The 550,751-nt window shown below is 37.4% G+C and overlaps 3 protein-coding genes and 2 pseudogenes across 19 annotated transcripts; 2 read left to right on the plus strand and 3 right to left on the minus strand.

Moving 5' to 3' along the window:
- Positions 1-1,410: 1,410 nt before the first annotated feature.
- OSBPL8 (oxysterol binding protein like 8) lies at positions 1,411-165,279 on the minus strand. Of its 12 annotated transcripts, XM_067009778.1 has the most exons (25): positions 164,837-165,240; positions 122,592-122,692; positions 100,937-100,973; positions 90,674-90,811; positions 71,141-71,326; positions 63,828-63,898; positions 57,812-57,889; positions 55,897-55,998; positions 54,299-54,502; positions 51,904-51,988; positions 50,053-50,224; positions 46,631-46,868; positions 45,833-46,017; positions 42,858-42,939; positions 42,467-42,565; positions 40,649-40,745; positions 30,520-30,618; positions 27,625-27,722; positions 25,715-25,804; positions 24,455-24,591; positions 22,398-22,583; positions 21,979-22,066; positions 8,095-8,200; positions 6,066-6,168; positions 1,411-4,238 (listed from the first exon to the last, which is right to left on the minus strand). In XM_067009778.1, exons 5-25 carry the CDS (start codon positions 71,283-71,285, stop codon positions 4,106-4,108), a joined length of 2,598 nt encoding a protein of 865 aa, XP_066865879.1. In that variant the 5' UTR covers positions 71,286-71,326; positions 90,674-90,811; positions 100,937-100,973; positions 122,592-122,692; positions 164,837-165,240; the 3' UTR covers positions 1,411-4,105. The 12 variants fall into 12 exon arrangements, 11 of the variants coding, with proteins under 11 accessions (XP_066865879.1, XP_058937682.1, XP_066865877.1 ...); XM_059081699.2 differs by lacking the exon at positions 71,141-71,326 and having other exon boundaries at positions 164,837-165,279; XM_067009776.1 differs by lacking the exon at positions 71,141-71,326 and having other exon boundaries at positions 90,674-90,802; positions 164,837-165,207.
- A 58-nt stretch (positions 165,280-165,337) lies between these two features.
- ZDHHC17 (zinc finger DHHC-type palmitoyltransferase 17) lies at positions 165,338-403,980 on the plus strand. Of its 2 annotated transcripts, XM_067009784.1 has the most exons (18): positions 165,338-165,560; positions 231,883-232,020; positions 333,189-333,292; positions 338,724-338,846; positions 346,914-346,991; positions 347,580-347,724; positions 352,763-352,827; positions 353,484-353,646; positions 361,045-361,170; positions 380,916-381,058; positions 382,450-382,550; positions 389,183-389,307; positions 390,759-390,821; positions 394,649-394,742; positions 395,622-395,705; positions 396,929-397,086; positions 397,759-397,853; positions 400,574-403,438. In XM_067009784.1, exons 2-18 carry the CDS (start codon positions 231,979-231,981, stop codon positions 400,710-400,712), a joined length of 1,848 nt encoding a protein of 615 aa, XP_066865885.1. In that variant the 5' UTR covers positions 165,338-165,560; positions 231,883-231,978; the 3' UTR covers positions 400,713-403,438. The 2 variants fall into 2 exon arrangements, with proteins under 2 accessions (XP_066865885.1, XP_058937699.1); XM_059081716.2 differs by lacking the exons at positions 165,338-165,560; positions 231,883-232,020 and adding an exon at positions 297,766-297,948 and having other exon boundaries at positions 400,574-403,980.
- Positions 186,821-207,756, plus strand: LOC131767263 (14-3-3 protein theta pseudogene; annotated as a pseudogene).
- LOC131766919 (small ribosomal subunit protein uS10-like) lies at positions 324,319-324,679 on the minus strand (annotated as a pseudogene).
- Positions 403,981-408,262: 4,282 nt separating the features above from the next.
- CSRP2 (cysteine and glycine rich protein 2) lies at positions 408,263-427,127 on the minus strand. 5 transcript variants are annotated; one of them, XM_067009773.1, is made up of 7 exons: positions 426,717-426,938; positions 424,783-424,914; positions 416,610-416,722; positions 413,743-413,911; positions 409,894-410,023; positions 409,160-409,253; positions 408,263-408,573 (listed from the first exon to the last, which is right to left on the minus strand). In XM_067009773.1, exons 3-7 carry the CDS (start codon positions 416,719-416,721, stop codon positions 408,497-408,499), a joined length of 582 nt encoding a protein of 193 aa, XP_066865874.1. In that variant the 5' UTR covers position 416,722; positions 424,783-424,914; positions 426,717-426,938; the 3' UTR covers positions 408,263-408,496. The 5 variants fall into 5 exon arrangements, with proteins under 5 accessions (XP_066865874.1, XP_066865875.1, XP_066865876.1 ...); XM_067009774.1 differs by having other exon boundaries at positions 426,705-426,795; XM_067009775.1 differs by lacking the exons at positions 424,783-424,914; positions 426,717-426,938 and adding an exon at positions 427,038-427,127.
- Between the last annotated feature and the right edge of the window lie 123,624 nt (positions 427,128-550,751).

A 550,751-nucleotide genomic window follows, 5' to 3' on the forward strand; every position in this document is an offset into this window, starting at 1 on the left:
ACTGACCAGTGGTAGTATCTGAATTTATAAATGGCCATTAAACAGGATATTTAACTTAAATGAATAGTTAGCATGCTAAAAAGTGAAAAATTTCAATTGAAGTTCTGTGGCTCATCAGTTCAAATGTTTCATGGCATTTTTTCTTTAAATAAATTTCAATATTGTAATACTAAAATAATTTTACATAATAAATGCAGAAAGATAAAATTTTCTAAATATTTTAGAAAGTATATTCACATTCATTTTGTCATGGGTTTCTTGTGGTTCTTCTAAATATGTTAATCATATTAAAGAGCTGCTGGTCCTATACAATTTTAACAGTCCATCTTCAATTAAAAACTGTAACGAAACAAACAGTATGTTAAGAGTAACAAAAAGCAAATTAAATATACTAAATTCACACTACAGGTAAACAGAATGAAAGCAAATTACATAATAGTGGCAGGTTATATACATTTTAAAGAAATCTTTTTTTTCATAAATTTATTTATTTTTATTTATTTTTGGCTGCATTGGGTCTTTGTTGCTGTGCGCAGGCTTTCTCTAGTTGCAGAGAGTTGGGGCTACTCTTCACTGCGGTGCACGGGCCTCTCATTGCGGTGGCTTCTCTTTTTGTGGAGCGTGGGCTCTAGGCGCGCGGGCTTAGTTGCTCGGTGGCATGTGGGATCTTCCCAGACCAGGGCTTGAACCCGTGTCCCCTGCATTGGCAGGCAGATTCTTAACCACTGCACCACCAGGGAAGCCCAAGAATCTCTTTTTCCATGTAGTCAAATAAGATAGAGATTGAAATGTAAACTTAGTGATTTGTGTGGGGTTCTCCCCTGACCCAGCTATGGTTCAATTTGGAAAATTTGGTATAAATGCTAATTTTAATATTTTATTTATATACATTTAACATAATTCAAAATAATCTGCAGCATCATGCATGGCTCATTATCACTGTCTGTCAAACAAAAAACCCCCAAATATGTTCATTGCTCACTAGAAATGCTAAACACTGGAAAAAATGGAATTTTATACATTTTTTCCTTAAATATTTGACTAAGATATTCTTCAGAAAGTTAAAACTACCTTCTCCACATAATTTTGTGTGTATATGGCACGAGTTGACACCCTAAAACAGTGTGAATTCCATCAAAAAGGCACTGTTTACAGTACGCAGAATAAACTTGACAAGTCTACTTCAATGATGTCTGAAAGTGAAGGATATATTTGAGATAGGTAAATAGACAAACCCTTATAAAAGTACAGCATTACTGTTTAAATACGCTATAGCTATATAAAAGGAAATAAAGTGACAGAGAAATGACCCTTTTGTGATAATTAAGACTATAAACACTTTGAATCATATTATAGTTCTGTAACACAAAAGTGACAAAAAGTATTTTCTTAAAGGCACAAAAGTGTGAATACTAAATGAGGGTTTTATTTTACAAGGCCAATTGTTTCAATGGAATGGTAACAAAGATTACACTGCATAAGTAATACAAAAAAGTAGTGACATGAAATATAAGTAAAATATCTATTGCTGAAACTTATTTCACATGCCCTATTTATTATCTTTTCCCTGGCCAGCTACGTCTCACTAAATGGTAGATAACTGAAGGCATAGTATATTTAACAACTAAAACAGAAATGCACACATCAATAATTATTACTCATTTAAATTTTCAAGTGAAAAAATAAAATTTTTGATCAAATGAAAAAAAAAACTGGTCATAGGTCTTAAATCCTAAAAACCACCATGAGGCTCTCAGACAACTGGGAACTGTAAATCACAATTTTTATGAATCCATTGTGAAGGAAGATTAATCTCAGGTGGAGAACATTCAAAGTCAACTACATATATGGCTAAATACGAAGTTAATTATGTGTTTTAAAGTATTTACATACTAAGCCTAGTATAAGCACTGATCTAAAACTAAGCCACCGATTCCTGAGTTTTGTGTTCAATTCACAGAAAGGGACTCAAACAAATAAAAGCATAAGAAGACTATTAGATTAGATATATGCTTTTAGTGTATAAGAAACAGTCATGAGTAACCCTGCTCTTTCTCATGAAATAGTTTTTGACTCCTTGAGTAATAAGAGCCCATAACACATTTGCCCTAACAAGAAAATATACAAAAGTAAATAACTACCTCTTCAGTCTTAGAAGATAACCATACAAATAAGACACTATTTAGACCAAATGAAAGTAACATACAAGTGGATAAGACTAAAGTCCCAAAGGGGAGTTGCCAACAAAAAATATGTTTTCAGGGTTTAATAATGAAATTATTTTGTGATCAGCCAATCAACTTATATAAATTAATACTAATTTAAACCATAAAAAAGGATCAAGTCATACAGTATTTACAAAATATATATCAATGAATAGGCAGTAGAGCATAACATTGGTAACAGAGTATAAAAATTACATCAACAAGTATGAAATACAAACAAAAACCCACCTATTCTAGTGTAGTCATATTATACTTATACTGTGTAGGTATATGTTATTTATGTATGATCTATTTAAAAAATGTTTTCACACATACATATGGAATACAGTGTTTTGCCAAAAATACACGGGAAATAGATCTTCATAAAATCTAAGGATATTTAAGGTAGCTATATTGGTTAGGTGGAAAAAAGCAGGCCTTTTTAATCATTTTCAATTTTCATAATTTAGCAATCATTCCTTGATTTTATACTTACCATGGCATAAACATTTGATTATATTTTTACTAGTGTCTCACAGTCTCTTCTTAGTCGAAGGCAAGTGTAGCCAGAGCAATTATTCTCTCTGACCTTCATTTTCATTTCAAAATCTACTTTCAGAATTCTAAGATACATAAAGGAAAAACATTAAACTGAAAAAAATATTTAGGAAAAATGTTTGCCTGAGCCTGAACAAAAGGAATCTTGAGGAATTATGGTTTTGCCACAGACTGCAGTTACTGAGAACAGAGGAGGTTAATTAAACTTGAGAACTTGATGCTCTTCTTAGATGCTCAACTTATTGCACATTTTAAAGAAACCAATTTTAACATACACATAAATACCGCCACACGAAGTGTCTTTTCTCATCGTCCTTCTGTTTTTGGCTTTTGAAGTAAAATATTGGTTATATATATATTTTCTATTCAACTGTTTCACTGAACACACTGGAATCTAAATGAAAGCTAAAATAAGTTTTTCATAATGAAAAATCATGACTCTCAGCATTTCATACGACCTATAATTCCATCTCTAAAATTTGGCCTATGTTATTGGACCAACTGAGTTTAAAAAAAAAAAAAAGAAAGAAGGACAGCAATCAAGTATGACCACACTTTTTTCAGCAAGTGCTTAAGGGGGTGTTATACAGGTATGATAGGAAATATATAATCAGTAGATCCGAGTACCAGGTTTTTTTTTGTTGATATACACATACATATATTTATACCTGTATCTATAAATATTAAATTCTAGGGGTTAAAAAAAATCTTGTGTAAACTTTTGATAAAGCAGTTTGCCACCTTGTCTCTCATCAGTTTTGACCACAATTTTTTTTTTTTGCTGTTTCTAAGAAGACAATTGAGCTGAATGCTTTAGAAATGATTTTTTTTAACAGTACAGTCCATTGAACTATTTATGTCTATTATCCCATCATTTCCCACTCTGTAATTCCTTACTGATAGAAGTTTTATGCCGGTTTTATGAAGAAAATAGATTACTACACATATATTTATAAGATTGATAGCATTTTTGTTATGAATGACATTAATGCTATATATTTCATAACACGAATATACCATAGACTACAAAGACTACTGTAAGGTATACATAGGACACAATTGTGTATACATGTGGATTTATTATACTCACATGTAGACACAGTATCACAAAAGCTAGAAATGTTCTGGCACTTAACACATAGTTCACTTTAATAACCAAATAGAATAGCGCTTATTTCAGGGTTAAGGATAGAAGGTAGGAAAAGTCAACAGTTCTACATATATTTCTAAGGTTTTCTGTTTTAGAAATATTGTGATGTTTTAATGAAGACCAAAGCAACTTCAACATTGGTCCCAGGCCAGATATGATCATTCCAGTTCATTGATTCAATGGTAAAGAACTTCTACTTAAACATGAAGTTTATTATGACTTGAAGCAAAATCAGGAGAAAAATGATGAAGTAGTCTTTTTGTTGCAGAAAATAATCCGTGGCAGGTGTGCTTGAAATTAAATGATTTTGAAGAGCCATAATATTTCTACAAAAATAAGCAACAATAAATTTAATAATTATTTACCAAAAATGTTAGCAAAGAAATCACAATTTGATATATGGTCACAGAATTCATTGTATAAAATTCAATTGTATAAAGTTCAATCAATTACTACCACCTGAACAGGGAGCTGATTATGCTTTGTGGAACCACTATTAGGTCTTGCCTAATCTATACTCTGCACTGTACCAAATATATTACTTAATGATTTTGTGTTAAACATAATTTTTAAAGTTTGATGACTTTAAAATATATCACTTTCTTTGTTATCACAGTGGTTTTAAAACAAAAATTTTGCTTCTTAGTTGGCCCACTAAGGTTCTTTTATCTTTCTTTAGGAGACAAAGGCAGAGTTGGAGAAAAATCCTTAATTCACCAGGAAAAAAATAATTAATACAACAAATTTTGTGACATTCCTAACTTGAAGAATGCTCTGTAGGCATTTCATATGCTAGCAGAAATAAAATGTTAATTTAGTCATAAAATGAGCTTACATTATCCTCATGCCACTCTAAATGCTTTTGGTTAAAAAGAGCTGATTAGTGAAGACGTTTTTCTTTTTCTGACTTCTTCTATTAAAGTGTTTTACGAGTATAGAGAAAGAAACGAGGCAAATATGAACAAGTAGGCTCGTTAATTTATAAATATAATTAAGTTAGGAAACTCGAGCACTTTATATAAGGGCTGATGATACCAAGATGCAGAAGACACGCTCCCTGCTCTAAAGAAGCTCATGGTCCAACTGGGGCAGGGTGGAGTGAGGTAAACAGACACACATAATTAGCAACTGTTGCGCAGTAAGCACTCAAAAAGACTATGTATAGGGAGCCATACAAGCCAAGTGGAAGGATTAATAACTACAGGGCAGAGTGATTAGAAATGTTACAAAAAGGGTGACATTTGAGTTATATTCTGAAGGATAAACAGGGATTTTCTTGAGGGGCAAGGCGGGAGGAAGGGCAATCTAAAAAGTGGATTCAGTATGGGTAAAGATCCAAAGATGAGAGAGCACAGTGTATTCTGGAGATGTGAGGAGTTTCATAGGACTAGAGCATGGGTAAATGTAGAGGAATGGCAGGAAATGAGGCTGTAGATGAAAATAGCAATTAAATATAAGCCAAGAAAAGAAAAAAATATCTTAAAAAAAAATCCTCCAGGACATCTAGCACTGAGTGCTGAATACACAAAAGAAGGTTGGCTAATATTTAAAAAAGTTAACATCTGATATAGCAATGGGAGACAACCAATCTGAACTCATGCTAGCCTTACCAGTGGAGCAGGATCAGGGCCCCTTCCCTTCCAAGGAACTTCCCTAGGTGTTATGACCTTTAGTCGCTGGATCTTGGAGAGGTGAGTGAGGGGATGGGTCTGGGAGTGCACAGGGAACACTTGAAGGTCTCAGGGTAGTGGCTATTTGCCCACTGTTATGGAAGTGTTTCAATATTTTAACAACTGGTGCATTCCAATTAAAATCAGCCATGTACAAAGGAGAATGTGGAAGCCTTTGTTAACTGGCTTTCTCAGGAACCGCCCCACTTCCGCATTCAACCCAGCTACATTCCTAGTATGCTACAGCAGTAAGATGAAGAGATTTCAATTCCAGTCTCACAGATGAGACAAAACAACCTCCCCATCTCTCCCAAATATTTTAGTGCTGAAGGAATTTCCTAAGTTTCAGTAATCAGGTGACAGATGCCAACGTTCTATTTTAGCTTAGCAATGTTATAAAAATGTAAAGTTTGCATATGATTTAATACATAACAGGATTCTTAACTCTAGACTCAAATGAATAGTCACTATCATATATATTACCTTTTAATTTCTTCCTGTGTTTTTTTAATAGATTCAATGGAAGTCTGAATGTCTCCCAGTTCTATCCCTTTTTTTCTTCTTGCACTTGGTTTTACTGACTGACCTAAAAAGACATTTAGAATAAACTTGGTGAAAACAGTGAACATATTTAATTATAAACAATCTAAATTTCAGATTAATGATTCTCATGTAATAATTTTCCTAGGCATTATTTTTATGGCTTAGAGACTAACATACTACTCCTAATACTTGGCATTTCTGAAGTTTTAATCATATTTCAAAACTAGAACACTATAGATATATTTAAAGTAACCACAAATTACTTAAATTTTGGATTGAATCAGCTTTATTTTTTAACCAATTAAAATAGACAAAAATATTTCTTTAAAAACACATATATTAACTTGGGGGAGGTATTACTCTCTTCTGCCTCTTGCCTGTTTGCCTACATCTGAAGAAGTCAGCTTTTTAAGCTCGCTTTTCAGTTTTTTAAAATTAATTGTTAATGTTATCTTTATTCCTTTGGTCACCCAAACTTTAAACCTTTTCAATTGGTTTTAATATCTCTTCTACAAATTTTTATTGTCAACCAACATATCCATTCCTTCCTTTCCATTTTTGTTCAGAGCTTAACCTCTCTCCAGATCTCAGCTTTCTCATTTGTAAACTCGGGATAATAATAATACTCAAACTTCACATGGTTGTAGGAAGGTATGTTTAACCTCCAGTTTGGCCCACATTAAATACTCGGTAAATGTCAGCTGATACATTATAGGTAATATAGTGGAGTGGATAAGAGAATGAATTAAGGAGCCAAAATATCTGCATATATAACATATATATATACTGCCTTATGGGGTATATGACCTTGGGCAGGTTAACCCGTGTCTCATTTTCCTCTTCTGTGAAATGGGAACAACAGTATAACTAATACTCCTTTTGAGCACAACAGTACCATGTGACTCCTACTTTAAGAACTTTATTCATTTTATTCCTCTTTTATTCCAGTATCTTGTCCACTCACCAGCATCCCTCAAGCCTAGACTGCTATAAACCGTTAGAAATCCTCATAATTCATCAGGGTTCCTTTCCTCTAAGAGCCTTCCCTCAAGCTGAATTCAGTCCCCTTTCCTTTAAACTTTTTACTATTTGTCATCTACTAGTTTCTTAGCATTTACCATTTATTCACCTCTAGTATTATCTCTGTAAAACTGAATTCCCCAGCTTAGTGTGAACTTAGTAGAGACTACGATTTTAAGAAAACTTCATTTTCTCATAATGTCTCAGACATTACCTGAATCCTTGATTATATCTCAGTGTAGTTCAAGACAGTTTATACATTATCTGCCTTAAACAAGAATGGCATGGGCTTCCCTGGCGGCGCAGTGGTCGGGAGTCCTCCTGCCGATGGAGGGGACACGGGTTCGTGCCCCGGTCCGGGAGGATCCCATGTGCCGCGGAGCGGCTGGGCCCGTGGGCCATGGCCGCTGGGCCTGCACGTCCGGAGCCTGTGCTCCGCGACAGGAAGGGCCACAGCGGTGAGAGGCCCGTGTACCGCAAAAAAGACCAAAAAAGAATGGCACACTAGTAAATTTAGTTCATAGTTTGATATAATTATATTTTTACTTCTCTGTGACTTATAAACACCACAGTAATTTATTATGAAAATAAAAAGCTTTTCTGAAGCATGGAACTGAGACCAAAACTCAAGAAATGCTGCCTGCGTTGAATCTAGGAAACCATCAACAATTTTTCAGAAGCTAACAAGGCATAAGAGCTAGCACTGCAGTGTGGTTCTTGATTTGCATGTTTCCCCTTTTTTCATTTCCCATGCCTTTACCCTGTGGCCTGGTTTTGAAATTTATAATCTAAAATAGCTTTTCTTGTACATCATCCCTGCCCCCACCAAAACTTACAAATCTCCTTGAGTTAATATGAAAAACCATTTTCTTATATCAAACATAGTATAGTAATATACTTAAAAAAATGTAGACTCTTATAGTCAATAGTCTACAATAAATATTTTTACTTTCACTTCCAGATGAGTCCTGGATATCAGGTTCTGGGGAGGAATAGCCTTTTACCACTTTCTTCTGTTGCCTGGTTGGCTTATGTTTCATTTTTGGGACACTAACCTGAAAAAAAAAATCATGCTATTATGTGAATTTGCACTGAATTTTGTAAGTTAAGACCAATGTTGTACAACTGTCAAAACTGTTCATGGGCACAGTACTTAGAAATAAAAACAAAGATGAAATAGTCTAATTAAGACTTAACAAATATGATACACTTATACAAACTGTTTAATTTTAATAAGAAACATTAATTTGGCACAAACATCAAAGAGTATAAGAAAATATGAAAGAAGAGTTTCCTTCCCACTCCTGACCCATATCCACCCAGTCTCTCCTCCACTAAAAAGATACTCAATGCTATTAGTTTGTATATCCTTCAGGAGACATTTTTATGCACACACAAATAAGAATATAGATACCTCTCTTTTCTAACTGCACCAGTTAGTACATCTAGTTGAATGTTAAAAATAGTGCTCTTTTAAGATCATACTTATCTTGTTCCCAACATAAGAAACATTCTCAGTGAATGATGTTGGGTTTCCAATAAAATTATTTAGATTGCTTACTTTTAATAATATCTGGATAATGTAGAAAGCATCTTATAATAAATGGAAATGATATTATCTTTTCAGAGCATAATTTAAACTTACTGAAAACATTTGAGTAAATGTACAAAATTCAAAAGTATATTTAACCATCAATTAGGATTAAATTTTCCTTAGGAAAAAAAATCAAATGCAAGAGAAGAAACTAGAAACAGAAGGGCAAGGTAATTTACATGCTTAGAAAAACAGGGAACCAGTGATCATAAGTCTTTAACTCTGTTCTTACCTGTTTATTGTTCTAAATAGGAATTATCCCCAGTTAACTACTTGAAATAATTTTGTAAAATCTTACTCATAGGCTTAAAATTAAAATTTGTATAATTTTATTACAGAAAGTAAATAACAAGGCAGGTTGTAGATTCAGCCTACACTGTGCCCTGCTACTTCAAGTCATGGAAACTTAAGATTTTATAACATTTAGAATCCAAATCCACATTCTTAGAATAGGTTCAAACTGGAGATTGATAAAGCCTGGTGAGAAGTTAGTTAAAATGAGAAAGGGAGTCAGTAATCTAAGTGTCGGTATACAAAGATTTAATGTGATCAGTAAACTCTAACTGTTAGGAGGAAATTTGGATGCCCTGTATGTCTCTATTATGATAGTGTTGTTAAAGGAAGAAACAAAATTTTAAAAATTTTAAAACTTTATAAATTATGATAATGTGTATATATGTATACACACACATATATATACACACACACACGATAAATTTTGCCATTTTAACCATTCTAAGTGTACAATTCAGTTGTATTAAGTACATTCATAATATTTTGCAACCATCACCACTACTTCCAAAACATATCCATTATCCCAAAGACAGACTCTGTAACAATTAAGCAATAACTCCTTATTCTCTTCTCCCCTCAGTCACTAGTAACCTCTAATCTTTCTATGAATTTCCTTATTCTAGATATTTTATATAAGTAGAATCAAACAGTATTTATCCTTTTGTGTTCCACTTATTTCACTTAGCATAATATTTTCAAAGTTAATCCATGTTGTAGCATGTAGCAGAACTTCATTCCTTTTTATGGCTGAATAATAGTCCACTGTAAATACATACCACATTTTGTTTATCCATCTGTTGATGGACACTCGAATTGTTTCTACATTTTGGCTACTGAGAATAATGCTGCAATGATCACTGGTGTACAAGTATATGTGTGACTCTGTTTTCAATTCTTCTGTAGTGGAATTGCTGGATCATATGGCAATTCTGTGTTTAGCTTTTTGAGGAACCAGCAAATCATTCTCCACAGCAGCTGCACCATTTTATATTCCCACCAGCAATATACGAGGGTTTCAATTTCTCCACATCCTCACCAACACTTATTTTCTATTTTTAAAATTATTATCATTCTAGTAGGTGTGAAGTAGTACCTGACATCCTTGTGGTTTTGATTTGCATTTCCCTATGACTAATGATGTTGAGCATCTTTTCATGTGTTTGTTGGACATGTGTATATCTTCTTTGAAGAAATGTCTATTCAAGCCCTTTGTTCATTTTTTACTTTGAATGTTTGTCTTTGGTTGTTAAGTAAGGAGTTCTGTATATATTCTGTATATTAAACCCTTACCAGATAAATGATTGCAAATATTCTCTCATGTTGTCTTTCACTTTGATAATGTCCTCTGATACACAAAAGTGTTTAATTTTGATGAAGTTCAATTTATCTATTTCTTCTTGTTCCACATGCCTTTAGTGTCATATCTAAGAATATGGTGCTAAATAAAGGGTCATAAAGATTTATCCCTGTTTTCTTCTAAGAGTTTTATGGTTTTAGCTCTTATTTCAGGTTGTGGGTCCACATGGAGTTAATTTTTATATATGGTTTGAGGTGGGGGATCCAACTTCATTCTTTTACATGTGGAAATCCAGCACCATTTGTTAAAGAAGCTTTTCTTTTCCCATTGAGTGGACTTGACAACTCTGTCAAGGGTATCATTTTTTTAGATTCCACATATAAGTGATATCATATGATATTTGTCTTTCTCTATCCAACTTACTTCACTTAATATGATTATCTCTAGGTCCATCCATGTTGCTGCAAATGGCATTATTTCATTCTTTTTATGGCTAAGTAATATTCCATTGTGTATATACACCATATCTTCTTTATCCATGTATCTGTTTTGTTTGGAGGTTTTTGATTACTGGTCCAATCTCTTAATTTGTTACAGGTCTGTTGAAATTTTCTATTTCTTTTTGAGTCAGGTTATGTAACATATGTGTCTCTAGAAATTTGTCCATTTCATCTAGGTTACCTAATTTGTTGGCATACAAATACTCATAATATTCTCTTATAATCCTTTTTATTTCTGTAAGGTCAGTAGTAATGTCCTCACTTTCATTTCTGCTTTTAGTTATTTTCATCTTCTTGCTTTTTTTCTTTCTTAGTCTAGCTAAATGTTTGTCAGCTTTGCTGATCTTTTCAAAGAACTTTTAGTTTCATTGATTTTATTGTTTTTCTATTTTCTGTTTTGTTTATTTCCATTCCAAATTTCCTTCTGCTGGCTTTGGGTTTAGTTTTTCCCTTCTTTTTCTAGATCCTCATTGTTAAGTTAGGTTATTGACTGGACATCTTTCTTCTTTTTTAATGTAGGTATTCACAGCTGTATATTTCCCTTTGAGCACTGCCTTTGCTGCATCTTATAAGTTTTGGTATGTTGTGGTTTTTGTTTTGTTTTTTTTTTTTCATTCATCTAAGTGTTTTCTATGATTTCTTCTTTGATTCATTGGTTGTTTAGAGTGTCTTGTTTAATTTCCACATATTTGTAAATTTCCCAAGTTTCTTTTTGTTATTGATTTCTAGCTTCATTCCACTGTGGCTGGAAAAGATACTCTGCATGATTTTAATTAAAAAAATTATTTAGATATGTTATATGGCTTAACATATGTTCTATCCTGGAGAATATTCCATGTTTACTTGAGAAGAATGTATATTTGTTGTTGTTGGGTAGAATATTCTATATATATGTTAGGATTAGTTGTTTATTGTGTGGGTCAAGACTTCTGTGTCCTTATTGATCTTCTAACTAGATGTTCTATTCATTATTGAGAGTGATACTGAAGTGTTCATCTATTGTTGTAGAATGGTCTATTTTTTCCTTCATTTGGTCAATGTTTGCATCATACATTTTGGGGCTTCATAGATTGGTACATATATAGTGATAAACTGACTCTTTTATCAATACATAATGTCTTTTTTTGTCTCTTGTAATAGTTTCTGACTTGAAGTCTATTTTGTCCAACATTAGTATAGCCATCCCAGCTCTCTTTTGGTTACTATTTGCATGGAATAACTTTTTCTATCCTTCCATTTTACTCTATTTGTGTCTTTGGATCTAAAGTGAATCTCTTGTAGACAGCATATAATTGGATCATGTTTGTCTTAATCCAATCTGCCTTTTGAATAGAGAGTTTAATCAATTTACACTTAAGGTAATTACTGATAAGGAAGAAATTCTGCCATTTTGCTGTTTTCTGTATGTCCCATACCTTTTTATGGCCTTCATTTTTTTTTCATTAATACTTTCATGTTTAATTGATATTTTTTGGAATGAATTGTTTTGATTCCTTTCTCATTTCCTCTTGTATATGTGTTTTAGTTATTTTCTTTGTGGTTATCATGAGAATGACATTTATGCCTAAATTTTTTACAATCTAGCTTGAATTGATACCAACTTAATTTCAATAGCACACAAAAACTTGGTTGCTAAACAGCTCCATTGTCCCTTCCTATATGTTTTTTTTGTCACAAATTATATCTTTATGCACCATATGCTCAATAACATAGATTTATAATTATTTTTCATTCATTTAATGTTTCAAATTCTGTAAAAAATAAGAAGTATAGTTGTAAACTAAAACTACAATAACACTGGCTTTTATATTTGCCCATCCATTTATCTCTACTGAAAATCTTTATTTCTTCATACAGCTTTGAGTTTCATTTCAACCTGAAGGACTATTTTAGCATTTCTTATATGGAAGGTCTAGTGGTAATGACCTCACTCATCTGGAAATGTCTTAATTTCTCCCTCATTTTTGAAGGACAGTTTTGCCATATATAGAATTCTTGTTTGAAAAGTTTTTTCTTCCAGCACTTTGAACACGTCATCTCATGCCTTTTGGCCTCCATGGTTTCTAGTGAGAAATTGGCTATTATTCCTATCAAGGATCACTTATATGTGACAAGTTGCTTCTCTCTTGCTGCTTTCAAGATTCTTTTTGTCTTTGACTTTTGAGTTTGCTTATAATGTCTTGGTGTGGGGGTCTCTTTGAGTTTATCCTATTTAAGAGTTTTTTGAACTTCTTGGATTTATAGACTCATATCTCTCATTAAATTTGGGGATTTGGTGGACCTTTTTCTTTAAATATTCTTTTGCCTCTTTCTCTTCTTCTTCTCTTTCTGGGACTCCCTTAAAGTATATGATGATCCACTTGATGGTGCCCTATAGGTCCCTTAGGCTCTGTCCACTTTCTTCATTCCTTTCTTTCTGTTCCTCAGACTAGATAATTTCAATTGTCCAATCTCTGAGTTAGCTGATTCTTGCATTCCACTGTCTCCAAATCTGCTGTTGAATATCTTAGTGAATATTTCATTTCAGTTATTGTATTTCTGAGCTCCAGAATTTGTTTGGTTTCATTGTATAATTTCTCTTTAATGATATTCTGATTTTGTCTATATACCTTTTTCTTGATTTCTTTTAGTTCTTTGTCCCTGTTTCCTTTAACTCTTTGAACATACTTAAGATAATTGTTTTAAAATCTTTGGTAAGTCTGGTATCTGGACTTTATCAGGAATGGTTTCTGTCAACTTACATTGTTCCTTTTAATGGGTTCGTATTTCCCTGTTTCTACGTATGCTTTTTAATTCTTTGTTGAAAACTACACATCTAAATATTATAAGGTGGTAACTCTGGAAATCAGATTTTCTACTTTCTCCAGGGTGTGCTGCTTTCTGTATTGTTGAAGACTATTGTACTCCATCTGTTCAGTGAATTTCCCAAACTATATTTGCAAAGACTTTTCTCCTTGTTGTGCATGGTCACTGAAGCCTGTGTTCTTCAGCTTGTATTTAGCCAGTATTTTGACATAGATTTCCTTGAACACCAGGAGCTAAACAAACAAGACACAAAAACAAACCCCCCCAAAACCCAAATTCTCTTAGACTTAGCAGACAGGCTCTGTGTAGGGGCACTCCTTCAACATTTCAAGCCTAGAAATTAGCTTAAGGTGAAAGGTGAGGGTTTTTGCAGGTCTTCTCTGAGCATAAGTATCTTGCCTTGAGCATTTTCATGGCTTTCTAGATTCTCCTGTATACATAGGGCTTTTCAACGCCCTAGTTTCCCAAAGAATCTCTCCCTAGCTTTTTTTCCTGGGCCTTACATGGCCTACTGTGTGTTTTATTGGTTATCTTTTGCCCCACGTATCTGCAGGTTGTTAGTTTGGCTTGTACTACTTTCAAGCAATGCCTGCAGCCTTTGTGGCTCAGCTCTGAGTTAGAAAAAAAAAAAGATGCATGCCCTGCATAAATCCTTCAGGTAGCCCCCAGACAGGTTACAAAAGACATACACAGCCCTGTGAGCAACTTTCTGGAGGGGTCGACCCCAGTGCACCCCCCTTATGGAGAGGTCGGCTCCTGGTACTTCCCACTTCTGGAGAGGTCATTGGGGCTGAAGCCAGGCAGGACTTTGGAGGCACTCAGAAGCCTTCTGATGGAGCTCTGCATTTGAAGCCTGGATGCAGGAATTTTCAGAAGAGCATGGTGCTGTGCATGATGGCTGTTTGGCTTGAAAGAAAGACCCCTGAGTCACAAAGGACACTATGATGCCACCCATGCATTTCCCCATATGCTGCACCGACACATGGCACAGTGTCCTCCTTTACAGAGAGGAGAGTTCGGAGGATTCTTCTCTTGCTGCCATCACTGAGATGTTACAGGCCACTGCTTTCAAGTAGACTGAAGCTGGGGGTGCCTTCAAGATGGTGAAGGAGTAAGACGTGGATATCACCTTCCTCCCCACAAATACATCAAAACTACATCTACATGTGGAACAACTCCTATAGAAAACCTGCGGAACGCTGGCAGAAGACCTCAGACTTCCCAAAAGATGCCCTCAAGCGACCTACATGCAGAGGCGGGGCCAAATCCAAAGCTGAACCCAAGGAGCTGTGCAAACAAAGAATAGAAATGGAATTTCTCCCAGCAGCCACAGGAGCAATGGATTAAATCTCCAAAATCAACTTGATGTACCCTGCATCTGTGGAATACCTACATGGACAACGAATCATCCCAAAACTGAGGTGGTGGACTTTGGGAGCAACTGTAGACTTGGGGTTTGCTTTCTGCATCTAATTTGTTTCTGGTTTTATGTTTATCTTAGTTTAGTGTTTAGAGCTTATAATCATTGGTAGATTTGTTTACTGATTTGGTTGCTCTCTTTCTTGTTTTATTTTCTTATATATATATATTTTTTCCTTTTTCTCTTTTTGTGAGTGTGTATGTGTATGCTTCCTTGTGTAATATTGTCCGTATAGCTTTTTTTTGCCATTTGTTCTAGGGTTCTGACTGTCCGTTTTTTTTGTTTTTTTAGTATAGTTTTCAGCTCTTGTTATCGTTGGAGGATTTGTTTTTAGATTTGGTTGCTCTCTTCTTTCTTTCTTTTTTAAAATTACTTCTATTTATTTTTATTTTTAAATTTTTTTCTTTTTTTTTTTTTTTGCGGTACGCAGGCCTCTCACTGTTGCAGCCTCTCCCGTTGTGGAGCACAGGCTCAGTGGCCATGGGTCATGGGCCCAGCCGCTCTGTGGCATGTGGGAGCCTCCCGGACCGGGGCACGAACCCGTGTCCCCTGCATCGGCAGGCAGACCCTCAACCACCGCACCACCAGGAAAGCCCTACTTTTAAATATTTAATATTTTTTTTCTATTTTAATAATTTTATTTTATTTTCTCTCTCTTTCTTGTTTTTTCTCCCTTTTCTTCTGAGCTGTGGGGCTGATAGGGTCTTGGTGCTCTGGCCAGGTGTCAGGGCTGAGCCTCTGAGGTGGGAGAGCTGAGTTCAGGACATTGGTCCACCAGAGATCTCCCAGCCCCATATAATATCAAGTGGTGAAAAATCTCCCAGAGATATCCATATCAACGCTAAGACCCAGCTCCACTCAACGACCAGCAAGGTACAGTGCTGGACACCCTACACCAAACAACTAGCAAGACGGGAACACAAACACATGCATTAGTAGAGAGGCTGCCTAAAATAATAAGTTCACAGACACCCTAAAACAAACCACCAGATGTGGTCCTGCCCATCAGAAAGACAAGATCCAGCCTCATCCACCATAACACAGGCACCAGTCCCCTCCACCAGGAAGCCTACACAACCCACTGAACCAACCTTATGTACTGGGAGCAGACACCAAAAACAACGGGACTATGAACCTGCAGCCTGCAAAACGGAGACCCCAAACACAGTAAGTTAAGCAAACTGAAAAGACATAGAAACACACAGTACATGAAGGAACAAGGTAAAAACCCACCAGACCAAACAACTGAAGAGGAAATAGGCAGTCTACCTGATAAAGAATTCAGAGTAATGATAGTAAAGATGATCCAAAATCTTGGAAATAGAATGGAGAAAATAAAAGAACGTTTAACAAGGACCTAGACAAACTAAAGAGCAAATAAACAATAAATAAAATTAAAAATTCTCTGGTAGGAATCAATAGCAGAATAACTGAGGCAGAAGAATGCATAAGTGACCTGGAACATAAAATAGTGGAAATAACTACCACAGAGCAGAATAAAGAAAAAAGAATGAAAAGAATTGAGGACAATCTCAGAGACCTCTGGGACAACATTAAATGCACCAACATTCGAATTATAGGGGTCCCAGAAGAAGAAGAGAAAAAAAGGGACTGAGAAAATATTTGAAGAGATTATAGTTGAAAACTTCCCTAATATGGGTACGGAAATAATCATTCAAGTCCCGAAAGTGCAGAGAGTCCCATACAGGATACGTCCAAGGAGAAACAGGCCAAGACACATAATAATCAAACTATCAAAAATTAAATACAAAGGAAAAATATTGAAAGCATCAAGGGAAAAGCAACAAATAACAGCAAGGGAATCCCCATAAGATTAGCAGCTGATTTCTCAGCAGAAACTCTACAAGCAGGAAGGGAGGGCAGGACATGTTTAAAGTGATGAAAGGGAAAAACCTACAACCAAGATTACTTTACCCAGCAAGTAACTCATTCAGATTCGATGGAGAAATTAAAAGCTTTACAGATAAGAAAAAGCTAAGAGAACTCAGCACCACGAAACCAGCTCTACAACAAATGGTAAAGGAACTTCTCTAGGCAGGAAACATGAGACAAGGAAAAGACTTAACAATAACAGACCCAAAACAATTAAGAAAATGGTAATAGGAACATACATATCAATAACTACCTTAAATATAAGTGGATTAAATGCTCCAACCAAAAAACATAGACTGGATGAATGGATAAAAAAACAAGACCCGTATATATGCTGTCTACAAGAGACCCACTTCAGACCAAGGGACACATAGAGACTGAAAGTGAGGGGATGGAAAAAGATATTCCATGCAAATGGAAATCAAAAGAAAGCTGGAGTAGCCATTCTCACATAAGATAAAATAGACTTTAAAATAAAGACTATTATAACAGAGAAGGACACTACATAATAATCAACGGATAAATCCAAGATGAAGATATAACAACTGTAAATATTTATGCACCCAACATAGGAGCACTTCAATACATAAGACGAATACTAACAGCCATAAAAGGGGAAATCGACAGTAACACAATCATAGTAGAGGACTTTAACATCCCACTGTCACCAATGGACAGATCATCCAAAATGAAAATAAATAAGGAAACACAAGCTTTAAATGATACATTGAAAAAGATGGATTTACTTGATATTTATAGGACATTCCACCCAAAAACAACAGATTACACTTTCCTCTCAAGTGCTCATGGAACATTCTCCGGGATAGATCATATCTTAGGTCACAAATCAAGCCTTGGTAAATTTAAAGATATTGAAATCATATCAAGTCTCTTTTCCGACCACAACGCTATGACACTAGATATCAATTACAGGAAAACATCCGTAAAAAATATAGGATATTCAGGCTAAACAATCCACTACTAAATAACCAAGAGATCACTGAAGAAATCAAAGAAGAAATCAAAAAATACCTAGAAACAAAAGACAATAAAAACACGATGACCCCAAACCTATAGGATGCAGCAAAAGCAGTTCTAAGAGGGAAGTTTATAGCAACACAACCCTACCTCAAGAAACAAGAAACATCTCAAATAAACAACCTAACCTTACACATAAAGCAATTAGAGAAAGAAGAACAAAAAAACCCCCAAAGTTAGCCGAAGGAAAGAAATCATACAGATCAGATCAGAAATAAGTGAAAAAGAAGTGAAGGAAACAATAGCAAAGATCAATAAAACTAAAAGCTGGTTCTTTGAGAAGATAAACAAAATTGATAAACCATTAGCCAGAGACATCGAGGAAAAAAGGGAGAAGACTCAAATCAATAGAATTAGAAATGAAAAAGGAGAAGTAACAACTGCCACTGCAGAAATACAAAGGATCCTGAGAGATTACTACAAGCAACTCTATGCCAATAAAATGGACAACCTGGAAGAAATGGACAAATTCTTAAGAAAGCACAACCATCCAAGATTGAACCAAAAAGAAGTAGAAAATATAAACAGACCAATCATAAGCACTGAAATTGAAACTGTGATTAAAAATCTTCCAACAAACAAAAAGCCCAGGACCAAATGCCTTCAGAATTCTATCAAACATTTAGAGAAGAGCTAACACCTATCCTTCTCAAACTCTTCCAAAATATAGCAGAGGGAGGAACACTCCCAAACTCATTCTATGAGGCCACCATCACTCTGATACCAAAACCAGACAACGATACCAGAAAAAAAGAAAACTAAAGGCCAGTATCACTGATGAACATAGATACAAAAATCCTCAACAAAATACTAGCAAACAGAATCCAACAGCACATCATAAGGATCATACACCATGATCAAGTGGGGTTTATCCCAGGAATGCAAGGATTCCTGAATATATTGCAAATCAATCAATGTGATACACCATATTAAGAAACTGAAGGAGAAAAACCATATGATCATCTCAATAAACAAAGAAAAAGCTTCTGACAAAATTCAACACCCATTTATGATAAAAACCCTCCAGAAAGTAGGCACAGAGGGAACGTACCTCAACATAATAAAGGCCATATATGACAAACCCACAGCCAGCATCATTCTCAATGGTGAAAAACTGAAACCATTTCCACTAAGATCAGGAACAAGACAAGGTTTTCCACTCTCACCACTATTATTCAACAGAGTTCTGGAAGTTTTAGCCACAGCAATCAGAGAAGAAAAAGAAATAAAAGGAATCAAAACAGGAAAAGAAGTAAAACTGTCAGTGTTTGCAGATGACATGATACTATTCATAGAAGATCCGAAAGATGCTACCAGAAAACTACTAGAGCTCATCAATGAATCTGGTAAAGTAGCAGGATACAAAATTAATGCCAAGAAATACCTTGCATTCCTATACACTAATGATGAAAATCTGAAAGAGAAATTAAGGAAACACTCCCATTTACCATTGCAACAAAAAGAATAAAAGACCTAAGAATAAACCTACCTAAGGAGACAAAAGCCCTGTATGCAGAAACTATAAGACACTGATGAAAGAAATTAAAGATGGGGGCCTTCCTGGTGGCGCAGTTGTTGAGAGTCCACCTGCCGATGCAGGGGACACAGGTTCATGCCCTGGTCCGGGAAGATCCCACATGCCGCGGAGTGGCTAGGCCTGTGAGCCATGGCCACTAAGCCTGCACGTCGAGAGCCTGTGCTCCACAATGGGAGAGGCCACAACAGTGAGAGGCCCATGTACTGCAAAAAAAAAAAAAGAAATTAAAGATGATACAAACAGATGGAGAGATATACCTTGTTTTTGGATTGGAAGAATCAACTTGTGAAAATGACGATACTACCCAAATCAATCTACAGATTCAAGGCAATACCTATCAAACTACCAATGGCATTTTTCACAGAACTAGAACAAAAAATTTCACAATTTGTATGGAAACATAAAATAACCGGAATAGCCAAAGCAATCTTGAGAAAGAAAAACGCAGCTGGAGGAATAAGGCTCCCTGACTTCAGACTATACTACAAAGCTACAGTAATCAAGACAATATGGTACTGGCACAAAAACAGAAACATAGATCAATGGAACAAGACAGAAAGCCCAGAGATAAACCCACACACCTATGATCACCTTATCTTTGATAAACGAGGCAAGAGTATACAATGGAGAAAAGACAGCCTCTTTAATAAGTAGTGCTGGGAAAACTGGACAGCTAAATGTAAAAGAATGAAATTAGAACACTCCCTAACACCATACACAAAAACAAACTCAAAATGGATTAAAGACCTAAATGTAAGGCAAGACACTATAAAACTCTAGTGGAAAACATAAGCAGAACACTCCATGACATCAATCACAGCAAGATCCTTTTTGACCCACCTCCTAGAGAAATGGAAATAAAAACAAAAATAAACAAATGGGACCTAATGAAACTTAAAAGCTTTTGCACAGCAAAGGAAACCATAAACAAGACAAATAGACAACCCTTGAATGGGAGAAAATATTTACAAACAAAGCAACTGACAAAGGATTAATCTCCAAAATATACAAGCAGCTCATGCAGCTCAATATCAAAAAACAAACAACCCAATCAAAAAATGGGTAGAAAACCTAAATAGACATTTCTCCAAAGAAGATATACAGATTGCCAACAAACACATGAAAAGATGCTCAACATCACTAATCATTAGAAAAATGCAAATCAAAACTACAATGAGGTATCATCTCGCACCGGTCAGAATGGCCATCATCAAAAAATCTACAAACAGTAAATGCTTCAGAGTGTGTGGAGAAAAGGGAACCCTCTTGCACAGTTGGTGGGAATGTAAATTGATACAGCCACTATGGAGAACAGTATGGAAGTTCCTTAAAAAACTACAAATATAACTACCATATGACCCATCAATCCCACTACTGGGCATATACCCTGAGAAAAGCATACTTCAAAAAGAGTCATGTACCACAATGTTCACTGCAGCTCTATTTACAACAGGCAGGACATGGAAGCAACCTAAGTGTCCATCGACAGATGAATGGATAAAGAAGATGTGGCACATATATACAATGGAATATTACTCAGTCATAAAAAGAAATAAAATTGAGTTATTTGTAGTGAAGTGGATGGACCTAGAGACTGTCATACAGAGTGAAGTAAGTCAGAAAGAGAAAAACCAATACCATATGCAAACACATCTATATGGAATCTTAAAAAAAAGCAAGGTTCTGAAGAACCTAGAGGCAGGACAGGAATAAAGACTCAGACATACAGAATGGACTTGAGGACACGGGGAAGGGGAAGGGTAAGCTGGGACGAAGTGAGAGAGTGGCATGGACTTATATATACTACCAAATGTAAAACAGATAGCTAGTGGGAAGCAGCTGCATAGCACAGGGAGATCAGCTTGGTGCTTTGTGTCCACCTGGAGAGGTGGGATAGGGAGGGTGGGAGGGTGAAGCAAGAGGGAGGAGATATGGGGATGTATGTATATGTATAGCTGATTCACTGTTATACAGCAGAAACTAACACACCATTGTAAAGAAATTATACTCCAATAAAGATGTTAAAAAAATACATACACAGCAATTTGTTAACAAGGTCTACTCTATTCCCTCTGGAACCAGGGCTCACACTGGGAATGTGGGGACCATTCAGGACTGCCACTGCACCAGGGAGGCATTAGGATAAGAGCAAGTAAAAATGCCATGAAGGCTTCTCACTGCTTTTAAGTGACCTGATTCTTGATTCAGCTCTCACTTAGTTGCTGCAAACCTCTGACTGTCTTCCAGAGTTCAGGCAAATTTGGTTATGACAATTTCTGCTTGATTTTTTATGTTTCTTTGGGGGCACAATAGCTTGGAGCTGCCTACTGTATCATTTTTCTGACCTGAAATTTTAAATTGTGGAGCCAAATTTTAAAGGTTGGTAAGCAAAGACACTACAAATTTTTAAAAATTTATATGCAGAGCAGGATCTAGTTACTTTTTTATTACATACCATTGGAGTGCGATGTTTCACTTTGGTCTGGATAACACCATCTTTTTCATACTGTATCATATCGTTAAGTGGATCCCATGGTCGAGTACTACATAAATGAAAAAAGACCACTTGTTTAATGATTAAGCAAATGCTCAGAAACTTTTAAAAAAACTTTCTACTCTATGATTAAATTTTCATTGGTAATTATAAACTTAGCTGTAAGATTAACATATGTCATATCTAATCTTCTGATCCTCAGCTTATGTTATAGGCTAACTACTATCTTGGAGTCAAATTTATCATGAATGGAACATCAAGGGTAAAATCTCACACATACTGCTTAATTTAAAAACTATTCATACTAACAATAAAAAAAACTAGAAATGAAGGCAAAAAACTATGAGATACTGTTTGTAATATAATTTTTAATTACTTACTCTGCAAACTTGTAATGCCATTCTCCTGTGAGTGAGTCAAGTTCAAATAACTTGCAAGTCCAGTCTTCATTTTTTGTTTTCCGATCTCTGGCAGCTTGTCTTTGAGCTTCTTCTAAAACATACTTTTCTTGAGTGGCTTCTGTTTGGTCTTTGGCATTTATGGCTCGAGTTACCCGCTGCCAGAGTCTAATACATGTGCAAAAATAATATTGAAAAAAACAACAGAAAATCAAATCTGCACGGAATAGGCTTGAGTCCCCTTGAGAGAAAATGATGCCCATGTGGGTTTTTGGCTTTGACAAAGCTTATGCTCGGATGCTTAGAAACAAGTCAAGATATAAAAAGTGATGCCTTGAATAGAGTGAGACAGTGGAGACCAATTTTTTTTTTCCTGGCCAGAGAAATTTATTACATGGGTTCTTAAACATATGGAAATGAATGGTGCTGATCCACAATGGTAGAAATGTAATGAAGGCTCAAGAATCTACATTTTTAACACACTCTGCAGATGATTCTTGTACATACTGTTTAGGATCCACTGGCCTCAAAGATCCAGAAGTATACTGCCATGTTTCTCAACCTTGGGCGTAGGATTTGTCAGGGAATTTTAAAAAATCAGAATCTCCGGGAGTGGGCCCAAGTATTGCTTTTTTTTTTTTTTTTTTTAATGTTTCCCAGGTGATTTTAGTGCAGCCAGTTTTGAGAACCACTGATTTAGCAGAAAAAAATACTGAGGTAAAATCTTTTCCCCTACTAAAGCTTATTTTACTAGATACTTAAAAATATATTTGTATTTTACCCATCTGGGAAGATAGCATGTTGGGCTCAAAGAATAAAGGCTAGGGAATCAGACAGAGTTGGGTTTAATCCTAGATTTGCCACTTCTTGGCTGGTAAACTTAAAGTTACTTATCTTGTCTAAGACTCATTTTCCTCATCTTTAAAATACATTAAATTATACCCACATCTCAAAAATTGTCGTATGCCTTGGCAAAGATTCACTCTGGATGGAGAGCATCATGTGGTTATAGCTGAAACAGAATTTTTAGAACTGATGCATACGTAATCTTCCATCTTTGAAAACCTCAATTTTGAGCATAGAAGGAAAGTGCATGCATGTAGACATGAATCCTCATGAAAAGAGAATATGTATGTGGAAACATGTAGTGAGAACTAAACTGCATAATGTGTATAAAGTACCGAGTAGAGTGTCTTTTACACAGCAACCCCCTTCTCCTAACACAAGGAAAGAAATAGAAGAATACGATTGGGCAGTATGTATACAATATTTTTGTTGTAAAAGTACAGGAGATCCAGGAAGAATTTCATGATTTAAGAACATAAATTATGGCCTTAATTAGTCCCCAACTAATTTAAGTCCTCTAGAAGCCTGCACATCCAGTGGCGTGATTTTTTTTTTTTTTTTTTTTTTGGTGGTATGCTGCGGGCCTCTCACTGTTGTGGCCTCTCCCGTTGTGGAGCACAGGCTCCGGACGCACAGTCTCAGCGGCCATGGCTCACGGGCCCAGCCGCTCAGCGGCATGTGGGATCCTCCCGGACCAGGGCACGAACCCGTGGTCCCCTGTATCGGCAGGCGGATTCTCAACCACTGCGCCACCAGGGAAGCCCTGATTTTTGTATTTTAGAAAACAAAACAGAAGTTGATTTTGTACCACTTTGCCTAAAGTTCTACATGCCTAACCCAGGTTAGAAAACAGCTGCCAGATAAACACGAAGAATCATTAGTCCCACCATTTTATGCAAACAAAAAAGTTTTTCTTCTTCTTCTTCTTTTTTTTTTTTTTTTTTTTTTTTAAATAAGCCCTGGAGCAGATAAGAAGAGAAAGGAAAAAATAGGGTTTTAGTTTAGAGCTGCAGAAGAGCAGCATGATTTGTGTTATTTGACATTCACATACACCAAAACAAAATCTTGTCACATCCCACAAATGCTGAACTATTTTGCTGAATTAAAAACAGAGGAAGGTGACCATACTGTTGAGGGATTACAAAAATTACTCTTTGATTTTCATGAAGTGAGCTGAAAAGTGGTATACTTACTTCTCTGATTCAAAATCTCCCTGCTCTTCAAATTTTACAGTGTGCCTTATTAATCTCCACTGCTTAATGTCTGGTGTTGGATTCCAGAAAACCTCTGAATTATCAGTCTTTTTGTCAGTAATAAAAACTTCACTATCCTATATTTAAAGAAATTAAAAATTAATGTAGAGAATTATCTTTATTTAAAAGGGAATTTTATAGTTTAGTAATATAATAATAATTTCTTCCTGACAATCCCACAGTGAAACACATTTTTAAAACAAATATAACTAGCACTTTTCTAAAAAGCCTCAACAACTGTCTCTGAATTGTCAAAGTAGAGCATAGTGTTTGCTATAGCTACAATGAGATGCTGTAGACCATCTACGTATTCAATATATGTAGAAAAACCTAAGAGCCTTTCTTAGCATTAAAAATCTTAGCACAATCTTATGAATTTCGTTTGTTAAAAAATAGTTTTATCTTTTTTTCCAAATGATATTCAGATAGAAGTTTTAAAAATAACAGAGCATTGTAGCCTCTTAGTTGAGTCTCTAAGTTCATCTTCATTTTCTCATCATATTTCTCATCATTTTCTGATTATAATGCAGAAAAAAACATAGACCAGTGTTACAGTGAGAGTGCATTTGGCAGTAGCATGATATGATCCTTCTTATCAATATAATAAGCTCCTCTTAACAAAATTATGTAAATGTGAATTTAGGTCAGCAGAGAAGTAAATAAAAGCCATTGCTCTCAAAAAACACTGTATCTTTTCCATAGTCCTCAAAAAGAAATATAACCCTAATTGGAAATGCCTCTTCTGGTGACAGGCAGTATACTGTTGTGTGTAAAAGCACAGATTGGAGCCAGAGTGCTTGGCCGGAAATCTTACTTCACTACTTTGAACTAATTATTTAAACTCTCTGTGCTTCAGTGTCCTCCTTTGTAAAATGGGGACAATAATAATACTCATCTCATAGGGTTATTATACTAAATATTAAGTGAGTTAATATGAGTAACATTTTTAAACAATGCAGTACATAGTAAGTGATATATGTGTCAGCTACTTTTACTGATTTAAAGTTTTGGAAAGATCAAATATTACATTAAACTAAATACTGTTGATACAGAGCAATACCAAATATTTGTTAAATTGAAACTTATGTTGAATAGTGATGCTTTTAGAAATGCGATAAGTGAACTTATAAAATTTGATTTTTAATTTTTTTCCCACAGAATAGAATTCTTTTTGTAAAGGTACAATATAAAAATACTTACCCAATGTCCTTCCAAAGTAGCTAGGACTTCTTTTCCCAATTTTAGTTTCCCTGATATTTGATTAACACAGTCACTACTACCTAGAAATGGCTTTTAAAAGAAAAAATATTGAAGAAACATTTTACTTTTAACTTATATTTACATACAATGTAGACAAAAAAACCCCAAAAAAGTAACTGTATAGTTACAGTGCTGTTAAAGTCATAAATGATGAAATGCTGACTCAAATTTTAATCAGAAATGATCAATAAAAAGAAATTTAAATTTGCTGCTGTGGAAAAAATAGATAAAAACAGACTATGTGAAGCCCAAATAAACATATTAAGAAAGATCACACTGAAATAACTGACTGGTGTCTTGTGCTCTCTCCTGATTCAAGACTGCACTCTATCAATGTTGCAATATCTTAAGCAGTAACAACTCAGTAAACATAAGGGACTTAACTCATCTACTGAATAGCAACCCCTCCTTTAAAAACAAAACAATAAAACAATACCCAATCAAAAAAGATCTTCTGAAAATTAAATTAGAAGAAATATATTTTGAGTTACTATATTGCCTTACTGATGTTTCTCCTCACTGACAAAATTTTGATGCTCCAATCTAATCTTTAAAGGTGTCATAAATTACTTTAGACCTCTTCAGTCATGATTTTCAAATATCATTATCACCATACAAGCAAAAAATTTGCTAAGAAGAAAAAAAAAATCAAAGGGCATTGAATCAAATAATACTTAAAGAGATCCTTTTTATTAGAGCAAAGTTGCTGATTAGCTGGATTATCAACATAGGAGCAATTTAGTCATAAGTATTAAATAATTCATAGAAGTATTTTTATCTAAATGTAATATACTATCCTACACCAACAATGACACTGTGAAAAGGTCTTAAATTTCCCTTTTATGCTGAGGCAGACAGAATTTTCCAAAGATGGCCTCAATTATAGCTACCCTTCCTCCTTCAGCCCACATGTTCTTCCTCAATAAGATCTTGTCACCCTCTCACTGAGAAGTGGGGTCTGCATCCCTCCCCTTTGAATTTAGGTGGGTTTGTAACTCTTCAACCAGTAGAGAATGGTGGAAATGATGTAATTTGATTTCTGAGTCTAGGTCATGGACAGCAATGCAGCTTCTGCCTTGCTCACAAGGACACTTGTCCTTGGAACCCTGAGCTGCCAAGTAAGAAGTCTGACTACCTTAAAGTTCCTATGATGTGAGGAAGACAAACCACATGAAAAAGTCATGTTTACAGGTGCTCAGATCTACAGTCCTAGTCTTTCAGTCATCCCAACATGACTTACATGTAAGTCATGACTTACACTTACATGTAAGTGATGACTTACTTGTCCTCAGACATGTGATGAGCCTTCAGATGTTTCCAGGCCCCAACTGTTGAGTCTCTCATAGCCTGAAAGTCTTCCTAACTGTTGCCCCAACCATTATGTAGCAGAGATAAGCCATCCCCAATATGCCCTGTCCAAATTCCTGGCCCACAGGACTCCTAAGGAACAGAACATAGCTGTTTCTAAGCTCATGAGTTTTAGAGTAAATTGTTAGGCAGAAATAGTAAATAATAAAACTGTTAGTGTACACAGCATAGCTCAAGCTGATACATACTTTTCTTGGGGGGTACATACTTTTTGGTATTCTATAAAGCAATGTTTCAATTTACTAAGAAATTTCCATTCATCCTCTTCTTAAATCTATTATAGTGCCAACAGTTTTATTAATTAAAATTAAAAACAACAAATCATGGCTTTCTGTTGATTTGGATCTTCCAAGACTGCCCTTTCATGAATTCTATGCTCTTATATTTAGTTTTTAATTAGAAACTAAATCATGCTTTTTGTTCAATATACATTGTATAGCTCTTCTTTAATTAGATGATACCTCCTATCATTCTCTACTAACCTTTAGTTTGAATTCAAGTATTGCACTGTATCCAGTTTTTTGACATGTAATACTGACTGTTCCTCCAAGCTCCAGTGTCATTGTGCCATAAAGAATTCCTAAAGAAAAAAAATAATTTTGACAAAAGGTTAAAGAGAGAGAGAGAGAGAGACTGGCTAATAACAAGTAGAACTTTATAATCTAATCTTCTAGGAGAAACAAATAATTCAAGAGGATTCTGTCCTACTCAATTACAATCTATAATATACACATAAAGTTGGTTCTGTAGGATTTGAATAGATAACAGTTCATCCACACTACTTCCAGAGTCTATATTTACAAATTAATATTCTCACTAAAATATATTAGTAATCCCAAAATCAATACCCACAACATTTCTGCAGTCATTCATGGACGTGTGCAGAGTGGTGAAATAATTGAGTTGTCCAATGTGCACACTGAAGCTGAAGTCAAACAAGGTGAGACTCTTAACTTCTGGCTTCATTACTCATGTAGTAAACAAGTGTCTTTTCTGCAGTATATTTAGTGCCACATTTTTGTGCTTTTTGTTGGTGATTTTACTATTTACAATGGCCCCCAAATAAGTGCTATCTGGTGTTCCTAAGCACAGAAGGTTGTGATGTACTTTATGGAGAAAATATGTATGTTAAAGCTTGGTTCAGGCATGAGTTACAGTGCTGTTGGCTGTTAGTTCAATGCTAATGAATCAAAGGTATATATGTAATACGGTGTCTTTAAAAAGAAACAAAGTTATGCTTTGATTGGCTGATGAAAATGCCGTGACAAGAGGCTCACAGGAACCTAACCATGTGTTTCCTCTAGGAGCAATAGTTTAGTATTCATTAATTCAGTGTCTGTGGTGACTTTATAGGACATAAGTACTACAAATAACAAGAATCAACTGTATAAGTAAGATAAATTGAAAAATCTCCGTATTTTGGTTCTTGACTAAAAACAGTTGGGGAAATTCTCAGTTTGATGAGTTAAACAGGCTGTGTGTGTGTGTGTATCTGTTCTTGGACTAAACTTTTTTTTTTCCCCAATGTTCATCATTCCCATAGTTTATATATTTTTACTATGTATACATAGAAACCATATAAGCTCATTTTGCACACAATCATACTATACATATCCTTCTCCAATTTGATTTTTAAACTCAACATTTTAGATAGGATTTAAAACTTTTTCAACTTTTTAAATATAATTTTTAAAGGTTACTTTCCATTTACAGTTATTACAAAATCTTGGCTATATTCCCCGTGTTGTACAGTACATACCTGAGCCTTGAGCCTATCTTACCAATAGTTTGTACCTCCTAGTCCTCCACACCTATAATGCACCCCCCCACACTGGTAACCACTATTGTGTTCTCTATATCTGCGAATCTGCTTCTTTTTCTGTTATATTCACTAGTTCATTGTATTTTTTAGATTCCATGTACTGAATATAAGTGATATCATATAGTATTTGTCTTTCTCTGACTTATTTCACTTAGCATAATGCCCTCCAAGTTGGACTAAACTCTTAAGGCAGCCTTTAATATGCAAATGCACAATGTTAATTTTCAAGAGAGGAACGGACTATGCAATGCTTCTCATATTTATTTGGCTATGGAATTCTTATTTTATAAAACAATTTGAGACTAGTGATTTGGAGAACACATCTTAGAAAATACACCAAGGTAGAAAATAATCATTTCTTCATTCACAAGGGTTTATGATCTCTCCTTTTTTCCGTGCAATAAAAACATTGCTATGAAAAAAAATTTTCCCTGTTGCTATTTGGGTATGGCATTAGGTATCTCTCTACATTAAATACCATTTTATTTATTCTAAATTATTTAAAATTTAAAAGTATATTTCTCATCAATTCATTTCATGATTTCAGATATTTCACTTCATGTCTATTTCAAGAACCGCATATGAAGCTCAAAGAATTACCTAGCCTGAGGCCACAAGTTGGCAGTCTTGCACAGTGGATGGGAGTCAACAAGCCTGGAGTTTAGTCTCAGCATTCTTACTAACTAGCTGGTCTGGCTTTAGGTAATATTCTTAACCCTCCTGGTTTTTTCATCTGTGAAATGAGGTCATATTAAATAATTTCTATGTTTTCATGAATCAGTTCCTAAAATAGAGGATAATTACCCTAAAAAGTTATTTTTAAGAAATGGGTTGGAAAGAAGGGTAAAGATAATGACCAAGCTGAGTGTTTAAGATGATGCCATATAGCATAGCAGTGCAGATTACAGAGCTGTGTGATCTCAGGCAAATTAACCTCTTTCTGCCTTATCATCCTCTTTCATAAAACAGGGATAATATTACCTACTTTATAGGGCTGCTGGAATGATTAAATGAGTTTATAAATGTAAAGTGCACAGAATAGTTGGGTGCCTGGCCTGTTTTAAATGATAGTTATTATTTAATACCTTTATCTGTATACTAAATAATGGGGAAAAAGCATAATATATTAATTTTTAACAAACTGCCAAACAAGGATGAGAAAAAATTTTAAAGAACTTGTTACAATGAAAAGCAGTGCATTAAAATTTTAAAAAGGGGTGGTGGTGCAAGAAGATAAAAATCACTTTTGAGGATTCTGAAATAGCGGGCAGTTTCATCAAATTTTACAACTTGCAGATAAGGCAAATGAAATTCCATTATTATAAATCAGCCTCTTCCAAATAAAGTTATGTGTCACAAAAAATCCACTGTGGTGAATTAATTCATCATAGAAATATTCAGCAGATGATAACAGTGATCTCAAGTATCTGTAAACCAAGGACACTTTCAAACAAAAGGCTGACTCCATCAATCTCAAAACATAAATTACAGTCAAATACACTTACTTAAAAAGAAGGTTTTAAAAAAACCTAACTCAGGTATGGAAAATATTTACCTTTACAATGAGCATATGGCATTGTCATTACATAATCTTCACCTCTATTCAAGAAAGTTAACCGTGCTTCTCCTTCTAATATTGCAGATAATGAGTTTCCTGAAATAAATATTGTTTTTTAAGTTTCACAAAAATAATTCAGCCAATTCAAAACAAACAAAACATATTTAGGACACCTCCCAGATATCTACAGTGGAATGTCTTAAAAATGTCTCAGTCTCAATGTGTCTAAACATATATTTGTTGTCTTATACTCAAAACATATTCAATCCATTTTCCTATTCTTACAAAACGAGTACTTTTAAAAGGTACTCGTTATATGTTTGTTGTGTTATTTTACGAGGCTCTTAAAAAAAACCCTTAAACATGTAGAACATGCAGTAAAACACTGTTTCACTGTATAGCTTAATATGCCCTTTTTTGAATAAAACCATTATTTCTTATCTGTAAGACACATTACTTCGTTAAGTCCCAAGCTTTAAGTATGTATAATTGATATAATACTATGGCTAATTTAGAAAAAATTTAAAATATGCATAACCCACCAAAATGCAATTGATGGTAAAATTTCATGGTATTTTCTTCTAGCTTTTCATATATATATAGAAATATATATATATTTCCCCCATTGAGAGCTTTACTGAAGTATAATTTACATACAGTAAGTGACCCATTTTAATGGTGCATTTTGATAGTCTTAGCAATCGTATCCAGTCATGTAACCTCTACCAGCACAATCCCTGCTCCTTGGCAGTCAATCCTTTCCTCCAGCCCAAGAAAACCACTGGTCTGGTTTCTATCACTATAGTTTGGCCTATTTTAGAATTTTGTATAGATGGCATCATAGAATATGTAGTTTATTGTGTCTGATTTCTTTCATTTAGCAAAATATTTTTCAGATTCATCCATGTTATTGTATCATCATTTCATGCCACTTTAACAATACTGAAAAATCTAATGTATGAACATAGTATATATCTCTCCATTTACTTGTCTTCTTTAATTTTCCTCAGCCATGTTTTGTAGTTTTCAGTGCACAGGTCTTATATATCTTTCACTAAATTTACTCTTAAGTATTTTATTTTTATGATACTATTGTAATCAGAGTTGTTTTTTAAATTCCATTCTTCAAGTGTTCATTTCTAGTATATAGAAATACAATTGATTTTTGTATTTTGATCATGTATCCTACAACCTTACGAAATTCACTCATTGGTTCTAGTAGTATGGTGGTATATTTTTGAGGATTTTCTATATAGATCAGGTATATATGTGGTTTAACTTCTTCCTTTCTAATCTGTATGCTTGTCCTTTAACTTGCCTACTGCATTGGCTAGGACTTCTAACAGAATTTCATACAAAAGTGGTGAGAGTGAATATGCTTGCCTTGTACCTGATCTTAAGTAAAAATTATTCTATTTTCAGCATAAGAGTATTAAGTTGGCTATTTATTTTTCATAGATACCTTTAATCGAATCCTAGTTTGTTGAGAGCTTTTATCATGAATGGATATTGAATTTTGTCAAATGCTTTTTCTGAATCTATTAAAATGATGATTTTCCTTTATTCTATCAATATGAACTACACTGATTGATTTTCAGATGATATGCCAACCTTGTATTTGTGAGATAAACCCCACTTGATCATGATATATTATCTTTTAAATATATTGATCATGACATATATCATTTTTAGATATCCAATTATGTGTGTGTATTACCGTTTATATATATTGATTTGTTACTAATTTGTTAAGGATTTTTACAGGTATATTCAAGAAAGATATTGATCTACAGTTTTCTGATAATGTCTGGTTTGGGAATTAGTGTAATGCTGGCCTCATAAAATATCTGAAAAGTGTTTCCTCCTCTTCTATCTTCTGTAAGAAGCTGTACAGAATTGGTATTATTTCTTCCTTAAATATTTACAAGAACTCAAAATACCTGGGCCTGGACTATATCTTTTTTATAATTTTTTAAAAATTAATTTATTTATTTTTGGCTGCATTAAGTCTTCGTTGCTGTGTGTGGGCTTTCTCTAGTTGCAGTGAGCGGGGGCTACTCTTTGTTGCAGTGCATTGGCTTCTCATTACGGCGGCTTCTCTTGTTGCAGAGCATGGGCTCTAGGCGTGCGGGCTTCAGTAGTTGTGGTTCGGGGGCTCTAGAGCACAGGCTCAGTAGTTGTGGGGCACGGGCTTAGCTGCTCCACGGCATGTGGGATCTTCCCAGACCAGGGCTAGAACCCGTGTCCCCTGCATTGGCAGGTGGATTCTTAACCACTGTGCCACCAGGGAACCCCTGGACTATATCTTTGAAGGAAGATTTAAAATTACTAATTCAATTTCTTTCACTGATTTAAGGCTATTATAATTTTACATTTCTTCTTGGATTGGTTTTGGTAATTTGTGTTTTTTAAGGGATTTGCCTGTTTCATCCAAGCTGTCAAATTTATTGTCATAAAATTATCCATAATATTTCCTTATCATCCTTTCAGTGTCTGTAGGACATAGTGATTCTGCTCATTTTATTCCTGATTTGTATTCTTTATTTTGATCAGTCTAAAAGCAAATCTTGGGTTCCCTGATTTTCTCAATTGTTTGTCCACTTTCTACACTGATGTCTGCTCATTATTATTTCCTTTCTTCTACCTACTTGAAATTTGATTAGCTTTTTCTAAGTTCATAGGGTAAAAAGTTAGATCACTGATTTGGTTCTTTCTTTTTTTCTAATTTATATAAATCCCCCTCTAAGCACCCCTTTTGCTGTCTCCCACAAATTTTGATATGCTGTATTTTCATATCATCTAGTCTTAAATATTTTCTAATTTCTCTTGTGATTTCTTCTTTGGCCCATGAATTATTTAGAAGTGTGTTATTTAATTTCTAAATATTTGGCGTTTACCTCGATATCTTGTTATTTATTTCTAATTCTATTTCATTAAGGCTACAGAACATATTCTGTATGATTTCCATCTTTTGAAATTTATGGACAGTTGTTTTATGGTCAAACATGTGATCTATACCAGTGAAAAACCATATGTGTACTTGAACACAATGTGTATTCTGTAACTGTTGCCTGTAATACTCTAGAAATATCAATTAAGGTAAGGTGTTGATAGTGTTTTTCAGGTCTATATGTCTTTGCTTATATTTCATCTAGTTGTTGTATCATCTGCTGAGGAGACAGTGTTAATCTAAATATGATTTTGGAATTGCCTATTTCTCTCCTTAATTCTGTTTTTGCTTCATGTATTTTGAGGTTCTATGATTTGATATACATTTGTGATTATTATGCTTTCCTGATGTACTAAACCTTTTATCATTATAAAATACTCCTTTTTTATCTCTGTTAATACCTTTTGTCTTAAAATTTTATTAATATAGCCACTCAATCATACTTGAACTTAACGTTCACATAGTTTAGCTTTTAATTTTTTCTATCCATATACTTTCAACCTATTTGTGTATTTACACTTAAAGTGGATCTATCCTTGCTGTTTTATTCAATCTGACAATCTGTCTTTAAATTGGATTATTTTGACCATTAACACTGATATAATTACGATGGGTTTTTTAATCTGCCATGTTACTGTGTATTTTGTATTGCTCCTCTCCGATTTTTATTCCTTGATCAAGCTTTCCTGCTACTTTAAAAATAATTTGGATTTTTTTTTAGAATTTCATTTCAATAATCTTTTTTTTTGTGGTACACGGGCCTCTCACTTTTGTGGCCTCTCCCATTGCAGAGCGCAGGCTCCGGACGCGCAGGCTCAGCGGCCATGGCTCACGGGCCCAGCCGCTCCGCGGCATGTGGGATCTTCCCGGACCGGGGCACGAACCCGTGTCCCCTGCATCGGCAGGCGGATTCTCAACCACTGCGCCACCAGGGAAGCCCTCAATAATCTTATTGGCTTTTTACTTATGCTTGTCATTATTGTGTGGATGTGCGTATGCTCATGTGCACACGCACATGCTCTAAAACAGCGTTTCTCAACAGTGGCACTACTGCTATTTTGGGCTGGATAATTCTTTGTTGTGGTGGGTTGTCCTATGCATTGTAGGATATTTAGCAGCATCCCTGGCCTCAACCTACGGGATATACCAATTGGAAAACCAAAATGTCTCTGGCCATTGCCAAGTGTCTCCTGGGCCCCAAAGTTGAGGACCAGTGCTTTAGGGATTACAAATATTTATCTTTAAAATTTCACACGCCACTTACAATTAAATTAACCACTTTTATAAAATATAGAAACTTTGCAATCTGTATGTTCACTCTCCTTTAAGCCTTTATGCTATAGTTATATCTGCATATGCTATAAAATTCACAAGACAATGTTAACATTTTTTGTTTTGAACAGTAATATATATTATAAACAAATTGAGAAGAAAAAGTAAGAAAAACTGTCTTTTGTATTTACTAGATACTTATCATTTCTTACAATCTTCAGTCCATTCTGAGGATCTGAGTTTTTATCTAGTATCATTTACCTTTAGCTTGAAGAACTTCATTTAGCTTTTCTTGTAGTATGACTCTTCTGACAACAAATTCTTTTAGTTTTATTTTATCTGAAAATGACTTTATTCTTGAAGAATATTTTCTTTCAACACTATAGAGATGTTCCATTTTCCTGAGTTCTTCACAGATTCTAATAAGAAGTTGGCCATTACAGAATCATTATTTCCCTGAATGTATTATATTGCTTTTCTCTTTTTGTTTTCAAGATTTGTCTTTGGCTTTAAATAGTTTGAGTACATTGTGTCTTGGCTTAGCCATCTTTTTCTTTTTTTTTTTTTTTCCTAACTACTAGACTGCCAGGAAATTCCCTGTATTGCCTTCTCTAGGACATTGATGGATTCCCACTCCACCAGTTTTCTAGAACTCGAAGTTAAAGAAGTGGGAGTTGGGAACTTCCCTGGTGGTCCAGTGGTTAAGACTGCACTTCCACTACAGGGGGCACACGGGCTCGATCCCTGGTTGGGGAACCAAGATCCTGCATGCATTAGTTTAGCCATCTTAATGTTTATTCTGCTTGGAATTCTTTGAGCATCGTGAATGTGTAAATTTATATCTTTTGTTAAATTTGGAAAACTTTTGCATCAACTCATTTTTTTAAACATCTTTATTGGAGTATAATTGCTTTATAATGTTGTGTTAGTTTGTGCTGTATAACAAAGTGAATCAGCTATACATATACATATATCCCCATATCACCTCCCCGTTGTGTCTCCCTCCCATCCTCCCTATCCCACCCCTCTAGGTGGTCACAAAGTACCGAGCTGATCTCCCTGCGCTATGCAGCTGCTTCCCACTAGCTATCTATTTTACATTTGGTAGTGTATATATGTCCATGCCACTCTCTCACTTCGCCCCAGTTTACCCATCCCCTCCACGTGTCCTCAAGTCCATTCTCTACGTCTGTGTCTTTATTGCTGTTCTGCGCCTAGTTTCTTCAGAACCAATTTTTCTTTTTTTTTTTTAGATTTCATATATATGTGTTAGCATACGGTATTTGTTTTTCTCTTTCTGACTTACTTCACTCTCTATGACAGAATCTAGGTCCATCCACCTCATTACAAATAACTCAATTTCATTTCTTTTTATGATTGAGTAATATTCCATTGTATATATGTGCCACATCTTCTTTATCCATTCATCTGTCGATGGACACTTAGGTTGCTTCCATGTCCTGGCTATTGTAAATAGTGCTGCAATGAACATTGTGGTACATGACTCTTTTTGAATTATGGTTTTCTCAGGGTATATGCCCAGTAGAGGGATTGCTGGGTTGTATGGTAGTTCTGTTTTTAGTTTTTTAAGGAACTTCCATACTGTTCTCCATAGTGGCTGTATCAATTTACATTCCCACCAACAGTGCAAGAGGGTTCCCTTTCTCCACACCCTCTCCAGCATTTATTGTTTGTAGATTTTTTGATGATGGCCATTCTGACTGGTATGAAGTGATACCTCATTGTAGTTTTGATTTGCATTTCTCTAATGATTAGTGATGCTGAGCATCATCAACTCATTTTTTTCCTGTTCCATTTTCTCTCCCCTTTTGGGACTCCAGTAACACATATGTTAGACCATTGGATATTATACAACAGATATCTGAGGCTCTGTTCTTTTTATGTTTGTTTGTTTGTGGTACGCGGACCTCTCACTCTTGTGGCCTCTCCCGTTGTGGAGCACAGGCTCCGGATGCGCAGGCTCAGCGGCCATGGCTCACGGGCCTAGCCGCTCCGCAGCATGTGGGATCTTCCCAGACAGGGGCACGAACCCGTGTGCCCTGCATCGGCAGGCGGACTCTCAACCACTGTGCCACCAGGGAAGCCCTGTTCATTTTTAAAAATAATTTTTCTCTGTGTTTTCCACATTGGATTTCTATTTATCTATTTACAAGTTCACTTATTTTCTTCTCTATCATCTCCACTCTGCTGTAAAGTTAACTCTATGAATTTTTAATTTAAAATACTGAATTTTTCAGTTCTAGAATTTCTATTTAATTTTTGAAATATATCCATTGCTACTTTTCTTCTAAGCTGTACAATTTTTTCATTCACTGTGACCATATTTTCTTTTACTTATTTAAGGGCACTTATTTTAGCCACTTAAAAATCCTTGTGTGGGCCTCCCTGGTGGCGCAGTGGTTGAGAGTCCACCTGCCGATGCAGGGGACACGGGTTCGTGCCCCGGTCTGGGAAGATCCCACATGCCGCGGAGCGGCTGGGCCCGTGAGCCATGGCCGCTGAGCCTGCGCGTCCGGAGCCTGTGCTCCGCAACGGGAGACGCCACAACAGTGAGAGGCCCACGTACAACAACAACAACAAAAAATCCTTGTGTGCTACTTCCAACAGTATATCCTGGGGTTTGTCTCTGTTGATTTTCTTTTCCTTTGAGAATATGTTCCATTTTCCTGGGTCTTTAAGTTAGGTAGTTTTGTATTTGATACTGGACATTATAAATGTTGAGTTGTAGAGACTATGAATTCTATTATTTTTCTCTAATGAAAGTTGTTCTTTTGTCTTAGCATGCAATTATTCGGTTGGACTCAAATTACGAACTTTGGGTTTTTTTTTGGGTGGCAGTTTTGTTCTGGATTTAGCCAGAGAGGTAGGCAGAGAGAATTCAGGATCCCCTCTCTGGCTCTTTTACTTTTCAGGTTCCTGTTCTCTGTCCAGTGGACAAAGTTTCTCCAAATTTAGTGTTTGGTTCCCCAGGTCAGAAAGGCTGCAATGTTTCCACCAGTTTACCCTGCTAACTGTACCTGACCTGAGGCTGAAAGTCACAGAAACGAGGATTCATTCTGTATAATTTCTGTTGTATGACTGTGGACTTCCCACTAAATTGGCCTGCAATTGCTCTCTTTAATGTTTTCACGTATTAATAGCTGCTTTCTGTATTAGGGCCAGATGTCCAGAGGAGAAGGACTTGTCTAGTAGGACCTTATTCAGACATTGTTGATCACATACATTTTTAACACAGTAAAACCACATAGATTTTTGTATCCAACTTTATACATGTATTGGTATACCATAAAATCATTTCTGTCTTATTATATAGTATTCATAACGATACTATATCTTAAAATAACTGAATGTTCTCTTATTTTAAAGGAAATACTTGCTCTTTGTGGGAAAGTTGAAAAATCCAACGATAATTACCCATAATTCCATCATTCAGGTTAATCATGAAATCTTGATATAATTCCTTGCATCTTTTTTTCCTATATATGAATGTATACATGTTTTAAAGCAGAGTTGACTCAGAGCATATATGTACTCTGCTTTTCACTTAGCATTATATCATAAGTCATTTCAAATTTTAGTGCACATTAGAATTACCTGAGGAGATTGTAAAAATGTATATTCTTGGGCTTCCCTGGTGGTGCAGTGGTTAAGAATCTGCCTGCCAATGCAGGGGACAGGGGTTCGAGCCCTGATCCAGGAAGATCCCACATACCGCAGAGCAACTAAGCCCATGCACCACAACTACTGAGCCTGTGCTCTACAGCCCAGGAGCCACAACTACTGAGTCCACGTGCTGCAACTACTAAAGCCCATCTGCCTAGAGTCCGTGCTATGCAACGAGAGGTCACCACAGTGAGAAGCCCACGTGTCACAACAAAGAGTAGCCCCCGCTTGCCACAACTAGAGAAAAGCCCATGCGCAGCAACAAAGACCCAACACAACCAAAAATAAAATAAATAATATAAATACATTTATATTAAAAAAGAATATACTTGAGCCCAGTGATTTTGATTTGGTAAGTCAAAATTGGGATTCAGGATTCCAAAATTTTAACTGATACTCTGATTATGAAACTGATGGTTTATGCATACCATTTGAAAAACAAGAGCAGTTCTCCCAAATGATAATAAATTATTCAACCCATAGCAAAGTGACTAAGTACCTATATTTTATCTGCTCTGCAGAATATCAGAAAGCCATTTACAAATGAATGGTTCTTAGGGCAAAGACTAGTGGTACAAGATCCATAGATCCGAGAAGATAGCCCTTAAAATAGAAAATAATGACATTAAAAACCAGTGATAAATAAACCAAATACTGAGAAAATTTATTGGCTTTTGGGAAGAGAAAGTTGTGATCTTGCTTCACTTCATACACACTGTATACAAAGAAATAAATTTCAGGCAAACTAAAGAGCAGTGAAAACATAAAAATATGAGAACATGTAAGAGAATTATTATAAAGCTGAAGTGAGAAAGGGTTTTCTAATTGTGACATCAAAAGCAAAAACCATCAAGTGAAAAACTGATAATTTAGTACATCAAAATGTCAACAGACTACTTGTTAAGAGGAATATAATCTACCCAGATGTCATTAAATTTAACTTAATTTAGATTCAAGAAAATGAACTAATTCCTAAAACAATATAAACTATCAAACTCTCCTAGCAAGAAGTTTCTATATGGGCTAGTCAATAACCAAAGAAGAAGTGAGGAAGTTACCAAAAAATTGTCCCTACAAAGTTTGAATTTAGTAAATTCTTTCAAATTATAAAGGAACAGATAGTTCTGATATACACAACTGTATGTACTATAACATAGAAGAAAGAAGGCCAGCAGCTGAAGTAATTGCATAAAGTGAGCTATGTACCTGGTATTCAATAAAAATTCTACAAGAGTAGAACTCATATTCACAAAAGCTATTTAAACTATAGTCAGGGTAGGGGCATGGAGGGATGGAGGGTTCAGTGGGGAGGGAATAACCCAAATATACATAACCTTCAGAAGAAAATGATCACCCTCTGAAACAAGCAAAATATAAAACTAGGCAAAAAAATCAAAACCAAAACCCAAACAAAGCAAGCATCAAGGGATGATTTGTTTGTTTGAATTGTCACAGATTTTAGATTAAGGTTTCCTACTGTACATATTTATTTTCCCTTGTACTTAAAAAAGTTTTTGTTAGTATGTTACTTGATCCAAGGTTAAATATCATTACTGACTGACCCTGGACTAAGAATTCTAACTGTATTTGGGTTCTTTCTCCTCTTTTCAAAGACTAAAAAAAAAGATCAACCCCTTAGGTACTTTGAGATGAAACTAAAAGCCTTAATAGAGTTAAAGGCAAAAAAAGCACCAAAAAACAAAACATTATGGCCTAAAATGGTTAGCTGTAGTGGGCAATCATTATTCTGTCTTTTTTTTTTTTTTTGCGGTATGCGGGCCTCTCACTGTTGTGGCCTCTCCCGTTGCGGAGCACAGGCTCCGGACACGCAGGCCTAGCGGCCATGGCTCACGGGCTTAGTTGCTCCGCGGCATGTGGGATCTTCCCGGACCAGGGCACGAACCCGTGTCTCCTGCATCGGCAGGCGGATTCTCAACCACTGCGCCACCAGGGAAGCCCCATTATTCTGTCTTTTGATAAGTGGTGTTTGTGGTAAATTTACACGTACGTGATGAACACTTACATAACATGAGTTATATCTCTATTTATGAATGAGCAAAGAGAAACAACAGAAAAAGAAAGGTCATTATCCAAGTAAAAATGATAAAATGACATAAAAATTCCTTGCTGAAAACAGCCCAAGACACTCTCTGTATAAAAGCTCACCAGGAAATACTACCTCCCAGAAAAGCATATAGATTGAGACATGGGTAAACTCACCATAGAACTTGGACTTAGCCAGGATACTACCACTAAGGCAAAATCCATCTTTTCGGTTACTAACATAAAAGGCAGATATTGGTGGATGATGGGACACCTATTGAATACAGGAAAAATACATTAAAATATAATAATATAAGCATATTATTGTGATATTATCAAAAGTTCAAGTCTTAAAAGCATACTCTAATAATGAATTAAAAGAAACATTTGGTGTAGTAAAATTAAATATTGATGATTGTAGTAACCAATCTCCAAGATGTATCTGAAGGAAACCCACCTCCTGCTATTCACACCATAAGGTGATCTTCTCTTACACTGCAACAAAGTTAGTTTGTGTGGAAGTAATAGTGTATCACTTCTGAAATTAGGTTATAATGTAGCATGTACCTTGTTGTATGTGTGCCTCTCTCTCGAAGATCATTAGCTCTGAAAGGCCAGCTTCTATGTTATGAACAACTCTATGGAGAGGCCCATGTGACAAGGAACTGAGTTCTCTTGTCAAAAGCCATATGATGAGCTTGGAAGCAGAATCCTCCAGCCTAGGTAAGCCTTCAGATGATTGCAAAGCTGGCTGACATCTTGACCTCAACCTCAGGAGAGATCCCCAGCCAGACCACCCAGCTAAACAGTTCTCAGACTCCTGAACATCACTGCATGAGATAATAAATGTTTTTTGTCTTAAGCCATTAAGTTTTGAATTTTTTATATAGCAATGAATAACTAATACAGTGACTATTCTTCATGTAGATTACTGAATAGACTGTAGGAAACTAACAAAAGCTTTAACAAATATTTTAATAATTAATATTGCAAAATGTATACATCATGTTTTCTGAAATGAGACAAAACTAAAATTAAAGGCTTCTCAAGCTTCTCAACTTAGTGAAGAATTATAGTGAACTAAAATACAAGGCAGTATAATCGTTAATTTAAAAAATTTAATACAGATAAGTGGTTTCAATCTGAGGAGTATATCAAAATCTCTTGGGTTCAATCTGAGGAGTATATCAAAATCTCTTGGGAAGAGGAAGGTTTTTCAAATAACACATAGTCTTCTCATCCTCCTTACATTCTGTATATGAAAGGTAAGCAGGTCAGGATTTGTTTAGATGAAGCATAGCTGAGAAGATATAATAGGGTGGGAGAATTAAATTTAAAAATAATGAGGCAAAGGGCTTCCCTGCTGGCGCAGTGGTTGAGAGTCCACCTGCCAATGCAGGGGACACGGGTTCGTGCCCCGGTCCGGGAAGATCCCACATGCCGCGGAGTGGCTGGGCCCGTGAGCCATGGCCGCTGAGCCTGCACGTCCAGAGCCTGTGCTCTGCAACGGGAGAGGCCACAACAGTGAGAGGCCCGCGTACCACAAAAAAAAAAAAAAAAAAAAAAAAAAAAAGAGGCAAAAAAATTGCAATATCAGATTATCTAATTGTGAATCTGTAGAGGGCTTAAAAAGGTATGTAATTTGAGATAAATTTAGAAAGATATGGAGGACCCTGAATATCAGAGAAATGGGTATAAATCTGATTTAGGAACTGGGGAACCACTGAATTATTTGGTCCAAAAAAAGGAGGGGGGGGCAGGGCAATAAAAATAAAGATTTATTTTTTACTGTAGGATTCCATGACTGTAAGAGAGTATGTAGCTTAAGAGTATGGTATTTAGTAGTAGTCAGTACCAAGAGGTTAAAATCTTACCAAATGTTCGCTAATAAGAAAGGTTATAATCAACAGTGAGTTTTCTGAGTTAACATTTTCTATAAAAAAATCTGAATAACTTCCAAATCAGTTTTACTTCTATAACATCCATTTCTAATACCTGTTCAGCAATATAAAAAGTTTTGCTGTTTGTTCTGGGATGAATCCACAAACAACGGAAAGTCTCACCAAGTATAGGATTATAAGGTTTCTTCAGTCCCTAGTAAAAAAACATACAAGTTTCAAATTATAAATATGGAAGATTCAAAGTACTAACTTAAACCAGTCAAGATAAGCTTAACTGTATCATCTGGGAACTATCCTTATAAAATTTCCCAGTAGTGACATGAAATAAAATTAAATGACTTCAATCATAATACAGGTCTAAATAACCAAGTATTTTGCAACTCTGCTAACTGAAAGAGGCCCTGCAATGCAATTATTAATAAATAATCTAAAGATAACATAAAGAATAAAGAACACATATAAGGCTATAGAAAGTAAAACATTACCTTTGGCTTTTTATAGAATCCTGACAAATACCATTTTACTACTTTCTTCAAACGGAAATAAGGATTTTCTTCAAGAGCAGCCCTAAAAAAATGATATATGAAAAAATTTTACAAAATCTATCACAAATTCTCCCTCATATTAATCAAGTCAACAATTGAATATGAGATATGATTGGAAAGCATAATTCATTTTCAAAATAGATGGCAAAAACAACCATATAAATCAGTTTGCAAGAATCATTTTTCATAATCTGGTTACTTTTCTCCCCATTTTTAACCCCATCTTTAGTCTTCAACCTCCCCTATGTGCTACCAACTGATTTCCAGAGTGAACTAACTGTACAAATACAACAGATAATCAAAGAATAATTTCCATTTTAAAACAGGCATTTTCAAAAGCCATGACTCACCTGTCCCCTTGCCCTTCTGCTAATACTATGAACATTGCAAAACACTGATTGTGTTTTTCAGGTGAATTCTGAGTTTATATATATACATATATGTATATATGGCAATTTATTTATATTACTCCCTTCAAGTATGTCTGAAGGTCCAATGTGGTGATTTTTGAGGATGAAGTGTGAGATGGAAGAGGCTAGGTCTAGGCTCGCCTACAACTGTGCCAAGTTGAAAATACCGAACTTTTTGGGAGTCAACATCCCTTTGATTGCTCTCTTCTTTTCTTGGTTTAAATTCTCTTACTGCACAATTTATTTACAGTTTTACATGTATGTAGAATGCACAGTTCAAAAATCAAAGCAATATAAAGAAGTATACAGTCTTGCTATTGGCCCATCTCTCCATACTCTTCCTACTTAACCTCCCATAGGCAACGTTTTTTTTTAGCTGCTTCTTTATTTTTGGTCACACCACGTGGCATATGGGATCTTAGTGCCCCGACCAGGGATCAACCAGGGATCTAACCCATGCCCCACGCAGTGGAAGCGCAGAGTATTAACCACTGGACTGCCAGGGAAGTCCCTAGTTGCTTCTTTTTATATAGTTTTCTTGAAGTATAAAGAAGCAAATATAAATATATAGTCTTTTTTTTTTTCTTTTTTTTTTTTGGCCGTGTTGGGTCTTCATTGTGGTGAGTGGGCTTCTCGGTGCAATGGCTTCTCTTGTTGTGGACCTGGGCTTTAAGCGCGTGGGCTTCAGTAGCTGCAGCATGGGGGCTCAGTAGTTGTGGCTCGTGGGCTCTTGAGCACAGGCTCAGTAGTTGTGGCTCACAGGCTTAGTCGCTCTGCGGCATGTGGGATCTTCCTGGACCAGGGATCGAACCTGTATCCTCTGCACTGGCAGACTGCTTCTTAACCACTGTGCCACCAGGAAGTCCCAAATATGTAGTCTTTTTCTTAAATAAAAAGGGGAACAAACTAAATGTACACACACACACACACACACACACACACACACACACACACACACACACACTCCTGAAGATCCCTCCAAATCAGTTTATTGAGTTTTTCCTTAGTGTGGATGTACCATACATTACTTAACTAGTCAACTGTGGCTGGACACTTGAGTTATCTAACCTTTTGCTGTTCCAAACCCCGCTGCAACAATTTTGTATATATGTCATTTTGTACATGTGGAGTTGTATCTGTAGGAGATATTCCCAGAAGCAGGATTACTGGATCAAAGGACTGAATGCATTTATAATTTTGGTAGATACTGCCAGATGCCTTTCTAATGCACTGTGCTAGTTTGTATGACCCAGCATCAGTCTATGAGTGCCACAAAACCTTGGCAACAGTGTGTGCTGCCAGAACTGCAATCTTTCAATTTGGGAAAATGGTCATCTCTCAAGATCTTACTGTGATTCACAGGAACCTGCCTCATATTCTGAGGGAAATACATTTCTAGATAGATAAAAGAAAGCAGAACTGGGGTATAAAAGCATCTAGAATTTTGGTCAAAGTGATGGATGGAAAATAGATCTTATTATGGTTTGAATTTGCACTTTTCTTATTTTAAGTGAAGTTTACATGTTTAAGAACTATTTTTATTACTTCATTTTTAAACTGCTTGGTCATTTCCTCCACTCCTTTCTCTATTAGGTTATTGATCATTTTCATTCACTAAGAATTTATTTTCATTCACTAAAATAAAAAGAGCCCTTTTTATTTTAGGGAGCTTAACACTTCATTTATGACTTAATTTGCAAAAATCTCCCACAGTTTATGAATTATTCTTTGAATCAGTTTGTTTTTTCTTTTTTTTTGCAATGTTCATTAATGCAACTAATAGACTAATAATGTGACGAATAAACTGAATACAGGTGTTAATGCAGAATCTAAAAACCAGGTCTCAGGGCCAGAACCTAGTATCTTAGAAAACACAGCGCCTTGAAACTGCTGCTGGAATGGGGGTAGCAAGTGAAACCTGGAAAAGTATGATTGCCCAAGAAACTGCTGTAGGCAGCTCCTCCTCCACCTCCTTTATGCCTGCCTTCTTCAGAATCACTCCCAGGATCAGCTGGCAGGAAGAAAAGCAAAGGTGAGAGTGGGGATTTATGTCATGTGCCAGCAGTTAGTAGGATGTTCTAGTTGTGATAAGCTGCACATGCCTCACTGCATGCAGAGAGGATAAGCACAAACGAAAGCAGAAGCCCCAGGACAGGACCTGAAGGAGGACTTAGGTGGGGGAGAACCAAGAATGCCAACCAGCTCTCCCTGTGTTAGGTCAATGCACAGGTCAGGGAGCCTGTGATGGCAGTGCTGTCAAGGCAGGAGCAGAATTCCTGTGTTCCTCAAGCGTGTGATTTCTCCATTTGACCTCATAAATGGAAACATTACAGAAAAGTATTAAACCTGCTTCTTATTAAGGTCAGCTATAGAAGTGGTGGAGAAGAGAGAGTGGTATCTCATTTGAGCCTGACTTTGGTACAGCATTACCACTGAAATCAGCACTCTGAAAAAACTGGAAAACCATGAAGTATCTTTTATTTTAAGAAATGAGAATTTACTTACTCAGATAGGAAATCTGCATGATAGTAGTAATCTGAAAGTTTATCCAGGAAAGAACGGGGTTCCAAAATAAATGTAGGCAGAACCACCCTGGATAGGTCCATGCCAGGACGGACTTGTTTCAGTAGTGTCCAGATAAGGCTTTTGTTTTCTTCTGACACAGTTTCTGTTTGAGAAGCCTCACCTGCCTTTAGCAATTAACAAAAAATACTGAAATACTATATTTATTTCAGACACATAAATATGTAGATAAGATAGCTAATACTGAAGATATGAATATTCTCTAAGACTATTCCAAGCAATCTTAAAATGTGAAAATAACCCATTAGGTAATAAGTCAACACCTATAAAATTTAGTAAAAGGGTAGTCGCAAGAAACACTAAATAAAATGAATGATATATACAAAGAATCCATTACAAAAAGCATTATACTCTATTATTTTATACTATGTTTACTCTATGCATTAGCAATAACAAGAAAGTCATAAATTCATGTTTCCCTACAATTTACTTTGTACCTGGCAATAACATCAAGGAGTATCTTATTTCAAAAGCAAACCTGAAGAAGATGTAAACTCTAAATTTAATAGAATATATTGGTATTTGTGTGAGTAGATGTGTTTAATTGTTTATAAATCTTGATATATTCATATGTATGCAACTTTTAAAATAAAATAGGTATTATATAAATACTATTCTCTTTCAGGAAAATAAGCAATAGGTCATACAAATATCTTCAGTTTCATCTGTAAATTTCCAAGAATTAGAAAACCAAAATCTCTAAAAATCACAGACTGTTACCTCTCCAAGTTCTTCATGGCTCTGTTCAGTGTAGGTAGTCTCCTTTAAAGGCTCAACAGGCTCAGGTTCAATGTATGAGTCATCTTGCCTTTCTGATGTATCTGTGTCACTTTCTTCACTTTTCCCCATCACCTCATTGTCAGACTCATCATGCTCTTGATCATTTTCTTTATCAGATTTATCAGAATACATATCTTGGTCCTTAAAATGCTGTCGTTCAATTTCACTATCATTTAACCTTAAGAGAAAGAATTATTAGGAGGAAGGATAAAGGAGGTTAAGAATATTTAATTTATAAATAAGAAGGATATGTAACACTTACTGAGAATTTACTATGTGCAGGGTACCATTCTAAGTGTTTTATATAGTTTATCTCATTTAATAATAAAATAATAAAAAATAATAATAAATAATAATAAAATAATAATAAAATAGCCCTATAAGTAAAATTATTACTCTCACTTCACAGATTAATAAATGGAGGCACAGAAAAATTAAATTAAAACCTGGAAAATGTTAAAAGATGACACTCTGAGCTCTTTGCTTCTCTATCCTTTAGGTCTAGAATTTTCCAAAAGCAAAATTTTAGACTATTTCTTGCTAGATTTTTTTCTTAGTTTTACAAACATCATCCCTTGAATCAACCTATCACTTCTGGTCTAAAGAAAAACTTCAAGCCAAGACCACTAGATTCTCAAGTGAATGCAAATGAATTATGACTTTCTACCTGTAAAGGTCTCCAAAGTCACTCATAATAAGTCCAAAAATAAAAGGAGAAATGTATAAGGTAATTATATCAATTTAATACTGGACTGAGGACTTCCCTGGTGGCACAATGGTTAGGAATCTGCCTGTCAATGCAGGGGACATGGGTTTAATCCCTGGTTCGGGAAGATCCCACATGCCGCAGAGCAACGAAGCCTATGCGCCACAACTACTGAGCCTACAATCTAGAGCCGGCGAGCCACAACTACTGAGCCCCTGTGCCACAACTACTGAGCCTGCACCCTAGAGCCCACACTCTGCAACTACTGAAGACTGCGCACCTAGAGCCCATGCTCCACAACGAGAGACCACCACAATGAGAAGCCCGTGCACCACAATGAAGAGTAGCCCCCACTCACCACAACTAGAGAAAGCCCACGCACAGCAACGAAGACCCAATGGAGCCAAAAGAAAGAAAAAAAAAAAAATTGGATAGGCTTAACCTCGAAAAAAAACTCTATGGAGAGCTGGAAATGGAAATTTCAGCTTAAGGAAATGAACCTATGGCCTAAAATTGTTAAGCTGCCATACTCAACCTTATTCTTACTTACAAGACTAGGGTTACTAATCTTCACAAAAAGGAAAAAATTTTTTAAAAAAATCGCTTCCAGAATCAAAAATTCTTTTAGAAATTTCTCATTTAAGAAAGTATCTGTGGGTTTTGTTTGGTATAAAAAATTTGTAAAGTACTTTACAAATGAATACATGGTGCCGTTATATATAATAATTGACAGTTTAACAATGCTGACATAAGTTTAACAGAGCAGAGTAGTCCTATTTGATTCTCTTTTAGTCTCTATTTTTCCAAAATCTTCTTATGTTTGGATTTTAATCAGAGAACTTCTAACAGAAATTCATTTTTTAGAATACTTTTTTCCTTTACAATCATATATTTTAAAAAATGTAGTCTAAAATTGCTGTCTTTGCTTTCTTACCATCTAGTCTCTCCTTAATCCCTCACAATCTGGTTTTTATTTTCTCTTTTATTTTGTTTTATTCTCTCTCCCCTTTGGCAACCTGTCCAGTTTCAAGACTTCATCATCATTTCTATTTGATGATTTGTTTGATGATTTCCCATGCATGCAAGAATAAGCTTCAGATTCATGTTTTTAAATGCTTGGTTGACCACATCTATATATACTGGGACCACTGCATCCTCAACATGTCCAATATTTAATATATTATCTCCCAAATACGGTCCTTTATCATCTTCCCCGTCACTCAGGCTTAAAACCTGGTAATCTTTTTTTAACTTTACCCATTTCCTGTCTCTTACATCCAAGGAGATTCTAAGACTCGAAGGTAGGCTCCCATCCTTCCTCATCTCTGCATCATCAGTTCCTAGCTCATTTTCTCCTTCAGTTGTTTATGTCATTGTTTTCTTCCTACTATTTACAGTTGCCTGGCATTTTATTGTTTTCAAGCAAAACAAAACAAAACATCTCTCTAGGATTACATAGCTAGTAAACTGTTTACTGGATTCAAATTTAGGATCATATCTGATTCATTTTCCTATTCACAATGTGGTGAATTACAAAGAAAAGTGTATGGTATCTTACACAGAAAAGAGACTCAAAATTTTTTATTGAATAAATACGTGAAGCAGATGAATTTTAAGATCCCCAAATAAGAGCATTTAAGGATTACCTGGTATTCTATAATACCAGGGGAAAAGGCCCCAACAAAAACCCATTCCTACATCAGGTGCACCTCCCTCCCCCTCATCCTATCCCATTCAGACTCCTACACTAGGATAAAATAAAGCTCCAGATTATAGATCTGCAAAGAAAGGATGTAAAAGATAAGGTAATGGTGGTTTTATTTATTTATTTATTTTTGGCGGTTTTAAAAGAGAGTGAAAAAGAGTCAAACAAAAGGATAGGAAAAAAAAAAGTTCAGCTCAGCTTACAGGGAAGCGAGGAGAGAAGCAGTCTAACTTTGAGGAGGGTCAGGTCAATGCTGACAGAAATAAGTGGCTGCAGAGAAGCTGAGGGCTGGGGCCAGGGAAGAAAAGGGGAAGTCTATTTTTCCTGCAAAGCAACAGAAGAGATCTGAAACTCAACCTTCGTTTCCTTGAAGAAAATTTTTTTTAGTATTAACTACAATGAATGTTTCAGGGGAAAAAAAAAAACCACAAATAGGATACAGTTCCAATTTGAAACACAATACAATAGGAGAATTCCACAAATACCAAGTAGAATAAGTCAAATCCATTATAGAAAAAACAAAAAAGTGCTATAGAACAACAGTAAAAGGATGGATTACATCTCATTTTTATGAGGCAAAGAAAGGCTTCACATATGATATAATATTTGAGATTGAGATTGGCCTTGAAGAAAACACAGGAGTATGACGGAAGAAAAGAGCAAGGAGGACTAGAGGTAACTCTTAATTGAGGGAACACCAGGCACAAAGACAAGGTAGTTAGCATGGTTGTATTTAGGAAAGAACAAGTAATTCATATTAGCTGGAATCAAGGAAATAACTTTCTACACCTCACCATAGCAACTCAACAAATTTTAAACCAGGCCGTAGGGGTTTAAAGACAGCTAAGTTTCAATCCTGGATACGATACAAAAATTCTAGGCCTGCCAACTAACCTAGTGAATAACATAGTCTCGAAAATAATCACCAAATTAGTGGCAATATCTACTTACTGGAAGTTATCACCACTGTGGAGACTGTTAGCACGTAATAAGCCATACAAAGTCACATGTGTGCTCTCTGATGAGATGCTCAGGTCATGTTCCTTTCCTTCCCTGATCATTGTACGTTTAAGAAGACTAGAACATTTCAAAGCCAACTCCAAAGCATCCATCCAGCACCTTCCTAGAAGAAGACAGATTCATAAATAGTATAATTCAAGAAACTAGAAAAACTAGCATCCATCTTAATTTAACACTGTGAACTTTTAAACATACTATTATTTCTCTCAGAAACATGCACTGTAAAAGTTAATTAGAATATAAAATCCTGCCAGGATGTCTTAAGGCAATTTTTCAGTTTAATAAGTGCTTTTTACATTCTAAATATCTAGAAACCACTGGTAAATAAATAGCATTAATGTACATTAGAAAATACATCAATCTAAAATAAATGTACTTTATTTTTAAAAGCTTCAAACATTAACGTGTAGAATAACTGAAGGTACCAAAAAGGTACATGAAATATACCTAAGAGATTATGTTTCTACTATAAACAAACTATCTAAAAAATAATATTTTGTTGTTGACGGGACATCTATCCTAGGTTTAGCACCCAAATTTTAAGTCAGAAAAATGCCTGTCTAATACTGTTATTAACTGCCATATTCGTTAGTAGAAACATTAATAACTTAATTTTGTGTGTGTGTGGTTGACTCTCTCTATGTATTTTAATTTTTGTTTATATTCAACTATAGTTGATTTACAATGGTGTGTTTCAGGTGCACAGCAAAGTGATCCAGTTATACATATACATATATCTATTCTTTCTAAAATTTTTTTTCCCATTTAGGTTATTACAGATTATTGAGCAGAGTTCCCTGTGCTCAACAGTGCTCAGCAGTAGGTCCTTGTTGGTTATCTATTGTAAATATAATAGTGTGTATATGTCAGTCCCCAAACTCCCAATTTATCCCTCCCTTCCAATAACTTTATTTTTTTTATTAAAATTTAGAACAGTACTAGCAGAAAAAAATGTTAATTGCCCTTAAAAGTCATATAAATTTGTTTCAAGATATGGTGGCAATATCAGCCACCATAAATCATTTTCATAATGAAAGCTCATGCCTATGATATTTTAATTTAAAAAATAATCATCTAGTGAAACTAAAGTTTAGAAGGTTACATGATTCCCTAGGCTAAGCTAGTCTACACTATAAAAGTGAAGAAAAAAATCCATTATCAATTATTAAAGTTTTAAAGTTACCTTGCTTTCATACAAATTATACCCTCCCTATATTTGTTTCAGGAATTAAGTATTAAGTAATAAAGTACAGAATAGAAGTTTGTGTTTGAACGTCTTATGCAAAAAAACAAAAACAAAATAGTGTATACAGTGTCATGTTAATATTTAATGATGAAATATAAATAGTATTAAATGTACTTCTAAAATGACAAAACTTAATGAATTAACACAGAGAATACTAATCAAGTCAAAAGGTGTTAATATGTCAATAAAGGATGAAGAAGAAAACTCCAGGCTGCTAGTTTATCATTAAATATATAATTATATAATGCTTAAACATAATTATATAATGCTTATATATTTATTATACATAAATATATAATTATATATAATATATAATTATATAATGCTTCCTTCCTATTAGATTTCCCTATTTGTCAACCAAGTTGATGATATATTTAGTGTTCTAGGCAATTTATGATTATAATACCTCTGCTGCAAACTCCATACTAAACACCGATTTCCCAAAGGAAAATGCAGTGATCTATAAAAGTATACAGTATATTTTTAAGTGACCCTTAAAAATAAGGACCAAAATCCAATCCATCATTTGTATTTACCATCTGACTCTGAAGTAGCTCGGATGATCAAATAACTGCTAGGTAAGGGCTGAGTTATGGATCCAACTGCTTCACCTTTTGGACCCTTAAAAGTAGAATAAACAAAATAAACGGTGTACAGTATTATGAGATCTCAACTTTATATTATTCATTATTCTCTGTAATAATCTAAATGAGGCATGGATTATAATTTTAAAAAACAAACAAGCTTTAATTTCATGCTTCTTGAGAAAGCAAATGTTAAGTACTGAGGAAAGCTTTCCTCTTTCACAAAATTTACCTCCTTACCAGAAAACTGAACTTATAGTTAACATTAAGCATTATCTCTGCATATTGTTCACATATTAAAGAGAAACCTAAAATTTCCCATACGAGACCAAATTTTTATTTAACAGAGAATCTCCAGACCACAGAAACTATTAGATAAGAAATACTAAATTTCTGGAAGCCTAAAAAAACAGCTGGAAACTTATAAGAAAAAGAGAAATGAATTTTTACTAGGTCCAGGGAAAAATAATTTTTTAAGTTGTCAGATCAAAGAATAAAATGGATTTTAAGAAGCATAAACATTAGGAAGTAAAGATGGACATTTAAAGTGAAAAAAGTAGAAATAAATCAATACGATTTTAACAAATCCTATAATATCCCTTGGGTATTTTTCAAATGGCTTTATAATTTATGGTCTAGTTCCTAGAACCAGTATGGAGTAGGACCTTGAGTCAGACTGCCTGGGTTTCAATGTTGATTCCATACTAGAAAAATTACTTAAGTAACCTCTTTAGGCCTCAATCTCTTTATCTGGGTAATGGGGGAAATGTATATCCTCCTTACAGGAAATTTGTATCCTCCTTACCTCGTACCTTACAGGTACAAGAATTAAAAAGATTCCATATAACATGCTGAAAAGAGTCCCTGACACAAAGTAAAAATTTATAAACATTACTCTTTCCTAATCATAGACATTGACTTTTAAGCTGCTTAAACAATGTCGTAAGTAGGTTTTGCTTGTGAAGAATATTCTGATGTTCATATAATTATACAAATTTCCCTCCCGCCAATATTTGGAATGAAATAACTTGACATTTAAAGTATCTTTTAATGATTTAAAAATTCATTATAGGGCTTCCCTGGTGGCGCAGTGGTTGCGAGTCCGCCTGCCGATGCAGGGGACACGGGTTCGTGGCCCCGGTCCGGGAAGATCCCACATGCCGCGGAGCGGCTGGGCCCGTGAGCCATGGCCGCTGAGCCTGCGCGTCTGGAGCCTGTGCTCCGCAACGGGAGAGGCCACAACAGTGAGAGGCCCGCGTACCGCAAAAAAAAAAAAAAAAATTCATTATAAGTCTTACAATGCCTAAAAATAGTAGTAAAGAATAAATAATATACATATAAAAGATTTTGAAAGTAATTTTTTTTCACTTCAGAATGACATGATACAGAAATAACAGAGGTTTCATGGGTTAAATTCTTTCCCCTGTGGGAACTATATAATCTCAGAATAAAACTAACTCTGTAAACCTAAATTTATTCCTACTATGATTCCAGACTACTGAAATAAAGGTTAAAAGTCCAGGTCTTTTCCTAGGTGTATGTATATTGCCTAATTAAGCAATACCCAACAAATTAAAAAGCTGAAGCTACTTTTAGTTCTAATCTCAATTAGGTTGTTTACCTAAAGGAGGAGTCCTAAAACCTTTATTCAAGTGTAATTGACTTTAGAAACTAAAACAATGATCGCTTTGTAAAAAACTTAAGCTAGACTCATTTATTCAGTTAGCATGTACTGCCTGTCTACTGTTTGTAGAATTCCTTAGTATAATAGTTTATCAAATAGAGTATTTCTATTTTCTTGATTGTTTGTTTTTAAAACAAGGAGTGACCTCCATAATGCTTTTTAGTTATACAAGCATTAGAGCTCCATCTTCAACGAAAGCTGCCTCTCAAAAATATGTAGGACTGCTTCTGCTTATAGGCTTCCTATCACATATTTCCATCACTACAGGAAACACCACCAAAATAAATGGCAGCTTCTGTTCTAGGGAGTCTGACAATTTGATAAAGAGAAAAACACTCACAGTAAACAGGATACAGTATTACAAAGCAAAGCTGGTAATTGCAAAGTAAAAGAACAGTACAAACAATCCCTACAGACAAGAGATAAAAAGGTACAATATAAATTGGGGAAGCATTTTCTGGAGAAATTTTTAAGTCAGATCTTAAAGGTAAACTAAGCATTTTGGTGCACAGAAACAGAAAGAGGAATAATGTGACTGAAGACAAAAACAAATTTATAAGTTCTGGCAGAGGACCACAATCATTAATCATTCATTGATTTCTCTCAGTTCTACTTATAGATTGTCATCTTTACCTCTCACCTATATAACAAGTGCTTACTTACCTTCACTGCCCAAATGGACTGCTCCAAAGGATGGAAAAGTTTAAAACAAAAGCCATCCTTTTTTGATGGACGCTCAATGATCTCACAGGCATTCAGAAGGACTGTTCCTACCCATTGACCATTTTTTTGGGTTTTATAGATCAGTAGCACACCAGGTTTCAACACACACCACAATTTGGTCCAGCTCTTTAGAGTACCACGAATCTACAAAAATATAAGTTTATTTAAGAAATAAACCTTTGTTTCTCTGCTCCACAAGATACTAACCAAATAGAGGCAAATAGGGTATTTTAGTCTAAAATTTCCATAAAGTGTACACTTTAAATTCACTAGATGTATGTTTGTTAAGCTACTAAATAGCAAGCACTGGAAATAAATGTGAAAACAGCATGACTCCTGCTTCTGAGGAACTTAAATTCTAGTGGGAGACTGCATCAACAATTTCAAAACAATGTACCAAGTAGAATGGTTTTCCTAACCTTCCTGGCCAGGTCAGGGGCCATTAAAATATACTTTCCTAGTACCAAGATCTGGAGCTTAAAGACTTAGAAAGCAGAGCCAATATAAGTCAGAAGGTGTTTTCAGAATAATATCGAAGAAGAGACCCGTATTACTTGAACTATCAAGGAAACTATCACTAGACTTCTATTTTGGTAAGAAAACTTCCATGACGGATCCCATAAGGATTTTAGGTTGGAGGTTGTACCTACCCTTGGGGAAGGTGAAAAGCTTTCAGTGCTGGGGTGATTTCTAGGTGAAAGCCAGGTACTAAAACTTCCTGGGGGTCAGGGTCTTACAAGACCATTCTCAAAGTTAGCATTAGTCTAAAATATTCCTATCAAATATCCTACAGATTAGAATGATAAAGAGGATAGAGTGACTAAGATGACAAAAAATAAAAATAAGTGGAAATACCAGAGGCTAAAAGAATAAGGAGAAATAGCAATATGTATGTCGTTCTGCAAATTAATGCTTTTCAAATGGTAACTTTTATACTAACTTTGTCTCATATCTTCTCCAAAATGCAAATATACCAAGTCTACAATAATACTAAATGATAATTTGAGCAGCAAACAAAATACTTCCTTATAGCACATCAATGAGACCAGTGCTCCCCAACCTTTCTGGCACCAGGGACCGGTTTCGTGGAAGACAATTTTTCCACAAGGAAGGGGGATGGTTCAGGCGGTAACACAAGCCATGGGGAGCCGCAGATGAAGCTTCGCTGGCTTGCCTGCCGCTCACCTCCTGCTGTGCGGCCCAGTTCCTAACAGGCCGCAGACTGGTACTGGTCTGTGGTCTGGGGGTTGGGGACCCCTGGATTAGACTATATCATGTCACACAAATCAAAACGCCTTTTTAAAAGAACTGCTATCCATATTTGATGTTATTGTCAAGAGAGACAACATTAAGGTTTCTTCTCTCCATTAAGACTGGAACATAGATCCTCTGGGATATAATTAATAGTTTCTTCATCAGTGAAAAAGATCACCCTAGGAGATTTTTTTTTTCTTGCAGGCTTTTAAGTGCACTCTGGGCTTTCCTATTCCAGTTGGTAAATACCCAGCATTTGAATTCAAGAGTCAATACAAACTGACCTTCAACCAATCAGCCATAACGATAACAGAGGGATCTGTGATTGTACTGAGTAACTCCTTTGTGGCTCTTTTCTTTTCTTCTCGGTAATTTTTCTTTTGTACCTATTTTACAGAAATAATAGAAAAATTAAAAATTCATTAGAAATAGGCAATTTCTCTCCAATTTTTTAGCTCCATAGAATGTAAAAAATTTTACACTCTAAAATAAAATTCTAAACCTCTTTTAGAATTCTAGCATCTTAGGACAGAACTTTTTTTTTTAAGAGCTGGTAGAAATTTTTAGAAAAGCAAGGTTAGAATCTAGTTTTTCTGATCACTAGTCCAACTCTCTGTATATTTTTAAAGAATTGTACGTTTTTAAAATTACACAGTACATGAATACAAACTCATGGTAAAAATTTCAAACAACACAAAGCTAAAAGCCGTTTTTATTATACCCTCTCCTATTCCAATTCCCAGAATTGATCACTGTTAACCTTCAGGAAAACACTATCCTTTCAGGCCTCTTCTATGTACACAACCTATAGAAATATACAGCTTTTGTGTTTGTTTTTGTTTTTTTGAACATATAAAAAAGGTTCTCATATTCAATATTTTTTGGAGCATTTCAATTCTCTTTCCATTCCATGTCTACCTCATTCTTTTAACTGCTACATAGGATTCCTAGTATGAATAAAATAATAAGAGGTAACATTTATGGGACACACTCTGCATACCAGTCACTGTTGTAAGCACTTTACATGTATTACCTCATTTAATATTCACAATAACCTTGGGAAGTAGGACTATCATTATCCTTATTTTACAGATGAGAAAACTGAGGCACAGAGAGTAAATTGCCCAGAATCACATAGTAATTCATGGAGGCAGAATTCAAATAGAGGCAGCCTGGCTCTAAAACACATGCTTTTAAGCACCATGCTATACTGCTTCTATACTTTTTCTTAATATATTCTCTTACTGATGGAAATCTACTCTGTTGTCAGTTTTTCATATCACAAACAATGCTGTAGTTATTTAGGACTGGCAATTTTTCTCTCTTTTCTGACACTAATATATAAGATGTAAATAACTAAGAAACCACAACATTGAAACTAATTCATTCAAATTATCAAAGTTTTACCCTTCATAATTCACTCCTGAGATAATTTGGGAAAGTAGCAGTGAAGCAATCTTATTATTTATTGCTTTGTTGCTGTTCACGAAGGGGAGAAGATAACCTATCAGTGACTTTTTTTAAACTAAAACACAAAATTTTCCTAGTTGCATTTAATGGTAAAGAGACTACATACACACAAGAAATTTTAATAATTATACAGTCAAAAAGTTTTGACTTTGGTCTTTGTTAATATGCATATCTGAATTAACAGATTTCATATAGGATTGTAAATGCAAATACGTATAGGATCAGATATGGAAAAAATGAGGGGCAAAACAGACTATATGGGAATCAAGAATCAACTGGAAAGCATGTGTTCCTTAAACTCAAGGATCTGTGGCCATTCTGGAAGGCAGGCCCAGTATTACCTATTTCTTAGGAGAAGCTGGAAATCTGGACTTGTAATTGTTGGCTCAAATTTTTAAAACATTGTGTAGGTCAAACAAAATATATCTACCTGTGGGCCAAATTCAGCCCATGACCTAGCAGTTAGTAAACTAAAATTTCAAAGTGCAGCAGAGCTTCCCATCAGGTGTTACATAACGCAGTGGCGTGCTTGACTCAAGTACAGCTGTGCACAGATATCCAGCCCTCAGCACCCGCACCCCAGCTGAGGGCCAGAGTAGCACTGGGACAGTCATCAAAGAGTCTTTTCAGTCAACTCCAGCATGCCATACAAACATTAACATTTTTTTTCTTCCTTTAGGATTACAAATATTTATTTCTTTATCTTATTTCATAACTGTGGAAACTAACCTTGAGAGATTCTTTTTTTGTAAGCTTGCTTGAAGCTGAACTATCCTTCTCCGATCCATTATAAAGTTTAGATTCAGACTGAAATCACATGGAAATGAAGAAAAGAGAAATAATAATTAAAATTGCCACTTATTCTACACACACATATGGCACATAAAAACTAATGTTAAAACTATGTTTGTGACATTCTTCCCATTCATTGCTGTGATTTAGGCAAATGTCAATTTTCAAATACTGATTTTCCCTTTACAGTATTTGGGTTTGAAAACTAATCCACATTGAAGCCACAAAAAGACAAAAACTTATCAGTAAATTAATTTATAATGTGAGGTTAAATAAGATCATTTGTAAATCTTTGCATTCTATTTTTCAGAGTATTTCTGAAAAATACAATTATTTACTTATTCTTAGGACAAATGTATCCAAAACAGTGTAATTTTTTAAGTTGAAATATTCTAAAGAACAAAAAACTTCTAGCAAGTTGCTGCACACATCGCCCTGTTGCTACTCCTTCTCCAAAGGGAATAAATACAAACATCTTCAGAAATTAGTACTGAAACACCCTAAGTTGTACAGTGTTTAAAAATCAATATTCCTAGTACCTACTTCTTCCTAACTATCCAGTGTCCCTAAATTATTATTAATGTCTTAAACTTGTTTCCAGACTTTGTTTATACTTGATATTTCAATTTGATCCTCATAAGAACCTTGAAAAATAGGCATAACAAGTGGTTTTATCTCCATTTTCCAAATCATGAAAGGGAGGCTCAGGGACGTTGATTTTCTAAACAATTAATCAACAGCAGGGATCAGAACCTGGGTCTCTTAATCCAGTACTCTTTCAAGGAGACTACTTTCTTCCACCAGAGTAGAAGAATATAGAACTAAAAGCTGCTTCTATAAATCCTAGAACAATAAAATTAAACATATTCCTTCACTGTTCTATGTTTTTCATTTTTACCTACTGTTAGACATGGGAGAAGGTACTTAAAGTTTGTAGCATTACTCCCAGTGCCAGGAAAGTATATGGGGCTTGATCCAAATGGTAGCTTTCAAGTGTTTAATGGCCAGATCTACATAATATCACTAGATGTGATCAAGGATGAAAAACTTTGGGTACAAACTCCCTCACTCAATTTTAAGATCCATGAGGACAGGGACCATGTTTATTCATCAATTGTAGCCAGCTATCACCTGGGGAAAAGGAAGGGCTCAATAAATACCTTTGGAATTAATAAAATGAAAATGAAACTAGCATTTGCAGCTCATCTCTCCTAAAAATGCCTCTGCTACTGAGTACAAAATACGAATTATTATGTTGATGGTAATAACTGGCTGAACTGGAAGGGAACTGCAAACTACACTCAATGTAGAAGGTGGGGATTAACCTAATTCACTTTTTGTTGAAGTTACTCCTTTGAGAACTGGACTTGAAACATCATATTGCTTACTCCCATGATGATAGGATATATTGTGATATTAAAACCATTCCACAAAAGTCCTCAAGCCAAACAGGTCTCTGTCCTCTCCTTGCCGCTGGAAACTCAAAGATGACATGGCTACTGTCAGAGGAATATAATGGTTTCTATTTCCCACAGCTTAATAGGAAAATGTGTATTATAATGTACTTTTTAGATACTATTAAGTAAAGAATACTAATAATATTAGCTTAAAAGTTAATGAAAATGAATGGCTGTTTAACTCTTTACCAAGTACTATGTAAATACCTTATATGTTCTGCTTCACTTAATCCTCAAAGCAACCTTATGAGATAGTTGTAGTTCCTCCTTTTGCTAATAAAGAAACGAAGACTAACAGATTAAATAACTTCCCAAAGTCACAGTCATAAGTAGATGATCAGGGATTTGTACTCTGGTGTGCCTAATTCTCAGTCTCATGCTCTTAGCCATCTCATCACATTTATTTCTCACCTTAAAGCTGTTCATATAGAATCTTAGACTCAAATTTAAGACTTATCTTTATGAACAACAGGAAATCTATTTCCCTAGACATGACAAGATCTGGCTTGGAGATTCCTAAATGATTCTAGTATATAAGGGACCAGCAGGCCAGATAGTTGTCACATGAGCTTGGTAAATTACAGTACACATACTTCAAGGAATCCTTGCCATACTGTGTAGCTAGTTCTGGGAAAAAAAAAAAAAAAAGGATCCAGCAACCAAGTTCTATAGTCTTTTTAATGAAATACTACCAAAGTTTCCTGAATCAACAAGTTACCTTTTAAATACCAAGAATCATAAACTGTTTTTTTGTTGGAAACATTTTACTAAACTAAGTTTCCTCCTTTTATAAACTTACTGACCACTATTTTAATGATGATACCTTATGGGTTGTGCAACTATGGGAAGTTATTCAATCTCTTCCAGTCTTAGTTGCTCATTTATAAAGTAAGGATATTCCTACCAAGTCATAGGGTTGCTTTGAGGGGTAAATGAGGTAGTGTGCATGATGTGTTTAACACAGTACTTGGTATACTGTGTTTCAGGTTTGTGAATATCCTCTAGATTGCAAGTGTTGACAAAAATATGACCTTTAGATAAATGGAACGTTAACATATGAGAATACTTTTGACTTGCTTTGAAAACTATAAACTACTGCAGATATAAGGAATAATAACAATAATGATAAGTTACTATGACTCCATCAGATATTTGATTTGTAAAGGTTTTTTTTTTAATGTCCAAGGAAATATATTTTTTACAGCAAGAGGTAGATGATTTAGCAAACCTACAGGTAAGCAGATTGATGGCTGGAGAATCAAGCCAAGATCTCGGCTCAGAAGCCCCTTGTCCTTGTAATAGCATTCCTTTTTTCCCACTAGAAATATTATTGATGCTGGCAATTCCTTTCATTGAGATGGACAATTAAAAATTTATTTAAAAATGCTAAAAAGAAGATGGGATGATCTGATTAACTGATTTCTCTAATTCACTCATTTACAGGATGCATGAGAAACAGGAACTGCCTTTATTTTTAAAGTGGCGGGGGTTGGGGGGAAGAAGGATACCGCAAATTCAGTGACCAAAATGACAGTACTGATACTTTCTGCATCAAATTCATAAAAGTATAAGGTTAAAATTATTTAATGGTTTCAGTTATGCAGATCGATCATAGAAGGAATAATAAGATTTTGCTTCCCCAAGTTATTTAGGTAAGAACAAAATCTTCAGAATTCCATGAGAATAAGGTTTGATGATAAATGTATAAATTTTAGGATTGTTCTGAAAAACAACAGAGTGGAATATATGTTAAAATATATAAGGACAGGGCTTCCCTGGTGGCACAGTGGTTGAGAGTCCACCTGCCAATGCAGGGGATGCAGGTTCATGCCCCAGTCCGGGAAGATCCCACATGCCGGAGCGGCTGGGCCCGTGAGCCATGGCCGCTGAGCCTGCGTGTCCAGAGCCTGTGCTCCGCAACGGGAGAGGCCACAACAGTGAGAGGCCCGTGTAATGCAAAAAAAAAAAAAAAAAGTATATATATATATATATATATATATATATATATATATATGGACAAACTAGTGACTATGTATCTCTTAAGTTAACAGAATAAACCAAGATTAAATCTAAGTTAAGATAGAATGAATAAGATTCAGCTCTTGGAAAATAACAGAATGAGTACAATTTTACTTACACCAAATAGTTACCATGTCAAGAAGCCTATTCATTCACTGTAGTTCTTTATTCAAAGTAAGAAAAACGAATTCTCAAACACCTATTATTAATCAAGTACTTCATGAGGCACTTACAGCATCACAATCTGAGAGTTAGATCTTACCTCTTTTGTACAGATAAGAAAACTGAAGCCACTTTGAATTCTAGCTCTACCATTTTGACCCTTGAGAGTTATTTAACTTCTCTAAGCTTTGGTTTGTTCACTAATAAAATGGGGCCAATAATACCTGTCTTCTAGTATCCTTAAGAGAATTAAAAAGACACTTAGCAAGCTCTTAGTACAAAGTAGCTATTAATGTCATTATAATTAGCATCTAAGAAGTCACAGGTATTATATGACAGTCAAGATTCAAACTCACTTTTTTGACCCTAAAGCAGTGAATGCTTGCTGTGCAGTAGAACTTTCTGAATAACAGGAATATTCTATATCTGAGTAATCCAATATGGTAGTCACTAGCTATATATGGCTAGTGAGCTATTGAGATGTGGCTAGTGTAAGTGAGGAACCAGATTTCTAATTTTATTTAATTTTAATTAATTTTAATTTAACGTTCACACACAACTAGGTGCTATTGTACTCAAGGTGCAGCCTGTGTTTCCTTTTATTTATTAATGCACACTGCTTCATTAAGGTATGTAAACTTGCTTTTCAGGCTCCCTGCCCTCCCCACCCCTCCTGCCCCTCCCTCACCCTCCCATTTAGAGACTACATATAGATGGCTGTGGTAGGTAGATCTGGAGTTTAGGGTTCTGAGTAGGAATACCACTATTCCATACATTCACCAATTCTGGTATTAACTGCTTGAAAATAGGTTTTTAAAATTCCATAAATTTCACTGTATTTCTAACCATGGCAGAACCAAGATAAATCATCTCCTCATTAATTATGTATTGCATATAAAACGATAAAGGTATTTCTCATGCATACGTTATATACATACAAAGTCCTACTAAATTTTCACCTTATGTACTTATATACATATAAGTACAGGATGGACCTTTATGTAATGAATACTTGAAAAGTTAAGTGTGAATAAAATCTGTGTAAAGCATATCATGCAATATGATAAAAAATATATCATGGAATCCTCTCAACCACTCACAAGAACAGGAACAAAATATGTAGGGTTTTACAAGCCAAGCCTACTGCTGAGAATAGCAGAGAATTTGCCAGCTTAAGAAATAGATTTTCGGACTTCCCTGGTGGCACAGTGGTTAAGAATCTGCCTGCTAGTACAGGGGACACGGGTTTGAGCCCTGGTCTGGGAAGATCCCACATGCCACGGAGCAACTAAGCCCGTGTGCCACAACTACTGAGCCTGCACTCTAGAGCCCGCGAGCCACAACTACTGAGCCCACAAGCCACAACTACTGAGCCCACGAGCCACAACTACTGAAGCCCGCGTGCCTAGAGCCTGTGCTCTGCAACAAGAGAAGCCACCGCAGGAGAAGCCCATGTACCACAACGAAGAGCAGCCCCCGCTCACCGGAACTAGAGAAAGCCTGCACGCAGCAACAAAGACCCAATGCAGCCATAAATAAATAAATAAATTTATTATTTTTTTTAAAGAAATAGATTTTCTTACAGTCATTGAAGTTTAATTCCACAAACATAAAAGCTTCTCCTGCTACTAAACCTGACCAGAAATAACAGTCAGAAGTCAAATCCATTGACGAATTATAGAAAATCTAGTGAATTACAAACCCCATAGGAAAGTCAATGCATCATACAATACTTTTCAAATTTGAATAGTACTCTTAAAGAAAAAATTCTCAGCAGACTTAAGAATATGTACAAGTATCTCATTTGAAAATTACTAATTTAGGGAACTATGTCTTATTCTAAGAAAGTGCCTTTCAATTGCACACTATTATAGCAAGAGATGTTTGGCCTTTAACTGGTAAAATGTACATGTCTTGATTGTCATTTGAATGAACCCCAAACACTTAGAAATTTAAAAACAAAACAAAAAAACCCAATGAACCCTGACTATCTCTGTTTCTCTATATGGAACCCTCAGACTTCAGTCTGAGATATACTGCTATAGCAGACATACCAGAACAATATCACTCAGGATAGAACCCTGGTTACCAATAGGCTATATTTCCAAGTAACCAAGAGAACCTAAATCAGCCCCAGGGGAACTTTCCTTTTTTCATATATACTACATGGTTTAGATATACCAACATAAAAACATCCCATAAAAATCTGATAGGATTTGTGTTAGTTCACTCATCTTAAATATTAGAAAAATGTTGTGGTCTTAAATATTAGAAAAATGTTGTGATCATATATTTGAGGACAACAATATGCTTACCTTGCTCTTTGACATAGAAAGGGAAGATTCATCTTTGTTTTGAGAAATGTCTTCCTTTCCTCTTTCAAAACCTTTAAAAACATAGTCATTATTTCAGTATTACCACATTTGAACACATATAGGCATTAAAAAGCAAATGCACATAAGTTATTCAATTTCAAATATACACTATACAATATTTGATATACATCAGTGCAAGAAGCCTAGACTCAACATACAGTTTTAAATTATTATAGTTTAAAGACTACTAAGGGAACATGTCTAGTACAGTAATTCTTTAGAATAAATCAAGGCTTACAGAGGCGTGGTGTCTTTCCCTGAACCCATCAACATAAGCTAAATACCTCTTTTCTCTGCTCATTCACTTGGCATGAATTCAGGACTCATGGAACTTTTATTTCAGTTAGCTGTTTTCTAACAAAGAACCAACCCAACATACTTTTCACACCTCTTGCCAAACTGGAAAACAACTCCAGAATGGGTGATAAAAGAATACTAGTGAAATAAATCTGAATTGAGGGACAGACTTTTAAAAAAATCTAATAATGTATTTATTGTGAGAATTAAATGAGCATGCATAGAAAGCAATTAGCACAGTATTTGCACACAGTATGTATTCAATTAACATTGACCCTTAATATGATCATTGTCACTGACTATTGTTATATAAATTCTAAAAGGATAAATCTAAAATATGAGTGCATTGGGATATATGCACACATCTTTCCTATCATGTAACACATTAATATAGCACTAGCAAAAGCAATTAACAAGTTAATGCTGTAAGGATACAATTAGAGAAACGTTAATGCTGAGATGTGTGTGGCAGGCATAAGAGGGGTGGTACTCATTTTAATGAAGTTCTTTCTACTTTTGAGGACAAGTAATATTAACTCTTCCCTAAAACTATTTGTTCTGAGTCCAATAAAAGCGTATATAAAAATATAATCATTCATAAAGCAGCGTTTAAAAAGTTATCAGTAGTATCAGTGCCTGAAGCATTTAAAAATCATTTCTAGCATATCAATGAGACCATTTATTCTGTATTTGGTTTATATTAGCTAATACAAATCCATTCCATTTTCTTAATTCAGAGATTTTGCTGTTTTTTTTTTTTTTTTTTTTTTTTTTTGTAATATGAAGAAGGAATCTTTTTATTTTCTTTTCCATCTCTGGTAAGCAGAAAGATCAGGCAATCCTAAAACCAAGGAGGGAAAAAAAGAAACCTGTTTCATAAATCTAACATGGAATTTTAAAGGAAAACTTACTGGGATTTGAAACTTTAGTGTAAAGCAAATCAAAGTTATATAATTCAGTTTAAAAATTCTAAAATATTTATTCAGAGTAATAAACATTTTGTAATAAGTAATTCTTAATTCTAATGCATTAACACAAATTATTTCAAAGATCTTGTAAATACATGTACAAGAGAACAAAGATTTTTCTAAAAGTATATATTACGAATGGAAAAAAGATGATGTTTTCCTTTATTCTCATAAGAACTGAATTTTACTTTAATTTCTCTAGTTTGGTTTTGGTTTCAGCTCAATCTAGGTCAATACATTTATTAGACTAAGAAAAACGCCCACTTCACTGTGTCTACATTCACATATTATTTTAAAAACAGAACAGTAAATTAAAACAAAGTGGAAGTTACAAATCTGAATAGACTTTTTTTTTTGAACTTTTTTTTTTGAACATGCAAATATGTCTTGCAGAAAGTTTCAAATGTTGGAAAAAGACACATACAAAAGCAAGATGAAACTAAACAAAAAAAGGGCACTCATAAACATAGGTTGTATATTATGTCAGACCAATAAATGAATCCCATTTTAAAAGATTTTCTATACCTCAAACTAGCAAATCAAATCATTATTTTAAAAGCTGGCCCTGATGACTTCCAAGTTATTTAAAATTACAGCGGATAAAGCAAAAGGCTAAGTCTGGTCCAATACGTTGAGTTTCAGCTAAGTGCAAATAAGCAGATGAGTAGCTTAAAGTGCAATGACCATATAAAAGTGTTCAAAAGCCTTAAACAGAAAATACTGCCATACTGTACACTAAGTTTTCAAGGGTAATTCCAAGGTAAGCAAAGCAAAAAGCAACACATGCAGGACTCTTTCTTTAGACTGGATAAAGGTAGCTTCCTAAAAACATGAAAAATAATTGTTATCTTAAAATGTCAGCAAAAGTATTATATTTGTTAGAAGCCAGAAAGGGCTCAGCCAAAATACTTCTTAGACTTTTATTTGTTTTCCATGTATAGGGATTTAAAATTACTTAAAAATTACTCCTTTATTTCTTAAAAATGTGATATTATAGATAAAATCCTGAAGCCTACAATACATTATTGACCATTGTCAATAATGCAGAACAGTTTCATATCATGACTTTTTACCAAGTTTGCTTATTAGCGATAATAGGTAGTAAATTCTCTTCCTACTATCCTCCTCACTGCTACCATGAGATAGAAACCTACATCCCCACCCAAATGGCTAAGATCAAAAGGACTAAGACCATCCAAATACAGGTTAGAATATAGAGCAACTGGAACTCTATTCACTACTGGTGGGACTACAAATAGCATAATCACTTTGGAAAACTATTTGACAGTATTTCCTAAAGCTGAAAGTACTCATATTCTAAGAGAGAGCACTTCTGATCCTAGATATACCCAATAGAGATGAATGTGTTCATGTTCGTTAAAAGACAGGTACAAAAATGTTCACAGCAGTTTTATTCATAATAGCAAAATCTGGAGCCAACTCAAATGACTATTAATAGTAGAATAAATGAATACATTATATTCACACAATGGAATGATACACAGCAATGAAAAAGAACCAATTACCAATACAAAAAACAACAAACAGAATAATGAGTAGAAAAAGCCACCTCTCCCCATCAAAAAAAAAAGCACATATCATATACCATATGATTCCATTTATATAAAGATCAGGAACTAGCAAACCTAATCTACGGTGCTAGAGGTTGGAACAGTGGTTTATCTTTGTTGTAGAAAGAACTGACTGGGGTGGGCATGAGAGGGTCTTCTGGGGAACTGGGAAATGGTTACACATATTGATACATAACTAAAAATTCAAAAAGTTGTACACTTAACTATGTGTAAGTTATGCCTCAATAAAAAAATTTTTTAAATTTCGATATCCTTCCCTATTCTTCTAGTTTATTAGACCTCTCCTGCTATGACATCCTTTCTTACTTAGTCTATATCCCTTTAACATATCCTGCTCTGGGCTAATTCTGATTCATTCATCAACAATGATGATAATTATGGGGATAATTAACATAATAATATTTATGAAAACAACAATAAAACAACCAATATCCACTTGTGATTTTAAGACACTATGCTAGATGGTTTACTACTTCTAATCTTTAAAACAATGCCCCCCACTAAATATTAGGAATATTCTATATAATTGAAAAAATTGAGGCTCACAGGAACTAAGTAACTTGACAAATGTCAATAAGTGACAGTATCAGAGCTAATTCAAACTTAAGTCTAACTTTAAAATTCATGCGGTTTCTAGAATGCCAGAGTGGGTCTCAAGATCCAAGGCCAACGTCTTCTGGGAGGCTTGCTTAGATTGTGTAGGTATAGAGTTAGCTGTCTCCTCTGAGACACAGCACTTGGTACATTTGTATTACCATATTTATCAGAATGTACTTCAATTATTTGTTTTCATGTTCATGTCACATACTTGACTGTGAGCTCCTTAATAGAAGGGTTTAATTCTTATTCATCCTTTCAAATACAAAGTTTGATAAACTGATCCAAAAATTAATAAAAATGGACTCTACTTTTACTTGTAGTGGCTTTTTAAAATAGGTGAAATATAGTACACCTTCAGAAAAATGCATAAAATGTAAAGGCATAATTTAATGTATACAGTGACTATCTGCATAACCGCCACCCAAATCAAGAAATTGTCAACATCCCATAAGAACTACTCCCCACCTGCCCCATGCCATTCTTGATCACAATCTATCTATTCTTCTTTCCCTCAAAGGTAACTACCTTGACTTTTGCGATTATTATTTACCAGCATGTCACAGAAGGTGTTTCATTCATTGTCATTGCTGATTAGAATCCTACTGCATGACTATATCACTATTTATCCATCTATTGTTTGGGTTGTTTCTAGTTTGTCCCTCTTACAAACACTGGTGATACGAATATTCTTGGAAATGTATCCTAGTAGACATATACATCCATGAATATCTCTAGGGTTTAAACCTAGAAGCAGAACTCCTAGGTCAGAGTATATGTGGGTCTTCAACTTTAAGAATACCATATTGTTTACCAATTTGCTTATTTTTCCACTAGCACTGTGTGTGAGTTCTCCTTTCTCCATATCCATGGTAACACATCAATACTGACAGATTTCTAATATCTTTGCCAATCTGTTGGGTGTCTGTATCAATGGTAAATCAATGAGATTTTAGTTTGCGTGTCCCTGATTACTAATGATATTGAGCACTATCTCATGTTAATTACCATTTTAATTTTCTCTTTGTGAAGAGCCCAGATCTTTTGCACATTAAAAAAAACAACTCATTGTCTATCTACATTAAAAAAAACCTTCATTGTCTTTTTCTTAATTTATTTAGGAATTCTTAATGTTTTCGAATTATTGGTTCTTTGCCAGTTATATTTATTACAAATATCTCCCCATTCTACAGCTTGTCTTTTAATTCTCTGCATGGTCTCTTTGATGAATGGCTCTTGATTTTACTGTTGTCAAATTTAGCAATCTCATTCTTTTAACATTTAGTGCTTTTTGTTCTTAAGAAAGTCTCCCCCAAATCTGTGGTCATGATGATATTTTCCAATAATGTAGTAGTAAACAGAGTTTACTTTCTCTTACTAATTCAATGGACTATGATTCCTGAATAAATTAGCACTCTGCCCCTAATTCTAATTTGCTAACAGAATACAAGTGTTATCAGCATTGATAAGGTATAACCTTTTTATATACTTCAGTAAAATTTGGTTCATTAAGGTTTAGATATAATACAGCAAGTTTTATCCTGCTTTAATCTTGTTAAAATGAGATTATATACACATATTTACAACTGCAGATTGAATAAGTATTTATAAAATATAGAATTGCTACATAAACTATACTGAATACAGCCAAGAATCAAGAAATTGTATAAGAAAAAAATCTCCGAGAAGTCAAAACATACTAAAGCTTACACAGAGTGTCTATAAACATCTTTGTTCAAAGTTTATTTATTCCAATTTCTAGGTACATGGACAAAGGGTACCATTTCTATTTTATAACTCATCATAAAGAAAAAGGCCATACCAATATATTCCTTAAGGTAGAAGTAACAGCAACAAAAAAAAAAATGGGGGAGATTTTCCTTAGGAAAACTAAAATGATAAAAGGGTTGTGGTCAAAGTGGTAAAACAAAGTTATCTTTAAATATCACTAATGTAGAACCTCTCTTTCTCTAATGATGTCAGATAAATCAATAAAATGTCCCAGAAAAAATTATATTTTTTACTTTTAACTTAAAAGAAATACATAAAAAGCAACTTCTTTGAAGTACCTAATTCTACTTCTTAGCTGATAAAATAAAACATATTTTAAAAAGCTTTTTATCATGGCTGGTTGTAAGAAAACTGTTGGTTGTACTAAGAGGAATATGGAAACATCCCTATGAATATGATTTTCTCTATTTCAAGAATTAGAAAACAAAGCCAACCATTTACCTTTCCATTCAAACAAATCTATCTAGAATGATCTTCAATATTTTCTTTGAGAAGAGAAACTGACAATTCTATCATCAATTACCTAATGAAGTAAAAACCAAATTTCTAAACAGTGAAGTTTTCTATTGTTTAGTAAGGTAACCTGATTATTCTTTATATTAAGTAGACTCATGGCATGAAGGTCAGCAAACATGTGCTAGCAAGCTTGCTGGCTTAAAAAAAGAAAAACAAGAAAACAAAGACAAATACAGAAATGGAACTAAGTCACATTGTAAAAGCAATTAAGTACAATATTTAACAACATTAAAAAAATGTCTCTGTGTTATATTTTTAGAGCCACTTCTGAACATAGACAAATAGTAAAATTTACACCATTTTGAGAACATTAAGAAAGAAGCATGATAGTAATCATGCTACACTAAGAAGACTAAATACAGACTATGAATGTTGTTTAAAGCTTATGCTACTTAGGCAACAGTTCAGGACTATGGTTTCCAATTCTTTTCGGAAACCCTATTAGAAAAGAAAATGAAATCAGTGAATTTACAATAATTTACTTAATTGCCCAAGTAACACTTTCTATAAGTTGTTTCACTATCTCAAAAGAATGCATATACTGCCTAGAGGCATGAATATTCACAAAGAGCTAAGAATAAATGTTAGTGTGATAAATGAAAATATAATTCGAATTTCACAAAATGTGTGTCAGAAAAATATATAAACAATTAAAACAAGCACCAGGTTTCAGTCAATACTTCTTTGCCATGAGTATTAAAAGAATATTTTTATTTTAAAAGAAAAATACAACCTTAAAGAGTAGATATGATTATGTAGCAGCTTAATATTTCGAAAACAAAACAGAGATTATTTATATTTTAAAATCTATAACCAAATATTTGCTACAATAAATCTTTTTCAAGCAATAAAAGATCAGCTTACATCTACATCTCATCGACCAATTGTTTAATGTCTGAATCATAGCTTTCAATGCCTAATTTCATTTAATAAATATTACCCTAAAAATAACATTTTCTAAGCAAAAACTTATCATACCCAAACACATCTAACAACACAAAGTAAGGCATTTCAAAAATTATGTTTAGGTAGAAAACTTCACATTAGTCAGGACTTAAGCTATTAAAGTTTAAACATCAATTTTCACATAGTTACTGTTTTGCTTGAAACAGTCTAACAAGTATCAATATTAAATATGTGGGTTTCATTTGCAATTGGTTTATCTATAGAATTTTATCTGAAGTCTAGAAAGGGCTTTATTTTTATCAAAGGGTTAAAATATTTATTTCAATAATTAAAGCAAAGATTTATGCTATCAGCACTCAAGATTCATACTTCACTGAATAATTAGTTTTCAAGTTCAGGCTTAAAGAGACTGTAAAAGAAAATATGGGAAAGCCAATCCATATAGCAGCAGTTACTAAAATCTAACCTTTCACTATAGAATTGTTTGTTTAAACAAAAGCAGTTTTAAGATGTTAAAACATCTAGTCTATTTTAATAAAAAATCTATAAGAAATTAAGAAAAGAATGCAAGATTAAACAAACAAACCTGGCAACGAAGGAGAAAGTTCATTGTATCCTCCAAATGAAGCATTCCGGACCAGCTTTCGGCCATCAATTCGTGGAGGAAATAAAACAGGCGAAACCACAGTACAGGAAGAAAATCTACGTTGCTGTGAGCTCTCTTCCTTCATGGCTTAGAAAGTCTATTTAATGTATATGTTCACCCAGAAGCCTAATTAGACGAGTATGGCAATGACAGGCTTTTCTCTCACATCCAAATATAGCAAAACCCACCAGCACAAACAAAGGACACACACATTTAACAGCAAAGGAGAAGGACCAGAGACTGTTAAATCAGCAATAAACAGAGAAAGAGACTGACAGAAAAGGCACTAAGTCATGCTGCTGGGGTTTTTTAAAAAAATGAACTGATAAACAAGAAAGGCTATTCCACCATTTCACCTTTTCATCAAACCAGTAATGCCCTGGGTTGAATTGCTGCTTTAGGAAAACAAAGCAAGATCAATACTTAGAGATTCAGGCTGAAGTAATAAGATCAGTTTCTCTTTTCCCAAAAAATGCAATCCTCTTCGCATATCCATTACGTTTTTATAGTATCCACCACACTTCCCACCTCTTCCAATTCTTTCCTTTCCAGTTTTTGCTTACTTTAAAAATGGATATAAACATAACACTGTTTCTTTCCTGAAGCTTCTAGATTTATATCTCATCTACTGCTTGCTTCAGCCATGATTAAGAATTCATAAGGAAAGCTATTCTTTCACGTTCAGTTCTGATGGATTCCAGCAGCTAAAGCAGAGAACAAACATTTAAGTTTTACCTCTAGTAGGGATATATGCATTATTAAGACAATGTTAATGCAAACCAATCAACAGAAAAGACTAAAAGGACAACATTAATAATGCTGCATGCCCCAATATGTTTCTTTGAAACAGCTGCTGTAGTTTCTCTTCATTCCATTTAAACTTTTCAAAATATATAATCTACCAACAAGTATTTTCCACTTAAAACTCTCTTATTAAAAAAATGTAACTTTATTATCACAGTAACAAATGGAAATATCTTTCTTTTCTAGGTTAAAACTAAGTGACTGGTATGATCCCACATTATTAAATCTAACAGGAAAGACCCATAGCCAAAATGATACACTATGTCATCTCTTTATTCCTAATCTTTAAAACTCCAGAGAATTCTTTCCTACTTATATTAAAATCCATTTACCTCACTCTACACCTAACTAAAGTTAAAAACTCTAAGTCAATTACTTTCTCTATATACTCTCGACTGCTTTTTCTGATCACAGTTCTTTCAACCTGGAAATACACCTCCTTAGCTAGACAACAACAATTCAATTACAACTGATTAGTGGTTCATTTTATAGACCTTAGTATAAGATCTGTTTCCTTCCTTACTATGCATACACTTTAAGGCTGGTTCTCCACTCATATACAACAACATCCCATATAATCTAAGACTGTTTCTCTTCACAAGAAAGGACACTTAAAAATAAACAAACTCAATATATACATAACATATTATTTCTTTGACAAAGGTGTTTCAAAATCAATTAGTAGTAAAAACAGTTTATGTTTGATACCTACAACTATAACAGGTTTTGTGTGTTTGTTTTTGGGTTGTTTTTTTTCTCTTTTCTCCATGCCATGAAACACAGATTACCATTTAATATAGGCAAAAAAGAAATAATTATAATTAATTCATGCAATGGTACTTGGCTCTCAAGACATGAAGAATATAACATCACAAAAGGCATTTATAGTATAATGGTTAAACAGGATTTGAAATTAAAACTGCCTGGGTTCAAATCCTAGCTCTATCCTAGCTGGATGTATTTGAGCAATTGACTTAATTTCTCTGGGTCTCTGTTTCCTCATCTATAAAATGCTAATAATATTTCCTATATTACAGGATTGTTATAAGGATCAAATTGGATAATATATATGTAAAATCAAGAAAGTTTCCAGGTTAGAAAAGATACTGACCTAATGTATTCCCTCCTAAAACTTGACAAAAATGACAGGAAACGAGTATTTTTTAAAAAATATAAGCAGGTATGGGTATGTATCCCACAAGTATGTATCCAGGAGAAGATACATCAACAACATAAGTTTGACAGTGGAGACCATGAAATGAACTTGTAGTCACATCCTGCAGATTCAGGAAAGCTTAACCACAAACCAGCAGTGGTAAAAACTGAGAACTAATCCTACTTATGGCGAAGAATCCTTGTGCATATAATTTACACCACCAAGATCAGGAATCAGACAAGTTACTGACATCAACAATACTGAAATCAAGGCAAAAATACAGGCAAGGCTTTCAAAATTAGAAGGAAATGACTTCCAATTTAGAATTCCATACCCAGTCAAATTATCAATTACATATTAGGGTAAAATAAAGATATTTTTAGATATGCAAGGTCTTAAAAATTTACTTTCCATGAATGTTTTTAAAGAATTTACTAGAGTAGCCATTCACCTGGGGTTCTACAATAGAATTAGGCCTAATGCACTAAAACATCCACTCTTCAGAATGAATTAACTTTTTTCTCCCATGCATCTATAATGGCTCTAATCATGTAGCATATATTTGGGAGAATTGAGAAAATATTCACCTATATTATTTTCCACAGGCCTTCCTTACTTCCCTCTAAGGAACTTTCTTGAGAAAGGCTATACAAAAATATATGCTCTAGGGCCTCCCTGGTGGAGCAGTGGTTAAGAATTCGCCTGCCAATGCAGGAGACACGGGTTCGAGCCCTGGTCCAGGAAGATCCCACATGCTGCAGAGCAACTAAGCCCGTGCGCCACAACTACTGAGCCTGCGCTCTAGGGCCCGATGGCCACAACTGCTGAAGCCCATGCTCCTAGAGCCCGTGCTCCGCAACAAGAGAAGCCACCACAATGAGAAGCCTGTGCACTGATGAAGAGTAGCCCCTGCTCGCCGCAACTAGAGAAGGCCCATGCAGCAATGAAGACCCAATGCAGCCAAAAATTAAAAAAAAAAATTTAAAAATATATATATATGCTCTACCAAAAAGTGATGGCAAATTAAGAATGCATGGAATACAGGAAACAGGATACTGAACTTAAAACACTGTCATCACCAAATGTCTCCTACTATCTCTTTTTGACCCAAAAGACAAATTTTGTGGGTGAGCTTTGCCCAAATTCTTTTCTGACCTTGGCTTATCTTGACAGTATGCTGATGAAGCTTTTTTCTCTTTCTCTCAGCCCCTGATGTCTGGATAAACTGAGGATACTTCAAATATGTTGAACTGTTTTTTCTTAAAAACTTTTAGAGCAGTTTTAGATTCACAGCAACATTAAGGGACAGTACAGATATTTCCCATATACCCCCTGCCTCCACACATGCACGGCCTCTGCCATTATCAATTTCCCGCACCAGAGTAGAACATTTGTTACAACTGATAAATCTGTATTAACACATCATCATCACCCAAAGTCCACAGCATACTTTAGGGCAGCAGTACCCAATCTTTCTGGCACCAGGGACTGGTTTTGCAGAAGACGATTTTTCCACAGACCAGGGCAAGGGGCGGGGGGATGGCTCAGGCAGTAACGCGAGCTATGGGGAGCGGCAGATGCGGCTTCGCTCACTCGCCCGCCACTCACCTCCTGCTCTGCGGCCCAGTTCCTAACAGGTTCCTAACAGTGAAAATGGAGTATTTTCACTGCACTAAAAATCTTCTGTGCTTCAACTATTCATTCCTCCCTCCTCTCTAACTCCTGGAAACCACTAATCTTTACTGTGTCTATAATTTTGCCTCTACCATAATGTCAGGTAACTGGTATCATACAGTCTGAAGCCTTTTCAGGTCGTCTTCCTTCACTTAGCAATATGCATTTTAGGTTCCTCTATGGCTTGATATCTCATTTCTTTTTTTTTTTTCTGTTAATTTATTTATTAAGTTTTGGCTGTGTCAGGTCTTAGTTGTGCACGCAGGGTCTTTCTTTGTAGCGTGCGGGCTCTTTGCTGCGGTGCGTGCATGCTTCTCTCTAGTTGTGGCATGCAGGCTCCAGAGGGCACGGGCTCAGCAGTTGTGGCACATGGGCTCTCCAGTTGTGGCGCACAGGTTCAGTAGTTGCATCGCGAGGGCCCAGTTGCCCCGCGGCATGTGGGATCTCAGTACCCCCACCAGGGATCAAACCCACGTCCCCTGCATTGGAAGGTGGATTCTTAACCACTGGACCACCAGGGAAGTCCCGATATCTCATTTCTTTTTAGCTCTAAACAATATTCCACTGTCTGGATATATCACAGTTTATTTATCCTTTCACCTACAGGACAAAACTTGGTTGCTTCCAAGTTTGGGCAATTATAAAATAAAGTTGTTATAAACATCTTTGTGCAGGTTTTGTGAGGACATAAGTTCTCAACCCCTTTGGATAAATATCAAGCAGTGTGACTGCTTGACCATATGGTAAGAATATGATTTCGTTTTGTAAGAAACCTCCAAACTATCCACTGAAATGATTGTACCGTTGTGCAGTCCCACCAATAATGAACGAGAATTCCTGCTGTTCCACATCCTTGCCAGCATTTCATGATGTCAATGTTCCAGATTTTGGCCATCCTAATTGGTGTGCAGTGGTTATATCTTGTTGTTTTAATTTGCACTTCCCTGATGACATATGACATGGAACATCTTTTCATATGCTTACTTGCTATCTGTATATCTTTTTTGGTGAGGTGTCTGTTAAGGTCTTTGGCCCATTTTTTAATCAAGTTGTTTGTTTTCTTATTGTTGAGTTTTAAGAATTCTTTGTATATCATCAGATAAGTCCTTTCTAGGTGTGCCTTTTTTTTTTTTTTTTTTTTTTTTTTTTTGTGGTTTTTGTGGTATGCGGGCCTCTCACTGTTGTGGCCTCTCCCTTTGCGGGGCACAGGCTCCGGATGCGCAGGCTCAGCGGCCATGGCTCACGGGCCCAGCCGCTCCGCGGCACGTGGGATCTTCCCGGACCGGGGCACGAACCCGTATCCCCTGCATCGTCAGGCGGATTCTCAACCACTGCGCCACCAGGGAAGCCCCTAGGTGTGCCTTTTGCAAATATTTTCTCCCAGTCTTTGGCTTGTGAGCTCATTCTCTTGTCACTTTCTTTCACAAAGCAAAAGTTTTTAATTTAAATGTTCTATTTTCTACCTATTCTTGGTAAGACATGGTGAACTAAAAGGCAGAAAATACCTTTCATGACCATATTACTGTCAGGTATCTAGTACCTAAACTACAAGCTATGATGAACACTATGTATCCCAGGGCTCACTTGCCCAGTGCTTTCCAAAGAAGAGATTTCTGTTAAATTCTCAAAGAAATCAAAGCCAAACTATAACCAAGAGACCCTGTTCAGCTTATCTTTTCCTGGGAATCATTATGACTGACAAGGGCCTAATTTCCAAAACATACAAATAGCTCATACAACTCAATAACAACAAAAACCCAATCAAAAAATAGGCAGAAGAGCAAAGAAGACATACAAATGGCCAATAGGCACATGAAAAGATGCTCAACATTGCTAATTATTATTATTTTTTTTAAATTTTGTTTTGTGGTATGCGGGCTTCTCACTGTTGTGGCCTCTCTCGTTGCGGAGCACAGGCTCCGGACACACAGGCTCAGTGGCCATGGCTCACAGGCCCAGCCACTCTGCGGCATGTGGGATCTTCCCGGACCAGGGCACAAACCTGTTTCCCCTGCATTGGCAAGCGGATTCTCAACCACTGCGCCACCAGGGAAGCCCAACATTGCTAATTATTAAAGAAATGCAAATCAAAACTACAACAAGGTATCACCTCACACTTGCCAGAATGGCCATCATTAAAAGGTCTACAAATAACAAATGCTGGAGAGGGTGTGGAGAAAAGAGAACCCTCCTAACACTGTTGCTGAGAATGTAAATTGGTACAGCCACTATGGAAAACAGTATGGAGGTTCCTTAAAAAACTAAAAAGAGAGTTGCCATATGATCCAGCAATTCCACTTGTAGGCATATATCCGGAGAAAACGCTAATTTGAAAAGATACACACAACCCTATGTTCATAGCAGCACCATTTACAATAGCCAAGACATGGAAGAAAGCTAAATGTCCATCAACAGATGAATGGATAAAGAAGATGTGGTATATATACACAATGGAACACTACTTAGCCATAAAAAAGAATGAAATAATGCCATTTGCAGCAACATGGATGGACCTAGAGATTATCATACTAAGTCAGAAAAAAAAAGAAAAAAATCGTATGACATCACTTATAAAAATATGACACAAATGAACTTATTTACAAAAACAGAAATAGACTTACAGACATAGAAAACAAACTTATGGTTATCAAACGGGAAAGGGGGTGGGGAAGGGATAAGTTAGGAGTTTGGGATTAGCAGATACAAACATATATATATATATATATATATATATATATATATATATATATATATAGCTGAATCACTTTGCTGCACTATACCAAAACTAACACAGCATTGCAAATCAACTATACTTCAATAAAAAATCTTTAGGACTTCCTTGGTGGCACAGTGGTTAAGAATCCGCCTGCCGGGCTTCCCTGGTGGCGCAGTGGTTGAGAGTCCGCCTGCCGATGCAGGAGACACGGGTTCGTGCCCTGGTCCGGGAAGATCCCACATGCCGCGGAGCAACTAAGCCCGTGAGCCATGGCCACTAGGCCTGCGCGTCCGGAGCCTGTGCTCCGCAACGGGAGAGGCCACAACAGTGAGAGGCCCGCATACCGCAAAAAAAAAAAAAAAAAAAAAAAAAAAAAAAGAATCCGCCTGCCAACGCAGGGGACATGGGTTTGATCCCTAGTCCAGGAAGATTCCACATGCCGCAGAGCAATTAAGCCTGCAAGCCACAACTACTGAGCCCACACGCCACAACTATTGAAGCCCACACGCCAAAACTACTGAGGCTGAATGCTGCAACTACTGAAGCCGGCACACCCAGAGCCCGTGCTCCTCAACAAGAGAAGTCACCACAATGAGAAGCCCGCGCACTGCCCCAAAGAGTAGCCCCCGCTCACCACAACTAGAGAGAAAGCCACGCAGCAATGAAGGACCCAAACGCAGCCAAAATAAATAAATAAATAATTAAAACAATTTTTTTAAAGACCTGCATCATAATCACATTTACTGTGCCTTGCTGGCTAGATTCAACTACTGTAAAACTTATAGCAAAGCTGAACATTCTTCAAACATATCTGGGTTAACATTTGAATTTAGCATCTCTTCATTTTACACTGCATTATCTATGTATGAAAACAAGAAAAATTACAAAAAAAGAATGTCGTAAGATCATCAAAATAGTTTTGAAAGTCATGTGAAACGCTTATATTAGAAATAGATTTTGACCTATGGATAAACTTACTTATTTTGGAAATGCTTCTCAAAATTCAAGTTACCACTCATTGGTAAGTTGAAAATCAACTTAGTGACTCACAAATAGCATTTAAAAAAATGAAACAAAATGAGCCAAGACAGGAAATATTAGAGTGCATCATACTCTGATATTAAAAGGTGAGTTGTCTAATCAATCATTTGTTTAAGACTTTTTATATAACTACACACACACACATTATATTTTGGGTAGTGACATAAAATGTATTTCTTACATGGATCACTGTCAAAATAGGAAAACACTGATATAAATGATATTGTTCCTTTTGAAATTCCCTAACACTGAAAAGAACTAATACCTCATTGCCACTAGAGACCAACTACATATATTATCTTTGGTCTAGGGACTCTTTCCATATTAAAATGGCAGACATTTGAACAGAGGAAAAAACCACAAAAGGCCATAATAAGATCTTTAGATGTTCCTGCTATATGCCCAAAGAAAATGCCCAGCTTCAACTTCTTTCTATAGAGCCAAAAGATTAGGGCTGGAGAAGTCATCTCACTGTAATAATAGAACTCCAATGAGTTCCCTGGACAAATTCCAGACCATCTTTATTTAAAAAACAGATGAAGCAAACATAGCTGATATTCTGAAATAATCTAATTTGGTAGTTGGAAAATCCATCTAAACTCTATAAAGTTCCATATGCACACTCATGATAAAATATATTGATTTAAATAATGATGAAAGTATTATAAGAGCTATATACTTTATCTTGAATCCCAAGATAATAAACTTAGGCTTTAAGAGATTTTAAAATCCTTAAAGCAGCAACAAGAGTTGGAAAAAGATCAAAATACTGAAAACAAAAATCAACCAATAAGAATTTAAGAAAGTATTATGTTCAAACATGAAGAGAACCACTGCCCTAAAAAATGAACTAAATATCTGAAGGTGGTACTATAAAAATTCAACAGTAAGTTTCCTTATAGAGCATGAAATTTTAAAAATAATATAGTTATTTACTATTATTTAAGCAGCACAGGCTTAGCAAAAAAGTCTATTAATAACCTTTCAAAGAACATATAAATTAAGATGGGTGATAATGACCTTTGCTTTAAAATATAAAACACAACAATAAAGTTCTCAGTCAATTTCCATCTCCAAAATGACAATTAATTTCTTAGCTTTAATTAGTAAAATTTCATTGATGATTATATGGCTTGAAAATTATAAAAAGCAATCTTATTATCCCACATTACCTCAGAAAATAACTGTAGCTTCTCAGCATTAAATACGTTCTCAACTGCACATGCAAATGCACATACAAAATTAAAAGGATGGCTTAATATAATTTTAGACTGGATAGCATTCTTGTCTATATATCCATATTCACAGCAATAAGTGTAAGACAGTACTTTCCTTTGGATGAAAAGTTCTTTGTAATTATATTTGTATATTAATCATTCATTCATTCAATAAAAATTTAATAAGCACCTACTTTGTGTTAGGAATTATGTTAAGCACAAGAGAGTTATGAACATAAAAGTCCCTAATTTCTGCTCTTACTGAGCTTTCAACATATGTGAGTACATGTTCATTATAAGTTGATTGAAAGGGCTTCCCTGGTGGTGCAGTGGTTGCGTGTCCGCCTGCCAATGCAGGGGACACAGGTTCGTGCCCCGGTCCGGGAGTATCCCACATGCCATGAAGCGGCTGGGCCTGTGAGCCATGGCCGCTGAGCCTGCGCATCTGGAGCCTGTGCTCCGCAATGGGAGAGGCCACAGCAGTGAGAGGCCCGTGTACCGCAAAAAAAAAAAAAAAAAGAAAAAGAAAAAAAAGTTGATTGAAACTCGGAGAGTCTATTTCCACAAAGTAAATGTTAAATGAAGTGCTTAGGTTTCTTTCTAAGACTATTCACAAGAATCTAACTGAAAATGTACTAAGAGTACCTATGAATGTAACCATCATAATACTACCTAATAATTATATAGTAATAAGCTTTCCAAAGTGTTTTCACATATGTTCTCAACAAATTCAAAGAACAACAATATGACATACAAAAGGAGTAGTATCCTGGTTTTACAGGTAATCAAGCTCTGAGGCACACAGGCTCAAAGTCACAAAGTAAACAAGCAATAGAGCCAAGATTAGAATCCAGCCATGAGAGGAGTGTTTACTGCCCCCCCTCGCCCCCCGTCTCCTCTTTCTGCTTTCCCTAAGCCTGCCAACACAGATGCCAGCATCAAACTATTTTGTGGTAAGGCGAGACTCAAAGATGGGGGATAAAAAACATGATCCCAGGCTACAGTAGGGTCTGCGGTGGGAAGGGGTAAAATGAGAAAAATCTTAATGATAGTGAAGAAGAAAGGGGAGCCTATAGGTCAGAGACCACTCAACTAGATCACCTTTCACATATAGGGACAGTTTGTAAATCAGGGACTTAATTAAAAACTTTAAAAAAAAATCTATGTTTCAAAAATTCTTCCACTAGAAAGATGTGCAAGTATCATGTTAGAAAAAAGCTACTACACTCTTTCCTTCCATACAACTGAGTTCTCAAAACATAACAGGTAAAGAAAATCCCACTCCCCACTGTAAGCATTTAAATATGTTAGAGTTCCACAAGTAACTAGTCTTCCAGCTCTTCTCTCCAAGCATGGGAACCAAGTTATAAGACAATATTGCTTGTTTTAGGACGGTAAGAATGGATACTGATCTCTCCATGCCCTCTCTTAGCTGATGTTCAAATATTGGTGCCAATGCTCACATATTTTTACTTACCCACCAGAGACTCAATCCAACTCTATGCAAGCTTTGGAGTTGGATATAAATTAAATAGGCTGGCACACTCCAGAAGTTTCCTAATGATGAGCCTAACAAGGTCCTGAAGAAGCTATTTTGATTCCACAGTTGTAACCACATATCTAACTAACTTCATGGTCCATGACTCCATCCAAAATACAAGGATTTCCTTATCTTTTTACCCTATACCCACAATCTCCTCACATAGGCAAATGACATAAACCTATGGTTCACAGAGTTTCAATTTGGGGACCAGTAAAATTTCCCCCCAAAACAGTAGCACTGCTATCAGGGTTCTCATCTTGATAAGACATAATATTTTTTAAACCTATAATTCACAGACTTCATCAATTCACAAAGGGATATTAAATATCATACAGCAGGAAGACTATAATCTCATAATAAAGGACGGTCCTTTACACTGAAGGAATTTCACTTAGTGAAAAATCATAATAGTGTATTTTTCTCATCTACTTACAGAACTAGGAAAGAACCGCATGCACCAGCACTAGCCCACAGACTATACCATTAAAAAAAGAGAGATGCATTTATTCTAAGGACGTATACACAGAGTGAATATAATGTGTACATTTTAAACATTATTAATAAAAATGAAAACATAGGTAATGACCACCAACTTAAGAAAGAGAGCATTTCAAGTGTCTGTGATGGCTCCCATGTATGCTCGATTGTATACACCTCCCTTCTAATCAGAGTTAACCATTATCCCAAATTCTATTTTACTCTTTCTATTGTTCTATCATGTACCTATCCCTACACAATGCATTGATTCTCTTTTTTGGCTGCGTGGCGCGGCTTGCAGGATATTATTTCCCCAACCAGGGATTGAACGCATGCTCCCTGCAATGGAAGTGTGCAGTCTTAACCACTGGACTGCTAGGGAAGTCCCTTGATTCATTTTTTTTCTTTTTCTTTCTTTCTTTCTCTCTCTCTCTCTCTTTTTTTTTTTTTTGGCTACACCATGTGGCATGCAGAATCTTAGTCCCCAACCAGAACCTGTGCCCCCTACAGTGGGACCACTTAACTGCCAGGGAGGTTCCATGCGTTCATTCATTTTACTTATTTTTAAACTTTTCATAAATGTCATCATACTGCATGAACTTTGATTTGTTTTGTATATGCTTCCACACTGATGCCTGTAGCTTTAAATCATTCATTTCATTGTTGCATAGTATTCTACTTGATGAATATAACTATGATATTTATTCATTCCACTGATGATAGACATTTGGGTTTTCCCCATTTCCTTTTCTTTTTTTTAAAACATCTTTATTGGAGTATAATTACTTTACAACGGTGTGTTAGTTTTTTTTTCTATTACAGACAATTTGCTGGTACACATTTGTGAGAGTTTCACTAGGTCTAGGATACACTAAGGAGTATGCTCATCTTCAACTTTACTATGTAATATGCCAAACTGTTTTCCAAAATCACTAAAATATGCATTCACTACTAGTAAATGAGAGTTCCTGTTGTTTCATGTCCCCACTGACACTTGTACTTGTTGGACTTTAAATCTAGTGGGTATAAAATGGAAATGCACTGTAGTATTAATTCACTTTGGCCAGTTTCCTAATGTTAAACATCCTTTCACACTTACTGGCCTTTTGTGTTACCTCTTCTGTAAATAGCTATTCATGTCTTTTGTATATTTTTCTAGTGGGTTTTGGTCTTTTGGGTTGATACATAGGAGTATTTTATTTTTCCTAGATATTAATTCATTGTCAGTTATATGCATAGCCATTTGTTTCTTCACTATTTTTGTGGTATCTTTAGATAAACAGATATCCTTAACCTCAACAAGGTAGAATGGGTCAATCTTCAGTTTGAGAGGTGTGTGTGTGTGTGTGTGTGTGTCTTGTTAAACCCTTCTTTACCTCAAGGATATAAAAATATTTTTCTATGTTTTGTAAAGTTTAATAGCTTTATCTTTCACATTTAATCTGGGATTGATTTTGTATTTAGTGGAAGAGATCTACTTTCATTTTTTCTCATACAGATAACTAATTTCCCTAAAACAGTTTACTGAGTAATATGTCATAAACTGAGTTTCCATATATGCTTGAGTCTGTTTCTAAGTCTCTGTTGTATTTCATTCATCTCATTGTCTCTATCAGCATGAATACCACCTATCTTACTTACTAGAGCATTATGTTAAGTACTAAGTAAGCCCTGACCCTTGTTTGGCTCTGCTTCTTCAGGAATGTCTTGACTCTTCTTTGCCCTTTGCTCTCCCTAGAGAGTTACAGATGACCTTATCAAGTACCATGAAAAAAATCCTGTTGAGATATGAATTCAAAACACATTGAACACACAAAATCAATCTGAGAAGTGACATGCTAATAACACTGTATTTTCCTATCAGAAACATGGTATGTCTCTCCATTTATTGAGAATACATACTCTTAGTATTATACTTTTCTACTTAAAGGTATTTCACACCTCTTGTTAGATTTATTGATATGTACCTTATTTTCTGTTATTTTAAGTGGTTATTTTTTAAATTGGCTCCCTTCTCTCAGTAACTCTTACTAACTCCCTTACTTTACTGACAGGTCAGTCACACTCTAAAAATAAATTTTTAAAACACCATGTCCAGCATTCTGATGTTCTTACTAGGAAGGTTTCCTCTGAACATTTAGTTTGCCATGTTACTGGAAGTGAAAGTTCAGGTACATGTTTTCATGTTTTCTTATGTTTCCCTACTTCCTGTCTCTAAACTTTAAAATCACAAATTAAACTCTTGAAGGCAGAAGCTACTAATATCATTTTTTGTTTGTTCTTGCTCTCTAGTACAGAAGTAGGTACCAAGCAGGCTAAATAAAGGCCGGCTTGATAGAGGAGACCCTTGGAAAATCCTGTACTCCCCAGGTGGTACTTGTCCTTCTGTTACAAACATCCTTTCTCCACCTGGAAAAAGATGAGTTTGCTAAACTTTCAGTGTTTCATCCTTAAATAAAATTTAATATATGTTCAAAGTTACCACAAACAAATGGAAACAGAAAAGTTTCTATGAAACTACTGTTTATTTTCTCTCAGAAATTATGCAAATATTACTTGGTAAATTAAATAGATATTATCTTGTTATATATTCATTAAAAATACAAGAAAGCTTGTCTCCACATGCCTCAAATAAGGAAAGGAAAATTGTAGCAGCTAACTCTACAAATGAAACTCTTTTACCATTCTTGCTAAAAGAGGGAGATCTCAACCTCTCAGACTGTGAAAACAATTGGGGGGGAAATCCCACCAGAAAAGAGCTGAGAAACTAGTGCAGGTATTTTGTGACAATCCTTCACTGTTATCTTAATAAATAAATAAATTGGGGGGGGGAAGGAATATATGAATGTATATGTTTATGGGGAGAAAAGCATCCTTTAGTGTTTTTAATGTTCATCTTACTGCTTTGTTAAAGAAGCAATTAGTAAGGATGGGCAAGGATAAGACAGACTCTCTCATCTTTGTAAAGATGCTTAAAATATAGCTGAATTATTCATTCTCACTTTTCAATAAATGATTTCAAAGTATTTCAGTTTCCCCTGTAGGAACAGCCGAAGAATACAGATATTGCAACATTTCACAAGAGAGATTTAGAAAAATATTTTATTCTTATTTTCTTAACTTGCCAAATATTATATTCTCTTTCATTACTTAACAGGTACTTTCATAGCTCTATGAAGCAACTCCCCAAACACAAGGAATTTCAAAACAGAAAACAACCGTGTCTTAAGAAATAACTTCAGAAATCTAACTTATTGAGGGCTCAGAAACTTAGACGAAAATCAACATAATCTCTAATTTATACTATTTCTAAAGAAAACAATCTACCATAGCACAACATCTAGGGAAAAAAAGAGAGTGGGGGTGGGGAATAAATTCAAGTTGTCTTTTAGGTAAAACAGTTTTCATGAAATATAACACATGTATTCAAGAACACACTTGTTAATGTGTATATGTTCTCATATATGTTCAGAATTGACCCTAGAAATGTCTTCGCAAGGAAGGAGGAATTGCTTCGGTTCAAGAAGGAAACTGACTTCTAGGTCTCCTTTGGTCTATGAGCCACTCTACTGAAGGTACTCAGCATTAGTCACCTGAGATTTTATTAACAATGTCTAAAATTGTCACCCTGGGGAATCTGGTATGATATCTTCACAATAGTATACTCTCTGTTAAAGAAAATCCCCCTTTAAAGTTTTCTGTTAAGTTACAAGTATTAGACATAGACCCATCACTCCACGTTTAATGATGCCAGAGCATTCAAGGTGAAGGGACTTCACAGGTTTAAGAGAATTTACTAAAGGATAAGAGAAACACAATACTAAGTGTAGACATTTTAATTCAAGCCTAGATAAACCAAACATGGCCTAAATTAACTTTGATAAAACTGACTGAGCAGGTAAAACTTTTAGTTTTCAAAGTTTTTAAATTTTAAACACAAAAGTTAGTTTGAAATGGATTCATATAAGTTTTGGCACAGCCACATTTTACATTCTCTCACAAAGCACTACAATTGAAAGATGGTTTTTAAAAAATAAAACTGTGAAAATAGCTTTTTATGACCAGAGAAAGAAAACGTAGCTACAGATAAAATTTGGTAACTCATCAAGCTTTGGTAATAATCTCAAACGTGATCCAGAGGGACTAGAGCATCTGTCTGTGAGATGAGCTATAATTTAGTCTCTAGGCTGCCTTAGCATTGTCCTTATTCAAAAGTACAGGGAAAAGGGAGACAACAAGCCTAATTAATCTATAAGTCTTTCTTTCTTGATAAAAACCTGAAATATATTACATTCAAACAAGTCAGCCTAAAACAAATACCATCCTACCTAAGAGACTGTAATCATACTTAAGTTAAAACTACTTTGAAGTAAACTGGTACTTAGTTTTCAAACGGGGAAAAAGTTTTGGCAAATAATTCATCATCATAATCTAAACAGATAACAAATGAAAGATTATCTTGATGTGTGTGGGTGGGCTTTAGCGAGGAAAGCCAGAGTCTCCCTAGTTCCTCCCCCAAAAAAGAAAAAAAAATCCTAAAATGATGTAAGGAAACCACAGTGTAAAAAAATAAACTTAAGTTGTTTTTAAGGGAAAGTGACCCACATTAAATTGGTATGAATCAATATGTATACAGGAGACTCAGCCAGAAAACAAGAACAATGAGAATCTTTGCCATTCTAAAGCACTCGCAAAACATAAATTTCTATCACCATACCCTGTATAAAACAGAAAAAGAAAATAGCTGATCTGTAATTCACTCCAGTATAGTTGAATAGTTAACGACTATGGGCTTTCACAGTCCTGAATTTGAAACCTGCCTCTGACACTTACTAGTTTTGTGAATTTGAACAAATTTCTTAACATCCCTAATCCTCAACTGCCTCACTTGTAAAGCAGACATAGTAACTGTGCCTATATCTTGTGGGGTTGTTTCAAAAGTTAAATATAATTCGGCATATAAACCTTTTAGTATAATAGCCAAACTCAGTAAGTGCTCAATAAATGGTAGCTATTAGTATGAGTCCAGCAAATATCAGCAAAATGAATGTCATTCTAAATGAATGAATGAGTGAATGAATGAATCAATCAATCTGTCTGTCTGCCTGGTCATCCACTTTCTCTCGTTAGCAAACACAGGAACAATATGACACGTGAGGTTTATGTTAGAGAAGGGGCTTCTAGCACATGAAGATGACCTCCAAAATTCCATTTATTCATTAAAAAATGAGCCTATAAGCTTCACAGTGGCAGGAACCAGCACATAACAGGTACTCAATAAAGACATTTATTCACATATTCACTTATTAAACATAAAAGTACCTACTATGTTGCAGGTACTATGCGAGGCATGGGGGAATATATAGTTTTAAATATATATATATGACAAAGACATTTATTTATGCTCAACAACTCTCCTCCTTTTACACTAACCTACAATGATTTTATCAGTTCAGTATTTGTCTATAAGGGAGACCTTGCCCCTACAGCCACTTAACACAGTGCTTCCAAGTCATCTACTGATCCTGGCATTTCCTCCTACAGATCCTACCCCTCCACCAAAGCAGTCCACCAAGCTCATCCACCAAACTCCACTCCCTTGCCAGCATCCCACACTCACTCTGCCACCATTCTTTTGTTGCATACACCAAGCAAAGCCTAACGTTACAGAAGAAAATCCCATACTAGGTCACACTGATACCAACCTAAATGCTACTTGGCAATCCCACTATCATGGTTCCTCCACTTTCTAGCTGTATTCCTAGTCCAGTCGATCCCTTAATCTTCACAATGGATCCCATCTCTGATGCCTTCTCTGAGAACCTGCCCTATTAATTCTCCTTTCTACTATACTGTTTCTCTCTACTGACTTACTCCTGGGTTGTACAGGAGTACAACTCCTGGCAGAATTAGAAAATCACTATTTTTCCACCCTAATGTTGTTTTCCACCCTAATTGATCTTGATCATCAAAGAGTACTTACACCTTTAGGTGGAAAGTTGATGGGGAACAGAATATTTACAGGGTGCCAACTGTCTTTTAGTTTCAGGTTATAAGGGGAGAAAAGATGCAACTTTCAATTGAAGAGGATCAGGCTGCCACCACCTGAACCTACTGATCAATCTCACATCACTAATAGTGGGACAATCGTATGTTGAGTGAATTCTCATGCGAGGCAGCATGAAGTGGTACACATCCCCTAGAAAACAATCTTGCCAAAAATGTTCAACCTGAATGTAGTCAAGCCTTTGCATTTAACTTCCAGTTCACAGAAAATACAAAAGACAGGGGGAAACAAATAAAACAATACTGCAAGGAGGCAATCAAATCCAAAAGGTCAAACACTCTGTAGGGACACTGACCTAGTTTCTTAAAAAAGTCAAAGGCACAAGAGAAAATAAGAGTAAACAAGGAGGCTCTTTGGGATTAAAGGAGATATAATTATGTAACAACCAAATGCAATGCATGAACTTTTCTTGGATCCTGGTTTCAAGAAGCTTATTGCAAAAAACTTGGGGACAATTGGGGAAATTTAAGTTTGAGCTAGGTGTTAGCTTATGTTAAATAATTATCATTAACTTTGTTAGATCTAATAAAGGTTTTATGGTTATATAAAAAATGTTCTTAATTTTTAGAGATGGATTAAGTATTTGGGGGTACAACATCATGAGGTCTATGATTTACTCCAAATATTCCAGCCCCACCCCCAAATAAATAGAATAAATCCAACAAAAGGTTAATAATTTCTTACATCTACTTGATGGATTTATTAGTGTTCATTGTACTATTCTCTCAAATTCCCTGTTTGCCTGAAAATGTTCGTGACACATGAAAGTACTTTTAATGATTAGTAACTAACCCTTTTGTTGCTTCATTAAATTCCAAGTTAAAGAATTCCTTTAAATATTCTAGTACACAGATATATGAATCAGATGAACCATATTTATTACAGTGAAAATTCTGGTGCACAGAACAAAAAAATCATGTAAGCTGCATCCTTTCAGAATTTTATCTTAATGAAGCTTATTTATATCATTGTGTACCATATCCATTTTCAAAAAAGCATTTAGAAACAAAAATGCTAACTTTCCAAAATATATTCAACAACCAAACAATAAATTTTAGCATAGTAGTAATTGTTTTTATCTTGTTAACGTTTTTCCAATTCCTGCAATGCTATATAAAAATGTCTCCATCTAACGCTTGACTAGAAAAACATTTTCCACCGGAATAAATTAGAAAATGATCATGTAACTTACTATTAACCAGTTAATATTCATTTAAAAATAAGTAACTAAAGACTACTTCAAGGAATAATTCATAAAGTAACAACACTAAAACCTGACTAACTATACACAGTATAACATAATTGTTAAGACTCTAAATTTTTAAAAATACTTGATAACCTAATTACGTATTTGCTTTCAAACACCAAATTTAAGTTCTTAGTTTTAAAAGCAGAAGTCTTTCCACCACAGTTACCAGTAGCACCACAGGAGAGTTCAAAGCATTTGATCAAATAAACTTTAGCTAAGAAGCAGAATTGAATATACAAAAGGTATCAATTATGAATTAGGAATTCCATAATCCCTGGAAGTCTCCAAGACTCTTTTAAAGGGTCTGCAAGGTCAAAACTAGTTTCATAATACTTTTTCGCTGTGTTGACATTTTCACTGAGTGCAAAAGCAATGCTGGGTAAGACCACTGGCACTTCAGCACATACCAAAGTAGAGGCACCAGACTGCAGTAGTAGTCACTGACTTCTTTACTGCCATGCACTTGCAGTAAAAGAAGGTCAGTTACACTTACAAATGTCCTCGATGAAGCTAGACATAAATTAAAGAGATTTGCAAAAACTGTAAAACAGTAGTTCTCAGCCAGAGACAATTTTGTCCCAGAAGGGACATTTGTCAAGATCTAGAGCTGTTTCTACCTGTCACAATCAGGAAAAATGCTATTGGCATCTAGTGCATAGTGGCCAAGGATGCTGCTAAATATCCTACAATGCATGGGATATCTCCCCTCAACAAAGAACTATCCAGCCCCAAATGACAATAGGGCCAAGGTTGAGGGGCCCTGAGGGAAAAGAATACTACTCTTCTCATTCTCACTCAACTTTTTTTTGGTGGGGGAGAGGGGGACAGTTATTTTTCATAAAAATATTTTAATCATATTAACCTGTGATAGGTTTATTATTTAATTTTAAATGAATTAAGAGTAAACATTTTAAACAAACTGTTACATATAAAATAAGCTACAGGATTTATTATATGACACAGGGAATGTAGCCAATATTTTATAATAAATATAAATGGAGTATAACCTTTAAAAATTGTGAATCACTATATTGTACAGCTGTAATGTGCATAATATTGTATGTACATCAACTATACTTCAATTAAGAAAACAGTAAACTTTTTTTAAGGTTTTAGTTTTAATTTACAATACAGTAAGTATCAAGAGGTTACCTAACCCACATAAACGGAAGTTCTTTGGGGGCTTCAGTAATCTTTGACAGTACAAAGGAGTCCTGAGACCAAAAAGTTTGAGAATCACTGAATTAGAAGAATGATACAACTAACCAAATATGTTGGAGAATATAAGGGGAATTAAATGACTCTAAAGGACAATGCACTCATTTTAAGAGTATTATGAATGATCAAAACAAACATAAACCTTTTATAAAACCAAACAGTCCAAAAGAAAAGTCATGATAGACCCCCTTATGTCATTTTCTCCCTAAACACACACACACACACACACACACACACACACACACACACACACACACACACACCCCACACCATCAAAAACAAAAAAAAACATTAAAAGTACAACTCCTTACCCTGGCTATGAGGACTTGCTGGACTAAAAGATGGCTGATACAAATCTTTGGTTGGCGTTGGAAAAGCTTCTTTCCCTTGGCGCTGACTCATCTTTCCTGGTGTCAGGTGTTGAGTATCGTCACTGTTTGCTACCACAGCTCAAGGAAAGAGAGGAAAAAGAATTAGTACTTAATTCATAGATTTACATAATGGCATAGTTAATAACATGGAATAGAACTACGACTGAAATGGCCTCAGTGGTTATATTCATTTTACCAACTCAATACTTTAATAAATTAATGTAATTGTTTTATTTTTAGTTTGTTATCAATTCAAAAGGAATTTATAGGTATGAGTCAAATTATACAAATTACAGATCTCATAAAACTGAAAGTACATATTCTGATAATGAAAGTACTCCAAGGTTTACTGTCAACCTTTCATTGTGTTATTAACTCTATATATTTGCCAATAGAGCAGTAAGCAAAAGACAATGCCATTTCACAGAATACAAATGGTCAGTAAACATATGAAAAGATAGTCAACCTCATTAGTAATGAGAAAAAAATACAAATTATAGCAGTATAAAATGGTATTTTATATTCACTAGAATTTCTACTCTAATTTCTAATTTTCATGGAAATTAGGTGTGATTCTTGCTTTAGAGATGGGGAAACTTTAGGTTCAGAGATTGTCTTGCCTAAGACTAAGTAACAGAGGTAAGATTCTAACTCAGAACCATTTGGTTCAAAGTCTGGTCTCAAAAGCTTGCTGTCCCAACAATCAATCTAGTGTTTAAGGCTGCTATTCACCCATTTGACCAAGCTATTAATAAAGGAGAGCAATGCCCAGTTCCAGAGAGGACAGAAAAGAGAAAAAGTACTCATTGAAGGAGTAGGGCAAATCGTGAGCAAATCCACAGTGCCCCAGGATCTCCATCTTTTCATTTTATATAATTGCTTTTCTCAGTCTATGAAAACTTTAGTTTTATCTTGAGAGAGGATGATTCTGTCTTCAGTCTAGATGTAATTTTAAACTTGAGAACTTAATATTCACATTTTAAATCACCATATCTTTTAAATTTGGTTGTTTTAACGTTTTCAAATTGTGATAAAGTTATCAAAATTATATTTTAGCTCCTTAAATTTTAAAGTAAAAACTCAAAATACTTTCACTTATCATCCAAGTAAAGATATAAAAAAATTTATTTTCCCATCAAGTCCATAAAAAAGAATCCTAATACTGATGACTACTAAATTTTTATCTCCTCCTAAACTCAAAAACTCACATATCCAACTACCTGCCTTACAATCACCTCTATTATTTTACAGACATCTCAAGTTTATCCAGAACCGTTCTTGCCTTTCTTTATCCTCCAAACCTGTCTCTCTCCCATCTGTTAATGGAATCACTATTCCCCTCCCTCACTTTCTCAGGCCAAAAACCTTAGATGTATTCTTTGATTTTTTTTTCTTTCTTTCACATTTCATATCCAATTCATCTGTGAGATCTTTATACTCTATCTTCAAAATTTATCTGGAATCCTCCTACTTCTCCTCACTTCCACAACCATCACCCTGTTCCAAGCCCCCATTACCACCATTATCACAGCAGGAGATTTCTACTTGGTCTCCAGACTTAGCATCTTGCTCCCTGCCTTGTGTAGAGTTCATTCTCTATACAGAAGCCTGAGTAATCTTTGTAAACCACAGATCAGATTTGTATTAAGGAGAAATATCCACAATGGCTTTCCATTATATTTGCAATAAATTCCATGGCTTAAGGATTCAACAGTCTGGCCCCTGCTTATCCTTCCAACCTCATTCTCTACTACTCTCCTCTTTATTCACTTGGCTCCAGCCATAATGGCCTTCTTGGTATTCCTCAAACATGCCATCTTGCCCCAGTGGCAGCCCTTATGTCTTTTTTCCCTTCTACCTGGTACCCCAGATCTTCATATTATTGACCACTCTTATCATCTGTTGTCTGTGTTCAAATGTCATCTCTTTAGAAAAGCCCTTCATTGTGTTTTTTGATAAGTCAGTTCCTAATTTTAATATAATACAATTTATCAATTCTGGCTTTGGTTTTTTTTTTTTAGTTAGTGCCCATTTTACCACAATTATATTCTATCACTTTACCTTACCTGATTTTCACTGTAGTTCTTATCAGTATTGGCAATTATATTATATCATTTATTTGTCTGTTATCTGCCTTCTACATGAGACCATAATTTCCATGAGAAGGGAGTTTTTTCTGCCTTATTTTTCCATAAATCCTCAAGTCCCAGTGCGATTCTGGCATACTGAAGGTGTTCAAAAGAATTTTGTTGAAGGAATCAAATCAACAAATTTTATATTTATGAAACTTCATTATCATAAAGTATATGGTAGCTTATTCAGTTACTAAATCCAATATCCATTTAATACCTAAAAATTATTACTGAAATTTAAAATGTATGGTACTGGGGCTTCCCTGGTGGCACAGTGGTTGGGAGTCTGCCTGCCGATGCAGGGGACACGGGTTCATGCCCCGGTCCGGGAAGATCCCACATGCCGCGGAGCGGCTGGGCCCATGAGCCACGGCTGCTGAGCCTGCGCGTTCGGAGCCTGTGCTCTGCAACGGGAGAGGGCACAAGGGTGAGAGGCCCGCATACCGCAAAAAAAATTTTAAAAATAAAAAATAAAAAAGTAAATAAATAAATTAAATGTATGGTACTGATATAGAGAGAGACAAATTGATCTAAAGACCTTAACAGAGAACTCTCAGAGACACACCCATGCATATGTGGAGTGTGTATATATGCTAGAGGTAGGAAAGACTACGCAATTAATAATACTAATACTAGGAAAATTGGTCCTCTATGTTGGAAAAATAGGTCCCACTCTCATACCACACACAAAGAATATTTTTTATGAAATTATATACATAAATGCAAAAAGCAAAACTTGAAAGCTTTTAAAAGAAAATTTAAGAGAATATCTTTATAAATTTGGGGTAGGAAATGATTCCTTTAAAGAGGAAACCTTTAAAACCCACATACCTATGGTAAACTAATCTATGACAAAGGAGGCAAGGATATACAGTGGAGAAAAGACAGCCTCTTCAATAAGTGGTGCTGGGAAAACTGGACAGCTACATGTAAAAGAATGAAATTAGAACACTCCCTAACACCATCCACAAAAATAAACTCAAAATGGATTAGAGGACTAAATGTAAGACCAGACACTGTAAAACTCTTGGAGGAAAATATAGGAAGTACATTCTTTGACATAAATCACAGCAAGATCTTTTTTGATCCACCTCCTAGAGTAATGGAAATAAAAACAAAAATAAACAAATGGGACCTAATGAAACTTAAAAGCTTTTGCACAGCAAAGGAATCCATAAACAAGACAAAAAGACAACCCTCAGAATGGAAGAAAATATTTGCAAACGAATCAACAAAGGATTAATCTCCAAAATATACAAACAGCTCATGTAGCTCAATATTAAAAAAACAAACAACCCAATCCAAAAATGGGCAGAAGACCTAAATAGACATTTCTCCAAAGAAGACATACAGATGGCCAAGAAGCACATGAAAAGCTGCTCAACATCACTAATTATTAGAGAAATGCAAATCAAAACCACAATGAGTTATCATCTCACACCAGTTAGAATGGGCATCATCAGAAAATCTATAAACAACAAATGCTGGAGAGGGTGTGGAGAAAAGGGAACCCTCTTGCACTGTTGGTGGGAATGTAAACTGAGACAGCCACTATGGAGAACAGTATGGAGGTTCCTTAAAAAACTAAAAACAGAATTACCATATGATCCTGCAATCCCACTACTGGGCATATACCCAGAGAAAACCATAATTCAAAAAGACACATCCACCCCAATGTTCATTGCAGCACTATTTACAATAGCCAGGTCATGGAAGCAACCTAAATGCCCATTGACAGACTAATGGATAAAAAAGATGTGGTACATATATACAATGGAATATTACTCAGCCATAAAAAAGGAACAAAATTGGGTCAGTTGTTGAGACATGGATGGATCTAGAGACTGTCATACAGAGTGAAGTAAGTCAGAAAGAGAAAAACAAATATCTTATATTAACACATATATGTGGAACCTAGAAAAATGGTACAGATGAACTGGTTTGCAGGGCAGAAATAGAGACACAGATGTAGAAAACAAACGTATGGACACCAAGGGGGTAAAGCGGCAGGGTGGTGGTGGTGGTGGTGTGATGAATTGGGCTATTGGGATTGACATGTATACACTGATGTGTATAAAACTGATGACTAATAAGAACCTGCTGTATAAAAAAATAAATAAAATTAAATTAAAAAAATTTTTTAAAGACACAACAACGCACTAACCAAAAAAGAAAGAAAAAAATTAAGAATTAATCTAATCAAAAGGTATAAAGAAATCAAAAAAAACAAGAGAAGGTATTTGCAACACATATAGTTAACAAAGAGCTGGTATCAGAATACATTAAAAAAAAAAAAAACAACTCCTATAAGTCAATTAGAAAAAGACCAAAACTGCAAAGGAAAAATGGGAGGATGCATCGAAAAGAATGCCTGAGAATAAACTTAACCAAGGAGGTGAAAGACCAGTACACTGAAGACTGTAAAACACTGAGGAAAGACATTGAAGAAGACACACACAAATGGAGAGATACACCATGCTATGGATTGGAGGGATAGTATCAAAATGTCCTTTCTACCCAAAGCAAGCTACAGACAATGCAATCCCTCTCGAAATTCCAATGGTATTTGTGAGGAACCGCACAAGACCCTGAGTAGCCAAAGACATCTTGAGAAAGAACAAAGCTGGAGGCATCACACTCCCTGATCTCAAATTATATTACAAAGCTAAAGTAATCAAAACACTGTGGTATTGGCATAAAAAGGGACACATAGATCAATGGCACAGAATAGAGAGCCCAGAAATAAACCCACACATATATGGTCAATTAATTTATGACAAAGAAGCCAAGAATATACAATGGGGAAAAGGTCAGTCTCTTTAATAAATGGTGCTGTGAAAACTAGACAGGATACAAAAGGATGAAACTGGACCACTTACTTTCTGACAAAAAAATTAACTCAAAATGGATTAAAGACTCAAATTTAAGATCTGAAACTATAAAACTCCTAGAAGAAAACTGGAAGTGACCTTCTTTTTTTCTTTTTTAAAAAATTTTATTTATTTATTTTTGGCTGTGTTGGGCCTTCATTGCTGCACGCAGGCTTTCTCTAGCTGTGGCGAGCAGGAGCTGCTCTTCGCTGCGGTGCATGGGCTTCTCATTGTGGTGCACGGGTTTCTCATTGTAGTGGCTTCTCTTGTTGCAGAGTACAGGCTCTAGGTGCATGGGCTTCAGTAGTTGCAGCACGCAGGCTCGGTAGTTGTGGCTCACGGGCTCAAGAGCATAGGCTCATTAGTTGTGGCACACGGGCTTAGTTGTCCACAGCATGTGGGATCCTCCCGGACCAGGGCTTGAACCCATGTCCCCTGCATTGGCAGGTGGATTCTTAGTCACTGCTCCACCAGGGAAGTCCTTGGAAGTGAGCTTCCTGACATCAGTCTTGGCAATGATTTTTTAGATTTGACAGCAAAAGTAAAGGCAATAAAAGCAAAAATAAACAAGTGAAACTACATCAAACTAAAAAGCTTCTGCACAGCAAAGGAAACCATCAATACAATTAATGGAATAAAATGCTTGCAAATCATATATCTGATAAGGGGTTAATATCCAAAATATATAAAGAACTCATATAGCTCAATAGCCAAAAGGTACATGAAAAGATGTTCAACATCACTAATTATCAGGGAAATACAAATCAAAACTACAATGAGGTATCACCTCACACCTGTTAGAATTGCTATTATCAAAAAGACAAGAAATAACAAGTATTGATGAGGATGTGGAGAAAAGGGAACCCTTTTGCACTGTTGGTGGGAATGTAAATTGGTGCAGCCATTATGGAAAACAGTATGTAGGTTCCTCAAAAAGTAAACCTATATAGAACTACCATATGATCCAGCAATTCCACTTCTGGGTATTTATCCAAAGAAAATGAAAACCCTAATTTGAAAAGATATACACATTCCATGTTCACTGCAGCATTATTTACAATAGCCAAGATATGGAAACAACCTAAGTGTCCATCAATGGAAGAATGAAATCTTTTCATTTGTGGCAACATGGATGGACCTTCAGAGCATTATGCTAAGTGAGATAAGTCAGAGAAAGACAAATACCATATGATCTCCTTTATATGTGGCAGCTAAACAAATAACCAAGAACAACAACAAAACCTGAACTCACAGATACAGATAACAAATTGGTGGTTTGCCAGAGAGGGGGACGGGGTTGTGCTTGTGCAAAATGGGCCAAAAGGTACAAACTTCCAGTTATAAAATAAATAAGTCATGTGTATGTAATGTACAGCATGGAGACTAGAGTTAATAATACTGTATTGCATATTTGAAATTGACTAAGAGAGTAAATCTTTTTTAAAATTGAAGTACAGTTGATTTACAATGTTTCAGGTGTACAGCAAAGTGATTCAATTATATATCTATATGTATATAGATATCTACCTATCTATCTATATTCTTTTTCAGATTCTTCTCCATTATAGGTTATCAAAAGAGTAAATCTTAAAGCTGTCATCACAAGAAAAAAAATTCTGTAACAATGTATGGTGATGGATGTTAAGTGGATTTATTGTGGTTATCACTTCAAAATATATACAAATATGGAATCATTATGTTGCACACTTGAAACTAATACAATGTTGTATGTCAATTATACCTCAATTTAAAATTTTTTAATTAAAAAAAAAGAAAAATGGTGGGAAAACGTGAACAGTTAGTTCATGGAATAAGAAATGCAAATGGCCAATAAATGTACAAAAAGATTTTCATACTCTTTAGCAGTCAGGAAAAAACAAATCAAGATCACAATGAAATAAATATTTTACACTCAGTAAAACTGAAAAAAATTACTAAGTCTGATAATGCCAAATACTGGTAAGAATGGGATCAATGAGCCATCTTAAGCATTGCTGGAAGAATATAAACTGATATAAGCACTTTGGAAAACCATTTAGAGCTTATAAAATTGAATTTCAGCATATCCTATAGGTCCAAAAATTCCACTCCTAGCTTTATAACTAGAAATACTCTTATATGTGTGTACCAATAGACAAAAATAAGATTCGTTCATAGCAACGCTGTTCATAATAGCAAAAATCAAAACAACTTAAATATTCATCAATTGAAAACAATATGGATTAATATATTGTGGTATAGGCATATAATAGAATAGTATATAGCACTAAAAACAGATGGTCTTTAACTATACCCAGTAACATGGCTGAATCTCGGAAATCCAATGTTAACTACAAAAAACAAGTCCGAGATGACCCAGCAAACCTTAGTGATACATATGTAACCTAAAAATAACCCCAAAAATCTATTTTTGAAAAAGCAAAGAATAATAAACAAAAAAATACAAATTAGTCATCACCCCTGGGGGGGTAGGCATAGGGAGAGGAAAGAGAAGAAGCACATAGATAGACATGAGGCATTTGTAGGATTCAAGTTCTTTAGTTGAATGGTAGGTTCAATATGTACTCACTGTATGATTATGCTTTATAATTTACATATGCTTCATATATTCTTTTATAGTATTAGTAAACTTAAGGCTAATTTAAATACATTATAAGAACAGCTAAAAGAATTAAAGTATGCTTTAGTATTCCATCAGAAAGACATACATATCTAAGTCTCGAATAACTTCACTATATAAAAAAGGAAAAGCGTAAACTTAGTTCTATTCACCCCTTTCTAACTCCTTATTGATTGAGGTATTACTGTTTATGATTTTGATAACCTTGAAATGAGAGGGCTTGTAGAAATAGCAATACACAGAATATATTTCCTTAAAAAAACCAGAAAGCTTTTTAAAATTTGTTTTCTCTCACCCCATTCACAAACATTAACTATACAGAAAATTTGCGTAATATAAAAATCATTTTGATGTCCTATATCATTTGCACAACAGTAGACTATTCACATATAAACTCAAGAAGGGCAGTGACTTTATTTTCATTTGTATCCTTTAGCATAAAACTGACAATAAATACTTACTAAATGCTTGGATCGATATTTGACCAATGAATCACTGCAGGATTCCAAAATAGTTTCTGGTAATTCAATCAACTGCCTAACCTTCTAAAGATATTAGCATTATAGTGCCCTCTCCTGGTTCTACTTTGTAGTCAAAGTAAAGCAAAGCAACCTACTTTGCTATTCACATTACTTTTAAATATGGTAAAAACTAATCACACTGGAATAATAGTAATATAATTAACATACTGTAACTTCTAAGAGAATATGATTCTATAACTACCATTCTTTCTGAATTCAACTCATCAATACAAAATCTGAAGACTATTACAAGCCTCAAAGTCTGGTGTTTGCTTTTAATCTAAGTGAAAACTAAGAAGTAAAGTAATTGTTTGAAGTCATACAAATCTCTATGAAAATCCTAAATATCCCCTTACAGATGGTATACCTTTTCTCAAATACATAAATAATTTGGATATGATCTTCATAGTTTTTTCATTCAATTGTACAGATCCTAATGAAGTACTATGTGAAATTACTTTTCACTCGAAAAGATATATGGTCTGCAGTAAATAATTATACAGCCTCAGTCTTTAAACAGTTGGTAGAGTACAATATAAACTCATCTCTACTATATGTTGTATATTTTAATTTACATATGCTTAAAATATATAACCACAATAAATTTCTAAAAATGCAATTCTATTTGTAAAGTTCAGCAGTGCCAATCAGTTCACCTGAGCCAACATCTAAATATATGAGGTAATTAAAGTAACTGAAAAATGCATTAAAAATATCTACCAGATATCACAAGTAAGGCTGAACAAGAAAGCATAAAAATATTTTGGGATTTGTATACCTTTTCTACTTTTAAATTTTACTATTCTAATAATGCTAGATGTATAATAAACAATATATTTAAAATACTATGAATTGTTGCAATTAGAATAAAAAAGGAATTTTAGCATATCACTTTAAATTACCTCTCTTTTTAGAAAACAAAATCACAAACATACTATAACCATTATTAGAGACAAACAGCAACTGATCTAGACCAAAGTATTTTACAACTAGAAGAAACTTTGCCATTATCTTGCTCAGTCTCTTTCTTTAGCCAATAAAAAAAATAAGCCCCAAAGTGGTGAACTGACTTACAACAGTCAATTATTTAGGAATAAATACTAAAACATCCTAAATTGATATAATTTCCACATTGGTCTTGAATAAAGTTAAAATCTTTGTCTGATTTATGACGCAGTAATATCTTAATTATTTGGTTAGACCTGAATTCAGTAAAATGATAGTTTCATTCTGATTTCTGAAAACCAGAAGATGACATATCGAACTAGCAACCAATTCTAACTCCTTAGATATTTAAGTTCTTAGCTTCATGCTCTTCATCTACAAAATTAATGCTTTATTAAATGATCTCTGAAGTTTCATTCACCTCAGTAATTCTATGACTTTTGTCACAAAGCTTTGAAATTATGTATTCATGGGTCTAACTTCCCTACTAGTATATAATGATCTTAAGGGCATGGCACATGTTTTATTCATCGTGTATCCCCTGAAGCTAGCACAGCGTCTGGTCAAAAAAAATTTTTTTGGACATAAATTTAAAGCGTGTATCTTCTAAATCCCTAGATAAAACAGGTCACTTATGAAATCACCAAAGTATACATAAAAACTTTTCATAACCAAATTATCTATTATGTAAAAATTCTGACAAAATAAGACAATATTTCTCACTTTCATATGGCAGTAAATTTGTTGTACTATATCCAGCCTCGGAGTACTCTGATCTATGTTTTGTGATGATTGTAGAAAGGATACTATAAAGAAGTATTAATTCATAATTTAGGAATTATAAATTTATAAATTATGAATTAGATAACTGGCTAAATAAATAATCCATATTCAGATAATCAAGATGTAAATATAGAAACACTATCAATCTCAGATGGACACTGACAACAGATGGGTACTGAATGATCATTTATATTCTTTACTTTATATTTCAATGCCTGGAAAGAAAAGTAGAAGACTTAATAACCAAAATGGAAATACCACAAGCCTTTTCTAAGTACACATCAAAATATTATCATGTCTCCAAACATGCCATTCAAACTTTAGCTACTTACTTGATGGCCCAAGGACATCTTTGCTATCACCAAGAAGCTTTTAATGCAGGGTAATTGAGCAGCAAACAAATACAATCCAAACCAGGGAGAAGCAAAATGTATCAGGATTGAAGCAGCAGTGAAACAAAAGGACAAGGAAAATAGCATTAGTTTATAAGTAGAAAGCACATGCATATCAATTCTAATAATCATAATTCACAAGGAATTTTTTTTCCACACATAAAAAGACCTTGGCTTAGGCATTATGTTTGTTTTAATTTTGGAAAATGAAAGTGGAAAGAGAAAAATGAAATCACTCAAGTATTTTGTTTTGAAAATTACTCAAGTGAAAAATTACTTTCAACTATAGTTCAAGATATGGGTTAGGAGTGATAAAAAATTATTTAGAAACGTAAAGGACAGCCAAAAAGTTATTCATTCTTTAAATTCAAGTGGCTTAAAAATATATAACACCCATGCACTATTAAATATTAGTTCTGCATGCCATGAAAGCACTTAACACTACACAGAAATTCAGGATGCTTCTACATAAAGAAAGGAGTTTACTGAGTGCTTATATTATGCCAAGCATATGCAAAAAGCTTTTACAGAGACATCAACAAAGTGGAACAAATTTTTTTCTCAAATGGCAAAAAAACAAAGAGTACTGATTAGAAGAACTATAAATTTTATTAAGTTAGACAAAACTTTCTTAGGACCCACTAATATCAAGCATATAATCTAGAGCTACTAGTCTCTAGGAAGTCAGAAGATCCAATTCTTAAATGATTAACTTGCAATCAACTAAAAGAAACAGGAAAAAGACTGCTAACCTTTGTCTAGTAACTATTTTAATAAACAGCATTACACTAAATGTCACCTACAGACAGGTGTTTTGGTCTCCCTTGGCAGGAACAGAGTCCTTAGCTCTCTCCTTCATTTCAAATACCAAACATGGAAATGAAGAAACAAACAAACAAAAAGTTCCCACCACTAATGACATTATTGTTTGGTCTAATTTAAAGGGAATGGGGAATCTTAATTGGTTTTGACAAAAAAAAAAAAAAAAAAGTAGCAGTTATTTGCTTTGCGGCTTCTGTTGTCTCCTGGGGGAAAAAAAAATCTTGGTCCTGTTATTTCTCTAAAGTGATGGTTATTTCACAATGCTTAAAATTATGTTCTAATGCCTTTAAAGGCATTTGCTCTATTCATTTTTTTCTATAGTTGTCCATTTAAATTCATTATTCTATAAACTGATTTCAGTTTCACAGATAAACGAAAAAAAATACAGCTGTAGTGACAACGAAATAATTGTGCTCAAATCCAAGCATGTGGGAAGAGATTAAAGTATTTGCGGCAGGCAACCTCCAAAATGGCCCCAGTGATCCCCACTTTTTGGTGTATAATCCCCTCTCTCTTTGAGCATATACTGGACTTGCTGAATCACTTCTAATGAACAGAAAATGGCAGAGGTAAAAGGATGTCATTTCCAAAATTAGACTGTAGCAAGACTATGACTTCAATCTTTTTTTTTTTTTTTTGCGGTACGCGGGTCTCTCACTGTTGTGGCCTCTCCTGTTGTGGAGCACAGGCTCCGGACGCGCAGGCTCAGAGGCCATGGCTCACGGGCCCAGCCGCTCTGCGGCATGAGGGATCTTCCCAGACCAGGGCGTGAACCCATGTCCCCTGCATCAGCAGGCGGACTCTCAACCACTGTGCCACCAGGGAAGCCCTATGACTTCAATCTTGTTTGTGGTCTCTTGCTCTCTCCTAGATAGATCATCCTGGGGAAAGCCAGCTGCTGCATCATGAGGCAACCCTGTAGAAAGGCCCATGAGGCAAAGGAACTGAGGTCTGTCCACAAACCCTAAGTGACCTTGGAAATGGCTCTCCCACCTCCCCTGACCCTCTCAGCGGCAGCTCCCGCCCTCCAGTAGCTTGATTGCAACCATATGAAAGATTTTGAGCTAGAGACACCTAGCAAAGCTGCTCTTAAATTCCTGACTCACTGAAATTGTAAGATAATAAATGCTTGTTTTTTACCATTTAATTTTGGGATGATTTGTTATATATCAATAAATAACTAATACAATATTGGAAAACTGAAGGAAGTTTGGAACCTGACAGAGACAACTATGACAAACTTTACAAATCCTTCATAGACATCTTTTAGAAATATCTTCCTGTACTGATATGAATAATTACCAGTTTCCCTGGATTTACCCGTAACTTCCTAAAGGAAAGCAATGATTCTAACCATATTTACATAGTTAAGAGTATTTAATTTCACAAGGGCCAGTCACATTTGAAGCTTTTGAGCTGGTCTTCTACTTAGGATAAAAGATCAAGTTCACTTTTATTGTACAGTTCTGTATGATATAATTCTCAGATTTTGTTGATTAAAAGCACTGTATCATCTTCTGTGCAGCTGTACTCCTTATATATTTACTCCCAGAAAATAATCCCTAGCATATACAACAGCTTCTGAACATTTATTTCAAATTATGCTTTCAACATTATATCCTCAGGCATATTGGTATCACACACATAAATCTGAATGTATTGTATTAATCCAATATTTTTCTCAGACTAAGGCACTGGAGAATAATCAAAGTAAACACTGCCTATTCTTATCATTGATCCATCATCCATCCATCCATCCAAATATTCATTGAGTACCTACTGTATAGACAGGTATCATTTTAGGCACTGAGAAATATAGCAGTGAACACAACAGACAAAAATCCTGTCCTTGTGGTAGTTATGTTCTAGTAGGGAAGATAAACAATAACATAATAAGTAAAATTTTGATGTATATTATATATAAATACTAAGGAAAAATAAGCAGAAAATGAAGACATAAAATATTAGGGAAGATGGAGTTAAAGTTTTAGATAGGGTGGCCTAAGAAGGCTTCACTACCAATGTGACTGAACAAAATAAGGATACTTACCATAAGGACTTAAAGGGGAAGAGTACTCCAGGGAGAGGAAGGAAAGTACAGAGTAGAGTACTTGGATAGCAAGACTGGAGTGTTTGGAGAATAGTGAAAAGGCCAGAGGGCTGGAAACAAGGCAAGTAGGAGAGTAGCAGATGAAGTCAAAGAAGTAAACAGCTGTAGAACTTTATAGGACCTAGTCAAGGCTTCTGTTTTATTCTGGATGAAATAGGGAGCCACTGGACGGTTCTGAGAAAAGGAGTAACATACATGATTATGTTTTAACAGGACTGCTCTGGCTGCTATGTTGAGAATAGACCAGAGGGAAAAGGGTATTATCAGTTCAGAGGTTACTGCAATAATATAGGGGAGAGATGAAGGAGACTTGGACCAAGATGGGAGCAGTGACAGTGATGAGAAGTAGTTAAGTTCTAAATATATTTTGAAGGTAAGGACAACAGGATTTCCAAACAGGCCAAGCATGAGGTAAAAGAAAAAAAGGAATCAAAATGATGTCAAGTGTTGGAGTCTGAGCACCTGGAAGGATGAACTGCCATAATCTGAGATGGAAAAGACAGTGAGACAAGCTAGTTTACAGGGAGAAATATAGGTACAAACATCCCTTGGTATCCAGAGAGAACTGGTTCCAAGACACCTCCCACCCCCACTCCACCACAATACCAAAATCTGTGGATGCTCAAGTCCCTTATATAAAATGGTATAGTATCTGTATATAACCCATGTATATCCTCCTATATACTTTATATCATCTCTAGATTACTTATAATATCTAATTCAAAGTAAATGTTATGTAAATAGTTGTAAATACAATGAAAATGCTATGTAAACAGCTTATAGCATGTGGCAAATCCAAGTTTTGCTTTTTGGAACTTTCTGGAATATTTTTCCCCCAAATATTTTCCATCTGCTGTTGGCTAAATCTGTGGACACAGAACCCTCAGATACAGAGGGCCAACTGTAGCTCAGTTTGGAATAGATTAAGTTTGAAATGCCTGTCAGACATCTAAGTCAAAATGTCAAGTAGGCAGCTAGACACACAGACCTGTACAGGGAAAGGTTTAGGTTGGTAAGAAAATAGTATAAATTATGGTATGTGTGATAGTTAGGGTATATGGTCTGAATGGTTTCATCACAGGAGACTGAAAAATGCCACAGGATAAAAGAACAGCCTCCAGAAAACATATATTATAATGGAACAACAGAACTAAGAATTAAGCTGAAATACTACAAATAGAAGCAGAAACACAATGAAAAATAAGTTTCACTTCAAAAACCTTTCCCAGAAGGATGTGGATAAAAAGGCATTAAGTTGAGATGCAAGTGAAATCATGCTACCAAAATTATTTGCAAGTGATGCTAACTGGGAAACAAGATATAAGTAATTGAAGATTACATATTTATTTTACCAAGTAACTGACATCACTGAAGTCTTCTACACACTGCTGAACTGCACACTACACTTCTTATTCTTACTGATTTTAGGACTGGGCCTAATTTGTGCAGTTCCATGTTGTATAACCCATGAATAGACTATGTGGAAGTATTGATGTGGAAGTGCTCTATACAAGTACCTTTTAAGATATTTTAAAAAGTTAAACGCTAGACACTCTTCTTGGCTTTTGTTAGAGAACCAAAATACTACTAGAATTTCAAAGAATCCAGGAACTTTCTCCTCAGCTTGTTCAGAAAAAGAGCATTTAAGGTATGACAGAAACATTTTCTCTCTCTGAGCAACTTATCATGTTTACAATTATCCCTTGAACAATGTCCATACAGTCATCTCAAATTTTTTATCATATAAATAAATTTTCTACTTTGGCAGAAAGCATGAGCTGAAAAATAATAAAATAGTAACATGCCTAGAATTTTTCTACTTAGTATTCAATAGCATTCTACCAGTACTTTAAATAAAAGCATGAAATATAGCCATTATCTAAATCTTTACTGATTTTAGTCTACAAATATCAGGAAACGAACATAATACAAAAAATTTTTGTGATTTTACTTTAATGTACTTCTAAATATTTGCCATGCCATCTATAATTAGCATAAAACTTGTGATCTTTAAGAAATGTAAAGGAAGAGGTAGAAGTTCATAATCACACCCTTCAACCTGAGAAACCCCTCAGTCCTGAGCAATCCAGGACAGATGGCCACCCTATATATATAATACAGAAACAATACCATGAGGTCTATAGCTTGATTTCATTGCCTTAAGCACGGCACTGCCCTGTTTTATTGATTTGACTTACCTGTTGAGCTTAAGAGAAAGTACAAATAGCTTATCAAGCACTGATATGAGTAGAGCTTAAAAATAAAATTTGAAGCAGATGGCACCTCTTCCCCCAATACAGTTGATCAAGTTGTACTCAGAGAAGCAATCCTACTTCAGTGGGCTCTCGGAAGCCACAATTCTGAAGAAGAATTATATAAAACATCTGAAGAGTGCTTGGACTTCCCTGGTGGTGCAGTGGTTAAGAATCCACCTGCCAATGCAGGGGACACAGGTTCGAGCCCTGGTCCAGGAAGATCCCACATGCTGTGGAGCAACTAAGCCTGTGTGCCACAACTACTGAAGCCCATGCACCTAGAGCCCATGCTCCGCAACAAGAGAAGCCACCTCAGTGAAAAGCCTGCACAGCAACACGAAGAGTAGCCCCCACTCGCTGCAACTAGAGAAAGCCAGCACACAGCAGTACAGACCCAGTGCAGCCAAAAAAAAAAAAAAAAAAAAGTAGAATAATTTTTTTAAAAAACAGAAAATTTTTAAAAAAAGAAGAATGTTCTACTTAGTGTTATCTTTGGCTCTTAGAGTAAGAAACTTCAATGAGGGATCTACAACGCAGCTGAGATCTGTTTGTTCTTTAAACAGGAGTCATCACTCTACACTTAAATGAATTTTTTTCATGTTCCTGCAATCATTTGCAAAAAACACATGTGCACATTTTGTCCCTGAGTTTTACAGGAGAGATTTTAAGGGAATATTTTTCTGGAACTAGAGTTTATCGCTGTTAGAGAATATGATCTGATCTGCCAGGCAGTTACATTTTTGATACAGCAATTCCACCACTAGGAATGTATACTAAAAGATGTGTTCAAGGATATTTATCACATCATTTATAGTAATCTACTTAAAACAGGGAATTAAGTAAATAATAATACACTCACATAATATAATACTATGTAGTCATTATAGTTTGCTTTTTTTCAGGGACTGAAAAACATTCATTATATATTGGCTTTTAAAAGTGTTATACTAAATCACTTTGCTATACAGCAGAAATTAACACAACATTGTAAATCAACTATACTTCAGTAAAATAAAATATTTTTTAAAGTAGGTTATAAAGAAGTTTGTATGATATAACTCCACTTTTATGAAATTTCCTGTGTAAGATATACACATATGAACACATATATGCCACCAAAATAAAAACAGTGGTTACCTCTAGAAGGTAGAATTTTTATTATATTTTTCTTTATTGTTTAAATATGCCACATTGGTATGCATTATTTTTATATTAAAAAAAAGTAAATCTATTTACATATTGGAAAAATGAAAATGCAATTTTCAAAGTGATCTTTTCGATCTATATTAGCTATGTTTTATAATGGCATAATCATCTATGATTAAACATAGTGAAAAATATATTTTAAGAATCTAACTTGAAATCCTAAAATAAATACAAAAATGTTGACATTTTGAACATTATACCATATATTACTCTCTGTCTCTTGAACTTCAGCAACTTCTGTAAATGGCAAAATCTAAAAAAAAAGACAAATTCTCTCAGGAGTGATTTAATTTCGTATACCTGAATCTGAATCTAGAGAGCACGCACAGTTTATCAAATGAATTAAGTGGTGCATTAATCTTTTAAAAAGTAGCAAAAAAAAAAAGTGCAATAGTATGTTTACCAGTATCTGTACACTGGAAACTAAATCCTTAAAAAGAAATCCCAAGGCTTCAGGAAATTACAATCAATCTGCCAACCCGTGAAGTCTTCTCAGACATGTTCTGGGGCTTTTTCACAGTTCTTATCCTCCTTGCATATATTTAATTATAAAAGCCATTCCACCATGCAAGCCCTCTCCTCCTTTCCACGCAAGCCCTCTTCTCCTTTAGTTTATAAATTACTCCACTGCTCTGGCTTCCTTTCTCCTAATTTCCTACCTCCACTTGGTCTTCCAAGTCAATAAATGAGTGACCTTAACCAATGCTCAATCCTCAACTATTTGTTGTTTTCTCTCAACCTGCTCTCTTCCTGAAGATTCCATTCTTAATCAAGGCTCATTTGCTACCTTTATTCAGACAACTTTCAAGTTTCTTCTTCAGAGCTAGTCTATCTCCAAAACTTCATCCCAACATATTCCTACCTGTATGTTCGGACATTATTGCAAATTAACTTCTGGTTCTAAAATTCTGTTAATAGGCCCTGAACCAAGATGGTGGAGTAGAAGGACATGCACTCATTCCCTCTTATGAGAGCACCACAATCACAACTAGCTGCTGGACAATCATCGACAGGAAGACACTGGAACTCACCAAAAAAGGTACCCCACATCCAAAGACAAAGGAGAAGCCACAATGAGACGGTAGGAGGGGCGCAATCGCAGTAAAATCAAATCCCATAACTGCTGGGTAGGTGACTCACAGACTGGAGAACACTTATACCACAGAAGTCCAGCCACTGGAGTGAAGTTTTGAGCCTCACGTCAGGCGTCCCAACTTGGGGGTCCGGCAGCGGGAGGGGGAATTCCTAGAGAATGAGACTTCCAAGTCTAGTGGGATTTGACTGCAGGACTTCGACAGGACTGGGGGAAACAGAGACTCCACTCTAGAGGGAACACACAAAGCAGTGTGCGCATCGGGACCCAGGGGAAGGAGCAGTGACCCCAGGGGAGACCCAACCAGACCTACCTATAAGTGTTGGAGGGTCTCCTGCAGAGGCAGGGGGTGGTTGTAGCTCACTGAGGGGACAAGGACACTGGCAGCAGAGGTTCTGGGAAGTACTCCTTGGTGTGAGCCCTCCCAGAGTCTGCCATTAGTCCCACCAAAGAGCCCAGGTAGCCTCCAGTGTTGGTTTGCCTCAGGCCAAACAACCAACAGGGAGGGAACCCAGCCTCACCCATCAGCAGACAAGCAGATTAAAGTTTTACTGAGCTCTGCCCACCAGAGCAACAGTCAGCTCTACCCACCACCAGTACCTCCTATCAGGAAACTTGCACAAGCCTCTTAGATAGCCTCATCCACCAGAGGGCAGACAGCAGAAGCAAGAAGAACTACAATCCTGCAGCCTGTGGAACAAAAACCACATTCACAGAAAGACAGACAAGATGAAAAGGCAGAAGGCTATGTACCAGATGAAGGAACGAGATAAAACCCCAGAAAAACAACTAAATGAAGTGCAGATAGGCAACCTTCCAGAAAAAGAATTCAGAATAACGATAGTGAAGATGATCCAGGACCTCAGAAAAAGAATGGAGGCAAAGATCGAGAAGATGCAAGAAATATTTAACAAAAACCTAGAAAAATTAAAGAAGAAACAAACAGCGATGAACAGTACAATAACTGAAATGAAAAATACACTAGAAGGAATCAATAGCAGAATAACTGAGGCAGAAGAACATATAAGTGACCTGGAAGACAGAATGGTGGAATTCACTGCTGTGGAACAGAATGAAGAAAAAATAATGAAAAGAAATGAAGACAGCCTAAGAGACCTCTGGGACAACATTAAACGCACCAACATTCGCATTATATGGGTCCCAGAAGAAGAAGAGAGAGAGAGAAAGAACCAGAGAAAATACTTGAAGAGATTATAGTCAAAAACTTCCTTAACATGGGAAAGGAAATAGCCACCAAAGTCCAGGAAGTGCAGCGAGTCCCATACAGGATAAACCCAAGGAGAAACATGCCAAGACACATAGTAATCAAATTGACAAAAATTAAAGACAAAGAAAAATTATTGAAATCAGCAAGGGAAAAACAACAAATAACATACAACGGAACTCCCATAAGGTTAACAGCTGACTTCCCAGCAGAAACTCTACAAGTCAGAAGGGAGTGATATACTTAAGTATATCATGATATACATAATATACTTAAAGTGATGAAAGGGAAGAATCTATAACCAAGATTACTCTACCTGAAAAGGATCTCATTCAGATTCGATGGAGAAATCAAAACCTTTACAGACACGCAAAAGCTAAGAGAATTCAGCAACACCAAACCTGCTCTACAACAAATGCTAAAGGAACTTCTCTAAGTGGGAAACACATGAGAAGAAAAGGACCTACAAAAACAAACCCAAAACAATTAAGAAAATGGTCATAGGAACATACATATAGATAATTACCTTAAACGTGAATGGATTAAATGCTCCAACCAAAAGACACAGTCTTGCTGAATGGATACAAAAGCAAACCCATATATATGCTGTCTACAAGAGACCAACTTCAGACCTAGGGACACATACAGACTGAAACTGAGGGAATGGAAAAAGATATTCCATGCAAATGGAAATCAAAAGAAAGCTGGAGTAGCAACACTCATATCAGATAAAATAGACTTAATGCTACAAGAGACAAGGAAGTACACTACACAATGAACAAGAGATCAATCCAAGAAGAAGATGTAACAATTATAAATATATATGCACCCAACATAGGAGCACCTCAATGCATAAGGCAACTGCTAACAGCTATAAAAGAGGTAATCGACAGTAACACAATAAGAGGGGGGGACTTTAACACCTCACTTACACCAATGGACACATCATCCAAAATGAAAACAAATAAGGAAACACATGCTTTAAATGACACAATAGACCATATAGATTTAATTGATATTTATAGGACATTCCATCCAAAAACAGGAGATTACACTTTCTTCTCAAGTGCACACAGAACATTCTCCAGGATAGATCACATCTTGGGTCACAAATCAAGCCACAGTAAATTTAAGAAAATTGAAATCATATCAAGCATATTTTCTGACCACAACACTATGAGATTAGAAATGAATTACAGGGAAAAAAACATAAAAAACACAAACACATGGAGGCTAAACAATACGGTACTAAATAACCAAGAGATCACTGATGAAACCAAAGAGGAAATAAAAAAATACCTAGAGACAAATGACAATGAAAACACGACAATCCAAAACCTATGGGATGCAGCAAAAGCAGTTCTAAGAGGGAAGTTTATAGCTATACAAGCCTACTTCAAGAAACAAGAAAAATCTCAAATAAACAATCTAACCTTATACCTAAAGGAACTAGAGAAAGAAGAACAAAGAAAACCTAAAGTTAGCAAAAGGAAAGAAATCATAAGGATCAGAGCAGAGATAAATGAAATAGAAACAAAGGAAACAATAGCAAAGATCAATAAAACTAAAAGCTGATTCTTTGAGAAGATGAACAAAATTGATATCTCATTAGCCAGACTCATCAAGAAGAAGAGGGAGAGGACTCAAATCAATAAAATTAGTAGTGAAAAAGGAGAAAGATCAGGAACAAGACAAGGATGTCCACTCTCACCACTATTATTCAACACAGCTTTGGAAGTCCTAGCCATGGCAATCAGAGAAGAAAAAAAAATAAAAGGAATCCAAATTGGAAAAGAAGTAAAACTGTCATTGTTTGCAGATGACATGATACTATACATAGAGAATCCTAAAGATGCCACCTGAACACTACTAGAGCTAATCAGTGAATTTGGTAAAGTTACAGGATACAAAATTAATGCACAGAAGTCTCTTGCATTCCTATACACTAATGATGAAAAATCTGAAAGAAAAATTAAGGAAACACTCCCATTTACCTTTGCCACAAAAAGAATAAAATACCTAGGTATAAACCCACCTAGGGAGACAAAAGACCTGTATGCAGAAAACTATAAGACACTGATGAAAGAAATTAAAGATGATACAAACAGACGGAGAGATATACCATGTTCTTGGATTGGAAGAATCAATATTGTGAAAATGATTATACTACCCAAAGCAATCTACAGATTCAATGCAATCCCTATCAAATTACTAATGGCATTTTTTAACGGAAGTAGAACAAAAAGCCTTAAAATTTGTATGGAGACACAAAAGACCCCGAATAGCCAAAGTCATCTTGAGGGAAAAAAACAGAGCTGGAGGAATCAGACTCCCTGACTTCAGATTATACTACAAAGCTACAGTAATCAAGACAATATGGTACTGGCACAAAAACAGAAACATAGATCAATGGAACAAGACAGAAAGCCCAGAGATAAACCCACACACCTATGGTCAACTAATCTATGACAAAGGAGGCAAGGATATACAATGGAGAAAAGACAGTCTCTTCAATAAGTGGTGCTGGGAAACTGGACAGCTACATGTCAAAGAATGAAATTAGAATACTCCCTAACACCATACACAAAAATAAACTCAAAATGGATTAGAGACCTAAATGTAAGACCGGACACTATAAAACTCTTAGAGGAAAGCATAGGAGGAACATTCTTTGACATAAATCACAGCAAGATCTTTTTGGATCCACCACCTAGAGTAATAGAAATAAAACCAAAAATAAACAAATGGGACTTAATGAAACTTAAAAGCTTTTGCACAGCAAAGGAAACCAAAAACAAGACGAAAAGACAACCCTCAGAATGGGAGAAAGTATTTGCAAACGAGTCAACGGACAAAGGATTAATCTCCAAAATATACAAACAGCTCATGCAGCTCAATATTAAAAAAATAAACAACCCAATCCAAAAATGGGCAGAAGGCCTAAATAGATACTTCTCCAAAGAAGACATACAGATGGCCAAGAAGCAAATGAAAAGCTGCTCAATATCACTAATTATTAGAGAAATGCAAATCAAAACTACAATGAGGTATCACCTCACACCAGTTAGAATGGGCATCATCAGAAAATCTACAAACAACAAATGTTGGAGAGGGTGTGGAGAAAAGGGAACCCCCTTGCACTGTTAGTGGGAATGTAAATTGATACAGCCACTATGGAGAACAGTATGGAAGTTCCTTAAGAAACTAAAAATAGAATTACCATATGATCCTGTAATCCCACTACTGGGCACATACCCAGAGAAAATCGTAATTCAAAAAGACACATCCACCCCAATGTTCATTGCAGCACTATTTACAATAGCCAGGTCATGGAAGCAACCTAAATGCCCATCGACAGACGAATGGATAAAGAAGATGTGGTACATTTATACAATGGAATATTACTCAGCCATAAAAAGGAATGAAATTGGGTCATGTGTTGAGACGTGGAAGGATCTAGAGACTGTCATACAGAGTGAAGTAAGTCAGAAAGAGAAAAACAAATATTGTATATTCACGCATGTATATGGAACCTAGAAAAATGGTACAGATGAACCAGTTTGCAGGGCAGAAGCTGAGACAGAGATGTATAGAACAAACGTATGGACATGTTTGTTCTATAACAAACGTGGGGGAAAGCTGCGGTGGGGTGGGGATGGTGGTGTGATGAATTGGGCGATTGGGATTGACATGTATACACTGATGTGTATAAAACTGATGACTAATAAGAACCTGCTGTATAAAAAAATAAAATTAAATTTAAAAATTAAAAAAAATTCTGTTAACAAAGAAAAGGCTTTCAGCTTGTTTTAGAAGCATCTTTATGTAAAAAAATCATACTCAGTAGCTTCCCTCAGAAACCAACTTCCATGCCAACTTGCTCAATTCTTTCAATGGTACCATCTTTCTTTCAATCACTCAGACCTAAACCCTTGAGTCACTGAGACTCTATTTTCCCCTCAACATCTGATTAAGTCATTAAATTCTAATTAATTTCACCTAGACAATATCTGTCTCACATCTAGTCCTTTCTTTCAATTCCCACTAATACTAACCAGGCCAGACCCACATCACCACATTTCTCAGCTTTTGCATCTTTTGCAACAAAGCAACTGACAAAGGATTAATCTCCAAAATATACAAGCAGCTCATGCAGCTCATCAAAAAACAAACAACCCAATCAAAAAATGGGCAGAAGACCTAAATAGACATTTCTCCAAAGAAGACACACAGATGGCCAACAAACACATAAAAAGATGCTCACTAATTATTAGAGAAATGCAAATCAAAACTACAATGAGGTATCACCTCACACCAGTTAGAATGGGCATCATCAGAAAATCTACAAACAACAAATGCTGGAGAGGGTGTGGAGAAGAGGGAATCCTCTTGCACTGTTGGTGGGAATGTAAATTGATACAGCCGCTATGGAAAACAGTATGGAGGTTCCTTAAAAAACTAAAAATAGGGGCTTCCCTGGTGGCGCAGTGGTTGAGAATCTGCCTGCCGATGCAGGGGACATGGGTTCGTGCCCTGGTCCGGGAAGATCCCACATGCCGCGGAGCGGCTGGGACCGTGAGCCATGGCCGCTGAGCCTGCGCATCTGGAGCCTGTGCTCCGCAACGGGAGAGGCCACAACAGTGAGAGGCCCAAGTACCGGAAAAAAAAAAAAAAAAAACTAAAAATAGAACTACCATATGACCCAGCAATCCCACTACTGGGCATATACCCAGAGAAAATCATAATTCAAAAAGACACATGCACCCCAATGTTCATAGCAGCACTGTTTACAATAGCCAGGACATGGAAGCAACCTAAATGTCCATCAACAGAGGAACGGATAAAGAAGATGTGGTACATATATACAATGGAATATTACTCAGCCATAAAAAGGAATGAAATTCGGTCATTTGTAGAGATGCAGATGGACCTAGAGAGTGTCATACAGAGTGAAGTAAGTCAGAAAGAGAAAAAAATATATCGTATATTAGTGCATATATGTGGAATCTAGAAAAATGGTACAGATGATCTTATTTGCAAAGCAAAAATAGAGACACAGACATAGAGAGCAAATACATGGATACCAAGGGGGAAGGGAGTGGTGGGAGGAATTGGGAGATTGGGATTGACACATATACACTATTGATACTATGTATAAAATAGACAACTAATGAGAACATATTGTATAGCACAGGGAACTCTACTTAATGCACTGTGGTAACCTAAATTGGAAGAAAATCCAAAAAAGAGGGGATGTATGTATATGTATAGCTGATTCACTTTGCTGTACAGGAGAAACTAACACAACATTGGAAAGCAACTATACTCCAATAAAAATTAATTTTAAAAAATAAAATAACTTTAATAGTAGGTTTTTTATAGATTATTTTATCATGTGAGGAAGTTCACCTCTATTCCTATTTTTCCGAGAATTTCTGTTGTGAATAAATGTTGAATTTTATCATTTAAAAAAAAAGAAAGAAATTATAACTGCCAAGAGGGCCTTAAGGAGATGTGATGACTAAATGTAAAGTGCTACCCTGATGGGATTCAGGAATAGAAAAAGGACATTAGGTAAACACTAAGGAAATCTGAGACAAAGTATGGATTTCAGTTAATAATGTATCAATATGGATTCATTAATTGTATCAAATGTACCATACTAATATGTTAATAATAGGGGAAAGTGGGTACAAGCTACACAGAACTCTGTACTATGTTCAGAATTTTTCTGTAAACCTAAAAATTGTTCACAATATTTCTGTAAAACTCTTCCAAAAAATGAAGTTTATTTAAATTTAAAAAAAAACTGCTTAGGAAAAAATTAAACTAAGAAAATTTGAAAACACAAGAATATACAAGCATACACTCCATTAGCCATCAGAGCAATGGCATAATCACACCTCATACAGTCTTGGGAAAAGTGCACTGTATGTTCACAAGAGAATGAGAAACAAAGCAAATAACATCAAGTACCATGGTATTACTATGAAAGTAATTTCAACCTCACAGATTCTCTGAAAAGGTCTTGAGTTCCATAGTCCTGGGAACACACTCCGAAAATCTCCAAGCATAATGGAAATACAAAAGATTTCTGGCTTGTAATTCTACTGATATACTGTGTAGACCACTGGCTATTTCTTTTACTTTTTCAAAGCTAACCCTTTCTCTAATTTAGCTCCCCAAACTTATTAAAGAGTCCCATTATATACCTGAAAAATGTTTACTTTATATTATTCAAACCTCTAATAGAATCAAGAACTTTTACCAAGTATCAAAAAAAAAAAGAAGAAGAAGATACAATAAGAATCTAACGGCTCAAACAATAGGAAATACTGAGTGATATTTTCCCACTTCGGAAGTTCAAACATTACAAATATTTAAGTACTGCTGTTAATTTATACTCCTACTGAATTAACAGATCTAAGCAACGATCATCAATGGCCACTATTGTCACAAGAAGAGAGACAATCAGACATTATGTGCCTCCTGATGGTAATACAGAAACACCATCAATGAAGTATTCTTGTCATAAAAAATTGAACCTGAATCTGAGCAAGTCTCAGATTAGAACTGTCTACTGACCAATTTGCAAGAAATATAAGTAACTGAAGAACACATTAAACAATCACCATGGGGGCAAATCCAGATTGTGGGAAACACTACAGGACAAACTACCTTATTTCCTCAATAAATTGAAAAAGGAAAATTAAAAATTGAAAAGGAAAAATCAAAAACAGATATAGGAGAGACTTAAAAGATTAAAAAAGACTTAAGTGACTTACGAACCAAGTCCAACACAAAAAGACAATACAAAGAAATTTAAAAGACAATTAGGGACGTTTAAGCAATGACTAGTTATTTGACTATATTAACGAATTCCTCATTTTTAGAGTAATAATGATATTTATGGTTAAAGTTTTAAAGAAAAGTCTTTATATTTTAGAGATATATACTGAAATACTTATGAATAAAATGATGTATATGGGATTTTCTCAAAAAAATATGGGGTGGGAAGGCAGAAGTATACATGAAACAAGACTGACCTGAGTTGATAATGCTGAAGATGGGTGATGGGTACATGAGAATTCATTATACAAGTTCATCTTATTTATAAAAATATATTTGAAATTTTATATAATAGACTTCAATAAAGATATCTATTAACATTCTTGAATGTGTAATTAATGTAAACTGTTACAGTTAGCAAGCAGCTATTAGGAAGATGAAGTTATTTTAATATAAAAGACAATAAGTATGTAGGTAATAAATTGGTAACTAAAATTTCTAGTTATTTTATTATTTTATATAAGAAAATCTCTGCAACCTAAGAATTTATATAATTTAGGACCTTAATCTCACTGGCAACTCCCCAGGTGAGTTGCCCCAGAAGACTACCCAATTTTGGATTATTTGGCAATAGGAGCCACTTCTCTAGACTGGGATGCACCAGAGGTTAGTACAATGACTGTGGTAGGCAGAATAATGGCCTCCCAAAGATGTCCACTTCCCAATACCTGGAACCTGTGAATGTTACCTTACTTGATATAAGGGACTCTGCAGATGTGATTAAGTTAAAAATCTTGAGACAGGGCAGTTATTCCGGATTATCTGAGTGGGCCCAAAGTAATCACAAGGGTCCTTATAAGAAGGAAACAAGAAGGTAAGTGAGCAGTAGATGTGACAACAAAAGCCAGAGGTTGAAGTAATAGCAGGAAATAGCCATGAGCCAATGAAAGATTGCAACCTCTAGACACTGATAAAAAGGAATGAATTCTCCCATAAGAGCCTTCAGAATGAACACAACACCTTGCTTTTAGACTTCTGACATCTAGAACTGTAAGATAATAAATTTCTGTTGTTTTAAGCCACTAAATTTGTGGTAACTTGTAGCAACAAGGAAACTAGCATAATGACCAATGGTAAAATTTAATAGAAAAGTCTATCTTAGTTCAAGTATAATTACTTGAGCTGCCTTTTGAGAAACTGAGTTACCTATGAACTACATGTGTTCATGCTGAGGCTGGATGACCTGTTGTCAGGGGATACTGTAGGTAGAATCCTTACATTAGGCAGATTGTTAGAATAAATGATCTCTAAATTTCCCACAAAGACTAAGGGAAAAAGTAGCCACAGGACTCAGAAGTTTGCAAAAGGCTCTGCTGGTAGCATAATCTTTGTTAAAGATGAAAAGGCCTCTACTAGGCAATCCTGAAGTATACAGCATTAGCCACTCAGCAGGCAGGTCTCAAAGGATATTCAAATGTTAGATGAGCATATGTGCCAAATTTGTTGACCCATTTATAATAGATGAGATAAGAAACTTCACAGCCCTTCTCCATCCATTCCCACTTTAGGGTGGGGAAAGGGTATCTAATAAGAACAACCAAGTGCCATTGTGCAATAATACTTTAAGAGGATTAGTAATTGGCATATAATTTATCATTGAACTTGAATGCATAAATGTCTTAAAGGTCAGTTATTGAGAAACTGTACACCAAAAATACTGTTCTTATAAATATGCTATCACTAAAAACATACAATATACTAAGTCAATAATGATAATGATGAAGCTAAACTAATAGTACAGTTAACCCTTGAACAATGAGGGTCTGAACTGCACAGGTCCACTTATAGGCGGATTTTTTTCAACAGTAAATACTACAGTGCTATATACAGATCAGTGGCTGGTTGAATTGCGGATACCGAGGAACCACGGCTCTGCATCGAGGGTCAGAGACTCTACCCCACCCCACTCCCACTAATCATTCAAGGGTCAACTATATTTAAACAAGAGAATAAAAACAGCAACATTTAAAATCTGTTACCCGCTGAAAAAATAATACTTGATGTTACCAAAAATTAGGCAATTCCATTAATTTACATGCCTATATACACAAGCTGTATGATGTTGTCAAATGCTATATATATAGTAGCCATATTTCTTAGAATATGATTTAAAGCTCTCAGTAAACTCTAATAACATACCAATTTTACTTGACAAGTACTAAATCACAGTAATCATGAAAAATTCACCTAGTAAGTAAGTAAAAATCAAAGTTTCAGGAAGTCGGGTCATCTCTAGGCCCATCAAGAAGATACTCATTTACCACATTCTGAGAATTACTGAACTAAATCACCTTTGCAGTTCCTTCCATTTCAGAAAGAATCTGATTTGAAGTACCCAATTTAAATTATAATCTTAAGCAAGAGTTCCTCAATTAAGAGTCCCTTATAATACTATAAAGATTTATACATATTTTTAAAATTTTTATTCTCTTCTAAAAAGTCAGTTATATAATCAATGTTTAATACTACAAAAGATTTTGACCTCTAATAGACCTCATAAAGTAGGTTCCTCTGGTAAATGAAATAATTTATAAGGTATTCAAAAGATATGACTTTCCTTAAGGTAAGGAACATATTCAATTTTTTTTTAATCTAAAGGTATATTTCACTTAGTTTACCTCAATCTATCAATAAAAATTTGACCCCTACACTTAAAGGATTTCTTAGTGGTTAATTTCCAAAGTGATATGAGTTCTGGACTTTTACATAGTTTTTTTAAGACATATATTAAATGTACACTGTGTTCTGAAGTATATAAGTACAGTATAAAAACTGAATTCAAAAAATATCCAATGACATGCCACTGTCTACAGAATCAAGTTCAAAATCCCTGGTCTGGCACTCAAAGCCTTCCCTAAGTTTGGTCTTTATCTGCCATGTTTGATCATTATTCTTGTAAACAACATTCCCTTCCGATCTACCTTCATCAATTTTTCTACTCATTTTCCCCTGAATAAACCCTGAACAATTAATCCCCTGTTTAGCCTTGCCTCTTGCCATCCTCCCTTCTTAGAATGCTCTCCTTGCTCATTCTCAATCTTACGATCCCTACTACCTATGTTATTCAGAGTTTGTGTTCTCTTAAGAAAGTTTCTCTAACTACCCCGGTGTATAACAACCGCTCAATTGTCACAACTTGTATAACTATGCCTTGTTTATGTTCCTCATTTAACACTTAGTAAATGCTATTATTGCCTTATCTATCTATCCCTCTATCTAGTCTTCTCAAAAATAAACATAATTCAGACAGACCACATTGCATATCTCGTAGCATCCCCTTCACTGGGCACAGTACTTTGCACAAAGACTGCATTCAAAAAAAGCCTACTTATAGTATTCTAAAAACTAGTGCATGCAATCAGATTTTTTACAACACTGTTACCTCATACTCACATACTGCTTTATATTTTCAAAGAACTTTCTGTTTCACTAGATCATACTGTCCCTCTCAAGTAGGAAGGATGAATATTCTTGCTTATATATTTTTTATTGAAGTAGAATATCTACCTCAATATTTTAGGTAGCAAAAATGATATTCAGAGAAAGTGTAAAGCCAAAATTACCCAATAGTGTCAGGCTTTTTTTTAATGTGTTTTATTGCTTCTCCTGCCTCTTAACTTTATCTTTTTGGAGAGAAGGCTGAATATTAATAATTATATTAACAATAACAACAGTGGCTTTTATTTATTGGATATTTACAATGTGCACAGATGTGTAACAGGCATTTTATAGACATATTATCTCAAATAAAACTCAACAACTCTGGGAAGTAGATATTACTATTACCTTTATTTAACAGATGAGGAAAACTGGAAACCCTGAGAATTTAATTAATTATGCAGGTCATACGACTTAGTGACGGAGCTCAGATTTTAACACACAGCCAAATGTCTACGGAGCCCATGTTCTTATCCACCTCTCCTAGATCTAAACAGTAACTAGCTTAGGCCATGAAGTTCAAAGGTGATATTTTATAAATAGATAACTCAAAGGTAGATCTCAAGATTAATTTCAAATACAGAATATTTCAGTAGTTCAATTTTTGGTATTATTGTCTCTAAAATGAGCTACAATATTTCATGGAAGAAGCTTAATGAACAACAAGAAGAAAACTGCTCTCGCTGCTTTTTTAAAAATTTAACATCTTTATTGGAGTATAATTGCTTTACAATGGTGTGTTAGTTTCTGCTTTATAACAAAGTGAATCAGTTATACATATACATATATCCCCATACCTCCTCCCTCTTGCTTCTCCCTCCCTCTCATCTTCCCTATCCCACCCCCCTCTAGGTGGTCACAAAGCACCGAGCTGATCTCCTTGTACTATGGTCTCGCTGCTTTTTAAATAACTTGCTCTAACCTCTCAATATCAACAGAATTTAGAATAAAAAATGATTAAAACTTTATCAATATAGATATTCTGATACAGAATTTAATACTATCTACTTAGATATTTACTCTAAAAGGTAACAGTAAATTTTAAGCAATTCTATTCAGAAAGACAGATACATAGTCAACATGTTAGTAGCAAAGGAAAGTATTCAGAGACAGACAGACAGACCTCAGTTCCATCACTTACACTGTGAGCTTTTAGAGAAGATAATTAACCTCCCTGAGCCAATTTCCCTATCTTTAAAAGTGACGATAAACAAACATCTACCTTTAATGGCTGTTGTGAGGACAGTCTGAAAAAGTATACACTTAGAAAACAGCAGTTGTTATTACTGGTATTTTTACTACCACCAAAAGATTTTAAATATTTTAGCTAAAAAAAAACTTAAGAAAGTCCATTAGCATTAAATAAGAAAATATTTATGGTAAAGTAAATATCATGTTCCAAGACAAGGCTTAATCTGAACTTTTTTTTCTGAAGATATAGTGAAAACAAAATAACCTACCATCGGTTTTCCATTTAAAATCGCCATTACAATAACCTTCTTCATAAACCAATTTACGTCCATGTCCATTTTATTCTCTATTAACAAGTCATCATTTTAAAGTTTAACTTTTCTTTGACCATTAAAGAAACAAGTTTGAACCAGAAATTCAAAAAAGGTTGGGACCAAGTTAACACAAGTAAACAAAACTGCATTTGCTATCAATCATTAGACTGATCCTACATTTGAGCCTGAACAAAGGACACTGACTAAATTAAAATTCACAAACACCTCAATTTAGTAGTGACTCTCAACTTCATAGCAGTATGAAAGACAGAAAAGTTGGCCTCTGCATTATTCCAGTAATTTAAATTTGTCACATAATCTACCATCTAACAAATCACAGAGCTATCACCTGGCTACATTTTACCCACTGGCACCTTTACTTTAGGTAATACAAACATCCCTAATAGTCTATAAATCAATATTTAATGGAATCTTTAAAAAAGGAGAATTGAAAATGAAATGATCCTAGAGCAAAATGTTTTCGTATAGTGACAAATCACCATTTAATCCACACTCTACTGGTGAATTTTTATTTTTTTTTAAAACTTATTGGACAAGGTACACTTAACCAGTACCCCTATTTGTTTTAATTTCAGAATACAACTCAATCACAACACAAGGCAGCAATATTTATTAAATCTTTATACTTTTAGATAAAGAATATATGTGGCAACTGCTCTTAGTTCTGAATTATTTTAACTGTTTCATTCTATCTACAGCTGCACATGATGTGAGATTTAAAGGCATTTAATTTCCTTAACTGTTAACAACTTCTTGATTTCAGTAAGGCAAAAAGTTTCTTGAGGAAAACAAACACAAACTATTACATCAGTATGTCTTACACTATATGGCTGGGAAAGCAAGGGAAAAGAAGTAGGAGATAAGGTAGAAATAGCAGAAAACTGGGTTATGCCTTAACAAGCTTTAAACTTTCTGTAATTTTCATATCAACAGAGGAATTAAAGTATTAGTTTAAAATACTTTTTTTAAAGTTTGTTTTAACTACATTTTTAAAATAAAATGATGGCTTACATCGAACACTTTCCAGCCGTAGATGATAGTACCTTATTATGCTGTATTTGAACCACTCACCAAAGTTCGGTCAGGTTCTCCATCTGCCAAACCAGCCTCCATAGTGAAAGAAGATAGGTTTACACTTCTCTTTCCATTAATATTTAGTCATCCTGTAAATCCTAGAAGAAGAAAATCATATGTATTAGTTCTGGTATAAAACAGTGATAAGTGGGAAATAAAGCATTAAGTATATAAGGAGAGAGAAATCATTTTAGGCTGAGGCTATTGGGAAATCCAATAATGTAAAAAAACAAACAGATTTTGCCATGTACCTTGAAGAATGGTAAAAGTTCAGCAAAAATGAAAGAAAACAAAAACAGAAACATAGATCAATGGAACAAGACAGAAAGCCCAGAGATAAACCCACACACCTATGGTCAACTAATCTATGACAAAGGAGGCAAGGATATACAATGGAGAAAAGACAGTCTCTTCAATAAGTGGTGCTGGGAAAACTAGACAGCTACATGTAAAAGAATGAAATTAGAACACTCCATAACACCATAAACAAAAATAAACTCAAAATGGATTAGAGACCTAAATATAAGAGCGGACACTATAAAACCCTTAGAGGAAAACATAGGAAGTACACTCTTTGACATAAATCACAGCAAGATCTTTTTGGATCCACCTCCTAGAGCAATGGAAATAAAAACAAAAATAAACAAATGAGACTTAATGAAATGTAAAAGCTTTTGCAAAGCAACGGAAACTACAAACAAGATGAAATATTTTCTCAGAATGGGAGAAAATATTTGCAAATGAATCAACGTACAAAGGATTAATCTCCAAAATAGATAAACAGCTCATGCAGCTCAATATTAAAAAAACAAACAACCCAAACCAAAAATGGGCAGAAGACCTAAATAGACATTTCTCCAAAGAAGACATACAGATGGCCAAGCACATGAAAAGCTTCTCAACATCACTAATTATTAGAGAAATGCAAATCAAAACTACAATGAGGTATCACCTCACACCAGTTAGAATGGGCATCAACAGAAAATCCACAAACAACAAATGTTGGAGAGGGTGTGGAGAAAAGAGAACCCTCTTGCACTGTTGGTGGGAATGTAAATTGATACAGTCACTATGGAGAACAGTATGGAGGTTCCTTAAAAAACTATAAATAGAACTGTCGTATGACTCAGCAATCCCACTACTGGGCATATATCCAGAGAAAACCATAATTCAAAAAGACACATGCACCCCAATGTTCATTGCAGCACTATTTACAATAGGCAGGACATGGAAGCAACCTAAATGACCATCGACAGACAAATGGATAAAGAAGATGTGGTACAGATATACAATGGAATATTACTCAGCCATAAAAAGGAACAAAATTGGGTCATTTGTAGAGACGTGGATGAATCTAGAGGCTGTCATACAGAGCTAAGTTAAGTCAGAAAGAGAAAAACAAATATATTAATGCATATATGTGGAAGCTAGAAAAATGGTACAGATGAACCAGTTTGCAGGGCAGAAATTGAGACACAGATGTAGAGAACAAACATATGGAAACCAAGCGGGGGGAAGTGGCAGTGGTGGTGGTGGTGTGATGAATTGGGAGATTGGGATTGACATATATACACTAATATGTATAAAATGGATAACTAATAAGAACCTGCTGTATAAAAAAATAAGTAAAATAAAATTCAAAAGCTCCCAAAAATGTAAAAAAGAACAGCTGAAGTAATATCTAATTACTACACAGTTTATTTTTCTTAAAAATGGGTGTGGAAAAGGGGTAGATTAGGAAATTAATTTTCTAGTTTTAAAATAAACTTTAGTTACATCAAGATTCTATTATATCTATAAAACATGGGACATTTTGTGGAGTTGGATACAGAGAAGAAATTATTTATGAGTGACAGAACATAATTCACTTAAAGTCATATAAGCTTCTCTAAAGATATCAATCAACCCAACCTTCAGAAAGCTGCATTAAGACCCCTCTTACTATACATTCATACTTCCACTTTTAAAAGCTCAAGAGAAGAAAACATCATACCAAAGTAAACTATGGAGCTCCACGTGTTTTAAAAGGAATTGCAAAATACAAATGAACTTATTTACAAAACAGAAATAGACTCACAGACACAGAAAACAAACTTGTGGTTACCAAAGGGGATAGCGGAGTGAGGGGGAGATAAATTAGGAAATTACCATATATAAAATAGGTAAACAACAAGTGCCTATTCTATAGCACAGGGAAACTATATTCAATATCTTGTAATCACCTATAATGGAAAAGAACCTGAAAAAGAATATATGTATGTATGTATATATACATATATAACTGAATCACTTTGCTGTACACTTGAAACTATCACAACATTGTAAATTAACTATACTTCAATTTTTAAAAAAAGAAATAATACCAAAATAGCCCATAGAAACATTAACCAACCCAGTAGCAACCAGACCCCGACACCCAGACTGTGGTCTCTAAACAACATTTCTCATTAAAAGACACCAGGGCTTCTTGAAAAAATGGCATATTCCAGATCTAAGACAACAAATATATGAGATGAGCCTAGAGTATCTTGTATTCCAGAGAGCAAGAAAGCTATTCAAAGACTATTGGAGTCACATAATGAAGACACAGGAGCCAACTTGAAGGGGCTACCAATAGCCAAAGAAGGGAAAAGTTAAGTACTGAAAAAAATGAAATAAATTAAAGGGATATAGAAGCTTTGAACAGTGGATTTAAAAACTTGATTGGGCTTCCCTGGTGGCGCAGTGGTTGAGAATCCGCCTGCCGATGTAGGGGAGACGGGTTCGTGCCCCAGTCTGGGAAGATCCCACATACCGCAGAGCGGCTGGGCCCGTGAGCCATGGCCGCTGAGCCTGTGCATCCGGAGCCTGCTCTCCGCAAAGGGAGAGGCCACAACAGTGAGAAGCCAGCGTACCACAAAAAAAATAAATAAATTTAAAAAAAAAAAAAAAACTTGATTAACTGACCTATAAATTTCACTGCACCCAACAACCGCAATATATTCTTTTCAAATATATGTATTTCCAAATTTGACTACATGCTGGGCCAAAATGGATAATAAAAGGAGAATGTGGAAAGGAATGCACATTTCATTCGTTTAAAGCTCCTCCCTTTTCTTCTCACTCTCTAACTGCAGCTTCCTTTGGTGCACTGAGCAGTCTGAGCCTCTCCTGCCCTTGTTAATGTGCCTTTGCTCTAATCTCTAGCTAATCTCATGCCCTTCTCCCATTTTTTTCCAAGCCAAACCTCTTGTCTCTTACATTAGGAGTTGTTGGGCAGGAGTTGTTCCAGCAAAGCTGCCCTCCATTATAGGTCAAAGGGCATCAACCTTAAGGGAGAGCACAAGACTGTCCAGTACCTTTATCAATTTAGAGGGCTCAGTTGTAACTGGCAACGATTTTCTGATTAAATAATTTTTTACTGTTTTTTTTCTCAAGTGGATGTGAATTTTAGTTTTAACCTAAAAACATGTGCCTTCTGGGAGGGATAAATTAGGAGGTTGGGATTAACATAGACACACTACTATATATATGATAGATAATCAATAAGGACCTACTATATAGCACAGGGAACTCTACTCAATATTTTGTAATAACCTATATGGGAAAAGAATCTGAAAAGAATAGATACATGTACAGGTATAACTAAATCACTTTGCTGTACACCTGAAACTAACACAACATTGTAAGTCAACTATATTCCAATATAAAAATTTTTTAAAGAATATAAAAAAATAAAAATATGTGCCTTCTAAGTACCCTACCCACATTTAGATAAAGGTAAGACTGAAAAACAGATAATACCTTACTTATGTCAGGTAGAAAAATAAGATTCCAAATAGTGTCTTTCAACTAATCATTTCTGCACTGACTTCAATACTCACTCTGACACCACAGCTTTTATCACAATTGTGTAAAACTTATGACGGAGAGTTAACAGAAGTAGAGTAAAACTCAGAAGAAACACGACACATTCTTGAATTAATGGAAAGATGCCATAGGTCAGATCACATTCTCAAAACACAGCTCCATGCATTAAAAGGCCATAATAAAATGACTAACACACAACAAACATTAGTTCTGACTGCAACACTGGAACTATAAAAGAATGACACCTTTTGATCATAGAAGCACCCGGTAAAAAAGTACAGAGGATTTTCTCCTCTTGGCGTCATCACAAATTTATTTCTGAATGGGACTATGGGCATAGAAACAAATGGCTAAAAATTTAGTCCAAAAAGGTATCATACAGATTTTTTAAAACTTGATTTAAAACTAGTTTCATTCAAACTGATTTATATATGTAGACAGAACCAATGTTGTAAGAGATATAGATAGATAAATTATGGATGGGTGGATACATAGATAATCCTCAAAATGTCATTACTTTCATATTATTTTCTTCTTTGCATTTAATAGTATATTGGGATAGTAGGAAACATCAGGGGACAAGCAGAGTCTCAACAACAGCAGCAAGAGACAGGCTAATATTTGATTTAGAGCGGTGTTTCTCTAAGTATGGTCTGAGGAGCGCCCCCGTCATAAGCATATAGAGCACTTGTTAAATATGCAAATACCCAGGCCCCTCCTGGACGTATTAAATCAGAATCTCCAAGAGTACAGCCTGGGATTCTCCATTTTAACACATTTCACATTAAAACTTGGGAGCTCCAGGTTTCAAGTACAGACTCTGGAGTCAGACTTTCTGGATTCAAAATTCAGCTCTACTGAATAGTTGTTCTACCACAGGCGAATTATTCTGCATCAGTTTCTTCATCTGCAAATTAGAGGTGATGATAATAATAGTACCTATGTCATAGGATTATAAAAGAACTAAGTGAGTTAACATAGAAAGTCCTCAGAACTGTGTTGGGCACAACATAAGTGCTACCTATACAAATGCAACAGGCATAACTAAGTTAACCAGGATCCAAATTACTATCAATATTTTTTTTAAAACACACAATATATCTCTAAAAATTAAAACTGTTCAGCAGTGTACTGGCACATCTCATACCACCATACCAAACACTGGTAGACACTGCCACAAACTGTTTCATCCTTATGTTCATTATCAAGGCATGCACTTTCCCTATCCTGATGTAGCATGATGAGATATACAGAATATTAGTAATCCTCATTTCAAGTCCACACTTCTCTTGAGAACTAGCTGTGGACCTTTAGACAAACTATTTTATATCTCTGGACCTCAATTTCCTCATAAACAAGATTATGAAACTAAAATGGCCATTACTAAGGCTTCTTGCAACTCTAATATTCTACAATTTTTACCACTTGTGTAACTACTGCTGACATAATCACTGCAATGTAAAAGAATATAAATTGTAAGGTACCGTCTCAAATTTAAGGGCCATACTAGACCTTCCTTCAGAGTAATATATTAAGGGGAAAAAATAACGTGAGGTAACTTACAATAATCACAACAAATCAATGAAGTACATTACAGTTTTCTACGTTTTTTCAAATTCACCTGAAATCTTTTACCCTACATGATCAGTACAAATAGCTCCTCAAGAAAAAAAAAAAAAAAATCAGGTCAAGTAGGTAATCAAAGCAATATTTATCTATCTTACATATTTTATTACAACTGAAATACATTCTCTCTCTCTGTCTCTCTCTCTCCAATCCTTTAATGGAAAGGCATCTTCACTGAGTATGGATCTGCAGATTAGAATTGAGCATCATCTTCCTTGCTTAAACCACAGCTATAATACATCGTCTGAGATCACTAGGGTCAGTTCTTTAAAATGAAACAAAACTTAAACGTACTTGCAAATTCATCAGTTTAGAGACGCCTCCTAAATGTTTACAATTAGTTCTCCTATGTTTTCTAGTTATCTAGTTATCTAATGCACACTAAATCCCAAGGGAGCAATGTGGATGGGCCCAGATGGATGCTCTCAGAAGTAGTGGGTTACAACACAGAAGAATTCTGAGCTAAGGAAGCCCATATTTCTTATGGGCTGCATAATGGGCAGTTAGCGTGTGTGCCCTTTGCTCCAGAGGAAGACACCATCTCTGTCTTCCTAGGCTATTCACTATACAAACATCCTTGAAAAGACAGTCCAGAACAAAAGGCAGTCAGTGCTTTACTTGAAAGATATGCAGAACTGCAAGACACCATGAGGGATTGTCTTCCAACAGTTTTTTCATCCCTATCTTACCCAATACAACATCCTGTAACATTTCACCTTGTATTATATGTGTTATTATTGATAGGTCAAATCACTAGTGATTCACAAGCCACTCCTAAGAGCACTTTGGCAAATGTCTACTGAGGAGTGATTAGCAGAATTTTTTCTGATTTTAAACAATTTGAAGAATCTTTTTACATATAAATCACACCTCATCAAGTCCAGTGTTAATTACTGAATGAATGCACTGAAGTCATCTACCACCCAAAAAAGATTCAGGGATCAAAATGGTAACATAGGACCCCCAGCCTCTGTCCTCCCACAAAGATCAACAATTAGACAGCTATTCATGAACAAAAACAGCTCTAGGAAAGATCTGGAGTCCACATAAGAAACTTCAACAACATAATAGAACCACCACACAAAAAGGGAAAGAAAACAGCTTCGTTTTGTTTTTATCATCCATCTCCTAGGCCGGCACTGTTTAGCACCAAGGGGAAACTCCCCAGCTAGAAAGAGTTCCCATGCCAGGAAAGGGAGATCAGAGTAAGCAACCAGCTTCCCCAGCCTTTTCCAGCAGTGCACAAAGGAACTGCTTTGATTTCACCCCACCCAGAGACCAGCAAAGCTGAGATATATAGAGATGGCTAGGAACAAGGAAGAATAGCAGGGGTTACCAAGATCAGCCACAAAGTGGGTATAACCACAGTCCCACTTGCTCTTCAAAGGACCTGAATTTTGAAGCTTTCTCAACTGAAAAAACCAACGGCCAGCACAGCCACCACAGATCACCTGCAGATTTCACCAGCTTTTGTCCCATAGTTATTTGTGTTCACCAACAACAGTTGCCTGAGTCCCTCCTCGTTCCCGCCCCTCACCTCACCTGCCCCACAGGAGCCCAGGACCCACACCAAATACCACCCCAAACCTCTGTGGCTGCACGACTGCAAGATGCTGCCTAGGGCTTCCCTGGTGGCGCAGCGGTTGAGAATCCGCCTGCCGATGCAGGAGACATGGGTTCGTGCCCTGGTCCGGGAAGATCCCACATGCCGCGGAGCGACTGAGCCCGTGAGCCATGGCCGCTGGGCCTGCGCGTCCGGAGCCTGTGCTCCGCAATGGGAGAGGCCACGACAGTGAGAGGCCCGCATACGGCAAAAAAAAAAAAAAAAAAAAAAAAAAAAAAAAAAAAAAAAAAAAAAAAAAAAAAAAAAAAAAAAGATGCTGCCTAGACTCCCATGGCTGACCTCCACCGCCACATGCACGCTCCAGGCTAGCCCTCCAGCTGCGCACTTGCATGCCACTGATGCCTGTCATCAGCTTCCACTGTCATGAGCATTCCTGGGGAAGACTGTGCAGCCACGGAAAGTCACTCCAACAGCCAGGGCCACCGCAGCTGCTTATGGGTCTAGATCACACTTTATTTTCTGTCACTGACCTGCATCACTGTGCTCACCTGCAGCTAGCCCCTCCAGCTGTGCACCTGCACTTCCTAGCCCAACCCCCATCACTGGTCTCCACTGTCATGCACCTGTGGCAAGACCCTGCAGCCATGGTAGTGTCTACTGACAGCCAAGGTCTCCCCAGGTATTGGTGTACCGACAGATGATCCCAACCCTTACTGCCTACCCTGGGCCCCACCTACATATGTGTCAGCAACCTCACCTGCCACAACAAAGGTACTTGCAGTTAGGTGATCCCTGCAACTGAGCATGTTCATACCATCAGTTATAGCCACTGCCACTACTTGCCCTAGACCCTAGACACTGGGCCTGAAGGCACTGCTGAGGACCCCAAAAAGCCCTTGAAGCCTCAGCAGATCCTTGCAGTGCTAACCAAGGACCACACAGTTCTTGAGGCTGTGGATCCCAAGAGCCTGAGCCAATTAGCCACCATGTCCCCTCAGGCCCCAGTGCTGCCACGTGACCCCACCCTTGGTGCCACAGACCACTAGACTTGGGGTTCACAGCATGCTCCAGCATACCCCCAACTGCAAGTGAAAATCTTCCCTTACTGAAGTCAGTCCATGAAGTCATGAAGGGTAACTGCTTCTTCAAATGCACAGATACCTACACAAGGCTACAGGGATCATAAAGAAAAAGTGAAACATGTATCCACCAAAGGAATACAATAAACCTCCAGTAACTGGCCCCAAAGAAATGGAGATGCAGGAATTGCCTGACAAAGAATTCAAAATAATTGTCCTAAAGATGCTTGGAGAATTACAGGAGAGCACAGATAAAAATTTAACAATGTCAGGAAAACAATACAAGATGAGAACACTCAATACCAAAAAACAAACAAACAAAAAACAAAGAAAAAAAACCCAAACCACCCAATTAAAAAAATAGGCAGAAGATCTAAATAGACATTTTTCCAAAGAAGATATACGAATGGCCAACAGACACATGAAAATATGTTCAGCATTTCTAATGATCAGAGAAATGCAAATCAAAACCACGAGATATCACCTCACACTTGTCAAAATGGCTACGATCAAAAAGTCTACAAATAATAAATGCTGGCAAGGATGTGGAGAAAAGGGATCCCTAGTACACTGTTGATGGGACTGTAAATTGGTGCAGCAACTATGAAAAACAGTATGGAGGTCCTCAAAAAACAGAAAACAGAACTACCATTATGATCCAGCAATTCTACTGTTGGGTATATATCTGAAGAAAATGAAAACACTAATTCAAAAAGGTACTTGCACTCCAATGTTCATAGCAGCATTATTTATAATAGCTAAGAAATGGAAGCAACCTAAATATCCATCAACAGATGAATGGATAAAGAAGATGTGGTATATATATATACACAATGGAATATTTTCTCAGCCCTAAAGAAGAAATTGTGCCATTTGCAACAACATGGATGGACCTGGAGGGTATTATGCTTAGTGAAATAAGAGAAAGACAAACACAAATGAATGCATATTACAAAACAGAAACAGACACAGATATACAGAACAAACTAGTGGTCACAGTGAGAATGGTGGCAGGGGAGGCAAAATATGGGTATGGGATTAAGAGACATAAACTACTATGTACAAAATACATAAGCAACATGGATATATTATACAGCAAGGGGAAATACAGCCACCACTTTGTAATAACTTTAAATGGAATATAATCTATAAAAATATTGAATCACTATGTTGTACACCTGAAACAAATATAATATTATAAATCAACTATACCTCAATAAGAAAAATAAACAAATAAAATAAAATATTGTAACCTAGGGAAAAAAAAAACAACAAGATGAGAATTCACCAGCCAAGACATAAAAAAGAAACAAAAGAATTTTGGAGATGAAGAATACAATGACTAAACTGAAGAATTCAACAAAGCTTCAACAGCAGCCCAGAGCAAGCAGAAACAGAAGAAAGAATCAATGAGCTCATAGGCAGATCTTTTTATATTAGTCAGTTAGAGGAGAAAAGAAAAAAAAAAAAACCTACTAATGAAGAAAGCCTATGGGTCTTATGAGATGCCATCAAAAGAAACTATGTATCATTGGAATTCCAGAAGGAAAAGAGAGGGGGGAAGGGGTAGAAGGCTTATTTAAAGAAATAACAAATGAGAACTTCCCAAACTTGGGGGAGAGTTGAATGCCAAGTTCATAAAGCTAATAGGTTACCCCAAATTTTCAACCCAAAATCCAAGACACATTATAGTAAAATGATCTAAAATAAAAGACAAAAAGAAAAAAATTTTAAAACAGCAAGCGAAAAAAAATGTTCTTGCATTCAAGGGAACCCCCGTAAGTCTATCAGCAGATTTCTCAGCAGAGACCTTGCAGGCCAAGAGAAAATGTAATGATATACTCAAAGAACTGAAAGAAACTGCCAACCAAGAAAACTTTACCCAGCAAAGTTGTCCTTCAGAAATGAAGCCAAGATAAAGGCTTTCCCAAACAAACAAAAGCTGAGGGTGTTTATCATCACTACACCTGTCTTAAAAGAAATGCTGAAAGAAGTTCTTCTAGTTGAAACTAAAGGACACTAACTAGTAACATGAAATTAACACACTGTTAAAGGCAGGTATACAGTTAGGTTCAGAGTATTCTAATACTGTAATATGGTGCTGTGTTAACCACTTAACTTTAGTATAAAGGTTAAAGGACAAAAGTGTTGAAAATAGATACAGCTACAACAATTTTAAATGAATACACAATATTAAAAGATATAAAGTATGACATCAAAAACATAACACATGGCAGAAGGGAATAAAAAAGCTGAGTTTTTGTATGAAGTCAAAGTTAAGTTGTTATCAGCTTAAAATTGACTGTTATATCTATACAATGTTTCAAGCAAGCCTCAAAGTAACCACACACAAAAATCTATAGAAGATACATACAAAATAAAGAGAAGGGAATCAAAGTATACCACTATGGAAAAGCATCAATTCACAAAGGAAGACAACAAGAGAGAAACAAAGGAACAAAGCAACTACATAACAGCCTGAAAACAATTAATAAGATGGCAAAAGTAAGTCCTTACCTATCAATAATTACTATAAATGTAAATGCATTAAATGCTCCAATCAAAAGGCACAGAGTGGTTGAATGGATTTTAAAAAAAGACCCAACTACATATTGCCTACAAGAGATTCACTTTAGCTTTAGAGACACAGATGATAATAGTGAAGGGATGGAAAAAGATATTCCACACAAATAAAAACCAAGAGATCAGGGGTAACTATACTTATATCAGACTAAACAGACTTTAAGTTAAAAACTGTAACAAGAGACAAAGAAGGTCATTATATAATGATAAAGGAGTCAATTCATCAAGAGAATATACCATTTGTAAGTATATATGCTCCCAACATTAGAACAACTAAATACATTAAGCAAAAACAAATGATCTGAAGCAAGAAATAGACAGCAGTACAACAATATTAGAGGACTTCAATCCCCCAACAATGGATAAATCATCCAGACAGAAAAGCAATAAGGAAATATTGGATTTGAACTAAACTTTAGATGAAATGAACCTAACAGACAAATATAGAACACTCCATCCAACAGCAGCAGAATACACATTTTTCTCAAGCACATATGGAACATTCTACAGAATCAATCATATATTAGGTCATCTTAGCAAATTTTAAAAGACTGAAATCATACCAAGTATATTTTCCAACCACAATGGATGAAGCTAGAAATCAATAACAGGAGGAAAACTGGAAAAATCACAAATTTGTGGAAATTAAACAACAGACTCCTGAAAAATCAATGGGTTAAAGAAGAAATCAAAAGGGAAATTAAAACAGTATCTTGAAGTAAATGAAAATGGAAATACAACATACCAAACTATAGGATGCAGCAAAAGCAGTGCTAAGATAAAAGTTTATATGGATAAGAAACAAGAAAGATCTCAAACAACCTAACTTTATACATCAAGGAAACTAGAAAAAACAAAAACTAAGCCCAAAGTTAGCAGAAAGAAGATACTAAAGATCAGAGAAGAAATAGATCAAATAGAGAATAGAAAAACAGTACAAAAGAAACAGTGAAACTAAGAGTTGGTTTTTTGAAAAAAATAAACAAAATTGACAAACCTTTAGCTGGACTTACAAAGAAAAAAGAAGACAAATAAAATTATAAATAAAAAAGGAGACAATACAACTGACACCACAGAAATACAAAGCTCAATAAGGGACTACAATGAACAATTAGATAACAACAAATTGAACAATCCAGAAAAAATTAATAAATTCTTAAAAACATACAACCTAGCAAGTCTGTATCATGAAGAAACAGAAAATCTGAACAGAACAATAACAAAAAAGGAGAGTGAATCAATAATCAAAAACCTCCCAACAAAGAAAAGCCTAACACCAGATGCCTTCACAGGTCAATTCTACAAAACATTTAAAGAATTAACACTGGGACTTTCCTGGTGGTCCAGTGGTAAAGACTCCACCTTACAATGCGGGACGTAGATTTGATCCCTGGTTAGGGAACTAAGATCCCACATGCCGCAAGGCAACTAACCCCGTATGCCACAGCTACTGAGCTCGAGTGCCTCAACTAAAGCCCATGCACCACAACTACAGAGCCCACACGTCCTGGAGCCTGCGCACCACAACTAGAGAAGAGAAAATCCGCATGCCACAACTAGATTGAAGCCAGCTCACCACAACGAAGAGCCCACATGCCGCAACAAAAGATACCACATGCCTCAACCAAGATCCCACATGCTGCAACTAAGACCTGATACAGCCAAAAATTAATGGAATAAATAAATAATAACTAAATCTTATTTAAAAAAGAATTAATACCAATTCTTCTCAAAAATTAGAAAGGAGGGAACACAATTTATCAGGTTAGCATTACCCTCATACCAAAGGCAGATAAGGATTCCACAAAAAAAAGAAAACTATAAGCCAATATCATTGATGATTAAAGATGCAAAACTTTTTAGCAAAATAGTAGCAAACAGAATTTAAAAGCACATTAAAAGATCACATACCATGATCAAGTAGGATTTATCCCTGGGATGCAAGGATGGTTCAACATATGCAAATCAATAAATGTCACACACCCCATTTAAAGAATGAGAGTTAAAAATCATACGATCATCTCAAAAGATGCAGAAAAAGCATTTAACAAAATTCAACATCCTCTCATCATTAAAAAAAAACCCTCAACAAGTTGGGTATGGAAGAAACATATCTCAACATAAAGGTCATATATGACAAACCCACAGCTAACATCATACTCAGCAATGAAAGACTGATAACTTTCCCTCTAAGATCAGTAAAAGACAAGGGTGCCCACTCTCACCACTCCTATTCAACATAGTAAGAGAAGTCATAGAGCAATCAGGTAAGAAATAAAAGGCATCCAAATTGGAAAATAAAAAGCAGAAGTGTCTCTGTTTGCTGATGACATGATTTTGTATATGGAAAATCCAAAAGACCACCAAAAAAACCATTAGACATAATAAATTAATTCAGTAAAGTTGTAGGATACAAAATAGCTATACAAAACTCAGCTGCATTTCTATACATTAACAATGAATGATCTAAAAAAGAAATAAAACAGTCTTATTTACAACAGCATCAAAAAGAATAAAAACACTTAGGAATAAATTTAACCAAGGAGATGAAAGATCTATGAACAAAACTGTAAGACACTGAGGAAAGAAACTGAAGACACAAATAAATGGGAAGATATCCCATGTTCATGAAGAGCTAATATTGTTAAAATGTTCCTAGTATACAACACTACCTATAGATTCAATGCAATCCTAATCAAAATTCCAATGGCATTTTTCACAGAAATAGAAAAAGCAATACTAAAATTCACATGGAACCACTAAAGAGCCCAAATAGCCAGAGCAATCTTCAGAAAGAAGAACAAAGCTAGTGGCATCACACTTCATTCCAAACTGCAAAGCTATAGTTATCAAAACAATATGGTACTGGCATTAAAAAAACAGGCATAGATCTATGGAACAGAATCAAGAGCCCAGAAATAAACCTACACATGTATGGTCAACTAATAATATTTGACAAGGGAGCCAAAAATGCAAGAGTGAAACTGAACTCCTATCTTACACCATACACAAAAGACAAAGATATTGTCTCATACCAGTTAAAATGGCTATTATCAAAAAGACAAGAGATAACAAATGCTGACGAGGATATGGAGAAAAGGGAACTCTGGTGTAGGTTCCCCCCAAATTAAAAGAGAGACCATACTATCCAGCAATTCCACTTCTGGATATATATCTGAAGAAGATGAAATCATTATCTCAAAGAGATATTTGCTCTCCCATGTTCATCTGTGGCATTATTCATAATAGGTAAGACATGGAAACAATCTAAAAGTCCATCAACAGTTGAATGGTTAAAGAAAATGTGGTATATATGTACAATGGAGTATTACTTTGCCCATAAAAAAAGAAGGAAATCCTGCCATTTGCAACAATATGATGGACCTTGAGGGCTAAGTAAAATAAGTCAGACAAGAAAAGATAAATCCTGTGTGATCTCACTTATATGTGGAACCTAAAAACAATGAACTCATAGAAACAGAGAGTAGAATGGTGGTAGCCAGGGGCTGAAGGGAGGGAGAAATGGGAAGATGTTGATGAGAATGTACAAACTTCAGATATAAGACAAGTAAGTTCTGAGGATGTAATGTACAGCATGGTGACTATAGTTAATGACACTTTATTGTGCACTGAAAGTTGCTATGATAGTAGAGCTTTAATGTTCTTACCATAACAACAATGAAAAATGGTAATTATGTGAGGTAAGGGATGTGTATTAACTAACCTTTCTGTGGTAAATATTTCATAATATATATATATATATATATTTCATAATATATATATTTCATAATATTATTATGAAATATATTATATTTCATAATAATATTTCATTATATATACATAATATATATATATATATATATCATATATATATGATATAACCACAAATCATCACATTGTACACCTTAAACTTATACAATATTATATGTCAATTATATCTCGATAAAGCTTGGGGGTAGAGGGGAGCATGTTAGCTCTTCTTTTTGAAACCTTGGCATCATGATAGTACCTGGTACATAGCTAACACTGAAAAAAAAAGAATTCATTAAATGAATAAAGGAAAAAAATATTTTTAAAGTAATTGACTCAATAATTTAAATCACTTATTCAAATAAGGGTATGAACTAAAGACAGGGGAAAAGCAACTGAAGTACAAAGCAGACCAGTCTTAATAAGTGCTGTTTTATGATCATAGCAAACCTATAAATGCTGAAGGTCCCAAACCCAAGTTCAGCCAAAAAACAGTTAATACTGTATGATAAGATTAAAGAAATATTATATCAACCTAGAAACTGTAATAATTTTGTTTTGTTTTTTTAACCTTTCCATATCTACTTCCCCTTCCTGTGATAATGCACCTTGATCTTCCTTTGAGGAAAACATCCCTCATCCAAAGTATGCAATTGGTGCCCCGCCCTCTCCTAACAAAAAGCAGGCAATAAACCCAAGCCAGACCAAACAGTCCCTATCTGTCTCAATCTCTGAAATCTCTGAATCATGAGCAGAGTGATCACATGAATGGAAAAGCAAAGAAGAAATATCTTAATGGAGGCTCCATAAAGATTATCCATTGCTTCCTGCTCTCTAGATCTCTGGAGCTGCTCAAGCATCTGTTCTTTCTAAAACTCAGTTTTTCAGCCTTTACTTCAAGAGTACGAGCTTATCATTCTAGTGATTTATTTAAGTTAGCCAAAGAACCCTAAATGGACATAGATACTACTTCAGCCACTTGTAACCACAATAAGCGACCTTTGAATAATAAAACAAAGTGAAAGTTAACTTCAAAGTATTTTAAAATGTATTTACAGAAGTGAAATCAATGTCAGACCTAGAACATAAAACACCATATATGCAATACAATAGCGTAATATTCACCTATGTATTTCTGGCTAGGTGCTTTAACTTCATTAAATAAGAGCTACCATAAAAACATCATGCAAGGGCTTCCCTGGTGGCGCAGTGGTTGAGAATCCGCCTGCCGATGCAGGAGACACGGGTTCGTGCCCTGGTCCGGGAAGATCCCACATGCCGCGGAGCAACTGAGCCATGGCCGCTAGGCCTGCGCATCCGGAGCCTGTGCTCCGCAACGGGAGAGGCCACAACAGTGAGAGGCCCGCATACCGCAAAAAAAAAAAAAAAAAAAAAAAAAAAATCATGCAAGATCAGGTTTTTATCAGAATCATAAGGAGAAAAGATTGTGTTTAATCAGAAATGTGATCTCTACCTCAATTTTAGTTTGCATCTTATTACCCAAGGTGCTTCATCTGGAGCTCCCGCTTCAAATTTTCTCATTCACTATCAAATGAAAGATCTGTGGTCAACTGCATGATTAGTACTAAGAGGAGAAACATATCTAAAAATATCTATTCAAGAAGCTGACTGACATTTCCATTTGTCTGACTGATCTTGTAATCTACTGCAGTCTTTATGAAACAAACACACAAAGTGATGACAAACCCTTCTAAGGCCCTGGACCGCAATCAACCTATAACAACAACTTAAAAAGGGAAAGTTATTAACATACCTCTACCTCATCACCTACCTGGTTTCTAAATTTCTAAGTTGTGTCAAGTGCAAAGCTAAGAAACATCTTTCAGAGGAGAAATGTGATTTCAGTAGGAAGAAAAAATACACACATACTTCTACTGTCGCCTAGGACTTATTATTCACTAGAAGTTAATTAAAATGCATAATCCAAGGAATTCCCTGGTGGTCCAGTGGTTAGGATTCGGCACTTTCACTGCAGAGGGCCAGGTTCTATCACTGGTTGGGGAACTAAGATTCCACAAGTCGTGTGGCATGGCCAAATAAAATAAAATAAAATAATCGTAAGTGAGATCCATCAACATTTCCAGTATGTGAGAAGTGAAGAAAATGGATACAAAATAAACAGAAGACAAAATCACTGTCTGGTGAAGTACACAATATAATTGGAAGAACCAAATATACACATGTAACATGTATTATTGATTTGACAAATAAAAATCAGTACATAATTGAATATGTGTTACATTTACCTTTTCTCCTATTAGTTTTACTCTTAAGTGAGGCAAGGTGGTTTAAGAAGTGAAATATGAAAGAATGTGCCCACTGTTCTGAAACCAAGAACAATGTTCACTAACCCAGCATCTTTTATATGTAGTCAGAAACTAAATTAAATGCAATCTGTATCTAACAATTTTCTTCAATTCAACTGTCATCAGAGTTCTTCAAATATTCATGCAAAAGATTGCTTTAGGCAAGGCTGGGACATTTCTGTTAAAAAGAGACAGGAGAGGGCTTCCCTGGTGGCGCGCTGGTTGAGAATCCGCCTGCCGATGCAGGGGACACGGGTTTGTGCCCCGGTCCGGGAAGATCCCACATGCCGCAGAGCGGCTGGGCCCGTGAGCCATGGCCACCGAGCCTGTGTGTCCGGAGCCTGTGCTCCACAATGGGAGAGGCCACAACAGTGAGAGCCTGCGTACCACACACACACAAAAAAAAAAAAAAAAAAAAGAGAGAGAGACAGGAGAAGAAGGAAAAGAAATATATGATCTTAAAGTAATTAAAAAGTGTTACAATTTCATTTCCTGTCAAGTGTCAGATTTGCTATTTATACACTTGGCTTCTGATACACACTTCTGCTGCTGCAGCCCCAATTTGCTGATCTTCTCAAAAATCATATAGATGTACCAATGGAATGTAGAATTGCTTACTGTCAATGATAGTGAGACAAAGGAAGAACCTCAACTGCTCATTACTTCCAGCCAGCTGAAAGTAGTTAACATCTTCCGTAATACAAACAATATCTGCCCTGGAAAATACCAAGCACATGGCCCCTGCTGATGGCAATATCTTTGAAAGCAGAAACTAACAAAAACAAATGAAAAACAAAAATCAACAACACATACATAAACACAAGCAGTGAGGGCAAGGGAGTAAATTATGCAAGGATGGACTTCTGGCACAGTGGTTAAGAATCCGCCTGCCACTCTATTTACAATAGCAAGGACATGGAAGCAACCTAAGTGTCCATCAACATATGAGTGGATAAAGAAGATGTGGCACATATATACAATGGAATATTACTCAGCCATAAAAAGAAACAAAATTGAGTTATTTGTAGTGAGGTAGAGGGACCTAGAGTGTCATACAGAGTGAAGTAAGTCAGAAAGAGAAAAACAAATACCCTATGCTAACACATATATATGGAATCTGAAAAAAAAAAAAAAAAGATTCTGAAGAACCTAGGGGCAGGACAGGAATAAAGACACAGACGTAGAGAATGGATTTGAGGACATGAGGAGGGGGAACTGTAAGCTGGGATGAAGTGAGAAAGTGGCATGGACATATATACACTATCAAATGTAAAATAGATAGCCAGTGGGAAGCAGCCGCATAGCACAGGGAGATCAGCTCAGTGCTTTGCGATCACCTAGAGGGGTGGGATAGGGAGGATGAGAGGGAGACACAAAAGGGAGGAGATAAGGGGATATATGTATATGTATAGCTGATTCACTCTGTTGTAAAGCAGAAACTAACACACCATTGTAAAGCAATTATACTCCAATAAAGATGTTAAAAGTAAATAAATAATAAAAGTGAAGATTAAAAAGAAAAAAAAAGAATCTGTCTGCTAGTGTGGGGGACATGGGTTTGATCCCTGGTCCGGGAAGATCCCACATGCTGAGGAGCAACTAAGCCCATGCACCACAACTACTGAGCCTACGCTCTAGAGCCCGTGAGCCACAACTACCGAAACCCATGCACCTGGAGCCCATGCTTCACAACAAGAGAAGCCACCGCAATAAGAAGCCCATGCCCCCCAATGAAGAGTAGCCCCGGGGCTTCCCTGGTGGCGCAGTGGTTGAGAATCCGCCTGCCGATGTAGGGGACACGGGTTCGAGCCCCGGTCCGGGAAGATCCCACATGCCGCGGAGTGGCTGGGCCCGTGAGCCATGGCCGCTAAGCCTGCGCGTCTGGAGCCTGTGCTCCGCAACGGGAGAGGCCACAACAGTGAAAGGCCCGCTTACCGCAAAAAAAAAAAAAAAAAAGAGTAGCCCAGGCTCACCACAACTAGAGAAAGACCACGCACAGCAACAAAGACTCAATGCAGTCAAAAAAGAAAAAAAAAGAAAAATTAGGCAAAGATATTTTTTTAGGGCTTCCCTGGTGGCGCAGTGGTTGAGAATCCGCCTGCCGATGCAGGAGACACGGGTTCGTGTCCCGGTCTGGGAAGATCCCACATGCCGCGGAGCGACTAAGCCCGTGAGCCATGGCCGCTAGGCCTGCGTGTCCGGAGCCTGTGCTCCGCGACGGGAGAGGCCACAGCAGTGAGAGGCCCGCATACCGCAAAAAAAAAAAAAAAAAAAAAAAAAATTTTTAATTTTCAAAATGATGTTGGGTTGGGGGATTTATATTACCTCTAAAAATTATAAAAATAAAGTAAAAGAGTATGATATTGGAATACCACATATATATCAATGGAACAGAATAAGAAGTCCAGAAATGGATCACATGTACATGTTCAATTACTTTTCAACAAAGGTGCTGAGAAAATCCAATGGAAAAATAGAAAATATTTTCAATAAAAACTAGATATTAAGTAAAAGGAAAAGACCTTGGCTCTTACATTAAACACAAAAATTAACTCAAAATGAAACACAGACTTAAATATAGAAACCAACACTATAAAACTTCTACAATAAAACACAAGAGAAAATCTTCACAACTTTGGGGTAGGCAAAAATTTCTTAGGAGACCTAAAGCACAAACCATGAAAGAAAAAATTGATATGTTGAACTTCATAAAAATTAAAAGCTTCCCCTCTCCAAAAACAGTTAAGAAAATGAAAAGGCAAGGCACAGACTGGGACAAAATATGCACAATACATATAACTGACAAAGAACTAAGATCCTGACTATATAAAAAAGTCTTGGGCTTCCCTGGTGGCGCAGTGGTTGAGAGTCCGCCTGTCAATGCAGGGGACGTGGGTTCGTGCCCCGGTCTGGGAGGATCCCACGTGCCGCGAAGCGGCTGGGCCCGTGAGCCATGGCCGCTGGGCCTGCACATCCGGAGCCTGTGCTCCGCAACGGGAGAGGCCACAACAGTGAGAGGCCCACCTAGCACAAAAAAAAAAAAAAAAAAAAAAAAAAAAAAAGTCTTAAAAGTCAGTAAGAAGAAGAAAACACCAATTTTTAAGTACACAAAAAATTTTAGGGCTTTCCTAGTTGCACAGTGGTTAAGAATCCGCCTGCCAATGCAGGGGACATGGGTTCGAGCCCTGGTCTGGGAAGATCCCACATGCCGCGGAGCAACTAAGCCCGTGCACCACAATTACTGAGCCTGCACTCTAGAGCCCGCGTGCCACGACTACTGAAGCCCACATGCCACAACTACTGAAGCCCGTGTGTCTAGAGTCCGTGTTCCACAACAAGAGAAGCCACTGCAATGAGAAGCCCACACACCGCAATGAAGAGGAGCCCCCGCTCACCGCAACTAGAGAAAGCCCGCATGCAGCAATGAAGACCCAAGGCAGCCAAAAATAAATAATAAAATAAATAAATCTCTTTAAAAAAATTTTAATTTACCAAAAAAAGATACAATGACCAATAAACCTATGAAAAGGTGTTCAATACCATTGGTCACCAGTGAAATACAAATGAAATACTATGAGACACTACGACACAATAACTAGAATGGCTAAAAAATTTTAAACTGACAATATGTCTTGATGAGGATGGAGGGCAACTGGAACGCTCATATATTTTTGGTGGGAATGCAAAATGGTACAGCCACTCCTAGACAGTTACAGAGGAAAAATGGAAATATGTCCACTCAAAGACCTATACATGGATTTTTCATAGCAGCCTTATTTTTAATAGCCAAAATCTAGAAAAAGGTCAAACTGTCTATCAACAGGTGAATGGTTAAACAAACTGTGGTATATTCCATTCTATACAACTGAACACAATCTAGCAATAAAAAGAAACAATTTTAAAGACATGCTGAGCCAAAGAAGTCAGATAAGAGTATATATTCTATGATTCCATTTATGTGAAATTCTAGAACAAACAAAAAATCTATAGTGGACAGAACCCAGATGAGTTATTGCCTGGGGGAGAGTGGAGAATAAGAGACCTTAGTGGGAGAGGGCAGAAGGGATTTGGGGGACTGATGAAAATGTGGTTGTTACATGGGTGTATACATTTGTCAAAATGCAGACTATATTCTTTAAATGGGTGTATTTTATTCTATGTAAACTATACCTGAATTTTTTAAAAATTTAAGTGCTGTTGGGAAGTTAAATTGTAGAGAGCAGGAAAGGAAAGACTACAAAAAGAAAGGCAGAATGACATTGTAAAAAGCTGTATTTTTTTAAAATCACAAAAAAAGTTCAAATTATGGCATAGCTAAAACTAGGAATATAACAGGGAATTTATTTAATTTCACCTGTAAAATGGGAGTAACTCACAGGATAGCTATGAAAATTAAATGAGATAGATAACACTATACCTGGTACATCACAGAGACACAGCTCAGAATAGTTGAATCTATATCTACCCATGTGAAGTGTTAAGGTGAAACCAAGAAAATAAGTGATAGTTACATGGAATAAAGAGTCTCTAGACGAAATAATTTTAGATGCCAGTTTTCAAAGCAGAAAAGGAAGTGGATGAAAGGATGCAGGTGGAGGGAATGGTAATGTGCAAAAGAATGGAGGCGGAAAGAGTGTAGGAGATGGCAAAATTAGCATGCCTGTGGCAGCAAGTCCATATATGGGAGTAACAAAAAAAACAGGGTAATCTTCCCATCTGATGCAAGTATTCATTTAAATTGTACAGTAGGACCCAGAATAGAAACTTCATCCACTTGATGCTATGATACAAAATAAATATATTCAACTATTTAAAATAGGATAAAAAAGACAAAGTTCTTTCAGTTGAGAAAATATGAATACTTACAATCATCAGCTTCATTCTCTTGGAGGTCAGCCATAGTTCTTCCTCCAAAGAAAAAGTAATTATTAAAATGTAATTATAGCTAAGCAACATATGGACTTGCTGTGTAACTGTCATTGTGCTCCTGAAATTTTGAAAGCCTTCACATTTTCCAGACTCTGAATTCTGTAAGTGACTGTTATTTTGGAAAACAATACAAACAAATCTCCCCAAAGAACTATGAACTACAAGAATTATCTCATGGCATACTACTTAAAAGGTATCAGAATGCTACATTTTAAGAGGCCTAATGTGACCAAGATTAAGATTCTTGGGTATTTATAATTTTGAAGTATTTTTACATGTATACATTTTAAAGTGTTTAACAAAAGAATGCAGGGTTTGCATTCTTATGGCATTTAAACTAAAATATTGATTAAGATTTTACATATGTGGCAGAATAATTCCTTTCTATATTTTATATACATTAAAGTGTTTTTTCAGTGCTTTGTATCTGGAAAGACACAGCCAAAATACTAATAATTTGAGCTAATTTAGTTGCCAGAATGAGAGAAACGTTCAGAAATGCTGAATGAGAATGAGAGGCACAATGAGAATGTAATATTAAAGGGCAACAATGCTGACCTTTAAACCAAGTAGCAGCAATGTAGCTATGGTGAGAACAACAAAGCTACAGGATTGAATCAACTGAAGTCTCTTACTGAGAAAGGATGTTATATAGTGACAGTCAGCTAACAAACAAGGTTTTATCTGCTCCACTTACATAAGAGAAATATCCAGTTAGAGGCCTTGGCCCAGAGTAGAACATATAGAGAATAAAGAATGACCTTATCTACCTTTGCTTTCTTGAGCCCATATGTTATACATCAAAGTAATAGCTGAAGTATCAATGAAGACATAAAAAAATTATTGGTATGTTATATCATTCAGAATCACAAATGCTTTTTTCCTTAAAAGCTACTTTTCATGATAATAGTATTTTATACTATAAAATACTTTTCAAAGCATTTCCTATATGTACACTAAAAAAGGAAGTTCCTATTTTAAAGAAATATAAATTAGAAAATAAAGTTTTTATAATAAGATTGGCAATAAAATATTAAAATCCACCACTGTTTTTTGTTTGTTTGTGTTTATTTATGTTATTTATTTATTTATTTATTGGGTATATACCCAGTAGTGGGATTGCTGGGCCATATGGTCATTCTATTTTTAGTTTTTTTTGGTTTGTGTTTATTATTGAAAAGCAGATTCTGGGAGGTTGACACTGTTAAAGACTATTTATTGTTTTTAAAATGAGGATTGTGAAACTTTTTATCTTTATTTTTATTTTTTAAAACATCTTTATTAGAGTATAATTGCTTTACAATGGTGTGTTAGTTTCTGCTGTATAACAAAGTGAATCAGCTATACATATACATATATCCCCATATCCCCTCCCTCTTGCATCTCCCTCCCACCCTCCCTATCCCACCCCTCTAGGTGGTCACAAAGCACCGAGCTGACCTCCCTGTGCTATGCAGCTGCTTCCCACTAGCTATCTAGTTTACATTTGGTAGTGTATATATGTCAATGCTACTCTCTCACTTCATCCCAGCTTACCCTTCCCCTCCTCGTGTCCTCAAGTCCATTCTCTACATCTGCATCTTTATTCCTCTCCTGCCCCTAGGTTCTTCAGAACCATTTCTTTTTTAGATTCTATATATATGTGTTATCATACGGTATTTGTTTTTCTCTTTCTGACTTACTTCACTTTGTATGACAGACTCTAGGTCCATCCACTTCACTACAAATAGTTCACTGTCATGTGAAACTTTAAAAATCAAACACCTTCAACATAATTAAAGGGATGACAGGAAACATGAGAGCAGTCCTTTTAAGTATAGTTCAAAGGCTTTATCACTGTAAATAAACTTATTTTATTTAGAGGTGGGAAATTTGCCCATGGTGCATCTGCATTACTCAGATTAAACCTACGAGGAAGTGGTTCAAAATTTAAAGGAATAAGAAAGTCTCTTATGAGAAGCCCTAAGAGCTACTATTGGATAAGTGGAGGGGAAAAAAGTTATCCTGAATCTCTTGCTTAGAGTGTGAAGTATATTTGGGGCTATCCACATTAGAACCATACCACCCAGCAGCCAGGTATATAGAAAAAAGAATACATGTATCAATAAAAATAAACTGGGCCTCCCTGGTGGCGCAGTGGTTGCGAGTCCGCCTGCCGATGCAGGGGACGCGGGTTCGTGCCCCGGTCTGGGAAGATCCCACATGCCGCGGAGCGGCTGGGCCCGTGAGCCATGGCCCCTGAGCCTGCGCGTCCGGAGCCTGTGCTCCGCAACGGGAGAGGCCACAACAGTGAGAGGCCCGCGTACCGCAAAAAAACACAAAAAAACAAACAAACAAAAATAAACTAAAGCGCTCCCTGGGCAAGCCACTGTTGGAGTCATTCATTTTCTCAATTATTCTTCTTTATACTTATTTGTGTCTCTACCTTAATAAAATCCTATTTGGAAAAATATAGCTAAATTTTTTAAAAGAGTTTAAGCTCAAAAATCAAATGAAAAGGGCAGAGAAATTCAAAATCTATAAAGGTGACAAGAAAATATTAGAAAAATACAAGCTAAAGATTAGGAATAAGAAAAGAGGCCCTAAAAGTTTAATGGACAAAGAATACTATGGATAAAAAAAGATGAAAACAATTTTTAAAAGATAATGAAAAGGAAATAAAATCAGCAACCTGAGACACTGAAAGCAGGAAAATAAAAAACATCTTTTAATAAACGTAATAATAAGAAAAACAGAGCAATGCTAATTCAAAAGCCAAACACCTTCACTCAGAGATTCTTCAAACTAAGACTGCTTTGCCTTCTCAAGTTTTTTGTGAAAATTTTACTTAGCAAATAATTGCAAAGTTGAAAGCTAAAGAACAGAAAGCACAGCTCCTGGCCTCATACCAATGGCTCCTATCCCTAGTGCCCTGGCTTTTCTAAGCCACTTATGTGAGAAGATGACACAATTCCTTAAAGAATGCTGAGCAGTCCCAGTTGTCTTATCTCCCATGAACAATCATGGGTAAAACCAAACGAAGACCCAACAGACCCACCCATATCCCACACCCCGCAAAAAAAGTGGTGTGAATTTGCAGTCAAAAATTTAATCAGCTCTCTAAGAAAGCTCTTTTTTTTTGTTTCAGGGGTCAGTGCTTATCCTAAAAGCAGCAGGCACGCCTACTACTGACACGAGTAAATGACAGGAAATCATCTTTGTGAATCTTGTTTCTAACATGCTTCCCCCCCCCCACTATTGTGTTTTTAATTTGGCAAGAACTTAACCCTTTAAGTATTCACAGGTGGGTTAAGATAATCACTTCCTATATAAAATTCCGGGAAATGTCTGCCTTTTGAAATCCTAGCATTCCTAAACAAACTTTAGAGCTATTAGAAATCTTCAAATCAATAACTCACTATCTCTAAATTTTACAGATGAAGAAACTAAACACAGAGGGATTAAGTGACTTGCCCAACATCATGGAGCAAAAAGAGACCCGAACCCAAGTCTCTTTAAGTCTCAGTTCAATGTTCAAAGAACAAAATATAAATTCAATGGGAGGAATTACTAGGATTCAGCCTTTTAGAAGTAATATGTATTGACTGGCGAAAAAACTGCAAAACAGCATTACATTATAATCCCAGCTCTATTTTTCAAAAAATTATACATACACTTACATATATACACACACACAGAGAGAGAGAGAGAGAGAGAGAAAGGGAGAGAGGGTGGGCGGGGGGAGGGAGAAAGGGAAGAATGTCTGGAAGAATAATACCAAATTGGTAATATGTGGACTATTCTGGGACATAAAGCGAGGTCTAGTGGCAATAGAAACTAACTTTATGAGTTTCTGTACTGTTGAATTTTACAGACAGCATATGTTGATGGAATAATCATGTTTTTGCTTTTTAAAAAATTTAAACAAAAATTTTTCACTGAGAAAATGCATCTCAAAATGGCTTGTCTCCTCCTCCCCCTCCCCTCTCTTGTGTGTACACACACACACACACACACACACACACACACACACACACACAACTTGAAAGACATTACTTTGTAACTGGGGTTGACCTTGAAATTATCTTAATTTGGCTTCACATTAAATGTGGTCTTCCTTAAGAATAGCATAACATTAACACGTTAAAATAATTCTAACAAGTTGGGGTAATTAAAGAAATTAAAAGTTGGAATTTGAATTATAAAATGCATTTAAAGAATTTTCCTTTATACACCTGAAACTAACACAACATTGTAAATCAACTATACTTCAATTTTTAAAAAATATTTAATTAAAAAAAGTTTCCTTTAAATATATAATAGTAATAGAAAATGAATTAATACTTTTGTAATGAATAAGAGTATGTATAATTTAAAATTTAAAAAATGCATACTGCTAAAGTGATTTCAATCATGTTAAAAAAAAAACAAACAGCATTCTTGGTAGGCTAAACATCCCTGCCATAAGTTTATTATTATACTACAGCAGTCCTTGCAAAGTGCTCAGTCCTCTATGTAGATTATGAGTTTCAAAATCAATAGGTCCAAACAATGAGAGTTTATCATACAGTTCTCAAAAGAATCTTATGCTGGTAAGCTGCCCATCAAGGTTATTTAGTTTACTTCTCCCATATTTTGGAATTTTAAATATCTGTCTAAAGAGTAAGTGATGTCTTAAATGAGTAAATTGTATTTTCTTCACTCCTCTCTCTACTTCCTTCTCAACCCGTTGAAATCTGGTGCCTACCTCTGTATTCCCACTACAGTTATTCACATAAAGACCCTTCATTGCCAAGTTTAATGCTTCCTTCGCCAATGCCATTATGCAAAGACGCTCCTGATTTTCTAGTTCCTCTAACCAATCCTTTTCTGATTCTTTCACTAGCTCACCTCTCTCTGGACAGGACTTGGACAATAAAGTCTCTCAAGGTTTCATCATTCTATTAGAGCCTCTTCTCTCATTTTCAACTACCATCTTCATGCAGTTATTCCCTATTCATATCACCAATGTAGAACTTTCTCCTACACCAAAACCACATATCTAATGACCTGCAGCAGAGGTTCAAAAACTTTAGGAAGCATCAGAATCACCTGGAAGGCTTGTTCAAAAAGAGATTTCTAAGCTCCACCCCCAAAGCTTCTGGTTTCATATGTCTCAGTAGAACCCAAGAATCTACATTTCTAGTAAGTTCCCAGGTGACACACTTTGAGACCCACAGGCCTGCAGGAATCTCCCTTGGATAAGCCATAGGTACCTTAATTTCAACACGACCTAATGAGTCTCCCAGCATCTACCTGGTTCCCTCCAAACCATTCTTAAACAGCACCCAGAGTGATCATTCTAAACTTGATCATTTCATGATCCTTTGTTTAAATATTCTAATGGTTTCCAAGGCGCCTTAAGACAAAAATCAAAATCCTTAACAAGGTCTATCAAGCCTCGCATGACCTGGCCCTTGCCTACTGCGCCACGTTATCACTTTTTTTTTTTAAACACTCCAGTCACAGGGGACTCTTTCAATCAATTCCTAGCAAAAGCCAAGTTCCTTGCTGTTCCAGGATATCTAAACAAGATGTTCTGCCAGAAATATTCTTTTTTCCCTCAGCTTAAGTCACCTTCCTTGGCTTCCCTCCCCACCCACTAGGGTCAGCAAAATTTTCTATCACCCTCTATTTCCTCCTCTTAGCACTGTCCACAATGGTGATTACACAGTGAATTGTGCAATTAGTAGTTTACTGTCCGTTCCCCACCCTTCCCCCACACACAAACTCAAAGAAGTCACATGTCTATCTAGTTCCCACTAAATTTTCCGCCCCTGCATATTGACTTACCCTCAAATATCTGTTGAATTAAAGGTCTTGTAACATTAAATTATTCTGAAACCTCAAAAGGAAAAGTATTATTAAAAAGGGACTAGAGCATTTTTTAGTATCCTTTAAGACTCACAAATGAGGAAGCTTCATTAAACTCTACCATCTAGGAGTTTAAATTACGAAAAATAATGCCTTCAAAAGATAAAATGAAATCTTCCTATCACAAGTTCTTCTGCAACAAGATATATAGGTATATTATTGCTTAGTATCTGTACCAGTAGAGTACAGCACTGATATACAAAACCATTCAGTAATACAAATGTTTATAATGCAGCCTAGTATAATTTTTGCAGAAAAGTTATTTTACGTGTAAACCTGCATTAGAGAGTACACTCACGCTTAGCAACAGAAGTGGTTTTAGTTCATGCTACAAAATGGGATGGGGTAGCTGCCTGGAATTAAACCTAAATACGGATAACCACAAATTATATAATAAATATGAATATAACTGAGAATTAAATTATCATGCAAACAAATGTTATATAGATTCTCTGGTTTTTTTGTTATATAGACTCTGATCTCCTTTAAATGGAAAGAATATCTGCCATGTATAATTCATTCACCAACTCTTTCTCTGAAGTGCATGCTAAATCAGCATAGCCCTGGCCTAAGTCGCAAACAGAGAACAAGTGTAACTATCTTAAGATGTAACTTTAACTAATATAGCAGAATTTACATCCAAATAAAGGATATCTCCATTCAGAGTAGTCATTTTTAGAGACCATTTCAACTTGCCATCATACAAAACAATTCTCGAACTCCTCTCCTCTAATCATTTTCTTAGCTACCATATAAATGACACAAGAATAATAGGTTTCATCCTTTTGGTCACTGATTATTTTTAACGAAAAATGACATTTCTCATTTTGATCCCTAATTTTATGTATGAGACCCTATTCAGAATCATTTCCCACTTTTTCCAAGTATCAGATACATTCTCAAGAGATGTTATTCACCACCACAGAATATAAGTAAAAGAATGAGGCTGAAGGCACTAAAGAAATGCCAAAATAGTTTCAAAAGTGTTTCTAAAAAACAGTGACATTACTGAAATAAATTCAAGATAACTTTGAACACATCAATCATCTCTTAGACATATAAGTTTTAATATCTTATTTAAAAGCTGGTCACACATTTCTACTTTGGGCACAACTCACAGACAGGCCTGATCCCTGACTTCTGGTTTTCCTGAATAACAAATGATATAATGCAAAAGCACATTTACTATGAAGTACAGATTAAGAAATGGAACAAATTCTAACACTAAAATCTGGTGGTCTACTTTAACAGCATGGCTTGGAAAGGTAGTACTATATACCAAAAAGAACATGGCTACAGAATGACATAGGCCAAGGTTCAACTTCTTGCTTGGGCCCTTAGTACCTACATGACTGAGCATGTTACTTGAACATGGAGTCTGTACAACATCAATAATTCTATCTGTAAAATGAGAATAATACCATCTATTTCAGAGCTATTATAAGGACTATATTACATAATATATCATCTGATTGTAATTCTACCCCCTAGCATCGTTAAGGAATCCTCAAAAGAACCTAACAGGCTATCTGTTCCAACTCTCCATTTTACTAAGACCCACACAGACTAACTGGTTTGCCAAGGTCACAAAGTTATTTAGCAGGAAAGACAATACTTCTGGCAGGCTTCTTATTTTCCCAGTGCATCTGTTTACTAAATCAGTTGGTGTTTGTAATGCTAGGTTGCACAAGCCTGTGACATAGGGTCTCAAAGAGGGTTTCTGAGACAGTAATAAATCAAGGCCTCTTAAGGACAGTATTTGGAAATATTTCCCTGGCAATCAAGTATTAATAATTTAGTCCTAGGGTTTCCCTGATGGCACAGTGGTTGCGAGTCCACCTGCCGATGGAGGGGACACGAGTTCGTGCCCCTGTCTGGGAAGATCCCACATGCCATGGAGCGGCTGGGCCCGTGAGCCATGGCCGCTGAGCCTGCGCGTCCGGAGCCTGTGCTCCGCAACGGGAGAGGCCACAACAGTGAGAGGCCTGCATACCACACACACACACACACACAATAATAATAATAATAATAATAATAATTTAGTCCTATATATTAAATGTCTCCCTTGGATTTTAAGCCTTTGTTTTTGAACTTAGATATTTTAAATTACAGCTAAAACTACCTCATTCTGCATAAATTTTCACTATTTTCTTAAAAGGTTCTTTTCTAAGTAAAATATGAACCTAGTTTTAAATCAAGATACTAGGAAAAAGTGAATGTGTTTCTCATTAATTATGGTAACTGGTTATAATCAACCAAGAGACTTACCCCAGTTTCCTACAAGTAAATTCATACCCATACGTAAGGTGATGGTTCTTTATCAAGGATCAAAGCTTGAAATGCAAGATCTAAAGTTAATTCAAGATAATCTCAAGGAATTTTATTACCGATTTTCTTATTCAATCCCAAAAGCAATTTTTTCATATTTTGATACAGCTAAGGATAGCTTTTTATCTTGGGCATGAAAGAAAAATGAGTGTCTGAGTGCCTAATTCTGGCCTAGATGCTTCTGGGTTTTGAATCCAAGGTATAAATTGCCACAACCAAAGTACTGATCATTTTTAATTTATCATGTAAGTAACCAAGACACATAATTACACTTCCACATGCCAATTCAAAAAGGATCTATGAGAACCAACACAATTTTTAATACTTCAATTAAAAATGACTACCAAAAATGAGAAACTATGGAAATAACTCATATTCAAAGACTGTTCCTAAAGGAAAACTGATCAATATGGTGACAATGTAAAAATTCTTGGAGAATCCAAAAAAAAGCATATATTTGCTGAATTTAATTAAAATCATTATTTGTGGGCTTCCCTGGTGGCGCAGTGGTTGAGAGTCCGCCTGCCCCTGTCCGGGAAGATCCCACATGCCGTGGAGCAACTAAACCCGTGAGCCATGGCCGCTGGGCCTGCACGTCCGGAGCCTGTGTTCCGCAACGGGAGAGGCCACAACAGTGAGAGGCCCGCATACGGCAAAAAAACAAAACAAACAAACAAACAAAATCATTATTTGTCTCATAGCCACAAAATGTATCACTGGTTAATTTCAACTTATAAGTTTGAAGAGGCTAATTACTACTACTGTAAATTAAGAAGAAGCCCCAAAATAACCAAATAAGACCTTGCTAGTTAAAACACTAAATATGTTAAGCAATCAACCTCTTAAATGAGTCTCTGTTTTCACAGAGGAATTTTTCCTCAGTAATGACAGAGTATTATTGTTTTTAATTCCTACACTCTAATCATAAATTCCTGGGAAAATAGACATAAAAACCATAATTTCCCAAGTAATCAAACCTTTGAAAAACAGTCACAGTACTATCCATATAATGCTGAAGGTTCTATTTTAAAAGTTCAGGAAAAGTGAGAAAAAGTACCAAAACCATAAACCTAAGAGAAGCAATAAAGGATACCGTAATGAGGCAGACAAAAAGGATAGTAATTATGACAGGTATCTAAAAGGAAAAATGCTTAGAATACATGAAAAAGGTAAAGCAAAAGACATATAACCATGATCTAATCAAACCTCAGAGTAAGAGAAAGTTCACAAAATAATCAGTAAATAGACATCAACGTTAGGGAATATCTACAACTTTAACTTCCCCTACAGTGGGCAAATAAAGAAACTACACAAGAGCCAGTTTTTTTCTAAGCTACTTTAAATTTCAAATAAGCATGTACTATGTAGGTTCCACAGTATCTTACATAATCAGGCCAAATTCTAGGGGTTTAAGCCTTCCAAATCACAGCCCTTCTGACAGGATCTCAACTTCAAAGTAGTCAGCATTTAAAAAATCTGGATTACATAAACTTCTAATTGCAAGAGAATTATAACTCCAATCATAAAAGACACACTTTCCAGCAGTCAAAACCATAGCTGTAGAAGAAAGAACTACAAAGTCTCATGAGAGAAGGCCTGAACAAGATTAATGAGAAATGCAGCAATATCATGGAAGAGAAGGAAGTAAACAGACAAATTTAAATTTATTTGCCCAGGATAAATTATAATCAACCAATTTTCCTAAAGATTCAGGAAAGAAGACTGGGAAATAAAAAAGAGAAAAAGGTATAAAAAATTTAGAACAGTGCTGGGAAATTCTTTTGAGTATAAAATGAAAGGAGGAGATGAAAATTACGGCCTTCATGAACCAGCTAGGCAATCTAAGCTCAACATTTAAAGTACCAAAGATAATTAGGTAGAAGAGACAGAAAAGTTATAGAGAAAAAGATCAATAACTAAGGAACCAAAGCAGATATCACAATTAAGGCAGAGAAGTAAATGAAAAAGAATAACACCTCACCCGCCTGGACACAGTTGAGAAACAGAAAATAAGTAATGAATAATCAAGATGTCACAAGAGTCATGGGCTTACAGCTGACATGCCATTCTCTGGAGAAAAGTCACTATTTTATGCACAATTCTAAATGGTCTCATTCAGTTTCCAAGGAAGAAACTAGAAATGGCAAGAGAATCATAATGACATGTACAAGTTGGGGCAGGTGACAACAGAAGAGGAAACAGAAAAACTAAGAAGCAAACAAGAATTCAAAAGCATACAAATTTTAGGACCAACTGGCATAAAGATACAAAATACCTATACAAATCAATAGTGAAGAAATATCACTGTATTTCAACACAGTATCATGATCACAATTTTTATGATCATTGCATTAACCAAAAAAAAATAGGAAAGTTCTCCAATAAAAGATGATGGACTGAATATAAATTTTCCCTCCAGTTACTTCAGATCTCCCATTGAAACAAAAACAATTCATACAGAAAAAAAATAAAACCATAAGAGCAAATAAATTAAAAGTGGGGATGGGGTAACATCTGGGTGGGGGAATGGGAGGTACAAACTACTGGGTGTAAGATAGGCTCAAGGATGTACTGTACAACACGGGGAATACAGCCAATATTTTGTAATAACTGTAAATGGAAAGTAACCTTTATATAATAAATAAAAATTAAAAATTTTTAACTATAATAAAATAAAAAATTTAAATTATAATAAAATAAAAAATTAAATTAAAAATAAGACACACACACAAAAAGTGGGGACAGACAGAGTAGAGTGAGAAGTCCATAAATTTCTGAAAGATGAAAGTAGATGTGAAATTGATTGACATCACAAGTAAAGAGAGTCACAGCCTCATCATACCCTTTAAGAGTGACGCAAAAGACTGGGAACCAATACGTATGACAGAACCCCCAGAGAAGCATGATTGCAAAGTAAACGGTTCAGCAAAGGATGAGAATAAATAGTGGGGCTAAAAATAGGAGAATTATATATTACCTGACTGACTGTATAAGGGACTACACTTTCCATCCCCCATCTCCAAGCAGCACCTAAATAAACAACTGACATTTACTCCCTGGCAAAAGCACAGTCAGCTTTTCTCTAAACAAAGTGAATAACTGTCTAGGGGATGCTGGCACAGAGTAATAAACCCTTCTTATCTGGCATTTAGAAGACCCACAGCCTGGAAGCTGGCTCCCCTCCCGCTTACCCTAAAATGCTTGTCAATATATAGGCCCCACCCTATACTGTTCTGCCCTAAAGTGACGTGCCCAGAATTCATACTCAAAAAAAAAAAAAACACCTAATAGGGAAAACAATCCAAGGAACAGGGTGGGAGGGGAACATCCAGACCAGGAAGCCGGTCCTTCTTTCTGAAACATGAAGAGACAACCAATCCAGGCATATAAGGAAAAGTAAGTATGCGGGGAAAAAAAAAAAAAAAAGATTACAAAAACAAACATAAAAGCTGGCCAGACAGGAAAAGGAAATAATTGGGAAACACGAAATGTCTTTTAAAAATCTACTTTGCGGGCTTCCCTGGTGGAGCAGTGGTTGAGAATCCGCCTGCCAATGCGGGGGACACAGATTCGTGCCCCGGTCTGAGAAGATCCCACATGCCGCGGAGCAGCTGGGACCGTGAGTCATGGCCACTGAGCCTGCGCGTCTGGAACCTGTGCTCCGCAAAGGGAGAGGCCACAACAGTGAGAGGCCCGCGTACCACACACACAAAAAAAATCTACTTTGCATTTTCTGAGACTAAAGAGAGTACTACAACATAAAACAAGAAAAGAATGGCAGAAAAAGAGAACAAGAAAATTCACGGATTACCCTCCCCTCAACAAATAAGCCAAAAAACTAGGGACAAAAATCCCCTGAACACAGAGCAAAGTGAATCACAAAATATGAAAGTAAAAATGAGATGAGGACCAGTCCAAGACAGAAAACATCTGCCTACTGAAGAACAAACAAGCAAACAAGAAAATGAAGGGAAGAAAATATCAAAGACAAGTGAGAATTTCTTAGAGCTGAAGAATCTGATTCAAATAATAAAGGCAACTGAGTGCCTAAAACAAATATAACCAAAACAAAACAACATGTACAGCTCATTATGAGTTTGCAGCAGAAAGATAAAACAGAGATGATCCTAAAAGTTTTCAGACAGAATAAAGAACAAATCACCTTAAAAGGGTAGTGAATTAGATGACACCTGATTTCGAATCAGCATCCCTGGCACTGGAAGACAACCAAGCGATGCTTTCAGAGTTCCAAAGGAAAATTATTTGCAACCTACAATATTGTGCCCAAACTATCAGTCAAATATGAGAACAGAATGAAGATATCTTTATACATAGAATAATTCAGAAAACTTGCCTCTCAAATACACTTTTTTTGGAAGTTGTACTCCAAAAAAAAGATCAAGTAAATTTAGTAAAAAAGGAAGATCAATAACAGAATGAACCCAATTCAAGAGGACAGTGAAAGGAAGTTCCAGAAAGAGACCTAAAAGCAACTAGTCCAAACTGAAGCAGAATTACAATTATGCCAGATAAATAGGGGACACAATACAACAGGTAGTATGATGAAGAGCTGGTGGAGACTATGATAAAAGCATACAATACCAGAAAAGGGGGCAATTAGAAACACCAAGAAAATAGGAAGTCATGTCCATTGTTTTTAATTCAATGGCTAGATTTTGAGCAACTGATAAAATAAAATAAAATATGCTGGACCTTGATGGTATCAAGGTATTTTTCTTCAAGTGGCCCAAGGGCCGCTTAATAGGATCTGTAGAAAAGAAATCATAATCTGAGCATACTACCTGGCCTAGGATTAAATGATATTTACATAGTCATAGTATCAAAACTATACCTTGGGTTTTGTCATTTAGTGATGGACCTATGGATGTGACAGCTGGGGTTGGGGGGGATGGGGGAAATGTGTTTATCTAGGCAAGAAAAAGTATAGCTACCAGTCTAGAAAGAAATGGAAAGAAGAAAGAAAAAGCAGAAAATCCAGACAATGTCTAAACTGATAAATTAGCAAAAGTGTAGATGACATTCAATAGAAACTAGTATGTTTTATAAAAGCAGCATAGCTTCCTTTGTTGCACATTCATAAACCTACCTCCCCCAAGAACTCCACCCATCTCCTAAGGGGAGAAAAAGTCCATTAATTAAAGGTAAGTTTCTTTCAGTTTAAAATAATTTCTTTCAGGTTAACTCCTTTTTAAGGCAGCGGTTCTCTGCTGGGGGTGATTTGCCCCCCGGGGGACATTTGTCAATGTCTAGAGACATATTTGGTTGTACTTTAATGGAGGTGCTACTGGCCTCTAACGGGTAGAGGACAGGGATGCTGCTCTACAGTCTACAATACATGGGACAGCCCTCACCACAACAAAGAGTTATCCAGACCAAAATGTCAATAAAGCCAAGTTGGAGAAACCCTGCTTTACGGGGAGTCTTCAGACTTTTACAGAAAAACGTTTATAGTTTCTCTCTTCTTTATTCTTATCATGGTATCTGGATGTAGAGGAAAGCTTTCACGGGCACAGGGAATGTTACGGATGCTCTGAATGTGGACCCATGGACTGCCCTCTGGGTCTTCACGGGTCCCTAAGGTTTGATAGAGTCGTAATGGCATATACTGATGAGGATGCTGCAGCAGCGTCCAGTGACCTCCTAACCTGGCCCCTCAGCTCCTGCTGGTATGGATATTCTTAGGGCCTCAACTACCTCTTCTAAGCAGCCCATGCTTGGGTTAAGGCCATACTAGCTGCTTAACAAATAAACATCAGCAACTGCACACAACTAAAATGTCTCCTTAAAATTATACAATACGTCGTGAGCACTCCTGTTTGCTGCACAGCTTTCTTCCACATGGAAATCTGAGGGACTTGAGATCTTCCCAATCTTATTATCACACCTGAAGAGGCCCAGCCTCTGCATCTGGCCCTTAGATTGGAAAAGAGGAGGTGGAGAAACACAGCCGCTTTTCTCCCACCTCAGTTCAGAAAGGACAGTGCATCACTTCCATTCACATTCCCCTGGTGAAAGCAGTCTTCTGGTCCCACCTAGATGCAGGGAAGGAGGATGGGGATAGAGGAGAAAATGACTGAGAAACGTGTTCCTGTCTGGCAGCCACCTCCCAGTGTCAACTGAACTAAGGCTAGAGAGAGAACAAATTCTGGTGGGCATTGAGCTGAATCTGCCACAGCCGCCCTCTCCACGTCTATAACCTGGTTCTTCCCCTCACAACATACCCTCATGACAGGCTTGCTAGCTCTCACTCTGTTAACTTCTATTTCCTTCACTAGGATTATGTGAGAACTTCCAGATCTCTTTCATACCACATAAGAACAGGAAAATCACAGGGTGCATCTCTGGGCCTCACTTTGCCTCAATACACCATATTCTTCCCCTGAAGCCATCTCATGTCAGCATAGGGCCAGTACAGGGCAATAAGCTAGTTAAGTGGCTGTGCAGGTTCTGAACATAAGCAGCCTGGCTCCACAGCCTGTGATAGTCTGCCTCCCTAGATTTCTAAAATAATAGGTAGTAAGAGAGTCCTTCCCTGATCATCAGTGAATATTTATAAAGCATCCACATCTTGCGAAAGAGCCTAGGGAACTATTACAAACTCCCCACTATGATACACAGCACTGTTTTTCTTTACCTCCGGATCGCTGATCTTAAATGTTATTATAGTCAAAACAACAGGCAAAATTATACAGTAAGCAAAACTTGTCTTTAGAAGTCCCTCACCCTACTCTCTACTTGAACAATGTACCTGTGCCTTCATGTCCAAAGAATCCCACCTCATTATTCTTACCCAATAATAGTGTTACTTAGACTGAACTGCTGTCTCCCCAAATCTACCATACTCTAACCCCATCAAAAAGTACTTACACAGGACTTCCCTGGTGGTCCAGTGGTTAAGAATCTGCCTTCCAATGCAGGGGACGCAGGTTTGATCCCTGGTCGGGGAACTAAAATCCCACATGTCTCGGGGCAACTAAGCCCCTGCGCCGCAACTGCTGAGCCGGTGCACTCTGGAGACTGCGTGCCACAACTAGCAAGAAGCCCCGTGCCCCGTAACTAAGACCCGATGCAGCCAAATTAAATTAATTAATTTAATTAAAATTGTTTTTTAATTTTGGGGAAAAAAACGTACTTAAACAGACTTCGTAATTTTCACAGGGGCCTGAGCCTTCTTTGTAAGAAGCTACGAAATCTGATAAACTACTCCTGCTAATAGTGGCATCTGGCAGCCAAAAAACAATTTACTTTAATGGTGGACATTTCAAAAGGATAGATTTTAATTATACAGATTTGTGTCCCTCAAATATCACTCATAAAAATCATCCATATCAATTCTGTGCATCAGTTTTACTCTTAAAAAAAAAAAGCATGAATTTTAAAAATTGTAACAAGTCACCTTAAAATACTGTATCTATTGTACTATATGTCCTTATAGTTCCAGTTTAGTCTGGAATTTCCTAGTGAGAAAATGGCAACTGAATGAACAAAGAATTATTTGCTTTACTCCAAGTAAAACATAGGATGTCAGTCAAAATACATGAAATGAAAAAAACTGAGGCCATCTTATTACAATCTGTATTTTCATCAAAGCATAAAGTCAAAATAGACTGAGAAAGATCATAAAGGTCAAGACCTGTCACAAGGGGCAACTGCAAATAAACTATACAAGGCATTATAATGTGACAGTTAAAAGGACAGGTTCTGATGTCAAAGGTCAGGTTAAACCTCAAATTCAAATCCTTTTGGTAAGCTCCACCACCTGCTGCTTAGCCTCCCTGTGACTCAGGTTTAGTCCAAATCCTGGCTCTGCGGCCTACTACTTAATCTCTCAGTGCTTGAGGTTTAAAAAAGGACAAGAAAATAGTCTGATTTGGGGGGGGTCATTGTCAAGTACATATGTCAAGTACCTGATACATAGTTAGCAGTTAACACGTATAAGCTATTATTATTATTATGACCAACCACTCCTACTAAGACACCTTCAGGAGCTATCAATCTCTCTCTGAATCTATCATGTTTTTAACAACCCTGAATCAAACAGTTTCTCCTTTTTAACTGAAAAGAGTCTTGAAGCTCAAAAAACATTTCCTCCTTTTTTTTCAGGCCTTTGTAAATATGGAAGGTGGCAGGTAACTAGCTTATCGTTTGAAGATTCAATACTCTTTTTTAGTCTTTTTATAGTACAATTCCCTTCCAAATATCACACAAAGGACAGCCTGCTCCATGGATTTAAACACTGCGAAGAGTTCACAAAGTATAACGAAATTTTGAGATTCATAAAAGAACAAACAGCTACTGGAGCAAAAAGCTTAGATGGGTTGATGCAGAAGTCTATTAGCCTGCTCACAAAATATTGAATTCTAACATAAAGCACAGCAGATAGAGATTCCTCATGGTTTACAGTCACTCAGACCACTAAAAACATATAAAGGATATTTTTGGTAACTTTTTTCCTTAATAGCAGGAAAATGCTCTGTTTTTTCACAATAAATACACAGATTGCATGATAGGCAAGGCCAATTTCTTCAAAAGCAAATTCTGTAGAGAACAAAGCTTAAAGGCTCAGATTTTTCAGTAACACATCTCCCTTAAAGCTTTACAAATTCGAGGTATCTAGCATTCCTTGCAGTTTATAACCTTAAGAAGTAACACAATTAAGCCTCATTTATATCAGAAAGCATTATGCCTGATTGAAAGAAAACTAAACATCTAGAAATTTGATACTGATAAATTTAAAGGTTAACACCATAGATCAATGCAAAGGTCAAGTAGATATTAGAGTTCGTGATAAATACACCAAAATATTTTTTAAAGATCTAAAGACAAAGAAATGTTTTTAAATAATTTGATGTTTGTTGATTTCTCCTATGTGTTAATATTGAAATATGCACTTCCATATACATTATGTAATCTCATTCCCCCAACAACCTTGTGGGATAAGTATTATCCTCCTTCTACAAATGAGAAAACTAAGGCCCAGTGATTTGCCTAAGGATACCTGCTTGTATAAAATGCAATCAGAAATCCAATTCAAATTTTCTAACCCCCCAGATCAATGCTCTTGCTTTCACTGTAGCATTGTCTCTTCCAAAACTCAAGTACTCTAAATTTTAGCTCTTATAAAGTGTGCCAATCTTTTTACCTGGGAGAGGTAACAGTTATGAGGGAAGAAGAAAAATTCTTCATAATGTTACCAAAAAAGACTCACTGTGTTTAATCTGACATGACTACCCAGTCCAATTTAAATGGTTTGGTTCATGCTGTCTATCCCTCTTAGAACACCTGCTTATCATCAGATATACGCTCTCAGAAGACTTAAATGAAGAATCACCTCCTCCAAGAAAGTTCCCCAGATTAAATGACCTGCTTCCCTCCTGCCAAGCCAACATCATTTCTTTGTCACCTCACTGCTTGTATCTAATTTGAACTACATTATCACATACTCCTCTTTGTTCTCCAGTAGTACATCTGGAACTACATTTTTTTCATTCAATGACTATTAAGCATTTGGAAAGTCAATGGTCCTTGCTGTCATGGAGAGCTTACATTGCTTCCAATTTTAATAAAAGTAAGAATAACACAGGGTAGAAGAATTTGATGTTTCAGGACAAGAACTCCTTTCCTACAAGGTCTCTGAAGAAAGCTCTCTCCTTGCAAACTTGGTAACATTTTTCAGGGAGGAAAAATCCCTTCTATCATGTGTTCCAAATGAGACCTTCAACTTCATGCCTTTGAGAGGAAATAAGAGAGGGTGGGGACCAAGGTGGAAGGAAGATCTAAAATCTTTCACGGACTTCCTGAAAGAAAATATTGACATGAAATCTTCACACATTAGTCCAGACATCTCTTCCTGTGTCCCAACCACAAGGAAACTATACTTCAATCTCCTTGCACGCAGGCACCTTCATTAATGAAGTATGTACAGACTTTTTAATTCAAGTTGTATTTATGTATTATTTGTAGGTCATATTCATAAGAATAAGATAGCACCTATGTCTTCTACTTTTAAATCCCCCAATGTTCCAAAATCATCGCTATAAATATGTTCAGCTTTGGATAATATAGATATTAAAATATAAAACTTCAAGTATTATTAGGATAAGGATTTTCCAAAATAATATTAGAAAACTACATCTAAGTATCAATTCTTTTTTTTTTTTTTCCCCCAGTATGCGGGCCTCTCACTTGTTGTGGCCTCTCCCGCCGCGGAGCACAGGCTCCGGACACGCAGGCTCAGCGGCCACGGCTCACAGGCCCAGCCTCTCCGCGGCATGTGGGATCCTCCCGCGCAGGGGCACGAACCCGTGTCCCCTACATCAGCAGGCGGATTCTCAACCACTGCGCCACCAGGGAAGCCCTACGTATCAATTCTTTATTTTGTCATTCATGCTTCAATTCAAGTAACATGCTCTTGAAGGATTATTTATAAACCAAGTTTATATGTACTAAGGGCTCTCACTAGTTAAATTATGCAATTAGTCCTTTAAAAAGAAAGATCTTTTTATAATGCAAATTTTGTTAATTTTACTTAAATCAAAACTAAAACATAATTTCATTACAAACAGTATGTGTACTTACTCCAAAGTATATTTTAAGGCTTTTCAATTCAAAAGAAACCTAAAAACTAGATATTGCCAAATTTATAGATGCCATAAATGTTTTGTAAGAAACATATTTGATTGCCTCTAAAATGTAATAATATTCTAACTGAAAAAAAAGTAGCAGCACCTTTTCATAGATCACAGCTACAACAAATATTATGATTCAATGAAAGAGAAATAAACCATGACCATTTTTAATTAAACAGGCACTTCTAAGCACCTGTGTACAATGTATTGTAGCTCAAATGGTTCAGATGGAATTTGACCACAACAACTTAAGCTCCATAATTAAAGACCTAAAAGGTAGTTCTTATGTTTCATCTATTCCCTTTCCCATTACTTTAAACAGGCATATTGTAGTCATTCTATACATAGTTACTATCAAAAAAGGGGTAACAAATATTTGAAATGCTCTGTACTTTTAATAGAGGACAAATTGCATGCCTTTAGTCTTCCTTCCCCAACCTGTTTCATAAAACTAGCATGATCTTAATAATTTCACTTCAAAACAGGTTCTATCTAGCAAGCACAGAAATTGATCCTAGTCTCTCAGCATGATCAAGTTTAGATGACACTTGATGGGACGGAAGGAGGAAACCTAACAAGCATTCCACCCATGTTCCTCCACAATCCTTGTAATCCTAACGGAGGGACTAAAAAAACAAAAAAACAAAACACCTTTTAAATGATTATTTGAAAAGACCTAAAGTATCACTAATTTGAGGCTAACTTTCAGGGGAAGTTAATTAAAAACGAATAACCCTACTATACACAGCGCATTCTTATACTACTTAGAAGTCATTTACGTCTTCCAGCATCAGAAAGGCAAAAACTTCATTAAATTATTTAAAGTAAACATCTGTATATCATCAGTTGGGTAAATTTCCCCATTTGTTTAAGTAGGAGCCCAAGTTACCTATTATTTCAGGCAGCATTTAGATAAAATGAAATTAAGTATGTTCCCCAACCGCACATGTCTCTCATAAAGAAGGGTGTTAAATGACTTTTGTGAATGGAAAATCTGCATATACTGTTGCTTCGCCTCGGCCGGTCTTGAGCGGATGCCTCAATGAACCAAACGCACGCTCTCTGTGAAGCTCCTTGGAACCTGATTCCATTCTTGAGAAGGGGCTCAGAAACAAACATTACATTTAAAAGTATAGCTAAGGCTTCGCCTTCCTCCTACGCTACAAGAAGGCCACAGGAACTGAGGTTTAGAGGAACACCACCATGGCCCTCGGCTCTGCAAGGGCGGGTGAGGTCTGCGATGCGCGGCACAGCCTCCTCTGGGGCTGTCACAGGAAAACGGGAGCCTCGCCTTAACTGCACCAAGTGACAAAGCGCCAGCTCTCCAGGGCGCCGGGGCTTCCGGCGAGACCCCGCCGTCCGCCCAGTCAAACTTCGGGAGGAGGCACACATCCAGGGCCAACAAAAAGCTCGTACCGGCCCCTGCCCCTGCCGCGGCTTTGGAAGGTTGCAGACGCACTTACCGTGGGCCCTAAAACACTCCATCCCCGCCAGCCTTTGGAATTTCCCACTCCAAAAGAGGACAAAGGAACCAAAGAAAAACTCCCCGGCGCGGGGGCCCGGAGTGCCCGCCCGCCCCAGCTCAGAACGTGGGAGTCAGGGGGTGCAGTCGTCCGTAGGGGTGCGAACGCGCCGCCCCCCACTCACGGACCGGCTCGACACTCACCGGTGTGGAGCCCCCGGAGAGGCGGGGCGCAGGCGGCCGGTTCCTCTGGGGCCCTGCACGCGTCCAATCGGACCCCAACTTCTCTCGGCCGCTGTCGCCGGCGGCAACTGGGGCGCGAGCCCAGACCAAGAGCGCTGCCTGACCGCCACGGAGGCACTGCCCGTTCGGCCCGCTAGGAGGGCGGGAACTCCGGCCCTGCGGTCTACCAGCCAGGGCGGGCCCCCACTTTCCCTCCGTCTGAGGGATACCGGCGGCGGCTACCGCCCCGGCGAAAGCTAATGCTGCAGCCGCTGGGGCTGCCGCTACCACCACCGCCCGGCCGGGAACGCGTCGCGGCCTAATGCTGTCATCGGCCGAGCCGCCACCTCTTTGGGCATCCGGAGCCTCCGAGATCCTTCACATTCGAGGCCCCGCCTCCTGCCCTGCCCCAGGGCCCGCCCCTACTAGCGGGCTCAGGTCGCACCCCCTTCCCGTCACGTGACGACGCGCGGAGGCGGCCTTGGAGAACCCTCCTCTGCCTGGCCGGAGACAGCCGGGCTGAAGCAACTGTCAACACCTGGTTCCGGCTGAGTCTGATCGCCGCCGAACCGCCTCTGCACCCGCTGGGTTGGTCTCGGGAGGCGAACCTACTGCCGCCCGCCCCGCGCCTGTTGAGGCGAGGTCTTCGGGACCGGTCGTGCAGGGCCCTGCCTCATCTGAGGAGGCAGCACCGGAGAGCTCCCGGGTAGGGCTCAGGGGCCCCCGCCTCCCCAGCCTGGGGCTTGACTAAAGTTTTAGTTAAACAAAGAAAAGCCGAAGGCACCGTGGTGTCTGGCTTGGAAAGCAGTAACTACTTGTTCCTATTTCTAGTAGCACGTTAATTGTGGCATTTAAAGTACTGGTTTCTTCATGAGAGCTTTTTATTTTTGAGGAGAGGATGGTGCATTTCCTTCACGCTGTGATGCAAATAGACTAGAAATTTTATTTTGGTTCCTAGTCCTGTTCAGGATCCTTCGTGCCAGTTTTACAGTCATTAAGTTTTACAATGTGTTAGGTTGGTGGCAGTTTAAACAGCTACACAGGAATTTGACAGTTCGTTCCATTAAAAAAATAAAGCCTAATTCTTGATTTTTTATCAGGTACCTTAACTTTGGACGTAACCTTTTGCCTTCCTTTTTAACGGTAGTCCAAGGAACACTCCCCCCAAACCTGTTATTGAGAGGAAGAGTAAAATGGGAGTGACCAAAAGAAAGACAGTAACAATACAAAAATAAGGGAGGTAGAAAAGCAGAAAGATCATAATCAAATTCTGCTAACAATGAAGGCACATGAAAAAGCTTTATATAATAACCAAACTCAGTTTGTAACTCATTTTTCCTTCTAACCCAGAACTAAGTTTTTTCCTTAAGTGGTTGTCATCTCCTCATTACATTTTCTTAAGACGGTGAAAAGCATTCTGATCAGCTGGATATTTTGAAATGAATAAGCAATAGCATTTGGCCTATATAATCCTTATGAACTAAGCTATTTCATAGAAACTCTAAGAAATCATGGACTTTAAGTCTTACTGTTATTTCATGTTACCCAAGAAAGAAAAGAAATACTGCCAATTAAACTATGCCATGCCACTGATTTTTTAAAGACACATCTTGAACTCAGAGATGTTAAAATATGAAAAACAGTGAGTCTTAGAATCTATGAGATATTGTAATGAACTGGTGTTCCAGTGAGGAAAAGATTCTATAGGCTCTGTTCTGAAGTCAGAGATTGTACTTGTAGTCCAAATACATATGAAGGATGTTTAGTATTCTGTGAAGGACACAATTTCAGCAAAGCTAGTAATTTTGGAGTTTGTCAGCAGATTGAAGCCTGCCTTCTATTTCCTAGAGCAGGGGTTTTCAAACTGGCTCAAAAGTCAATTTTTTTTTTTAATGAAATAGGCTAGACTGTAATCAAAAATAAAATATCAGAGTGCATATATAATAGGGGAAGAATTCTTTGTGAAACTTCTGTTTCAGTTATGGGGGAGGGTACGTACGTCCTGTGTTGTGATTTAAACTGTATTTCTTATTGTGAGTTGCGATCAAATAGATTTCAAAAAGAATATTCCTAGAGCATAGGTAACATGCAAAATATACCATCTGGGCTCCGTTTCTCTGGTGCTTTTCCTTTACTTTGGGAACTAAGACCAAAGATTAGAAGTAGATGAATTGCCTTGCCTAACCCTCTAATGCCTCAACCCCACTTTCTTATGCTGTCTGACGAAAACAAATGTTCATTTATTGAAATGGAAAGTGCTGTACTGGAATCAAGGAGGCCTAGGTTATAGACTTAGCTAACTAGATATGTGGCTAGATAAATTACTCTCTGCGTTTCAAGTTCTAATAAAAGTAGGAAGTTGACTACATGCTCTTTAAGGAATGATACTCAATCTTTTTTTCCAGGGGATGATGTTCACATTTGAAACAAGTAGCCATGGTGTACCCAGGATTATGCAGATTATTTTCAAACTAGCTATAACTCGTTTCAGACACACACACACACACACACACAAAATCAGAATGCAAGTAAGTGAAAGTGAAGATATTATAGGAAGACAAATGTATGTATATTGCAGAATCAAACTTGGGTGTCCTCACTGGCACACAGTAAAGCCACTCATTAACACCAAGTTGTGGTGAAGGAAATTACAGAGTTTACTACAAGATGCCCAATATGGGACCAAGCAAAGAGAAGGAGGAGCTCATGCTGAAAAGACCCAAGTATATCTTTCACAATGGCTTTCAGGGAAGGGTTTTTAAAGGCAAGGTGAGGAAGAGGGTCTCAGGGTGCCTGATCAGCTTGTGGACATCCTTCTGATTGGTTGATGGTGAGGTAACAGGGCAGTATTTTGGGAGTCTACACATCATCCTTTTGGTTCCAACCAGTCTGGGGTCTGTGTGCTGGTGGTCAGCAATTAACTTCTTCCACCTGATACATGCTTTAGTTTCTGCTAAACAACTCAAGGATATGGCTCAGGATATTATCTATAGCCCTTGAGGAGGAACTAAAAGGCCCTTGACTTTGTTTTATGGCTAAACAATTATTATTTTGTTGTGCTTGACTGTCTTCCTTTGTTTCTGCATTTTCTCACTTCTCTGATTAAATTTGCCCTTTGGAACTTGGGGAAGGCCTAGGAGGCAAAAGCTTTTCTATAAACAAGAGTGGGGAAGGGGACTTGGGGGTCTGTCCCTGGGAAGGCCCCACAGGGCTCTGCTGGGTTTCAAGTATATCTTTAATAATATTCTGTATTTTAACTGTTGCTAGTAATAGTTACTTGTCATGAATAACTAATGATTTTAACATACCTCACAATTGATTGCAGCAAAATGGCATATCAATACACTACAGTTGAAAAATATATGCTTTTCAGATCCTTTCAAATCTGGTATTCTATGATTCCAGGAAATAATCATTCAGTCTAGCATTTTCAATGTAATCACAACATAAGCAGAAGTTGTAATATGTGATCTTGCACTGTAACTGAAAAATATTCAATAACTTCCATTTGTTAGGTGAAGAGAGGCCCTGCAAGTTTGCTACTCTTAAATGATTTTAAGAATAGCATTTTAAACTAAAACTTTTTATTATAACTATCCAATTTAAACTCCAGTGAAAATTCATCTCTTTGCCTGGTGTTTAATTAATTATACATTTCTAAGAATGAAAAGTTCTTTTTTCCAAATCAGTTTAAGCACTGACAGGCGTGATAATCTTTCCCACAGAAAACTCTGACCTAGAATGTAAGAAATTTGGCTTAAGGGTTTTTTGTTTTTTGTTTTTTGTTTTTTTTTCCTTTAGCCTTCCGTTTAGATACTTACATTGCCAAAGATTGCTGATGAGGATGTTAGGTTTAAATCCTCATTTGTTCTAAGAAGACTGAGATTGAGAGCAACCTCAAACATAAATAAGGTATTTAACATAATTTTGAAGACTATGGTAGATTGTTTTATTATTCTTGGTCATACGACTTGCTCTAGCCAATTGTTTGTGAGCAAATGTGACACATGCTAACATCTTTAAGTTTTAATGCAACATTCAGGGCAATCTGTTAGTCTTGTGCTGCCTGCCATGAGAAAAGCATGTTCCAGATAGGGTCTCAGAATAAGAAAATATGTGGAGCAGACCTGAAACTGACCTTTACCCTGGAGCAGTACTACAGCAACTGACCTGCAGCTACTAACACAAAACAAGAGTAAAACATAAATATTTGTTGTTTTAAATCACAGAGATTTTTGAAATTGTTATATAGTATAACCTGGCAGATCACCTAATGTGACTATGAGCCAGCAGATTAGTGGTTCAAAGACTAAATGCACTATAGAACAGTATTCAAACTTCTATTTAATAAAACAAAATAATACACATATACAAAAGTCAACCAGATATTTGATAAACATTCAACTAAAATTTATATTAAAAAGAAACTCTTTATAAAATCCACAGATTTGCATATTGATTTTAAGCTTTTTTTTTTTTTTTTTTTTTTTTTTTTGCGGTACGCGGGCCTCTCATCGTTGTGGCCTCTCCCGCCGCAGAGCACAGGCTCCGGACACGCAAGCTCAGTGGCCATGGCTCACGGGCCCAGCCGCTCCGCGCATGTGGGATCTTCCCGGACTGGGGCACGAACCCACGTCCCCTGCATCGGCAGGTGGACTCTCAACCACTGCGCCACCAGGGAAGCCTGATTTTAAGCATTTTTGTTTACTATTATTTATCTTAACCAAATATCCCTCCAGGAATATTTGGATAATAAACTTTAAAGAAGAATATAGGCTTTGTTTCTGGCAATATAATGGACTAGGTACCTCAGTCAATGATCACACTGAAAACAAATAAATACCTGGAAAAATATTTTTTAACCTTATTAAATATATTGATTAACTGGCAATAAAGTAAGAAATTATTAGGTCAAGAAAATTAAATGAAGACAGAAACCTAGAGAGTTGAGCAGATCCTAAAGCCAGCCTTTACCCCCATGGGCATTTGCCAAACCCAGTTAACATGACATTTTCATGGTCTTATAAGAGACAAAACCCATGACTTGCCCTACACAGAGTGGGGCGTGGGGGGAGAAAGCTTTGGTTCCAAGGATTATTCATTCAGAATAAAGATGTTAGAAATAAACTTGCCCCTTGCTAGCATACACACCCATCCCCAAGTCTACAAAGAAAATTTACTGTCTTAAATGTTAACACCTATGCTCAAGGGAAAAGCAAAATCATATCTCAGAATTTGGACTCAATCCAGCTCTCACACAAAAACGTAACTTGAATTCATACTATCTGGGTGATCCCACACTGCCTTAAGCTGATAAGTTAATTAAGAATAATTTTGAATTATTGTGCTCTCAGACACCTGGCAGAAGCAAATGCCAATCCTCTCTGAAGGAATCCACCTTCATCTTAAGCCTTAAAGAATGATTACAAATAAAATTCTGAGGAAAATTAGCAGCTCACATTTTAAAGAATAACAATCACAGAAGAAAAACACCATTAGTGAGAAACAGTAGAAATATAAGACAGCAGAAACAGATTAAAAAGGGCTTCAGATACTGAAATTACCAGCCACAGACTATAAAATATATAAAATATGAATAAAGGAATAAAAAACAAGCTTGAAAATACATACAGAAAACAAGAATGACTGAAGATATTTGAAAAAATTGAACTTAATGAATTTAAAAAATAAATTATTAACATTTAAAATTCAGTGGGCAAGTTTAATAGTCTATATGACACAGCAGAAATACAATCTAGTGAACTGGGAGATAGAGATGAAAAAAATTATCCCAAATGCAACAAAAAAAGAAAAATAAATGAAAAGTGTAAAAGAGACTTTAAGTGACATGGAAGACATTGTGAGAAGATCTAAAATAATTCTAATTATAGCTCCAGAAGAATAGGAAAGAGAAAATGGGCCAGAGGCAATGTTTGACAAGATAGTGGATGAGAACTTTACAGAACTTATGAAAGACTCCAATCCACAGACTTAGGAAGTCTCAAATCCAAGCAAGTTAAAGAATAATAAATCCACACTTAGATACATTATAGTGAAAGTCTAGAAAAACAAACACAAAAGAGAAAACCTTAAAAGTAGCAGAGGAAAAAACCATAGATTATCCTCAAAAGTGATAACTGACCTTTCATCAGTAACAATAGAAACCAAAAGACAATGGAATAATATATTCAATGGGCTAAAAGAAAATGACTGTCAGCCTAGAATTCAATACCCAGTGAAAAGATCTTTCAAGAATGAGGCAAAAATAAAGGCATTTTCAGGCAAGAGCAGAGTTCCCTACTAATAGATTCTCACTAACAAAGTCTAAAGAAATTTCTTTCTTCAGACAAAAATAAAATGATCCTAAATGGGAGGTCTGAGGGCTGAGACTAAAGGAAAAGCATTGAAAGTGGCAAATATTTACATAAATCTAAAAACTATTGACTATGCAAAGCAATAAGAATTGTTAAAATTATTTCAATATTTTTTTAAATAAATAAATAAATAATTTATTTTTGGCTGCATTGGGTCTTCGTTGCAGTGCGCAGGCTTCTTGTTGCAGTGGCTTCTCTTGTTGCAGAGCACGGGCTCTAGGCACGCGGGCTTCAGTAGTTGTGGCACATGGGATCAGTAGTTATGGCTCGTGGGCTCTAAAGCACAAGCTAAGTAGTTGTGGTGCACGGGCTTAGTTGCTCCGCAGCATGTGGGATCTTCCCAGACCAGGGCTCGAACCCATGTCCCCTGCATTGGCAGGTGGATTCTTAACCACTGCACAACTGGGGAAGTCCTATTTCAATATGTTTAAAAGAAAAAAATAATCATTCAGATGCCTAACAGCAGAATAAGTCCAACCAAATTCTCACTTTACACCTACTATTAAACAGACCTCATCAGACCAAGTATGTCACTGATTTGTATTATTATCTCCATCTACTATATGCCCTTAAAAGCAAAAACACTAAACATTTCCATTTTTTTTCCTCTGTTCTTATCCATATAGGCAAAACTGTATTAGTATTTTGTCAGTATTCTCATTTTAAATAACTGTACTGGTGCAGCATTTTAAGTGTTTTTCTTCATAATGACATTCTTAGTTCAAATTTGCATAATGTACCAATGAAGATGTTTCATTAATAATCAGACTGACATTAATGTATATTTAGGAGATCATGATTTAGAATAATAAAAAACAGAATTATATACTTTTTTCACATAACTATGAAGAATTAATGATTCCCACCACAGAAGTCTAAAAATGAAAGTTCATCATAATGAATTATGTAATTATGTATTCACAGGTTAAGGACAATTAAGTCTTAGTGAAAAGCTCTGCCTACTCTTTCCACCCACATTGCCTATTCAAAGTTAGGTGCATGCTGACTTTTAACATCATCTCTGGAAATAGTTATAAATTTATGCTCAGGTGTAAGGATTGACTCCTGAGTTTTAATTCAGCTCAGAGGGCACCCTAAACTCCAAATAAGTTTTTAAAAGAAGCCATTTCTTTCTTATGGCTACCTAGACTATGCTTTCCAGGTTGTAAATATGCTTTTCATTTCAATTTTAGGAGAGTGTATAACAGGCTGTTATCACAATTATGTAAACATGGGAAACATAGAACACATAATCCCTTAAATTTCTAAAATTGTGGTAACTATAATGCAAAGAAATTATAACTTCTTTTAACCAAAGCTTTACTATCTTTCTTTCCCTCAACCTCATGATAATATTCAAAATATACTTACTTCTATAATACTTTCTTGATAAAACTATTATTTCACTGCAGAATGTTCAAATGACTTTTATTTCTTTGTATCTTTTAACATATAAAAGATTATATATTACTAGTATAGATTACTCCAGTTAACTTTGTTCAACCTTTATTTATGTATCTATAAACTTTCTGAGAGGTCACAAGTAATTCAATTTGTTTAAACCAAATTGTACCTTAATTCTTCAATTTAATAAGTTATCAGTTTTACTGGGACTGTGGCCCATCCTATTTACAAAGAAAAATAATTATTAAGAATCTATAGGTTACTCCACCTCTTTCCTAAAATGAATGCAAAGCTGGCAAGAGGCCCCGCCCTATAAACTAACAGTGTTTCAAAACTGTCCTTTCTGCTGGTCTCTGCTGGCAGTGAAGGTGCCATACTCCAGCATTATCAGGTAGCAGCCATCTACCTACCCCTCCCAACAAGGACAGGTCCTGCTTATCTAGATGCCTGCTACCAGATATCCTAGGTATTGGGTGTCTCTTCTACCCTCCTAGAACATTGGTACCCAGAGGTGACAAGGGGGAGAAAAAAGGCACCTACTCTGTGTTCCAATAACATCCACCTAGTGCGTTCCGGTCAGGTTTATCCCTCTGTTCTGGGCCTTGTTGATATTCTTCCCTAGTTGTTTTCAGTCAATTCCTGTGTGAGCTTTACTTTTGCCTAGTATTCTTACATGTACAGCTAAGACCAGGCTCCCACTCACGTTCCCCCAGTCCTTTCCTTTAACCACTAATCTCTGTAACCCCCTCCTGGAAATGGACTGGAGTTGGCACAGCTCCATTTAAGACTTTGTCTTTGAATGTCAACTCCTTTCCAGAGATGGCCAAAGACTTCATCCCTGGTGGTCCCTCACTGTTGATTACTTCCCCCTAACTTCCTATTGCTGTCAGCCAATAGTCCTGGACCTGACGTCATTTGCATTCTAACTCTCCCCACCTTCCTTAACTTATTACAAAAGTAGTACACTATATATATACAAGAATCTAAACTAAGAACAGGGAAAATTCTAGAAGATAATGACCTTTATTCACAAATAAAGGCAAGAAATAAAAGGCGGGCACTGTTACGGATTAAAATAGACTCATCAGGCATATCAACCGAATGCAATGTATGGACCTTTTTTAGATTCTGATTCAAACAAACCTCTTTTATAAAAAAAAATTAGTGGGCTATCAGGGAAATTTTAATGCTGACTGCATGTTACATGATATTAAGGAATTATTGATTATAATAATGATATGTGATTATGTTTTTTTAAATGGCTCATTTCTTAGGGACACATACTCTCAACTATAACTGTGCCCCTGCTTAATAAAAAAAAAAAGAAAAAAGACCTTCAAAACATGTTACTTTCTTTTCTCTACCTATAGGTCAGGCTAATGGAAATGTACTCTACAATTATTACTTATTTTCTACCCTTAACCAAGTACAGTATCATTTCCTCCTTATCATGTATATGATTATTTTGAGTAAAAGTATTCAAATCAAAAGCAACTCATGCTACCTATTATTTGCTCCAAACCTTTTTTAAACTACTGTGAAAAGCCTAACATCATATAACCTGTGGTAAATAAATCTGATTGAGCATGTTAACATGTTTAAATTTATATAAGGCATTTTGCAAATACAGATTACTCTAGAGATGCTAAGAAGCAGATGTACTGATCTTGGCATTCACATGATTTAACTACAAATAGAATTTGAACGGATTCCAAATGCACAACTGTCAAATTCATAAAAAGTAGCAAAAAAATGTCAAGTAAAAGTTTAGGCTTTGCCTTGAATAGCACTGACATCTGAAAAAAAAAATCAAAAGTATTCTGTTAATGTTTTCTTTCTTTTGTGCTAATATTTGACAAGAACTAAGTATTGATACTTTCATTTCATGCATAAATGTTCCTATTAGGTTAGTAGTTTTAACTTAGAAACTGTTATGAGTTAGTATTACTATTAGGTCCAGAAAATCTCAAAAATCACTTCAATCAATATTACAAAGTTTATTAATATAAATTTGACTCACTGAAGTAGTGTAGTGTAGAGGGGTTGAGCTCCAACTCTGTATAATATAAAGTCAGACAGATCTCGGTTTTAATCCCAACCATATCATTTATTAGCTGTGTGACCTCACCAAGGCTCTTTTCCTCATCTCTAATGTGGAGTTTAAAAAGAAAAATCTATTTTACCATATTGTTATAGGAATTATAAAACTCAAGAAATATAAACTGTTATGATTACTACCATTTGGAAATACTGCATTCTATACAATATTTCTAACTGTATTTTCACTCCACTCAGTTGGAAGAAAATAATACACAGACTACACATGCTACCAACTTTCTGTTGATACCAAACCTTTTCCATCAACTGGCCTAATTCTGAGAATTACAAAAAATACATAGACAAGCGTAACCTCAGGCCATGCGAGCAGTGTTATTTAAGAATCTGGACAATCCCCCATTCAAATATCAGGATTTCACATATAATGTAAGAATGAAAGCCACTTTGTTAGCAACCAGGAGGTTGACTCAATTTCAGAGTTGTGTTTTCCATTCAAGTAAAACTTCCAACCAGACCTCTACTTACCATACATGGAGTCAACACTCTAAGCCAGTCACCTCTTGCCAAGCTTATTTCTTAAGTACAGTGAATCATAGTAAAACAAAATTTATCTCTAAGCACAATGCATACATTTCATTATTTTTCTGCCTTCCCAGTCACTTAGCAAACGAGAACATGATTTTTGATAGTTGTCAAAATGGCTTTTTGAACTCTTTCTTTAAAAGATATTAAATGTGAAGACTTGATCAATTCAAGATAAATATTTTGGGCTAGAATGCTTGTAGGTGATGTAGTATATTTTTATACATGCTATTTGACTGATGACAATTATTGATGCTTAGACTGATAACTGAATTAATGATATGACAGTCTTATCCCTACTTTATAAACTTGTGACTAGGAAGTAATCTGTATGACATTACTTTGATAGTATAGAGATGTCCACTTCCCCTTCAGACATGAAACTCATCCTTTAACACCCATTAAAAACCCTTACATGAGTCAATAATTTCAATAAGAATTGGAAAATTAATTCTAATTTCATAATTGCTACAATATTCTGACATTCTTTAATAAACTAGAGCTTGCCTTTATTACTTGGAACACTTTGGTTACCCTGAAATATGGTTCCTACAGGAAATGAAAAATAAATAGTAATTCTTTACTTTTAATTACTATTCTCAAAGTAAAGATATTTTGGAGACTAATGAGGAAATCTGAATTTGAGTTTTAGATAAGATGAAAATGTATTGACTTGGAAAGTTTAAGGTAGAGATTGTTTATTTTAAAAAGGTAACTAAATTACAAAACTGCACATCAAGTATGATACCACTTTGTTTAAAAAATGCATATTTATATATATATATGCATATATAGGGGTAAATAAAGGTATACAATAAACTGTTAACAGTGGTAAACTCTATATAGGGAATATGGTTGTTTTTATTTTCCTATTTTGCTTATTTATAGTTCCAACTTTCTACCTTGCATATAATGCTTTTATAATAACAAAAGCTTGTTTTTTTAAAAAAAAAATCGCTATTTCCTACTTAGCCCACATATCAACACGAGTCTGTACATTCCAGCTTGGAAGGTTGCCAGGGCACCAGTCTAGCTGGTAACTTCTTCAAAGCCTCTCTTTGCCTGCTGATTTCCTTGGCCCATGCATCTTACCTATGGCTCGGGAGGGCTACATTAGCAGCAGATCCACACAGCCTTTTCACTTAGCAGTCATGGCTAATTCGCAACTTCTTTGTCTCTTGTTTGTCTTTGGGCAGAAATTCTCTTCTTTAGTTTTTATGTTATCATATTCTCTAGTTTTCATCCTATCTTTCTGACTCTTCCTGAGTCTCCTTTGCAACTTTATCCTTCTCTGCTCTGATTATCTTTCTTTAATTGCTCCCAAATTCCTTACTGAGCCCTCTTCTTTTTTCATTGGAGAAAGGCTTAATTTTGATGTTAGCTTGATTTGGGGGTTGAAGAAGAAGGGAAGATCAATAATAACTTTCAGGTTCTGGCTTCAGAAATGGAGAAGATTGGAGAAAGGAGCTGAATAGACATTTTTAAAAAGAAGACATACTGATGGCCAACATGTACATGAAAAGATGCTCAACATCACTAATCGTCAGGGAACTACAAATCAAAACCGTAATAAGATATCACCTCACACCTGTTAGAATGGCTATTATCAAAAAACCAAGAAATAACAAGTGTTGGCATGGATGTGGAGAAAAGGGCACCCTTGTGCACCTTTAGTGGGAAAGTAAATTGATTCAGCTACTATGGAAAACAGTATGGAGGGTCCTCAAAAAGTTAAAAATAGAACTACCGTGTGATCCAGCAGTTTCACTTCTGGGTATTTATCTGAAAGAAATGAAAAACAAAATCAAATGATATCTGCATTTACTTGTTTATTGCAGCATTATTTACAATAGCCAAGACATGGAGGCAACCTAAGTACCCACTGATAGATGAATAGATCAAAAAATGTAATATATATGTATTAGTCAGCCATGAAAAAGAAGGAAATTCTGACATTTGCAACAACATGAATGGATCTTGAGGACATTATGCTAAGTGAAATAAGTCAGGTGGAGAAAGGTAAATACCATATGATCTCACTAACATGTAGAATCTAAAAAACAAAAACAGAGATTTCCCTGGTGGCGTAGTGGTTAAGAATCCACCTGCCAATGCAAGGGACACAGGTTCGAGCCCTGGTCTGGGAAGATCTCACATGCCGCGGAGCAACTAAGCCCGTGCCCCACAACTACTGAAGCCTACATGCCACAACTACTGAAGCCCACACGCCTAGAGTCCATTCCCTGCAACAAGAGAAGCCCCCTGTTGCTGCAGCTAGAGAAAGCCCACGCACAGCAACGAAGACCCAATGAAGCCAAAAATAAATAAAAAATTTAAAAATTAAATTAAATTAAATTAAATTAAAAACAACAAACAAAAAACCCCCAAACTCATAAATAGAGCAGATTGGTAGTTGCCAGATGCAGGGGGTGGGGATGGGCAAAATGTGTGGTGGTGGTCAAAAGGTACAAACTTCTAGTTATAAAATAAACAAGTCCTGGGGAGGTAATGTACAGCATGGTGACTGTAGTAAACAATATTATATATTTGGAAGTTGCTAAGAGAGTAGATCTTAAAAGTTCTCATCACAAGAAAAAAAATTGAAACTGTGTATGATGATGGATGTTATTGTGGTTATTTTGCAATATATCCAAATGTCAAATCATTATGTTGTACACCTGAAACTAATATAATGTTATATGTAAATTATATCTCCACTAAAAAAAAAAACCCTCTTAGTTTCATTGATCTTTTCTATTGTCTTTTTACTCTCTATATCATTTATTTCGACTCTGATTTTTGTTATTTTCTTCCTTCTACTAATTTTGGGCTTAGTTTGTTTTTCTTTTTCCAGTTCCTTGAGGTGTAAAGTTAGGTTATTTATTTGAGATCTTTCAGGACTTCCCTGGCAGTCTAGTGGTTAAGACTCCGTGCTTTCAATGCAAGGGGTGCAGTTTCAATCCCTGGTCAGGGAACTAAGATTCCACATGCAGTGCAACCAAAAAAAAAAAATATATATATATATATATATATATATATGTATGTATATATTTGAGATCTTTCTTGTTTCTTAATGTAGACATTTGTTGCTATGAACTTCCCTCTTAGAACTGCTTTTCCTGCATTACATAAATTTCAGTATGTTCTATTTCTACTTCCATTTTTCTCAAGATATATTTTAATTTCTCTTTTGATTTCTTCTTTGACCCATTGGTTGTTCAGTAGCATGTTGTTTAATCCCCATGTATTTGTGAATTTTCCAGTTTTCTACCTGTAATTGATTTCTAGTTTCATACCATTGTGATTAGAAAAGATGTTTGATATGATTTCAGTCTTCTTAAATTTATTATTTGTGGTCTGGCATGTGATCTGTCCTGGAGAATGTTCCATGTATGCTTGAGGCGAATGGCATTCTGTTGCTTTTGGATGGAATGTTCTATATATGTCTATTAGCTCAATCTAATATAACATGTCATATAAGGCCAGTGTCTCCTTATTGATTTTCTGTCTGGATCATTTATTCATTGATGAAAGTAGGCTATTAAAGTCAACTACTATTATTGTATTGCTTTCTATTTCTCCCTTTAGATTTGTTAATATTTGTTTTATATGTTTAGGTGCTCCCTTACCTGGCTCTTAAAATAGTAACATGCTTCTTTTAGAACTTTAGTGAAGAGTAACTTCCATTTTTATTTCTGCAGCCTTCTATAAGTAGAAAGAGTGCTTTATTTAATTGGTGATTTGGGGAGATGAAAATAAGATCCACTCCCTTTCTTGCCATATTTTTCAAATCTACCTACCCACAACAGATTATGTTCTGATCTGTTCCTCATTCTGTGTAATAAACTAAACTCACATGAATCAGGGTCCAGGCTTACCTTCTAGAGCAGGCCTGAGGCCTAATTCTCCTTCTTCCTACTGTTGACCTCACCGAGTGTAAAACAGTGACTCTGCCTTAGTTTATCTGTCCTGCAAACCTAAATTTTCCTTTGGTATGTAATCTCCCATTTGGACTTGGGAAGGAGTATTGAAAATCCTTGTTGTGGCTGTATGTTGAAATCATATTGTCCAAGTAGTTTTATCAGTAAGAAGGTGTTTTGTTTTGCTTTGTTTTGCTTTCTCTGTCTGGATCCCTGTGAATTGGTTCTGAATTCAGAAGAGAGTTAAGACATGTAAGCAGCTATCACTACCTAATTCCCATTATTGATAGGACAACTCTATCCAAAAATGGTTGTTTAATAAGAACTATGGTCTCATAAAAGAAATGTAAAAGAAATTTTAGCAGCCTGACAATAAGGGAATAAAAGATCCCAGAAAAGAATGATAGCATTTATTATCAGTTCACTGAAATAGGAACTTGTTCTTTATTCATGAATGCCTATTGTGTATTAAGCGGTGTTCTGAGTAAAAGTTTAAAGAGTTGGAATGCTTTAAATAAAAGTTCCCAGGCACTTGGATTTGTTCGAGTTTTGAATTGTTACAATGATCAACAGAAGAGCAGTGTTTTATATTCAAAGCCAATATGATTCATTCAATATAATAGTGATAACATTTGAGTGCTAATTACTTATCAATCAAGCAATTCCCATACAATATCTGATTGAATCATCAAAACACGTCTGTGAGACAGAATAGAATAGTCTAGGTTACAATGCAGTTGAAAAAAAAAAGTCAGTGGTTTAACTGAATGCAGATTCATTTCTTGTTCCAAAAAGTTGGCTGTGGCTGCAGACAACTGTCCTCCACATGGTGACACAATAACCCAGGCTCTTTCAAGCTTGTGGTGTCACCATCTTAACATTAGTCTTTTTCTGTGGTTGCCCCAGTCAGGGAAGAAAGACTGGGGAATTTCATATGGGCCTTTCATGCCCTCATTCTGAAATTGATACATTTCAATTCTACAATATATCATTGGCCAGACTGAGTTACATGGCTCCATCCATTTGCAGGGTTTCTGAGAAATAGTCAATCCACTGAGTACCCAGAAGGAAAAGAGAACTGAATGTTGATTAACACTAGCAATATATACCATTAATAGCTTTTATTCCTATTCCCTTTGTATAGATGAGGAAATGGAAACTCAGCAAAGTTAACTAACTCATCCAAGATTACACAGAAAGTAAGCAGAGGCACCATTATGTGAACCTAGATACTCTGACTCCAGAGCTTGTGCCTAACCTCTATCCTATATGATCTCCCAACATCACACTGGAAGCCTCGCAGAACCTAGCCATCGCTAGGGATATTTCATTCGATTCACTGAAATTCAGTTAAATTCAAATCAGCATACATTTACTGAATGCTCTCTTTGTGTCAGGCATTGCTGTTCCAGCTGGAGAAGGTTTGGATTATTTGACTGTATAGATCTATTCCTATAGATATAAACAAATAGGAAAACTGTGATGCTTAATATTATATGTCAACTTGGCTGGGCCACCGTGCCCAGATATTTTGTCAAACTTAATTCTGGATGTTTCTGTGAAGGTGTTTTTGGATGAGATTAACATTTAAATTGGTGGACTTTGAGGAAAGCAGATTACCCTCCATCAAGTGGGTGGGCCTCATCCAATCAGTTGAGGGCCTTAATAGAACAAAGACTGACCTTCTCCAAGTGAGAAGGAATTCTGACAGCAGACTGTTTTTGACTTTAACTGCAAGTCTTCTCTGAGTCTTCACAATTGCCTGAACCAATTTCTTAAAATCTCTCTCTCTCTCTATATATATATATATATATAAATAAATACATACATACATACATAAATATATATATATATATATATATATATATATATATATATATATATATATAAAACAAGATCCTGTGCAAACTATATATTTTGATTTTAGAATGTCAGGCACTGTCCTGATTACTGTAGCCCTATAGTATAGTCTGAAGGCAGGGAGCCTGATTCCTCCAGCTCCGTTTCATTGTGTTTTTTTTTTTTCCCTCAAGATTGCTTTGGCTATTTGAGGTCTTTTGTGTTTCCATACAAATTGTAAATTTTTTTGTTCTAGTTCTGTGAAAAATGCCATTAGTAATTTGATAGGGATTGCATTGAATCTGTAGATTGCTTTGGGTAATATAGTCATTTTCACAATATTGATTCTTCCAATCCAAGAACATGGTATATCTCTCCATCTGTTGGTACCATCTTTAATTTCTTTCATTAGTGTCTTATAGTTTTCTGCATACAGGTCTTTTGTCTCCCTAGGTAGTTTTATTCCTAGGTATTTTATTCTTTTTGTTGCAATGTTAAATGGGATTGTTTCCTTAATTTTTTTCTGATCTTTCATTGTTAGTGTATAGGAATGCAAGAGACTTCTGTGTATTAATTTTGTATCCTGCGACTTTACTAAATTCTTTTCTAGTAGCTTTCTGGTGGCATCTTTAGGATTTTCTACGTATAGTATCATGTCATCTGCAAACAGTGACAGTTTTACTTCTTCTTTTCCAATTTGGATTCCTTTTATTTCTTTTTCTTCTCTGATTGCCATGGCTAGGACTTCCAAAACTATGTTGAATAATAGTGGTGAGAGTGGGTACCCTTGTCTTGTTCCTGATTTTAGAGGAAATGCTTTCAGTTTTTTACCATTGAGAGTAATGTTTGCTGTGGGTTTGTCATATATGGCATTTATTATGTTGAGGTAGGTTCCCTGTATGCCCACTTTCTGGAGAGTTTTTATCATAAATGGGTGTTGAATTTTTTTGGAAACTTTTTCTGCATTTATTGAGATGATAGTATGGTTTTCATTCTTCAATTTGTTAGTATGGTGTATCACACTGATTGATTTACATATATTGAAGAATCCTTGCATCACTGGGATAAATCCCACTTGACCATGGTGTATAATCCTTTTAATGTGTTGTTAGACTCGGTTTGCTAGTATTTTGTTGAGGATTTTTGCATCTGTGCTATACTTCAGGGCTACAGTAATCAAGACAGTATGGTACTGGCACAAAAACAGAAATATAGATCAATGGAACAGGATAGAAAGCCCAGAGACAAACCCATGTACCTATGGTCACCTAATCTATGACAAAGGAGGCAAGGATATACAATGGAGAAAAGACAGTCTCTTCAATAAGTGGTGCTGGAAAAAATGGACAGCTGCATGTAAAAGAATGAAATTAGAACTCTCCCTAACACCATACCCAAAAATAAACTCAAAATGGATTAAAGACCTAAATAAGGCCAGGCACTATAAAACTCTTAGAGGAAAACATGGGCAGAACACTCTTTGACATAAATCACAGCAAGATCTTTTTTGACCCACCTCCTAGATTAATGAGAATAAAAACAAACAAACAAAAAACAAATGGGACCTAATTAAACTTAAAGCTTTTGCACAGCAAAGGAAACCATAAACAAGATGAAAAGACAACCCTCAGAATGGGAGACAATATTTGCAAATGAAGCAAATGACAAAGGATTAATCTCTAAAATATACAAGTGGCTCATGCAGCTCAACATCAAAAAAACAAACAACCCAATCAATAAAATGGGCAGAAGACCTAAATAGACATTTCTCCAAAGAAGACATACAGATGGCCAATGCAAACACATGAAAAAATCATCAACATCACTAATCATTAGAGAAATGCAAATCAAAACTACAATGAGGTATCACCTCACACCAGTCAGAATGGCCAACATCACAAAATCTACAACCAATAAATGCTGGAGAGGGTGTAGAGAAAAGGGAACCATCTTGCATTGTTGGTGGGCATGTAAATTGATACAGCCACTATGGAGAACAGTATGGAGGTTCCTTAAAAAACTAAAAATAGAACTACCATATGACCCAGCAATCCCACTACTGGGCATATGCCCTGAAAAAACCATAATTCAAAAAGAGACATATACCATAATGTTCATTGCAGCACTATTTACAATAGCCAGGACATGGAAGCAGCCTAAAAGTCCATCAACAGAGGAATGCATAAAGAAGATGTGGTACATATATACAATGGAATATTACTTGCCATAAAAAGGAATGAAATTGGGTCATTTGCAGAGACGTGATTCGACGTAGAGATTCATATAGAGTGAAGTAAAGTGAGAAAGAGAAAACAAATATCGTATATTAACGCATATATGTGGAATCTGGAAAAAATGGTATAGACAATCTTATTTACAAAGCAGAAATAGAGACACAAACATAGGGAACAAATGTATGTATACCAAGGGGGAAAGGGGGGTGGGATGAATTGGGAGATTGGGATTGACATATATACACTATTGATACTATGTATAAAATAGATAACTAATGAGAACCTACTATGTAGCACAGGGAACTCTACTCAGTGCTCTGTGGTGACCTAAATGGGAAGGAAATCCAAAAAAGAGGGGATCTATGTACACATATAATTGATTCACTTTGCTGTATAGTAGAAACTAGCACAACATTGTAAAGCAACTATACTCCAATAAAAATTAAAAAAAAAAAACTACAGTGAGATAATACTGCAAAAAATATGTCAAATAAAATAGCAGAATTCTAGAATAACTTACAGAAATAAGTCAATGTTTATTATATTTTCTTTTCTTTTCTTTTATTGGCCACACCACACAGCTTTCGGGATCTTAGTTCCCCAACCAGGGATTGAACCTTGGCCCCAGCAGTGAAAGCGCCAAGCCCTAACCACTGGACGGCCAGGGAATTCCCTATATTTTCTATAATACAAGAAGTTTTAAAGAACTCTATTATAAAATATATAGATTTTTGCAAAGAACCTTGTAGATGGAAAAAAGCAGCCAAAACAATCTGCCACATATAGGCCTTCGTATGTGGTTTTATAGTCTGTCTACTTAGGGGAGTGTTCTAACCATCTTCACAAATTCAGTGTTATGAGAATATGTGGCTAGGTGTTAATTATCATTTTAAAAGGAATTTAGTTCTCCTTCACAGCTGAGAATGCTAACAGTCTCCAATTTTAATTTGTTCTCCTGTACAAGATGCTGGGGCTTCCCTGGTGGTGCAGTGGTTGAGAATCCGCCTGCCGATGCAGGGGACACGGGTTCGTGCCCCGGTCTGGGAAGATCCCACGTGCCGCGGAGCGGCTGGGCCCGTGAGCCATGGCCGCTGAGCCTGTGCGTTCGGAGTCAGTGCTCTGCAACGGGAGAGTCCACAACAGTGAGAGGCCCGCGTACCACAAAACAAACAAACAAAAAAGATGCTGTTTCTGAAGTATTTAGTTGCCTCCTGCTGGTCACACAAACTTTAGACTTCCTAAAAGTATGCATTTCTCAGTAAATTGCATATGATGACAAACTTCTAAAGAGATGCATTGGACTTTTTTCATCAAATGAATTCATAGTGGATTTCCAGTCTCAATTGAGATAAGTAAGTTAGCCCATAGGTCTTCTTAAGCATGATCCTCTTCTTTCTTTCATGTCATATTTTATGTCTCTTCAAATCCTTTTTGAAACCAGATGGGAATAACATCAAATTGAGATGCAAAAAGCACTTGTTCAAGAATCTTAGAGGCTGTATTTTTATTGTCTCTACCACCATCTCTCTGGTTAATCTTGGACAAGACACTTTAACTTCTTGATACTGACTTCCTCATCTGAAATTTGAAGTATAATTGACATGCAGTAAACTGTACATATTTAAAGTATAATTTGATAAGTTTTGACGTATGTATACAGACATGGAAATATCATTATAATCAAGATAACAAACATATTTATCACTCCCAAAAGTTTTTTCGTGCCACTTTGTATTTCTTTCCTCCTTCCTCCTGCCCCTCCCAGCCTTCTCCTATCCTCAAGTGCTGATGTGTGTTTTCTGTCACCATAGATTAGTTTGCATTTTTCAGAGAAAAACAGAAATTTTAAGCTCATTAGTTTAAGTGACTAAAATGAGATATGGAAAAGCTTAAATTCTTTTAAAATATTTTTTAAAAATTGAGATTTCCTATCTTGAAACCTGAGGCAGCAGTGTGATGCAGTGGTTAAAGCCCTTAACTTTAGAGTAAGTGGATGTGAGTTTTGGGTCTTGGCTTTGTCATTCACTAGCTGTTATGACCTTGGGCAAATTACTCAATATCCTGAGGTTAACAGTTTCCCCATACTTAGGGGAAAGAATAATAATAGCATCTATGCTCAAAAAGATGTTGTGAAATTGCATGCAAAGCAATTAGCTCAGTGCTGGGCCTGTTCATACAATATACTCAACCAACGGTAGTCACCTATCTTTAGACATTTCAAAGAGTCCTAACCCATATTTTAAGAAAAGGAAATGAGAACTCTGATCATGCAGACAGTATAATCTTAAGGCCACTATTTTCAAAGTTTTATGTGAAGATTACAGTAATTCACTGTGCTAGACATGGTATCCATATGATTCTGACTCAAGTCCTTTTTGTAAGTACCTCATTGGATTTTCTTCCTCATAACTCTTACCCCGAGTGTCATGGGTCCCCTTTTTGTAATTCCATCCATACCCTCCCCAAACATATGACCCAACAGTCATTGATTTGACGAATGACTTGGCCAAAGTAGAGTGAATGGTAGTCACCACTTCAGCAGACAGGCACCATGAATATAGAGATAACTAAAGAAAACTAGTCCTTTTTTGGTGATAAATGTTCTTTAATAGTTTTCTTCTCTATATTTAAATACTTCTGTCATTCTTTTTGTGCTCTTAAGCTTTGCCAGGTTCATACTTGATAAAACTCTCTCTCTACAACAGAAACTAATGAAGCTCCACTTGCTAGCCTATCCCAGTCTAGCAACCGGGGTAAGTTCTGGCTTTGTGGAGAAGAGAGTTTAGATACTGTATCTTGGAAAACTCTCTTGTGCTTTCTTTTGTGAAGTTTTAGCATTGCTTTACTAAAGATAGTCCGAAGAAATTATATGGAGTTGTGGGAGGAGGTTCATAATTCTTCTGTGGGAGGGAGGATCTCCTGCTTAACATCCCTCCTGTTTTGTAATGTACCATCTATACAGGTTTATTTACTCCTTCTACCTTAACCTAGCTTCCTCCCAGAAATTAGTCTATGACAATAACTTATGTGCAGGTAGTTGATTTTGGAAAGAGATCCCAGCAAATGAGTAAAAAACTGGGAAACTAAAACATGGAAGGAAGGAAAGCCAATTCAAGACTAGATGATCAGTCTAGACATTTCTGTAGGCAACTAGGATTTATTTTTCTAGATCTTTGAATAGTTGTCTAGAATTCGTCTAGAATTGTATGCCTGAGTGAAGAAGAGGGAAGCATTTATCTACTAGTTTCCACCCCTCATTGTTCATTGTGGCAGATAGACCCTATGGTAACTACCAATGATCCCTGCCTTTAAATGCCCTTCTTTAAGCTCCTATCCCTGAATGTAGGTGGAGCCTGTGAATTGCTTCCAACCAATAGAATATGGCAAAAGTTATAGGGTGTTACTCCCATAATTACATTTTATGGCAGATGTGATGGGATACATCACTCCCATCATTATGTTACATTATGTAAGAATTCATCTTATTAGCAGAATTGCCCTTTGTCACTTTGCTGCTGTCTTTGAAGAAGCAAGCTGCTATGTTATGAACTGCCAATGGAGAGAACCATGTGGCAAGGAACTCAGATGGCCTCTAGAAATGGAGGACAGCCTCTGACTGACAGCCAGCAAAAACGTCTGAAGCTCTCAGTCCTACAGCTGCAAGGAAATGAATTCTGCCAACAACCTGAGAGTTTGGAAGAAGATTCTTCTTCATTTGAGCTTCCAGATGGGAACACGGTCAACACGTTCAGTGGGAGACCCCACAGTGGAAACTCCAACTAAGCTGTGCCTGAACTCCTGACCCACAGAAACAGAGATAATAAATATGTGTTGTTTTAAGCTGATAAGTTTATGGGATTCATTACACAGAAATAGAAAATTAATACATATTTTGGTACCTAGAAGTGGAGTGCTGTTTTAACAGGTACCTGAAAATATGTCTGTGGTTTTGGAAGTGAGTGATGGGTGGAGGCTGGAAGAATGTTGAAGAGCATAATAGAGAAATTTAAGCACCATGACTAGAATCACCATGACTATCAGTAGAAATATGGACACTGAGGACACTGCTATGAAGGTCTCAGAAGGAAGTGAGGAGCATGTTATTGGAAACTAGAGGAAGGAGAATCCTTGTTATGTAGTGGCAAAAAAGCTTAGTGAAATTGTCTGCTGCAGTTCTGTTGAAAGCAAAACTTGTAAGTGATGGAACTTTGTTATATAGTTACAGTGATTCGCCTAGAGCCCGTGCTCTGTAACAAGAGAAGCCACCGCAATGAGAAGCCCGCGCACCACAACGAACAGTAGCCCCCACTCTCTGCAACTAGAGAAAGCCCACCCGCAGCCCGCACGTAGCAACAAAGACCCAACTCAGCCAAAAATAAAAATTAATCTTTTAAAAAGGGATCAGGACTTGATGATTTTGAAAATCTTCATCTTCCCCACCCAGATGGTAAAAAATGTTAATGTTAGGAGATGGCTTCTGAACACTGTCCGGAAAGCCTGCTCTAGAGAAAAATGCCCAGGGAGTAACACTACAACCTTTTGTTAAAACCACAAAGAGATCAAAGGTCAGGGTACCTTCCTTTGTTAACTTTTTCTGACGGCAACTAGACTGGGGATTCTAGTGCCATTAAGCCCATGCTCTAGACTGTCTTCTAGAGGCTACCTTGGGATGGGGGCATCAGAATTCTAACCAAATAAAGCTAAAGTTTAGATCAGACATCAGTAAACCAGGGGATGTGGGTAATCTTAACTTCATCAGGCTCTCAGATTTTCTGCTACTTCAACTCAAGATAGATTTGAACAATTTTTGGACCAACGAAATATAGCCATTTACGTAGAGGAGCTACCGTTCCCTAACTTCTGTTTTCCAGTAGACCTAAAAAGGTCCTGGGGTGGGGCTGCTGAGGACAGCAGTTCTTAAGCATTTTGTCTCAAAACCCATTTACACCTTTAAAAATTATGGAGAATTCCAAAGAGTTTTTGTTTATATCTGTTGATATTTACCATATTAGATAATAAAACTAGTAATTTTTAAGGTTTAGTGATTCCTTTAAAAAAGACAATAATAAGCCCATTATATTTTAAGATAAATAACATATTTCATGAAAATTAACTGTATTTTCCAAAATAATTTAGTGATAAAAGTGGTATTAGTTTTACATTTTTGCAGATCTCTTTAATGTCTAGCTTAATAGAAGATAGTTCAATTCTTATGTCTACTTCTGTATTCCATATGTTCTGATACGTTTTCTTGGTTGAAATAAATGAAGAAAATCCAGCCTTGCACACATATGTAATTGGAAAAGTATTTAATAGTGTTTTAAAAAGCTAATTGTGAGTATAATTCTTTGCTTTCACACCACCAAAACCCTAAAAGTGATAGTTTCTTAAAGGTTAGTAGCAATGTGGAACCTGAAACTATATGAATGAACATTTGTATACTCTAACATTAAAATCCATCGGTGTATTATGGTGTGTCTTGAACTTTGAATGGTTCTTTTAGTCCCACATTGTTTTGTAATGTCATTCATTGGTCATTTGCAAAATAGTCGTTCACTGAATTATGCATATCTTCCAAATCCTATCATTTTGAAATATCAAAAACTCAACATTCACTAATATAACTACTCATCAGAAAAGTCCTTAAGAATTAGGAAATTGTCAAACTCACAGGGTGGATATAAGTTTTCCAAAATTCTGATTTTTGAAAGCTCAAATTTTATTCTTAACAAAAAATGCTGTAAGTTGTTTTCATTGAAATTACAGACTTCATTAAATTTTGAGACAATGTCTGCCAAATATCCAAGTCTGAATGATTATAGGTTGTCTGTCAGTCTTTCAAGCAAAAATAGTGTTCCATATAGAGTGGCTTGTTCAGCTCACAACTCAATCACATAAATCCTTTTCCTCGAGACAACCATTGTTCTTTGGTATGCAGCAGAAATGCTTTATGCATTTTGCCTCACATAACTTTTAAAAGATGTGATCAAGGGTTCAGATTTGATAAAATTAATAATTATTACTATTTTATCAAGCATAATCTTAAATTCTCTTTTTTTTCCTGTGAACCTTGGTATCCATGGGGGATTGTTTTCAGAATCCCCTGCAGATGCCAAAATACTACGGTGCTCATGTCTCATACTAAATGGCACAGTATTTGCATACAATCTATGGAATATTCTCCTGTATAATTTAAATCATCTCTAGATTACTTATAACACCTAATACAATGTAAATGCAATGTAAATAGTTCATAAATGCTATGTAAATATTTGCTGGAGCAGCAAATTCAAGTTTTGCTTTTTTGGAACTTTTCAAAAGAAAAAATTAAAAAAATAATTTCAGTTCATGGTTGGTTGTATTTGCGGGAATACAGAGGGCCGACTGTATATAGCAATGAGGAAAACAATGAATACTAGTACAGTTTGGTATCACTGCTTTGATTTCTGTTAAGGAACTAGCAATTTTACCCACCATTGCCTTTGTATCATAGTACAAATATCAACACAGTGAGGGAGGCAAATTATGTCTTAGTATTACTGTGAAAATATTTTTGACCTTGCAGATAGCTTCCCAGGGACTCCATGGAGTCTGCAGATCACATTTTGAGAACCACCGATCAAGAACAAATCTAAACTCTAAGTGGTGGCAATCCATTTTTCACACAATTTGCCCTTCTGAGTAGAGTCTGTGCTGTTATAACCGATCCTGGCCTAACTTCTCTCTCATCAACTTTTTCTGCTTGCTGATAAGCCTGACACGTCATATTCGGTTCTTGGTTCCAGCTCAAGTCCCCATTTCTAACCCTCCATTCTTCTTGCCAAAAAAGATTTCTTGCCTCTATTTTAATCTGCCTAATCAAACCCTACACTAATCTTCTAATGATTCCATTTTAATTCTTGGTCTCATTCCAGGAATCAACCTAGCCATTCAGGGTAGAATTTTATTCATTCATTATTAAATTTCATTTATACATTCATTGAGTAATTCATTTAATCAATGAATTAAATAAGTTCATTAATTTTAAAATGAATTTTCTGCAAATCTACTATTTCATTTATTAGAGAGATGGCATTTGCTTTTGGCTTTAAAGGGTGACATAATTTGAACAGATGAAATGAAAGTGTAGGTTTTTCAAAGTATAATAAATAATAATAGCTTTATGGAGGTAAAAAAGTCTTCCTCCTTGCTTGGGGAAAGGCAAGGAGGATGCAGATAGTAGAGCAATTAAAGACAAGGCCAAAAATTTAGTATAGGGTCATCTCATGGAGGTACTGAATGCCTGAAGTTCACTTGGTAAGCAATGGGGAACTACCAGAGAAGTTTCAGCAGAGGCAGAGGTAATGGGGTGAAACAGTCTCAGTAAAGCATTATTTGCTTAAGATTTGTTTGGCAACTATAGATGAAAAGCATTTGGTGGCGAAAAGACACTTGAGGCCAGAAAAACAGGTTGGAGACCTGAACTAGGGTGGTGGCCCTAGAAATGGAGATGAGTGGAGACAGATTTTGAGAACAATGAGGAAGTAAGTTCAATAGGTGGTGGTGAGGGAGAAGTGGTTGTCAAAAATGACGAGTTTCAAGCATGAGTTACTGGGAGAATGGTGATGCTATTCAAAGAAATCAGGAAGTCGAAAAAAGGAACGGTTTGTGTGAGGCAAGACGATGAGCTCAGTTCTTTACCTGTTAGGCATATAAGTGGCTATACTCAAGGGGGAACGAACTAATTTTATAGCACTTACAAGAACTGGAGCCTAACAAATATTAGAAGATGTGGTTATAGCTGGACTGGCTTTATACTGTCTCTTTGCAATATAAACGTAAAGGGGAAAATGAAAAATGCAGTCAGTATTTTAATTCGCTGTAGTTTCTCTCTAGACAAATCTAGCAGGAATCTGTAGCTTTTCTGTGATCCATGTATCACAAAGATAGCTCTTATAAAGTGATATATATTTAATAAATGATTTGTATGTGTTATTTATTATGCTAAATTGTGTGTCAGTTAATCCTGGCAACAGCACTTAGATATTATTATCTGGATTTTCATAAGAGAAATCAAGGTACAAAGAGGTTAAGTAACTTTTCCAAGTTCAAATAGGAAGTGATGGAATGACATTTGAAACGAGGTTCTGTGCGGTTTCAAAGTCCTTGTTTCATCTACTCTATATAACTAAAGTATTTATGTGCCTTTCCTCCCTTTTCCTTTTCACAGAATGAAAAGGGAATAGTGCCTTTTAGCATGGACTATTGGTCTTTACTCTATGATTGTATCCAGAGGTTCATTAATGCCGTCTTAGGAGATCTGTCTTAGGAAAGGCTACTGCTCAGGGGGCTCTCCCTTTTTATTTTCCTTCCAGTTTTATTGAAATATAATTGACATACATCACTGAATAAGTTTAAGGTATACAGCAAAATGGTTTGACTTACATATATTGTGATAATGTTTAGTTAGCGTCCATCATCTCATATAGATAAAAAAGAAAGAAAAAAGAGAAAAAAAATTTTCCTTGTGATGAGAACTTTTAAGATTTACTCTCAACTTTTCTATATATCATACAGCAGTGTTAACTATAGTTATCGTGCTGTACATTACAGCCCTAGTACTTATTTATCTTTAATTGGAAGTTTGTACCTTTTAAAAATTTTTTATTTATTTTTTAATTGAAGTATAGTTGATTTACAATGTTGTGTTTCAGGTGTACAGCAAAGTGATTCAGTTTATATATATATATTAAGTTTTTATATATACACAAAACTTTTATTTTTCAGGTTATTCTCCCATACAGGTTATTACAAAATATTGAGTATAGTTCCCTGTGCTATACAGTAGGTCCTTGTTTTTTATCTACTTTGTATATAGTAGTGTGTATATGTTACTCCTAAATTCCTGATTTATCCCTCTCTTCCCCCTTTCCCCTTTGGTAACTGTAAGTTTGTTATTCTATGTCTGTTTCTGTTTTGTAAATAAGTTCATTTGTATCATTTTTTCAGATTCCACATATAAGTGATATCATGATATTTGTCTTTGTCTGACTTACGTCACCTAGTATGATAATCTCTAGATGCATCCGTGTCTCTGAAAATGGCATTATTTCATCCTTTTTGTGGCTAATATTCCATTGTATGTATATATACCACATCTTCTTTAACCTTTCATCTATTGATGGACATTTAGGTTGTAGAAGTTTGTACCTTTTGACAACCTTCCTCCAATTCCTCCTCCCCTGAACCGCCCTCCTGCCCGTAACCGCAAATCTGATCTCTTTTTCTATGAGTTTAGTGTTCTGTTTTGTTTTTCAAGATTCTTCATTTAAGTGAGATCATATAGTATTTGTCTTTTTCTGTCTGACTTATTTCACTTAGCATAATGCCCTCAAGGTCCATCCATGCTGTTGTAGATGGCAGGGTTCCCTCATTTTTTAATGGCTGAATAATATTCTTTTGTAGGTATATACTGAAACTTCTTTATCCATGCACTTATGGACAGACAGTTAGGTTTTTTCCATGTCTCAGCTGTTGTAAATAATGCTGCCATGAACATGGTTGATGCAGATATCTTCCTGAGTAAGTGCTTTTGTTTCCTTTGAATATATTCCCAGAAATGGAATAGCTGGATCATATTGTAGTTCTATTTTTAATTTATTGAGGATCCTCCATAGTGTTTTCCTGTGTCTGTACCTGTTTACTCTCTCACCAACAGTGCACAAGGGTTCCCTTTTCTGCACATCCTCACCAGCATTTTTACCTCTTATCTTTTGGATGATGGCTACTTTAACAGGCATAAGGTGATATCACATTGTGGTTTTAATTTGCATTTCCCTAATGACTAGTGATGTTGAACATCTTTTCATGTACCTATTGGCCTTTTGTATATCTTTTTTAGGAAAAATGTCTATTCAGGTCTTTTGCCCATCTTTTAATTGAATTATTTGTTTTTTTCATTATGTTTTTTTTGTTTTGGGGGGGATTTTTGGCTATTGGGTTGTATGAGTTCTTCATATATTTTGGATAATAACCCCTTATCAGATATCTGGTTTGCAAATATTTTTTTCCCATTCCATGGTTGCCTTTTTACTTTGTTTCCTTTACTATGAAGAATCTTTTTAGTTTTATGTCGTCCAACTTGTTTATTTTTGCTTTTGGTGACATATCCAAAAAATCATTGCCAAGACCCATGTCAAGGAACTTTTTTCCTATGTTTTCTTCTAGGAGTTCCATGGTTCAGGTCCCATGTTTAAGTCTTCAATTCATTTTCAGTTAATTTTTGTAAGTGGTGTAAGATAGGAGTCTATTTTCATTATTTTACATGTGAATATCCAATTTTACCAACACCATTTATCAAACAGACTGTCTTTTCTCCACTGAGAAACTCTCTTTCAACTACTATAAAGGGCAACTACTTTCCCCATTGGCATGATAATTCCTGTCCCTTACTTAAGACTGAGAGCACTATTAAGTAACAGAATTAATTTAACTGAAATACCACAACTTAAGAAGAGCAAATATAATAGTTTTAAATGTAACTATAGTAAATACTGTCATTAAAAAATAATAAAGAGCTAGGTAAGTTCCTCTAAAACCACTTTATTATTATTTTTAAAAAATTTTATTGGAGTATAGTTGATTTACTATGTTGTGTTAGTTTCTGCTATACAGCAAAGTGAATCAGTTATACATAAACATATATCCACTCTTTTTAAAATTCTTTTCCCATATAGGTATTACAGGGTATTGAGTAGAGTTCCCTGTGCTACACAGTAGGTCCTTATTAGTTATCTGTTTTGTATATAGTAGTATGTATATGTCAATTCCAATCTCTCAGTTTATTGCCCCTCTCTTTCACCCTGATAACCATAAGTTTGTTTTTTACATCTGTGACTCTATTTCTGTTTTGTAAATAACAAAACATTTGTTATTGGGGGGGATTGTTTCATTTGTACCATTTTTTAGATTCCACATATAAGCGATATCATATGATATTTGTCTTTCTCTGTCTGACATATTTCACTCAGTATGACAATCTCTAGTTCCATCCATGTTGCTGCAAATGGCATTATTTTGTCCTTTTTTATGGCTGAGTAATAGTCCATTGTACATATGTACCACATCTTTATCCATTCCTCTGTTGATGGACATTTAGCTTGCTTCCATGTCCTGGCTATTGTAAATAGTGCTGCACCGAACATGGGGGTGCATGTATTTTTTCGAATTATGTGAAACTAGTTTAAATTTAGACAAATAGCAGAAAATGACGTTAACAGCAAGTCTGAGCATTCAAGTATGGAGGTCTTTCTCTACATAAGGGAAGATAAAGGATGACTAGTCTTGGAAATTAACGTTTTATGGTTGAATGCTCCCCCAGAGTGTAATGAGCAGAGAACCAAGAAATACACGCCTATGCTACATCTGTTACATGCACAGCCTGGCACTTGATGAGTGTTCGATGAACGTAAGTCCCTTTCCCTTTTGCATTTTACAAAATATGTCTACACATCTCATTTTGTTTGCTCTATATATTGAAAAGAAAATCCCAAGGAATAAACTGTTATCATTCTCATTGTACTGGTACATAAGAATCTTTACATGTTGAAGCTGAAAATGACTAGACGATTCTGCAGTTTGGTCTCTCTAGCCTGAATGTTCTGGGTTTGCACTCTCCCTGTAGGAGTTGATCATGTGTTCCTCTGGCCATTGAACTGTGATAAGAAAGATTTTCCTGCTTGGAGTCCAAACTGAGCATGGATCCCACATAAAGACCCATGACACTTTGTTTTTTTTTGTTGGTTTTGTTTGTTTGTTTGTTTGTTTGTTTTTGGCCATGACACACGGCTTGTGGGATCTTAGTTCCCTGACCAGGGATCAAATTCGTGCCCGCTGCAATGGAAGCACAGGGTCCTAACCACTGGACCCCCAGGGAATCCCCCCATGACACTTTTTGCCATTGAACTGAGCTGAGGACCCTACTGACTGTTAATCCCTTTATCCCAGGGTTGAGTGGGTGACATTTTGTATTACAAAGATATACATATTGGTGCTTAATTTGAGGTAGTTTCAAAGAAAGTCTCATGAAATGTCTCAGACATGAGGTGGAGTTTCTAGACCTGACATTGTTGTATTAATATCAATATAAGCTTTGAAGACATGAACAAAGCAAAAGCATGACACAACCATGTCGCACAAAGGAAATGCGTCTGCCAACAGCATGAAGAGAAACTGGAAGGACACAAATTTAACTAGATTTTCAAAGTTCAGATGGTAGAGGATGTTGACCAGGAAGATTATAAATTTTGACTACAACCTATTTAAGAAGCATTTGGTTCTTAAGAAGGGAGACACTTTTACAAGTAAAACCAACATAATCTTGCCTAAGACGTGGTTTTGTGCCTTTACTTCAGGTTCCTTCATTTTGTGAAAAGGAAAGGGTGTTGCAGGAAAGAGAGTGGGGCACGAGAGGATGGCCATGTCCCAGGTCTCAGGTGAGCCCCGGGATGGCCACCAAGTGTGGGTTCTTGGCTTCGCACAAGAAAGAATTCAAGAATGAGCCACAGTAAAGAGAAAGAAGATTCATTCAGGGAGAAACACACTCCACAGACAATGTGGGCCATCTCCGAGGGTGAGAAAGGCACCAGGATATGAGGTTGTCAGTTTTTATAGGGGTGGGTAATTTCATAGACTAATGAGTGGGAGGAGTATTCCAGCTATTTGGGAGAAGGGGTGAGGATTTCCAGGAATTGGGCCACCACCCACTTTTGACCTTTTGTGGTTAGCCTTGGAATTGTCATGGTGCCTGTAATGTGTCATTTAGCTTGTTGATGTGTTACATTGAGCATACACTGAGGCTCAAGGTCTAGTGGAAGTCGACCCATCTGGGACCTATTTGGTTCTAATCAGTTTGTCTTGTCCTCAGGCTATGTCATTCTTTCAAAGGTTGTGCCCTTGCCTCCTTCCTGTTTCAAGGGGAGGAAAGCATAATGACTAAGTAACTCCGGGAGAATCGCAGACCTCATATTCTCTAAAGTAAAGTAGGAAGAGTGAGCCCCCAAACAGTACAAGTGAATTGTTCTTCCCTTGACTAGTGTTTGACAAGAATCCTAGAAACCAGGAAAATTTCCTTACTGTATTAAATTCAGACCCTTAACAATCAGAATAATTAACCTGAGTATCATGAGATGGTTGAGTAAAGCCCCCTAATCTCCTTTATATAATCACCTATAAAAAACAGAATGGCATTTTGGGTAAGCCAGAATACCCACAACACAAATTTAAATACACCTGTATTAGATCCAGTACCTAATATCATCGCTAATATCTATATTCTATTTGTTCATTCAATAAATATTTATGAATTCCCTATCATATGCCAGACACTGAGGATACAGTATTTACAAGACAGATATGACCCCTGACCCCATGGAACTCGCAGTCCCCTGGGGAAAACAGGCATTAAATAAATAATTGCATTTATTTTTACCTTTATAACTTTGTAAAAAAATGAACAAATATTTTTTGAAGTTTTATGCTGGGTGTAGGAGATACAAAGATAGCTGTTTACAAGGAAGTTTATAGAACTCATAAGATCTGAAAATCCTATTTTAGAATATGGCATGGTGAAGGACTGAACATAAAGACCCTGATCCAATAGTTCAATGTCTAGGACTTGTCCTTATGTGTTAACATGAGATCTGGATTTTAAAATAAAGAATTCCCTTGCATTATGGTTTAAGCCTCTTTAAGGCAATGTAACTAGAGGCAAAGGTAAACTGATCATACTGCCCTCAGACAACATCAGAGGGACTATTTCTGAGTCATCAGACAAATACAATAAGAACATATCCCTCTCAAGTCCATCTCTCTAAAAATAGACCAGGACAGTCTCAAAGCACATATTCCTCCATTGATATGTACTTAGAACTTTTAGATTTCTGGTCCCAATTTTGGAACTATACGGTCATTCATTGCACCTACTAGCTGACAATCATCATTTCAAGAAATCCAAACGCCAGAACTGGTAATGGTCCTACTAGGACTGCAATGAAGTGAGATATAATATTTTTCTGTAATAATTTTAATCATAAATAACCTAAAAATTCACTCTGGGCTCCTCCAATTAAAAGAAAAGTATAAAACTCAAATAATATTTCCTGAAAGATTCCATGGTCTCCCAAATTTGGAAATGTGTATTTAAATAAAATAAAAAATTTTAAACAAATGTTCCATGGAATGCTTTTGTTAAAAATTGGTGGCATCAAGAGAGAAAAGTGATATATGTATCGTGTGCCAATAAACTGGCTTTCTGAAAACAAAAACAAAGATGAAATTCTGATTTGAAGTCTTTGTTGACTTTTTTAGTATGAGTACTCCCACCATGGCCAACTTCAGGCTACCAACCTGAAATCACAGAATGTACATTTGGGGAGAGATGTGCACAATCAGCTCTCAAGAGTCTGGGTAAGCCAGCTGCAGCACCCACTGGCTGTTACCTGAGGGAAAAAATAAACATTAATTTATTTTATTTCAAAGAGGTCAAAGACTCCATATTTTCTGATGTAGTTCCTAGAAAATCCAATTTGGGGAATTATACTTAATGTTGGTTCTAATACTTTATAAAACTAAAGATTCCTTTTATAAACCTTTTCAGTGCTGCACACTTTGATGTGATTTAGGTTTAAACAGCAACCAATTTTCCCTAATGAGAAATATAGATAAAGATGTGAATGTTTATTAGTAAGACAATTACATTAAAAAGATTTGTGCTACTTGGCAGTAAAACCATTTATATTCCTTTGAAGTAAATTTATAGCGCTCTCCATGACTGTCCACCAGATGGCAGACATTTCACAGCAACTTTACAAATAAGGCATATCTGCATTTCTGCAAGGCTGAACAATAATTTTTGAAGATGCTAAAGGAAATAACGAGCACATTCGGATAAACAACAATACATGCAGGAGCACATTTGCAACTTGGATTATACTCTTATTTTTCCCCTTCCAGCCCACACCTCTCTTTGGGGTTCCAGAGGGTATTATCCAACTGATCTTTCCTGATATTTTCATTCACGGAAACCTCTGAACTTGGCTAAAACTGAACTTTTGATCTTTCCCTCGACTCCAATTCCACTTCTCTTTCAGCCTTTTCTTCCAGCTGCTCATTCCAGAAACCTGGAAATCATCCTTGATAATTTCACTTTTGTTATCTTCCATATCTAATCTGGCATCAAATTCTGATTCTTATCTATCTTATCTATCTATAGCCTCCTAACTCATCTTCTTTCTTCTATCCTCCACACAACAGAAACAGCATTGTTTTTAATATGTAAATCAGAACGTGTTATTCTCCTTTTAAAATCCTTCAATGGCTTAAATAATAATTTTTTCTTTAACTATTGACTTATTTTCCTTTAAAATAATTTACTTTTTACTTATTGTAGTAAAGTCTCAGAATGAATTAGTAAATGTGAGCAGATAAAAGGCAAAGCAATAAACTACAAAATCCCACTACTTGGAATACAGCTACTTGGTTCTGTGGTGTAGTGCAGAGGCTCTCAACAGAAAATAAGTTGTTACTTCATTGTCCTCAGGGTCATAATCTACATGCCACCTACTACAGGAAAATTATCTGTTTGTCTACCTCAGGGAGATGAAAGGCAGATCTTAAGATCCGATTTTGAAGGATATAAAATCTCTTGAGAGAAACTGTGATAGAAAATTTGATATGATGGTTAGATCTGAAGGCAATAATATTAAGTGCTTCTGACTAGAAAATGTTGAGATAAATCTGCTTCAGCCCCTTGGGAGGATTCTTCAATGTTTTGGCTATCTACAGCTATGTAACAAACGTGCCTCAACTCAGTAGCGTGGAATAATTGTTTATATTTTATTATTATCTCTCATAGTGTTGGGGGCTGACTGGGTCTGGCTAAGCCTAGTCTCCTGGGGTTGCAGTCAGACTGGCTGGGGCTGGAGTCATCTTGAGGCTTCCTCATCCACATGCGTGTAGAAGGATGTGGGCTGTTGGCCGGGACCTCAGCAGGGGCTTTTGGCTGGAACATGTACGCATGGCCTTTCTTTGTGGCCTGGGCTTCCTCACAATAACTGACTGATGTGGGAACATAAAGGTCTAGCCATCTTGGCCCAACCTGGGACAGCTCTGGAGGGTCATTCCAGCTCCAGAGCTCCCTGTGGCATCAGCCAAGGCTGTCATCAGGACTGGGTCACAATTCGACTTCTCCCTGTGTCCACTCCGGCTTCCTTCCCTTCCCTTCTCTTCCATTCCACAGGTGCTAATCCCAAGGTACTCCTTAACGAACATCACGCACACTCACTCAGTCTTCAAGTCAGTTCCTGGGGAACCCAGCTTGCAGCAACACCGGGACTCAACGCAGTAAGGAAGGCTAGCTAGTGAGAGCTAAATGAGCTGTAACCATATGACAGCAGTCAGTGTTGGTGCTAGAACTTCCATCTGGGGGCATCTGGAGCAGTATTGTCTTTTGTGTACGTGTGTGTGTTTGAATATATGGGGGGTTGGGGGAGAAGGGAATTCACTTTGGGGACTTATTTCGAAGTTGCTTATCTAAAAGTATACTATAACTTAGATTGTATATTTATTTGTAGGGCTTATCTGGGCAGCTGATGGAGATGTGGGGATGAGAAGAAAAGTCCCTGCATGCACATACACATCCCCCCACCCCAGCTACTCTTAGGATGACCACCCAAGTTTGGCTGAAAGAGTTGAGACATTCTCCAGAAAGTCTTGTAAAGACCTGAGGCGCTTAGCATTGTTGTTGGTGTTTTGTGGCAAAGATGAGCAAGAGACTCGTTATGGTGAAGAACCAGAGCCTGCGGTGGCAGGACTGGTGGAGGGCACAGGAATCAGTGCACTCACTGCTTAAACTAGGATCGTCTGGTAGAAAGATTCACTCGATCACTTTAAGAAGCTTGTTGGAGACTGGGAATCAACCAAAACTCAGAGCTTCAAAACCCATTATCTCCCAAATATTAGTATGGCTTACTCCCTTCTTTTTTTTTTTTTTTTTTTTTTTAGATTTTTGTCAAGTGTCACCTTTTCAAAGAGGCTTCCTTGACCATTCACTCTATTTAAACTAGCACTTCTATCACTCTCTCCCTTTATACTGCTTTTATTTTCCTTTATGTTGCTTATGACCACCTGACATAAATTTATGCACTTATTTATTGACTATCCTTCTCACTAGAATATAGTCTCTAGAAGGGGAAAGAATTTGTCTATTTTGTTGATTACTGTATACCAAGAACCATATGGCTAGACCTTATGTTCCCACATCAGTCAGTTATTGTGAGGAAGCCCAGGCCACAAAGAAAGGCCATGTGTACATGTTCCAGCCAAAAGCCCCTGCTGAGGTCCCGGCCAACAGCCCACATCCTTCTACACGCATGTGGATGAGGAAGCCTCAAGATGACTCCAGCCCCAGCCAGTCTGACTGCAACCCCAGGAGACTAGGCTTAGCCAGACCCAGTCAGCCCCCAACACTATGAGAGATAATAATAAAATATAAACAATTATTCCACGCTACTGAGTTGAGGCACGTTTGTTACATAGCTGTAGATAGCCAAAACATTGAAGAATCCTCCCAAGGGCCTGAAGCAGATTTATCTCAATAGCAGGAACTTATTAGGTATTTGTTGATTGAAAGAATAAATGGGCATTTTCTTGAGTAATCAAAATTTCTCCAATTCTCTATCTTCTGGTAGAAATTCCAAACTCCCCCAGAGATGGAAAGCATAGGCAACAGCAACTTTTTACTGAATGTTTCCTAAATGACTTTTATTTCATATCTGCAAACTTAAGAAAAGAGAGTACTATGATAAAATAGGTAGAAGAAAATAGATCATTCTGGTAAAAATCAAATATCCATATTCATCCTTGGGTAAATTGAAAAGTGCTTCTTCTCCCCTGGTTCTCTCCTTGGCTCTTCTCATAAAACGAGATAAGGTCATAGCTTCTCAGTGCTTATAAGCTTGAAAACACTTTTAACTTTTTAGTGGAGATTTCGTTCGACTCAGAATTACATTTAGCATATGAACTTGTTTCTTCCAAATAAATTAGTTGAAATGGGAACATTTCGGAGCTGTCAGTGCTGCCCTGAAAACACCAACTGTCACAAACAGGTGCTGATAATGAGCCTGAAATGTATTGATACAGAGTACATTATATTTCCAATATAATAGGGTAACTTTACCTATGAAATATATAAATGCAAAATATATAAATACAATCACCTGGGATAGAATCATTTTTCAAGAATTTGCCTATGAGTTGGAGAGGCATCCTCCAGAGTCCTGGGAACTGCCCTCTTTCTCCATATTCTGGAAATTTGGGGCTTACATTCACAATCCATATAAAGATATATTCTTCCTAAACTTGAACACTCTTCCCCTCTCTCATCCTGGGGACCAAAGTAAGCCAGACTTATTCCCTGGAGATTTGGAATTGGGACCGAAGATTTCAACTGTCTTAAATTCTAGGGAAGGAGTTGTTGATGGTGATATTTTCTGCCCCATCATCTGGAGAACAGAGATAGCCAGTATGCAGGAACAAAGAAAAATGGAGATCTGAAGGGGAAGCAGAGACCTAGGATGGAGAGCCTCTCCTGATTTCCCAGTGGTGCTTGAGCCCTTGTTCCAGTTGACTATCAGGGTCCTGCTACATCTCTACCCTTGGGTTCTGTGAGACAATTTAATTCCTCACAGCAAGTTCCTTTCTTCCCCCTTTGTGTACCTCAGTTGGGTCTCTATCAATTGCCACCAAAGATTTTAAAAAACATGCTTTTTAAAAGTAAGTTGTAGGCCTTGCCTTTTTCTCTCTAACTGCCCCTGATTTTTCAGAAAAACGAAGAGGAAAAGAGGTTCTTTCTTCTCTTACAGAGAAGCAGACACTGTTCAATAACATGAAGGTTAGGGTTAGGGTTTCTGTTTGTATGTTTGTTTGTTTGGCCACTACACATGGCTTCTGGAATCTTAGTTCCCTGACCAAGGATTGAACCTGCGTCCTCAGCAGTGAAAGCATGGAGTTCTAACCACTGGACCGCCAGGGAATTCCCAAGGTATTTCTGATAAAGGGTTGAATCTAGGATGTTCACAAAAGTACCAGTCTTACTTTCCTGTTCAGTCTGGAGACACCTGTAAAAATATATAAACTTGTGCTGTTTTCTGTTATTATAAAACTGCCTTTGCAAAATATTTATACAAAGGAATCTTTTAAAGACAGCCAGACTTGAGGAGAAATTGCTGCTGTGTCCTTTGAAAAGTTCCCTATGACCTTCACCAGCCTGCAGTTCTAATTGGTTATCTTAATAATTTGCTCCCTAGTAATTATTTTAAAACTGACATCTCTACTTTTTAAAAGGTAACTAAATATTTATGACGTTTATTTGTTAAGCCAGGAGAAGAGTTTTAGAATGTCCTTTTTTCTCCCTTTGTGCACAAATGAATAGCACACCTCTGACTTTTCTCACTCAAACAAATAGGTGAGAGCTTTTGTCTCATTAACTGGACTAGTCAGGGTTGCAACTACTTCCTATTGTAAACCCATTCTTATTACTAACATCCAATTTATTTTAGTACTGGGGAAAATATTTGAATCCCATGAGTCTTTATTTCCTATTATTTCCCAAACAATATTAAAAGATGAGGGTTTTCATTTCTGTAATGTAAACTTACTGCTTATCAGGATCCTAGGGGCTGAGCATGAGTGCTACTTGAAGAAAAAATAATTTGATATTTGAGGTCTCTTAGGGAAGCAGAAAATGCTCTGTAGAATCATTTTGTGAGGAAAACAAACCCACTTTTTGTTGCATGTCCAAATAATATTTATCTTATCTGGTGTGCTTGAGTGGTGTCTCCTGGATTTTAGAGATCTGCTTGGTTCCAGGGTTGTTTGATACATAGCTCAGGCCTGGGCAATGCAAAGTGAGAAAGGGGACTAACAAGTTGCTGGTGAATTGGAACCTTGTATTTTTGATGAAATAAGGCCAGGGTATCCCTTAAACTAAAGATGCCTAGGGTTTCCTCAAATGTTTGTTTTTTTGCCATGTTTGTGCAAAAAAATGGGCTTTGCTTTCTCTCTTCTTCATTACTCTTGGTCCATACTGAGTCACCTACCTATCACATTTCTGCCAGGCAATTAAAGCACAAAATATTGTAATATATGTGGGGAAATCTTGGTATACACATTATATACACAAAGGTAATCAGATTCACAGGCTCTAATTTCTTCATTGTCTTCCAATCCATAGAGAGAACTCTCTTTACTTTTCCTGATTTCTTAGGAAGTGAGATTTCTTTCATTCATTGTTTTTCTAAGTTAACTTTTGTGTTCAGAATGAAGTTTATTTTACAGCAGCTTGTAACCTCCTATATATTTATATTCTTTTAGTCTCTAACTCATTGAAGGTTCTCATAACCAGTCCCTCATTTACCTGGGCATGTAGGCCCTGGACAATTCCCTTGATTTTTTCCTTTATAAAAACAATTTTCCAGTTGTTGGATTCTCAAGGCCATGTTGCTAGTAGATGAGAAAGCCAGAATTCAAAACCAGGCTGTCTCTTTCTTGAGCCTGGAATCAGTCAGTGTAGTATATTTACTGAAGAATGGACATGGGATGGGGATGAAGCATAGGACTGAGGATAGGAGAGAGGTTCCAGTACACTTGTTCCAAACACCAGTCCAAGGCTCCTCATGGAGCGGGTAGGGTGCCATAGGCATATCAATTCCAAATCTCTATCCTTTCTTCTTGAACACATTTGGGTCCTCATGAAAATAGACTTTTTAAGTAACCTATTTTTTTCAAAGTTCCAAAAGTAAGGCATGCAGATTGATACCCACCTCCCAACCCGGCAAACACATTCAAGAACATGTGTGTGCGTGTGCACGCACACACACACACACGTCAATTCTCTATATGTAATTAGCGCTTTAAAAACTTCCAGTGTGCAAACTTCTGTCATTGTCAGTTCTTTCCCTCCCAGGTCTTCCCAGTTCTTTCTTATTTCTTCCAGTAATACTTACATACCTGTTTCAGTTACAATTGCTCTGTAAAAAACCACACCAACTTAGTGGGGTAAAACAACAATCATTTTATTATTTCTTATGGTTTCTGTGAGTCAGCCTGAAGTACTGTCATGCTAGTGACATCAGACAGTGACTGAAGCTGTAGCAGCAGATTGGGGCAGGGAAGGTGGACTGAAGCACCTGGGAGCTGGATAGTCATCTCTCCTTCTTCAAGTAGTCTCAGTAGTCTCAGGGCAGTGGCTGCCACAAGTAAGTGCTCAGTAAATGGTAGCTCTGAAAATTATTAGCTCCATGGAAAAACCCAAAGTGGTTTTAAAAAAATATTTATTTATTTACTTATTTGGTTGCATTGGGTCTTAGTTGCGGCATGCGGGATCTTTTGTTGTGGCGCACAGGCTTAGTTGCCCTGCGGCATGTGGGGCCTTAGTTCCCTGACCAGGGATTGAACTTGCATCCCCTGCATTGGAAGGCAGATTCTCAACCACTGGACCACCAGGGAAGTCCCCCCAAAGTGTTTGAAGATGGGATTTTTTTCTATCTCCACAGAAAATCATTGGGGAAATGTTACCCAGCTTATGAACTTTTGTTTTTGTCGTTATTAATTAGCATTCATATAACTTAATGCTCTTAAATGGCCTGACAATAATTTATTTGTAAATTTAATACCACTCCTGACAGAAGGTAGGTGCTACAACAATGCATAAATAAGGAGAGCATAATTAAAATAGCATATTAAAGATACAAGTAATTTGAATTACTCAAATTATGAATCTGAACACCGAACAAAACTGTGGGCTGATGGTGGAAGGAGATATTCTTCTACCAGGCTTACTGGCTACCATGACATTCCCTCATCTGTTGTACATGGATATCCCTTCAGAGAAGGCCTGGAATTGCTTCTTTTCCACCTAAGAATTTTACAATATTCATCTAGTGTCTTTAAGTCTTTACAAGGTATTACATGCTGTCTCAAAGATTTATAAGTGCTGTTGACTGAATATTTGTGTTCCCTCTAAAATCCATATGTTGAAGCCCTAATCCCCAATATGATGGCATTGGAGATGGGGCCTTTGGGAGGTAATTAGGTTTAGATGAGGTAATGAGGTGGGGTTCTCATGATGGGATTAATGCCCAATAAGAAGAGAGCAGAGAGCTACTAGCCTCCCCATATGAGGATACAACAAGAAGGCAACCATCTGAAAATCAAGAAGAGGGACATTTCTAGATACCAAATCTGCCAGCACCTTGATCTTGAACTTCCCAGCCTCTAGAACTGTGAAAAATAAATGTCTGTTGTTTAAGCCACCTAGTCTATGGTATTTTAACTGCCCAACTTGACTAAGACAATAAAGAAATTAAATATTTAGATTTAGAAATGCATTTTCCTATAGAAAACTTGATTTAAATAATAATTCACTTCTGAGGGGAGGCCAGTAACTGAATTCATAATGTAGTTGAAATAGCAAATATTTTAAAATGAAAAGACAATGTTTTAAAGACTGTTGGAATATTGTTTTTCAACAAAACAGGAAAAATAGGCATTAGTCTGTGGATCAGGAGCCCTGGGTTCAGTCTTCTGCTCTCTACTGTCTGGCTATGTGAATCTAACCAGGTCATTTTACCTCTCCAGCCCTCAATTTCTTCATTTTGTAAAATTAAAGAGTAAAGGAGGTTGCAATAAAAGCATACTTTAAAAAATGTTCTTCCCATTCCTATACCCTCTAAAAGGAACTGAAAGAAGCTAATTAGAGGAGACTCTATCTACACTGAGACTAAGAAAGGCCCTAACCTCATACACAAACTGTAAAGAGCTTTATCCACAAAGAGCATCACTAGAAGTAAGCTAGCCGAGAAGCCAGGTTCTGATGCTCCTGGACACATGCAAACTATGGAGATGAGACTGAGGCACCTCTAATCCTACCCAGTTTAGGGTAATGAAGGCTTCAAAGGATGAGTGGGGTTCCGAAAAGATAGCAGACTTCCTGCTTTGAGTCATTTCCCTGCTAAACGTCTCCAGGAAGTAATGGCATGTCCAGAAATTCTATTTAGGGTAAGTTAGAGGCTGCAGACTGGCTAGAAGAGAAGCCTTAAAGCTGATTTTGCAAAGCACTGTATATCAATCAGACTGAGAGAATGTCAAAGGTCAATATCAAAGAATTGGGGAGGGGGACACTGATGAAATTGTGGGACCAGGGTACTTCAGCTCTGCCGTTGCCAAAAATAATGGGACAAGAGGAGGAAGGCTTGAATAAAGGAGAAATTTATTATTATTTTTTCTTCTTAGAAACTACTTGGAGGGTAGTAGAGGGAAAATATTGAAGACCCAAACTCAGAGCAACTGACAGCTGTGCCATCCTTTCTGTCTCACTTGGTGTCCCTAGAGTGATAAGAGTGGGGACTTAGGATCACAGAAGTCTCAAAGTTAAGCTATCTTGTAGTTTATTCTTGTCTAATGACTGGACGGAGAGTTTTGCAGGTTTTGACAGGGCTCAACAAAATAATTCTTACGGGTACAGGCAAAGAGTGAAGCCAGAATTCCAGCCCCATCAGGGTTACCACTCTGGCAACTGGTATAAGCAATAGCACAGCTGTTACTCTCTTTCTGTGCAGTGGATGGATGCGCGTGAGACCTCTGGACACCCAGCTGAAACTTTGGTTACTCTGACAAAACCAGAGCTCTGACTGAAAAGAAAGATGAAGACCCACTAGAGCTAACCAATGAGAATGTAACCTACTCTGGGAGGTCTACATGAACATCCTTGAGGCCCCAGGTCCACCTGGAGAGTCATCTGGAGCTTTGAACAGAAAACCAACACCTTTGACAAGAAATTGAAGCTGATTAAGAACTATCGGGAAAAAGTAGAGTCTGAACTGAGATCCATTTGCACCACTGATCTGAGATTGTTGGATAAGTACATAATAGCCAGTGCAGCTAATCCAGAAAGCAGTGTTTTATCTGAAAATGGAGACTACTTCCAGTACCTCTGTTGCCTAATTTGATGATCAAAAACAAACTATAGACAATTCCCAAGGAGCTTCCCAAAAGGCATTAGATATAAACATAAAAGTGATGCAATCTACATGCCCAGTCCACCTTGGACTGGCTCTTAGCTTTTCTATACTTTACTCTGAGATCCTAAATAACCCAGAGCTCGCCTACACACTGCCTAAAATGACTTTTGATGAAGCCATCATAGAACTTGGTGCACTGAATGAAGACTCATACAAAAATATCCTTATCATGCAGAAGCTTAGAGACAACCTAACACTATGAGCATCAGACAATGCAGGAGAAGAGAGTGAGGACAGAAGGGGCAGAAAGCTAAATGTACACAGAGTGTCATCCTTTTTTCCTTCAAGAAAACTTTTTACCCATCTCCATTCCTCATTCCACTTGGATTCTCTGTAGCAAAGAAACCCATTCAGTGTATAGAATCAACAGTTTGAAATTTTACAATGCATGGACTACATTTCTTAGAGTAAATGTTTTACTTACATAGATCAATCTCATAACCGTCTCTTCTTCAGATGTAAATGACAGTTTTAAGTGTTATATAGAATAAAATGGACATTTTAAAACTAGGAAGGGACTTCCCTGGTGGTCCAGTGGCTGAGACTCTGCACTCTCAATGCAGGGGGCCTAGGTTTGATCCCTGGTCAGGGAACTAGATCCCACATGCCACAACTAAGACCCAGTGCAGGCAAACATATTTTTTTAAAAAAATGGAAAAAATGGAAAGTAGGACAGAATTCCACTGACATAGGACTCCTAGAAGGAGAAGATTATAGGGAAGGTACTGAATCAGACGGTTCCCTCTGCTGGTCAACAGGTGGCATTAGAGTAGCTTGGATGCCAACTGAAACAAAAGGCAGAAATAAATATTCAGAATAAAGACAGTCTTTGGGTGAACGTATGGGGAAAGAGTGTGACTGGTTGTTTATATCTGAATATGTCTTATCTCGCTAAACTGTTCATTGCTTGAAGTACAACTAAAAGTTGTACTGAACCTTTTTGTGCCTTGGTTTTCTCCCTGTAAAATGGATATAAAAGTGATGCCTGAGAGGGCAGAGAGCAGAAGCAAGAAGAACTACAATTCTGCAGCCTGTGGAAAAAAAACCACATTCACAGAAACACAGACAAGATGAAAAGGCAGAGGGATAAGTACCAGATGAAGGAACAAGATAAAACCCCAGAAAAACAACTAAATGAAGTGGAGATAGGCAACCTTCCAGAAAAAGAATTCAGAATAACGATAGTGAAGATGATCCAGGACCTCGGAAAAACAATGGAGGCAAAGATCAAGAAGATGCAAGACATGTTTAGCACACACCTAGGAGAATTAAAGAACAAACAGAGATGAACAATACAATAACTAAAATGAAAACTATACTAGAAGGAATCAATAGCAGAATAACTGAGGCAAAAGAATGGATAAGTGACCTGGAAGACAGAATGGTGGAATTCACTGCTGTGGAACAGAATAAAGGAAAAAGAATGAAAAGAAATGAAGACAGCCTAAGAGACCTCTGGGACAACATTAAATGCAACAACATTCGCATTATAGGGGTCCCAGCAGGAGAACAGAGAGAGAGAAAGGACCAGAGAAATTATTTGAAGAGATTATAGTCAAAAACTTCCCTAACAAGGGAAAGGAAATAGCCACCCATGTCCAGGAAGCTCAGCGAGTCCCATACAGGATAAACCCAAGGAGAAACACTCCGAGACACATAGTAATCAAATTGACAAAAGTTAAAGACAAAGAAAAATTATTGAAAGCAGCAAGGGAAAAATGACAAATAACATACAAGGGAACTCCCACAAGGTTAACAGCTGATCTCTCAGCAGAAACTCTACAAGAAGGGAGTGATACACTTAAGTATATAATGATAAAAATGATATACTTAAAGTGATGAAAGGGAAGAACCTACAACCAAGATTACTCCACCTGGCAAGGATCTCATTCAGATTCGATGGAGAAATCAAAAGCTTTACAGACAAGCAAAAGCTAAGAGAATTCAGCACTACCAAACCAGCTCTACAACAAATGCTACAGGAAGTTCTCTAAGTGGGAAACACAAGAGAAGAAATGGACCTACAAAAACAAACCCAAAACAATTAAGAAAATGGTCATAGAAAATACATATCGATAATCCTTAAATGTGAATGGCTTAAATGCTCCAACCAAAAGACACAGACTGGGTGAATGTATACAAAAACAAGACCCATATATATGCTGTCTACAAAAGACCCACTTCAAACCTAGGGACACATACAGACTGAAAGTGAGGGAATGGAAGAAGATATTCCATGCAAATGGAAATCAAAAGAAAGCTGGAGTAGCTATACTCACATCAGATAGAATAGATTTTAAAATAAAGAATGTTACAAGAGACAAGAAGGACACTACACAATGAACAAGGGATCAATCCAAGAAGAAGATGTAACAATTATATATGCACTCAACATAGGAGCGCCTCAATACATAAGGCAACTGCTAACAGCTATAAAAGAGGAAATTAACAGTAGCACAATAATAGTAGGGGACTTTAACACCTCACTTACACCAATGGACAGATCATCCAAACAGAAAATTAATAAGGAAACAGAAGGTTTAAATGACACAATAGACCAGATAGATTTAATTGATATTTATAGGACATTCCATCCAATAACAGCAGATTACACTTTCTTCTCCAGTGCGCACAGAACATTCTCCAGAATAGATCACATCTTGGGTTACAAGTCAAGCCTCAGTAAATTTAAGAAAATTGAAATCTTATCAAGCATCTTTTCTGACCACAACACTATGAGATTAGAAACGAATTACAGGGAAAAAAACTGTAAAAAACACAAACACATGGAGGCTAAACAATACGTTACTAAATAACCAAGAGATCACTGAAGAAATCAAAGAGGAAATCAAAAAATACCTAGAGACAAATGACAATCAAAACACTATGATCCAAAACCTATGGGATGCAGCAAAAGCAGTTATAAGAGGGAAGTTTATAGCTATAAAAGCCTACTTCAAGAAACAAGAAATATCTCAAATAAACAATCTAACCTTACACATAAAGGAACTAGAGAAAGAAGAAAAAACAAAACCCAAAGTTAGCAGAAGGAAAGAAATCATAAATATCAGAGCAGAAATAAATGAAATAGAAACAAAGAAAACAATAGCAAAGATCAATAAAACTAAAAGCTCATTCTTTGAGAAGATAAACAAAATTGATAAACCATTAGCCAGACTCATCAAGAAAAAGAGATAGAAGACTCAAATCAATAAAATTAGAAATTAAAAAGGAGAAGTTACAACACACACCACAGAAATACAAAGCATACTAAGAGACTACTACAAGCAACTCTATGCCAATAAAATGGACAGCCTGGAAGAAATGGAAAAATTCTTAGAAAGGTATAGCCTTCCATGACTGAACCAGGAAGAAACAGAAAATATGACCAGACCAATCACAAGTAATGAAATAGAAACTGTGATTAAAAATCTTCCAACAAACAAAAGTCCAGGACCAGATGAATTCACAGGTGAATTCTATCAAACATTTAGAGAAGAGCTAACACCCATCCTTCTCAGACTCTTCCAAAAAATTGCAGAGGAAGGAACACTCTCAAACTCATTCTATTAGGCCACCATCACCCTGATACCAAAACCAGACAAAGATACTGCAAAAAAAAAAAAAAAAAAAATTACAGACCAATATCACTGATGAATATAGATGCAAAAATCCTCAACATAATACTAGCAAACAGAATCCAACAACACATTAAAAGGATCATACCCTATGATCAAGTGTGATTTATCCCAGGGATGCAAGGATTCTTCAAGATACACAAATCAATCAATGTGATACACCATATTAACAAATTGAAGAAGAAAAACCATACGATCATCTCAATAGATGCAGAAAAAGCTTTCAACAAAATTCAACACCCATTTAGGATAAAAACTCTCCAGAAAGTGGGCATACAGGGAACCTACCTCAACATAATAAAGGCCATATATGAGAAAGCCACAGCAAACATCATTCTCAATGATGAAAAACTGAAAGCATTTCCTCTAAGATCAGGAACAAGACACGGATGTCCACTCTCACCACTATTATTCAACATAGTCTTGGAAGTCCTAGCCACAGCAATCAGAGAAGAAAAAGAAATAAAAGGAATACAAATTGGAAAAGAAGAAGTAAAACTGTCACTCTTTGCAGATGACATGATACTATACATAGAGAATCCCCAAAATGCCACCAGAAAACTACTAGAGCTAATCAATGAATTTGGTAAAGTTGCAGGATACAAAATTAATGCACAGAAATGTCTTGCATTCCTATACACTAATGATGAAAAATCTGAAAGAGAAATTAAGGAAACCCTCCCATTCACCATTGCAACAAAAAGAATAAAATACCTAGGAATAAACCTACCTAGGGAGACAAAAGACCTGTATGCAGAAAACTATGACACTAATGAAAGAAATTAAAGATGGTACCAACAGATGGAAAGATATACGATGTTCTTGGATTGGAAGAATCAATATTGTGAAAATGATTGTACTACCCAAAGCAATCTACAGATTCAATGCAATCCCTATCAAATTACCACTAGCATTTTTTACAGAACTAGAACCAAAAAATCTGAAAATTTGTATGGAGACACAAAAGACCCCAAATAGCCAAAGCAGTCTTGAGAGAAAAAAACGGAGCTGGAGGAGTCAGACTCCCTGACTTCAGACTGTACTACAAAGGTACAGTAATCAAGACAGTATGGTACTGGCACAGAAACAGAAATATAGATCAATGTAACAGGATAGAAAGCCCAGAGATAAACCGACGCACCCATAGTAAACTAATCTCTGACAAAGGAGGCAAGGATATACAATGGAGAAAAGACAGTCTCCTCAATAAGTGGTGCTGAGAAACCTGGACAGCTATATGTAAAATAATAAGATTAGAACACTCCCTAACACCATACACAAAAATAAACTCAAAATGGATTAGAGACCTAAATGTAAGAGTGTACACTATAAAACTCTTAGAGGAAAACATAGGAAGAATACTCTTTGACATAAATCATAGCAAGATCTTTTTTGATCCACCTCCTAGAGTAATGGAAATAAAAACAAAAATAAACAAATGGGACCTAATGAAACTTAAAAGCTTTTGCATAGCAAAGGAAACCATAAACAAGACGAAAAGACAACCCTCAGAATGGGAGAAAATATTTGCAAATGAATCAACGGACAAAGGATTAACCTCCAAAATATATAAACAGCTCATGCAGCTCAATATTAAAGAAAAAGAACCCAATCCAAAAATGGGCAGAAGACCTAAATAGACATTTTTCCAAAGAAGACATACAGATGGCCAAGAAGCACATGAAAAGCTGCTCAACATCACTAATTATTAGAGAAATGCAAATCAAAACTACAATGAGGTATCACCTCATACCAGTTAGAAGGGGCATCATCAGAAAATCTACAAACAACAAATGCTGGAGAGGGTGTGGAGAAAAGGGAACCCTCGTGCATTGTTGGTGGGAATGTAGATTGATACAGCCACTATGGAGAACAGTATGGAGGTTCTTTACAAAATTAAAAATAGAATTTCCATATGATCCAGCAATCCCACTACTGGGCATATACCCAGAGAAAACCATATTTCAAAAAGACACATGCCCCAATGTTAATTGCAGCACTATTTACAATAGCCAGGTCATGGAAGCAACCTAAATGCCCATCGACAGACGAATGGATAAAGAAGATGTGGTACATATATACAATGGAATATTACTCAGCCATAAAAAGGAATGAAATTGAGTCATTTGTTGAGACTTGGATGGATCTAGAAACTGCCATACAGAGTGAAGTGAGACACAAAGAGAAAAACAAGTATCGTATATTAACGCATGTATGTGGAACCTAGAAAAATGATACAGATGAACCTGTTTGCAGGGCAGAAGTTGAGACACAGATGTAGAGATCAAACATATGGACACCAAGGGGGGAAACCCATGGGGTGGGTGGGGATGGTGGTGTGCTGAATTGGGTGATTGGGATTGACATGTATACACTGATATTTATAAAATTGATGACTAATAAGGACCTGCTGTATAAAAAAAAGTGATGCCTTCTATAGTGTTATTGTGAGCAATGATAGGTTGATCATGTAAACATAACTGTGCAGATTACAGGGTAAATTCTCCTTAAACGTCAGTGATTAGGACTCTGCACAGTGATCATGAGGCACATAATATCAACAGGTATTAGTGGATACACAATTGCACAGGATGCTCACAAGCCTGATATTTATAACTCAGAGACTGTCTAGCACTAAAATATGCATACTACAGATTGGTAAGGGAATAATCATTTACACTGGTAATGGGACGCTTTACTTTAAAAAGTGTATAGCCTCAGGAGTTCATTGAAATGGTATCTCTCTGAGTATCATTTGGAGTTTATATATATGTTGTTGAGTCTTTCCAGAGAGGTGTATAAATATTACAAAGCCAGACAAACTTTTTTTTTTTTTTTTTTTTTTTTTTGCGGTACGCGGGCCTCTCATTGTTGTGGCCTCTCCCGTTGCGGAGCGCAGGCTCCGGACGCGCAGGCTCAGCAGCCATGGCTCACGGGCCCAGCCGCTCCGCGGCATGTGGGATCTTCCCGGACCGGGGCACGAACCCGTGTCCCCTGCATCAGCAGGCGGATTCTCAACCACTGCGCCACCAGGGAAGCCCGATACAAACTTCTTTTGATGTATTCCTTAGGTAAGAATTGTCAGTCCCTACCATGTTTAGCTCTGCCCAGACACAGGTGTGTTGCTTTATGAACTCAGTTCCGTCATTACCTACAAGGCCACATAGAGAAAGAGGCTGGGATTAGTCTTGCTGTTCTAAGCTTGATATTCAGGAGACCAAAGGGGAACTCTGGAATACTTGCTCAGACCTCAAGCTGCATTTTCCCTTCTTAACTTTGACTCTGATTTCAGATCCTAGGAAGCAGCTTCTACCTGGCTTCCTGGTTTTCATGTCAATTTTTCCTGAGACTGTAGCTCAGTCCTGGACCCCAGCCATTGCTTTACGACCTGCACATATATTTCTCCCCGCTTATCTTGATACCCAAACTATGCCACTGTCTCTCAGATGTTGATGAGATTCTGCTTTAAACCCCCGGACCAACAATAGATCCTTCTGGAACAACTATCACTGGCCCTCTGACAAATACTGCTACAGTCAGGAAGGCAGTAATAATTGTCACATTTGTTCTTTAATGCAGACCCCAGCCTAGATTAACCCTGCCTTCCCCACATCACTTCAGACCCTGTTATTGGGACTACTGACCAGGCCAGCAAAATCTGGCCAAACTGCTGGGTTATCCTTCCTTTCCCTTGCTTATTTCCACCTTCCTTTCCTTCTTTTCCTCCTGGCTCAGAAAGCCTCTTTCATGGCTGACAGGAAGAGAAGATTGGCATGGAATAAGAGAAAAGCAGATATTATAAAGGAGATGAGTGATAAGAATACTTTAGCCCTGCAGTTGTAAATGCTATGCATAGGAAATGGAAAATAAAGTGATTCTGAAAGTTTAGCATGAGGGGAGAAATAAAATTTCATAGAGGCACTATGGAAATTAAATGGGATTTAGCTATGCTTGAGTCCTGCCTCTTCCACTTACAGGTTAAATGACTCTGTGCAAGCTTAAGTTCTCTGAGTCTTAGTTTCCTCATGTATAAATTGGGGTTATAAAAATGTTTATTTCTTAGTGTTATAAGGATTAAATGACATAAACCATGCAAAAATGCTCTGTTTGGGGGTGATAGCTGTACTGCCCATGACCATTCTTAGATTAGAGGTTGAAAAGTAATACCCTGTAGGCTGGATTTGGCTTAAAGATGTTTTGTTTGGCCTTGTATTGGGGGTCCTCAAGACCACCCCCAGGAGGATTCACTAGGAGGAATTATAGGACTAAGCATATAGTCATACTCATGGCTATGACTTTTTATGGCAAATGATACACAGCCAAATCAGCAAAGGAAAAATCACATGGGGCGGGCTTCCCTGGTGGCACAGTGGTTAAGAATCCGCCTGCCAATGCAGGGGACACGGGTTCGAGCCCTGGTCCGGGAAGATCCCACATGCCACGGAGCAACTAAGCCCGTGCGCCACAACTACTGAGCCTGCGCTCTAGAGCCTACAAGCCCCAACTACTGAAGCCTGTGTGTCACAACTACTGAACCCCGTGCGCCTAGAGCCTGTGCTCTGCAACAAGAGAGGTCACCACAGTGAGAAGCCCACGTGTCACAACAAAGAGTAGCCCTCACTCTCAGTAACTAGAGAAAACCTGCATGCAAGCAAAGACACAATGCAGCCAAAAAAAGAAAAAAAAATCACATGGGGCAAAGTCCAGGTAAACCAGGCACAAGCTTTGAAGGATCCTCTCCCATGGAGTCATACAGGACATGCTCAACTGCCCCAACAATAAGTGATGACAACACACGTGAAATGCTGCCAACCAAGAAGCTCATTGGAGACTCGGTGCCCAAGTTTTTATTGGGAACAGGTCATGTAGGCAGCCTCTGCCAGGCACATACCAAAATTCCAGACTCCCAGAATGAAAGCAGGTGCTTGGCATAAGCCATATTGTTTGTACAAACAGTTTAGCCCAGTGAGTCCTTCTTATCAGTTCTGAGAATGCTGGGAACCAAATTCAAGTTCCCAGATGCCAGCCAATGGCCAACCGTGTATGTAGGAGGCCTTTCTAAGGAAAAGCAGTTAGTCCTGCTATGTTAACTCTTTTTTTTGCACAAGCCTGCACAGGGTTTGCCCATGCGGTATTCTTTCTTTCGTTCTCTCTTTCTCTCTCTCTCTCTCTCTTTCTCTCTCTCCCTCCCACCCTCCCCCTTCCTCCATCCCTCCTTCCCTCCCTCCCTCCTTTCCTTCCTTCCTTCCTTCCTTGCCATCCTTCAAAAATTAAGAAATTTTACTCAGGATTTCCAACTTCTTGTGAAAAGTCAGATATTGTGTTAAGAATAGATCCATATGCCCACATGACAATAATTGTTACTCCCCTTTAAATAAGGCTTAAATTAACCCCAGTCTTCACCACTGTCAATAGTCTTTCCTACAACTGAGTGCCAATTGCCATTTAATGCCATGCTTTTGTGACTCTGGTTATGGGCTGCTTAAACCAAGAGTGGTCAATTGATTAGAGTACAAGAAAAAGGAGAGGCATGTGGAATACCACTGAGTCATGATAATGAACGATAATGCAAAAGAGTCAAATTCATGAATTCCTACTGTTGAGGTCCCCACAAATGTCTCAAATCCAGAACTCCTCTCTGGTACTTCCTATTATAGCAATTACTTATGGGTATTTTTGAATTGATAGCACAACATTTTCATTGTTATTTACAATAAGCCTCTTTAATTTAACTTGAATCAGTCTTTGTTCCTATCCACCTAAAGATTACTGACTGAAATAGTGATAATATAAAGAAGATATTACATATATTTTCAGTTACTACTTTGTAAATTGAAGTCATTATTATCATCAGTGCCAAGACTTGTTAGAGTGGACTAATATATATCAACAGGAAGGTAATAGACCCAATGAATATTCAAGTAGTTCTACTTACCAATGTATCCACTATTTACTAACTTAACAAAGGTCTACTGAACACCTACCATGTGACAAGATAATGCTAGATATCAAAATAAAATTTACCATTACATTCTAGCACCTAGAAAAGTACCAGGCATGGAGTTTGGATTTAATAAATGTCTCCTGACTTCATAAATAAAATTCACCTATAAGGAGATCAAGAAACCTAAGGATAGAAATAATGAAAATAATTTTGTTTGGTATAAAAACGGGAAACAGCAAGTGATATTTTTACAGGTGTATGCTGCATGCCACCTAACCAGACCGATGTTCTAGATGGAGCTTTTTAAATTCTAGCTATAAAACTGGTACAGAGACTAGTTACAGAGGACGAACTGAAACTATTCCAAGGTTCCACTTTACCAAAATCAGAGAATTTGAAAAATTCTTTACTTACCTCCATGATAATTTTATTCCTCAGAAGACTGAGGAAGCAATTAGGGGAACTTATACTCTAATAAGTTAAATACTTATTACTAATAAGGAAAAACTGGTTAGTGAAGTATGTAAAAGCTAGAAGAATATCAAGAAAAAGTAGTGTCATATTAGAGTTGGACACTGAGAGTAGAGTTTGAATTTATTAGTATTCTCTTAGTTGTAAGTGACAGGAATCCAACTGAAATTGACTCAGGCACAGTTGGATGCAGGTTTTCAAATGAAGTCATCAGGAACCAGTATTTCTCTTTTGGTATTAATTGCTTTCCTGTGTGCTGACTTCATTCTCAAGACAGAGTCACCTCTCATAGTGGCAAGATGACCTCTAATAGCTCTGAGCTTATGTCCTACAAGGCTAGCAACCTCATTAGAAAGAGAGCATCTCTTCGCCAATAGTTTCCAAAAAGTCAATTTGAGAATCATTAGACAGTCTTGTGTTATGGGCCCATCCCTAAACCAATTATGTGACCTGTATAGAGGCTGGGAATTGGTATATACCAGGAATATACTACGTCTGAAACTGAGGAGGTAAAGTCAGCACAGATAGAATGAAAAGGAGCAGTTCCATGAAGGAAAATTAAGGGTCCACCCTAAGAATTGGAGTTTCTGGGGATTCATTCATTCATTCACTCATTCAACAACTATTTACTGAGTGCCTAATATGTGTATGCCTATTTTAGATTCCAGGTATATATTCCAGTGAATAATATAGACAAAAATTCTTGCTCTATTGGACCTTGCATTCCAGTTGGGGTGAGGGAGAGAAACAATAAACAGCTACATTAATAAACTATGTTATATTTCAAGTGGTTATATGTGCTGTGAAGGAAAATATCAGGGAAGCAGAATAGAGATTGCTGGGAAGAAAGGGTGCTACCATTTTATGTAGGATTATCAGAGAAGGCCTCATTTGAGCCAAAGCAGATGAGGGAATGAGCTCTGTGGATATCTGCGTAGAGAGGGAGAGGAAAGAGCTGTGTACGTATGGGTTTGTACCTGGCACAGTGAGCCAGGGGAGAGTGGATGAGGTCAAAGATTGTAAAACATCTTGTAGGCTGTTGACTCTGATTTTACTCCTAGTTGCAAAGCCACTGGAGAGCTTGAGCAGGGTAGTGACATGATCTAGTTGACATTTATAAATGTTGATCAGGGCTTCCCTGGTGGCGCAGTGGTTGAGAATCTGCCTGCCAATGCAGGGGACATGGGTTCGAGCCCTGGTCTGGGAGGATCCCACATGCCGTGGAGCAACTGGGCCCAGTGAGCCACAATTACTGAGCCTGCGCGTTTGGAGCCTGTGCTCCGCAACAAGAGAGGCGGCGATAGTGAGAGGCCCACGCACCGCGATGAAGAGCAGCCCCCCCTTGCCACAACTAGAGAAAGCCCTCATGCAGAAATGAAGACCCAACACAGCCAAAAATAAATAAATTAATTAATTTTAAAAAAATATTGATCAAAGGGAGAGAGCTGGAGATTAGGTAAGAGATTAGGGCAATAATCCAGATTAGAGATATTAATGGTTTAGAACAAAATGATAACAGTGGACCTGTTTTAAAGAGGTCGGATGCTGGAAATATTTTGATGGCAGTGAACTGGGGGAAGGGAGACATGAGAGAAAGTATCAAGGATAACTGAGATTTTTGACTAGAGTGATTGGAAGGCTGGAATTACCATTAATTGAAATGCAGAAAACTATGGGAGCAATAGGTTTGTAGGAGAACAGGAGTTCCATTGTAGACATATTAAAATTGAGATATTTTCATGGTTCAAAGTGGAGATGTTGATAGGCAGTTAACGTATGAGTGTGGGATTCAAGTGAGAGTCCCTGGCTGCAGAGTTTTTAGTATATGGATGGTATTTAACACCCGGAGACTGAATGAGACCACTTAAGGAGAGAGAGTATGAAGATAAGAGTTCCAAGAATCAGGTGCTACTTCAATGTTTAGATGTCAGGGTAATGATAAGGAATCAGCAAAGGAGACTGAGGCGGAGAAGAAGCAGCCAGTCTAGATAAGAGGCAATCTAAGAGAATGAGATATCCTGGAAGCAAAGGGAATAAAATGCTTCAAGGAGAAAGAGATCACTCTGTCAAATGAAGGGAGGTCAAGTGAAAATAAAGATTGACCTTTGGATTTAACTACATGGAGGCCTTGACATAAGCAGTTTAAATGGTGTAAAGGTGAAAAAACCCTACTGGAGTCTTTTCAAGAGAGAATGAGAAGAAAGGAATTTGGAGACTACAAATATTAAAAACAACAACACAGTTTATTTCTATGTGTTTTGCAATAAGAAGGAGCGGAGGAATGGGGTAGTAGGTAGAAGAAGATATCGAGGTGGTTTTTTTTATGAGAGAAATTTATATGTTGATGGAATGATCCAGTGAGGAGAGGAAACCAATGATGTAGGAGAGTGAAGGCAGAATTGATGGAGCAATGTTCTTGAGGAGACTTGCAAAAACAACAGATGTCTACTACAAAAACATATGGGAGATTTCAGAAAAACAGATTTCTAAAAGCCCAGAGTAAAGATAACTATGATTTTATAACCAACATCATTTAAAATGGACAACAGATTAAGAAGAATGAGAATGCCTGAGGGGTGGAATTCTGATGGAATGGAGAATTCTGGCTTGAATCTAAATTTTGATAACCACTGGCATTCAGACATGCTTACATGTGTAGTATCAGGGCCCAAGTCCTCCATTATTGCGCACAAGGGGAAAAGGAGTCTCCTGGGAAAGAATTCATTCTAAAGGAAGAGAAAGTAGGGCTCTTAAGTTTGGACCAAAAACTGGCCAGTTGGGCGGGAAAATCAGTACAGCATGGTGTCTGTCTCTCTGATTTAGCTTCTGGCCCAGCCTCTATAAAGCCATGTTACAGTCAAGAAATGAAAGCTCTGTTTCAATAAATTATGTAAGATACTAGGATCACAAGACAAAGCTATTCTGTGGCTCATCTGTTGATGCTAACACACAAAGGAGAAAAGTCTTGATGCTGCTCTGGTGCAGCCTGGCCTCAGTGATTTAAGGATTCTAAAAACTGTCCCGCCCCCCAACTTTAACATTCAATAAGCCTGCAGTGGAGACCAGCCCTGACAGTTGTTGTAACAACAGAGGCCTCATCACTCTGCAACAGTGGGAACCAGTCTTAAGAGCCGGAGAGATTTTAATTGTTTGTAGCTTTGGAAAACAATACCCCTAGCGTGGATATCACCTGCCGCTGGGGCAGTGGTTGGGCACTATCAAGTAACTTCATGGGAAGCAGAGGCTTTGGCAGCAGGTATCACCAAAGGGGGCCAGGGTAGGAGAGAATCATGGCAGACACAGGTGGTAACTGACATGACTTGTTTATGAGTGCAAGTGTCCTACCACCTATGAGCTTCCTAAAGGCAACTAACTGGATGATACTTTGAGAGTAGCTAGAAGTGCCACAATAGAGAGGTAGGGTGAAATCAGAAAAAATACTGTTTATTATTGTTAATATGGTTTCGTTTGATCCATAGGTTGGTGTGCCTAGGGAAACATAGGTTATAAGAAATTACAGTCACATATAAAGCTGATGAGGAAGAAAACAAAACAAAACAAAACACATGTGTCTGAAGAGAATGGACTCTGTTGAGATATATGCTGATGATGGAAAGAGGTATGCACAACCACCACGCATTTGAAGGAAAAGACTCAGGAAGGAGAAAGCCCAGAACCAGCTGAAGTGGAGGATAACAAAAACAATTCAGTTAAAGAAACAACAACATTATGTTTGGAGTAAGAAAATGATGTAATGCTGACAGATGCCAGAGAAAGTATAACTACTTAACTGTTGCTTTACTTCTTCTTCTTCTTTTCTTTTTAATAAAGAAAATGGCCCTCAAAGGGGGAGGTGGAAAACATAACTAAGCAGGAACTGATTGGATGGTATGACTATGAGAGGTCTTCCTCATTATTCCTACTTTTCTATTTTCTGAAAATTTTAGAATGAATATTACTTTTTTTTTACTTAGAAAAAGATTCTTAACATTTTATTGAAAACAAGGAATTAAAATTAGGCATATGTAAAAGACTTAGAGTTCAAATCAATGCTTTAGATAATGCCAGGTCCACCATTCCAGATGAATTATATCCTTAGGTCCTGAGAGAGCACAGAGCTGATGGTCCTTAAGGCGTGAGAACAAGCAAAGTTTCCAATAGATTATATCTAATGATTTTTAGTTTATAAAGCAACTGTATATGCCTAATATCACCTACTATTACCTGCTACATGCTAGGCATTGTGCTAGGGGTTGGCAAACTATGGCCCGCAGGCCAGTTTTAGCTCACTGCTTGTTTTTGTGCTAAGAATGGTAAATTTAATGGTTTGAAAAAAATCAAAAGATTTCATGTCATGTAAAATTTATGTGAAAATCAAACTTCAGTGTCCATAAATAAAGTTTCATTAAGACACATCCACACCTATTTGTTTATATATTGTTTATGGTTGCTTTCATTCAACAGTGGCAGAGTTGGGTACTTGTGACAGAGGCTTATGACCTGCAAAGCCTAAAATATTTACTATTTATTCTTTTACCAAAAAAAAGAAAAAATCACCAATTCCTAGGCTAGATGTATAACTGATGTTATCTCTAATCCATGGCATCTGTAAGCATTTGTTTGTTTGTTTTGTTTTGCGGTACGCGGGCCTCTCACTGTTATTGCCTCTCCTGTTGCGGAGCACAGGCTCCGGACGCGCAGGCTCAGCGGCCATGGCTCACGGGCCCAGCCGCTCTGCGGCGTGCGGGATCTTCCTGGACCGGGGCACGAACCCGTGTCCCCTGCATCGGCAGGCGGATTCTCAACCACTGCGCCGCCAGGGAAGCCCATCTGTAAGCATTTGTATTTCATTACCCTCCAGGTCCTTCCCAGGGAGGTGGGCTGGATAAGCACTTAAGTGACTTGTGCAAGGTTGCACAGCTCCTGTGGGACTTATGTTGGTCTTCTGTTCACAAAGCCCACACTTTTTTTAAATTTAATTTTTTTTAATTGAAATAGAGTTGATTTACAATGTTGTGCCAGTCTCTGCTGTACAGCAAAGTGACTCAGTTATACACATAGAGACATACTTTTTTATATTCTTTTCCATTATGGTTTATCACAGGATATTGAATACAGTTCCCTGTGCTCTACAGTAGGACCTTGTTGTTTATCCATTCTGTATATAATAGTTTACATCTGCTAATTCCCCAGTGCTGCCCTCCCTCCTTGGCAAATCTGTTCTCTATGTCTGTGAGTCTGTTTCTGTTTTGTAGATAGGTGCATTTGTGCTATATTTTATTTTATTTTATTTATTTATTCTATTTATTTATTTTTGGCTGCATTGGGTCTTTGTTGCTGTGTGTGAGCTTTCTCTAGTTGCAGCGAGCAGGGGCTACTCTTTGTTGCAGCATGTGGGCTTCTCATTTCAGTGGCTTCTCTTGTTGTGAAGCATAGGCTCTAGGCACATGGGCTTCAGTAGTTGTGGCATGCAGGGTCAGTAGTTGTGGCTCGCAGGCTCTAGAGCACAGGCTCAGTAGCTGTGGCACACGGGCTTAGTTGCTCTGCGGCATGTGAGATCTTCCCGGACCAGGGATCAAACCTGTGTCCCCTGCATTGGCAGGTGGATTCTTAACCACTGCTCCACCAGGGAAGTCCTGTGCCATATTTTAGATTCCACATATAAGTGATATCATATGGTATTTGTTTTTCTCTTTCTGACTTACTTCACTTAGTACGGTAATCTCTAGTTGCATCCATGTTACTGCAAATGGCATTAATTCGTTCTTTTTTATGGCTGAGTAGTATTCCATTGTATATATGTACCACATCTTCTTTATCCATTTATCTGCTGATGGCCATTTAGGTTGTTTCCATGTTTTGGCTATTGTGAATAGTGCTGCTATGAACATAGGAGTGCATGTATATTTTTGAATTATAGTTTTGTCTGGATATATGACCAGGAGTGGGATTGCTGGATCATATTGTAATTCTATTTTTAGCTTTCTGAAGAACCTCCATACTGCTTTCCATAGTGGCTGTACCAGCTTACATTCCCACCAACAGCATAGGAGGGTTCCCTTTTCTCCACATCCTCTCCAGCATTTGTTATTTGTAGACTTTATAATGATGGCCATTCTGACCAGTTTGAGGTGGTACCTCATTGTAGTTTTGATTTGCATTTCTCTAATCATTAGTGATGTTGAGCATCTTTTCATGTGCCTACTGGCCATCTGTATGTCTTCTTTGGAGAAATGTCTATTAAGGTCTTCTGCCCATTTTTCGATTGGGTTGCGCAAAGCCCACACTTTTTATACCACACCATAGAGCTAGAAGACTAGGAAGATGGCCAGATGTTTCACTTTTTTTTTTTTTTTTTTAGTGGAGAAGAGTACTCCACAAATTGTGTTCTAGTGAGTTTCATTTTAATTTCAGAAAATATTTTAAATAAATTGCTAAAAGAGTGGCTATAAAAGGAAAAGAAAATATTCACTGAGAATACATTCCTGCTTTGATCATATTTCTTTACTATAAAACATTTCAGATAATATTTATGTATTAAGGTATAAGAGAAATAAAATTATAAAGAAGGGTTCTTATTTTTTCATACTCCTTTACAGTTTTTTGAAGCACCTTTACATGTACTATTTTATTTGAGACCACAACTCTGTCAGTTTAGCAAGGCAGTGATTGCGAGCCCCATTTTGCAGATGAAGCTCAGAAAGGTTAAATGGCCTGTCTAAAGTCATAAAACTAATTAGTGACAGAGCTAGGACTTGAACCCAGGTCTTCTGACTTCCAGTTCAGTGTTCAGGACATAATAAAATAGCTAATGCTTACTGCATTCTTAATTTGTGCCAGGAACCGCTCTAAATTCTTTACCCATATTAACTTATTTGAGTTTCGCAATGACACTGTGAAATATGTTCTATTATTACTACTCCCCTCCCATTTTATCGATGAGAAAACTGAAGCACAGAGTGATCTAGTCACTTGCTCAAGACCACAGTGTATGGTAGGTGGTAGAGCCAGGATTTGGCTTTAGAGCCACAGGGCTTAACCACTACTCTATTTCCTCTTGGGGCATCTGACACTGTCCTATGATATCACTCTGGACCAATAGCAAACCTGCGTGCTGGATGAAAATGCAGTTAGGTGACTGCATTGTCTGCAGAATAACAATACTAAGAGTAGTGATTAAAGGTTAGTAGTATCCTGAATGGGAGTTCCTTAGAGGAAAGGGATTTGTAGTGAAACCTTAAATTGTTTGTTCCTTTTATGCCTATCGTGTTGTATTGCAGGTTACAAATGCAGGAAGTCGATTTACAGGTTGTATTATCTGATTTTAACTAAGTAATCCTCTCAAAATAAGAGGGTTGCCTGAAAGGATCCATACAAAGAAACTGTGTGTGTTGAGCTGTTTATACTAATAGATACGTGTGCATATTTTGCATATTCTAATAATGCAATCACAATTAATTAATAAGATGATGGCAGGGCCACTACTTGTAATCCTCTGTGAGCTGAAGTGAGATAAAGCAATTGATAATCTAAGCAGATCTATCATAGGTAGTCTCATTGCTCTCTCTAGAAATATAATTAATATTATACAAAATGATAGAAAATCATTAATAATAAAAATAATTTTGGAGTCGAAACAGTTGGTGACCACTGACCTACACACACAAAGTCAAGCTGAACCCTTGGGCAATGAACTGAATGACTGAGTTCAGTAAATACCAGGAACATTCAGACAGTCACATGTTTGGGGCTTGTTCATATGATCCATACAATTTCTATTGCCCTGTTTGTTTTGCAAGTGTAACACAATGTGTAATTCAGGTATTGTAAGCAACTCCCTAGAACTTATTTGCAATCATTCTAAGCCAGTGGTTCACAGAGTATGGTCCCAGGACCACCAGCATTATCATCACCCAGGAACTAGTTAGAAAGGCAAATTTTCAGACCCCACCCCTGATTCACCAAGAGAGAAGCTCTGGGTGTGACAACAATCTATGGTTAAACAAGCTGTCCAGGTGATTTTGTTCATAATTTGAGAACTGTGTATTGCATGTATCTAGAACAATTAAATTAGAAATAGCTGGAAGGATAGGGAAGCCTTTCTTAATGCTCAAAGCTAATGAGTATTGGATAAAGGCCACTTAAAGTGAATCTACTTAAATCACAGTTTTACAGTCCTGGTGTTCAAAGTAAGGTCCAGAGGCTAACCGTATCAGCACTCATGGGAGCTCGTTAGAAATGCAGAATCTGGGCCCCCTTTTCCAATCTAACTGAATCATAACCTGCAGTTTAACAAGACTTTCAAGTGATTCCTATGCACATTAATATTTCAGCAGCTGTGTTACAGGAAATAGTTTTTTATATGTTTGGTTGGGAATTAACTTTTAAAATGTTGATATTTTGTCTTCTCTTTTGGACAAAAATTGTATGACAGTATGATACAGCCTTCTTCCCCACTCTATGTCTGACTTTTGTGGTACTATCATAACTTTTGTAACAAAAATAATTTGAGGGCTTCATTATTTTCCAAAGGCTTCTTTTAGTCTTTGATAATCAAATCATTCTCTTTTGGAGTGCTTATCATCATGTCTGCTTATTTTCTCTCAGTACATGCATATCAGGTCTAATGTCTCCCTTTTCCATGGCTTTTATGTGACCCAGTAGTTTTCCAACATTATGTTCACTGACTTTATGAAACATACCTTGTTTTTAAAAAATTCACAGTCCACTTTCGATTTGATTTCCATTACATTTGCGGATGTTTACAGCCAATATTCAGAGAAGAGCTTCCTGACAAGCTCTTTGACAGGATGGGTGGAGATGGAAGCTAGTGTAAAGCTGAGGATGTTTGGGTGAGGATGAATTTTATAAGCAGCCAGGTCATTAGCTGATTATGTCCATATCATGATAACTATTGCTTTCTCCAGTAACCTCATAACTGGGATGGTGGGATAATGGAAAACTAGATAACAATGATCTGGATGTTAAGGGTGATTATCTCTGGGTAGTAAAAGTCCAGGTAAGTTTTATTTCCTTCTTTGTGCTTATCTGTATTTTCTAAAATTTATGCAATGAATGCATGTTATTTTTGCAACCAGAAAAACTCTTTTTAAAAAAAATTATATATACTTGCTACTTTGCAATTTAAAAAAATAAATGTATCTATTTATCTTTGGCCATGTTGGGTCTTTGTTGCTGCACGTGGGCTTTCTGTAGTTGTGGTGAGCGGGGGGCTAATCTTCAATGTGGCGGTGCATGGGCTTCTCATTGTGGTGGCTTCTCTTGTTGCAGAGCAAGGGCCCTAGGTGCACGGGCTTCAGTAGTTGTGGCACGAGGGCTCGGTAGTTGTGGCTCGTGGGCTCTAGAGCACAGGCTCAGTAGTTGTGGTGCACGAGCTTAGTTGCTCCGCGGCATGTGGGATCTCCCAGACCAGGGATCAAACCCATGTCCCCTGCATTGGAGGGTGGATTCTAAACCACTGTGCCACCAGGGAAGTCCCAGAAAAACTCTTGTTTTTAACATTTTAAACTGAGGTATAATTTACATTCAATAAAATGCACAGAGATCTTAATTGTTCAGTTTGAATTGTTCAGTAAAATTGTATACACCCATGTCATCACCACTCCAAACGAGATAGGTAGGAACTATTTCCATCACCCAAAATGTTCCTTTGTGCCCTTTCAAACCAGAAATTACCCTCATATAGCACTCCTCCTGTAATATAAACACTGCCTCTAAGGCCGTCTAACCTCTAGAGTGGTTTCAATGTGCTACTCTGGAACAGCACACTATATCCAGGTTTTAGCAATTACACATTTTTGTTGGCCTCAAGCATAGAACTTAAGTATACAGAGGTAATCAATGCTGCGTTCTGCATTTATTTTCATAAACTCCCCTTTATGTGTTTCTAACTCATACTCTAAGTAGAAAACCAAAAAAAATGTTTTCCTCCCATAATTTCCCCTCCCCCACAGTCATTCCTTTTTCTTTTTCTTCCTGCTTTGAAACAGCTACATAACTGCCCTGCCATCAAAAGATTCCATTATGATGAAAGCTTTGTCCTTGCCAAACCAGAATTAACTAGAGCCTGCTTGCTAGTGTCCCCATTTCAGAGATGGAAAAATTGAGGCACAAAGATTTACTCAAGTTCAATTAGCTAGTATATAGTAGAGTTGGGAATTAACAGAGTCTGGAGATCTTAAAGAGTATGTTATGCTGCAGATGAAAATGTTAAATAACAGATGAAAAAAGTAATTTTCTAGAGTCAGCTAGTAGATAAGGGGTTCAGAGTAAAGCCTTGATCCCAAGTTGTTGTTTTTTTAAGTCCATGTCTAAAATGTTCTTCAGATTACTACACAAGATGGCTGTCAGCACTCAAGTTCATAGTAAACCAGTTAGACACCTCAGGAGCATCTGCTAGGGATCCTGCTCTCCTGACATAGCTGTGATCAATGCATTTGCATGTAAATCTTCAGTTCTGTCTGCAACTGTTTTCTTAGAATAGATTTTTAGAAGCTATATTATTGGATTAAAAAGTTATGAGGAAATAACATTTTTAAGGATTTTATACAATTTCTGAACAATTTGTCAGAAAGATTGTTTCAATTTAAACTCACCCATGGAATAGGAACCACACCACTGAAACCACTGATGCTCTCTCTCTCTCTCTCTCTCTCTCTCTCTCTCTCTCATTTTTAATTCACAGGTGGAAAATCGAAGTTTACCTTTTAAAAATTTTGCAAAAATTAGATAGAACACTTTTTTGGCACTTATCAGTCATTAGTACTTCTTGTTTTAAAAATATATTTCGGGCTTCCCTGGTGGCGCAGTGGTTGAGAATCTGCCTGCCAATGCAGGGGACACGGGTTTGAGCCCTGATCTGGGAAGATCCCACATGCCACGGAGCAACTAGGCCCGTGAGCCACAATACTGAGGCTGTGTGTCTGGATCCTGTGCTCAGCAACAAGAGAGGCTGCTATAGTGAGAGGCCCGTGTACCGCGATGAAGAGTGGTCCCCACTGGCCACAACTACAGAAAGCCCTCCTACAGAAATGAAGACCCAATACAGCCAAAAACATATATATATATCTTTCATAGTTTTTATAAGTAAGAAATTAAAAATAAACCAGAACAAATACTAAAATGTTTCTCTAGCTCACAGAAAAGGCTTTCTTCTCAATTGTGTTTATCTAAAGACATCTAAGGCTTTGCAAACTGAAGTCAAAATAATGCAGTGAAATATAAAAATATGAAAATCCTCCAATTCAGCCAACCTAAGATTTCCCCTTTTTCTTCTAGCAGATTCCAATGTTTATAGTCTATATTTCTTTTAAAGAATAAATTCCCATGAAATGTTTCTTACTATAATAATTACTAAGAAGTATCCTGTAAAATTTCTGGACTTCTGACTGCTAATAGTATATTAGGTAAAACCCAGTGTTTATTGATAAAAAAAAATCCTTTGGCAAAGCAGCCACAGGTGGCTTAAGCAAAAGGGAGCAAGTATTTGATGTGAACCAATAAAAATTACCTGAGTAACTTCTGGCAGTTCCATAAATGGTTATTTTTGAATTGTGAAGACCTGAAGAAACAGCTGGAGGCACTAAAAGGATTTTTCCAGAAGGAGGGTCCTTAAGGAGAATATTGTCCATGGGTGAATGCCACTTTTCCAAACAGTGAGCAATCTGAGTTTGGTTAGTAGGATCCAGATTTCCCCCCAGTGACTTGACCTAGTGGTCTCCCACCTCTTAGGAGATGCTGGAGATGTGTATTGTAGAGTGTGTCTGAGGCGTCACCGAGACAAAGCCCCCTTCAGCTCGTCACCCTGGTGACTTCAGCCAGACTCATAAGTGCAGCAGGTGTGGCTGCATTTATGAAACTGACCCCCAGAAAAGACTTTTCTTCTTGCTAAAAATAACTTTTCTTGCACTAATCAGCACATGGAGGGTGCTTAGTAAATATAAACAGTATATTCTTGTTTTTTAAAATAGATCTTTATTGGAGTATAATTGCTTCACAATACTGTGTTAGTTTCTGTTGCACAACAAAGCGAATCAGCCATATGCATACACGTGTCCCCCCTTTTTCTTTTCTACAAATAAGAGACAGAGGGCCCAGAGGGACTTTTGTACCCAAGAAGTTTCCACAGGCTCCTGCTCGGTTTCAATCCCTCCCTTTTTTTGGGTACTCTTCAATCTTGAGAGGGAACAGGTACAGGACAGGAAAGGGAATAAAGTTTTGGATAGAGAGGTTAATCATAAAATTGGCAGAGGAACTAGTTTTTAGGGAGACTCAGTTTCACAGTAACTGTGTTGTTGGGGAGAGAAATCTTAAATATGCATAAAACAAATCGCAAGTACCATGTTGAGGTGCAGTGTAGCCTAGTGGTTACCAGCATGGACTCTAGAGTCAGACTTCCAGGGTTCAAATCCAGTTACTGGTTGTATAGCTTTTGGCAAACTATTCAACATCTTAGTGCCTCTGTTTTCTCACCTGTAAAATGGGGATGATAAGATTATTTACCTCTTAGAATTGTTGTGAAGATGGAATGAATTAATACATGTAAAGCACTTATAATAGATTAGATCTTTGATAATCTGACATATGTACTTGGCATATATTATTTTTGAAGTCTTCATAACAACCCTCTAAGTAGGTATTATGAACTCCATTTTATAGATGGAAACTTCTAACCTTTGGGGTCTGAAAGACCTTGATTTGAATTCTACCTCTGAGATGTTTGGCCTGGTCGAGATATTTAAAAATAACTGAGCTGATAGTCAGGGGATAATGCCTACCTCCCAGTATTCTGCTGTAATTGCATGAGTTGACCAACATAAAGCACTTTGCACCATGCCTGGCAAATGTTAGCAAGCCTGCTGCATTGCCAATCTCTAGAAAACATTATTCCTATTATATTTTATGTAAATGGATCCCAATTTCATTTCCAATACAGAAATCCTTACTTAATCATAGTCAACCTCTTTTGAATAGTTTTTAGTGAAAAAAAAACTCATTACTTCACTAAGTGGCCTATTATTTTTTGAGGACTTTTGTGTGTGTGTGTGTGTGTGTGTGTGTGTGTGTGTGTGTTTGTGTGTGTGTGTGTGTGTGTGTGGTACGCGGGCTTCTCACTGTTGTGGTCTCTCCCGTTGCGGAGCACAGGCTCTGGACACACAGGCCCAGCGGCCATGGCTCACGGGCCCAGCCGCTCCATGGCATGTGGGATCTTCCCAGACCTGGGCACGAACCCGTGTCCCCTGCATCGGCAGGCGGACTCTCAACCACTGCGCCACCAAGGAAGCCCTTTTTGAGGACTTTTAATTGTTAGGAGGTTCTTTATTGTGCTGAGCTGCAATCTGTCTCTATAGATTTCATGAACCCATTGAGCCTAGTTCTGCTCTTTTGGGCGGCACAGAATGAGTCTATATTGGATCTTCACAGTCCTTACATGGGTGGGGAGGACTGGGCATGGGCCAAGGATATCTCTGCCTAGATTTCAAGGCTCTGTGAACTTAGGTGGGGAAAAAAATGACATCTTTATTTTCACTTATCTGTAACCCAATTTAGATTTCCTTCAATTATGTACGGAGGCAACAAACCTCAGTAGTTCTTAACAGTCTCCATGACTTTGTCGACAACAGAAATCACACATATCTTCATATGACGTTCTAGTTGTTCCAGAAATCTTGAAATGTCATTGACAGCATAACTTTGCAATTTCAGAGGTTATTAAGCCTGTTGCTACTTCTTATTTATTGTGCTAATAAAAAAATCATATACATTGCTGTATCACAAACTTGTTTTATTTGTTTGTTTGTTTTTAAATTTATTTTTGGCTGCATTGGGTCTTTGTTTCTGTGTGCGGGCTTTCTCTAGTTGACGGCGAGTGGGGGATACTCTTCATCGCCGTGCGAGGGTTTCTCATTGTCATGGCTTCTCTTGTTGTGGAGCACAAGCTCTACAAGCTCAGGCTCAGTAATTGTGGCTCACGGCCTTAGTTGCTCCGCGGCATGTGGGATCTTCCCAGACCAGAGCTCGAACCTGTGTCCTCTGCATTGGCAGGCAGATTCTTAAGCACTACGCCACCACGGAAGCCCTGTTTGTTTGTTTTTTGGCCATGCTGCACAGCATGCGGATCTTCGTTCCCCGAACCTGTGCCCCCTTCAGTGGAAGCATGGGGTCTTAACCACTGGACTGCCAGGGAAGTCCCACAAACTTGTTTTAAAAAATATTTTGTTGATTGTATTTCAATATAATTGGTTTCCTTGTAATCCTATGTGTTATAGTTTGTGCATTTAAAAGTATTATTCTAAGAAAGCATTCATAAGATTCACTGGACCACCAAAGAGCATAAAATGTTTAGAAACTCAGGTCTGATTGCTTGTTTATGAGTCGGGTCTTCAAATATTAAAAAACAGCTCTGTTTCCCCAAATTCTCTTTTCCAGACGCAAAGTTCCTAGTATCCTATTTCAGGACAAGTCCTCAGGAAGCTGCAGCCTGGGAGGGGCCAGCACAGGAAATGAGATCCTCGCACTGGAGAGATGGAGCCTGCCACACAGGAGCAGAGCCAGCTGCCCGTGCAGGTACCAATACTATTCTATGCAGAGCACAGACAGTAGAGAGAAGGCCAACGGAAAATGGCTGGTATTTCAAGAAAGCACTTCATATGTCTGGGTGCGTGTGGAGGGTGAAGGTAGTAGTAACACAAAATAGCAGAGGACACTGCTCAGAGGGGAATGGAAAAAACATCCATCAGGCATCACGCTGGACAATTGACAGACATTACTGGATTTATTTTCATAGCAAACCAGTATGGTGGATATTAACATGACTTGGGAAAGTCAGTTAGCTGGTGAGCATGTTCTGGGGTGTGGTGGGAGGATTTCAGCTGTTTGGGGGTGGGAGTGGGGTTGGCAAGAGCCAAGCAAGACCTTAGTTCTAAAGTGACTTGGCAGAATTAGGCAAGGTGCGGAGAAGCACTCAGGCACAGCAAACAAAACAGAAACTACTGATCAGAACTGGTACTCAAAATGGCACCTAGGTTTCTAGAACAAAGGGAAATGTACACTGACCCTTTCACCTCTGTGCCTTTGTTCACACTCTTCCTTCTGGCTGATTCCTCTATGACACGGGCTTTTCTGCCTTAGATAGACCAAATCCCTGACAACTGATCATGTCTTCAGGGATCTCATTCAACATATAACACTCTTTCTTGCCATTCACTTATTTTCCCCTCTCAACCTGGAGTAACTTAATAAAGAATCAAAGCATTCTTCTTCAGCCAAGATTGCCAATTTACTTTCAAGATCACAATTAAATGACTAGCGAGAGCGCCAATGAGTGTGTTTCTAAATCAGTCATTATTCATTTCAAGAAAAATGCCATACTGATATTTTAAATAGTCAATGAAGTTTTTTAAAAGGATGAATGTTTTCATCAGGTACTTTTCCCTCAAGTATTTTGAAACCTACCTGTGCAAGCTAGTGTTTAAAAAACATAATATTAATTATCCTTTATGCAAAAGATTTATTGGATGAACATCAATGAGTCTGAAAGGGTATATAAAAGATAGGTTTCATCCTATTATTGGTGTTTGGATGCACCATAATAATGACAGAATTCATTTCAATACAAGACGCATTTACTTAGCAAATCCTATTAACAGAAGGTACTCACTCTGGGAGATCAATCAGATATGTGCTCTGCCTTTGAAATGCTTTTCATTTAATGGCAGAGACAAACATAATACAGAAATGCTATGGAGGCTTAGTGTTAAATAACAATACCTTCTTTCTAGCTAGAAATAAGTTTTGGAGGATAGGCATTGTTTTTTTCTTTCCTCCCCACTCCCCCCATTCCCTTCCTCCTTCCTTTTATTAACTTTTTTTTTTTTGACCACACCCGGTGTGGCTTGTGGGATCTTAGTTCCCCGGCGCAGGGATTGAACCCAGGCCACGGCAGTGAAAGTGCCGAGTCCTACCCACTGGGCTGCCAGGGAATTCCCATCCTTCCTTTTATTAACTTTTAAAACCACTCATGGCATCTAATATACACACTTCCTATAAGAGATTTCTAATAAATTTCAGGTGGATATGTCGAACTCAAGTATTTTCATTAAACGTTTCAAGATGGTAGGCCTTGATTATTAGACACCCTATGGTGTGTATCTACATGAATGCTGTGAGAGTAATTCTTTTTGCAAATTACTAATTGATTTGTTTATTCAAACTAAAAGGTTTTCCTTTGCACAATCTCTTGGATTTTACCTTTAGAGACAGTGTGAGTGTTCCAAGTCAGGTTGGTTCTCTGAGCCTTAGTTTGTTTGTAAATGATATTGCTGGGCTAAATGATGTCTAGGATCTCAACACTGAGACCAACTCTAACATTTCTGTACTTCACTGGCACTTATCAAGAGAGGCCCACTTTATTTATATAGCCAGTCACTCAGTTTCAAAATGGTCATTCAGTTCTATAATGGAAGCAACATCCATGTGAGGAAAATGTCAAGATGTTTTAGGTAGAACCTTATTATAACATGGCTTAGTGTTAGGAAATGTATATGTGTATGTATGTGTCATTGGTTGAACCAAAGTCTGAAAAATGCTCACATAAAATAAACGCCCTCTATAAGTTTGTTAACTGATTATGCAGGTAAGTGTCTTTTTACATAGTACCAAAAAGACTTTTCTTGAATTAAAATTAATTCTCCGGCCTATATTAGCATATGAAATTTCAACCACATAAATGAACATTTTTCATATATATTTTTCCACATGAGAGATGAAAAGAGATCCTTAATACTGACTCAGCCATAGCTTTCATCTTCGTAATATTTTAAAATACATTCTTCAAATGTAAATTACAAATACTTTGAAAACTGACAGTTCTTTCTTAAAAAGTAATTTCTTTGAATTAAAATGTGTATTTTGGAATAAAATGGAATATATACTGCACACTTAAAGAAATTTCTTCTTGAGGTTTGCAGAGCTTTACAAGTGTGAAATAATGTACAAGAGCATTAACTCTTATTTATGACAATCCTATAAGGAAAGGTAAGAAAAAGTCTTCAGGAAACTTTCTTTTTAAAAAAATAAAGTTCTTTGATCATTGATATTGAGAGTTTCAATTAAGTCCATATATTTTGGTCACACCTTAACCTTTCTTGTAATGTGAGTAAATCCTAGAGGAACGCATAGGCAAAGGCAATGAACGTAGCCTGGTTGAGATGTGTAATAGTGACGAGGGAGCAATAAGACATGAAACCAGTTGGGGAGGAGATACTCAGGCGACTGCAGCCTTCCACGCTTCCACCTGAAGTTCACCTAAGACGTTTCTACCTCTTATCCAAGACAATCCTGATCCCTATGACAACACACCTCCAACCACCAGGTGCTTAAGGGCTAACTCCTAGGCCTCTTAAAAAGGGGTGTTTGGAGCTGCAAAATACATAAGTGGAAAGATGACAAGAAAGTGTAATCTACTGAGGTGTGAACATGCCCTAGGCATTATAAAAACTTAACAAGCTATAATCTCCAGCAGAATGATTCTTTAAGGCTTGCACACTTTTGTACCATTTTGCCCCTTGTTGTTTACCCAGGCACCCACCAGAGGAAAGAACAACAGAAAAATTGAACTTTTGTTCAAATAATACTAACACTCAATCATCATTAGTAGAAATAATATCTCTAAAATATCAGAGTGATGTTGGATATTCCAAAGGTACTTGCAAATGCAGCATGAATATCAAACTTTCTCAAAATTTGGAGTCCTAGTGATAACTACATTTACTGTCAATTGAAGTAGATAAAAAATAGCAACAGAAAGCTCCCCTTTGTAGGTCAGTGTTCACTGCTGAGTGTGCTGTAATTATGTACACTAAATGAGCTACAGCTTGAGCTAATAATACCATACTGAGTACTAGAAAGCTGTAATTATACAACAACATAATGTATGCTTGGCAAGATTTTCAGTATTCGGGAATCTACTGTCAAATAGCATTTGGCAGAGTTAAAAGTCCAACTTGGGGGTTAGAAGAATTGGTTTAGACTGAACTAATTTGTGGCATCGTGGCCCAAGCAGAATAAGTCATATGCCTAATAGACAAATCCAATGATAATGAATACATCTAGAAATAGTGCAAAGTCATATAATCACGTGACTTTAAAACACAAAGCATTTCCAAGATTGAACACCTGCTACGTACCTATGCGCTGTAACGGGTGCAAGAGATTTAAAACAAAACAAAACAAAACAGGAGAGGAAGAAAGAATTCCTGACTGCTAATTGCTCATAATTATGACATAGAGTGAATTCGTGTTTTCATAGAGATATGTACAAAATATAATGAATTAACAATGTTATTGACAGCTCTGCTGTCTTTAATGATGACCTACATTAAATCACTACTCTATTGCTTTGTTTGAAGATGTTTCCTTTAAATCTCATGTTCTTCTCATATTTTTTAATAGAACTACACAGGAGAGCCTTCATAAAGATGTTTTTGTTATGATTTTCTCCCTCCTTGCTAAGCCATCATATTTTACTTTGAGTCCTGCCTACTTTACTAAGGGAAGCTAAGATTATCCCACTGTTACAAATTTGTCCTTCCATCTGTCCCACGTAATGGATACAGAGAAATCTGTTCTCTTTAATACAGTTAATGTAGTATTTCTTCTGTATACCTTACCTCTGAGATCCATTTAGCTTACAATAAGCTTTATGTAGAAATCTATTTGATGGTATTTAAAGTGCATATGCTTATATGTTGCCAAATGCCATACTTTTATTCTGGTAGAAATTACTCATTGGCCAAGTGATTCCTTGGGCTTTTTAGGTGGTAAAGAAATTTTCAGTCCAACTGACTTGATCATTTTCAGGAACTTGTTTTAAAGACATTTAGATTTCTTGTGACTATTTTTGGAAATTTCCAGCTTCTACAGTTGTATGTTTGCATGGAAACCTTGTCCAAGTTTATTATGATGAAGCATAATTTTATTTTGTACATGTTGTTCAATTCAGGGAAAGGTGTGTATATTTTGATGCAACTAATCTCTTGAAGCTCTTATTAAGCAATAAACTTGGATCATCAGGCAAAAATGATCACTTTGACTTAGCCACTTTTGATAGGTCATCACTTAGGAAACTATTCAAGAGATTTTTTTCCTCTTCTAATTCATGTGCATAAATTTTCTTCTCATTGTGAGTACTGGTGAGAATGTTCAGAGGTTATTAAGTATGACTACTCAAAGAAAGCCATAGAGTATTGATTACTGCACTGCTTGCTGAGATAAAGCCATACAAGTGATTGTAACCTTTTGTAACATAATACATTCCTGAAATTCATAATTATATGACAAAAAAGGACCAAGCATATGAATTAGGAAGTTAACAGTAATTATAGGCATTTATTAGGCAGAATTGAATAAGCTGATTGTTGAAATGCAAAGCAGATTTACCTGTGCCATTAAACTAGACCAGCTAATTATTGTAGTGTGATCCACAAGTGTTCTCTTCACTGTTTCTCTTGCTATTGATAAGTCACAGGATTATTGGTTTCTCCCTATCTACCTGAGAGGAAGCACACAATTTGTTTTTCTTTTTTATCCTTTTCCTTCCTTTCTTCCTTCCTCCCTTCTGCCTTTCCTTCTCTCCTTCCTCCTCTCTTTCTTCCTTTTCAGGTGAGATAATCCCAACTGAATCAACAGAAAGGCTTAGAGCTAATAAGAGAATTCAGTAAGAATGCCAGATACAACAAGATGAGCTCACAAAAATCAATAGTGTTCCTCTGCATAAGCAATAGTCAACTAAAAATAGAACAGATTCTGTGATGTCATTCATAATAGCATTCAAAACTATAAATTGAATTTAACCAAATAAACAATGTACAAGATCTCTATGGAGAAAAGTTTTAAGGGTACAAAAGCCTAAATAAATGGAGTGTTATACCACACTCATGAAATGGAAGGCAACAGTGTAAAGATGTCAGTTCTCTAAAATTAATCAATAAATTCAATCCCAATTAAAATTCCAGTAGAACTTTAAAAAATGAATTAAACATATTTATTCTAACATGTGTAAGATGACTAAATATATTATGAATAATTAAAGCAATTTTGAAAAAGGGCAGTGAAAGGGGGGACCTCACTGCCAGGTATGAGACAACTGATACATGCATGTAGAGAAAGAATTGATAAATTATTTAATAGATAAGGGAAATATGTTATGGAGAAAAGTCATGCTGGATTCTTAGCCTATACCAGTGTTTCTCAACCAGTTTTTTCATTACTCTCCTTTGAAGAAAAATTTTTATGTATAATTTTTTCCTAATTTTCCTCCTTTCCCAATAAAATTGTAATACCCTGGATATAGAATATATCTGTTTATGGCCCTTGAAGGGCTATAAACAATTGTACCATCCAAGGTTTTTTTTACCCCCTAAGAACCAATTTCACTTTCTTAGGAGTGCCATTACCCCCACTGAGAATGCATGTTTATACCATATACAAGGGTGAAATCCAGTTGGATTAAAGTCTTAAATGGGAAAAGCAAATCTAAAAAGGCTAATGGAAAAGGAGAAAGAAACATGTAGATTATTCTTCTAGCTTTGGGGTGTGGAAGAACTTCTTAAACCAACACTCAGAAATACAAACTCTAAGATTAAAAAAAAGAAATGGATGGAAAATACATTAAAATTAAGAACTCTTTTTTAAAAGATATAATAGGCAAAGTTCATATACAGATCAAAAATTGGAAAACAATGTTTGAAACAACCAGAGGAATGGCCAAGATGGCAGAGTAGGAAGACCTGAGCTCACATACTCCCATGGGCAAACCAAAATTACAGCTCTTTACAGAGCAACTATTGATTACAATTGCAGAGGTTCTCCCCAGGGAGTGAGGGGTGTGAGTCCCACATTGGGCTCCCCATTCTGGGGTCCTGCATCAGGAAGATGGGCCCCCAGAACATTTGGATTTGAGGGCCCGTGGGGCTTACTTTCAGGAGAACCTGAAGGCTATTAACTAGGACTTCCACTTCCACTGTGGCTAGGACTTCCACCACAATCAGATAAAGAAAAGAAATAAAAGGAATTCAGATCGTAAAGGAAGAAGTAAAACTGTCACTATTTGCAGACGACATAATACTACATATAGAAAATCCTAAAGAAACCACCAAAAACCTACTAGAATGAACTTGAACTTGGTTCAATGAAAAGAACAATGAACAAAGAACAATGAACTTGGTAAAGTTGCAGAATACAAAATTAATATACAGAAATCCATTGCATTTCTATACATCAACAGTTAACTATCAGAAAAAGAAATTAAGAAAACAATCCCATTTATAATTACATCAAAAAGAAAAAAATACCTAGAAATAAATCTGAGTAGGTAAAGACTGATACTCAGGAAACTACAAGGTACTGATGAAAGAAGTTGAAAGGGCACAAACAGATGGAAAGATATAATGTGCTCATGGATTGGAAGAATTAATATTGTTAAAATGACCATGCTACCCAAGGCAATCTACAGATTCAATGCAATCCCTATTAAATATCAATGGCATTTTTTCAAATGAATTTTTAAATTTATTTTTGGCTGCATTGGGTCATTGTTGCTATGTGTGGGCTTTCTCTAGTTGCGGTAAGCAGGGGCTACTCTTCATTGCGGTGCACGGGCTTTCAATGGCATTTTTAAAACACAAAAGACCTTGAATAACCAAAACAATTTTGAGAAAGAAGAACAAAGCGGAGGTATCACACTCCCCAATTTCAAACTTACTGCAAGGCTACAGTAATCAAACCAATACGGTACTGGCACAAAAACAAACACATAGATCAATGGAAGAGAACAGAGAGCCCAGAAATGAACCCACTCTTATATGGGCAATTAATCTACAACAAAAGAGGCAAGAATATACAATGGGGAAAAGACAGCTTCTTCAATGAATCATGTTGGGAAAACTGGACAGCTACATGCAAAAGAACCAAACTGGACTACTTTCTTATACCATGCACAAAAATAAGTTCGAAATGGTTTAAAGACTTAAATGTAAGACTTGAAACCATAAAACTTGTAGAAGAAAATATAAGCAGTATACTCTTTGACATCTATCTTAGTAATTTTCTTTTTTTTTTTTTCTGATATGTCTCCTCAGGCAAGGGAAACAAAAGCAAAATAAACAAATGGCACTATATCAAACTAAAAAGCTTTTGTACAGCAAAGGAAACTATCAACAAAACAAAAAGGCCACCTACTGAATGGCAGAGGATGTATTTTGCTTATACAGTAGGATGGGTCCTTATGATGGAGAGGGGAATAAGGGTGGGAATCAAGGATGAAGGAGGAAAATTAAACAAAAGCAAATAAGAGATGGCACTTACAAAGACTGATGATGGTATCATGTCATGAGTATCTCAACTTTCCCCACCTGAAATCCAAAACCCAAAACAACACAGCATAGATTACATTTTACCACATTCCAGCAAACAACCTGAAATGGTCTGAGCCGTGTGAACACTAATTCCAACCAAGCTGTGGTGACAGGCCTTGCCTGAGCTTAACTCCCAATGTGAATTCTGTGTTCTGTATCCAAGGATATATATTGCTTATATATTCTAATGGGTCCCTACAATGGAGAGGGAAATGGAGGTGGGAATCAAGAATGAAGAAGGTAAAAGAAAACAAAAGCAAATAAGAGGGAATCCTTGCCCAGACTGATGTTGGCAGCGTGCCACAAGTAAATCAATTCTCTCTACCTTAGGTTCAAAACCAAAAACAACAAAAATATAGATTTTATCACATCACAGCAAACAACTTGTAGTGGTCTGAGACTTGTGAACTCTGATGCCAACTCCAACTTGAATTGTTTTCATTCTTTTTTTTGATCCTTGAGCTCTGTTGTCTCTTTCCTATGTCACCTCTTCCATTAGAACTAGTCATTTGACTTTCTGCTCTCTCTAAAGGACTTTCTATCAAACATGTCCCTCATCTTTACAAATTTCTTATTACCTTAGAATAGGGTCATTCTGGTCTTTAAGGGCCCAACAACTCTGCCTCAGCCCACTTGGCTAGCATAGTGGCCAGGCTTATTAGCACCTCCAAGCAGTACCACTCAGTGTATGGAAAGTGTCTTGAGTAAGCAGGGGCCTCGGAACTCACTGGGGGTACCAAAGTCTCTCATGAATATTGTGAGCAACTCTTTCTGTCCAAGGCAGTGGTTGTGGCTGGTGGTGGGAAGCAGTTGTAATGGGGGAGGTAGAGGATGAAGGAGTCGGGAGAGAAGGACAAAATGAGAGAGGAAGCAAGAGGTGACTAGCAAAGAACGCACAGTTTGCTTCCCATTACAGTTTATCAGATTCAGCATGTAATATGTTAATTTCAGAGTAAGTGTGTGTTGGGGTAGGAAGGCAGCCACACTTGAGTGACCCCAGGGCATCAGACAGGAAATAAGAGAATCTGACTTTAGCTCTCTTGGAGTTAGATATCTGAGTGGTAGACGCATGGGCTGTGGAATGCTGAAAGGGAAGGTTCTTCCCTCATTTCACAACTACAAACAAATTTAAAGATTTAAAACATTAGAAATTTGATAGTTTATATAAGATACCCTGCCAATTTCATATACCAGCTACTGACGATGTGGTTATTTGTTGTTATTAAACTTGTTCCTATTATTCTGTGCCAAGAACATTTGCAAGATCTGATCAATAAAAGGAGGAATAAATATTTTTATGTATACCACACACCAAATAAAGTGGTATCCTCATATATTCAATGATTTGAACAATATAGAAGTTTATTTCTCTCTCACATAATAGTTCAGGCATGAGCAGTACAGGGCTGTTATGATGACTGCATTGTCAGGTCCTAGGCTTCTTTTAGCTGGTTTTTCTACCATATCTAGAGGGTGAGCTTTGTCTTTAAGAGCAGAGATGGTTCATCATCATCACCATATCCCTGATACAGGAGATGGAGGAAAGAATGTTCTCTCCTCCCCTTTCCTGGCACAAACTGGAAATCACGCTCAACAACTAGTTCACATCCTAATGGCCAAAACTTTATCACATGACTACACACCTAGTTGCAAAGGAATCTAGGAAATATAGTTTTTATGGGGTTGTCTGTGCCAACCTAAGATTTTTCTTACTCTCGATGAAGAGAAAAATACATTTTGGATGACAACTGCCAGTCGTAGCCATGGTAGAATATTCATAAAAAATTTGATCTGAGATCTTTTTGTCAAGGGGAGGGCAATGAGAAGAGCTTACTCTTTCAATGATGAAGGCTATGAAGAGTTCAGTTTAAATAATGTAAATATCTGACGTGGTCCCTGTCCTTGAGGAACTTATAGCCTCACGGAGTGACACAAGAATATATACCAATTACTTCAATACAAAATAAGATTTTTTAAAAAATTAATTAATTTATTTTTGGCTGCGTTGGGTCTTTGCTGCTGCATGTGGGCTTTCTCTAGGTGCAGCAAGTGGGGTCTACTCTTCCTTACTGTGCACGGGCTTCTCTTTGTTGCGGAGCACAGGCTCTAGGCGTGTGGGCTTCAGTAGTTGTGGCTCGCGGGCTTCAGTAGTTGTGGCTCATAGGCTCTAGAGCACAGGCTCAGTAGTTATGGCACACGAGCTTAGTTGCTCTGCGGTATGTGGGATCTTCCCAGATCAGGGCTCGAACCCATGTCGCCTGCACTGGCAGGCGGATTCTTAACCACTGTGCCACCAGGGAAGTCCCCAAAATAAGATTTTAAATTAAGCATACACAAAATGCCATGCGTAAACAAGAATGGAGAACTGATCCAGATATGAGCTCTTTGAAGATGCCCATGCTGACCACCAAGGATGGACCAAGTCTCAAAGGAATAAGCCCATAAAGAGCTATAGAAATTAAATGTTAAAAGAATTTTTCAACAAAAATTGTAAACTAATAACTGTAGTTTACTTCCTTCAGTGGAGTGATAATATTACCAGTAGTCCTGGCAATATTCTCAGTGACATCTTTGGCAGGTCAGCAGCCCCCCAAAACTCCAGCACATTCCAGTTTTGCTACTCCTGGTGCCACAGCACTTCAGGAGCTGGCCCCGGGTAACACTGGTCTCCTCTATCCTTTGAAGCAGGAATAGTTAAGTGTCTGTTCACTTGGTTAGACCCTCAGTAAGTAAACCGCACTTAGGATAAGAATCAAATGTCACCCCGGTTTCACTGGTTCTCGCTCTCGCCTGCTATTACAGGATGTAAGTGTTCTGAGATCTGCAGAGGGCCCTCCCCAGCCCAAGTATTTATGAAGGTGTGTCCCCAGGGTGTGTCTCCTACATGTTACTCAAACAAGGATAGTCAGTTAACCTACAGTAAAGGTCATTTTGTTTCTGTCCTCTTACCCCAACCCTTCTCCACTGAGCACGTCAACCTCCTTCTCTAGATAGAACTGGTCTGCAAGATGCTGCAGCCACTTCCATGGCTGTGCTTGCTGGGCATTCCTGCCTCCTCATAGTTGATGCTTCCAGTACAGGGAAGCCCTGGCTCTGCCAACAACGTGTGGAATTCTCCCTTTCTTCTTTTAGGAGCCTACCAATACAGGGCAGTTATCTCACGTTATCTTTGTGAACGAAACGTTTTCACTTAGAGTTACTCTCTGCTAGCCATTCCCACACGCTGGGTGGAATGTGAGTCTGTGGGGCCTGATCTGATGGCAAAGACACCACGTAATACTCAAAATTGCCCCTCCCCTCCTACAGCTTTGATGTCTTTTCCCTTTCTCAGGGAGTGCTTCTCTCTAGAGGGCTCCGCCTTCACTCTTGCAAATTCTTGAAGCCACACCCCTTGTGGTTCACCAGAAGAGCCCTGAGATGTCTGAGTTCCACTTGGCTTCAAAGTGGGACATCTTCCAACACCAAGTTAAGGAAGGACAAGGTACATATTATATTATACTCCTCATTTTTTGACATTACCTCTGAGACACAACTCCTCCCTCCTAACCTAGCTGTAAATTACAAGTTTCATTTGAAACCCCAAAGCCCATCTCTTTGCTATTTGAGCACAGAACGGTTGTCCAGAAGAGGAACACTTAGTGCAATAAAGACTTAAGAAAATCCTTCTGATGTGTTCTCCCTTTTCCGTAATCTGGTTCCCTTCCCTGTGGACAGCCCCTTTGCCATTCTAACCATAGGAAAGCGCAAGCACGTGTGCACGCGTGTGGCAAAAGAGGATGTGATATGTGGACACTCCGTGTTGGATAAGAAAGGGAAATAGAAAGCCTCTCCTGTATTGGGTGAGAAGAAAAAAAGGAAGCAAAGTTCACACCATTAAATGGGAGTGTTCAGGCATAATAAGAAAATAAATAGTTGGCTTAGGTGAGCCCCATAAAGGCCAGGGAGGCATGACACAAGCATATTTCAAAATCCTTTTTTTTTATGCTAATGGACCCTTTGGGTGGGTGGTCCTGACTTAGCTTCCCACTGAGATGATTACCTGCTGTCTTTGTAGCCAAAGCTGTAGGTATCTGGCTCTTGACAGCAGCCTGACACTGACACTGATCTGAATGATATAGAAGTTAGAGTAATCTGTATTGTTTTAACAACATGAATTCATGACTTTCACTGGTGGCATAATTCATGCTGGCAAATAAAAATTACTTTACTTAGGTGATTTGAAAAGTGAGTTATCCAGAGAGCATCAACTCTAACTCCCAGGGGTAGCCATTAGCATTGTGCCAAATGGCAACAGATGCCAGCAGTAAATTGCAAACAGCGGCTATGCAATCAGCTGTGAGCTCTCAGAGCCCAGCATCTGTGGGCATTTAAGCACTAGCACTTCTGCCACATATTCCTTCCAAGGCGATATTTCGTGCTTCACTTAGCTGATCAGGACAACGAGGACACTTAGCTGGGAAAGAAGTAAATAATGATTTAAATTGTTTGTCTTATTCCTGGGTGAGGAGGAGAAGCACTGTATTAATGATTTCAGCATTTAGAGCTGAATACATAATTCCCTTCATGGCAACAATGAATGAAAGCAGCTTTACCTGTTTGGAAGCTTTGCTTCCCCACCTCCCTCCCCCACCCCCGAGGATTATGAAGGACTGTGCTGTATGCTTTACCAGATGGGGGAGTCTGAATCTTTTAAATCAGCAGAAGAGATAATGGTCTCTGAATTTCATCACCAATCTATATTCCTCAAATAGAATTAGAACTGCTTCCTATGTAGAAAAATGTTTACTGGTCGGAAATTTTACCTGGGTATTGAATTCAGTGATACCAAGGGCATTCCTCTGTAGACAAAGGTCTTTCTGCCCAGGTTTGAGTTCCATCCTTTTACTAACTTAACTGTAATTAAACAATGCCTTTGAAGCACTGTTTGATTTTTTTGGTGGGTTTGATACCTTAGTCTTTTTCTTGGTCTGTTTAAGCCAATAAACATTGCTTTTGTGGTGTCAATTCTTTCATATACACTTTCCTTTTTTACCCTTTAGTAAGCAGAGACTTAATAAAGGTCCATCATCAGAGGGTACAGGAATTGCTGACACTTGGGGTGGCGGGCGGTGAGCATAATAAAGAGGGCTCCTCCCACGGACTTTTTTGCCTCCTTATGTTGACAATGCTTCTTCCAACAATTTTCCATCACAGTGTAAAAAGGGATTTTTGGCATCCTAATCACTGGTGAAAATAAGTCACTTTGGGAGAACATGCTCAGGAGACACAAGTGCAGTGTTCCCTTCACCTTCTGATGTCTTCTGTCCTCTTCCCTCCCCTGCCCCCAGGCAAGTAAACCCAGATGTCCATCACCTCTTGTCTTAGTGCCGATTTAGTGACTACATAGCTGGTATAGTTCACTCTGACTCAGGTTTGGTTTTGTTTTGAAAACATAATTTTTCCCTAAAGCTTTTGAGCTATTTCAAACTGCTGTAGTGGGGAGGAGAAAGAGTGCTCAAAAAGAGATTACTAATTAACGTGCATGCTGTGGATAAAATTATATCTGGATTCACAACACATGTGAGTTCATGTTCAACTACTCACGGATTTCTGATATTCCTTTCACCATGACTTCTGTCTTCTGAGTCTTGATCAGTCATACTTGAAATCCATTTCTTTTATGCTTCTCCTTACCTTGGTTGGCTCACCTAAAAGAACAGGGTATTTTCTCTTAATCAGTCCTTATGATGATCATTTTCAGGGTTTCTCAATTCGCTCCAAAGAGCTTGGATTCCAGTCATTTGTACCACCCCTAGGACTTTTGTTGGCCCTGGGAAACTTATTTTGTTTCCCTACCTTGTCTTCTTTCTCCTTCTTCTCCATTCTTTTTCTGCTTCCTTTTCCCTTTTGGTCGCTCCCTCTCGCCTCTGCTCTAATCTCTGGGGGTTGTAGGCTGCTGCTGCCTCCACTGCCTCTTGCCCCTGCACCTTCACTCTCCTCCTGGTGCACTACTGACCTGGGTAGCATTCTCCCAGCTGGGTGGGACTTTTTAGCCAGCTCAGGCAGTGATGACAGTGCTTGGACCTGGAGCCCTGTGATTTGTATAGGAAATGATGGGAGTCCAAGCTGTGCTCCGCAAACCAGACCCAATACTCTTGTCAGAAAAAAAGCCTTCCGGGCTTCCCTGGTGGCGCAGTGGTTGAGAATCCGCCTGCCGATGCAGGAGACACGGGTTCGTGCCCTGGTCCGGGAAGATCCCACATGCCGCGGAGCAACTAAGCCCGTGAGCCATGGCCGCTGGGCCTGCGCGTCTGGAGCCTGTGCTCCACAACGGGAGAGGCCACAACAGTGAGAGGCCCGCATACCGCAAAAAAAAAAAAAAAAAAAAAGCCTTCCATCTCTTTAGTTTCTTGGGCAAAGTATAATGTTCAAAAATTTAAAAATTCATCTTTCATACGTAGAATAGACATGTGTCAAAGATTTATTCAAGTCATTAAATGAAGGAATCAGTAAGATGGTAAAGCTGATTCAAAGACCATTTGAGTAAATGGGTATTTAAACACATTAGGGGGCTTCCCTGGTAGCGCAGTGGTTGAGAATCCGCCTGCTGATGCAGGGAACACGGGTTCGTGCCCCGGTCCGGGAAGATCCCACATGCCGCGGAGCGCCTGGGCCCGTGAGCCATGGCCGCTGAGCCTGCGCGTCCAGAGCCTGTGCTCCGCAACGAGAGAGGCCACAACAGTGAGAGGCCCACATACCACAAAAAAATAAATAAATAAAGGCATTAGGGGGAAAAAAATTTTTGGAATAAGATTTGGTAGGTTAAATATAAAACTGGTTAATAAATAAAATAAAATAATAAACATGAGATAATGCTTCCACTAGACAGAAATCATTTACATCTCTCTTAGAGGAAAAATAATCTACAAGTTAAGATGCAACTTCACAAAATCTGGGATTTTAATCAATACCAGATGGTGAGTGGAGCAAAGCTGTATTCCCTTAGATACTTAAATAACTGTTGGATGGCCCTGTTAAAATGTTTAACATTGAAAAGACATGCCACCTTTCCTTTGCCTTATTTCTAAGTTTTGGATGTTTTTTTCTTAATGCCTCTCTTTCAAATTTTAAAGTAGCCCAGGTGCAGGGATTAAACATCCTAGGCCGTGCAACTCAACTGCATGTGATAACTAATTTCTCAACACATCTGCTCTAAAGCTGTGATGACCTACTGCATGAGATGGCCTGTTGTGGCCAAGGTATTGTTCTAAGTGTGGTGGAGGAGGCCAGAGTGACACAGAAGTGGCCCCTTTGTCAGATTAACATGTTACCTTTAAAATTTTCTTGGAAAGGAGCCACTTTGGGAGATTATCCTCAGGCAGAACAAATGTTACCGCAACATTTGGTCTGGTAGGGAGGTGAGAGGAGTGGATGGCTGTTTCTTCAATAAAAGAACATGAACACGTTTCAGATGCTTATGCGCTGTAGGAACTAGAGAAGCAGGAGGTCTTTTCTATTTCTGCTCACTCACTGACTGCCCCCTCCCCGCCAAAAGTGAAATTTTAAACAATTTCTAGGAACTGTTAGTTCACATTCAGAAGTTTTACTATATTCAAAAACTCCATATATCTCACTTAGAAACAAACTGAAACAAACAATCTCAGCTGGTCTTCAGGTAGTTCTCTCAGGGACAGCTTCTGAGAACAGCCCGCACCAACTGCAGGGTACAAGATCACAAGTAAAGCCTGGGAGGTGGCCCCTGAAAAAAATAGAGCCTCCGAAGGTAGCAGATGAAAAGAATCTTGGTTTTTTTGGGTTTTTTTTTTTTTTTTTGTGTGTGTGTGTGTGTGTGGTATGTGGGCCTCTCACTGTTGTGGCCTCTCCCGTTGCAGAGCACAGGCTCCAGAAGAGCAGGCTCAGCGGCCGTGGCTCACGGGCCCAGCCGCTCGGCGGCATGTGGGATCTTCCTGGACCAGGGCACGAACCCGTGTCCCCTGCATTGGCAGGCGGACTCTCAACCAATGTGCCACCAGGGAAGCCCAGAAACTTGTTTTTTATAGGATATGCAAAATCCAGAGGGTACAAAAGTCCAAGTGTGCCACACCTTGTAGAGTGCCTAACTTGTGGCAGGAACTCAACCAATAGTGATTGCCTTGAACCAAATTGCCTAAGGCCACTTAATTGTGACTTCCAGACCTAAAACCATTTGTCTCTCTGGCAGTGGGAGAAACCGGACACAAACAGGAAGCAAGTTGTGTCTCCTGCCCTCTGCAGTGAACTCTACTGTGGGTGTTTGAGGCAGAGAAGGAGGCAGGGAAAAATGGTCTCTCTTCTGAGTTTGGTGCTGGAATTTATGAGCCCAAATGTGCACACAACAGAGGCGGGATCTGGTCCCAGAACTGCCTTTGCCAAGTCTGTGCCAGAAGAGGGTCCCTCTGTGAGGCTCTGCAGTACCTCAGGAGCTGGGGCTGGCCTGGCCACAGATAAAACAATGGAGCAAAGAAAATGATTGTTATACATACTCTGGTCTTCACAGCACTACATGGAGGTTACGAATATGGAGCCAGAAAGCCTGAGTTCAAATTCCAGTTCCTTTGTTAGGATCTGGAGCCAGAACGCCCAGATTAAAATCCTAGCTCTGCTACTTATTAACCCTGTGACCTTGAATAAGTTCCTTAACTTCTCTTGCCTCTCTGTATGTCCACCTGTAAGAGGATAATCAGTGACTATCTCATTGGCTTGTTTGTGAGAATCAAATGAGTTAAGGTACATGAGGCACTTAGATGATGCAGGGCATGAAATAAGTGCTGGATAAATGTTTGGCCTCTCTTTTTTGCCAGTTCACCTTAAACACCTTGTGTCAGTGGCAGAAACCATGTACAGCCAGGTGTAGCAAAAACAAAAAGGTAGTGGGGTTTATTATAAGAATATATGGATGACTCATGAAAACTTAAGGACTGCAATGCAGATGGCCCTCTGCTGAAGAGACAGGGACTGAGATGCCATGAGAATATTTTTATCTAATGCCTTAAACACTCTAAGGTTGTGCCCTTCACCCTCAAAATTTTAAATCTAGAATTGACTTGTATATGTGTTGTGATCCCATAACATTTCTGACATTTGGATTACCAATCATCTCAGTACAGCTCATTGAAGATTTTGTCCATTTCTCACTGAACTACAATACCACCCTTGTAATATGTCAAGAACATATACATGCATGGGTCTAATTCCAGGTTCTTCATTTTATTCCATTGGTTGTCTATTCCTACACCAATAGCATTTTGTCCAAATTGATGGTTTTATAATAATCTTGATATCTGATAATAAAAATTTCCCCAGTTGGTTATTCTTTTTTCAGGAGTGTCTTGGGCCCTTCTTCTTTGGGGTAGTTTAAAAATATGGTTGTGGGAATTCCCTGGTGGTCCAGTGGTTAGGACTCCACGCTTCCACTGCCAAGAGCATGGGTTCGATCCCTGGTCAGGGAGCTAAGATCCCATGAGCTGCATGGCATGACCAAAAAAAACCCCATATATATATATATATGTGGCTGTAAATTCTTTAACACTTTCCATTGAGAGGTGGAATCTATGTTCCTTCCACTTGTTGCATAGCATCATTTCTGTGATATTTTATTGGTTGAAGCAGTTGCAAGCTCACCCATGCAATGTGTGATCCTGGACTAGAAAAAGGACATTAGCAGGATAATTGGTGAAAATTGAATAAAGTCTGTATATCAGGTTAGTAGTGTATCAATGTTAATTTCTTTGTTTTGATCATCATGCTATGAGTATGTAGAAGGTTAACATTTGGGGAAATACAAGTATCTTAGAACAACATAACTCTGATCACCTCCCTTCTGATTTTCATGATTTTTTTGTTCACTTTTGCCCTTAAAAATAAAAACTCTACTTATTTGATAATATTTGTTTTTTACAGACAATATTAGATTTATCTAGATGTTAATAGTTTCTTTGTTTGCCATTCCAACTTGCATCCCAGATTTTCCTTCTGGGATCTTCTTTCTAAAGAATATCCTTTAAAAATTCCTTTGGTGTAGGTCTGTTGGAAATAAATCCTCTCCCAGTTTTTATTATCTTTGTCTTTATTTCAGCCTCATTCTTGAAGGATAGTTTTTCTGGGTGCATATTTCTAAGGTAGTAATCATTTTCTCACAATATTTCAAAGATCTTATTCTATTGTGTTTTGGCTTTTGTTTTATTGTTGAGATGTCTGCTGTCAGTTTAATTGTCATTTATTTGTAGGTTATCTTTTGCCTCTTAGTGCTTTTAAGATATTCTTTTTGTCCTTGATATTGTTGTTTTGTTACATATGGATTTTTACTTTATCCTGTTTACTTTACACCATGCATTCTGTATCTGTACAATTATATCTTTCCTTTTCTGGAAACTTCTCAGCCATTATCTCTCAAAATATCAACTTCCTTTATTCTCATCTTCTGAAATTTCAATCAGACTTTCCTATTCTATATTGTATATTTCCTACCCTCTCATTTTTTACATTTCCTATGCTGCAGTTTTCAAATCTATCTTCCAGTTTACTAAATATTTTCTTGCTATGTATAATCTGCTAGTTAACTCATTCATTGAGTTTTTATTGCAACAATTATATGTTTCATGTCTACTTGGTTCTTTTTTCAAATAACTTTTATAGTCTTGTTTCTTGCTTAATTTTGTGATTCCTTTCTTATTTCTTCAATATTTCATATATGGCTTTTATGTTCTATGTCTTATATTCAATATATATAGTCCTTGGGTTTAATGTGTTTGTAGTTTCAGCTGACTCTTACTCATGCTGAGTCATAATATTCATGTCATATTATTGTGAGTTAATATGAGGGTACACACTGGGGATGCTTTTCTTCAGAGAGGACTTGTGATGTTTTGCTGGGATCCAGGGATGTTACTGACCTGGCACTGCACAAGTTCCCTTTTGGGGGGTCTCAGTTTACCTTAAAAATCCCTACATTGTTGCTAGTCCAGGGCTCCTCTACTGCGGTGATGGTTGGCATTTGCTTTCAGAATATCTATCTGTCCTTCCTATACTGGGAACTTGTCAATCTTATTTTAGTCCATGGTCTTTTCCCTCCTCTCATAGCCTATAAAGCCAGCAAGTTCTATTTTTCATGTGAGATCTGATTGTTTTGTAAAGGAAAATTTCCTGAGAATATGTGAATTTCATTTCATTCAAGGCACTTAGCACTACCCAACATTATATTATGTAATATATATTTACTTATGTATTGTTTTACAACCAGTCTCCCTACCAGAATATAAACTTAATGAGAACAGGGACTTTTATTCACTGCTATATCTCCAGTGACAAGAGCATAGAGCTAATTCATAGTAGAGCCTGTAGTTTAACAACTATTTCTTGAATGTTGAAATGAATTGATGAATGAATGAGTGAATTTCATTGATAAGTTCATTAGTATTGGGTATTCCATTGAGTTCTCTAGATACAAAGATAAATCTGACAAAGTTCCTTCCCATGAGGTACTTACTAGGACATGAAAGTAAATAAGTTTAATAAAGTGCTATAGCATACACACACACACACACACACACACACACACACATGCACACTCATATATGTATAAATAATACCATATAAAAACTATCTCCCAAGCCATTTCAGTAGTTTTTACCTAATTGTTTTAAGTTATTGTAGGCCATTTATAGGGGAAGCAATTTGATCAACTTTTATGCTTTAGAAAAACTTTAGTGGAGTATGGTGGATGGATCAGGATGAGGAATATTGAAGGCAGGGAAAGAAGAGATTACTGCAGTCCATGTTTCATCTATTCAAAGAATATTTTTTGAGTGCATATGATGAGTCAGGCACCATTCTATACACCCAGGAAATACAGCCGTCCCTCAGTGTCCATGGGAGATTGGCTCCAGGAGCCTCTGCGGATACAAAATCTGCAGATGCTCAAGCTCGTTGTACAAAATGGCATGGAATAGCAAATGCAGTCAGTCCTGTGTATCTGCCATGCAAAACCAACAGATGCAGAGGACAGACTGCATTTGTGAAGAAGACGCGTAAGGTCCTCACCACAGAGCTTATTTTCTAGTTGACTAAAACAAAATAAATAAGTGAACAAATTGACACATAATTTCAAAAAGTGGAACGTGCTACAGAGAAAGTAGAACAGGGTTATCAGAAACAGGATTGTTGGGATTTCCCTGGTGGCACAGCGGTTAAGACTCCATGCTCTCAATGCACAGGGCCTGGGTTCGATCCCTGCTCAGGAAACTACATCCCACATGCGTGACATGACTATGAGTTTGCATGCCGCAAGTAAGGAGCCCTCCTGCTGCAACTAAGACCCAGTGCAGGGACTTCCCTGATGGTCCAGTGGTTGAGACTTCGCCTTCCAATGCAGAGGTTGTAGGTTCGATCCCTGGTCAGGGAGCTAAGATCCCACATGGCTCACGGCCAAAAAACCAAAACATAAAACAGAAGCAATATTGTAACAAATTCAATAAAGACTTAAAAAAAAAAAAAAAAAAGACCCAGCACAACCAAATAAGTAAATGAATATTTTTTAAAAAAAGAAACAAGGTTGTTGGTGATGCTATGGTGGTGATGGGCCAGAGAAGGCCTCTCTGAAGAGACAACATATGACCAGAGACCTCAAGCATATGACAAGAAGGAGGCACCCACAGGCAAGTCAGGGGGACAGAACATTCCCGTTAGAGGGAATGGCAGGGGCAACCGTATGTTTTGCGCTTCAAGGATCAGGAAGTGGACCACCATGCCTGGTCTCGAGTAACTGATGAGAGAACATTTGTAGAGTTTGGACAAGTAGGCAGGGGCTGGACCACCTAGGTCCCTATAGACATGGTAAGGCATTTGGGTGTTGCTCAAAGGGAAATTAGAAACCGTGTTAGAGACCAAGGCAGGAGGAGGGGAGCGTAATAAGACTTAAGTTTTTAAAAGTTCATTCGAGTTGTTGCTCCCTGAAAAATGGGCAGCAAAAGTCCAGGAAACAGTGCTACTTACTACTGTATTGAGCAAGACATGAAAAGGGCCTGAGCTCAGGTGAAGGTGTCTATCCATGCTGACCCATGTCCCCTTCCTAGACTGTAACTTCTGTAGCTTGTTCATTGCAGAATCTCTGATGCAGCCCAGTGCCTGGTATACAAAGGCACTAGGTTACATTAAATTGCTGTAACCGAGAAACTGAGTTGCTTAAAGGATAACATTAAGCTATAAGCTCAAACACAATGTAGGTCAATGTAGGTCACAAATCATGGCTACATTGTAATCATAATTGTGGTAGCATCAACTATTGGTTTTACAAATGCCTTTTGCCACAGTGGAGTGTGGATAATTCTATGTATATAATCCAGTAAGAATCTGTCATCACTACTAGAAATTAATTGCAAAGAAATACGTACTGAGGTTTGTCAATGACATTACCATCACACACAAGAAGATAACATATGTTTAGGGAATTTTTTAAAAGATTTATTTATAATTTATTTATTTTATTTTATTTATTTTTGGCTATGTCGGGTCTTAGTTTGAGGCATGCGAGATCTTCGTTGAGGCATGCAGGATCTGTCATTGGGGCGCATGATTCTCTCTAGTTGTGGTGTGCTGGTTTTATCTCTCTCTAGTTGTGGTGCACAGCCTCCAGAGCACGTGGGCTCTGTAGTTTGTGGCATGTGGGCTCTAGTTGAGGCACTCGAGCTCAGTAGTTGTGGTGCGCAGGCTTAGCCGCCCCGTGACATGTGGGATCTTAGTTCCCTGACCAGGGATCAAACTCACATCCCTTGCATTGCAAGGCTGATTCTTTACCACTGGCCCACCAGGGAACTCCCTGTTTAGGGAATTTTTATTGCTAATAAGTACAAGGCTTAAGAGATGATTACATTTGGAGTTACCAGTGGAATATTCTGTTTATATAAAGCAAATCAGTCTAATTATTTTTCTTTTAAAGAGCACTTCCAGGAAATAATTACTCCTCCAGAGAAGTGGGAGCATAGAGTTTTGGTTAAGAATATGGCCTTGGAGGGCTTCCCTGGTGCCACAGTGGTTGAGAGTCCTCCTGCCGATGCAGGGGACACGGGTTCGTGCTCCGTTCCAGGAGGATCCCACATACCGCGTAGCTGCTGGGCCTGTGAGCCATGGCCACTGAGCCTGCACGTCCGGAGCCTGTGCTTTGCAACGGGAGAGACCACAACAGTGAGAGGCCCGCGTACCGCAAAAAAAAAAAAAAAAAAAAAAAAAAAAAAGAATATGGCCTTGGAGCCAAACATACCTGAGTTTTAGCCCCAACATTGCCACTCATTAACTGTGTGACCTTGGGTAAGGTGTATCCTCAACTCTGATATTTGGAAAATAATACCCATGTCCAGAGTTGTTGTGAGGATCGAATGAAATTCTGTCATTTTTTTCAGGCTTCTCAGCATCTAAACTCTTTCTGTTATAGACGTTCCTGTTTATGTGTTTTGGGTAGAACAAAGATGGCCTCACCCTTTAAGTGTTGGAAGTGCTCAGTACTTGGTATCCTGGGTTTCCCTGCCCTGAGAGCATAAGCATGTAACCTTGGGTTTCTTCCTTCAGCTGTGGTTAAGTTTTGGTGCGGGAGCTAACGGCACAGGCGGGAAGGGGCTGGGAGATCTCTCTAGAGGCACAGCAGCAGTGGCAGTGTTTGCAGCAGTGGCCACCAGTCAGGGTTCTGATACAGCAGTGACGTTGGTGTGGGCAGCATGGGCTACATGAAAACTGGCTCCAGTGTGGCAGTGGCCTCAGTGCAAACTACAGCATCTAGTGCTTTGTAACAGTGACAGCAGTTTCTCATCAGTCCAATTCTGTTATATTACTCCTAGAAATCTAGCTTAAAGCTTGATTCTTCAAGTTTTCAGGCAATTCCATGAGCAACCAATAGCCCTTGATTTAAATTCTTTCATAGTGTAACCCATTCAGTTAGCTTTGGTTACTAACTATTAAAACGATAGTTGATTTAGATTCTACACCTATCCTCACAGCATGGTGACTAGCAGAGAATACACAATAAATGTGGCTATTAGTAGCAGTTATCAATAGTGTGTTATTAATTTCATCTAAGTATTGAATGTTATAATGCAGTTTTAGTGATTTTGCTTCACATTTAAGAGCTATATTTAATATTGCTTTTATTGATATATCTTTTTGAAATGGTCTATTTATATTCAGAATTACATCTTGATTAATCCAAGACTCTTTACTAGACTCTAAGCTTCTTGAAGGCAGAGATTGTCTTATTCACAACTGGATTATTTTCAGGCATAGTGCTGGGCACAGGTGGACCCTTAGTAAATATTTGTGGAGGAGGTACATCATGAGCTTATTGATAAAAGAAAGGTACCAACTCAGGGATTGGACAGATCTCTAGGGTGGCATTGTCTCAGTGAGGTAGTTTGGTCCAGGATTGGTCCTCAACTCTAAGAACATAATATTGCACTTAGCTGAAATTGATCATGCTCTTGGATGTAGACTCAAACTAAACAAACTCATAAGAGACTGATGTATAAATCATATTTATTTCCACTGAAAAATAGATCTTTTGGGTAATCTGGAATTCTGCTCATTTATTCATTTAATGAATTTTAAGCATTTATTGTGTGCCAGGTATTCCTATATCTTTGTATAAACAGTGAATGAAACAGACAAGATTATTACTGTCATGCAATTTGCACAACTGTGTCAACAAATAAATACATAATTGCAGATAATAGTAATTATTATAAAGAAAAATATAGGATAAAAGGATGAAAGTTGTTAAGAAGGAGCGTGTGCTGTTTTAAATTGATAAAGGGAAGGTGTCACTCAGGAAGGGACATTTAAACTGAAACCTGAATGAAGTGGGGGAAGAAAATACCAGAAATGGGAAGCATTACATTTAAAGGCTCTGAGGCAGAAATAATCCTGGGGGTGTTCAAGGAATAAAAAGTAAGCCAGTGTGGTAGGCAGCCTCTAAGATGGTTCTCAATGATCTCTAGCTACTGGTATTCACACCTGTATGAAATTCTCTCCCCTTGAGTGTGGGCTGAATGTAGTAACTAGCTTCTAACAAACAGAATGTAACAGAGGTGATGGAATGTCACTGCCAACGTTAGATTGCAAGAAATAGTGGTTTCTGTCTTGGGCACCTCTTTTCGGCTCTCTTGTTTTCTCACTATGCAGAAAAGAGTTAACAAAGCAGGCCTGAGACAACTATCCTTATATAGGCCAGCTTGAAAGATTGGCCCTTGGATGGAATCTGGGAACTTGAGTGGTAAACAGTTCCCTACACTGATATAAAACTTTCCCTAATTGATAAGAGTGGCTCACTCTACCTACTGTTTGTACAAATAATATGCATATGCTGAACACCTGCTTTCCTCCAGGGAAACTGGAATTTTAGTAGGCACTAGGCAGAAGGTACCTGTGTGACCAGCTTCCCATAAAAATCTCTGGGTGCTGAATCTTTAATGGGCTTCCCCATGCCGAAACATTGCACACACATTGCTGCATTTTCTTTGTTGGGAGAAGAGCATGACCTGTGTGATCCCTTGTGAGAGCATAAGGGAGACTACAAATGAATTCCTCCAGACTCTGATTGTAGCTTTTCCCTTTATGACCTGGCTCTGTATCCTCACTATATTGCTTTGATAAATCTTGGTGTCCATACAACTACAGGCATACCTCATTTTATTGCACTTTGCTTTTATTGTGCTTCACTTTATTGCACTTTGCAGGTAATGCATTTTTTACAAATTGAAGTTTTGTGGCAAGCAAGTCCATTGAAGCCATTTTTTTCAACAACACTGGCTCACTTCTTGTCTCTGTGTCACATTTTGGTAATCTCACAACATTTCAAACTTTTTCATTATTATTATATTTGTTATGGTGATCTGTGATCCGTGATCTTTGATGTTATTATTGTAATTGTTTTGGGGAGTGCCAAAAACCTTGCCCATATAAGATGGCAAATTTAATAAATGTGTATATTCTGACTGCTCCACCAACTGGCTGTTCCTCTGTCTCTCTCCCTCTCCTCAGGCCTCCCTCTTTCATGAGACACAACAATATTGAAATTAGGCCAATAATAATCCCACAACCACCTCTAATGTTCAAGTGAAAGGAAGAGGTATACACATCTCTTACTTTAAATCAAAAGCTAGAAATGATTAAGCTTAGTGAAGAAGGCATGGTGAAAGCCAAGACAGGCTGAAAGCTAGGCCTCTTGCACCTAACAGTTAGTCGAGCTGTGAATGCGAAGGAAAAGTTCTTGAAAGAAATTAAAAGTGCTGTGCCAGTGAACTTACAAATAATAAGGAAGGGAAACAGTCTTACTGCTGACATGGAGAAAGTTTTAGTGGTCTGGATAAAAAAGATAAATCAGCCACAACATTTCCTTAAGCCAAAGCCTAATCCAGAACAAGTCACTAACTCTCTTCAATTCTGTGAAGGCTCAGAGAGGTGATGAAGCTGCCTAAGAAAAGCTTGAAGCTAGCAGAGGTTGATTTTTGAGGTTTAAGGAAAGACACCATCTCCACAACATAAAAGTGCAAGGTGAAGCAGGAAGTGCTGATGTAGAAGTTGCAGCAAGTTATCCAGAACATCTAGCTAAGATCATTCATGAAGGTGGTTACATTAAACAATATATTTTCAGTGTAGACAAAACAGTCTTATATTGGAAGATGATGCCATTTAGGACTTTCATAGCTAGAGAGGAGAAGTCAATGCCTGCCATCAAAGCATCAAAAGACAGCCTGAGGCTAATGCAGCTGGTGACTTGAAGTTGAAGCCAATGCTCATTTACCATTCCCCAAATCCTAGGGCCCTTAAGAATTATGCTGAATCTACTCTAACTGGGCTCCATAAATGGAGCAACAAAGCCTGGATGATAGCACATCTGTTTACAACATGATTTACTGAATATTTTAAGCCCACTCTTGAAACCTACTGCTCAGAACAAAGATTCCTTTCAAAATATTACTGCTTACTGATAATGCACCTAGTCACCCAAGAGCTCTGATGGAGTCAGCAGTCAAACCCATCTTTCCAGAAAAACTTGCATTCTTCTTTTGTGTGCCAGTTGGAATTACATTATTGCTACATTTCCATGTTTGCCTTTGCTACCAGGAAACTCAGAGTTAAAAGAGTTCAATTGCTGTCTTATACCAAATTCTCTGCCTTCTAAATGATTTATGATTTTTAATAACAATGACATCATGATTTCATTATTAAGACTGAGGCCATCGTATGTCAACTGCCTCTAGTTTTTTCCAAAACCACTACTTTTCTATATCTGTACTTTCCATCCTTCTTATCCTCCAGTCTCAGGGGAAGGCCTTCAAATTTATGAGTACTTTAGGTGAACCCTGGTGGAGTTTCTTGACTTGGCTTCCTAGCCTCTGTATAACCTTGCTGTGTGACTAATTTTTGCCTCTAGATCAGCAAATAACTTCTCTCTGGTGGACAGACAACCATTCTCTTCCCAAGTACCCTCCCCCATCCCTATGGAAAAAGCCAGTTTTGCAGTCGTTTGTTAAATTCATTTCAATATTCTTTCACTCCATATAAATTTGTGGTTCTCTGATTTCAAATTGGTTATAACATTTTTATAATTTCCTCATTAAAAATATGTAAAAATAGTCTTTGGCATGTCTTCACTTTACATCTATTTGAGAGTCTTGATTTTACCTTTTCTTGAAAGTTATTCTTAACACTTAGATAAGCTTGTTTTTTTTTAAGAGATCTTTACTGGAGTATAATTGCTTCACAATACTGGGTAGTTTCGGTTGCACAGCAAAGCGAATCAGCCATATGCATACGCATGTCCCCATATCCCCTCCCTCTTGAGCCTCCCTCCCATCCTCCCTATCCCACCCCTCTAGGTCATTGCAAAGCACCGAGCTGATCTCCCTGTGCTACGCTGCAAAGATGAAGTCTATATTTTCTGGTTCCACTTTCTAATTACCCATTTAAATCCATCTTCTGCACCCCACACCAATATATATGTATCCTGCACAAGTCAGTCCTATACTGAAACCATTCTGAAGAAGATCATACAGAGTGAACGCTTTCCAGTCCCGTCTTGCTGTAATTTGCTTCATTGATAGTGTTAAGTCCGAGTGATATTTACTTATGGGAAAAACAAAGACTCTATCTCATGGCCTTATTTATGCAACCAAAACTGTTGCAGCCACAGATGTTCCTGACCATGGTTTCAGTATTTTATTGAATTCTTTCTTTCTTCTTTTTTTTTTTTAAATCCTGGAGGAGGAAGTTGGAATGAAACAGTGGAGATGTCTGTACAACCACAACAGTCCCTGTTTCTGTGTTTATAAAAGTTCCTCTTCCTGGTAGGGAGAACCGCCCCAGCTATGCAGGTATCAACCTCGAAGCTCTATACCTTTGAAAAATAGTGTGGTGTCTCCCTATAATCTCTTGCAATTTTTTTTTAACTTTCTTAGTTTTAATGCCCTCTTTCAGATGGAATATCCCAGATTCCATCAGTTCTCAGATTTCTTCTCTATCTATACTCACTCTTAGTGTAAGCAGATAAGGTAGGGGGTCCCTGAAGAAGGAGAACCTAGCATGGATTTCTTGACATAAGAGAAGCCACTTTTGGCCTAAACCGTTTTGTGATCTAAGCCTGGCTACAGTGCCTGCCCTTAAACAGGTCTCAATAATAATCATTTTAAGGGAATAAACGAAAAACTGACTGTTATCAGGCAAAAGAAATAACAATAGCAAAAATAAAAAATCAGTTGTAAACTCCCATTTCTGTTTCAATGGTAAAGATTAGCCTGAAGCACTTTTTTGAGCTGTTTTACAGAATTTAAACCCCCTCAGGGACTCAACCACCAGGTCAACTGGAACCCAAGGGATGATGAGGTTGAACTTTTCTGACTCTCCTGGCATCAATCAACTAAAACTCTGTTGACCTTTGCCCCAATTCTATGCTGAATTCTCCTCTGCTCAAGCACCTTCCTGAATATGCATGTAACATTGGCTTAAAACTTCCCAAATTTTGATGTTTAGGGAGACACTTTGGGAAGGAGCCTTCTCCTTACTTGCTGTAAGTAATAAATCCTTCTTTCTACCAATCTTTGGCTTGGTTGTGTCTTTTGGCTCAACACCCACCAAGAGGCAAACCCAGTTTTCGGGTAACATTAGGTGATTTCACCTAGTCTCAAGGCTTTATGTAGAGTCCCTTCACTGAAGACTCCTAAACTTATTTCTCCAACCTAGGCTACTCCCTTGAACTCCAGATTTGCATATCTAGCTGCCTCCTCCATATCTTGCCTTGGAAATCTAAATGGCACATCTAACTTAACATGTCCAAAACTGAGATTCTGATCTTCTCCGACCACCTTCTAAACCTATTCCTCCCACAGATTTACCAATCTTGGCAGAAGGAAACGATGCCAAAAACTCTCTGCACCGGTGCTGAGTCAGATCTGAGACAGAGATTTGGGAGAAGTAGAAAAGAATAGCTTCATTGCTTTGCCAGGCAAAGAGGGACACAGAGAGTTCATGCCCTCAAAACTGTGTGTCCCCACCCCAGGGGATTTGGTGAGGAGTTTTATAGCAATGGTTCAAGGCCTGGGTTGCTGATAAGGATCAGGCTGCACTATTGTTTCTTGGCTGCTCCTCCCTTGTCTCTGCATTCTCTCCCTTCCCTGATTAGCAACTGTTTGAGCCTGCCCTTTGGAACTCAGGGAAGGTCATGGAGGCTGAAGCCTAATCCCTAAAAACAAGAAACAGGGGACACAGAAAGTCTTCCGTGCCCAGGACCCCCACAGGGTCCTGCTCCGTTTCAGAAACTTCATCTTTCTCATTGCTCAGGTCAAACCTAGAGTCATCCTTCATCCCCACCCTCACCCCTTTCTCTTACATTCAGTCCATCAGCAAATCTTATTGGCTCTAATTTCACAGTGTGTCAAGACTCCCAATCCATCTCAACACTGCCACTGCCACCACCCTGTTTCAAGCTGCCATTGTCTCTTGCCTGGATTATGTCTTCCCAACTAAGCTCTTTACTATTGCACTTACCCCCTACAGTCTATTCTCAACAAAGCAGCCAGGGCAATCTTTCTAAAACACAAGTCAGATCATGTGACTCCTTTGCTTAAAACCCTGCAATGACTGTCCATCTCTTTCAGAGTTAAAGTCAGAGCCTTTAGAAAGGCTCTCAGGCCACACGTAATCTGCCCCTGACCACCCAGCAGAATCTGGACCTCTTCTCCCACTTCCACCTCCTGACCACTCCTACCTCCTTGCTCGCCTTTGAATATACTAAGCACACTCTCACTTAGAGATCTTTGCACTCCTTATCTCTCTGCCTGGAGGCTCTGTGCTCACACATCTGCAGGGCTTGCTCTCTGCCTTCTTTCAGGCCTTTGTTCAAACATCGTTTCTCATGGAAGCCTTCCCTGACCCCCTTATGTAAATTACAACTGCCCCCAAGCCCTACTCTCTGGCACTCCCTGTCCTATCCTTTGCTTTTCATTTCTCCATAGTACTTGTCAACATCACCTGACATTCCATGTATTTTACTTTATTTATTTATTGTCTGTCTCCCCAGGGAAAGCTATTTACAATACAAAGTTGACCATGTTTTTCTTATGGAGAGGCAGCATAACCTCATGTTTATGATTCCAGGTTCTAGAGTCAGACTGCTTAGGTCTGAGCACTGGTCCTATCACTCAACATTCTGTACCTCCCTTTTCTTACCCATAAAATGAGGATAGTAAAAATACTTTTCTCACAGCTTTGTAGTAAGGACTAAATAGGACAATGCATATAAAGTGCTTAGAATAGTGCCTGGCACATGGAAAATGTACAAATGATAATTTACTGCCTTGGTTCCAGGGCATGAAAGATGGGACAGGTATTTGGCAGTGTTTCTGTCTTATTTCCTTTTTTAAAAAAATTCTTTTTAAGTGTCTGGTATTAATTTGGTAATTAGGATGAATAAGTGAATATTAGCTTGAATATCTTTACCCACACTTAATACTGGGGCTCAGAGACACTACAAAACATCCAAGCAGAAATGTGGCCTCCTTTGCTCTTTGGAGAAAACGGCAGAACACAGCTAACAGCAAATCCTGAGTTTTAAACGTTTACAATCCAGGCACTAAGAGGTGAACTTAACTCTCTTAGTCTCCAGTCCATTGGCCCATTGGCCCTACACAGGCCAGGTGTCCAATCAATTATGGCAAAGGCATGGAGTCATGAAGCCATAGAGGCATGGAATCATTATGGGGCAGCTCCTACTGACATAACATGGATGAAGTGGGCAGAGACAATTTCTGAAATAAAGGAATAAGGAGAAGAGAATACCATCAGTATCCACTGCATTGATACAGTATTATGATGGAAAATGTTTGAGAGTTTCCACAGTGTTTACGAGATTTCAGTCAAAATTGGGACAGTGTACCCATAACAAATTTGTATATTTCAGCTTCTTCAAAGACACTCCATAGGTTGTATTCTAAGAGGTTCTAATTTCTTGAATGTTTTACCTGTCAAATCCTGCCCTTTGAGAAGGATATATAGTTGACTAGGTGAGTTGGGTTTGTGTGTGTGTGTGTGTGTGTGTGTGTGTGTGTGTGTGTGTGAGTGTGTATGTTTGTTTTTGTTCTTTTCTTCTATATTTAGATTAGAAGAAAACTGCAGCTACATCCGTAATTGTATGATTTGGAAGTTGATGTTTCTATATCTTTTTGCTAATTAATCAACTTTCAAAATCTGAATTTTTGGTAAATGTAAATTAAGATTTACTAATATGTATGAGTACATGCACTTGGTGTCTAAGCCAGCTAGGCAAGTGGTACAAAAGCATTGTGTATGACTGGTTCATTTTGGTGTGCAATGGAGGCTAACACAACATTGGAAAGCAACCATACTCCAATAAAAATTAATAATAAAAAAAGAAAACAAAGCAGCCAAACTGCTCTCTCCCCTGATAGGAAGTTTGTAGATAATAAAATTTTTAAAATAAAAAGTTTATTTCATCTTGCTCAACATGAGCTTGTGTGTTCTTCCATAAAGACTGCCAGGCTGGGAGTTATAAGTCTTAGATCTAGTAGGTACATTTTGTGACACTAGATAAGTCCCAATTGCTTGGGCTTCAGTTTTCCTGTTTGTAAAATAAATTGATTAGAATAAATGTCTAAGGGTCCTCCTAACTTCAAAAATCTCATTTTACTAATTGTGAGTCTCAGAGCAGGTGGGTAAACAGTTATTTATAGGACCAACACTTACTCTAAAGGCAGGAGAACAAAAATAGTAAAGGATCTTGACCTCCAAAATACAATCAAACTGTTAACAAAACAAAACTCAGTTCATTTGAAATCACTGCAGGGAGAACAGTGTCTTAGCAGAATCAAGAGGGAGGAATATTATATAGAATTTGGGAGGTCTGGGCTCAAGGATATTATGGTAGGTATTTCAAAGTGGGGAGAGATTGAGATTGGGCAAGTTTGTGAAATAACACTTTAGGGTTGGTGGACATAGTGAGGTGAGAGTCTTGAAGTGAGTCTTGATAAGTAAACCACGGTTTGATAAGAGAGACTGTTATCTCAGATAAACTAATTTGCAGTGACTTCCTGAAGCAAACGGTGTTGTTGATTGACTTGTGGTTTTATCTTCTCTGGGCAAAGTTTCCTGGAACAAATAACTAAGTCATGTTGACACAGGTGGTCTCAATTCTTAGGCCTTCCAGCTATATCATATTGATGCAGTTGGCCACAGTTCTCATGAACTTTAAGTTGGTATAGAACAAAATAGCTGGCAGCAGAGAAATGTTTGGTGTAAACTCTACTCCTGGCCTCTCTTGAGTTCCATATTCATATATTCAACTTCCGACTTGAGAATTCTTGAATGTATTATATAGTTCTTGAATTCCAAATAGCACAAATAAATTCTGAAGAGAACTCCCCTTGATATTCTCCATTTCAGGAAATGGCATTACCATTTACTCAGTTATTTAAGTCAAAAACCTAAGCACCTCTCCTGTCCTCATACCACCACATAAGTCTTGTTGGTTGGAACTCCAGAATACATACCAAATTCAACAACTTAATATCTTCAATGTGAAAACTCTAGTTCAAGCCATCATTATCTCTTGCCCAGGTACAGATTCATTACATGAAATGTCATACAGGTCTTTTCTTTTTCTGAAATATGCATGTTTATTCCCATGTCAGGGCCCTTGTACTTGTCTCTCCTGTGCAGACCACTGTTCCTCCAGATCTTTCCATAGCTCTTTCTCATTGTTGAGATCTCAACATTGACAGCCTTTATTTTCTGAATCACCCTAGCTAAAGTTGGCCTCTCCCCCCTACCTTTCTATCACATTATCATATTGTATTTATTTTATAGTAGCTAGCAATTTCTGAAACTATATTTTTGTATACTTTGTTTCCTTGTTCCCTGTCTCTACCCATTGAATATAAACTCCATCAGGGTAGAGATCCTGCCTACTAGGAACCAGGCCCTGTATCTCCACTGCCTTGAACAGAACCTGGCACATAGTAGATTCTCAAGAAATAATTTGAAATGATTCAAGAAGAAATTTTCAGCAAAAGACAGATGAGTAGATGGATAGAAGTAAATGTATTATTTAAAATGCAATAATCATTTAATGATAATATAGTCTAAGATGCTAATTATATAATTTCTCTACATTAATGGCTTAACATGTTTATCTCATCACTTAAATTATGTTAATCTCCACCTTTCATCCAGTGAATCCCAATGTTAAGTAATGAAATTTGTTTCATGTTAAAATTGAGTACTATCAGATTCATAATTGGTATATTTCTTGGACTACTTATAGAAGCAGGAAAAGGAGAATGGTTTGTGATGAGAGGTTTAGGGAACATCTGAATGGTTAACTAAGTAGCTCAGAGCTAAAGCCAGAATCACTAGGAAAGCTTGACTTAAAACTAAAAATCCTCCCTGATTTAATAGTATTTATGAGCTTATTTATGCAGAAGCTGAATGTTAAAATAACTTTCTGGGGTTTTGCAAATATACTTAAAATGCTATTTCTTTATATCAGAATAGCAAAATTGAATTAAATAGCAAAGTTGATTGAAAATAGAATATACTAATTTTTTAAAACTTTTTATTGTATATTGGAGTATAGTTGATTAACAATGTTGTGTTCGTTTCAGGTGTACAAGAAAGTGATTCAGTTTTACATATACATGTATCTATCCCTTTTCAGATTCTTTTCCCAACTAAGTTGTTACAGAATACTGAGCAGAGTTCCCTGTGTTATACAGTAGGTCCTTGTTGGTTATCCATTTGAAATATAGCAGTGTGTACATGTCAATCCCAAACTCCTTAACTATCCCTCCCCCCGCACTTTATTGTTTGTGGATTTTTTGATGGTAGCCATTCTTACTGGTGTGAGGTGATATCTCATGGTAGTTTTGATTGGCATTTCTCTAATAATTAGTGATCCATCTCCCAGAGCAATGGAAATAAAAACAAAAATAAATGGGACCTAATTAAACTCAAAAGCTTTTGCACAGCAAAGGAAAACATAAACAAAATGAAAGACAACTCACAGAATGGAAGAAAATATTTGCAAATGATTTGACCGACAAAGGATAAGTCTCCAAAATGTACAAACAGCTCGTGCGACTTAATATCATCAAAACAAACAACCCAATCAGAAAATGAGCAGAAAACCTAAATAGACATTTCTCCAAAGAAGACATACAGATGGCCAAGAGGCACATGAAAAAGTGTTCAACATCACTAATTATTAGAAGAATATACTAATTTTTATATACACTCTACTCATGCAACATAAGGAAAGTTGGTTTTTCAGTTGATGATGGGGAGGGGTTTCCTTAGGCAGTACTCTGGGAAGTAACCCTGATTATGATCTAATATTATTAAGTTACAAAAGTCAAGAAAGCATTGTGACATAGTGTGAGGAAGCAAATGCTAGTGAAGGTTTGGGAAACAAGAATAAAGATGGGTCTGAAAGAGCTGATGGAGAATTCAGGAAACTTGTCCACTTTGTATAAGCATCAATAGATTGAGAGCATATGTTTCAAACTACAGAACCAGGCCAGAAACTCCTTAACAAATATTAATTGAGCATCTACTCTCTACCAGGCACTGAGCTGGCAATGAGAACATAAAGATTAAGGGGAAAAAAAAAGCTGCATTCTTTGCTCTTCAAGTTCTTATTGTTAAGTGACTATAGAGATGAAGACCTAAGCAGGGTCCAAGTCACCTAAGTCCTCATGTCCCAACCTTTGAGGTTTGAACTCTATTCTGAGAACAACAAAAAGCTGTTGAAGGATTATACATCAGAGTGGCACAACTAGCTTTTCATTTTACAAAAAATAATTGGTCTGTCGAAATTGTAGAGGAAGATTGTGGTTAGGAGGCTGCAGCAGTAAATCAGGCAAAGATGAAGGTGGCCAAAACTAAGAGAGCCGCACTAGAGATGGAGACCTACAGGTGGAAACATTCAGTACTAAGGATATGGAATTAACAACGTTACCGATCACCAACGGGTCGGTGACCCCTCAATGGGTCCTTTGCTCGGAGTCGAAAATGCCAATCAAAGGAAACTGTTTCAGTATATCAGAGCAGAAACTTTATTCATTCATCAAGGAATGAAGAAGAGAGAGCTCATGCTATAAAAACACTTTTTCCCCGAGGGGAGGGGAGTAAGGAATTTTAAGAGGTAGGAGGCAGACAAGTTATCAGGGTTCTAGGAAAGGGGCAGAGATTTCCAGGGGCAGCCGAGGGCAGCTGGGGTGTGTGTAGTCTTCCATGCATCTCTGCACACGGCCGGAACTGCGCCTACCAGAGTACACAGATCTTTGCCTTGGGCAGAGATCTTAGCATAGTGATGAAGCAAAGGTGACTTTCTCGACACGTCCAGGTCTCACCCTGCAGGTGTTCCTGTGGTCAAGTCAGAGCCAGTTCAGGGTGGTTGAACACTGCATATCTCTTAAAGCACAGCTGTGGAACATCTCTGTCAGATACCATGTGCTTTTGAAACAGACACGGAGATAAATCAAGGCAAGGATCTTTTAGCTCTCAGGGGCTGGGATGGGTGACAAAATGACCCAGTGATTGGTTTCATAAAAGGAAGTGCAGGGCTTCCCTGGTGCCGCAGTGGTTAAGAATCCGCCTGCCAATTCAGGGGACACGGGTTCGAGCCCTGGTCCGGGAAGATTCCTACATGCCGTGGAGCACCCAAGCCCGTGCTCCACAACAAGAGAAGCCACTGCAATGAGAAGCCCGTGCACCACAACGAAGAGTAGCCCCCACTCGCCGCAACTAGAGAAAGCCTGCACAGCAACGAAGACCCAAAGCAGCCAAAAATAAATAAAATAAATAAATTTATGAAAAAAAAAGGAAGTGCAAAATTAAGGAAAGGGAGGAGTCAGGATTGAAGACTGGCTTGGCAGAGAGAAAATGAAAAGCTCATCAAAAGGATATCAGCTTTTATTTGTTTTTTTTTTGAAGTTTTACACACGGTAGGTTTTTGATGTGACATTTATTCCAAATGGGCATTTTAAAGAAATCTCGACTGTATTAATTTCTTCCAAAAAATTTACTACTGTAAATTGTATTTGTGATTAGAAGTCAGCAAATAGTAAGAAAGGAACTTTTCTTAATTACAGTCTTCCTTATGATTCTACCTGAGATTTTGGAGTAAATTAATTAACATACTTACAAAAAGACTAGCAAAGATACCTATATTTTATGCATGTACACTAAGTAAACTCTTTGTGTGGTTTTATATTTAATTCTCAAATTAAAAAAGAATGCTCTGAATGTGAAGTCATAGGTAGTAGCAATGAGAATATGCACACTGGTTTATACAAACTTCAAATTATCCATATTAGAAATGTTCTATCCATATTAGAAATCTTTTCTAATGAATATGTTCCCCAAAAGTACCCATCAATTATATAAATAATTACATTCAGTCAATTCTTTTAAATGTGAGCTATAAAACATTTTAATAGTCTCCAAAATTAAAAAATAATGAAAGTTTGACTTTTCTTTAAAAAACAAAAGCAAAGGAAGGAAACAGAGTCTTCAATTTTATCCATAAGTATAGAAAAGTAATCATTATTATTGTGTTAAATATTTCCCAGTGGCTTTTCTATATTAAGACATGACTCAAAATAAACCTGGGGTTGAATCTATTTACATTTTTAGAATAGTTTCTAAAGTTTATGAATTATTTCAATTGGTATTTTACAATGCAAGGACTTTATAAGTGTTTGCTCATTAAAAAGATTTTCTAAATAAATGTGCACTGACATAAATGTTCACTATTATTAGCACTATTATTAGCAATACATTGGGGCAATGGTGAGGTGAAACTCACAAACTTGGAAATAGAGTTTCAGTTAATCATAAACATAAAATCTATAAGAAATGAATGCTCTTACAGATGTGCAAAATCATAAAAGACAGATTTATTGCCTAGGGAACCCTGTATAGGGTCTAACTGATTGCATCAATATTTTCAAAAGAGAGGAATTAATATGCAGACAAAAATATAAAGCAAGCCAGGTCCCCAGTACTTAGTTTGTCTCAGTCCATGGAGAGAGGGAGCCTACACATACAGGACTCAACTGTGGGCTGACTGTGAGGGGCTCCAACGTTTCCTATGGGAGAGACGCATAGAGAGTAATCCCTCCACTGTGAGAAGGCAGAGACCTGTCTTGAAACCCCATTTGCAAATAAGCACACTGTTTTCACTTCAATTTTACTGTTATTTAAGTTGCTTTAGGGGTTCTGAAGCAGATTGGGAGAGGCTAAAAGGCTCTGACGCCATCTTTGGTGCTCTATTAGTCTATTGTACAGTTGCATAGTCTCAGGATACCTTGGGAACCCTGGGATTTAGAGGAATGTGCCTTGATTTCCAATACACTTATATCAGTTATTGGCATGGTACTTTCGTAAAATTATTCAATCTTTCTGAACTTTGGTTTTCTTATCTGTAAATAAGTATAATAATATATTGATCTTGGTTTGATTATTTGGAGCAAGATTGAATGTGTAAAAATGCCTAGGCTATAGCAAGCAATGATTAAATGCTAGTTATTATTATAATAGCTTAATGCATTAAATACTTAAGTCATTTTTGACCCCCCCAATTTCTTTACCACTGTATTAGTTTCCTATGCTGCTGTTAACAAATTACCACAAACTCACTGACTTAAAACAATATAAATTTATTATCTTATAGTTATGAAGGTCAGAAGTCTAAAATGGAGCTCACTGGGCTAAAATCAATGTGTTAACAGAGCTGAATTCCTTCTGAAGCTCTAGAGGAAGATTGTTTTTTCCAAGCTTCTAGATACTGTCCTTGGTTTGTGGCCTCCAGCTAGCAATTACAGCACTTGGACCTCTGCTTCTGTCAGTACATCTTCTTCTCTGACTGTAACACTTCTGCCTCTTTCTTATAAAAACCCTGTGATTACATTGGGCCTACTGGATAATCCCAGATAATCTTATAATCTTCCCATCTCAAGATCCTTCATTTAATCACATGTGCAAACTCCCTTGTGCCATGTAAGATAATATATTCACAGGTGTATTAGTCAGGGTTCTCCAGAGAAACAGACCAATAGGAGATATAGAGATATATACCTATATATCTATCTATAGAGATAGATAGATGATAGATAGATAGATAGGGATATATACCTTATGATAAGGAGTTGGCTCATGTGATTATGGAGGCTGGCATGTCCAAAATCTGCAGTATGGGCCAACAGGCTCAAGACCCAGGAGAGTGGATAGTACAGATAAAGTCTGAAGGCAGTCTGTTGGAGAATTTTCTCTTGCTCGGGAAGGCTAGTCTTTTTGCTCTATTCAGACCTTCAGCTGATTGGATAAGACGCATCCACATTATGGAAGGCAATCTGTATTCATGCATGTAAATGTTAATCTCATTCAAAAACACTCTTGAATTTGACACATAAAATTAACCATCACAACACGTTTCAGGGATTAGGATTTGGACATCTTTGTTGGGTGGCGATTATTCTGCCTACCACAAATATCTCTCTAGATATCCACATTCTGAGCTCTGTGCTAACCACTACATCTCTAAAAACAAGCCAGTCCAGCTTGTGCTTCTCTAAACTCACATTTAGAGAAGAGGACACATAAATTGGTAAGTACAATACAATAGAGTAGGAGTAATGATACAGCCATGCACAGTATGCCATGGTGATACAGAAGAGAGGCATGCATTTCAGCTTGGGGGTGGGAAGTGCAGGTGGAGAAAGTGGGGGTAACAAAGAAATCTTTCTAAAGGGGATGATGCTTAAGTTGAACTTTTAAAAATATGTGGGAGTTAAAAAAGGGAAAAGGCACTGCAGGCAGAGGAGTTACCCTGAGCACAGAGAAATAACTATTCCTCTGATTCTATACTCACCTAGTAGCTGTCTCTATAACTTAACTTCACTTGAAATTTTTGTTTTCTGTAAGGAAAGAATATGTTGGCCAGAGAACTCAAGGTCTCACTTCTCTTGACAATAATACTTCTAAGTGTAAATGAATAAGTCAGCATTCAGTTGTAAATACCTGTCTTTGTGGTGTGACAGGCACTATTGGTTACTGACTAAACAACCATCTTGCCTTTATTCCTTCCTAACAGAAATCCAGTTTTGTTCAGAGATTTGGTAGCAGTATACTCAGGGAAAGTGGGTCCCTCCTTAGCCCCAGGGGACAACTTGTGAGTGTTCTAACTCAGTGGGAATATCCATTCCTTTTTGTTGTGATTGGTTTAAGGGAGGCATGTGACACAGTTGTGGTCATTGAGAAAAAAGAGAAAAGAAAAGTTAGTTGGGGTGCTTCTAGAAAAGATTTTCCTTCTTCATAAAAAGAGAGATACATAGGAGAAGCGCTCAGCTCTTCTTTCTTGCTTGCTTTTTGACTTTGTTGTTTGAGACTGGGATGTTTGGAGCTGAGGCAGCTATTTTGTTACCATGAGGAAAACATTATGACATATCAAACATGAAAGCAAAAAGGTGAAAAGAGCCTGGAGCCTTCCATAGTGACATCATTGAGCAGCTGGACCAAAGGTGCTGGATGGACGCCAGAGAACACTGCATGCTGGGTGCCTTTAGAGGTTATCTGCAGAATAATCAAACTGCATTATCTAGATTAACACCTTCCACGTTATTTATAAAAGGGTATTTGTCTTTTTAGCTTTTCACAGTGTAATGTGCCAGACTCCAGGAGGATATAGGGAAAAGAAAGAAAAGTCCAACCTGAAAAAGGTTTATTTATTTCAAACATTTTCTTTCTTTCTTTTTAAAATATTTATGTATTAATTTGGTTGCACTGGATCTTAGTTGTGGCAGGTGGGCTCCTTAGTTGCAGCATGCATAGGGGATATAGTTCCTTGGGCAGGGATGGAACCCAGGCCCCCTGCATTGGGAGCGTGGAGTCTTAACCACTGCACTACCATGGAAGTCCCTATTTCAAACATTTTCTAAATCTTTTCTATAAACTGCTAAGCTTTGGACTTAGAAATCAAGAAAAATCACTTCACCTAACATTCTGTCTTCTTTTCTCCTCCAATTTTGGAACTTTCTTGTTCTGATCAGGTCTCAGATATTAAAGAAACTCTTTTACTTGTAGAATTTTTGTACTTGATCATTGTATTAAAAAGATTCCAACTGTGTGTAAAATTGTTGTTTTTAAAGATATACAGAGATGTTTAAATTTAAAAACAATATGGTTCAGTCTTTCTTTTGATTCTTTTTGATCACAAATTTTTATTCATATTTCTACAGAGCAAATTATATTCTCCCTGAGATTCTCTAAAAAGTGTGAAGTTTATACATACACATTCTTAAAATCATGAATTTCACTGGTGTGAGTTTAAAAATTAGTTAATTCATTAGCAAATAGTTAATGAATACAAGAACTAGAGAATATACTTAAAATGAGTATTCCATTCAGCACCTCTGGTGTTTTTTAAACTGTGTTTTATTACCATTAAAGTACAGTAAATGGTGTGAGCCATTACTCTGCACCCTTGCATTATATATTGATTTATAGCACATTTAAGTAGCAATTATTCTCACTGCTGTGAAGTGCTTGTGCTCTGCTCACTCGACGTGCAAACATTTCAAATTACAGTACATTAAGATGTCAATGACAAAAGGGAACATTCTAAAAATAAAGTGATTTTTAAGCATTTTATAAAATGACTAACTCCTCCTTTACCAGTGAGCATATGCTCTACATTCCTTCAAATGCTTCCTAGAAACCCTTATGAAACAGAGACATACTTCTAATTATTCTACGTTGGTGGGTTAGTTTCAAGAAATAGTGTCTCCCTGATTCTTTAGCGTTTGTTATCACAGAATTAGACTTGCTTTTCAGACAAGGATGAACCTTGCTATGCACAGAGATAAACTAATGTACATTTTGTTGATTTTCCTGATGACACTTTCATTTACATTTTTGGCTAAAGCAGTACATTGATCTCATATCTTTAAGCAAGAACTTAGTGATTCTCAGCCCTCATTCATGGAATGAAGAAAATGTTCAAAAACTAAAGCTTCTATGGGTCAATAATGTTACTTTGCCACTCCTTTGCCCTCATGATAGCCTTGAAAATCTTCTCTGAAGCATGTATGTATGAGCCAGGAATTTCACTACCATTTTTAGAGTCTTCTGAAGCCTAATAGATTTGACAAAACACTCCCTTTTCTGGATGGCTCATGAAAATATTGTTTAAGGCAAGTCTGATCCCTGGTGAGCCCCATGTTTTGGATTACCTAACTCAGAGAAGAGCTTTATTAATTTGTTCTTTCAACAAATATTTATTGAGTGCCTGAGATAAGATGGATGCTAGAGATATATCAATGACCAGGACAAAACTGGTTCTCTGTTCTTCTGCATTTCAACCTGGAGGGGAGGAGGTGGGGATGAGGCAATGTGTAAGGGAAAGAAAATGGCTTGTGTTAACTGAGGGCCTTTACGTGCTAGCTCCTGTACTGAGTAGTGTCCATGTTTCATCACATTTAAACCTCACAGAAACTCTATGCAGAAGGTATTTTAAAAATTATGCATGTTTTACAGATAAGGAACAGGGACTTAGAGGAGTTCCTAACCTGCATAAGACTGAAGAGCTTATAAGCAGCAGAGCTAGGAATTTAACCCCGGTTTGCCTGAATTCAAACTCTTCCACTTAAACATTATGTCAAAATGCCTCTTTATAATCTCATGGTGATATCTACCAATAAAAGAAAACAGACTTTGTTTTTTCTTATTTGAAAATAAGATATTTCCTTCATATTTGAGTTGAAGCATTTTCTCTAGACATGTGGTGACCCAATTGGGTGTCTTTAGGCTTAAGTGTTATTCTTTCTCACTGACAGCAAGTGGGTAGTCATCTTAAAATAGGCCAACCAGAGAGGCCTCTGGTACACAGATTAGATACATACATACAAGATTATACACACACATATAGTGTGTGTGCATAATTATATATATAATGGAAAAAGTCAACAGCATGTGTGAACAAAAGGAGAATTTCAGCAAAGAGGAGGAAAAGACAAACAAATATGTTACAGACAAAGGAGCAAGGTAAAAACCTACAAGACCAAATAAATGAAGATGAAATAGGCAACCTACCTGAAAAAGAATTCAGAGTAATGACAGCAAAGATATCCAAAATCTCAGAAACAGAATGAAGAAAATACAAGAAACATTTAACAAGGATCTAGCAGAGCTAAAGAGCAAACAAAGAGTGATGAACAACACAAGTACGGAAATTAAAAATACTCTAGAGGGAATCAATAGCAGAATAACTGAGACATAAGAACAGATACATGAGCTGCAACATAAAATGGTGGAAATAACTTCCAGGGAGCAGAATAAAGACAAAAGAATGAAAAGAACTGAGGACAGTCTCAGAGACCCCTGGGACAACATTAAATGCACCAACATTCGAATTATAGGGGTCCCAGAAGAAGAAGAGAAAAAGAAAGGGTCTGAGAAAATATTTGAAGAGATTATAGTTGAAAATTTCCCTAACATGGGAAACTTCCTCAGTCAAGTCCAGGAAGCATAGAGAGTACCATACAGGATAAACCCAAAGAGAAACACACAGAGACACATCTTAATCAAACTATCAAAAATTAAAGACAAAGAAAACATATTAAAAGCAGCAAGGGAAAAGCAACAAATAACATACAAAGGAATCCCCATAAGAGTAAGAGCTGATTTTTCAGCAGAAACTCTGCAAGCCAGAAGGGAGTGGCAGGACATATTTAAAGTGATAAAAGGAAAAATGTACAACCAAGATTACTCAACCCAGGAAGGATCTCATTCAGATTTGATGGAGAAATTAAAACCTTTACAGACAAGCAAAAGTTAAGAGAATTCAGCACCACCAAACCAGCTTTACAACAAATGCTAAAGGAACTTCTCTAGGCAGGAAACACAAGAGAAGGAAAAGGCCTACAAAAAACAAACCCCAAACAATTAAGAAAATGGGAATAGGAACATACATATCGATAATTACCTTAAATGAAAATGGATTAAATGCTCCAACCAAAAGACATAAATTGGCTGAATGGATACAAAAGCAAGACCCATACATATGCTGTCTACAAGGGAACCACTTCAGACTTAGGGAAACATACAGACTGAAAGTGAGAGGATGGAAAAAGATATTCCATGCAAATGGAAAAAAAAAGAAAGCTGGAGTAGCAATTCTCATATCAGACAAAATAGACTTTAAAATAAAGACTATTACAAGAGACAAAGAAGGACACTACATAATGATCAAGGGATCAATCCAAGAAGAAGATATAACAAATGTAAATATTTATGCACCCAACATAGGAGCACCTCAATACATAAGGCAAATGCTAACAGCCATAAAAGGGGAAATCAACACTAACACAATCATAGTAGGGGACTTTAACACCCCACTTTCACCAATGGGCAGATCATCCAAAGTAAAATTAAATAAGGAAACACAAGCTTTACATGATACATTAAACAAGATGGACTTAACTGATATTTATGTGACATTCAATCCAAAAACAACAGAATACACTATCTTTTAAAGTGCTCATGGAACATTCTCCAGGATAGATCATATCTTGGGTCACAAATCAAGCCTTGGTAAATTTAAGAAGATTGAAATCATATCAAGTAACTTTTCTGACCACAACGCTATGAGACTAGATATCAATTACAGTAAAAAATCTGTAAAAAATACAAACACATGGAAGCTAAACAATACACTACTTAATAACCAAGAGATCATTGAAGAAATCAGAGAGGAAATCAAAAAATACCTAGAAACAAATGACAATGAAAACACCATGACCCAACACCTATGGGATGCAGCAAAAGCAGTTCTAAGAAGGAAGTTTATAGCAATACAATCCTACCTCAAGAAACATCTCAAATAAACAACTTAACCTTACACCTAAAGCAATTAGAAAAAGAAGAACAAAAAAACCCCAACGTTAGCAGAAGGAAAGAAATCATAAAGATGAGATCAGAAATAAATGAAAAAGAAATGAAGGAAACGGTAGCAAAGATCAATAAAACTAAAAGCTGATTCTTTGAGAAGATAAACCAAATGGATAAACTGATAGCCAGACTTATCAAGAAAAAAAGGGAGGACTCAAACCAATAGAATTAGAAATGAAAAAGGAGAAGTAACAACTGACACTGCAGAAATACAAAGAATCATGAGAGATTACTACAAGCAAATCTATGCCAATAAAATGGAAAACCTGGAAGAAATGGACAAATTCTTAGAAAACTGCAACCTTCCTAAACCGAACCAGGAAGAAATAGAAAATATAAACAAACCAATCACAAGCACTGAAATTGAAACTGTGATTAAAAATTTTCCAACAAACAAAAGCCCAGGACCAGATGGCTTCACAGGCCAATTCTATCAAACATTTAGAGAAGAGCTAACACCTATCCTTCTCAAACTCTTCCAAAATACAGCAGAGGGAGGAACACTCCCAAACCCATTCTACAAGGCCACCATCACCCTGATACCAAAACCAGACAAAGATGTCACAAAGAAAGAAAACTACCGGCCAATATCACTGATCAACATAGATGCAAAAATCCTCAACAAAATACTAGCAAACAGAATCCAACAGCACATTAAAAGGATCATACACCATGACCAAGTGGGGTTTATCTGAGGAATGCAAGGATTCTTCAGTATATGCAAATCAATCAATGTGATACACCATATTAACAAATTGAAGGATAAAAACCACATGATAATCTCAATAGATGCAGAAAAAGCTTCTGACAAAATTCAACACCCATTTATGATAAAAACTCTCCAGAAAGTACACATGGAGGGAACAAACCTCAACATAATAAAGGTCATATATGACAAACCCACATCATTCTCAACATCATTCTCAATGTTGAAAAACAGAAAACATTTCCTCTAAGATCAGGAGCAAGACAAGATTGCCCACTCTCACCACTATTATTTCTCATAGTTTTGGAAGTTTTAGCTACAGCAATCAGAGAAGAAAAAGAAATAAAAGGAATCCAAATCAGAAAAGAAGTAAAACTGCCACTGTTTGCAGATGACATGGTACTATACACAGAGAATCTTAAAGATGCTACCAGAAAACTACTAGAACTAATCAATGAGTTTGGTAAAGTAACAGGCCACAAATTAAGGCACAGAAATCTCTTGCATTCTTATATACTAGTGACAAAAAATCTGAAAGACAAATTAAGAAAACACTCCCATTTACCATTGCAACAAAAAGAATAAAATACCTAGGAATAAACCTACCTAAGCAGACAAAAGACCTGTATGCAGAAAACTATAAGACACTGATGAAAGAAATTAAAGATGATACAAACAGATGGAGAGATATACCATGTTCTTGGATTGAAAGAATCAATATTGTGAAAATGACTATACTACCCAAAGCAATGTATAGGTTCAGTGCAATCACTATCAAACTAGCAATGGCGTTTTTAACAGGACTAGAACAAAAAATTTTACAATTTGTATGGAAACACAAAGACCCTGAATAGCCAAAACAATCTTCAGAAAGAGAAACAGAGCTGAAGGAATCAGGCTGCCCGACTCTAGACTATACTAAAGCTACATGTATGGTACTGGCACAAAAACAGAAATATAGATCAGTGGAACAGGATAGAAAGCCCAGAGATAAACCCACGCACCTATGGTCAACTAATCTATGACAAAGGTGGCAAGAACATACAATGGAGAAAAGACAGCCTCTTGGTGATGCTGGGAACCTCTAAGTGGTGCTGGGAACACTGGGAAGCTACATGTAAAAGAATGAAATTAGAATGCTTCCCAACACCATACACAAAAATAAACTGAAAATGGCTTAAAGACCTAAATGTAAGGCCAGACACTATCAAACTCTTAGAGGAAAACATAGGGAGAACACTCTTTGACATAAATCACAGCAAGATCCTTTTGAACCCACCTCCTAGAGAAATGGAAATAAAAACAAAAATAAACAAATGGGACCTAATGAAACTTCAAAGTTTTAACGCAGCAAAGGAAACCACAAATAAGATGAACAGACAACCCTCAGAATGGGAGAAAATATTTGCAACTGACAAAGGATTAATCTCCAAAATATACAAGCAGCTCATGCAGCTCAATATCAAAAAAACAAACAAACCAATCCAAAAATGGGCAGAAGACCTAAACAGACATTTCTCCAAAGAAGATATACAGATTGCCAACAAACACATGAAAGAATGCTCAACATCATCATTTGCATTAGAGAAATGCAAATCAGAACTACAATGAGGTATCACCTCACACCAGTCAGAATGGCCATCATCAAACAATCTACAAACAATAAATGCTGGAGAGGGTGTGGAGAAAAGGGAACCCTCTTGCACTGTTGGTGGGAATGTAAATTGATACAGCCACTATGGAGAACAGTATGGAGGTTCCTTAAAAAAATAAAAATAGAACTATCATGTGACCCAGCGATCCCACTCCTGGGCATATACTCTGAGAAAACCATAATTCAAAAAGAGTCATGTACGGCAATATTCATTGCAACACTACTTACAATAGCCAGGACTTGGAAGCAACCTAAGTGTCCATCGACAGATGAATGGCTAAAGAAGATGTGGCACATATATACAATGGAATATTACTCAGCCATAAAAAGAAACGAAATTGAGTTATTTGTAGTGAGGTGGATGGACCTAGAATCTGTCATACACAGTCAAGTAAGTCAGAACGAGAAAACCAAATACCGTATGGTAACACATATATATGGAATCTAAAAAAAAAATGGTTCTGAAGAACCTAGAGGCTGGACAGGAATAAAGACACAGATGTAGAGAATGGACTTGAGGACACAGGGAGGTGGAGGGGTAATCTGGGACGAAGTGAGAGAGTATCATTGACATATATACACTACCAAATGTAAAATACATAGCTAGTGGGAAGCAGACTCATAGCACAGGGAGATCATCTGGGTGCTTTATGACCACCTAGAGAGGTGGGATAAGGAGGGTGGGAGGAAGACACAAGAGGAAGGGGATATGGGGATATATGTATACACATAGCTGCTTCATTTTGTTATACAGCAGAAACTAACACAACAATGTAAAGCAATTGTACTCCAATTAAGATGTTAAAAAAAATAATTACAACAGCCCTTTGGAACATTACCAATTATTTAAAACATGTAATTGGAGCCCAAGAAGGAGAGATGAGATAGTGGGGGATTTTCTAACACTTTTCCAAAAATTTTTAAAGTTATTGACTCACAGAACCAGGAAGCACAGCAAACTATAAGCAAGATAAACACAAAGAAAACACACATATGTATATTATAGGCAAACTACAACATCTTTAAAGTGCTGAAATAAAAAAGTCAACCTACAATATACCCAAATGATTCCTTAAAAGGAAAAACAAAATGAAGACATTTTTAGATACATAAAAGATGAGAGAGTTTGTTGACAGCTGACCTTAAACTACAAGAAATTGTAAAAGAAATTCTTTGGTCTAAAGGGAAATTATATCAGATAAAAGCCAGATTAGCAGGAAAGGCCTAACATATTTTAAAAAATTTTTCTTTAGTTCATATATATATATGTTACACATATTTCATATATTCTTAGATAGATAGATAGATAGATAGATAGATAGATAGATAGATAGATAGATAGAGATAGATTATAGTAACCTGAAAAAACTGGCAGGAAAATATTATGGAATATAGGGTCCCATTTCTAAAGGCAAGAAATAACCACAGAGTACTTTACAGAACGCTAATGAGTGGTACAGAGGCATTATGAATGCAATTTAGGTGTCAGCAGGAAGGCATTTACCCTAGAATCCTGAGTTCTAGATATGATTTACTCAAACCCCCCATTTCCATGCCTTAAACTCCTCTGTTCTCTGCATGTTTGTGTCTATTTTTTTTTTATCTCTGCTGTGACAATGACACAAGCTGGGTCATAGCCCATGCTTTCTGTTCCCCTTACCCATTCCACAATTATCTTGTAGAAAAAGATTGTATCAAGTAGCAGAAATTTGAAAATTGTTTGTAAGACCATTCCTGTTCTGAAATGGCCCTTCTTTATACTGCTGTCAAGGTTTTCTCACCGGCTTCCTCACTCATGTACCACTCATCCTTCCACCATCACATAAGGTTCTCTCTTTGTCCTGCCACCTTTCTCATCCTTTTTTCTCTTCTGTTCTCTCTCTCAGTCAAAATTTGAGCTAAATCAAAATGTTCTCATGCAGAGAAGTTTAACCACTCTTCTCACTGCTTTGGCTCCTGTCCACTCTCACATTCATCCCAGGTCTGCTTCATTGCATAACTCCAGGGGCCTTGTTTACATTGTAGTTCATGTAAATGGGGTTCCCTAGAGATGTGCAGTTCAGGGACAGAGCATGGCGCTCTACCTTCACTTTATTAAGGTATTCTCCTAATCAAAGACTGTTCTGGTGTCAGCTAGTATGCTAATAATCTCCCACCTACATTATATAAAAGATCTACACATTTTTTTTTAGAAGATTGAAGAAGTGGAAAACTATGCTATACACTTGGATGGCAAGTCTAATGTAAAAATGTCTAGGTGTCGTCAGTTCTAATTAAGATATCAACAGGTTTTTCTTTTCTTTTTTTGGTATATGACAACGATTTTATAATACATTTGAATAATTGAGCAGGAGAGAATAGCAAAGAAATACATCTTTTGGAAAAAAATGAGAAGAAATATTAGATCCTATAATGATCACTAATACATTTAACTGTCATCTATATAGTCATCTATCTAGCTAGTTTCCCATCTAGCTAACTAGTTATTTTTGATCTCTCTTTTGTGGACCTCTGAAGCATCTCTTTTCCCTTCTTTCAATAACGTCTTCCCTTTCTTCAGGTACAAGGCATCACCCCCCAACTATGTATCCCATATGGTTTTGGGAAGCTGCCAATCATAGGATCCCATTCCCTGGCCTAAAGGTGTACATGCAACACAGGCAGGACCAATCAGAGTAAACTATCCTCGTGACCAAAATGATTGGTCCAGGGATACGTAAATGGCTCAAGTGACTCAGAGTTTCCCCTGGAAATATTCAAAATGAAGCTGAAAAAATATATCCTCTTCTGGGAAAGATAACTGGGATGATATTAGCCCAAGACTGCTGGCAGATGTTTTTCTGCCAGTGGAAATAGTCCATCTGTTAAATGAGAGAACGAATCCAAGCAGAAGTAAGTAAACATGAGAGATGGAGTGAACAATAAAAAAAATCCTGAAGGTACTGAGTCCCAGTTTGAATTTCTGAAGCTCCAGAACCTAACTGGTTCCTGAAGGTCTCCTCTCAAATATCAAAGTTTTCCTAGTATATTTCTTATCATACAGACATAGCTACAGAGATAGAGATAGAACTACAGGGAATATTTCGCCTTTCTCTGCCCACCTCTCTCCTGGTTACCCCACTCAGAGGAGGAAAGGAAGAGATGCCACCCTGATTGGCCAGGATCCCAGACACGTTTTAGGGTTATGATTTATTATTGGATGATTTCACTCAGATAATGATGGTGGTCATAGTGGGGATGGTATGGTGGTAATAAGAGTATTAATATTTGTAGTAGTAGCACTGCAGTAATACTGCTCCTGAGTGTGCCAGAAAGTGCCTGGATGTCCTGAAGTTTCCTAGATATGATTTGCCTCTGGAGTTGTGGTGGGGCTCAGTGGTTTGGGATAGTAGATGACATAGAATCCATAATTGGTATGGAATAATAGAATCTGAGCAGACAAATCACATGAGTTATTTTTCACAAACTCTAAGGGAGTTTTACCAAGGGTGGAACTCTCCAAAGTTCTCCTTTACTGCAAATACTGGGACCCTTCTTATTTGGGGAAAATCTGGGCATTCTATCTTAGCTTTAAGCTATTTAAGTTGGCTTGTGTATTTCTCTGGGTTATCCTAGGTTACGCAAGGATAATAAGGCCTCCCAAGTATACAGCACTATTGAGAGAGATCAAGATTCCCTTTCTAATTCTTCCTGGCATGCTTTTCTGCCATTCCCTCTCATTCATCACCTGTTTTTTCCTCCCTTACCTTTAGGGAGCTCTCTAATGAAGCCACTCTCTAATGAAGCAACTCTCTAATGAGTCTTCTGTCTTGGATGTTTATTCATTGATTCATTTATTTATTCAAATCTATATTTAGTAAGTACCTACTATGTGCCAATCATTGTTCCAGTTGTACCCAGGTGCTTTTAGCATGATAGGAAAACAGAGACGGAAACACTTTAATACAAAATTGTTAAATCCAGCCCCATTTAGCAAGGCCATGATATGGTTGGTCTAACAACCTTGTCTCAGTATCTCAGTGTTTCCTTCCTTTTCTTTCCTGTGTTATCTACCCAGTTCCCTCCCAGGGGTGTAGCTGGGGACACTTAGTTCAATCTTCTAGTCATAGGCAAATTCTAGCAACTCCTAAACTTCTCATATCTCTGCTTACAAAGCAGGGGAAGGACAACTGCCCCCAACTATAACACTTGGTGTCTTCCTCTATAGGCATACCATAATATCAGAGCCCCTGGCCATAATTTCAAAACACTTGGCTTTCCCTAGGGCAGGGATAGGAAGTAGGGAAAATTCCACAACCTTGATCCTGCAAAATAATTCCTGCTGCCCTACCAGAGATGGCAATGGCAGGACAGTAGGAGGACACATGAACTTGAGGACAAGTGATAGCAGTGACTTCACTGTTGGCTACTGAAAATATAATTCCATGCAATAAACTTGCTCTCATAAAATTGAATTCAGTAGTTCATTTGTATTAGTACTTATATTATCTATGTAGTTTAAAAAGTGACTAACCTTTAAATTTCAGTTTCCAACACTTTTTTTACTTTCCTCTCAGACTTCAATTGCTTATCATCCTAAAATACCACCTACTATAACTGGCACAGAAGCATGGTTTAGTTACTGTTTAATTTTATAACAGAGTTTAACTGTATTTTTTGTTTTTTTTGGATTGTGTAGTAATGCAAAATTGTGACTGGATTTAAAAATATATTTTATTATAAAAAGTAGTGTATGCTTGCTGTGCAAATAGAAAGAGTTAAGAAATAAAAAGAAATTATCCCATTTTTTGCTCTCAAATTCCACTTCCCAGCAGTCACACCATTTGAAATATGTCATTCCAGATTTTTTAACATGTACAGTTGTTCCCCACAAATGAGCTTATGACTGTATACACACACACACACACACACACACACACGCACACTCTTATACCTAGCTTTTTCCACATAACAATCTGTCCATGTCATCCAGATATTTCATAGTACAGATGTACTGTAATGCATTTAACTGTTTATCTATTGAAATATAATTTAAATGATTTTAGATTTTCACTATTACATACATTGTTACAATAAGTGACTTTGTAATGTATATTCTTGCATGCTTATGTGATGTATCTGGAAGGCAACTTTCTGGAAATGGAATTGCTGGGCCAAAGATTAGATGTACTTGATATTTACATAGATACCATGAAAATGCCATCCAAAAAGGTTATGCCAGCCTGTGCTCTTACCAACAGCATGAGAGCGTCTGTTTTAAATCTTTGCCAATCTGGTAGTGAAACATATAGACAGCATATAGCATTGTTATTTTGGTATAGCATTGTTATTTTGATATGCATTTCTTTAATCATGGATGAGATGTAGCACTTCTCATACATTTATTAACCATCCGTATTTCTGAGTTATATTCTTTTTTTTTTTTTTTTTTTTTTTTTTTTTGTGGTATGCAGGCCTCTCACTGTTGTGGCCTCTCCCGTTGCGGAGCAGAGGCTCCAGACGCCCAGGCTCAGCGTCTATGGCTCACGGGCCCAGCCGCTCCGCGGCATGTGAGATCCTCCGGGACCGGGGCACGAACCCGCGTCCCCTGCATCGGCAGGCGGACTCTCAATCACTGCGCCACCAGGGAAGCCCTCTGAGTTATATTCTTTTTGTGACTGGATTTTTATATTGCAGATAATTTCCAAGAAAGAGTACATGTTTTTGCGTTTCATATTAAGAAACTGAAAATTTTAAAGCTTATAATTAAAATTAGAATTATATTGGTACCAGGGTCATGTATAATGAAATAATGGTTTTTGCTTTGGGGAAAAGCTCTCCAGTTCATCTGTGTCAACTTGCATTCACCATACCCGGGAATAATAGTCTCAGACATTCACATCCTCTTTAAAAAGCTGCACAATGATATGTTTTATTGTAACCATGAGGCTCAAAAATATAAAAGTCATAGAGGATGGGCTGGCTCAGTGCCAATAGCACAGAAAACAGCTTTTCAGAGGTTATGTAAGAAGGAGGTAAGAAACTACATGATTATGCCATGTGTGAAATTGAAAAGCTGGGATTGGCCCAGATCTCAAGTACAGCTGGGAAAGAAACAGGAGCAGTAGTCAAATGCAAAGGAGAAAGTCACCAGCACTGGTGTGAATTCGAATACTGTTTGCCACACAAAGATTAAGCAAAGGACCTACTTATCTTTGTTTCAATTCAAGGTAAGTACATCTCCAACATAGGGAAGCCGCTGAGTAGGACAAACAAACTGCTTTACTTTTAGTTTGTTTGGTGGTGGTGGTTTTTGTTTGCAAGTGCAGGAGCCTGACTCAAACTAGTTCAGGCTAAAAGAGAATTCACCGGTTTATGTAAAAGAAAGTTGAGAGATTAACAATGTTCTCGTGTCAGTGAGTTCACGGCTGACTCTAAAGGGCTGTGCCTTATCCTCCAGCTCTTGCCTGCTTTTCTCTGCTTGGGCTCCTTCTCAGGCAGGCTCTCCCTACAAGGTAGAAGAGATGGCTGAGAATACAAAGTACTGAGAATATAAAGATGGATAAGACATCATCCTTATTCTTTTCATTTTATAAAAATTTATTATTAAGGTCATTTCCAGAGAATTCATCTTTATCCCCTTTACTTAAACGAATTCCTTCTTTTCTTGGACTATTTTTGTTCTCTTTCTACATATAACCACTGCAGTAAATTCCAGAATATATGTAATTTTTTACCTTTTCACAAAGTCACATTTCACATTTCATTTATTTCATTTGTACTTGCCCAAGAATGTAATCTTTATATTTTTATTAATGGCTGCCTAATCCTAATTGTTCATTGATTCAATGCACATTTTTTTTCATATTTAAAGAGCAATTTTAGGTTCACAGCAAAGTTGAGGGGAAGGTACACAGATTTCTCATGTATCCCCTGCCTTCACACATGCGTAGCCTCCCCCATTACCAACATTACCCATTAGAGTGGTACATTTGTTACAATTAATGAACCTATATTGACACATCATTATCAACCAAAGTCCATAGTTTACAGTACAGTTCATTCTTGGTGTTGTACATTCTATGGGTTTGGACAAATGTTAATGACATGTATCCTCCATTATAGTATCATAGAGTATTTTCAATGCCCTACATATTCCCTGGGCTTTGCCTACTCTTTTCTCACCTGTACCCACCCCCCAACCCTGGACAACCACTGATCTTTCTATTGTCTCCATAGTTTTGCCTTTTCCAGAATGTCATATATTTAGAATCATACAATATGTAGCCTTTATTCTTTATTTTATTATTTTTAAATTAATTAATTTTTATTGGAGTATAGTTGCCAATATGTAGCCTTTTAAAATGGGCCTCCTTCACTGAGTAATATGCACTTAAGTTTCCTCCATGTCATTTAATGGCTTGTTGGCTCATTTCTTTTTAACACTGAATAATACTCCATTGTATGTACCACAATTTGTCCATTCACCTACTGAAGGACATCTTGGTTCCTTCCAAGTTTTGGCAGTTATGAATAAAGCTTCTATAAACATCCATGTGCAGGTTTGTTGGTTTGTTTGTTTTTTGCGGTATGTGGGCCTCTCACTGTTGTGGCCTCTCCCGTTGCGGAGCACAGGCTCCGGACGCGCAGGCTCAGCGGCCATGGCTCACAGGGCCAGCCGCTCCGCGGCATGTGGGATCTTCCCGGACCGGGGCACGAACCCGTGTCCCCTGCATCGGCAGGCGGACTCTCAACCACTGCGCCACCAGGGAAGTCCCATGTGCAGGTTTTTATGTATGGACATAAATTTTCAACTCCTTTGGGTAACTACCAACAAGCATGATTGCTGGATCTTATGGTATTGAGTATAATTCATTTCGGATGAAGCTACCAAACTGCCTTACAAAGTGGCTGTACCATTTTGCATTCCCACCAGCAATGCATTAGAGTTCCTGCTCCTCCACATGATTGGCAGCATTAGGTGTTGTCAGTGTTCTAGATTTTGACCATTTTAATAGGTATATAGTGGAGTCTTGTTTTAATTTGCATTTCCCTGATGACATATGTTGTGGAGCAGTTTTTCATAAGCTTATTTGTCATCTGTATATCTTCTTTGGTAATGTGTCTGTTCAGATCTCTGGCCTATTTTTAATCAGGTTGTTTGTTTTCTTATTGTTGAATATTAAGCATTCTTTGTATAATTTGGAAAACAGTCCTTTAACAGATCTGTCTTTTGCAAATATTTTCTCCCAGTCTGTGGCTTGTATTCTCATGCTTATGACATTGTTTTTCGCAGAGCAGAAGTTTTTAAATTTTAATAAGGCTAGCTTATCCATTATTTCTTTCATGGATCATCCCTTTGGTGTCATATCTAGAAAGTCATCACCATAAGCAAGGTCATCTAGGTTTTTTCCTATGGTATCTTCTAGAAGTTTTTATAGTTTGCATTTAGATCTGTCATCCATTTTGAGTTAATCTTTGTGAAGGGTATAAGGTCTATGTCTAGAGTCACTTTTTTTGTGTGTGCATGTGGATGTCCAGTTGTTCCAGCACCATTTGTTGAAAACACTATCTTTGCTCTATTGTAATGCCTTATCTCATTTGTCAGATAAGTTGACTATCTATATCAGGGTCTATTTCTGGGCTTTCTATTTTGTTCCATTGATCTATTTGTCTAGTCTTTCACCAATAACAACACACTGTCCTGATTACTATAGCTTTATAGTTAGTCTTAAATTGGGTAGTGTCATCCTTGACCTTTGTTATTTTCTTTCAATATTGTGTTGACTATTCTATTTTTTGCCTCTCCATATATACTTTAGAATCATTTTGTCAATATCCACAAAATAACTTTCTGGGATTTTGATTGGGATTGCATTGGATTTATATATCAAGCTGGGAAGAACAATATTGAGTCTTCCTATCTATGAACATGGAATACCTCTCCATTTATTTAGTTCTTTAATTTGGTTGTTAAGAGTTTTGCAGTTTTCCTCATACGGATCTTGTACATATTTTGTTAGATTTGTACCAGTTATTTCATTTTTGTGAATTGCATTGTGTTCTTAATTTCAGATTCCACTTGTTCACTGCTAGTATACAGGAAAGCAATTGACTTATGTGTATTAATCTTGTATCCTGCAAACTTGCTATAATCAATTACTAGCTGCAGGATTTTTTTTTTTTTTTTTTTTGCAGTATGTGGGCCTCTCACTGTTGTGTCCTCTCCCATTGTGGAGCACAGGCTCTGGACGTGAAGGCTCAGTGGCCATGGCTCACTGGCCCAGCCGCTCCGTGGCATGTGGGATCCTCCCCGACTGGGGCACAAACCTGTATCCCCTGCATTGGCAGGAGGACTCTCAACCACTGCGTCACCAGGGAAGCCCTCCAGGATTTTTTTTTGTCAAATCTCTTAGATTTTCTACATAGATGATCACGCCATCTGCAAACAAAGTTTAATTTCTTCCTTCTCAATCTGTATACCTTTTATTAAATTTTCTTCTCTTATGGCATTAGCTAGTACTTCCAGTATGGTACTGAAAAGGAGCAATGAGATGGAATATCCTTGCCTTATTCCTGATTTTAGTGGGAAAGCTTCTAGTTTCTCACCATTAAGTGTGATGTTAGCTGTAGATATATATTTTTTTTTAGTTTTTAAAATCAAGTTGAGGATGTTCCCATTTATTCCTAATTTACTGAGTTTTTATGATGAAGGGGTATTAGATTTTGTCAAATGCTTCTTCTGCATCTATTGCTATGATTTTATTTTTCTTTTTTAGCCTATTGATGTGATGGATTATGTTAATTGATTTCCATTGAATCAGCCTGTGTGGCTGGGATAAATCCCATTTGGTTGTAGTGTATATTTATTTTTATATATTGTTGGATTCAATTTGCTAATATTTTATTGAGAATTTTTGCATCTGTGTTCATGAGATATTGCTCTTTAGCTTTCTTTCCTTGTAATATTTTTGTCTGGTTTTGATATTAGAGTAATGCTAGTGAATTAGCACTAGAATGAGTTAGGAAGTATTCTTTCTGATTCTGTCCTCTAAAAAAGATTGTAGAGAATCAGTATAACTTCCTCCTTAAATGTTAGATCAAGGTACACTTTTAAAGTACAGTTTGTATTTGGAAATCATATGATAGCTTAGGGTGAAAGAGCTCAAATCCTAAGCACAGTGTCCTGAATTATCATCATGGGAAAAGGAAGTGCTAGATCACCTAGAAACATGTCCTTGGTTTGTTTCAGAGCACTCCTCTCCTGATTTCTACAACATTTACTGAAAACCTACTATATGACAGCAGGCATTGTGCTAGGTGCTTGATAATTAATTAATTACACATGCACATATATACACATATATACATATATGTGAATAAATATATATCCATTTATTTTGTTTAAAATTAAAATTTTCTATATTGACATAATTTCAGACCTTTGTTGCAATAAGTGAATAAAGAATTTCTACATATCCTTCACTCAGATTCCTGAAATATTTACATTTAATTATCACTTCTCTTGGAGACTTTCAGCCATGATGTTCCATTATTCTTAAATACTTCAGCGTATATTTCCTAAAAACAAGAACATTCTTTTATATAACCATAGAACAATGATTAAAATAAGGAAATTAGCATTGATGCAAAAGTATTGTCTACTATATGGATTGTATTCAAATTTTGCCAATTGTTCCAATAAGTGTCTGCTATAGGAAAACAAAATTCTGGACCATATGTTGCATTCAATTTTTATTTAATTTGGCATAATTCCTCACTCTTCCTTTGTCTTTCATGACATTGACTTTTTTTAGGAGTACAGGCCATAAATTTTGTAGAATGTCCCTCAGTTTGGGTTTGTCAGATGTTTCTTCACAATTAGATTCAGGATATGACTTTTGGTAGGAATATCACAGAATTGACATTGTCTTCTTCTCAATGCATCATTTCAGGAGACACATAATGCCAATTTATTCCATGTCCCTATATTTAAAGTACTTAGCATCTAGGAGTGGTGATAGGCACACAGAGAAATAACTTTGACGTAGTCTGATTATCACAACAAGTCAGACGTACATATGCGTAGACATCTTTTATTCATTCTTCATATTTTCTTGGCTTACCTTTTTGCTCCAGCCATTGCTGTTGCAGCCAACTATGCTCTGCCACAGCCTTGCCTCAAGTGCATGGAGCATCTCCTCCTTTTGTAGTAGGAATTCTCTGCCACCACCACTTGGGATGCCTGCAGAAACCACTGAGGGGTAGAGCCAGTGAATCAATCATCAATTGATTCTGTGTCAGTCAGTTCTGACAATTCTGAGGCACAATTTACGTAGCTCTTCAAAGGCTCTCATCAGGACAAAGCTCCAGGTACCCACAGTGGTGACCAGCTCAAAAACGTATGCTTGCATTGGCTTTCTTTCCTTCTATTTACCATTCTTCTCCATACTCAACACTCCTGTCTCTTGGAATTACTTCCAAAGCAAACCAACTGCATCTAAACCCTTGTCTCAGACTCTACCTTTCGAGGGAACCCAAGATAAGACATCTGATCTCAGGAGTAGACCTAGGAAGCAGACACCCAGAAAAGGATTCTGGAACTGAATCCCTCGCCAGTCAGACACTTGCACTTTTGGTGGAAAGTGTGGGTGGTGATAACCCCTGGCCTGAATCAGCATCACTAAGACTTTTACTGGTAGATGACTGGGATGAATTATAGGTAGAAGGTCAAGCATTTGCTTATGAACTAAGGATAGCCGTTGAACAGTTGGAAGGCAATGGTAATTATAAGACCTGTGGATTGGCTTATTTTTGTTAAGGGCTCATGAGAACTTAAAAAAAAAAAGAAAAAGAAAAAAGAAAGAAAGAAAGAAAAAAGAAGGGACAGGCTCAAGTTACCAACTTTCAAGTCTAGGCAGGCTGTGAAAACCAGAAAGCATCCAAGGCAGTATTTAAAGAAATGTTTATCTTTCGTATCCACAGAGCAAACTGTGCCCATAATCAGACCCAGGATTGAGTTGTAAGGTAGCATAGCTACAAAGGACACTGAAATACTGTCTTGACAAGTCTTCTATGCCAAAGGCAGGGACCTAAAAGGGAATAAATGGAAACCTGAGACTTGCAACTGTAGCATTTAGATGAACAAGCCTGAGAAATGTCAAAATGTCTTCTGAAATCTGTGTTGGTACAAGTAGCTTCCTCTGCTCTGCTTAAGAATAGCCTACCTTTTCTGGAGACCCTGCAAAAACCTGTATGAAGCAATAGACACATAAACAAAGATCTGTAAGACCTGGTTAATATTTATTTCCCTGAAGGAACTGAGGAGTGAATCCTGAAAGTGCTGGACCAGGGAAGGCAAATGTGGACAGGAGAGAATTAATTGACATTGAAAAACACCTGGAGTTTCATGACATAGCAAGGACACATGGAGCTAGTTCTAATATATTGCTGGGATGGCTCCTTAAAGCTTAGATAGGATGAAGGCCTATAGCAAATGAAGGAGAGATTCTAGAAGTGCCTTGACTTCCTTGAGGAAGGTGTCAGAAGACTCAGGGAGGTTAGAATGTAAGAACAAATGTATAATATTATACCTGAGAACTCACCATCTGACTATGTTACTTGTAAGAGCCCAGTGGACACACCTATCTCCAAGGCAGTAAGAAATACAGTGGTGAGGGTACCATTGGCATCTTTGAGAAGCTCAGTGGTAGTTATCCACTGTAGGTGACAGTAAGAGATGCTGCTATAGGACTGGGCTCCTTAATATTAATTCGATTGATAAGAACACAAAATAGCAGAGGCCAGATGGTAGTACTTGACCAACAGAAGGAAGTGTACATAATTGTGATAATGCAGGGCCAGAACGGCAACCAGAATATCTTCACCCACAGGGCTCTGTTATAATGACTAATATAACAGACCATGGTGTGTCTCAGGGCAAGTTAAATGAGCATCCACTAGGGTGTTACTTGATCTATATGTACAACCACAGGAAAAAAAAAAATCAACAGCTGGTTAAAAGAAGGTAGATGACAGCTGTCTCAGTGGAAAATTGCAACCCCTCACACTCTACAGATCTAAGTGAGTTCTCTGACCCAAAGCTCACCATTTGAATGGGAGGCTGGGTAAAGACCCAGCAATGCTAGCACAAGTATATATACCACATACTTTGCCAACTGTTCTCCAAAAGGACATATGCCCATTTATGGATATATGCCAGATTTGCCCATAAGCCATAGTTTAACTCCTTGTATAAGTTAATCAGGGTGATCCCATTTCCTTTGCCAAAGATTAGCTTGAGCATAGACAGGTAGTTAAATCCTGAACAATGCAACCTGAGGGGTGGGATTCTGCAAGCTTTCCTTGTTTTAAAAAAGAGGCACATGAGAAGGAACAGTCCTTTTATTGCCCATAGATACTGCTATGTGAGCTGCAGCAGCCATATTGAGACCATGAGTTTTCTTGCCTTTTCACTGAGAATAGCAGAGTAGAAGAATCTGATTGAATCTTCATAATATTCAATTCAGAGGTGTTGAATTAACCTGGGAAATACTTGAATCTTCATGAAATTATGAAGTGTTAAATTAACCTGACTCTAACTACTTGTTGTAAGAAATAACTACTATTCACATTCACTTAATGATTTCTGTAAACATTTTAAAAACAGTTTGGATATCACTTAACATTTTTTGAGTTAGGGAAGCAAGCCATGCTCAATATTTAACAATCACTTGTATGTGAATGTGTATGGAAGAGTGTGTTTTATTGGTCATGTATTCATACAAGCAGATGCAGTATAAACTCACACAGATTTGAAAATAATGCACACATCGTGTTCATATTTGAACCTTTCTCATGGATTTTGTGGTGTGTGCCAATATGGTGTTTATATTATATAATTCCTGCTGTGCAAGTAAAGCACTTTTTTTTTTTCCTAAAATGTTTTTTCCCCAAGTATCCTATTATGGATACTGGTTTTGTTAATTATGATTTTTTTTCTTTTTTTAGAATCTAGCAATAATGTTATTGCTGAAATGAATGATTTTCTTTTTCTGAAATATAATCACTGATGCTTGAATGATAGAATTTTAGTACTGTAAACAGGCTTTAGTAATTAATGTGAGAGACTTAAAAGAAATGACTATTAAGTGTGCCTAAATGAATTTTGCAGTAACTGGTATTCTTGGTTTTGTCCTACTAATATACATTAATTCAGAACTTGTATTATGAGTTTGACAGTCTTTTGGAGTAACCAGCACCTTTGATGTTTGCACTAAGATTTTATTTGGAATGCAAGAGAGGTTGAAAGAAGTTTGAGTAGTACACATGTAACTAATTTATTTGAAATCTATCTGAAAGAAATCTACCAGTTTCTGCAAATGCTTTTTAAAAATTCATCATGGATGATTAATGAAAATGCAGAGTATCATATTTTTCTTCTTGCATGTCAACTACGTAGGCAGTTTTGTACAATGAGAAATACTAATGTTTGACATTCCATGTTAAACTACTGTCATGTTTAGCTTCATTGCATGTAATGTAGACCTAGTCCATCTGATCATGTGTTCTGGAGAGTGTTCTTTACTCAATAAAGTTTTAATTTAGTATAAAAAAAAGAAGTAATAAGGGTCATTATCATATAAGCCGCTTTTAGTCAAGTTTTCTGTTACTTAAACCCCAAAATATTCTAACTGATATACAAGGACCCAGGAGAATAATACATAAACCACTGAATAGAATAAGATAAAATTATAAATGCCGCAATGGAAAGGATTTTAAGACAAATTCCTAAGTGAACAAAACAAAACAAGGTGTAGAACAGTTTGTACAGCTCAGACGTCATCTTTTAAGGATATATGTGTATATAACTTAAAATTTGGGGAAGACTATGATTAACCACGATTAACGCTATTAAGTTTTATTGGGATGAATGGGGAGGAAAAAGAGACTTAATTTTAATTGTAGGTATTACCTAATTATTTAAGCTTTTAAAAGGATGTACAATTATTATTTTTAAAATTGAAAAGCTGTTTAAAAAAAAGAGAAAATTGTTAATTTCTAGATAGGCAGGTATTTTCATTAGGATTCTGCAAGAGTCTGGGGACAGCAGACATAGCAATTAAATGTTGATGCCTAAAATGGAGTGAGGCCCCAGATTCAGATAAATGTTTTCACTTCTAGTATTTTCTCTTAATGTGGTATCTTTAGCTATGGCATCTTCTCGGAGTGAAGCTAGAAGGTATAATCCAGAAGAGTAGGGAATACCAGATATCACAACTACAACAGTTTAGCTCCTTTTTTTGAGAGACAGAATATCTAATAAACTGACTGTGGGTGCTAGGGCTGTGTCTCATGTCATTTACCATGTGCATTAATGATTTAGAAGTGGGAAAAAAGGCTACTTACTAATGGAAATCCTTCCTTCGGTTTCACTAATAAGACTATCTGTCTAGAAATTATTTAGGTAAGGAAGATAAAAGAATATTAAGAAAATTGAGAAGAAAATAAAAGAAGAATTACAGCATGAGGGATTTAGGATAGAAATCAAGGAGAAATTTCTGACAGTAAAAACTATCACAGAGGGCTTCCCTGGTGGAGCACTGGTTGAGAGTCCGCCTGCCGATGCAGGGGACGCAGGTTTGTGCCCCGGTCCGGGAAGATCCCACATGCCGCGGAGCGGCTGGGTCCGTGAGCCATGGCCGCTGAGCCTGCTTGTCTGGAGCCCGTGCTCTGCAACCGGAGAGGCCACGACAGTGAGAGGCCCGCGTACCTCAAAAAAAACCCCCCAAAACCAAAAACCAAAAAACCATCACAGATAGAACAGAGGTTAATTATAGACATTGCAGACTTTTCATTATGAAAGTTTAAAAGGAAATTATCATCTGTTTAGGGTGGTATTATTATAGTTAGAATTATAAAGATAAAAGGGACTTCCAGAGCACCTATTCCAAGCCCCGTCATTTTACAGATGACAAAACTGAGCCTGAGAAATTAAAGTGAAAAAGATCACACAGTTAGTTAGCTGTAAAGCCAGAACCAGTGTTCAGTTTCTTATAATAGTCCTTCTTCTATACCACACTTACTGAGAATCATTTTGTCTGAAGACAACTAGGATAAACTAGATGACGTCTCAAAGCCCTTTATAGGTTAAAGACATTAGTCAAGAATTAAAGCCATCATTTACCACAATCAGGGATTTTTTACATCTGGGGCCCATGGACTATGCTGAGAAAGTCTCAACCCTCTAATATTTATGCAAAGTTGTGTGTATGTATGTTGGAAATGTGTAGCTCCCAGTGTCTTCTCATAATGGTCTAACCTAACAGCAAGTATCCCAAAAGCTGAATGTGAGATTAATCTCAGAGAATGATATTAGGAAAAATCATGCAATGAACGAGGTAACCATCATAGAAAGAAACCAAACTCAGCAATGGTGGGGGAGGAGCCAGGGGACTCTCAGGTTCAGCAATCTGGGAATAGTCCCTACAGCACCTGAGTATATCAGCATATTAAAAGCTGAGTGGCCATGGAGGAAAACTGTCAGGTGATGGGGATTTTTGAAATGTCCAGGTGGTCAACTAAAACTGCACCACAGATGTTCTCCCTTAATACCTGTTTAAAAAATGAAAAAAAGTCTAGAAAATCCACCAATTCAGCATCCCCAAAATGAAATGGTCATATCCCAAAGTTAAAAAAGAAAGAGAGAGAGAGAGAGAGAAATAAAAAATAGGGACACAAAGGAACATAATATTCTGAAATGGAGCAGAGAAGAACGAATGAGCTTACTTCTTAACTTTGCCCTTTCATCCACCTACCCATCTCAAGCTATACCGATAATGATACCAAATATCTGAGATTCATGCTAATATCCCCAAATTTGCAGAGAAACAAAACGAATGCATCTCCTTACATTTTCTTACTGTACATTACTAGAAATAGCTGCAAGAAAGGCTGGTGATGTGGAGCTGACCCTTTACAATGAAAGTGAAACTCCAGGGCTACTCACTCAGATGGGGAGATAATCTGATGTCTGAGGCTATTTCCCTATGGGAATGAGATAAGAGATATGAGCTAGAATAAACACTCACTGAAGATAACATGACCCAGGTTTTCTCATGCAGGCTGTATCTTGCCTCAACAAGGCTTATGCCTCCCCCACCATTTCCTCAAGGAATGGAAAAGTAAACAGATTGTCCTCAAACAATCTAAGAGTGGAAATGAAACTGGACTCAGATACGGAGGAAAGAAAGTAAAGATGTTACCCACACCACATCACAACAAATGGAATGTCTGGAGTGCCTTCGAAGCCTAAGCAAGAGAAGAAGAAATGGCACAGCAACCATGCAAGCACGCTATACCAGAGAACGTACGTAAATTTCCTCAGGTCATAGAATCAAGATGACAGAAATAGGATTGAAACCCAGGTGGCCTGACTAGCATGGAAAGTATGGATAGAAGAGTGTTTCTTAAATAGGATAAAGCAGCTGAGCCAATTTTAGTTCGATTTCCAACTCTGTTTGATTCTTAGGTGTAAATAAGCCAATGAGGGAAGAGCCCCTGGTTGCTGATCTAATACCTTAGGGGGCATAAGCTAATCAGGGTATATCCTTCCAGTGATGGACTAGGAGCGTGGGGAAGAGGTCAGGGGCAGTAGTGCCAGGGAACATTATGGAAGTAGCCTGGTAACAGTCTAGGCCTACAACATTTACCATACATCCATACTGTCCTAATGAAGCCCTCATATAAGTTTACTCTTTTAATATCCTCCTGAACAGGTAACATGGCAGGGGTCCAGCATAGTGAATCAGAGCTCTATTAGCACTGAGATAAGCGGGGACCCGGGACCCTCTACGAGAGTGCTTGCATTTGCACCTGGACAAAGGTCTCCTTAAGCAACAGAATACGAAGAAACTATAAGGGACGAAAAATAACTACACGCATGCACAGTTAGGGCAATTATCAACAATAAGATACAAAAAGGTCATAAACTAGCTGCCATTTTGGAGGTGTGGGGAACAAAGGCATGGTATTTCCCCAAATCCCTGCACACAGTAGCACCAAGGGGCTGGGCAGACCACCTAAGCACCCCACCTCCAGCCCAACCCACCAATCGGCCCCTACCAGTCATCCCATTGAAGGAACCAGCCTGCCCTCCTTGGAGCAAGCAAGGGCACCTGTTACTTGGTTTCACTCCCTCATGCTGCAGCACAAGTCCCAGTAAAGCCTTACCTGAATTTCTCATCTGGCCTCTTATCAATTTCTATTGATTAAAGGGTCCAAGGACTCAGGTCGGTAACAGCACCGCATCCCTAAATTAAACACATGTCAAGTTCCACATATTCCCCATAAAAATTCCACATATTATAATTCTCTAATTTGATTTTATTTACACCAGTGACATAAGGGTAAGGAGGGGCAAGATGAAGATTGAATTGTTGAAGTGAAAATTTCTGTCCATGTTAAAAGGTGTCTGAAAGCAGTTTGGAGCTCCAAAGGCAGAACCCTAATTCTGACTAGTTCTGCACACTGGGTGGAAGAGTCAAAACCAAAATTATTGGTTTGGGCCACGACCAAAAGAATGAAAATGTTGCTTTTTCTCAGGCTGAAACGAGAAAAAGCAACAGTGCTGGAACACAGACATAGCCAGCCACAAAGTTAACAGGGAAGCTATTATTCCCCCCCCCCCTCGCGATAGAGCATCTGTCAAATGCCATATCCACCCCTCTTTGAGTGATACCGTTGTCTTGCCAGTGATGCCCAGACCCACTTTGCTATTTTCGTTTATTACTAGACTACCCAATTACTGAACGGGCCCTCTCCTCATGACAGCATCCAATCCCCGGTTAATCCTCTTTTCCTAATCCCGCCTCAGAAACAGCATCCAATCCAGAACTGATCCCCGCTCTCCCTAGACCCTACAGACTCCTTTGGCGGGAACCTAAACTTTACAAAAGACGCTTTCTCCTCCCTTTTCCAGTGGTATCCAAGCTTCCTCTGGAGTGCCCTTCCTCTTGATTTACAAATAAATCTGACGTTATCGGATTGCAGGCTTTTTCCCGATTTGGCTTTAACATGAGACAGGTTAGTATCAGGATCTCTACTAGATGTTACACGATTTTTGCTAAATCGTCCTCTGCCCAGTTTGGATTTTCGATTTTTAATAGCTAAAAACAAAGATAAATGCTTTCTATAACAGTCCCATCAGCACATTTCTAGAAAGCAATCCCCTCCACCCCCCCATGCAGCCCTAATATCCGTTTAATAATGGCTTTAGTCATTTTATCTTGTTCGCATTTCAGCGAATTGAGTTTAAATGACTTCAGTTCTGAATTCCTGGATTACATGAAAATGTAGCAGATGAGGGCGTGCAGGCTTTGAGGGCGTACATTCTTAATGTGGTTATTCTTAATTCAAGACCAATCAGGGCAGGTTGCGATCATTTTTAACAGGCTTCTTCAGGAGGAAATCCCAAGCTTTATCCGTGTTTTCCCGGGCGCCCCCCGGAGGCATAAATTGCGGGATGACCTTTTTGAATGCGGAGGAAGGGGTGCGTCTTTCGTCTTCTGGAGCGATGCACATCTGGATTCAAGCCTGAGAGCCCAAAACCTAGTACCTGGAGCGAAGTGATGGTTCCACTCCGGTTCTCTGAGAAGGGGTCCCGGGGGTCTCGTATCGGGACAGTGGGGTTTGCGGGCTTGGCCGCCCCGACTGCCGGTGATCCCAAATCTCGGCTGCGCCTCTCCGGAGCCCTGCTTTCGTTCCCGTGCCGCCGCTTGGTTTCCCACGTTAACTACCCGGTTGCCCAGCAGCCGCCTCCCCGGGGTAGCCAGAGGCGCACAGCTGCCTGCGGCGCTGGCCCGCTCGCGAGTGGCAGCGCCCACGCCCAGAGCCTTCCGCCCGCCTGCCCCGGCGCAGTGCAGCAGAGCGCGCTCCCGCTCCGGCCGGCCCGGCACGCGCGCACGCGCGCAGGGACTCGTGCTCCCCGAGGGGGGAGGGGGCAGAGGGGGCGTCACGGGGGGAAGGGAAGGAGGAGGAGGAGGCGGCCGCGTTGCCTCCGGCGGGGCTCGAGGTCGCCCTCGCGCTCGCCCTCCGCCTTGCCCGAACCCCGCGAGGGTGAAACGCTTTCTCCCGGCATGCAGCGGGAGGAGGGATTTAACACCAAGATGGCGGACGGCCCGGATGAGTACGAGACCGAAGCGGGCTGTGTGCCCCTTCTCCATCCAGAGGTGAGAAACGGCGCCGAGCGCATTCCTAGCCCTGCGATCCTCCAACCTTTCTCCCCCTGACTTGCAGGGGGCGGTGGCCTGCGTGTTCGGGGTAGTGGAACGCGCGGAAGTTGGGGAGGGCGGGGAGGCAAATCCAGGCCCGAGCGCGGCTGTGAGCGGATAACGGGGGAGGAGATAGCGGGGCGGGCCCGGCCGGGGCGGGCTCTGGGACGCCGTCCCTGGCTGTGCCTGGAGGACAGAGGTGGAGATGTTGACGATTCTACTCTGTCGCCGCTGCTCGCGAGTGCACTGGCGGCGGGGGCCTGGTGCTGGTTTGGAACCGCACGTTAAGCTCCTAGTCCTGCTCCAAGCCTCTCGGGGCGAAAAGGAAGCGCGTCTGGTTTTGATTTCTTCTCTTTTCCTTCGCCAGAGCGAATGACGGTATCTATTCCTCCCATTTGGCTCACTGTTGGGGAGTGTAGGGGACGAACACAGTTTTTTGGCCAAAGTGATGTCCTTCCCGTGATGCCATAGGCAGCACCTCGGGGCCCCTTGTGTCGGATGTCCTTCTTTGAGCGTTTGTCCTTAAGCGATTAAAAAGAGAGGTCAAAACTTTTGGGAATAGACCCACGCTCGCAATTAGCTTGTCAAAGTACCGTGTTTTTTCGGGGGTGGGGGGCGGGAGCCAGAGGAGGGCAGTGCAACACGTTTCACATCACATGAGTATCTTCACCTGTAAGTAAACAGTGCCCCTCTCCAAGATCAGTAGCATTCTGTTAGTTTATAGCTGGGCTAGTGCTAGTTCAGGCCTGGAAGCAATTCTTGATGCTTTCCGGGTTTTTAATGATCCACAGTGATGTGCGGAGGGCAGCAGCAAAGCTTGCTGAAGAACTCCTGTAGTTTTTATGAGCTTAAGGGATGAAGACAATCTTTGTGTTGTAGTACGGTGAACAAACATGGAAGTCTCTACCTGGTTATCTTGCATTAGAATGATTCTGTTTATTTCTGGAGTTGGGATTATAGCATGCTTATATTACTTAGAATAATATAAATACAAGCACTTACCCATGTTATAGGTTAATACTCATCACCTCATTCATCACTTTGACTTATCAAAAACAATGGCACAGTTCCTTAGGAATATACCTGGGCCACTCTCAATGAAAAGGCTACTTTGGATTTCTGACAAACAGAGTTCTACAGTAAAACTAAACATTTTTTTTTGACCAAAGTGGTAAAAAAAAATTCTCAGAATTGGCATCGGAGACATCCCTCTTTTAGTTCACACTTTGGGCCCTAAAAATATATCAAGAAATAGACAAAGTTTTCAGATGATGCATTGAAAATGTTGCTAAGGAATATTTCTATTCATCTACTCCTGTGAAAGTATTTTAAATACTTAAATATTGATTCTATGTATTTTAACATAACTCTTCGCTCTTCATAAACCTTTGCTTTGTGAAATAGTTCATTGTTTGGTACTTTAGGAATAATTTCAACAGGCAACAAATCCAGAAATTGCTTGGTATAATGTAATGGCTTGTGTAGGCTTGCAATTTAGAGACCAGTCTTCAGGTTGCCATTTAATAGACTATTACTAGAAAATCAACTTCCTCATCATTGAAACTGGAAGTTGAGATAGATGATATCTACCATTCCTTTTTGCTTGACAAACACAAGGTCCACTTAGTTTAGGCGTTTTGAGTCTTAAGCTCATAACTACCAGGCCTAAGGTCTTTCTGCATTTTTCCTGTGGTTAGTTTTGCATTCACACCTGCTACGGACCTGGTATAGTTCTGCTGCTTCCTTGCTGTGCATTCTTGGGCAAGCTACTTCCCTGAGTTTTAGCTTCATGATTTAAAATAATGGGATGAAATAATAATAACTAATAAGCTAAGGATTAAGTGAGATAATATGTTCTTTTTTGTTGTTAAAGTAAGCGGTGTCTTCCTACTCCCTTGGAAAGAAACCTAGCAAACCTTTTTTGCTTTAGTAAGCAAATAAAATAATAGTACCTTTAACTCGTTTTTGGAGAGAACTTAGACTTTTGGTCAAACTTGGGTTCCAATTCTGGATTTGTAGTAATTAGCCAAGTAACCTGAGACAGGTTCTTAATCTCTTAAAGCCTCAGTTTGTTCATCAGAAAATGGAGATGCTGCCTAGTTCACTTGGCTTTAAAGGATTAGGTGAGACTCTTGTTGAGGTTTAAGAACTGGCACATTGTAGGTGCTCAGTTAATGTTACTCCTTTCTCCACCAGAAGGAGGGGCGGTGTTATACATTTATTTTGATTTTGATGACTGGTGTAGAAACTTGTGTGGGTTTTAATTTAGTGGAATAGGATCTTGCAGGAACAAGTTTATTTTACTTTTTATGTTCAAATTTAACGCTGTGTCACAAAAGTAGATTCTCACTATTTGTTGAATAGATGAGTTATTTGTGGGATAAAGAAACTAGCTATCCTTAAATCTCCTGTTAGTATGCAGACTGCTCCCTGTTAAAACCTTTCTTAGAGGATTATGTAATTAGATTAACAACGAACCCTTCTTTTTAGAGATATTTGCTATGAGAGAACCTTACTTTTCAATTAATTAAATAATCCATTCATTTAGTCAGTCACTTAAACATTTGTTTATCTTGAGACTTCAGTATATTTGTGGTAAATACAGTGAGAAACAGTATAGGATACTGGTCAAGAGCCAAGACTCTGGTGACAAATGGAGAATCTAGGTTCTGCCACTTACTATCATCATGGTCAAATTACATTTTACGCTTTTGTGAAATTAGGATAATAGTACCTACCTCTTAGAGTCGTTGTGAGTATTAACTAGAATAATGTTTGTAAAGCAGTCGTCACAGACCTAGGCATGTAGACTGTCAAGCAAAGGTAAAGGGCTCTGACTTATAATGCTGTTGACTTTGTTTTCTGATGAAATAAGATTGTTTTATTTTAATGGAAGAAATTGGAGACTATTTGGAAAAAGATAAACTGATTATCAGGGGATTAGGGTGCTAATCCCAGCTCTTCCGTTTTAGGCTAGTGGACATTTAAACTACACTTAGTTTCTTTGCTTTTAAGATAAAGAGGCTAGACTGGATGCTCTCTTCAGATTTCTTTAAGCTCTAATGCTCTGTTGTATGTTGTGATTTTTCAAGATTGATAGGCTTGAGCATCTATCTGCTAGATGCGTAGCACTGTACTAGGTTATATGGGTGAAAATAGAATAAATAGAATAGCTTCTGCTCTCCAGAAGTTAATGATCCAGTTGGAAAGATATCAGAATACAAATAAGTGCTGAAATGAGAAGTGTAGCCTGTAAGTAGGTTCGGATTCCTGTTATCTAGAATGGTTAGAAGTAAAACTTCAGCAGAGATAAAGACCATATGTTGGTCTACAGATCCAGCTGGCTTGCTGTCACCAGCCTTCCGTTTCACTCACTAGTACGTCCTCAGTAAGCCTTCTCTGCTCTTTCATAGAATGAGGCCACAATACTCCCTTCAGCCAGAGTATTATTATAAGGGCTCTCTGTCTCAGCAAGGTCTGACTCAAGAGCTTTGAACTGGATTGCCTAGATTACCTGGGGCTTTCATCTCTTGCTTGCTCCCTTTTTTTCCTCAATTTCAAACTTCTATTACTGCCTTTTCTCTAGTGTCTCATTTTTTTTTTAATGGTAACTTTTTTGCTTCACATTAAATTTGTCCATATTCATGTCTCATTTTTTCTCTGTTTTGAATATTAAACTGAAGAACTACTACATCTCCTGTCTTTACAGATTTTACAAGATCTATTTTTTGAAACTTTTCTTTAGTGAAAGTGATTTTGCCTTTTTCCATTACTAAATATTTTTGCCCTATTATATAGAGATACACATGTGGACACATATATAAATTAACTCATTTGTTTTCATAAAGCAGATAGAAAGTTACTTTGAAAATTTCTTTTTCTGATAGATTGCTGGCACACTTTTTCCCTTCAAAACATGTCTTTCTGTCAGTCTTTAGGATCTGATGCCTTTTTTATTCAGCAGAAATGCTATAGGCCAAATACTTGTAATTTAGATTTAAAAATACTATACCCTAAGCATAGTAATTACTGAGTCAATATATGAAAATGAAAATGTAACTAATTGGTGACCTCATGGATTGTGGTAAAGCCAAAGTTGAAAATTACTGACCTGTAGAACCAAAAAATTATATTTGATTGTGAGAAATGCCATTTTACTGTTTTGACATCTTTATTTTGTTTTGATCCCTATTTTTATTTAATTTGTGAGACCTATCTCAAAAGTATTTATTAAGAGGTGACTGTGGAGTGGGTAAATATAAGAGGATGCAGGTTAAAAGTGAGAGTGCTGGTGTTTGGCTGTTTGAGTTCAAATCCTAGTTCTGTACTTACTAGCTTTGTGACTCTGGGCAAGTTATTGAACTGTGTTCCAATTTTCCAGACTAAAATGGGAATATAATAACCCCTACCTCATGAATCTGTCGTGAAGATGAAATGAGAGAATATATATAAAGTTCTATGTCTGGCACTTAGTAACACAATACATGTTAGGTATTAATGTTATGATTAGTTATTAATATCTCAAGCAATAGTAGTATACCTATATTAGATATTGAGGCAACTGTCTAGGTAGCTAAGATAACGAAAATTGGTTGTCTGGGGTTTGAGGAGAGGACAGGCAGAGTACTCTTTATTATAAGCCTTTTTTGCACTATTTAATGTTCTTAAAGATGTGTGATTTGATATGAGGAGTGTTTGTTGAGCATCTAAGTATGGTCTTGATGCTTTGATAGGCCATAGAGTAATGAGGAATACAGAATAAGGCATTGTAAAATAACAAAAGATAAATTGGAGACCTTCAGATCCCTCAGGATAGATGAACGTGTGTGTACGTGTGTGTGTATTTTGTTAAAAATTTAAAATGCATTGTGGACCTCCTTTCCTCTAGAGAGTATCCTAAGCGTGTGTTAGGGTAGTTAGGGTGGGTTAGTCATTTAAAGTGTCTTGATGTAGTGTGCTTTTAACGGAACTCCCAACAGCCACATAATCCAGAAAGATGTTATTTCAATATCAGGGTTATGTGAAATTCTCTTTCAAAGCATCATCTATTTCTAATATTATTTTATGATTAGATTCTGTAACAGATAGGTAATTCAAAAATAAAATAGCAAATAGTTTAAGCTTTGGAATTTAAAAAGTTGATTCAAGGCAGTATTATATTTATAAAATATGCAAGTAAAATTCTCACCCAGTGCAATAATTATCCATTTGTGGGATGATATCTTCTGTTAAATCCTCCTTAAAATAGAGCTACAGGCAGCTAGTTTGAAAGTAGAGTGAAACTTGAGCCTTCTTTAAATGAGATATTATGAAGAACTTAATTTCCTGAATTATAGAGGGTTAACAAAATATTTTTGATTTTTGTCTCAATTAGTGTTGAAAATTTTCCAAATGAATTACTCTACTTTCTAGGGTTAATAATACTAAATATGACAGAATCTTTCTTTGGTAAATCAGAATATTATAGTTTCTTAGGCTCATCTTTCTGATTACTGATAATTATTGTTGAGGAGATGGAAATGATAGGGCTAAATGTACCTGAAGGGGTTTCTTTGTATATATGTCAGATAACTTGTGTTTTTTATCAGTTGTTTTATACTAGAAAAAATCAAGTGAAAAATACTGTTAATTACTGATTGAGATGTTACTGTACCCTCATTCAGTTTTTAAAAATGTGTGTGTGTGTGTGTGTGTGTGTGTGTGTGTGTATTATGAACATCTGTTAATTTATGAAGATTTAATGAAGGGTGAACAAAACTGGTGACCAAAACTATTATCATTAAAATAAATGAACGAATGAACGAATGAAAAATCCCTTTTGTGAGCTGAAGAAGTTGCTTGTCATATTAGTTAGAATCCTTGGATTGCAGATGTCACCAACCTTTTAAAAATCAACTTGGGCAAAAAAGGGAATTTACTGGTCCACATAACCCAAACTCAGGATGGCAGGGGTGCAGTTGGGCTCAAGGATAATTGGAACCTGAGCTGAGCATGTCACCAAGACAATCTTCTCTCTCTCCTCATCTCTGCCCTTCAGCTTCATTTTCTCCTAACGCAGAGCAGCTTCTTTCTTCTGTGTAGTGGGGACATGGATGCCAGTGTTAATATCTCAAATCTCAGCTGACCATTAGAGAGGGACTGCATGTCTTTTCTTATTCCACATTGGAAAGCGGCAGTGTGTCCACTCCTATGACCACGGGAGAGGGTCTGAACTTTGCCAAGCTATCTTGCTTGGAGTTGGAGGAGGAACAGTTTCCTTAAAGCAGGAATGCTAGCAGGGAAACTGTTTCTGTCCTCTGTACTCTTAGTGTGAAGAACTGTTTGTTTGCTTTGTTCCAGTCTTCTAGTTTTTACGTACTTTGAGATGCTGTAATTACACTGCACTCATTATTAACAGTAAATGTTCTAGTTGAGCTACTGAATAGCATGCTGCATGAATAATGTAGACCAAGGTTGGGAAACTTTCTCTGTAAAGGCCAGATAGTAAGAATTTTCAAGTTTGTGGGCCATGTAGTCTCTGTAGCAACTACTCAGCTCAGTGGTGGTTGTAAGAAAGCAGATGTAGACAATATGGAAATGAATGGGTGTGCTGTGTTTCAATAAAACTATATATATAAAATCAGGTGCTGGGCGAGATTTGAACTGTGGACTCTATTTGCCAGCTCTGATCTAGATAATACATAGGAACTCCAAGAAATTTATGTTAAAATATATGATATTTCAGTGCGTTAAATCCCATTAACCACTGGTGTGCAATAACTTCATCAGAACTAGATTTGCATGGTAGATGGGTTGGGTAAAGAATGTGTGTGTGTGTGTGTGTGTGTGTGTGTGTATTAGAACCTTATGAGAACTTTGTTAGAATACACGTGTTTCCGTATACACCTCTCACAGTTTCTAATTTAGTATTTGGGTTTGTGGTATGTATGTTTTGAAAAACTTTTAGAGGTGATTCTGATAATCCCATACTTTATCCTCCCCTCTCTGATATGCACTTGATGTGTGGGAAAAGTTTTATTACTTCTTTTTTTTTACACGAGGAGGAGGAAAGTAGCTAATTTTACATTTAAGGTATGAGGCATTGTATTGTGTGCTTTTCATGTTATCTCCTCAATCTGATGGATAATCACAATGGTAATTGCTAACAGTTACCAAATTATAACTGAACTAGCCACTGTCCTAAACAGTTTTGCTCATTCATGTAATTCTCACACCTTTTTTAATACCTTTTTTACAAATGAGAGGATTGAGGCATAGAGAGGGTAAGTAACTTGCTGGTAAGTGGCAGAACTGAATTAGAATCCAGGTTCAAACTGCTTGAATCCAGTTGCCCATTTTGTAGTGTGATAGTGATGATACAGAGTTGATTGAATAGTTAGCTGTGATGGCAAAAGTCCTCATTTATTGGAAAAATGTTTTTAATAGACAATTTTTTAGACTAGTTTGAGGTTCACAGCAACATTGAGCAGAAAGTACAGAGAATTCCCATATACCCTGTGTCAACAACTTGCCCCAGAGGTGGCACATTTGTTACAGTTGATGAACCTGTGTTGACACATCATTATCACCCAAAGTCTGTACTTTACGTTAGGGTTCACTTTGGGGTTTTAATATGGGTTTTGACAAATGTATAATGACATGTATCCACTATTACAGTATCATACAGAATAGTTTCACTACCCTAAAAATCTTCTGTGTTCCACCTACTCATCCCTCCCTCTCTGCTAACGCTGGCAACCACTGATCTTTTTGCCGTCTCCATAGTTTTCCCTTTACCATAATGTCATGTACAGTTGATCCTTGAACAACACATGTTTGAACTGTGTGGATCCACTTATGCACGGATTTTTTTCAGTAGTAAATACTACAGTACTATGTGCATCTTACAATCAACAGCATCTTTGATTCTGAGGAATCCTGCCTCTACATAAAGTTTAGAACAGCACTTGACACATAGAGTTAGCCATCATCTGTTTTATAATCTTTCCTTTCTTTCTGCCGTTGAAGATTATGAGAGAGAATTGTAACAGATTGTTAAATCTGTTTCTACCTTGGAGGTTTTTTCTCCCTTCACTGTAATTATAAATACTCATTAATCTTCATTCATAATTCTGTAACTATAATCATGAATAAACTGTAGACATTATTTTCTAAGGAAATTTTGCTTTCTGATAGAACACTTGATATAAATATCCAGATCTTACAGCTGTTTATGTAAGAACTTAATTAACTTGATTTCATAAGTTCCCATTATTTATACTTGCTTTTTCCTTATTTGTCTCCTTTTCCCTGTGGGTAATTGTATGTTACTAAGTCCAAAAAAAGACCACTCTTGGGGAAAAAAATTGACAAACTAGAATCTAGCAGACCAAATAAAAACTTAAACTTTCTGAAATATCCTAATGTGATTTATTTTGTATTGTTGAATAGTATATGAATTTTCAAGGTATCAGAAATTTAAATTCCAGCATGGGCTTTTGGCTTTTAAAAGAAAGCAGCACAGGATTATTGTCAAAAAAAATTTTAATAGTACAGAAGGCTATATAGTAGAAGGTAAAAGCATATATAAATGTATATTTCATATACATGCTTATATACATTTATTTCCTTGTTTTTGTTACATAAATGGTATCATACAATGTTACAAAATTTACATTTTTTCTGAATACACTTTGGCCATGGTTTCATCTTAGCGTTTGATGATCTTTCCCATTCTTTGTAATGTCTAGACCTGCCTTGTCCAATATGGTAGCCACCAATGACATGTGGCTATTTAAATTTAAATTGATTAAAATGAATAAAATAAAAAATTGAGCTTTTCAGTCATATTAGTCACATTTTAAGTGTTTATTAGCCATGTGTGACTAGTGACTACTGTTTTAAACAGCACAGAAGTATAGAATATATCAGTAATTGCAGAAAGTTGTGGGACAACACTGGTCTGGACAGTTTTTTAAAAATTTATGTCTTTTAAAAATATTTTTTTACTACATAACTATTTTTATTGAGGCACATTGTATTTATAAGTTGCACATATTTTATTTATTTTTTAGTTGCACATATTTAAAATGTTTAAATTGATGACTTTCTTTGAATTAAAATCTTTTATATGGAGATAATTGTAGATTCACATGTAGTTGTAAAAAAAAATGCAGAGAGATCCTGTGTACCCTTTACCCAGATTTTCCCAATGGTAACACCTTGCAAAATTATAATACCACATCCAGTAGATTGATATTGAATCAGTGAAGTTACAGAATATTTCTTTCACCGCAAAGATCTTTCATATTGCCTTTGTATACCCATACCAATCTATTCTCCCATTTCTATAATTTTGTAATTTTAAGAGTGTTATTTAACTGGAATCATGTTGTGTGTATCCCTGTGGGACTGGCTTTTTTCATTCAGCATAATACTTTGGAGATTTATCCAGGTTTCAGCATGTATCAGTAGTTCATTCCTTTTTATTACTGGGTAGTATGTTGGATGTACCACAGTTTATTTAACTGTTTACCCATTGATGGACATCTGTGTTGTTTCCGATTCTTGGTTATTATAAATCTGCCTTAAATATTTGTGTAAAGGTCTTTGTGTAAACATTAGTTTTCATTTCTCTAGGATAAATACCCAGGAGTGCAGTTACTGGGTCATGTGATAGTTGTGTGTTAATATTTTTAAGAAACTGTCAAGCTGTTTTCTGGAGTGGCTGTACATTCTACATTACAACCAGCAGTATCAGTAATCTGATCTCTCTGCATCTCCTTAGCCCATTTTAATAGGTATGTGATGATAAGTCATTGTGTTATTAATTTATATTTCCCTAAACTTTGTTTTCATGTGTTTATTTGCCATCTATGTATCTTCCTGGGTTAAATGTCTCTTTGTGTCTGTATTAGTTTGCCAGGGCTGCCATAACAAAATACCACATATGGAGTGGCTGAAATAATGGAAATTTATTTTCTCACAGTCCTGGAGGCTAGGAATCCAAGAACAATGTGTTGGCAGGTTTGGTTTCTTCTGAGGTCTTACTCTGCTTAACAGATGGCAGCCCTCTTGCTGTGTCCTCAGCATGGTTTTTCCATTGTGTATATGCATCTCTGGTGTCTGTGTGTCCAAATTTTCTCTTCCTCTAAGGACACCAGTCACACTGGATTAGGGCCCACCCTGATGACTTCATTTTAACTTGATTCCCTCTGTAAAGGGCCTAGTTCCAAATACATTCATATTCTGAGGTACTAGAAGTTAGGGCTTCAACAGATGGATTTGGGGCGACACAGTTCAGCCCATAACAGTATCTTTTGCCAATTAAAAAAAAATTGATTGTTTATTTTACTCTTGAGTTTTGAGAAGTTTGTGTTTTCATTTTTGTTTTTAATACCCTAGACACTAGTCTTTTGTTGTGGTTTGTAAATATTTTCTCCCTGTCTGTAGTTTGTCTGTTCATCCTCATAACAGGGTCTTTCTCAGTGCATAAATTTAAATTTTGATGAATTTCAGTTTATAAATTTTTTCTTTTATGGATTGTGCTTTTTATGTCAAGTTTAAGGTCTCTTTGCCTAGCTATAGATCCAAGAGTTTTTTGCCTTTTTCTTTTTAAAACAGCTTATGGTTTTACATGTAACGTTTAAGTTCAGGATCAATTTTGAAATACTTTTTGTATAAATTCTGAGAATTAGGTTGAACTTCATTTTTTCTCCCCCTATAAATGTCCAACTACTCCAGCACTATTTGTTGAAAAGTTTATTGTTCCTCCATTGAATTGCTTTTACATTGTTGTCAAAGATCAGGTGAGCATATTTGTATGTTTTTGTTTCTGTGTTCTGTCTTCTGTTTCATTGATCTGTATGTCTCTCTCTCAGCCAGTATAACACAATCTTGATTGTTGGAGCTATATAATAGGTCTTGAAATTGAGTAGACTCCTTCCTACAATTCTTTTTATAAAAAATTATTTTGCCTGTTTTAGTTGCTTTTGCATATAAATTTTATTTATTTTTACTGTTTATTTAAAAAATATTTTCATTGGAGTATAACTGCTTTACAATGTTGTGTTAGTTTTTGATGTACAATAAAGTGAATCAGCTGTATGTATAACTATATCCCCTCCCTCTTGGACCTCCCTCCCATCCCCCACCCCACCCGTCTAGGTCACCAGAGAGCACCGGGCTGAGCTTCCTGTGCTTTACAGCATGTTCCCACTAGCTGTCTATTTTATGCATAGTAGTGTATATATGTCAGTCCTAATCTCCCAATTTGTTCCACCCTCCCTTTCCTCCCCATGTCCACATGTCTGTTCTCTACATCTGTGTCTCTATTCTTGCCCTGCAAATAGGTTCATCTGTACCATTTTTCTAGAGTCCACATATATGTGTTAATATATATTTGTTTTTCTCTTTCTGGCTTACTTCACTCTGTATGACAAACTCTAGGTCCATCCACATCTCTACAAATGACCCAATTTCATTTCTTTTTATGGCTGAGTAATATTCCATTGTATAGATGTACCACCTCTTCTTTATCCATTCATCTGTTGTTGGACATTTAGGTTGTTTTCATGTCCTGGCTATTGTAAGTAGTGCTGCAGTGAACATTGGGGTACATATGTCCTTTTGAGTTATGGTTTTCTCAGGAGTGGGATTGCTGGGTCACATGGTAGTTCTCTTTTTAGTTTCTTAAGGAACCTCCATACTGTTCTCCATACTGGCTATACCAATTTATATTCCCACCAACAGTACAAGAGGGTTCTCTTTTCTTCACATCCTCACCAGCATTTGTTGTTTGTAGATCTTTTGATGATGACCCTTCTGACTGCTGTGAGGTGATACCTCATGGTAGTTTTGATTTCCATTTCTCTAATAATTAGTGATGTTGAGCATCCTTTTATGTGCCCGTTGGCCATTTGTCTGTCTTCCTTAGAGAGACGTCTGTTTAGGTCTTCCACCCATTAAAAAAAAAAAATTATTTATTTATTTTTGGCTGCATTGCGTCTTTGTTGCTATTGGCGGGCTTTCTCTAGTTATGGTGAGTGGGGGCTACTCTTTGTTGCAGTGCACGGGCGTCTCATTGCTGTGGTTTCTCTTGTTGCAGAGCTTGGGCTCTAGGCACACAGGCTTGAGTAGTTGTGGCACACAGGCTCAGTAGCTGTGGCTCGTAGGCTCTACAGCGCAGGCTCGGTAGTTGTGGCACATGGGCTTAGTTGCTCTGCAGCATGTGGGATCTTCCCAGACCAGGACTTGAACCTGTGTTCCCCGCATTGGCAGGCAGATTCTTAACCACTGTGCCACCAGGGAAGTCCTGCCCCCTTTTTTGATTGGGTTGTTTTTTCTGAAATTGAGCTCCATGAGCTGTTTGTATATTTTGGAGATTAATCCTTTGTCCGTTGCTTCGTTTGCAAATATTTTCTCCCATTCTGAGGGTTGTCTTTTCATCTTGTTTATGGTTTCCTTTGCTGTGCAAAAGCTTTTAAGTTTCATTAGGTCTCATTTGTTTATTTTTGTTTTTATTTTCATTACTGTAGGAGGTGGGTCAAAAAAGATCTTGCTGTGGTTTATGTCAAAGAGTGTTTTTCCTGTTTTCCTCTGAGAGTTTTATAGTATCCGTTCTTACATTTAGGTCTTTAATCCATTTTGAGTTTATTTTTGTGTATGGTATTAGGGAGTGTTCTAATTTCATTCTTTTACATGTAGCTTTCTAGTGTTCCCAGCACCACTTATTGAAGAGGCTGTCTTTTCTCCATTTTATGTTCTTGCCTCCTTTGTCACAAATTAGGCGAACATATGTATGTGGGTTTACCTCTGGGCTTCCTATCCTGTACCATTGATCTATATTTCTGTTGTTGTGCCAGTACCATACTGTCTTGATTGCTGTAGCTTTGTAGAATGGTTTGAAGTCGGGGAGCCTGATTCCTTCAGCTCCGTTTTTCTTTCTCAAGATTGCTTTGGCTATTCAGGGTCTTTTGTGTTTCCATGCAAATTGTAAAATTTTTTGTTCTACCTCTGTGAAGAATGCAATTGGCAATTTGATAGGGATTGCATTGACTGTAGATTGCTTTGGATAGTATAGTCATTTTCACAATATTGATTCTTCCAATCCAAGAACATGGTATATCTCTCCATCTGTTTGTATCATCTTTGATTTCTTTCATCAGTGTTTTATAGTTTTCAGAGTACAGGTCTTTTGCCTCCTTAGGTAGGTTTATTCTAGGTATTTTACTCTTTTTGTTGCAGTCGTAAAGGGGACTGTTCCCTTAATTTCTCTTTCTGATCTTTCGTTGTTAGTGTATAGGAATGCAAGAGATTTCTGTGCATTAATTTTGTATCCTGTAACTTTACCAAATTCATTGATTAGCTCTAGTAGTTTTCTGGTGGCATCTTCAGGATATTCTGTGTCTGCACACAGTGACAGTTTTACTTCATCTTTTCCAAATTGTATTCCTTTTATTTCTTTTTCTTCTCTGATTGCCATGGCTAGGACTTCCAAACTATGTTGAATAAGAGTGGCGAGAGCTCTTGTTCCTGATCTTAGAGGAAATGCTTTTAGTGTTTTCACCATTGAGAATGATGTTTGCTGTGGGTTTGTCATGTATGGCCTTTATTATGTTGAGGTAGATTCCCTCTATGCCCGCTTCCTGGAGAGTTTTTATCATAAATGGGTGTTGAATTTTGTCAGAAGCTTTTTCTGCATGTATTGAGATGATCATATGGTTTTTATTCTTCAATTTGTTAATATGGTGTATCACATTGATTGATTTGTGTATATTGAAGAATCCTTCCATTCCTGGGACAAATCCCACTTGATCATTGTGTATGATCTTTTCAATGTGTTGTTGGATTCTGTTTGCTAGTATTTTGTTGAGGAATTTTGCGTCTATGTTCATCAGTGATATCAGTCTGTAATTTTCTTCTTTTTTTAAAAAATACCTTTATTGGAATACAATTGCTTTAAAATGGTGTGTTAGTTTCTGCTTTATAACAAAGTGAATCAGTTATACATATACATATGTTCCCATATTTCTTCCCTCTTGTGTCTCCCTCCCTCCCGCCCTCCCTATCCCACCCCTCTAGGTGGTCACAAACCACCTAGCTGATCTCCCTGTGCTATGCAGCTACTTCCCACTAGCTATTTATTTTACATTTGGTAGTGTATATATGTCCATGCCACTCTCTCACTTTGTCACAGCTTACCCTTCCCCCTCCCCATATCCTCAAGTCCATGCTTTAGTAGGTCTGTGTCTTTAGTCCCGTCTTACCCCTATGTTCTTCATGACCTTTTATTTTTCTTAGATTCCATATTTATGTGTTAGCATACGGTATTTGTTTTTCTCTTTCTGACTTACTTCACTCTGTATGACAGACTCCAGGTCCATCCACCTCACTACAAATGACTCAATTTCGTTTCTTTTTATGGCTGAGCAATATTCCATTGTTTATATGTGCCACATCTTCTTTATCCATTCATCTATTGATGGACACTTAGGTTGCTTCTATGTCCTGGCTATTGTAAATACAGCTGCAGTGAACATTTTGGTACATGACTCTTTTTGAATTATGGTTTTCTCAGGGTATATGCCTAGTAGTGGGATTGCTGGGTCGTATGGTAGTTCTATTTTTAGTTTTTCAAGGAACCTCCATACTGTTCTCTATAGTGACTGTATCAGTTTACATTCCCACCAGCAGTGCAAGAGGGTTCCCTTTTCTCCACACCCTCTCCAGCATTTATGGTTTCTAGAGTTTTTGATGATGGCCATTCTGACCAGTGTGAGATGATATCTCATTGTAGTTTTGATTTGCATTTGTCTAATGATTAGTGATGTTGAGCATCTTTTCATGTGTTTGTTGGCAATCTGTATATCTTCTTTGGAGAAATGTCTATTTAGGTTTTCTGCCCATTTTTCGATTGGGTTGTTTGTTTTTTGTTATTGAGCTACATGAGCTGCTTGTAAATTTTGGAGATTAATCCTTTGTCAGTTGCTTCATTTGCAAATATTTTCTCCCATTCTGAGGGTTGTCTTTTGGTCTTGTTTACAGTTTCCTTTGCTGTGCAAAAGCTTTGACGTTGCATTAGGTCCCATTTGTTTATTTTTGTTTTTATTTTCATTTCTCTAGGAGTTGGGTCAAAAAGGATATTGCTGTGATTTATGTCAGTGTTCTCCCTATGTTTTCCTCTAAGAGTTTTATAGTGTCTGGCCTTACATTTAGGTCTTTAAGCCATTTTGAGTTTATTTTTGTGTATGGTGTTAGGGAGTGTTCTAAATTCATACTTTTACATGTACCTGTCCAGTTTTCCCGGCACCACTTATTGAAGAGGCTGTCTTTTCTCCACTGTATATTTTTGCCTCCTTTATCAAAGATAAGGTGACCATATGTGCGTGGGTTTATCTCTGAGCTTTCTATCCTGTTCCATTGATCTATATTTCTGTTTTTGTGCCAGTACCGTACTGTCTTGATTACTATAGCTTTGTAGTATAGTCTGAAGTCAGGGAGCCTGATTCCTCCAGCTCCGTTTCTCTTTCTCAAGATTGTTCTGGCTATTCGGGGTCTTTTGTGTTTCCATACAAATTGTGAATTTTTTTCTTCTAGTTCTGTGAAAAATGCCAGTGGTAGTTTGATAGGGATTGCATTGAATCTGTAGATTGCTTTGGGTAGTAGAGTCATTTTCACAATGTTGATTCTTCCAATCCAAGAACATGATATATCTCTCCATCTGTTTGTATCATCTTTAATTTCTTTCATCAGTGTCTTATAGTTTTCTGCATACAGGTCTTTTGTCTCCTTAGGTAGGTTTATTCCTAGATAATTTATTCTTTTTGTTGCAGTGGTAATTGGGAATGTGTTCTTAATTTCACTTTCAGATTTTTCATCATTAGTGTACAAGAATGCCAGAGATTTCTGTGCATTAATTTTCTTTCCTGCTACTTTACCAAATTCATTGATTAGCTCTAATAATTTTCTTGTAGCGTCTTTAGGATTCTCTATGTATAGTATCCTGTCATCTGCAAACAGTCGCAGCTTTACTTCTTATTTTCCGATTTGGATTCCTTTTATTTCTTTTTCTTCTCTGATTGTTGTGGCTAAATCTTCCAAAACTATGTTGAATAAGAGTGGTGAGAGTAGGCAACCTTCTCTTGTTCCTGATCTTAGTGGGAATGGTTTCAGTTTTTCACCATAGAGGATGATGTTGGCTGTGGGTTTGTCATATATGGCCTTTACTATGTTGAAATAAGGTCCCTGTATGCCTACTTTCTGGAGGGTTTTTATCATAAATGGGTGTTGAATTTTGTCGAAAGTTTTCTCTGCATCTATTGAGATGATCATATGGTTTTTCTCCTTCAATTTGTTAATATGGTGTAGCACGTTGATTGATTTGCATATATTGAAGAATCCTTGCATTCCTGGAATAAACCCCATTTGATCATGGTGTATGATCCTTTTAATGTGCTGTTGGATTCTGTTTGCTAGTATTTTGTTGAGGATTTTTGCATCTATGTTCATCACTGATATTGGCCGGTAGTTTTCTTTCTTTGTGACATCTTTGTCTGGTTTTGGTATCAGGGTGATGGTGGCCTCGTAGAATGGGTTTGGGAGTGTTCCTCCCTCTGCTATATTTTGGAAGAGTTTTGAGAAGGATAGGTGTTAGCTCTTCTCTAAATGTTTGATAGAATTGGCCTGTGAAGCCATCTGGTCCTGGGCTTTTGTTTGTTGGAAGATTTTTAATCACAGTTTCAATTTCAGTGCTTGTGATTGGTCTTTTCATATTTTCTGTTTCTTCCTGGATCAGTCTCGGCAGGTTGTTCATTGCTAAGAATTTGTCCATTTCTTCCACGTTGTCCATTTTATTGGCATATAGTTGCTTGGAGTAGTCTCTCATGATTCTTTGTATTTCTGAAGTGTCAGTTGTTACTTCTCCTTTTTCCTTTCTAATTCTATTGATTTGAGTCTTCTCCCTTTTTTTCTTGATGAGTCTGGCTAATGGCTTATCAATTTTGTTTATCTTCTCAGAGAACCAGCTTTTAGTTTTATTGATCTTTGCTATCATTTCCTTCATTCTTTTTCATTTATTTCTGATCTGATATTTATGATTTCTTTCCCTCTGCTAACTTTGCAGTTTTTTTTGGTTCTTCTTTCTCTAATTGCTTTAGTTGCAAGGTTAGGTTTTTTATTTGAGATGTTTCCTGTTTCTTAAGGTAGGATTGTATTACTATAAACTTCCCTCTTATAACTGCTTTTGCTGCATCCCATAGGTTTTGGGTCATCATGTCTCCATGGTCATTTGTTTTTAGGTATTTTTAAATTTCCTCTTTGATTTCTTCATTGCTCACTTCATTATAAAGTAGTGTATTGTTTAGTCTCCATGTGTTTGTAGTTTTTACAGATCTTTTCCTGTAATTGATATCTAGTATCATAGCATTCTGGTTGGAAAAGATACTTGATACGGTTTCAGTTTTCTTCAATTAACCAAGGCTAGATTTGTGACCCAAGATATGATCTATCCTGGAGAATATTCCATGCACACTTGAGAAAAATGTGTATTCTGTTGTTTTTGGATGTTATGTCCTATAAATATCAATTAAGTCCATCTTGTTTAATGTATCATTTAAAACTTGTGTTTCCTTATTTATTTTCATTTTGGATGATCTGTCCATTGGTGAAAGTGGGATTTTAAAGTCCCCTACTTTGATTGTGTTACTGTCGATTTCCCCTTTTATGGCTGTTAGTATTTGCTTTATGTATTGAGGTGCTCCTATGTTGAGTGTATAAGTTTTTCCAATTGTTATATCTTCTTCTTGGATCAATCCCTTGATCATTGTGTAGTGTCCTTCTTTGTCTCTTGTAATAGTCTTTGTTTTAAAGTTTATTTTGTCTGATATGAGAATTGCTACTCCAGCTTTCTTTTGATTTCCATTTGCATGGAATATCTTTTTCCATCCCCTCACTTTCAGTCTGTATGTGTCCCTAGGTCTGAAGTGGGTCTCTTGTGGACAGCATATATATGGGTCTTGTTTTTGTATCCATTCAGCCAGTTGGTGTCTTTTGTGGGGCACATTTAATCCATTTACATTTAAGGTAATTATCGATATGTGTTTTGCTGTTCCCATTTTCTTAATTGTTTTGGGTTTGTTATTTTAGGTCTTTTCCTTGTGTTGTGTTTCCTGCCTAGAGAAGTTTTTTTAGCATTTTGTTGTAAAGCTCGTTTGGTGGTGCTGAACTTTCTCAACTTTTGCTTGTTTGTAAAGGTTTTAATTTCTCCATCAAATCTGAATGAGATCCTTGCTGGGTAGAGTAATCTTGGTTGTAGGTTTTTCTCCCTCATCATTTTAAGTACGTCCTGCCACTCTCTTCTGGCTTGCAGAGTTTCTGCTGAAAGATCAGCTCTTTACCTTATGGGGATTCCCTTGTGTGTTATTTGTTGTTTTTCCCTTGCTGTTTTTAGTATGTTTTCTTTGTATTTAATTTTTGATAGTTTGATTAGTATGTGTCTTGGCATGTTTCTCCTTGGATTTATCCTGTATGGGACTCTCTGTGCTTCCTCGACTTGATTAACTATTTCCTTTCCTATATTAGGGAATTTTTCAACCATAATCTCTTCAAATATTTTCTCAGTCCCTTTTTTTTCTCTCTTCTTTCTCTGGGACCCGTATAATTCGAATGTTGGTGTGTTTAATATTGTCCCAGAGGTCTCTGAGACTGTCCTCAGTTGTTTTCATTCTTTTTTCTTTATTCTGTTCTGCAGTAGTTATTTCCACTATTTTATCTTCCAGATCACTTATCCGTTCTTCTGCCTCAGTTATTCTGCTATTGATCTCTTCTAGAGTATTTTTAATTTCATTTATTGTGTGGTTCATCATTGCTTCTTTCCTCTTTAGTTCTTCTAGGTCCTTGTTAAATGTTTCTTGTATTTTCTCCATTCTATTTCCAAGATATTTGATCATCTTTACTATCATTTTTCTGAATTCTTTTTCAGGTAGACTTCCTATTTCCTCTTCATTTGTTAGGTCTGGTGGGTTTTTATCTTGCTTCTTCATCTGCTGTGTGTTTTTCTGTCTTTTCATTTTGCTTATCTTACTGTTTGGGGTCTCCTTTTTGCAGGCTGCAGGTTTATAGTTCCCGTTGTTTTTGGTGTCTGTCTGCAGTGGTTAAGGTTGGTTCAGTGGGTTGTGTAGATTTCCTGGTGGAGGCAACTGGTGCCTGTGTTCTGGTGGATGAGGCTGGATCTTGTCTTTCTGGTGGGTAAGTCCATGTCTGGTGGTGTGTTTTGGGATGTCTATGAGCTTATTATGATTTTAAGCAGCCTCTCTGCTAATGGATGGGGCTATGTTCCTGTGTTGCTAGTTGTTTGGCATAATGTGTCCAGCACTGTAGCTTGCTGGTCGTTGAGTGAAGCTGGGTTTTGGTGTTGAGATGGAGATCTATGGGAGATTTTTGCTGTTTGATATTACGTGGAGCTGGGAGGTCTCTTGTGGACCAGTGTCCTGAAGTTGGCTCTCCCACCTCATTGGCACAGCCCTGACACCTGTCTGGAGCACCAAGAGACTGTCCTCCACATGGCTCAGAATAAAGGGGAGAATAAATAGGGGGGTGGGGAGGGAGAGAGAAAGAAAAGAAAGAAAGAAAGAAGATAAAATCAAATAAAGTAAGATAAAATAAAGTTATTAAAATAAAAAATAATTATTAAGAAAAAAATTTTTTTAAAGTTAAAAAAACCGAAAAAAACCCAAAAACGGATAGACAGAACCCTAGGACAAATGGTTAAAGCAAAGCTATACAGACAAAATCTCACATAGAAGCATACACATACACATTCCCAGAAAGAGGATAAGGGGAAAAAATAATCTTTCTTGTTTCCAAAGTCCACCTCCTCAATTTGGGATGATTCGTTGTGTATTCAGGTATTCCAGAGATGCAGGGTACATCAAGTTGATTGTGGAGCTTTAATCTGCTGCTCCTGAGGCTGCTGGGAGAAATTTCCCTTTCTCTTGTTTGTTCGCACAGCTCCCAGGGTTCAGCTTTGCATATGGGCCTGTGTCTGTGTGTAGGTCGCCTGAGGGCATCTGTTCTTTGCTCAGACAGGACAGGGTTAAAGGAGCAGCTGATTCGGGGTCTCTAGCTCACTCAGGCCTTGGGTGGGGGGCGGGGAAGGGTTGCGGATGCGGGGCGAGCCTGCAGCGGCAGAGGCCGGTGTGACGTTGCACCAGCCTGAGGCGTGCCTTGCGTTCTCCCAGGGAAGTTTTCCCTAGATCACAGGACCCTGGCAGTGGCGGGCTGCACAGGCTCCGGGGAGGGTAGGTGAGGACAGTGACCTGTGCTCTCACACAGGCTTCTTGGTGGCTGCAGCAGCAGCCTTAGCATCTCATGCCTGTCTCTGGGGTCCGCGCCGATTGCCGTGGCTCACGCCTGGCTCTGGAGCTCCTTTAAGCAGTGCTCTTAATCCCCTCTCCTCACGCACCAGGAAACAAAGAGGCAAGAAAACGTCTCTTGTCTCTTCGGCAGCTCCAAACTTTTCCCAGACTCCCTCCCAGCTAGCTGTGGAGCACTAACCATTCAGGCTGTGTTCATGCAGCCAACCCCAGTCCTCTCCCTGGGATCTAAGCTCCGAAGCCGGAGCCTCAGCTCCTAGCCCCCGCCCATCCCCTGTAATTTTCTTTTTTTGTGATATCTTTGTTTGGTTTTGGTATCAGGGTGATGGTGGCCTCGTAGAACGAATTCAGGAGTGTCCCTCCCTCTGTAATTTTTTGGAAGAGTTTGAGGAGGATATTGTTAGCTCTTCTCTAAATGTTTGATAGAATTTGCCTGTGAAGCCATCTGGTCCTGGACTTTTGTTTGTTGGAAGATTTTTAATTACAGTTTCAATTTCATTCCTGTGATAGGTCTGTTTATATATTCTAATTCTTGGAAAATTGTACCTTTCCAAGAATTTGCACATTTCTTTGAGGTTGTCCATTTTATTGGCATATAGTTGCTTGTAGTAGTCTCTTATAATCCGTTGTATTTCTGTGGTCAGTTGTGATCTCTCCTTTTTCATTTCTAATTTTATTGATTTGCATCCTCTCCCTTCTTTTCTTGTTAATTCTGGCTAAGGTTTTATCAATTTCGTTTATCTTCTCAAAGAACCAACTTCTACTTTTATTGATCTTTGCTATTGTTTTCTTTGTTTCTATTTCATTTATTTCTGCTCTGATATTTATGATTTCTTTCCTACTACTGACTTTGGGTTTTCTTTGTTCTTCTTTCTCTAGTTGCTTTAGGTGTAAGATTAGATTGTTAATTTGAGATTTTTCTTGTTTCTTGAGGTGAGATTGAATTGCTATAAACTTCCCTCTTAGAACTGCTTCTGCTGCATCCCATAGGTTTTAGGTCATTTTGGTTTTTTGTCATTTGTTTCTATGTATTTTTTGATTTCTTTGATGTCTTCAGTGATCTCTTGGTTATTTAGTAGCACCCTGTTTAACCTCCATGTATTTGTGTTTTTTACAGTTTTTTTTCCCCTGTAATTGATTTCTAATCTCATAGCGTTGTGGTCAGAAAAGATGCTTGATACGATTTCCATCTTCTTGAATTTTCCGAGGCTTGATTTGTGACCCAAGATGTGATCTATCCTGGAGAGTGTTCTGTGTGGACTTGAGAAGGAAGTGTATTCTGCCACTTTCAGATGGAACATCCTATAAATATCAAGTAACTCTATCTGGTCTATTGTGTCATTTACATCTTGTGTTTCTTCATTTATTTTCTGTTAGGATGATCTGTCCATTGGTGTAAGTGGGGTGTTAAAGTCCCCCACTATTATTGTGTTAATGTCAATTTCCCCTTTTATGGTTGTTAGCATTTGCCTTATGTATTGAGGTGCTCCTGTGTTGGGTGCATAAATATTTATAATTGTTATATCTTCTGGGGTTGATCCCTTGATCATTACGTAGTTTAGAATAACCTTGTCTATATACACAAAAAGTCTCGCTGGGATTTTGATAGGAATTGCATTACACTTATCTGTCAATGTGGGGAGAATTGACATCTTAACCATTTTTAGTCTTCTAATCCATAAATATGATATGTCTGTCTATTTAGATCTTCTTTGATTTCTTTCATCAGTGTTCTGTGTTTTTTAGCATAAACATACTGTATATGTTTGGTTATGCTTAATTTCTGTCCTCTCATGCCCACTGAAGGCATCTCTCCAGCAGTTCTCTACTCATACTTCTACCTTATCAATTTTTGACTCTACCAGATCATTTCTACTAGCAGTCATTTCTCCCATCCAAAAAAAAAAAATCTCAGAACTCACACCATGTTTTCCTTTGATTCCACTTCTCTTCTGCCTACTGCCCTATTTCTTTGCTCTTTGTATCAAAAGTCCTCAAGAGATTTGCCTGGACTTGCTGTTCCCAGTTTCTTTCCTTCCATCTTTTCTTTAATCAGTTCTAGTCTGGCATGTGCTTCTACCTTGGCAAAGCAATGTGAAGTCTATATTGCTGTATCCAGTGGTTAACTTGTGTTCCTCATCCTTGTTGACTTTTCAGCAGCATTGATATAGTTGATCTACCTAAATTAACTTTTTTCAATTTGCTTCTGGGAAATGCAGGTCAAAACAAGATATAATTTAGTACCCATCAGATTCCTCCAAAATTAAGTTTGGTAAATCTAAGTATAGTGAAAAACTCATACATTGCTAGTGAGAGTATAAGTTGGTACTCCACCTTGGAAAGTATTTTAATGACGGTAAAGTAGAAGATACTCAAAATCTCTTAATCCAGAAGTTCCAATACTAGGTACTTACCCTAGAGAAACTTTTACAGATGAGACCTGTATAAGATTGTTCACTGCAGTATGATTTTTTTTTTTTTTTTTTGGCAGTATGCAGGCCTCTCACTGTTGTGGCCTCTCCCGTTGCGGAGCACAGGCTCTGGACGCGCAGGCTCAGCGGCCATGACTCACGGGCCCAGCCACTCCGTGGCATGTGGGATCCTCCCAGACTGGGACACGAACCCGCGTCCCCTGCATCGGCAGGCAGACTCTCAACCACTGCGCCACCAGGGAAGCCCTGCAGTATGATTTATAGTAGCAAAAAAGTCTCTTAGTAGGAGAATGTATGTGGTTTATTCATGTAATGGAATACTGTCTAATAATTTCATTAAATAAACCAGAACTACATGTTTCAGCACAGGTAAATCCCAAAAAACATAATGTTAAGTGGAAAACACTAAGTATTTTAAGATACAGTTTTATATAATAGGATGTAAAGTGGGATTTTTTTCTTGTCATCTAAGCATTTTTCTTGGAGCTCTAAACTGAGGACAGTAGTTGACAAAGGAGCCATGCAGTATAAACGGAGGAACCTGCTGGAAAGTGGCTGTGATTTGTACTGGAACTGTATTACCTCTAGTCTGTATAAGATAAAGAGAGACTTTAGTGGGAGCAAAGGATTCTTGGAAGAGTTATCAACTCAGGAGGAGTGCTGTAGTGTTTATATTGTCTTCCATGTGGGTTGCAAACAATTTCTCTGAAAGATTGGGGGACTTTTCAGGAGGAAAAATATTTCTCTGGCTGAATGTCTGCTGGGTTGTGGAAAATAGTTAGGCCTCCCTAGGGTGCTGTCTGATTGGAGTGTTAGAGTATTCTTGGAAAAGTGTGATTTGGGTCCCCTGGAATTACTGATGGCCCAGAGACTGGGGGCAGCTGCTGGTTTACTGGGGAAGTGTAAAGGTAAGCGATATATAAAATAGCTGTACAGTGGAAGAGCCAGGAGAGAGAGCTTCCTCTGTGTGTCCAGTGATGTTGAATTAAAGGTGTTTCCTTTGGGCCAGCCAAACAGTTTAGAGGCTAGACAGGCTACAGCCATCTTGAAAGAAACTTACCAAAGAGAATTGCCTGCTGGGCAGAGGCAACGCCAAAGTTATACCAGTGACATAGGAGCTGAGGACTTTATAGAGGTAAGCTGAAGAATGTCTCTTCTGCACCAGAGAATGTTATAGAAGGAGGTTCTGACAAAGAAAACCAGAGCTGACAGTAGTTAAAATGGTAAAAATGGATTTCATCCTGGAGCTATTGCAATAGGGGGAAAGGAGCCCTCGGTATAAAACGGCTCAGTTCTGAATACAGAAAGGACAATTGGAGATTTATAGCCAACAGGCAGAATGAGGTGGGGGTGATCAGTGGAAGGAAAATACTAAGAGGAGACATCAAGGATAGGGAGATTCTTGCTAAACCAACTTAACAGGATTCTTGCTGAGGGCAAGCCAGGGTGATCAGATAGCAAGGACAAGAAATTCTCTAAACTGACTTAGCAGGATTCTTGCTAAAGCTGGACTATGCAGTCCCAGTGAGGATGGGAGCCAAGGTCAAGGCCCAGTTGAGAAGATGATCAGAGGAGTCTGACTGCAGTTTGGTCAAGGAGAGAGTATTTCAGAATTCTCAATGTCCCACGTGAGAGAGGCAACAGTTGATACTGCCAATGACTGAGGATATTTGATAGCTGAGAGAAAACTACAAACAGCACCTAGCCTATGTAATATTAACTTTGCCTCTTTACTTCTCACTTTTCCACCTTTATTCCCATCTTCTGGTAAGCAGAATAATGGCTTCCCAAAGATATCAAATCTTAAACCCTGGAACTTGTCCTGTAAGTGTTACCTTATAAGGGAAAAATAATCTTTACAGGGATGATTAAATTAAGGGTCCTGTGATGGGAGAGGTCATTCTGTATCTCCAAATAGACCCTAATTGCAATTACACATATCCTCATAAGAGGGAGGCAGACAGAGATTTGAACACACATACAGAAGGAATAGCCCTTATGAAGCAGACCAGGGAGATTTGAAGATGCTGGCCTCAAATATTGGACTGATGTCACCACAAGCCAAGGTATGCCAGAAGCCACCAGACCTAGAAGAGGCTAAGAATGGGTTCTCCTCTAGAGCCTCTTTAGGGAACATGGCTCTGCTGACCCTTTGTGATATTGATGTTTGATTTTGATCTTCCGATCTCCAGAACTATAATAAATATGTGTCCTTTTAAGGCACTAAGCTTGTAGAAATCTATTACAGGATCAATAGAAAACTAACACATATACCATCCCACAGTACTATAATAATTTGTTTGCGTAGTAGTGAGAACACAGATAACAGGACAGTAGACTCTGCCTGAAGGAACCAAGGAAGACTATGGTGACTTTTGAAGTGTGAATTGAAGGATTTGTAAAAGTCTGCCAAACCTGAGATGGGGTGTGCCTTCTGAGTAGAATAGCTAACATGAGCAAAATGATACTAAGGTTTTTAAAGCACATGACTTCTTGGAATGGCTGGTATAAATAAACAAGTATGATGCTTGGAAGGAAAAAGCTGGAAAAAGTAAGGTGGGGCCAGACCATGCGATTTTGTATGACTGCTGAAATGTTCTTCATTTACTCTATATGCATGATTTTAAGGATTTTAAGCAGGGGAGTGATTGGAACAGCAGTGTAGACAGACCTTTTAAGAGGATATTGTAGAGGCAAGACAGAAAAAGGTGGTCAAGTGGACATTTATATCTAAATGCAATGTTATTCTTTGGAATGGATTTGAATAAGGATGACTTAACAACTTTATATATAATGGAGAAACAGTAAAGGCATTGCCTGTTTAAAATGGAAAAAAAATAAGGAAATAAGGATGTACTGTCATTATTTTTTTGTAAAATTACATTTGATGTTTCTGCCAATGCCATATGCCATGAAATGAAAGACAACACTTATTTTCAGATTTGATTGTATTCTTAGACTACTCAGAGATCATAAAAAATTAGAGATTATAATTTTAACAATGTGGCTAGATACAAGGTGAATCTGAACATTAGTAGTACTCCCATATATTACTTACAACCAGCTCCAAAATGCAATGAAAATGATTTATATAGGTCCCCATCTCCATACTACTTACTAGAATAATTCTCAGAGTTATAGTAGTCAGGATAAACTAGGTTTTGCTGCAGTAGCAACCCTAAAATCTTAGTGACATACGTGTCAGTGGTTTGCTACACATGCATTATGGCTGCTCTGGGACCCAGACTGATTATCTGCTCTCTGAAACATTGCCAGTTTCCATGGCTGACGAGAAGTGAGAGTAAGGAATTGCATACTGGCTCTTAAAACCTATTTTCTTGACAGCAACATGTCTCTTTTATTCATATTCTCTTGGTTAAAAGAAAAAAGTCACTTGGATTTACCTAATTTTCCAGGGACCAAGGACATACAAAACTACCATGTGCTTGGGAAAAGAACTGGAAATATTTGATGTGTAGCACTAATGATTATGGTAGTATTTGTTTTTTTTAACAACTGATTATCAATTTATTAAAAATGTTGATTTAAGCATCTGCACTGGTGACTTCAGTCTCGACTCCTGGCTCAATACTGGTAGAAGTGATCTGCTTGACAATCTCAGAAGGACTGTGCAGGTCATTGAGTCCCTTGTGGATCCTCATCTGGAAAAGATCCCAAGTCTTAGAACCTTCACCACAAGGAGTTTTCTTTGTAGTTATTCTCAGAGTCTTGGTAGGCATCTGAACTGGTCCTTTTCACTTTGAGATTCTTTTCCTTCGTGCCTCTGATCAGGTCAGCACATCCCTTCTCCAAAGACTTCACGTTGTGGCTGGTGAGGGTGATTCTAATGCGGTGAATCGCCACCTCGGGCTCCACTGGAGTCTTTCCGGTATCTTTAAAAGCCATGGCTGCGGCGTGGCTTCCTGACTGACTTGTTCCTTGGTGAGAGCGAACAGCAGTAAGTTAGGAGCAGGAGTGGGTGGCCCGAGGCTCCGCTGCAGTGGCAACCCTGTCTTCCTCCAAGTGCTATGGTAGTATTTAAATATAAAAGTCAGGACCAAAAATGCCCAAGGAAAAAAATGTATGTGATTATAAAAGTATAATTCTTGAAATATATCAAAAGCATAGATAACAGCTCTAACAATGGAACAGAAGTGTTTAGATCAGTATGAAAAGGTTAGTATCTAATCTTCTCTATACATAAGAATCAGATTCAAATACATTAAACAAACAAATTTCAGGACCAAAATAGAATAAAATGGCCAAAGGATAGGAACAAGCAATTCTCAAAAGATGAAATAGAATAGGAAAATATATTTAAGGTTGAGAGTTCAAGTATTATCTACTCTATTTAAATTAAGGGATAATTTAAAAATAACACCTAGAGTCAGTGAGTCTATGGAGAAATGGTTAATCAGATATTGATGATGGGATTATAAGTATAATCCCTTTGCAAAAACAATTTAGATATTGTATCAAGAACCATAAAAATTTCATACCCTTTAAGAATCTCTCTCTAGGAATTTACTCCAGTTAACACATTTTTGACCAGAAATGTATTAAGGTCACAGGCATTAGTTTCTACAAAAATCCCCTGGTCAATAATGGGTTAAAAAGAAGAAATGCTAAATGAGTTAAAGGAAGTATTTTGTTGTAGTGAGGAAAAATCCATCCATTTATTCTTTTTTTTTTTTTTTTTTTTTTTTTTTTTTTTTTGTGGTACGCGGGCCTCTCACTGTTGTGGCCTCTCCCATTGCGGAGTACAGGCTCCAGACGCACAGGCTCAGTGGCCATAGCTCACGGGCCCAGCCGCTCCGTGGCATGTGGGATCTTCCTTGACCGGGGCACGAACCCGTGTCCCCTGCATCGGCAGGCGGATTCTCAACCACTGCGCCACCAGGGAAACCCTATTCTTTTTTTTTTTTTTAAGTTATCCTTTTTCTTGGTTTGTTTTTTAAATTATTATATAAGTTTAAGGTGTACAGCATTGTAATTCAACATCTGTATACACTACAAACCAGGAGTCTAGTTATAATCTGTCACCATACAGTTGACCCCCTTCATCCCTTGCTCACCTCCCCCCAATCCCCTTCTCTTCTGGTATACACTAATCTGTTCTCAGTATCTGTGAGTTTGTTTTTGTTTTATTTTTCTAGATTCCACACATGAGTGAAATCATACAGTATTTGTCTTTCTCCTTCTGACTTATTTTACTTAGCATAATACCCTCAGGGTGTATCCATGTTGTCACAAATGTCAGGATTTCATTCTTTTTTATGGCTGAGTAGTATTCCATTGTGTACGGATATACCACATCTTCTTCATCCCGTTGTCCATCGATGGACACCTAGGTTGTTTCCATGTCTCAGCTATTGTAAATAATGCTGCAGTGAACATAAGAGTGCAGATATCTTTTTGAATTAGTGTTTTTGTGTTCTTTGGATAAATACCCAGAAGTGAAATAGCTAGGTCTTATGGTAGTTCTATTCTTAATTTTTTGAGGAATCCCCATACTATTTTCCACAGTGATTATTCCAATTTACAGTCCCACCAACAGTGTACAAGCATTCCTTTTTTTCACATCCTCTCCAACATCTGGTATATCTTGTCATTTTAATAATAGCCATTCTAAGAGGAAATGTAAAAGGGAAGAATATAAAATATATGAATACTGTGATTACAGACTAAAGATATATAAATATTTGGGCAAATAAAGATTGTATAGCAGTATTGAAGGAAATTTGCAAAATTAGGTTAAATTAAAAAATAACACTTCTTCCTAAAAACACATACTCTAGTCTAATAGTGAAAAAAAACCCTGACAAATCCCAGTTGAGGGTCATTCTACAAAATATCTGACTAGTTCTCAAAACTGTCAAAGTAATCAAAAATAAGTAAAGTTTGAGGAATTGTCATATCCAAGAAGAGCCTAGGGAACCATGACCACTTAAATGTAATGCGATGCCCTGGATGGAATCCTGGAACAGAAAAAGGACATTACCTAAAAACTAAGGCAATCTGAATAAAGTATAGATCTCAGTTAATAATGTATTAATATTGATTGAATAAAAACAAATGTACCATACTAATGTTAGATGTTAATAATAGTGGAAACTGGGTGTGTGGAATATGGGAACTGTGTACTGGTTTTATAAATCTTAAACTATCCTAAATAAAAATAATCCTAAAAATAAAGTTTTTTTTTCTTTTCTTTCTTTTTTTTTTTTAAGGAGAGGGAGAAAAATATACATATAGGCATTTGTTCATCAAATGTCTGTGGAAGGAAAAAAAAGTGTGCCAGATTTATGTATATTGTTACAAGTATGTATATACACATAGATTAATACTAGAAGGAAATGAAGTGAAAACCAGTTTTTAGTGAAGCTAGAAGGTGATGAACATTTTCCTAGTCTAAAATTTGTTGGAAGCAAGCAAAGTGAATTTGATAGTTTGGATTGAGACAGTGGTGGTCTTACAGCATAAAGAGAACCTACCTATGCCTCAAGTTGGCCTCTCTTTTTTTAGAAGCAAAAATCACATACTGTTAGCCAGGGATTGGGGACCACAGCAGAGCATATAATATAGCAGAGACTTCTTAGTTACTGAAAAAATTGATATGAAATCTTTCCATTATATTACCAAATCATTTTTGTCCAATCTTCCCTTAAAGAGGGTACATCAAATAGATTAGTAAGAAATTCTGTCCTGAGTGTAGTGCCATTTGCTGGCACTATTAATTAAATACATTTTAAGAGAAAGTTATTTTATAATTTTGTAGTGGCAACTGCTTTTCCTTATCTTTCATTGTTCATATGTTTAATGCTTATGCTGTCCTCTCATTATATATTCCTTTTTAAAAATCCTTATGGTATTCCTAGAATTTAGTTCATTACTACATAGATTTTAAGGAGGTCTCTCACATTTGGCTCATCAGTTTTGGCTAAGACTTAAAACTTTTTTTCTTTCTTCTTGTCAACAACACTTTATATTGTTTTAGTTTCCTCATATACATTTAATGGAATTAAATTTAAGAAGCTCAAAATTATATAATTAAATACAATCAGCTTCTTGATTCAGAGTCCAACCTGTTAGAATGATACCTGGCAGCAGACATTTGCACAGTACAAGTTACAAGCATATGGTGGTTAAGCCCTACTGGTTTGCTAGTTCATCTGTGTATATTTATGGGTTAATGCACCAAAGGCAAGGCAGGTAACACATGTCTTGTAGGTAACATGTATGTGCCCTAGAATTTTATTGAATTGATTTTGTGCTCTCTCTCTCTCTCTCTCTCTGTTTGGAAATGCATTTATATTGAGAATTATGGCATCTTTTCATACCTATATTTGCCATTGTATTTTGCCCTCTTTGGATTATCTTCATATTCTTTGCCCATTTTTCAATGTGTTGTTACTCATGCTTTTCTAAGAGCTTTTTTCTTTAACATTAGGACTGTTATTACTGATATTCTTATATTTAAATCTTTGACCTGACTGGAAGTTATCTAATATAAGGAGTGAGTTGGGAATCTTATAGGAAGAGTTCTTGACTGAGGCCTGGTCCTGCCGGGTAGTCACTTCTCTAGGAAGCCTGGGAAATTGATTTGCACTCTGACTGGTTTTTCATTAAACATTCAGGTAAGTCCTAGAGCTGTTTTGAACAAGTTACTTAGACCTGGTGAGCACCAGACATACGGTCAGAGTCTCCAGAACAGTCAGGAGAGTCCAGAGTGGCACAAAGGCTCCCCAGAACAGGAGGGTGCATGCTTCTCTCACCAGGAGAATGGTGTAGGCATCTACCTGTATGTTCTCATAGGATGTGTTGCTGACCTGGGAAGCTTCCATCTGGGAGCATGCTGCTCTGAATTCTGCTTTGTGTGGCCCTGCTTTTTCAGACAAGTTTCAGCATCATATGCCATTAAAAAACTATATCCTTGGCTGTATTTGTTAGCGTCTTTCTACCAAGCACATCACCCTTCTGTGTTGGAGCCTGTTTAGTTTTTTTTTTTTTATCCCAGTTGGCTAGCCAGTTGTCCATTTATACCATTTACTGAATAATATGTCTTTCCCTCCTGATTCTAATTCTCATTCTTCAAGCTCTATTCCACTGCCCTTTTTATCACTGCAGTACTCCTATTTTTTCTTTAGTTTACTTTCTGATGTATTGTCATTAATGGCAGGGCAAGTCCCTGTCCTTATTACCCTTCTTTCTGAATATTCCTGAACTTACTCTTGCATGTTTGTTCTTTCAGATATACTCTACCATAAAACCGATTCTTGGAGCACCTTTTCTTATAGAGCACTTATTAAACATCTATATTTGGTTGGTAATAAAGTACTGTGCCATAGAGCAGGGGTCCCCAACCTTTTTGGCACCAGGGACCGGTTTCGTGGAAGACAGTTTTCCCTGGCCTGGGGGGTTGATGGTTCAGGCAGTAATGCAGCGATGGGGCGGCAGATGAAGCTTCACTTCCTCGCCCACTGCTCTCCATCTCCTGTGTGGCCCGGTTCCGTAACAGTCCACGGTCTGGGGGTTGGGGACCCCTGCCATAGAGGATTTGATCAGTGTTGCCTCCCTCTTTGTTTTAAATGAATGTAAACTAAAGATTAATAGGTCTCGTATTTTTTAAAAGTTGACTAGATTGTATTAACTATATTGCACACAGACACTTGCTAACTAGTTTATTGGTTATATAATTCCATCCAGGCATGTGAATAAATACGTATTATGGAGTCTGTCATCTTGATATGCCATCCAGAGTTTGCCTGTATCTGCCGTATAAGTTTGAGTTTTATCATATTGATTTCTCTTTATGGCAGCTGAGCTTGTCCCAGCTCTTTTCCTTCCTGTCTGCTACTTGAGCAGCAGGTTTTGGAGGTGCTTTCTCTCCTTCTAGTTCTCTTCAGCAACTCCTAGGGCTACAAAAACCTTTGGCTGTCAATTTAAGTACCTTAAGGATCCTTCTCGTGGCTGTAATTTCTTTATTCCAATATACAAAATCATTGTATGTTAGCCTTAGAAGGGATTTTGGAGGACTTCTAATCTAGTGGTTTTTAAACTTTTAAAAAGGAGCTGAATCTTTTTTTAAATTATTAAATAAATATTATGTAAAGCCCCAGTATCTAAAAAGAGGCTAAATAACAAAGTACTTTGTTTAAGAAGGGAGTGAATTGAGTGGAGCTGAAACTATCAAGCTCTTTGATGCCCTGATGTTGGTTCTTGAGGCACCTGGGTAGAACTCTAAGCTGATCTTATTCATCCTTCTCTTTTTACAAATGAGGGACCTGAATCCTACCATAGTTAACTGCCTTGCTGGGTTGTAGCCTAGGTAAGAGAATGGCAGACTTTCAATTCAGTAGCCTCTCAGTCAAGGACTTTTTCTGTTATACCATGCTGTTTCTAATGGAATTACTGCATTCTTAAAAGTTACAATGACCTACATATGTATTTTTTAATTAGTATTACTTTCCTTGGCAGAGATATCAATTAAATTGCATCTTGGTTCCCATTAAAATCAAGGAAAAATTATAGGATTTTAGTGTCATTAAATATTTGTATGTTGAAAATTTACCTGATGTATAATAGCAAATTTATAATTAAAAAATTAATGTCATCTATACATTTATAGGACATATTTATTTACATTAACACAGTATTTTTTATCTTATGTTTTTAAAGTTTAAAAATCACAACTGTTATTCCTAGGCCTAGTGATAGTGGTGGTTATCTTGATAGAGAGTGTTGTCATTTGTCAGATTGTCAGGTTACTAGTTCTAGAGGTGAATCAGTTTCCAATGTGATTAAAAGTGAGAAAAAGAATTTAAGTCCGTGTTATTAATTTTTTAAAAAATAGTACAAGAGGTTGGAGATTTGCTTAAACACCATTTCCTCTACCTTTTTAGTGGGAATAACTGTACCTCTTGAAAATTACTCTAAGGATTTATGTAAAGCCATCTTAAAAAAATCATTCCCTTTACTAAAAAGTAGAAGTAAACAAATAAAAACTGTATAATTGTGATAAAACAAATGCATTTAATTTTTAAATGTTACTGGAAAAATAGTCTGATTTCTAGTACATTGGAAGGTCACATTTGGCACTGTCAGTGGGACAAAATGGACGGTAGATAAACTGAGAATACAATTTAATCATTATATATAATAACAGGTCTCTGGGGATAAAAATAAAACTAAAATCACATGAAAGCATTACAGTAGTAAGCTTTAAAAAAGAGTTATTTTTTATTTAATGAATATTTGTTATTTGCCTGTAAAAGCACCCTATTTGTCCTTAGTAAAAAAGAATAGCAGTTTGCCCTAGCAGATTTTCATATTGAAATAGTTTTTAAAGTTATATTATTACTTTTTGGCCCTCATGTTGTCTTTATTTAAGTTTTAACTTAGCTCTTGCTTCTAATCTTTGACTTATGTTTCTTATCTACTTTGTCCTTCCATTTTGGATTGTAAAGGCCTTGAGGGCAAGAGACAATATTTGGTATTTGCATATTGGTTTGCAGTACTGCTTCAAGTCACAGTGGAACCTGACACAAAGAGCAATATAGTGCTGTTTATATTTAAAATGTTTATGTTTTGTTTTGATTTTTAAAAGATAATTCATTATGATTTTTAAAATCTTGATTATGGAGTTTTTTGGTACTCTCTTAAACTTTGCACTAGCTTTACCCTGTCCTGGGTTGGGGTCCCAGTACATTGTAGAGGGCTTTGTTTATAGCAGACTTTCAGTACATGTTTTGTTGGACATTTTACTCCATTCTGCTTGTAAACTATGGCCAGGTTTTTATTTTCCTTCAGATGTCTTATGATCCTATAGAAAAAGTCAGAATCGAAGGTTTAAAAGGTTATTTTCCTTATTGTAGGGGAGAATAATATCAGAAAAAATTTAGAAAAAAAGGAAGTGCTACTGATCTGAGAAATGTCTTTCTTTTATCTTGCTCCACTGAATATAGAGCGTAGACAAGTTGAGAACTGGAGCTCAGTGGAGAAATTAAATAGAAAAGTTTTAAAAAATTAAATAGGATAAGTCTTATGTATTGGTTAGTTTCATCAATTATTCAGTGTTGCATACACCCAAAATACTATACCTGCTTGTGTTCATATTTAACCAGTTCTATTTTAATGGAGTCCAAGAACAATCTACCAAAAAAATCACTTAGTAAATTATATGCAGTATGTGTAATATGTTGTGAATCTTGGCTTAAGACTGATGTCTATTTTCTTTCTTCTGCAAATGTGGATTTATTATTATTACGGTGGTATTTTAATATTGTCGGTGGCATTTTCATAAGGAAAGGTTATATACTAAGCTAAATTTGCTTTTGTGAAACTTTAAAATTCCCTATTGTTGAAAATATTCAGTAATATTGTTAATAGTCTTCAAAATGTATGGTTCAAACAAATCAGTATTGGAATTTTCCACATAGATTAAATGGCTAGAGTGAGCTAAAGATAATAGACTTTTTTCTCCATTGAAATACCATAAATTAGTATTATTAAATATCAGTGACCAAGAGAGAATGAATTGTTCTAAGGAGTTAATTCTCTCCAAATATCTTGTTATGCCTTATCCTTTCATTTATGTGTGTGTCCCTGTAGGAGAAAAATATCAGAATCATAGAAATTTGAACGGATGGTAGTAGAACCAAACATGCTCAGTTTTTCTGTTTTCATATAAAAGAAGTAATTGTATCTTAGTGCTATATTGAGGAAGCTGACTATGCATAGCAGATTTTGTATTTTAAATAGAAAATTGCACATAGCATATAAGTTTTAAATGGATGTAATATTCTATAAAGCTGTTTAATTAAATTTTTATATAAAAATTAGTTTCTTTAAGGGTGTTGACATTTTTAGAACTACTCAAGCAGATTTACGTTTTATTAGAATGCCCTATTGTTCTATATTCACCTAATAGTAGATGCTGTAACAAGCCCTCAGCATGAAGGAGTATAAGAAAAGGTGATATCTGAGAATAATAGAATAATATCCCTGGGTTCCTTTTTTAGGACCTTAGTTTTTATTTGGCATGTGATGAAAGTTTTGAAGTAGAGTGTTAGAGCTAGGGGGTTATGCTGGAATAGTAGAAAAATTGGTTGGAGAGAATGAGAGTTGATTTGATGAAGAAGTAGAGTTCTGTGGAGCTAAAGATGAATTTCAGTTACTGATTTGTCACTGATTTACAGTTTTGCAGCTTTTTGTTTTGAGAGTGTGTATAAGGGGTAGATCTGTTTGAACATGCTTTTTCTCCAAAGAGTACAGACTTCATTCAGCATAAGGTTAAACTTAATCTTTTAAATAACAAACATTCTTCAAACAGCACAAAAGCAATAGTAAAATACTGAAATATTTTCATACTTCATTTCTCAATTCTTATCTCTGTGTAATTTTTTTTCTTCAACAGGAAATCAAACCTCAAAGCCATTATAGCCATGGATATGGTGAACCCCTCGGACGGAAAAGTCATATTGATGATTACAGCACGTGGGACATAGTTAAGGCTACACAGTAAGTTTTTTGTTGCAGTTGTTTTTTTCTTTGACATCTGTATTTTAAGTGAAATATACATTTCTTTCTCTTTTTTGATATTCTCTATTTGGTAATTCTATACTTGGTGAGACATTGTTTTCGTACTTTCCTTTAGTTCTTTGTACAGATTTAAAATAGCTGATTTAAAGTCTTTGTCTAGTAAGTCCAATGTCTGGGATTCTTCAGGGACAGTTTCTATTAATTGCTCCCCCCTGCTCCCCATGGGTTATACTTTTTTGCTCTTCATGTCTTGTAATTTTTTGTTGAAAACTGGACTGTTCAAATAATGTAACATGGCAGTTCTGGGTATCAGATTCTCCAGGGTTTGTTGTTGTTTGTAACATTTCTGAACTAATTCTATAAAGTCTGTATCTTTGTCATGTGTGGCTACTGAAGTCTCTGTTTGGTTAGTTAGTGGTCAGAGACTTCTTAAATCCCTAGAACCAGTAAGTCTTGATCTTTGTCAAGGAACTGTTTGTGCAAGTGCAAGTTGAGACACTCAGCACTCAGCCAGGCAGCTTACAGCTCTGCCTTAACCTTCACTTTCTGCTTGCGAAGAACCTCAAGGTCAATCAGAAGTGAGAGCTTAGGGCCTTCTCCAGTCTTTGTTGAACATGTGCATGGCCTTCTAGCTTCCCAAGAATATGTCTGAGCTTTTCAAGCCCCTGTGGATATCTCATTCGGCAGTTTTTGCTTAAGCTTTTTGATTTGTCTGTTGTTTGTCCCAACTGCTTTCCATCCTCTCAAACAACTGTTACATTAAAACATTTGACAAACATCCCAGAAAGGAGGTTTTAATGAGTTTGGGTGAGGTCTAATAGGTAAACCTTTCAAGTAGACTCTTCCAGGGATCCACCATATAGGTGAAATAATGACTCCTCTTTGAGAATGAGGCTTTGAAGGAACTCCATTCCTATTCTGCTCACTCTGCTTTCAGTACCAGGAATACAACTTATTTTTCAAGGCTGCTGGGGAGCTGAGGATGGGACTGTGGTATTTTAAAACACCACGGAGTCCTCTGTTCTTCCTGAAATTCAGCTGTTTTTCTTGACTAAAGATCCCTTGGATTGCTGAAAGCCTTTTGTTAACTTTTCCAGAGTTCTGAAAAAGTTGATGCTGCCAGCTTTTTCATTACTTTTGAGGAGAGGCAAATTTTTGGAAGTCCTTAGTCCACTGTCACCCTACTTTCCTGAATGTTGTATGTAGTCAAAAATCAAAGCACATTGTACCAACTGTATTTAGTAAACAAATTATACTGCTCTACATTCATTTTTCCTTTTGAGACTTTGCTCCTATTAATGTATTCTTTCTCTCCATTGTCATTAATCTGTCTCACCCTAATGCATGATTTCCATCAGCAAATACACTGCAGCATCTTTCATGTTAAGACAAAAAACAACCACCTTTCTTTGTTTCTCAAATACCCTTCTAACTATGCTTTTTCTTGAAAAGTATCTGTGTGTGCTGTCTATAATTTCTACCTTTTAAAACATTTATTTAAATTTTAAAACATTTCAATCCTACAGATAAGTATAGAGAAGAATATAACTGTCAGATTAAGCAGATGCTAACATTTTGCTGTAATCGCTGCAGGTTGCTCAGCATGCTGTTTTCCTTATCTCCTCGAGGAAGCCTCTCGAAATTGCTGTGAATCATTCTCATGAACATTCTTGTACATGTCTACAAACATCCGTAAACAAATATATGCTATTATAATGTATGCTTAAAATTTACATAAGTTGTATTCTACACTACATATCCTTTTGCAGTTTGCTTTTTAAAAACAAACAAAAAAACTATGTAGCTTTTGTGATTTATCAGTGTTGGTAAATAAGGACCTAATCTGTCCTGTTTAACTGCTTTGTAGTATTCTATCATTCCTTATCGAGGTATACTTTAAATCTTTTCTACTGTTTCATTATTTCAAGCATCGCATCAGTGAAATGTCTTACTGCCTGTTCCCCTGTGCACATAAACAAAAGTTATTCTAGGGTAGACAACTCAAGTGGAGCTTCTGGCTTGTTCAGTATGTTCTTTTTCAGCTTTACCAGTTCTTGCCAAATGGTTTTCCAAAGTGGCTGTGCCAATTTATACCCCTATCTGCAGGAAATGAGTTCTTTTTCCACTGCATTTTTACTCAGTTCTAGTTTTGTCACACTTACTAGTCATTGTCAGTTTGATAGCTGTGAAATGGTTTTTCTCTCTTTTGATTGGCCTTTCTCTCATTACAAATGATATTGAATATATTTTCTATTTTATTGGCCATTTGGGTTTCTTCCTGTGTGAATTAACCATTTTAAATATACCTATTTTGAGTTCGTCTTTCTATAATTAGTTTGTAAAAGTTCTTTATGTATTTTGATGGAGTCTGCAAAGAAGTTAGTGAGATCTGTGTCCCTTTCATGTCCTCTATGAGTCCCATCTGCCACTCTCCCAGCCCCTTCCCACCCCTAGTCATGCAGCTCATGATTCAGTACTCCTCTTCAGTGTATCCAAACTCATATTTTTTTCCTGTAACAATGTGCTGGAACTTCTCTGGAAACCTGCACTTCTACAGAGGCTCTGTCATCTGTGGTGACTGTGAAAGACAGTGTTGACTGGGGCTCCCAGATGGTGGCTGAGAGGGGCTGGAGCCAGTTTGTGGGCCACTGTAGGGTCCACAGCTAGGAATAGGTCTGTATGCCTGGTACCCAATGCATGGGTGGGTGAGACTCTCCCAGCTCTCTTGGCTGATGGTGCTGGATCCCATAGTGCCCACAGAGGTCCGTGGATAGAGGCTGAATTATTATTGTTGGACAGGGGACAAAACTATGAATGTCTTCTTCCACCATGATGCTGACGTCACTCTGCAGTCCATTTCTAAATACTCTTTTTTTCTTCCATTTGTTTAATCTTGTATAGTACCACATTGTTTTAATTATTTCTTAGTCTTCAAAATGGTCTCAGCTAATCTTGGTCTTTTACTCTCACAAATGAATTTTAGGGTTCTACTTGGGAAATTCATGAGATATTCATTTGGGGTTTTAATTAGAATTTCATTAAATTTGCAGATAATTTTGGGGGAAATTGGGGTATATATTTCTTTAGGTCTTACTTTAACGTCTTTCATTAATTAACCTTATTTACAGTGAGAGTAGTATAATTAAATATGCTTTCTCATTATTATTTTAGATAGTTTAATGTTTTATTTTACAGTGACAGGGAAATCTGATCCTAAATTTATTTTATTTAGATACTTTGTTTTCATGATTTTTTGGCTGAAAAAAAGATAAATCTCACAAAGATACATGATTCCCTAATGGAAGAATTACAACATATGCTACATTTATTAAGTTACAGTAATTACTTTTCAGTACTATTCACTAAGTAAAGATTTTACTAAACTTTACCTTGTAAATGTACATTTTCTGATGATAGTTCTTGCAAACTAATAAGGTTTTGACATTCTTGTAATTACAGCAAATGGGTTCACACGTTAGAAAATTGTTTCAAAATTTTTTAGTGTGCCCATATAAGAATGTTTTTACAGTTGTTGTATAAGATCTTTCAGAAACTATATTATATAATGATAGAAACATTTCCAAACATACAATTTTAAAAAAATATTCTCTTTATATATAGTAGGTGTTTTTCTGAAATGAAAGTAGTTAAGTTTCTCACTGTGTCTGAAATACCCTCTTTGCCTTGAAGGGGAACAGACTGACTGTCTTTACCTTTCTTAAGAATACAGTGGACCACTGAACAACACAAGTTTGAACAGCTTGGATACACTTAAATGCGAATTTTTTTCAACAAGTACATACTACAGTATTAAACAGTCTGCAGTTGGTCTAATCCACAGATGCGGAACTGCAGATATGGAGGGCCAGCCGTAAAGTGATATGTGGATTTTTGACTGTGGGAGGGTTGGCGTCTATAACCCCCATGTTGTCCAAGGGTCAACTGTATATGGTAGAATACCAGTCACAGTTCTTTGCCATCGCTACCTGTGCCCCGGTCCCCCAAAAAGCCAGCAGATTTGAAACACTTGTCTTTTTTGTTAAAAGGAAAATGCATGCTCACTTTTAAATGTTAGAAAAGTAACCAGTGATTCTCAGTATAGTTAAAAAGACTTTTATCATCACTTATCTCATTCAAAGTGTGAGGTAGATTCTGCTCTTTAAGGTAATATGCCTAGTTCACTTAACTGGGCACATATAATCAATTTTCTGAAAAAGAACAAAGAGCTGAAGGAACTTCTGTCATCTCCTGTGAATTGTGGAACTCTTGCTCTTCCCTTAGGTTGATTTACCTTGTTCGTGTGTGTGTGTGTGTGTGTGTGTGTGTGTGTGTGCGCGCGTGCACGTGTACACATGTAGTACAGAGCCCTTGTAGGGCAGCATTGAAGCAGTGAAGGCTGTATTAAATATTAGCGCAGCTTAATTTCTTTCTCTATTAGCTAAGACACGAATACAGTTTTAATATTTGTTTCTAATGTTCCTTTATTAAGCCACCTTTCCCCCAACCTCACCCTGTGGTATATCTCCCCATTTTGGAGACCACTTTAAGAAATTACAAATACAGTCAAAGCTCATTTAATTTGTTTTTGTGTCTCATATTTCCAAGGATCCAGTATTTTGTTTAGGATAAAGTTGATGGTTTTTGAGGTTCCATGATGGATTCTTAGTGGTTTGTTGTACTGTTCTTTTTATTTTTGCTTATGCTTGAAAATGTCCATAATACAAAGTTTTAAAAAATATATATGCTGCCACAGAATGACCAGAAACAGAAAGGGAGGAAAAGGTCAAGCTGTCTGTGTGCACCTTTCTTCTTTATTTAATGTGAACGTCTTTCCTCAAATTCTCCCAGTAGACTTTCTCGTATGTCTCATTGGCTTGAACATACAGGACTCCTCCTGCACCTGCCCTGCTCCCACCCCTACACTTCCTTTCTTACTTGCCTTAGGAATTTTGAGGCTAAATTTGTAAATAAAGAATTCTGAGGTTGTAAGACATCCTTTTTTCTCAGTGCTCTTCTAAATCATTGATAAACTCTTTGTTACTGCTTCTTTATGATTTAACATATTTTAACATAGCTGTATGTATTTTTATAAGCTGCTTTAAGTGTTTTGTAGAATAAGTGGTGATATTAAGATAAACAAATAACTGAGACATTTTATTTATGTTATCCTTTTCTCTTCCACTTTATGAGTTATTGCATTCTTATAGATGAAAAATTTTTAATTATAAAATGGGTTAGTAATAAAAGCTGTTGGAATATTGATATCTTTAAGGTAACATTTTATATTGAGAAAGCCATTTTAATTTCCAGGTTCCAAAATGCAGCATTAGTTTCTTCTGGAAATGCTATTTTCAGCTTTAAATTTCTTGTCAAATAGTGGTAACAATTGCATGTTTTCTTTCTTTTCAAGATATGGAATATATGAACGCTGCCAAGAATTGGTGGAAGCGGGTTATGATGTACGGCAACCAGACAAAGAAAATGTTACACTCCTCCATTGGGCTGCCATCAATAACAGAATAGATTTAGTCAAGTAAGCATTTCTGTATTTTTAAGTAATTAGTTATTACTGTAAAATTATTAGAAATAATTATAAAATATATAATTCTAAAATTCATAGCTTTTAAAATGTAGATTCTGTGTACTTTTTTCCTGAAAAAAATTGTTTTTAACCTATATCGAATGCTTATTATGTGACAGATACGATGCTGAGTGCTTTTCCATGTATATTTCCTTAAATCTTAATTCTTGAAGTAACCCTGTGTGAAAAATAACAATTTTACTGCTGTCTTAATGATGTGGAAACTGAAGCATAAAGTGGTTAAATATGCTACCAGTGACATACAACTGATAAAGGTTGGAGTCTGGACTTTAACTCAGGCAGTCTAACTTGTAGTTTACATTTTAAATATGAATTCTGTGGGTAAAAGCTACAAAAGGAAAGAGAGGAGTTAATAATAGCAGGTAATAATAAACTAATTTCACACCAGCATAAATGAAGAATACTTTATATACTCAGTATAAATTATTTTTATTACTTACTGTTCATCTGCTTGTTCAGTAATAATAAGAGGTGGTTAGATAAGCAGGAGTCAGGATGATAAGGAAGTCTTAGTAAATCTGGCTAAAATAGTCTCTGGCAATTTGGATATAAGATTTTTAGATAGAGACATGAATCTGAAATGAACTGCTTGCAGGTGTGCCTTTTAAGTACAGCATACAGAGTCTAGAGACAAATAGGATATTAATATCAGGTAAAAGAATTTGCCCTTAGAGTACTAAAGAAAGATTAAGCAAGTAATAACTAAAGCATTGAAATCCATGAATCACTTTCTTCCGAAGAGCTTATTTCCATTTTATTTGTTCCTTTTTTCCCTTCATGTATATCTAACCTTTCCTCTGCCTGCAGTATGGGTCTCTTGATGTCTAAATTCCGTTTTTGTTTGTCAAAAAACGTTTTTATTTCATCTTCATTTGTGAAGGAAATTTTCACATGGTATAGAAATCTAGGTTGGCAGCTCTTTTAATTTTATTTTTGTTTTTTGCCCATTGAGAATACCATCCCACTGTTTTCTGACTTCTGTTACTATTGAGAAGTCAGTCTAAGTATTACACTTTTAAAGGCTTTTCTTTCTTTCTTTTTTCTGGCCGCTTTTAAGATTTTTTTTTCTTTGTTTCTAGTTTCCTGCAGTTTCATGATGATGTTTCTAGGTGTGGATTTCTTTTATTTACCCTGAATAAGTTTGCAAGAAATTCTTGATTCTGTGGATTAATGTTTTCATCAGTTCTGGAAAATCTCAGCCATTATTTCTTCAAACATTTCTTCTGCCTCATTCTCTTTTTGCTCTCCTGGAACGCCAGTTAAATGTGTGTTTGACCTTTTCATTGTATGCTGTGTCTCTTATCCTCTCTTCAGTGTGTACTGTCCTTTTTTTCTCTGCTTCATTCTGGAAACTTCTTCTGACTTATCTTCCAGTTCATTTATTCTCTATGTGTAATCTGCTGTTAAATCTAGTCAATGAGTTCCAATTTTATTTTTTAGTTGTAGAATTTTAACTTTTTTTAAAACTTGCATTATTTGATTCATTTGTTGCTGTACTTTTCCATCTTGTCATATACTTGAAAATATAGTTATTATATAATCTGTGTCTGAGAAGATAGCATTGGGAGTCTGTATGGGTCTGTATCTGTTATATTATTCCTTTGTGTGCCTGACTGTCTTCAAATGTATAATAGACATACTTGAAAACTTATTTGTTGAATAATTTGAGGCCTAAGATGAGAAGATACCATTTGTTTCTGCTAAGCCCAACTTTAATTTAAGGCTTTAGATTTTCTGGATCACTCAGGTGGCTGAAGACCATGCTAGAGCCAGGTTTACTTCTCATTCTTAATTACTCCTACAGTGCAGCCTTTTGGGGTCCCAGCCCTTATTTTGCTTTTGTCTGCTTATTAGCTTGCCTCTTGGCCAACTCTTCTTCAATTTGTATCAGCAAATTGTCTCTAGGGTAGATGGTGCCCAAGCAGTTTTCTAATTTCTCCCAGTTTTAATCTTCTGAATTTTAGCCAGGTAAATGCTCATGATCTTCTTAGGAAATATTTGCTTTTAGGAAATATTTCTTTATTTTGTTGAGCTTCTTTTTAGTTTTCTTTAATTGGAGGGTTGGTTCAAATTATCTAGCCTTCTGTAGTATCTGTATTTTTTAAAATTACTGTTACTTTAATCAAAATAGTACGTAAACAATTTAAAAAATCAAATAGTACTTAAAGGCTTACAGTGGAAACAGCAGTTCCCCTCCCCACTCCCTGGGTCCTGTACCTCAGAAGTAACTATCTTCAGTACTTTATCTGTTTCTTTCAGTACTTACTCTTGTATATTACATTTTTATGTTGTTACTTTTATCTAGAAAGTTATTTTCTTTGCACAAATGATAGCAAATGCTTTTCTGCTCTTTTTATTTAATTTATGTATCTTCAAATTTTTTCATATCAGTGCAACTAGAGCTACATCATTCTTTTTAAAAAGCTGTATAATGTTTAATTGTATGGATTTAGTTTATTTAATGGTTTACCTATTGGTGAACATTTAGATTGATTCTAGTGTTTTTACTATTTTATACAGTGTTGTAAATAATACCTTGTTCACATGCCATTTTGCTTATGTTCTTATATATCTGCAGAATTCTTAGGAGAAGGAAAGTAAGGAGGATGAATTTTGAATTTTAATAAATATTGACATTTTTGTGCTGTTTCTTGATTTGTCAGTTATTATATTTTGACTTTCTGTTTTGGGATAACTAGATGTCCTAGAACACCTCATCACTAATACTTCTTCCTCTGTCCTCTGTTATAGTTTTTTTTTTTTTTTTAAGTGTCTTTGTAGATTTTATTTTATTTTATTTTTATTACTTTTCTTGCGGTATGTGGCCCTCTCATTGTTGTGGCTTCTCCCGTTGCGGAGCCTAGGCTCTGGACGCGCAGGCTCAGCGGCCATGGCTCACGGGCCCAGCCGCTCCGCGGCATGTGGGATCTTCCCGGACCGGGGCACGAACCCGTATCCCCTGCATCGGCAGGCAGACTCTCAACCACTGCGCCACCAGGGAAGCCCTGTTATAGTTTAAGTTAAATTACTATGCAAAGTTTAAATTGTTGTGCATATGTAAATTCTCACTGATAAGCCCAGAAGTGTTCTATAATATCTGTTATTTTCCTGTAGAATTTTTATTTTTGTCAGAAGTATAATAGTTGCTTTCTTTTTTCACTTGTTTAACTTTATGTATATTGGAACTAATTGTTCCCATTCTCATAGACAGAACTGTAAAACCCATCTGTGTATGCAAACAGTATCAAATAATTTATTGGTTCCTTTTTTGGTGGAGTAGGGAGGATGAAATCATTTCTGAATTTCTCCATCTTTCTGTTCCAGCCCAGACTGTTTGCTCTTGAGAATTACACACAATTGTCTTGAGACTTACCTTTGCAATCATTCTGGGAAATCCCTTTGCTCCAGTGTTGGTTTCAGGTTCCTGGATCTCAGGTTTTTCTCTCTGTTGGTTTACTCTCTGGTTTTAGTTGAGCACCTTTTTCGATAACTTTCTGAGAGAGAAAGAGTGCTTGGGAGGTAAATCTTTTGAAGTTACTATCTCTTCTGCCCGCAAACCTTATTGGGTGTTTGGCTGAGCATAGATTTCTATATTAAGCTTAGTTTTCTCAGAATTTTAAAGCATTACTTTATTATTTTTTTGCTTCAAGTGTTATAGTTGAGATATATTTGATCTCATTCTGTTGATCAAAAAATTCACATTTGTCTTGTGTTTAAAAATAAATAAGAAACTCTAAAATGAGAAATACAGACAAAAAGTCTTGATGTTGCCTTCCTTATGGATTGTTCCACCTTATGGGCAAGTGAGGTTACAGAATAAAGTCACTAACTATAGAGTGGGTTAATAACTACAGTGTCTGTGTATATTATGTCTTCAGAGGGGTAAACTTAATTTCTTTCTTTTTTTTAATTGGGGCATAGTTGCTTTACAACGTTGTGTTAGTTTCTGCTGTGCAGTGAAGTGAATCAGCCTTATGTATACATATATCCCCTCTTTTTTGGATTTCCTTCCCATTTAGATCACCACAGAGCATTGAGTAGAGTTCCCTGTGCTATACAGCATGTTCTCATTAGTTATCTATTTTGTACATAGTAGTGTATATATGTCAATCACAATCTCCCAATCGGGGGGTAAACTTAATTTCTTACAATTCATAGTTTAGCAAGTTACTTTCCTAAAACAAACATAATGGTGAGTAAATGCAGTTTTCTATAGTAACTGGTATTTATAGCCTCAAGATTAATTTTTTACTTTTCAGTCTAGAATTACACCCTTCTTAGAAGCTACAGCATATTACTATTTCGTGGATCCTGGCAGAAGATACATGACTCAGGTAGATACCAAGGACTTTATTATTCATAGCACAGCAACTAGCGTGAACATCATATTTGCATAGCTCCCTAGGTCCTATGGGAGTGGCTTGATATGGTCGATGCAGCACACACAGTGGATATTCATTGCTTTTATAGTACATGGGAAGCAAGGTCGCTCGCTCTTTGTCCCAGAGGGAGACACTACCTTATCTCTCAAGGTTGCTTGATGCAAACACAACTCTGAGAAATGGCCTGTGTAAAGAGTGGTCAGGACCTTGCAGTCTTCTCATATACTCAGCAAGACATGGGAGCCACCAAAGACCCATGGAGAAGTGTCCCTTCTAACAGTTATGTTCCATCAGGATGTATTATAGGAGCTTGCTTCAAGCAAAGTTAGTTGGGTCACTTTTCATGCTGATAAGATATTAAAGTAAGTATAATTTGGAAAGGAGGAGACCTTCACCTGGCCTGGATTTCTTATATTCCTAGTGTTTTCAAGTGGAAGTCTTTTAACTATTTCTTAGATTTTACCCTGATATAATGAAATAAAAAGGATTAGTGCAGGCTTTGGTCTTCAGCAGTCTCCTGTTACTTCAGGATTCTTTGTTAGCAACAGCTAGTAATGCTTGTAGTCTCTGATTTCAGTTTGATTTCAAGTCAAGGTGTTGTTAACGAATATGGAGCTTTGTTAAAAAATGTGTAGCTTATAATTTCTGAGAGCAGTGTGTGTGTGGCTTATTCTTCCCTGGCAACATATAAGTTTTTATTCTTTATTTCCCACTTTGTGAAAGTTTACATTATTGTGCATTGATATGGTCCTTTTATAGCTATTGTGCTTTAGGGAGATGTTCTTAATTTATCTTCTAATCCTTCTTTTGAATTTCTAATTTTATCTATAGCGTTTTCAATTTGAAGCATTCTCTCTTGATCTCTACCCCCCACCCCACTTGAAAAAAATGTAAATTTTTTTTCTTATGTCATGAGTATATTATCTTCTCTTATTTTTTGGAGGCTATTTATTATAACTTTAGTTTTTTAAGTTCTTCTTCTCTATATATCGTCTATTTTGGGCTTCTTCTGTTTATTTTGGTCTCCTTCCATGTTTGAAGCTTTCCTGAACTATCTGGTCGTGTTTGACCATTCATATTTAGGAGAGACATAACAAAGCAGATTGGAAGTTGTGGGACTTAGGAACCTCCCAAATGTCCCTTTAGCATGTAAACTTTCATTGCTGCATTTTCAGTGTCCAATATATTTCTGTGATGTAATTTCTTGAGTCTTAAATTTCTCTGGAAAGATGCACTGAATACTCTTTTTGGCAAAGACTGAATGGTTGACTGTTAAAATCCACAGGAGCATGAGGAGTTTAGAGACACTAGAATGAATCTGAACTTTAATAGAAGAGTTTGAATGATCACTATAATAATATTAAAAATTTAAGTAGTCACATTTTAAGATTACAGTGCACAAAGAAAACTAGTCTAGCTTTGTCAGCTACTTGATTGCTTCCATGTCACTAAAATGCTCTTGTGATGCTAAATAAACACTCACTTTCAATGAGAATATAAGTTAGAAAATGACAATTTTTCAGCAGCTTATATTGACTTTGAACCAGTGTTTCTGTTTACAGTCCAGCTTCTTATTACTTTCTTTTGAGGTGACTATTGCCTTTAATCCCTTAGCCCTTCTAGGGTTTTTTTTTTTTTTTTTTTGTGGTACGCGGGCCTCTCACTGCTGCGGCCTCTCCCATTGCGGAGCGCAGGCTCCGGACGCACAGGCTCAGCGGCCATGGCTCACGGGCCCAGCCGCTCTGCGGCCTGTGGGATCTTCCCGGACCGGGGCACGAACCCATGTCCCCTGCATCGGCAGGCGGACTCCCAACCACTGCGCCACCAGGGAAGCCCCTTTCTAGGGTTTTATAACATATTCTGCTTTGCTTCTCATTGGTGTTCTCTGGAGACATTTGGGTTTTAGCTCGTTGCTTTTCATCTTTCAAGTATTTGTTGCTATCTCTTGTTCATTGATATTCTCTTCTCAAAGAGGCTTGAGTTTAAAAATAAGAATTATACAGTCTTCTCAGAATTTTGTAGTTTGAACTACGGTCTTAAAGCTACAAAAAATAACATGTTATAAAAATATAGTATTTTGCTTCCAGAGGTTTACAATGAAAAGGTGATAGAAGTTACTCTTCTTCATCATGCAGAAAAAAAAAAATTCTCCTATCCTTTTTAAAAAAAAAGTTGTACTTTAGAACTAGTTTGGAAATCATTCATTGCCATAGTCCTAGCAATGTGAGTAAAAACACGTCTCAGGAACACATATATTAACTATAGAGAAGGTAATAAAATTGCTTAAAAAACTTTCTAGTTGGAATTTTAAAGAAAATATTTCCTATCAAAGTTGTTCTTTGGCTGTGCTGTACTTCTCTTTGGGCTCAAAAAATCATTTTTAATTATTGCATTAATGTCTACTGGGTACCTTAAGAAACAGTTTAGGAATATTTGAATGTTTGTGTTCAGACTGTCTGACATTTTGGACTGGAAATATTTTAGTCTAGATTTTAAGTTACTTCAAACTGTGTGATAGAGTGGTATTGGGCCCTTCATTGCATAATGTTTTAAAAGCACCAACTTAGGGGCTTCCCTGGTGGCGCAGTGGTTGAGTGTCTGCCTGCCGATGCAGGGGACACGGGTTCGTGCCCTGGTGCGGGAAGATCCCATGAGCCATGGCCGCTGAGCCTGCGCGTCCGGAGCCTGTGCTCCGCAACAGGAGAGAGGCCACAACAGTGAGAAGCCCGCATACCACAAAAAAATAAAATAAAAATAAGAGCACCAACTTAAATGTATAAAGCAGAAAATATCTGAATCAAGCTTTTAAGTAGTGAATATATTAAATGTTTGGAACTATGGGCATTAAGAGTGAATGCATTAGTGATCTAAAGCAGTAATCACTTAGAACAGTTTAAGAACCTCAATAATATACATATGTCAAACATTTGCCATCAAATGCCTTGAAATCATTTGTATTCAAGATTCATTGCATTGATCAGTTCCAAAACAAGCATTATATAAGCAGCTAGGTCCTGTTCATTTCAGAGAATATCAAGATGTTATGACATGAATATAGTAAGAAATGAGGTTGCTCTTTCTTTTTAAAGAAACACAGCTTTAAAAGCATAACAGATAGGCATCATAAAGAACCTTTATGTTATACTTTACAATGTATAAAACTCTTTCACATATGTTGTTTGATTTAATCTATAGTAATCTTGTGAGGAAAGTAAAGCTGAGCTTAAAAAGCCGAGCTTCTACCCATGGTAGGCTATGTGTCTGGCCTGCTCTACAGCTGTTGTAATTCCAAAATTCTACCTGATGCTGCTGTAGGATCCAAATCTTTGTGGTTCTCTGACTGCCTTCTTTTTTATATGATTGTTATTTGGCTTTGCTATTCTTTAATGTAATTTTTAAAAATTACTTTTCTTTTACTTCTGGAACAAAAGAGAGTGATATGTTTGATGTAAAATTCTCCTAATATATTTCAGAAACTCACAAAAGATTGTTTATTGTCAAAGGCATAAACTAGCATGAGATCTAAAATGAAAAACATTTATTTCTTTATTTTTCATACAGTTTCTTAAAATTGAAAATGAAAGTTGTCTTAATTATTTAAAATTTTGTCTTATAGATACTATATTTCGAAAGGTGCTATTGTGGATCAACTTGGAGGAGACCTAAATTCAACTCCATTGCACTGGGCCACAAGGTTTAAATTTAATTCTGGATTTTATTTTTCCCTTTGGTTCCTTTAGCAGTCTATAACTAAGTAACTTTAAAAAAATATGCGGAAATGAATGGGAGAACTTGTTATGCCAGTAATGAATATCAATAATGTGCTAACGTATTGCTGTCCAGTGTTACCTGCATTGGAAGCAAAGTTTATTGTCCAAAGTGTCCTTAAGGAATTAACCATGCTGATATTAATCCAGTTATAAGGTGGGGTTAAATTTTGGAATACTTTTGCAGCCTACATATGTTTACAATGAAAGAAGTATCTAGTTCGTGGGACAATTAACGTCATATTGGAATAAGATTAATAGAATATAGTAACTATTTATTACATATTTAAAGAAGTTATGAGTATCTATAAATTTTCAAAGACCGTTTATACCAGTTAAGACTTAAGAACATAAAATCCTAAATGTGTCTTGACATATACCTATTTTAAAATAACATAAAATAAGATTTGTGTAATCTTTTCCACCATTACCCTATTTTTTAAAAAAAGATCTTTCCAGCATTTCTTTTTTGAAATAACTTTATATATTTAAGTGTTTATTCTTTTACGTTTTAGACAAGGCCATCTATCTATGGTCGTGCAACTAATGAAATATGGTGCAGATCCTTCATTAATTGACGGAGAAGGATGTAGCTGTATTCATCTGGCTGCCCAGTTTGGACATACCTCAATTGTTGCTTATCTCATAGCAAAAGGACAGGTAAAAAAAAGTCACAATGGGGTAGATTTTAATCAGACGTTCTTCATGGTTTTAATACCTAATATCATTGGTGTTAACAAGTGTACAGTCTAGTGATATTTAAATAGTACTTTCTGGTTGATGAAGAGAATAAATAAATATATAGTTAGTTTGATATTGAACTGTTTAATGTAGTTAACATAAAAATATGAAAACCAGTTATGATCCAGATAATGATCCATTAAGGTGGGTTTTTTAAATTTCCAGTAGTGACAGAGATGAATTCCAGAAAGTAAGGGAGAAAATTTAAGTATCTCTTTTTTTCCCTTAATTACGTCTTTTGAATATATCATCTGAATTCATTTAAACTTTTTTGAACATATTACTGGTTATTTTCTGTATTAAGTCCCTCTCCAGGGGGATACATTCCTTAAGTCATTTTCTCTGTTTCTGCTATATAAAATACTGTTTCTTACATGTCAGAAAAATTCTCATGATTTAAGTGATTCTTCCTGATTTCTCCTGAATATATAGTGACTATAATCATATTAAATATTATCAGTTTCTGTGTACCATGATTTTCATTTGTTTCAATGACAGATGTATTTTGTTAAAAGTAATGTCACTCAGTTTTTCTTTCATGAGTTTTCTATGGTTGTACTTAAACATTAGTTTTATAGCTAAGGATCTTATCATAAGAGAAAGACAAATGATTTTAATTCAGTGCTACTAACATATATTTGTTATTTTAATTTAAAATATTAGATTTAGAATTTGAGTAGTATTTATTTTATGAATCCTTTAAGGTATTTGCTGTTGGCAGTGCCAGTCAGTGACAGTTGTGTGTTGTACACTATTGCTAAGGAAAAGAGGCATAGACTGGTTAAATTAATTGCTGGAAGGGGGAGTTTATTATCCATTATTGTGTAAACAGACTACCCCCTAAATATAATGGCTTTAGAACACAACCATCCATTGTATTTCACAATTCTGTGGGTTAACTGGGCTTGGCTGGGTAAATGGCAGGGGGCTGCAGTCATCTGGGGGCTCAACTGGGCTGGAGGATGGCTCACTTGCATACGTTATATCTTGATAGGAATGGCTGAAAGGCTGGGCTCAGTTGACAGCTAGGCCTCTCTCTTTTTCTCCATGCAGTCTTAGAACTTCTCCTTCTCCATGATACCCCTCCATGTGGTCTCTGTAGCAGGGAAGCCAGACTTCTTACATGGTGGCTCAGAGTGCCCAAAAGAGCAACAGCAGAAGCTGTCTGACTTGTTTAAGGGTTTTGAACTGGCATAGCAGCATTTCTGCTCCGATCTGCCAGTTAAAGCAAGTAACAGTGCCAGCGCACGTTCACCGAGGGAACACAAGGGCATGAACACTGGGAAGGGAGGTTTATTAGGGGCCATCTTTGGAGACCAGCTGCCACAAGGGATCATCTTTGTTCTCCTACGGTTCCTTCTAGACTGGCAATTGAAGCAGTAGATGGCGCTGTTGCACGTGACATTGTCTTTAGTGGCCTTCTGTATTACAGATATAAGTTTACAATACATGTTCACTTTTTTTCTTCCAGTTTTTAACTGGGTAGGAAAAGTGGTGTAGTTTTCACTATTTTTGTTAGCTTATTGATTTTGGAGTTTGGTTGTTTCAGTAATCATTTTAACTCTGACATAGTATGTAGGCTATAAAATTCTTCAAGGGCAGAGATTTTTGTCACAGTACCTTTTGTGCAGTAAATGCATGATAATGTTAATAAATGTCTGACAATTAGTTTTCTTTTTCATGAGTAAGAGTTTTTTTTTTTTCTGCTTAGAAAAGTAACACATGCTTATTGTAAAATATTCAAACATAATTGAAGAGTATGACTTAGAGAATGAAATACCACCTCTTCCTTTACCTCCTCTCCCCACTGAGATCACTTCCTTTAACAGTTTAGTATATATTTTTCCAGACTTTTTTTCAATCTATATGCTAAAATATTATAAAAGAAAACCACTCTAATGTGCATTACATTATTCTTGAAATGGATACCAAAGTCCTTCTCTGGCCTATAGAAGAACCATGTTCGGTCTAGCCCTGAATACCTCTGATTTCATCTGTCATCTCCCCCTCACTACTGCTTTAACCACACCCATCTTCTTGCTGTTTAACAGCTCTGATAAGCTTTTGTCTTAGGGCCTTTGTGCTTGCTCTTTTCTTCTGCTTGGTAATTCTTTCCTCAGTCACACGGTTCTCTTTTTCTCTCCCACTTTAATCAGATGTTTGCTCAATTTTTATTAGTTCTGATTAGTTCCCAATTATAAGCAGTAATAAAATTAGTGTATTTCTAGTTTCTTCGTTCTCTTCCCTGTCTTACATTGACATTAGTCAATGATACTGTTTTTCTTAGTGTTAACTTGTTCTGATAAATTTCTATTACTTGATTTTTCAGCTTTAAATAATATCCTTTGACTCATAGCTATTACAGATTAGGCACTCATACTTTCTTTTTAGCCTTTTTCCATCCCCCCCCCCATTTTTGGTTAGTTTTATCAAATTTACATTCTTAGGGCCTGTAACATTTCCATTCAGTTTGTCATTCTATTCTTCACAATTGTTTCATGTTAGTTATACTGTTAAATATATTCAGTGCTCACTACCAATTCTTTTGGATGATTTTCAGGGAAAAAAAAAGGGGAAAATGCTAAGTAATGGAGCCCTGTTGATCATGGAATTACCATAAACTTTTGATCTGGGCTTGTTAATTCTTCCTAATAGAGAATACTCATACGTCCAAGCTGAACTTGGAAAAGAAGTACCAAGTTTTAAATCCCGACCCAAAGAAAGAAAAGGTTGAATTTCATTTTTCTTTTAGTACTCTAGAGATGTGGCATAATTTTACATTTTTATTTTACTTATTAATATTTTAAATACTGTCACTTTTTAAAAAGGATATGAAAAGACTTACAACTAAAAAGGAAGAAGAAACTTAAACATAAAAATTTACATGTTTGTTTTAATTGGACGTCAAATTTAGTTGAGCTTTCTTCAAACCAGGACAGTGAAGGAAGGAAAATAAGTGACAGAACTTAACTCTCATATAAGAAACAGGGAAATATGTCATTTCTTCAGAGAAGATTTTTTTTAAAGATTTTTTTATTGGAAAATAATCAATATGTATAATGTAAATATTGAGTGAGGTTACATGAGGTGTTCCCAACAACATGTAAAATAAATTTAGAAATAGATTTGTAGTGATAAGGCATAACATTTGACTACAGTTTTCATGAAAGAGACTAAAACTAATGATGTCCAAGGATATGTGTTGTCACTTGTCAATGTGGTGGTTCTCAGCATTTTTTCTGCCTCAATACATTTGGATATTTGAGACATACTCCCATCAGTAAGAGTGGCTTACAGAGAACTGTTACACAGAGTTATGAAGTGTTTTATAGTGTGCTCACTATAACTCTGTCCTCTCTCCACTGACTGGTAAATTAGATAACATAACTTGGATAAGATCTGCTGGTTTAATGTAATCCAGGAATGGGAGATGGGGAAGGGAAGAAGAGGAAACTTTTCATTGAATGTCTGTTATGTTCCAGGCTATGGAATTAGTTTGCTTTACACACGTTATTCCATTTAATCCTCACAGGGGTCTTATGAAGCCATTATTTGTATTCACATTTGTGGGTGGGAAAGCTGAGGTTCAGAGAATTGAAGTAATTTTGCCAATTTTAGCGTTATTAAGTGGCTTTCCCAAGCCTAGAAGAGTAGATAGATAAACATGTCTTTTCATTTAACAAATGTTTTTTGATTATCTACTCTTCTGGGCACTGAGAATACAAAGATGAATTTGAAATAATTTCTGTCTTCAAAGAAGTCCTGTTCTAGTTAATGAGACAGGTGCCTCAGGCAGATTGGAGTGGATCAGGAGAATGAATTTTAGGAAAGTGAAACTGATAGAATCCCTGATACATCAGCATGTCTTGAAAGGAGACTTAGATAACTTGAGAAGAGTTTTGGTTGAACAGGTAGTAGTTTTACTTCTAATTTGCTAAAAAGAAAGAAAAAGAAAACTAAAGGGAAAGCAAAAGGGAAAACTAAAAGAAAGCAAAAGGGAGAAAAAAATGCAGTACCAAGGAAAGCAAAAAAGTTGGGTAGGAGAGGAAAGTAATCATGGTTTACTACATATTTTGTTGGGAATAGTATTCATATATATTTATAATAATGTAAATATAAAATATTTATAGAACCAGAATTACAGTAAATCTTTTCAGAGGAAAGAGTAAGAAAGGTGCATATTTGTGATGGGGCAGTGAGAAGAAAGAGAGAATTTGCCATTTTACATATTGAAGATATGTAAAATATACATATTTAGGATAATGCCTAAAACTGAAAAATCAAAAAGTAGCAATTTGGGTATCTTATTTTAAAGATGTGGAGGTAAAGATCAAAATAATGAGCTAAAAAAAGTGAAATTGGTGGGGAGTAAGACAGAGGATTGCTTTATTACCTTGCTTTTTCACTGCAAATTTTGTAGAATTAGTTAATTCTAAAAATATTTATGCATAGTGACAGTGATCAAAAGCAAACAAACTTTTTTGAATTTGTTGAAGTTTATTGAATTTATTCTTTGTTTTAAAATGCCTAGGAATAAACAGCGTTTTATTATTCCCTCCTATCATGAATTAGTATAAATACGTTTTTCAGAGACGTAAGTTATTTATTTAATCGATCCTTTGTGGGTGAAAGATCAAGAGTATGTCAAGATCTTTAAATGAAAACATTGAAAGGCTAAGTGAAGCATCTTAAAAGGGAAAACGAGAAATAGAAGTTAATTAAATATTGAATATATACTTAATATATGTCAATTAGATACTTATATCCACATTAATTAAAATATTCAGTGATAATAGTTTTATTTTAAAGTTAAGAAAGAAAAAGTTTCATAAATCACCCATGATTGAGTGCTGTTATTATGTTGGCTTCTCCTGTGATGTGTAAATTATATTTTTCTCAGTAAATTTGGTAGGAACTTAAAAGTTTTTACTGTCTGACTTTCTTTTTACTCTATCAGGATGTAGATATGATGGATCAGAATGGGATGACGCCTTTAATGTGGGCAGCTTATAGGACACATAGGTATGTAACCGTTTATAAAATACTTATTTTCAGATAATTTTCAGCATAGCAAAATGTAAAATAAGTGATGAGAAAAAGCAATTAATGTTTTACTTACTAATATTTAGAATTCTTATAACGAGTACATAGTATATAACATAAATTACCTTTTTGGATGTTTTGAGTTTCTGTGTTTACCTTTATGTTGGTAATTGTAGTATCCTTAAGGTATTCTTCTTTTAACAATTTCCAAGAATGGAAGACGTTACCTTCTTTTTAAAAAGTGACTCATTTTTATGTGATTTGCATATTGGCAAGTTTAACATACTAATTAGTAAGTTGCCTTAAATCATTTTTGGAACAATCTAGATTTAAATTTAAATTTTTAATTGTTTAATTGTATAGATATTAATGGCATTAATCCCTAGGTGAAAAATAATAAATGTCAGGACGAAGTGTGCTCTCTCTTCGAAGTAGTTTAGGTTATATGGTGTTGCATGTATTTAATACTTCATATTAAGAATGTTGTCTCATTACTCATTATAAAGTTGTTGAAAATAGGTTAGAATAGAAGTGTTCCAAGATGGAATGCAGCCACAATCAGTTTAGTATCTGTAATGATTTCTATAATTGAAATTAGGGTTGTTGTTGTTGTTGTGTTTTTTTTTCCTTTTCAGTGTGGATCCAACTAGATTGCTTTTAACATTCAATGTTTCAGTTAACCTTGGTGACAAGTATCACAAAAACACTGCTCTGCATTGGGCAGTACTAGCAGGGAATACCACAGTCATTAGTCTTCTTCTGGAAGCTGGAGCTAATGTCGATGCCCAGAATATCAAGGTAAAACCAGCCTGTATTGATTGTGCTTTGTGAAATGTGGTTACCAAGATGGGAATTCCGTAATAAAACATAGGTTTTTTAACAGACTTTCAGAGATGGAAGAAACTTCTCATTTAAGCTCAACACTTCCATGCAAGAATTTGTTTTGAAAGACTGATTTATTTACTTTCGTCTTTTTAGTATTGGAATAATTTTCAGATTTTGGTGGCCTTTTCATTAGTGAATTCTTACTGACTTTTGGAACTTAAGTTACATAATCTGTTTTTATAGCTGAATAGAATAGTTTTCTGGTTTCTTTAAGAAGATCATTGCAGAGAAGCACAAGTTTATATCACAAGTATGCATAATAACTTTTAGTAATTTTTTGACTTGGTCATTGATTGTCTCATTTTTTTAAAGTTCAAGACCTTTAAATTTGATAATCACCTTCATGATGTTTATAGGAGAACTCCTCTCCCCCAAATGCTGGACTAATCCAGAAAAAGTATACCAAATTATCTAAGAGCAAAGCACAATTAACATTTACACTCTGAGCATTTAGAAATTTATAAACATTTTATGAATACCTGCAAGAAAATGCTATTGGTAGTCTTAAATTTTGGTTAACCATTCTCATTTTTAAAGCTTCAGGATCCACCATGTCTTCAGCAACAGACTCTTTCTGTGAAATGACTTTAAAGTTTTAAACTTCTTTTAATAATGTGCATTCACAAATATCTTTGTGCCCGTTGACAAATTTTCTTTCATTTTGACTATAAACCGTAGTATTTTCTGAGTCATGCTTCTTAAATTTGTAAGGAATATGTGCTAATTAAATATGAAAGGAGTTCGAGTCATATAATAATCTAAAATGCCAATCAAAAAGTAGGTTATCTCCTGCTGGATCAGGGCATCTTTTTATGTTGCAATGAATAGTTCTTCCTCTATTTGATTACTCTAAGAAGAGAAGGTTAAACTACTAAAATAAAATAGTTTAAATTTATTTACGATTATAACCAATTTTTAGAAATGAGTCTAATTAGTTAAAAGTAAATATCAAATATCTTATTGGAAACTGTAAGAAATTGAGAAAACCATGTATTTTCTTTTTCTTTTTTTAAAAATTTCAAGTCTTCGTGTCTTTACCCAAAGTGATCAGAATGGTCTAGTATCTGCTAGTAAATGTATGGAAAGAGGACATTCAGCTTACCATAGTGCCTGACATGTGATGGGCGCTCTAAGTATTTGTTGACTGACTGAAGATTCATGTAGTCTTGAGCTTTACCTCTAAGCTATTTTTCATGACTATGCTAGCATACCTCTCTGCCACTTCTGAAATCATAGAGAGAAATTTTTGCTTTTCCAAACATTTTGAAATAGGAAGTTCTGAAATGTTCATAACACTGTGATTAGTAAATTAGGCTGACCCCAAGGCCTAAAGTATAAGAAAGGAGTTTGACTAAACCTGACCAATATCCCCATGAGAAAAAATTAATGAGATGACCTTATGTTTTATTGTCTGAATTGCTTTAGAGTGTTATTTTTTCATCTCTTAGCTACTAGATAGCCATTCCTAAAGTGAGTCATGCCCCAGGAATACATTTCTAGTATTTAGTGTTATATTTTTGAAAAAATAGAACCAATTTCACTACAGCAAATAGTGAGTCTCCATAGACTTTGCCAGAAGTCATATAAATATATTGAAATTACATTTGTACCAAAGAATTATGACAAGATGACTGCACAGTTTTGGCATTTGAAACTAGTAGTGTATATTTTCAGAGCATTTAAAAATATCTTTTCTTACCATATAAAATTTTAGATAACTTCTCTTCATTCATGAACTTTAAGTATTTTAGGTGTGGTTGGTAAGTTTAATGTCTTTTCAACTTGTACTTCACATTAACCATTGTATAAACTTCTGATTAGTCTTAGTAAAAGAAATAATCTATAATGAATTTCAACAGAAAGGTAATGGTAAGAATGGAGATAGTTGAACTGGTTTAAATGGTTCAAACCTTGTATTTTTAATGTTTTATAGGCTCAGCACATGAATTATTTGGTACCAAGATGGAATAAACTGGAATGCAGCTTCCTTAACTAGTACAGTTCATGTGACGACCTTCCAGAGTCTATCGTGTCAAATAATTGAGCTAATTATTGTACCTGTAGGACTTTTATTGAAATACATCTATTTATTTTTGGTTACTTTCTTTTTATTAATGTTTTAATTTTATCTGAATGTATCATCAAGGTTGGCCATTGACAAGGAGTTATTTTAAATATAATTCCTTGCTAGCTCTGGAGTAACATTTTTTTTTAACTTTTTATGAGGTATAATTGGTATATAACATTATACAACTTTCAGGTGTACAACATAATGATTTGACATCTGTACACATTGCAAAATGACCAACTGGTCCAGTCAACATCCATCACCATACACAGTTACAAACTTTTCTTTTTTCTTGTGATGCAAACCCTCAAACTTTGCTCTTAGCAACTTCTGAATATGCACTATAGTATTATTATTATTTTTTTAAATAATTTTTTTTTATTTTGGCTGCACTGGGTCTTAGTTATGGCATGCGGGATCTTTGTTACAGCATGTGGACTCTCTTAGTTGCGGCATGTGGACTGTTTTAGTTGGGGCATGCGGACTCTCTTAGTTGCAGCATGCAAGCTTCTTAGTTGCGGCATGAGGACTCTTAGTTGCAGCGTGCGGACTCTTAATTGCGGCATGTGAACTCCTAGTTACGGCATGTGTGCGGGATCTTGTTTCCCAACCAGGGATTGAACTGGGGCCCCCTGCACTGGGAGCATGGAGTCTTACCCACTGGACCACCAGGGAAGTACCTGCACTATAGTATTATTAACTATAGTTGCCATTATGTACATTACATCCTCGTGATTTATTTCTTTTAGAACTGGAAGTTTGTACCTTTGACCCCCTTCACTAATCTTCCTCACTCCCCACAGTGCACTGCCTACCTCTGACAATCACCAATCTGTTCTCTGTATTTATGAGCTTGAGTTTTGTTGTTGTTGTTGTTTGTTTGTTTATTTTTTTTAGATTCCACATATAAGTGATATCATATGGTATTTTTCTCTGACTTATTTAGAGTGACACTGTTTTTAAAGGAAATAAAGTCTAAGGAATTGCTTCAGTTGCTCAGGGAACATTTATACTTTCAGAGTAAAAATAATCTTTTTTAACCACACTGGTGAAAAAGTAGATTTTTGTTTAAAAATGTACTTTTAATGTAATTAAAAGGATGAAATAAGTATCAAATACCTTTTCTACTGGAATCTGGCTGATTCCTAATATACTGAAGTCTAGTCATCACCTTCTAGTGGAAACCATTCATTAATTCAACAGATATTTGTTTAATGCTGGGGAGTCAGTATTTAAGATAGATGAAGTCCCTATTCTCTCAGAACTTATACTGTATTGAGGAAATGGACAATAAAAAACACATACACATAGGCAAATGTGGTCATGACGAGGGCTGAGGGAGCCACATCAGGTGAGAGTGATTTGTGAATGCCTCTGAGATGACATTTGCTTTCAGACTTGTCTCATAAGGGATCAGTTATGCAAAGATACATGGGAAAAACCTTTCCACGTAGAACAGCGGTCCCCAACCTTTTTGGCACCAGGGAACAGTTTTGTGGAAGACAGTTTTTCCACGGACTGGGGTGGGGGGCAATAAATGTAATTCAAGCGCATTACGTTTATTGTGCACTTTATTTTTATTATTATTACACTGTAATATATAATGAAATAATTCTGCAGCTCACCATAATGCTGACAGGAGGCGGAGATCAGGCGATAATGCAAGTGATGGAGAGCGGCTGTAAATACAGATGAAACTTCACTTGCTTGCCTGCTGCTCACTACCTGCTGTATGACCCGGTTCCTAACAGGCCACAGACCAGTACTGGTCTGGGGGTTGGGGACCCCTGATGTAGAGGAACCTACAAATGCAAGGCCCAAGGCCAGGAATAAGCTTACCATGTTAAAGGTATAGAAGTGACAGCTTTGACCAAGCAGTGAGACACTGAGAGAGAGAGACAGGTACAAGGCCATGATAAGGAACTTTAATTGTATTCTCAGTCATGAGAAATAGTTGGAAGGATTTATGTAGAATGGTTATATAATCATTGTGTTTTTAATATTTTTTTAAAAATTACTTTGGTATTTGGAGAATGTATTGAAGAATTAAGAAAATGGAAGGGATAGATGAAGATCATTTAGGCTTTCATAATAAATCAGGCAAGTGATGATGCTAGTTTAGCCTATGATTGTAGAAGTAGTGATGGAGTGAAATGAATGGATTTGGAAATGATAGTGTAGAGTAGAAAAGAAAAGGTAGATTAGAAATGAAGGTGAAAGAAAAAAAATCGATGACTTAGGTTTTGGTTTGAATAACTGAGTGTCTTGTGATATGTATTGAAGTTGTGAAGATGGAAGGAAACAGACTTTTTTGGAAGTGAAGGCAATAGAAATTGGTTCTGTTTTAGTCATATAATTTGAGGTGGTGCATTTTAGCTATGTGGAATGTCAAGCTAATTAAGTAAACTTAATTTTGAAAGTGAAAAATTCATTAATAAAAACAAACAACCAACCTAGATTGTTTGTCCTAGAATTTGACAAAGTTGATTCATAGCTGTGTATTTTTCCATTTTTCATTTTAAGTCTTGAGAAAGAAAGTCTGGTTGATAATCATAAAGTGTACCAAGATGGAGCCTGTAAATCTGGATATGGCTTTAATAGCTAGTAAGTTATATTCAAAGAATATGAAAAATTATATTTAGTTATAATATTTATTAATTGGCCCTATTTCTTCTAAAATAGCTATTTCCTAAATAAAATTAAGCTTAAGTTTCTTAGAAATCTGTCTTGTTATCCTTGTAAATTAGTTATTTGTGTAAGGGATTCAATTCTTTTACTATATAAACAAATGATTCTTTTATCAAAATAAGAACTTATTTTGCAGACAATAAATATTAAATGATAGGTGACTTTTAAATGACTACTTTGATCCTTAGAAGGATTAGGAATGGCCATAAACCCTTGATTAGAGGTTCTTAATCTGGGACCCAGCAGTGGATTTTGGTTAGGGGGTGGGTCCATGGACTTCCGAAATTGTTATAAATACAGTATCAGCACTTTTCTGGGGAGAAGTCAATGGCTTTTCATCAGACATGACTTAAATGAGTTCAGAAACCATGGCCCCAGATACTGGTTACATAGAATAAATTCAAATCTTCTGAAGTAATAACAATTGAGGAGGGGGAGTGATTTGGGATACTAAGACTTTAAGAAAAATGACCTGTGTAGTATTCCCTTTTCATGGTAGCATCTCATTTGTGAATTTAAAGAATATTTCACACCCTTGCACATGTTTTTGGTTGATAAATTTAGATGAATTGAATTTGGGGAGGGCAGTTAATCTGAGTGCTGCCTACACATTTATGATTTTTCTTTCTAAAGTTATCAAAGGACATAATTTTTAGCTTGTGCAAAATATAAAATTACTGAGCTTTATTAATTAATATATTGAAAAACGCTTATATGGTTTCTTGAAAAGAGGTAAGAAACTATTTTCAGAAAATATCTCTTAAGTAGCTCACCTAGATGGTCTCCAAAGAAGAATTTTCCTTAGTTTTAATAATGAAGATCCACCTCACTTAGGCAAAAAGTGATCTTCTACCCGCCACCTTCCATAATGTTTATCACACCAGAACCCCTGACGAATTTCTTTTATTACCAGTTAGTTACATAGTCTATAAATACTCCATGATTCTTGTTATTACTGCTGTTGTTACTATCATTTACTATTTTGGCTGACACATGGAGTGTTCAAATATAGACTTGGCTTGGAACCCTGGTTTTAGTATAATTCTTTAAATTAATTGCTTGTTTATTTTACCAGCTGAATAAAAGAACTGTATAAAAGTAGTCAGATGACTAGAGGAGTAGTTGAAAGATTGCTTAAAGCTCCCTCCATCTTTTTATCTAGGCAATCCTTAGGTGTCACATGGCCCTCTAGTGGAAGGGATGCTCAGCTGGACCGAGGCAACTGCAGGATATTCTCTGGGAGTTGTTACCCAAGGGATTGCTTTTATTCAGGTAATCTTTTAGTTTGGATTAATTAGCTGGTTCTGACAACCTAGGTGACATAGAATTTTGGAATAGGTAAGGAGATATTTTAAAACAAATATCCCTATTTGTGGAAGACTCACCTAGATTAGCCCATTTCTTATTAAGTACTATTGATCTCTTTATTAAAGGATTGGTTAGGCTTTTTGTTTTTATTGTTGTGTTGTTATTGTTGTTGCTCTTGGTGGTAGTGGTGGTGTTTATTTTGTTGTTTGGTTCTTTTTATTTTTCAGTGTTTTTTTTTTAAATTAAATTGTACTCCATACTTGATTAATAATTATCCCTCATAAGTAAGGAACCCAAGGCTCCTTATTTCTTTATTTTCATCCAGTTTTTAAAATAAAATTTTAACATGTTTTTTCTTTTTTTAAAGTAATTTTGAATATTCATCCATAATTCTTGAAATTTTGGTAAACAAAATTATTAATTTTACTTTTCTGTTTAAGGAAGGAGATAAAGAGTGGAGAATATTAAATAGAATAAAAATGTAGGTATCTAACTTGCAAAAGGAGAAATAAGATTTTAAATTAATAAAGGCAAAAAGAAGTGTAGATCTAGAATTGGGGACACTCATTTCTTGTTTCTTATTGCCTTTAAAACATTTTAGTTCTGTAATACTCTTTGGAATTCTTTTTCTTGCAGTTAAAGGGAGCTACAAATCTATAATGTAAATTTAACCATTTTTTGTTACTACCCGTGTTCTCTTTGGAAATTTCTGGATGGGTGAATGAATTTAACATGATCAAGAATACCAACATAACAGTAGAAGTGGAAGTTGACTTTTCTTTTTCTTCCCTGTTCTTTTCTTCAGACTTTGTTCATCACTGAAATTAAACTGAGAGATTTCTGGCAGTTTGGTATTACAGCAGGATGGTTTGTAGCAATAAGTATTACTAATGAAACCCTTAAAGAATATGAAATAACTGGATAAACTTAATGGTAGCCTCTGATCCAGCAGGTGCTAAAATACCTACTTTTTGATTACTCTCTAAGTTAAAATGCAAGCAAATATAGAATCTATAGAGTAAGAGGTGTAAATACATTTTCTGATTGTACCTTAAATGGGAAGGTATAAGTAATATATGATTTAGAGTCTTTTAGTACTTGACTTTGCCAAATGTAAAAACAATGTTAATGAGCTAATACTGCAGTCAATTTATTTTTGTGGAAGTGCTTTAAAAGTTAGTAACCAAAATATTCTGCTTTTCCTTTCATTTTTTTTAAACGTGAATTTCTTCTGCTTATATTATCAGGGTGAATCAGCACTTGATTTGGCAAAGCAGAGAAAAAATGTGTGGATGATCAACCATTTGCAAGAGGCAAGGCAAGCAAAGGGATATGACAATCCATCTTTCCTTAGAAAGTTGAAAGCTGATAAGGTAAATTCATGACTGAAGATTTTCAATATATAGTCTTTTAAAGTAAGATTCATAAACATATTTTCTTAGCGTGAGTATTTACATTTACAGCCTTTAATCTTGGCATTGGCCAGAGTAATTTTTAAAACATTATTTCACCCAAGTAAATAAAGGTAGATACCAAAGTTTAAGAAAGATGGTATATGTGAAATTGTTTAGATTTCTGTAGGCTACTAACATAAGCTTTAATGCATTAATTCAGCTGGGCTTTGTTAAGTAATAGAGAGATAATAAAAGTTTTTCCAGTTTAAGTGTATTTGTTAGTGTAGTAATAAATTGTGAAAAATCTTAGTCCTAATATATATATATATCTTTTTAAAAACTACTCACAACTCTAGCTATAGTTAACTTAAGCTTTTCATTCTTTTATAATATGTCATAACTTTTATTAGAGAGGGAGAAACTTATTATTCACTTCTCTTTAAAAAGTTCATTTTAGATCTTCCATAAAAGCTTCAATTTTTAACTGTATGACTATTGGCTCAGTTGCCTAATTGTATGATTTCAAAAGTAAGAACATTTTCCCGAAAGACAGATCTGTATTTCTTAAAAATTTATTTCCTTAAAAGGAAAAATTAGCTGACAGTTTGTTTGTATACCAAAATAATTGACAAGGTATTTGCTAAGTTGTCAGTAATCACAACTTGAATGGCATTAAGCTTTGGATATCATATATGTCCTATTTACGCTGCTCTAGTGGTAATACTGTTTGTATAAAGTTAACATTGATCTATCTGTTACTAGAACAAAATAAGTTTTGGGTAAAGGGAAATAGACTTGAGAGCATGCCTCATTTGTTTGTAGGAGTTCAGACTTCCTTAATGAGCTGAAAAGTTCACTGGTCCATTACTTAGACTTCAGAAGAATTAGATTTATAGTTTATAAACTTGCCTATTTTCAGTCCTATATTTGAGACTAAGGAGCAGTTTTTGCATGTCATGTCAACTTTTCATTTCACTATTAGATATATTAAAAATAGTTATCTATTTTCTTTGTTGTTGCTTTGTCCTCTAGAATTTAGAGCAGTTTTGCTCAACAGAGTAAAAAATGGCTAATTTCTCTTAATAACTAGGCTACTAGTAAAAATGTCTTTTATTATTCTGGAAAATCCCATTGTCTTTATATGTTCATTTTGCTTAGTGTAAATATGCTAAAGGGTATTTTTTTATGTATTGTCAGATGAAAATGACTTTATAAATTCTAGATGTTTATTAATATATAAAGTTATTTATTATAGCAGTAATGAACTATATATCAGGGTTATGTGTTTGGATATGGTTTCTTTTAAAAAGATTGCCTCATTAAAAGTTTAGCACAGGGCTTCCCTGGTGGTGCAGTGGTTGAGAATCAGCCTGCCGATGCAGGGGACACGGGTTTGTGCCCCGGTCCAGGAGGATCCCACATGCCGCGGAGCAGCTGGGTCCGTGAGCCATGGCCGCTGAGCCTGTGCGTCCAGAGCCTGTGCTCCACAACAGGAGAGGCCACAGCAGTGAGAGGCCCACGTACCACACACAAAAAAAAGTTTAACACAGTTTTATTGACATTTGTGTATATTATTGTGATCAGTTCAGAAATTGCGTATTCCTGGTTTTGGGGGTTTTGTTTTTTTGCATTAGTAGCTTTTAATATATTATGCATTCTAAAAGGTCACTAGATAAAAATATATGATGGATTGGGGCTTTGTGTAATTAAGTATTTGTGTAGACTATTCTCTTTCCATCTCACATTAGAAAAATTTTAATTATGAACATGACTTGGTTTGCTAGTCTGTGAAGTATGTTCTGTATTTAAAACTAAACAAGAAAACACCCAGGACTCAATAGCTTTTTACTAAAAATAAGTCATCCCCAAAGGAAAAAAAAGATATTTTTGGACAGTGTTAGTAGACAGATATGAAAGGAGTCTTGATTTTAGAAAACTATTTTAAAAGCTGTTTGATTTTTAAGATTAGAAGATTTTAGGCAGATTTATGGTTAAATAAGTGTTACTTGCTTATTAATGAGTTAGAAGGAAATCTCTAAATCAGTGTTTCTCAGAATTTAAAAACCCACGATCCCTTTTGTTAACAGTGGAAATCTCACATGCATTACTTTTTAATGTTGTTCATTGATTATGTGAGAATAAATCTGGGAAGATGGAGTAGATGTATTTTTTCCCTATTCCGTCCTGCCAAGTACAACTAAAAAACCTGGACATTATGTACAAAACAAATATAGGAAGACTGAAGATGGAGAGAAGGTGGCAGAGCAGGTAGGGAGCTAAGGAGCCAAAGAATGACATGGTGGTGAGTTCCCTGCATTTTCTTTTTTTGCCTCATATTTCCCAGAAGGTTGTTGGCTGACAAAGCCAACAACCCAGAATCATGAATGGTACAGACAAAACAACGCTCCCCCAAAACCTGCTTTTTAGCCACAGGACCACAAAAGAGGCAGCTTATTTAGCAAGATAGAAACTTCTAGAAAATAACTTTCTACTACAGCCAAACACAACAGAAAAAAACACATGGCTCCACCCTGACTCACAACAGCAAAAGCCTAGACTTCTGCCCTTACCAGGCTATAATGATGTGCCCCAACTTCTGTCCTGGGCTGGTGTCAGGGAAGGTGGAGTGGAGAGTTGGGACTTTCATCCCCACTGGCTGTTAATGAGGTCGCATCCCCTGCTGTTATCAGTGGAGACCACATAGGAAACAGTAATGAGGCACTTGTAACTCTCCCAGTCAAGGAGATACCAGTAGAGGTAGAGTGGAGAGCTGAACGTCCCACCTTTGCCTGTCCATAATGAGGAAACCCCTCCTCAGGTGTCAGTGAAGTCCCTCTTGGGATCCTGGACTTTCACCTCACCTGCCAGTAATGAGAAGTTGTCTCACTTCCCTCCCCTGCATACATCAGAGGAATCCACATAAAAGAAAAGGTTGAAATAAGATCCAGTGTCTCATAATACCCAAAATGTCTAGGTTTCAAACAAAAATCACATATCAAACCAAAAATCGAGAAGATCTAACTGAATGAAAACAGGATCAGTAGATGCCAGTGTGATGACAGAGATGTTGGAATTATCTGACAAAAGAATTTAACAATCATCATAAAAGCCTTTAGTGAATACTTATGAACATGCTTGAAACAACTGAAAAATAGAGTCTCAGAGAAGAAATAGAACTGTAGAAATAGAATATAAAGAAGAACCAAATGGAAAATTTTAAATGGAAAATTATAATAGCCAAAATAAAAAAGAGCCAGTGGATGAGCTCAACAGCAGAAGAGAAGAGACAGAGGAAAGAATCAATGACCTTGAAGATAGATGATAAAAATTACCTGTTTTCAACAACAAAAGGAAATAAACTGAGAAAAACAAGCAAAACAGAACAGAACTTTAGGGACCTGTGGTTGTAACAGAATATCTAACACTGATATGATTGGAGTACCAGAAGAAGAAAAGTGGGTGGAGCTGAAAACGTACTCAAACATATAATGGCCACCCCCCCAAAATTTGGCAAAATACAGACCTGCAGATTAAAAATGGAGCAAGCCCTAAACAGAATAAACTCAAATCCAAACCAAACACTCATAGTCAAACTTCTGGAAACCAAAGACTAAGAAATAAAAATCTTGAAGTCCTCTTACCAGTAGGGGTAAAACTATTCAAGAACACTGGATTTCTCATCAGAAACCGTAGATGCAGAAGGAGCTGCCACATTTTCCAAGTGCTGGATGGAAAGAACTTTCAATCCAGAATCCTTTATCCAGTGAAAATATCTTTCAGGAATGAAGGAGAAGTCACACATTTTCAGATAAAGGAAAAGTAAGAGAATTTGTGGCCAGCAGACCTGCCCTAAAAAAATGGCCAAGAGAAGTTCTTTAGACAGAAGGAAAATGATAAAAGAAAGAATCTTGGAACATAAGATCATGGTAAGCAAAATTATGGGTAAATACAGTAGACTTTCCTTCTTATCCTACGTCTTCCAAATTATGTTTGACAGTTGAAGCAAAATTATAATACTGTTTGATGTGGATCTAAATGTATGTAGAAAACATATTTGAGACAATTTATAATATAAACAGGGGAGGGTAGAGGGACATTAATGGAGGTAAGGTTTCCACATCTCAGTTGAATTGGTAAAATGATGACACCAGTATACTGTGATAAGTTACATTTATATAATACTTAGAGTACCCACTAAAAAAGCTATTCAGAGAGATATACTAAAAAAACACCATAGATAAAATAAAATTCTAAAAAGCTTTTCAGTAACCCACAAGAAGTCAGGAAAAAAAACCAGAAACAAAGACACAGAACAAACAAAAAAACAAAAAATAAAATTATAGATTAAAACCCTAACATATCAGTAATTAGAGTAACTGTAAATGGTCTAAATATACCAATTAAAAGACAGATATTGGCAGTGTGGATTACAAAGTGTGACTCAACTATATGCTGTCTGTAAGAAACACTTCACATACAAGAATATTGACAAGTTACTTATATGGGCAAGTAGCAGAATGGAAATGACATATGATACCAAAAGCAGGCGAAGACAGTACAAAAAGGAAAACTATAGGCATACCTCATTTTATTGCATTTCACAGATATTTCATTTTTTTTTGTTTGTTTGTTTTTGCAAAGTGAAGGTTTGTGGCAATCTGCATCTAGTAAGTCTTGTTGGTGCCATCTTTCCAACAGCATTTGCTTACTTCATGTCTCCATGTCACATTTTGGTAATTCTCCCAATATTTCAAACCCTCCACCAGCAAAAAGATTATGACTTGATGAAGGCTTAGATAATGGTTAGCATTTTTTAGCAATAAAGTATTTTTTACTTAAAGTGTGTACAGTGTTTTTTTAGACATAATGCTATTGCATGCTTAATAGACTACAGTATAGTGTAAACATAACCTTTTAAAATTGAAATGCAGCTGATGTCCAATATTATGTCAGTTTCAGATGTACTACATAGTGATTTCACATTTGTATATGTTATAAATGATCACCACATTAAGTCTAGTAACCGTTTGTCCCTATACATATTTATTACAATATTATTGACCATATTCCTTATGCTGTATATTACATCCCATGGTTTATTTATTTTATAACTGGAGGTTTGTACCTCTTAATCCCCTTCATCTCTTTCACCCCCAACCCCCTCCCCTCTGGCAACCACCTGTGCTTTGTATATCTGAGTCTGTTTTTGGTTTGTTTGTTTGTTTTTTAATTCCCCATATAAGTGAGACCATATGGTATTTGTCTTTCTCTGACTTATTTCACCTAGCATAATACCTCTCGATCCATTCATTTTGTCACAAATGGCAAGATTTCATTCTTTTTTATGGCTGAGTACTGTTCCATTCTATATATGGATAACATTTTCTGTATCTATTCATCTCTATCAATGAGCATTTAAGTTGCTACCATATCATGGTTATTGTAAATGATACTGCAGTGAACATTGAGGTGTATATATATTTTCTAATTAGTCTTTTTGTTTCTTCAGGTAAATACCCAGAAGTGAAATTGCTGGGTCATGTGTCAGTTCTAGTTTTAATTTTTTGAGGACCCTCCATACTGTTTTCCAGAGTGCCTGTACCAATTTACAATTCTACCAATAGTGCACAAGGATTCCCTTTTCTCCACATCATTGCCAACATTTGTTATTTCTTGTCTTTTTTGATGATAGCCATTCTCACAAGTCTGAGATGGTGTCCTGTTTTGGTTTTGATTTGCATTTCCCTGATTAGTGATGCTGAGCATCTTTTCATGTGTCTGTTGGCCATTTGTATATCTTTTTTGAAAAAATATCTATTCCAGGTCCTCTGCCCACTTTATAATTGAGTTGTTTGGTTTTTTTGATGTTGAGTTATATGAGTTCTTTGTATATTTTGGATATTAAACCCTTATCAGGTGCATCATATGCAGATATCTTCTCCCATTCAGTGAGCTGCCCTTTTGGTTTGTTGTTGTTGTCAGTTTCCTTTACTGTGGAAAACCTTTTTAGTTTCATGCAATCCCATTTGTTTACTTTTGGTTTTGTTTCCCTTGATTGAGGAGACAGAGCCAAAAAAATATTGTTGAGACTGATGTGAAAGAGCATGCTGGCTGTTTTCTTCTAAGGGTTTTATGTTTCAGGTTTTACATTTAAGTCTTTAATCCATTTTGAGTTTATTTTTGTGTGTGATGTGAGAAACTAGTTCAGTGTGATTCTTTTTCGTTTTTTTTTTTTTTTTTTTTTTTTTTGCGGTACATGGGCTTCTCACTGTTGTGGCCTCTCCTGTTGTGGAACACAGGCTCTGGACGCGCAAGCTCAGCGGCCATGGCCCACAGGCCCAGCCACTCCGCAGCATGTGGGATCCTCCCGGACCGGGGCACGAACCCGTGTCCCCTGCATCAGCAGGTAGACTCTCAACCACTGTGCCACCAGGGAAGCCCTCAGTGTGATTCTTTTACATGTAGCTGTCCAGTTTTCCCAACACCATTTAATGAAAAGGTTTTTTTCCCCTCATTTTATATTCTTGCTGCCTTTGTTGTAGATTAATTTTTCATATAAGCATGGGTTTATTTTGGGGCTCTCCTTCTGTTCCATTGATCTGTGTGTCTGTTTTTGTGCCAGTGTCATACTGTTTTGATTACTGTTAACTTTGCAGTATAGTTTGAAATCACAGAGTGTGATACTTCAGATTTGTTCTTTCTCAAGATTGCTTTGGCTATTCAGGGTCTTTCATGTTTCCATACAAATTGTAGAATTACTTGTTTTAGTTTTGTGAAAAATGCCATTGGTATTTTGATAGGGACCACATTGAATCTGTAGATTGCCTTGGGTAGTGTGGTCATTTTAACAATATTAATTCTTCCAGTCTGTGAGAATGGTATGTTTTACCATTTGTTTTGTCATCTTCAGTTTCTTTCATCAATGTCTTATAGTTTTCAGAGTACAAATCTTTTACCTCTTTGGTTAGATTTATTCCTAGGTATTGTATTTTTTTGATGCACTTGTAAATGGGATTGTTTTCTTAATTTCTCTTTCTGATGGTTTGTTATTACAACAGAGTTTAGTTTATTAATTTTGTATCCTGCAACTTTACTGAATTCACTTATTAGTTCTAATAGTTTTTTGGTGGTGTCTTCAGGGTTTTCTGTATCTAGTGTCGTGTCATCTGCAAACAGTGACAGTTTTACTTCTTCCTTTCCAATTTGGATTCCCTTTATTTCTTTTTCTTATCTCATTGCTGTGATAGGACTTCTAATACTGTGTTGAATAAAAGTAGAAGAGTGCTCATCCTTGTCTTGTTCCTGATCTTAAAGGAAATGCTGTTAGCTGTGGGTTTGTCATATATGACCTTTTTTATGTTGAGGTATGTTCCCTTTATACTCACTTTGTTGAGAGTTTTTATCATAAATGGATGTTGGATTTTGTCAAAAGCTTTTTATGTATCTACTGAGATAATCGTATGGTTTTTATTCTTCAGTTTGCTAATGTAGTATATCATGCTGATTGACTGGCTGTTTGGGTGGCCCCAGGTGGTGGTGGGGGCAGCCCAGAGCTGGTGCCACCCAGGTGGAGGGTGGGCCAGTTTCTGGGTACTAATAGTCTAGAGGGAGGATTCTAAAAGGGTGCTTGCCCACCGTAGTATTATTAGGGTAGAAGAAGTTCCCCAAAATGGCTGGCACCAGCTTCTGTATCAGCAGGGGTCTCTCATTTGCCTCCTGCCTCTCCAGAGGACTCTCCAAGATCAGCAAGTGGATCTGTTCCAGGCTTCTAACTGCTGCCTCTTTGTGCTGGGACTTGGAGCATCTCAGATTTTGTCAATGTCCTTTAAGAGCAGAGTCTCTGTATAGCCCTCCAGCTCTCCTGAACATGGGCCCTGCTGGTTTCCAAAGCCAGGAATTCTGGGAGCTTTACTTCCTGGTGCAGGACCAGTTGGCTGAGGAGTCCCACACGAGGCTCAGACCCCTTCTCCCTTATAGAGGAAAGGCCTCCACGATTGTGATATTCCTTCCATTTGTGGGTCACTGATCCTGGGGGTGTGATCCCTGATTATACCATGTCTCCACCCCTCCTACCCATCTCATTGTGGTTCTGTCTTTATTTCTTTAGTTATGGAAAATCTTTTCTGCTAGTCTAAAGGTCATTTTCCTAGACAGTTGGTCTGTAAATAGTTGTAAAGTACTTGTATGCTGAAACATTTGAAATGCCAATGAAAAAAATCAACAATGATCTAAATAAGTGGAGAGATATACTGTGTTCATGAACTGGAAGACTCAACTTAGCAAATATGTCAGTTGTCCCCAAATTAATATACAGGTTTAATGTAATTAAATAATTCTAGCAAAATTTTTTATTTGTATAAACAAGATTATTCCAAAATTTATATGGAAAGGCAGTAGACTTAGAATAGCTAAAACAATTTTGAAAAAGAAGAATCACTCTGCAGTTTTAAGACCTACTATATAGCTTCAGTAATCAAGACTGTGTAGTATTGCTGGAAGAATAAAGTGATCAGTGGAGCAGAATAGAGAGCCCAGAAGTAGAACCACAGAGGTATGCCCACTGATATTTGACAGATGTGTAACAGCAATTCAGTGGAGGAAAGACAGCCTTTTCACCAATTGATATTGGAGCATTTGGACACGCATAGGCAAAAAAATAAACCTCTACTCAAACCTCACACTGTATTAAAAAGTTAACTCAAAACTGTACAAGACTTAAATGTAAAACGTAAAACTGTAAAAATCTAGGGCTAGGCAAAGAGATTTGACACAAAAAGTATGATCCATAAAGGTAAAAATTGATCATTTGGATTTGGATCAAAATTTTAAACTTACATTCTATGAAAGACCCTGTGATTAGAATGAAAAGGCATACTACAGACTGGGAGAAAGTATTTACAAGCCACATTTCCAACAAAGGACTAGTTTCCAAAATATATTAAGAACTTTCAAAACTCAGCAGTGCAAAATCAATCCAATTAGAAAATAGGCTAAACGAGATATTTTCACCAGAATAGATATAAAAATGGCAGATAAGCAGGTGAAAAGATCTTCAACATCATTTTAGTCATTAGGGAAATGCAAATTGAAACCACAGTGACTTACTATTTTTTACCTGTCAGAATAACTAAATAAAAAGTTGCAGGCTTCCCTGGTGGCTCAGTGGTTGCGAGTCCGCCTGCCGATGCAGGAGACACGGGTTCATGCCCTGATCCGGGAAGATCCCACATGCCACGGAGCAGCTAGGCCCGTGGCCCATGGACCCTGAGCCTGCGCATCCAAAGCCTGTGCTCCGCAATGGGAGAGGCCACAACAGTGAGAAGCCCGCGTACCACAAAAAAACAAAAAAACAAAAAACAACAACACCAAATGCTGATGAGGATGCTGAGAGACTGACCTGTTGCTGAAGGATATGTAAAAAAGTACAGCACCCTGGAGAACAGTTTGGAATTTTCTTTTAAAAAGTTTAACATGCAATACCATACAACCCAGAAACTGTACTCTTAAGCATTTATCCCAGAGAAATGAAACCTTATGTTCACACAGAAATTTGTATGTGAATGTTTATAGCAGCTTTATTCATACTAACCCAAAATAGGAACAACCCCTACGTCCTTCAGTGGGTGAATGATTAAACAAACTGACACATTCATACCGTGGAGTATTCCTCAGCAATAAAAAGGAATGAACTAATGCTACGTACAATAACCAAATGAATATCTGCAGAATTCTATCATGAGTGAAAAGCCAGTCCTATAAGGTTACATACTGTATAATTCCATTTATGTAAAATTCTTGAAATGACAAAATTATGGAAATGTAGAATACATTAGTAGTTGGCAGATATTAATATGGCAGTGAGGGGTATGGTATGAGGGAAATTGCTATTAAAGGATGGAAATATTCCTTGTAGTGATGGAAATATTCTGTATCTTAATTGTGTCAGTGTGAATATCCTGGTTGTGATATTGTACTATGCTTTTGCAAGGTATTAGCCATTTGGGAACTTTGGGTAACAAGTACTTGGGATCTGTCCGCATTTTTTATTAAAACTGCGTGACCCACAACATCATACTCAATGGTGAAAAGCTGAAAGCATACCTTCTAAGATTGGGAACAAGACAAGGATTCCCACTCTTGCCACTTTAATTCAACATGGTTTTGGAATTCCTAGCCACAGCAATCAGAGAAGAAAAAGAAATAAAATGAACCCAAATTGGAAGATAAGAAGTAAAATTGTCACTGTTTTAAGATGACATTATGCTATACATAGAAAACCCTAAAGACGCTACCAGAGAACTACTAGCACTCATCAGTGAATTCAATAAGATTACCAGATACAAAATTAATATACAGAAATCTATTTCATTTCTAAACACTATCAACTAAATATCAAAAAGAGAAATTAAGGGAACAATCCCATATACCATCACATCAAAAAAGAATAAAATACCTAGGAGTAAACCTTCCTTAGGAGGCAAAACACCTGTACTCTAAAAACTATAAGATGCTAATGAAAGAAATTGAAGATGTCACAGACAGATGGAAAGATATACCATGTTCTTGGATTGGAAGAATCAATATTGTTAAAATGACCATACTATCCAAGGCAGTCTACAGTTTCAACACAATCTCTATCAAATTACCAATGACATTTTTCACAGAACTAGAACAAAAGATTTTTAAATTTGGAACCACAAAAGACCCAGAATAGCCAAAAGAATCTTCAGAAAGAAAAAAGGAGCTGGAGGAATCATGCTCCCTGACTTCAGACTATACTGCAAAGCTACAGTAATCGGAGATTCCAACCAAGCCGGGAACCTCAACAAGGGAAAAGAGAGAACTTCTGAGACAAAGTTCGGGGTTAACCCATTGCTGTGGTGAGAGGCTTCAGTAAATCATGGCCGAAATACACTGGACAAATGTTCATGATTCCCAGGAGTTAAGAAAAGAGATGCAAAAGCAGAGAAAATTTTGTGATGTCTTCATCTTTTCAGCACTGCAGTTATGTGTTGTAACCATCTTCTGAAAGCCTCTTTGTAAATACTTTTAAAAGGCCAGCAAAATGTTAGTGTTGCTGCCTTAGCTGTTCCAGTCTGCCTTCTGCCTTTCTCTGATAACTACACCATTACAATCAAAAGAAGAAAATACCAGTCAAGAAGCCTTAGAGGGCAGACAGCAGAAGCAAGAAGAACTACAATCCTGGAGCCCGTGGAACAAAAACCACATTCACAGAAAGAGAGACAAGATGAAAAGGCAGAGGGCTATGTAACAGATGAAGGAACAAGATAAAACCCCAGAAAAACAACTAAATGAATGGGAGAGGCAACCTTCCAGAAAAAGAAATCAGAATAATGGTAGTGAAGATGATCCAGGACCTCAGAAAAAGAATGGAGGCAGAGATAGAGAAGATGCAAGAAATGATCAACAAAGATCTAGAAGAATTAAAAAACAAACAAACAGAGATGAAAAATACAATAACTGAAATGAAAACTACACTAGAAGGAATCAATAGCAGAATAACTGAGGCAGAAGAATGGATAAGTGACCTATTAGAATGGTGGAATTCACTGCTGCAGAAGAGAATAAAGAACAAAGAATGAAAAGAAATGAAGACAGCCTGAGACCTCTGGGACATTTAATGTAACAAATTCTCATTATATGGGTCCCAGGAGGAGAAGAGAGAGAGAAAGGACCCGAGAAAATACTTGAAACGATTATAGTTGAAAACTTTCCTAACATGGGAAAGGAAATAGCCACCCAAGTCCAGGAGGCACACAGAGTCCAATACAGGATAAACCCAAAGAGAAACACACCGAGACACATAATCAAATTGGCAAAAATTAAAGACAAAGAAAAATTATTGAAAGCAGCAAGGGAAAAACGGCAAGTAATGTACAAGGGAACTCCCATAAGATTAACAGCTGATTTCTCAGCAGAAACTCTACAAGCCAGAAGGGAGTGGCAGGACATATTTAAAATGATGAAAGGGAAGGACCTACAAGCAAGATTACTCTACCCGGCAAGGATCTCATTCAGATTCGATGGAGAAATCAAAAGCTTTACAGACAAGCAAAAGCTTAGAGAATTCAGCACCACCAAACCAGCTCTACAACAAATGTTAAAGGAACTTCTCTAAGTAGGAAACACAAGAGAAGAAAAGGACCTACACAAACAAATCCAAAACAGTTAAGAAAATGGGAATAGGAACATACATATCGATAATTACCTTAAACGTGAATGGATTAAATGCTCCAACCAAAAGACACAGGGTCGCTGAATGGAGACAAAAACAAGACCCATATATATGCTGTCTACAAGAGACCCACTTCAGACCTAGGGACACAAACAGACTGAAAGTGAGGGGATGGAAAAAGATAACTCCATGCAAATGGAAATAAAAAGAAAGCTGGAGTAGCAATACTCATATCACGTAAAATAGACTTTAAAATAAAGAATGTTACAAGAGGCAAAGAAGGACACTACATAATGATCAAGGGATCGATCCAAGAAGAAGATATAACAATTATAAATATATATGCATCCAACATAGGAGCACCTCAGTACATAAGGCAACTGCTAATAGCTCTAAAAGAGGGAATCGACAGTAACACAACACTAGTGGGGGACTTTAACACCTCACTTACACCAATGGACAGATGATCCAAACAGAAAATTAATAAGGAAACGCAAGCTTTAAATGACACAATGGATCAGATAGATTTAATTGATATTTATAGGACATTCCATCCAAAAGCAGCAGATTACACTTTCTTCTCAAGTGCACATGGAATATTCTCCAGGATAGGTCACATCTTGGGTCACAAATCAAGCCTCAGTAAATTTAAGAAAATTGAAATCATATCAAGCATCTTTTCTGACCACAACACTATGAGATTAGAAGTCAATTACAGGGGAAAAAGCCATAAAAAACAAACACATGGAGGCTAAACAATACATTAATAAATAACCAAGAGATCACTGAAGAAATCAAAGAGGAAATCAAAAAATACCTAGAGACAAATGACAATGAAAACACGATGACCCAAAACCTGTGGGATACAGCAGAAGCTGTTCTAAGAGGGAAGTTTATAGCAATACAAGCCTACCTCAAGAAGCAACTCAAATAAACAATCTAACCTTACACCTAAAGGAACTAGAGAAAGAAGAACAAACAAAACCCAAAGTTAGCAGAAGGAAAGAAATCATAAAGATCAGAGCAGAAATAAATGGAATAGAAACAAAATAATAGCAAAGATCAATAAAACTAAAACCTGGTTCTTTGAGAAAATAAGCAAAATTGATAAACCATTAGCCACACTCATCAAGAAAAAGAGGGAGAGGACTCAAATCAGTAAAAGTAGAAAGGAAAAAGGAGAACTTAACAACAGACACCACAGAAGTACAAAGCATCCTAAGAGACTCCTACAAGCATCTCTATGGCAACAAACTGGACAACTTGGAAGAAATGGACAAATTCTTAGAAAAGTATAACGTTCCAAGACTGAACCAGGAAGAAATAGCAAACATGAACAGACCAATCACAAGTAATGAAATTGAAACTGTGATTAAAAATCTTCCAACAAACAAAAGCCCAGGACCAGATGGCTTCACGGATGAATTCTGTGAAACATTTAGAGAAGAGCCAACATCCATCCATCCCAAACTCTTCCAAAATATAGCAGAGGGAGGAACACTCCCAAACTCATTCTACGAGGCCACCATCACCCTGATACCAAGACCAGGCAAAGAAACTGTAAAAAAAGAAAATTACAGACCAATATCACTGATGAATATAGATGCAAAAATCCTCAACAATATACTAGCCAACAGAATCCAGCAACACATTAAAAGGATCATACATCATGATCAAATGGGGTTTATCCCAGGAATGAAAGGAATCTTCAGTATACACAAATCAATCAATGTGACACACCATACTAACAAACTGAAGAATAAAAACCATATGATCATCTCAATAGATGCAGAAAAATCTTTTGACAAAATTCAACACCCATTTATGATAAAAATCCTCCAGAAAGTGGGCATACAGGGAACCAACCTCAACATAATAAAGGCCACATATGACAAACCCACAGCAAACGTGTCTCAATGGTGAAACACTGAAAGCATTTCCTTTGAGATCAGGAACAAGACAAGGATGTCCACTCTCAGTGCTGTTATTCAACATAGTTTTGGAAGTCCTAGCCATGGCAATCAGAGAAGGAAAAGAAATAAAAGGAATCCAAATTGGAAAAGAAGAAGTGAAACTGTCACTGTTTGCAGATGACATGATACTCTACATAGAGAATCCTAAAGAGGCCACCAGAAAACTACTAGAGCTAATCAATGAATCTGGTAAAGTTGCAGGATGCAAAATTAATGCACAGAAATGTCTTGCATTCCTATACAGTAATGATGAAAAATCTGAAGGAGAAATTAAGGAAACACTACCATTTACCACTGCAACAAAAAGAATAAAATACCTAGGAATAAATTTACCTAGGGAGACAAAAGACCTGTATGCAGAAAACTATAAGACTCTGATGAAAGAAATTAAAGGTGATACCAACAGATGGAGAGATATACCATGTTCTTGGATTGGAAGAATCAATATTGTGAAAATGACTCTACTACCCAAAGCAATCTACAGATTCAATGCAATCCCTATCAAATTACCAATGGCATTTTTTACAGAACTAGAAGAAAAAAATCTTAAAATTTGTTTGGAGACACAAAAGGGCCCGAATAGCCAAAGCAGTCTTGGGGGAAAAAAACGGAGCTGGAGGAATCAGACTCCCTGACTTCAGACTATACTACAAAGCTCCGTAATCAAGACAACATGGTACTGGTATAAAGACAGAGATACAGATCAATGGAACAGGATAGGAAGCCCGAGATAAACCCACACACCTATGGTCAAGTAATCTAGAGAAAGGAGGCAAGGATATACAATGGAGAAAAGACAGTCTCTTCAAGAAGTGGTGCTGGGAAAACTGGACAGCTACATGTGAAAGAATGAAATTAGAACACTCCCTAACACCATACACAAAAATAAACTCAAAATGGATTAGAGACCTAAATGTAAGACCAGACACTATAAAACTCTTAGAGGAAAACATAGGAAGAACACTCTTTGACATAAATCACAGCAAGATCTTTGTTGATTCACCTCTTAAAGTAATGGAAATAAAAACAAAAATAAACAAATAGGACCTAATGAAACTTAAAAGCTTTTGCAAAGCAAAGGAGACTACAAGCAAGACAAAAAGACATCTCTCAGAATGGGAGAAAATATTTGCAAATGAATCAACGGACAAAGGATTAATCTCCAAAATATATAAACAGCTCATGCAGCTCAATATTAAAAAAACAACCCAATCAGAAAAGGGCAGAAGACCTAAATAGACATTTCTCCAAAGAAGACATACAGATGGCCAAGAAGCACATGAAAAGCTGCTCAACATCACTAATTATTAGAGAAATGCAAATCAAAACTACAATGATGTATCACCTCACCCCAGTTAGAATGGGCATCATCAGAAAATCTACAAACAACAAATGCTGGTGAGATTGTGGAGAAAAGGGAACCCTCTTGCACTGTCGGTGGGAATGTAAATTGATAAACCACTATGGAGAACAGTACGGAGGTTCCTTTAAAAACTAAAAATAGAATTACCATATGACCCAGCAATCCCACTACTGAGCGTATACCCAAAGAAAACCATAATTCAAAAAGACACGTGCACTCCAATGTTCATTGCAGCAGTGTTTACAGTCGCCAGGTCATGGAAGCAACCTAAATGCCCATCAAGAGACGAATGGATAAAGAAGATGAGGTACATATATACAATTGAGTATTACTCAGCCATAAAAAAGAATGAAATTGGGTCATTTGTAGAGACATGGATGAATCTAGAGACTGTCATACAGAGTGAAGTAAGTCAGAAAGAGAAAAACAGATATCGTATATTAACACATATATGTGGAACCTTGAGAAATGGTACAGATGAACTGGTTTGCAGGGTAGAAATTGAGACACAGATGTAGAGAACAAACGTATGGACACCAAGGGGGAAAGGGGCGGAGGCAGGTGGTGGTGGTGCTGTGATGAGTTGGGAGATTGGGATTGACATATATACACTAATATGTAAAAATGGATAACTAATAAGAGCCTGCTGTATAAAAAAGAAAAAAAGCTACAGTAATCAAAACAGTATGGTATTGGCACAGAAGCAGAGTGTATAGATCAATGCAACAAGATAGAAAGCTCAGAAATAAACCCATACACTTATGGTCTATTAATCTCTGACAATGGAAGCAAGAATATACAATGGAGAAAAGACAGTCTCTTCAGTAAGTGGTGCTGGGAAAACTGGATTACCTACAGGTAAAAGAACAAACATTCTCTAACACCATATCAAAAAATAAACTCAAAATGGATTGAAGACCTAAATGTAAAACTGGATACTATAGTAGTCCTAGAGGAAAACATAAGCCGAACACTCTTTGACATAAATCATAGCATATTTTTTTGTTTGTGTCTCCTAGAATAGTGGAAATAAAAACAAAAATAAACAATTGAGATCTGATTAAGCTTAAAAGCTTTTGCAAAGGAAACCATAAACAAAACAAAAATACAACCTGCAGAATTGGAGAAAATATTTGCAAACGATGCTACCGACAAGGGATTTATTTCCAAAATATGCAAACAACTCATACAGCTTAATATCAGAAAAACAAACAACCCAATCAAAAATGGGCAGAAGACCTAAATAGACATTTCTCCAAAGAAGACATACAGATGGCCATCAGGCATGTGAAAAGATGCTCAATATATCTAATTATTAGAGAAAGGCAAATCAAAACTACAATGCGGTATCACCTCACACCAGAATGGCCATCAATAAAAAGTCTACAAATAGTAAATGCTGGAGAGGGTATGGAGAAAAAGGAGCCCTCCTACACTGTTGGTGAGAATGTAAATTGATGCAGCTACTGTGGAAAACAGTATGGAGGTTCCTTAAAAGACTGAAAATAGAATTACCATATGATCCAAGAATCCCACTCCTGGACATATGTCTGGATAAAACTCTAATCTGAAAAGATACATGCACCCCAATTTTCATAGCAGCACTATTTACAATAGCCAAAACATGGAAGCAAGCTAAAGAAGATGTGGTATATATACACAATAGAATATTACTCATCCATAAAAAAGAATGAAATAATGCCATTTGCTGCAACATGGATGGACCTAGAAATCATATTAAGTGAAGTAAGTCAGAGACAAATATCATATGATATCACCTATATGTGGAATGTTAAAAAATGATCTAAATGAACTTATTAGCAAAACAGAAATAGACTCACAGACATAGAAAACAAACTTATGGTTACCAGAAGGGATAACGGGGTGGGGGGAGATAAATTAGGAACTTGGAATTAACATATACACACTACTATGTATAAAATAGATAAACAACAAGGACCTACCCTATAGCACAGGGAACTGTATTCAATGTCTTGTAATAACCTATAATGGAAAAGGGTCTGTAAAAGAATATATATATATATTCTTTTATATGTATGACTGAGTCACTTTGCTGTACACCTGAAGCTAACACAACATTGTAAATTAACTGTACATCAGTTTAAAAACTGGATTTAAAAAACTGCATATGAATCTACAATTATTTCAAAATGAAAAGTTTAATTAAAAAATAGATTACTGAATTATAGAATCTGGGTGGTGGATATACAGATATTCACTATAAAATACTTTCAAATTTACTATATATTAGAAATGTTCTGTAATGAAATATAAGAGAAAATAGATTTTTCATGTCTACAAATGCAGCACATCACCATTACATCTTTACAATATTATAATGTGTATATTAAATGACAGCTTGAAATAAATCCAGAAATCACACACATCGGTATTTAACCAGGTGAAATGAGCCTATATTCACACAAAAAATTATATGTGAATGCTTATGATATCTTTATTTACAGTCAGAAACTGGAAACAAGCTTAATCCCTCAGCTGGGGCATGGATAACCAGACTGTGACACATCCTGTAATGGAATACTACTCAGCATTAAAAAGGAACTTACTACTAACACACGTAACAATATGGTTGAATGTCAAATGCATTCGCTAAGTGAAAGAAGCCAGATTTAAAAGACTGCATTCAGTATGACTCCTTTTATGTGACATTCCTGCAAAGGAAAAAGTAAAAGGACAGATATCAGACTAGTGGTTGCCAGGGCTTGGGCCTGGTGGCATAGGGTATTTCAGGGCTTGATGGGACTGTTCTGTGTCTTGATATTCATGCTTGTTACACAACTGTGTATATTCATCAAAACTCAGAACTGTACACAAAAAAGGGTGAATTTCACTGTATGTAAATTGTGTCTTAATTTTTAATAATGAAAAAGTGTGGCCATTAATAATGAAAAAATGTGGCCATTGCTGGGGGAGAACAAGTGTCTTGACTGAAAACAAGCCAAGTTAAAGATAATTTTAGAAAATACTTTTTCAAATGACACATGTCCACCTTCTCTCCCACCAATACCCACCCTTAGTCATACACTCTCTCCTCCCAGTTGTAAACTTTCTCTAATGTCTTGATATGAAATTCACACATAATAGAGATGAAGAAACAAACTGGAAGGATGTTATTTCACTACAGCATAAAATTAAATTCTGAAGTCAATATGTTTAATTATAAGTCTAAGTTAAAATTACACAATTAGTTCAGAAAATGAATTTCAGTGGCTGAATTGGGGGAGCCATGGTCATTTATATTAAAAAGTATTTATTTCACTAGAAGCCAACAGTATGAAAGGTGTGCTAAAAATAAAAGAGGCATAACATAATATAATCTTGGCCTTCAGAAAGGTAAATATTCAACGATGAGAGTAATATTTACACTCTGAACTTTGTTGGATCACAGCTGGAATATCTTATATAGTTTTGTCACTTAAGATAACTCGAGAGACAACAGCTGCTTGTAAGTTTGTGAAGGGCTGTTATGTAGGAGCAGCAGTAGACTTTGTGTTGCTGTGAAGATACCAGGGAAGCAGGCAGGTTTTATACTTATGAGTATTTCTAACAGTTAGACCAGTACAAAAGTGAAATGGTACTATGTCTGAAATATTAAGCACTCTGCTTTGATATGTGTTCAGAGGCACATCGTCTCCATTCTGTGGTCTCTGGATTGTTTGATTTTATTCTCTATCTTACTTTAAGGTTTTAATATACTGTTTATATGTATTAATCAAAATATCTTCTCCAGGCTAAGCATACTCAGGGTTCCTTATCTGATATAGCTGTTAGACCTTCAGTCATTCTGGTTGCCCTTGTCTCCTTAGTTATCAATGTTTTTGTTAAAATGGGGTGGTATTTTCATGAACTGGTTTCTAGCCTGTCCATGTGTTGGCAGGTGGTACTACTGTCTTCTGTATCTGACTGTCTAGACCCAGTCCTATAACTTCTATTCTCATTTTCTACAGTTTTAACCAAGAACTTTTAGATTGTTTATTTAATACCTCTTTCTAGAAAACAGAGACTAGCACCTTAAATAGTATCTGTACATAGTAGATATATTTGAATGAATGAATTTCACCCCTGTTCTATGTTTTCACAAAGTTAACAGTGATTCACATTGAGGTTACTTGAAACATGCAAAAGTTTCTCTCTTTTTTTTTCTGTACAGGAATTTCGGCAGAAAGTAATGTTGGGAACTCCTTTCCTAGTTATTTGGCTGGTTGGGTTTATAGCAGACCTAAATATTGATTCTTGGCTCATTAAAGGGCTAATGTATGGTGGCGTTTGGGCTACAGTACAGTTTCTTTCAAAGTAAGTGTGTTGTTTTTAGCTACATTTTTAACTGGACATGTAAGAATATAGTTTGGACCTGGCTATATAAAATTAATGTTTTGTATATTTAGAACACTGCCTTTATATAACTTGTTTGATCTTAATTTAATGTTAAAGAATTTTTGGCAGATTTATATCTGAAATCTTTAACATTTTTAACATTGTTGTTAAAAATGACTCTAAAAGTACTTTGAGTGACGAAGTCTAACATATAATTTTGAAGGCTAAAATACAGCTTTAAGACATTTCAATAGAAGTAGACTCAAGTTTGTTGAACTCTAAATGTATTATATATTGCTTATTTCTGGGTAACTGTAATGCTTGAGCTTACCTTTCCATAGGAATTATATTTTCTTTGATCATAGGCAGTGTGCAAGAAAGAGGTTTGATTTTAGCACAAGGTAGAGTCTAAGCATATGAAGTAACGCTTAGTTTTGTTTTGTTTTTTTAATTTTCTCTCTCTCCCTTTTTATTTAAACATTGTGATCATGCCCTTTTTTTCTTATCCCTAGATCCTATTCCCCTAAAGTGGCCCATCCAGCAAACTAGACAGGCATTTATGATCCAGAACTTCCCACCTAATTTCCATTCCTTTAGTACCTTGTTTTCACCAGAATTTCAAAAGAGTTCTGAAAATAATACAGAGAGAGATGAGAATGATGGGTAATGCACTAATGTGGTAACTCTCAGGAAGAGGCTTAATTCTAGGTAATTAATCTCATTTTAGTGTTTCTAGGTGCTCCAAGGGGTAGTGTAGGTAGGAATTCACCAATACTCCCTACTTAGTGTACATGGATGATTGATCCTGCTTATGTTTAATAAAATTTATCAGTATTTATTTTTCCTGAATTCTGAATGCTGTAAATAATGACCTTTAATTCCTCCAAGTTAGCCAGTTCATTCTCTTTGGGAAGATGTGCTGAAAGCTTAGTGGGAATATGTAGGTAAGGAGAAATAATGATGAAACATGGAGAAAAACTTGGGGATTGCTTTGCGCTCATTTGTTAAAATTATGTCTTTGGTGGGTAATATGCTGGATGATAGAGTTACTATACTATATATACTAAAGTGAGTTATTGTTTTAAGAGATTAGAAATACAGTGAAATTCTAAAGTTGAAAAGTACATAGAATATAATTTTAATTCTGATGAATTAAAAGTAGCTTCAGACTCTTGCTGAGTCATTCAGCTGTGCACTCATTTCTTATTGAGTACTGTGAAAACAGTATTGATATTTAAGCATCCTGGATTTCTGGGTTTTGTTAAGAGTATACTATACAGAATATATGTAATTTTCATTTAAATAAATAAATATTCTTTTTTACAATGAAATATAGGTTGAAATTCTATAAAACTTCTTGTGTTTTACAGATCCTTTTTTGATCATTCAATGCATAGTGCATTGCCCCTTGGAATATATTTGGCAACCAAATTCTGGATGTATGTGACGTGGTTCTTCTGGTTTTGGAATGATATCCTTTGGTTATAAAGGTCTCAGTTTAATAATAGTTTAACATAAGAGCTGAACTACTCACGACGTGCTACAGTAAAACAGTATTCCTAGAAAAATAAATATGAACTAATGTATTGTTTTAAAATGTTTCATATTTAATAAATTGCTTTTCAAAGCTGATTTTAATAACATCAGTAATAATAATCATAGTGACCATTTATTGATTTTTTTAAGGGCATTTTCTTAAATACTTTGTGCTCCATTTAGTATACATCCTATACGTTAGTACTGTTGTCTCCATTTTATAGATGAGATAATTTAGGCTTAAATAGCTTAAGCTGTTATTCTTGCCCAAGGCCACACAGCTAGTCTCTAATAAAGCAGGGTAGAAACACATATTTGTCTTATTCTATAACACTTATTCTGAACCTTTCTACTGAACTGTGATTTCCATGTTTTAGTGTCAAATTATTTTCTCTAAATATTTTCTTATTACAACTTACTAGTTTGCTTTGATAGGTATCAGTTAATTTTCTCTTTTGCTTCATGAAAAGCATGTAATGCTGTATCTTCAAATGTTGCTAACTTCAGCATATTATTTCAGTGTACTATACTTTTTTAAAGTGATATAATTTGAAACTGTAAATGTGTGTGTATGTGTGAGGTTCAGATCTCACATCTCGAGAAGTCAGATTCACATCTCAAGAAATAAGGACAATGTCAATTTTTGATATTTTTAATAGAAAAAAATCAACCAGTAAGACAGTCTATTTTATTATAATAAAGGTACATGTTTCATAAATGTCTTAATCATTTTTCAAACATTGCTATATAAAGTATATAAGATTTTAAATGGTATGCATTATTCAGTGACTTTTAACTGTTCTGAACAATATTAATAGCTGGTTTCACTTCACAGTGTTACATGTTTTAATATTGCATTCTAAGTTGTCTTGTGTATTAGACAAAAGCAAAATATGCTAATTTTCTTTGTGAAATGGAGCCTCAGAATTGTAACTACACTTCTAATTCTTATATTTTCACAGCATTGTAGGATTACTTTTAGAAAGTATAATACTTTTTAAATACTTCCTTAGCATAGTGTCTACTGAAATTTTTCCATGTGAAAGTTTTCACTAGCTCATTCTGGGCTTGTATTATACTTTGATATAAAAATTGTTCTTCAGCGATTTATTAAACATTAGAACTGTCTTATTGGAACATTTAATGAGTAAAACTTACCTGCTCATTTTCAGTACCTCATCTATTTTAAATTTATAAAAAGCACTGACCTCTGAAATGACTTTAATATTCCAGACATATTTTCTAACTTTGCTTCCTAAATAGGACAGTAAATTTTATGTTCAAGAAAAAGTCAGATTCACATCTCAAAATAATTTTAGACTGTTGCTGTACTCTTATTAATCTGTTTGGATGTCAGTAGAGAAAAACAGGATAATTAGTAAAGTACCAAATAATGAAAACTTTATGCCAGAGAGTTTTATATAGTCTGTGTATAAAGACTTGTGCCTAGGAACATCAGATGGCACTGAAGCACTATACTTGGAGACCATTTTAAACAGCAAAATCACACAAATCCTAAACAAGAAGGCAGAGTATTGCCTCATGTAACTCAGCGGGGAATGTGTGCATAGGGCAACTCATATTTCTTGCTGCTTTGCACATACAAATGACTGCAAAAGCACTGTCAATATTGATTTTGGAGTCACAAATAAATTCTAGCTAGTAGGCATGAGGATCAACTGTATAAAAGTTATTTTAGTTCTCATAATGTTATGAGAACATGGTAGTGAGTATTCTATTGATGTAAACCATTTGTTACAATAAATTCTTTTTCTTTTTTACTATTCATTAGATAAGTATTACCCCATACACATGTTATATTTGTTTAGTGATTTTCTGGTTTATAGTTCTTTCAGATATGTTGTTTTACTTGGTTCTCAGAACAATTCATTGAGATTAAAAAAATAAACCACACAAATCATAATGCTGTTTTCTAACTGATGGAAAAATTGAGGTTCAGAGCAGTTGTATGTCTTGCTCAGTTACATAGCTAGGTAATTATTGAGAGTCTGATATAGAACCCAGCTCTTTGACCTGATACAGTATGTCTTTAAATGCCCTATATTCTACTCTGAACATAATTTTTAAGTTCCTAAACCTTCTTAGAAAGCAATTTAGCAACCTGTAGAAAGGGCCTTTGATCTCTTAATTATTCATAAGTAAATAATAAGAGATAAGATCAAAGATTTATTTACAAGGATGTTTATCATAGTACCATTTACAATATAATAGGGAAAAAATGGAAATAACCTAAATGTCCAACCTGAATAGGAGGAAAGATTTTTCAGTTATGTGACATATGGTACAGGATAAAATAGCCATTAAAATGTTTTTCTAAGACTTACTGATATGGGCTCATACTTAGAATATAACAAATGAAAAAATACTAAATTGTATTTACAGAGAGATTCTAATTTTAAAACGTGTGAATGATAAGAGCTGGAAGTGAGTACATGTAATTTTAGCTGTGGTTATTTCTGGGTGTGAGATTTGTGAGTGATTTCCTTGTGCTTTTATTTATTTGAAAATTTTGTTCATTGACCATACTTCTTTTATAATAATCAAACAACTCTAAAATTCACTGTCGTAAACAGTAGAGTCTACTGTTTATTGTGTTGGCAACACTTTTGAAATAACTTATTAGGAATTTTATATCTAAAAATAATTATTTTTCAATCAGGTCTTAAGCTTCTTAGACCAAAGGTGGATGTGAGAAACTTATGGAACCTGGATCATTACATATGTAAAAATGAAAACAGTGCAGAATTATCATTTTTGCCATTCTTTCCTATGCATTTTCCTCTTGAGCATTTTTTCCTGTAGTTTACTCTTAGGACTTCTTCAGTTTTACATGTATCTCTGCTAGTTTCCTTCTCATATTTTCTAAGCTTTTTAATCCCTATCTTTAGGTATCCGGTCATCACCTGTGAATTCCAACAATACTGCTATAAATATTCTTGTATATCTTTTTTTTGTGCACATATGCAGGTTTCTGTGAAGTCATTAAAGATACTCTTTCAAAAGTTCTTAGTTCACATGTGTTTGACTACTGTGTATAACGAATGATGTGATGGGAGAGGTCAGTGTCTTCCTTTTTGCTCATTAGAGAACTCATTGCTCCAACACACTCTTTCCTCACTCAGTTGCATTATCAACCTCGATATTTATCAAGTTTCCTGTACTCTATTCGGTTTATTGATTTGTGTGCCTTACCAGTACTGTATTATCATATTACTGTAGCTTTATTCCTAACTCATGATATCTGGTAGGCCATGTTTCTCAGGAATATCTTACCTCTTTTTAGCCCTTCGCACTTCTACTTAAATTTTTAAAAATCAGCTCCTTAAGTTCCATGGGAAGCCTAATGCAATTTTGATTGAAATTCTGTTTAAGCTATAGAATAATTTAGAGAAAAATGACTTCTTTCTGATATTTAGATCTTTGCTATTTCAGAATATCCTAGAGTGGGTGGCTTAAACAACAAAATTAATTTTTTCACAGTTCTGGATCAGGATGCCTGCACGGTTGTGTTCAGGTGAGGGCTCTCTTTCCAGCTTACAGACAGTTACCTTCTCCCTGTGTCCTCACATGGCAGGAAGAGAGTGAGAGAGATCTCTCCTTTCCTTTTCTTATACAGCCACAGTCCTGTTGGGTTAGGGCCCCACCCTTATGACCTCATTTAACCTAATTATCTCCTAAAGAGCCTGTCTCCGGGTACAGTCACATTATAAGTTAGGGCTTCAACATATGAATTTGGAAGAGGGGAGACATGAATCAGTCCATATCAGAAGTCCAGAGTGGGATTGATAAGAATTCAGACTGTCTTTTCATCCACATTTCCCATACTATTAATACAGATGGAGGTGGGATTAAGAACTACCCCAGGCAGCATGTCTCACCAGAATCATCTTCTTTCCTTGACCTCCAGTTTGAACTTTATGGTATAGTGTGGCTTGTCCTCTTTCCAAAGTTGTTGCCGGCATTTTGCGGGTCACTTGGTTGGTTTGATTTACTGTTTTTGGTTCATTTGGGGGGTATTATGGTAAGTTAGAGCTGCAGTTCACAGCAGGCATCAAAATAACATCCAAGTAGATTAAAGTGTTGAATGGAAAAAGAAGATTCCATAAACATTTAAATGAAAACGTTGATGACAAAGTATTTGTTTTATTTCTCTTTTTTCCTTTACTCAGTGCTAATGCAAACATAGTGATCAACAAATATGTATTGCTAGTGGGGTTATAAATTGGTGTATCTTTCTGTAAATAATCTGATGGTATAAAAATATATATCAAGCTATAAAAATGTTCATACCCGAAGATATTGTTCCCATAATATTTAATGACCCAGGATATACTGCAGAGCACTTTGGAGAGGCAGAATAGCATAGGTAGTAAGAGCCTAGCTTGTAATACCAGCTCCACCTCTAATCCATTCTTTAATCTTAGACTGTCTAATTAACCTCTGCCTCAGTTTTGTCATGGGGATAGCAGCAGGCTTTATCATAGGGTTTTTGTGCAGCCTAAATGGCTTGTAGTCAGTGATAAATAAGTGTTATTTTATTAATGTTAATAAATATACAATGATCTCGATTATGATTAAAAGTGCAGAATACCAAAAATAAAAGGAGTTATCTCTAGGTTGTAGAGTTATTGTTTTTGTCTTTATGCTTTTTAGTGTTTTCTAACTTTTATTAGGAAAAAAGGTTTACAAAAAACAGCCATAGCAAAAAATTATTCTCTTAATTGCTTTAAATTAACTGCACTGATCTATTGCTAAAGCTAAGTTTAAACTACCATTTGAAGATATCTAATCTCTTTACCTTTAAAAAAAAAGTTCATCTGATATTTAATTCCTGAATACCCCTTTCAGATCCGTAGCATTTACTGAGCTGCTAGTTAGCTCCCTGCAAATTTAATCCAGGCTGTAAGAACCTGACCTATATATTTATATGTTAGCAGTTTTTGAAATTGTTATAATAAGATACTGCCCTGAAAAATGCCATGGTTCAGCATTCGTTGCATATACATTTATCCAACTTTATTCTTAAGCGAATTTTGTCTGTTGGAAGAGCTGAAAATTTGACTTTCTGTTTATTCTCTGCTGGCTATACCCATGGATTTTGGGGAATAAGGATGGTGAAAGTTGGGAGTAAATAGGGGACTGGGGAAAGAGAAATCACTTTTATATATGGCAGGTAATATTAACTACTCTTTCTTCTTCCTTTTTTTCCTCTTGTATTTTAAGTGGTTGCTTAGTGTTTCATATTTACCAAACAAATATAGGATTGTTTTATTCATGAAGCTGTTCTTTCTTACCTGTGCTTCATAAGAAATGTAAAGAGTGTATATACATGATAATGTCCAAAAGTCTTATAGAACGTTTATATGATACTTGTACTACATAAAATCTTTTTTTTTTTTTTTTGGCCGCACCCTGTGGCTTGTGGGATCTTAGTTTCCTGGCCAGGGATCGAACCCAGGCCCTCGGCAGTGAGAGCTGGACCACCAGGGAATTCCCAGCCTAATATTTTATTAAATCTTTTGGTTTTTTTTTTTTAACATGTACATGGGGGCCTTCATAAATAATGAAGACCTGAAGAAGTGACCAGAGTAGGAATCTTTAGGCCTTTTAGCAAAGAAACGATACATTTTTGAAGAAATGACAAGACAAAGGGTTTGAGCTAGGGGCAGTCAGTTATGGGGATGTGACTAGGAGCTGTGTGGGGAGACTAGTGGAAGAGAAGGGCTAGTGCATTCAGTATGTGAATACAGGTCCCTGTCAGTGTCCTTCCCAGGCTTTGGTGATGAATCCTTTCCTGTCTTTGGTACAGGGAAGGCACCATTCTCGTGGGGACAGCTTTTGTATGTACGTAAAATCTTGAAAATGGTATGTTTTGTGTCCCAAAAATGTGTTGCTCTAGCAACATTGCTTTATTTCTCCCACTGTTATTGAAAATAGTCTTTGATTCTTCACTTATAAGTGCCTAGTACATTTCTTATATTTTCATTAGGTAGAAAAATGTAAACATAGAAACTATTTCTGTTTTAAGCAAGTTTATAAGTACCTTTTCTAAAATTAAGGTCACCTTGAATGTGGGCAAAAATGGCAACGGAGAGAATGTAAAAACAATCTTTTAAATAGATGGGTGTGATATCTAAGTGTTTGGTAGATTTTAATGCATATAGATAAAATTTTGATAATATGCTAATTACTTTGAACATGAGAAGTCCCTTCATTTTTGTCAAAAGAAATCATGATCATTTAAAAATAATGTATTCACTGACTTTTAAAAAGTGGCAGATAACCCTGCATTGATTTAAAGTTTATAAACAATTCACATTTTTATTTTTTACACTTACTTATGAGCAGAATGGGAAATGTATTTGTTTTGATGTAATAGATAGACTAACATGTATAGATGTGATCTATTTTGATGTAATAAATAAACCATCTTGTATTTTTCTGTAGGTTTTTGTGTGTATGTGTGAGAAAATTTTACAGATTATAAGTTTACCTATAATAATAACTAGTTTTCATTGCTTCTTTAGATTCCTTAACTTTAGGTACATCTCAACTTTTTATTTATCCATCTTCCATTCCTTGTCAATAGTATTGCACTTTTCTACAATTTTGGAAAATCTTGGAAATCAGATCCAGGGATTATTAAAGCTACAGAGGAACAAAAGAAAAAGGTAGCAAGATACAGTCTAACTAGTCACATGTGTTTTATTGCCAGATTATCAGTATTTTTAGCAGATAATAGAGTGCAAAAAAGGAAACTAGAAATTTCAAACCAAACTGAGATTATGTATAGTTGGTGCTCACCTTTGGTGTTCTTGTGATGCCTGTCCTTACACGTCCATGACATTTTAAAATTTCATGTTTCTCTCCTTTGTAAGGATTATGATTGTTTTGAGGGACAAATAACAGTAGTTTACACATCTCTGTAAACCTTCAGCAAATAAATATGCATTCAGTAAATGTTTGTTAAATGACTGTAAATTAGAAGGCCACTAAACGCGGTGATAGTGTAGATATATTGTTCTAATAACTGAAATGTTTGTATGTATGATCCAGGGCACCCCTCATCTATAGCTGAGGTACATAGGAAACTGAATTTATAATCCAAAGATGTCACGGTAAGTAGAGAATTGGATTAGAGGCAATTAGATCATTTTAAGAGCTGTTTAATCCAGTCTCTGAAAACAGAATAAATCCTGATGGATTATTTCCTATCCACAATGGATTAAAACACTAGTAGGTTCTTACAGTCTAATCTTCCCCTTTCTAGGCTGCATAAAGAGTGCTACCCTTATGTTCCAGTATTCTTTAGACATTACTGGTTATTGATTTGCCAGATTTTCTTAGTCATAATCCAGTTCTGAAGATTCAGTTCTTTATTGGACTTAGGTTTACATTCATCCCTTAATCATCAAAACCTTATACAGACTAGTTCTTAGGATAGGTCATTTAGTTTTATTCTCAGAGATATATTCCCATAAGTAAATTTAGGGTTGCTTTTTCATATATCCAAGAAATAAAATTCCTATATTCATATTATAATGAAATAGCAGAAGTAAGCGAAGAGATTTTATCTTCAGCTGAAAACATTGGTTAATTAAAAATGAGCATTGCGTTTGCTGACTCATATATTTATTTTTATTGAAGTATAGTTGATTTTCAGTGTCTTGTTAGTTTCAGGTATACAGCACAGGATTCAGTTATACATATATATTTTTTTCTTTTTCATATTCTTTTCCCTTATAGGTTATTACAAAATATTGAGTATAGTTCCCTGTGCTATGCAGTAGGTCCTTGTTGGTTATCTATTTTATATTTAGTAGTGTGTATTGATACTTATATTGATGGCACAATAGTTGGTATTGTTCTGTTTTTGTTTTTTTTTTTCCGGTACGCGGGCCTCTCACTGCCGTGGCCTCTCCCGTTGCGGAGCGCAGGCTCCGGACGCGCAGGCTCAGCGGCCGTGGCTCACGGGCCCAGCCGCTCCGCGGCATGTGGGATCTTCCCAGACCCGGGCACGAACCCGTGTCTCCTGCATCGGCAGGCGGATTACTCAACCACTGCGCCACCAGGGAAGCCCCTATTGTTCTGTTTTGAATAATTTTTTTTTTTTAATTCACAGACAATAGTTGAACTTGCAGAGACAGGAAGTCTGGACCTCAGTATATTCTGCAGTACCTGTTTGGTAATATTTTTTTCTTTATTCTTCCCTCTCTCCTCTTCCCCTACCAGTGGTATAGCGTAGAGAGTTTGAGAAACCAGGACAGTTTCTTTCACTGAGCACATTTCTTGACCCACCCCTGCAAAATGCCTTTTAGATCATGGTACGAGAGGAAAGATGGTGAAAAGATGTCTCCTTTCCAATGTGCTTATTTCCCCGATGGTAGACCTTAACTACACTTCTGATTCAGTGGTGCCATTCATTTGTATTCATTCTTATTCTCTTTTTCTCTCTTAAAATGTAATTCAACAAATAAAAAACTAAGTAATAAAAGTATTTAAAATCAAAAGTTTACTATGATTCCCTAATACACCGTTATCCTAATTACATTTTAAGAACATTTATTTTTATATTTAAAGGTCACAGTGGGAAATTATTAGATAACTTTTAAGACAACATGGCCTCAAAACTGGTTCAATTAGAGCAGTTATCCATCCATATTAGAGTGTTTATTCAACTTAGAGCACTATTATTTATTTATTTATTTTTTTGCGGTATGCTGGCCTCTCACCGCTGTGGCCCCTCCCGCCGCGGAGCACAGGCTCCGGATGCGCAGGCCCAGCGGCCATGGCTCACGGGCCCAGCCGCTCCGCGGCATGTGGGATCCTCCCGGACCGGGGCAGAAGCCCGCGTCCCCTGCATCGGCAGGCGGACTCCCAACCACTGCGCCACCAGGGAAGCCCTAGAGCACTATTTTATCATTGATATTAAATGTCATATTCAAACAGGTCATAGATAAAGCTATATATGAAATTAAATGGCATTTACTTATGGAATCAGACATAGTGATATTGACATTGTTTTATTACTATAAACATCTAATTTCTATAGAATAATACTGTTTTGTGTTTTAGTGATTTTCTGCTGATTTTTATAATTAGTTCTTATGGAAAATATATGGACTGCTGCAGTGGTTAAACCATATTTCTCTACATGGAAACGGAAATATCCCCAAATCATGCTTGAAACTAAATGCTCTTTTATACCTTTAAGTTATACACTACAACTGAACTAATGTCTTAACAGTTGAATAATAATAAAAATAATTGACTTAGTTTAGGATTCTGGAATGAGTTTTTGAAACTAAGCTCTACTTCTGCAGATTCTTTTAAGTTGTTTCACTTAACCAAACAGTTGTTTGGTTGTTTGTTTCTTTGACCTAACAGTTATGATTTTGGATGTTCAAAATATATACTGCTTTACTCTTGGTAACAACTTTAGGGTACTGACTGATTCTTTTGTATTTTCAAGCATGCTTTAAAAAGGCTTTTGTTTCTGTGCCTTACAATGGGTAATTTACAAAATTGTATTCTTAACATTTAGAACATTTTTATACTCTACTATTTTGTGAAAATATTATTCTGTTCCGCAAAGTCAGGTATACATTGCTGATATCCTTGCTATATAGCAAACAGGTTCCTTTTTTTCTTTAACACTTTATAGGCTATGCATTTAATCAATTATACCAAATTGTCATTCAGACATTGTATATGTGCTTTTAGCAGTACACTCAAAGCAAGCAGTGATACATGTCATGAATAGACAACTTCACTAGAGAATTTTCTTTCCATCCTGAACATTGGGGTTAAAAATATGGTCAGAAGTAAAACAATAACTTTCCATTTTGATAGGAAGACAAACATTTGGTAAATAGTTCAATTAAATTAGTTGGATGGTTCTTCAGGGCTGATACAGATTCTTGGGTCAGCTGCCTACCACTGCTGTTGTTTTCTTATCCTGGTGTGGTTGTCATTTGGGGTCAGCAGTCTTTTCTACAGACAGCTCACTGCAGAAGCCCTTCTTAATTGGGAAATATGAATTTAAGAGTTGATTCCCTTCAGTTTCCTTGTGAATGAGGTACTTGAGAATACCTGATAAGAAGCCTTTCATCTAGGTTGGAGACAGTCTTTTAAATGATGCTTTTTCCAGTATGCATAACCCCTTGGTTATAGATCATGGGGCACCTGATCTTCATCCAAAGATAGATTACAGTGATCAGCTTCAGAAACAAGCTTAGGATATCTTCTTAATAACTCAGTTAAACTTTACAATAACATAACATAGTAACAAAGAGCTATTTGGGAAGAGAGTTTTAGATGGTGAATACTGACCTCAATTAACAAAACCAGAATTTAACATCTATTGAAACAATATTTTCTCTCTAAAAGTACCCTCATTTTTATCAAATATAGCCGAATTATGATTGTAGAAAGACTATCCCAAGTGGAAAACACATTTTCTAACCATTTCTTTTTTCATTGTGAGGGCATCAGTCTTGCAGTCAGCAAAACAGGTTCTTTATATAGAGTTGCTCAATACAGTTTCATTATTAAGTAAATATCTGATGGTAAGAATAAGACTTTCTCTCATCATAGCATAAACATTTTATTACATATTATGTTATCATAAGCTGTGTAATTCTGGATAAATAATTTGTTATTGTAAAATAAAGAGCTTGTCCTATTATAAAATGATTCAAATTGACAGAGGTATTTGACATTATATGGGTATCCTTTACTTTGAAAAATACACAAGACACATGTAGATCAGAATTGTCTAAAAATGAATTGCTCTGTAAGTGAACTATGGCATCTGTTGTGTTTAGGAGCCTTGTGTCAGTTTTTGTGCAGAATTCATTGACAGCTTTTGCCCAAAGGGGAGACTTAGCTGAGAGTTGGAAATAAGGGTAAAATTTGTTTGATATATCCTCCTTCTTTCTGCTAATAGATTTAGTCTCATATCTATGGTGAAGAATAACTTAGCCTTTTCTTGGGTCCACAGATTTTTTTTTAATACATGTAAGAACCGCATAGTGCACCTATGCCTTTTTCTTAGTACCTCAGAATAGTGTGTATAATTTATGCAAACTGTTGGGGAAATGTTAGTGCTTTTATTGAAACACCAATAAAGGATATTACAAAATTTGTTTCTAGCAAGGGTCAATAACTCTAGCTCTTGTCATGTATCCAGCATTGGGACTAGCAGCTCTTTGGAGATCACTATAATGAGTTCTTGTATTCACTTGGTTGCTTTAGAGTAATGTAGAGAAAAACATTTCACAACACTTAAAACATCATAAACATGAGTTTTTTATTGCCTGTGAAGACCTGAAGAATGTATTTTATGTTTTTTGAAACAAACAGGGACTGCCTAAACTTCTTAAGCATGTTGTACTTTCTTAGATAAGGTCATGCAGTTCAGCAGAGGAAGTGTGCTGTACCTTAATCTGAGATCTGATTTCTTTCACTGGAAGAAAGACGTGTACACTTACTGGGATTTTTTGCTGGATTTGTAAACTTTGGGAAGACATAAATGATGTGAATTTTAAAAGCTCTCTTTTATTCACTTCTAAATTGACCTTCCTTTTACTAAGGAACCAATTTCATTTTATTAAGCAACAACCAGTATTATGACCATTAATTGTAATACATTTTCATTAAGAAGCCTGGAGTGATATTTGAGGAATTTGAAGGCTGTGAATTAAATATAGTAGCATTCATTACAACAGCAAATTGGTCTTTGCTTCTTAATTATTTTTGTGAATTGATGGTTCTGCCCCATCTTAGGAATTTATATTTTAGAGTAGACATCCTCTTCATCTTTGTTGTTGCAGTTGAAATTTTATTAAACAAAAGTGATTTTTGTTTGGTTCTATTCCTTTGGAAACTTTGGTATAATCCTTTTCAAAAATACCGGGTTTTTTTCATATTGTATTTTGAGAAAATAAAATGTTCGGCTTTCCTCTCTTAGGTATAGTGCATTTCATAATCTTTTAACATGCCTGTTAACAGATACGGAAGCCAGTGAGGTCCAAACATTGCGGTGTGTGCAACCGCTGTATAGCAAAATTCGACCATCATTGCCCATGGGTGGGCAACTGTGTAGGTAAGTTTTATTAGTAATTTCTAAATATATTGTTCATTTCAATTACTCTAGATAACTAATGAAGTACAATATTAAAGTAGGTGTAGAAGGTTCATTCTAGCACCCTACAATATCCCTCGTTCCCCCAGTTATTTTCTGAGTGGCAAAACATCAACTCAGTTGTAAGAGAGAGGGAAAGAGACATCATAAAATCAGTGTCTAGAAAAGATTGATATATTTTCTCTATCAATTCTCTCTGGTGCCTACTCTTTCCTATTTTCTCCATTGGATAACAGTGAAATCAATAAGGAGGCAGATTGTGTTGTTTTTTAGTTAAACTAAAGAAAGTAAGGTAATAAAAAATATTTAAAGGTAGTTACGTACAGAGGCAGAGAAGAATGACAGATAAGAACTCTACATATCTCAGTGTTCAAGAATGGCATAGTCTGAGGAAATGAACTAAGTGGTCTGAGACGTGGCCCTGGAGATTTTATGAGAGGACAGCAGGGAAACATTACAAAGATTGTATGAGAGAAGCCTTTAAAAAGTAGGATTTTAAAGTTTTTAAAACTGAAGATAAAATAGGGTTATTTAAACCTCAAGGCAAATAGTAGAATTAAAGCTCAAAATTGTGATTTATTTGGTTCATTAAGACTCTTGAATGAATATCATTGCAGTCACTACATCTTTGTGTGTCATTATAAGCATTCTTTTATTTTAACAATTTCATTAAAACATTTATTTTCTTGAAGAACATTTTGTAAAATAAATAATATATGTGATTTTTGTCCAAGGTGTATCTCACTTTTCATGGAATTTCTCCATCCCTACTTCACCCCTAGGTGTATTTCCAGTTGTTTTTTCTTAGCTAAAAAAAATTGTTTCTGTTTTGTTCTTTAGGTGCAGGCAACCATAGATACTTTATGGGCTACCTATTCTTCTTGCTTTTTATGATCTGCTGGATGATTTATGGTTGTATTTCTTGTGAGTACAATTAGTTTTTTATCTTCTTAAAACACATGTTTGCATACTCATGCTTTACCATATTAACAAAAAATATGATAATGATATGATAATTTTAGTCTTAACTAAAAATTATGGTTTGGGGCACCTCACTACAATGAAGCATAAAGAAAAAAATAGATATAGAACTGTCAAACATGTTCAACATAGAGTATAAGAAACAGAATTATCAGTAAATTATCTTTTAATAGGCTTTAAAAAGCTTCTGGGTAAAATCACCAACATTTTTCACATCACATGCTTGCTTTACTCTAGTAGTTTATAGATTTTGTGATTGTGCTAGTTGCTGTTTCTTACCAATCAGCTGGGAAAATATAGTTAAGTTTGCACAGAACTTGAAATGTTTTGAAGAGTAAGGTATAATTATTGCCTATTAGGGAATATTTAAAAGGTTAAGAATAAGTTGTCATTCAGTGATCATATGGGTATAGTATCTTAGAAGAAATGTTGGGGTTTTATTGCACTGAGAACATAATTTGGAAAGAATTTAAATGAAAATATTAGTTACTGTCCTTCAGGGCTTGGTGGTATTTAGCACAAAGATGTATTAGATACTGACTTAAAAATAAGTCTTGGATGATTTCCTAGTCCTCCTACTCCCACAGATATTAAGAATAATCTGTGTTATTGCCCTAATGAAAAAGGAGGTTACTTCCTCAAATAGGGATTAACAGAGAGAATGATTTTGTCAGAGATCTTTACCTAATTTCTGGCAGCCCAACATACCTGAGAGAAAGCATAGTCCTACTAATAACATCAGTTCTTTATGGCAGCAGCTCTCAAAGAGTAGATTTTGTTTTGGAAAAACCCCCCTCACCAAGGTGATCTTGTGTTATGTTCCTCCCCTCCAAAGAAGTCTCACATATTTGTATCATCTTATCTTTGTATAAAGGAATTGTTTTTTTACATATTGTATGTATGCAATACCAATCAAATAAAAACTGTATATCGTTACAGTACAGGTTTGTTTTTAGGATTGCCTGCTGCTTTTACTATTTCTGCTTTTGAAACGTTTTTTCACTAATGTACAAGGGGATTATTTAAGAGTATAAAAATACTTGCATTGAAAGTCATCAGTTAAATTCTTGGATCGTGTTTTCTAAGTGGTGCCTCTACCACAAATATCCACATGAGGTGCTTGGAGGATTATTGAGTAAATTTGAGTTGTTCTTCTCTGATTTTAGACTGGGGACTCCACTGTGAGACCAGTTATACCAAGGATGGATTTTGGACATATATTACTCAAATTGCCACATGTTCACCCTGGATGTTTTGGATGTTTCTGAACAGTGTTTTTCATTTCATGTGGGTGGCTGTATTACTCATGTGTCAGATGTATCAGGTATGTGCAAGTGCATTATTTGTTCTTTAGTGTGCTGAGAACTCTTAAAAATTCACTCCTTGCTTAACAAATAACAATGTATTCTCTTTATAATCATTCCTACTTTTCAGTAATTAAAATTTTTTCAAGAGTTAAAATTTTCAATTTGCTGTTCCTTTCTTCTTCACTCTTTCTTTCCACCTCTCCTCCCTCTTCTTATATTATGAACTTTTAACTTTCAGTACTACTCTCATCAGAACTTTTTATTTCTCTTTCCTGGTTTACATACATCCAGTTGGATATAAGTGTGAGCGTAGACTGATGGTTCCATTAATTTTGTGTGTGTTTTAATATTTTATTACCTACAAATATCAGTATTTATTCAAGAGTTTTTTTAATTAGGATTTTTTAAAAAGCTCCTTCTTAAAGGGGCTGATGGAGAGGTAGTATATACATAATGTTCATGCCTCCACATACACAATGCCAAGTGACCTGTTTTTAAATATTTTCCCTGTTTAACCAGCTACTTCTCACAGAGTCAGATGGTACCATGTAAACCAGCTTGATGATCTCCTGATGGAAAGCCAGAAATGGACTTTATCATTTTTCTCTCCATCCTGATCCTCTTGAGAATTAACTTGTTTTATATTAAATATTCAGAGAGTTAATGGTTTGCTTTCTCTTGCCTCTTAGATATCATGTTTAGGTATTACTACAAATGAAAGAATGAATGCCAGAAGATACAAGCACTTTAAAGTCACAACAACATCTATTGAAAGCCCATTCAAGTACGTACATATCTATGAATTTAATATTTTCTCTTGACATATAAAGTTCCTTACTAACTAAACTCAGCAAATATCTAGTGAGTACATCAAAGAGAAGTATTTTCTTTAAGAATGGCAATAATATATGAAACAGGGAATATTTATTTTACTTAACAATGTGTAAAATAGCTTATAAAACATACCAAATACCAAGATTTCTGCCAGATGAAACATTGGTTAGTTCACCATAACTTTAGTATTTATCACATTAACTGTATATAAATTTGTGATATTCGTTTTTTCCTTAATTATACAATTCAAATTTTATTGACCTACTAACGTTTAGTATTTGTTCTTTAACCTTTCCATTAATTTATAAATTTTCATTCAAAAATGAATGTATCCAGAAAATTGAAATAAGATTTTAAAAAATACAGTTGATTAAAATTCATTATTTAGGGAAATTTCCCAGACTCTAGGGCAACTACTTTTTGGTGCAAATTACTTACTTTATTTGCCCTCTGAATGACACAAAAATTTCCACACACCTAGTTTTCTTTTCTTTTTTTTTTAAATTGAAGTATAATTGACATATGACATTATATTAGTTTCAGGTGTACAACATAATGGTTTGATACTTGTATACACTGCAGAATGATCACCGCTAAAATCTAGTTGACGTCTGTCACCGTACCTGGTTGCAAAATATTTTTTTCTTGTCATGAGAACTTTTAAGATCTCGTCTCTTAGCCATTTTCAAATATGCAACACAATATTAACTATAGTCACCATGCTGTACACTGCATCCCCAGGGCTTACTTATTTTAGAACTGGAAGTTTGTACGTTTTGAACCCCCTTCGCCTATTTCGCCCAGCCCCACCCCCAGCCTCTGCCCTCCACCAGTCTGTTCTCTGTATCTGTGAGCTCGAGTTTAGTTGTTCACAGATTCCATGTAAGTGAGATTATGTGGTAATTTTCTTTCTTTGTCGGACTTATTTCACTTATAATGCCCACATGGTCCATCCATGTTATCACAGGTGGCTATATTTCCTTCTTCTTTACAATGGCTGAATTTTATTTCAGTGTGTGTGTGTGTGTGTGTGTGTGTATGTGTGTGTGTGTGTTGCATTTTTTCAATCTATTCATCTGTCGATGGACACTTAGGTTGTTTCCATATCTTGCCTGTTGTAAATAATGCTGCAATGAACATGGGGTGCAGATATCTTTTCAAGTTAGCGTTTTCATTTTCTTCGGATAAATACCCAGAAGTGGAATTGCTGGATCATATGGTAGTTCTATTTTTAATTTTTTGAGGAACCTCCATACTGTTTTCCACAGTGGCTGCACCAATTTACATCCCCACCAACAGTGCACAAGAATTCCCTTTTCTACACATCCTCACCAACACTTGCTTTTCTTGTCTTTTTGATAATAGCCATTCAAACAGGTATGAGGTGATATCTCATTGTGGTTTTGATTTGCATTTCCCTAAAAATTAGTGATGTTGAGCATCTTCTCGTGTCTGTTGGCCATCTGTATGGCTTCCTTAGAAAAATGTCTTTTCAGATCATTTGCCTATTTTTTAGTTGGATTGTTTGCTTTTTTGCTATTGAGTTGTGTGAGTTCTTTATAGATTTTGGATATTAACCCCTTATCAGATGTATGATTTGCAAATATTTTCTCCCATTCAGTAGGTTGCCTTTTCATTTTGTTGATGGTTTCCTTTGCTGTTCAGAACCTTTTTAGTCTAATGTAGTCTAATTTATTTATTTTTGCTTTTGTTGCCTTTGCGTTTGGTGTCAGATTCACAAATTCATCACCAAGACTGATGTCAAGGAGCTTACCACTTGTGTTTTCTGGTTTCAGTTCTTACATTCAGTCTAATCCATTTTGAGTTAATTTTTGTGTATGGTGTAAGATAGTCGTCCAGTTTAATTCTTTTGCATGCAGCTGTCCAGTTTTCCCAACACCACTTATTAAAGAGACTGTCCTATTCTTTTATATATATATATATATATATATATTTGCATTCATTTCAAAGTTAAGAAACAGTAGTTTCCTAATAATAGAAATATTTAAAACTTTGAGTTTTACTCAAGCTGCTTGTCTACTGCCATCAAGCTTTTGTGGTGCTATTAATTGTTGCATGTTTGTGGAAAGCATGTAAACCTTTAAATAAAAGCAAAAATAATAGAGTCGGTTGAGTAATTTTGAAAATTCTCCCATAGGCACAATAATTATATAAGGTGTAAAACTGACTGCTTTACCAAAGGTATTCTTGAAGTTCTAAAATTTGGGGAACTTTCCTTGATATTTCTTTTTTTAAATTGCTATTCTTAGGTACACTGTCAAGTTTATGCTATTATATTATTTTGTCTTTTACTCTCTCAGTTTTGGATATAGTTTGTCTCCTTGCCAAAGAGCCACCAGTCAAGGAAAGGTTATATCACAAATTGTGTATTACACAGGAATGAAAGAAATGCAAATTTGAATAACTTTAAAATATAATTGTGTAACCCATTGTATTAGCAAAAGAGAAAAATCAGAGCCGTGAAGAAACATGAATGCATACATATTTTGTAGAGTTATAAGCAGGTTCTTTCTGGCAGGAAACCTGAGTTTTTAAGTTTCGAAAAAAATATATTTAACATTAAAATGATATTAAACTCATACTAAATTATTGTACTAATAGACTTTTTTTTTCTTTTTCTTTTTCTTTTTTGGTGGGGGTGGTGTTTAGCCATGGATGTGTAAGGAATATTATAGACTTCTTTGAATTTCGATGCTGTGGCCTCTTTCGTCCTGTTATTGTGGACTGGACCAGGCAGTATACCATAGAATATGACCAAATATCAGGATCTGGGTACCAGCTCGTGTAGCAGCATCTTTATCCTATGAAGCATATTGCTGAGTGGTGCCTGAAAATTGTGTCTGTCCGTGTCTCTCTCACACTCGAATCCACATCCTTTGAACAAATAGCATGCTATATGTAGGGCTAACAGTGAATTTTACAGTCTTTTTTTTCAACACTTTTATTAACAAAAGTAAACATGGACAGAACACACTGCCACTTCTGGGAAGAATAAAGGTCTTAAAAAGAATGTTAATGGTTCTTAGTATGGGAATTCACAAAATACTCAACATTTTGGTTTTGTTCTCATAACATTTTTCATGAAAAAAAAAGAGTGAACTTATTCTGTTGTCAGACATGGTGTACTGATCAGAAATGCTTGATTCTAGCTAAAACTAAATTTATGGTATACAGCTAAATTTTATGATGCAATCTACTATTAGTATTGCATTTAATTCCAAGAAAGTTGTCTTAAATTGCTTCAGACTAGTATTATGTACGTGTTAGAATGTACATGTAAATACTGTGATGAAAATCATGTGGTTTTATTAGGGATCTACTGTAATGTGTCTTCAAAGACACAAGAAAATAATGTTCACCAAAAAATGTGCTAACAGTATTTTATTGCTATCAGCTGTTGGCAATGCTGATATATTTCTAGTTCAGTGAAATAATTTTTAGTAACCTTGCTCTGAGGTTTTATGGTCTGATAATAAAGCACTTGCATGAGTATAGTAAGTCATGTTATTATGTTCAACTTAAAAGCCCTACTAAGTGCATGATACACCTCATAGAATGTATACTGGCACACACTCTCCAGTAAAGCATAAATTAGAATTTAATTTGATGTGCACATAGTCCAATTTTTTAAGAGTTGAGCTATTTTCAAGAAAAGGCAGAACAAATAAGTTAATGCAAAATTCTCAATAATAGAGATAAATGGCTATACTGCAAAATAAAGTGTAGACAAAATAATGGAGTCTAGCTAAAGATGGAGCGTGATATCTGTACATATAGCACATGTGAATAAAAGAAAAGCTAATAGTATATTCTGGTTTTTAAAGAATGACCTATCAGAAAGAATCTTATCCCTAAGATTGTTTCAATTTTCCCAATATTGAATGTTTTGAAATTTGTTAATGCTGTCTGAAACAATTTCAGAAAGATTTTCAAATTGTCAAACATGATGCACTGATCAATTTTTGTTGCAGCATTTCCATACTCTCATGGTGAACTGTTGGTCACTGCTTCCATAACTATTGTTTACAGGTTTAGTCCTCTTAAGCGCTGTAGCAAACTGTGGTTCGAGCAACCTGTGGGAAACCTGTGAGAGGGAATGGGCTGGGGGAGGGTGGGAAAAGCGTGGTCAGACCAATGACAGATCCTAGACCAGTGTAAAGATTGCGTATCTGCATATAAATAATCTATCAAATAGTTTTCTCTTTGTGTCTCTATGTGTTAGTGTATTTAAAGCTGCTCATTTCATTTTATCCAACCAAAAAGAAAAGGGAGATAATTAATGAGCTTCTAGTGATGTTCAATATTGCTGTTAATAAGCATTATACCCTGCAAGTTCACTGCATGTCTGATGCTTGGTAAAATTAGTATTCTCTGTAAAATGCAGATTACAGGTATTAAAGCAATCTAGTGGTATACCCGCCCCTTGCCTTAGTAAGAGGAGCAGTGAAAATGTATATAGTTGATGTTCAGTATTTCCAAGTACCATTTTTATATAGTAGTTTCTTTGAGCATAAGTCATACATCAAAAAAATTACTCTTAGTGTACTTGAGTGTTTTAATATTAGAAAATTGGCATACGTACTTTATTTTTGAAAAGGGAAGAGATGGGTGTGGGGTGGCAATAGCATTGTGCCATTTTGTCATAGAATGTACAAAATTGGTTAACTTTACAAATGTCTCTGCTAGTTTTGACTACTAATTGGGGGAAATTTTAGATAATTTTTAAATTCAAAGTTATTTATAAAAGGCTAGAATTCATTTTAATTTTTTGTATTTTGAGCCACTTCACGTGAAGACTCAGTTGCAGTTTTTATCAAATACATTTTTATTAACAGTCAAATACGATGGTGGTTTTCTCAGAGTTTGGATGAGAGTGTTGTTACCATGTTCTTTCTTTATGGTACAGTATTCTTTCCAGTGCAAAGGAGATGTCTTTCAGTTAAATAGAAAAAAACAAAACTCTAGATGTATACATGGAAAATATTAGCAATGTTAATGCTTTAGTACTAGCCATCTCATAGTACCAGTGAAATTTGTAACTCAGAAATGGTCTGATGGTCAGGAGCCAACCATGCCTCTGTGTACCGTCTAATTATTTTGTAGGTCTCTGTGTGGAACCAGTTTAACCCCGTTCTAAAGTTGTGTATGAAGGTGACCCTTTGGGGAATAGTTCATATCAGCTTCATTGCATATTTTAGCAAATAGGAACTTATTTCTCAGCTCTAAACATGAATTACTTCTTTGGAATTTTTTCCTTATTTTGTTGTTCCCAGGAATTTATTTGAAATATTAATAGGCATAAAACAGCATCATTATTATACTTAAGCTATGGATATTTTTATTTTATATTTTCTTTATTTATAACTGTGCCAAGTATTATTTTGCTACTTAACATGTTACTCTGTGGAAAGAAAAACCTGTAAAGTGTTTAATAAATTAGCTCTCCTTACATAAATTAAATCTGTCAAAATTTTGTAAAATATTAATCAGAATAAATATTGACTCTTAAATGTGTGTTTGGTTTTTTGCTCAGTTCTCTTCAAGAAATTGATGAAACACGGGTAGTGGTACCTGTGATATGAAAAGATTATTTTATATGTTTATATTTGGGTCAACTAGGAATCAGGTGGCAAGACTAGAAATTGGCAAAAGTAGAAGGTGGTGGTAGTATTCTTTAAAAAAAAAAAAAAAAAACCAGCAACCTCTAATTCTGTGTGTATGTTTGTGTTTATAATGAATTTTTTTAAAATAAGAGAATATGTTTTTCTTTAAGAATTTTGTATTCCATGGAGTTAATTAGGATCCTCAAGGACTGTATGAATCTCCAAGATTTAAATGTAAGTATGTCTAAAGACTCTGTAGTAAAATAGTGGAAAAGGAAACCTACCAAGCATTGATCTCAGTTACTTGAGAGTCTCTGCATGACTAAGAAAGCTTTATTTGGGACTTCAAAAAGCAAAAATTATGGAGGAACCCTTTCCTTTTGTTCACATGATTGTTTATGGTTTAATTGAGAACCCAGTGGTATTAAACAAATAATTTCAGATTGGACTAATTTTCATTTCATAATTATTTTACTGTATTGAAACTAATGCCTCCAGAGCTGTGTAGAACTCAAGTAACAATATTTTGAACAAATATAAATAATAAAGGAAATTCTACTGTAAGCCCTCCCTTTTCATTCCAGTTAGGTACTTTTCTCCTCTTTGTCTTCTTGTCTGGATTCCCCAGTCCTTCCCAGATTGGTAAATTGTACCTATGATGTAGATGTCTGGTTCTAAGAGTTTATAGAGATAATTGGAAACAAGTGGTACATACCAGGACAAGAAATCTTAGCTTCAGGTCAGAAAGTAAAACTTCAATTTCATAAAGTTCTTGGTATTAGAGTTTTCTATTAAATATCTTAATGTGACTATTAAAATAGAAAAATCTGTAATTCCAAGTGGAAACTTCAGAATGTCCCTTGATCTAGGTCAGCTAACTCATAAACTCAAGGAAACCAAATGTGCCTCTTAGAAAACTCTTTTGGCCTTTGAATTGGAGTATGAATGTTTTGCTCAGATAAATTTTACCAGAATATCTTTGTCGTCAGATATTTACTTGGATTGGAAAATACTTTTTAATAGACAGCAATGTTTCTAGTACTAAGTAAGAAAGAGGGATTATTTCCATCCAAAGCATTAGAAAGCCTCATTGCTGCTGCTGCTGTTTCTTGGATCTGTAGGTTTACAGTTGTCATCAAATTTGGAAATTTTTCAGTCATTGTTTCTTCAAATATTTTTCTTCCCCCCTTTCAGCAAACTCCAGTTATATGTATATTAGGCCACTTGATATTGTCCTATAGCTCAGTGATAATTCATTTTTTTAAATTCTCTTTTTTTCCCCAGTGTTTATCTTGGATAGTTTTTAATGTCTTTAAGTTCACTTAAATTTTTTTCTGCACTGTCTAGGCTGTCATCAGTACTATTCAGTGTATTTTTTATCTGCCACATTATACTTTTCACCTACAGTGTTTTATTTGAACCATGTTTACATCTTCTGTATCACTACTTAACTCTCTGAAAATAGAGAGTACAATTATAATTAACTGTTTTAATATTCTTACCTGTTAATTTTCATATGTATGTCAGGTCTGGGTTGGTTTTGATAGATTTTTATTCATCATTATGGACTGTATTTTCCTGCTTCTTTGGATGCCTGGTAATTTTTGATTAGATGCCAGACACTATGAATTGAGTGCAGGGTATTTTGTTATTCTTATAAAAATTGCAGAGCTTTGTTCTGGAATGCAGTTATTTGGAAACTTTGATCCTTTCAGGTTTTCCAGTTAAGCAAGATTTGTTAGGCAGGACCAGAGCAGTGTTCAGTTCAGCGTTAATTATTCCCCATTACTGAGGTCTCCACCCAAAGATCCATGAGTCACACTTCTCAATCTGACTGGTGAGAATAGGCACTATCCCCAGCTCCATATGAGCACCAGACACCACTCTCTCTAAATCTTTCAGGTGTTTTTTTCCGTAATCTTGGGTAGTTACCCCACATGCATGTGCAATTAGAACACAGCTGAAGACTTGGAAGGTAGGGGTGGGGTTGAATGGTGCTTTACGAATTCCTGGGATTCTTTCTCTGTGCAGCTCTCACCAGTCCCTCCAATGCTAGCTGCCCTGGTTTCTCTGCACCCTCAGCTCTGTCTCCTCAACTTGGGTTGTCTTCCAGCTCCCTCTGTATTCTCCCTCCTTAGACTGTAGCCTGGAAACTCTCAAAATCCCAAGACTGACCTCATTTTCTCCATAACTCTCTTTTGTTGCCTATTGTCAGTCGTTCTCAAAACCATATTTTTTCACGTAATTAGTCTGTGTTTTTGATTGTTTCAAGTGAGAGGGTAAATCTGGTTCCTGTTATTTCAACTTGACTATAAGTTGAAGTCTGAGTTAATACATTTTTAAAAAATTTTTGTTAATTTCTAATATGGAAAGTAATGATAGATGTAACTGTCTTAAACAAAAGCTCTTTGGGGGTCCTCAGTAATTTGAAGAATATAAAGAGTTCCCAAGATCAAAAAATTTGAGAACCAGCGGTCCAGGCCATCATTTCCCAGTGCTCCTTGAGATGTTAGTGGTTCCATGGACAACTAATTCAGTGCAAGCCTTTCTTCAAGTTAAAACAGACTCCTCGACTACAAGATCTCAAGGCCTTCAATTTGCTAGCATGCAATGTGAATCTACAGGAACATAGATAGATGGCTGTAACGCTCCCTGAACTTAATTGATCATGAAGACTTTTTAGAACTAGAGTTGCCAGCAGTCCTCCCTAAATATACCAAACCACCACAAGGGGCCGAAAATATCCCAAGTGGGTCATTTTTAAAACAAAAATACTTCTTTACCATGCAGCACTTTAATATCACATTTGGATTACTTTGGGGCTACTCTATTGACTTACCTCCAAATGATGAAAGTGATTCCTCTGAGAACAGAGCCTGCCCAAAGCCAAATTCACTTTTCCACTCCTAGAACCACTGGAAGCTAATTTTATAGTTTTGGAGTAGCTGTTTTGCCATGGCTCCCAATTTAAGAATAAATTTAATTCTGAAAGGGGGTGTCTAAACTTTATCAGGCAGAAATTTCAAATTACTGGGTAATAGGCAACTTCATGTAGAGTATTTTCCTATCAGATATCTATTAGCATCTCCAGTACAATTTGGGAAACATAGGATGGGAAATGTTGGCTGTGTGGGAACAGTTAGAACATTCTGGTTATCTACAGCACTGAAAAATTTGGTGGTTAAAAAGGCATTTTTGTTCACAGATTTGCAATTTAGGACTCAACATAACTCACTTTGCTCCACTGGGTATCAGCTGGGATGGTTCAAAAACTAGGGACTGGAATAGCCTGAAAACTTACTCACTCACATGTCTGTTAGTTGATACTGGCTGATGGGGAAGATCTTAGCTGAGGTTATGGCTCTAGTACTTACATGTGGCCTCCCCATGTAGTCTGGGCTTCCTCAAAACATGGTGGCTGAGTTCCAAGAGTAAGCATCTCAAGAGAAAGAGGCAGGCAAGAGCTGTGTTGTCTTTTCTAACCTAGCCTGGTCCATTATACCCTGTTAGTTAAAAATGACTCACTAAGGTTGACCCTTATTCAGAGAAAGGGGAATTAGACTCCATCTTTTGCTGGAATATCAAAGAATTTGTGCATGTGTTTAAAACAACCACAGAATGAATCAGAAGTTACTCCGTAAATCTTATTGTTAACTTCCCCAGCCTGCTTACCAAAAAGACCCTCCCCTCTCCCATGGTGAAACTTGCCTTATGGAACATGTGAAGTTCTCAAGGCTATGATATAAATAACCATGAATTCTTTCACCTGGTACACCCTCAACTGACCTTTTCCCACCATGTTTCTTTTTTTTTTTCTTTTGAGGTCATATAAGATTTAAGATGTATTCACAGATTAGGCTGGTTCAACTTTACAAATACACATTACAGACTAATATCACACCCTGCTGCTGAAAAATAAAGGGTTGGATTGAGTCTGGTAATGAACTAAAAGTTTCTGGAGAAATAATGAAAATATACCTTATATAGTCTGATATTCCTTTTCTCCCTGAGCCAGCTGAATGTTCCAGGACAATGCAGCATTCTTTGCTAATTTTGCAGAATTGAGATTTGTGAGAAAAACACAAATCCTCAACTCAGTTTCCAGGATTAGTAATTTACTATCAGATGAGAGTGGGGAGTCTTTAAAAAGTCACACTGAGCCTCAGATTCTGTAATTGTCTGTAGGTAGCTGTTTATAATGATCTTTAGGTTGAGATCAATCAAAAGAATTTTTAAGTGTTTTAACAGTGTGCCTACCCTGGGTCAGCGTACCTTTCTGAGAAGCTTGTTAGGAGGGCTTCTATGGCTCCACCCCTAGAGATTCTGCTTCTGTGGGGCCTAGGAATCTGCCTTGTAATACTCCCAGGTGACTCTAGTGCAGGTTGTCCAGGAGCCATGCTTTAGGAAACTGCTCCCAACAAGAGGAGAGCAACCACTGTGCTAGAGTGGGGCAGGCAGGCAGGAGTTCTGCACTGCTGAATTAATTGCCAGCTCTGAAGAGCCGGCATGGTGGGGCCTGTTGCCTAGCAACCCTCACTCTTGAGGCACACTTGCCAGCTTAGAGAGAGCCATCTTTTCCAACAGCTGTAATGCAAACATTAACCTGGTGAGTCAACTGCATAATGGGGTGGACTCTCTTTAACCAATAAAAATGAAGGTGGGAACCCAGATGATTTACCACTAACCGACATCACAGCACTCCTCCAAAAGGTTAATTGAAAGACACTGAACACACTAAATTAAGCTGAAGTTTTATTTAAAATGTAAAAGAAATGGTTCTTGAAATGCTGATGAATAAGGCGAAAAGATATAGTGCTCTCTTCCTACTAGTCAGCTGGCCTATCCAAGTACAGGGCAACATACAGTACTTAAGTACTGGTAGAATTTCACAGTAGTTTAGTGTTAGATTATCTGTGCCTAGATTATGTAGAGCTTCTCAGTGTGTGATCTTGGTCTTGGGTTTGCACCTCTACTGAGCATGAACAAGGGCTCCTGCTCCTTGGCCATAGCCAAATCCCTTGGGCCCAAAGTTTTTCGCATAGCATCCTACAAAAGAAAAGGGAAGAGTTAGTGCAAGTCCATTAAGCTTTGCTAGCATTGCTTAAGACTGATGTATCAACAAACATCCGTAAATTGAAAAAGCTGTTGGCTATGCCAAGAAGAGTTCAACTTATTTAAGGTGTAAAATGTGCCATGTAGTAACTATGTTCAAGCTGTAAAGGACGTCTGAGTCTTCTGGTTCCCTAGTGTTCAGCTCATGGTCCCAACTGAGTTACAAGTATGCAAATCGGGCCAGACAAGTTATATATTTGTCTGTTACCTTCATATATTCATATGCTTTGCTTAAAACATTAAGCTGAAAGAAGATTATTGTTTGTTTTTATTTGTAGGGGAGTTTTAAATGACCAGGAACTTAACTTACTGTATCATCAAAAATGTTCTGTGGTTTTTCTGTCATCTGTAAGCATCTCTAGATCTTTTATTTTCAAATACCCAGTGGCACTGTCCCAGCTTTTCCCCATTTTCAGAGTGCTTTTTGTCCTTTTTTTTTCCCCCCTGCTAGTGACATTTCCTTCACTAACAGCCAGTGTGAGATACCCATATGGACACCAATAACTGAAGTTAATTTTACCTTTACAATAGATTTCACCTTCTTTCTCAGTCAGAGTTGTTGACTCAAGACTCTTCCCACACTTGGCACATCGGAAGCAGTTTTTGTGCCAGGGCTGGAAGAGAGGAATAAGTAAGTTTAGATGCTGTGGCACAGTGGCTCAGGAAGATCAACCCCAAACAGGCTCCTGACTACTGTGGGTCAGCCCCAACCAGAAGGCTGAAACTGGACCCTCTACATTCTTGGTTGCCTGCAAAAGGGCTGAGTTCAGACTTCATCCACAGAAGACATGGACCGGGAGCTGTGCCACGGAAGGGCCATTTCCCTAAGAGCTGTCTGAAACCTCACCGCAAGCCCTGTGTGCTCCTTTGAAGACCACCACCTTTACGGTTGAGAACACTGCAGCTCAAAGAGGTGAAGTGGTTAAGCAACTTCTCCAAACCAAATTAGCATCAGGTGCCCTAAGTCACTGAAGAACCTGCAGAGTCCAGGTTTGTTAAGTCTGCCCTTGTCAGTTAACACCTTCAGGAGCGCCCCCTATGAAAACAAGGTTCTTTTAAACACAGATGTGATTTGTCAAATAAGGGCATCACTTCAAAAAATTAATGATTCAGATGGAAATTCGATTAAGAAAAAATTTAATTCAAGGCATTTATTTATAAGGCAGAGCGCCTGAGTGGGCTGCGGAGGGGCCTGGGGGAGAAAGGTAGTGGAGAATAGTCATCCGCTGCTGTTAACTCAAGACAGCACTTTACCTTTCCAGCTCCAATGATCTTCTCGGCAGCGTACACAGAATCCCCACATCTGGAACACTTCTCAGCACCTCCGTACTTCTGAGCAAATTTAGAAGTATTTGGATTTGTCGTAGGCCTGTGAGGTTGAACACTTGTGGAAAGGGGAGAAAAGGAATTAGGCAAGATTTTCCAAAGGGCCCTTATAAGCCTTACAAGGCAGACACAATGGAACTCTGGGACTTAATTGCTATACTCTCCCTTGGCTGGAGGCCTCCACAGGCCAGTACAGGGGAAAGAAGAAGGAAGAAGTAAATCTCAGGGACTGGCCAGTTATTATTTTAACCTATTTATGGGCTCATTATTGTTACAAAAAGACAGACAAGGCTCCAAACTTAAATGTCTGTCCCTCTGAGTCTGAACTCATCAGAATTCATTGAATCCCCAGTGCTAACCTCTCCACTAAACAGTTATGCTGTGTTTTATGAACACCTACCATAGCACATATTTTCACCCCACATTCATATCATTATTATTATTATTCATATTACCACTGGAATCACAGCTAGTTTTTCACTTCACAGAAGATAGAAGATATCAGTAGTAACTGAAGCAGTTAAGTTCTGCACATAGGTCAGCTGACTTAGGCAGTAACTAGGAAAATTAAGTATGTTTTACATATTACTTAATTCCCCAATATATTAGGAGAAAGTATGAATAAATTATAATTTTCATGGGAAAATATTTTAGAAAGTTTGCCTATTACTCTGTGACCTGTTTATCTTTACTTTTTCTCTGTATAGTGAGTGTACTGTTTTTGTCACTATTTACACGTCACTAGGTAAACCTTGTTTTCCTCTAACTTTCTGAAATTTTTTTCCATTCAGTATGTAGATGTACCTACCATACAGAACACCATTCTGGGCTCTGAAAAGATTTAAAGGCTTTCCTAAAGCCTTACAAGTAGGTTGAGCAGATAAGATGTGACAACAAGAGTTAGCACTCAGCAAAGGGTAGCTAAGTGTCAATTTTTCCTACTAGGAAAACAATTTCATCCTAGTTATATTTTATTAAATAGGTTACATACATATTAAAAATAAAGTGTTAATTTAGGAATACTGCCTTTTCATAAAACAGTTTATTCAAACTTCACATGTATCTTTAATATCTTCACCTCCACTATATCCATTTTTTAGTCATTTAATGGTTTTCTACACTTCCACCTAAGTTGTTTAATATACAGCATTTCTTGAATCATGTTTGATGTGTCCACTGGAAATTTTATTCTAAGCAACAAATACCAATTCCCAGTACTAATTCACAGGACTGAATTTTCCATTGTCCCTAATGGCATATTTTAAAAAATATCTCCACAACCCACTGTATATATAGTCAGCCCTCTTTATCCACAAGTTGTGCATCCAGAGATTCACCCAACCTCGGATCAAAACTATTCGAGAAAAAAATTCTGGAAAGTTCCAAAGAGCAAAACCTGCATTTGCCACACGCCAGCAACTATTTACATAGAACTTGCATGCTCAGATTTTGTATCCGTGGGGGGTCCTGGAACCAATCCCCCATGGATACCAAGGGACACCTGTACTTACTTTTAAAAGTGATCTTTAAAAGCTATTTGCAATGATATCCAACACTTGCAGTTAGGAGTTTTCCAAGAAAAATTTCCAAATCTGCCAATCATATTAAGAAGAACTTTATATGGATTATCTCCCACCTCCCTTCCAGCAACCTCAGAAGCCATGGTTAATTGCTACCTCATGACAGATGAGGAAAATAGGGGCTTACATTTAAATAACTTGCTGAAGGGCTAGAGAATTAGTAAATTGGTGATCCTGAACTAAGAAATGCAGGTCTGCCTGAATGAAGATGTTTCTGCCCACTCAGCGCTGCCTCTTCAAGAGATCCCCCCGAAGCTGTTTGGTCCCCATAACTTTCACAATGACCATGTGCCATAAGGGCAGTCCAGACTGCAGGTGCTCCCAGAGTGCAGTCATTAAGAGGGGCTTCTGGAAAAGGAAATCCCTACACCTGGTCCTGCAGGATGAGTAACACGTGGCCAGGCTAAGAAGCGGAAGAGGCAAGGACTCAGATCAACACAGGCCAGCATAGAAGGGTGGCTAATTATTGGAGGATATGGAGAAGCAGGAGTAGATAAAGAGGAGGGGTCACTGGTCTTTGTGACTTTAACACTATGGCCACAATTGCTGACTCACTTTTGGGCTCATGGATGAGTTTGGGGGGAACGTGTACAGGTTTATGTGTCTGAAATAAAATCTTGGGAAACAAGAAGAGATTTTAACAAGCCGGAAATGGAGAGCAGAACCAGAACAATGAATCTTAACAAAGTCGGCGGTAAGCTGGGGTCCTGCAAGTGACAGCACGCAGCAATGAATGAGTCTGCCCTCATACAGCCGATGCCCAGCAAGGCACCACAGCTCAGAAAGTGAGTGTGGAAGAAGCAGGAGAACAGAGACGTGGGCCTCGATGCAGGACAGCGCACAAGTATGCGGGCCCAAAGGACAGAAGTTCAAATCCTGGCTCTGCCACTTACCTGTGTGAGCTGAGCCTTAGTGTCCTATCTGTAAGATAGGGACAAAGTAACTCAACTCAGTTACTGTGAAGATTATATAGCATGAACATAAATGTTCAGCAGACGTTCTTTCAGGCATACCATGATGCACTCTGTGCTTAAGATCATAAGCTTTGGAGTTAACAGTGGGTTAAGTTCCAGGCTCTACAATTAAGTAGCAGTGTGACTTTAGGCAAACCACTTAATTCTCACTGTCTCACTCTGTTCTTGATTAAGATAGGAAACCCTGCCTTATAGGGTTGTGAGGATTACATGAGTTACCATATATTATTGCATGGTGTCCAGTCTACAATAAGGGCACAATTAATGGCCTTGTCCAAGGAAAGGCCATCTTATTGGAGTATTACACAGTTTTGGCCTCTTCAGTATAAAATGGATGTGGAAAATGTGAAGTTCAAATGAGGGAATTAGTCAAGAACAGGAATTAAATTCCACATGAAGAAATTATGTCTCAACGTGAATTACTAAGTGAAGTTTAGCAGATTTAGCACTTTTCTTACTCTGGTACCAAAACCTTTAAAGTATAGTAACACTAACCTCTCATAGAATGAAATACAGGAAATAATTTCCTTTTTTTTTTTTTTTTTTTTTTTTTTTTTTTTGCGGTATGTGGGCCTCTCACTGTTGTGGCCTCTCCCGTTTTGGAGCGCAGGCTCAGCGGCCATGGCTCACGGGTCCAGCCGCTGCACGGCATGTGGGATCTTCCCAGACCGGGGCACGAACCTGTGTCCCCTGCATTGGCAGGCGGATTCTCAACCACTGCGCCACCAGGGAAGCCCAATTTCCGTTTTTAAGTAAGAATTGTAAGCTAGAGAAAAGTAATTTCTTGGTGAGGAAACATTCTTACATGGAAGGACTGACTGAGGAATTTTCGTTGACTGCTTAATTGCACATGAGAAATGCATTTCATGATTCCAATACTACATTTCTCCATCATTTGATTTCATGATGTCTGATCTTTGAAGTGCTGTGAAACGGACGTGAATTTAAACCACTTGCTTTTGAGAACATCACAACTCCTCGATACACCTCATAATGCTATAAACCAGGACTGGAAATCACTGGAATAATCAATAAGAACTTCGTCAGGTCCAAAACTGTCCATTATTTCAAGCTTAAAGAACAGTCATTAGTTTATACTAGAAAATCTGAGTCATTGTCTTTGATTCTTTCAAGCTAAAAATCTGGAAACTCCCAGATTCCCGTTCACCAAGCAACATGAATTGCCACCATGCCTTCCTGAAGGTCACGTGGCCTTGACTCACCTCTCAGGCTTGATGCCCAGCCTCTCGCCCCGGTCCATGTTGAGTGTGCCCGCGCCCTGGCCGTACCCGTAGCCTTTCGGCCCGTACTTCTTTCCATAGCAGGATTTGCAGTAGATCTCGTCATCGTGAATTGCCACTGTTGTACTATCTAAATTTTTCCTGCAAACCACTGAGGGGGAAAAAGTTAGACTTTAAAAATATGCCAAAGATTGCCTTTTTCCTTAGAACAATGGTGGCGCTGAGGCAGGGCCTAGAAAAGGTAAAGGCACAGGCTCTCTCACATTCCTAGTTTATTCTCTGGTTCCCAAAAGCCACTGGAGAGCACCTGGACGGCTCACTACCTGTGAGGACGATTTGCGTTCCCCCATGGATATGATGGTCATTTCAGAAATACATTAGAATTTTAACATCCTGAAGCCTCAAACTTTTTAGTAGGATCTGCCCCCCAGACAAAAGGGAGAGAAGTTTCCAAGATGTCTATAATTACACGAACAAAAGGAACAGAACCAGCACTTTGCGCCCAAGACCCTCGCTCCCAACCGTCAACACTCAATCTTTTCATCCCCTTCCTCCAAGTGTTAAAGAAGAAAAGGGTAGGAGCGCCTCGGGTGAGCTGCCTCTGCAGCCCCTCCTCCCCCAACAGCACCCCCAGGGATAAAAACGGTTTTAAATCCAGAATTCTAGTCTTCATCACTAGTCTAGAAGGGAAAAAGCAGTCTTCTTTCATCTCACCACTGGCTTCTCCAGCAGTGATAAGTATGTCTGAAAATCGTCAAGTGGTTTAAAGTCTGCATTTGTTTTCCCTTCAGTCCCAAAGGAGAACACATTCTTTCTTGATGGATTTCTTACCACATTTCCACGTATCCCACTTCATAAAACTGCCAAATGTCATCATGTTTTATCCAGACATTATTTCACTTTCTAAGACTTCAATTAAGCTTGAGAAAAAAAAAGACTTGTGAGAGAGCTCACTGGCAGCAGGAAACCCAAGATTAGTGCAGCAGAAAAGGGGATTCCCCCCACCCCTTATTTAAAAGAGAGAGGGAGAAACAAAAAGAGGAAGGACAGAAAGAAGGGCAGGGAAAGGTGACTAGCTGGCTGCTTCAGAGTAGAGTTAAATGATGAAGTTTCTATTATCTTAGACTGAAGTCTTCTCTGGTAGAACAGAAATGACATCATCTCCTTTGAACCTTGCTGTTGAGGTTCAAGTTCTGAAATATATCTGCTTAAAGACAGAGTTAACCTAAAATCGTACACTGCTGAAGAACAAACACCCTTAACAGACAGAATAAATAGAAAAACTGGTTTTAAACACATATTTATTAACCAGAGCAAGTTTAAATATATGAAATTTTGACTAGAGAACCACCCCTTTCCCCCTAGGCCTCGTCCATATTCTCTGCAATAAGATTCTCCTAAGGTCTGCAAACTACTCTGAATTATTTCCTTAAAAGGCTTTAGTCAGCAGAGGCACATATTAGGAAGGAGTAATAAAGATACCAGTAAAGACCTTGACATTTAATAAACACTTGATTACAGTGTAGACATCCTGGCTTAACCTAGAGGAAACTAAGAACAATTTCTCAAGTATTTACATTTCCTCTTTGTTCACATACTCTCTTGGTTACAAAGCTGCTGAAAAATATGGATTCCTTTAAAAAAATTAACTTCTAGGTGAAGAAATGGTTAAACCAAATCTGAGAAATGCTAGCTATTATGGAGGCGTACATAGCGAACATTCATATGTTGTATTTGTATTCTTTGTAACTGCAACTCTCTATTGTCTGTTTCTGGTCGTCTGCAAAGCAGTTGCTGTATAAAAAGGTCCAGACGCCTTAAATGCTGTTGCCTAGGAGGACAACTAAAATTTGTGAGGGAAACTCTTTCTGAAGATTATTCCTTAGTGTAACCAGATTTCTTTTTAACATAGGCAGTTTCTAACAGTAATTTTCACTGCACAGTACTCTAGATATAGCGGAGAGCTGCACAGATGGGTGGGTTCCTCACGTAACAAATCCTTTGTTCAAGAAAATTTTGTCATTTGAATCAGAAGCTGATTAATGTTGAGCTTCCTGAAGCGGCTACTCTCCTGTTTTAAGACTGAAGACTTGGTTGTCCTGAGAAGGAATCTGCCGGGGAGAGGGAGCTTCTCTCCTGTTCCCTTTCTCTCATTATCAGGTCCTGACCATCGCTGGAGCAGATGCCCACGTGCTGGTTCGTGGTCTACCTCCTGTCTGTACCAGCCACTCCAGTAATTCTCTCTCTATAAACAACAGTAATTCCCCACCTGCTTCTGTGGGATTTTCATATCCTACGTTCCTTTCCCTCAAATTTAGGACATCAATAACATGAAATAACTCTGAATATTCACTACCAGAGAAGACAGAATTTGAACTTCTAGACATGTGAATTTCAACTAACAGTGTGGCGAGAAACCAGCCAGTTAGGTTTCAAAGAGAAGGAGCCCCCGCCAGAACGAGAAAGTTGGGGCGGATGGGTAGTGAGCCGTTCGTTCAGGAATCGGAGCCAAGCCCCTGGGATGTGCCAGGAACTGTGCTGGGTGCCAGACTATAAACAACCCCGAGGTCTCGGTGAAGCGGGGGAGACAGACGTGACAACAGATAAAGTACAGGGGGTGCCAAGTGGAGGCAAAGCACTACGGGGAGCCAGAGGCCAAGGGTCTGGGTCGCCCCTGCTGTCCTTGCTGTGAGGCTGAGCGCTTGCACTGTCCATGGGGACAGACAGGCAGAAACCACTGGAGCTGCTAAAATCATCTTTGTTAACAAAACCACAGTTTCTTCCTGAAATCGGTGAACTGCAGCTTCTGACACACGAGTTCTGTCCACACGAGCGCGGGGGAGACTCACTGCACAGGAAGCAGCAGCGGTGGAAGCTCCGGCCATCGCACTGCACCTCCTCTGCGTGGTACACAGTCCTCCCACAGGCCCCGCACTTGTTGCCACCTCCCCAGACGGGCATCCTGCAGGAAGACAGAATCGTTAGGACGGGCCCCAACTGTACGAGACGTCTTACACGCTCCCTGGAGGGCTTTTTACACCCAGGGGACAGCAGACAGCGTTGGTTTCTTTATAACCTGCCCTGACCACATCTTTAAAAGACCTGCGTTCCTCCAAAGTAACCTCGTCTCACCTCCCAAATCACAGCCCTTGCTAGGAAACGGCCTTGTCGTGCACAGGTTTTTTTCTCCTACAGGACAGAGGACCTGCATTTAGTACAACGGTGCAGACCGCCAGGCACAAAACAAACTGCCGCCAGCGTGCACGGGAGTTGAGAAAGCAGTGTAGGGAGTGGAAAGGCAAACGCTGCCCACGCCCACCCTCCAGTCGTAATGAACTGGTTTAAAGCTCAGCTGAAGAACTTACACCTGGGTGGCGGTTTTTACGTGTTTCATTCACTGTAACATCACCAAATTCTTAACCACAGATCATACACGAGCTATGACACACTTCTAGGGAGGAGGGAAGTGCTGGGTGGCCCGGCAAGATTAAGTTGTATATTTTCTGCTCAAGTTATGAGAGATTAATAGCATAAACACTTGTTTCTCTGACTAGCACAACTGCATGGCCGGAGCCTGGCAGTAACCACAACGAACACCCATCCAGATGGCTGTCATTTAAGTTTCTGTGCTTCACTAATCCTAGCGTCCTGAAGTCCAGCTGACAGTTGGTTTTCCCTCCCTGGTGGGCCCGTCCGTCCACACAATAGAATAGGCTACCAGGTTGTCTCCTGGCAAAATGAATTGTTTGTTGACTGTGTCAGAATAACCTCTGAGCAGTGCGGCCTGGGGGTAGAAATGGAAGTTTAAATCCTTGGCTATCTTGCTGTGATGTAGGGCAACGTGTTCTAATCTCCTTCGCAATGAACTGGTCTACCTGGACCCAGTTTAAAACGCCTAGTTCTGAATGGCCAGTGTGCTCAAGTGCCTTTGCCAGTACAGAAAGTTGTCCTGCAGAGACCTGCCCTGACTGGTATCTAAAAACACAGTAGAAGAATTCCTTTCATCCCCACCATCATTTCCAGACTTCCCTTTGCTGAGTGCCATTTGCAGCCCTTGTCTGTTGCGTCTCCTTGGATGAGCTGCTGCCTCTCGAGTAAACAGCTAGCTAAGAAGGCTGAGACGTCCTTACTAACTCAAGTCTGGCTAGGAAAAAAAAAAAAGGACAAGGACAGCTGCTAAGCAAAAGGCTTTAGACTCTTCAGTCCTTAAGATAAAAAGGAGGGTGGAGAAAATTCCTATCCCACTTGCCCATCCTACACCATTTCGACAATCCAGAACACAATGACTCCCTAAACGCTGAGATGAGGTCTTTACACAAGAAAGATTTACAGAATTAACCACTGTGTTGGGCACCCTTCTGAGGCACAGCCTTCTCTGGCCCCTCTTCTGCTAATACTTTCCCCAGGTTTCCTCGAGGGCAGCAACCATCCCTCTCTCGGCGCACGTGGTTTAGAGAAGTACTTACTAAAATGTGGTCTCCTGGCGACAGTCCACTGTGCTGGCTACCAATTCGAGACAATATTCAGATAAGCGTTTAGAAAGTTTTCTACAATTTTATGCCACAACAATCAAGAGCTTGATCGGTGGACTCATCTTGTCGGACAGAGGACAGTCAGATAATCAGTGTGTATTTGGAAATTAAAATAAAGCGAATGGTCCTTTACCACAGATAGTTTGAGAAGCACTGGTTTAGAGGGTGTGACTCCTACACTCAATTCCAGGGCTGGACGTGCGATGCATCACTGCAGTCAGATGAGTGCCTTCCCTGTCCTGCCGTGGCGACTGGTTTAGGAATGGGCACAGGACCCCAGGCCAGTTCAATGGAAGCTAATTAAGCCCGGCCTTGGGTTTAGAACTGTGCCAGTGCAGGAGTGGAGTTGTTAGCAGCTGTCTGGAAGAAAAGAACCTAAGAAGGAAGCCAGCACAGAGGAAAACAGAGAGACTAGTTCAGATAGTCTTTAGCTGTGCCTTGTTGTATCCTGTGCTCTTCAATTATATGAGCCAATAAATTTCCCTTTTTAAGCCTTTGGGACATAGAGCCCCTGGTCCTAGAAACAAACAAGAACAACACACACGGACACATAAGAAGGCCTGACTGATACGACTAGTTATCCCTACGTGGTTGGCCTCAACTTGCAAAAAGCCTGTTTCCCTTGTTCAGACAGGAACAGAGTCATTTCTAGGGTCCACAGATGTTACCAGGCTCCTGTGAAGGCATCCATATAGGATCGATATCCAGCAACAATGGAATATATTTGCAAGCTTTTCTTTGGTAGTTGCATAAATCTCTTTATTCCTGTCCCTGGAGTCTGGTGCTCCATTGTTTAAATCCACAGTGAAACCCGAGCCTGGCTATAGAACCTGACACGAAACTTGGCTCCAGCACCTGCACTGGCTTGAGTTTGGAGGGCAGTTAATGATATTGACTTTGCCCCATGGCTCCAAAGCTACCCGTGTTCTGGAATGCTCACAGATACAACATACATCTGCTGGAAGTATCCCATGGTTTCTGAGGAAACCAAACACCAAACCCAGACTTGCAGGTAATGACGTCACAGTGACTTAAAATCAGATCCCAACCATCAACAGCCCAGCTGGCTTTTAAAATACTTTTTATCATCAAGGCATTTCTCATCATGTTAGAAAATGTCATCGTACCACCAACCTGTATCATAATTACTTTGGAGCAATCACCAAAAAGGAGCCAGACTTTCTATCAAGACAAACACTATCCTCAGTTGTCTCTAAATAACATTTAAAAATACATAAAAACTAACTCATCACTCTGTGTTACTCTCTCTCTATGATAGAGCAACTTGGACTTTTTAAAAAGGAAGAATATCTTCCCTTTCCTTGTGTAATTCGGGGTTGAATTCACCTCTTGTAAGTCAAGTCTGATTCCTACTGTACTTGCCACGCCAGCCAAATGTGAATATGTCATCTTTTCGGGAAACACCTATCCAATACCTTTTCAGCTTTCCATTTTAAGAGCTTCCTTCCTTTGAGGGTGGGGACCACAGCTCTGTCTTCTCCCGCACCATCAACCAGCGTGCTTGGCACGTGTCAAAATATTTCATTTCTTTTGTTTTAAGGAACCCTTCCTTTTTCAACTTGTTTTTACTCTTCCCAATTTGATCTTATGCTTATAAAGACAAAGGTAGCACTGCCCTACTTCTCTGTCACATTCTTGGATTCTCAGTCAAATGTCCAAGTCATTAACTTTTTAAAAGTTCCACTCAGTTTAAAGGCTTTCCTAAGGATTTCAGAATAACCCTCTCTATGGGCCAGGCTAATAGTGTAATAGAGCATCCTCGGAAGGCTTCAGCTGGATTTACGTTTTATTTTTCAAGCAGGATAGTGGGTAGTTGGGTGTTCCTTATGTTATTCTCTATTCTTATGTTATTCTCTATTTTGTATGTCTGAAATATTTTGTAATGGAAGGAAAGAAGGAGAGAAGGAAGGGAGGAAAGGAGAGATGGAGGAAGACTGATTTAGACAGACCTGGGTTAACTTCACTATTATAATGGTTGTGCAATGTTGGGCTTAATTTTCTTATCTGCAAAAAAGGGGGGAAAGGTAGCTCTCTCTACCTCACAGAGATATTGTGAAGATAAAACACAGTAAATAAATGCCTTGGCAGACATTCAGTAACTGGTGGCTTGAGGATGGGAGAGGCATCTCGTGCTGTCCATCCTGCTATCAGTACTCCCATAGGAAACCCACTGACTAGCACCTATAGAACACAGCTCAGAGCAACAAACAGTAAAGGAAAAAGTTATCTGATTAGTCACTCATAAACCTTTCTCTGGAACATTACAATGCACTGCAAGTAAAAGAACAGTTGCACTTGCGGGGACTAAGAAATGAAGTTCAAATTTACACTTTTAGCGTGAACCCCTATGCGTGTTTGCTGAATTTGGCAGAGGGAGATGGGACCATCTTCCATTTCTGTCACTCCTGGCATTGCTATGCATATATTTAAAAAAAAAAAAAATACACACAAAAACCCAAAGCTTCATTTTTCCTACAAGCCCTTGGCTGCACTACTCCACAACAGCTGACATTAATCACCGCAAACTGGATTTGCACTGAGCAATCTGGGCTGCATGCCTTTCCCCGATCCTATGCATTAATTTACAAAATGGTAAGAGGAGAAATAAAACCCCACGTTACACACACCTCACAAAAGAGGCCAAACATGGGCCAGTTCAGTTTTTTTTTTTTTCTTGTTCTTTGCTTCTCATTGCCTGAAAGAGCTCCAGCACTAGGGTTTATCCACTGTGTTGGATTAAAAAGCTTGGTTTACATCCAAACACCTATGTGCAGTTTCTCTTTGCTGCTTCTCCCCAGTCTAAGACACCACCCAGAATCAGTAAGACTTAGCCCAAGAAGAAAATTACTATAGTCTAAATCTGAGTCACCTTGCACTAAAGTTAGCTCACTCTCTAGATAACCAGTGACCACAGGGTTCATTCTCCCCACCTGTGCTGCGCTGACTACCTTATTTTAGAATCTGAATGACAAACCCATGCATTTCGAGCGTATGTGCCACCACTTGTAATTTAAATTAACTGGTCTGACGCGGAGTGAATCCATCTATAAACCCAGATTCTAAGTGCTTCCAGAATATTTGACATCTTATGACTACTCTTGGTTATTATGCTATAACTTCCCAAAAGGAGAATCTACTATAAACCAGTTTCATCTTGAGCCACATCCAGAGGGGGTCACTTGTTAAAGAATATGTAACTGTCCCCAATTACAATGATTTTTAAAGAGGCCAGAGTTTGAGAGCTGTAATTAATTGGAAATTAAGCTGCACTCAATGCCCATTCTAGAAAGGTTTTCTTCTACAACCCAAACTACCTGCTTAGTCTACTTCCCTTATCTGAGTGAATACCACTGAGCCAAGGATAGGACTCTCTGTGTCTTAGTGATGGGCTCCAAGTTCCATTTGGCTCCTTCTACCAAAGCTAAATCCTCAAGCTGGTCTTCAAGAGAGCTCGGCCTCAGGATGAACTAAGAAGATGGATTTTGGAGTCCACACAGTCTCATTTCCCTCATATGCAAAATAAGGGTAGCAGAACCTTTCTTTCAGAGTTGTTAAGAAAATGAGATGAGAAAATGCTTACAGTTGGCATTCAATTATTGGCCGCCTTTATCATCAGTATTTAGCAATGTTCAGGCTTTGTTATCAATACTCATCTTCTCCTACCCATCTCATAGTCCATCCATTCCTTCATTATGTGCCTAATCCCTCTACATCAGGAAAACTGACTTACCTCCCGCCCTCCCACCCTCATCCAGCTAACTCCCGACTTCATTTCTGAATCTCAAGTAATTCTTCCAGGGTAGGGGCAGCTAATAAGCACTGTAATGCTGTACTGTGTATGAAACTCTCCTATGAATCTATTAATTCAACATCTTATAAGCCATATCCTGGGTTGGGAGCTGAGGATAAAAGGGTAAAGGAAGGGTGCCTGTTTCTCAGGGAGTTCGACTTTGGTGGTACAAGTATATAAACAAATGACAGCAAAATAACCCCAAGCACAGAAGCGTGTAGAAGGGGCTTTGGGAAGTCTGTATGGTCTATTGATAGAGGGATGCCAAAACAGTTTCATCTTGGTGATTGATTGATAGTGGGTTCCTGGAACTATGTTGGAAAAGATTCTGGAGACCAGTCAAGGTTCCGCATTAAAGATCACTGTGGTTAATAATTTCTGCCATAGAAACTGCAGGGCACGTGCCACCCCTAAGACATTCCAGGGATAAGAGAAAGAGTGTGGAACTCAGAGTGAGACAGACGTAAGATTGAAAGTCAGTTACCAGCTCTGTGATCTTGGCCAAGTTCCTTAACATCTGAGCCTCCACGTCTTCAGCTGTAACTTGGAAATGGATGAGCGTTGTGCCATAGGATAGTTGTAAGGGTTTAATGAGATAACATTCGTAAAGTACGTGGCAGAAGCCTGTGCTCCACAAATATTGGCTTCCTTTTCCTTCAGGAGCATTAGCGGGCCTGATTACGGTTACCAAACGTTCAGCGGTTAAGTGACTTGCTCAGGTCACTGACCTCCAAAGATGCAAATCTAGGCTCAACCACTCATGTCTGACTCCAGAACCACAAGCTGTCCCGCAAACTCCCAAATCTGATTTAAGGGTCAAGAACATTCAAACCACCTGAGCGTGATCAATCCTTGAGCTATCAACTTACACGCAGGAACACCTCCCTCTGGCCAGTCTTTATCCATCCACCTAGCAGTTAGCAAGTGTCCTCTGTGTGCTAATCTCATACCCAAACTGCTACTTTCAACCAAAAAGTACTCTCTACCACTCCTCTCTGCCAACCAAAGTCCATCCTCCTACTAAGGGAAGCCTCCCTTCTGTCTAATAAGCTGTCCTTTGTGTACCTCACCCTCACCATTCATTACTAATTCTATATTCTGTTGCCACTCATGTCTTCAACTCGGAGGACAGCTTGACACAGATTTGGAGACCAGCTGTCAAATCACACATTAGAACACAACTGTGCTCTCAGCCCGGGCACTCTGACCTCCACCTGCCAGCCCCCGATAGCCACAATCTGTGCAAACTATGAGCTATTCAATTATTCAAACAATTTAATGTTTGTGTGATTTTTACATGGAGTCAGACTGAGATTTATATGCCAAGACTACTGTTTATTTGCCAAAAGATCTTAGGCTGGTCATCTGATCTGCTCATTTTCTCATTTTAAAAACGGAGATACTGCTTATTTATGTCATGAGGCAGTTTTGAGATTGAACACTACATGTAAAGCACTTCGAATAATGCCTGCCGCATGATAAATAACAGTAATTAGAAATAGTTACGTAAAGCTTACTATACCTATATTAAGTAGTCTACTTATATTAATTTAATCCTCATAACAACTGAGGTAGGCATTATCATTATCCTCACTGCATGGGTGGGAAAGCTGAGGTATAGATTATTAAGTGGCTCATAACTGTAAAAACAAAACACAATTACCAATTCAACTTAAAAATACCAGTGAAATTCAGATAGACTATACTGAGTTTATTTGACTAATGTTTCACTAAAACTAAAACACTGCTAGCAACACAAATATAGTAGTGACTGATATGGCTCTAGCACAAGTTCTTTTAAATTGGGTATTTTCTGTCCTGCTGTGGGAGGTATGCAGATTTGATTCTGTCTTTGCTTTCCTCTTCTGGAGGAGAAGCCACAATGAAACCTAACTGGGAAGTCATATGGCCTTAATGTATTAAATGGTATGTGTCCTCTTATTAGTCAAGGACGATTAGTAGTACTGTTGGTACAAACAGAAAAGCAAGGAACCTGATATCTTTTGCAAATAATTCACAATATACTTCTTTTGCTTCTTCCTCTAAGACTTACATTAAAATGTACAATTTTTATAATCAGAATTTGTGCCCGGCTCCTCCACAATTCAGTTTGAGAAAACTCCCCTAAGTCAGTCAGGGTTCTTAACCTGGGGTCCACAGATTCCTTGAAATTCTGGGGATCGCTGAACTTGGTACTGTGTACTTTATTTTCTGCACCTAAAAACAGTTTGAGAAGGGGGTCCAGAGGCTTCACCAGACTGCCAAAAAGTTCCATGACACAAAAAAGTTAGGTATTACCATCCTACGTAATCAAGACCCCAAGTGTAGGGAACCCCACCCAAGAGAACACAAAGGATGCCATGCAAATACCAGCCCAGGAAATGATACAGTTGAGGAAACCTGTGAATATCTGCAAAGAGAAGAAAGCTGGCCTCCAGGCAAGGCCTAGGCGATATTGTTCAGAGTCAGCAATCTTCTGGAAGAGGCTTTCACTGATAGCCATTTCCCCTTATATTCAACAAAGTGCAGAATGGAGTCTAATTACAAGGAACCTCTCCCAAACTGGGCTGGGTTTTATACAAGGAATAGCATGCCTTCCGAGAAACCCCTGCAAGGTATGTTCTATTACACCCATTTTACAAGATGAAGTAACTGAGACCAGAAAGTAAAATAACTTGCCTAAGGTCATCAAACCAGTGGCTGCTGAAGCTGGCATGTGAATTTGGGCCCAACTGGTCAGTCCTGTCCTTCTCACCATGCTATGCCTCCTCTCCCGCTGTGGGCTTGCTCTCCCCCGCTCATCTGATTTACCTGATTTTTGACAGAGAAGAAAAATTAGAGGCCCAGATGTCCACATTTAGTGGCGGCGTCAAGGCTGGACCCAGGCTTCTAAAGCTCATTTATTACTGCCCCCTCTAATCTATGCCAACATTCTTGCTATTTTAGTATGAAATACAGTTTCCTCAAAATCCAAGTGAGTTGGCAATTTCATCAGGACAGACCTCCAGTGAGTACTGCCTTCAGCCCAGTATTTGGCATATACCAGTATCAATCAATATTTGTGAATACATTTGGAGGAATCCATTAAAAAACTCATGATAGAAACTGTTGATCAAATCTGCTAATGTTTCTATTGCTTGAGTCCAATTAAATCTTTGTTCTCTACAATTGCAATCTTACTCATTACTTCATTCATTCATTCAATTAACCAGCATTGGCTCTGGTCCAACGGTGTGTTTAAGACACCCAAGCCAAGCACTGTGAATTTCAAAGACTCATGGGATACAGACCCCCGTGTCTACCTAACTTCACTCTGAAAGAGCGAAGGAAATGAATCCAGGGTAAAAAGAACCTCGAGAAATATTGGTAAAGTATAAGTGGCAGTCAACTTCAGAGGGCAGTGACCAAGGAGACAGTGTGGAGGGAGACCACAAAGGACTTAATAAAATTTGTTCTCGTTTGGTATGCAGTTTTTAACGTATGTGCAACTCACCCTTTAGGAATCCATTGCCCATCTCTTTCCTGAAAATTTGAGTCAAATTATAGCCAACTTTGTGGCTGTCCTATTTGAATTCTTGGCATTTTTTATAAGTAGTGTTTTAAAACAGGTTAACTAGAAAAGAACTAAAGAGACCATTTTTACTGCCGAGTTAAAAAAAACTACCCAAAATAAAAACTATTTATAAAAGGAAAAGGAAAAGGAAAAAGCCTGGTCTGCAGACTGCGAATAAAACAGGTTGAACATTTGGGGTAACCATTTAAACAAATATCGTTCTACAAACGTCCTGGCGGGGGGGGGGGGCGGGCAGGGCAGACGTGGGTGTCTCCCGACTCAGAAAACCCACCCTGCCCCCCCCCCCCCGGGGGACTGCCTACGTGGAGCTTTGGAACTGAGGACGTGATTTGCAGGACCTGTTGCAGAATTTACAACCAAGCATTCTTGCTTTCCCGGTTTGTACCTGAATGGTAGAAAGTTCTAGAAAAAGCTGGGAGTGATCAATATGACGTTTCACTGCTGTGCCTTCAACATTTAAGGTTCAGCGCTCGGTGGGCAGAGACCACCAAACAATGGGGATACCAGGAGCTCTGTACCGCAGCAGGGGAAGGAGTCCGGGCTCGACAGGCAGGGGAGCCCCCTCCGCACCCCCAAGGGCTCCGAACCAGCCTCTGGGAAGGTCGCCCTCGGCGTGCAGCACACTCGGGGCACAGGAGACCCCGAGACTCGGATCCCACCCTCCCCTTTGCGAAGAGAGAACGCGCCACTGGAGGAGGGGACCCTAGGCTACTAAAAGGCGGATTAGCAGCCCCGCGAAACTCTCGATCCCACCTCTCTCTCCCAGAGAAACCGGGATGGAAGTCGCGCACGATTATTTCTCTGCGCAGCGGACCCGGGATCCGAGAGCAGGGTTGAGGCGGCCACGGGGAACGGGGCAGGTGTGTGGAGATCGGGGCGCAGGGGTGAGGAGGATGGCCAGGGGGACCAAATGGGGACCTCGATGGATACTTCGGAGGAGGTGAGAGGGGGCGCCGGCAGGGCGGCCTCCGTATCCCAGGAGGCTGAGGGAACCACCACCCCCCGGGGTCGGCGGAGACGTCCGCACCTTCCTACTCACTCGAGTCGCAATCAGGACCACGCACCAAGGGCGGAAATAGCGAGAAGCAGACGGAGAGAGCGCGGCGGGAGTCCAGGACCGGGACGCAGGGAGCGCCGGTACCTTTTCAAGCCCCCCTGTGGGCGTGGCCTCTGGGTGCCCCGCCCCCACTCCGCGCCCCGCCCCGCCTCGCGGCGCAGCGCCTGGCGGATTCCCGGACCGGCTCGGAGGGCGGGAAGGGGGAGCTGCTCGCGGCCGGGCTCCGGGGTAAAGACAGAGAGACAAAGGCAGAATCCCGCCTCTTCCTGCTGCTTCCCGCGCGGCCAGCATCTTCCCACGTACCGGGACCGCTCCCGCCGACTTTACTCCTCTCGCTCGCAACGGGAGCCCGCAGTTTCTAGAAGTGGTTAACCGGAGCCGGGAAAGGAGGCTTCCTCACCCTGCAGAGAGGCCGGACGGAGGGACTGTCCCGTCGGGAAACAGCCCTCGCCGCCCTGCGACGTGCCCTTCCGACCGCGGTTGCCAATTCTCCTTTAGGAGAGAACAGTCCAAGGTCGAGGAGTTTCCAACAGTAGAAAACCGGCCAGATCGGGAGTTTCCACCACCCCGTCCCTTGCCGTACCCTTATAAGTAAACTCAACCTGATTAACTTCCCCAGTGGACAAGTATCTGCTGGCCCGATTTCCAGCTTCTGGGAATCCGCAACTTTCCTGTTCTTAAAGAGCAAAATTTCTCATCTAGACTAAATAAATGACGTTACCAAAAAAGCCTCATTACTCAAGTGTTTTGCCTTTCCCACCATCGGGGGGCACGGCTGCACACGCTGCCGAAGGAGTGCAGGGCGTGCGGAGAAACCCACCCAGAAACCCGGGCCCCAAAGGGCCTTGGGATTACATTTGTCGGTATCAGAAAAGCCCAGAGACAGCAGTGACAACCGAGGGGACCTAATACCTGAACTACAGGCTGATTTATTGTTTTAGATGAAAAGAAAAACAATGCCATCTTTATCTTGTTCACATTCTAGGCTGACTGATGACCTCTGTGCCAGAAGTGAGGATCCCTGAGAGTTGATGTTTGGGAAAGTGGAGCACTCAAGAAAGACAGTGACCAAGGTTTTCCCTCAGGCCACAAATGCAATAGCCTCCTCTAGTGCAGAGCTTCTCAAACTCCACACTGTAGACCTTTGGGGCTGGGTAATTCTTACCTATGGGGGCCGTCCTGGGTGTTGTATGATGCCTACGGCCACTAGATGCCAATAGCACCCCTCCCTCCACACTGTAACAGTCAAAAAGTCTCCAACAGTGCCAAATGCCCTCTTGGGGAGGGGGCAGAGAGCATTGGTTGAGAACCACTGCCCTGGTATATAGCTGCATGATAAAGTGAAGAAGTGTCTTATAATATTATTATTGTTTTATTTTATATGCTGGGGCCAATCCAGGATAAACCCATTATAAGAGCAGCCTTATTCTCTGTCCACCCAGTACTGTACAAAAGCACATAGTGGTGATTGACATCTCCTGATGTTGTGGCGGGAGTCTGGAAGTATTCCTGCCTACTGTGAGCTTTGCTAAATATGGGCAGTCCATGTTTTCATGACATCAGCTAATGTAAGAGCCAACATGAAAATTCTGTCCTTCTGATTCGACATTCCCTTTATCTCTGCTGCTTACAGTACTTGCATTGGTTTATGTCGTGTTTCTACTGAATGAAACTATCAGTGAATTTTGATGCCGCACTGGTTTTCAGCACACTGTTGTCCTTTCTCTCCTACCCTTGGGTTCTTTTTGATGCTTCCATGACCTGACCTGTTTACTTTCTGACATGGCTCATGTTGTCCCTAGATTCCACAGCGGCCTCCTAGCATTTGACGTTGGGCTTGCTCCTGACCTGAAAGTATTTCTGCTATCTGTCCCTCTATGTCTTTGTCTGAGTGTATTTCACAGTGAGTCTGGGGATAATGTGCAACATTTGATTTTGAATAAATCTATATTTGTGTTTAATTACCCACAGTTAAAAAATATTTTATTTCTCTTTAAACATTTCTCTAAACTGTTGCCTCTTTTCATTATAAATGTTAGGAAATCCTTTCAGTTTATTTAGACAGAGTGGTGCAAAAGAAAGAGTGTGAGCTTTGGAAATAAACAGATGTGGTTTCAGCATACAGCTCTGACGCCCACTAGCTCTGTGAGCTTGACCTAATGCTTGACTTCTTTGTATCTGTTTCTTTTATCAGTAAATGATGACAGTACACACCTTGTAGCATTGTTGGGAGGATTAAATCAGACGATGTATGTAAAATGCCAAGTATAGCACATGGCACCTGGTAAATACTCCATAAATGATGATCGTTATGTTAAGCAAGGATATCTTGATGTCCTCTTCTGACTTGAGAAAGAAGTAGAAACTGGACTTTGCTGAGCATTCATCTTATGCTGACTACTGAAGGGTTTGGTAGTAACAAAGTATTACGTGTTTTCCAAAACAGTTAAGAGCCTGCCAGTAGAAAGTAAATTGCATGCCTGGGGAAGAGCTAGTGGGAGAAATGTGCGCTCCTGGAGAAGAATAAGCCTTTCTTAATTCCATATGGTCCTAGTCTGTTTGACTCCTTCAACCTTATTATAAGAGGCAAAATTGAAGGTTAAATGTGTCCAGCAGGATGTTTCTTTTTCCCAAGAAATGCACATTATACTTGTAACAGCTCCTTCAGTCTCTGGAACCCATTAACCAATTTTGAATCAAAGTCCTTTGTCAACGTTGCTGTCCTAAGGCAAGCTGAACCAAGGTTGCCTTTCTTTGTGACCTTGTGCTCCAAAGTCAGATTTTTCAAATATTTTTATTCTTTTTATTTCATGCTACTTTTTCTTAACAAAACTCTGAACCAGATGAGTGTGAATATAAACAAAGGCTTCTTTTTTTTTTTTTTTAATTTTAGGGCAAGGATTCCTTCCCAGAAGCCAGCTAGGTGGAGAGGAATCTTTTAGTATACGTTAAATAAAGGAAAAAATTAATTCTCTCATTTTGCTTATGTACATGCTTAATAATAAAGAAGCAGCTGTCCCCACCTTATTTCTTAGCAGAGATTTAGCAGCAGTGGTGGGAATTAAAAATTACTCATACTCAACCCTAATACTCTGTAAGGCATTTTCTGGCAGAGAATATAATAAGTTATATATGCTTAAAGTCTGAAAGGTAGATTAAAGTATCATTTTTTATACTTGCCATAGTTGCTTTTTTTTTAACTTGCTTCAAACTCCCACTTTCTTATAACCTGCATTATTTCATTATTAACCTTTTCTTTAATGAGTATTATTTCTCTTTAGTGCTTTATCTTCTCTTACAGTGTTGTTTAGGTTTTCTTTTCTACTAGAGCTTTCTTGCTTTTCTAGCTCTGCTTATGCTTTCTTATTACAGCAGAGTTTTTCTAGCTCTACTAGTATGAAAAATACCATTAACTTTAACCTCCGAATTTCATCCATCTTAACCCCTTAAATGCCCTAATCCACTTTTCTTCTTTGCAGTTGATGACATCACCTTCTCTTTCATTCGAATTCCCAGCCACCAGCCAACATTGTCCTCAGCCTTCCTCCTCTTTGCCTCGAGTGGCCCATATTTTCTCCCATGTTTACACTTGCTGTCCCTGACCTCAGGGAAACAGGTGGTTCTCCAACCCTTACCAAGAATATTCATTCTGCCTGTGCTTTTGATTCATTTTGGCGTTCTTTGTTATATTCCTTTGCTCTCCAATTTCTCTGTCTCTACTGCTTCCTTTCCTTTCAGATTACAAAAATGCTATCTACCCCATATTTTTAAAAGCTGAGAAAAACTTCCCTGAATTTTGTAGTAGGTTCTTGAGAGGCCCAGGTTTTTTTTTTGGGGGGGGGGGACATATGCCTCTAGGGAAATGCCTCTACAGCCCTGATTTGGGGTGGAGCCCTGGAGCCAACCTAGGCCTTCCAATCCCTGATTTGGATGGGGGAGTCATGTGACCTAATCCCATCCAATCAGAAGGAGTCTCTGAACTCTGCTGGGATGTTGAGCCAGAGCCATGTTCTCCTGTCTGGAAGGTGCTGTGTGTGTACATGAGGCCTAGGGTTGCTACAGTCATTTGTTTGTTTGTTTGTTTTGGTTTTTTCTGCGGTACACGGGCCTCTCACTGTCGTGGCCTCTCCCGTTGCGGAGCACAGGCTCCAGACGCGCAGGCTCAGCGGCCATGGATCACGGGCCCAACCGCTCCGCGGCATGTGGGATCTTCCCGGACCGGGGCGCGAACCGGCGTCCCCTTCGGCAGGCGGACTCTCAACCACTACGCCACCAGGGAAGCCCCACTACAGTCATTTTTTGATGGTAGGAAGCCAGCCTGAGAATGATGCAGCACAGAAAGGACAGAGAAATGGAGCCAGAGCTCTGAACAAACGACTCACAAAGTTTGTCTACCTGCAGGATCTTTTCATTTAGGGAGCAAATGAATTCCCACTGATGTTTATTCCCTTTTGAAATGGGTTTTCTGTTACTTGCCGCTAGGACTCCCAACTGATTGTGGTGGTTTAAAACTATGTCCACAAATTCTTTGATACTCCTCCCTTCGTCGTGCAGCATTTAATTCCCCTCTCCTTGTGTGTGTGACTGATTTCCAGAAAATAGAATAAAGCGTATGATTCTAAGACTAAATCATAAAAGGCCTTGTGATTTCCTCCTTATTTCCCCCCGACTCCCTTCTCTCTCTCCCTCTCCAGCTCTGTCTCTCTGTCTCTCTGTCTCTCGATTGGATCACTTGCTCTGGGGAAGCCAGCAGCCATGTCAGGAGGACACTCAAGCAGCCTATGAAGGGCCCACGTGGTGAGGAACAGAGACCTCCAGCCAACAGCCCCCCGGGAAGTTGAAGCCTTTTGCCAACAAAAACATGAGAGAACTTGGAAGGAGATTCCACGGTCCTGTCAAGCTTGAAATGACTCCAGCCCTTGCTACAAGTTTGACGGCACCCTTATGAGAGACCCCGAGCCTCTCACTGCGGACGTCAGAGAGTCCCTGATTGCCAAACCAGTCACCATCTTTCAGTGCTTACCCTACTTGACCTCTTGGTTATGAGACAATGTCGGATAAATATATGATTGTGTGTACACTCACAAAATGGAATTTCCTAAGGTCACAATTCTGAAGTTTTGCACAAATGTTAACTTCTGTCTTAAGATACTGTTTTGGTGAGAGATAGGAATAAATTCTCAAAGCCACAACCACTAGGAAACTTATTTCTTCCCCCCCAAAAAACTGTAATATGAGGAACAGAGCAAACTAGAGGATGGATTAAATAATTTTTTATTATCTCATGTGTGATAAGAAACATCAGATACTTCCAGGAAAATAAAAATATATATATTCTAACTTTTATATAAATTTTTTTCCAGCTACAGATTGTATAAAAGTAAATGTATCTTTATCCACTAAATCTCAAGAAAAAAATTTTAGAATCTGCAATAGCGCTTATCAAATTATTCTGGTTTTTTCCCTTCTGTTCAGAAAAAGACTAGAAAATTAGTACAGTCTGGGATTTAAGAATTAGCATTTGGGTGTATATTTCATTTCAAATGTAGTTAAACAATATTTCCATATGTGTTTTGATCATCAAACAAAGCTTCAGAGAAAAACCTCATAAAAATTTCCAGTTAAAACATCATAGATATGTATATATGTAATGCTTCTCTGGGAAATGATGTAAGGAAAGTTAACAGGATTTTGGAAACAATGCACAATGCTATAATTGACAGGCACTTAATTATTTACAGCATATGCCTGCCAGGATTTTTTTGTAGTCCTCACATATGGAATTAAATGTCATTTGTAAAATGAACCTCTTCTTGTAAAAGAAAATAAAAACTGTCATGCTCCTGCAACTCTCACCTCATAAGAAAAGTGTTGAGCTATAGAAGAAAGGTTAAAACCTAAAAAAAACCCAGCTCCTATAAATTCTGTATTTATATGTTTATAAGGAAAGCTGACTTAGATTTTACTTTAAACATTATTGACTTACACTGTTCCAAAAAGATTGTGGGAATACCTAATTCCCATTCCTAATTCTTAAATAATGTCCTATGTTCAAAGACCCAAGCTTTTGATTTATCTGTCTCTATACTCACTTCAGTGGAAGACTTGGAGTGCTACAGCAGGAGCAAACTCCACTGACCTGTGAATGGCTGCGTATGAGCTCAAATATATATGTTTATATGGACTTACAGAGCCATCCGAGTCCTCTATGAAATAGCAGTGGGCTCCCCTGGAGTGATCTTACTCTTCTGTCCAAATTCAGCTGTAAAATCATAAGTGGGGAAGAGCCAACATATACACCGTTGGCTGGTCTTCAAGCCAACAGCATATATTGCAACTCAGTCACAGAAACTATTTCTTGAATGTCCCTTGTACATCAAACATTATAGGAATATTTCTTCTGGTCCAAAGAACAGGCTTGTAAGGGCATTATCTTTCTTTCCATTTTCCAGTTCAGTAAAGTGAGAAACTTGTAGAAACTGAATAACTTTTCCCACAGCCATGTAGCTAGTAAGTGGCAGACCTGGGATTCAAATCCAGTCTGGATCCAAAGCTCACACTCTTTCCATTCCCAAATGGGGCCTTTCAACAATGATTCTTTTCTGTCACCTTAAAAGAGTTTTTTTTAAAAGTATCTCTGTTTGACAGCACTAAAGACCACTAGCTCCTTGGGAGCAAGTCTTCATTCAAACAAACCAAACAGAAACCTCTGTAGTCTGAGGAGACGCTCCCCGCCATAGCCGACTGGAGTGAAGGCTACAGTGTTTAGAGGTGGCACCATGACTAAGCCAGCTAGCTGGTCTTCCTCCAGCGGAGCAGGTCTGGGGATGGGCCTGTGCTGGGGGGTGAGCATGGGGTAGAAATGGAGATGGAAGGTGAAGAAGAAGCAGCACATTAAAAAGGCATCACACTCTGACTGTCGTCTTTGGGCTAAAGCCTGCCAGATGATGGATGAATGTGTTAGCAACACAAAACACCAAAGTTTAACTTGGAGCACAGCCATTTTTGTCCCATCTCCTCATTGGGACACAAGCACGGAATAAATTCCTTATACAGAGTGGGAATAAGGAGATATGCATGTGGTGTTACCTCCACCACTATCCGTCTGAGAAAACGTGAGTTATTTCACTTCTTTGAGTGTAGTTTTACTAACTCTAGCTAACTGCTAAGTTCCCATTGAGCCCTCAAATTCTATGATTCTACTAGTAGCAATTATATGATATTTTTTGACACGGAAAGGTGTTCACATGTATTTATTAGGGTTCTTAGTTGCAGACAACAGAATTTCCGAGAGGAGCAGGAAGTCAAATGCTGCTACAGAGCCAAGATCAATGGCTGACTCCAGTATGGCACAGTGTGAAAGGAGACCTCACTGCTGCCCATTCCACCTCTAGGCTATTATCCTAGAGCCTGAGAGTAGACTTTCTACCTCAGCTACCAGAAGATCTGTCATCCCTGATCATGGCCATCACCTCGTGTCACTCATTTGCCTTCCAAATCTGGCTCAGGGCATGTATCTTCCATCAGGGCATGGTGACAACTCAGTTACATGCAGAAGCCAAGCTGCAAGGGAGTCTTGGAAATGTTTGGCTTTCTAGCCTCCGGAGGATGGAGGCCATGTTAGAAGATGAGTGGGTATTGAGTGAGCCTGTGTGTAGTGTCTGCCACAGTGTGTTACATTGCTGAGTGCAAAAAGAGGGGAAAAACATGGGCACACCATGAGCCCTTTAAGTACCTATGTTAAAAATACTGTACAAAAAAGTCTGAAGCCGTATACACTAAAATTTTAGTAGTATTTTTCTTTGATCAGAAGTATTACTGTGTTCTTATCGTCTTTTCATTTCTCTGTATTGGCTGATATTTCTACCATGAATGAATATTACTTGTACTTTTTCTTAAATGAATGATGCTTATTGTTTATGTTCCTATGATTCTACATGACATAGACACGGTGCCCTTGTCTTTTTGTGTCCTGTAGATATCTGTCTTCAAGATACTGGCCACAGAATTAGACCTTGGAAATAACTTTGAAAGGCATGTAAACCATTATTCAAATTCAGGTCGTGTTATCAAATTCCTAGATATTTGAATAAATTTGTTAATGAAGACTCAAAGATAATATAAGTATGACAGGGAAGAAAAGTGGGGTCTCAAGAAGCATTATTATTTGGAGTTGTTTTTTTCTCCTCGTATCACACCTTTCACTGCCATTTTTCAAACAATGATAATTTTTCTTATGAAGTGAGATCTGTGGCATTATGCAGTGTTGTTAACAAGCAAAGATAAATCAACTACAAAGCTTCTGCATGAAGATCATACAACTGTATATATAGGAATGATGACAGAGAATGGAAGATAAAGCTAGAAAGGGCAGTGGGGACTAGACCATGTGTGTTTCTGAATGCTATGTTAAGAAATACAGGGAGGGGCTTCCCTGGTGGTGCAGTGGTTAAGAATCCACCTACCAATGCAGGGGACATGGGTTTAAGCCCTGGTCTGGGATGATCCCAAGCCCCGTGTGCCGCAACTACCGAGCCTGTGCTATAGAGCCCGCGAGGCACAACTACTGAGCCTGCGTGCCTAGAGTTCGTGCTCCACAACAAGAGAAGCCACCGTAATGAAAAGCCCATGCACCACAACGAAGAGTAGCCCCCGCTCCCCGCAACTAGAGGAAGCCTGCGTGCAGCAACAAAGACCCAATAAAGGCAAAAATAAATAAATAAATAATTTTTTAAAAAGAAATACAGGGAATTTCCTGTTGGTCTAGTGGTTAGGACTCTGCACTTCCACTGCAGGGGGCCCGAGTTTGATCCCTGGTCGAGGAACTAAGATCCTGCAAGCCGTGTGGCACAGCCAAAAAAGAAAAATACGGACCCAATTCAAATCTTGTCCCCTCTAATTCCCTCAATGGATGCTGAGCTTTTTCAACAAGAAAATGTTAAAATATATTCAATATAAAACTTGAAGCCCAACTTTGAACTTGAAACAATAGCTTATAAGATTTTTAAATCAATAACTATAATTCATAAAAACTTGCTTAAATAATTTGATTTATTTAGTGCCACAGAGTGCTGTGAACTATTTAGGTATTAGATTTCTATAGTGCTTTTCTCCTAAAAATACTCAATTTGATTAACATAGTTAATCTAGTTTCTTCTTAAAGCACTTTCTGTATGCAAGGTACTTTGTTAGGCTCTGGGGGATACAGTATTTAAAGGTTTCTCTTCTCAGTTTGCAGTTTAGTTATAAGAGCCAAGACATTCACAAAGCCCCACAGTAAAGAGCATGATGTGAGACACATTACAATACAGGAGGAGCCCAGACGGGGAGCAGATCCTGACACAAGGACGCGAGAACCAATAGTTTTCTCTGGAAGGTGTAGGAAGGAAGGTAAGTGCGGAAGTGAGACAGATAAGAGAAGGTGGCCGACAGAAGACACATTATCAAACCAGTTGCCACAGTGGGGAAAAGGAACTTCATCCCCTGGGGAAACTGGGAAATGATATGGACACAACCTCAGAGTTATTCCACCCACAGAGCAAAGGAGCTGAGATGCCTATTCACCAATATTATGGACTGAATTTTGTGTCCTCCTCAAATCCTTATGTTGATGTCTCTACCCCCAGTGTGATGGTATTAGGAGATGGGGCCTAAATTAGGAAGCAATTCGGTTTAGATGAGGTCAGGAGGGCAGTGTCCTCATGATAGGATAAGAGGCACCAGAGGGCTTTGTCTCTCTCTCTCTTTCTCTCTCTCCCCCTGCTATGTAAGGACACAGCAAGAAGACTTCCTGGTCGGCCAGCTGGGAGGAGAGACTCACTAGGAACCTAAGTGGCAGACACCTTGATTCTGGACCTCACAGCTCCCCCAGAACCGTGAGAGACAAATTTGTGGTTTAAAAGCCGCCCCATCTATGGTGTTTTGTTATGGCAGCCCAAGCTGACTGAAACAACCAACTTCCATCAGTCTTGGAGCAGGGAGTTTTCTGGAGCGATTTATTTCTCCAGCATTCTGACCTGCCAAGCAAGTGGACACAGCCGTGTTCTCCAGGTTTGGAGAAGGTCCTCAACCAAAGACACACCGCTACTAGCAGTCGGAAATCCACCTGTGAACGTTGAAGGTAGAACTACAGGCATATGGGTGAGAATTACCAGCATCTTCTAGGAGGTTAATTTTGAGAATGGAACGATTCAGAAGTCTTGCTACCTCAGGGAGGATGTGGTGCTTCAACTGAGCCTTGAAGAGGTAGGGCATCTACAGATGTGGGCAGGGAAGAGCCATTCCAGGGAGTAGCTGGAGCATAAACCTAGAAAAGGCAAAGTTTAGGATACTTTAGATAACTAATTGGTATAACTCTATCTATTTGGTTTTCCCCTTTGACATTATTTAATTCTCATTTTTATTGCTGCCTAGTATTTCACTGTGTTAATTCTTTGCTTGAGTCAATATTCTATATTTAAATATCTAGGTTGTTTTCAAACTTTATTATAAGGCATATTCATTTAATCAATTAAAGTGTATTCCCCATCAAAGACACATCAAATATCTGCCCTTATGGAGTCGACTTTTTAGTGGGGGAGTCTGCTGGAACACAGCTGTGGTGGGTCAGTAATTCAAAAGGCCTCCACCCATGAGTTCCTTGCAGGCAGGGCTCCAGCTTCTTTATACTTATAACCCCTATAACTGTCATACCACCTGGCACTTAATAAATACTGGGTAACATTGGTTAAGTTAATGGAGAAAATCCTTAAGTTGAGTGTGAAAGGGGCAATAGGAGAACTTGAATTTAGGTTCTTGTAAAAGAATCATTGTGACTAGCAGCACTCTTTTCCTCTACAGCCTTACGTGGGTCCTGAGGCATGAAATTTCTCAGGTATTTTCTTCTGCGGGGTCTTTAGTTTAGGATGAAACATATTCCATTTCCTTGGAGTATAGTCAGCCAAGGCCATAGCCACCTTATTAACATCACAATATGCAATGAAAAACTCCTCTTTAAATTCTAGAAGCCAACTTTATTTACTGTATGAGTGTCTTCACCTCCTGTGGCTTCCTCTTGAATTACATTTCGGTCGGCGATTGCTTGTGCAACATTTTATCTTGCTAGGATTTTTCTCTCACTGAAGCAGTTCATGAGTCACTTTTGATGGCTTCCGTGTAGGTTACAGGATGAGCTCATTTGCATATAGAGCCAAGTCCCTGACAAAGTTAGGAGACTGCCTTTAAAATCTATCCCCAAACTTCTATTTTCTTGCTAAGATGCCCTTTTGAATATCACCGCGACCTCCACCAACTCCTTTTTCTTCTTCTTTTAATTTCTTTCTACCACCAAAACCAATAGTGGACTTTTCTTTTCAGGGCCATTTTCACAAATCAAACACATTTTTATTGCTGCCAAAGCTACTGCGTGAGAGCAGCAAAGGCACATTAAGGCATGGACTGTGGTCAGTGGGCTGAGTTCATTCATTAGCTGAGTGACTCACGCCCTGGGAATGGCACCTTGCCCCAGCAAAGCCACAGATTATTACAGCAATGAAATCTCTTCTGACAAATAGCTAACATTGAAAATAATACGCTTACAAAGACAAGGGTCTGCTCCAGTATTTCCCAAACTGGCTTCCAAGGAGCATTAAAGCTCCTCAAGTTACTAATAGATGTTTTGCAAAATAAATGGTTCTGTGGTCAAATAAGTTTGGGAAATGCTCCTTATCTTCTGCTTGGAAGATTCATAAAATACATTAACATGTTGCAGGGTCCTAACTTTATTTGACTATAAAAATCTTTCACAAAGCACCTATTAACAAGTCACAGAGTACTAATGGTCTAAGAAATATCCCTTGGGAAAGATTTGTCTCCATGATTTCTAGGGAGTTTATTTCCTGGATTTACCCAGATAAGACGGCATGAACAGCTTTTTAGTTCTTCTTGTATATGTCTCCCAGTGGATTCAAACTACACTATGTAAGCACTTATGATTGAGTTTCTATGACTGACAGGTTTTGTCTTGATTATCAATCTTGTTCACACCATATTGCTGATTTGTAAATGAATATCATCTGAGATATTTAGTTGCGTAGTTTAACACAGGTGTTCTCAAAGTGTGACCCGCCCCCCCCAACCAGAGGCTTCAGCCTTATCTGAGAATTTGTTAGAAATGCAAATTCTCAGGTTCCACACCCACTTACTTAGAAACTCTGGGTGAGGGTCCAGCAATTGTATGTTAACAATCTGTGTTTTAACATTTACCAGTTAATTCTGATATGCATACTAAAGTTTGAGAACCACCAGTTTCATACAGTTTAAAACTTCTGCTTTTGGCTCAGAAGGTGTAACAGGCACCAGATTTATCCTCCTACCTGAAAAAAATTGAAAAACTGGACAAAATATGTGAAACAATAGTTCTCAGACATTGGACATCAGGCAGCTCAGGACAGTCATCCCTGAGAAGTGGAAAACAAATGAAATGATCCCTATGGCTGCTCCAGCTTAGCACCTAGAGAGAGTTTCTGGGTAGAAGGAAGGGGAGGGATGCCAGGTAGGGCCTGGTTATCTCTTTGAGTTATGGAGATGGAGTTGGGAGTCCAGGGAGACCAAGGTGGCTAGGACTTTCATGGTAGAACACCAGATAAGAGAAAACTACACAGGAAGAAGTACCCAGAGAACTGCAGATGGTCCTCCTGAAGTCTTCAGTTGAAAACTGATCAGAGTATGAATGTCAGGAAACTACCTGAAGCAAAGGGAAAGATCTACCCAAATGGGACAGAGGAAACAATCCATACAGCTCACACGGGGCTGACAATAGGTTGTTCTCCGACCAGCCAGAGAGGAAGAACCTTCTAATTCACAGAGCATGAGTAGAATACTCAGAAGGTATTGACCCAGTAGTGGCCCTCAACTAAAAACTACTCTGGTCCTGACTAATGAAGCTTAAAAGCAAACCTTGAAAGGATCAAACTACAGTTGACCCTTGAGCAACACAGGTTTTAAATGCATGGGTCCACTCATATGTGGATTTTCTTCAATAGTAAATGCTACAATATGACACGATCCGTAGTTGATTCACCCTGAGGATGCAGAACCAGGGAATGTGGAGGAACCGAGGACACAGAGGACCAATTATAAGTTATAGGTGGATTTTCGACAGTGCAGCGGGTCAGTGTCCCTAACCCCTGGGTTGTTCAAGGGTCAGTTGTATTTACAAATGACAACTGAATCCCAGAACAAAGCTCTAGAATATTGATAGGAAAATTCACAATAACTGGTATCTAATCAAAATTTACCAGGCATGCAAAGAAGCAGGAAAATACAGTCAAAAATGAAGAAGAAAAAAATCAGTCAATAGAAACAGATCCAAATATGACAGATAATAAAATTAGTAAGGACATTAACACAATTATAACCATATTCCATAAGTTCATATGACAAAGTAGAGAAATGCTTGAGCATGTTAAATGGAGATATGGAAAATATTTTAAAAGCTCAAATTCAACTTTTAGAGATAACAGATATAATGTCTAAGGTGAAAACTGCAATCTGTTAGACTCACAGGATAAAAGATTAAATAACTTAAAGACATAGCAGCAAAGTATCCAAAATGAAACTCAGGGAAAAAAAAGAAAGACTGAAAAATGAGTAGAGCATTAGTGAGCTTCAGGACAACTTTGAGTGATCAAATACATGACTTAGAGTCCCTGAAATAGAAGGGCAGAAAAAATATTTAAAAATAATGACCAGAAATTTTCCAAATTTCATTTAAAACTATAAATCAAGAAATTCAACAAACTCTAAGAATAAGAAACATGAAAACTACACCAAGGCATATCATAATCAGATTGCTTAAAACCAGTGATAATGAAAAAATCTTAAAAAGTCAGAGAGAAAAATACCACAATCTATGCAGAGGGGGGAAAAAAAGGTAAGAATGACATCAGATTTCGTATGGAAAACAATGCAAGCCACAAGACAGTGGATCAATATCTTTAAAATATAGAGAGAAAAAATCTGTCAACCTAGAATTCAAAAACTAGCAAGAAGAAAAAGAAATCTTTCAAAAATGAAGGTTAAATAAAGTTACTTTCAGGCACACAAAAGCTGAAAGAATCTGTCACAGCAGACTTGAACCAAAAGAAATGTTTAAAAAGTTCTTCAGACAGAAGGAAAATGACACTAGAAAGAAATCTGGAGCTACTTAAAGGAATGAAGAGCTCTAGAAATAGTACATAGGTGAGTAGAAAATACCTTTTTTTCCTTATTTTTAAAAATATGTCTGAAAAATCATCAGCTGTTTAACAAGAAAACAGTGCAATGTATATGATGTATGGTTGGGTTTATAATGTAAATAGAAGTACCATGTATGACAATAGCATGAAGGCCTGGAGGTGGAAAACGAAGTGTCCTATTGTAAGGTTTTTATGCTATATGTGAAGTGGTACATTATCACTTGGAAGTTGACTGTAATAGACATATACTACAAACCCTAAAGCAACCCTTAACAAGCCATCAAGGGAAATAAAATGGAACCATAAAAATACTCAATCCAAAAGAAAGTAGAAAAATCTTTTTTAAAAAGGAACAAAGAACAGATGGGTCAAATAGAACACAAATTGCAAGATGATAGATTTAAACCCAACCATCTCTGTAAACACTTGGGCAAATAAACCAGGTTTTTTTCCCCCTATACTCTTAGACAAATAAACAAGTTAACTTTTATCTCCCATTAGCATTAAATTTCTCTCCAAAAGCTGTGCAGTGAAAGATTAGAAACTTGAACTAATCATAACAGCAAAATGATCTTGGCAGTGATTCCTTTTCTGACTTAAGCATATCACAGAAAGATGACTAAGAAGTTCAGCCAAGAGACACTGCACTGAAGGCATTTTTCTTTCTTCTCAGAGCACTTACATAACTCAGATCACTATAGTGTAGCAATCCAGGAACAGAGTGTTTGACAGGGATTTCTTTCTCTCAAGCCTGGGGCTTAGCAACACTATTAAAAGTACTTTCCTTTGTCTACCTGAGACTCAAGGAAACTCTGCAGACCTTTTGGGCCAGACCCTCCTGTTTGGTCACTGGTGTCTGCTGCTTTGCTGTCGCTGCTTGGAGATTACCTGGCTTCATCCCGTGTCCTGCTCCCCTCACTCTGAACAAACCTGCTGCTTTTCAGTTCCCACCTTCCCCAAGCTCGTCTTGTCCAGTGATGTCTCTCCTTCTCAGAACACTTTCTCACCCCCTGAACTCTTCACTTAGTTCATTTTTGTTCATTCTTCAGATCTTAATTCAAAAGTCCACCACTGTCCCCTCTACCCTCATCCCGGATTCTTGTCACATTTTGAAATTATATACCATGGGGTATGATCATTTGGATGGTAGAGACAGAAAAAAGACATTAGAAGTGTTTGTATTTTCCACCTCTTCAGATGAAAACAGTCCAGTCTTTCGTAGCTAAGTGGTGCCTTCCACCCAGCCATCCCCTACTTGTTAAGGGAATTCCTGAACTTTATTATGCAGGTTGGGGTAATCAGTGGAGGGAAAACTTGAGAAACGGGTAAGCCTAGAAGATCCACGCTGGGGGGTGGAAAGTACTAGAGGTGATGAGAAAATGGATCCCAAGGAAGCTGAGGCACAAAAAATGAGGGAAGGGCAGCAGGGGTGTGAGCTAGGGTTGGCAGGAATTTGGGTGGTGACCGGATAACAGGGTTGCAGTGAGGCAGTGAGACAATGTTGGATATGAGAGAAAGAGTGAGAGGAAAGGGAAAAGAGAATATCAGGATGTGTGTCTGTGGTGGGCTGTGAATTGAATTACATTTGGCAACCTTTGAGAGGCACCATTAAGGACAGAAATTGCTTTAGGTGGCATTTGGGTTGCTATGTTTGTCTCCAGGAGTAGGGGGCGTATGGAGACTGGACAGCATGGGCAGTTGCAGTGGACTGTGGCTAGTGCACTTTGGCTGCCAATGTCCACTTCCCCTCCTTGTGGTAAGGCGTCCCCAGTTTCCTCTGGGAACTGAGCCTCCTTCACTCGCAACGCACAGGCTTCCCCTGGAACCGGTCCACCCCACGTCTAAGGCTGAGCATGTGACGCAGGCCTGGCGCATCATGGCAACGCATTCCCCTGACCAGGAGGAGTTTAGGGAAGGCGCGTGTGTTCTTTTGTGGACTAGTGAGTGTCACGCCCAGGATATTTGTTGGCAGAAGAGAAAGACTCTTCTTTTACTACTGGATTTGAGTGTGAGAATGAAACCAAAGCACAGGTAAACAGGGCTGAAATAAGGAGAGGTACCAGGTCCCAGTGATATTGTTTGAGCCCCTACACCAATCCCACCTCAACTAGCCCTTGCTTCTTTTTCATTACGTGAATCAATAAACACCCTTTTTTTTTTTTTTTTTTTTTTTGCTTATGCCAGTGTGAGCTGGGATTTTGGCCACTTGGAATTGGAAGAGTTCTAAATTATATAACATTCGACTTGTGTTACATCTGATTCAGGCCTATCTCCACGACTAAACTTCATAAAGACAGAGTCTGTGTCTTTTTGTTGTTGTTGCTGTTATCTACTCGATTCCTACCACTTTGTACAGTACGTGGAATATTTGTTGCATAAACCATTAAGTGCACCCTGTATAAACACATTGTTTTGTGACTGGTTATTGTTTGTTTCCCTGCTAGATTTTAAACTCTTTGAGGGCCAGGATTTTTGTTTGTTTGTTTGTTTCACTTGTCTTGAGCTCCCAGCCTGATGCACAAGGCTTGGAATATATTAGGTGCTTCTTGAATGTTGGCAAAACGAATGAACAAGTACAAGAAAAAAATACGAAGTCAAACCAGAGCAAGGCCCATCGTGAAAAGGTCAGTTTACTCGGTTTTTGTAAATTGATTTCCCAGATATATATATTGAACGCCTATGAAGTGAAACCTTGATTCTTATGACAGATTTGGAAAACTGGGAATGAATCAATCATAACTACTATTCTTTCTTCTCCACTATTTTATGCCATCAAAAGAAATGATGACTTTTGTCTTACTAGACTGTTATGCTTCTTTGACCTAAGAAGGCCTAAGCATGTGTATAAGACTTAAAGAAGAAAAAAGGAGTGGTTAACATATCATTATCACGTAGTTTATACATTTGCAGTATCTGGAGGAAAACAGTTGGTCACTATGGTAGTTACAATATTAAAAATTAAGGCAAAAATTCAAGCTACATGAACTATATTTCTAGATAGTTTTAAATTCTAACTAATAAAAGGCATAGACATAAATATCCACTAAAGGCCCTAGAAAGCCCACAGGTGATTCCAATCCCCACTCATAGACCCGTACAAGCAATGACTGTATCCTGAGAACAGGAGGAAAACTTTTTCAGCATTCCCTCTCCCTGTTTAAGTATATGATTCACCAAAGAAAATGGAGTTTTCTGGAAAAAAACCTGGATGGTGTGAGTTCCCTAAACCATCTTTAGTGATGGGGAGAAAAGGCTGAAATTCCAGGAAAATGGGTTTTGCTTGGATATCTTTTTGTGAGGGCAGTGCTGGTGCACCAGCTCCTTATATGAGTGAAAACTTGCCTTTCCCCAGCAAGACCAAACCCAAACCTCAGAAACAAAAAACAATAGAGAACAAAACTTTGCTAGTTTGTAATAGTTTTCTCTCATCTGTTCCTCCTTTTTTTCCCCCTTGTTAAGTGAAATGACCCATTTAAATTCACACAGTTGAGCATGTCATGCATAAGAATCTCAGATTTCTTAGGTTGATTTTATCAACTAATTAAAGCACGATGTTCTTGGAGATCACAGGAGTCAACTCACATTTTAATGAGCTCTAGAGAAAGTTTTTTTGCTGGTTTTTTTTTTTTTTTTTTTGCAGTACGCGGGCCTTTCACTGCTGTGGCCTCTCTCGTTGCGGAGCACAGGCTCCGGACGCGCAGGCTCAGCGGCCATGGCTCACGGGCCCAGCCGCTCCGCGGCATGTGGGATCTTCCCGGACCGGGGCACGAACCCGTGTCCCCTGCAACGGCAGGCGGACTCTCAACCATTGCGCCACCAGGGAAGCCCTAGAGAAAGTTTTAAAACAGGAACTTTAGTCTTAATGAACTCATGGTTAGAAAACACGTCTGAAAGAAACAATATTCATTTTGTGGTGAATTAACAAGGAGAAAGGATTGAACTCGGAATGAAGGAAACGTTTCCTTCTTTTTGTTGACTTCTAGAGTGAGGACTGAGAATTCATACAACATGGGAAGAAGTAAGTGCTTCTTTGACATCAGGACAAGAGAAATGTGTGACTTCACCTACCATCCAGCTTGACTCTTCCCTCCACAGCAAACAATTATGAACCTGTAAAGTAACTTTTTTTTAGAGAGTTGAAAAAGTATTTGCTGGATAACAGGAAAAATGTGTTGAGATTAGATCAGTAGCACGCTGGTGTTGTGGGTATTCTGCTATGGTATTTATATATCTGCTCTATAGAATCCTTCTTCATAAGTGTATTTACTATAATAGGATTTTATTTGTACTATTAAACTGAGTATAAACATTTTAATATTACTTTATATATTTCATAAATAGTTAGTATACCATGAATACATAGTATTTGTACCACATATATCATAGGTGCTTATTAAGTACTGAAGTAAAAGGATAAAATGTTGATTTGTTTTAGCAAGTATTTTTTATTTATTTATTTATTTTTATTGACATATACTTGATTTACAATCTTGTGTTAGTTTCAGGTATACAGCAAAGTGATTCAGTTATACATACATATTCATATTCATATTCTTTTTCAGATTCTTTTCCTTTAGAGGTTATTACAAAATATTGAGTATAGTTCCTTGTGCTGCACAGTAGGTCCTTGTTTGTTGTCTATTTTATATATGGTAGTGTGTATATGTTAACCCCAAACTCCTAATTTATCCCTCCCCCTCTTTCCCCTCTGGTAACCATTTCTGTGTCTGTGGGTCTATTTCTGTTTTGTAACTAAGTTCAATTGTATTTTGGTTTTTTTTAGATCCCACATATAAGTGATATCATATGGTATTCATCTTTCTCTCTCTGACTTTCTTCACTTAGTATGATAACCTCTGGGTCTTTCCTTGTTTTTGCAAATGGCATTATTTCATTCTCTTTTTATGGCTGAGTAGTATTCCATTGTATATATTGGGTTGGCCAAAGTACGTTCAGGATTTTCTGTAACAACTTATGAACGAACTTTTGGCCAACCAAATATATACTACATTTTCTTTATCCATTCATCTGTTGATGGACATTTAGGTTGCTTCCATGTCTTGGCTATTGTAAATAGTGTTTTAGCAAGTATTAATAATTTCTCTAAATTCTTATCTGGCTTTTTTGGTAAGAGTAATCTGATGTGATTTAATGTGTTTATCCCTTCCCAGTGACGTACGTGGAGATACCACAGATGTCTGGAACATATTTAACAGCCTTCTTAACATTACATTTAAACACTTATTAACTTACATATAATTTTAATAGCTTTTGATGACAAAGTTAGCTCATGGTTCTTCCCACGCTTTATACATAGGAAAAATGGTTTCTATATGTGTCATTTTCCCAGGGTTAGTTTTGCAAATTAAAGCCACTAAGTTTTAGGGGGACACATCATACAGCAATAGATAACTGGAACAACATAGAATGCAGTCCTCTTCACTTCCCTAGGTCATCTTTTGTGGTGTAAGAATTCACAGCATTCTCTATTTTGGGGGAGGTTTCTTCCGGATCACATAGCATCAAACCTTGGAAAGACAAGTCACACTGGACTGCCAATTACATAGCAAAGAGTGATCATCTTATCTCTCAGGGCAATCAAGACTGTTGGGAAAACTACAAAAGCCTGACAAAATTAGAGGAATATTTTTTTTTTAAAAAACCTAGCATATAGAAAAAGCTAGTTAAAAACAATATGAAAAATATAGTATCATTTTTGGTGTAATTTTTTTGGAGGGTACATAATTGTGCTCATTGACAGCATATATTTTGGTCTGTCTTTTTTTTTTGCTGTTGTTTGTTTGTTTGTTTGTTTTTTCATGCTATACCCTCAAAGCCTAGAATAGTGCCTGGCACAAAGGCTCAATAAAAATATGTTGAATGGGGCTTCCCTGGAGGCGCAGTGGTTGAGAGTCCGCCTGCCGATGCAGGGGACACGAGTTCGTGCCCCGGTCCGGGAAGATCCCACATGCCGCGGAGCGGCTGGGCCCGTGAGCCATGGCCGCTGAGCCTGCGTGTCCGGAGCCTGTGCTCCGCAACGGGAGAGGCCACAACAGTGAGAGGCCCGCGTACCACAAAAAAAAAAAAAAAAAAAATGTTGAATGAATAAATGAATGTAAACACATCTGGCAGAATGAGAACCGAAACTTACTTCTGACAGGTAGAATTCTGTGTGGTTTTTCTTTTTTGTTTCTTCTTTGTTTTTCCTAAATTTGCTACCACAATCATGGATTGCTTGTAAAAGATCATGGTGTTTTATTTTAGAATAAGAAAAGCTTTCAAATACCTACATATAAACATATATTTAAATATTTATGTAAGCAAAATTTCTCTTAGAAAAAAAAAAGATTCATTATTTTTAAAAATCTCAAGAGAAGGCTTTGCATTGTGTGGGCAGGACCAGTAATAAATGCAGACTTTTTACTATATGGGCACTCTACAAGGTATCACCGAAACACAGATTTCTGTCAAGAATTGAATAAGTTATTTCACTTATTTTACTGTCTTATTATGATCTCTTTATTTAGCTCAGCTGGGACTCCTTTTGTCTGCCAATTTTAAAACATTGGATCAGCACCTTATGCCAAAAAAGACCCTGAAAGTCTCTTTGCACTACAATTGTTCAGATTTAGTATGGAAAATACATTTCAGTTTGCTTGCCAACTCTAATTGGCTGTACTGGTGATTACCTACTATGCTGTGTGGAGAAGGATCCTAAGGTTATGATTATGCCTGGTTGATTAACAGTGTCTGCCATGGGGCTTCCCTGGTGGCGCAGTGGTTGAGAATCCGCCTGCCGATGCAGGGGATACGGGTTTGTGCCCCGGTCCGGGAAGATCCCACATGCCTCGGAGAGGCTGGGCCCGTGAGCCATGGCCGCTGAGCCTGCGCGTCCGGAGCCTGTGCTCCGCAACGGGAGAGGCCACAACAGTGAGAGGCCACGTACCGCAAAAAAAACAAAACAAAAAAAACAATGTCTGCCATGGATCAGTATAGAGAAGAAGGGGCCTGATTGCCTTGTGAGTAAACAACCTGGTCAGTTACTGTTATGGTAATCATCTTGTAGCAGGACCTACTTCTTTACAAACTCTTGGTCCTGATTAGCTTCTCAGGGTGAGTTCAAAATGTTATAGGCAGAATAATGTCTCCCAAAGAGGTCTACATCCTAATCCTGGGAATTGGGATAACAGTCAATTTTGACTGAGCTGAGAGATAAGATGATCACTGATTGCACCCTACCTGGCAATCTAGTTGGACTTCTCGCCACATAGCTTGTTGCTATGTGAATATGTTATGTCACATGGCAAAGGGGAATTAGGGAGCAGATGGAATAAATTGCTAATCAACTATAGCCTTAAAATAGGGAGTGGACGCAGGATTATCCAGGTGCGCCCATTTTAATTACAAGCGTTCTTCAAAATGGAAGAGAGAGGCAGAAGAGAGAGAGTCAGAGGGAGCTCTGGCTCTGGCGGCAACAAGAACCAGAGAGTTGGCAGCATGAAGAAATTGTCAGCTTTGAAGATGCAGAAAGGGAGCCGAGAGCGAAGGAAAGCGGACTGAAGAAACTGGAAAAGGCAGGGTAATGATGCTCCCCTTGAGCCCCCAGAAATTAATGCACCCTGCCAGCACCTTGCTCTTAGCCCAGTGGGATCCATGTCCTATTTCTAACTGTAGGGAAGGAAGAATAATTTTCCCTCTATCTTTCTGAGAGTTCTTGGCTGAGACCTCCTGTATTAACAGGAGAAAAACAAGCAGAAGTTTATTAACGTGTATACCTCAGGTATACACGGGAGATACCCAGGAAAATGAGTAACTCAAAGAGGTAGCTTTACAATTCAGGATTAAATACCATCTTAATAGGGAAATGAGAGGGGGGGTGTATACCTCCTAGGAGAGAGCAAAGGATTCTTATGAAAGATGAAAGGGCCTTTGGAAGTACAGATGGGAGATAGGACATTTTGTGACAGTTTGTCTGGGTATAATGTCAGCTGGTAGTCTCCTCTCTGGTTGGGGAAACTCCTGGGGACGGGATTTATGACAACTCAGTTCATTTTGGAGGTTCTGTCTTTAGGCAGAGAAGGGGAGTTCAGAGAAAGCCTCTCTGCATTTGCCGTTTTTCATGTGCCTACAGCTCAAAATAATCAGTATGCCAAAGTGGCATATTTGGGGGAGGCATATTCTGGTACCTTTCATAACATACAGAACTGTAAGATAATGAATTTGTGTTGTGTAAGCCACCAAGTTTGTGGTAATTTGTTACAGCTGCAATGAAAACGTAATACACAAAATGTGGGTTAGCCTACCTTTGAAAAGGAAAATGCCATTCTACAGCTCTCTCCCCAACTCCTGACTCATTGGTTTTCTGGATACCACTTTACAATTCATGGCCAGTTTCTTCTAACAATTTTAGGGTCAAATATCTCAAGTTAATATGTTGTTTTTAATTGTGTGAGAAGCAAACAGGCTTTATCATTGCTGATAAGTGATCTGTTTAATTTCCCTTTCTTTCAAACAATTCAAATTCATTGAACAATTATAGAACAATACAAAATCATTTGAAATTGCTGTGTTTTGTAATGTAAAGGAGGAGAGATTAATAATAGCTAGAATTATTGGTGATGGCTTTGAGGAACAACTAAAATCACTAGTATTGAATTTTTAAAAATAGTTACCATTTATTAAGAACCAACTATTGCTTCATATACATGATCTCATTTAATCTTTAGAACAACCTTCAAAGGGAGGAATTATTGTCTCCATTTTACAAATGTGGATATTGAGGCTCAGTTCAGGAATTAACTTTCAGTCAGACTTTCAGTAGGACTGTGGAAGTTCACTTGATGGAGCAGATATTTTCTTCTAGGGTAAAAAGCCGTGCCCTCTGGCCTGCTATTTTCTCAAATTCTGAGCTTAATGACATGATGCACCTTTTGGAGGAGTTACCTGCTGACCCTCTCCCTCCAGCTATGGGGATATACAGATGATTTTCCTTACTTTCAAGAACTAAGATTGACTTTACGGGGCAATAGCACTAATATTTAATTACAGCCAAAGCAATGTCTGCAGCAATACTTCTAAAATTTTCCCACATTTTAGAAGCACCTATAGAACTTTTTTTAAATAACATCTTTATTGGAGTATAATTGCTTTACAACGGTGTGTTAGTGTCTGCTGTATAACAAAGTGAATCAGCCATACATATACATGTATCCCCATATCCCCTCCCTCTTGCATCTGCCTCCCACCCCTCTAGGTGGACACATAGCACCGAGCTGATTTCCCTGTGCTATGTGGCTGCTTCCCACTAGCTATCTATTTTACATTTGGTAGTGTATATACGTCCATGCCACTCTCTCACTTCATCCCAGCTTACCCTGCTCCCTCCCCGTGTCCTCAAGTCCTTCTCTGCATCTGTGTCTTTATTCCTGTCCTGACCATAGGTTCTTCAGAACATTTTTTTTAACATTCCATATATATATGTTAGCATATGGTATTTGTTTTTCTCTTTCTGACTTACTTCACTTTGTATGATAGATTCTAGGTCCATCCACCTCACTACAAATATCTCAATTTCATTTTTTATGGCTGAGTAATATTCCCTTGTGTGTATGTGCCACATCTTCTTTATCCATTCATCTGTCGATGGACACTTCAGTTGCTTCCATGTCCTGGCTATTGTAAATAGAGCTGCAGTGAACACTGTGATACATGAATCTTTTTGAATAATGGTTTTCTCAGGGTATATGCCCAGTAGTGGGATTGCTGGGTGGTATGGTAGTTCTATTTTTAGTTTTTTAAGGAACCTCCATACTGTTCTCTGTAGTGGCTGTATCAATTTACATTCCCACCAACAGTGCAAGAGGGTTCCCTTTTCTCCACACCCTCTCCAGCATTTATTGTTTGTAGATTTTTTGATGATGGCCATTCTGACTGGTGTGAGGTTATACCTCATTGTAGTTTTGATTTGCATTTCTCTAATGATTAGTGATGTTGAGCATCCTTTCATGTGTTGGCAATCTGTATATCTTCTTTGGAGAAATGTCTATTTAGGTCTTCTGCCCATTTTTGGATTGGGTTGTTTGTTTTTTTTGATATTGAGCTGAATGACCTGCTTGTAAATTTTGGAGATTAATCCTTTGTCAGTTGCTTCATTTGCAAATATTTTCTCCCATTCTGAGGCTTGTCTTTTTGTCTTGTTTATGGTTTCCTTTGCTGTGTAAAAGCTTTTAAGTTTCATTAGGTCCCATTTGTTTACTTTTGTTTTTATTTCCATTTCTCTAGGAGGTGGGTCAAAAAAGATGGTGCTGTGATTTATGTCATGGAGTGTTCTGCCTATGTTTTCCTCTAAGAGTTTTACAGTGTCTGGCCTTACATTCAAGGTCTTTAATCCATTTTGAGTTTAATTTTGTGTATGGTGTTAAGGAGTGTTCTAATTTCACTCTTTTACATGTAGCTGTCCAGTGTTCCCAGCACCACTTATTGAAGAGGCTGTCTTTTCTCCATTGATATTATTGCCTTCTTTATCATAGATAATGTGACCATATGTGTGTGGGTTTATCTCTGGGCTTTCTATCCTGTTCCATTGATCTATATTTCTGTTTTTGTGCCAGTACCATACTCTCTTGATTACTGTAACTTTGTAGTATAGTCTGAAGCCAGGGAGCCTGATTTCTCTTACTCCGTTTTTCTGTCTCAAGATTACTTTGGGGCTTCCCTGGTGGCGCAGTGGTTGAGAATCCACCTGCCGATGCAAGGGACACGGGTTCGTGCCCTGGTCCGGGAAGATCCCACATGCCGTGGAGTGGCTGGGACCGTGAGCCATGGCCGCTGGGCCTGCGCGTCTGGAGCCTGTGCTCCGCAACGGGAGAGGCCACAACAGTGAGAGGCCCGCGTACCGCCAAAAAAAAAAAAAAAAAAAAGATTACTTTGGCTATTTGTGATCCTTGTTTCCATACAAATTGTGAAATTTTTTGTTCTAGTTCTGTGAAAAATGCCATTGGTAGTTTGATAAGGATTGCATTGAATCTGTAGATTGCTTTGGGTAATATAGTCATTTTCACAATGTTGATTCTTCCAATCCAAGAATCATGATGATCTGTTTGTATCATCTTTAATTTCTTTCATCAGTGTCTTATAGTTTTCTGCATACAGGTCTTTTGTCTCCTTAGGTAGGTTATTCCTAGGTATTTTATTCTTTTTGTTGCAATGGTAAATGGGAGTGTTTCCTTAATTTCTCTTTCATATTTTTCATCATTAGTGTATAGGAATGCAAGAGATTCCTGTGTATTAATTTTGTATCCTGCTACTTTACCAAGTTCATTGATTAGCTCTAGTAGTTTTCTGGGAGAGTCTTTAGCATTCTCTATGTATAATATCATGTCATCTGCAAACAGTGACAGTTTTACTTCTTCTTTGCCTATTTGGATTCCTTTTATTTCTTCTCTGATTGCTGTGGCTAAAACTTCCAAAATTATGTTGAATTATAGTGGTGAGAGTGGTCAACCTTGTCTTGTTCCTGATCTTAGTGGAAATGGTTTCAGTTTTTCACCATTGAGAACGATGTTAGCTGTGGGTTTGTCATATGTGGCCTTTATTATGTTGAGGTAAGTTCCCTCTATGCCTACTTTCTGGAGAGTTCTTATCATAAATTGGTGTTGAATTGTGTCAAGTTTTTTCCTGCATCTATTGAGATGATCTTATGGTTTTTATCCTTCAGTTTGTTAATATGGTGTATCACATTGATTGATTGGCATATATTGAAGAATCCTTGCATTCCTGGGATAAACCCCACTTGATCATGGTGTATGATGTTTTTAATGTGTTGTTGGATTCTGTTTGCTAGTATTTTGTTGAGGATTTTTGCATCTATGTTTATTATTGATACTGGGCTGTAGTCTTCTTTCTTTGTGACTTCTTTGTCTGGTTTTGGTATCAGGGTGATGGTGGCCTCGTAGAATGAGTTTGGGAGTGTTCCTCCCTCTGCTGTATTTTGGAAGAGTTTGAGAAGGATAGGTGTTAGCTCTTCTCTAAATGTTTGATAGAATTGGCCTGTGAAGCCATCTGGTCCTGGGCTTTTGTTTGTTGGAAGATTTTTAATCACATTCTCGTTTTTAGTGCTTGTGATTGGTCTGTTCATATTTTCTGTTTCTTCCTGGTTCAGTCTAGGAAGTTGTGCTTTTCTAAGAATTTGTCCATTTCTTCCAGGTTGTCCATTTTATTGGCATAGAGTTGCTTGTAGTAATCTCTCATGAGCCTTTGTATTTCTGCAGTGTCAGTTGTTACTTCTCCTTTTTCATTTCTAATTCTGTTGATTTGAGTCTTCTCCCTTTTTTTCTTGATGAATCTGACTAATGGTTTATCAATTTTGTTTATTTTCTCCAAGAAGATAGTTTAGTTTTATTGATCCTTGCTCTTGTTTCCTTCATTTCTTTTTCATTTATTTCTGATTTCATCTTTATGATTTCTTTCCTTCTGCTAACTTTGGGTTTTTTTTTTTCTTCTTTCTCTAATTGCTTGAGGTGTAAGGTTAGATTGTTTATTTGAGATATTTCTTGTTTCTTAAGGTAGGCTTGTATTTCTATAAACTTCCCTCTTAGAACTGCTTTTGCTGCATCCCATAGGTTTGGGGTCATCATGTTTTCATTGTCATTTGTTTCTAGGTATTTTTAAATTTCCTCTTTGATTTCTTCAGTGATCTCTTGGTTATTAAGTAGTATATCATTTAGCCTCCATGTGTTTGCAATTTTTAGAGATTTTTTCCTGTAATTGATATCTAGTCCCACAGTATTGTGGTCAGAAAAGATACTTGATACAATTTCAATTTATTAAATTTACCAAGGCTTGATTTGTGACCCAAGATATGATCTGTCCTTGAAAGTGTTGCATAAGCACTTGAGAAGAAAGTGTAATCTGCTGTTTTGGGATGGAATGTTGTATAAATATGAATTAAGTCTATCTTGTTTAAAGTATCATTTAAAACTTGTGTCTATTTATTTTCATTTTGGATGATTTGTCCATTGGTGAAAGTGGGGTGTTAAAGTCCCCTACTATGATTGTGTTACTGTTGATTTCCCCTTTTATGGCTGTTAGCATTTGCCTTATGTATTGAGGTGCTTCTATGTTGGGTGCATAAATATTTATAACTGTTATATCTTTTTCCTGGATTGGTCCCTTGATCATTATATAGTGTCCTTCTTTGTCTCTTGTAATAGTCTTTATTTTAAAGTCTATTTTGTCTAATATGAGAATTGCTACTCCAGCTTTCTTTTGATTTCCATTTGCATGAAATATCTTTTTCCATCTCCTCACTTTCAGTCTGTATGTGTCCCTGGGTCTGAAGTGGGTCTCTTGTAGATGGCATATATGTATATGTATGTTATCTATATGTGTGTTCCTATTACCATTTTCTCAATTGTTTTGGGTTTGTTATCATAGGTCTTTTCCTTCTCTTATGTTTTCTGCCTAGAGAAGTTCCTTTAGCGTTTGTTGTAGAGCTGGTTTGGTGGTGCTGAATTCTTTTAGATTTTGCTTGTCTGTAAAGGTTTTAATTTCTCTGTCAAATCTGAATGATATCCTTGCTGGGTTGAGTAATCTTGTTTGTAGGTTTTTCCCTTTCATCACTTTAAATATGTCCTGCCACTCCCTTCTGGCTTGCAGAGTTTCTGCTGAAAGATCAGCTGTTAACTTTATGGGGATTACCTTGTATGTTAATTGTTGCTTTTCCCTTGCTGCTTTTAATATTTTTCTTTGTATTTAATTTTTGATAGTTTGATTAATCTGTGTCTTGGTGTGTTTCTCCTTGGATTTACCCTGTATGGGACTCTCTGTGCTCCCTGGACTTGATTAACTATTTTCTTTCCCCTATTAGGGAATTTTTCAACTATAATCTCTTCAAATATTTTCTCAGTACTTTTTTGTTTCTCTTCTTTTCTGGGACCTGTATAATTCGAATGTTGGTGCATTTAATGTTGTCCCAGAGGTCTCTGAGACTGTCCTCCATTCTTTTCATTCTTTTTTCTTTATTCTGCTCTGCAGTAGTTATTTCCACTATTTTATCTTCCAGGTCACTTATCCATTCTTCTGCCTCAGTTACTCTGCTATTGATTCCTTCTAGAGAATTTTTAATTTCATTTATTGTGTTGTTCATCACTGTTTGCTCTTTAGTTCTTGTAGGTCATTGTAAAACATTTCTTGTATTTTCTCCATTCTATTTCCAAGATTTTTGACCATCTTTACTATTATTCTGAATTCTTTTTCAGGTAGATTGCCTATTTCCTCTTCATTTGTTTAGTCTGGTGGGTTTTTACCTTGCTCCTTCATCTGCTGTGTATTTCTCTGTCTTCTCATTTTGCTTAACTTACTGTGTTTGGGGTCTCCTTTTCGCTGGCTGTAGGTTTGTAGTTCTTGTTGTTTTTGGTGTCTGCCCTCAGTGACTAAGGGTGTTTCAGTGGTTTGTGTAGGCTTCCTGGTGGAGGGAACTGGTACCTTTGTTCTGGTGGATGAGGCTGTGTTTGTTTTTCCAGTGGGCAGGACCATGTCCAGTGGTATGTTTTGGGGGTGTCTGTGACCTTATTATTATTTTAGGCAGACTCTCTGCTAATGGGTGGAGTTGTGTTCCTGTCTTGCTAGTTGTTTGGCATAGGGTGTCCAGCACTGTAGCTTGCTGGTCGTTGAGTGGAGCTGGGTCTTGGTGTTGCGATGGAGATCTCAGGGAGAGTTTTCGGCATTTGATATTACGTGGGTCGGGGGGTCTCTTGTGGACCAATGTCCTAAGCTTGGCTCTCCCACTTCAGAGGCTCAGGTCTGACACCCGGCCAGAGCACCAAGATCCTGTCAGCCACACGGCTCAGAAGAAAAGGGAGGGAAAAAAAAGGAAAGAAAAAAAAAAATAAATAAAGTTATTAAAATAGAAAAAAATTATTTAAAAAAATAAGTAATAGAAAGAGAGAAAGAAGAGAGCAACCAAACAAAAAAAACAAATCCACCAATGATAATAAGCACTAAAAACTATACCAAAAAAAAAAAGACAGAACCCTAGGATAAATGATACAAGCAAAGCTGTACAGACAAAATCACACAAAGAAGCATACACATACACACTCACAAAAAGAGAAAAAGGAAAAACATATATATACATATATTAAGAGAGCAACCAAATCAATAAACAAATCTACCAATGATAATAAGCTCTAAATATTAAACTAAGATAAACTTAAAACCAGAAACAAATTAGATGCAGAAAGCAAACCCCAAGTCTGTAGTTGCTCTCAAAGTCCACTACCTCAATTTGGGATGATTCCTTGTCTATTCAGGTATTCCACAGATGCAGAGTACATCAAGTTGATTGTGGAGGTTTAATCCACTGCTCCTGAGGCTGCTGGGAGAAATTTCCCTTTCTTTGTTTGCACAGATCCTGGGGTTCAGCTTTGGATTTGGCCCTGCCTTTGCGTGTAGGTCGCCTGAGGGTGCCTGTTCCCTGCCCAGACAGGATGGGGTTAAAGGACTGGCTGATTAGGGGGCTCTGGCTCACTCAAACCAGGGGGGAGGGAGGGGTATGGAATGCGGGGAAAGCCTGCGGCGGCAGAGGCTGGCTTGACGTTGCAAGAGCCTGAGGCACACCTTGTGTTCTCCCAGGTAAGTTGTCCCTGGGTCACGGGACCCTGGCAGTGGTGGGCTGCACAGGCTCCCAGGAGGGTAGGTGTAGCTAGTGACCTGTGCCTGCACACAGGCTTCTTGGTGGTTGCAGTACCAGCCTTAGCATCTTATGCCCGTCTCTGGTGTCTGCGCTGATAGCTGCGTCTCGCTCCTGTCCCTGGAGCTCGTTTAGGTGGTACTCTGAATCCCCTCTCCTCGTGTACCCTGAAACAATGGTCTCTTGCCTCCTAGGCAGTTCTAGACTTTTTCCCAGACTCCCTCCCAGCTAGCTGTGGTGCCCGATCCCCTTCAGGCTGTGTTCACACAGCCAGCCCCAGTCCTCTCCCTGGGATCCAATATCTGAAGCCTGAGCCTCAGCTCCCAGCCCCCACCCACACCAGCAGGTGAGCAGACAAGCCTCTGGGGCTGGTGAGTGCTGGTCGGCACCGATCCTCTGTGCGGGAATCTCTCCGCTTTGCCCTCTGCACCCCTGTTGCTGCTCTCTCCTCTGTGGCTCCAAAGCTTCCCCCCTCTGTCCCCCCACAGTCTCTGCTAGCAAAGGGGCTTCCTAGTGTGTGGAAACCTTTCCTCCTTCACAGCTCCCTCCCAGAGGTGCAGGTCCTGTCCCTATTTTTTGTCTCTTTTTTTTTTCTTTTGCCCTACCCAGGTATGTGGGGAGTTTCTTGCCTTTGGGGAAGTCTGAGGTCTTCTGCCAGCGTTCAGTAGGTGTTCTGTAGGAGTTCTTCCCCATGTAGATGTATTTCTGATGTATTTGTGGGGAGGAAGGTGTTCTCCACTTCTTACTCCTCTGCCATCTTGAAGGCGCCTATCTGGAGAACTTTTAAAAATCCCAGTGTCTAGGGCATGCTGCACACCAATTAAATCCTAAACTCTTGTAGTGGATTTAGACAGACATCAGTATATATATATTTTTTAAGCTTCCAAGGTGATTCGAATTTAAGAGCTCCTGGTCTGCATCCAGGGACATCCTTTGTGGTAGTGATAGCCCCAGCCTGTAATACTCAATTACACAAGCACATCTTTTTAAAAACTAGTTTATTATGCACTATCACTGTAAAATTAGTTCCTCAAGGTTAGAAGCCTAATGAGATCAGGTTCTCTTAACTGCAGATTAATATTAATGGATTTTGGACTTCTGAGTTTGTTGGTGAAATTTCCTAATTTTTTTCTTAGTATACATTTTTTCTATTCACAATTCTAATGCCTTTGCTTTTTGTACCTTCTCTGTATCAGTGAGACATGTTTGTCTGTCTTTCTAGTCTTTTACTATTAAGGTGGTCATATTATATTGACATTAAGACAAAAACTCGGAAACAGGAAAACCTTTCAAAATGTAGTGTAAATAAAGGAAATCCAAACAGAGACACTACTCGCCTTGTGGTCTGGGGTAGACAACTCAAGTGTCATCGGGCCAGGCAGGAGATCTAAATAAATATAATTGAGTCGGGTTTTTAAAGAGAGAGTGGGAAAGAGGGCGAGAAAACAAGGGAGGAGGGGAGAGAAGGGGGGGAGAGAAGAGCAAAAGGGGGGAGAGAATGCCCCCACCCCAGCAAAGGAGGGAGAGAAGGGGGTGGACAGGGAGAAGTGGGGGACATGGGAGGGAGATCAGAGGGAGAGGGAGAGAGAACAGAAAGAACATAGGGTGTCCATTGTTGCCAGCTCTTCCAATTTTTTTTTAAAACATCTTTATTGGAGTATAATTGCTTTATAATGGTGTTAGTTTCTGCTTTACAACAAAGTGAATCAGTTATACATATACATATGTTCCCATATCTCTTCCCTCTTGCATCTCTTGAGAAGCTAGAAATCAGGCCTTTTTAAGTGTCATATATATATAAAATTTAATGTCTGCTCAGAAAAAGTTTAAAATGCTATGTTGAGGGACAGGGTGTAAGAGTGAGCAAAGAGATGAGAACCCAGGAAAACCAAGTTCATATCTATGTGAGGGAAACTGGTGATATTTATTTAAAAGAGGTTTTGATAAGAATAGAGGAATTTTAGAATTCCATTTTTATAAATACTTTTGTCTCTTGCTTTATTCTAGTTGTTCTCTCTCAAACTCAAAGCAGACGTTCCTTTTTTCTTCATTGCTTATTTGGAAGCGTGTGTAGACCAAATTCACTCGCTGACATCCTTACCCTCCCCCTTCCAATTTTCGTTTCCTTTGTGTCACATGCTTTTAATTACATGTAATAATACACACTGGCTACAGCTGACTAGTTCCAAGAGAGTTGAGATGAGTCTGTCACCTGTGATCCATGGTTTAGTAACATCGAGTCTTTTTAAAAAAAATTCATTAGCTGCTGACTTGCAAAAACGCAACTTCTCAGTGAATCTGCTCCACCCTCTATTCACTTCCCTGAGGTTTGTTAATGGTAAACCCTTAATTCCATGTAATACAATTGATATTCAGGGCTTCGCTGGTGGCGCAGTGGTTGAGAGTCTGCCTGCCAACGCAGGGGACATGGGTTCGTGCCCCGGTCCAGGAAGATCCCACATGCCACGGAACGGCTAGGCCCGTGAGCCATGGCTGCTAAGCCTGCACATCCGGAGCCTGTGCTCTGCAACGGGAGAGGCCACAGCAGTGAGAGGCCCGCGAATAGCACACACACACAAAAAAAATTCAAAAAGGCCAGTTTGTTTTAGCCTCTTGTGTTGTAAACATAGCAGCAGCTACCAAAGGTGAAAAGGAAGTGGTGATAATAATTCTCATTTTTAACATCCTGGAATTGGATAGCTGGTGGGGATAAAAATAGAGCTGGGTGCGCAATTCTTTTTACTACGTGGGGTGGTGACTCGACCCAGGTCCCACAGCTGCTGGGGGAGGTCCTACATCCTCACCCACGTGTTCCGACTTCCCCCTACTGTGAAGCTCCTCACAGCTTTGCAGATATTTCTGTATTTGGTCCTTTAAACAGTACAGTGCAATGGGCAGGGTAGGGATTATTATCTCATTTTATAAATCGTTAAATTTGGTCTCCAGTGTTCCAAAATATATTCAGGGTCAAATAACTAGAGGCCAGAGTTCTTCGTGATATTCAGGACTTTTTTAGAGGTTGAGAATGCCCAAGTATCTTTAAAAATGGAGAAATGCCCAAACAGGATCACATTTATTTTAAATGTTTACATTTAACAAACCATTTTTTTAACTTGACCCCCACCCCCAAAGATGACTATAAGTACAAGCTCACTTGGAGATAATGTCTAATGTCTACATTTCAGACTTTGGTGAATATGACGGCCAGGCTACCTTGTCCTTGTGGGTGACCCCTGACCTAGGTGGAGGGGGTTTTGAGCCCTGATTCTTGGGTAAAGGAGGAGGGGGAGAGGGGGAAGAGCATGGGGCAAGGGGAGGGAGAGGGACAGGGAAAGAGAGGGGGACAGAGGGGCATACAGAGGGGGAGGAGAGAGAGAGAGACGGAGATACACAGACACACACACAGCCAGAGCCACAGCCACAGCCACAGCCACTGCAGGAGCCAGAGAGCCAAAGACAGAGCCAGAGCCAGGCTGACAGTGTAGTACCTGCCCCAAAATAAAACACCAAAAACTTTGGGTTTCCTTGGCAGCTCCATAATTTCTATGCAGAAAGGGCAACGACAATGGCTGGAATCTTTGGCTTAAAGTTGTATTTGCGAAGTACTTTAAGATTGAGAACAATTTATCAAAGTATGCATATGTCAGTCGTGTAGGAACTGACATAGATGATCAGGTGGGGATGGAGGGGGTTGGGTAGGAAAGAACAGCTACAAGATCCTTGGCTCCCTCACCTGTTTTTGATTGTGTAGACTGAACCACCAGCCAAGGCCCTTCACAGAGAAGTGAATAAAATCTCAACCCAGACCTGGGAACCCTCCGTCCCAAAATATTTATTAACAATTATTATGTTCCAGGCTTTGGAGCTCAACAGGACCCAGAAGACCCTACTCAAGTGGGGCTTAGAGTCTAGCAGGGAGAAAAAGCAACAAGTAATATAATTTGAGAAACAAATAAGGTTAATTTGAGATAAGTAATCAGTGGTATGATGAAAATGAAAACAGGGCAATGAGATAAAGAGTAATTACCAGTATGTCAAACTAGTTTTTCACTCTAATAAAGCATTGGTTAGAGGGTCAAATTTTTATGAACTGCTCTAGGTAAAAAGTCAGCAGTCTCAATGATAGCAAAGAATGCCTGCTGTGACTGACAGACACAAGCATACAGATACAGATCTGCACAGTTGAGCACACAGATGCAAATGCACGAAGCGTTACTATGATGTAACGTGACTGACTAACAATAGAACAAAACCAAAACTTGCTCAGTCCTTTCAAGGAAGTTACCTGTACAACTATAGGTAAAGTTATACAAGTATTAACACTGAAGCTGCCTTTGCTAAAGCAGTTTGAAAATTGACTTTTGTGATAACCTATGATTGAAGATCTTTGGCCCTTGCTTTTGAATAATCCCAATGATAGGAAAATGTCAGTCTTTAATGACACATTTGGTTTTTGGCAGGAACCAAAACTCTTTGAGGGGGTGCCAATTCTCGATAATAACATTTGGGTTTACAAATGTGAAACAAATCTAAAAATGTTTTGAACTGGGGACAAGGGGAGTTGTCTATTTTGAAAAAAATAAGTGTGGCTGTTTTGAGGGAGAAAACATTTGAATAAATATATTCCAATATATTTGCTATAAATCTGTTCCATGTATGCAATATAACACTTTGTTCATTTTTAAAATATACAGTATTTTTAAAATTGAAATATAGTTGACTTACAATGTTGTAAGTTTCAGGTGTATAGCAAAGTGATTCAGTTTTATATATATATATATATATATATATATATATATATATATATATATATATATATATATATACTCTCTTCAGATTCTTTTCCATTATAGGTTATAACAAAATTTTGAATATAGTTCCCTGTGCTATACAGTAGGTCCTTGTTGTTTATCTATTTTATAAAATAGTGTGTCTCTGTTAATCCCAAACTCCTAATTTATCCCTCCCTCCCCCTGCAATATAACACTTAATTTTTGGCTAGACAGAGATTCCTGCTAACCAGGAGTTGGTTGCTTAGAGATTACCAGTTCATTAATTTTAGTTCCTTTTTGCATCATTTGTAACAAAGTCCACTAAAGAGGATTCTGTCCTTTTATTATTGATTGTGGCCTTAAGTGAAGGATTCTTTAGATTCCCCCCTGCTTACCACCTCTGGATTTTTCCAGATAAAATTCCAGAGCCTTGGATCATAGTGAAAACTGGTAGAAATACGTCTCTCTGTAAACATCCTCATCATTTTCAAGACATTTGGCCCTTTTAAAGCACCATGCAGTGGGCAGAGGAGAAATTATTATCCTATTTGACAAATGGTTAAACTGAATCTTTGAAGATATAGAAATATATACAAGGCTACATAACTGTGTCGCAGAAACAGTTTCCACAGTTCCATTTAGCTTCTATAGATTCTCTAGAGGGAAACTTTGCTAAGGACAGAAGATAGAACTTGGGAAAGTTCATGTCTGATTTTAAAATTCAGGATATTTTTATCATGTTTATCACAATTTACCCAAAAAACTTGAGTTTTGTGTGTTTGTATTTTAGTGTTTACAAAATCATGCAGCTATTTTTAAAAGATTTGGTATTTATTTTGGACTCTAATCCAGAGTTTGTTTACCACTCCAGTTTTCCATTGGTCAGCTACTTCTATGTTAGCTGTTTATCATGACCGTGTTCAGTTTAGGAGAGATTTGAGGAGGACAACTCAGTAATTATTGGTACTTTTGCTATTCAGCATTTAATAGATACTTTTTCAGGAATGCTTAAGGAGATAATACTTACTACTGATGTTCACTTCACTGAAATTACAGTCTTTCTTAAATCATAGGAAAACCATTGGTTTTTTTGTTTTGTTTTGTTTTTTGACATAAAACAGCTCTTCTAACTGCTGGAATGTGTAATTTAAGGCTTTAACTACTACTTTTTATTTTTCAAAAGCACTTTCACATATATGATCTCTATAATCCTATGAGTGGGAAGATTATCTTATCTACAATTCCTCCAGTTTTCAAATTAGGAAAAAGAGAGGCTACATTTGCCCTGTGTCATGTAGGTAATTAGTGGCAGACCAAGAACCCTAACAAGGTCCCACATTGCCTATCAACCAACTTTCTGCATGTTGACATAACAAAAGAGTGATGATTATGGCCAACCAGTTAGCATTTTAATATTTGAGGAAAATAACAGTCTGTATTATTCCTTCTGTGCCAGCTACCAGCTCCTTTCCATCTTGAGCCATATGGAAAATTTCCTTGAATCTTAGGACTTAGGAGCTCCTTTTTGATTTAAAACATTGGCTACTCTCTCATCAGAGTCCTCGTTACTATAATACATATTCTGCCTCTTGGTTTATGTTGATATTTAACTCTCAATTATGCCATTTCATCTGATTTTGTTTTGTTTTATGAATTTAACTATAGTTTTGCCAGTATAACAATGTGTTTATAGGTAGGGACTCATGTATTTTTCCATGTGCATTCTTGAATTCAACTACCAGTTCTGTTTCTTCTTCAAGGTATTGAGTTTGGCTTCATAAGATGTATATTCAAAGAAAGACTTTCTTTCCTTCCTCTTTCTCATCAGTTAGTCATCTTTTCCTATGGGAAAGATAATCAGAAAGGACCACTGCCAGATGCTAGTCTCTGTCTACACGCCACACTTTTAATTTTCTTCATAGTGAAAGGATCTCCTTTTGTTTCAAATTAATGTTCAGGTTCAAATGGTAAAGCCTCAAATGACTATTATCAGGGCAGGCCAGCTGCATTATTTGTGGAGTCCAGTGCAAAATGAAAATGTGGGACCCTTTCCTCAAAATATAGGGGAAGTGGGAATTCCCTGGTTAGGACTCCCTGGTTAGGAGCAGTTAGGACTCTGCGCTCTCACTACCAAGGGCTCAGTGTTTGATCCTTGGTCAGGGAACTATCAATAAAATCCCATAAGACGCATGGCACAGCCAAAACAAAATGGGTGGGGAAGTGCCATTAAAGATACTAAAATATAAAGTTTTCTTTCAAAGGATTTTATTATTTATAAAACATAATAGGGGTAATAGTGATACATGAGTAACAGCATAAAATTATAAATTGCAAAAAATATTTTTTGGTGTCATAATTTTACATACTAAAATAATACGTTATTAATGTGATATCTTGATTGATTATACAATTTTTCTGTCTTGGTGTTCTGCAAATTCATTTATTAGATCACCAAAATTTATACTTTTACATCAATGTATTTTAAAGTGATGTCAGTCACTCTTGCCAAATGCAAGATTGCAGATAATTTTTATTTGTAATTTTGAGAAGGATCTTTCTGCTGATGCAACTGGAGCTGTTAAGAGTATTTTATAGAAAGTGACAACAGTGGGATAAGTTTCTGATAAGTTACCTTGATATAAATTTTAGTACATCTGGGGCTGATGTATTAATTTTTCTAAAAAAGAAAAATCTTTAGAGCAATTTCTCAAAAATTTAACTTTATACAAATCAGTTTTGTATAAGTCTGAATTTAGTGTTAAATGTATATTTATACAGTGGCATTTTAATTTTTCCTCTGGGATTTCCTATAACTTGTAGAGGTCATCCAAGAAACGAAAAGAGGCTTAATGATCTGTGTATCATTGAAAACAGTTATTAATTCTGTGGCGTATCTTCGATTACAAAAACAAAAATAATTTAAAAATTGCTTTCCGGGCTTCCCTGGTGGCGCAGTGGTTGAGAGTCCACCTGCCGATGCAGGGTACACGAGTTTATGTCCTGGTCTGGGAAGATCCCACATGCCGCGGAGCCTCTGGGCCCGTGAGCAATGGCCGCTGAGCCTGCGCGTCCGGAGCCTGTGCTCTGCAACAGGAAAGGCCACAGCAGTGAGAGACCCGCGTACCACAAAAAAAAAAAAAAAAAAAAAAAAAAAAAAAAATTTGTTTTCCTTGTTAATATTTGGTTCAGCAAAAGCTTGATAAAAAAATAGTGCTCTTTCTCAGTGAATGTGAAAATTTTTAAATTTTATTTACATTTCTAAGCCTGTAGATATTTGCTTTGCAGTACTGCAGTTTTCAAAGTTTCTAAACTCTTTGAAGAATGCTAATAATTCCCTGATATGCTTTATTTCCCTGTACATGTGTACACTTTTTTATTTTGTAATAATTTACCCACAAAATTTACCACCTGAGGGCAGGCAATTATGATCTCAGTGCCCCAGCTAGAGGGAGAGTTAATATTTGTGCAGATATGGCAAGGATGAGCTCTGGGACAGATGGGCAAGCTGGCGCTGCCTCCATCTGTTACCGACTAGGGTTCTTGGCCTCCGATTAATCAATAGAAATTGCTAAGGTGCCAGACAAGAAATTCAGGCAAGGCTTTCTTGGGGCCCCTGCTGCAGCAGGAGGGAGTGAGAACAAACAGCAGGCTCCCTTGCTCGTTCGCTCCCTGAGAGGGGTGGGGGTGGGGGGGTGAGCTGGTTCCTTATATGGGCTGAGGGTAGGGGCGGGGCCAGGAGTCGGCGGAGGAGGGTTAGCTTAGGTGGTTTGCCCACCCCTTTGGTGGTGTTGAGTGCAGGGGGCATGCGCAGTGTCCTGCTTTTGCTCCCAACCCCCTGTTTTTGCTTCCAACTCTTCAGAAGTGGCAGTTGGGATTTTGGGTCTTCTTGTAACCTTTTGTACATAATTTGCCCCAACTGTGCATGCACGCAGTTATTTTTAGTCCCTTAGAGTTTCTTTGTATTTTGTTGCTGGAGGAGACGTTTGTCCAGGTGCAAGCCCTGCAGCAAAGGGTCCCAGGTCCCAGCCTGTCTCACATCCAAAGCCTCTTCTCTCTCCTGTGGCTGTTGACATTGCTGCTGCCACTTTTGCTGCTGCTGCTGTAGCTGTTGCATTGTCATTCTAGGCCCAAGTGCCCGCCCAGCCACTTCCTCAGGCCCTGTGAACCCCCAGGACTGCCCCGAGACTGCTCTGCATGCGTGCTGCCAACCATGGCCACGCATCTGAGCTCTTGTGTGCAGGGCCTGCTGCTGGACTGTGCCCGCTTGCAGGTTTCTCCTCTTATATGCCCACACTCCATTGTCCCATCAGACTTTTCTACAGGACACAAGTTCACAGATCAAATATTAAGAATTTTAAGACAGCAGAACATAGCATTAAACCAAGTGCAGCCCTGTGTAAAGGCACCGATGACATGCCCACGAGGACAGCCCTGATGATTAGGCCTTTCTGAGCAATTGCTCCAACCCTGAAATCAGAGATTACAAAGTTAGAACTCAACAGTCTCCACTGCCCTGCCTGGCTTTGTGACCCTGTCCCACATCAACCTCCCCCCACTCTCTTCAGACCTGCCTCTGTGAGGTTTATGGGCCTCAGTCTTGGATGCCACCTCCCCTTGGCTGTGTGCTAACACTGCTTGCTTTGAGGCTATCACCCTGCCTTTATCAATTAACCCTGTGCATTGACTTTGTTGCCATTTCACGAACTCTTACTTACTTCACCCCCTTTGTCCCTCATTCCTGATGCCTGGTATCACTTGGCAAACAAAATATCTGCACGGCTGCCTTCATCTCAGGCTCTGCTTTCAAGAGAACCGAGATTCTAACAGTTAGTACGCTGCTTGAAGATGTGATTTTTTTGATTAGGCTAATTTTGCTCACCCGATGGTTAACTAGACCTCTAACCATGATGGTAGCTCCATTTTCAGATACCAACCTTCATTCATTCAACAAATGTTCATTGAGTGCTTAGTCTGTGCCAGGCACAGAATAATGGGAAACCAAACACCCAAGTTTGTGCCTTGGTGGTGCTCATATGAAAAGTGTTATGGAGAGAAAGCAAGCAGGGGGGGAGGAAGTTGTTAATGTGGGAGGAGGTCTGTAATTTTAAATCGGGTGTTAGGAATGGCCTCACTTAAGGGGACTTGCCTGGCAGTCCAGTGATTAAGACTCTGCCCTTCCACAGCAGGGAGCACGGGTTCCATCCCAGGTCAGGGAACTAAGACCCCAATGCCTGGAGGCCAAAAAAAAAAAAAAAAAAAAAAGGAATAGCCTCCCTTGAACAGACTTGAAGGACAGAGGGTTCTAATCAAAGGCAAGGACAAATGCAAAAGCCCTGGGGTGATATAGGCCCGACTGTGGTTTGGAAGCAGCTCGGAACCAGCAAGGCTGGAGGGCAGCGGTCAAGGACAGAATTATAGCAGATGAGGTAGAGGAGAAGGCCAAATCGAGTAGGAACATAAAAGATACCATCAGAACTTTGGTGTGTACAAGGGAAACATTGGCAGATTTTCTGCAAAAGAGTGACTTGCTCTTTGATTTCCAGAGGCAACAGAGCCTTGCATATGGAAAGCTGTCCAGCTGGGTACCACAGACTTAACCAGTTTTCCTAGTTCTTTCTCCTGGCTTGCAAATAGAACTTTCTAACTTTTTTTTATTTGGTAAGCTGTTCAAACTTTACTCCTAACATTGGTATGATACTCTTTAATTTCTTGGTTAAAAATCCTTTTTGAAATACATTTTTATTCAGCAATAAATGTAAATTACATATGCTATTGTCTTTATTCGAAAGGTCTTTTGTTCACTCATAGAAATACTTTACATCAATCCTTGCCTACATTCGTTGAAAACTAGCTTATGATGTTGTATGCATAATTATTCTCGTTGTTTGAAAATGCATAGTTTCCACCCATTCAAATCTGCATTTTGATTTTCTTTCCTTTGTTTTCCAATCAAATATCATTTTCTTGTTAGCCAAGTATGTAAGTGAAATCTAAACTGAACTCTTGTAGCTAAGAGGTAGGAGATGAATATAACATGAAATTTTATATGAAATCAGTTATTCTTCGCCATAATTAAGTCAGTATGGTATAAAATTAGTTTTCTGGGTTTTCAGTCAATAGTGGGTTTGTTCAAAGTCTTGAAGATCACTTGAAATAAAGTCACTGAATCATTCAGAGAAGGCATGTTTCCCAGAATTGTAAATAAGTGCTGACAACAATTAATGGACAAATATTTATTTGTGCTCTGGAAGGCACAACTCAACCTGTATCATTGTTCTTCTCCCCACCCCCCAACTCTTTCCTAATTTTCTCTTCCTCTTTTTATGTTTCTGTTCCTTTCTTTTGTTACACTCTGCTCCCTTCCTCCAAACCCCCGACCCTTAAAAGTCTGCCAGGTTGTAGTTGGGCAGGGAATGGGGTCTAGATGACAGGCTGGACAAACTGTTCCAGTTTCTCTTGTCCTTTCACCTCAAAGCCCCATCTAAATGATAGTGATACATTCCCCAGTGCCCATTTCCACAAGAGCAAAATATTCTACTTGCTTGGCCAGATCAATGGCCTGTGAAATCTGCAGTGCAAAATCCTTTAAAAGGGATATAAAATTAACTCATGTTCCTGAACCATTATAATTCAGTGTAGTAGTTGAAATGTTTTTCTACCCTTAGGCTCACTACTGTCAACTCCATGAGGGCAGGGATAGGAGTCTTTGTTGTTTGCTCATTTCCCTTGCAGTAAATGAAATGGCTAGTCAGCACTCAATAAATATTTCTTAAATAAAAGAATAAAGAACAAACTTTATACAGAGCATTGGGGTATTTTTAAGACAAGATACTCAGTTGATAAAAACCTACCTGAAAGGAGCCAAGTGATTTAGGAATGGATGCTGAGAAGTTGTTGAATCTGTTGGCTAATATCTGTCAGAAAGAACAAATCAGTACCAAATTTGCCCAAATCTGAATAGTCAATTCTGGCGAATGGCCTGTAGCATTCAGGTGCACTGGATAGTATTTAATCATTGCATGCAACAGATTAAATTTTTTGTTATATGAAGGGATTATTGGGCAATTAATTCATCTTGGTGAACTAATAGGGTTGGAGTCCCATTTAAAATAGCACCTGAAGTCGTGGTATAGTTCACATCTGGGTTTTTTTTTTTTTTTTTTTTTTTGCCCTAGCACAGCCATTCACCATGCTTCTCTAACTGCACCTTGATTTTGGTTGCTGTACTACCCATCGTGCTGCCTACTGCAGCAGAGATATGTGATTCCAGCTCAGCCAATCAGAGCAGCTCATTCCCTGGGCTACAGTTACTGGATTAGGGATGGGCTCATGAGACAATCAGAGCCAATAAAATGCAATAATATATCTACTGAGACACTGGGAAGGGGATCCTTCCCCTTTTGCTCCTGAATATAGTTATGAGGCTACTGGGTCTAGCTGTGTTGCCGTATGAGGGGAGAGTGTGTTTGATAATAAAGACACTAACATGGAGGAGAGTAGAATTGAGAGACAGAGAAATGGGATTGAATTTGGGTCATGGTAATATAATTTAAACCCTTGATGAGTCTCTAACTAAAGCCATGCCTATCTCTGGACTTTAATATGAGCCAATAAACTCAATATTTATTTAAGTCAGTTTATGTTGGGTTTTTGATCCTTTATGACCAAAAAGGGTTAAAACTAATACATATGGTTAGAAAAAAAGACTCTACTGAATACTGAATCCCTTTTTTTATTCCTAATATATTTGTGCCTTTTTTTTTGCCTGCTTTCTGGAGGGTTTTTATCATAAATAGGTGTTGAATATTGTCAAAAGCTTTTTCTGCATCTATTGAGATGATCATATGGTTTTTCTCCTTCAATTTGTTAATATGGTTTATCACATTGATTGATTTGTGTATATTGAAGAATCCTTGCATTCCTGGGTTAAACCCCACTTGACCATCGTGTATGATCCTTTTAATGTGTTGTGGGATTCTGTTTGCTAGTATTTTGTTGAGGATTTTTGCATCTATGTTCATCAGTGATATTGGCCTGTGGTTTTCTTTCTTTGTGACATCTTTGTCTGCTTTTGGTATCAGAGTGATGGTAACCTCGTAGAATGAGTTTGGGAGTGTTCCTCCCTCTGCTATATTTTGGAAGAGTTTGAGAAGGATAGATGTTAGCTCTTCTCTAAATGTTTGATAGAATTGGCCTGTGAAGCCATCTGGTCCTGGGCTTTTGTTTGTTGGAAGATTTTTAATCACAGTCTCAATTTCAGTGCCTATGATTGGTCTGTTTATATTTTCTGTTTCTTCCTGGTTCAGTCTAGGAAGCTGGTGCTTTTCTAAGAATTTGTCCATTTCTTCCAGGTTGTCCATTTTATTGGCATAGAGTTGCTTGTAGTAATCTCTCATGAGCCTTTGTATTTCTGCAGTGTCAGTTGTTACTACTCCTTTTGCATTTCTAATTCTGTTGATTTGAGTCCTCTCTTTTTTTCTTGATGAGTCTTACTAATGGTTTATTAATTTTGTTTATCTTCTCAAAGAACCAGCTTTTAGTTTTGTTGATCTTTGCTATTGTTTTCTTCATTTCTTTTTCATTTATTTCTGATCTGATCTTTATGATTTCTTTCCACTAACTTTTGTTCTTCTTTCTCTAATTGCTTTAGGTGTAAGGTTAGGTTGTTTATTTGAGATGTTTCTTGTTTCTTGAGGTAGGTATTGCTATAAACGTCCCTCTTAGAACTGCTTTTGCTGCATCCCATAGGTTTTGGGTTGTCATGTTTTCATTGTCATTTGTTTCTAGGTATTTTTTGACTTCCGCTTTGATTTCTTCAGTGATCTCTTGGTTATTAAGTAGTGTATTATTTAGCTTCCACGTGTTTTTTTTTTTACAGGTGTTTTCCTGTAATTGATAACTAGTCTCATAGCGTTGTGGTCAGAAATAATACTTGATATGATTTCAATTTTCTTAAATTTACCAAGGCTTGATTTGTGACCCAAGATATGATCTGTCCTGGGGAATGTTCCATGAGCAATTGAGAAGAAAGTGTATTCGGTTTTTTTTTGGATGGAATGTCCTATAAATATAAATTAAGTCCATCTTGTTTATCGTATCATTTAAAGCTTGTGTTTCCTTATGTATTTTCATTTTGGATGATCTGTCCATTGGTAAAAGTGGGGTGTTAAAGTCCCCTACTATGATTGTGTTACTGTCGGCTTCCCCTCTTATGGCTGTTAGCATTTGCCTTATGTATTGAGGTGCTCCTGTGTTGGGTGCATAAATATTTACAATTGTTTTATCTTCTTCCTGGGTTGATCCCTTGATCATTATATAGTGTCCTTCCTTGTCTCTTGTAATAGTTTTCATTTTAAAGTCTGTTTTGCATGATATGAGAATTACTACTCCAGCTTTCTTTTGATTTCCATTTGCATGGAATATCTTTTTCCATCCCCTCACTTTCAGTCTATATGTGTCCCTAGGTCTGAAGTGGGACTCTTGTAGACAGCATATATACATGTCTTATTTTTGTATCCATTCAGCCAGTCTATGTCTTTTGGTTGGAGCATTTTATCCATTTACATTTAAGGTAATTATTGATATGTATGTTCCTATTACCATTTTCTTAATTGTTTTGGTTTCTTGTTGTAGGTCTTTTCCTTCTCTTGTGTTTCCTGCCTAGAGAAGTTCCTTTAGCATTTGTTGTAAAGCTGGTTTGGTGGTGCTGAATTCTTTTAGATTTTGCTTGTCTGTAAAGGTTTTAATTTCTCTGTCAAATCTGAGTGAGATCCTTGCTGGGTTGAGTAATCTTGGTTGTAGGTTTTTCCCTTTCATCACTTTAAGTATGTCCTGCCACTCCCTTCTGGCTTGCAGCGTTTCTGCTGAAAGATCAGCTGTTAACCTTATGGAGAGTCCCTTGTATGTTATTTGTTGTTTTTTCCCTGCTGCTTGTAATATTTTTTCTTTGTATTTAATTTTTGATAGTTGATTATGTGTCTTGGTGTGTTTCTCCTTGGATTTATCCTGTATGGGACTCTCGGTGCTTCCTGGACTTGATTGACTGTTTCCTTTCCCATTTTAGGGAATTTTTCAACTATAATCTCTTCAAATATTTTCTCAGTACCTTTTTTTTTTCTCTTCTTGTTCTGGGTCCCCTATAATTTGAATGTTGGTGCATTTAATGTTGTCCCAGAGGTCTCTGAGAGTGTCCTCAATTCTTTCCATTCTTTTTTGTTATTCTGCTCTGCAGTAGTTATTTCCACTCTCTTATCTTCCAGGTCACTTATCCGTTCTTCTGCCTCAGTTATTCTGCTATTGATACCTTCTAGAGAATTTTAAATTTCATTTATTGTGTTATTCATCATTGTTTGTTTGCTCTTTAGTTCTTGTAGATCCTTGTTAAACATTTCTTGTATTTTCTCTATTCTTTTTCCAAGATTTTTGATCATCTTTACTATCATTACTCTGAATTCTTTTTCAGGTAGACTGCCTATTTCCTCTTCATTTGTTTGGTCTGATGGGTTTTTGCCTTGCTCCTTCATCTGCTCTGTATTTCTCTGTCTTCTCATTTTGCTTAACTTACTGTGTTTGAGGTCTCCCTTTCGCAGGCTGCAGGTTCGTAGGTCCTGTTGTTTTTGGTCTCTGCCCCAAGTGACTAAGGTTGGTTCAGTGGGTTGGGTAGGCTTCCTGTTGGAGGGGACTTGTGCCTGTGTTCTGGTGGATGAGGCTGGATCTTATCTTTCTGGTGGCAGGACCATGTCTGCTGGTGTGTTTTGGGGTGTCTTTGACATTATGATTTTATGCAGCCTCTCTGCTAACGGGTGGAGTTGTGTTCCTGTCTTGCTAGTTGTTTGGCATAGGGTGCCCAGCACTGTAGCTTGCTGGTTGTTGAGTGGAGCTGGGTTTTAGCATTGAGATGGAGATCTCTGGGAGAGCTTTCACCTTTTGATAATACATGGAGCTGGGAGGTCTCTGGTGGACCAATGTCCTGAACTTGGCTCTCCCACCTCAGAGCACAGGCCTGTCACCCAGCTGGAGCACCAAGACCCTGTCAGCCACACGGCTCCAGGCCTCGGCTCCAACTTTCGGACTCCGAATGCTGGGCACTGACTTGAGGGTTCCACACCCTACGCTCCGGCTGCTCCCAGTCTCTGCCCCTGGCTTACTTCTTGATCCACAGAAATCCTACAACTACAGTTTAACTTTTCTAAATGTGGGTATTTCGAGAAGTTATTGTTTTGTTCATATGTTCTATTTTTAGTGACTTGTGAGTAGGCCATGTGGTGAGTATTTTGCTAATTTTGGGGGTAGTATTGAGATTTGCTTTGTGACTTACTATAACATCAGATTTTATAAATACTTTGCTCAGGATTTATACATATATTCCCATTAGACCAAGCTTCATCATTATTTTGTTTAAATTCTTGATATTCTTACTACTTTGGGTTTGCTTTATCTGTAAATTGCTGAGAGAAGGTTGCTGATTAAGGATTTATAAATTTCTTTTAATTTTGTCCATATTTTAAACATAAGTTTTGACCATGTTGTTAACTGACATGTTCAGGATTGTTATATCTTTAAGAGAATTGTTTCTTTGTCATTATGTAACATTTTTGTCCTAAAATCATTTTTATATGATATTAATATAGCTGCACCAGCTTTCTTCTGGTTACTGTGTATTTCTGTCTTTTCCAATTCCCTTTCTCTGAATTTCTCTATGTCCTTTGTGTTTAAATATTTTCTCTTTTCAACAACATATATTTAAAAACAATTGGGCTTCCCTGGTGGTACAGTGGTTAGGAATCTGCCTGCTGATGCAGGGGACACGGGTTCGTGCCCCGGTCTGGGAAGATCCCACATGCGGCGGAGCGGCTGGGCCCGTGAGCCATGGCCACTGAGCCTGTGTGTCCAGAGCCTGTGCTCCGCAATGGGAGAGGCCACAACAGTGAGAGGCCCACGTACTGCAAAAAAATAAATAAATAAAAAATAAATAAATAAAATAAAAACAATTAAAGTTTTCTCTGTTAATGGGATAATCACTAAAGGAAAGATGAAAGACTATATAACTAAAAAGCTAAATAGGAGAAAAATGGAATAATAAAAATACTTGTTTAATTCAAGAGAAGAAAGCTGAGTAATAAAGGAACAAAAACAAATAGCACAAATGGAAAACAAAGCGTATGATGAGAAATTTGAACCCAACAATATCAATAATTTTAATAAATTATAATTCACATTCCAAGTAAAAGACAAAGATTGTCAGAGTGGATTTTTAAAAACCCAGCTGTATTCTCTGGATTCTTTCTTTTCATCAAGTGAGATCACCAGAGAACTCAATTTGGACCATCTTACTCCAGTCTGTAAATGCTTGCTTTCTGCAGAGCTATAATATTATGTTGTCTTCTTGTAGCATTGGTTGATATAAGAAACAACCATATAAGGAATTTTTCTGTATTATCTGTAGACCCCTGATTAAAGACCTGATGTACTATGTGGTTCAGTGTCTCATATAAGGTTTCAGGCAATAAATCCCTCCTAAAGTTAGTGCTGGGAAAATGTTTGGTTTCCCGACAAACCAAAAACTTTCTCTTATTGGAATTATATAAAATATTTTCCTTTCCTGACTTGTGTGCACTAAGCTTAAGGGTAAATCTTGTGATTCTTTTTAGTGATGATCCTTAGTGTCAGTTTTTGAGAGAACTATTTATTCCTCCAAGTTAACAAGCACAAATTGAGCACTAAGCCTATTTGGAGAGGAAGGAAACAAATGATACAAAGATTTTTTTAAATGGTAAAGACAAACATGTAAACAGTCACATTATAATGAGGTCAGTGCTGTGATAGAGGTATGGACAAAGTGGTTAGGGGACATAGGTAGAAATCATTAATTTTCCCTAGAGTGGGGGACCTGGGAAGACTTCACAAAGAAGGTGGCATCTGAAGTAGGATTTTAAGCACAAAGAAGATTTTATCGGAAGGAGAAAAACAGAGCAGTGCAGTGCTGTCCAACAGAAAACAATGCATAGCCACATTAAGAAAGTAAAAAGAAACAGATAAAATTAATTTTAATAATACATCTTAACCCAGGATATCCAATAAATTATTAGTGCCACCCTATTTTCCACTATATTATCAATATATAATAGTTTTTAATAAAATATTATTAATGAGATATTTGCCATTACCTTTTGGTACAAAACATTTGAAATCCAGTGTGCATTTTATTTTTTTTTTAACCATGCCATGCAGCTTGCAGGATCTTCTCTGACCGGGGATCAAATCGAGGCCCCTGCAGTGGAAGTGTGGAATGAGTCCTGACTACTGAACTGCCAGGGGATTCCCCCAGTGTCCATTTTACATGTATAGTACATCTCAGTTTAGACTAGCCATGTTTCACGTGCTCTGTAGTCACATGTGGCTAGTGACCACCATATTGGGCAGTGCAGGAATACAGCATTTTCAAAGGCACGAAGCAGGATGTCTGGGAAACTACAAGTAGACCTATGTGGTTAGAGCATGGTGTGTGTGTGTGTGTGTGTGTGTGTGTGTGTGTGTGTGTGTGTGTGTATGTGTGTATGTGTATGTTTTGGAAGGGGGTGGTGAATTGAAGAAAAAGGAACCAGAAAGATAAATTGGGGCAAGAATATGAAATGTTTGACTTCATGACATTGGAACCATTGAAAATTTTCAGCAGAAGAATGACATTTTCACATCTGTATTATAGAACTCTAATTCTGGAGGCAGTGTGAGAAATAGGTTTAAGGAGGGTTGGAGATTGGAGGCCAATTAAGGGACATAAATGACAGTTCATTCAAGCAATGATGAGAACTTGGTTCTGCATTTTTGAGATGGTTGAGGAAAGGATTTGATAGATATTTTCCAGTTAGTATGAGCAGGACTTGGCAACCATTGGGTGTAAGAAAGAGTGAGTGAAAAATGACATTAGGTTTAAGCATGTGCAATAGTGTGAATACCATTAAGTGTGAGTGAATTAAAAATACAAACAGACTTTTGAAAAGGCAGTGATTAGTTTTGTGTATATTGAGTTGAGGTTTGTAATAGGCATTTGAACATCTGGAGCAGTACCCTGTTCAGTGGTGGGAAACCCCACATCATAAGACTGATGATCACTACCCAACTGACATCCAAACTCAGTACGTTTTAATCATAGGTACAATTTTTTTGAACTGACCAGATTACTTTATCTCATGTGGAAAAGCTAACATGTTAAAATTACCAAGAGTATTGAAAACATAGAAGAATACTGGAGAATAAGAGTAGAAGAGTATTTCAGTCAGATAATAAATTGGGTACATGTTAAAACATACTCAAACTGCCATAATCAAACTGTATAAAATAGGTGCAAGAAAAGACAGTGTCTAAAAACAGAAGAAACACTCAAATGAGACTAAAACCAGAATTTAGAAGAGTATCTATTTATACAGGTGTAGTCAGGGTAAGGGGACCAGCAGTGAGGTTGAGTCACTTTGGTGACAAAGCAAGGAAGGATGGGGAAGAAATACTCTAACCTCTCTCTCCTTATGACCTCTGAGCTCCTACCAGTTCCCCCTATAGGTCAAAGCTGATTTAAAGTCAGGAAGCAAAGGGGCCTGGGTGATGTGGATCCTATGGGTCAGCTTCCTAGGATGCAGGGCTGGGCAGAGAATGAATCTGAGGGAGTAAAATAAGGCTCTCTAGCACACATGGAAATTTGATACATGATAGTTGGCATTTCAATTCATTGGGGGGGGGAGGCTTTAAAAAAATGACACTATCCACTTGGAAGAAAATGATTGGGTCATATAATTAAAAATAAATAAATTCTAGATGGATTAAAGATCTAAATGTTAAAAATAACATTCTTATAACTTCTGGTTGAGGGAGGCCTTCCTAAGCAAGAGGAGAAACTATTTTTAAAAGGAATTATTTACATATACATATAATAAATATATTTAGCAAGTTTACATATGTGTATGTGAATTTTATATATATATATATATATAAAACAAGTTCTGAATGCAGAACTCATTAAAGGCAATATAAAAAAATTGACTAGGAAAAATATTCACAATATATATGACAGGGATTAATATATCCTGTATTCAAAGAGCCACTAAAAATAAGGAAGTTAACCCAATTTTTTTTTAAGTGGGCAAAGGATATGAATAGGCATTTCTTAGAAGAGGGAATGCAAGTGATCATGAAATATAGGAAAAAAAGTATTCAACCTCACTTTTTATTGGGGAAGTACAAAGTCAAACAAAGAGTAAATTTTTATCCATCAGATTGGTGAATTTTTTCCCACTCTTTTTCTTCTATTAAAAAATGACTAAATCCATATTTTTTAAAAGTCAAATGCTACTAAAGGATATAGAATGAAGCAAGTTTCCCTCTTATTCTAAGTCACTAGTCCTGCTGACTCCATCTCCAGGGGCAGCCACTAAGAAGTTTTCTTGTGTGTTTCCCCAGAAGTATATCAAGTATACAGTGAAAAAAAAAAAATATATATATATATATATATAATAATTACAACAGGAACATGCCATACCCACTCTTCTGGACGCTGGTTCTTCATTCTGTATCAGTCAGATTCAATATATTTTAAAGCTATATAGTGTTCTATCCTTAGGATGTGCCATAATTAATCAGATTTTTAAGCTGTATCAAAACCATTGCCACTATAAACAATACCATTATCAAGCATACGAGATATTAAAAATGAAAACGTATAGTCTTTCCTCAAAAAAATCCATTCTCTGTCAGCGAAGATAGAATTAAAGCAAATGATTTTGATGTGCGTGATAAATATAACAATGGAAGCCATAGAAACAGCCCCAAAGAGGCGTGATTCGTTTTCCCTGTGGGCTCAAGACAGATTCCTTGAGGAGGTGACATGTAAGTGGGGTTTTAAAAGAGGATGAAGAGGCAGACAAGGGAGAGTCTGGGAGAGCATTCCAGGCATGTGCACAGGCAGGGCAGTGCAACCCAGCTTGATGGCTATAGGCAGCAGCACAGCAATACATCCTTTTTGGAGGATATAGAGGGAGATGAGGAGTAGAGGAGGGGAGGGTAGAAGGAGGTGAGGTTGCTTCATTTATCCACAAGACTCTTCTCTGTTCTCCTGGTAACTCCCTAACTGTCCTTCAAGATGCTAGTCAAATGTCACCTCTTCCTTGATTTTTTTTTTTTCACTGCTGCATGCTGTAGATACCTTTGACCAATATTAATTGCACATAATTATTTGTGTAGCAAGCTCTCCAACCTGAGATTTCGCTGTTCATACTCTGGGAGTCAGAATGTCTGATAACCCTTTTGGACGGGCGGATCTTCCAGAAATGTGTTTGGATAAGGGACTGCGGACCGTTCTGGGAGAAAACTCAACTTGAGGGCAGAAAAGCCAAGGATAACAAGCTGTCCTATAACACATTCTCCGCTGTTACAAAGCAGGTTATTTTGACCTGGTGTCTGTATGCTGATTCTTAGCTCTTATTCCTCACCTCCGAATCTGTGTTCTGTACTCTTCCTGACGCTGGGGCTGGGATTCTGCTCTGCCAATAGAAAGCACTAGAAGGAGATGGGGATGCAAAACTAGACAAGGAAGGTTGTTCCAGTTTGCTCTCTATTCTGTGTCTATGTAATAGCATCTCACCGGGTGCATCTGATTACCAGTCGCCCCCAGAGGTGCCAGGGGCATTGGGGCGGCACCCCTCATCAAAGGTCGAATCCCAGCTTTGAGGGTCTCTTCCAAGCTCCTAGGTTGTAAAAATCTCAACCTTTCTTGTTTATTCCCCTGGTTATGGACGATGGCTGTTTTCGGCAGTTACTACTCTATGTTACCTTGGTGTGCCCTTTTGCTTTTTGGTCCTCCAATACCTGTTTGACCAATTCCCTATTATAAATTCTGTTAAAATCACTAAGATGGCTGCTATTTTCCTACTGGACCCTGACTGATACACACTTCCACTCAGTTCTCCATGGACCTATATATGAATCTGAGAGAATGGCAGTACAAAATTGGAAGATGGTTTTCTGCAGAAACAGTGGTGTTTCGTATCCCTCCTAGAGAGCATGGCACAAAAATGAACCTGTTCTCTCCGTTTGACCACAGCATCTTCCCCAGAGTCTCCTGCAGAAGAATTCCCTTGTGGGACTCTTGTGGACTCACTAAGAGTTTTTAGACTTTAATATAGCAGTAACCAGTTGAGAAGGTCAAGGCTGGAGGAGAGGAAACTTTGGCTGATGGTCAGGCAGGTAAAGTAAATGCTAAAGTAGGTTAGGTCAGTGAACTGAGATAGGTGGGTCCTTGGTAAACTGGAGAGCGATTACCTTGTCAATCAGGGACAACTACGGTGCGGGTCTAGCCTATCACTGCTGCATGAGAATGTGGGGTCTGGATCTCTACATTTATAAGGAAGCTCAAAATCGATATTTTTAGGTAAAATTAGTTAGCAACTAATTCAATTTTTTTTAAAAAAATAACGATAACCATGGAGGTCAATACTATGCACGTCCAGCAATATCTTTATATCCTTATAGACCATTGGTCACTATTTCTCAAATCTGCAGGAGCTAATAAACTTTATTCATGAGGGGCTTCCCTGGTGGTGCAGTGGTTAAGAATCCTCTTGCCAATGCAGGGGACACGGGTTTGATCCCTGGTCCAGGAAGATCCCACATGCCGGGGAGCAACTAAGCCCCTGTGCCACGACTACTGAGCCTGCGCTCTAGAGCCCGCGAGCCACAACTACTGAGCCCACGTGCTACAACTACTGAAGCCCTCATGCCTAGGACCTGATCTCTACAACAAGAGAAGTCACTGCATTGAGAAGCCCACGCACCACAACGAAGAGTAGCCCGCGCTCGCCACAATTAGAGAAAGCCCTCGCACAGCAACCAAGACCCAATGAAGCACCCCCCCAAAAAACATTTATTCATGAGACTTGTGAGGGTCTTAGAAATACTTGATGATTTGGGGAGATGTTTTTGCAACGCACTTGGTTCTTAAAATTGTACCCGTGGGTAAGAACCAGTGACACACAGTTTATATTTAGTCGTACGTCTTCTTCCTGGTAAGATGGTGAACTCCCTGGGGGTGCAAGGATTATGTCTAATTCATCCTTGTGTTTCTATCTCCTGGCATAATTCCTAGAATATAGTAGGTTTAATAAGGTTTAATGAATGGATGGATGGATGTGTGAGTTAGTTACAAAGATAAGGTAATGGTAAAACACTGCTTGGAAATGAGACTTAAGTTCTACTCCTGTGCTTGCCATTAGCTGTGTGACTTTGAGAAACCACTTAACTCATCCAAAAGTAATTCTCATCAGTAGACTGGGGATACTAATATCTACCTTCCAAAGTTTTCTTTTTTTTATAATTTGTTAAAAACCTCTCTTCCAAGATTTTTAATTTTATTATGTATTCTCAGTTTATTAAGATAATAAATGTGAAAGTGCTTTGTGGAGGGATTAGCTAAGAAAGGGGGTTGGGGAGAGGGGTCAGATGTTTTGTCCTCCTTCAGTAGCTTGCTCTATAGCACAACTAGGACTAAAGCCTTGAGACAAAGTGTCCTAGTCCAGCCTGTCTGTGCTGACAGTCAATAATGTATTGGAAGAAAATTCTCTTACTAAATTGCATTTCCCCCAGAATGACTCTGCTCTGTAGAACATTTACCCACCATTCAATGAGGAAAACCTTCCATGTTACCACATTTGTGCAGCTCAATTCTTTTAAAGTATTTTTTAAAGGATGTATCTTTGATTAATATTCCTTTTCTGGAATATCTAAGGTTATGATTTGAGAAAATAGCCCTCTTATGAAATGTACTTTTTGGATTTCTTCCCAGAAGCTACTTACTTTTCCTATTCTCATTACTTGAAGTAAGGAAACTAGTGCTTTCATGGAGCGCCAGTACTTAATGTGCTTGAGGTGTTTATGTGATGAAATGGGCTCTGGATAACACCAGATAGAAAGCCACTTCCTCCTCATTCCTTCCCTGTTGACCTTCTGTTGCCTCTCTCCAAGGCCTTCACAGCATCTCCACCGAGTACCATAGCCCTGCGGCCCCTCTCCCTTTTATACCTCCCTTGTGCCTCAACTTGGCTTTCTCTCTTCAGCCAAATGTGAGTTTGGTCAGGTGACAAGGGAGCAAAGACTAATTTACTTCAGTGTGTACAGCTCCCAGGAAACCAAACTTCATAGAGTTAGACTGATTATACATACATAAATTTGTTATCCAATTAATTCACTTTGAGCCGACTTGGTATAACCATTAAGCTTTTTAAAGATACCTTCTGTTTCACTTTCTACCCTACAGATTTTGGACTCGTCAAGTCCCCACAATTGTGGGAGTTAATTAAAATAAAATATATCTATATCTCTGTATTATGTAGATATGTAGTTATAGCTATATAGATTATATTAGATATAGAGATATGTCTATACATAGAGATGCACAGATGTAGATATATAGATATGTAGAGATAGATATAGAACCAATAAGATGTATGTGTGTAGAGATATATATAGAATTATCAGGATACTTCCTCTTCTATATAACTACATAAGTCTATATCTCTACACATACACACATCCGATTGGTTTTATTTTTCTCTGGAGAATCCTAACATAAAATCATAAAAGAAAAATGTATAAATTAAAATTCATCAAAATGAAAACTTTTACTCTTTGAAAGATACCATGAAGAAAATGAAAGTCATCCCACAGACTGGCAGAAATTATTTTATCTATCTATTGTTGTGTGTGTGTGTGTGTGTGTGTGTCTGTATATATATATATATATATATACATTAAATATGTACATACATATATATGTATATACATTCTGAATTCTTAGATTCAGAATATATAAAGAATCTTACAACACAGTAATAAGAAGGCAATAATAAATGACCAAGATCCGAACGGGCACCTCACAAAAGAAGGTATGTGAGTGACCAATGAGCACATCAAAAGATATTCAACACTAAAAAGAAAAAGAAAAAAAAGATAACGTTATTCGTGTCAAAGATAAACAAAGCCAGACACTCAGAGCGGTGGGGACAGATCTTACCCAGCAATACTACTGCAGTAGGGAAAAATCCAGTGTGAACTGAAGTCAACACTGACTTGTGCAGAGGTGTAGGGTGTTTTAAAGGCAGCGTGGAGGAGCACGGAGGGCAAACAATGGGGGCTTGAGCAGGTCATGGAGGTAGGAATTCAGAAAGAGCAGGAAGAGGAGGTTAGTGAACAGGACAACGTCATCTGGCTCTGTTAATCAGCCCTTATCTGGAGGAGAAGCAGTCTTCTGCGTCTTTACGACAGGAGGCGGTGATGTTGATTAGACCAAGGAACCCAGTAAAGCTAGGTCCAATCCTCCCACAGGGGCTGGGAGCGAGATGTGAGTTATCCCCCTGAAAGTTTGCCTTTCAAAGAAATGGCTCTTGGGTCCTTGAGAAAACAGTTTTAGGTGGTATATTTATATTTTAAAGGGTAGAGAAGGATTTGTTGTTGCAAAGTTTCTAAAGAAACTTCTGTAAGAGGAGACTCATGGGCCTATTTTCCTATCGCCATGTTAAGGGGGGGCTGGGGTCATCCAGCGGATAAGGCCTTGAGACGTTAGAAACTAGGCTAGTGTTGGTTCGAGTGTCTGTGTGTGTGGGTGGACAAAATCATTTGTGTAGGGACTCTGCAGTTTTTATAGGCCAAAGGAGAGGCCCAGTCAAGAAAGGGCTCAGAGAAGCCTGACTAGAGTGTGGTCAAGGAGGGAGACTTTATCATTAGTCGTTAGGAAAATGCAAACTAGCACTTCAATGAGATAACGTTACACAGCTAGAATTGCTTTAAAAAAAATATGACAAAAGCAAGTGTTAAAGATGCATGGCAAGGATTGCTGTGGGGGAATGTGAAGTGGTACAAATACTTTGCAAAACAGTTGGCCAGTCTCTTGTAAAGTAAAGCACATAATTACCATTATTACTGAGAAATTTTGCTTTTGTATATTTACCCCCCAAAAAATGCCCATCAAAAAATGAACGGGTGAACAAACTGGTACATCCATATAGTGGAATCCTACTCAGCATTAAAATGGAACAAACTACAAACACCCACCACAGATAGATGAATCTCAAAATCATATTGCCTGGAAGAGCCAGTTGAAAAAGTTTATGTACTGTGGTTTTATTTATATAAAATTCAAACCAACCTATGATAACAGAAAGCAAATCAGTAGTTGTCTGGGGAAAGGAGTGGAGGGAGGGATTAATTTCAAAGTAGTACGAAGAAACTTTTAGAGGTGATAGAAATATTTAGTATTTAAATATTTATCTTGATTAGGATGATAGTTTCATTCAAAAAACTCATAAATCATATACTTTAATTATATGCAGTTTATTGCATGTAAAGTATGTGTCAGTAAAGTATTAAAAATTAAAATTCCAAATATCCACCAATGGAAATATATATTTAGCACCTTTATTGAATTGAGGGACAAGAAACAACTTTGCCTGTAATTGTGGTAACTAGATCATAAATTGCAAAATTTTCTGTAAAGAGCCAGGTAGTATATATTTTAGGCAGACCACATGCAGCTTCTGTAGCATATTTTTCCTTTCCTTTTTCCTTCCTTTGTTCCTCCCTTCCTTCCTCCCTTCCACCCTTCCTTCCTTCCTACACTTTAAAAATGTGAAAACCATTCACAGCTTCTGGGCCACACAAAACAAGCTCTGGACAAGATTTATTTCAATCCAAGAGGGCCAATACAATCATCATTTATTCATAATCCATTTAATTTTAATATTGATTTTTCAAAATGGACTCACCTTCATGGTCTCTTTTGATAAGTGACAATACATTTGTAAGGCTGGTAGAGCTGATGGTTCTCATTTTACTGCTGGGTGGAAGCTGACTCCTGGGGAGCTTAAGTGGATTTCCACACAGTAAGTCAGTGCCACCAGACTTTAATTGGCACATTCCACCTTAAGGAAGATATGATAATTTGGGAAGGAAGTATAATGCCAAGTAATGTTAATACAGCACTTTTGGGACTTCCCTGGTGACGCAGTGGTTTAAGAATTCCCTGGTGACGCAGTGGTTTAAGAATTCCCTGGTGGCGCAGTGGTTCGAGCCCTGATCTGGGAAGATCCCACATGCCACAGAACAACTGAGCCCGTGCACCACACCTACTGAGCCTGCGCTCTAGAGCCCGCAAGCCACAACTGTTGAACCCATGTGCCACAACTACTGAAGCCCATGCGCCACCACTATTGAGCCTGTACTCTAGAGCCCACGAGCCACAGCTACTGAGCCCACGTGCCACAACTACTGAAGCCCATGCGCCTAGAGCACGTCCTCTGCAGCAAGAGAAGCGACTGCAATGAGAAGCCCGGGCACCGCAACGAAGAGTAGCCCCCGCTCACTGCAACTAGAGAAAGCCTGCACGCACAGCAACAAAGACCCAACACAGCCAAAAATAAATAAATAAAATAAATTTATTTTTAAAATACATCACTTTCATGTGAAAAGGGATGGTCTTTTTATTTTTTATTTATTTTTTTTTTGCGCTACGCGGGCCTCTCACTGTTGTGGCCTCTCCCTTTGCGGAGCACAGGCTCCGGACGTGCAGGCTGAGCGACCATGGCCCACAGGCCTAGCTGCTCCGCGGCATGTGGGATCTTCCGGGACCGGGGCACGAACCCGTGTCCCCTGCATCGGCAGGCGGACTCTCAACCACTGCGCCACCAGGGAAGCCCGGATGGTCATTTTTAATACTATGTTTGTAATCCTCCTAAGAATCCTGTAAATTTTGTTGGGCAGGAAATAATCAACATTTATAGAGACTTTATAATTGACAAAAACAAGTTTACTTATTTTATCTTCACAGTGACCTCTAGCCTTGGTATGCTTAAAATCTAATTGTTACCCCAGAACCTTATTATTCATACCTTTTAATAATCTGAGCCTTCCTTCTTTTCTGGGAAATGCATTTTTAATCATTAAATAAATTTATAGACAAAATTTATAGATATTTTTATATTAAATCCTGATGATATCTGAACTATAGGAAGCATATCTATAGCACTCCTTGGCATTGTCTCTGACACCAGAAAAAATTTTTCAGTATGAAATTCTGTAGCACGTGAATAGCATGTGCAACATACTTCGTTAACATGGTATGATACTTTATGCTCACCTGTTTTTAATAAAAAGAAAACAATCATGCAGCATATCTTTAATTTTCCCTATAAAAATTTAGACACCATCTTAATATGGTTTAAAGCAGTTCTTTAAAATTAGTAAACAATGGAATTAGACTTCATTTTCTTCAATTAGAAAATTAGAGAAAACAAAAATGTTTGAGTAAAAGGCTATTTTTCATCCTAGAAAATGAAGAGAATGTTTAGAAGGTTACAGAAGAAATTACATATCCTCAATAAAATAAATTATTAGATATACTTACATGCAAACCCAGTGTAATTTTTAAAAGATTTGTCTATCATCTCCCTTTGATTAAAATATGAAAATCAAAACCACATGTTGGAAGAGTGATGAGTTATTACTTGCTGCTTTCTTGATGTAATTTACTTGGGCACGTATATAACCTAGGGAAAGTTTATCTAATTTATGCAGAATAGTAATATCCCATGTAATTTTACCCAATTTCTGCAGGAACTCATTTTGGGCTAACTGCAGTGGTCAATAAATCATTAGAGAGAATTAACTTTGTGTTAGGTGTAATTAATAATCAAGACTTTCAGACTCATTCTTTAAAGCCTTTTATATTCATCAAATTACTCATATTTCTGAAGGCAGCAATAGGCACCATACATATTTTTGCAGGAAATATAAATTTTATCAAGGATAAATATCTTGGAAGTGTAATGGCATCTTTTCAAATGGTTTTGCACTTTTCTGTGATTTGCAGGGTAATTTGCTGCAGAACTTGGGTTAAACTGTTGGAAATTTCTTTGCAGTGATTTAATTCTGAAGAGAGCAAAATAGGGAAAATAGCAAATATTGGGAAAATGTGAAAGAAGTTTGAGTTTCAATCTTACTGGGAAAGGACAAAAAGAAAAATGTATTACAGGATATTTATTGGGGCATGCTTTGAAGAATCTTGTGGTTTTATAATCCTTTCTTTCAAAACAAACATTTTAGAGCCTCCTAGGAGAGCTCATCCTTCAAAGTGCATTAGCAGATCCATCCTACAGTATGGAAAATTGGTGTAGAGCAGTTAAGGTGTACCTTTCTTGATAAGGGTTGATTCATATCTCTCTCAGACTTTGGTTAGTCCTAGGAAAATTTATAAGGAAGACATTCTGGTGAGAATTCTGATATCTCTTGTGTGTTAGGCTGGACACACAATAAGGCTGCTAGTAAAATCACAGTTATAAATGTACATGTGTATAAATGGGTAATTCTAGCATATAAAAAAACATTTCAGATGTTTCTTATCATCCTCCGTGCTCTGGACAGTCTGAGACCCACCTCTGGTTGCTTTGTCCAGTGCTGGTAGCAGCAAGACCGATTTCCAGGCTGCACAGCAAGGCATGTAAGGTGGATAGTCTGTGCTGCTGAATTTGCTTCCTGACGCACAGCCACCAAGGGCAGTCACTGGCACACAAGGAAACTCTCTGTTCTTGCTAGCAGGGCCTTACCATGGCTTGGTGCATATAAATTTCGACATCACAATTCTCTCATACAAGAATGAATCCTACAGACAACTGACCTTAACAGCCATCTGTGGGAAGCTTAGAACCTTGGCATTCAAGATCATCAGACTGGCTAGAAGGGAGAGTGCCACTAACATATTTGTCCTTTCGACTAAAATATCTTGTTTCTTTATTTGCAATTTAAAGCATACTGTGGTATTTCGCATCCATCCACACAAATGTCAAGGCTTCTGAATTGTTGTTTTTTAAATGACACTCCAGAGGAAAGAATAATGATATGAAGTAAGTTATACTATGGCCTGTAGAAAGACTGCGAACAAATTCCCCCCTACCAATACATATTTTCCAATGTCTGACTGGTGATTTTTAAAAAATAACACAAGAAACAATACAGGCATTGACAATTATGGCAAATGTATTCAAAGTCTGCTGTGGGGTTAACTTGCCATCTTTAGGAGATGTCATATTCAACTTTACCACCACCCAGGATAAAAGTGGGGGGGGCGGCCGGAGTTCCATCTGGACTTTTTTTTTCCCTTAAAATCAGGGTTATTTCCTTGTCTCTACTCATTCATCCAATTCAAAGTACAACAAACTTTGCTACAGAGTGTAAGACTTTCAATACATATAGTCATATACAGCTAAGTTCCATTATACTGAGTATAAAATTCAGAATATTAAAAAGCCTCTCATTGCTTCTTGTTGTATTTAGAATAAGTTTAAGAAGAAAACCTTAACTCTGGATCATGGCCGACAAGGTCCCATGTGACTTGCCATGTTCACCTCACCTTCTGCATCTCCTTCCCTGTGCTGTAGCGATACTGGCTTTCTTTCTGTTAATGGAACATATGAAGCTTGTTCTCACCTCAGGGCTTTTGTTCTTGCTGTTTCCTCTTTTCCGTGATCTTTATATGACTGGCTGTTTTTCATCATTTAGTTCTCAGCTCAAAAACTGCTTCCCAGAGAGGACTTCCTGGCCACCATAACTGAAGTAGCTAGCCCTCCTGTCACCTCCATCCAATCACCCAATTTTATTTCCTTCGTAGCACTTTTCATTATCTGAAATGAATTACTTTTTAGATACTTATTAACGTCTATCTCTAGCCCTCCTACCTGAACTTTTTGCATAAAAGCCTCATGAGGGTAAGGACTTCTCTATCTTGTCGCATTGACCCCAGCACCTAAGTCAATGCCTGGTGCAGAGTGAAAGTAGGATAACTGAGTGAGTTGAGGCTCAATAAGCTAGGAAAACTATTAAAGCATTAAATGGTTTCAGAGGCACTTTTATCACTCATTTATCAATCTATACAGCCTTCCTGTAGGCCCTAATCCTAAGCAATTTGTTAGCCTGTATTAGTCAGGGTAAGAGTTAAACTTACCCTTGTAAGAGTAAGAGGTCTCTTAACAGTTATAAGAGAGAAACTCTATAATCTCAGTGGCTCACGTCACAAGTTTATTTTTTGCTCTTATCACACTACAGTGTGTATTTCTGGCTGATTGACTTTCATGTGCTCATCTGGGGACCTGGGCTCCTTGCATCTTGTGGCTCTACCTACCTCTAGAAATTGCTACTGTCTTCATTTAGTCAACAGGTGGGGAAGGAGACTGGAGAAGACAGACATGCATCTTAATGATTTCATCTACCATGTGGTACCTATCACCTCACTCTCATTCCATTGGCCAAATTCAACCATATAGGCCACGTGCAACTGCCAGAGAGACTAGGGAAAGGAGTCGAGCTGTGAGCCAGGAGAAAAGGAAATAGGATTTGGTGAACACTGTTAAATTAATTCAACAAGGAGCCAATTAGACTGAGGTGCTCCAGTGCCGTAGTGGCCCCCAAAGACAACCAAAATCTAAGCCTGTAAATTCCCCAAGGTTATGAAATCAAAACACTAAGGACAACCAATCACAAACAGCCAGCTAGGCTTTACCTACAGTCAATCAAATTTCCTTTCTTTGCTTCCACTTTTTCTCTGTTTAAGGCTTTTCCCTGCTCCTGCCTGTGGAGCTCTCCTAACCACTTGTGGTTTGGCACTGAGATTCTAGTCAATTTTTGTTCCAATAAACTCTCAAAAATTTTAGTATGCCTTAGTTTATCCTTTAAAAACACACAGCATAATCCTTGAGGAAAGACTGCCCTCTTTCCCCCACCTCTAGCTATGCTCCAAACTCTTCTTAAAGAACCAGAACCTTCCTTTTGGGATCACCTCTGGTTGTAGGTCCTGATTCAATCAGCCGGTGCTCCTCTGGGATGCACCCCCTACCCCCCGAAATCCTGTTTGCTTTCATTTGCTTTTAGCCAGGCAATGTTCTTGGTGTAGTTATTAAACGTTCATTTTAATGCCTCTGAGACTCTGACATTGATTCCCTTGGTCCTGGTCATAGTTTCGTCTAATAGCTTGTGCCTTCCACCTGCATTTCTCATATCCCTGACTCCTCACATCATGTCTGCATTAGCTTTGTATGGCTCTATCACCCCTCTACTCCTCTGCACCAGATCATTTGCATTCAGTTCACTCTATCCTTTTTTGCAATCTCTCCATTGGGAGGACTTTCCATATACTTCTTCATGTTAACTGCAGCACCTTTTCCCCTAAGAAGTCTAGACAATACTTTAAAACTCCCTTTTCCATTGTAGCATCATCTTTATGACAATTGATCATCACATTTTGGGGAGTTTCCCATAGCCATATATCAAAGCCTGCTTTTATAATAGCAACATAGTAAAATTATTAAGGGGAAATAATATGTGCTTTGGGACTAAAGAGATCTGGATTTAAATCCATGTTCTAATTTGTTAATTGAATCGTCCTGTGGAGATGGTGATAAAGTTATTACAAAGATTTATTGTGAGGGTTAATTAAAATAAGAGTGCTTAGCATATAGCAGTTCCTCAATAAATATTAATGGGTAAACCTACTGCCTTCAGTTATGATTCCTATTCATAGATGGGAAATAGGGTCAGTAATATAAGATATGACAAAATGGAACAAATGACTAATTTGACTTCATGATGGCATGCAGTCTGTAGTCAAGACTCAGGAACTGGTTCATGAAGTCTGCCATCTGACAGTAGCAGCCTAGGGAAAACCCAAGCCACAGAGTGTAGGTCTGCATAGGCTGTGGACTGCACAACTCAAGGGGGTGCCATTCCCATAGCTAACGATGTGAATAACACCTCTGGGAGCTGTTCGGTGAAAGAGTCCTGGGGAAAATTGGTTGGATTTGGTTGAAATAATGTTCTTGATATCTTTCATTACAATACAGAGAAATAAGATTTTCCAGCTAGGGTATGCTTCAAATTATACTCAAACTTGGCTTAATTATATTTGCTCATTTTAAAAATATAAAACAGATGATAGTAACAGGATCAAAAAGTTAACATCTACATGTGCAAATGATAGGAGACATTATTTACCTAAATTTAATTATTTTTTAAACTTGGTAGAGTACGCTGTCAAGTTAATACAAACTCACTGATCAAGTGGAAATGAAAATGAGAGCATTTTTTTTCTTCATAATTCTTATTTGATATTCTTTGAAAACAAGACATAGAATGGCTAACTTGCATCAATCTGATTCAACAAACAGAAGGTATTTTTCTCCTCTTGACTGTTCATTCTAACTTAACTCCAGTTGAGTCTCCCCTATGGAATAGATGCAATTTCCCAGACCTGCTTAGACAATCACCAAAAGGGAATATGTATCAGATTTACAGATATTAGTGTACTGTAAGCAGCACGGAAAAAGGCAGTCTGTTATTTGAAATTATAAGTTCTCATCAGGATAACTGGTATGGATTTATATAGTTCCTGTCCCTGACACCATGTGGTTATGAATGTTTTTGATATAGTCCAAAGAAAACAAATTCCGACAATTCCCTCCTGCATTGTCAATTAGGTGAGCAGATGTAACTGCTTAGAGGCAAGAGCTTTGGGGAACCATTGCCTCTGTTACCAAAATGAAAATGGGGCTGGATGTTTGGGGCTTCCTACTTAAGTCCCCTAATTACATTTACTAAAGAAAATCATTAAAAACAAAAAAACATGATTGCTGTTTTATTGGCAAAGGTTTGGAAGATATTATCTAACAGTCCTAAAGATGAAGTCAACATGATTAAATGTCAGTTACTATGACTCTTTTACTTCTTTAGCTGTCAAGGTTTTTTTTCTTTTTTTTGCAGGGGGGAAGGGGGTGTTCCATTAATTTTCTCAGTGCAACAAAAATGAACTTGCCCCTACTAAACCTGGCTTTGCTCTTTGGCTCATCCTTTGATGTTTTTACAACCCCCAGGTCTCTGACTCTATCTTCCAGAGTGCATTTAACCAGAGAAGAAATGAAATAACTTGAAGACGGCCTTGTTAGCGTCTTATGCTGTCACATTAATAAAAGGTCTCATCCCTGTGTGCAGCCCCCCTATTCTCCACATGTTTATTGGGAATGAAAAGTTCTTTTTTCTGGCTTGGATTTGTGTGTGTTCAGGCCTTAACCAAGCTCTCTTCATTTTCTAAATAGAAACTTAATGCACATTAAATTAATGACACATCTGATTATGGTTATTTGCATAAATTAGAAGACATTTTTGTTAATTTCCGAGGGCTTATCTCTACAGGACATATAAATTTGGATGCTAATTAAGCCAGGATTACCTTTGTTAACAAATATAAGCACACATTAAGCTTTCTAATGAAGAGGAGGGTGCACACTTGTGGTGAAGACACTATACTATAGGGGCTGGTAGAACTAAAGTCGTGTTGTGATATTTCACAACACAAGGATGGCTCATTTATATTAAGAATATTTTTGTTAGTCTAGATTTTTTTTTTGGACCAACTAAAGCAAAAGCACAGGAGACATCTTTCCCTTGAAGAAAGAAGGATTTGACAAGAAAAGAATGTCTCCTGTTCTGATATAAAATTAACATGAATAACATCCCAAGGAGAAATCACTTTGTCCTTAATTGGCTCCTGATTACAATGGTCATGCTCTTCAATTGACCTTAATTTTAGGTGGACTTTCCTTTCTGTGTTTCTTCAGCCCCAGTAACGGGTTTTCAGTATGATTGGCTGCCTGCATTTTTGTTTTTGTTGTTTTTGTTTTTGTTTTGTGGTACGCGGGCCTCTCACTGTTGTGGCCTCTCCCGTTGCGGAGCACAGGCTCCGGACGCGCAGGCTCAGCGGCCATGGTTCATGGGCCCAGCCCCTCCGCGGCATGTGGGATCTTCCCGGACCAGGGCTCGAACACGTGTCCCCTGCATTGACAGGCAGATTCTTAACCACTGCGCCACCAGGGAAGCCCCTGGTTATCTATTTTAAATATTGCAGTGTGTACATGTCAATCCCAAACTCCCAATCTATCCCTCCCCCTGACCCTAGCTGTCTGCATTTTACTGATGCTAAAGAGAGTTGTGGAAAACTTGGGGCAGGTCAAAAGCAAAGTCATTCAAGAAAGTTGCAAGGTCTAAAAAGGACTGTAGGGACAGTCCTGAATAGGATTTTGAAAACGGTAAAATTTGCCTCTAGGATTTAATATTCTCTCTCTGTAGGACTTTTCTTTTTCTTCTTTTGCTTTTCCTGTGTGCCCATGTTTCATCTTCTTTCTCTATTTTGCTTTTGCCTTATCCCTAAGCGATCTCCTGTTTATCCTCTCTATATTCTCAGGGTGGGCGTGCTCTGACTAGGAGTGACCCTATGCTCTGAACCGCCCCCCATCTCTTTCCATCCATCAGACCTACGTGTTCTGTGGCCCAGGATTAGCTCAGGACCATATTGGGTGACTGGTTGATCTGAAGAACAGAGTCAGAGCAAACATTGGCTAGAATGAGGCTGAGTGAATTACTCCTCTGAAAGTAGCAGCAACATGTCACACTGTAAAGCACACAGGCTTAAGTCCCATGTTCAAGTTCTGCCTGTAATCCTTTCCAGATATTGAGAGGAGTCCTTTACATTTCCTAAGCTTCAGTTTCTGTGTCCATAAAAAGGGGCTAATTGAGAAATTAGAAGAAGACCACATAAGAGTGAATCATTGAGTGTTTGCTGTATCTGTTACATATGTTAATGCAACATCTCTCAGACTAACACAAACCGTGAGCATTACTGCACCTGTTTTGTAGATGAGGGAAAAGACACATGGAGATGTTGATTAATATAAGCCATCATCTTTCTTGCCTGGAATATTGCAGTAGATTCCTGACTGGTCTACCTTTTTCCACCCTTCTCTCGGCTCAGTCTATTCTAACGTACAGCAGGCAGAATGATTCTGTTGAAACTTGAGTTAGATCTCATCACTCCTCTGCTCAGAACCTTCTGGCAGCTTCCCATCTTACTCAGAGTGAAAGCCAAAATCCACCCTGTGTTCTACAAGGTCCTCGTGATTGGGTTGCCTCTCTGGCCTCCCTTCTTTCCCCTCTTTCTCTTGTTTATTCCAATCAGTTACCCTGGCCTCCTTGTACCCTCTCATCCCCCCACTTTAGACTCATGCTGCTGGCTACTTCCTCTTCCTGAATGCTCCTCTGCCATTTATCCCTATGGCTCACTCCTTCACATTCTTTTCTCAAAAACTGCCTTCTTCATAAGGCTTCCCTAGTCACCTTACCTAAAATTATAGCCTCCTACCCTCAATACTTCTTATCTCCCTTCTCTGCTTTATATTTTCCCTTTAGCACCTATCAGGGTCTAATATTCATACAGTTACTTATTTGTTCATTGTCTCTCTCCCCAACTGGCACATAAGTTCCATGCGATAAGGAGGGACTTCTGCTGTGTTTATTGCTATATCTCTAGTTGGCATATTATAGCTCAGTAAATACTGGCTGAATGAATGAACTAACTTGCACCCCTGTGTCACACAACCAGAAAGAGAGAAGATTTGATCTCAGGCTCTCTGATTCCAAAGCCTTAACCATGAAACTTTATTGCTTTGCAAACTATAAAATACTAAGTAAATAATAATTCTCATGTGTCATTTAGGAGATCATGGTGGTATATGGGAAAAGCTCGTGTCCCTTGCCTAAGCTGAGAGTCTGGGAGGATTTGATTGCCTGTCTATTACCCAAACACTGATTGGGGGTGTACTCTCACAAAAGGGTAGACTGAGGTTCCCTCCGACCACTGTTCTTCTTTTATATCTCTCCTATCCAGTCATATATGGAATGGCCTAGGTAAAGTCTAGCCCAGGAGAAGACCAGACTTTCAGTCATAGTTGCTATGACAGTCGTAGGGCAATTGTAGCTGCCACTCCCCGCTGCATTTCTATTCTGTTGTTCTTTCTCTACCTTCCCCTCCTCTTACTTTCCTTTTCAGCCAGTTTTCCCAGTTCTACAACTGTCCCATGGCCTGAGGGTGGCACTCCTGGGATTTTCCTCACTGTGTTGGTAGTATCCAAGTGAGGAGACTGTTTATCCAGTCTGGACCAGATCAACCCTTCTCAAATTCTTCCCAGCTCTAAAATTATGTATCTGAAATCTAAAGGACTTGTACCTTAATAAACTGCTGTGTTCACACTGTGTCTCAAACTCAGAGACTGAAACCAAGGGAGAGAAGTAAAACTGAAAGACCGGACAACGGTCTAGAGGTGGAACAGATTAAAGGCTGTACAAGGCCAGTTGTTTCTTCTTCCATCATTGGGTGGTCTGTTCCCCACAAGTCTTATCTGGAACCCAGAGGCACTCAGTCAGAGAGCCTGTTCTTATTCTCAGGGGTTTCCTACTGCAAAATTGCTTTGTGTCTCATATTTCACTCACAGGGGATTTCCTCTCAGGCTTGATTTATCTTATTAAGGCCCTTTTCCCAGCTTGGTGTAGATGAAGCCATGCACCTGTTTACCTTCCTGGATCCCCTTGGTTGCTTAGTAGACATTTTTGGTCTGGCTATTTAACAGTTTATAAACCATTAACTACAACTATATTAAAGTTTTAAGAATCAATTCCTAGGATTCCGACAAAGGATTTCTTTATAACTGCTACAAGTTTAGGCATTTTTAGGGGGAAAAAAGTTTTAGACATTTTTAGGAAATCCAGCTTAGAAATTTTTATGGAAACGTTTCAGGGGTACCAGCAGGCAAAAAATTACGGCATGTCCAAATGCTTTTAAAAACACTGAGTTCACTCAGTGTGTTTTTAACATCAAGGGATAAACAGTCTGATTTCATCTTTCTTAGAGAGTGGGAGGCCCCTTCCTTTGTGACCTTCTGGTTTTGCTTTTAATCTCCCTCCATGAAAACTTCCGTTCCAGCCACAGAAGACTGGCTGCTTTGACATTCCAGAAGCCTTGCTCCGTATAAGAGTGGGGTGAATGGTATTTTTCAGCTGTGGAGTGAAGTCCTGCTGATGTTGCTGTTGGTCCAGGATCATTCATGTTGCAGACTGTTCTTCGGGTATTTCTTTTTTCCATTGCTTGTAGGCACCAGTTGTTTGCTTTTTTGACCTCTTGGAAACTAATCTTCTTTAAGAACAGAAGAGGAATACAATGACAAATTCTCACTTGCAGCTGAGCAGTGATTGGGACTAGGAAAGAGAAATAGAGGAATCGCGGTAAAAGTAATAGTTAACAGCTTTGAAACTTAAACATACCAGGCACTATAGCAAAGTACTTTATATTCATTATCTCACTGAATCCTCAGAGTGACCGGTCTTACAGATGAGAAAACTGAGAGCCAGAGATTTTGTTTTGTTTAGTTTTTCAAGTACAGTTGATTTACTATGTTTCAGGTATATAACAAAGTCATTCAGTTATATGTATACATATATATATATATATATATTCTTTTTCAGATTCTTTTCCATTATAGGTTATCACAACACATTGAATCCAGTTCCCTGTGCAATACAGTAGGACTTTGTTGTTGTCTACTTTATATGTAACAGTGTGTATATGTTAATCCCAAATCCCCAATTCATTCCCCCCTTCCCCCTTTGGTAACCATGTTTGTTTTCTATATCTGTGAGTGTATTTCTGTTTTATAAATAAGTTCATATGTATCATCTTTTTTAGATTCCACATATAAGTGATATCATATGATATTTGTCTTTATCTGACTTACTTCACTTAGTATGACAATCTCTAGGTCCATCCATTTTGCTGCAAATGAGCCAGAGATGTTAAGTAAGTCCTCCAAGTTCACCCAGATAGTTAGTAGTGTAGCTACCTTTCACCTAACAAAAAAACTCTGTGGGTTTTTTTGTTTTGTTTTGTTTTTTGCCTTCCCTATATCGAGCAACAAACTTTCCTTTTGGCTTCTGGTTATCTATTACGGAATTTCAGGGAAATTCCTGTCTAAGGAATTTTTTTCTCTCAGCCCTGTTTGTATCTACCTCCTTCCTATTTTTCCCCACTTCCCTTTTTTTTTCTCCAGGCCACAAAGTATAGTAGAAAGAGAAAGGATTTTGAAAATGGGCAAAGTCTATTCAATTTTCATTATGCAACCTTCCGAAGATAAGAGCTGAGGCAAATACCTTAGTCCTTTGAGCCCCAGTTCCTCATATTAAAAAAAAATTAGCTTTTTCATAGAGTAGTTGTAATGATTAAATATGATAATGCTTGTGAAACTTGAATATTCTGGCCCTTGTTAAGTTGCCTAAAGTTTCTGCTTTGTACAGTGTTTCATTTAATAGAACATACATCCATTTCCAAAAGCCCTAAGAAACAATACAAATCATTATGGAGTGTCTAAAAGAGAAAGGAGCAATCCCATTCAACATCTATCAAAACTTCCTAAAAGTGCACTTCTCCCCAAATTATGGTTCATAATGCAGCTATCCCAATTCTGTCCAAAAATATTAATTCTTCCTCATTTCTCTCTCTCCCTCATGTCCCATCCCGACTGTCATGTTACCCAGGTCTGCAGGATGACTGTTCTGTTGTCTGAGTTTGATTGAAGCATTGCCTCAAATAATTTCTAAAGCAGATTTGCTGGGACAAATACATGCAAAAGCAAAAATCTTCCCTTTTTTCCCCTTCCTCCCTATTTTTTCCCCATTCATCTCTTCCTATTCAATGATTTCTTAGAAGGAAATGACTTACATTCCTCAAAGCTAATAGTACTCTACTGGAACTTATCTAATAGCCTTTTTTTTCTTTTTGTCTTATATTTTATGGTTATCTGTGTCTAATTTTTCAAATAGACTGTGAGTTCATTGATTTAGTTAGGAATGCTTTAGGCTGCAAGTAACACAAATTCGATTCAGGTTGGCTTAAACAGAGGTTGTTTTTCTTACATACAGTATGTCAAGATGAAAGAAACCAGCTGCTGGCATTGGTTTAGCAGCTGATCTTTGCAGAGCCAAAGTCTCTGCTCAGCTAACTCTTTCATTTCATCAAGAAAGCTTTCCCGGAAATTCGAGCAGATATTTTTGTATATCTCATTAAACAATGTCAAATGGCAACACCAAGTTTCAGGAAGCCTGGGAGCTGAGAAACTCCTTCGGGGAGGGGAATACGAAGAAAGGGGGTTGGGATCAGGCCTCACATCTGCCTGCTCCTTAAAGACAGAACATATATCCTGTTCAATCCTACTTCGTTTTGCCTAGTGCCACTTCTGGAACGTAGAAAGCGCTCAATAAATATCTGTTAAATTGATGAATTTATGAATAAATTAAAAATGAATGGATGAATGACTTTCAGCTGCCAGGGGCACATTAGGCTTTAGGGAGTATTTTTTTTTTTTAATTGAAGTATACTTGATTTACAATGTTATGTCAGTTTCTGGTGTACAGCAAAGTGATTCAGTTATACACACACATACACACACACACACACACACACACACCTATATATATAATTTTTGTTCACATTCTTTTCCATTATATTATTTTATTATAAGATACTGAGTATAGTTCCCTGTACTGTATGGTAGGACTTTGTTGTTTATCTATTTCATATATAGTAGTTTGCATCTGCTAATCCCAAACTCCTAATTTAGCCCCCCCCATCCCCTTTGGTAAACATAAGTTTGTTTTCTATGTCTACGAGTCTATTTCTGTTTTCTAAATAAGTTCATTTGTATCATATTTTAGGTTCCACATATAAATGATATCATATGGTATTTGTCTTTCTCTTTCTGACTTACTTCACTTAGTATGATAATTTGTAGATCTATCCATGTTGACGCAAATGGCGTTATTTCACTTTTTTATGACCGAGTAGTATTCCATTGTATATATATATCACATCTTCTTTATTCATTCATCTGTCGATAGACATTTAGGTTGCTTCCATGTCTTGGCTATTGTAAATAGTGCTGCTGTGATCATTGGGGTGCATGTATCTTTTCAAATTAGAGTTTTTTCTGGTTATATGCCCAGGAGTGGGGTTGCTGGATCATATGGTAACCTTAATTTTAGTTTTTTAAGGAAGCTCTATACTGTCTTCCACAGTGGCTGCACCAATTTACATTCCCACCAACAGTGGAGGATGGTTTATGGAGTACTCTGTACAAGACTGATTGGAGTTAGAATGTGGTGTAAAAAAATTTCCATGCTGAAATTAGGAGAAAATGGTTTAAATAATCCAGACTCCGATTTTTTAGAAACTCTTCAAAAGGCTTAGAAAGTGTTGACCTAAAACAAGTAGACTGCCAGATACTTCTCCAGCAAAGATTGGTACATTCAGGATCAGCAGAGAATTGCAGTTCAGGGTCTACAACTGTGGAAAGCCACGTGCAAGGGAAGGAGAACACGTTTATAGAAGGAACAAGGAAGTTGGGAAGGCTACAGTAAACAAAATGTCCATGAATTTTCATTGGCTGGGTCCTTGTCAGGAAAGAAGAGGAGTCTGTCTTCTTCCTGTTGGGCTCTGCTGTCATGCTGGGGCATAAGAGCTCCTGATTCTGGCCTCAGGACTCTATCTGATTGAGGTTTCTGTTTATTAATTTTTTTACAAAGGGCTCAAAGGGTATACTATGATGTTTGTTAGTTGTATTATCTTTATACTAGCTGCAGGATAAGGGAAACATTGCTAAATAAATTTGGAGGAATTGATGATCTGAACTGGATAAAATTATGGCTTTCTATTGTATGCATCATCTAAAGACTTATTTGTTTTTTAACCTAAAAGTTTTAAAGTCACAGAACTGATGATAATTTGGGAGAAAGTTACCACAAGATTATGGCCTGAGTGGCAAAGTCCACATGAGGTCAATCCCACTCGGCTTCATTCAGTGATGTCCTTGAATCTTAGAAAGTCTCTTCATGTATGGGCAGTACCCCCTGGAAGAATACAGGCACAACTTTTGTAGACTAGCCTTATTTTCACCTCTGTTTTATGTCTTCATTGTTGTCTCTTTGTTTCTTTTTTTCTCACCTTATTTTGTGTATCTTAAGAGCTGTCTATATCCATCATGAGTAAGGCAGGATATAAACAACTAGTTAGTGATCAGGCATGGTACTATTTTCTATGCCCATTTCTGAAATGAAGAGCTGAAATGATTTGTGTTTTTAATTAAGCATATTCAGAAACAGGCACAAAACCTGATAGAACTCACATCAAAGGGAATTCAAACTGTTAAAGATTACACTTGAAAACATATCTAGGCTTCTTTGAAATGTGACACTTTGTAAGTGCAATGGTGGTTTGTAAGATAATGCCAAGCTGTGAGTTTAGGCACCTCATATGGTGTTCATATTTATGACGGGGAAATCTGTTATTTTCACAATTGCCAACCCACCCTCCCCCAACACTCACCCTAATACTCCTTGGGTGATTAAAATCTATGATTATTATTTCATTTGAATATTTGCCTTCAATTAGATATATAAGAAAGTAAGAACTCTTTTTGTAGGATTGATTGGGATTTATGAAACAAATGTGAAATAAACATTGCTTTTCATTACTGACTGTTAGACAAGAAATGAATCTAGCCATGCCTTATTTAAAAAAGAGTTAGTCTTGGGAGCAATTCTTCATTTAGAGTAAATTCTCAGTCTGCATTGTAAAGTGAGTAGTACTGAAAACTTAACAGGTGGCTTAGTAATTGATGTATAAAGGAAAAGAATTATTACCACACCTTAACTGTTTGCAGATGTCCTGGGTATGGAAATACATGCTGCTTTTTTTTCGTAGTGTTGTCCTGGCTTTTCATGTTTAGTGATTTTTTTATCCTTGGCAGGACCATCTGTAAATAAATCCAAACGATTTTTTATTTATGACACGGAGAATTTCAACTAGAGGGAGGGAAATCTGTCAGTGAAGGAAGAAAATGTGAATTGGTACAAATGGAATAAATTGGTTTTTATTCTTATTTAGTGAATCTAAGGGAAAGTGATTGAATGGTGAACACAGGGGAAGTGAAATCAGAATTCCAGAATTCTGTTTCATGGTAGAATTGCTCTAGAAACTGCATTTAAATCTATTTTCAATGTAAGCATCAATCTTTGGGTATCACAATCCTGCTGTCAAGTGAGGTTTATTACTGTACTTTGAAACATTATAAAGCTTTATTTCACAGTAGCTGGTGAAGCTGTTGAGGACTCCTCTTCCTCACTCTTTTGACTCTAGCCCCACAGTGTTAGAAACTGTATGACAGCACAAAATACCCTCCCTCATATCACAGTGGAATATGAATCCTTTCTGTGGAATTTGCTGTAAACCTTTAAAATACAAATTAAAAGCCCTAATGAAATAATGAATCTAGGTATTCATTTTCAATGGTTATTAACATCACAGAGGGGCAATAGAAAATTATGTGACTCCTATTGGAAGTTTACAATATCACCCATAATGTATTTTTGCTAAAAAAAAATCCAAAGTGTTATCAGATTAAGCTTTAAGTCTAACTACCAGTTTATAGTGAATAGAGGGGATAGAGAATTATATAAAAAGATGCCACAGGAATTTATTCATCAAAATCAGAACGTGAGAAACTCTGTAGGACAAACAATCTGCTTTCTTTGACAAATGAATTGCCAAGAAAAAAAGGAGGGGGAAGCTATAGATGAAAAGAGACTTAACATTAATGTCAGACAAAAACAATGTATGAACTTCCTTGTTTGGAATTGGATTTGGATATAATTGGGGAAATCTGTATGCTGATTGACTGGTTATTTAATAATATTAAAGAAATACCCGTGATTTTAATGTGCATTGTAATTGAATGTTATAAGTCCTTACCTTTTAAGATGTCTAGAATTTGCTTCAAAAAATAATTTGGGCAGGGGGAGATGGGTGGTTTAAATGAAATAAGAATGGCCATGAGTTGATAATTAATGCAACTTGGTGATGCACTTGGTATTGGAGATGCATGGTATTCTTTTTCTACATTTATGTTGGAGTTTTCCAAAAGTAAACAAACAACCAAAATTTAAAAATCATTACAGCACAAACATAAACACAAATACACACACCTTCGTAAGAGCTCAGATTTTATTCTGACAATTTCAAGCCTTGACCTGGAGTGCTCTTTTCTCCAAAGTTTTTCCTGATGTCTTCCCCAAAGCCTACTGGATGATCTGGTCTTCATTTGTATCCATGTAGTTCTCTGTGCTTAGTCCTCCTGTTTTTAACATCAAGTTGTAATTGCCTAGTCACCTGTGGAGTGGAATAATATTTCTGAATAAGCTTTTTGTTTTGCATCTTTACTCTCATCCCTTGCCCTTTACCTCATTCAGCCAGCTGAGCATTTTTTGTTCATTGCCTCAGGGCAGGGGTGGCAGAGTAGACGCATAGAGACAAAAAAGAAGCTGATGTTTGACCTTTGAGTTTCAGAGCCTGGGCATCACGGAAATAGAAAGGACCCATGTAGAGATAATAGATTTGATAAAGATGTGATGGCTTAGAGAAGAATTAACTCATAGCTAATTGGAGTATGGGAGACAGGGATGAGTTGGAGGGAATAGAGCCTAGTGGGAGCAGAGGTGGATGGGTTCCAGGATGATACACCAGGTCTGGAGGGTTCACACAGATAGGCCTGGAACAGTCTCCAGAGGGAGCTTGCTCACATCTGACCATCCTCTAGAGTGAGCGCGCTCACATCTGACCATCCTCTAGAGTGAGCGCTATTTGGCACCAGCACCAGGGAACTGTATGAGAAGGTCCAGTCTCATTCCAGTGTGGATTTTATGTCACTTTAGCTGTCCTGCTCATTCGTGTGGGGTCCCCTGGTAAGGGGGAGGGGTGGAGATAGAGGGAATATAACCTAGTGAGAGGCCAAGACAGGTGGGATCTGGGATGATGGGATATGCCTGAGCTCTGAACAAATTCAGAAGTAAAACCAAGAAGTGGCAAACAAGAACCACAACATCACCCTTATTACTGATAAATCCTAGGTTCAAGGTGTAGAATATGTGTTATAGAACCCCAGATGAGCTAGATGTACCTTCTCTCCTCACTGGCAGTGCTGGAGGAAGGGCAGGATCTCTCTCCGGGAGGTGATGGGGTGTCCCCTGAAGTTATTGGCAGCTTCCACTGCTCATCTTGTTGAGCAAGTTTGCTCTAGAGAGGAAAAAGGAAGATGATATGAACATACCCAGTTTGTTCTTCCCACTTTTATCAGATATAGAAATGATTATACTTATCTCACAAAATTGGGCTGGAGAGCCAGTAGTGTTACGTTAGTTGTGCCACTCTTGACATTAGAGGAAAATCAGGGATGAGGAAGGGGCTGTCCCCTCTAAGAGTAAGGAATCAGCACACCACTTATTGATTATCTGACAGAGTGACAGAGTGATACCCATCTGCACAAAACTTTGCTCAATACCTAATCAACTGGTCGAAGAGAGCCAACCACCATCTCAACATCCCCATACCTTTGGAAATGCCACAGTGGAGACTGTGAACATTAACCCCCAGAGGGGCAATGATGGCTGTAGCTGAAAAGCTGAACTCTCATTTACCCATGGAAGTGGTGAAATTCATTTCTGTGTGTGTGTTCACCAAAAGCGTATAATATTTTTGAAGGCAAGGATTAGGCTTTATTCAAAGTTGTATTAGTGTCTGTCATAAAGTAGGGACCCAATAAATATTTACTGAATTCAATTATAGTAACATTTTATTAATGGTATTTTTAACAAACAAACATCTTGGCCGCTGAGATCAAATCCACTTGTCTTATGGATTAACCCCACAATCATAACCCACACATACTCACTTCTAGAATGCCATTTATTACTAATTTTGTAAGTAAACCTTCAAAACATTTACTGTCTTGCTGTATTAAGAATGACTTAATTCTCTTCAGTAGTTGAAATAGTTAATGGAGGCCATAAGTTTATCAGTACATCTTCCCTTTCATGTCCAAGAGTTATGGAAATTGAGTTAAGTGTTCTAACCATGTTTCTCATTCAACACAGTGTCATCCAATAAATCAATCCTTAACTATTCATGTCACTCCTTGAATTGATATACAATTTTATCAACTTAGAAAAATATTTTGCTCAACTGTCTAATTTTCTAGAAGGTCTCTGCTTTCTAAAATTTAGTTTCCTTTTCAAGTTGTGCAAGATCTCATGTATTATTTCATCTTGTAGTGACATTTGTCAGTTATTGACCACTCAGCACCAATACCTCTTCCTACCTACACTCTGATTGTATTTAGGGAAATTAGTTCTCTCCATTGTGTCATGGTCTGGTGGTAAACCCAGGTATTTGCTCTGCCATTATGGACTGTAAAGTGATTTTTAGAGGCTCCTTCTATCGGTTCCTTTATCTTATCATTCAAGAACCACCTAGATGTAGGCACATGATAATATCAGAGCCTCATGCAGCTTTAAGTCTTGAGTGGAATTATGGCAGGTTGGAAAAAATTGTTGTTGGAGCTCCTGAATGCCAATGGTACAATCTGGGCACGATTGACAGCAGTTGCAACTACAAAGACCTTCCAGAGTCGCTTGATTTAGTCTAGTTCAAGGCTGATTTTTCATCTCTTTCTTCCAATTTGTGGTTCCCCCATATCGTTTCAATTAATCCTTCCCTTTGTGTTTATGTTTCCCAAGACAGTTTCTGTTGCTTGCTACCATAGACCATTAACTAATTCACTCAGCCTGGATGGAAGCATCATGAAGTAGCAGAAACCCTGAGCTAAGAGTCATGGGGCATGAGCTATAGTTGTGGCTTTGCAACTCACTTGCTTTGTAATCCAGGAAGAAAGATCCCTTAACCTCTTAGGACTTTAATTTCCTCCTCTGTGAAGACAATAGACCAGATAACATTAAAGGTTTCATTTTTTAAACTGTAAATCCGTGAATCACATTGTTATTGGTTAGGGACCACAATCAGGAAATAACAACATTCTAATTAAAGTAAGAACTTTTATAGAAGTTTCACTTGATGTTTCAACACACCATGTGCTGTAAATATTCCAGATGCTGAACATTTACTTGGCTGAACACTTACTCTGCAGCTCATCTCTTGGGTGGGGTGACCAGTTATAAGAAAATTTTCAACAACAGAGAGAGTAAAGGGGCATGTAACTGCTGGTTCTTGGAAAATACTACCTCAACTCATTGGGGTGTTTATGACAGAGCTAGCCTCAAAGATGATTGATGGGATTGGCTTTAGATCCAGGGAGTAGGAAACGCTGACACATTACATTAAAACTGAAATAAAACCCATTCAGCAGTTATTTGCTATGCGTGAGGAAGCCAGCCTTGCAGAGGACTTGAGTGTTGTAAACTTGAGGTATGTATACACAATCTCTGGTTTGGGGGTGGTCGTCACTAAAAGTTTCCTGATATTTATAGGCTTTTCCTTGTTTCTGGTTTTATCAAATTTGGACTATTCCGGTGTGGATTAGCGCTTTCAGTGACCCATGGCTGGCACAAACACCAACTTCCAATTGCCAGAGTTCAGATTCAGACTTTGTGGTAATTATACTTGATCTGTATTTCACAGTTCGATAATTCAGTAAATAATACAGTAGCAACACAGCATCTAAAGGAAGTTTGACAGTTATCCAGCTACTTCTAATGATTTCTACAATCATTTTGATACTATTAAATACCTGCAAAATCTACTTTGAGATCACAATGAATGACCTGTGTGTAGTTTGCTTGATTACCAAGATCAAAGCATACCCAGTTCATTTGGCCTTGTATGGATACTTAGTCTCTTAAAACTGATGGACCACTTGGCTCCAAGTCTTGTCTAAGACAGTGACTTCAACCAAGCTGATGATTTTTCACTTCTCAGATCCCTGCAGTGGCTTTCCATCGCCTTCCGATTAAAACTCAAAAGTTGTAGGATAACCTATAAGACACCCCCCCACACACCATGATCTGGTCCTGTTGCCTCTCTTGCTTCACCTTCTTCTGTCTTCCCTTGCTTACTCCACTGTAGTTACACTGGTCATCTTGCTGTTCTTTGAACATGCTGAACTCTTGACTGTCTCAGGGACCTTGCCTTGCCTGAGCAAAGAGGCCTCTAGCACCCTCAGAGCTGTGTGCAGAAGTTCTTCACTACTACTAGAGTCCACCACCAAGCCACCACCAGCAGACACCATGTCCTGTTGCTGTGAGAACCAGAGAGTCTGGTCTGGTGGTGGGTGGTAGGCCAGATGGCTGCCAGAGTTTTGGTTGCTGGAGTCTTTGATGTGCCAAAGTTGACTATTATTCACCAAAGCCAGCTCTACACCAGTTTGCTGTGCTGCAGCTGGGATACTACTTGTACTGGTACCATCCCCATAGGGCAGAGTGCAGCATCCTCCTCCACAAATAGTAGTAACTGATATTTGCTGAGCACATACTATGTGCTAAGAACTTTACTCAATTTACTATGAGAGCTTAATACTCATAACAGCTCTGTGAGGTGGGCACTATTTTTATTCACATTTTATAGTGGCCATAACAGAGTCTTTGAAAGGGTTAACTGCTTTATACAGATGACAAATATAGAGGCTGGATTTTAACCACAGCATTATGATACCAGCAGTCATGAACTTAATGGCTCCAGAATCAACCAATGATGTTGGGTTCAAGTGGGAAAGAGCCCTTTTTCCCACCGTTTTGTCACCTTAAGCACAATGTATTCATGTCATTTTCCTTTTTAAAAATATAACTATAATTTCTTCAGTTTTTACTCACTGAATCAGGGGACACATCTATCAGGCTCTGGGTCAAAATCAGGATCAGAACTAACTAGGTAGTGATTAGATTTGATGTCACATGTAGCAAAATGTAGGAAAGCTTGCCTGTCTGTATCATCTAAATTCAAATAATAATGATTCATTGAGATGATTCACAGTTAGAATAGAAACAAGTGTGAAATCAGCTACCTAGGCCCTCCCTCTCAGCACCCACCTTTGAAGCGGAAAGCACCTCTACTTTTGTCATTTTATTTGCTTTTCATTTTGGACTCCCTGGTTTGATTTCTTTTGAAGAAAGGGTTCTGGTGCTCTTAAAAAAAAAAAAAAAAAAAAAAAGGAAAGAAAATCCCAACTCCTGAGAGCCATTATTGATAGTCCTTCCTTTTTGGGTTGAGTGTATTGGGGCCCAGGGAGGACATAATTCAGGCTACGGCCTCATGGGGATTCTGTAAACAGGATAGTATATTTTGAGAAGGACCAACACAGAGGCCCTGTTCCCTTCGCCTTCTGGACAGAGGTTGACTTCCTGGCAAGGATGCCTTTGAAATGTTTTTTTCACGTTCTTCTTTTGAAGTACTGGGATAAACAAAACCCTCCTTTAAATTCTTTCTATTGTCTTTCATTGTTTCTATTTTCTCTGTGGTTAAAAATAAAAATTAAAAACAAATCCCAGCTCTTTCTGATATTGGTAGTTTAAAAAGGTCAAGTATCTCCACACAGAGCAGTGGTATGATTTATTGGGGCCACATGAAATTCTGATTCGCCAAAGGGATTGTGGTTCATTCTGAAGCCCTGCCAGGCCTTGTAGATTTAGGGTGGTCCAGGGGTGAGGAATTCTGCTGTGACAGCTGCTTTGCTTTCAAAACTGTGAGAGTGACATCACCTTAGGATTCCCATAAGCCTTTGTTCCCATCCCCATTTTAGCAGTGAAAATTATATTTAAAGAGGAAGAAATTATGTACAGATACAAAAGTGAAATGATTTTATCACCTGGCTAAGTACTTTTCCAACTGGGCATTTTATGAGTCCAGGATAAAATGTAGTGACACGAGTGTGTAAATACTTATTTACATTTTTAAATAATGAGCTCGACAGTGCCTTGTGAATGTTGCATAAAATGTTAACTTTAGAAAAAAGAACTCTCGGCATATTTCAGAACATAAACCACTGGGAAGAATCTGCTTACCTTTCATTTGTTAGAGTAGTAACAAAAATTATTTCATAATAATATATTCTGTTCCCATGGTTGGGTTGTCTTGCACAAGATGTAGTTACTGAAATGATCTTTTTATGTTTCCAAGTTGATATCCAGTAATTATCAGGCCAACAGTTTCTCTATTTTTTTTACATTATTTTTCTATTCTGCAGCCTATTTTTCCTTCAGAGGTAGAAAATGAATTTCTCAATGCCTGGCCCTGTAACGACTCATAGTAAACTCTAGAAATGTTTGCTGAATAAATAAATGAATGTAGGCATTTCACCGTACTCTGAAAATGAGCAGGTTGGAACATTTATTTGAAGTCCACTACTTCAGTACTTTTGAAATAGAATTCCATTTTCTGAGTTTGGTGACATTTCATAACTCTGGGTAAGTATAGGAATTCGCACACTTTATTCCCACTGATTCTGTTAAATTTATAGAAGAAACAACAGGTTATTCTGACATGAACCATAAACCTCTCGAACTTTAAACTGAGAGATAAAACTGAAATAGGTCAGTGCAAATGTGCAATGTCTAACTTGCTATATCAGTTTTTACATTTGTCCAATTTGAAGTGTGTTTACTTTTGATTTAGTTTAACCCTTTAGGGCCCTAAGGTGCCCCCCATAGGAGGTAGAATCCTTCCCCCTACTGTCTGTAGAAATGACCACTTTGAAATAGGAGCCAAGCTGGAGAATTTATCCCTCCCTCCAGATGTCTATTACTGGAACACAGCTCTTAAAGAGACTATGTCTCTAGAGGGGACCAGACTACTGATAATATTTCTGACTTCAAAATACATCAATGATAAAATAGGGTTCAACATATGGAGTTGAGATTTGTTGAGCAGGCACACAACACTTTCATAGAGAGCGATCTATTCTCCCAAACCAACATTAAATATAGGTTATGATATATTGACTTGACATACTGTAAACAGATAATTTGTCAGAGTTAGAACATTAACCTCAGAAAGGATCTCAGAAATCTAGTTGATGCAGGAATCCTTGGAATCTGTATCCAACTTCTCCCTAAATTACTGCACTCTCTAACTTTATCCCCTTATGAAATGCCAAATCTAAATTTAGGATAGCTCTAAAAGTTGACTAGTTCTTTCTTACAAGGAGCTGAAAGTCCTTTATATTTGTCTAGATATTACTTTGCATAGACACTTTTTGTAGGAATCAAAGGTATGGAGCTAGGACTGGTGAGTAGAATTTACAGAGAGACTGATTTTTATTATTATCAAGAAGAATTTTCTGCTGGTCCAAACAATCTTGGCGTGGAGTGGGCTGCTTCATGGCCATGGGGATAACCCATTGCTGGAACGGTTTGATTTAGGTTGTATAATCAATGGGCAGGAATATTTTAGGGAGATTCAAGCATCTGATAGGTGCTTGGGATAGACAATATTTAAAGGATCCATCTAATCCTGAGATTGTATGATTCATTTTATGATATACATCTTTAGGGGTATCTTCTGGACTTCATACAATGTATATCAACCTGCCTACTTGACATCTTCACTTGGATGTCTCCAATTCAACACATCTAACAGCAAACCCTTGATTTCTTCCTCCAATCCTGCTCATCCAATGATCTTCTTTATATCAGTCAATGGCCCCTCTACAGAGCAGTCAGAATAATTATTTGAAAACTCTTCTACATCTTCTCATCTTACCTCGTGTTTACTTTGCCTGGAATGTTACTCTCTTACTCCATATATTGGCATGACTCACTCATTTCCTTGGCCTCTGCTCAAATATCACCTCTACAGAGAGGCTCACCTTGACCATGGTATCTGACGTAATGCTCCCCGTCATCCCTGATTGCTATCCTCTATCTCCCTTATTTAACTTATTTTTCCATGAGAAGCTGGTATCACCACATATTTACGCATTTAATTGATTATTGTCTGTCTCTCCAACTAGAATTTAAGCTTTTTTTTTTTTTTTTTTTGTGGTACGCGGGCCTCTCACTGTTGTGGCCTCTCCCGCTGCAGAGCACAGGCTCTGAACACGCAGGCTCAGTGGCCGTGGCTCACGGGCCCAGCCACTCCGCGGCATGTGGGATCCTCCCGGACCGGGGCACGAACCCGTGTCCCCTACCTCAGCAGGCGGACTCTCAACCACTGCGCCACCAGGGAAGCCCCTAAGCTTCTTTAGGAAAGAGAATTTGTTATATTGACTACTATTTCCTCAATGTTTGGAACCATTTCTAGCCTATGGTAGGTTTTCAATAAACATATAATGAAATGATGTAAATGAACGATAATAGAGATTTAATTCAAGTAGGAAAATAGAGTGAAAATGTAGCATAAACCGTGCATATACAGGGCAAAGAGAGAGGGGTGGTGCTTATGAATTTTTCATAGTAAAGGAAAATAAATTAAGGGCTTTGATGCCTGTTTGCAAAATTATTCTCCCAAAGCAGCAGTCTTCCTATGAACCTTGCATAGTCATTACTGCACATGTTCACTCTTGGCCTTTGAAAGGAATAGAGACATTGCAAACCTCACCAGCACTGAGTGTGCTGTTGAAATAGAGAATATGGATCCCCAGACACACCAGATATCAGAACTGGTAGACACTGACTAGTAGATGTCCAGGGGTGAGGATCAATCATTGATTTTACCTCTAAGTCAGTCATATAAATGGAAGACAGATCTTTCATATCTACAGGGCAAATAAAGTTTTCTTATTTCTTCTTCCCACAAATAAGATCTTCCTCATTTCAAATGCTCTGGGACTAGGCTTTCTAACATGTACGAACTATTAAGTTTCAGGGTCTGTATTTAAGCACAGCAAACTTCTTATCTCAATTAAACTTGGATGGGATGACAGAATCACTTTCAATTTTGTCACTAAAAATGGTAATTTCATCCCTATTCCTTGCTTTAATAAAATAGCTCTTGTCCTGAATAATAATAACTGGTGATTTGCATATTTTTCTAAAATTAATCACTATATTTTACATTCATTTTTCAGTTACTTTAATAACAGAAAAATGGATGTTCTCAGAGTGAATGCATTTCAGATCTTTCCTACGTAACAAAAGCTTTAAATGCTAGTGGGGAAAGCAATCAATTTTTATTTTTCTTGAAACCTAAATACATCATTTTACAACTACCACAAAATTAAAACTTGTTGAGAACAAATTTTGTGGGAATTATTTATTTTAGTTTTTAGAGACTCTCATTTTAATGAGAAATGCTTTAGAGAAAATAAAGAATAATACCTCTCTATATTCCTCAAGGAATAAAGGTTTTTTGGGGGTTTTTTTAGTCACATTTAGGGTTATACATTGAATGGAAGGAAGGATGCTGCAAATCCATGGTCCATTCTGGAACACAGTTTAGCAATGCATAAAAATCAGACTGACGCAGATATAACATAAGAATGAAAAGATGTAGGCATGTGAATGTTTCTTATAAATCTGTTTTTAATGTACAAAAATTGGAAACATCCTAGACATCCATCAATAGTGGTCTGATGAAGTAACTTATTGCACATAAATGCAAAACTATTCTTCAGTTATTAAACTTGACGTAGCTCAATATTTATTGCCCCAGAGATGTTTGTGACATACTGTTGAGCGAAAAAAAAAAGGTGAAAAGTGCTCTAAGCAGGATCTCATTTATGTAAACTTATCTTTTTCTCTTTAGAAAGATATTCACTGAAATATTATTTGTGGTTATTTATAGATAATGGGATTTTGTTAATTTTCTTCTGGGCATTTTTTGGTTTTTAAGTTTCTGTTGTGTGTGTATATAATTTTAATACAAACGACAAATTCGGGCTTCCCTGGTGGCACAGTGGTTGAGAGTCCGCCTGCTGAGGTAGGGGACACGGGTTCGTGCCCCGGTCCGGGAAGATCCCACATGCCACGGAGCAGCTGGGCCCGTGAGCCATGGCTGCTGCGCCTGCGTGTCCGGAGCCTGTGCTCCACAACGGGAGAGGCCACAACAGTGAGAGGCCCGCGTACTGAAAAAAAAAAAAAAAAAAAAAAAAAAAAAAAAAAAATTCATAGATGAATACCTTATAATGTAGTACAATCTAATAGAATATATACTATTTAGCCCTATCTAACTGTAGTCAACTTGGCATCAGTTTGTTTAATATAAGAAGAAAATGTTAAATAATATATATAATTTCTTCATGAAAATAAAATTTTAAAAAGCATTTAAAAAGATGATCTAAACAATATGACATAGTTTGTCATTTAAACACAATCTGGAAGAAGATACATTTAAAAAACATAATATTCCTAGAATTCTAAAAATCTTTTCACTTCCAATACCTCTCATGAAAATAATCCTTCATATGAATGTTTTAGAGCTGGCTCATTTGATACCTAGCAATGAACTGGGGACACCCTGGGAGCACGTTCTGGTGTTGGAACAGAAGAAAACCCCCAGCGCTCAAACCTTTTCTCATGGTGAGCAGTGCTCAGCTGAATGATAAACTTGCTCGTCTGATTGCCACTGGTTGCTACGCATGCTCATTATATACATATTTGGAAGCTCTTAAAATGTACAGTTTTAAATGCAAAGAAATGAATAATCATTTTATTACTTGATTGCTATAGGTAAAGATTGAAACTGTTGTTACTACACTTTTAACACAAACTTCCAGGAATGGCCTCATGAACTGAGTTTGAGAAGCATAAGTTGAGAAAAGCTGTCCAACTACTATGAGGAAGACCATGAAAGACATGCATATTCTACAAGGAGGATTCCATGGTACATTCAGAACTATAGTCTTAGAGCACTTAGAAAGAAAAAAAAGCTGAAACCATAAAAATCCTACAAGAAAGCATAGGCAGTAAGCGATCTGGTGATGATTTTTTAAATCTGACACCAAAAGCAACAAAAGCAAAAATAAAGAAGTGGGACTACATCAAACTAAAAAGCTTCTGCACAGCAAAGCAAACAATCAATACAGTGAAAGGCAACCTACTGAATGGAAGAAAATATTTGCAACTCATGCATCTGATAAGGGGCTAATATCCAAAATACACAAAGAACTCATATTACTCAATAGCAAAAATACAAACAATCCAATTAAAAAATGGGCAGAATGTCTGAATAGACATTTTTCCAAAGAAGACATACAGATGGCCAACAGATACATGAAAAGATGCTCAATATAATTAATTATCAGGGAAATGCAAATCAAAACCACAATAAGCTATCACCTCACATATGTTGGAATGGCTATTATCAAAAAGACAAGAAATAACAAGTGTTGGCAAGCATGCAGAGAAAAGGGAACTCTTGTGCATTGTTAGTGAGAATGTAAATTGGTATAGCCACTATGGAAAACCATATGGAGGTTCCTCAAAAAACTAAAAATAGAGCTATCGTATGATTCACCAATTTTACTTCTAGGTATTTATCATAAGAAAATGAAAGCACTAACTCAGAAGCATACCTGCACCCCCATATTCACTGAAGCATTATTTACAATGGCCAAGATATGGAAGCAACCTAAATGCCCATTAATAGATGAATGGATAAAGAAGATGTGGTATATAAGTATACACATTGTGTGTGTATATATGTATATATATATATATATATGTATATATATAAAAACACAATGGAATATTATTCAGTCATAAAAAATGAATGAAATCGGGCTTCCCTGGTGGCGCAGTGTTTGAGAATCTGCCTGCTAATGCAGGGGACATGGGTTTGAGCCCTGGTCTGGGAGGATCCCACATGCCGTGGAGCAACTGGGCCCGTGAGCCACAACTACTGAGCCTGAGCGTCTGGAGCCTATGCTCCGCAACAAGAGAGGCCGCGATAGTGAGAGGCCTGCGCACTGCGATGAAGAGTGGCCCCTGCTTGCCACAACTAGAGAAAACCCTCTCACAGAAATGAAGACCCAACACAGAAAAAATAAATTAATAAATTAATAAACTCCTACCCCCAACATCTTCAAAAAAAAAAAAAGTGAACGAAATCTTGCCATTTTCAGCAACATGGACGGACCTTGAGAGCATTATGCTAAGGGAAAAAGTCAGAGAAATACAAATACCATATGTGCTCTCTTATATGTGGATTCTTCAAACAAACAAACAAAACCCCAAGCTCATAGACACAGAGAAGAGATTGGTGGTTGCCAGAGATGGGGAATAAGGGGTAGGAGAAATAGGTAAAGGAGATTTTTTAAAAAGAAGATTGTTATAAAACAAAGCTACTTATTTGCTTATTTACTTCCCATGCAGAGCAATGTATGTTTCTATATTTTATAGTTCATTAATTATTTTCCCAGTATTTGATTTTATTTTAAGTAAAAATCTTACAAGATAATACATTTTTGTGATTAAAAAAAAAATCATAGAAAACACTTTCACTGCTGCTTGACTGATTAGTTTATTTATTTACTCATGTATTTTGCTGGCAAGGCTCCAGCAGGTGCAGTGTGGCTCTGGAACCCACAGTTGCAGCAGCACTTCCCTAGAGCGCAGCTGAGATGTGTTCCTCCAGCAACAGCTGCAATAGCAGTTTTGATTCGTCAGTTTCCTGACTGTGGCTGAGATCAAAGTTGTTCTTTTCTCCCTCTAGGTCCTTCCTACTGGGAACCATTCCTGGACGCTCAGTCTATGGCTGCTCCTCTAGTTCTTGTAATAATGGGGTAAACACCTAAATCCCTGCATTAGATACCTTTCTGGAAGAAACACCTGTATCTCTCTCAATCTATGTGGGTTTTTTTGGGGGGGAGGTAATTACATAGGAAATCTTTTCTCAAATTTTTTCCTACATATCTTGATAGTGGACATTGCCATTTTCTGCACAGGTACCCTCAGACTCCTTTTACCTCTTCTGTGTACCTTCTCCCAGCTTTAATGTGCTTTCACTTTCAACTTCCTCAGCTGCTACTCTTCCTCAAGGGACTGTCCTCAGACTACTGCAGCAGCTTTGCCCACAGACACAGAGAACTAGAAGGGCCTGGGAATTTATGATTCCCTAAAGTGATGCTTAGTTAATGGATGATCACATTGGGAGATGAGAGTCCAGCCCCTAGCCTTAAGGTACCACAGCTCTGAGGCTGTAACTTATACTCCAGAAGCATCATGTGGAATCAGGCTGAAACTGCTCTCCCAGGAATTTGCTGAAATTAAAACCTTCTTGATTTACTTTCTTCTTTGTTGTGTTTCTCTCTCTTCCTTACCATTTTCTTCTGGGAGCACTTCCTTGCACACAAACCCTCACCTCAGGGTCTGCTCCTGGGGACTCCAACTAAGATAATAGGTCAAACATTGCTTTCCAAAGACTCAAGATTTTGCAAAATTGAATTCAACAACATAATATTATTATCTTCTGCAATAGACTAAAAGGTCTTTGCTCTTTGAAGATAAGCAGGAGTCATAGCTTATTCTGATGCTTTATCTGGAAGTAAAGTTTATACAAAGTCAGCTAAATTAGTGAATAAATGGAAGATATAGGGTCAGTAGTCAGTCATTTTATTTGGGATTTCATCTAGACATATTAAGTGAAAATTCTGCATCTCTCATTATAATTCCTGTGGATAAATTAGTCTGATATTCCCAGACAAAAGATGCTTTACTTCTCTAAACCGCTATTAAGGGCTAGATGACAAAGATGCATTCCTCCTTGAACTCTTTTGAAACAGTTCAAAGAATTAGGTGAATAGGACAGTTACCACTTCTTTGCTCAAGTATGATAAATTGCCTTTTTTTTAAACGTTGTGTTAGCAAGGGGAGTGACTGTTCTTTTTGTTGCTTTTTAATTTAGCTTCATTTGCATAGTTCTTGAAATTGGAGGACATGTGTGCTGTAGAAGTCAAGCTTGTAAGCTTGTTATCAATGTAATATGATGATATGTCATCTAACTGAGGCCTATTTAGCCTTTCTTTTCTATATAATGGAGGTGTAGTAAGTAATATGGAATATTAGGTTAACTGGTGATATTTTACTATTCAAGCCCAGCATGAAATCAATTTCCTATTGATTTGATTTAGTTCTGTGCATCAAGAAGTGGATAACTAAAGAAAGGAATTACAGTATTAATTCAATGCAGCTTCCTTAGTCATTCATCCTTAGAAACCAATAAATATTTATTCAGTACTCTGTTGAAAAATGAAATCCTCTCATCAGATAAAAAATCTAATTTCCATAAGTAATTTTCATAACTCCAGTATATATTTGTTCAAGAAGTAACTGGTCAGCGCTACGGAGTAAAATTTGTCTAATGATTTTACTGTAAATGGAAATATATTTTAGATTTTCATTCTTGTTTGCTTCATTTTTTTCCCTTCACACTTATTTTTCACAAGTTGTTGTCAAAAAAATAAGACCTAACATTGAAAGAGCTCTTTTTTTTCTTCTCTAAGCTTCAATGAATTAATATGTAGATTAAAGATTTTGAAATTCATCTCCACCTGCAAGAGGGGATTGGAAGCACATCTTTTCTAAAGTTGGATCCCTGAGATTTGAGTTCTGCCAGGTGACATGGAGAGAGTGATCAAATTTCTCCAAAAGACTGGTGTACACGAAACATTTTCTTTTTTCATGTACTCTTGGATTGCATGTCCTTCTGGAGGTGCCCTAGTTTTGGAAACACCACAATTACACTAATTAGATGAACTGCTTTAACAAACACAAAGTGCTTAGAATAGCTCCTAGTAAATACCAGTTATGTTATAGACCAATAATTCTTTCTCTGAAATGCTTGGTATCAGATGTATTTTGGAATTCAATTTTTTTTAGATGTTTAAAATAGAAATAAGAGAGATATACAGTATCTTGCACAATTTCTCCAGCACTTCCAAATTAAATACATTCATATTTCTGTAGTGAAACACATGAATATTCATATAAAGTATATCATAAATAGTCTCATGTTAATTCAGGTCAGATTGTGCCGTGCAAAAATTATTTTTAAACTTTTGGTTTTTAGAGATCTTTTGATTTTGTAGTTATGGATAAGGGATTATGAACCTATATCATCATCATTCATTTAAAAAAACAGACTTTTAAAGAGCACTTTTAGATTCACAGCAAAATTGGGTACAAGGTACAAAGATTTACCATATACCTTCTGTCCCCACACGTGAACAGCTTCTGCATTATAAACACCCCTCACCAGAGTAATACGTTTATTATAATTTATTAACCTGCATTGACAAATCATATCACCCAAAGCCCATAGTCTACTTTATGGTTCATTCTTGGTGTACATTCTATGGGTTTGGACAAATATATACAGATCTTCCTTGACTTACAGGGTTTATGTCCAGATAAACCCATTGTAAGTTGGAAATATTGTAAGTCAAAAATGCTTTTAATACACCTACTGAACATCATACCCTAGCCTACCTTAAACATGCTCAGAACACTGACATTAGCCTACTGTTGGGCAAAATCATCTAACACCAAGCCTATTTTACAATAGTGTTGAATATCTCATGTAATTAATTGAATACTGTACTAAAAGTGAAAAACGGGATGGTTATACGTGTACAGAATCATTGTATCAAGTTGTTTACCCTCTTGATCACATGGCTGAATGGGAGCTGTGACACACTATTGCTGCCCAGCATCAGGAGAGAGTTCTGTATCACCAACCCAGCACAGGTCAAAATTCAAAATTTGAAGTACAGTTTCTACTGAATGTGTATCACTTTCACACCACCATAAAGTTGAAAAATCATTAGGTTGAAATGTGGTAAGTCAGGGACCATCTATAATGACACATATCCACCATCAGCCAGAGTATTTTCACTGCCCTGAAAATTCTCTGGGCTCCACCTATTCATATTACCCCCTCCTCCATCTCCTGGCAACCACTGATCTTTTTACTGTCTATAGTTTTGCCTTTCCAGAATGTCTTATAGTTGAAATCATACAGTATGTAGCCTTTTCAGGTTGGTTTCTTTCACTTAGTAGTATGCATTTAAGTTTCCTTCATGTCTTTTAATGGCTTGATAGCTCACTTACTTTATTGCTAAATAATATTCTGTTGTCTGGATGTACCACAGTTTGTTTACCCATTCATCTACTGAAGGAAATCTCTGTTTCCAAGTTTTGGCAATTATAAATAAAGCTGCTTTAAACATCCATGTGCAGGGTTTTGAATGAACATAAGTTTACAACTCCTTTGGGTAATTACCAAGGAGCACGATTGCTGGATCATATGGTAAGAGTACATTTAGTTTTGTAAAAAAACTGCCAAACTGCCTTCCAAAGTAACTATACCATTTTACATTCTCATTAGCAATAAATGAGAGTTCTTACTGCTCCACACCCTCACTAGCATTTGATGTCTTCATTTTCATTAAGTTCAAAGTATTTTAAAATTTCTCTTGAGACTTCTACTTGGACTTATATATTATTTAGAAGTGTATTATTTAATTTCCAAGTATTTGGGGATTTTCCAGCTATCTTTCTGTTATTGATTTCCAGTTTAATTCCATTGTGGTCTGAGAGCAGACATCGTAAATTTTTTATTATTTTAAATTTGTTAAGATGTGTTTAATGGCCTAGAATGTGGTTTATCTTGGTGAGTGTTCTATATGTGAACTGGAGAAGAATGTGTATTTTGTTGTTGTTTGGATGAAGTAGTCTATAGATGTCCATTATATCCAGTTGATTAATGTTGTTACGTTCAGCTATGTCCTTACTTATCTTCTGCCTGCTAGATCTGTCCATTTGTGATAATGGGGTGTTGGAGTCCACAACAGTAGTAGAAGATTAATCTATGTCTCCTTGCAATTCTATTAGTTTTTGCCTTATGGTATTTTATGCTCTGTTGTTAGGTGCATGCATGTTAAAGATTGTTATGTCGTCTTGGAGAATTAACCTCTTTATCTTTGATAACTTTCTGAAGTCTGCTCTGTCTGAAATTAATATAGGTACTCTTGCTCTGTTTTGATTAGTGTTAGCATGGTGTATCTTTCTCCATCCATTTAATTTTAATCTGTATGTGTCTTATACTTAAGGTGTGTTTCTTGTAGACAGCATGTAGTTGGATTTTATGTTCCTGATCCACTCTGATAACCTGTCTTTTAATTGGTGAATTTAGACAATTGACAGTCAAGGTAATCATTCATATAGTTGGATTAATATGTACTTATCTGTTACTGTTTTCTGTTTGTTGCCTTTGTTCTCCCTATTTTTGTCTTCCACTTTTTCTGCCTTTTGTAATTTTAATGAGCATTTTGTGTGATTCCACCTTCTCTCATTTCTTAGCATATCATTTATACTTCTGTTTTTACTTTTTCTAGCGATTGCCCTACAATTTGCAATATGCAATGCTACTTTCAAATAACACAATATCATTTTACAGGTAGGGTAAATAACTTTTAATAACAAAATAATTCTAATTCCTTCCTCCAATCTCTTGTATCATTGCTGTCATTCATTTCATAAGTATGTGTGTATGTATATATGCAGGATACATATATATACACATAATCATACATAATCAAATACATTCTTTCTTTCATTATTTTGAACAAATTGTTGTTTGTTATATCAGTGAAAAATAAGAAAACCAAAAGCTTTTATTTTACCTTCATTTATTCCTTTCTTTATGTAGACCCAGTTTTCTAACTTGTATTGTTTTCCTTCTCTCTAAAGAGCTTCTTTTAACATTTCTTGCAAGGTAAGTCTACTGGTGATAAATTTCCCTCAGTTTTATTTGTCTGAGAAAGTTTTTATTGCTTCTTCACTTTTGAAAGGATAATTTTGCAGGTGCAGAATTCTGGGTTGGTGGGTTTTTTCTCTTAACACTTTAAATATGTCATCCCACTCTTTTCTTGCTTGAATGGTTTTGAAGGAGAAGTCATGTTTTATTCTTATCTTTGCTCCTCTATAAGTAAGATGTTTTGTCTCTCTGGCTTCTTTCAGGATTTTTCCTTTATCATTGATTTTCTGTACTTTGAATATGATATGTCTAGGTGTAGTTTGTTTGTTTTGGCATTTATCCTGTCTTTTCTTCTCTGAGCTTCCTGGATCTGTGGTTTTGTGTATGATGTTAATTTGGAGAAATCCTCAATTACCGTTGTTTCAAAAATTTCTCCTGTTCCTTCCTCTTTCTTCTCCTTGTGGTATCCCTATTACACATTTGTTACACCTTTTGAAGCTGTCCCATAGATGATCTTGTATATTCTGGGGATTTTTTCATCCTTTTTTTTTTTTTGCTTTTCAGTTTTGGAGGTTTCTATTGAGATATCTTCAAGGTCAGAGTTCCTTTCCTCAGCTGTTCCTAGTCTACTAATAAGGCCATCCAAGGCATTTTCTATTTCTGTTAGATTTTTTTTTTCCTCTATCATTTCTTTTTGGTTCTTGCTTGGAATTTCCATCTCTCTGCTTACATTACCCATCTGTTCCTACATGCTGTCTACTTTATTCATTAGAGCCCTTAGCATATTAATCATAGTTGTTTTAAATTCCTGGTCTGATAACTTCAACATCCCTGCCATATCATAAGCATCTGCTTATGATGCTTGCTCTGTCTCTTCAAACTGTTTCTTTTTCCCCCTTTTTATATACCTTGTAAATTTTTCTTGACAACTGGCCTTACTATATCAGGTAAAAGGAACTGCTGTAAATAGGGTTTTAGTAATGTGGTAATGAGTTGTCGGCAGGGCGAAAGTGTTCTACAGTCCTATGATTAGATCGCAGTCTTTTAGTGATGCTATGCCCCTGGACTGTGAACCTCACAGGTATTTCCTTTTTGTTCCCCATGCCCCCTTTAGGTGGGACAGGATGGCTAGAGTTGGATATTTCCCTTCTCCGATGTGGAAGGCTAGAGGGAGATGGAATTGTGTATTTCCCTCCCCTCAAGTCAGTTAGGCTCTGATAAAACTCCAACAGTTTGGGCTTAGGTTTTATAGTTTCTCCTGAGGGCAGAACTCGTTAAGAATAGAATGCTCTGGTGTATTTAAAAGTGGTCCCTTTCCCCCTCCCTCCACCAGAAGCTTTGGGAGATTTTTCTCTGATATTAAAACTCAGATAAGTGTGGGAGCCTCCTGATGACTAGGTGCCTCCAGAGTTTTTATCTCTCAGATCAAAACCACACTGAACCTTCAGCAATTCAATTGTACTTCACATTTCCCTGCCCCAGCACAGAGACAGAGGATGAGTATAAGCAAACCAAAGCTGGAGCAATTCACTGGACTAAGGAGATTGTACTTAGGATGATTTCATCTTCAAGTAATGGTAAACTCATATTCAAACTAGCTAAAATAATAGTAAATGTATTCTACAATGAGGAATTCAGAGTCACAGTGGGCTCCAGGCACATTATATCAATGCTTTGTCTCTTCCTCTGCTTTTCTGTAACCTCTGGGCTCTGCCAGATTCTGTTAGCTTCACCTTCAGAATTTCATAGTTTGACAACATCTAGAAAAAGAAGAGGAATCTTCTCATCCAATTCTATTTTTAAGGCGTAGATAAACCTTTACCAGAAATCCTCCCAGTGCAAATATTTATTCACCTCTCATTGGCTAGATAAAGTAAGATGCCTTTTCCCAAACCAATGGAAGATAAGTTATCTGACTGACTGATGCTGATCATATGAGGCAATTGGTGAAGTGGTATGAAGTGACAGCTTAAAGAGTAACAGGGATCTGCAGAGAAGTGCAGGGCTTGTCATTGGAGGCCAGCTCTCCACTGTGGAACCTCTCCTTGGGCAATTCTTGCTTGCCATACAGTTAGTGCCAACCATAGCACTCCTAACTCCAACAAAAACAGTGTAGCTCTTGATTCAACTGATGTTTATTCATTGAAGTAGACTCCCTCAACTTGAAAGCTTACCTTCACCACCAGTTATTTTAAATTGGTCACAGCAAAGTTTCACAAAAGTGAGTTGGTTAGTGAGGAAGAGAATATGATATTTTGGTCACAAGATTGGAAAGTTCACCAGCTGTTGCTTAGTTGGCTTAATCTTAAAAAGCGTTTTACTTTAAATAATGATGGGCAAATTTTAAAAGTATCAAGAATGACTGGATTCTGAGGTAAGAATCTAGCCATACAGAAGGAAAACTGTTACTAATGTGGAAAAATCAGGTGGCTTTAGGAACTAGCAAAGATAATTTTCAGTTGAAACTTAAACTCAAAATTCTCTCTCTCTTTTTTTTCAAGTGCTTCTGCCTAAAAGAATTAACACACTTCACTTTAATGTTTAGTGACTTTTCTTATGCTGAAACTTTAACCAAACAGTTTCTAATCTAGTTAATCTTGTTTACATCAGTTTATTCAGTCTAAGAGTCCCATGGAAGAATAAATACAGTGAAGACACCAAGAAGAAGAATATCCATCATCCATATATTCCATCAGAGGTCTTATTTTTTTTCCTTTTTGGACATACTTTTAGAGAATTGGTAGCAAGTGATAAATAGGCTATCTTGTGTATTTTGATGTCTTCAAGATCTTCCAAAACGTCTACAACATACTAGCATAAAGGTCAAGCTCTTGCAGTCACTAATTATTTTTGAATGGTGACATTTATCCATAAATCTTAGTATAAACCATGCTCTAAAATAACGTTGAGCTGGCTGCTTTTCCAAGTTTAAAAATATCAAATAATCCCCTTAGAAACACAAGGGTAGAATTAATGTAAGAGCAACACCTTCCAGTAATCAGCTAGATCAGAGCTGTAGAATTAGAAACAAAAAAAAATAGATACAAACAAAAAAGATTAAGTGAACCAAAAGGTATTAAATATGCCTTGACTTAGAGGTGCTGTCTGGCCAGGGTTTAGTTAGGTTAAGTTTAGGATAAAGCTTAAGCAGGAAATGCTTACACACAATGCATTGAGTACTTACAATATATTAGGCATTGTTCTAAGTATTTTCTGTGTAGTAATTTGTTTAAGGCTTACAAGAACCCTATGAAGTAGGAACTTTTATTCCCATTTTGTAGATAGAAGAACTGAGATACAGCAAGATTAAGTAAAGGATGACATAGCTGATAATGGATGGGGCCAACATTTGAACCCAGGCAGTTTGATAGAAGTTGTCATATCCTCACATGCTTAATTACTAGACCCTGAGTGTGCTGGGATAGCTATCTGAGAGAATAGCCCCTGCTATACACAGACTCTTTAGTAACGTGATGTTAGATGCAAGACTGCTTAGAAATGAAAACGGAGAAGTAACAACTTACACAGCAGAAATACAAAGGATCATGAGAGATTACTACAAGCAATTATATGCCAATAAAATGGACAACCTGGAAGAAATAGACAAATTCTTAGAAAACCACAACCTTCCAAGACTGAACCAGGAAGAAATAGAAAATATAAACAGATCAATCAGAAGCACTAAAATTGAGAATATGATTAAAAATCTTCCAACAAACAAAAGCCCAGGACCAGATGGCTTCACAGACGAATTCTATGCAACATTTAGAGAACAGCTAACGCCTATCCTTCTCAAACTCTTCCAAAATATAGCAGAGGGAAGAACACTCCCAGACTCATTCTATGAGGTCACCATCACCCTGATACCAAAACAACAAAGATATCACAAAGAAAGAAAACCAGAGGCCAATATCACTGATGAACATAGATGCAAAAATCCTCAACAAAATACTAGCAAACAGAATCCAACAACACATTAAAAGGATCATACACCATGATCAAGTGGGGTTTATCCCAGGAATGCAAGGATTCTTCAATATATGCAAATCAATCAATGTGATACACCATATTAACAAATTGAACGAGAAAAACTATACGATCATCTCAATAGATGCAGAAAAAGCTTTCGACAAAATTCGACACCCATTTACGATAAAAACCCTCCAGAAAGTAGGCATAGAGGGAACTTACTTCAATATAATAAAGGCCATATGTGACAAATCCACAGCCAACATCAGTCTCAATGGCGAAAAACTGAAACCATTTCCACTAAAATCAAGAACAAGACAAGGTTGCCCACTCTCACCACTATTATTCAACATAGTTTTGGAAGTTGTAGCCACAGCAATCAGAGAATAAAAAGAAATAAAAGGAATCCAAATCAGAAAAGAAGTAAAGCTGTCACTGTTGCAGATGACATGATATTATACATAAAGAATCCTAAAGACTCTACCAGAAAACTACTAGAGCTCATCAATGAATTTGGTAAAGTTGCAGGATACAAAATTAATGCACAGAAATCGCTTACATTCCTATACACTAATGATGAAAAATCTGAAAGGGAAATTAAGGAAACACTCCCATTCACCACTGCAGCAAAAAGAATAAAATACCTAGGAATAAACCTACCTAAGGAGACAAAAGACCTGTATGCAGAAAACTATAAGACACTGATGAAAGAAATTAAAGATGACACAAGCAGATGGAGAGATATACCATGTTCTTGGGTTGGAAGAACCAACATTGTGAAAATGACTATACTATGCAAAGCAATCTACAGATTGCAATACCTATCAAACTACCAACAGCATTTTTCACAGAACCTGAACACAAAATTTCACAATTTGTATGGAAACACAAAAGACCCCGAGTAGTCAAAACAATCTTGAGAAGGAAAAACAGAGGTAGAGGAATCAGGCTCCCCGAGTTCAGACTATACTACAAAGCTACAGTAATCAAGACAGTATGGTACTGGCACAAAAACAGAAATATACATCAACGGAACAGGATAGAAAGCTCAGAGATAACCACATGCACATATGATCACCTTACCTTTGATAAAGAAGGCAAGAATATAAAGTGGAGAAAAGACAGCCTCTTCAATAATTGGTGCTGGGAAAACTGGACAGCTACATGTAAAAGAATGAAATTAGAACACTCCCTAACACCATACACAAAAATAAACTCAAAATGGATTAAAGACCTAAATGTAAGGCCAGACACTATCAAACTCTTAGAGGAAAAATATAGGCAGAACACTCCATGACATAAATCACAGCAAGATCCTTTGGGATCCGCCTCCTAGAGAAATGGAAATAAAAACAAAAATAAACAAATGGGACCTAAAGAAATTTAAAATCTTTTGCAAAGCAAAGGAAACCATAAACAAGACGAAAAGACAGCCCTCAGAATGGGAGAAAATATTTGCTAATGACACAACTGAGAAAGGATTAATCTCCAAAATTTACAAGCAGCTCATGTAACTCAATATCAATAAAACGTTTAACCCAATCCAGAAATGGGAGAAGACCTAAACAGACATTTCTCCAAAGAAGATATACAGATCGCCAACAAACACATGAAAGGATGCTCAACATCACTAATGTTTAGAGAAATGCAAATCAAAACTACAATGAGGTATCACTTCACACCAGATAGAATGGCCATCATCAAAAAATTTACAAACAATAAATGCTGGAGAGGATGCGGAGAAAAGGGAACCCTCTTGCACTGTTGGTGGCAATATAAGTTGATACGGCCACTACGGAGAACAGTATGGAGGTTCCTTAAAAATCTAAAAACAGAAATACCATATGACCCAGCAATCCCACTACTGGGCATATACGCTGAGAAAACCATAATTCAAAAAGAGTCATGTACCAAAATGTTCATTGCAGCTCTATTTACAATAGTCAGGAGATGGAAGCAACCTAAGTGTCCATCATCGGATGAATGGATAAAGAAGATGTGGCACATATATACACATATATACTTTATGTGGCACATATATACACATATATACTCAGCCATAAAAAGAAATGAAATTGAGTTATTTTTAGTGAGGTGGATGGACCTAGAGTCTGTCATACAGAGGGAAGTAAGTCATAAAGAGAAAGATAAATATCGTATGCTAACACATATATATGAAATCTAAGAAAAAAAATGTGATGAACTTAGGGGTAAGATGGGAATAAAGACAGACCTACTAGAGAATGGACTTGAAGATATGGGGAGGGGGAAAGGTAAGCTGTGACAAAGTGAGAGAGTGGCATGGACATATATACACTACCAAACGTAGGGTGGATATCTAGTGGGAAGCAGCCGCATAGCACAGGGAGATCAGCTCGGTGCTTTATGACCACCTAGAGGGGTGGGACTGGGAGGGTCGGAGGGAGATGCAAGAGGGAAGAGATATGGGGATATATGTATATGTATAGCTGATTCACTTTGTTATACAGCAGAAACTAACACACCTTTGTAAAGCAACTATACTCCAATAAAGATGTTAAAAAAAAGACTGCTTAGAGTTTAAGGGCAGGGACTATGGAGCCAGACCCCTGCCACTTAGTAGCCAGGTGTCTGTGAGTAGGTTACTGAACTTCTTTCTGTACTTCTGAGCTGTAAAAGTGGGCTAGTGATTGCATCTAGCTATATCCCAAATTTGGTGTGCCTAAGATCGCTGGAAGGTTGTGATGAAATAAAACTGGTGCAGGGCCCAGGAATCTTCATTTTAAACAAGCACCTCAAGTAATTCTGACGCAATCCAATTTCCTTTTGGAAATACTTAATTCTATTTCATAGGAGAGGTGAGGGGATCAGGCCTGTGAAACAATGGGCACAGGCCTGGCACATGATTGCCGGGCAGAAGGGCAGCTCTTGTCTCTTTCTGTGTTGTAGAGATGGACCTGGGTCAGGGCAGAGTGAGAGGAGTCTCAGATCTCGGATGATATTGCAGATGCAGGGACACAGTGTGCTAGGATGATGATGACGATGACAAAGATGACAATGCTGATCAATATTCTGGTACCCTCTGTTTTGAAGTAGGTATCTTGAGGAGGAGAAGAAAGAGGAGGTTACCAGGTCCTCCTATTTTCATCCCCAAATCTCCTTAACAGGAGTTAATTAAGTTTGCCTTCAGGTTTAACAGAAGAGATCTACTCTATTTTAATTGTCCCTTTGCTTATTCTCTCTGCATATTTCCTTGTGTACTTGCACATGCCAATTTCCTTTACTAGCAACAATCTTTCACACTTCAATATAATGTGAAAAACAGAATGCAAATGTCTAGATGAAGTAATGTTTAGTTTGAATATGTTTCAGCAAAGTGTCATTAGTCAGCTGTTTAACAAATGCACATGCCCACGTAGTAAGTCCTTCCTTGTTTTGGTGAAGTGAAGTAGGGAGGAAAATTAGAGCTCTTACCATATTACCATACTTGAAACAAAGGAAGGAAAGCCATGAGGATGGATAAGTTGTAGAAAGAGTACTGAAGATGCCACACTAACTAAACACTGTGTCTAGCTCTGATTGACTGTGTTCTTTCCATTGGGCCTGTGCCCTTTGGAGCCCTATAGAAGGGTCATTTTCCACACAGCTGCAAACACAGCTAGCTCTTTTGCATAACTTATACATTTTTCTTTTTGTTTTGTTTTGTTTCTTGCGGTACACAGGCCTCCCACTGTTGTGGTTTCTCCTGTTGTGGAGCACAGGCTCCAGACGCACAGGCTCAGCGGCCATGGCTCATGGGCCCAGCCACTCTGCGGCATGTGGGATCTTCCCGGACCGGGGCACGAACCCGTGTCCCCTGCATCAGCAGGCGGATTCTCAACCACTGCTCCACCAGGGAAGCCCATACATTTTTCTTAAACACAACTGTTTTCCAGAGGATTTTGTAATGGCGGCACCTTTATAGTATGGTGTAACATCTGGGCCACAGAGTGTAATCAAAGACTAGATCCACAACCTATCTCACCATAAATAAATGTTGTGGATGTATTTTTAGGTCGTTAATATAATGACCTTCACACTACCACTAATATATCTTAAAGTAGAACATTCATAAAATATATTTCATTTCTTTCATGTATGTTAAAAATCACAGGGCACAAACACGCATTGGAAGTCTTCAGGGACTGTGGCTTGGGTGCTTTTGGATTTGGGTGGGAAAAAGAAGGCAGGCTCCACGCCCTGGAGGTACAGCATGAAATTTGGAATTAGGCTCACCAGGCATGGGATTTGTGTGACCTTCTGCAACTTATTTAACATCACTTAACCTCGGTCTTTTTATCTGTAAAATGATGAGTCATGACAAGTAAATAAAATGTAAAATGCCTATGTAGTACATAACACAGAGACATTTAAGATAGAGGAGCTCTTATAATTTTAAATATTTTTATTGTCTTATCTCTGTACCAGAACATCAACTGGGATGTGCTCAGGCAATTATATACTAAAAATCTAGTTCTGTGTCAGTTTCTGAAATTTTGTGTATAGTGTGGCTCATGGTAGTTAAAAATACATAATGAATACCATAGTTAACACGTATCTGACTTTGAGCCTTAGAATCACTTAGAGAATAGCCTGATGCTTGAAAATGCAGCAGGCATCTTGTAACCAGGAGGCCATACACGTGAGAACAAAGACAATATCTAATAATAGTGGAGCAGAAAGACTGCCAGAGGCTGGGACACGTATGCAATCACTGACTAGATAATATTAGCCCTGGACTGCCTCTCTCTGTAGTACACCTTGTTATATCAGAAAAATAAACTCCTATTTGTTTAGGTCATTGTAGTTCTGTTCTTAACTTGCAGATAAATAATATTCCTGCCAATTAATAAAGACTTAACCCTTCTGGGTGAGATTTCCCCCCTGCTCCAGAGAACAGATGACTCAGCTGACAAGATGGAAACTAAGTAGAGACTAAGGTCATTAAACCTCATGAGACTGGAATGGACAGAGGATCTTTCAAGAATTACAGTGCCTATTGTTCAAAGTTGTTTGCAATGTTGTGTTATTGTAGTAAAACCTATTTGCTTGTTTAATATTTTGTGAATGAAATCTTGTGGAAATTAGCAAGGGTTCAATTCCTCACCTGGATCAAAAAGGTGCATAACAGAGAGACCATATGTGGAAGTAGGACCCCCCAAGATCAAATTGACTTTGGGAACCTAAGTCCATGTGGAGTGCATGAGAATTTGGAGGTGGGCTCTATGCTTGCACAAGTTGTGGTATTTAGGGTTGGGGTTTAAACTGGTTTTACTGGGGTTTTGGGGTTGGAAGGTTTCTTTATGACATTTGGAGTGCATGTGTTTAATCCAATGACTTTAAAGCAAATTGGGCAAACTGAAGAATCCTAATAGTGTACTTTTATTACTAAGATGTCAGAATGTTTTTGAACATGTTTTATTTTTCTTCTTCTAAATAGGGGGGAATCTAAACAAACTTAAATAGAAGAAAATCTAAAGGTAAAATGGTGACTTGATTCTTATCATGCTACAGAAGTACAAAAATAGTAAAGAATGTCATTTATGTTAGATACTATACTTTAGCTCACTCAACCTCCATTTTTTTCCAGTTGGAGAGGTTGAAAAGATAAAACTACATTTTCTAGACTCCCTTGCAGTTAGGGTTCTGAATGTTAATTTGTTTCTGCTAATTAATGCACCCAAGAGAGATCTGAAAGGTGGAAATAAGGTAGAAACCCTCTTCCTGTGGTTCTTGGCCATTGCTGCTAGCATGTAAGTTTCTGGAAGTGTGAACCTTTCACACAGCAGCATTCCAAGGTCCATTCTCCAGTTTTCTGGGTGTTTGTTGATTTTTTAAAAATTTTATTTATTTTATTTATTTATTTTTGGCTGCATTGGGTCTTTGTTGCTGCGCGCGGGCTTTCTCTAGTTGTGGTGAGCGGGGACTACTCTTGGTTGTGGTGTGCGTGCTTCTCATTGCAGTGGCTTCTCTTGTTGTGGAGCACAGGCTCTAGGCACTCGAGCTTCAGTAGTTGTGGCTCATGGGCTCTACAGTGCAGGCTCTGTAGTTGAGGTGCACAGGCTTAGTTGCTCTGCGGCATGTGGGATCTTCCTGGACCAGGGCTCGAACCCGTGTTCCCTGCGTTGGCAGGTGGATTCTTAACCACTGCACCATCAGGGAAGTCCTTTCTGGGTGTTTAGAGGGAGATGTAACTTTAGCAAAAGTCATTCCTATTTGTGAGGCTGACGTCCTATTTCAGATATGGGCCTTTGTGGCCACTCATATTCTGTGACTCTGCCCCCTTCTGCCCATAGATGACTAGAGACCAGTGCATATGTTTAGTTAGGCCAGTGCATATGTTTAGTTAGGCCAATCAGTCTCTCTCTCCTGTGATTTAGAATTAGAACACAGATTTCAGTTCTGTGGCCCTCAAGTTTCAGGTGCACAAGGATCATGAAGAGCTTGTGAAAAAGGAAGAGTCCAGTGCTCTACTTCCGGTGGGTCCCAGAAATGTCCATATTCCACGAGCACCTCCATGAGATTCTGATGCAAATCACACTTGAAACTTGGCTCTAGCTGCTTGCTGGGCAGGTCAGCTGAGAGGCCATGTGGAGCCAGGACTACAGCCACCGTTGTGTGCCTGCAGGCGGAGAAAAGTGAGTCTGTTACTCTAAATAAGCTAGCATGAGGGAGAAGGAGGGAGAAAGGAGGGAGGGAAGGGCAGAGAGGAAAAGAAGAGAGAAGATGCCTTGGTTCCTGACAGCCCTGGTTCGCGGACAGACCCTTCTGAGTCCTGATCTTGGATTTCACGTTCTTACCTAGTTTTAAAATATCCCCTTTTCGTTTAAACTAACTGAACAGTCTTTTCTTTTTCTTATCTTTCTCAAAGATAAAATGGTGAACCAATTCTTATGTATCTTATGACTTTGAAGACATTTTGGTTATATTGCATATTCTGAGTAGGAAAAGTTACTTTTAAAGGTCAGTTTCATATGTATCTCAATTGTGAAGCCACTAGTGCCTCACTTGCTCCAGAAAATGGAGAATGAAGACTGGAATTACTCTACTTTAAAGTCTGGTGTTTCCACGTGGACTATAATGTTATATCAGAAGCTACAATGTGTTCAGCATGTATTGTTACCAGTCTTCTGATTTCTGCTTTATAGGTGAGGCCAGTTAGGCTCAGAGAGATGAATAACTTACCCAAGATCACACAGCTAGGAGATGCTAGTTCCAAAATGTGAACCAAGGCCACTCTCCTTATCTCCCTATGTTCCTGCTTCATAAACACAAACATTGGAGATACGTAAGTGAGCAAAGGAGAACAAAGTCCCTGAACTCACAGAGCCTGTAGTCTAGTGAGGGGAGATGACAATAAATGAATATAAGTGCTTGGAAGAAAAGTCAGGTGGAAGAGGATACAAAGAGACTGAGCAAAGATGTGTGTGTGTGTGTGTGTGTGTGTGTGTGTGTGTCTGTGTGTGTGTGTCTGTGTGTGTGTGTCTGTGTGTGTGTGTCTGTGTCTTATGTAAGGTGGCAGGAGAAGGCTTCTTTGATAAAGTATCACTTGAGCAGAGACCTGAAGGAAATGAGGGAGTGAGCAATGTGGTTATAGGAACAAGAGTGCTCAAATTAGAGGGAAAGAAAATGTTTAATAGGTGGCTCTGAGAATTGACAGAGGTAATAATCTTTTTCTACATGCTAAAGTAAAAACTGTGAGCACTGTAAGAGCATATACTTTCTTAGGTATCTGATTTTACCCCCTTAATTTTATAATTCTTTCTCCCTTACTTTCTCATCTCCACTCTAACCCAGTCCTAGCTTACAGAGTTGAAAAGATATTCTAAGTCATTTTTACATGTATGGAAAATTTTCTGTACACCTGTGACCTGCATTTGCATTAGCTGCTTGGTCACCCTGTCATGGTGACGAGAAAACTAGTCAAAGGACTTTACAGCTAAAACCCGAATAGAGGGTGTATTCATTTCCTAGGCCTGCTGTAACAAATTACTGTCAACAAGGTGGCTTAAAACAACAGAAATTTATTCTCTCACGTTTCCAGAGGCGAAAAACGTGAAATCAAGTCGTTAGCGGGGCCATTCTCCCTCAGAAGGTTCTAGGAAAGAATCTCTCCTTGCCCCTTCCTGGCTTCTAGTAACTGTGGCAATCCTTGGCGTTCCTTGGCTATAATAGCATCACTTCAATCTATGCCTCTGTTGGCACACGGCCTTCTTTTATGTGTGTCTCCGAACCTCCGTCTCCTTATAAGGATGCCAGTCACTGACTTTAGGGCCCACCCGAGTCCATAATAACCTCATCTTAACTTGATTACATCTGCAAAGACCCTGTTTCCAGATAAGGTCACATTCACAGGTTCTGGATAGACATGAATTTTGGGGAGACGCTATTCAACCCCTTACGGAGGGGAAACGCTAAATATAACCTGCCTGCCAATCACGTGGAATTCACCTCTTCCATCCCATCCCCAACCTCACAGATACAAATTGATTCACTTGAGTGTTTCATTTACAGTAGGAGTCAGCAAACTTTTTCTGTAAAGGATCAGAAGATAAACATCCTAGTCTTTGTGGGCCATCAGCTCTTCGGTTGTTGTGTGGAAGCAGTCACAAACAATACAAAACAAGTGATCATGACTATGTTCCAGTAGAACTTTACTTACGAAGACAGGTTACAGGCTGGATTTACTGGGGCTTATAGTTTGCCAACTCCTAATCTATAGCACTGAGAAACTGCTATTAAAAAAAAGAGAGAGGGAGAGAGAATATATACAGCTGCTTAAATTCCTACAAACCTTGGTAGAGATTCCAGTAACACTGGTTGAACTGTGGTTCAGAAAAAAAAATAACATTTTCCAAAGAATTATATCCACTTCTTTGAATAACTCCTACTTGCCCATTTGCCTCAGATACTGAAGAACATTAGAACAGGAGAAAAGGAGGAAAAAGTTTAGGTGTGCCAGGCATACTGGAGTTAAAACACTAGCTGACTATTACTGTGAAACAATGTGGTTTGTAGTATTTTTGCAATAAAGTAAACGTTATTCCAGGAAATACTGTAACGGACATACAGCTGTAGCCAAGTAGCACCAATTTAGTCGACTGAAAAATGGGGCACTAGAGTGCAATTTAATGCGTTATGGAAGATTTTCATGAACTTGGTAGTCTGGTTATGATCATGGTGACTAGACCCAAGAGAAGCCAAAGGAATTTTACTAGAAACTTGAAAATATAGACTGAGCAAGATTGTCTTAGGAGTAATCAGCACTCCTATTTGTTGTATCTAGTCCATTACAGGAAATATTAAGACAAAACAAAGTAGAAATACTTACACAACATTAAATGGGGACTTCCCTGGCAGTCCAGTGGTTAAGATTTCACCTGCCAGTTCAGGGGTGTGAGGGTTCGATCCCTGGTCAGGGAGCTAAGATCCCGCATGCCTCGTGGCCAAAAATCCAAAAAACATAAAACAGAAGCAATATTGTAACAAATTCAATAAAGACTTTAAAAATGGTCCACATCAAAAAAATCTTTTTAAAAAAATCATTTAATGGCAAGGGTGAGACTTAGAGGGAGGGGAATTTTACCTTTGGAGAATGACATACAGCCAAACACCCTGAAGAGTTGTAGCACTAGTGGCATTTAGTGGGTGGATGGAAGGCAATTGAAAGGGGATAAATAAATGATCTAACCCTCCTGGCCTGCGACGCAGATTGCTATACAACTGCCTTGCCCCAAGCTTCCGGCAAGAAGTGAAATTTAGACACAGGATGGTTTTCAAGACCCAGGACATTCTCCTCATGGCAGCAGCCACCTCAGTGAGGGGACACCTGCCCCTTCGAGGTTGTCTCTCTGGTTTTGGGGCAGATGCCAAGATTCTCACCTCATCAGGATAAATGAAGGTAGATGGTAACTATGCATCCTTCCTCACGTGACGCAGGGCCACACAGATGGTGTCATTGCCTCAGCTGATGTAGAAAATTTCAGTGGGGCTATTTTCCAGGGATGGATGCTACTTGTCAGTTGTAAGTGGATCTGAGCGTTCTTTTCATTCCGTGGAGTGGCCAGGCTGGCCTGTGAAGATATTCTTTCTTATATCTGAGTTTCCTCCCGCTGATGAGTTGGCAACATGAGCCTAGGATTGAATATCTGTGATTAGTACTTGGGGCTGACGGGAATGAGTGCATTAAACCTTGGAGACAGGGAAATACGGTTGCTCTCTTAGTCTAAGTTAAATTAGTAAAATAGCATTTTTTAAAAAAAGGAAATGTCATAGGTCAAAAGGAAGATTGGCAAGGACTGGAAATCAAATCTAGATGGAATGTGAGAGAAAGTGGTGCCCTACCTAATATTACTGTTATACCTGAAAGACTACCCTTTGAAGCAAGGAGGATGAGGAAGTTAAACCGGAGACATGGAGGACAGCGTGAAGAGTAAGAACTGTCTACGTGTCACCATATCTTTTTTTTTTTTTTTTTGTGGTACGCGGGCCTCTCACTGTTTTGGCCTCTCCTATTGCGGAGCACAGGCTCCGGACACGCAGGCTCAGCGGCCATGGCTCATGAGCCCAGCAGCTCCGCGGCATGTGGGATCTTCCCGGACCGGGGCACGAACCCGTGTCCCCTGCATCGGCAGGCGGACTCTCAACCACTGCGCCACCGGGGAAGCCCGATATCTTTGTCTTTTAGCAAGGGTGCTCTGACCAGCTGGTGGAAACTTTCTCACCCAATCGAGTGGCATTTTGATATGATTATTGTCATAGAATCTATGAATTGTGCTGAGCACTTTATGTTAGGATACCATCCAATCCTGACAAAACCTTAGGTGGTTATTATCATCTCCACTTTACAACCTGGGTTCACCAAGGCTCAGAGAGGTTCAACAATTTACCTGCTCTCTCACACCTAGTTAGTGGCAGAGCTGGGCTCAAGCCAGGTCTGTCTGAAATGGAAGATCGTGCTCTTACCTCCCTGCTCTCCTGCTTCTCATGTATGTTTTCCTCAGGAGGTGGGGATATTAGATCATCACAGATTGATCTCACTAGCCTTTAACATCATTCAACTAACATATTTGGTGTTGAATTCTGTACTTGTCAGCTGTATTGGTTGGGGTGGACCAAACTGCTGTAACGAAGAGACCGACCTCAACATACAATGGCTCGAACATAATTGAAGTTTATTACTCTCGCTCACCACCCAGAGCAAGGCTGCCCTCCACGTGTGGAATCAGCGATTCAAATCCCTTCCTGCTTGTGTCTCAGCTGTTCCCTAAAGTCTTCTTTTCATCTGTAAAGAGCTGGCAGAAGAGGAAGAGGAAGAGCATGGAGGTTTCAAATCAGACACATTTGAGCTCAAATATGAGTTCTGCTATTTGCAAGCTATAGCCTAAGCATGAAACTGCCAAGCCTCAATTCCTCATCTGAGATTTAAATGAGGTGTTGCATGTTCAGTGCAGGGCTCAGCTCAATAAATGTTGGCCACTTATTATTATGTACCTGGCATCCTTTCTTAAAAACCACTCTGTGACATTAGTATCAGCCCATTTTACAGAGGAGGAAACTGAGGTCAAACAGCAAGTAAACAGCAGAACTGGAGTGTCAAACCCATGCTCCCAGCCATGGGATAACACCTTCTCATAAGTAAAGTGGGGGAATAATTGGCCTCTGGCATAAGAGAACTGAATTCCTTATGCTCTATTTAAATGTTTTCAATATTAACTAGATTTAAAATGTAACTGTCAAATCACTCTCCTTTTTTCATCTACAGTAGGTCTGAAGAAGGGCAGGCTGCCTTGAGCAAATTGCACGGCACCAATAGCCTGCTGGCAAACAGCCTGTGGAAACACTTGCTGACACAGACCAAAGGCGAACTTGAATAACTTTTTTATTTCCAAAGTAGACCTTTTAAAATACTTTCTTTTAGAGAGTAACCACAAGACAAGGTTATACTTCTTTAAAAAAAACAAGTTTGGGTGGAGAAGATAGAGTTAAAAAAAATATTTTTTTATAAGTCAGAAACCATATGGAATTTCCACTCTCACATAACTCATAAATGACTTTGCCTGGTTTTCTTGAAACTTGACCCTCTAAACTCCAAGCTCAGCAAAGTCTGAAGATGAGTTGTTGTCTAGAACTGATATTCTAAAGGCTAGCCTGTTACACAGGATGGGTTGTTTAGGAAAGAGGGGAGACTTACAGACTGGGAGGAATGAGACATCTTTTTCAGCCATCAGTTTTTGACCTGATATTACCTCTCAAAGGCCTAATAACTTCTCTATTTCTGGACTAAAAAAGTACTCTTCTTGTTCTCTTTTGATGTTTTCCAAGGAAATGAGGACAATTAGTACATGACCCTATTAGCATCTTTATGCCATGATCTATACACAAAGCAGACAAGGTTGAACAAAAACAAAGAGGCTCTTTGACAACCTAATTATCTGATGACCTTAGGATTAATTTTTTAAAGACATTTGTTTAGCATTTCTTTAATGGGTTATGGTTGTGACTGAGAGGAGAAATTTTTGTTTTTTCATTTAAGGATATTTTCTGCTTTTGCAGAGGAGGAGCAATATACATTTTGCCAGTTACAAAAGAAAACTGTGGAAACTAGAGGTAGTTGGCACAAATTTTCAGTATATTCCTATAATGTTTGGGCAAATCTTTACTGATTGCTGGGCTATGCTGATCCTCAAGCTAGTTCTGAAGCAAGATTCCCCTTGTATCAGTTAGCATTTGCTGAGTAACAAATCATCCCAAAATGTAATGGCTTAAAATAACCATTATTATTGTTAATCTGTGGGTCTACTTGGCAGGTCTGCTGATCTGGGCCAGGTTTGACTGATATTGTCTGGATTCTTCATGTGTTTTCTGTTAGCTGGTGGGTTGGTTGGGATCTGGCTAGTTTAGGAAGGTCTCTGTTGGCATGAATTATCTCTACACCAAATGGTCTCTCATCTTCCATCTGGCTAGACCAAACTGTTTCTTAATTTGGAGGCAGAAGTCCAAAGTGGAGAAAGCTGAAACACATGAAGTCTCTTATAGTTTGACTTCAAATTGGCATGTTATGATTTCTGCTTCATTCTTTTAGCCAGAGCAAGTCACTAGACCAGTCAGATTTAAGATATGGAAAAATGGACTCTACCAACTAACAGGAGGAATTTGTAAAGTTGCGTTGCAATGAGCAATGGATAAATGAGGATGAGTGGAGAATTGGGGCCATATTTACAGTGTCTACCAATGGCCTGTAACAGTGAATTCATGAAGTGAATGAAGTTTGTCTTTGGTAACTCAATGCTCCCTTTCCTATAGCATATGTTAGTTGAAAGTTTAATGGATTCAAAGTCCAAAGACCAGGTTCAAATCCCAGCTCTGCTATTTCTTTTGGCAAGTCATTTTTGCTCTCTGAGCATTAAATTGCTCATCTTTAAAATGTTCTATCTGCCTTCTGAGGTTTTTTTGCTATATAAGCTCTCACTATCCACCTTCTGAGTCTTTTGTTTTTGTTTGCTATATAAACTCTTAATAAATAAGGTTAAAAAACCCTCTGTCTGAGATGTTCAAAGCCTTTATGCTGGTTCTTGGCATTTGAAGCCCTTCCCCCACCCCTTCCCTAATCCCTCCCCCATGCAAATATCTTCTGCTACACTTACGTTTGTCTTTCAAAACCCCTCCTCACACCCTGGTCTGGACCTTCCCCAGTTCTCACTTTATCCCTCCATCAAAAGTCAATTCTCCTAATTTTTTTTTCTTGCCTTGAAATTATTTAGCTAATTTGATAAGTGACTTCAACCCAAAATGATGTTGATTCTAGATAAAATTGGCATTTTAACATCAGCCTTCTGAGGAAGTCAGGATTGTTTCTACATTTCTGTTAAGCTTCTCTGGGTTCTCAAAGAGCTTTGCATGCACCTCTTCAATATTTAGAACCATTTCTTGATCACTGATAAGAGCTTGACTAGATGTGCAAAGCCCCAGCCCTGCCATGTGGGATTTTGGGCATATTACCTCACTTTACACTTTATTTTTCTCGCCTCTGAACTGAGGATATTTGTCAAATTGACCTTGAGAGGCCCTTCCAACTCTGAGAACTTACAATATTTTAGATTATTTACAAAGTGAAACATGGAGGATCCAGTATTGTTTCAAATATTTCTTTATTTTGTGACTTAGTAGATCAAGTATTTTATAGGCAATGACAACTTAAAACAGAGGAAATCATAATCATAATGAAAACAGCTAATGTTTATTGAGAAGACTTAGATTCCCACTTGACAAAAAGTTGTTTACTATAAAAATCATCTCATCGCTACTTTACTGTTTTAATGTCAATTGAAGAGTTATCACACCACAATGAATGGTTATGTCTTATATGAGAAATATTTTCTATATAGATGAATGGATGATAGAAAGAGAAAAATAAAAGCAAGAAAGAAAGAAGGGAGGGAGAGAAGAAACTAAGATTTACTCAACTCTTACTCTGTGTGTGGTAAGAAATGGTCACAGAAACATGATCCCTTAGCAGAGATTGAGATGTTCCCCAAATTTGAGGTCCTTTTCTTCTTGGGCCTTCAGCCAGGTTACATCCCCAGGCTCTTACAGATGGCTGCATCTATGTGCCTGAGTTTCAGCAGATGGAATGTGACTGGAAGTGAGGTATCCCACCTCCAGTGACTTTACAAAGCCTCTCAAACTTGCTTCTCCAACTCTTCCCCTGTCTAGTTTACCTGGATGGAGCTGATGCCCAGCGTGATCTTGAAAGTCATTTATTGAAGGTAGCACAACTGCTAGCAACCTGCTACCTTGAAGGAGAGGTGTGTTGCCAAAGAGGCATGCCTGCCTTGAGCTAAAGTGAGAGTGAGAGGGAAGGTCCTGTACTGTTTGAGCTGTTATACATTTGGGAGTCCATGTGTTGCAACAGTTTAACATATCCTGCTGAACATACAACATTAATTTTCAAATCGTCTCTATCCAATAGATGCTCTTTTTTTTTTATAGAGGAGAAACTGAGGCTCAATGTGAGGAGGTGACTTTCTCCCTTTCTCAGGTTATACGAGTGGCAAGGCAAAGTTTAATCTTGGTTTAATTTAACTCTGCTCACACAGGGACTGAGAACATTCCATTTGTGTATAGAGAAGAGCCTGCTAGAGATTTACTACTGAAGTTCTCATCATACTTTTACAAGTGGGAAAAAGTGCACCATTTTATGAATTAATGAGCTAAGATAGTAATTCCTGTCACATTCTGAACCTAATATGAGCAAGAGGCAGTGTGCCATAATGGTGTAAAAGTCAGACAGAATCTAAATCTGCCATTTGTTGGCTCTGTGACTTAGGCAAGTCATTTAACTTCTATGGGTCTCAGCTTTCCAATCTGAAAAATGAAAATAAAAATTAGAAAAAACACATTTGCCTAAGAATGACTGCTGAATGGTTACCTGTCAAAATTTCCTATTCCTTCCTCCCTTTTGGCAATAGCCCTTTCTAAAAGAAAAAACAATGTACCTTGCACTCAACCAAATCTTATAAAGTTACTCTGTCCAGTGTTGTAAAAACCTTCAAAAAATAGTGTTGAGTATTAAAAGAAATAATATTTTGAAGATTAAAAGAAATAATAAATGTGAAGCACTTAGCACAGTACCTGGCATATAATACATGCTTAATAATATCATGATTTTTAAAAATAAGGCAAACTGAGCCCTTATTAGCACAGTGTTTGGGTATTGTGTTCAGAGTTGCTCAAACATTCTGGGTTTCCTTTTCCTGCGCTTATCTACTGAGATGTGATATGCTTTACTATTAGCATAAGTCATAAGCATCCTGCTCTGTTTTTCAGGAAAAGGAGGTAATTTTTGGGCTGCAGCCACGTTCTCATTAGAGAAAATGAGGGCAGTTAATGGTTAGTGTTCAAAAACAAGGAAGCTCTCTTAGTTGCTTAGCAACTGAAGCTGGGGGGTGGCCAGAGACTGTGTAAGCAGCGGCGAAGAGAAAAGCAGAGAGGAGTGTAAAAAATGAATTTAATGTCCAGGTCATTCCCAGGTGGGTGAAAAGAGATTTACATAGCTCTGGTAGTTATAACTACAGCTTATTTGTTACATGACTGGAAAATTTAATGAAATATTTTTAAATTCAGCAGCGGTAAGTCACAGTGGACATTTTATTGTTCCAATGCTATATGTACACTGTTTATGTAACATGTTGATTGAAAATGAAATATGGGAATGATTTAGAAGTCATCTAGATTTGGAAATCCGTCTTTCTGCACAGACACTACTGCCACCATGTGGACAATGCTGAGAGCCTACTGGGAGATGAAGGGTGAAGGATGGACATGAGAGTGTCCATCTCTGAGAATATGGTAGTGGTCTGTACCCCTTAGAATAATTTTGAAAAATTTAAGTACACTTTTAAGTTTGTAAAATTTTACATGAATAGTTGTAAGGAATAGATTTTCCTGTGGTTGTGGAAATCGACATTTTAAAGTAAAACTGCTGTAACTCTCCTTTAAATGTATACAATGGAAGCTAAATGCCAAAGGGATTTGATGTACACCATCAGCCATTGTAATATTACATGAGCAAGAAATTTTAAATGAATAATTTTCACACAATTCTTTTTCTCCTTAAACTTGTATTTGAATTTTACTTCCCCCAAAGACTTATATTGTAATGTTTTACACATATATATCTTATATATAAGATACAGTGTTATATATATAAAATGCTATATATATATATAAAGTTTTGTGTGTTTCTCTGTAAAAAAAAGGATGTAAATTAGAATTTAAATTACAAAATATTTCTGTGACTGTAGGTTTTAGTTATCTATATTTTTTACATATACAATTGATTAAAAACAAATGTTGATCAACAATTATAAAAAATTAAAAAGTAGTGTTTTATTTGGAAATTTACATCTTCGTGAGGAATATAGGGATTTAAAAAAATTAGTTCAATTATCTATGATGAATATTCATTATTACTAGCACGAGAGACGGGTCAGCATCCATATTCTCTGTTTTTATCATTTTTTCTAGTTTTAAGCCTCAAGAAACTTTCATTCACAGCAGTAAGTAATGGGACTGGAAGAACTTTTATTAGGCAATATAACTCAATTTTTTGAATGATTTCTAAGTTACTTACTAAATATAACCTAGTACTCTTTCAAGATATATTTTTTAATCACCAGTGGGCAACTGGCTAAGTTTGGTTCAATGCTATTAGGAGCAAAAGAATTGGAAGCTACCTGACCCACAAAAGGATTAGAAACCCAGTCATTAGAATCGTTTACTTTCTCAGCACAGACACCAGTATTTAAAACTGTCTCTGTGATGGATGTCCCATAGATATCTATATCCCAAACAGTGCACCTTTGTAACCTTTGGTTGTGTGGGAATTAAGCTTTTTTTTTTTTTTTTTTTTTTGGCCACACCATTGAGTTCTAACCACTGGATCTCCAGGGAACTCCCCAAGCTCTTCTCCTTTTTAAAAAAAATTTATTTATTTTTATTTATTTATTATTTTTGGCTGTTTTGGGTATTCCTTGCTGCCCGCGGGCTTTCTCTAGTTGCGGCGAGCAGGGGCTACTGTTCGTTGAGGTGCACGGGCTTCTCATTGCGGTGGCTTCTCTTGTTGCGGAGCACGGGCTCTAGAGCACGTGTGGGTTCAGTAGTTGTGGCTCGTGGGCTCTAGAGCACAGGATCAGTAGTTGTGGCTCATGGGCTTAGTTGCTCCGCGGCATGTGGGATCTTCCCGGACCAGGGCTCAAACCCATGTCCCCTGCGTTGGCAGGCAGAATCTTAACCACTGCGCCACCAGGGGAGCCCCCCCTCTCCGCCCAGGCTCTTCTTTTTTAATGGGAAAAAGGGGAGACGGGAACAGAGTACTATAACAATACAACACAAAACAACATGACACAGCATCACAGTTATACCAGCATAACAGCTGGCCAGAGATTACCAGGGCTATCAAGTTTATCAGTTTTAGAAATTACCAAGATTATCAAATTTGGAAACAAATACAAATGGAATTTGAAGATACAAGGGAAATGTATTCCCTTTAAATTACATATACATATATATCTCCCTTGCAAAGTCTTTGCACATCCCAGGTTGAAATCACTGGTTTATCCCAAAAGCCAGTCTATGATGAAGCTTTCCATAAGTCTGATGCCAAATAGGACCATGGTGGTAGGGGCAGAGGGGGACATTGTTAAGTTTTCAAAGTGTTAAATTTGCTGACTTTAAATAACTCTTCCTTATTTTGCTGTAATGTCTTCTGCATTGAAAAAAAAAAAAAAAGAAATATGGTGCTAAGAGATGTCAGTATTGATTTTGAAAGCCCATGCCATGTTGGTGTCTCACTTATAGTGCTTTTTAAATTGTGCCAGTTAAAATAGCCTGAATAGGCTGAGGTAGTAAACAAGCCCAAATCGCAGTGATTTGAGAACAAGTTTTATTTCTGCTCCCGCTATATGTTCATTGCAGGTCAGCTGTGTCTCTGCTCCTTGCTTAAGACCATGACAGAGCAGCGCCTCTCTCGGACAGCTGGATTGTGGCACAGAAAATCATGAGCATTCTCTTAAAACTCCTGCTCCCAGGGACATGCATCACTTCCATCTACATTTCTTTGGAAAAAGTAAGTTCATGGCCTCTGCTGAGTTCAACAAGGTGAGGAAGTACAGACTTGGTCCAGGAAGAGGCAGCAGATGTTCTGACCGATAGTACAAGCCCCCCACAGCCATAAAAACCCCAACTCTAGGAACCATTGGTTTACAGTCAACAGATGGTAATCATTTTCTAAAATTATTAAATTAAAATAGCTATTTTAATTTTAGAATTATAAAATATTTCCAACATACAGAAAAGTATAGAGATTAATATCACAAAGACGTGAGTACTTATATCCCCAAATTACAAGCTGTTAATGTTTGCCATATTCCCTCAGATCCCTTTGTCGCAAAGAGAAATAAAACATTGTAGGTGCAGGTGAAGCACCTCCAGTAATCCCATCTCATTCCCCTTCTAAACCCCTAACTTTTTAGAATTAACCCTATTCTGATGTTAGTATATTTTCTTTGTGCCTGTTCTTTTATATATTTGTTACAAAGTGCTTTAAAAATATACGTGATGTAAAATGTATATATCTTTCTACAACTTTTTCCACTCAACATTGTGTGTTTTAGTTGTATCCGTGTTGATGCATATAGATCTGGTTGTTTCATTTAAAGTATTCAGTAGTGGCATGAGATAATGTATAGATCACACTTTATCCACGTTGTTGGAACTTTAGTTCATTTATAGCTTTTTGCTGTTACAAACAATGGAATGATAAACACCTATATACGTATCTCTGTGTATAAGACAAGAGTTTCACTAAGATTTATGCCCTCTAATTGATCGAAACACTTCACCAGAATGGCCTTGCAGGGTCGAAAAGCTAATTGCTTTTGCATACCAAGTTGAAGCTTTACAAATGGTGGCTCCAAAGGGGCAGACTCAACAAAAAATGACATTGTGGCCCAGTCTTCCTGAAACTACCCGGGCAGAGAGAATCAGAGACAGCTTCACAAGACTCTCCTGGGCCTCTGAGTTGTGCTCAAAGCAGATGAGAGATCATCATCCTAGAAAACTAGGTTTTCCTAGGGGCTGTGAGTGGTGTGGTGAACATGAGTTTGAGAACCAGCAGATTTGGAGATGGCTTGGGGTTGGGTGAAAAAGGCCCAGCAGGGAATGCCAGGGGTGGGAGTGGACTTGGTATCCAAAGGGTAATAAGGACCAAAGATTGGAAGGAAAAATGTACAGCTGAGCTGATGTCAATTTGAACAGATAAGGACTGAGAACCCATATATCCTTCCTGATGCCCTGATGCCATGGGCTGTAGTGAAATTGCAATAGCTACTTCCTGCTTTTCCCGTTTTACTAGAACCCAGTTTAGTTCAGGTGTTAACCCTTCCCCTACAGAGCCCATGTGTTTTAGTTCCAAATATAGGTGTAAATGGAATAAAGGTAATCCTACATCCCTTGCCAGTAATCAGTCTAAAAATGGACTTGTAATAAAATTTGAGCCAATAAGAAATGAGCAGAGATTTTTCTGGGGCAGCTCTGAGAAAGTCTTTTCTTACTCCTTTGGAAGAACTTCCAACATGTTGTTTTTCTTTCCTTTGAACTTGGCTTGAGTGGAAATGTAATTGCTGAAGCCTGTGGATAACATTGGCACGTGGGGTGAGGCAGAACCAAAGGAACTGAAGTGAAAATGAGCTTGAATCATGGTCCTACCTCTGTGCTTTTAATGATGTAAGCAAACCAGGCCCTTTATTGTTTAAGCCTGTTTGAATTATGTTTTTAAATACTTGTCACTACAAGTACTGCTTCTAGAGAGTGGCAGGAAGAGTATGTTGAGGAATGGGGAGTGTGCTGAATTGACTGATATTATTCCAAATTGACTGAGATTAATTTCTGCCATAAGGTAGAATGAGAGATTAAAATAGAAATTAATTTTTTATTGAAGTATAGTTGATTTACAATGTTGTGTTAATTTTTGCTGTACAACAAAGTGATTCAGTTATATGTGTATACACATTCTTTTTTATATTCTTTTCCATTGTGGTTTATCTCAGGATATTGAATATAGTTCCTTGTGCTAGACACTAGGACTTTGTTGTTTATCCATTCTGTATATAATAGTTTGCATCTGCTCACCCCAAACTCCCAGTCCTGCCCTCTCAAACTCACCCTCCCCCTTGGCAACCACAAGTCTACTCTATGTCTGTGAGTCTGTTTCTATTTTGTAGATAAGTTCATTTGTATTGTATTTTAGATTCCACATATAAGTGATATCATATGGTATTTGTCTTTTCTTTCTGACTTACTTCACTTAGTGTGATAATCTCTAGTTCCATCCATGTTGCTGCAAATGGCATTATTTCGGGTTTTTTTTTAATGGCTGAGTGGTATTCCATTGTATATATATATATACCACATCTTTATCCATTCATCTGTTGATGGACATTTAGGTTGTTTCCAGGTCTTGGCTATTGTGAATTGTGCTGCTGTGAACACAGTGGTGCATGTATCTTTTTGAATTATAGTTTTGTCTAGATATATGCCCAGGAATGTGATTGCTGGATCATATGGTAATTCTATTTTTAGTTTTTCGAGGAACCGCCATACTGTTTTCCATAGTGGCTGCACCAACTTACATTCCCACCAACAGTGTAGAAGGGTTCCCTTTTCTCCACATCCTCTCTACATTTGCTATTTGTAGACTTTTTAATGATGGCCACTCTGACCATTGTGAAGTGATACGTCGTTGTTTTGATTTGCATTTCTCTAATAATTAGTGATGTTGAGCATCTTTTCATATGCCTGTTTGGCCATCTGTATATCTACTTTGGAGAAATGTCTGTTTAGGTCTTCTGCCCATTTTTTGATTGGGTTGTTTGTTTTCTTGATGTTGCGTTGTATGAGCTGTTTGTGTATTTTGGAAATTAAGCCTTTGTCAGTTGCATCGTTTGCAAATATTTTCTCCCATTCCATAGGCTGTCTCTTTGTTTTGTTTATGGTTTCCTTTGCCGTGCAAAAGATTTTAAGTTTCATTAGGTCCCATTTGTTTATTTTTGTTTTTATTTCTATTGCCTTGGGAGACTGACCTAAGAAAATGTTGGTACACTTTATGTCAAAGAATGTTTTGCCTATGAACTCTTCTAGGAGTTTTATGGTGTGATGTCTTATGTTTAAGTCTTTAAGCCTTCAAGTAGATATTAATTTTAATCACAGAATATATACAAGCAGTCCTTGCTTTGCACAGTTCTGATATGCAAGCATGTCAGTTGCCATGGTTTAGGTACATAAACATGGTTCAAATTCCAGTTACTCTGATGTGATGTATTAACTGTGTGTAACTGGATAGAAGTATCAACTTTGCTGTTTCAGTCCACAAATCACTACATAAATAACAGATCCCGTTGTGACCAATGACCAATCATGTCAGTTCTTTCAAAGTCTGTTGTTCATGCACAAAGTCTGTTCATGCAGACAGAAAGGCATGTAGTCATGTTGCCTCTGGGTTTCCCAGTGATGCAAACACATGATATTTTAATAAAATCAATACTGGAAAGAAAGAATTGGCCAAAAAAGATGAAAGTGAAGCAAAGAAAGAAAAAAAGCGATAATGCTGGAGGTGAAATTTGAACTGAATATAAATGTAGTTAGAAAGAAAAAATTGATAGTGAGGATGTAGACCCTGCCACCATTTGAGAGACTATAGATATACAGTTAGAAGAACTTAATGAAGGTGAATTTATCAGTGTAAGCGAGAAAAGCGATTGGGATGAAAAGGATATAGATGCCCCCAGAGAGAGTGATGCCTGCAAAAATGCCACATTAAATGACCTCATAGAGATATTTCATGAAATTGAAAGTTCAAAGGACAAAATTTGGAAGCTGACGCAAACTTAGCAAGGAGTATAATAATCCGTCAGGACATAGAAAAGATGATAGTACTCACTGTAATTTATAGAATGAGAAGTTAGGTGCTGTTGAAGCTATTCTTTTTTTTTTTTTTTGTGGTACTCGGGCCTCTCACTGTTGTGGCCTCTCCCGTTGCGGAGCACAGGCTCCGGACGCGCAGGCCCAGTGGCCATGGCTCACGGGCCCAGCCGCTCTGCAGCATGTGGGATCTTCCTGGACTGGGGCACGAACCCATGTCCCCTGCATCGGCAGGTGGACTCTCAACCACTGTGCCACCAGGGAAGCCCCCCCCCTTTTTTTAAATATAAATTTATTTATTTATTTTTAGCTGTGTTGGGTCTTTGTTGCTGCAGGTGGGCTTTCTCTAGTTGCGGCGCGCGGGCTTCTCATTGCGGTGGCTTCTCTTGTTGCGGAACACGGACTCGAGACATGTGGACTCAGTAGTTGTGGCGCACGAGCTTAGTTTCTCCATGGCATGTGGGATCTTCCCAGACCAGGACTCGAACCCGTGTCCCCTGCATTGGCAGGTGGATTCTTAACCACTGCACCACCAGGGAAGTCCCCAAACTTTTCTTGATAAGTTTTTTTATAAAGAAATAAAACACTTTAATTTGCAATGTTTCTAATGTTTTAAATTACATACTAAATCAATATTAGTTTTACTACTTTTTCATTTCCCTAAATATTTATAGTCAACAGTAAGAAAGTTTTTAATGTTTTGATTAAAATGTTTAAAGATCACAGAACAATTGTAATTATGCATCCATGCCTTTGCACCAGCCGTTCCTTCTGCCTTCCTCCCACCTCTGTTTCTCTACCTGACAACCTCATATGCATTTCTCAAAACCCAGGTCAGGTGTTAAGATTGCTTTGCACAGTTTCAGCTTGCTGTGTAGAGAGGACTGCCCTGGAAATAAAGTCACAACTTTCTGCACACCCAAGTTTGTAAGTCTATAAAATTCATACATCCTGGGCTTCCCTGGTGGCGCAGTGGTTGAGAGTCCGCCTGCCGATGCAGGGGACACGGGTTCGTGCCCCGGTCCGGGAAGATCCCACATGCCGCAGAGCGGCTGGGCCTGTGAGCCATGGCCGCTGAGCCTGCGTGTCCGGAGCCTGTGCTCCGCAACGGGAGAGGCCACAGCAGTGAGAGGCCCACGTACCACAAAAAAAAAAAAAAAAAAAAAAAAAAAAAATTCATACATCCTGAAAATTGGATAGATTTGTATGGATGTCTCCTTCAACATCTTGTTAGAAGATTTTGCCTTCACTTGATAACTGGCATGGCATAGGACAAGGGTGCTGGACTGGGTTATTGGGAGGCTTGTGTTCTGGTCCAGCTTTGTGGTTAAGTAGCAGTGTAATCCAGGCCAAGTCACTTAAGCCCCTTCCATTTCCCCTCTGTAAAATACAGTGAATATAAATTTTCAAGGTACTTTTGAACTCTACATTTCTATATTTCTCTATCATTATCGAAGAGAGATAAAGGAAGGGAGAGGAAAATGCACCCCTCACCCCAAAGACTATTGCCATTGTCATAGTAACAATAAATGTTTATGCAGTGAGTAAACGATTAGCATGATTTTGGTGGGGTGGGTAGAGCTATGCAAATATTGATGCTGGTGAGAAGCTGCTGTTTACTGTACTTGCTGTTTTCATGTTAACCTTGCATATTAAGCTATAGCTACCTTGATAACTTAGGGTACCCTATTATGTATTCCTCAGCTTGCTTGACCATTTAGTCACGTACTCATTGGGCACAGTGCTAAGCACTAGATGAGAAAAACTCAAGTCCTGCTTTGGAGGATCTCGCACTGTGGTGGGGAAAACAATTCATTCTTCCCAAGGTAGGGGCATTTAAGCTGGAGTTTGGAAAATGCATATGAGATAGCCCAATGGAGAAAGAGAAATGGGGTTGGGAGGAGGGCATTTTAGGAAGAGAGGATGGCTGGTGCAAAGGCATGGATGCAGAAAAGAATATGAAGGGCACGGAGAGCGGAGTGATCAACAGAGGATGGGTGGCGGGAGGTTTTAGAAAACACTCTAGGTATTTCTAGTAGGAAGGTTTTAACAGAGAGAATGAGGTGCTTACAAAATTGCTGGAAGGGAGGGAAATGAAATAGGGGGTTGCTGTGCAGTGTTTACATCATGTCACCACGGCTGCTACCCAGAGGTTGGGGGTGCTGTTTCCTCACAATGGTTGGGAACAGTGTGAAACCACTCCCCATATCACAGCTGGTACATAGTCTTTGACTGGACAGTAGAATAAAGTATGGCTGATACAAAACTCAGTCTGATGCCATCTGTTACTATAGTGTAAGAGGAAGAACAACTTCAGCTTCCTTTCTCTCTACCAAATCCTGCATGAGTGTATTTAACTGACAGGATCACATCTAGAACCTGGTAGCAAGGGGATCTGGGAAATGTAGTTCCCAGCCTCCCAGACCCTGTGATAAAGAACTCAGAAAGGGATTGGGAATGAATGCTGAGGGTCAATAGACAATGTCTAGCATAGCTGGGAAGCCAAGTTGGGGCCAGACTGTGAGGAGACTGAAAAGGCATGCTAAAAGTATCAGAAAATGCTGCATGGGATGCCACTGAAAGTTACAAGCAGGATTTTCACAATTCAATCGGTTTTATAAGCATTGATGGCATAGTAGATGCTATTCTTCTAAATGAAGAAAACCCCAAGCTTTATACCACAATGATTTATTAAATAAATAATATGTGTATAACCATGCAAAGAAAAAGTCCTCTAAAGGTTTTTTTAAAATCATGTACAGTCAACCCTTAACACAGGTTTGAACTGTGCGGATCCACTTTTACACTTTTGTTTTTCCAAAATAAATACGAGAGAACTACTACGCTATCTGGGGTTGGTTGAATCTGCGGATGCAGAACCAGGATGTGGAAGAACATCAAATGCGGAGGGTAAGGGGCAGACTGTAAGTTATACACGGGTTTTCAACTGCATGGAGTGTCAGCGTGTCTAATGCCCACGTCATTCAAGCGTTAACTGTATTTGTGCTAACTCATCACCCATTTTTTTATTGGGTGCACATTTTGTGGCAGGCATTGTGAATACAGATACAAAGCACCCATGGTCTCTGACATTAAGAAGCTAATGTCCTTTTTCGTTTTGGTAAAGACTAAGAAAGTTTTAGAGGGTTATTTGGTAGATTAATTCATTGATTCTCAAAGTAACTTCTGCTGAACCTTGTAAAATGAACATCTTGTAAGATGCTAAGAAAAAAAATGGTCCCGCTATCAAACCAGGTTTAAAGAATTTGTATTTTATTTCCTCTTGCAAATTTCAACCTCTAACAAATCCTGTAGGAAAAAATTAACTATTTAATTTTGTTTTACCAAAATTACCCACTTTTGACTCCTAATATCTATCAGCAGTTGAGTTCTTCAGAGCACAGTTGGGGAAAGACCGGCTGCTTGTATAGAAGAGCCAATCAACATGAAGGCTACCATTGTGCTATTTACAAAAAAGTGTTTAGATATGAGAGAATGAAAAGAAGAAAACTATTGTAGCTGCAGGTATGATTTCTTCATTTCAGAAGCATTTGCAGGACAGAAGGGACATTGAACTAATCAAACCAATCTTAATGATAAAAACATTAATAGTATCAAAAATTAATTTCTTAAGGATGAGATATTAAGTGCCATAACCATCATCTAGGAAGATGCAAATCTTGGACAGTGGAAGGTTATAACTATTTTAACAGGATGTTAAATGGGGCGCTTGGCCGCAGCAGCAAATTACAGTTGCATTCCAAAAAATTGATCAAGGAGGTTTTGCAAACCAGTTACACACTGTGGAACCCCTTTACCCACAAGGCCTTGAAAGAGTCTTGAAAGAGAGCAAATGGAAATAGAAATGGATTTTGTGGAGAGTTATGCTGTCGTTCTTCACCTGTGGCTCTAGGGAGGCCTCCCTAGAGCCACTAAGGGAAGCTGTGGGGCGTTGCTCGCCTCACTTCCTGCCTGCAGTTGAGACGCGTTCTCTTGTATGACTCTGGCCTGGGGGATCTGGGTGGGATCGCAGCTTTGGCAGAGAGGTGGGAGGCTGCGTGAGTTTGGCTGGGCCTTCTCTCCAAGAATCAGGGCAAAGAGCACTGGATGTGGGCTGAGACGGCAGATAGAGCCAGCCTGGGGCTGTTCTAAATCCTGCAAAGTAGGCTATCTGGAGTGGATGCAGGAAAACCAGAGACTGAGAGAGAATACCAGCTGGAGGAAAATGAACTCCCTGCAGCGCAGAAAGCTCAGGCAAGTGTTCACAAGTTGAGGCTTCTGAGGAACTGTCCACACAAAACAGCTCCAACCTCTGACAGTTCCACCGTGTGAGAAACCTGCTTACGACAGTGCCTGTTAAACCGTTGATATGCTGCGGCCTTTACCTCTCCCAATGCCCCTGCTTTGACCTTGCTGGGCACAGAAATCCAGGCCAGCTCACTGGGAGAGGAGAGATGCCCAGCAGAGAAAAGACAAAGGACCATCATCGGTGACCAGGCTACAGAGAACCCCAGTGGCAGAAGTTTTAAATGCTCATTCTGCATCGTGCACTGAGACCGTCTTAACTTAAAATGACTATAGAACTTCTATTATTTACAGTAGCAAGGAGGTCACAGCACCTGACCTCATGTTCCTACAAGGGTTAGTGCATCACCCCCACTGACCAGGCTTAAAGGGACACTGGGAGACAAAACCAACTTGCTTCCACGATTACCCCATGAGTTCTGCTTGTTCAATGTACCCTTTACACTGTTAAAGACAACCAAGACGGGCATGTGTGAGAAGATATTGGTAGATGCCTGCAATACAGCAGGGCCTTGTTATAACGTAACATGCCACTAAATATAGGCTGGTAAAATCCTAATCCTGGCGTGTGTGTAGAAGCAATCTATCCTCCGTTATTTTAGACACGTCTGTAAGATGAAGGCTAAAGACTGGGACAAGAAGTGATGTGTTGGGGCTTCCCTCGTGATGCAGTGGTTGAGAGTCCGCCTGCCGATGCAGGGGACATGGGTTCGTGCCCCGGTCCGGGAAGATCCCACATGCCGTGGAGCGGCTGGGCCCGTGAGCCATGGCCGCTGAGCCTGCGCGTCCGGAGCCTGTGCTCTGCGACGGGAGAGGCCACAACAGCGAGAGGCCCGCGTACCGCAAAAAAAAAAAAAAGCTGGCAGAGGGGCGAGCCCTGTTGCGGCAGGTCCTACTGTCCCTCCATTCACCATTTTGGGGGCTTCCGGAGTCCCAAGTGCCAGGCTTGACGCTGGAGTTTCAAAGCTGTTTCCCCAGCACCTGACAATTCAGCAGGGGAGACTGACAACAACACAACCTCTAACGGACTCCGGAGATCATACAAGCTAAGGAAGTCAGAGTAGGTCAGCGTGGAGGTTCATTTACACGTGAGGGTTAACAATAGAATCTGGCTTTGAACTACAGGTGGGCATTTGCTAGACTGAGAAGCATTTAACCTTGCAGGTGACATGAGAAATCAGGAGGTAGTCTCACCTGTGATTCTTACACTGGTGAAGCTTCAGAGTCATCTGGAAGCTCCAAACCCCCAGTGATTGTAGCTCTGGTAGAAATCAAAAGCTCAACACTATAGTTCCTCAACCCTCCCAAGCTCCCACGTGATTCTGATACAGTAAGTTTTGGCGTTTGGGAACCACTGGAAGGGCTCAGCAAAAGGATCTGACTTGGGTTTATGAAGGTCTGGTTGGCTGTTCTGCAATGGTGAATGGTTTTCCTGAAATCGGTACCCACAGCCCAACAAACACAACCAACAACTCTTGTTAAAATGAATTAACTTTTATTGCTATTTTATAAAGCTTAATACTTTGCTAAGGGAAAAAATTATATAGATAATATAGCCATTAGAAGAAAGAGCAGAGCAAAGTGATACAAAAAAAGCAGTAAGCAGCAATAAAATTAATACCTACACAAAACTAGCAGTGCAATAAGATAAAGCAGAAAGCAGCTTTACACTGGGAAAAAAGGTATTTAAATACAGAAATAGCACCTTACAAAAAGGAACTGAGAAATGTAAACTTGGTAGGTAGATTCAAGTATAAAAGTTATACCCCCAACTCTTGTACCAGAATGAAAGGGTTTCACAAACCCTGGACAGTGTAGGGCACACACACACCTCCCTCAGTGCTGACTCAAAGCTGCGTTTCCTTAGCAGGATCACCGACAATCTTTTTTTTTTTTTTTCTCTTTTACAAAATTATACAATGATAGACTCAAGATTGCCACGGCTCCTTCACCACCCCTAATATCCAAATCTAGCTCAGCTGCTCCACTACCATCAGTTGCTCTGTAACAAACAGATTCATATTCCCAACAAAAACAACCACTGCGTTATTTCTACACATCACAAAGACACGTGAAGAAGTGGGTACTGAA

This window comes from Kogia breviceps, chromosome 12, assembly GCF_026419965.1.
Source record: "Kogia breviceps isolate mKogBre1 chromosome 12, mKogBre1 haplotype 1, whole genome shotgun sequence".
Taxonomy (NCBI): domain Eukaryota; kingdom Metazoa; phylum Chordata; class Mammalia; order Artiodactyla; family Physeteridae; genus Kogia; species Kogia breviceps.

Bases quoted from the DNA above. Each gene is read 5' to 3' on its own strand.
- ZDHHC17 (XM_059081716.2), top strand. From the start codon at position 297,856: ATGCAGCGGGAGGAGGGATTTAACACCAAGATGGCGGACGGCCCGGAT. The intron at 353,647-361,044 runs GTAAAACCAGCC...TTATATTATCAG, and splicing joins TCGATGCCCAGAATATCAAG to GGTGAATCAGCACTTGATTT. The intron at 361,171-380,915 runs GTAAATTCATGA...TTTTCTGTACAG, and splicing joins GAAAGTTGAAAGCTGATAAG to GAATTTCGGCAGAAAGTAAT.
- OSBPL8 (XM_059081699.2), bottom strand. From the start codon at position 122,633: ATGGAGGCTGGTTTGGCAGATGGAGAACCTGACCGAACTTTG. The intron at 46,869-50,052 runs GTAAGTAGATAT...CTTTCTCTTAAG, and splicing joins CACAGTGGTGATAACTTCCA to GTTAAATGATAGTGAAATTG. The intron at 30,619-40,648 runs GTGAGTTTACCC...TATTTATTTCAG, and splicing joins GGCTAAGTCCAAGTTCTATG to GAAACTCATTATCTGCAATA.
- CSRP2 (XM_067009775.1), bottom strand. From the start codon at position 416,721: ATGCCCGTCTGGGGAGGTGGCAACAAGTGCGGGGCCTGTGGGAGGACT. The intron at 409,254-409,893 runs GTAAAGTGCTGT...CCTCTCTTCCAG, and splicing joins AGATCATTGGAGCTGGAAAG to CCCTGGCACAAAAACTGCTT. The intron at 408,574-409,159 runs GTAAAATTAACT...TTTCTTTTGTAG, and splicing joins AGGTGAAATCTATTGTAAAG to GATGCTATGCGAAAAACTTT.